The sequence below is a fragment of the Hyla sarda genome, chromosome 7 (genome assembly GCF_029499605.1).
Source record: "Hyla sarda isolate aHylSar1 chromosome 7, aHylSar1.hap1, whole genome shotgun sequence".
In the NCBI taxonomy this organism is placed as follows: Eukaryota; Metazoa; Chordata; class Amphibia; order Anura; family Hylidae; genus Hyla; species Hyla sarda.
Window position 1 is genome coordinate 98,815,495 of NC_079195.1, and position 576,716 is coordinate 99,392,210.

Consider the following 576,716-nt stretch of genomic DNA (forward strand, 5'->3'; position numbering starts at 1 on the left):
ACCCATGCCATAATTGTGTCAATTGTACATACAGTATATGACATAAGGAACTTCATTTAACCCCTTAAGGACCAAGAGCGTACAGGTACGCCTTTGCTCCCTTGTACTTAAGGACCAAGGGCGTACCTGTACGCCCGTGGAAATTTCGGTCCCAGCCGCGCGCCGGGCGGGGACCGGGCCGGGGTGACTGCTGATATCTATAGGTGGAGGAAGAGGACGACGATAGGTGGAGGAAGAGGACGGCGACGCAGCTCCCCGGATCCGACGGAAGCCGGTGAGTTACTTAGCAACATCTGGAGGGCTACAGTCTGAGACCACTATAGTGGTCTCTAAACTGTAACCCTCCAGATGTTGCAAAACTACAACTCCCAGCATGCCCAGAGAGCTGTTTAGGCTTGCTGGGAGTTGCAGTTTTGCAACAGCTGGAGGTCTACAGTTTGAGACCACTGCACAGTGATCTCTATACTGTGCACCTCCAGAACTTGCAAAACTACAACTCCCAGCATGCCCACACAGCAGTTTGCTGTCTGGGCATTCTGGGAGTTGTAGTTTTGCAACATCTGGAGGTCCACAGTTTGGAGACCACTGTGCAGTGGTCTCTAAACTATAGCTCTCCAGATGTTGCAAAACTGCAACTCCCAGCATGCCTAAACAGCAAACAGCTGTCTCTGCATGCTGGGAGTTGTAGTTGTGTACCTCCAGCTGTTGCATAACTACATCTCCCAGCATGCCTTTCGGCGATCAGTACATGCTGGGAGTTGTAGTTTTGCAACAGCTGGAGGCACACTGGTTGGAAAATACTGTTAGGTAACAGAACCTAACTGAAGGTTTTCCAACCAGTGTGCCTCCAGCTGTTGCAAAAGTACAACTCCCAGCATGCACTGTCTGTCAGTACATGCTGGGAGTTGTAGTTTTGAAACAGCTGGAGGTTTGCCCCCCCATGTGAACATAAAGGGTACATTCACACTGGTGGGTTTACAGTAAGTTTTCTGCTTCAAGTATGAGCTGCGGCAAATTTTTCGCAGCAGCGCAAACTCCTAGCGGTAAATTCACTGTAAACCTCCGCCAGTGTGAACGTACCCTAAAAACACTACACTACACTAACAAATAATAAAGGGTAAAACACCTCATATACACCCCTTTACACTGTCCCCCCAATAAAAATTAAAAAAGTATTGTACGGCAGTGTTTCCAAAACAGAGCCTCCAGCTGTTGCAAAACAACAACTCACAGCATTTCCGGACAGCCACTGACTGTCCAGGCATGCTGGGAGTTTAGCAACAGCTGGAGGCACCCTGTTTGGGAATCACTGGCGTAGAATACCTCTATGTCCACCCCTGTGCAATCCCTAATTTAGTCCTCAAATGCGCATGGCGCTCTCTCACTTCAGAGCCCTGTCGTATTTCAAGGAAACAGTTTAGTGCCACATATGGGGTATCTCCGTACTCGGGAGAAATTGCACTACTAATTTTGGGGGCTTTTTTTCCTTTTACCCCTTATGAAAAAGAAAAGTTGGGGTCTACACCAGCCTGTTAGTGTAAAAAAAAAAATTTTTTTTACACTAACATGCTGGTGTTGTCCTTTACTTTTTATTTTCACGGGAGGTAAAAGGGAAAAAAGACCCCCAAAATTTGTAACGCAATTTCTCCTGAGTACGGAAATACCCCATATGTGGGTGTAAAATGCTCTGCGGACGCACAACAAGGCTCAGGAGTGAGAGCGCACCATGTAGATTTGAGGCCTAAATTGGTGATTTGCACAGGGGTGGCTGATTTTACAGCGGTTCTGACATAAACCCAAAAAAATAAATACCCACATGTGACCTCATTTTGGCAACGACACCCCTCACGGAACGTAACAAGGGGTATAGTGAGCCTGCACACCCCACAGGTGTTTGACAAATTTTCATTAAAGTTGGATGGGAAAATGAAAAAAAAAAAAAATTCACTAAAATGCTGGTGTAACCCTAAATTTTTCATTTTCACAAGGGAAAATAAAAAAATGCCCCCCAAAATTTGTAACCCCATTTCTTCTGAGTAAGAACATACCCCATATGTGGATGTAAAGTGCTCTATGGGTGCACTACAATGCTCAGAAGAGAAGGAGTGCCATTGGGATTTTGAAGAGAAAATTTGTCCGGAATTGAAGGCCATTTGTGTTTACAAAGCCCCCATGGTACCAGAACAATGGACCCCCCCATATGTGAGCCCATTTTGGAAACTACACCCCTCATGTAATGTAATAAGGGGTACAGTGAGCATTTACACCCCACAGGTGTCTGACAGATTTTTGGAACAGTGATCCGTGAAAATGAAAAATTAAATTTTCCATTTGCACAGCCCACTGTTCCAAAGATCTGTCAAACGGCAGTGGGGTGTAAATGCTCTCTGCACCACGTATTAAATTCTGTGAGGGGTGTAGTTTCCAAAATAGGGTCACATGTGGGGGGTCCACTGTTCTGGCACCATGGGGGGCTTTGTAAATGCACATGGCCCCTGACTACCATTCCAAACTAATTCTCTTCCAAAAGCTCAATGGTGCTCCTCCTCTTCTGAGCATTGTAGTTCGCCCATAGTGCACTTCAGGTCAACTTATGGTGTACCTCCATACTCAGGAGGGGTATTTTCTGCTATTAACCCTTGCAAAAATGTGAAATTTGGGGGGAAACACACATTTTAGTGAATTTTTTTTTTGTTTTTTACGTATGCAAAAGTCGTGAAACCCCTGTGGGGTATTAAGGCTCACTTTATTCCTTGTTACGTTCCTCAAGGGGTCTAGTTTCCAAAATGGTATGCCATGTGTTTTTTTTTTGCTGTTCTGGCACCATAGGGGCTTCCTAAATGCGACATGCCCCCCGAGCAAAATTTGCTCTCAAAAAGCCAAATATCACTCCTTCTCTTCTGAGCATTGTAGTTCGCCCGTAGTGCACTTCAGGCCAACTTATGGGGTACCTCCATACTCAGAAGAGATGGGGTTACAAATTTTGGGGGGTATCTTCTGCTATTAACCCTTGAAAAAATGTGAAATTTGGGGGGAAACACACATTTTAGTGAAAACATTTTTTTTTTTTTTTACATATGCAAAAGTCGTGAAACACCTGTGGGGTATTAAGGCTCACTTTATTCCTTGTTACATTCCCCAAGGGGTCTAGTTTCCAAAATGGTATGCCATGTGTTTTTTTTTTTTTTTTGCTGTTCTGGCACCATAGGGGCTTCCTAAATGCAACATGCCCCCCAAAAACCATTTCTGAAAAACGTACTCTCCAAAATCCCCTTGTCGCTCCTTCGCTTCTGAGCCCTCTACTGCGCCCGCCGAACACTTTACATAGACATATGAGGTATGTCCTTACTCGAGAGAAATTGGGCTACAAATATAAGTATTCATTTTCTCCTTTTAACCCTTATAAAAATTCAAAAATTGGGTTTACAAGAACATGCGAGTGTAAAAAATAAAGATTGTGAATTTTCTCCTTCACTTTGCTGCTATTCCTGTGAAACACCTAAAGGGTTAAAACACTTACTGATTGTCATTTTGAATACTTTGAGGGGTGTAGTTTTTATAATGGGGTCATTTTTGGGGTATTTATAATATGAAGAACCTTCAAATCCACTTCAAACCTGAACTGGTCCCCGAAAAAAAGCGAGTTTCAAAATTTTGTGTAAAATTGGAAAATTGCTGCTGAACTTTGAAGCCCTCTGGTGTCTTCCAAAAGTAAAAACACGCCAATTTTATGATGCAAAAATAAAGTAGACATATTGGAAATGTGAATAAAATTTTTTTATTTTGAATATCCATTTTCCTTACAAGCAGAAAGCTTCAAAGTTAGAAAAATGCAAAATTTTCAAATTTTTTATCAAATTTGGGGATTTTTCACCATGAAAGGATGAAAGTTACCACAAAATGTTACCACTATGTTAAAGTAGAATATGTCACGAAAAAACAATCTCGGAATCAGAACTAAAAGCATTCCAGAGTTATTAATGTTTAAAATGACAGTGGTCAGATGTGCAAAAAACGCTTAAGGTGTAAAATGGCCTGGTCCTTAAGGGGTTAAACATCCCGGCAAGGGTAGGGAATACAAAATCTGATTTTACCTCACATGCACTTTGGACCATGTAATTTATGTTCTCAGTTGTCCATGCAACTTCATTTATTTAGGGGAGACCCCGTTGATATTTAAACATCATACATATTTAAACATCAACATAGATACTCAATTCGCAAGTGACGTCTCAATTTGCCCGTCTTGAGGCATAACGAGACGGACCTAAAGTTCTGTTTCATTGATCATATCCCTCCTTTGAAGTATTGGGGGGGGGGGGGGGGGGACTGTACCATTCTGCTGAAAAAAGAGAGTTACGGTGGATTCATACACTTAATTCTCTCCGCCCTGGAGGCTTGAACGTTAGTACTCACTGGCTGGTGTACACAAATACTTTTTTAGGCGTTCTGTAGCGTATTGTCCTCCCCTCATAAGTGCATACCGCATACGTACATCTAAGTGGTGTACTATTTTGTACCTGTTAAAGTTTCAAGGGCCTAGATATTGTGAAAGGCAAGGCAAAAGTACTCACCGGCTAGTGTTCTACACAAATAATTTTTTAAGCATACTGTAGTGCATTGTCCTCCCCTCATAAGTTTATACCACATACATACAGTACATCTAAGTAGTGTACTATTTTGTTCCTGTTAAAGTCTTAAGGGCCTAGATACTGTGAAAGGCCCGGCAAAAGTACTCACCGGCACTAAGTATGCCAGAGAAGTGCCAGGATGTGCACAGAGGAGTGGCAGAGGCCTAAATTCATCAGGCAAAGGTAGCAGCAGACTTGAAGCAAGTGGCAACAGGAGAAGAGAGGCCTGAGCTCCCGGTATCAGCTAGCGGTTGTGTCGCAACGAGTAATCTATCTGCCATCATCAATTGGTAAACACATTGGTCATCCACTTCATCAGAAGTGACATCTGATACCCCCAGTCAACAATCGGTGGGTTCCCCAGACACAACCCTTAGTTGCAATGGTGGAATGGCCAGCGAGCAGTCCCTGTCCTCCCATTGCCTCTGTCCTATACTGTTACCTCCCCTACAGAAATATCTTATGCTGTGGGTTCAGCTCCACTATATATTGAGGATGATCTAGAGGACATTCAGCATCTACCTCCACTAGGCAGGCAAGTAGTGATGAGGAGAGGGGCGTGGGAGTTGGTGTTGCGAGCATTCAGGCTCCGGAAGCAGACACTGTTGTGGAACCTGAGGAGGACATCAGTGATGTGCAGACACAACTCTATGATGATGATGATGAAGCTGATTGCACTTGGTAGCCGGGTGCAGAAGGGGCTTCATTATCATCAAGAGAAGAGGGTTGCAGGTTGCCCGTGAGGCAGCAGCTGAGCCAGCAAGGTGGTAGCATGGTTGGCAGAAGTGGAAAGTCTGGAGCCAAATGTGCCCTGGGTAGACCAGCTGCTTCGCAGCAGCATACCTTCCCGGGAGGAAGTGAAACAGGGGTTCCTGGAGTCGGCAGCAGTAGCAGTCAATCAGTGTGGACTTTTAGTGGGAAAATCAGCAGTGGCAGTTTTTCATCAAGCATCCGGAGGAGGTTAACCTGGCCACATGGAAGATATGTCGGCAAAAGGTGAAGCATGGGCAGGGTCCCAATGTTGGCACCACGGCCCTGCGTCAACATATGCAGCATCACCATAAAGCGGCCTGGGAGAACTGTGGCTCCGATGTGGTGGTCCAGCGTGCTGCATCACCCAGTGGCACGCCGCTCCCTCTTTCAGCCAGCCAAGGCTCCACCTCCTCAGCCGAAGGGAGCTGTGTGTTATACCCATTTTCTGTAGCACCAGATGCTCCTGCTCCTCCTACTTCGAGTCAGTCATTCCGCCAGCAATCCATCGGTGAAGCCATGTCCAAGAGACAACAGTATGTGCCCACTCATCCAATGGCGCAGAAGCTGAATGTGCTCCTCTCCAAGTTGCTGGTGCTGCAGTCCCTCCCTTTCTCTTTCAAGTGGTGGACTCTGCACCTTTCTGAGAACTGATGGCTTGTGGAGAGTGCCAAGCCATCATTTCTTTGCGAAGAAGGCAGTACCAGCCTTGCACAATTTTGTGGAAGAGAAGGTGGGCCAGTCCTTGAGCCTGTCGGTGTGTACCAAAGTGCCAAAGGGACAATACATGTCCTTTACAGCCCACTTGGTGAATGTGGTTCCTGCACTGCCACAACAACAGCAACTTGGAGAGGTCAAGCCGCTTCTGCCTCCATGCTCTCAGGCCGTTGGTCCTGTGACAGTATGCTACTCCGCCTCCTCATCCTCCACCATGTCTTTCAGCCTCCACTGCCCGGACAAGTCTCAGTGCCCCTCCAGCATACCATGTGTGCAGGGCACAGCAGTATCACGCTGTTCTTCACATGGTTTGCCTTAGCGAACGGAGTCATACAGGGGAGGAACTGCTAATCCTTCATCAAGAAATCGAATCATAGCTTACTCCATGAAAACTGGAAATGGGAACCATGGTGACTGACAACGGGAAGGACATCTTGTCTGTGCTGTGACAAGGAAGCTTGAGACACGCGCCCTGCATGGCACACATGTTCAATCTGGTTGTCAAGCGGTTCCTGAAGTGTTCCACCATCTGCAAGACATCCTAATAAAAGGAAGTAAACTTTACAAGAACTTCAGCCAATCGTGCACTGCAAAGCACACCCTCCTTAAACGGTAGTGTCAGACTTCCCCCAACATAGTCTGATTTGCTAGGTTTCCACGCGTTGGAATTCCACCCTCCATATGTTGGACCGACTATAGGAAGAGAGAAAAGACATCATCAATTTCTTGATGATCCAATCAGATAGGGGTACTCCGCTGTGTAACTTCAATGTCAACCAGTGGCAGCTCATACATGACACCTGCCGTTTGCTCAGGCCCTTTAAAAAAGCCACATTATTAGTCAGTCGCCAGGATTACAGGATGAACAATGTAATTCCACTGCTTCATCTACTACAACACATATTGGAAACAAATTGTCACCATTCGGCAGCGGGATGACTTCTTGCTCTCCACCTTATTGAACCCTAGCTACCGGCACAAAATGGGGGCCTATTTTACACCTACAGAGAGGAAGGACAAACTGACCTACTACAGAGACATCCTATGTAGTCAGTTGGCCGATGCCTATCCATCCTCCTGCAGGTCTGACTCAAGGGTCCCTCTGCGCTCACCTTCCATTGCCATGGCTGATCGGGTGGGGTGGGGTGGCAGGAGCAGTACCAGCTCCATCATCAGCAGCCTGAGTCTACAGTTGCTGATGAGTAGCTTTCTTCAGCTGCATAATGATTCAACTCATCTGCAGCAGGTAGACCTTGAGCAGGACCTGAAACAGCAGGTGGTGGCATACCTGGACATGACCCTGCCAACCCACATCGAAGAATCGCTGGACTTCTGGGCAGGCAAACTGGATTTGTGGCACAACTAGCAGAGTTTGCACTGGAACAGCTGTCCTTCCCGTCCAACAGTGGGCAATCAGAGCCGGTGTTTAGTGCGGCAGGGCCATAGTCACCCCAAGGAGAACTCGCCTATCCACGAAAAATGTGGAGAGACTGACCTTTGTCAAGATAAATCAGGCTTGGATCAGCCAGTATTTCCAACCACCAATTCCTAATGCATTAGAGTAGATCAACCATGGTGCCACACCAATTGACAAAAATGGATAGTGCAAAAAATATTTAAGGTGCTGCTCCCCATTTACAAAAATTCCTCCGCATCAGACCACAAGTAATACAAAAGACAGATAATTACACCACACCATGACCACTGCTATATTGTAATTGAATAAAAATCACTATACAAAGACCAATACCCCTCTAAGGGTAGGGTCACACACAGTGCAACCGCAGCGTATTTGACTCTGCAGATGTGATACTAGCAGTCACAAAGCGACAGCAATGCAAGATCCCTGCTGCAGCTGGGTAGCTCTGTGTGTCAACTTGTGACATCAAATATGCTGCGGATGCGCTGAAAGTGGCCCTACCCATAAAGTGCCCACTCAGAATATCACCAGCTGTACACAGATGCTGCAGACTGTATAAATGATTACAGGAAAATTCTAACTAGCATCTTCTTATCACTTTTCTCTTTCTTCTCCATCTGTCCTGGGCCATCATGAAGATATCTCTCGATAACAACTCGTCTCCACCGAATCTGCCAAACAAACATTTTAGGCTTCTTACAGCAAAATCCTCACCTCTATACAAACCCTCTATATGTTACACTGCCACATACAGTGGGGCAAAAAAGTATTTAGTCAGCCAACAATTGTGCAAGTTCTCCCACTTAAAAGATGAGAGAGGTCTGTAATTTTCATCATAGGTATACCTCAACTATGAGTGACATAATGAGAAAAGAAAATCCATAAAATCACATTGTCTGATACAAAAATGTGATAATTATTAAAGAATGTATTTGCAAATTATGGTGGAAAATAAGTATTTGATCAATAACAAAAGTTCATCTCAGTACTTTGTTATATACCCTTTGTTGGCAATGACAGAGGTCAAACGTTTTCTGTAAGTCTTCACAAGGTTTCCACACTGTTACTAGTATTTTGGCCCATTCCTCCATGCAGATCTCTTCTAGAGCAGTGATGTTTTGGGGCTGTTGCTGGGCAACACAGACTTTTAACTCACTCCAGAGGTTTTCTATGGGGTTTATAACTGGAGACTGGCTAGGCCACTCCAGGACCTTGAAATGCTTCTAACAAAGCCACCCCTTCATTGCCTGTGCGATGTGTTTGGGATCATTGTCATGCTGAAAGATCCAGCCACGTTTCATCTTCAATTCCCTTGCTGATGGAAGGAGGTTTTCACTCAAAATCTCACAATACATGGCCCGATTCATTTTTTCCTTCACACGGATCAGTCATCCTGGTCTCTTGCAGAAAAACAGCCCAAAAGCATATGGTGTTCTTTGGATGCAACTCTGCAGCATTCTTTCTTTTCCAAACATGAGTTTTTACTAAAAGTTCTACTTTGGTTTAATCTGACCGTATGACATTCTTCCAATCCTCTTCTGGATCATTCAAACATTCTCTAGCAAACTTCGGTTGGGCCCAGACATGTACTGGATTAAGCAGGGGGAAATGTACTGGCTTAAGTAGGGAGACATCTGACACTGCATGATTTGAGTCCCTGGCGGTGTAGTTTGTTACTGGTGGTAGCAGGGGCGGACACAGACAACAGAGGGCCCCTGTGCAAAGAATATGCCTGCCCCCCCCCCCCCCACCCAGGTAAAATGTTTGCTAGGTAAACAGGTAGTACGTTTGCAAGTAGTAAATTAGGTAAATAGAACATTCTCTAAGTAGGTAGGCAAGTAGTAAGTTTGCAAGTTATTTAGGCAGGTAGTAAGTTCAGTTGGTAGGAAGGCAAGTAAAAGGTTTGCCGCTAGGTAGGTAGGTTACCGTTTATATTCGAGTATAAGCCGACCCGAATATAAGCCGAGGCCCCTAATTTCATCCCAAAATACCAGGAAAAGTTATTGACTCGAGTATAAGCCTAGGGTGGGAAATACATCATCCCCCCCCTGTCATCATCCAGACCCCCGTCATTAACACCCTCATCATCATCACCCTGTCATCATCACCCTGTCATCATCCCCCCTTCATCATCCCCCCTGTCATCATCCCCCCTTCATCATCCCCTTGTCATCATCCCCTTGTCATCATCCCACATCCCCCCTTCATCATCCCCTTGTCATCATCCCCACCCCCCTTCATCATCCCCTTGTCATCATCCCACACACCCCCTTCATCATCCCCTTGTCATCATCCCCTTGTCATCATCCCCACCCCCCTTCATCATCCCCTTGTCATCATCCTCTTGTCATTATCCCACACCCCCCCTTCATCATCACCTTGTCATCATCACCCTGTCATCATCCCCCCTTCATCATCCCCCCTGTCATCATCCCCCCTTCATCATCCCCTTGTCATCATCCCCTTGTCATCATCCGACACCCCCCCTTCATCATCCCCTTGTCATCATCCCCACCCCCTTCATCATCCCCTTGTCATCATCCCACACCCCCCCTTCATCATCCCCTTGTCATCATCCCCTTGTCATCATCCCCACCCCCCTTCATCATCCCCTTGTCATCATCCTCTTGTCATTATCCCACACCCCCCCTTCATCATCCCCCTGTCATCATCCCACACACCCCCCCTTCATCATCCCCTTGTCATAATCCCCCACCCCCCCTTTCTTCATCCTTCCCTTTGTCATCATCACCGCATGTCATCATCATCACCGCTTGTCAATGTCTGATACAGTGGTCTTCAACCTGCGGACCTCCAGATGTTTCAAAACTACAACTCCCAGCAAGCCCGGGCAGCCATCGGCTGTCCGGGCTTGCTGGGAGTTGTAGTTTTGAAACCTCTGGAGGTCCGCAGGTTGAAGACCACTGCGGCCTTCGACATCATCCAGCCCCTCTCACCCCCTTTAGTTCTGTACTCATCTCCGCTCGGCGCTGGTCCAGTGCTGCAGGACTGTACGGTGGGGAGGTCGTCCGGTGGGATAGTGGTTCCGGGCTGCCATCTTCATCGGGGGGCCTCTACTCCGCGCTTCGGGCCCGGAATAGAGGCGTTGCCTTGATGATGACGCAGAGGGACATTGGTAATGAACATACCTCTGCGTCGTCGTCAAGGCAACGTGACTATTCCGGGCCCGAAGCACGGAGAAGAGGCCCCCCTGATGAAGATGGCAGCCCGGAACCACTATCCCACCGGATGACCTCCCCACCAGACAGTCCTGCAGCACCGGACCAGCGCCGAGCGGAGATGAGTACAAAACTAAAGGGGGTGAGAGGGGCTGGATGATGTCGAAGGCCGCAGTGGTCTTCAATCTGCGGACCTCCAGAGGTTTCAAAACTACAACTCCCAGCAAGCCCGGACAGCCGATGGCTGCCCGGGCTTGCTGGGAGTTGTAGTTTTGAAACCTCTGGAGGTCCACAGGTTGAAGACCACCCAGGGCGGAGAGTTCACTCGAGTATAAGCCGAGGGGGGTGTTTTCAGCACGAAAAATCGTGCTGAACAACTCAGCTTATACTCGAGTATATACGGTTTACGTTTGTTAGGTAGGCAGGAAAAGCATTTGCTAGGTAGGTAATATGTTTGGTTGGTAGGTGGGTGGCCACGTTACATTTGGTAGGTAGGCCCTTAGTCCAGTGTTTTCCAAACAGGCTTTGGCTGTTTGGGCATGCTGGGAGTTGTAGTTTTGCAACAGCTGGAGGCACTCAGGTTGGGAAACACTGGACTAAGGGCCCAACTACCCACCAAAATGCCACCTTCTGCTGCAAAACTCTAACTTCCAGCTTAAGACTGTCCGAGCATGCTGGGAGTTGTAGTTTTGCAACAGATGGAGAGACAATGTTTCGAAAACACTGCCGTAGTTAGTGTTTCCCAACCTGGGGGCCTCCAGCTGTTGCAAAACTACAACTCCCAGCATGCCCGAACAGTCTTAAGCTGGGAGTTAGAGTTTTTCAACAGCTGGAGGCACCCAGGTTTGAAAACAATGGACTAAGGACCTACCTACCAAACCTGAGTGTCTCCAGCTGTTGCAGAACTATAACTCCCAGCATGCCTGGACAGCTAAAGACTGTCAGGGGAATGCTGGGAGTTGTAGTTTTGCAACAGCTGGAAGTCCCCAGTTTGGAAAATACTGACTAAGGCAGTGTTTTCAAAACAGTGTCTCTCCAGGTGGTCCAAAACTACAACTCCCAGCATTCCCGGACAGTCTCTAGCTGTCAAGGCATGCTGGAAGTTATAGTTTTGCAACAGCTGGAGGCACACTTATTTGTAAACACTGCTGTAACACTGGAGGCACACTGATTTGTAAAACTGGTGCTGAAACAATGATGACACTGAGCGCACCGTGATTCACTGACCTGCAGGAAAAGCAGAAGGCGGCGAACAGAGAACGGGACACCAATATTGGAGCAACGGGGGAGCATAGACAGTTGAGTTAGTTTCTTTTGGAATAATTTTCATCCCTGGCACAGTGGATAAAACTAAAATAAAATACTAAAAAAGCCAGCAAGTAGAAGTAAAACGTCCGTCTTTATTCAGGGTTCTTCCTTAAAAGCCTTCACGGTGGCAGACAAACCGTGAACATATCAAAAATATGAAATATTGCACAAACAGAGGGGGGTCCCAAGCATTGCTGACGCGTTTCTGATCTATTGATCCTTACTCATAGCCTGTAGATCCTCAAATGAGGCACCCTTATATACTCCAGGGCTTATTCCCCATTCCCACAGGAAGGGGAGGGACAGGTCCACATCACATGTGTGCGTGATTAAAACAAAAACCAAAAAAAAAACATGGGACCAAACACAGATAAATTATTCGGAGACATATCAGTAATGTAATATTAAATCTGTTTTGCTATTTAGACCATGGGGTTGAATGCAATTCAAAAGATAAATCCACATGATTTCCCTATTGTGGAGGGATCGAATATGGTCACCTCCCCTTTTATTTAGGTTCACCTTCTCAATGCCTGAGAACCTGAGGGAAGTGGTGTCTGAATTATGACATATTAGAAAATGTTTAGATATGTTAGAAATGTTCGAGCTTAAAGGGCCAGCAGCATGTCTAATGTGCTCTTGCATGCGTTTTTTAAGGGACCTTTTGGTGGAACCCACATATGTTAAGTGACATTGTGTGCACATGATTTTATATACAACAAAAGTGCTATCACAGTTTATAAAGTTGTGAATGACATGGCATTTGCCATCCACCGTACCTTCTATTCTCTGGCATTTTTCGGCAAAGGGACATACCACACACCGCGATTTACCGCACTTGTGGAAGCCCTTGGTGCTAATCCACTGGGTGGAACACTAGCCGTGTCCACCATACTGGGAACAAGGAGATTGGATAGAGTAGGCGCCCGCCTCGCTGCAAATCTCACACCTGACTTTATAATCTCCCCTACCGTGGGATCTGTTGATAGCAAAGGTAAGTGTTTATTTACAATGCATTTGATGTCATTAAATTTTGGACTGTACGTGGTGACAAATGTAGGACAATCTTGTGATTTAGTTGGTTGCTTACTTGTAAAAAGGGATTTTCGATCCATAGGATCCACTCTCGACCAAGCTTTTTTCAAGAGCCATCCAGGGTAACCTCGAGCCGCCAGGCGTGTGCATGCTGCATCAGCTTCCCTGCGGTACACCTCGGCGAAAGAACTGATCCGCTTAGTTCGTATAAGTTCACCTACTGGTATGACTCTTACTGTTTGTTTGGAATGGCATGAATTCGTCCTTAGGATGGTATTGCCTGATATCTTTTTTCTGTAAGGATCAACCTCAATTTTATTTGTATCAGGGTTGCCACGTAATATGACATCCAAAAAGGGGGTTTCACTTTTACACCATGTGTGGGTAAACGTAAGATTGAACCGATTATTATTGATATATGTCATGAATGCATCAACGGTCAGATGGTCAGACGACCAAATGATGACCACATCGTCTACATACCTCCCATACCATGTGAGGCATGTGGAAAATGGATTGGTGTCAGAAAAACTGCTCCTCCCACCAAAAAACAAAAAGCTTAGCCCGAGCTGGTGATGACTTGGCTCCCATTGAAGCACCCATGCACTGCAAATAAAAATTGTTACCAAACATAAAATAATTGTGTTTTAACACAAAATCTACCTCCTCAATAATGTAATGTCTCAAATCCACAGAATATTTAGAAAATCTCATCAGTATATCCAAGATAGCTGATAATGCCAGGTTTTCCGGAATACTGGAATGGAGCGATTCAATGTCGCAAGTAAGCCACGACAGAGAATCGCTCCATGTGAATTCATCCATGATTTTTAGCAAGTGCTTAGTGTCCTTGATATAACTTGGGCATTGCATAACCAGAGGTTGCAGTACTGAGTCCAACCACTCGCATAGGTGCTCGTTATGGGATCCGATCCCCGCCACGATCAGACGCATCGGCGGCGGGAATCGGTCCTTATGCAGCTTGGGTAGCGAGTGGAAGATAGGAATAATTGGAGCAGGTACGAAAATATAATCCACTTCTTTTTGGGTCAAAATAGATCTGGCTTTCCCCTCTTCCAACAGAGTCAACAGTTCTTTTTCAAAAGGTTCAGTGGGATCCCCACAAAGTTTAAGGTAAGTTTTATCATCAGATAGTAGATTTTCATTTAAATTGATATACAGTCCCGTGTCCATACATACTACTGAGCCGCCTTTATCGTCAAATTTTTGTTTTTCTTTCATTTCTTTATGGCAGCAGCCTCCTTTTTATTCAAATTAGGACGAGTTGTATTGGACATTAATTTTGATTGTAGATTAACCAAATCTTTCATGATAAGGTCCTGGAACCAATCAAAAATTGCTGGTCTGGTCTGTATGGGGTAAAAATTTGGGTTTTTAGTGGAGAAGGTATGTGCAGTATTCACTTCATCACAAATTGATATCCCACTATTTTCAAGGAGACAGAGATCTCTAAAAGCAATTTGTTCTGCTAACGTATGCATTAGTGGTAAATCAGGGTTTATAGAAAGTTGAGGTGGGTCCGATGGTTCATCAGCATTTTCCACAAAAAAATGTTTCTTAACTGTTAAAGTTCTCACAAATGTATTTATATCCAAAATTGTCCGATAAACATCAAAATGATGTGTAGGAGAAAAACCCAGTCCTTTCCACAGGACCGAGGTTTCTTCATCTGTAATGATTTGTGCAGAAATGTTAATGACTTGAAAATCCTCTTTTATTACTTTTTCCGTTTGTCCTTGTTACGCTCCGAAGCTCTTCTTCCTATGTTTTCTGCCACCACGCCTTCCTCGTTTTTTGACTGTCTTCTCGCATTGCGATTCTTGTAAGTGTTCACATATTGCGGTTCTGAGTCCCCGCTAGTGTCCATGGTATCTGAACAATCTGAATTTTCAGTAAACTCCTGGTCAGAAGAACTAAATTCACATGGAGCGATTCTCTGTCGTGGCTTACTTGTGACATCGAATCGCTCGAATCCAGTATTCCGAAAAACCTGGCATTATCAGCTATCTCGGATATACTGATGAGATTTTCTAAATATTCTGTGGATTTGAGACATTACATTATTGAGGAGTTAGATTTTGTGTTAAAACACAATTATTTTATGTTTGGTAACAATTTTTATTTGCAGTGCATGGGTGCTTCAATGAGAGCAAAGTCATCACCAGCTCGGGCTAACCTTTTTGTTTTTTGGTGGGAGGAGCAGTTTATTTTTTCTGACACCAATCCATTTTCCACATGCCTCGCATGGTATGGGAGGTATGTAGACGATGTGGTCATCATTTGGTCGTCCGACCATCTGACCGTTGATGCATTCATGACATATATCAATAATAATCGGTTCAATCTTAAAGGGGTATTCCAGGCAAAAACTTTTTATATATATATATATATATATATATATATATATATATATATATCAACTGGCTCCAGACAGTTAAACAGATTTGTAAATTACTTCTATTAAAAACATCTTAACCCTTTCAGTACTTATGAGCTTCTGAAGTTAAGGTTGTTCTTTTCTGTCTAAGTGCTCTCTGATGACACCTGTCTCGGGAAATGCCCAGTTTAGAAGAGGTTTGCTATTGGGATTTGCTTCTAAACTGGGCGTTGCCCGAGACAGGTGTCATCAGAGAGGACTTAGACAGAAAAAAACAACCTTAACTTCAGAAGGTCATAAGTACTGAAAGGATTAAGATTTTTTAATAGAAGTAATTTACAAATCTGTTTAACTTTCTGAAGCCAGTTGATATATAAAAAAAAGCTTTGGCCTGGAATACCCCTTTAAGTCCCAGGATGCCCTTGGTCCTAGTGGGGTTAAAAGGTCAAAAGATTAAAATATATAAACTAAGAAGACACTGTGAAGTACGGGGATATACTCGGCAGGCCTGGAGAAATATTTTTCTAAAAGATGTTTTTATGTACTTGATGTATTTCTAGGTGTATATCAATATATATATATATATATATATATATATATATATATATATATATATATATATGTCAAAGAAGAAAGCAGCACTCCTAAAGCGTGAGTAGGTGCCTCCAGCTAGGATCCGGGTCCAGGATTCTGCATACGTAGTTCCAAGGAAAATGCTGTGGCACTCAAGGTATTGTGAAAAAATGAAAACTATTTATTCATCCCAAATGTGCAAAGAGCAACGTTTCAATGGTCTCACACCATCATTATCACGTGGCTTGATGATGTGAGACCATCGAAACGATGCTCTTTGCACATTTGGGATGAATAAATAGTTTTCATTTTTTCACAATACCTTGAGTGCCACAGCATTTTCCTTGGAACTACGTATGCAGAATCCTGGACACGGACCCTAGCTGGAGGCACCTACTCACGCTTGGAACTATATATATGTATGTATATATATATATATATATATATATATATATATATATATACACAAATCAAAAAATATGTTGCAGTCTCTTGTAATACCTTTTTTATTGGACTAATAGAATTTTGTAGAGACAAGCTTTCAGGATTCCTCCCTTTATCAAGTCCAATAGTCAAGGACTAATGATCAAAGGACTTTATAAATTATCAGGGAGGAATCCCAAAAGTTTGTCTCTACAAAATTCTGTTAGTCCAATAAAAAAGGTATTACAATCTGCATCACTGGACTAATATGGCTACTCACATTTACTATACAGATATACACATACCTGAAGATGGTTTAGAACCCTGTGATGTCACAGATGCTTGTGATGATGTCACCGTAAGCTGTACAAGGAGGTGCGCGCCGGCTGCAGTCTCTTCAGTGTGTTTTGCATTCACAACCTGTGGTGCAAAGTGTTTGTTAGAGAGTTTCTATTTGCGATAGAGAATTCAAGATTTTGACCGTTCCTTATCTGAAGAGAGAACCACAAGGTAAGTCTCAGCCTCTTCTATTCATACATACACAGGGCTTTTTGTTTGACAGTTTTTTTTATTGCTGTTGCTTTTTTTTTTAGCAAAAAAAAAAAACAAGAAATTAATTTCCAAAAGAAATAACAAAAGTTATATTTCTCATAGCATTGTGACAATACTTGTCTTAGGCATTAAACATAATAAAACGCACAGATAGTGTCATGACCAGAGCTTTTTCTTGCAAAACTGCTAAAATGCAATTATGCCCAAAAAAGCCCCCAAGAAAAAGAGTCCTAATTCATGAAGTTCTAAAAGATATAAGTCTATGAGAAAGATTTGGTGGTGTAGTAAAAGAATAACAGAAAGATTAGGGCAGAAATATAATAGTATATAATAGAATTCTGTGTGTACTAACAATAGAAATACTCCGGGTACTCCGAAAGGGAAAATTTTCAAATCAACTAGTGGCAGAAAGTCATATAGGGGACGGATAGATCCCAATGAGGTGGGGTAGGTTCATTATTAGTAAATGTATATAGCGGGGTAGCCCAATTGTATCTACAGTATGAAGTTCACATGGCCCAGTGACCATACAGCCAAGCCCTTATAATCCACCATTACTGGGACAGATTCAGGGTTATCAGATATTACTATGACCAGAGAGGTTCAGGTTTATCAGATATTACGAGGACCGGACAGGTTCAGGGTTATCAGATATTACTAGGACCGGACAGGTTCAGGGTTATCAGATATTACTAGGACCGGACAGGTTCAGGGTTATCAGATATTACTAGGACCGGACAGGTTCAGAGTTATCAGATATTACTAGGACCGGACAGAATCAGGGTTGTCAGATATTACTAGGACCGGACAGGTTCAGGGTTATCAGATATTACTAGGACCGGACAGGTTCAGGGTTATCAGATATTACTAGGACCGGACAGGTTCAGGGTTATCAGATATTACTAGGACCAGACAGGTTCAGGGTTATCAGATATTACTAGGACTGGACAGGCTCAGGGTTATCAGATATTACTAGGACCGGACAGGTTTAGGGTTATCAGATATTACTAGGACCGGACAGGTTCAGGGTTATCAGATATTACTAGGACCGGACAGGTTCAGGGTTATCAGATATTACTAGGACCGGACAGGTTCAGGATTATCAGATATTACTAGGACCAGACAGGTTCAGGGTTATCAGATATTACTAGGACTGGACAGGTTCAGGGTTATCAGATAATACTCGGATCGGACAGGTTCAGGGTTATCAGATATTACTAGGACCGGACAGGTACAGGGTTATCAGACATTAGTAACCTCAGGGAAGACGTCTCCATATAAAACACTTATAGAGAAGCGTCTTCTTCTGAGGCTGCGATGGTCTTAGTGTTATCTTTGGTTCTGTGCTGGACATTTCTGCTCTGTATGAAGGATCTATTGTATAATGACAGGAATGATGACATGTTGTCTAATGTGTTCACTTATCTCTCTCTCTCTAGTGTTTTCAGGCTCTGACCTGTGACCATGGCCTCTCCACAAGACCCATTGCTGAAGGAGGAGGAAGAAGCAATGGAGGACCATAGTGATATGGATGTAGAAAAGGGCGATATCCCTGAGAGGCAGAACCTGCCATCTCTAAGCGTGATGTCCACCACACGTTCCATCATCACCGTAGTGATCCTCGCCTTTGTTAATTTGCTCATCTATGCAAATCGCTCCAGCGTGGCGGGGGTGCTGCCTTATATACAGAAAGCATATGACACCAATGCTAGTCTGTCCGGCTTATTGAATACATTGTTCATTGGAAGCTACGTGCTGGTCGCACCAATTGCCGGATATTTGGGCGACCACTGTAATAAGAAATATACTGTTTGCGCAGGAGTCATCGTTTGGCTGAGCATGACACTTACCCTGTCATTCATCCCTGACGGGTACTTCCTGCTCTTCCTGCTGACGAGTGGGCTGGTTGGAGCCGGAGAGGCAACTTTCTGCACCATCGCCCCCTCCATCATTGCAGACCTTTTTACAAGTGACCAGCGGACCCGCATGCTGAACGTGTTTTACTCCATCATACCTGTAGGCTGCGGACTAGGATACATCATCGGGCCCAAAGTGACTGATGCAGCAAGGGGCGATTGGCACTGGGCATTTCGGGTCACCCCTGGCCTGGGCCTCATAGCTGTGGCTTTGATGATTTTGGTCACAAAGGAGCTTCCAAGAACGACTACAAACGGGAAGAAGAACAACAAATCCCAGAAGTTTGCCAAATGGGCGACAGATCTGAAAAAGCTATTTAAAAATCGAAGCTTCATGTTAACCACCATGGGATCGACGGCGGTATCCTTCATAGTGGGAGCCATAGGTGTATGGGGTCCGTCATACCTGACCCACGCACGAACACTCCTACAAGAGAAGGACCCTTGCCGTGCTGAACCGTGTGACTATCACGACATCCTAATATTTGGTGTGGTTACAGTCGTTTCCGGCATTCTGGGAGTTGTAGCAGGGACGGAGATAAGTAAAAGATATCGCAAATCCAACCCACGGGCGGACCCGCTTGTGTGTGGATGCGCGATGATGCTCTCCGCCCCTTTTCTTCTGTTGGCATTGACTTTTGGCAACATCAGCCTCGTTGCCACCAACATCTTCATCTTCATCGGAGAGACACTTCTGTCAGTAAATTTCACCCTCATATCTGACATTATACTAAAAGTAGTAACTCCGTGGAGGAGATCTTCAGCCCTGGCCGTGCAGATGACAATCTATCACCTCCTAGGTGACGCCGGCAGCCCGTACCTCATCGGCCTGATATCTGACACCTACGAACGAGGATATGCCAAATCCCCTCTTTTGAAATACCGCAGCCTGGAGTATGCCCTCATGACCTGCACCATAATGGCAGTCATCGGAGGGGCCTTCTTCATGGCCACGGCCCTATATATAGAGAGGGACGAAAAAGAAGCAGAGATGGAATCAGAACCTCCGTCATCCTCCTCCTCCTCACTGCTTCCTGCCGCTGAGGACCGCACTTCAGACTGAGGAAAAGTCATTGCTTACTTTTATCTCGTTTACTTCATAAAAAAAAATTAAGAAAAAGATAACTGCATTTGTTCTATGTTCCACTTTACCCCTTATTCTCTACCCAGGGGCGGACACAGACAGCAGAGGGCCCTTGTGCAAAGAATGTGCCTGTGCCCCCCCCCCCCAAAACATAAATTGTTCAGCACCCCCCTCCATGTGTCACTTACTCAGGTGGACCCCCATATGTCACTTGCTGTATACATTTCTAATTATTTATTAAGGCCTCCCATATGCCGCAGCTCATTCAAGCCCCCCACATTAGGTAGCATAGATTCGCAACATTAGGTAGCATAGATTCCCAACATTAGGTAGCATAGTTTCCTCACATTAGGTAGCATAGTTTCCCCACATTAGGTAGCATAGATTCCCTACATTAGGTAGCAGTTTCCCCACATTAGGTAGCATAGTTTCCCCACATTAGGTAGCACAGATTCCCCACATTAGGTAACATAGTTTCCCCACATTAGGTAGCATAGTTTCCCCACATTAGGTAGCACAGATTCCCCACATTAGGTAACATAGTTTCCCCACATTAGGTAGCATAGTTTCCCCACATTAGGTAGCACAGATTCCCCACATCAGGTAACATAGTTTCCCCACATTAGGTTACATAGTTTCCCCACATTAGGTAGCATAGTTTGCCCACATTAGGTAGGACAGATTCCCCACATTAGGTAACATAGTTTCCCCACATTAGGTAGCATAGTTTCCCCACATTAGGTAGCACAGATTCCCCACATTAGGTAACATAGTTTCCCTACATTAGGTAGCATAGCTTCCCCACATTAGGTAGCATAGTTTCCCCACATTAGGTAGCATAGTTTCCCCACATTAGGTAGCACAGTTTCCCCACATTAGGTAACATAGTTTCCCCACATTAGGTAGCATAGATTCCTCACATTAGGTAGCCATAGCCCCCCCCCAAACACATAGACAGACACAGACTCACACAGAGACACACTTACCTGCCCTGCACAGCGCTTCTCCTCTCCGGCAGCGGCCTGACGAGTGACGTCACTGACGTCCTCCTGAGCGGGTCTGCAGAAGTACGTCACTTGTGCGACGTCCCTCGTCAGACCCCGGTCGGCCGGAGGCAGACTCACTGTCTAAAGTGCCCGCTGCGCTATTATACCCCGCAGCTGCTTTAGAACAGTGAGCAGCGGCGGCGCTAACCCTACCATGAACCTACTAGGACCAATAAAAAAAAAGGGGGGCAGCACAATGCCACCCCTGAAAAGTGCCACCTGGGACTTATGGTCCCACCGGGTCCCATGGTAGGGCCGACCAGAGGTGGCTCTAGACTTTGTGAGGCCTTAGGCGAAACTTGAACATGAGGCCCTGCTTTATTTTCTGCTGAAATTACATGGTGGTCCAGCTGTGAGATGGTTATACTGTGACATCACTGTGTATTATCCCTGTACTGTGACATCACTGTGTATTATCTCTGTACTGTGCCATCACTTTGTGTATTATCCCTTTAATGTGACATCACTGTGTATAAACTCTGTACTGTGCCATTACTGTGTATTATCCCTGTACTGTGATGTCACTGTGTATTATCTCTGTACTGTGCCATCACTCTGTGTATTATCCCTGTACTGTGACATCACTGTGTGTACTATCCCTGTACTGTGACATCATTGTGTGTATTATCCCTGTACTGTGACATCACTGTGTATTATCTCTGTACTGTGCCATCACTCTGTGTATTATCCCTGTACTGTGACATCACTGTGTGTATTATCCCTGTACTGTGACATCACTGTGTATTATCCCTGTACTGTGACATCACTGTGTATTATCTCTGTACTGTGACATCACTGTGTATTGTCCCTGTACTGTGACATCACTGTGTGTATTATCCCTTTAATGTGACATCACTGTGTATTATCCCTGCACTGTGACATCACCCTGTATATTATCCCTGTACTGTGACATCACTCTGTATATTATCCCTGTACTGTGACATCACTGTGTGTATTATCCCTGTACTGTGACATCACTGTGTATTATCCCTGTACTGTGACATCACTGTGTATTATCTCTGTACTGTGACATCACTGTGTATTGTCCCTGCACTGTGACATCACTCTGTATATTATCCCTGTACTGTGACATCACTCTGTATATTATCCCTGTACTGTGCCATCACTCTGTGTATTATCCCTGTACTGTGACATCACTGTGTATTATCCCTGCACTGTGACATCACTCTGTATATTATCCCTGTACTGTGACATCACTCTGTATATTATCCCTGTACTGTGCCATCACTCTGTGTATTATCCCTGTACTGTGACATCACTGTGTGTATTATCCCTGTACTGTGACATCACTGTGTATTATCTCTGTACTGTGCCATCACTCTGTGTATTATCCCTGTACTGTGACATCACTGTGTGTATTATCCCTGTACTGTGACATCACTGTGTATTATCCCTGTACTGTGACATCACTGTGTATTATCTCTGTACTGTGACATCACTGTGTATTGTCCCTGTACTGTGACATCACTGTGTGTATTATCCCTTTAATGTGACATCACTGTGTATTATCCCTGCACTGTGACATCACCCTGTATATTATCCCTGTACTGTGACATCACTCTGTATATTATCCCTGTACTGTGACATCACTGTGTGTATTATCCCTGTACTGTGACATCACTGTGTATTATCCCTGTACTGTGACATCACTGTGTATTATCTCTGTACTGTGACATCACTGTGTATTGTCCCTGTACTGTGACATCACTGTGTGTATTATCCCTGTAATGTGACATCACTGTGTATTATCCCTGCACTGTGACATCACTCTGTATATTATCCCTGTACTGTGACATCACTCTGTATATTATCCCTGTACTGTGCCATCACTCTGTGTATTATCCCTGTACTGTGACATCACTGTGTGTATTATCCCTGTACTGTGACATCACTGTGTATTATCCCTGTACTGTGACATCATTGTGTGTATTATCCCTGTACTGTGACATCACTGTGTATTATCTCTGTACTGTGCCATCACTCTGTGTATTATCCCTTTACAGTGACATCACTGTGTGTATTATCCCTGTACTGTGACATCACTGTGTATTATCCCTGTACTGTGACATCACTGTGTATTATCTCTGTACTGTGACATCACTGTGCATTGTCCCTGTACTGTGACATCACTGTGTGTATTATCCCTTTAATGTGACATCACTGTGTATTATCCCTGCACTGTGACATCACCCTGTATATTATCCCTGTACTGTGACATCACTCTGTATATTATCCCTGTACTGTGACATCACTGTGTGTATTATCCCTGTACTGTGACATCACTGTGTATTATCCCTGTACTGTGACATCACTGTGTATTATCTCTGTACTGTGACATCACTGTGTATTGTCCCTGTACTGTGACATCACTGTGTGTATTATCCCTGTAATGTGACATCACTGTGTATTATCCCTGCACTGTGACATCACTCTGTATATTATCCCTGTACTGTGACATCACTCTGTATATTATCCCTGTACTGTGCCATCACTCTGTGTATTATCCCTGTACTGTGACATCACTGTGTGTATTATCCCTGTACTGTGACATCACTGTGTATTATCCCTGTACTGTGACATCATTGTGTGTATTATCCCTGTACTGTGACATCACTGTGTATTATCTCTGTACTGTGCCATCACTCTGTGTATTATCCCTTTACAGTGACATCACTGTGTGTATTATCCCTGTACTGTGACATCACTGTGTATTATCCCTGTACTGTGACATCACTGTGTATTATCTCTGTACTGTGACATCACTGTGCATTGTCCCTGTACTGTGACATCACTGTGTGTATTATCCCTTTAATGTGACATCACTGTGTATTATCCCTGCACTGTGACATCACCCTGTATATTATCCCTGTACTGTGACATCACTCTGTATATTATCCCTGTACTGCGACATCACTGTGTGTATTATCCCTGTACTGTGACATCACTGTGAATTATCCCTGTACTGTGACATCACTGTGTATTATCTCTGTACTGTGACATCACCGTGTATTGTCCCTGTACTGTGACATCACTGTGTGTATTATCCCTGTAATGTGACATCACTGTGTATTATCCCTGCACTGTGACATCACTCTGTATATTATCTCTGTACTGTGACATCACTCTGTATATTATCCCTGTACTGTGACATCACTGTGTGTATTATCCCTGTACTGTGACATCACTATGTATTATCCCTGTACTGTGACATCACTGTGTATTATCTCTGTACTGTGACATCATTGTGTATTATCCCTGTACTGTGACATCACTCTGTATATTATCCCTGTACTGTGACATCACTCTGTATATTATCCCTGTACTGTGACATCACTGTGTATTATCCCTGTACTGTGACATCACTGTGTATTATTCCTGTACTGTGACATCACTCTGTATATTATCCCTGTACTGTGACATCACTCTGTATATTATCCCTGTACTGTAACATCACTGTGTATTATTCCTGTACTGTGATATCACTGTGTATTATTCCTGTACTGTGACATCACTGTGTATTATTCCTGTACTGTGACATCACTGTGTATTATTCCTGTACTGTGACATCACTGTGTGTATTATCTCTGTACTTTGACATCACTGTGTATTATACCTGTACTGTGACGTCACTGTGTACTATCCCTGTACTGTGATGTCACTGTGTATTATCCCTGTACTATGACATCACTGTTTGTATTATCCCTCCCTGTACTGTGACATCACTGTGTGTATTATCTCTGTACTGTGACATCACTGTGTATTATCCCTGTACTGTGACATCGCTGTGTGTATTATCTCTGTACTGTAACATCACTGTGTATTATCCCTGTACTGTGACATCACTGTGTGTATTATCTCTGTACTGTGACATCACTGTGTGTATTATCTCTGTACTGTGACATCACTGTGTGTATTATCCCTGTACTGTGACATCACTGTGTATTATCCCTGTACTGTGACATCACTGTGTATTATCCCTGTACTGTGACATCACTGTGTATATTATCCCTGTACTGTGACATCACTGTGTATTATCCCTGTACTGTGACATCACTGTGTATTATGCCTGTACTGTGACATCACTGTGTATTATCCCTGTACTGTGACATCACTGTGTATATTATCCCTGTACTGTGACATCACTGTGTATATTATCCCTGTACTGTGACATCACTGTGTGTATTATGCCTGTACTGTGACCTCACTGTGTGTATTTTCCCTGTACTGTGACATCACTGTGTGTATTATCCCTGTACTGTGACATCACTGTGTATTATCCCTGTCCTGTGACATCACTGTGTATTATTCCTGTACTGTGACATCACTGCGTATTATTCCTGTACTGTGAAATCACTGTGTGTATTATCTCTGTACTGTCACATCACTGTGTATTATCCCTGTACTGTGACATCACTGTGTATTATCCCTGTACTGTGACGTCACTGTGTATTATCCCTGTACTATGACATCACTGTGTATATTATCCCTCCCTGTACTGTGACATCACTGTGTGTATTATCTCTGTACTGTGACATCACTGTGTATTATCCCTGTACTGTGACATCACTGTGTGTATTATCTCTGTACTGTGACATCACTGTGTGTATTATCTCTGTACTGTGACATCACTGTGTGTATTATCCCTGTACTGTGACATCACTGTGTATTATCCCTGTACTGTGACATCACTGTGTATTATCCCTGTACTGTGACATCACTGTGTATATTATCCCTGTACTGTGACATCACTGTGTATTATCCCTGTACTGTGACATCACTGTGTATTATGCCTGTACTGTGACATCACTGTGTATTATCCCTGTACTGTGACATCACTGTGTATATTATCCCTGTACTGTGACATCACTGTGTATATTATCCCTGTACTGTGACATCACTGTGTGTATTATGCCTGTACTGTGACCTCACTGTGTGTATTTTCCCTGTACTGTGACATCACTGTGTGTATTATCCCTGTACTGTGACATCACTGTGTATTATCCCTGTCCTGTGACATCACTGTGTATTATTCCTGTACTGTGACATCACTGCGTATTATTCCTGTACTGTGAAATCACTGTGTGTATTATCTCTGTACTGTCACATCACTGTGTATTATCCCTGTACTGTGACATCACTGTGTATTATCCCTGTACTGTGACGTCACTGTGTATTATCCCTGTACTATGACATCACTGTGTATATTATCCCTCCCTGTACTGTGACATCACTGTGTGTATTATCTCTGTACTGTGACATCACTGTGTATTATCCCTGTACTGTGACATCACTGTGTGTATTATCTCTGTACTGTGACATCACTGTGTGTATTATCTCTGTACTGTGACATCACTGTGTGTATTATCCCTGTACTGTGAAATCACTGTGTATTATCCCTGTACTGTGACATCACTGTGTATTATCCCTGTACTGTGACATCACTGTGTATTATCTCTGTACTGTGACATCACTGTGTGTATTATCCCTGTACTGTGACATCACTGTGTATATTATCCCTGTACTGTGACATCACTGTGTATTTTATCCCTGTACTGTGACATCACTGTGTATATTATCCCTGTACTGTGACATCACTGTGTATATTATCCCTGTACTGTGACATCACTGTGTATATTATCCCTGTACTGTGACATCACTGTGTATATTATCCCTGTACTGTGACATCACTGTGTGTATTATCCCTGTACTGGGGCATCACTGTCTATATTATCTCTGAACTATAACATCACTGTGTGTTATCTCTATACTGCAACATCACTGTTGATACTTACACTGCACTGTAACATCACTGTATATATCAATTCTCTATACCCTAATGCCACTGTACATATTTACCTTGCACTGCGAGTGACAATACAGGGTAAATATACACAGTGACATCACAGTTCAGAGTTAATATAAACAGTAATGTCTATGTACAGGGACAATAAACAGTTTTGCCACTACAGGGTTAATAAACGCAGTGTTGTCACAGTAGAGGGTAACTATACAGTGATGTCATTGTACCGGGAAAATATACACAGTGAAGTCAGCATTCAAGAATAATAAACTGTGATGTCACTACAGGGTTGTTATACACAGTTACATCAAATTACAGGATGAAGCACAGTGATGTCACAGTTTATTATGAAGCAAAGTGATGTCACAGTTTATTATGAAGCACAGTGATGTCACAGTTTATTATGAAGCACGGTGATGTCACAGTTTATTATGAAGCACAGTGATGACACAGTTTATTATGAAGCACAGTGATGTCACAGTTTATTATGAAGCACGGTGATGTCACAGTTTATTATGAAGCACAGTGATGTCATAGTTTATTATGAAGCACAGTGATGTCACAGTTTATTATGAAGCACAGTGATGTCACAGTTTATTATGAAGCACGGTGATGTCACAGTGTATTATGAAGCACAGTGATGTCAGTTTATTATGAAGCACAGTGATGTCACAGTTTATTATGAAGCACAGTGATGTCACAGTTTATTATGAAGCACGGTGATGTCACAGTTTATTATGAAGCACAGTGATGTCACAGTTTATTATGAAGCACAGTGATGTCAGTTTATTATGAAGCACAGTGATGTCACAGTTTATTATGAAGCACAATGATGTCACAGTTTATTATGAAGCACGGTGATGTCACAGTTTATTATGAAGCACAGTGATGTCACAGTTTATTATGAAGCACAGTGATGTCACAGTTTATTTTGAAGCACAGTGATGTCCCAGTTTATTATGAAGCACAGTGATGTCCCAGTTTATTATGAAGCACAGTGATGTCACAGTTTATTATGAAGCACGGTGATGTCACAGTTTATTATGAAGCACGGTGATGTCAGTTTATTATGAATCACGGTGATGTCACAGTTTATTATGAAGCACGGTGATGTCACAGTTTATTATGAAGCACAGTGATGTCACAGTTTATTATGAAGCACAGTGATGTCACAGTTTATTATGAAGCACAGTGATGTCACAGTTTATTATGAAGCACAGTGATGTCACAGTTTATTATGAAGCACAGTGATGTCACAGTTTATTATGAAGCACAGTGATGTCAGTTTATTATGAAGCACAGTGATGTCACAGTTTATTATGAAGCACGGTGATGTCACAGTTTATTATGAAGCACAGTGATGTCACAGTTTATTATGAAGCACAGTGATGTCACAGTTTATTATAAAGCACAGTGATGTCACAGTTTGTTATGAAGCACAGTGATGTCACAGTTTATTATGAAGCACAGTGATGTCACAGTTTATTATGAAGCACAGTGATGTCACAGTTTATTATGAAGCACAATGATGTCACAGTTTATTATGAAGCACAGTGATGTCACAGTTTATTATAAAGCACAGTGATGTCACAGTTTATTATGAAGCACAGTGATGTCACAGTTTATTATGAAGCACAGTAATGTCACAATTTATTATGAAGTACAGTGATGTCACAGTTTATTATGAAGCACGGTGATGTCACAGTTTATTATGAAGCACAGTGATGTCACAGTTTATTATGAAGCACAGTAATGTCACAGTTTATTACGAAGCACAGTAATGTCACAGTTTATTATGAAGCACAGTGATGTCACAGTTTATTATGAAGCACAGTGATGTCACAGTTTATTATGAAGCACAGTGATGTCACAGTTTATTATGAAGCACAGTGATGTCACAGTTTATTATGAAGCACAGTGATGTCACAGTTTATTATGAAGCACGGTGATGTCACAGTTTATTATGAAGCACGGTGATGTCACAGTTTATTATGAAGCACAGTGATGTCACAGTTTATTTTGAAGCACAGTGATGTCCCAGTTTATTATGAAGCACAGTGATATCCCAGTTTATTATGAAGCACAGTGATGTCACAGTTTATTATGAAGCACGGTGATGTCACAGTTTATTATGAAGCACGGTGATGTCAGTTTATTATGAATCACGGTGATGTCACAGTTTATTATGAAGCGCGGTGATGTCACAGTTTATTATGAAGCACAGTGATGTCACAGTTTATTATGAAGCACAGTGATGTCACAGTTTATTATGAAGCACAGTGATGTCACAGTTTATTATGAAGCACAGTGATGTCACAGTTTATTATGAAGCACAGTGATGTCACAGTTTATTATGAAGCACAGTGATGTCAGTTTATTATGAAGCACAGTGATGTCAGTTTATTATGAAGCACAGTGATGTCACAGTTTATTATGAAGCACGGTGATGTCACAGTTTATTATGAAGCACAGTGATGTCACAGTTTATTATGAAGCACGGTGATGTCACAGTTTATTATGAAGCACAGTGATGTCACAGTTTATTATGAAGCACAGTGATGTCACAGTTTATTATAAAGCACAGTGATGTCACAGTTTATTATGAAGCACAGTGATGTCACAGTTTATTATGAAGCACAGTGATGTCACAGTTTATTATGAAGCACAGTAATGTCACAATTTATTATGAAGCACAGTGATGTCACAGTTTATTATGAAGCACAGTGATGTCAGTTTATTATGAAGCACAGTGATGTCACAGTTTATGAAGCACAGTGATGTCACAGTTTATTATGAAGCACAGTGATGTCACAGTTTATTATGAAGCACGGTGATGTCACAGTTTATTATGAAGCACAGTGATGTCACAGTTTATTATGAAGCACAGTAATGTCACAGTTTATTATGAAGCACAGTAATGTCACAGTTTATTATGAAGCACAGTGATGTCACAGTTTATTATGAAGCACAGTGATGTCACAGTTTATTATGAAGCACAGTGATGTCACAGTTTATTATGAAGCACAGTGATGTCACAGTTTATTATGAAGCACAGTGATGTCACAGTTTATTATGAAGCACAGTAATGTCACAGTTTATTATGAAGCACAGTGATGTCACAGTTTTTATGAAGCACGGTGATGTCACAGTTTATTATGAAGCACAGTGATGTTAGTTTATTATGAAGCACAGTGATGTCACAGTTTATTATGAAGCACAGTGATGTCACAGTTTATTATGAAGCACAGTGATGTCACAGTTTATTATGAAGCACAGTGATGTCACAGTTTATTATGAAGCACAGTGATGTCACAGTTTATTATGAAGCACAGTGATGTCACAGTTTATTATGAAGCACAGTGATGTCACAGTTTATTATGAAGCACAGTGATGTCACAGAGACTACAGAATGTATAACTGTACGTATGATGAAGGTGGCGGGATGCTATCGAAACGTCACACATACATGGGGGAATAAAACACTTTGTTTTTGCACCTTATCTGTGAGTGCCGCTGGATCTTTAGTTTTGTAGATAGATAGATAGATAGATAGATGATAGATAGATAGATAGATAGATAATAGATATGAGATAGATAGATAGATATGAGATAGATAGATAATAGATATGTGATAGATAGATAGCTATGAGATAGATAGATAGATATCAAAGGAAGGCAACGGCACTCACGGAATGCAGGTGAATAGTGTGTGGCTTTATTCACAAAGCATCAAGAAATAGCGACGTTTCAGCCTTCTCACAAGGCCTTTGTCAAGCAATGGTAAGTACACAGTGCTGAGTATATATACATATCAGGTGTGATACAATTAGTGACATAATCAATGACGTAGTATGTTTACAAAATAAACAGCAAGCCACATGTGCGTTATGATCATAGGCGTGCGGGCACAAATACAAACACTACATATACATCAGGTATCCGGCGCCCATAAACTCAATCAAATAGTGCAAAACAAATAAAATTGCTGTACATAAAGAGTCCAAACAATAAGTGCTATTGAGCAAGGTTGGTGTATCTTCCGGTGGGGAGGAGGAGTCCCGGCACATGCGTCACACGCCGGAGCCTGTGGAAACACTGTATGGGAGCTTGAGGACGGCGACGAGAGGTCGCTGAAACGTCGCTTCTTTTGTACACTGGGATAATGCAATAAATCTCCACCTTTTTTGCACAAATTTTTCTGTGTGCTGCTGGTCTCTTGATTTTTTTTTTTTTTGGATAAATAGATAATAGATAATAAATAGATGATTGATATAGATCAGTGTTTCCCAACTAGGGGGGCCTCCAGCTGTTGCAAAACTACAACTCCCAGTATGCTCATAAAGCCAAAGGAATGCTGGGAGTTGTAGTTTTGCAACAGCTGGAGGCCCCCTGGTTGGGAAACTGATCTATCTATCTATGTCATATAAATTTATCTATATCATATCCATCTATCTATATCATATCCATCTATCTATCTATCTATCTATCTAATCTATCTATCTGTCTATATCATATCTATCATCTATCTATATCATATCTATGTATCTATCATCTATCTATCTATATCATATCTATGTATCTATCATCTATCTATCTATATCATATCTATGTATCTATCATCTATCTATCAATCTGTCTATCATCTATCTATCCATCTATTTATGTATCTTTCTATATATCATCTCTCTATCTATATATCATCTATTTATCTATCTTTCTATCTATCTCATATATATATATATATATATATATATATATATATATATATATATATATATATCATCCATCTACCTATCTATTTCTCATATCTATTTATCTATCTATCTCTCATCTATCTGAGTTAGATTGATAGATAGATAGATATGAGATAGATAGATATGAGATAGATAGATATGAGATAGATATGAGATAGATAGATAGATAGATAGATATGAGATAGAAATGAGGATAGATAGATGGATATGATAAAGATAGATAGATAGATAGATAGATAGATAGATAGATGCATAAATACATGGATATAGATGGATGGATGGATAGATATTAGATAGATAGATTGATAGATAGGAGATAGATATATAATAGATTGATAGATAGATAGATAGATAGATAGATCAGTGTTTCCCAACCTGGGGGCCTCCAGCTGTTGCAAAACTACAACTCCCAGTATGCTCATAAAGCCAAAGGAATGCTGGGAGTTGTAGTTTTGCAACAGCTGGAGGCCCCCTGGTAGGGAAACATTGAACTACCTCCCACTGTCTCCTACAACTTTCCCCCTCTCCCCCAAGCAAGTTACTTACTTTAAAAGGGCAGCATCAGCAGTGGGCACTGGGCAGGTAAGTCTTCCATACTGGTGGTGTCCGGCCTGTATACACACAGCGGGCCTGCTCCACAAGGTCCAGCAGCAGTATACAGGGGAGTGAGAGAGGGGGAGGAGCTTCCTGTCTGCTCTTCCCAGTCTGCATAGCGCGGCCCCTGCGTGGTGACAGGGCTGCAGGCTGAAGATTTATTTAAAAAAAGGATGCCGGAGTAGATGGCTCCGGGGGGCGGGGGGTGCAGCGGGGGCTCGGGCCCCTCACTGGTGGCCATGAGAGCTGCTAGTGACCTACTGCTGCTAGGGGGGGGCACAAGGGGGGGCAATCATCATGTAGGGGGGGCCGTGGCCCCCTCTGGTCCCCCTAACCCCGCCCCCGAGAGACGCCACTGGCTGCAGGGGTGGTTGTATGCAGCGTCCATCCGGGTGCTGTCAAACTTGCTGTGGTCGGGGAGTATGCGGTGGTATGTGGCCTAATGCTCGCCTCTGGGGCCGGACCTGGAGAGGGCAGCGGGCCCCCTCTCACGCTGGGCCCCTGTGCAGCTGAACTGGCTGCACAGGCGATATGTCCGCCCCTGGATGGTAGTCTTTGTTACTTTGGTCCCAGCTCTCTGCAGGTCATTCACTTGGTCCCCCCGTGTGGTTCTGGGATTTTTGCTCACCATTCTTGTGATTATTTTGACACCAAGGGGTGAGATCTTTTGTGGAGCCCCAGATTGAGGGATATTATCAGTGGTCTTGTATGTCTTCCATTTTCTAATAATTGCACCCACAGTTGATTTCTTCACATCAAGCTCCTTGCCTATTGCAGATTCAGTCTTTCCAGCCTGGTGCAGGTCTACAATTTTGTTTCTGGTGTCCTTTGACAGCTCTTTGGTCTTGGCCATAGTGGACTTTGGAGTGTGACTGTTTGAGGTTGTGGACAGGTGTCTTTTATACTGATAACAAGTTCAAACAGGTGCCATTAATACAGGTAACGAGTGGAGGACAGAGGAGACTCTTAACCCCTTAAGGACCAGGGGTTTTTCATTTTTTGCACTTTCATTTTTTAGGTGCATAACTTTCAATTTTGCAGCTAAAAATCCATATGATGGCTTATTTTTTGCACCACCAATTCTACTTTGTAATGACATCAGTCATTTTACCCAAAAATCTACGGCGAAATGGGAAAAAAAATCATTGTGAGACAAAATTTAAAAAAAAAACGCCATTTTGTAAATTTTGGGGGCTTCTGTTTCTACGCTACTATGCTCTATACTAGTAATATAGGTTGGATTTTGTTGTATTTCAGAAAAAAATCATAACTACATGCAGGAAAATTTATATGTTTAAAATTGCCATTTTCTGACCCCTATAACTTTTTCCGCGTGTGGGGCGGTATGAGGGCCAATTTTTTGCGCGTGATCTGAAGTTTTTAGTGGTACCATTTTTGCATTGATTAGACTTATTGATTGCTTTTTATTCATTTTTTCATGATATAAAAAGTGACCAAAAATGCACTATTTTGGACTTTGGAATTTTTTTGCGCGTACGCCATTGACCGTGCAGTTTAATTAATCATATATTTTTATAACTCGGACATTTCCGCATGCGGCGATACCACATATTTTTATTTTTATTTACACAGTTTTTTTTTTTTTTAATGGGAAAAGGGGGGAGATTCAAACTTTTATTAGGGGAGGGGTTAAATGATCCTTATTAACTTTTTTTTTCACTTTTTTTTTTTTGCAATGTTATAGCTCCCATAGGGGGCTATAACACTGCACACACTGATCTATTACATTGATCACTGGTTTCTCATAGGCTCTGAGAAGTCATTCGGCGATCGGCAGGTAGGGATACTCCCTGCTGTCATGTAAGGTGTTCGGGATGCCGCGGCGATCCCGAATAGCTCTCTGAGCTAACCGGCATTGTTTTACTTTTACTTTAGAGGCGGTATTCAACTTTAAACGCTGCGTCTAAAGGGTTAATAGCGCACAGCAGCGCGATTAGTGCTGCATGATATTAGCCACGGGTCCCGGCTGTGCTGCACGCTATTAGCCACGGGTCCCGGCCGTGGCCCCGACGTGGCCCCGTGTTATAGAAAGGGAAAGGACTCAGGACGTACCGGTACGTCCTTGGTCCTTAAGAGGTTAAAGAAGAAGTTACAGGTCTGTGAGGGTCAGAAATTTTGATTGTTTGTAGGCGACCAAATACTTATTTTCCATCATAATTTGCAAATAAATTCTTTAAAAATCAGACAATGTGATTTCATGGATTTTTTTCCTCTTGCATATGTCTCTCAAAGTTGAGGTATACCTATGATGAAAATTACAGGCCTCTCTCATCTTTTTAAGTGTGAGAACTTGCACAAGTGGTGGGTGACTAAATACTTTTTTACCCCACTGTATAAGTAGTACATCCCTCTGTGTCCCTGCATAGTACTAGGCCCCCATCACATTGTCCCCATACAGCATTTGGCCACTCTGTCTCTGTATAGTATTCGGCCCCTTAACATTACTCCCATGTAGCATAAGGCTCTCTCACATTGCCCTCAGAGTAGCAGGTCCCCTCACATAAAGTAGTGGGTCACAGTAGTGGGCCACCATAAAGTAGTGGGTCACAAACATTGCCCTCATAGAGTATTATGCCCTAAATATTGTCCCCATATAGCATTAGGCCCCCTTACATTGCCCCCATTGATTACAATTAGGCCCCCTTACATTGCCCCCATATATTATTAGTGGGCCCCCTTACATTGCCCCATAAATTATTATTAGGCCCCTTATTATTGCCCCCATAGATTATTATACCCTCTTACGTTGCCCCCATAGATTATTCGGCCCTCTTACATTCCCCCCACTGGGTGTCACATCAGCCACCTCTGCATGTGTTCAAAACTGTGTGCATCTTAAAGGAGTGTTGAAACTTTCTGCCGCTCGGAGATTAAGGACAGGTGTCCCAAATCCCCTGGTGGCCTCCCCTTCACATGTGGGCCCAGTTGGAGGGGGTGAGACGAGGCCCGCAGGTGAAGGGTTCGGTTAACCCATTGCAGGGACAATGCCACCATAGTTCCTAGATTGGAAGTTACTGGCAGGGTGCAGCCATAGGGCTCCGGGCCCCCCTGGGAGCAACTAGTAAAAGAGGGGCCTACTGAAACTTTCAAAGGGGCCTACAACTATATGGGGGCAACTATTTCACAAAAAAAAGCCTAAAAAAACTATATGGGGACAACTTGAACATTGGGGACCCAATATATAGTTACATAGTTACATAGTTAGTATGGTTGAAAAAAGACATACGTCCATCAAGTCCAACCAGGTAATTGAAGTGAAGGGTGTAAGGGGATAAGGGGAAGGGATGTAGTTTTATAATTCTGCATAAGCATTAATGTTATTTTGTTCCAGGAATGAATCTAACCCTGTTTTAAAGCTGTTAATTGTTCCTACTGTGACCAGTTCCTGAGGTAGACTATTCCATAAATTCACAGTCCTTATGGTAAAGAAGGCGTGTCGCCCCTTTAGACTAAACCTTTTCTTCTTCAGACGGAGGGAGTGCCCCCTCGTCCTTTGGGGGGGTTTAACCTGGAACAGTTTTTCTCCATATTTTTTGTATGGGCCATTTATATACTTATATACGTTTATCATATCCCCCCTTAAACGTCTCTTCTCAAGACTAAACAATTGTAACTCCTTTAATCGCTCCTCATAGCTAAGATGTTCCATGCCCCATATTAGTTTTGTCGCGCGTCTCTGCACCCTTTCCAACTCCGCAGTCTCCCTTTTATGAACAGGCGACCAAAACTGAACAGCATATTCCAGATGAGGCCGTACCAATCCTTTATAAAGGGGGAGTATTATGTCCCTGTCCCTCTAGTCCATGCCTCTTTTTATACATGACAATATCCTGCTGGCTTTGGAAGCAGCAGCCTGACATTGCATGCTATTCTGTAGTCTGTGATCTACAAGTACACCCAGATCCTTCTCTACCAGTGACTCTGCCAGTTTAATCCCCCCTAAGACATACGATGCATGCATGTTATTAGTACCCAGATGCATAACTTTACATTTATCCACATTGAACCTCATTTGCCAAGTGGATGCCCAGACACTTAGTCTATCCAAGTCATCTTGTAACTTATGCACATCCTCTATAGACTGTACTGTGCTACAAAGCTTGGTGTCATCTGCAAAGATAGAAACAGAGCTGTTAATGCCATCCTCTATATCATTGATAAATAAATTAAACAACAGCGGGCCCAGTACTGAACCTTGGGGTACACCACTTATTACCAGGGACCAATCAGAGTACGAATCATTGACCACCACTCTCTGGGTACGATCCATGAGCCAGTGTTCAATCCAGTTACAAACTAAAGTTTCCAAGCCCAAAGACCTTAACTTACCTGTCAGACGTCTGTGGGGGACAGTATCAAACGCTTTGGCAAAATCCAGAAACACTATATCCACAGCCATTCCTCTGTCAAGGCTTCTACTCACCTCTTCATAAAAGCAAATTAGATTGGTTTGACAACTTCTATCCTTAGTAAACCCATGCTGGCCATCACTTATAATACAATTATCCCCTATGTATTCCTGTATGTAATCCCTTATAAGTCCTTCAAACAATTTACCCACAATGCACGTTAGACTTACCGGTCTATAATTGCCTGGCGAAGACCTAGAGCCCTTCTTGAAGATTGGTACCACATTAGCCTTGCGCCAGTCCCTTGGCACAATACCAGACACCAGAGAATCTCTAAATATCATGAACAAGGGTACAGATATTACTGAACTTACCTCTCTAAGAACTCTTGAGTGTAGTCCATCCGGCCCTGGAGATTTGCTTACATTTACTTTACTTAACTTACCTTGTACCATCTCTACATTAAGCCAGTTCAGTACATTATATGATGTGTTACCAGCACTGACCTGGCCAATGTCAGCTCCTTCTTCCATAGTATATACAGAACTAAAGAACCCATTCAGTAGCTCCGCCTTCTCTTGATCGCCCGTGACAACCTCCCCTTATCATTATTAAGGGGTCCTACATGCTCTGTCCTTGGTTTTTTCTATTTATATATTTAAAAAAATATTTAGGATTAGTTTTGCTTTCTTTGGCCACCTGTCTCTCATTTTGAATTTTTGCTGTTTTTATTAAATTTTTACAGATTTTATTAAGCTCTTTGTACTGTTTAAATGTTATAGCTGACCCCTCAGATTTGTATTTTATGAAGGCTATTTTTTGTTGTTTATTGCTCTTTTAACATCATTTGTCAGCCATGTAGGATTTAGTTTTAATCGTTTATATTTGTTCCCCTTTGGTATATATTTAGCTGTATAGTTATTTAGAGTTGATTTAAAGATGTCCAATTTACCTTCTGTATCAGTATTTGAGAATAGTGTTGCTCGCGAATATTCGCAATTCGAATATTATTCGCGAATATCGCATATTCGCGAATTCGCGAATTTCGCGAATATAGCGCTATATATTCGTAATTACGAATATTCGTTTTTTTTTTTTTTTTTTTCTTCACAGTACACATCACAGTGATCACCCCTCTCTGCTTCCAGCTTGTGTGGTGTAAAGAAGGCTGTAATACTACTGTGTGAGACTGGCGCGCGAAAATTCGCATATGCGAAAATTCGCATATGCTAAATTTCGCATATGCGAATTTCCACATATGCTAATTTTCGCATACGCGTATTTTCGCATACGCGAAAATAAAAAGAGAATATAACGAATATGCGAATATTCGCGAATATATGACGAATATTCGTCCATATATTCGCGAATATTCGCGAATTCGAATATGGCCTATGCCGCTCAACACTATTTGAGAACACCTCCCCCCAGTCTATGTCCTGTAGTGCAGCTCTCAGCCCAGGGAAATTTGCCTTTTTAAAGTTATATGTTTTTGCCTTCCCCGTCTGTAGTAATATGTTTTTGCCTTCCCCGTCAAAAGTAACTATATTGTGGTCGCTATTACCAAGGTTTTCCCGCACAGTTACATTACCAACCAGCTCTGCGTTGTTGGAAATGATCAGATCCAACAAGGCATCACTTCTTGTTGGGTCTTGCACAAACTGGCCCATAAAATTATCCTGCAATAAATTTAGGAATTGTCGCCCCTTTGTAGTTTTAGCCAATCCCCGACCCCAATCTATATCTGGATAGTTAAAATCTCCCATTATTACCACTGTACCTGCCCGGGCGGCCCTCTCTATTTGTTTATACAGCTGACCTTCTATAATATAGTTGTTGTAGGCCCCTCTCTTCAGCTAATTGTTGCCCACACAAAGTTGTAGGCATCAGCCCTTGCCCCCCTGTCTGCAGGCCTCACCGTATATTGATTTATTTTTTTATGCTAACCTCTTGCTGATGTCCTACTCATGGCAGGCTCTTCATTGGCTGCGCTGCTCCCCTCTGTAGCCAGCAGACTACTAATCCCCACCTCTGGCCTCTTTTTTTGGACTCCACTGTGGCCACATGACATCAGGGTGCATAGCGGACTTACCTCCCGGTGACCACTGCTGCTGTGACAGCGGCCATCAACCCAGGAGGTACTTGCCGCGCAGCTGCAGCACCGCCGCTGCAGTCTGACAATCTGTGACTAATAACCTGACTGTACAGAGTTCAGCCAGTCAGTCAGTGTATAATGTGTTGGCACCAGCAGTCAGTGAGTGACAAACACTCACTGACATTGAAAAAAAAATTCCGGTAACCGTCCGGGCCCCCTAGGGTCAGAGCCCCTTAAACGGGTATCGGTTGTACCCCCCCTGATGGCAGCCCTGACTGCACCTGCTTATATGAATTGGGTACAGCAGAGATAATTGTTTTGGAGATGTCTGGATATAGTGAGTACAGCAGAGCCAACTGTGTTTATGGCAGTGCGCTGGGTGGCCATGTGATTCCATGGATGAGCAGCCAAGAATGTCACGAAAATGCACTGCGGCACACAGTATGCCTGCTGGCCCCATCATGTCTGAAAAGTGTCCGGTGATAATGGAAGCTCTAGTCAGCCTGGGAACCATACTGTATGGAGGACAGCCCAGTTTCTCAACCTGTCACTCTGCAAATTCCGATTTTAAGCTCATTACTACTATTAAACCCTTAACGACAATGGAATGTAAATATACGTCATGGTACCGTAGTACTTAGTGCACCATGACATACATTTATGCTCTGTAATGACCGTGAGCACTGGACCGGTGCTCTCGTCATGCCTGGCAGGTCCCGGCTGCTATCAGCACCCAGGGACCCGCCGGTAATGGCGGACAGCAGAGATCATGCTGATGTCCTCCATCAACCCCTCAGATGCCGTGATCAATACAGATCATGTCATCTGCAGCAATGAAGCTCTTAAAAAGGATGATCGGATCGCCAACAGCACTGCCACGGGGAACTGATCATCCAGCATGCTGGCCGGAGGTCTCCTAACCTGCCTCTGGCCATCTCCTGGGCTCTTCTGCTCTGGTTTAAGATCAAGCAGACCAGTGCAGAAGATCGCCAATAAAACTGATCAATGCGATGCCCTATGCATAGCATTGAACAGTATTAGCAATCAACTGATTGCTATAAAAAGTATAAAAATAAAAAATAAAGTAAAAATGTAAAAATAAAAAAATTAACAAATGTGAAAAATCCCCTCCCCCAAAAAGCAAAAAAATCATTTAAACAAAACATATTTGGTATTGCTGGATGCGTAAATGTCCAAACTATCAAAATATAATGTTAATTATGCCGTATCATGAACGGCCTAAACAATTGCTGCTTTTTTGTCACATTTTATTAAAAAAAAAGAATAAAAAGTGATTAAAAAGTAAACTGTAAGTAAAAGTGGTACCAATAAAAACTACAGATCACAGCACAAAAAAATTAGCCCTTATACGGCCGCTTATATGGAAAAGGAGAAAGTCATAGGTGGTTAAAATAGGGCAATTTAAACCCTTTAAGGATGCAGGACGTATATTTACGTCCTGCGCTGGCTCCCGCGATATGAAGCGGGGCCGCGCTGCGACCCCGCATCACATCGCTTCGGTCCCGGCGCTCATCAATGGCCAGGACCCGCGGCTAATACCACACATCGCCGATCGCGGCGATGTGCGGTATTAACCCTTTAGAAGCGGCGGTCAAAGCTTACCGCCGCTTCTAAGGCGAAAGTGAAAGTATCCCAGCTAGTCAGTCGGGCTGTTCGGGACCACCGCGGTGAAATCGCGGTGTCCCGAACAGCTTGCAGGACACCGGGAGGGCCCTTACCTGCCTCCTCGGTGTCCGATCGACGAATGACTGCTCCGTGCCTGAGATCCAGGCAGGAGCAGTCAAGCGCCGATAACGCTGATCACAGGCGTGTTAATACACGCCAGTGATCAGCATAGGAGATCAGTGTGTGCAGTGTTATAGGTCCCTATGGGACCTATAACGCTACAAAAAATTATTTTTTTTTAAAGTGTTAATAAAGGTCATTTAACCCCTTTCCTAATAAAAGTTTGAATCACCCCCCTTTTCCCATAAAAAAATAAAACAGTGTAAATAAAAATAAACATATGTGGTATCGCCGCATGCGTAAATGTCCAAACTATAAAAATATATTGTTAATTAAACCACACAGTCAATGGCGTACGCGCCAAAAAATTCCAAAGTCCCAAAAAGCGTATTTTGGTCACTTTTTATACCATTAAAAAATTAATAAAAAGTGATCAAAAAGTCCTATCAAAACAAAAATCATAGCGATAAAAACTTTAGATCACGACGCAAAAAATGAGCCCTCATACCACCCTGTACAGGGAAAAATAAAAAGTTATAGGGGTCAGAAGAGGACATTTTTAAACTTATTAATTTTCCTGCATGTAGTTATGATTTTTTCCAGAAGTATGACAAAATCAAAACTATATAAGTAGGGTATCATTTTAACCGTATGGACCTACAGAATAATGATAAGGTGTCATTTTTACCAAAATATGCACTGCATAGAAACGGAAGCCCCCAAAAGTTACAAAATGGCGTTTTTTCTTCGATTTTGCCGCACAATGATTTTTTTTTCTGTTTCATCATGAATTTTTGGGTAAAATGACTGATGTCACTGCAAAGTAGAATTGGTGACGCAAAAAATAAGCCATAATATGGATTTTTAGGTGGAAAATTTAAAGAGTTATGATTTTTAAAAGGTAAGGATGAAAAAACAAAAGTGCAAAAACGGAAAAACCCTGAGTTCTTAAGGGGTTAAACAAACTAATTTAGTTTAAAAAGTTTGATATTTTTTTTAAAGCAGTACAATAATAGAAAAGCATATAACATGGGTTTAATCAGTTTAATCGTATTGACTCACATAATTAATAAAACATGTAATTATTACCGTTAAGTGAACAGTGTAATGTTTTTTTGGTTGCGCTGTACATTTTATGTTAAAATGAGTGATGTCATTACAAAGTAAAATTGATAATGCAAACAACAAGCCCTCATATGGGTCTGTGTATGAAAATATAAAAGTGTTATGATTTTTAGAGGTAAAGAGGAAAAAACGAAAATGCAAAAATGAAATTGGACTGGTCCTTAAGGCCAAAATGGGCCTGGTCCTTAAGGGGTTAAAAAATATAAAAAATTTTAAAGTAGTAAAATAAATTAAAAACTAGAGATGAGCGAATTAAAGCTGACGAATCCGAATTTCATCTCATGAAATATTCGATTAGAAAGGAATGTGAATATCGCCGCAATTCTATCGCGCAAATCACTTCATTAAACTCCATTTACTGTGGTCCAGGCTCCAGGGCATCTAAAATGGCAGATCCACATGTCAGTACATGGGGCAAGGAACGCTGGGAAGGCAGGAAGGCAAGGCGGGAAGGGAAGTAGGCAGAACGACCCAGAATCACATGCAGGATGCAGCCTATTAGCAGCCAGTCACCCCTGTGATGTCACAGCCCTATATATTCGACAGCCATTTTGCGGCTTGTCATATCATTCATTACACTGCAGAGAGATAGCACGGACATTGCTGTGTGTGTGTTACACAGAAAAGCGTGTTGCCGCAGCATTTCACCTCTTAGTCACCTCAGCCTTCTGTAAGACACAAAGCACAGCATATTTGCACAGAAATTAATACTTACTGCAGCGATTAACCCCTCAGTCACTGTGAACAGCATTGTATTACAGAGAAGGGCAGAGACCTGCGTGTTGCCTCAGCTGCAGAAACGTTTTCACAGAAGGGACATATCATTTTTTAGGGCAAATCTGTGTCTTTGTTCCACAACAACTGGTCTGCTGGTTATACTAGTCTGTAGACAATACAATCAATACCCAGCATACCCAACAATTCCTAATAGTATTTGAGAGCGAGTCTTTTTGCAATTTTGGGTTTAGTACACAGTGACTGTGTGCTCCAGAATTGCTGGGTACTGCTGGTGCTGTAAGCAATTTTTTTTTCTTTTTTAGCGTACTGTAGTGTTTTTTCTGCCCTCATAAGTGCAAACCACATACCTACATCTAAGTAGTGTACTATTTTGTTCCTGTTAATCTGTCAAGGGCCTACATACTGTGAAAGAACAGCCATAAGTAATCACCGGCTGGTGTTTTACTCCAATACGTTTATTAAGCATACTGTAGCGCATTTTTCTGCCCTCACCAGTGCATACCACATACCTACATCTAAGTAGTGTACTATTTTAAACCTGTTAATGTGTCAAGGGCCTAGATTAGACTTTTTCGGTTCGGCAAAATTTTGGTTCGGCATTATTTTCGGTTTTGATTTTTCGGATACATTCGGTATTCGGGTGTTCGGTTTGATTTTTTTTCGGATACATTCGGTATTCGGGTACATTCGGTAAATATTTTTATTCTTTTTTGGATCCTAAGAAATTTTAGCGATCCTAAGAAATTATGGAGATACCTTTTTTATTAAAATTTCGTAGGGTACCATAAAAAAATAATAATAAAAAAGATACAGTAGTGATGGAAAAAATTGTATCTAACGAAATGTATCTTTTTTATTATGAAATGTTTATTAATTTTTAAACAGGGATCAATTTATGTGAGCAGGTAAAGCACTAAAAATGTAGCTGACAATAATAAAAATGTGTTGTGTGCGTGTTTTTCACTTTTTTTTACATTTTTTAGGTAGTACTACTACTCCCAGCATGGAATACACTGTTCCATGATGGGAGTAGTAGTTACCTGTACTAATTGACAGATCGCCGGGGTCCCTTGCGATCCTCTTGTATAATGTATAGATGCGGCTGGCCGCTCTTCTATGGTCCCCTGCACTGCCATATATATACACATATTCATATTTCCCGCAGAGCTGTGATTGGCCAGATGGTTCCAGCCAATCACAGCTCTCTGTGAGAAATAGGAATATGTGTAAATATATAGTGTTGCTCGCGAATATTCGCAATTCGAATTTTATTCGCGAATATCGCATATTTGCGAATTCATGAATATTCGCGAATATAGCACTATATATTCGGAATTACGAATATTCATTTTTTTTTTTTTTTTCACAGTACACATCACAGTGATCATCCCTCTCTGCTTCCAGCTTGTGTGGTGTAAAGAAGGCTCTAATACTACTGAGTGATACTGGTGTGCAAATTTTCGCATATGCGAAAATTTGCATGTGTTAATTTTTGCATTTGCGAATTTTCGCTTATGCTAATTTTTATATGCTAATTTCCGCATATGTACATTTTCGCATATGCGAAAATAAAACGAGAATATTACGAATATGCGCGAATATTCGCGAATATATGACGAATATTTGTCCATATATTCGCGAATATGCGCGAATTCGAATATGGCCTATGCCGCTCAACACTATATATATACGGCCGTGCAGGGGACCATAGGAGAGCGGCCGCCGCATCCATACATTATACAAGAGCAGCGCGGGTGTCAGGAGTGATACCCGCAGTGATCTTTCCTTTACTACAAGTACTACTACTCCCAACATGGAGTACACTCTGCTCCATGCTGGGAGTATTAGTACCTGCAGTAAGAGACAGATCCCAGCGGATGTCACTCCTCCTGACACCGCTGCGATCGTCCTTATATGTGAATGTCGGGATCAGCTGTTCTCAGGGCTACAGAGCCGGGAGAATAGCTGACGCTGAGCCGTAGGTATACATCGTCTACTGCCCAGCAAGAACTTACAGTGAGCCTGCAATGTTTATACAGTATACACATTGCTGGCTCACTTAACCCCTTGCTGAGCTGTGCACTATGTGCAAGCCCAGCAAGGAAAGAGTTAACTTACGCTACTGGACAGTGTAGGTTAACCCTTTGGGTGGTATACACTATATACAGCTATCTATAGATAGAGTGTATACAGAAGACAAAGTCTGCTTACTTCCCTCGGGTCCTGGGCAGGTCCGTGTAGCTCCGCCCATAGTGATGCCGTCATTAGGGGCGGAGCTACAGAAGGGAACTAGGCTAGTTTATCTGAAGCTCTGTTCACATTGTCCGTTTTGTATAATGTGAACAGACCCTTCTGGCAGTGTCTACCCAGACAGGGAGACTCCAGCTGTTGCTAAACTACAACTCCCAGCATGCCTAGACAACCTAAGGCTGTCTGGGTATGCTGGGAGTTGTAGTTTTGCACCAATTGGTGGCTCCCTGTTTGGGTAGACATTACATCATGGGTGCTCTCCCCAGCGGACAGCGCCAAAAATGTCATAACCAATTTTTTGTGTTTTTTTTTTCTCGTTTCAGATCCGTGTATGCAGAGGATTACTGCAGATTCGATGGATTACGGCAAATTCATTTTTTTTTCTTTTAATAAAATGGTTAACGAGGGCTGTAGGGGAGTGTTTTTTTTTTAAATAAAATCATTTTTCGAATGTGCTGTGTTTTTTTTTTTTTTTGAATTTTCAGCCGTAGTAGTGGAAGCTGGTCTTACTGACTGAATCCATTACTAAGCCAGGGCTTAGTGCTAGCGCCAAACACAGCTAGCGCTAACCCCCAATTATTACCCTGGTACCCACCGCCACAGGGGTGCCGAGAAGAGCCGGTACCAACAGGCCCGGAGCGTCAAAAATGGCGCTCCTGGATTTAGGCGGTAACAGGCTGGCGTTATTTAGGCTGGGGAGGGCCAGTAACAATGGTCCTCGTCCACCCTGGTAACGTCAGGCTGTTGCTGTTTGGTTGGTATTGCGCTAAGAATGAAAATACGGGGAACCCTATAAGTTTTTTTCATTTTTTTTATTTAAATAAATAAAAATAAAAACATAGGGTTCCCCGTATTTTCATTCTCAGCACAATACCAACCAAGCAGCAACAGCCTGACGTTACCAGGGTGGGCAAGGACCATTGTTACTGGCCCTCCCCAGCCTAAATAACGTCAGCCTGTTACCGCCTAGGCCCAGGAGTGCCATTTTTGATGCACCGGGTCTGTTGGTACTGGCTCTTCCCGTCACCCCTGTGGCGGTGGGTACCGGGGTAATAATTGGGGGTTAGCGCTAGCTGTGTTTGGGGCTAGCACTAAGCCCTGGCTTAGTAATGGATTCAGTCAATAAGACCAGCTTCCACTACTAAGCCTGAAAATTCAATAAAAAAAACTAAAAAAAACACAACACATTGGAAAAATTATTTTATTTAAAAAAACACTCCCCCACAGCCCTCGTTAACCATTTTATTAAAAGAAAAAAAAAAATAATCCACCATAATCCATTGAATCTGCAGTAATCCTCTGCATACACTGATCTGAAACGAGAAGAAAAAAAACACAAAAAATTGGTTATGACATTTTTGGCACTATCCGTTGGGGAGAGCACCCATGATGCAATGTCTACCCAAACAGGGAGCCACCAATTGGTGCAAATTTACAACTCCCAGCATGCCCAGACAGCCTTTGGCTGTCTGGGCATGCTGTGAGTTGTAGTTTAGCAACAGCTGGAGTCTTCCTGTCCGGGTAGACACTGCCAGAAGGGTCTGTTCACATTATACAAAACGGACAATGTGAACAGAGCTTCAGATTAACTAACCCAGTTCCCTTCTGTAGCTCCGCCCCGAATGACGTCATCACTAGGGGGCGGAGCTACACGGACCTGCCCAGTACTCGAGGGAAGTAAGCGGACTTCGTCTTCTGTGAATTCGGGTAGAAAACAGACATGGTGCACATCTACAATCTTGTATAATGATCTGATTGCTTCTCAGCATAATGTCAAAAACTAACAGGTTGTTAGTATACATTTTTGATCAAAAAGTACAAGCCCACTCGCCACGTCAAGGCCACCTATTCAGAGTGGGTCCCTAACGTCCCTAGCATAAAATGGCGTAGCACTTGGCGGCGACCACCACCGCTGCGACACCAGTGCCCACGGGGGGGGGGGGGAGCGACCCACTGGCAGAGCGGCCCCAATGCCTCTCAAGCCCACTCGCCACGTCAAGGCCACCTATTCAGACTTCGTCATCTGCATACACTATATACAGCTATCTATAGATAGCTGTATATAGTGTCTACCACCCAAAGGGTTAACCTGCACTGTCCAGCAGTGTAAGTTAACTCTTTCCTTGCTGGGCTTGCGCATAGCGCACAGCTCAGCAAGGGGTTAAGTGAGCCAGCAATGTGTGTACTGTATACGCATTGCAGGCTCACTGTAAGTTCTTGCTGGGCAGTAGATATACGATGTATACCTACGGCTCAGCGTCAGCTGTTCTCCCGGCTCTTTAGCCCTGAGAACAGCTGATCCCGACATTCACATCAGGAGGATCGCAGCGGGTGTCAGGAGGAGTGACATCCCTGGGATCTGTCCCTTACTGCAGGTACTAATACTCCCAACATGGAGCACACTCTGCTCCATGCTGGGAGCTGTAGTACCTGCATTAATAGACATATCGCAGCGAGTGTAACTTCTGACACCCAATGCGATCTATCTATTAATGCAGGTACTACAGCTCCCAGCATGGAGCAGAGTGTGCTTCATGTTGGGAGTAGTAGTACTTGTAGTAAAGGAAAGATCCCTGCGGGTATCACTCCTGACACCCGCTGTGATGCTCCTGTATAAATGTATGGATGCGGCGGCCGCTCTCCTATGGTCCCCTGCACGGCCGTATATATACACATATTCCTATTTCTCACAGAGAGCTGTGATTGGCTGGAACCATCTGGCCAATCACAGCTCTGCAGGAAATATGAATATGTGTATATATACGGCAGTGCCGGGGACCATAGAAGAGCGGCCACAACCTCAAACAGTCACACTCCAAACTTTACTATTGCCAAGACCAAAGAGCTGTCGAAGGACACCAGAAACCACATTGTTGACCTGCACCAGGCTGGAAAGACTGAATCTGCATCACTGCTCTAGAGGAGATCTGCATGGAGGAATGGGCCAAAATACCAGCAACAGTGTGTGAACACCTTGCGAAGACCTCTGTCATTGCCAACAAAGGAAATATAACAAAGTATTGAGATGAACTTTTGTTATTGACCAAGTACTTATTTTTCCACCATAATTTGCAAATACATTTTTTAAAAATCAGACAATGTGATTTTATGGATTTTTCTCTCATTATGTCTCTCATAGTTGAGGTATACCTATGATGAAAATTACAGGCCTCTCTTATCTTTTTAAGTCGGAGAACTTGCACAATTGGTGGCTGACTAAATACTTTTTTGCCCCAATGTATCTACTGGTTGTAAGCTAGCAGGACAATTAAAAACGCATACATTTAACACACATTAGCTTTCAAATAGGCTTCACGGACAAATTCTTGTTTTAATCAACCACACATTGTATTTACTCAATTGTAAGCTAGTAATGCAATGAAAAGTGTCTACATATAACGCGCATTAGCCTTCAAAAGTGCTGTATGTACATATTGTTGGTTTAATCAAACACGCATTATATTTACCTGGTTGCAAGCAAACAGTGCAATTGAAAGTGTTTACATTTAACATGCAGTAGCCTTCTTAACTGCCTATATATACATATATATATATATATATATATATATATATATAGATATATATATATATATATATATATATATATATATATATATATATATGTATATTATATATATATCCCCTTAACCCCTTAAGGACCCTTAGGACCCGGCCATTTTTTGCACATCTGACCACTGTCACTTTAAACATTAATAACACTGGAATGCTTTTAGTTATCATTCTGATTCCGAGATTGTTTTTTCGTGACATATTCTACTTTAACTTAGTGGTAAAAATTTTTGGTAACTTGCCTCCTTTCTTGGTGAAAAATCCCCAAATTTGATGAAAAATTAGAAAATTTTGCATTTTTCTAACTTTGAAGCTCTCTGCTTGTAAGGAAAATGGATATTCCAAATATTATTTTTTTATTCACATATACAATATGTCTACTTTATATTTGCATCATAAAATTGACTAGCTTTTACTTTTGGAAGACATCAGAGGGCTTCAAAATTCAGCAATTTTCCAATTTTTCACAAAATTTCCAAAATCACAATTTTTCAGGGACCAGTTCAGGTTTGAAGTAGATTTGAAAGGTCTTCATCTTAGAAATACCCCACAAATGACCCCATTATAAAAACTGCACCCCCCAAAGTATTCAAAATGACATTCAGTCAGCATTTTAACCCTTTAGGTGTTTCACAGGAATAGCAGCAAAGTGAATGAGAAAATTCACAATCTTCACTTTTTACACTCGCATGTTCTTGTAGACCCAATTTTTGAATTTTTACAAGGGGTAAAAGGAAAAAATGTATACTTATATTTGTTGCCCAATTGCTCTCGAGTAAGCACATACCTCATATGTCTATGTAAAGTGTTCGGCAGGCACAGTGGAGGGCTCAGAAGGGAAGGAGCAACAAGGGGATTTTGGAGCGTACGTTTTTCTGAAATGGTTTTTGGGGGGCATGTTGCATTTAGGAAGCCCCTATGGTGCCAGAACAGGAAAAAAAAAAACACATGGCATACCATTTTGGAAACTATACCCTTTGAGGAACGTAACAAGGAATAAAGTGAGCCTTAATACCCCACAGGTGTTTCACGACTCTAGCATATGTAAAAAAAAATTCAAAAAATTTCAATAAAATGTGTGTTTCCCCCAAAATTTCACATTTTTGCAAGGGTTAATAGCAGAAAATACCCCCCAAAATTTGTAACCTCATCTCTTCTGAGTATGGAGTTACCCCATAAGTTGACCTGAAGTGCACTACGGGCGAACTACAATGCTCAGAAGAGAAGGAGTCATATTTGGCTTTTTGAGAGCAAATTTTGGAAGCCCCTATGGTGCCAGGACAGCAAAAAATACCCACATGCCATACCATTTTGGAAACTAGACCCCTTGAGGAACATAACAAGGAATAAAGTGAGTCTTAATACCCCACAGGGGTAAAAAAAATGTGTGTTTCCCCCCAAAGTTTCACATTTTTGCAACAGAAAATACCCCCCATACTTACATGGGACTTGGGGGGCTTTTTTCCCTTTTACCTCTTGTCAAAATGAAAAGTATATGACAACACCAGCATGTTAGTGTAAAAAATTATTTTTTATAAGGGGTGAAAGGAGAAAAAGCCCCCCAAAATTTGTAAGGCAATTTCTCCCGAGTATGGTGATACCCCATATGTGGCCCTAAACTGTTGCCTTGAAATACGACAGGGCTCCAAAGTGAGAGCGCCATGTGCATTTGAGGCCTGAATTAGGGATTTGCATAGGGGTGGATATAGGGGTATTCTACGCCAGTGATTCACAAACAGGGTGCCTCAAGCGGTTGCAAAACTTCCAGCATGCTTGGACAGTCGACGGCTGTCCGGCAATACTGGGAGTTGTTGTTTTGCAACAGCTGGAGGCTCCATTTTGAAAACAGTGGCGTACCAGACGTTTTTCATTTTTATTGGGGAGGGGAGGGGGGCTGTGTAGGGGTATGTGTATATGTAGTGTTTTTTACTTTTTATTTTATTTTGTGTTAGTGTAGTGTAGGGTTTTTAGGGTACAGTCACATGGGCGGGGGGTTACAGCGAGTTTCCCGCTGCGAGTTTGAGCTGCCGCGCAAAATTTGCTGCATCACAAACTTGCAGCCTGACTCACTGTAAGCCCCTGCCCATGTGCATGTACCCTGTACATTCACAGGGGGGGGGGGGGACCTCCAGCTGTTGCAAAACTACAACTCCCAGCATGCACAGTCTATCAGTGCATGCTGGTATTTATAGTTTTGCAACAGCTGGAGGCACACAGGTTGGGAAACACTGAGTTAGGAAACAGACAATGTTTCCCAACCAGTGTGCCTCCTGTTGTTGCAAAACCACAACTCCCAAACATTCTCAGGCATGCTGGAAGTAGTAGTTCGGCAACATCTTTAGAGCCAGATGTTGCCGAACTACAACTCCCAGCATGCTTGGAGTTGTAGTTTGCAACATCTGGAGGACTACAGTTTGCAGACCACTAATACAGTGGTTCCCAATCTGTGCCCTTCCAGATGTTGCAAATCTACAACTCCCAGTATGCCAAAACTGTCCAGGCATGCTGGGAGTTGTAGTTCTGCAACATCTGAAGGTCCAGATGTTACAGAACTACAACTTCCAGCATGCCTGGACAGTAAGGGCATGCTGAGGATGTGTAGTTTTGCAACATCTGGAAGGGCACAGTGGTCTCAAAACTGCGGACCTCCAGATGTTGCAAAATGTCAACTCCCAGCATGCCCAGATGCCAAGGGCTGTCTGGGCATGCTGGGAGTTGTAGTATACAGGGTCCTAATGCAGAAATGCATGTCACTTTACGGAGCTGTGCATTGCTGTAAAGGGCCCGACCGCGGCTGAAGATCTACTCACCTGTCGCCGCTGCCGCCGTCTTCATCGCCGGGATCCGGGTCTTCAGGGACGAGGTAAGTACCAGGTAACCACCCCCCCCCCCCCCCTGCGATTGGTCGGTTAACTAACCGAAGAATCGCAGGGGATCGGAGGAGGTGGCTGGCTTGCCACCTCGCTCGCATACTTTAGCATGGTCCTGGCTGTCTGTGACAGCTGGGATCATGCAAAATTACCGGGCGGTCGGGTCCCAGAGACCCGATCAGCCCGGTATCGCCGCAGATTGCAAGGGCGATTTCTCTTGCGATTTGCGGCGATCGCCGACATGGGGGGCCTACATGGTCCCCCTCGGCGTTTGCCCTGGATCCCTGCTGAAGGATTTCAGCAGGGATCCGCTTCCGATCTCTGCCGGGTGAGCGGCGGAGACCAGGAAAAGACCATGACGTATGCATACGTCATGGGTCCTTAAGACCCAGGGTGTGATGACGAATGCATACGTCATGGGTCCTTAAGAGGTTAAAGGGGTACTCCGGTGAAAAAAATATATATATTTTTTAAATCAACTGGTGGCAGAAAGTTAAACATATTTGTAAATTACTTCTATTAAAAAATCTTAATCCTTCCAATACTTATTAGCTGCTGAATGCTACGGAGGAAATTCCTTTCTTTTTGGAACACTGATGACATAACGAGCACAGTGCTCTTCTGACATTTCTGTCCATTTTAGCAACCATGCATAGCAGATGTATGATAAGGACAGCATGGTGGCTCAGTGGTTAGCACTGCTGCCTTGCAATGCTGGGGACGTGGGTTCAAATTCCACTAAGGACACAATAATAAATAAAGCGTTATTATTATTATTATTATAATAACGTCAGCAGAGAGAACTGTGCTTGTGATGTCATCAGAGAGCATTCCAAAAAGAAAAAAATTTCCTCTGTAGTATTCAGCAGCAAATAAGTACAGGAAGGATTAAGATTTTTTAATAGAAGTAATTTACAAATATATAGAGGAGTTGTTCGGCACTGCAAACTTCTGTACCTGGAAGCGGATGGACACTAAGTCGCTGTTGCGGAGAGAGGATACGGTGGTGCTCAAACTCACGTAGAATATGACATCAGTGCATAAGAAGACAAAGAAAGGTCGGCACTCACCGGGTTTCCAATTCAGCAGATTTTATTGCACAATACTCACAGCCGTAGTACAATTCTAGGGGAGACGACGGATGGTACAAAGGGGGGTACCACAGAGAGGCGACACCTGTGTTTCGCACTTAGTAGTGTCGGCACTCACCGGGTTTCCAATTCAGCAGATTTTATTGCACAATGCTCACAGCCGTAGTACAATTCTAGGGGAGACGACGGATGGTACAAAGGGGGGTACCACAGAGAGGCGACACCTGTGTTTCGCACTTAGTAGTGCTTCCAAGTGCGAAACACAGGTGTCACCTCTCTGTGGTACCCTCCTTTGTACCATCCGTCATCTCCCCTAGAATTGTACTACGGCTGTGAGTATTGTGCAATAAAATCTGCTGAATTGGAAACCCGGTGAGTGCCGACCTTTCTTTGTCTTCTTATGCACTAATTTACAAATATGTTTAACTTTCTGCCACCAGTTGATTTAAAAGGAAAAAGGTTTTCACCGGAGTACCTCTTTAACCCCTTAAGGACTCAGGGTTTTTCAGTTTTTGCACTTTCGTTTTTTCCTCCTTACCGTTTAAAAATCATAACCCTTTCAATTTTCCACCTAAAAATCCATATTATGGCTTATTTTTGCGTCACCAATTCTACTTTGCAGTGACATTAGTCATTTTACCCAAAAATGCACGGCGAAACGGAAAAAAAATCATTGTGCGACAAAATCGAAGAAAAAACGCCATTTTGTAAATTTTGGGGGCTTCCATTTCTACGCAGTGCATATTTCGGTAAAAATTACGCCTTATCATTATTCTGTAGGTCCATACGGTTAAAATGATACCCTACTTATATAGGTTTGATTTTGTCGCACTTCTGGAAAAAATCATAACTACATGCAGGAAAATTTATACGTTTAAAAATGTCATCTTCTGACCCCTATACCTTTTTTATTTTTCCACGTACAGGGCGGTATGAGGACTCATTTTTTGCTCTGAAGTTTTTATCGCTATGATTTTTGTTTTGATCGGACTTTTTGATAACTTTTTATTCATTTTTTAATGGTATAAAAAGTGACCAAAATAGGCTTTTTTTGACTTTGGAATTTTTTTGCGCGTACGCCATTGACCGTGCAGTTTAATTATTGATATATTTTTATAGTTCGGACATTTACGCACGCGGCGATACCACATATGTTTATTTTTTATTTTTTTTACACTGTTTTATTTTTTTATGGGAAAAGGGGGGTGATTCAAACTTTTATTAGGGAAGGGGTTAAATGACCTTTATTAACACTTTTTGTTTTACATTTTTTTTGCAGTGTTATAGGTCCCATAGGGACCTATAACACTGCACACACTGATCTTTTACACAGATCACAGGCGTGTATTAACACGCCTGTGACCAGTGTTATGGGCGCTTGACTGCTCCTGCCTGGATCTCAGGCACGGAGCAGTCATTCGCCGATCGGACACCGAGGAGGCAGGTAAGGGCCCTCCCGGTGTCCGGTCAGCTGTTCAGGACGACGCGATTTCACCGCGGCGGTCCCGAACAGCCCGACTGAGCAGCCGGGTCATTTTCACTTTCACTTTAGAAGCGGCGGTCAGCTTTGACCGCCGCTTCTAAAGGGTTAATACCGCACATTGCCGCGATCGGCGATGTTTGGTATTAGCCGCGGGTCCCGGCCGTTGATGAGCGCCTGGACCGACGCGATATGATGCGGGATCGCGGCGCGATCCCGCTTCATATCGCGGGAGCCGACGCAGGACGTAAATATACGTCCTGCGTCGTTAAGGGGTTAAGGACTTAGGACGTACCTGTACGTCCTAAGCCTACTTCCGGTGTTAAAAATTGGGTCACGCCGTGACCCCGCATCACACCGGGTCGGTCCCGGCTGCTAATCATAGCCGGGACCCTGGGCTAACAGCGTGCGGCACCGATCGTTGTGCCGCATGCTGTTAACCCTTCATACGCGGCAGTCAAAGTTGACCGCCGCGTCGGAAAACAAAAGTAAACGCTTCTCGGCAGCTCAGTCGGGCTGATCGGGACATCGCGATAAAATCACGATGTTCCGATCAGCTGGAACGCAGGCGGAGGTCTCCTTACCTGTGTCCACGGCGTCCAATCTGGGTTTGATTGCTCCAAGCCTGAACTACAGGCTTGAGCAATCGAGCCCCTATTTCGCTGATCCGTGCAGAGCTATGGCTCTGCAGGGATCAGCATAGGAGATCAGTATTTGCAGTGCTATAGCTCCCTGACAAAGGTCATTTAACGCTTTCCCTAATAAAAGATCAAATCACCCCCCTTTTCCCATAAAAAAAAAACTGTGTAAATAAAAATAAAAACAAACATATGTGGTATCGCCGCGTGTGTAATTGTCCGAACTATAAAAATATATAATTCATTAAACCACACGGTCAGTGGCGTATACGCTAAAAAATTCCAAAGTCCAAAATAACATATTTTTGGTCTCTTTTCATATCATGAAAAATGAATAAAAAGTGATCAAAAAGTCCGATCAATACAAAGATTGTACCACTAAAAACTTCAGATCACGGCGCAAAAAATTTGCCCTCATACCAACCCATACGCAGAAAAATAAAAAAGTTATAGGGGTCAGAAGATGACAATTTTAAACGTAAAAATTTCCGTGCATGTAGTTATGATTTTTTCCAGAAGTATGACAAAATCAAACCGATATAAGTAGGGAATCATTTTAATTGTATGGACCTACAGAATAAAGATCAGGTGTCATTTTTACTGAATGGTTTACTGCATAGAAACGGAAGCCCCCAAAACTTACAAAATGGCGTTTTTTCTTCAATTTCATCGCACAATGTTTTTTTTTCCGCTTCGCTGTAGATTTTGGGGTAAAATGACTGATGTCAATGCAAAGTAGAATTGGTGGCGCAAAAAATAAGCCATCATTTGGATTTTTAGGTGCAAAATTGAAAGGGTTATGATTTTTAAAAGGTGAGGAGGAAAAAACTAAAGTGCAAAAACCGAAAAACCCTCAGTCCTTAAGGGGATATATATATATTTATATATATATATATATATATATATATATATATATATATATGTTTACTTACCTGGCTGTAAGATAAAAACGCAGTTTAAAGCATTGAAAGTTGAAGTTGATTTGTTGACTAAAATAACTTCCAAAATCTTGTACAATGTAACTGAACTGGATGTGGATCCTCTACCTGTGTGGCTGATGACTCGGGGAGCAGAGTCTAAGGGGCCGCTGGTCTTTACCAGAGTCCATCCTACCACAAGGCAGGATGGGCTTGCTGCGGCAGGCGACACCCAGGTCACTACCCTCGATGATATCTGGTAAAGGGATTTTTGGACAGGGAAAAGAACCGAACATCCATACCATGTCCTCTGCCAATAAGAATGTTGGTGATTATCTTTACTAAATTCGGACCTCAAACTATTCACTAAAATTCTGGCAGACAGACTGAGCAACGTGGTACCTGGCCTTGTGAACAAAGACCAAGTTGGCTTTGTCATTCAACGTCAGGCGGGAGACAACACAAGAAGAGCCATTGATTGACATATTAAATAAGACAAAGTCTTCGGGTCTTCTTTTGAGCCTGGATGCTGAGAAAGCCTTTGACCGGCTTAGCTGGCCTTTCCTGCTGTCTACGCTTCAGAATTATGGTATAAATGGTCCCTTCCTTACTGCTGTCTCCCAATTGTACACCACACCTTCTGCTCAGATCAAATTACAACATGCCACTTCTTCTAGATTCCAAATTTATAATGGCACACGCCAGGGGTGCCCCCTCTCACCGCTCCTATTTGTGCTCAGTATAGAGCCATTAGCAGCCTCCATTCGGAATTGTCCTGATATAGAAGGTTTAATGGTTAAAAATAGGGAATTCAAAATCTCGCTATTTGCGGATGATGTCCTTTTGACCATTTGTAACCCGTTAATATCCTTACCCCATCTCCATGAGGCATTAACTGATTATGGGCATTTGTTGGGTTACAAGATCAATACTTCAAAAACAGAAGCCCTCCCAATTAATATCCCCCCAACTGATCTCTTAAATCTGAAACAGTAATTTCCCTATAAATGGCAGGATACGTCCTTGGGTTACCTAGGAATCCGTCTTACACCCACATACTCTTCCCTATATAAGCAGAACTTCCCTCATCTCTTCCAAAATATACAAACATTGTTAGACAAATGGGCCCCAATATCACTCTCCCTATTAGGAAGAATAGCAGCTGTAAAAATGTCTATTCTACCAAAATTCCTGTATCTTGTGGAGACTTTGCCTGTCCCCATTCCCAAAACTGCCATTAAAAAGTTCCAAACTATGTTGCTTAAATTCATATGGAGGGGTAGGAGACATAGTTTCTCGGCGGCGGTCCTATCTGCTAAAAAACAGTATGGAGGCCTGGCCATGCCTGATATATATAAATATTATTTGGCGGTACACCTCCCTAGAATCCCCTCATGGACCAAATTTTTGGCATATAACAAGTTCAGAAGTTGTGGATTTCTCCTATACACCCATCCTCTATGATATGGTCATCCACCCCCTGCACTGTCACAAGGAACATTTTGGGGCCAATGAGACTAACTATTAAACTCTGGAATGAGGCCTCCTCCACATACCCTCTTAAATCACTAACCTCTCTACTCACACCAATGTTATTTAACCCTATTATTCCAGATAGTGATGACATCAGGACTGTCTCTCCTTGGATCACAGCCAAGATATTTTATTTAGCCGACTTGGTTGATCCCATTACTCGAAAGCTTCTAACCCCACAATCTATTAGTGACAAATTTCACATAACAAGAGAGTCCCTGTCTCACTTCCACACCATTCAGGAACATTTAGGGATTCACCCATCCCATCCCCCCTTCCCACCTCCAACACCCTTTGCATCTATCTGTAAACGAGACACCTCCACTAGAGGCTTGATCTCAAGAATTTATGATATCCTAATATCTCCCAACTACGACACCCATATATGACCAAGTGGGAATCTTATTTAGGGAAATCCCTCACCTTTGCACAATGGCAGGTCATATGGTCACGGGCAGCTAAGTCCTCGACTTGTATCACACACAAAGAGAACCAATACAAAATCTTATTACATTGGTTTCACACGCCTGAGCTGCTGCACCGCCTCTTCCCGCAGCTTTCACCTTCTTGTTGGAGGTGTAATAGAGATATTGGTTCTATACCACACATATTTTGGGACTGCCCACTTCTAAGACACTTTTGGCTGGAGGTGCAGTCACTAGTTAGGAGGGTTATAGGGTCCCACATCCCACTGTCATCGGAGACATATCTTCTGAACATCCCCCCCAGCGGAATCACTACTATTCAGTCTAAACTCTTCTTACATATACTCACTGCGGCCAATTGTCTTGTGGCTCAGTAGTGGAGGAAAACTGATAGCCCCCCATTCCAGATGCTACTAGATAAAATCGCAGATATACGGAGAATGGAAAATATGTCCGCCATGGTGGAAAACAGACTGGATGCTTTTGATACTTTGTGGCGCCAGTGGGATGAATATGTGGAGTCCCTGAGAGTGGTCTGAAGCAGTGGACGGACCCCGAGGAGCTGGAGCCAAGTGGATACTTCTTTATTCTCTTTATCTTCCCTACTTATCTGTCCCTTTATCTTTATCTTCCATACTTACCTGTCTTTTTCTCTATTAACTTTCTACCTCTTACAAACTTTTTACCTCCTGTTTTTTTTTACATTATTTTACATCTTCTTCATTACATATTGCCTAGATTATTGGCCATAAGCTGAGGTGTAATGGATCCGGAGTCAAGAGATATTATTAGTATCCTCTAATAGCACTTCATATTATCCTCGCTTCATTCTTTATTATCTGTTAGATAACAGCTTTTATCTAAGATTTATGTCTCTGATGTGGGGTCTTCCCCGGTTACTCACAGAGCCGACCTGAAATAATCTGGACTTTACCACATCTTTACAGCCGGATCTATGTTATCATATTGTAACCTGGTCTTTTTAATATGTAATGACTCTGTTTATGATTCTATGTACTTTTATTTTCTTATTCTCAAATATCTGTTTTAAAGAAAAATTCTTTAATAAAAAACAGTTATAAAAAGTTATATAAAATTGGTGATAGTGACAGCACCAAGAAAGGTAGCAGCAGCAGCCAGGTGCCTGGTGGTAGTAGTGGAAGCCATGCCAGCCATCCACAGTTCTCACTGTCTGCCAGGGATTGTGTGGTTACGCAGAATAGTATGACCTTTGTGGAATAGTTGACTCATTCAAGGCCTTTTCAGGAGTAAGGAAGAAGAGTCTGACCATACGATGGCAAACCAGCCGTCAGTGGATTCCTCATCAGTAACCTGGCACAATGAAAATGTCAGTCCTCGATGGTCTGTTACGTCATCTCTGTCTTTGCTCCCCGCCTTTTGCCTAATGCTAAGCAGAAGGATAGCACTAGCCACGAGAAGGATTTGTGTCACGTTCAGCCTTTGGAGCATGTTGCTCAGTAGGTGGAGTGGGATACAATGGCCGAGCATAGCACTAGTGGTACTCATAGTGGTAAGTGTGGTGGATATGCTAAGGGGAAACAAGGAGGCCATGACCAGACATCAGAAGTTCTTACTGAGAGGAGAGGTGGGAAGATGAAGAGGACTTTGAGGTTGAGGATGTCAGCAGTTGTTTTAAACATGCTTTGGGTTTTTTTCATTGCCAGTTCGTTATGAACTAGTTCGACCAGAACGGAATAGTTTGGTAATACTGTAATCATATTCGGTAACACTAGTGACCTATAGAATAAACATAACATTTTTTACCATAAAGTGCATAGCATCAAAACAAGGAGGAAAAAAATCAAAGTACAAAAAATGAAAATTGCTGCATCATGAAGGATTAAAGTGTACCAATCTCGTGTACTTGTGCCTAAAGCTGGACTTTTAGATTGTGATGTTAGACATTGAAAGTCAGGAGAATTTTGGCAACACGTATGACCAAAATGGACTTGGCATAGAGGATATATTAAAGCGTACCTGCCATATCATAGAAAAAATGTTCTATAAGTTACTCACTAGGTCATGGAAGAGCCTAAAGTGTCTTTTTTATGTATGTAGCTTCAGTATTAGCTCACAAATCCCTCTGTTCTGCTGCTCACTCATTCTGACGTCCAAGGAAGGGATGTGTCCCAGGCAAGCAGTGAACCTTCCTTCACTAACCATATATTCACTTCCTCCCTGAGTCTGCTGTGCTGGGTATCTTCATCCAATCACTGCAGGCTGCTCTGTAACTCCTCCTCTCTGTTTTCAGACAATAGTTAGCACAGATGAATAACAGTCCGGCCCTCACTTCCTGGAGTTTGTCCCTACCTATGCTTCAGCTGAGACAAAGATGATGCTACAGCCAGACAGAATTATGTTCTGGATAGTAGGGGTCTTTTTTTTATAAGCCATAATTTCTATAAAAAGTCAATCATATTGTGGTGTCCCGGTAGAGGACATTGTCCTGTCCCTGTCTTAAGTCCCCTCAGTTAGAGTCCCTCCATTCCACGGGGCTCTCCTGCAGGGCTTACCCTTTACTCGCCTCATATAATGCATTATAAAGGCATAGTGTATATTGGTCGTTATGTATAAAGTTATGTATAAAGTTTTATAAATGTATAGGACCTTCCTGGGTCATGTGATCATGTCATGTGATGTACCCAGAGTTATCTGGGTTCAGGACCTACAGGCTTTGCAACCAATGGGATTGGTCCAGCCTCCTTAGTATATAAGGGGCTGTAGTCTCTAAATTCGCTCTCTTGGGACCTGGACATTAAGCCAAGCACAATCTGTATATTGCAATTCATCTTACCTAGGCCAAAGCCTAAAGAACCAGCAGCCACTAAAACTGTGAGTTATAAAGCTCTATCTACAAATTCTTTGTGACTACTATTCAACTCAAATCCTATAACTAGTAGCACAGTGGCTTGCTTAAAGCTCAAGACTATTAGTCCCAGCCAAGCCTGTGAGGAACCTGCATCCCTGTTACGTCAAGAAAAACTGTTTAATAGCAAACTGCTTGTACAAGAAGTTAAGTAAAAGTTCCAGTTTTCTCATGAATCCTGCTGTGGACATTCCATTTATTTTCCTGCTGTTTTTGGGCCGGTTGTCGGCAGGGCCTTCTATACAAAACAACCACATCCTGGCATCACGCCAAATCAAGGGTTAATATCACCAGACCCTGTAACATCATTGCCTCACCCAGTCATCACAATATTTTTTATAAAGCTTGTTAGAAAGGTTAATATTTGTCCAATATGTACTACACATAAAATGTTTTTAATGTTTTTGATTCTGACAGTGTCTATTTAAATTCATTGAATCTTTTCTACTTTTGCTAAATGTGTTATTTTTTGTAACTTATTTGTAGCATGTCAGTTAAAGAAGATCGAACTGTCAGTAGAATTGCTAAAGTGTAAAGCAGACATGACAGGTTTTGCTGGTAACAATTCTTTTAACAGGTCAAAATTTCAATTATCTGAGGTTCAGAGACATCTGGATTTGTGTTACCTAAAAAATGAATCTGCCAAAATAAAAGAAATAAATAGCACTTTTTGTATCAAAAGAAAAGTATGAGACCAACATAACATTTGCTTACTGCAATGAGAGCTTAAGAAGCTGAGGCCATAGAACCCAGTCTCGCTCAGGACTTTGGGTAAAATGAGACTTGCTAAACATTCCAATTTTGCACACACGGCCCGGCAGTGGCGCTATTTTACAAGAAAAGATGAGAAACATATACCACTTTGGTGCCATTTTAGCTTAGGATAAGGAGTTAGAAACATTAAGATGATGTCAGGATAGTCCAGAATACTGTGCAGCTAGCAGCAAGATCACATGACCGCAGGTTAGCCAATCATTGCTTGCAAAGAGCTATCAGGCCAATAAGGAGATGCCATAGTGTGTGATGATTCTGAGGGTGTGGAATCACTGTGGGTAGAATTACAAAAGGAGGGAAATACTGAAAAAATAATACTTGGTGTAATCTACAGACCCCCTAATATCACTGAAGAGATAGAAGGTCAGCTGCATAAACAAATAGAGAGGGCTGCCTGGGCAGGTACAATGGTAATAATGGGAGATTTTAACTATCCAGATATAGATTGGGGTCCGGGTTGGCTAAAACTACAAAGGGGCGACAATTCCTTAATTTATTGCAGGATAATTTTATGGGCCAGTTTGTGGAGGACCCAACAAGAAGTGATGCCTTGTTGGATCTGATCATTTCCAACAACGCAGAGCAGGTTAGCAATGTAACTGTGCCGGAAAACCTTGGTAATAGCGACCACAATATACTTACTATTGACTTAAAATGTAGGAAACAAAGACAGGCGGGGAAGGCAAAAACATATAACTTTAAAAAGGCAAACTTCCCTGGGCTGAGAGCTGCACTACAGGACATAGACTGGGGGGAGGTGTTGTCAAATACTGATACAGAAGGTAAATGGGACATCTTTATATCAACTCTAAATAACTATACAGCTAAATATATACCAAAGGGGAACAAATATAAACGATTAAAACTAAATCCTACATGGCTGACAAATGATGTTAAAAGAGCAATAAAGAACAAAAAAATAGTTTTCAAAAAATTCAAATCTGATGGGTCACCTATAACATTTAAACAGTACAAAGAGCTTAATAAAATCTGTAAAAATTTTTATAAAAACAAGTGGCCAAAGAAAGCAAAACTAATCCTAAATATTTTTTTAGATATATAAATGCAATAAAACCAAGGACAGAGCATGTAGGACCCCTTAATAATGATAATGGGGAGGTTGTCACAGGCGATAAAGAGAAAGCAGAGCTACTGAATGGGTTCTTTAGTTCTGTATATACTATGGAAGAAGGAGCTGACATTGGCCAGGTCAGTGCTGGTAACACATCATGTAATGTACTGAACTGGCTTAATGTAGAGATTGTACAAGGTAAGTTAAGTAATATAAATGTAAGCAAATCTCCAGGGCCAGATGGATTGCACCCAAGAGTTCTTAGAGAACTAAATTCAGTAATATCTGTACCCCTGTTCATGATATTTAGAGATGCACTGGTGTCTGGTATTGTGCCAAGGGACTGGCGCAAGGCGAATGAGGTGCCAATCTTCAAAAAGGGCTCTAGGTGTTCCCCAGGAAACTATAGACCGGTAAGTTTAACGTGCATTGTGGGTAAATTGTTTGAAGGACTTATAAGGGATTACATACAGAAATACATAGGGGATAATAGTATTATAAGTGATAACCAGCATGGGTTTACTAAGGATAAAAGTTGTCAAACCAATCTAATTTGCTTTTATGAAGAGGTGAGTAGAAGCCTTGACAGAGGAATGGCTGTGGATATAGTGTTTCTGGATTTTGCTAAAGCGTTTGATACTGTCCCTCATAGAAGTCTGACAGGTAAGTTAAGGTTTTTGGGTTTGGAAACTTTAGTTTGTAACTGGATTGAACACTGGCTCATGGATCGTACCCAGAGAGTGATGGTCAATGATTCGTACTCTGATTGGTCCCCGGTTATTAGTGGTGTACCCCAAGGTTCAGTACTGGGCCTGCTGTTGTTTAATTTATTTATCAATGATATAGAGGATGGTATTAACAGCTCTGTTTCTATCTTTGCAGATGACACCAAGCTTTGTAGCACGGTACAGTCTATAGAGGATGTGTATAGGTTACAAGATGACTTGGATAGACTAAGTGTCTGGGCATCCACTTGGCAAATGAGGTTCAATGTGGATAAATGTAAAGTTATGCATCTGGGTACTAATAACCTGCATGCGTCGTATGTCTTAGGGGGGATTAAACTGGCAGAGTCACTGGTAGAGAAGGATCTGGGTGTACTTGTAGATCACAGACTACAGAATAGCATGCAATGTCAAGCTGCTGCTTCCAAAGCCAGCAGGATATTGTCATGTATCAAAAGAGGCATGGACTCAAGGGACAGGGACATAATACTCCCCCTTTATAAAGCATTGGTACGGCCTCACCTGGAATATGCTGTTCAGTTTTGGGCACCAGTCAATAAAAGGGACACTGTGGAGCTGGAAAGGGTGCAGAGACGCGCGACTAAACTAATATGGGGCATGGAACATCTTAGCTATGAGGAGCGATTAAAGGAGTTACAATTGTTTAGTCTTGAGAAGAAACGTTTAAGGGGGGACAAGATAAATGTATATAAGTATATTAATGGCCCATACAAAAAATATGGAGAAAAACTGTTCCAGGTTAAACCCCCCCAAAGGACGAGGGTGCACTCCCTCCGTCTGGAGAAGAAAAGGTTTAGTCTCAAGGGGCGACACGCCTTCTTTACCATAAGAACTGTGAACTTATGGAACAGTCTACCTCAGGAACTGGTCACAGCAGGAACAATTAACAGCTTTAAAACAGGGTTAGATACATTCCTGGAACAAAATAACATTAATGCTTATGAAGAAATATAAAATCCCATCCCTTCCCCAATATCACGCCACACCCCTACCCTTCAATTCCCTGGTTGAACTTGATGGACGTATGTCTTTTTTCAACCGTACTAACTATGTAACTATGTAACAGCATAGGGGTGGATCTTGGGGAGAAAGCTGACCTTTAAGCAGTGCACAGAAAACTCACTGTGGAACTAGTAATTCCAGAAATCTTTCACACTACAATTCAAAGCAAATTGTGCAAAGCATTGTGCAGTGGGCTGACCGGTCTTTTAACAAAAATCTGCATCTCTACCATTAGAGTGACTGCCAGATAGACCTTTTATGCCAAGTTATCTGTATTTTACTGGGTTTAAGCAAAGAACAGGATATCAGACCTTAAGACTAGGTAGAGCAAAATGTAAATGGATTAGGATTCAATGGGGAAGATTTATCAAACCTCTACAGAGGAAAAGTTGACCAGTTGCCCATAGCAACAAATCAGATCGCTTCTTTCATTTTTAAAAGGCCTCTGAAAAATGATAGAAGCGATCTGATTGGTTGCTATGGGAAATTGCTCCACGTTTCCATTGCACAGGTTTTGATAAATATTCCCCATTATGTCTATAATTAAAATAGAGAAAAAAATGAGAATGTAGCAATATACCACATGCCCGTACACTAGATTATATAAATAATGCTATGGCTCTCACATATGCATTTCACAAAAGTACTGATGTAAAAGGGGACAGGCATCCCGAAAAATTGTTCAGCTACAAGCAGTAATGAAAGCAAGCCTGGATTCCTGAAATTTTTACAAACAAACTCTAATCTATCCTTATAACCAGCCACTGCAGGACACTACAAACCCTGAGGTGATTGACTGATCATTGCTCCACTGAAGCGCCACAAGGTCCTGGCATCCTTATATACTCCACATGGTACACTAGCGCCACAATTACAAAAAAGATGTGCCATTGCAGACATTTGGTATTCTACACCATTGCTGGGGAAAGAGAAGATGATCCACACTGCCTTAAAAAGATTGGGGGTTTTAGTGAATAGTAAATTCAACTATAGTGAACAGTGCCAGGCAGCGGCTGCCAAGGCTAACAAAGTCATGGGATGTATCAAGAGAGGCATAGAGGCTCAGCTAAAGGACATGGTTTTGCCTCTGTATAAATAACTAGTCAGATTATTGTGTCCAATTTTGGGCACCTGTGTAAAGGAGGAACATGGCCGAACTGGAGAGGGTGCAGAGGAGGGCGACAAAGATAATTGATGGTATGGGAGGATTACAGGACCAAGACAGGTTATCAAGCTTGGAATTATTTAGTTTGGAGAAAATACATCTATGGAGCGATCTGACAATGTACAAATATATGAATGGACAGTACAGAGATCTTTCTAGTGATCTTTTTATACCTAGGCCACTAACCATGACAAGGGGGCATCCTCTACGTCTAGAAGAAAGAAGGTTTCACTATCATCACAGACAGAGATTCTTTACTGTAAGAGCAATGAGACTATGGAACTCTCTGCCACATGATGTTGTGATGTCTGACTCAATAAACAATGTGGGGCCTGGGTTTTTCTGGAAAAAATATAATTAAACAAGTTATGGATACTAGACTAGGGATAGAACATTGATCCAGGGACTCGTTCTTATTGCCATATTGGAGTTGGGAAGGAATTTTTCATGGAGCAATTTAGAATCCACCTCATGGGGGTTTGATGCCTTTTTCTGGATCAACACAGTAGGGTTTTTGGTTGAATGGATTCTTGTCTTTTTTTCAACCTTCCAAACTATGTATATGAAACCTGGATATCTGAAAGAAAGAATGAAAGTAATGAATCAATACTGATAATGATATTAATGATGTAGATGTCGGTTAATCAGGCTAAGGATAAACTCATGCTCAAATGCTGACTGCCAAAGTAAAATAAATGCAAAATAAATGTATTCCTGGGAGCAGGTGTGCATAAATTTTACATTTGTTTATACATTGATTAAAACTAACCCAGCCAAACAAACAATATGCCAACAGCATACAAAGTATATTAATAACATTATAATTGTCTGACATACCTATACATTTTAACCACATTATATATTTTTTTGTTGTGCAAATACAATCTATCATTTAAATCCTCAAAGTAAAACTATTATTAGGTACTTAATAAATCTATTGAAATTAATTAGAGAAGATTTCCTAAAAGAGATGCTATTCTTTCAAAAGCTTTCTTTAGTATAGGATAAGAATTTCCGAAATCTCTGTTTACAAATATGCTACATTTGCTAGCTTTCTGGTACTTTCATCAGTAAGATAATATCCCTTTAAGGACCCGGGCTTTTTCCGTTTTTTCATTTTAAATTTTTCCTCCTTAACTTTAATAAATCATAACTCTTTAAAATTTTCACAAAAAATTCTATATGATGGCTTATTTTTTGCATCACTAATTCTACTATGTAATGACATTAGTCATTTTACCCAAAAATCTACGGTAAAACAGGGAAAAAAAATCAATGTGCGATAAAATCGATGAAAAAACACTATTTTATAAGATTTTGGGGCTTTCGTTTTTACGCAGTACATTTTACGGCAAAAATGACACCTTATCTTTATTCTGTAGGTTCATATGGTTAAAATGATACCCTACTTGTATAGGTTTGATTTTGTATCACTTCAGAAAAAAATCATGAATACATGCAGGAAAATGTATATGTTTAAAATTGTTATTTTCTGAGCAGACTCTTTGATCACTTTTTATTCACTTTTTTTGTGGTATAAAAAGTGATCAAAAATGCGCTATTTTGGACTTTTGAATTTTTTTGCACGTATGCCATTGAACGTGCAGTTTAAAAAGTGGTATATTTTTATAATTCGGACATTTCCGCACGTGGCGATACCACATATGTTTATTTACACTGTTTGTTTTTTTTTATTCTTGGAAATGCCGGGTGATTCAAACTTTTATTAGGGGAAGGGATAATTGAAAGGGTTAATGATTTTTTTACACTTTTCTTATGCTATATTATAGCTCCCATAAGGGGCTATAACATTGCATTTACTGATCTTTAACACTGATTGATGCATCCCCACAGAAATGGATCAATCAGTGTTTTCGGCGATTGATTGCTCAAGCCTGGATCTCAGGCTTGAAGCATTCATTCGGCGATCGGACTGCAGGATTATACCACGGCGATCCTGAACAGCTTCCTGAGCTAGCCGGGCACTTTTACTTAAATTTTTAGCCACGCGGCTCAGCTTTGAGCGCGCGGCTAAAGGCTTAATAGTGCGCCGCACCGCGATCAGTGCCGCACGCTATTAGCGGTGGGTCCCGGCTTCACTATGACGCCGGGCCCACCGCGATATGATGCTGGGTCACCGTGTGACCCCGCGTTATATCGCAGGACCGGGACTCAGGGCGTAAGTTTACGCCCTGGGTCCTAAACAGGTTAAAATGTATCCAACTAAATTAAGGATAGGGTCACATTTAGTCAGCATTGTATTTCACGATGCAGATGGGCTGCTGGCAAGTGGACCAGCTGTCGGAAAATGGCAGCAGAGTGCATTTGTGGTGAGGGCAGATAAAATTACCCTAGGGGCAGATGGCATTAACCCCTTGTGTTGGTGACGCCAGGGCGTGGTTTATCCTCTACACCACCCAAAGTAATACCGCTGGATCCTGGGCTAGGCACGGGGGCAAATAATGACTCTGACGCCAAATTAAGGAAAAACGGCAGCTTTACTGAGTCAGACAGATGTAACAGTCTATACAGCTTGTCTAGACCCAAGGAGGTGACCAGTGATTTCAGAGACCTTAGGGCTTGCTGGGACTGGGGCAAGTAGACTTGGGCAATTTGTATGCCGGCCATGCTGACTTGAGACAGAATGACTTGGACTTACTTGACTATGACAGACTAAGACTGACTTCACCCCTTCTGTAGCTTACCAGGCTTTGACTTGACCTGTGGGGCAATTGACATGAGACTCCGTGGATGTTTGACTGACTTTAGGCCTCCTCTGCACTCCAGAAACACACCTAGGACTTGAACTTACTGCAACTCAGCTAAGCAGAAAGAGCAAAGCTCCAAGAGCATAAGAAAGAGAACTAGCTCCTCCCAGGGCTTAGAAGGAGAAGACTAGGAGGGTCCCATAGGTCACATGGTCACTGATACCTCACTGGATTACAATCACATGACAACTGGTTAATCATATGACAACTGATCTTAAAGGCATAATACATTTCAGGTGTTATACATTATATAATAAACAGACAAAACACCAAGAGAACGGAGTCATTTAGATTAAAACATGATTGCTTTTATTAGTTCCATAAAAACATAGAAAAGGGGAAAGAACAAACTAGCTGTGGGAGGTTAGACAAAAAGGGGCGACACTACCTGCTCATGTGCATAATACTATAATACAATAAAGGTGCATGGTGCATTGGATAAGGTGCATACATCAAAGGGTCAGGAAAAGACCTCTATAAAGTGCACATAGTTAAAAATACAGACATGCATACCACTCGTAAGATGTGATTGATAATACCAGCAGCAGAGCAGGAGTGACGCCACCCCTACGATCGTTTCGGCGAACCTTCGTCCTGGGGGTAGCGTCCTCTAAGAACAGTGCATTATTTATACATAGACGGAGCCAATAGGAAACTTTCGTATTACCCTTTGCACCTGTGGAATAAGTGGACTGCCTCCACTATGTCGGCTCGTAGCGCCAGAGCTCCGAACCGCCGCGACACTCCCGGATGCCGCGTCAGACGCCGCGATCACGTGATCTGTCATATGATCGGCTATAGACGCGAAACCCGGAAGGACCCGGCGTCGGGACTCGGCGCACAAGAGGAGGCAGTGGACTTAGTCTGCATACAAACCCACCAGAGGAAGAATACTATACAGTTTGTATTAATTCATATGGGGACATGTCAAAAACTGGTGTCAATTCATGAAGTTTCATATGTTAATATATTAAGTTATAAACAGTACATAAATGAAAATGATAATAAACAAAGTATATTAATGCAAATATATATATGTATATAAAAAATATATATAAAAATAGAATGAATAATTAGTTTAAAACATTGTTTTATTATTATGCCAAAGAGGTGAAAAAATAAATGGGACAATGTGGTGCTGGAGTGCAATATGTGAAAAAAATTTAATGAAATAAATTTGAATGTGTAAGTGACGTGTAAAAATCAATGTGTGACATAAAGTAGGTTGTAGCATGAATATGAATAATTAAAAATAAAAATATTGATAATGAATCTGTGAGTGAATATTATATGAAGTGTGAATAAGAATAAATTACAAATGTGTCATTAAAAAATTAATGAATGATAGTGGTGAATCGGGGAGTGAATGGTTATGAAAAGTGAAGAAAAGTGTGAATAAAATATGTTAATAAAATATAATAATTGCAAATGTGCCACAACAATCGTATAAAGTGCATAGTGGTATGATATATATGGAAGGCATGATTAAAAAAAATAAATAAATAAATAAATAAAAAAATAAAAAGTTTTTTTGGGAGAAAAAGTCCCTTGATAATCTAAATTTTTCTCCGTTCGTTGGTTCAACACTGCGGTGGGACATGTCAGTGCAGACAATCCACAGGATCAACAAGAACAGTTAGATGACCATCACCAGGCTCTGGAAAGTAAAAAACACAAAAAGGGTAAGTAAAACAATGTAAAAAGATTTTTAATTAAAAACAACACTGCTGGAGGACAAATGATCATAGAAACGGTGCAAATGGTAGGACCTCATTGAGTCCATATGGTTGTACAGTATTCAATCTCCAAATCCACTCACTTTCTCTTTGACCTAATCTCTTAGCAATATCTCCACCACGCAACCCTAAATCCACAAGGTCAATTCCTTTGACTTTCAGAGTAGTTCCATCGCCCTGATGTGTAGACAAAAAATGTCTGGCAATTGGTTTCAGTTCCTCTATTACTGAGCAATCCTTAGCCAAGCGGATGTCGCGAATATGTTCGCGTATGCGGATTTTTAGAGGTCTAGTAGTCATGCCCACGTAAATTTTTTCACATGGACAAGTCGCATAGTAGATCACATTCTTAGTTGTACAGGTAATGCTATAACGTATATTGAATATTTTAGATCCACTAGAATTAACAAAAACGTCACTTCTTTTAACGTTGCACCAACAACGCATTTACCGCAAGGTTTACATCCTTTCTTTATACCTGTGGAGCAAAATGGATTAGTCGGAATTTTAGGGATGTACTCACTTGACACCAATAGATCACGTAGATTCTTGGAACGTCTGGCTGTCATCTGAATTTTCGGTGGTACATAATGGCGCAGTATAAGGTCCGTCCTCAAAATCGGTAGATGTTTATTAATTGAATCTCTCATCATTGACCACTGTGAATTAAAGTTACTAATAAAGCGAACTGAGTCATCTGGAATTTTCTCTTTCTTGTCATGTAGTAATTGAGTGCGAGGTGTACCTTTAGCTCTCTTATAAGCTTTCTTTAAACAGCGATGGCTATAACCGCGCTCCCGAAATCTTGAACGTAAAATTTTTGCTTGAATTTCAAAGTCTTCTTGAGAAGAACAAATGCGACGAATCCGAAGGTATTGTCCCATTGGAACGGCATTAATAACGTGTTTAGGATGAGAAGAGGAAGCGTGTAGGTACGAGTTGCTGGCAGTTTCTTTTCGGAATGCATTCGTCCTGATAAATCCTTGTTGGTCTCTAGTAAGGGTAACATCTAAAAATTTAACAGAAAGGGGATGTGAAAAATATGTAACCTTGATGTTCTTGTTGTTGTTGTTGATACCAGAAAAAAACATTTCTAATTGGGAAGTGGTACCCTGCCAGATCATGAGGACATCGTCGATGTACCGCGCCCAAAAAAGGACGCAGTCTATCTCGAGGCCCCCATGATCTGACAGGAAGAGGTCCCTCTCCCACAGCCCCAGGAACAGATTTGCATACGAGGGCGCACAAGGCACCCCCATGGCAGTGCCCTGGAGCTGCAGATAGAGGGACCCCTTAAACGTAAAAAAAATGTGGGTAAGTGCAAATTCAAGTAGTTCCAAAAGAAAAAGTGACAATGCGGGTTTGATGTTACTGGACTCCAAAAAGAAGCGGACAGCGGTAAGGCCATCATCATGACGAATGCTTGTATAAAGGGATTCTATGTCACAAGTGACTAGGAGGGTTCCTTTTCCCAAATGCAGACCCTCAATCCTGCTTAATAGGTCATTGGTGTCACGAATAAACGATGGCAAACATTCAACTATTGGTTTAAGTTTGTGGTCAATGAAGCGACAAACATTTTTTGTCAAATTTCCATTACCTGAAATTATCGGCCTTCCAGGTGGTTTCTGCAAATTTTTATGAACCTTTGGGAGGAGGTAGAGTGTAGGGATTCTTGGAAATGGTACTATCAGTGCTCGATGTAGTTCAGGTGAAATAGTGGATTGTTGTTCTGCCCGATTCAAGATTAGTTTTTTGTAACACTGTACATCTCTTAGTTGTTTTTTGTTTTTTTACTTTCCAGAGCCTGGTGATGGTCATCTAACTGTTCTTGTTGATCCTGTGGATTGTCTGCACTGACATGTCCCACCGCAGTGTTGAACCAACGAATGGAGAAAAATGTAGATTATCAAGGGACTTTTCCCCCCCAAAAAACTATTATTTTTTTTCTTTCTTTTTCTTTTTTTTATTTTTTTTTTTATCATGCCTTCCATATATATCATACCACTATGCACTTTATACGATTGTTGTGGCACATTTGCAATTATTATATTTTATTAACATATTTTATTCACACTTTTCCTTCACTTTTCATAACAATTCACTCCCCGATTCACCACTATCATTCATTAATTTTTTAATGACACATTTGGAATTTATTCTTATTCACACTTCATATAATATTCACTCACAGATTCATTATCAATATTTTTATTTTTATTTCTTATTATTCATATTCATGCTACAACCTACTTTATGTCACACATTGATTTTTACACGTCACTTACACATTCAAATTAATTTCATTTAAATTTTTTCACATATTGCACTCCAGCACCACATTGTCCCATTTATTTTTTCACCTCTTTGGCATAATAATAAAACAATGTTTTAACTAATTATTCATTCTATTTTTATATATATTTTTTTATATACATATATATATATATATATATATATATATATATATATATATGTGCATTAATATACTTTCTTTATTATCATTTTCATTTATGTACTGTTTATAACTTAATATATTAACATATGAAACTTCATGAATTGACACCTGTTTTTGACATGTCCCCATATGAATTAATACAACTGTATAGTATTCTTCCTCTGGTGGGTTTGTATGCAGACTAAGTCCACTGCCTCCTCTTGTGCGCGTGCGCCGAGTCCCGATGCGGGCCCTTCCGGGTTTCGCGTCTATAGCCGATCATATGACAGATCACGTGATCGCGGCGTCTGACGCGGCATCCGGGAGTGTCGCGGCGGTTCGGAGCTCTTGCGCTACGCGCCGACATAGAGGAGGCAGTCCACTTATTCCACAGGTAAAGGGTAATACGAAAGGGTAATACGAAAGTTTCCTATTGGCTCTGTCTATGTATAAATAATGCACTGTTCTTAGAGGACGCCACCCCCAGGACGAAGGTTCGCCGAAACGATCGTAGGGGTGGCGTCACTCCTGCTCTGCTGCTGGTATTATCAATCACATCTTACGAGTGGTATGCATGTCTGTATTTTTAACTATGTGCACTTTATAGAGGTCTTTTCCTGACCCTTTGATGTATGCACCTTATCCAATGCACCATGCACCTTTATTGTATTATAGTATTATGCACATGAGCAGGTAGTGTCGCCCCTTTTTGTCTAACCTCCCACAGCTAGTTTGTTCTTTCCCCTTTTCTATGTTTTTATGGAACTAATAAAAGCAATCATGTTTTAATTCTATCTAAATGACTCCGTTCTCTTGGTGTTTTGTCTAACAATTTTTGGAGGCCATATATGAAGCCCATTTGTACCGGGGATGCACTTTAGACATATTGTATGTCTTATTGATATATTTACACCCCAATACTTTGTTGCTATTTTTTTATTTTTTATATAATAAACAGGCATACAAATAAATAGACAATGGAATAGGTGCAGGGGGGGAGGCATGGGACACTGTATGGAGGCTGGCTGCAGGGCATCAAGGGTACAGGGGGGAAACTCCTGTACTGGGCCACCACACATTTAAAAATATCAAAACTTGAAATACCTTTTTAAGGAAGTATTCACATGTACAGTATCCTGCACAAATTGATGCACAGGATTTAAAGCTGCAGATTTTATACAGCAAATTTCAATGTAAACTAAATGACTCAACACAGTTTCAAATCATAAGCATCAAATACCATTATACACGTACAGTATCCTGTGTATATTTGAGGTGCAGAATTTGAAGCTGCAGATTTTATGTTACATATATCAATGTAAACTAAATAACTGAACACAGCTTTAAATCTATAGCTTTAAATCCTTTACATTAAATATGCGCAGGATATTGTACACATGAATACTCCCCCTTAACCCCTTAACGACATAGGCCGTAAATGTATGGCGCTGCCTAGTGTCACAGCAGACCGGACCAGAGCAGCAGACCAGAGCAGAAGATTGCCATAATACTGATCAGTTCTATGCCCTATGCATGAAATAAATAGAAAGAAAAAAGACCGGGGAACGGCGCCTCGTGTATTACCCTTAAACACAAACAGCAAGTGTAAATGTGGGAGAAACCCATGGCACTTATAGGTGGCTGCTCACCAGATGTAAATAGAAGTAACGCATATCACCCCAAATAGGGGTACTCACTGATGTCCAAAGGAGGGCTGCAAGCCGGAGGTCACAGGCACATACGTCCTGACGTAGTCATCAAACGGAAAATGGAAAAGGACCTCATTCATCCAGGCGCTGCCGGTTAGGTCATCAGGTGCACAAAATGATGCAATGTATACCTTGGAATATTGTATACATGAAAGTTTATTAAAAAATAATAAACAACATACAGATTACGCGTTTCGAGGGTGACTCCCCTCTTCCTGTGCCTGATCTGAGGAAGAGGGGAGTCACCCTCGAAACGCGTAATCTGTATGTTGTTTATTATTTTTTAATAAACTTTCATGTATACAATATTCCAAGGTATGCATTGCATCATTTTGTGCACCTGATGACCTAACCGGCAGCGCCTGGATGAATGAGGTCCTTTTCCATTTTCCGTTTGATGCCCTATGCTTAACACTGAACAGTATTAGCAATCTAATGAATGCTTTAAGTAGTCCCCTATGGGGACTAAAAAGGTGTAAAATAAATGTAAAAAAAAGTTTTTTATCAAAATTTGAAAAATCCCCTCCCCCAATAGTTTTAAATCACCCTTTTCCCCATATTAATACAAAAAAGCGTAAAAAAAAAAGATAAATGATAAACATATTTGGCATTGCCTAGTGCGTTAATCTCTCTGAGATATATATATATATATATATATATATATATATATATATATATATATATATATAATGTTCATGATCCTGTACGGCGAATGGCATTAATGTAAAAAAAAGTCAAAAATTTCAGCTTTTTTGTCATATCAAACTGCAAAAAATTTTAATAACATTTTTTTTTAAAAGTCATATATACGCAAATGTGGTACCAAAACAAACTACAAATCATGGCGCAAAAATGAGCCTTCACACATCCCTGAATACAGAAGAATAAGAAAATTAGAGGTGGTCAAAATTGGGCAATTTTAACCCCTTAAGGACCAGGCCATTTTATACCTTAAGGACCGAAGCGTTTTTTGCAATTCTGACCACTGTCACTTTAAACATTAATAACTCTGGAATGCTTTTAGTTATCATTCTGATTCCGAGATGGTTTTTTCGTGACATATTCTACTTTAACTTAGTGGTAAAATTTTATGGTAACTTGCATCCTTTCTTGGTGAAAAATCCCAAAATTTGATGAAAAAAATGAAAATTTTGCATTTTTCTAACTTTGAAGCTCTCTGCTTGTAAGGAAAATGGATATTCAAAATATATTTTTTGGGGTTCACATATACAATATGTCTAATTTATGTTTGCATCATAAAATTTATGAGTTTTTACTTTTGGAAGACACCATAGGGCTTCAAAGTTCAGCAGCAATTTAGAAGTTTTTCACAAAATTTTCAAACTCACTATTTTTCAGGGACCAGTTCAGTTTTGAAGTGGATTTGAAGGGTCTTCATATTAGAAATACCCCATAAAAGACCCCATTATAAAAACTACACCCCCTAAAGTATTCAAAAAAACATTCAGTAAGTGTATTAACCCTTTAGGTGTTTCACAGGAATAGTAGCAAAGTGAAGGAGAAAATTCAAAATCTTCATTTTTTACACTCGCATGTTCTTGTAGACCCAATTTTTGAATTTTTGCAAGGGATAAAAAGGAGAAAATTTTTACTTGTATTTGAAACCAATTTCTCTCGAGTAAGCACATACCTCATATGTCTATGTTAATTGTTCGGCAGGCGCAGTAGAGGGCTCAGAAGGGAAGGAGCGACAAATGGTTTTTGGGGGGCATGCCGCATTTAGGAAGCCCCTATGGTGCCAGGACAGCAAAAAAAAACACATGGCATACCATTTTGGAAACTAGACCCCTCAGGGAACGTAACAAGGGGTAAAGTGAACCTTAATACCCTACAGGTGATTCACGACATTTGCATATGTAAAAAAAATATATATATTTTTTACCTAAAATGCTTGGTTTCCCAAAAATTTTACATTTTTAAAAAGGGTAATAGCAGAAAATACCCCCCAAAATTTGAAGCCCAATTTCTCCCGATTCAGAAAACACCCCATATGGGGGTGAAAAGTGCTCTGCTGGCGCACTACAGGTCTCAGAAGAGAAGGAGTAACATTTGGCTTTTTGAAAGCAAATTTTGCTCTGGGGGCATGCCGCATTTAGGAAGCCCCTATGGTGCCAGAACAGCAAAAAAAAAAACACATGGCATACCATTTTGGAAACTAGACCCCTCGGGGAACGTAACAAGGGGTAATGTGAACCTTAATACCCTACAGGTGTTTCACGACTTTTGCATATGTAAAAAAATATATATTTTTTTTACCTAAAATGCTTGGTTTCCCAAAATTTTTACAATTTTAAAAAGGGTAATAGCAGAAAATACCCCCCAAAATTTGAAGCCCAATTTCTCCCGATTCAGAAAACACCCCATATGGGTGTGAAAAGTGCTCTGCTGGTGCACTACAGGTCTCAGAAGAGAAGGAGTCACATTTGGCTTTTTGAAAGCTAATTTTGCTCTGGGGGCATGCCGCAATTAGGAAGCCCCTATGGTGCCAGGACAGCAAAAAAAAAAAAAACACATGGCATACCATTTTGGAAACTAGACCCCTCGGGGAAAGTAACAAGGGGTAATTTGAACCTTAATACCCTACAGGTGTTTCACGACTTTTGCATATGTAAAAAAATATATATTTTTTTACCTAAAATGCTTGTTTTCCCAAAAATTTTACATTTTTTAAAAGGGTAATAGCAGAAAATACCCCCCGAAATTTGAAGCCCAATTTCTCCCGAGTACGGCGATACCCCATATGTGGCCCTAAACTGTTGCCTTGAAATACGACAGGGCTCCAAAATGAGAGCGCCATGCGCATTTGAGGCCTAAATTAGGGACTTGCATAGGGGTTGACATAGGGGTATTCTACGCCAGTGATTCCCAAACAGGGTGCCTCCAGCTGTTGTAAAACTCCCAGCATGCCTGGACAGTCAACGGCTATCTGGCAATACTGGGAGTAGTTGTTTTGCAACAGCTGGAGGCTCCGTTTTGGAAACAGTGGCGTACCAGACGGTTTTCATTTTTATTGGGTAGGGGGGTTGTATAGGGGTATGTGTATATGTAGTGTTTTTTACTTTTTATTTTATTTTGTGTTAGTGTAGTGTAGTGTTTTTAGGGTACAGTTGCACGGACGGGGGTTCACAGTAGTTTCTCGCTGGCAGTTTGAGCTACGGCAGAAAATTTGACGCAGCTCAAACTTGCAGCCGGATACTTACTGTAATCCTCCGCCCATGTGAGTGTACCCTGTACGTTCACATTGGGGGGGGGGGGGAATCCAGCTGTTGCAAAACTACAACTCCCAGCATGTACGGTCTATCAGTGCATGCTGGGAGTTGTCGTTTTGCAACCGCTGGAGGCTCCGTTTTGGAAACAGTGGCGTACCAGACGTTTTTCATTTTTATTGGGGAGGGGAGGGGGGCTGTGTAGGGGTATGTGTATATGTAGTGTTTTTTACTTTTTATTTTATTTTGTGTTAGTGTAGTGTAGTGTTTTTAGGGTACAGTCACACGGGCGGGGGGTTCACAGTAGTTTCTCGCTGCCAGTTTGAGCTGCGGCAGAAATTTTGCCGCACTTCAAACTTGCAGCCGGATACTTACTGTAATCCTCCGTCCATGTGAGTGTACCCTGTACGTTCACATTGGGGGGGGGGGGGAACATCCAGCTGTTGCAAAACTACAACTCCCAGCATGTACGGTCTATCAGTGCATGCTGGGAGTTGTAGTTTTGCAACAGCTGGAGGCACACTGGTTGTGAAACACCGAGTTTGGTAACAAACTCAGTGTTTTGCAACCAGTGTGCCTTCAGCTGTTGCAAAAGCTACAACCCCCAGCATGTACGGACAGCGGAAGGGCATGCTGGGTGTTGTAGTTATGCAACAGCTGGAGGCATACTACTTTGGCTGGGGATGCTGGGGATTGTAGTTATGCAACAGCTGGAGACACACTGGTTTGCTACTTAACTCATTGTGCCTTCAGCTGTTGCAAAACTACAACTCTCAGCAGTCACCGACAGCCAACGGGCATGCTGGGAGTTGTAGTTATGCAACCACCAGATGCACCACTACAACTCCCAGCATGCACTTTAGCTGATTGTGCAAGCTGGGAGTTGTAGTTACACAACAGCTGAAGGTACACTTTTCCATAGAAAGAATGTGCCTCCAGCTGTTGCAAAACTACAAGTCCCAGCATGCCCATAAGGGCATGCTGGGAGTTGTGGTGGTCTCCCTCCTGCTGTTGCATAACTACAGCTCCCAGCATGCCCTTTTTGCATGCTGGGAGCTGTTGCTAAGCAACAGCAGGAGGCTGTCACTCACCTCTAACGATCCTCGCCGCACAGGTCAGTCCCTCGTCGTCTCCGCCGCCGCCGCTGCTCCTGGGGCCCCGATCCCAACAGGGGCGCCGGGGATCGGGGTCCCCAGCACCCGGGGTGCACGTCCCGCACCCGCTCACGTCCTCCGGAAGAGGGGCGGAGCGGGTTGCGGGAGTGACACCCGCAGCAGGCGCCCTGATTGGTCGGCCCCGATCAGCCAATAATTCCGGGTCACCGGGTCACTGGAGACCCGATTGACCCGGAATCCACCGCAGATCGCTGGACTGAATTGTCCAGCGATCTGCGGCCATCGCCGACATGGGGGGTCATAATGACCCCCCTGGGCGATATGCCCCGATGCCTGCTGAACGATTTCAGCAGGCATCGGGGACCGGCTCCGCTCCAGATGGTTGCGGGGGGCCGGTAAAACACATGACGTTCTCATACGTCATGTGTCCTTAAGGACTCGGAAATGGAGACGTATGAGAACGTCATGTGTCCTTAAGGGGTTAAACATACTGATTTTGTAAAAAAAAAAAAAGTTTGAGATTTTTTTAACAGCCGTGCAATAATAGAAAAGTATGTAACATGGGTATCATTTTAACCCCTTCCCGACCTATGACATACCTGTACGTCATGGGTGGCAAGGTGTTCCCGACCCATGACATACAGGTACGTCATGGACATTACTGCCGCTACTCGCGGCACCCCGCAGCGCCCGGAAAGATGGTGGCTATCACTGATAGCCAGCCATCTTACCGTGCGACCACGGGGGGTTTCATCCCCCACCCCCCCCAGCGATCGCTGCTATCAGCTGGTCAAATCTGACTAGCTGATAGCAGCGTTTCGCTATCAGAATACTTAGCAGCGCGGTGTGTGAGTCCCGATCACGGGGATCGGGACACACACCGCTCTGCTAAGTGTCCCTGACCTGTCCCCCGGCGTCACTTACCCGTCGGAGCGGTGTCCCGAGCGGTCCCGGCGGTCCCGGCGTCCTCCGTGCGGTCCCGGCTGCGCTGCGTCCCGGAGGTGAGTTTCCGGCAGCAGTGCGGCATCTTCATTGGCAGCAGTAAGATCGCCGTAAAGCGATCTCACTGCTGCCTCTGAGAGTTTCAAAACTGCAACTCCCAGCATGCCCAGAAAGCCTTTGGCTTTCTGGGCATGCTGGGAGTTGTAGTTTTGCAACATCTGGAGGTCCACAGTTTGGAGACCACTGTATAATGGTCTCCAATCTGTGCTCTTCCAGATGTTGCAAAACTACAAATCTCAGCATGCTCAGTCTGTCCAGGCATGCTGGGAGTTGTAGTTCTCTAACATCTGGAAGAGCACAGATTGGAGACCATTATACAGTGGTCTCCAAACTGTGGACCTCCAGATGTTGCAAAACTACAACTCCCAGCATGCCCAGACTGCCCAAGCATGCTGGAAGTTGTAGTTCGGCAACATCTGATCCTTCAGATATTGCCGAACTACAACTTCCAGCATGCCTTGGCAGTCTGGGCATGCTGGGAGTTGTAGTTTTGCAACAACTGGAGGCACACTAGTTGGGAAACATTGTCCGTTTCCTACCTCAGTGCCTCCAGCTGTTGCAATTGTTGCAAAACTATAACTCCCAGCATGCACTGACAGACCATGCATGCTGGGAGTTGTAGTTTTGCAACAGCTGGAGGCACACTGGTTTGGAAACACTAAGTTTGTTTGCAAAACACTTGAAAGTTTATTACTTAACTTAGTGTTTCCAAACCAGTGTTCCTCCAGCTGTTGCAAAACTACAACTCCCAGCATGCACGGACAGCCAAAGGGCATGCTCGGAGTTTGCAACAGCTGGATGTTTGCCCCCTCCCCCCAATGTGAATGTACAGGGTACACTCACATGGGCGGAGGTTTACAGTGAGTGCTGCAAGTTTGAGATGGCGCAAATTTTGCGCTGCAGCTCAAACTTCCAGCGGCAAACTTGCTGTGAACCTCTGCCCATGTGACTGTACCCTAAAAACACTACACTAACACTAACCTAAAATAAAAAGTAAAAAACACTACATATACACATACCCCTACACAGCCCCCCTCCCCCCAAAAAATGAAAAACGTCTGGTCTGGTACGCTACTGTTTCCAAAACGGAGCCTCCAGCTGTTGCAAAATAATAACTCCCAGTATTGCCGGACAGCCATTGACTTTCCAGGCATGCTGGGAGTTTTGCAACAGCTGGAGGCACCCTGTTTGGGAATCACTGGCGTAGAATACCCCTATGTCCACCCCTATGCAAATCCCTAATTCAGGCCTCAAATGCGCATGGCGCTCTCTCACTTTGGAGCCCTGTCGTATTTCAGGGCAACAGTTTTGGGACACATATGGAGTATCGCCGTACTCGGGAGAAATTGCCTTACAAATTTTGGGGGGCTTTTTCTTCTTTAACCCCTTATGAAAATGTGAAGTTGGGGTCTACACCAGCATGTTAGTGTAAAAAAATAAATTTTTTACACTGACATGCTGGTGTTGCCCTATACTTTTCATTTTCACAAGAGGTAAAAGGGAAAAAAGACCCTCTAAATTTGTAACGCAATTTCTCCTGAGTACGGAGATACCCCTTATGTGGGCGTTAAGTCCTCTGGGGGCGCACAACAAGGCCCAGAAGGGAGAGTGCACCATGTACATTTGAGGCGATTTGCACAGGGGTGGCTGATTGTTACAGCAGTTCTGACAAACGCAAAACAATAAATATCCACATGTGACCCCATTTTGGAAACTACACCCCTCACGGAATGTAATAAGGGGTGCAGTGAGCATTTACACCCCACTGGTGTATGACAGATTTTTGGAACAGTGGTCTGTGAAAATGAAAAATAACATTTTTGATTTGCACAGTCCACTGTTTCAAATATCTGTCAAACGCCAGTGGGGTGTAAATGCTCACTGCACCCCTTATTAAATTCCATGAGGGGTATTGTTTCCAAAATGGGGTCACATGTGGGGGGGTCCACTGTTCTGGCACCATAGGGGCTTCCTAAATGGGACATGCCCCCCAAAAACCCTTTCAGAAAAACTCACTCTCCAAAATCCCATTGTCGCTCCTTCCCTTCTGAGCCCTCTACTGCGCCCGCCGAACACTTGACATACACATATGAGGTATTTCCTTACTCAAGAGAAATTGGGTTACCAATTTTAGGGTGATTTCTCTCCTTTTACCACTTGTAAAAATTCAAAAATTGGGTCTACAAGAAAATGCGAGTGTAAAAAATGAAGATTTAGAATTTTCTCCTTCACTTTGCTGCTATTCCTGTGAAACACCTAAAGGGTTAAAACACTTACTGAATGTCATTTTGAATACTTTGGGGGTGCAGTTTTTATAATGGGGTCATTTATGGGGTATTTCTAATATGAAGATCCTTAAAATCCACTTCCAACCTGAACTGGGCCCTGAAAAATTACGATTTTGAAAATCTTGAGAAAAATTGGAAAATTGCTGCGGAACTTTGAAGCCCTCTGGTGTCTTCCAAAAGTAAAAACTTGTCAATTTTTTAATGCAAACATAAAGTAGACATATTGTATATGTGAATCAATATGTAATTTATTTGGAATATCCATTTTCCTTTCAAGCAGAGACTTTCAAAGTTAGAAAAATGCGAAATTTTAAAAATTTTCATGAAATTTTTTAATTTTTTTACCAAGAAAGGATACAAATATCAGTGAAATTTTACCGATAACATAAAGTAGAATATGTCACGAAAAAACAATCTCGGAATCAGAATGATAAGTAAAAGCATTCCAAAGTTATTAATGTTTAAAGTGACAGTGGTCAGATTTTCAAAAAATGCCCAGGTCATGAAGGTGAAAATGGGCTGGGTCATGAAGGGGTTAATCGTATTGACCCAGAGAATAAAGAAAACATGTAGTTTTTACCTCAAAGTGTACAGCGCGAAGACAAACCCCCCCCCCCCAAATTTGCAAAATTAGATTTTTGTTTAAATTTCCTTACACAAAAAATATTTTTGGGGGTTTACCATACATTTTAGGGTCAAATGAGTGATGTTATTACAAAGTACATCTGGTCACGCAAAAACAAGCCCTCATATGGAACTGGGAATGGAAATATAAAAAGAGTTATGAATTTTAGAAGGCAAGGAGGAAAAAACGAAAACACAAAAATTAAATTGGCTGTGTCCTTAAGGTCAAAATGTGCTGTATCCTTAAGGGGTTAAAGGGAATAACTTTGAGAGAAGAGATTTTCAATGGGCAAGAGACCAACTGATCTCACTACTTCTAGATCGCAAATCTAGAATTATACATAGCAAATTCATTTTAATGGACAGACCCCGAGGATAATTCTGTCATTTATAGAAACACAGAATGTGACAGATAAGAACCATTTGGCCCATCTGACCAAGCGGACAACCCGCGAAACGGAACCGTCGTTCCACAAGCTCGGCTGAGCTCAGATTTCTCCCTCTCCCCTACTCGAACTGCTGTAACCCCATCAGCATGGAATAAAAGCACCTTGTTTGGCATAATACCGTGTGAGTGCGTGATAGGTACTGTTCTTTTCTTGATATATTTGGCCCATCTAGTTTGCCCAATATTTATGAATACTATAAATAGTCCTTCTCTTACATAAAGGATAGCCTTATGCATACCCTATGCATGCATAAACTCCATTACTCTATTTGCAGCTACTACTGCTGCAGGAAGGCTATTCCATGCATCATCTACTCTCTTAGTAAAGTAATACTTCCTCATATTACTGCAGAAACTTTTGCCCCTCTAATATAAAACTATGTCCTCTTGTAGTAGTTTTTGTTTTCTTTTATACTCTCCTTTACTGTTGATTGTCTTTGTGTATTTAAAGGTTTTCATCATATCCCCTCTGTCTCTTCTTTCTTCCAAGCTATACATATTAAGGTCCTTTAACCTTTACTGGTAGTTTTATCCTGCAATCCATTTACTAGTTTAGTAGCTCTTCTCCGAACTCTCTCCAAAATATCTATATCCTGATGGAGACACTGGGGGAGATTTATCAAAACCTGTACAAAGGAAAAGTTGCCCAAAGCAACCAATCAGATCGCTTCTTTTATTTTGCAAGGGCCCTGTTAAAAATGAAAGAAGTGAACTAATTGGTTGCTATAGGCAACTGGGCAACTTTTCCTCAGCACAGGTTTTGATAAATTTCCCCTATTGTCTCCAGTACCGCACACAATACTCCAAGTGAGGCCTCACCAGTGCTCTGTACAGCGGCATGAGCACTTCCCTCTCTACTGCTAATACCTCTCACTATACACCCATGAGTACTTACCTCTTTCTACTGCTAATACCTCTCCCTATACACCCAAGCATTCTGCTAGCATTTTCCACTACTCTATGACATTGTCTGCATACCTTTTATTCTTCTGAAATAATGATCCCTAAATCCCTTTCCTCAGATACTTAAGTTAGGACTGTGTCACATAGGGGGACATTTATAAAACCTAGCTTATGTATGTATTTTTTTAGTTGTTTTATTTTGCTTAATGTTTTTCTTACGTGCAACAAATTTATTAACAAGCTCTTCTCGCTCGGCTGGTTAAATGTCACACAGAAAAGTACCTAGTCACACGTGAGATATTTGAGAGACAAATAAAAGCACAAAATAAACCTACTAAATGTTTTTATAAATGTTCCCAATAGTCTATACCCTGCCTGAGGGTTTTTTCTTGCCAGATGTATTATCTTGCACTTCTCCACATAAAATTTTAGTTGCCAGAGTTCTGACCATTCCTCAAGTTACCCAAATCCTTTTCCATTTGGTGTATCCCTCGAGGAACATCAACAATGTGACAAATATTTGTGTTATCAGCAAAAAGACCAATACCTTACTATCGAGTCCTTCTGCAATATCACTGATAAAGATATTAAACAAAATTGGTCCCAGTACAGATCCCTGAGACCTTGCTCTGAATATACTCCGTCATTCAGCCACTGCATAATCCACTCAACAATATGGGAGTCCAAGCTCAATGGGGGATGTTTATGAAGCTTTTTTTCTGGGGTTAAATTAACGCAAAAATTTGGCGCAGTGCGTTTTTTTTCGCCTTTTGTTGCGCCTTTTGATTTATGCAAATTCCTTTCCTTCGTGGCAGCATGTGTATTTTCAGTTGGGTTTTTGCAGGAATTTATGAAAATGTGACTTTTTAAAAAGGTGCAAAATTTGGTGCAAACTGTTTAAAAAGGCACAAATCACCTCCATAAAAAAGTGGCATATATATATATATATATATATATATATATATATATATATATTTCCTAGAAAATAATATAACTAAAAAAAAATTACTTTCAAATTTGTTATTTTTTATTTGGAAACATTTTTCAATATGGTTAGGATGGACATGTTTAAAAGTCTGGATATTTGGTACAATTAAGTTTAACATACAAGGAATCACCTCTGAAAGCTTCCAATAACAATAAATTCACACATATGTCATTTTTTAAATTGGACCAAATTCATAGCCAGACTTGTGCCTTTTTGTAACTTTGGTGCAGTGAGTTAAAAAGCCATCCATGAAAAAAAAAGGAGTAAAAAAACACATACCACAGCCATTATTCGTAAATACCCCCCAATGACTGCAGTTTATTGATGTCTTCTATGTGGGACAGTGTCAAAAGTCTTAATAATATTTAGATATGCAATGTCTACTGCCCCTCCGCCATCTATTATTTTAGTTACCCAATCAAAAAAAAAAATAATCGATAAGATTAGTTTGACATGATCTCCCTGAAGTAAACCCATGTTGTTTTTCATCTTGCAATCCATGGGATTTTAGATGTTACACAGTCATATCCTTTAATAACTATGATAAAAATACATTTTTAATATGCTGCACCTTAAAAAATTGCCATAAGGGGATACACTGTTGCATTTTCTTATTTATTCTCTAAAGACCACCAATACACCTTTTAATGGCTGTCATTAAGTGGTCATTATTCCAGCCCACCATGTTTTCCCAGCAGTGCTAGAATAAGGCAGCATGGCTCTCCCATGCAGGGATTGTAGGAGCTCTACCATCAATTTAATAACCGGACTCCCACTGTAACTACCCAGAGTGGAGGTTTTCTCAAATCATGACAGCGGCATATGAAAAGTGTCACATACCTGCATAAGGTTCATGTTTTATAAAGGTCCGGGTATCCTCACAGCTATCCGTTTGTAGTAGAATCACAATACACAATGTGAGTGAAAATCATTCATTTATTTTGTGCCAATAGAACAGACGTGTTTCAAGACCTGGGCAGTCTCTTTCTCAATGTTCAATGGCTATTCCCAGCACTTCAATCCTCTTCTCCGGTTCCATGGTAGCTGAGGTGTGATGGCTTGCCATGGGTCTTTGTATACCTGACTGTGCTCTGCAGCAAGCCTGGGTACATTGCCTGTCAACAGCATGTTGACAAGATTAATACACTGCACTAAAGAACTAGTGCGGTGTAGTATACCAGCTAACTGGTGAATGTCAGAAGAGGTAAAAAAAAAATATAGTAAACATAAACTATACATAAAATAAAAGGCAATAAAATGATTTGCCATTTGCAACCTATTTTTTTCATACATAAATCATACAAGATACACATATAAGGTACCTCCACATCCATAATGACCAAAACAATAAAATTATTTTATTTATTTATTTCGCAAGTTGTGCAGTTCTGCAGTCTTTTGTTACTCTGCCTCCCAAAAATGGAAAAATAAGCGATCAAAAAGTCATTCAAATTCCAGAATTGTGCCAATAAAAGCTGCAAATTTTCCTGTGACAAATGATCCCTAACATAGTGCCATCAGACAAAAAAGTATATTGTATGCAAGCCTTGTAGGCTTAACATGATACAAGTGATTTTTTTTTGTGTGCCTATATGCTGCAGATGTAATGGAACCCAGAGGCAGGAACTGATCGAAATAGCCAATGAAAGTAAACAATCAATAAAGTCCAGAACATTGTACCTACAAGAGATGAGAATAATCAAGGTCAGTCCTAATCTAAAGTCATAGCAGGTAACACAGGTCAGGGCCAGACTGGCCTACCGAGATACCGGGAAAATTCCTGCTAGACCACCCGCCCTTTGGGCCGGCAGCGGCCGGTTCGTGCTTTGCTGCCCAATACAGAAAATAGCACAGGCTGGCAGCTGCCTGCCTCACTACAGCATACAAGGTCCTGACACTGGTATCAGGACCTTGTATGCAGCAGGGGTGGACTGACTGGCCAGTCCATTAGGACGTGGTCCGAGGGCTCGGCCAGGTAAAGAGCCCCCCGCCGCTGCTGCTACTGAGGATCCAGGACACTCATCCTGGATCCCGAGGAAGACAGCCTCCTCTCTGTGTGAGCCGCATTTGCGGCCTACACAGAGAGGAGTTGTGACCTCCGCCCCCGCACAGTGCAGATGACGATTACGTCATTCATCGCCGCCTGCACTGTGGAGGATGGAAGACATGCTTCGGAGGTGATCGCTGTGTGGAACATCAGGTTAGCATTTTTTTTCCTCCTGGGGAGGGGAACTCTGTTGCCTGAACCTACTGTGGGGAAACTCACTCTGCTACCTGTACATACTGTGGGGGAACTCTGCTGTCTGTACCTACTGAGGGGGAACTCTGCTGCCTGTACCTTCTGTGGGGATACTCTGCTGCCTGCACCTACTGTGGGGGAACTCTGTTGCCTGTACCTTCTGTGGGGATGCTCTGCTGCCTACACCTACTGTGGGGGAATTCTGCAGCCTACACCTACTGTGGGGGTACTCTGCAGCCTACACCTACTGTGGGGGGAATTTTACAGCCTACACCTAATGTGAGGGACTTCTGCTGCCTACACCTAATGTGGGGGGACTCTGCAGCCTACACCTACTGTGGGGGAATTTTACAGCCTACATCTAATGTGGGGGAACTCTGCTGCCTACACCTACTCTGGGGGGACTCTGCAGCCTACACCTAATGTGGGGAACTTCTGTTGCCTACACCTAATGTGGGGGACTTCTGTTGTCTACACCTAATGTGGGGGACTTTTGCTGCCTACACCTAATGTGGGGGAACTCTGCTGCCTACAGCCAATGTGGGGGAACTCTGCTGCTTACACCTAATGTGGGGGACAATCTACTATGTTCCTGCCTAGCTAATATGGGGACAAACTACCAAACTAATTGGTAGTTTGGTATATATATATATATATATATATATATATATAGCCATGTAAAGTGATACACCTGTGCTCAGCGGCTGTTGGCTGGCACAATGACACAGTGCTGTGGGGCTGGTATGAAGTAATTTCCAGGGCTGGTTTTTATCCCCAGTACAGGGTCAGAAGAGTAGCCAAAGGTCGCAATCCAGGGGTCCGAAAGAAGGGTATAGGAGGCAGGCACAGGGAACAATAAAATAACAGCTTAGTCTTTGTGTATAAGGCATCAAAATTACCCAGAGGGAACTAGCTGGGGTTAAAAGCCCACAAGAGCCAGAAATTCACCTGTTGATAAGACCATACAGATGTGGCTGGTTATATTGGATCGTCTGCTGGTGGGGGTATGTGTCCTTCAGACATTGCCCTTTCTCTACAGGTACAGATGACGTGCTCTGTAAGTCATACATGTGCACAAATGCATGTTCGGGCATTTGGACCATTGATGTGAGTTCTGGTGCACTTGTCCCCAGCTGCCATGACACCAACAGAGAAAATACTAGATGGTGCTAACTATGAATTTCTGAAAATAAAATAAGGATCCCTGAGATTCCAGGACAATAAATCATAAACAACCTTTAAAGGGTAAACCCCTTGCGGGGACAACCCTTACTAGAAACCCCCTGTAAAATATAATACTTTATTTAATGCCAATACTAAAATACTAAAGATATATATACCCTAAAGACATACACTTAAATTGTCAGCGGTATCAATAGGTCTGTGAGGGAGAGGGTAGCCTCTCCTATATGCTCTATTACAACTAAGTGTACTATATTCTGTACACATGTGTGTCAGACTTGTATGGTGCTACTAATCAGTTGCCTGTCCGCTGTTTAAAATCACTAGCTAGCCCCCCCTGACGTTTCGCTGAGCAAGTCAGCTTCGTCAAGGGCTATGGGGCTAATAACATTCCGGACGCCGGACGTGGTTTATATAACTTCCCATTGTGATCACTTCCTGTGGGTCTGTTCTCCAATTATGGGACTGTTCTCTGCACTGGGACTGGCCAATCCCGTTCTTTGTTATGATAGGTCACGTGCCGGTGTTTGCACCTATCAGTTCTTTTATTTAACTATGATGTCAATTGGGTGTGTGGCGCATCAACGTGTGAGTGTATACATTGCCATAGTTCCCGCGATGAATCCTCACGGCCATATTGTCCATGCATGTCACTGGACTTAGTGCTAATTTCTTCGCACAATGCCCATTGCGCATGTCATAGGACTTAGATAATGGATATTGTAGTATTAGGCTTAGTCTACACTCGCACGGTGCCTTAGACGTCTTCAATGGGGAACTGGGGATTCTAGTTTTGTTTTGCCACTATTCCTCATGATATTAGGTAAGGTTATTATAAACTGGAATTTGTATATATTGGAGAGAGGGGATGATTTATCACTCTATCTCTAAATCCATCTAGTACCTAATTTTCTAAATTGATATATTTCTATGGGTCTATGTTGTCATATTAGATATGTTCATATGTAGGTGCCGAGTATATGTAGAAAATGTCAATCTACCTATATGGTTCTTATGTTATGTCACTATTTGTTCAATTATCACTAATCTGCTTTATATGTATAGATGTTCTAAGGTAAGTATCAGTTTGTATAATTTCTTTTTAAGGTATTATAAGCCTTACTAATATTCATGATATTTATTTGCATTAGGGTAGTCTGTCACAAAGATGCTATGAATTTCGTCTATGCCCAGGTAAGGGATCACCTCTGGCTCCATTACAACAACCTGTTAAAGCATGGTTTTCCTCTGGAAATATCCTGTATCTTCTGGCACAAAGATTTTAGCTGCAGCCAGCAGATCCTTGAGCTCTTCTAAATTCCAAGTGTAGTGTCCCAGTACAAATGTGCCTGCTACTATCCTAACAACTTGATGGGAGCTGAGAGTCTAAAGGGTTGCTTCGTGAATAAAATGTATCAGACAATGAAGAGTTTAGTAAATGTGTTTCTGTGAATTGCATCTTGTTTATTGCATACACGTATGTCTTGATATAAATATCCCTTAAAACTATGCCCATTATGTAAAAGCTGTGTACATGTTTTATACAGCCATACCTTTGGATTCCTTTTCTTTGCCTTTATAATGCTAAAATTCACTTTTTCATAAAGTCAGCAGAGGCATGGCCAGGGGTCCACAATGCCCTGGGGCCACCACTCATTTTTCCTCTATGTGAGCACGTGTCCTGTTGTGGGATCCTTAAAAGAACCTACAATTTGAGGGTATGTCCATTACCTTTACAAGTGAATATTTACAAATTCATCCAACTACACTAAAATACTGGTGTCGTGATTGAGACACGTAGGGCAGAAAAAAGTGCTCCCTAACTTTCCCTAAGACTGTTGTCCCTTCCTATTGCTTCCCAAGCAAAGGATCTACAACCACAAACACGTCCATACACTTTGCTAACATGCTGGGGCGTCAGAGTCAAAACAATTGAGTGACTGCCTTTCCCTTTTCCCCTCCCTGTGGAACTTCTTGGAAATCCTGCACATGAAAGCACCTTCTCTCTTCTCTTTCTTTTCAAAATAATAAACAGAACTGTACAAAGTTGAGGTGCAAGTCAAAAACACAAGGGGTTAACACAATAACCAACAAACAGGAATATTAAGGCAAGATATAGCATACTGACAATCAGTTAAGGAATCAAAGACAAGATAAATGGCAGGTATATGAACAAGAATTAAAACAGGAGAAATATAATACAGATAAATAGGACAAGGATATGCAGGGGATAGAAACATGGGTTAACTGATGGTCAGACACCATACAGGTCAGGATTACTAGAACACAATACACACTAGACAGATACAAGAAAAACTATAAAAGCCAAACTCCATAATATGGAGGAATACAGGTCAATATTCTAAACAGGAATACTAAATACTGAACACAGGACTGAGAACCGGATAAGTCTAAACAGACTCCAAGAAAAACTTCAAAAGGCAAGCTCAATAACATGAAGGAATACGGGTCAAGATTCTAAACAGGAATACAAAATACTGAACACTGGACTGAGAACAAGAACTATACAGGACAGATACAAGAACTAAACAGGACTGATAACAGTTAAATAACAGATAACTGATAAACAGATAACTGATAACAATCTGAATGCTCAAATAGTAGAATCAAATGGGGATTGAATATAACATCTGTTATATAATTACACCAACCCTGTCAAAGGGACAGAGTAAAAAATCCACTTGTTTTCCCCCATTATAAGATATGTATTTAATCCCTTAACGACCACGAATGTAAATGTACATCCTGGTTTGGCGGCACTTTGCGCACCAGGACGTACATTTACGCCCTGTGTATGACCGCGAGCATCGGAACGGTGCTCGTGTCATACACGGCAGGTTACGGCTGCTATCGCTGGTAATGGCCGGCATTCGTGATCGCATCGTACAGATCACGGCATCTGCGGCAATGCGCAAGTTAAAAATGATGATCGGATCGCAAGCAGCGCTGCCGCGGCAATCCGATCGTCTGTAATGGCGGACGGAGGTCCCCTCACCTGCCTCCCTCTGTCTCCCGGCATCTCTTGCTCTGGTCTGAGATCAAGCAGACCAGAGCAGGAGATAGCCGATAATACTGATCAGTGCTATGTCCTATGCATAGCACTGAACAGTATTAGCAATCAAATGATAGCTATAGATAATCCCCTATGGGGACACAAAAAGTGTAAACATAAGTTGAAAAATGTAAAAATAAAAAGTAAAAAAAAGTGAAAAATCCCCTCCCCCAATAAAAATTTTAATTGTCCGTTTTTCCCATTCTACCCCAAAAAGTGTAATTTTTTTTAATAAACATATTTGGTATCGCCGAGTGCGTAAATGTCCCAACTATCAAAATTATTATGTTAATGATCCCATGCGGTGAACGGCATAAACGTAAAAAAAAAAAAAAAAGGCCAAAAATGCTGATTTTTTTGTCACATTTTATTTTAAAAAATTATAAAAAATGATATAAAAGTTTTATATATGCAAATGTGGTATCTATAAAAAGTACAGATGATGGCGCAAAATATAAGCCCTAATACCACCCTATATAAAGAAAAATGAAAAAGTTATAGGTGGTCAAAATATGGCGATTTTAGATTACTGATTTTGTACAAAAAGTTTTAGATTTTTTTTAAGCGGTAAAAAAATATAAAAGTATCTAGCCATGGGTATCATTGTAATTGTATTGACCCACAGAATAAAGAACACATGTCATTTTTACCATAAATTATACAGTGTGAAAACGAAACCCTCCAAAATGTGCAAAATTGTGGTTTTCATTTAAATTTCCTCCCTAAAAAAAAGATTTTTTTGTGTTCGCCAAACATTTTATGGCAAAATGAGAGGTTTCATTGCAATGTAAAATTCGTCACGCAAAAAACAAAAACAAAGCCCTTTTATGGGAGTGTAGATGGAAATATAAAAGAGTTATGGATTTTAGAAGGCGAGGAGGAAAAAACGAAGATGCAAAGATAAAATTGGCCTGGTTCTTAAGGTGAAAATGGACTTGGTCCTTAAGGGGTTAAACATACCTTTTAATGAATAGTGCAAATAAATATGAGCATGAAATGCAGGTGTAAATACACACCCACACCAAAAAAACATGGAATACAGACATTGCAACTAACTTCTCAGAAAAAAACTCTTATGCATGCCTTGAAAGCTTTGAAAAGTTATATCACTAAGAGAAAATGGAGCATTGCTTAAAATGGCCAAATTGCAAGAATTTTTGGTGCCAAACTTTGTATGCCACTGTGCTCAATATTGCACATCTTCTGCCTGCCTGGTACAGTTTTAAACTGTATGGTTTCATACTGTACATTGACTTAAAGGGGTATTCCAGTGGGGAAAAAATGCTTAAATCAACTGGTACTTATCAGCTGCTGTGTGCTCCAGAGATATGTATTTAAATATGCATTTCTTTTATTTTTGAATTTCTTTTCTGTCTGACCACTGTTCTCTCTGCTGACACCTCTGTCCATGTCAGGAACTGTCCGGAGCAGGAGAAAATCCCCATAGCAAACCTATCCGCTAATTGTATTATAAGTGATAGCCAGCATGGGTTTACTAAGGATAGAAGTTGTCAAACCAATCTAATTTGCTTTTATGAAGAGGTGAGTAGAAGCCTTGACAGAGGAATGGCTGTGGATATAGTGTTTCTGGATTTTGCTAAAGCATTTGATACTGTCCCTCATAGACGTCTGACAGGTAAGTTAAGGTCTTTGGGTTTGGAAATTTTAGTTTGTAACTGGATTGAACACTGGCTCATGGATCGTACCCAGAGAGTGGTGGTCAATGATTCGTACTCTGATTGGTCCCCGGTTATTAGTGGTGTACCCCAAGGTTCAGTACTGGGACCGCTGTTGTTTAATTTATTTATCAATGATATAGAGGATGGTATTAACAGCTCTGTTTCTATCTTTGCAGATGACACCAAGCTTTGTAGCACAGTACAGTCTATAGAGGATGTGCATAAGTTACAAGATGACTTGGATAGACTAAGTGTCTGGGCATCCACTTGGCAAATGAGGTTCAATGTGGATAAATGTAAAGTTATGCATCTGGGTACTAATAACCTGCATGCATCGTATGTCTTAGGGGGGATTAAACTGGCAGAGTCACTGGTAGAGAAGGATCTGGGTGTACTTGTAGATCACAGACTACAGAATAGCATGCAATGTCAGGCTGCTGCTTCAAAAGCCGGCAGGATATTGTCATGTATCAAAAGAGGCATGGACTCAAGGGACAGGGACATAATACTCCCCCTTTATAAAGCATTGGTACGGCCTCACCTGGAATATGCTGTTCAGTTTTGGTCACCTGTCCATAAAAGGGACACTGCGGAGTTGGAAAGGGTGCAGAGACGCGCAACTAAACTAATATGGGGCATGGAACATCTTAGCTATGAGGAGCGATTAAAGGAGTTACAATTGTTTAGTCTTGAGAAGAGACGTTTAAGGGGGGATATGATAAACGTATATAAGTATATTAATGGCCCATACAAAAAATATGGAGAAAAACTGTTCCAGGTTAAACCCCCCCAAAGGACGAGGGGGCACTCCCTCCGTCTGGAGAAAAAAAAGTTTAGTCTCAAGGGGCGACACGCCTTCTTTACCGTGAGGACTGTGAATTTATGGAACGGTCTACCTCAGGAACTGGTCACAGCAGGAACAATTAACAGCTTTAAAACAGGATTAGATACATTCCTGGAACAAAATAAGATTAATGCTTATGAAGAAATATAAAATCTCATCCCTTCCCCAATATCGCGCCACACCCCTACCCCTTAATTCCCTGGTTGAACTTGATGGACATATGTCTTTTTTCGACCGTACTAACTATGTAACTATGTAACTATGTATCCTGCTCTGAACAGTTCCTGACATGGACAGAGGTGTCAGCAGAGAGCACTGTTGTCAGACAGAAAATTAAATCAAAAAGAAAAGAACTTCCTCATAATATACAGCAGCTGATAAGTACTGGTAGGATTAAGATTTTTAAATAGAAGTCATTTGCAAATCTGTTTAACTTCCTGGCACCAGTTGATTTATAAAAAAAAATATGTTTTCCATCAGAGTACTCCTTTAACCCCTTCCCGACCTATGACATACCTGTACGTCATGATTGGCAAGGTGTTCCCGACCCATGACATACAGGTACGTCATGAACATTTTTGCTGCTACTCGCGGCATCCCGCAGCGCCCGGTAAGATGGTGGTTATCACTGATAGCCAGCCATCTTACCATGCGACCACGGGGGGTTTCATCCCCCACCCCACCCCAGCGATCGCTGCTATCAGCTAGTCAAATCTGACTAGCTGATAGCAGCGTTTCGCTATCAGAGTACTTAGCAGCGCAGTGTGTGAGTCCCGATCACGGGGATCGGGACACACACCGCTCTGCTTAGTGTCCCTTACCCGTCCCCCGGCGTCACTTACCCGGCCATGCGGTGTCCCGAGTGGTCCCGGCGCGAGCGGTGTCCTCCAGGCGGTCCCGGCGGTGGTGCGTCCCGGAGGTGAGTTTCCGGCAGCAGGGTGGCATCTTCATTGGCAGCAGTGAGATCGCCGTAAAGCGATCTCACCGCTGCCTCTGAGAGTTTCAAAACTGCAACTCCCAGAATGCCCAGACAGCCTTTAGCATTCTGTGCATGCTGGGAGTTGTAGTTTTGCAACATCTGGAGGTCCACAGTTTGGAGACCACTGTATAATGGTCTCCAATCTGTGCTCTTCCAGATGTTGCAAAACTACAAATCTCAGCAATCTCAGTCTGTCCAGGCATGCTGGGAGTTGTAGTTCTGTAACATCTGGAAGAGCACAGATTGGAGACCATTATACAGTGGTCTCCAAACTGTGGACCTCCAGATGTTGCAAAACTACAACTCCCAGCATACCAGACTGCCCAAGCATGCTGGAAGTTGTAGTTCGGCAACATCTGATCCTTCAGATATTGCCGAACTACAACTTCCAGCATGCCTGGGCAGTCTGGGCATGCTGGGATTTGTAGTTTTGCAACAACTGGAGGCACACTAGTTGGGAAACATTGTCCGTTTCCTACCTCAGTGCCTCCAGCTGTTGCAATTGTTGCAAAACTATAACTCCCACCATGCACTGACAGACCATGCATGCTGGGAGTTGTAGTTTTGCAACAGCTGGAGGCACACTGGTTTGGAAACACTAAGTTTGGTTGCAAAACACTTGAAAGTTTATTACTTAACTTAGTGTTTCCAAACCAGTGTGCCTCCAGCTGTTGCAAAACTACAACTCCCAGCATGCACGGACAGCCAAAGGGCATGCTGGGAGTTGTAGTTTTGCAACAGCTGGATGTTTGCCCCCTCCCCCAATGTGAATGTACAGGGTACACTCACATGGGCGGAGGTTTACAGTGAGTGCTGCAAGTTTGAGATGGCGCAAATTTTGCGCTGCAGCTCAAACTCCCAGCGGCAAACTTGCTGTGAACCTCTGCCCATGTGACTGTACCCTAAAAACACTACACTACACTTACACTAACCTAAAATAAAAAGTAAAAAACACTACATATACACATACCCCTACACAGCCCCCCTCCCCCAAAAAAAAAGAAAAACGTCCGGTACGCTACTGTTTCCAAAACGGAGCCTCCAGCTGTTGCAAAACAACAACTCCCAGTATTGCCGGACAGCCATTGACTGTCCAGGCATGCTGGGAGTTTTGCAACAGCTGGAGGCACCCTGCTTGGGAATCATTGGCATAGAATACCCCTATTCAAATCCCAAATCCCTCAAATGCGCATGGCGCTCTCTCAATTTGGAGCCCTGTCATATTTCAGGGCAACAGTTTTGGGACACATATGGGGTATCTCCGTACTCGGGAGAAATTGCCTTACAAATTTTGGGGGGATTTTTCTTCTTTAACCCCTTATGAAAAGGTGAAGTTGGGGTCTACACCAGCATGTTAGTGTATAAAAATTAAATTTTTTACAATGACATGCTGGTGTTGCCCTATACTTTTCATTTTCACAAGAGGTAAAAGGGAAAAAAGACCCTCAAAATTTGTAATGCAATTTCTCCCGACTACGGAGAAACCTCATATGTGGGCTCAAAGTGCTCTGGGGGCGCACAACAAGGCCTAGAAGGGAGAGTGCACCATGTACATTTGAGGTGATTTGCACAGGGGTGGCTGATTGTTACAGCAGTTCTGACATAAACGCAAAACAATAAATATCCATATGTGACCCCATTTTGGAAACTACACCCCTCATGGAATTTAATAAGGGGTGCAGTGAGCATTTACATCCCACTGGTGTATGATAGATTTTTGGAACAGTGGTCTGTGAAAATGGAAAATACAATTTTTCATTTGCACAGTCCACTGTTTCAAATATCTGTCAAACGCCAGTGGGGTGTAAATGCTAACTGCACCCTTTATTAAATTCCATGAGGGGTGTAGTTTCCAAAATGGGGTCACATGTGGGGGGGTCCACTATTCTGGCACCATAGGGGCTTCCTAAATGGGACATGCCCCCCAAAAAGCCTTTCAGAAAAACTCACTCTCCAAAATCCCCTTGTTGCTCCTTCCCTTCTGAGCCCTCTACTGCGCCCGCCGAACACTTGACATACACATATGAGGTATTTCCTTACTCGGGAGAAATTGGGTTACAAATTTTAGGGTGATTTCTCTCCTTTTACCCCTTGCAAAAATTCAAAAATTGGGTCTACAAGAACATGCGAGTGTAAAAAATGAAGATTTAGAATTTTCTCCTTCACTTTGCTGCTATTCCTGTGAAACACCTAAAGGGTTAAAACACTTACTGAATGTCATTTTGAATACTTTGGGGGTGCAGTTTTTATAATGGGGTAATTTATGGGGTATTTCTAATATGAAGACCCTTAAAATCCACTTCCAACCTGAACTGTTCCCTGAAAAAGTATGATTTTGAAAATCTTGAGAAAAATTGGAAAATTGCTGCGGAACTTTGAAGCCCTCTGGTGTCTTCCAAAAGTAAAAACTTGTAAATTTTTTGATGCAAACATAAAGTAGACATATTGTATATGTGAATCAATATATAATTTATTTGGAATATCCATTTTCCTTACAAGCAGAGACTTTGAAAGTTAGAAAAATGCAAAATTTTCTAAATTTTCATGAAATTTTTAGATTTTTTACCAAGAAAGGATGCAAATATTAGTGAAATGTTACCACTAACATAAAGTAGAATATGTCACGAAAAAATAATCTCGAAATCAGAATGATAAGTAAAAGCATCACAGAGTTATTAATGTTTAAAGTAACAGTGGTCAGATTTTCAAAAAATGCCAAGGTCCTGAAGGTGAAAATGGGCTGGGTCATGAAGGGGTTAATGCTATCAGTTCTCTATTTCAATTTAAGATGTCACTTCTCAAGTAGAGGAATTTCCAGCACTCAAAATGTTCTAAAAACTATTAAAAGAGGTCTGGATGGATTTACAAGTATAAAAATAAAAAAATAAAATAATAATAATAAATAAATAAATAAATAAAAAATATATAGATCTGGTGGGCACTAGGACTGCTCGGAAATGCAGCGTTTTGTAGACAGCAATTAATTTTTCAAGCGGAATCCACAGAAAGAACAGCTAAGTCTTTTCTTTCTGAAGACGCAGGTATCGGGACTTGCAAGGAAAAAACATCTGCCACAGTGCAGCCGAATCCCTTTGAAATTAATGCAACTCTGCTGTTGCAAAATCTCCCTGCAGAATATTCTGGCGGAATTCATCACAGACATTCCGCTGTATGAACATACCCTAATATGGCTGCAAGATTTCTGTGAACCTATTTGATTAACCCCTGGACAATCCATAATCGGAGAGGCGAGCTGTTCGTTCGTCTTTACATCTGCCCATGCACTTGGTCCATTATTGTATCGCAGCATACTGGAAATATTTTTTGCAACGGCAGGAGAGCTACATGTTGCAGACCACTGACCCTGAAGATATGTCCAAAGTAAAACTTTGTCTCTATAATCCACTTGTCTAATGGGTTGGTGAGGGATCTTGTAGCCTAGAGCACCACATATAAAGAAATGTTTGTTTCTAAAGTAGATGTGAAGCTCCATCCACACTGCATATTGCTTTTGTAGTAGAACACAAGTATAGGAAATATTCCAGGTAAGGAGACAGCTTTATTGTCAAGACAAATACAATTATTTGTCTATAAATTAGTTTGATGTAGTCTTGTGTTTTAGCTGCAAGTTGTCTTGATGATAAAAAAAACCCCAGTTCAGTTCCCAATTTGAAGACTTTGCAATATCAGATGTCATTAAATAAGATGTATCTGATGGATTTGTTTCAATATGTTATTGCATTGTGACATTCAATTGCTGAAAGGAATAAATCAGGTTGTCTTGTTTTAATAAAACCGGATATTATTTTTTATTGGGGCACTCTCCCTTAAAGGGGTACTCCGCCCCTAGACATCTTATCCCCTATCCGAAGGATAGGGGATAAGATGTTAGATCACGGGGGTCCCGCCACTGGGGACCCCCAGGATCTCAGCTGCAGCACCCACCTGTTGCGGCTTACGGAAACGCTGGAGGCTTCGGCTCCCGACCATGGTGACGTGAGATTGTGACATCACGACTCCGCCCCGTGTGACGCCACGCCCCCTCCCATAGACTTGCATTGAGGGGGTGGGGCGTGACATCACATGGGGCGGAGTCGTGATGTCACGATCTCCCGTCACCATGGTCGTGAGGCATTAGGATGAGAGCCTCCAGCGCTGCCGGAAGCCGCAACAGCTGGGTACTGCAGCCGAGATCATGGGGGTGCCCAGTGGCAAGACCCCCGCGATCTGACATCTTATCCCCTATCCTTTTGATAGGGGATAAGATGTCTAGAGGCGGAGAACCCCTTTAATGCCACTGAATATTGATTTTGCAGCTACATCTAATTTTTATTTTTCCAAACTGTTACATTGTGTCTCTTAGTTAGTGGACCAAGGGAGAGCTGTGGTTGCTAGGGCAACCAAGTGGCTGCCAATCACGTAGGTTAAAATAAAAGACATTCAGATCATAATTATAACATTTAGTCATAAGGGAATGCCTATATATTCTTTCTGGAAGGAAGAATTGACAATGCAAAGGCAGTCTCAGACCTACAAAATTATAGCAGCTGAATGCAAAGTGTTTATGCAGCTGTGCAACTCATTTCATTCATGGCCATCATCTAGTGGGTTCATAGTAGTCACATCATAGAAGAGGCTTGATTGTAGAGCTAAATAGCATCTCTGTCTTCATTGCAGAAGGGTCAATACTGCACCAGATGAAATGCACTTAGCAAGGACCAAATCAATGTTGTCATCCTTCTCTTCGCAAATAGAAAGCTCTCATCTTCTCCCAAATGCTATGCGTAGGCAAGTCAACGATACCACACTGTGAACACAATCAAATGAAAAGACTCATCTGACTTGCTTCAAACCACCGTTTTTTGCAGCACTGCTTTAGGTTGTGATGGTCGAGATTGCAGCAATCAAAACAGAATAATATACATATATAGAGCTCACTGACTCAATGATCTACTGTCCACTGTGACACATCATGTGTCCTTGTTGTTCTCCTGACTCTTACATACAATAGCTCTGTATTCATAGTCTGTCATATATATTAGAAACGTTGACAGAATCTAAACACCGGTCATCCCCACAAGGAACAAAAATTCTAAATTCATTGTTTAACTTGGATGGTATTTGACAATTGTGTGTTACCTTCACCCTATTGTTTAGCTGATTAAATTGTTCATGCAGAAAAAAACAGCTTGGAGTAGGAACAGGAGGGAGGGAGATTTATCAAAACATGTGCAGAGGAAAAGTTGCTGAGTTGCTCTGAAAAATAAAAGTTTTTTGATTGGTTGATATGGGCAACTGGTGTCAACTTTTCCTTTACACAAGTTTTAATAAATCACCCCCAAGAAGAGGTGATTTTAAATTTTTATATTTTCATAGGTGGAATTAGAGAATTCTTAAGGGAGATTGGGGACTAGTATCTCACTTAAGTAAGTACACCCCTCACATTTTTGTAAATATTTTATTATATCATTTTAATGTGACAACACCAAAGAAATGGCACTATGTATAACACAGTTTAATGTTGTTCTCGCCTCAAAAAAACTCAACGCACACCCATCAATGTTCAAACCTTGGCAACAAAAGTGAGTACACCCCTAAGTGGAACTGTTCAGATTGGGCCCAAAGTGTCAATATTTTGTATTGCCACTAGAGATCAGCAAATTTTTTGAAAAAAATTGATTTGATTCAAATAAATTCTCTGCAAATGTTTATTAGTAATGTATTTTAATAATGTGTTTAATAAAGTATGTGTTTGTCTTTTTTTTTTTTTAAAGGGGAGGATTGCGCTGGAGCCTTAATGTTTGGGAGATTCGGCAGAGACATGTCTTGACCGGGAAAGGTTTTTATGGTAGCCCGTAGTTGGATGGAATAGAATAGGAAAAGTGAATAACCCTGATCAGAGAAGACATTATCAGAAATGCGATCAGGAGGGTAAAGCCAGTACCATAGTAAGGGACCCCCAGGGGGGCCCAGGCCCAGCAACCAACATTACACGCTGCAAATGTCGGACCGTGGCCGCCATTATAATGCCGCCCTGCTAATGTGGGACTGAGAGAACATAAGGTAAAGAGTACCTTGTGCTCCAATGCTCCTTGGGTCTGCGGTGTGTACCTACAGCTATGGGCCAAAGCAGTAGGTTCCAAACCCGAACGGGTATAGCTAAGCTGTGTGGAGAGGTGAGGGTTGTGCTGTAGGAACCTAAAATATTTGTTTGTCAGGTTTTGTGGAGACAAGTCTTGCTCAGGAGAAATCTTCATGGCAGTCTAGCTAGTGTTTACCATTATATGGCCACTGTATGGGTGGAAGGGGGTGGGGGGATATATTGGTCTTTGTATAAACATAGTCAGAACATATTGAATTAATTAGGACACTGACAGCAGAGTCACCTACATTAACCTGCTGGTACATGGTAATAGTGTGGCGACCCTGATTCTATGTATGTATAGCCTACCCCAATCCATTGTGTCTTTCAACTTCCAGAGATATTCTCCAAAATGCAAATTTTCAAATGTTCTTATCCGTGCACCTGTTTTCGAGGGTTAACCACACAGGCGTACCAGTGCACTAGGGGCTACTAGGGGCTAGGGACTACCCCAAGTGTATGAAGAAGCTCCTCTGCAAATTTGGAATAAGATGAATATCTCTAGAAGGCCACAACTGGTCAGGGTTAGCTATGCATTGTTTAGGGTCACCCGGACTATTACCATTACCATACATTTTTAGGTCAATTTTGTATTGCTAATGGGTGTGCCATTTAAAAAAAAAAATCTGGTCACCCTGTATATGAGACTATATGGAACCTTTATGGGGACCTACTGTTGTCATATGGTAGCTGTAGGGGGATATTTCCTCCTTATATACTGGTATTATTGGTAAAATTGGTCTCAGTACACAGGATCTGGTCAGTAACAGTATGATAGTAATATGTATGGTGATAATATTCCTCCTTATATACTAGTATTATTGGTAACATTGATTTCAGTATACAGTATGTTATCAGTGATAGTATGATAATATGTATGAGGGTAATATTTCCTCCTTATATACCTATGTAATAAAATTGGGGGCAGGTCCTGGGGGGGGGGGGCTAACCCTTGAGCAATGGACATCATTTGTGAATCACTGGATGTAACTGCACTGGAGTCACTTGTGCATTTGCAGATCACTAGAGCACATCTGAAATTTACTTTTATAGGGTGACTGTATTGTAGATTTTATTCATTATCAGTATAGTGGTACTAACCTTTACTAGCCTGTCATTAGTCAGTGGTAATGGTAGTGGTAGCATTATTTGCCCCTTGTCCCTTTTTGGTAAAACATAAAGCAAGCATTTTTGGTTTTTGTACTGGCATTATAGGTAATTCTAGTCTTGCTGGAATTGGTCAGCAACAGTATGATGGAAGCTTGTATAATAATATTTGCTCCCTGTATATTAGACAATTTTAGTAAATGTAGGCCTTAGTCTTTAAACTTTGGGAGCCCAGGTTATCTTTATTCTTGATATGCAAACAGAAATAGATTACATATTGAAAGGAGAAGTATCCCGCCTCTGGATAGGGAATTAGTTTTAGATCCCAGGCTGCGATTGGGGGGACTGGGGAGGGGACCACTGGGACCCCCTGCGATCTCCTGTATGGGGCCCCGGCTCCCCCGGAACAGAGTGTCATGACCCATGCACAAAACGGAGGGAGAGCCAAAGATAGCCAAACGGCTCTCTCATAGATATATATATGGAGGGGGGGTGTCGGCTGCCGCTTCATGTGGGGGTAAACACACTGAGCTCATGGGGAGAGCTGGGGGGTCTCAGCGGTCGGACCCCGCCCAATCTCAAACTTATCCCCTATCCTTTGGATAGGGGATACGTTTTTCAGAATGATACATCTCCATTAGTTTCTTGGGCTAGAAATGCAATTAGTGCTCACTGTTTGATTTCCCAAATAATAATATGTGCAGACATTGCATATGCTGAAATAGTTGTTTTCCAATGCATACCAAATGTGAAATAACATTCTTTTCCTCAAGACCCTTTATATGTCTGAATCTCTTATTGTGATACATGATACAGATTATGATAAAGAGAGGAAAATTTGCTAGTGGCTTTGAAATGAAGACAAAAATGTTAATTGATAGGGTCATTTATTTCAGAGAAAGAGTACAATTATATAATACTAGCATTCACATATTCGGCTCAGCGTGCTTCAATTATGCTGTATTATTGCACATTCTGTTAACCTGCTCAGCAGATAAAGAATGACTTTTACACAAGAGTTTTTCTTACTTTTATTGGGAAATTAGTTTTGCATTCAAATAACTTTTTTAATCAAGGACTTGCCGCCACGGAGTATTAAATTACTAAACGCCTCAATAAATCTGCCCTTATCAGTTAAGTGATAAAAATAATGAATAATGAAAAGTTTAATAAAATATTGAAGGAACTTGTCACACTTCTAAGGGAGGGGAAATATATCATTTACATGCTGACCTTCAAATAATGATTCATCCCTATAATACAAGGAAGGGCCGGTTAATCAAGGGCAGGTTCTGGTGCTATTTAGCGGCAAGGACCCCACTGCACTATAATTTCTCCCAGAATGTCCAAGAGACTCTCCAAAGAAGAGCAGACAAATCCCACAGGAATCACATTTTACCTCTTTCCTTCTTTGCCCTCCACTCATGGGCATCACTGTAGACAACATTCAAATGCCTGCATGTGAGCAGAGGAGTCCATGCTGCTCTGCACAGGAGTGAGGGGATAAAGAGTTTGTTTTATTTCTTATTTTATGAAGCACCTACCTTATGGTGGAAACTACCTACTGAGGGTACCTACCTAATGGAGGAAACTATGTTCATAGAGCGGGGCCTGGTTTACCTACTGGGGCAACTACCTTACACATGATGTACCTTATGGGGGAAGCTTCCTACTTACTAATGGGCTCCACTTAATGGTGGAAACGTCTCCAACACTTTCAATTTATAGTCCCAATAAACTATATGAGGACTCAGAGTATTGAATATTGATATTAATGTTTTGGAATACCTCTGTATAATGCATGTTATACACACCCACACACACTGTTTTTGCACTAGCCTTTCCTAATGGTGAAAACTACTTTCCTAAGGGGCGAAACTACCTATCTACCACTGTCATGACCGACTGGGGGGACAGGGACAGTGAGCCCTCAGCTTTCCCTAATAACCACCCTCCCTGCCTACTTGGATCGACAACTTGGAGGCGGTCCCTTCCTGCGCTAAAGTGCAGTGGCGTAAAGACAAATAAAACATGGTCGGTCACAGGCCAGAAACAAAACGGGAAAACTACCAGACAACCAGATATACCAGACAGAATAAAAACTCACAAACAGGGCAGAATAGAGTGTATAAACAAACAGTTCACAAACCGGAATCCAGACAAATGTCCGACATGATAAAATGAAGTAGGCTAGGTATGCAACAAGTATACAGCAGAATACTAGAGATGAAGGGGATAAACAGAAGAACTGAATGCTAAAACACTACATAGATCAGGTAACATAGGACACTGTTCACACTGGGATACAGAACAGAAACAAACTGGACACCCACTCCACAAAAGGAGTAGACAGCATAATAAAGCCAAATAGACTGCTATCCAGCAGGCACACTCCACCATGTTTTCAGGATACCGACCTTGTAGGAAACAGAAATATAAAACTCAGAAACACTAGACTAGAACTGGATGAGTCAGAAATGACTCCAGGATATCAAACAGGAATTATTACATACAGAGCACTGTTAACAAGCAAGACTAGAACACAAGACTTAAAGCTAGATGAGTCATAATTGACTCCAGGATACCAGAACAGGAATTAGAAAACGAGACACAATGTGAACACAGAATAAGCAGAACAAACATACATTATCCTAAAAACCGAAGGATGTAACACAGACTAAAATCTACAATAAACAAGACTATTTAACCATGGCTAAAACTCAGATAATATCACAAAATAAATACAAGGTGAATGCTCAAGCAGACTTGCAGGAGAACTCTGGTTAAAATAGACCCACCCGAGTTCTCATTGGTTCAGAGCATCAACTATTCCCTATAGTCTAATGAAGAAAATTTCCTACTTTGAGGTAAGTCCTACCTGCCTACTTGGGGAACCTAAGCACTGCAGGAGACTTTCTACCTACAGGTGAGGAACTGCTTACCTAGTAGGAACGTACTCCATCCCCCATCCAATTCATTTATCCTACACTCCAACCCACTTGCCTACTCACTCTCAATGTGTGGGGTAACAAAGGGGCATTATTATCATTTGGGGAGTATGGGTGCTGGAAAAGTGCCTAATAAACAGGGCGATTACTGGCCGAATTTTCACTATACAGTACGTAACAGGGGGAAATTTGCACTTCAAAAAGCAGGTATTAAGTATAAAAAGACAAATGGCAGCTCTCAATACCACCATTTAATGCCAAAGTGTATTAGGGTATAGTGTTGAGCGGCATAGGCCATATTCGAATTCGCGAATATTCGCGAATATATGGACGAATATTCGCGAATATGCGATATTCGCGAATAATATTCGAATTGCGAATATTCGCGAGCAACACTATTAGGGTATTGCTCTGTGTGATAGGGCCAGTAACCAAAGGTAAAGGAGATATTCAGGCAAAAAATTATGTAAGTAGAGGCCCGAAGTAAAGGCGAAGAATCAGCCCTGCCCAAATGTATCTGTTAATGAAACATCCCTAATGTTCATTATCTATCTGGCTAGTGTTGTCTATCCATTCCATTTCTTACTCTGTTTTTACATAAGTAGTTTTTTCATGTAATATTAGGAAAAAATAGGAAAAATGTAAAGTATTTTTTATTTATTTAAATGTTGTCCTTTATTGTTTACTTATGAGACAGGTAAGGGTCAGACCGCAGAGACACCCCACCAATTGCAAAAATGGAGGCCCAGAGTTCCTGACATAAATTGAGTGGCAGCCTGCATGCTTGTCATGTTCAAACATTCCATTCACTAGGGGGACAATTGACCTTAGTTCTTGTACCTATACTTTTCCTATATTTATATACTGTATATATGTACTGTATGTAGTAAGCTTTACTTCAAACTAGAAATACTGTTCTTCCCAATTTAAAAGGATGTTTTCTACCAGGGGCGTAGCTAGAAACCCCAGGGCCGCGATGCAAAAAATTGCCCTGGGCCCCCCTACCAATTGACGACCCGCTTCCCCAATTCCGGACGATCCCTTACTTGGCCGCACAAAGGTATTAGTGACTACAGCACTGATGGGACAGTCAGGAGAATACACAATGATATCAGTGACTATCAGGCAGGGCCAGACAGAAAAAACAGACATTTAAGAATAAGTAGCCCATTTTTCTGGTGGGGGTCCAACCGCTGGGACCCCCACCAATTACCCAATCACCTTAGTTCCAGTTGCTCTCCAGCTGTTTTAAGGCTATAACTCCCATCATGTCTGGAAAGCCTCATGCATTATGGGAGTTGTAGTTTTGCAACAGCTGGAGAGCCACCGATTAGGGTACATCGTCACCCATCATCACTGCAGAACTTACAAATGACTCCCGCTGATGGAACAGTCAGGAGAAAACACAATGATATCAGTGACCTGAGTGATGTCTTTTCTGTTGTCTTTGCTTTTCTTCTTCATCTTATCCAGACGTCAGGACTTCTTCCAGCTCCATCTTCTCTGCAGAGTCTGACACCCGGACCTCATTAACTCCTCACTTTGTCAGTAGATCCTCACCCTCTGTATGAAGACAATAATCATTATTATTCTGCATATAATACTGGCACCCACTGTACCCCCTGAATATAACACTGCCACCTACTTTATCCCCTGAATATAATACTGCCACACACTGTATCCCCTGAATTTAATACTGCCACCCACTATACCCCCTGAATATTGCCTCCTACTGTCCCCCCTGAATATAATACCACACACTGTATCCCCTGAATAAAAAAAAATACCATCCACTGTGCCTCCTGCATATAATACTGCCATCCACTTTACCCCCTGAATATAATACTGCCAACTACTGTACCCCCTGAATACAATACTGCTCCTACTGTACCCCCTGAATATAATACTGCCACATACAGTACATACACACATCATTCATACATACAGTACATACACGCACATCATACATACACATGCCGCCTCCGCGCCCCCCCACAGGCATAATACATACATACACATTATGCATACACATATCATACATACACCCACCGTCTCCAGATCTCCCCCGCCCCTGCCTAATACATCTCCACATATCATGCATACATACATCTTGTTTACACACATCTATCATTAATACATCATACATACAGTACATACACACATCATTCATACATACAGTGCATACACACATCTTTCATACATACAGTACATACACACATCATTCATACATCATACATACAGTACATACACACATCATTCATACATCAAACATACAGTACATAAACTCACATAATTCATACATCATACATACATTATATACACACACATCATTCATACATCATACATACAGTACAAACACACACATCATACATACAGTACATAGACACATCATTCATACACACAGTACATACACACATCATTCATACATCATACATACAGTACACACATCATTCATACATCATACATCCAGTACATACACACATCATTCATACATACAGTAGATACATACACATCATTCATACATCATACATACAATATATACCCACACACCATTCATACCTCATACATACACACATGATTCATACATACAGTACATACACACATCATTCATACATCATACAAACAATACATACACACATCATTTATACATCATACATACAGTACATACACACATCATTCATACATCATACATACAGTACATACACACATCATTCATACATCACACATACAGTACATTCACACATCATTCATACATCATACATACAGTACATACACACATAATTCATACATCATACATACAGTACATGCACACATCATTCATACATCATACATACAGTACATACACACATCATTCATATATACAGTACATACACACATCATTCATACATCATACATACAGTACAAACACACACATCATACATACAGTACATACACACATCATTCATACATACAGTACATATACATATCATTCATACATCATACATACAGCACATACACACACATCATTCATACATCATACATACAGTACAAACACACATCATTCATACATCATACATACAGTACATTCACATATCATTCATACAGCATACATACAGTACATACACACCTAATTCATACATCATACATACAGTACATGCACACACATCATTCATACATCATGATCACCTCATGAACAAGCAGATACCATTATTTATTATTTAGGATTCAATTCCGCCTCCACGCGCATCAACCCCCCGCACCTCCGGACCATCTTTTCACCCATTCGCCACAGCTCCACCGCCTCCTCACCTGTGGCCACCATGAAGATCAACACTGAGGCCTGCTGTCAGGCCTGTGATTGGTTACCAGCGAGGTAGAGCTGTGCTAGCGTCAAGGGAGCCCACTGTGCGTGCCTGCATGTGCTGGGGGAGGGGGGGGATTTCAGGATAGTTCTGGGGGTGAGATTTCAGGCTAGCACCAGGCCTGGTGATGGCACCGACAAGCCTCCCCTTCCGGCCTGGGACGTCGGGCTGTGCCTGAGGGGCCGACCTGCGACGGTAGTATAGTGTAGTGGCAGAGGGGCCCTGCAGGCCCCTTGTGCCATGGGGCCCGGTCGCAATGGCGACCTCTGTGACCTCTATGGCTAAACCACTGTATTCTACTCAATATAAACAGAACTATTACTACTACCCTGAACAGTAGAGTAATATAAAATTTGTTTTTGCTAATTATCTGACATAGCAGGAGTGCAATGATCATATCTTAATTTATATCAGTTATGTCCTTGGAATTAACCCCCCCCCCCCTCCTGTGTAAAATCTCCTATGTATAAATGTGTATTGTACAAGTCTGTGAAAGATATTAAAAAAGCAAAACGAGCTGCTAGCTGTTGCTTCAACTTGTGCTGAAATAGATGACGGAGAGAACTACTTCTTTCATTGTCTGTACTTTAACATTACACTTTGAAATATTGCACAAAATAATAAATGCACAGTGCAACTAAGACATACTTTTATTTCTAAAAATATTTTTACTTTTTGCTCTTGTTGTATTCTGTACTATCCCTGTTATCATAGAAAAAACAGTTTGGACTCTTAAATGGGCACTGTCAGAATGTAAAACTTCTTATATGTTGTACTTCTTGGCAAAACATTAACCTCTCTAATATAGATAATAAAATGTGTTTATCTCCTTTTTATAGAAATCATGGCTTAAAAAAAAAAAAAAACACTAGGGGCCCCCATACCATCCAGAACATAATCCTGTCTGCCTGCAGTATTATTTTTGTCCCACCTGAGACACATGCTGGGACAATGTCCAGCAAGTGAGGGTGGGTCTAGCACTCCTCTGTGCTCACTCCTGTCTTTTCAGACTCCTATTTGATAACAGAAAGGAGGGGATTACAGAGCAGCTTGCAGTGATTGGATAAAGATACCCAGCACAGTACAGAAGCCTCAGGGAGGAAGTGAATACATGGTAAGTGAGGGCGGGCTCAGTGCTTGCCTTAGACACACCCTTTCTGAATAGTGGATGTCAGAATGAGTGAGCAGCAAAAGAAAAATATTTGTGAGCCAAATACAAAAGCTAGACTCAAAAAAGCCATATAAACCCTCTGCATGATCTAGTGAGTAACCTAAATAAGCATGATTTACTTTCTTTCATATAACAGGTGTACTTTGAAGGGAACCTATCTTCAGATTTTACAATGTAATATATATATATATATATATATATATATATATATATATATGGTAAAATCTTAACTCCTTAACTACGCAGGACGTAAATTAACTTCCTGCGCAGGCTCCCGTGATATAACATCATATCGGGTCTGTCTCGGCAGCCACCAATGGCCGGGACCCGTGGCTAATACCAGACATCGTGGTGATGCCCGGCATTAACCCTTCAGACACGGCGATCAAAGATGACTGCCGCGTCTGAAGTGAAACCGAAAGCATCCCGGCAGCTCAGTTGGGCTGTTCGGGACCGCTGCAATGAAATCGCAGTGTCCCAAACAGAATGCAGGACAGCAAGAGGATCACTACATGCCTCCTCGCTGTCCAATCGCCAAATGACTGCTCCGTACATGAGAACCAGGAAGGAGCAGTCAAGCGTCAATTACACTGATCAATGCCATGCTATTGCATGGCAGTGAACAGTGTAAGAGATCAATGTATGCAAATGTTATTTAACATTGCAAAAAAAAAAAGTGAAAAAAAGTGTTAATAAATGTGATTTAACCCCTTCCCTAATAAAAGTCAGAATCATCCCCCTTTTCCCATAAAAAAAACCTATGTTAATATATATATATATATTGTTAATTAAACTGCATGGTCAATTGCGTAAACGTAAAAAAATTCCAAAGTCCAAAATAGCGTATTTTTGGTCACTTTTTATACCATTAAAAAAATTTATAAAAAGCGATCAAAAAGTTTGATCAAAACAAAAATGGTGCTGATAAAAAGTTCAGATCACGGTGCAAAAAATGAGCCCTCATAAGTCCCCATATTGTTACACCGAGCGCTCCGGGTCCCCGCTCCTCCCCGGAGCACTTACAGAGTTCTCCTGTTCGCAGCGCCCCGGTCAGACTAGCTGACCTGGTGCGCTGCGATAATGTCCCCAGCCGGGATGCGAATCGCGATGCGGGACGCGCCCGCTTGCGGTGCGCATCCCGACCAGCTTACCAGACTCGTTCCCCCTCTGTGCTGTCCCGGCGCGCGCGGCCCCGCTCCCTAGGGCGCGCGCGCCGGTTCTTTGCGATTTAAAGGGCCAGTGCGCCACTGATTGGCGCATGGTTTTAATTAGTGTGTTCACCTGTGCACTTCCCTATATTACCTCACTTCCCCTTCACTTCCTTGCCGGATCTTGTTGCCATTGTGCCAGTGAAAGCGTTCCTTGTGTATCCCAAGCCAGTGTTCCAGACCTCTTGCCGTTGCCCCTGACTATGATCCTTGCTGCCTGCCCTGACCTTCTGCTATGTCCAACCTTGCTCTTGTCTAATCCCTTGTACCACGCCTATCTCAGCAGTCAGAGAGGTTGAGCAGTTGCCGGTGGATACGACCTGGTTGCTACCGCCGCTGCAAGACCATCCCGCTTTGCGGCGGGCTCTGGTGAAAACCAGTAGCAACTTAGAACCGGTCCACCGACACAGTCCACGCCAATCCCTCTCTGACACAGAGGATCCACCTCCAGTCTGCCGAATCCTGACAGTAGATCCGGCCATGGATCCCACTGAGGTCCCTCTGCCAGTTGTCGCTGACCTTACCACGGTGGTCGCCCAGCAGTCGCAACAGATAGCGCAACAAGGCCACCAGCTGTCTCAACTGACTGTGATGCTACAGCAGCTTCTACCACAGCTTCAGCAACCATCTCCTCCGCCAGCTCTTGCACCTCCTCCGCAGCGAGTGGCCGCACCCAGCCTCCGTTTATTATTGCCGGACAAGTTTGATGGGGACTCTAAACTTTGCCGTGGTTTTCTCTCGCAATGTTCCCTGCAATTGGAGATGATGTCGGACCAATTTCCAACTGAAAGGTCAAAGGTGGCTTTCGTGGTCAGTCTTCTGTCTTGGAAGGCCCTGTCATGGGCCACACCACTCTGGGACCACAACGATCCTGTCACTGCCTCCGTACACTCTTTCTTCACAGAGATTTGAAGTGTCTTCGAGGAACCAGCCCGAGCCTCTTCTGCCGAGACTGCCCTGCTGAACCTGGTCCAGGGTAATTCTTCAGTAGGTGAGTACGCCATCCAATTCGGTACTCTCACCTCCGAATTATCCTGGAATAACGAGGCCCTCTGCGTGACCTTCAAAAAAGTCCTATCCAGTAACATCAAAGATGTGCTGGCCGCACGAGAAATCCCTGCCAACCTGCATGAACTTATTCATTTGGCCACCCACATTGACATGCGTTTTTCCGAAACACGCCAGGAGCTCCGCCAGGATATGGACTTTGTTCGCACGAGGCGGTTTCTCTCCCCGGCTCCTCTCTTCTCTGGTCCGCTGCAATCTGTTCCTGTGCCTTCCGCCGTGGAGGCTATGCAAGTAGACCGGTCTCGCCTGACACCTCAAGAGAGGACACGCCGCCGCAATGAGAACCTATGCCTGTACTGTGCCAGTACCGAACATTTCTTGAAGGATTGTCCTATCCAACCTCCACGTCAGGAAAGACGCACTCCGATTCCGCACAAAGGTGAGACAGCTCTAGGTGTGAACTCTGCTTCTCCACGTCTTACTGTGCCTGTGCGGATTTCTTCTTCTAACTTCTCCTTCTCAGCTGTGGCCTTCTTGGATTCCGGATCTGCAGGAAATTTTATTTTGGCCTTTTTCGTTAACAGGTTCAACATCCCAGTGACCAGTCTCGCCAGACCTCTCTACATCGCCTCAGTGAAAGATTGGACTGTACTGTGCGTTACCGCACAGAACCCCTCTTAATGTGCATTGGACCCCATCACGAAAAGATTGAATTTCTGGTACTTTCTAACTGCACCTCTGAAATTCTTCTTGGACTACCTTGGCTTCAACGCCATTCCCCTACCTTTGACTGGACCACCGGGGAAATCAAGAACTGGGGTACTTCTTGCTACAAAAAATGCCTTATGTCTGCTCCCAGTCCTGCCAGTCAAAACCCTATGGCTCCTCTGATACCAGGTCTCCCCAAGGCCTATCTGGATTATGCTGATGTCTTTTGCAAAAAACAAGCAGAGACTTTGCCTCCTCACAGGCCTTATGACTGTCCTATCGATCTCCTCCCTGGTACTACTCCACCCCGGGGCAGAATCTATCCTCTGTCTGCTCCGGAAACTCAAGCTATGACGGAGTACATCCAAGAAAATTTAAAAAGGGGATTTATCCGCAAGTCTTCCTCCCCTGCCGGAGCAGGGTTCTTCTTTGTCTCCAAAAAAGACGGTTCCTTACGACCATGCATTGCTTACCGCGGTCTTAATAAAATCACTATAAAAAAAACGCTATCCCCTGCCTCTTATCTCGGAACTCTTTGACTGCCTACGTGGCGCCAACATCTTTACCAAATTGGATTTAAGAGGTGCATATAATCTCATCCGCATCAGGGAAGGGTGACGAGTGGAAGACCGCGTTTAACACCAGAGATGGACACTTTGAATATCTGGTTATGCCCTTTGGGCTTTGCAACGCCCCTGCCGTCTTCCAGGACTTTGTAAATGAAAATTTTCGTGATTTATTATATACCTGTGTTGTGGTCTACCTGGACGATATTTTGATTTTCTCTTCTAACCTAGAAGAACACCGCCGTCATATCCGCATGGTTCTTCAGAGACTCCGGGACAATCAGTTATATGCCAAGATGGAGAAATGTCTCTTTGAATGCCAATCTCTTCCCTTTCTAGGATATTTAGTCTCTGGCCAGGGACTCCAAATGGACCCGGACAAACTATCAGCCGTGTTGGATTGGCCATGCCCCTCCGGACTCCGAGCTATCCAACGTTTCTTGGGGTTTGCCAATTACTACAGACAATTTATTCCACATTGTTCCACCATTGTGGCCCCAATTGTGGCCCTAACCAAGAAAAACGCAAACCCTAAGTTCTGGCCTCCTCAAGCGAACGAGGCGTTCAACCGTCTCAAAACTGCCTTTTCTTCTGCTCCCGTACTCTCCAGACCTGATCCATCTAAACCCTTCTCACTGGAGGTAGACGCCTCCTCGGTGGGAGCCGGAGCTGTACTCCTACAGAAAAACTCTTCCGGACATGGTGTTACTTGTGGTTTCTTTTCTAGGACCTTCTCTCCGGCGGAGAAAAATTACTCCATTGGTGATCGAGAACTACTGGCCATAAAATTGGCCCTCGAGGAATGGAGGCACCTGCTGGAGGGGTCCAAATACCCAGTTATTATATACACTGATCTCAAGAATCTCTCTTATCTTCAGTCTGCCCAACGGCTGAACCCTCGCCAGGCTAGGTGGTCATTGTTTTTTGCCCGTTTTAACTTTGAGATTCATTTCCACCCCGCTGACAAGAACATCTCGTTCCTCGGATGCCTCTGAAATGGAAGCCTCCCTGCAACACATTATTCCTCCTGACTGTCTGATCTTTGCTTCCCCAGCTTCCATCAGACAAACTCCTCCTTGAAAGACCTTCATCCCTCCACGCCAGCGCCTCAGGATTCTCAGGTGGGGACATTCCTCACACCTCGCCGGCCATGCTGGCGTCAAAATATCCATCCAGCTCATCTCTCGTTTTTATTGGTGGCCTACCCTGGAAGCAGATGTTGCTGATTTTGTTCGGGCTTGTACAGTCTGTGCCCGGGACAAGACTCCTGCCGGTCTCCTTCATCCTCTGCCTGTTCCCGAACTACCATGGTCTCAGATTGCTATGGACTTTATTACAGACCTGCCTTTATCCCATGGCAACACAGTTATTTGGGTGGTGGTTGATCGTTTCTCCAAGATGGCACATTTTATTCCTCTTCCAGGTCTTCCTTCTGCGCCACAGTTGGCGAAACAATTTTTTGTGCACATTTTTCGCCTTTGCGGGCTTCCTATGCATATCGTCTCGGATAGAGGTGTCCAATTTGTGTCGAAATTCTGGAGGGCCCTCTGTAATCAGCTTAAAATCAAATTAAACTTCTCGTCTTCCTATCATCCCCAATCCAATGGGCAAGTGGAGAGAGTTAATCAGGTTCTTGGTGACTATTTGCAACATTTTGTTTCTACCCGCCAGGATGCTTGGGCCGATCTCCTACCATGGGCCGAATTCTCGTACAATTTCAAAGTCTCTGAGTCCTCCGCTAAATCCCCATTCTTTGTGGTGTACGGCCGTCACCCTCTTCCCCCCCTCCCCACTCCCACGCCTTCTGGTTTGCCCGCTGTTGATGAGGTTACCCGGGACTTCTCCAACATCTGGAAAGAGACTCAAAAATCCCTCATACAGGCCTCATCCCGGATGAAGAAACATGCCGACAAAAAAAGAAGAACTTCTCCTGTCTTTTCTCCTGGAGACAAAGTGTGGCTCTCCGCCAAGTATATCCGCTTCCGTGTCCCCAGTTATAAACTGGGACCACGTTATCTTGGACCTTTTAAAATCAAATGCCAAATCAACCCTGTCTCCTAAAAACTCCTTCTTCCCCCTTCTCTCCGTATTCCCAATGCTTTTCATGTCTCTCTCCTTAAACCACTTATCCTTAACCGCTTCTCTCCTAAGGTTGTTGCTCCTACTCCTGTCTCCGGGTCCTCAGACATCTTCTCGGTTAAAGAAATCCTTGCATCCAAGACGGTCAGAGGTAAAAAAAAAATTCTTGTAGATTGGGAGAATTGCGGTCCGGAGGAGAGGTCATGGGAACCCGAGGATAACATCCTTGACAAGGACCTTATCTACAAATTTTCAGGTTCAAAAAAGAAGGGGAGACCCAAGTGGGGGGGGGGGGTACTGTTACGCCGAGCGCTCTAGGTCCCCGGAGCGCTCACAGCGTTCTCCTGTTCGCAGCGCCCCGGTCAGACCCGCTGACCGGGTGCGCTGCGATAATGTCCCCAGCCGGGATGCGATTCGCGATGCGGGACGCGCCCGCTCGCGGTGCGCATCCCGACCCGCTTACCAGACTCGTTCCCCGTCTGTGCTGTCCCAGCGCGCGCGGCCCCGCTCCCTAGGGCGCGCGTGCGGCAGTTCTTTGCGATTTAAAGGGCCAGTGCACCACTGATTGGCGCATGGTTTTAATTAGTGTGTTCGCCTGTGCACTTCCCTATATTACCTCACTTCCCCTTCACTTCCTTACCGAATCTTGTTGCCATTGTGCCAGTGAAAGCATTCCTTGTGTATCCCAAGCCAGTGTTCCAGACCTCTTGCCGTTGCCCCTGACTACGATCCTTGCTGCCTGCCCTGACCTTCTGCTATGTCCGACCTTGCTCTTGCCTAATCCCTTGTACCGCGCCTATCTCAGCAGTCAGAGAGATTGAGCCGTTGCCGGTGGATACGACCTGGTTGCTACCGCTGCTGCAAGACCATCCCGCTTTGCGGCGGGCTCTGGTGAAAACCAGTAGCAACTTAGAACCGGTCCACCGACACGGTCCACGCCAATCCCTCTCTTACACAGAGGATCCACCTCCAGCCTGCCGAATCCTGACACATATACAGAAAAAAAAAGTTATAGGGGTCAGAAGATGACATTTTTAAACGTATCAATTTTCGCGCATGTAGTTATGATTTTTTCCAGAAGTATGACAAAATCAAACCTATATAAGTAGGGTATAATTTTAACCATATGGACCTACAGAATAATGATAAGGTGTCATTTTTGCCTAAAAATGCACTGCGTAGAAACGGAAGCCCCCAAAATTACAAAATGCCATTTTTTCTTCAATTTTGTCACACAATGATTTATTTTTCCATTTCGCCATAAAATGATTTTGTGTAAAAGGACTAATGTCACTGCAAAGTAGAATTGGATTTTTAGATGGAAAATTGAAAGGGTTATGATTTTTAAAAGGTAAGGAGGAAAAAACAAAAATGTAAAATCTGAAAAATGTTGAGTCCTTAAATGGGTACTCCCATTAAAGTAAAATTTTTTTATTAAAAAGATTGTGCTAAAATAAACATATTTCTAACATATGTAAAATATTTTTTTTTTGTTTTAACTGTTGTTTTTCACATTAGAAAACCTGGCCACTAGGTGTCACCCTACATGGCTAAGGAATCCTTTTCACCCACTTACGTTGAGCACGTTCGGACCACTGCTGGCCGGGCAGTGCGGTCCAGCGTGGTCCGAAATGCTCATGCACAGCTCGCTCTCTGTCTGCATATGAAACAGGCAGAGAGCGAGCATAGCGCTCGTTCGCACGTGGCGTGCAACATTTGAATATCCCCACCCCCTTCATATCTCCCTGCCCTGTAAACCGCCTGTATGCGCGCTCCTGAGTGGGAGCACATCATACAGGAAGACGGGCGGAAGCGATCCCCGGCCAGGCTTCAGATGACGTCACGCCGGCCGGGGCCGCCAACTTTCTGCCCTCCGGAGACTGCTCAACTCTAAGCTACCGAAGCTGGTTGGGAAAAAGTATTTTTATAGGGAATTTGAATTAAATAAATACAGGTATAGATGTAGGTAGTGTCAGGGGCAGATGGGAGGGGGATTAGGGAAATTCAAGTTAGTGATAGCTACTCTTTAAGGGATTAATTATCCTCGGGAGATGTTCTTGCCTGCAGGGATGGTGAGGATATATAGTATAAATGTGTCCCCCACCAGTCCCGTAAGCAGTCCCTAAGTGGGGAGCTATATTCACCTAGTCCCGCTGCTTCAGCTGTAATAACGCCCCCTCAGGGTGATTGACAGCCGAGGCACAGCCTGTGTCATTGCTCTGCTTTGTCTGCTTAGAGAGCAGAGCTATGAAGTGGGTTGTCAATCACATTGAGGGGGCATGATTACATTCTGAGCCAACTGGACTAAGTAAGTATAGCTCCTTGCCCAGGGGACTAGGTCGGACAAGGCCGTTGGGAAACCCTTTAAAGCTATCTATTCTCACAATCCCTGCTGGCAGGAATGTCTCCCTGGGAAGGTGTGGAAAAAGATTTTACCATACATATGTTATGGTAAAATCTGATGACAGGCTCCCTTTACGTACATTTTGCCATTGTGCAGCAATAATTGGCATTTTCAGTAAAGCAATGTAAAACACTTGTCAGAAAATTTACAAAGGGTTTTGTCCCTTTTTATTTATTTATTTTTAAAGTAAAGTATTGTTAGAAACTATCGTAAAAATATTCTAAGGAAAAACAATGACCACAATATATCTGAAAACTTTATTTGGTACATAGACATTGTAGTTATAGCTCCACCAATTAAAAACATTTTAATTAAATAACATTGTTAAACATATTAAACACAACATAGTTCTGCTTCTTCAGGCATCTTTATTAAAGATGTGCCAGGCCCCAGAATGTCATTAAATAATGGAAAATATAATTTAAAGATTAAAAAGATTACGTTGTCATCAAAGAAAGAGCATAGAATATGAGAAGATATTATGAACGTAGCCTGCTGATAAACTGCTCTTGTAGGAGATCTTCTCGTGAACAGTTTTTTCTGGAAAACAAAAATGAGACCAGTCAAAAGTATTCAAAGTGTTCTTTGGTGTTTGTAACACAACGGTAACGGTTAGGCTAGGTTCACACATTGTATTTTCAGACATATTTCACATGTAAAAATTGTGTCTTTATTTTTAACATTAAAGCGCAACTGTCATTATTTTTTAACCCCCCAGACTACTATAATGTTGTCCTTGATGACCATAAAATGACTGCAGCCATACCTTTATCGCTGCTCTTCCTTCTTTTATAACTTATAAAATCCTTTTTTTCAGCGATCAGGCACAGTCTAATAGGTGTGGCTTGTGGTTCGCAAAGCCCCGCCTCCACCATGCCTATCCTCATTCAGCGCTGGGACCTCTGTGTAGTAAGACACAGCGGTCCACAACGAATCCAGTGTGCATGCGCCACTCTCAGACGTGTGCGCCGCTGCCCTGAACTGAAAGAGCGAGCACTCGCTCGTTTCCGCCGTCTATACGCTCAGTGCGAATGTGCAGCACTAATGGCAGGGAAGGAACAAACTCTCTGCCTCTAGTATCTGCACAACCTGGTTGTCAGGAGCTGAAGTGGACAACAACGGGCATTGTTTTTTGTAGAATATCAGAGCTGGATGGGAGGGGCGTATGCTCTGTGGACCGCTGGGTCTTACTACACAGCGGTCCCAGCGCTGAAAGAGAGGATAGGAGTGGTGGAGGCGGGACTTTGCGAACACCAAGCCACGCCTATCCGACTGTGCCAGAACGCTGAATAAAAGGATTTTATAAGTTATAAAAGAAGGAAGAGCAGTAATAAAGGTATGGCTGCAGACACTTTATGGTCATCAGGAACAACATAGTAGTCTGGGGGGGTTAAAAAATTATGGCAGTTGCACTTTAAAGGGTAACTTTTTTTTTTTTTTAAATCAACTTGTGCCAGATAGTTAAACAGATTTGGAAATTACTACTATTGAAAAATTTTAATCCTTCCAGTTCCTTTTAGCTCTGAATACTACAGGGGAAATTATTTTCTTTTTGGAACACAGTGCTCTCTGCTGACATCTCTGTCCATTTTAAGAACTGTTCCGAGTAGGAGAAAATCACCATAGCAAACATATGCTGCTCTGGACAGTTCCTAAAATGGACAGAGATGTCAACAGAGAACACTGGGCTCGTGATGTCAGCAGAGAGCACTGTGTTCCAAAAAGAAAATAATTTCATCGGTAGTATTCAGCAGCTAATAAGTACTGGAAGGATTAATATTTTTTAATTGAAGTAATTTACAAATCTGTTTAACTTTCCGGCACCAGTTGATTTAAAAAAAAAAAAAAAAGTTTTCCACCGGAGTACCCTTTTAATGTGCTCTATGTAAGTTTCCAGGGAAGTATTTGTCTGTGCACACAGTGGGGGAGATTTATCAAAACTTTTCCAGAAAAGTGGATTTTGATATGGGGATTTGTTCCTGCTTTGGACAGTTCCTGACATGAAAAGAGGTGCCAGCAGAGAGCACTGTTGTCAGACTGGAAAGAACTACACAACTTCCTCTGAAGAATACAGCGGCTGATAAGTACTGGAAGGCTTAAGATTTTTTAACCCCTTAACGACGCAGGACGTATATTTACGTCCTGCGCCGGCTCCCGCGATATGAAGCGGGATAGCGCCGCGATCCCGCATCATATCACGTCGGTCCCGGCGCTCATCAATGGCCGGGACCCGCGGCTAATACCACACATCGCCGATCCCGGCGATGTGCGGTATTAACCCTTTAGAAGCTTGACCGCCGCTTCTAAAGTGAAAGTGACCCGGCTGCTCAGTCGGGCTGTTCGGGACCGCCGCGGTGAAATCGCGGCGTCCAGAACAGCTTACAGGACACCGGGAGGGCCCTTACCTGCCTCCTCGGTGTCCGATCGGCGAATGACTGCTCCGTGCCTGAGATCCAGGCAGGAGCAGTCAAGCGCCGATAACACTGATCACAGGCGTGTTAATACACGCCTGTGATCTGTGTAAAAGATCCCTATGGGACCTATAACACTGCAAAAAAAAAGTAAAAAATAAATGTTAATAAAGGTAACTCCTTCCCTAATAAAAGTTTGAATCACCCCCCTTTTCCCATATAAAAAAAATAAAACAGTGTAAAAAAATAAATAAACAAACATATGTGGTATCGCCGCGTGCGTAAATGTCCGAACTATAAAAATATATAATTAATTAAACTGCACGGTCAATGGCATACGCGCAAAAAACGCGCATTTTTGGTCACTTTTTACACCATTAAAAAACGAATAAAAAGTGATCAAAAAGTCAGATCAAAACCAAAATCATATTGATAAAAACTTAAGATCACGGCGCAAAAAATGAGTCCTCATACCGCTCTGTACGTGGAAAAATAAAAAAGTTATAGGAGTCAGAAGATGACATTTTTAAACGTATAAATTTTCCTGCATGTAGTTATGATTTTTTCCAGAAGTGCGACAAAATCAAACCTATATAAGTAGGGGATCATTTTAACCATATGGATGTACAGAATAATGATAAGTTGTCATTTTTACCGAAATATGCACTGCGTAGAAACAGAAGCCCCCAAAAGTTGCAAAATGGCGTTTTTTCTTCGATTTTGTCGCACAATGATTTTTTTTCCGTTTTGCCGTGCATTTTTGGGTAAAATGACTAATGTCACTGCAAAGCAGAATTGGCGACACAAAAAATAAGCCATAATATGGATTTTTAGGTGGAAAATTGAAAGGGTTATGATTTTTAAAAGTTAAGGAGGAAAAAACGAAAGTGCAAAAACTGAAAAACCCTGAGTCCTTAAGGGGTTAATTGAAGTAATTTACAAATCTGTTTAACTTTCTGGCACCAGTTGATTTTAAAACATTTTCTTTCCTCTGGAGTACCCCTTTAATGTTAAAAATATGGACACAATTTTTCTGCAAGTGTTTGGAAGCATTTTTACAAATGAAATATTCCTTAAAATACACTAGTTGACCCTAGCCTTGTTGTTACACAGCAATTCTGATAGACTAATAAAAGATAAAGCAAAATCCACTACTACTATGCTGAACTTTCTTATCTTAAAAACAGAATATCCCTTAAAGGGAAACTGCTTGTAAGGTCACCCATACGTAAATAGTGCTGGTGACCCTGTTTCTAACACTCCTTACCAGGTAAAAATCGCTGCAGTTGATTGCTAATATGGCCTTTTTGTCTTATCTGCACTGAAAACAGCTGCTGTTGTATGAGCACTGCCTTCTCCCACCCTACCGGGTGATTACCCCGCCCCCTTCAAAGACCTGTTAATGAGGAGGGGATAAAAAAGTATAAAGGGTTGAAGTTATCTGCAGAAGTGGGGAGGGTTATCAGACAGTGAGTGGGAGAGAGCGTTGCACATCCAGCAGCAACTGCCTCTTTCAATTTATATAAAACTCAGTGGCCCCGATTTACTATTGTAAACCTGACCTAATTTGATGAGTTGCATGCCAAATTTTTCACATTTCCCCACAGATTGTGCCTGTGCCAGAACATGGGCCAAAAAAATTTATAAACCCAACCAACTCTCCTTTTTACTCAGAAAGGCCAAAAAAAGGGGCATGGTCACTGGGAAATGGGGCGTGGCTGCCAAAAATGGTGCATGTCTCATTTTAAAAAAATCCCAATATATTTACTAAGGTTTCTATGGGAAATTTGGTGCACCTTAGCTTTGGAAAACCCCACAGCTCAGAGCATGTGTAAAAAAAAACATAGGGAAACGTGCAAAAAGTAAGGAAACATTAGTAAATAAAAGGGAAAAATACTTGTAGGGAATCAAAACCTACAAAGTAAACTACACTCCACTTTTAGTAAATCAGGGCCAGTGTGTGTGTATGTGTGTTGCTGCATCACTTTAACCCCTTAAATGAGCACTGTCATCAACATTTTTTTGATATGTTGTAGTAAATATGTACTACAACATATCTCTATAATATTTTAATTTTTTATTTTTTTATTAAAACCTTATAATTTACGTTTGAAAACCGGCCACTAGGGGTCTCCTTCCTAGAGGCCGGCTGCAGGCTGGCGTGACGTCACGCCTGAATTTGGACCGACAAAGCCCACATGGTGCCAGAACAGTGGACCCCCCACATGTGACCCCATTTTGGAAACGACACCCCTCACTTAATGTAACAGGGGGTGCAGTGAGCATTTACACCCCACTGGAGTTTTTGAGCAGTGGTCCATGAAAATAAAAATAAAAAATTTTTCATTTGCACAGCCCACTGTTCCAAAGATCTGTCAAATGCCAGTGGGGTGTAAATGCTCACTGCACCCCTTATTACATTCTGTGAGGGTTGTCATTTCTGAAATAGGGTCACATGTGGGGGGCTCCACTGTTCTAGCACCATGGGGGCTTTGTAAACGCACATGGCCCCCAACTTCCATTCCAAACAAATTCTCTCTCCAAAAGCCCAATGGTGCTTCTTCTCTTCTGAGCATTGTAGTTTGCCCACAGAGCACTTTACATCCACATATGGGTTATTTCCATACTCAGAAGAAATGGGGTTAAAATGAAAAATTTGGGGTAACAGCATTCTAGAGAAAAAAATATCTAATTTTTCATTTTCACGTCCAACTTTAGCAGAAATTTGTCAAACACCTGTGTGGTGTAAAGGCTCACTGTACCCCTTGTTATGTTCCTTGAGGGGTGTTGTTTCCCAAATAGTGTGCCATGTGGGGATTTTTTTCCTGTTCTGGCACCATATGGGGCTTCCAAAATGCGACATGCCCCCAAAAACCATTTCAGCAAAATTCACTCTCCAATATCCCATTGTCGCTCCTTTCCTTCTGAGCCCTCTAGTGCACCCACAGATCATTTTACGTTCACATATGAGGTATTTCCTTACCTGGTTGAAATTTCGTTACACATTTTTCGTTACACACTTTTTCTCCTTGGGTCTACAAGAACATGTTAGTGTAAAAAAATTGAGATTTTTAATTTTCTTCTTCACTTTGCTGCTATTCCTGTGAAACTCCTAAAGGGTTAACACACTTACTGTATGTCACTTTGAATACTTTGAGGAGTGCAGTTTTGATAATGGGTTCATTTATTGGGTATTCTTATATGAAGGCCCTTCAAATCCACTTCAAAACTGAACTGGTCCCTGAAAAATTCCAATTTTGAAAATTTTGTGGAAAATTGCTGCTGAACTTTGAAGCCCTCTGATGTCTTCCAAAAGAATAAACATGTCATGTATTTTCCTTACAAACAGAGAGATTTAAAGTTAAACAAATGATAAATTTTGTAATTTTTCATGACATTTTTGAATTTTTCATCAAGAAATGATTCAAGTATCAATGAAAATTTACCACTATGTATTAAAGTAAAATATGTCACAAAAAAACAATCTTGGAATCAAATTCATAAGTAAAAGCATCCCAGAGTTATTAATGCTTAAAGGGGTACTCCACCCCTAACATTTTATCCCCTATCCAAAGGATAGGGGATAAGATGTCAGATCGCGGGGGTTCCGCCGCTGGCGACCCAACCGGGATCTCCGCTGCAGCACCCGCTATCATTTCTGTACAGAGCAAACTCTCTCTGTGTGTAATGACAGGTGATACAGGGGCCGGAGCATTGTGACGTCATGGCTCCGCCCCTCGTGATGTCACGGCCCGCCACCTTAATGCAAGTCTATAGGAGGGGGCATTATGGCTGCCACGCCCCCTCCCATAGACTTGTATTAAGGGGGTGGGATGTGATGTCATGAGGGGGCGGGGCCGTGATGTCACAATGCTCCACCCCCTGTATTGCCTGTCATTATGCACAGAGCGAGTTTGCTCTGTGCAGTAGTGATAGCGGGGTGCTGCAGCGGAGATCCCAGGGGTCCACAGTGGCGGGACCCCCCGCGATCTGACAACTTATCCCCTTTCCTTTGGATAGGGGATAAGATGCTAGGGGCGGAGTACCCTTTAAATGACAGTGGTCAGGTGTGCAAAAAAATGCTCTGGTCCTTAAGTTGAAAATAGGCTTGGTATTTTTAGGGGTTAAAACAGCTGAAGATATTTTGATGAACCTTGGTACACATTTTACTTATATGTCAACCAAAAATATAGGATAGTTAAATTAACCCATACCCAAACCCTCCTTTTGGAGGTTCAGGGTTTTTGTTTGAAGTCTATGGAATTATATACTCCATCATAACTTTCAAACAGTTAAGATATTTTAATAGAAAATATATAGGATAAGCGCTTATCCTATATATTTTCTATTAGACTGTTTGTGGATTCTTCCCTATTATAGAGGAGACAGGGACCTCTATTGGAGATAGCAGCTATTTTTGGGTGTCTATTTTATAATCACTTTTCCCATTAGGAGCGCCTGGGTTACCTCTTTTTTGCTTATATTAGTTAAGATATTTTGATGAAACTTGGTATACATGTTACTTATATGTGAAATAAAAATTTAGGGTAGGTAATTTAACCCTAACCCACTCCCTTACATGAGGGTGGGGTGTTCTGACTGAAATCCTATGCAAGTCCATGGGACTTCCTGTATCTTACTTCACAAGCACCACTCTGTATTTCCAGGTGATTGTGTCAGTCCAGCTTGCAAGCCACACCACTACCAAAAGGCACTCCTTTTCCACTTCCATCTTCTATTTTTGGCCCTTTTTTTGTATCAACTCTGTTTTGAGGCTGAAAACATCAATTTCTCTCCAATACATCCACATCACAGATCCTTTGACCACAATCTCATCATCACAGCTCAGCCCTACCTTACTCAACAGGGTTCACATCTCTGGGTGAATGTGTCAATCTGGCTTGCAAGCCATGTCCCTCCCACAAAGCCAGGTTCAGCCAAAAAGCCACACCCCCTTCTATTTTTTATTCTTATTGTGTGTTGGTCTGGCTAGCAAGTCAGGCCCCCCACAAAGCTATGCCCCCTTCTGTTTCCAGCCTACAATCTATTGATCACAACTCTATTCGACCCACTTGAGGATGGGATATGAGGATGGGATATGAGGACCGGATATGAGGAAGGGATATGAGGAAGTTGTAATGGGTCACGGCAGGTGGTGGATCCTCTGGGCCTGTGTGGATGATGACATGAGCCATTCCAGGGAGCAGACTCTAAGGTGCCGCTAGTTTTCAGAGCCTGCCGCAAAGCAGGATGGTCTTGCTGCGGTAGGCGGCACCCAAGTCGCTACCTCTGGCACGACTCATCCACACAGGTAGCTGGGAGGTGGCGTGGAACAGGAGGAGACTGCCCGGATGTGGCAAGATGGCAGTAGGTCAGGGCAGATAACACAGGTGCAGGGGAGGTAAGGTAGCAAGGAACAGGTACACGGTAACAGGGACACAAACTTTCACTATGGCAGAAGGTAACCAAAGATCCGGCAGGGAAACAATGCAGGAGCTGATATTTAAGGACAGGAGACAGGTGTAGACACTTGATTAATTGAGCAGTGGCCCTTTAAGTGAAAGAGCTCCGGCGCATGCATGCCCTAGGAGGTGGGGCTGCGAGGACACGGAGAGACAGAAGATGAGGGAGGTGAGTGACTTGCTGAGATACGCAAGTGGGCAAGTCCCACGATGCAAATCCCAACCCCGCTGGCAGCAGGAACATTAAGCAGAGTGTGCTCACGACCGGCATGTCCGGCTGGAGCGCAGGTTTTACAGAAGTGATATGGAGAAGGAATATGAGGTCAGGATATGAGGACGGGATTTGAGTAGGGGATATGAGGACATAGTATGAGGACGGGGTATGAGAACGAAATATGTTGTTTCTTCTATCTCACAAGGCAATGCTGGGTACTCTGCTGGTTGCAGATAAGAGGAAATGACCATACTTGCAACAATATGAAAATCTCCAGAACAAATTAACCGATTTTCTCCCAGTAAGAAGTGTTAGAAACAGGGTCAACAGCACTATCTACCTGTATAATCAGGTCAGTGTGGGTGACACTGCCATCAGTTCCCCTTTCTTACTTTAATATTGTAATTTCATATAAATTGAACAAAGCCAAAAATTTTTTACTGTAATAGTGCCTAAGGCTGAATCACCATTTCTACAAGCTTTCAGAATGCTAAGTTTCTATGTATGTGGCTGCCATCAAATATTAAATTATTTGTCAGAATATAACAATATAATACAATTTGAAAAAGAATGTGCCTGAATCATTGCAAAGCAACAATCAGAGTACACACTGACAACTCATTGACTATTGTAATTTGTGTATTCTTATCGCATAATTTGCCTGACAAGTTACTCTTTTATTACACCATGGAGCGCTTTGTTCTTTGTCGTTTGTAGAAGAAATGCATGGCTGAGTGCTTCTCTCCCAGCTTTCTGCACTCTAAGGGTGCATTCCCACTTGGTGTATACACAGCGTATTAGACTTGTGCACAAGAAAAAAATTTGTTTAGTTTTTTCGTTTTGGATGAAATTTTTGGTTCGGTAATATTTTCGGTTTTGATTTATCGGATACATTCGGTATTCGGGTGTTCGGTTTGATTTTTCGGATGCATTCGGCATTCGGGTTTTTATTTTCTTTCGGATACATTTGGTATTCGGGTACATTCGGGTAAATATTTTTTAAGCAGGGGACCATTATCGGGAGTGTGTGTGTGCAGGAAAAGAGGGCAGCCGCAGAGATCGGAACATTGGAAGACAGGTAAAATAATATAATTTTATGTGATTTATTATTAATACATAATGTAATGTTGAATGAATGAGTAAATGAATGAATGAATGCTGTATGAATGTTTGATGTGTTTGATCGATGTGTTTAATTGTCGGGGGATTTATGTATAACATGTCATGTCACTCGCGCAAACAGTTACTGTTACCAGGGTGCCTCCAGCTGTTGCAAAACTGCAACACCCACCCAGCATGCCCTGACAGCCAAAGGCTGTCTGGGCATGCTTAGAGTTGCAGTTTTACAACAGCTGGAGGCACACTTGGTACGTTGGCACACATGCTCTAAGCTTTTTCTTTCATTTTTAACTTACGCTAGCTTTTTTCAGAAATGGGTTATAGTAGGTCAATGACATGCATAGTAATTGCTGTGGGAACATTTTTCATTCATAAAACCGCAGGCTTAATTGGATAATTGTCGTGTAGAACGTTGGGACCCCAAACGTTCTAAACCGGCAATTATCCAATTAAGTCTGCGGTTTTATGAATGAAAAATGTTCCCACGGCAATTACTATGCATGTTATTGACCTACTAACACATTTCTGAAAAAAGCGAGCGAAATTTGAAAATGAATTAAAAAGCTTTGCGCATGTTTGCCAAAGTGTGCCTCCAGCTGTTGCAAAACTGCAACTCCCAGCATGCCCAGACAGCCTTTGGCTGTCAGGGCGTGCTGGGTGGGTGTTGTAGTTTTGCAATAGCTGGAGGCACCCTGGTAACAGTAACAGAAACAGTGTGTAGCGCAAAAGTGTTAGAGCAAGGACCAATAAAAAAAATTGTATAAATTCTTTACTTTTGTTTACGGATAACGAATGCATTCGTTATTTACCGCATGCATTCGGTAAATAACGAATGCAATCGTTATTTTGCTATTCGTATTATCGTGGCTATTCGGGAATGTTCAAAATGTGTTTTCGTGCATTCTGATCGGTCCGAATGCTCAAAAACGGTAAAATTCGGTAAATTAGACATTCGTTCCGAAACGAATTGCACATTTCTACAGCGTATTTCACTCTGCGCAAATTTTGCGGCAGCAGTAGGAAACACGCTGCATATTCCTCACTATACACACAGGGCTTTCCGGTGGCAGCCCTATGCGTGTAGTGAGTTTTAGAGGCAGAGCCGTGTGCCGGAGTGATTGTGACACGTGGCTCTGCCTTCAAAACTCACTGCACACATAGGGCTGCCACCAGAAAGCCCTGTGTGTATAGTGAGCGAGGAATATGCAGCGTATTTCCCACTGCTGCCGCAATTTTGCGCAGCGTTAAATACGCTGCGTATATGCCAAGTGGGAATGCACCCTTAGTCTCAATGTAGAAGTCAGATTCTATAACAAGTTTGAGCCTATCTCCCGCAGCAAAATAGGGATCTTACAAACGGTGGGGTTCTCAACACTCAGACCATGACTGATCAAAAATTTGACATGTCTCTGTAACATGTCAAAAGATTTATTAAATGATAGTAACACTTTAAATGTATAACAGGTACCACAAATAGCATATGCCATTTCAATAACTGGTATTTTCTCATGTGGCAGAAGGAACCCTGGTTCGGGCCTGTGTTCCAGGGCTCCTTTTATACCCCAGGCTGCTGTCATTTAATCAAATCTGGGATGTTACCTGTTTCTTGTAGTTAAAGGGGTTATCCAGGATTTGAAAAACAGAGCAGATCTCTTCCAAAAACTGTCCTCAGGTTTTGTGTGATATTGCAATTCAATTCCATTGAAGTGAATGGAGCCAATATGTAATACCACATACAACCTGAGGATAGGTGTGATGCTGTTATTTTGGAAAGAAAAAATACTACCTGGATAACCTCTTTAATTAATGACTTATGTCAACCAATCGTCTTTTACAGTGCCTGTGACATGCATGCTACTGCGTAGGAACAGCCTGATACTATCACAGGGGGTTGATATATTTGGCTCACATAAGCAAAAACCAATAAATCACTCTGGGATATAATTTTTTTTAGCACACATAAGCAAAAAAAAAGGATATGTGTTTATTACAAAACTTTTTTACCACTTTTCTCCCCCAAAATGTGCCAACCCATTTTTTTGTGTATTTTTTCTTCTAATTTCAGATCCATGTATGGAGAGGGCTAAATCAGATAAATATTAATAAAATGGTTAACGAGGGCTTGTGGGGGAGTGCTTTTTTTTAATAAAAGTTTTTTAAATGTTTAAACTTATGTCTTTTTTTTTTATTATTTACTTTACAGGCTTGCATAGAAACATAGAATGTGGTGGCAGATAAGAACCATTTGTCCCATCTAGTCTGCTCAATAATCTGAATCCTATCAATAGTCCCTGGCCCTATCTTATATGAAGGATAGCTTTATGCTCATCCCATGCATGTTTAAACTCCTTCACTGTATTTTCAGCGACCACTTCTGCAGGAAGGCTTTTCCATGCATCCACTACTCTCTCAGTAATGTAATACTTCCTGATATTACTTTTAAACCTTTGGCCTTCTAATTTAAAACTATGTCCTCTTGTGGTAGTTTTTCTTCTTTTAAATGTGCTCTCCTCCTTTACTGTGTTGATTGCCTTTATGTATTTAGTGGTGGAATCCTTTACTAAGCCAGGGCTTAGCGTTAGACCCAAAAACAGTTACAGTGGAGCAAAAAAGTATTTTGTAAGCCACCAATTGTTCTCCCACTTAAAAAGATGAGAGAGGCCTGCAATTTTCATCATAGGTATACATCAACTATGAGAGACATAATGAGAAAGAAAAATTCATAAAATCGCATTGTCTGAGTTTTAAAGAATTTATTTGCAAATTATGGTGGAAAATAAGTATTTGGTCACCTACAAACAAGAAAGATTTCTGTCTCTCACAGACCTGTAACTTCTTCTATAAGAGTCTCCTCTGTCCTCCACTCATTACCTGTATTAATGGCACCTGTTTGAACTTGTGATCAGTATAAAAGACACCTGTCCACAACTTTAAACAGTCACACTCCAAATTCCACTAATGGCCAAGACCAAAAATCTGTCGAAGGACATGAGAAACAAAATTGTAGACATGTACCAGGCTGGGAAGACTGAATCTGCAATAGGCTAGCAGCTTGGTGTGAATAAATCAACTGTGGGAGCAATTATAAGAAAATGGAAGACATACAAGACCCTGATAATCTCCATTGATCTGGGGCTCCACGCAAGATCTCACCCCGTGGTGTAAAAATTATCCCAAGAACGGTGAGAAAAATCCCAGAACCTCACTGGGGGACCTAGTGAATGATTTGCAGAGAGCTGGGACCAAAGTTACAAAGGCAACCATCAGTAACCCACTACACCACCAGGGACTAAAATCATGCAGTACCAGATGTAACCCCCTGCTTAAGCCAGTACATGTCCGTGCCTGTCTGAAGTTTGCTAGTGAACATTTGGATGATCCAGAAGAGTATTGGGAGAATGTCATATGGTCATGTGAAACCAAAGTAGAACTTTTGTGGTGAAAACTCAACTCTTCGTGTTTGGAGGAGAGAGAATTCTGAGTTGCATCCAAAGAACACCTTACCTACTGTGAAGCTTAGGGGTGGAAATATCATGCTTTGGGGCTGTTTTTCTGCTACTGAAACTTGAAAAGGAAAGAAAGAATGGTGCCATGTATTGTGAGATTTTGAGTGAAAAGCTCATTCCATCAGCAAGGGCATTGATTGAAATACCAGCAACAGTGTGTGAAAACCTTGTGAAGACTTACAGAAAACATTTGACCCCTGTCGTTGCCAACAAAGGGTATATAACAAAGTATTGAGATGAACTTTTGTTATTGACCAAATACTTAATTTCTACCATAATTTGCAAATAAATTCTTAAAAAATCAGAAAAGTGTGATTTTATGGATTCTTTTTTCTCATTATGTCTCTCATAGTTGAGGTATACCTATGATGAAAATTACAGGCCTTTTTAATCTTTTTAAGTGGGAGAACTTTCACAATTGGTGGCTGACTAAATAATTTTCTGCCCCACTTTAGCGCTAACCCCCAAATATTACCCCGGTTCCCAATGCCACAGGGGTGCCTAGAAAAGCCGGTACCAACAGTCCCGGAGCATCAAAAATGGCACTCCTTGGCCTAGGTGGTACCAGTCTGGCGTTATTTAGGCTGGGGAATGCCAGTAACAATGGTCCTCGCCCACCCAGGTAACATCAGGCTGTTGCTGCTTGGTTGGTTTTTGACTGAGAATAAAAATATGGGGAACCCCACACATTTTTTTTATTATTAAATTATTTATGAAAAAAAAAAAAACTCATAGGGTTCCCCCTATTTTCATTCTCAGCCAAATACCAACCAAGCAGCAACAGACTGACATTACCAGGGTGGGTGAGGACCACTGTTACTGGCCCTTTACAGCTTAAATAATGCCAGCATGTTACCATTAGAGATGTCCCGAATAGTTCGCAGGTGAATAGTTCCCGCCGAACATAGCTTGTTCGCGTTCGCCGCGGCGGGCGAACATGTGCGATCTACGGTCTGCCCCCTATTCGTCATCATTGAGTAAACTTTGATCCTGTACCTCACAGTCAGCAGACACATTCCAGCCAATCAGCAGCAGACCTTCCCTCCCAGACCCTCCCACCTCCTGGACAGCATCCATTTTAGCTTCATTCTGAAGCTGCATTCTTAGTGAGAGGAGGGACAGTGCAGCTGCTGCTGATTTAATAGGGAAATCAATAGCTAGGCTAGTGTATTCAGTGTCCACTACAGTCCTGAAGGACTCATCTGATCACTGCTGTAAGGACAGCACCCCAAACTGATTAAACTGATAGGAATAGTACTACTTAACACACCTTATAATAACGCAGAGAGGCAACGCAAAGAGAGGATTCCGAAGAAGAAGAGTCAGAGGAGGAAGGTGGCTTTGAGGAGGTAGAAGACCAAACACAACAGGCATCCCAGGGGGCTTGTTGTCACCTTTCGAAGACCCTTGGTGTTGTACGTGGCTGGGTGGAGGAAGAGACCTTCAATGACATCAGTGAGGACAAGAACGGGACATGGTTAGCTTGGTATCCAACCTTTTGCAAATGGGGTGTTTGCGGTTGTTTGCGGTGCATTAAACGGGGAGTTTGGTCTGTCACTGCAAAGTGGGCGTAACCCTTACACTACCTGATCTATACAACATCATACCTGATGTTTTAAAGCAAGTTATTCCAAACAATTTAGGAAAGTTAGGTGATTTATGGCCTTTATGGATTAAAACCAGCATCAACTATGTAATTTTCCATGGGAGTTTTGCCATGGATTCCCCTCCGGCATGCCACAGTCCAGGTGTTAGTCCCCTTGAAACAACGTTTCCATCACTATTGTGGCCAGAAATAGTCCCTGTGGGTTTTAAAATTCGCCTGCTATTGAAGTCTATGGCGGTTCGCCAGGTTAGCCCGTTCGCGAACATTTGCGGAAATTTGCGTTTGCCGTTCGTGAATGGAAAATTTTATGTTCACGACATCACTAGTTACCACCTAGGCCCAGGAGCGCCATTTTTGACACTCCAGGCCTGTTGGTACTGATAACCCTGTTGCGGTGGGTACCAGGGTAATAATTGGGGTTTAAAACTAGCTGTAATTTGGGCTAACGCTAAGCCCCGGATTAGTAATAGACTCCGTCTATAAGACTATAAGACAGCGTCCACTACTAAGCCTGTAAAGTGAATAACATTTTTTAAAAAGAATCACTCAACAAGTTTTAAAAACTTTTATTCCAAAAAGAACTCCTCCACAAGCCCTCGTTAACCATTTTATTAACAGTAAAGAAAAAAAATGCTGGTCATCGTCTTAGTCCACCAAATCTGAAGTAGTCCTCTAAGATAAGGAAAAAAAAACACACCAAAAAATGGTCAGTACATTTATGATGCTCTCCCCTGGGGAGAATGCCCATAAAGCAGGGTTTCCCAAACAGGTAGCTGTTGTTAAAATACACTACCCCCCATCATTTCCAGACAGTGAGCTTCCAGTTAAGCACCATCTGGAGTCTTGCTGCTCCTAAGCTACAACTCCTGTGATGGGAGTTGTAGTTTAGCAACAGCTGGAGGCACCCTGGTGTTAAAACGTCTATCCGGCCACCAGCCCGCATCTCCCACCTGCCCGCTAGCTGTTGCAAGACTACAACTCCTAACATTCCCTTACAGTAAAGACATGCTGGGAGTTGTAGTTGAACCAGTTAGTGTGCAGGTGGCAGATGCGGGCGGGTGGCTGGGGAGCAGAACCGACTCACTCACAGAAATTTGAAAATATTGCAATGTATTTTAATATTTCTCTCTCGAAGCCCTAATCATGGCTCCGGCGGTAAATATGAAATTACATTGCTGTACTTTCTTATTTCATGCCATTATTTACACAGTGTTAACCCCTTAAGGACCAGGCCAATTTTCCCTGTAGGACCCGAGCATTTTTTGGATATCTGACCACTGTCACTTTAAGCATTAATAACTCTGGGATGCTTTTACCTTTCATTCTTATTCCGAGATAGTTTATTCGTGACATATTATACTTTATGTTAGTGGTAACATTTTGTCGATACTTGCATAATTTCTGGGGGAAAAATTCCAAAATTTGATGAAAAAATTGAAAATGTAGCATTTTTCTAACTTTGAAGCTCTCTGCTTGTAAGGAAAATAGACTTTCCAAATAAATTATATTTTGATTCACAAATACAATATGTCTACTTTATGTTTGCATCATGCATGTTTTTACTTTTGGAAGACATCAGAGGGCTTCAAAGTTCAGCAGCAATTTTTAAAATTTTTCACAAAATTTTCAAAATCGGAATTTTTCATTGACCAATTCAGGTTTGAAGGGGAATTGAAGGGCTTTCTTATTAGAAATACCCCACAAATGACCCCATTATAAAAACTGCTCCCCTCAAAGTATTCAAAATGATATTCAGTAAGTGTGTTAACCCTTTATGTGTTTCACAGAAATAGCAGCAAAATGAAGGAGAAAATTCAAAATCTTCATATATTACACTCGCATGTTCTTGTAGACCCAGTTTTTGAATTTTTACAAGGGGTAAAAGGAGAAAATCCCCTCATATGTGTATGTCAAGTGTTCGGCCGGCACAGTAGAGGGCTCAGAAGGGAAGGAGCGACAGTGGGATTTTGGAGAGTAAGTTTTTCTGAAATGGTTTTTGGGGGCATGTCCAATTTAGGAAGCCCCTATGGTGCCAGAACAGCAGAACCCCCCCCCCCATGGCACACCATTTTGGAAACTACACCCCTCAAGGCACGTAACAAGGGGTCCAGTGAGCCTTAGCACCCCACAGGTGTTTGACGACTTTTCGTTAAAGGCGGATGTGTAAATGAAAAAAAAAACTTTCTCTAAAGTGCATTTTTTCCCCAAATTTAGCATTTTTATAAAGGGTAATGGGAGAAAATGCCCCCCAAAACAACCCCATCTCTTCTGAGTATGGAAATACCCCATGTTAGGACGTAAAATGCTCTGTGGGCGAACTACAATGCTCAGAAGAGAAGGAGTCACATTTGGCTTTTTGAAAGCAAATTGTGCTGAAATGTTTTTTTGGGGGGCATGTCACATTTAGGAAGCCCCTATGGTGCCAGAACAGCAAAAAAAAAAAAAAAACATGGCATACTATTTTGGAAACTACACCCTTCAATAAACGTAACATGGGGTACATTGAGCCTTAACACCTCACAGGTATTTCATGACTTTTTGTTAAATTTGGATGTGTAAATGAAAGAAAACATTTTTTTCACTAAAATGCATTTTTTTCCCCAAATTTTAAATTTTTACAAGGGGTAATAGGACAAAATTACGCCCAAAATTTCCGTACGTATCCGGGGTATTTGCGTTACAAATTTTGGGGGTCTTTTTTTCCTTTTACCTGAAAATAAAAAGTACGGGGCAACACCAGGATGTTAGTGTAAAAGTTTTATGTTTTTACACTAACAGGCTGGTGTAGACCCCAACTTTTCCTTTTCATAAGGGGTAAAAGGAGAAAAAGCCCCCCAAAATTTGTAGTGCAATTTCTCCCGAGTACGGAAATACCCCATATGTGGCCCTAAACTGTTTCCTTGAAATACAACAGGGCTCTGAAGTGAAAGAGCGCCATGTGCATTTGAGGACTAAATTAGGGATTGCATAGGGGTATTCTATGCCAGGGATTCCCAAACAGGGTGCTTCCAGCTGTTGCTAAACTCCCAGCATGCCTGGACAGTCAGTGGCTGTACGGAAATGCTGCGAGTTGTTGTTTTGCAACAGCTGGAGGCTCTGTTTTGGAAACACTGCTGTACAATACATTTTTCATTTTTATTGAGGGATGACAGTGTAAGGGGGTGTATATGTAGTGTTTTACCCTTTATAATATGTTAGTGCAGTGTAGTGTAGTGTTTTAGGGTACATTTGCACGGGCGGAGGTTTACAGTGAGTTTCCCGCTAGGAGTTTGCGCTGCGGGAAAAATTTGGCGCAGCTCATACTTGAAGCAGGAGACTCACTGTAAACTTGCCCGTGTGAATGTACGTGGTACATTCACATGAGGGGGCAAACCTCCAGCTGTTTCAAAACTACAACTCCCAGCATGTACTGGTTGGAAAATCTTCAGTTAGGTTCTGTTACCTAACGCAGTATTTTCCAACCAGTGTACTTCCAGCTGTTGCAAAACTACAACTCCCAGCATGTACTGATCGCCAAAGGGCATGCTGCGAGATGTAGTTATGCAACAGCTGGAGGTACGCAACTACAACTCCCAGCATGCCGAGACAGCTGTTTGCTGTTTGGGCATGCTGGGATTTGCAGTTTTGCAACATCTGGAGGGCTACAGTTTAGAGACCACTGCACAGTGATCTCCAAACTGTGGCCCTCCAAATGTTGCAAAACTACAAATCTCAGCATGCCCAGACAGCAAACTGCTGTGTGGGCATGTCAGGAGTTGTAGTTTTGCACGATCTAGAGGGCCACAGTTTAGAGGTCACTGCACAGTGATCTCCAAACTGTAGCCCTCCAGCTGTTGCGAAACTACAAATCCCAGAATGCCCACACAGCAAACAGCTATCTGGGCATACTGGGAGTTGTAGTTTTGCAACATTTGGAGGGCTACAGTTTACAGTGGTCTCAGACTGTAGCCCTGCAGATGTTGCTACGCAACTCACCGGCTTCCGTAGGATCCAGTGAATCAGCCGCACAACATCGCTGCCCGACGATCACCGTCGCCTGCAGCCTCCGGATGGGTAAGTGGATCTTCTGCCGCCGGTCCCTGACGGTTTCCCCGTTCTGCCCCGCCTATTGTGGATGGGCAGAATGGGGAAACTGAAAGTTAACCCCCCGCCCCCAATCTGCTATTGGTCATCGCTCCTGGTGACCAATAGCAGGGATAGGATGGGTGGCACCCCTGCCACCTCACTCCTATCCCTTCAGGGGGATCGTGGGTGTCTTTGACAACCCCAATCCCCCTTATATTTTTGTACACCGGGTCACCATACCCCGCATGACCTCGAATCGGCGCAAATCACTGGTGTGAATTCACCAGCGATTTGCGGTGAATTTGCAGACATGTGGTGGTCTGATGACCCCCCTTCGCATTTGCGCAGGGTGCCTACTGATAGATATCAGCAGTCACTCCGGTCCGGTCCCCGCCCGGCGCACAGCGGGTACTGAAATTCCCACGGACCTACAGGTACGCCCTAGGTCCTTAAGTACCAGAGAGCAAAGGTGTACCTTTACGCCCTTGGTCCTTAAGTGGTTAAAAGTCACCATGCCGCACTTCACTCTCATACTGCAGTTTACTTGAAAATTATATAGTCTGCCACATAAGCAAGGTAAATCTTGAGTTGTTGGTAATCACCCATGCATTTGCCAGCTAATTTTTGATCATTTCTTTGGCATCTTTGTTTCAGATTTATAAATATGGTGCCAATCAAATTATAAGCATTGCACATTCACATCACATAATCCTCCCTTTTGTTATTGACTATGAGATTTGTTTTAGAATATTAATCATGGTATTTTCCCTGCATTTGGTTGGGGTTTTTGGAATGTCCTACAGAGTCTTACTATGATAAATGAATGTCACTGAAAAGCGAGCCAAGAAAAACTGAGCTTTTAGAAAAGATGGCCATTAATAAAAGAGGTTTGATAAAAGATGGCATGGGGAACATGTCTTTGTGAATTCAGGGACACATACTTTTAAGTTTACAGCAGTGTTTGTCAATTATCCTAGTCTATGCATCAAGCTTAAAAGATAGGTTTCAAAAACATGATTAGCTGTCAGGATTCCGCAGGTCTTTGGTGAGTGCTATGACACAAGAAGTAAATTACATTTTTACTGTATTTTCAGTTGTCCTTGATTTAAGTTAAGCACATTTAGTCTGTACTGAAACATGTCTATTGTGCATAAAAAAGCAATATGTCATACGTAGGTGGATGCAATATTTAAAAAATGTAATTATAAGATTATACGGCTAGCACTAAAGCATTAAAGAAAGTTCCTAAGTTAAAAAAAGCAAAAATATTTCCACTTATGTACTTTGGACTAGGAATTAGATGTACATTTTATGAAACAGTAAAACATAAAATATTGTTAGGCGTCAAACACTATTATAGTATTTTCACACATAGCCTTTATAAGCTTTTCCACTATGGTTTTAAAGAATAAAAAATAGTAGTTAAAGGGGTACTCCACTGGAAAAAAAATATTTAAATCAACTGATGCCAGAAAGTTAAACAGATTTGTAAATTGCCTCTATTTAAAAATCTTAATCCTTCCAGTACTTATCAGCCACTGTATGCTCCACAGGAAGTTATTTTCTTTTTGGATTTCCTTTCTGTTTGGCCACAGTGCTCTCTGTTGACACCTCTGTCCATGTCAGGAACTGTCCAGAGCAGGATAGGTTTGCTATGGGAATTTGCTCCTACTCTGGACAATTCCTAAAATGGACAGTGGTGTCAGCAGAGAGCACTGTGGTCAGACAGAAAGGAAATTCAAAAAGTAAATAACTTCCTGTGGAGCATACAGCAGCTGATAAAGTACTGGAAGGATTAAGATTTTTAAATAGAAATGTAACTTTCTTTCTGGCACCAGTTGATTTAAAAAAAAATGTTTTCCAGCGGAGTATCCCTATAAAAGGGATGTCCTTTTTGGATGATCGCTTGTTAATAGGCTGCTCTCATGAAAATCTGAACACAGATTTTCCTATTACTTGGACCCCCAGTGATCGACTAGAAAATATGGGAAGACCTGGCATTAGGTATTGGACCAGTCAGTAGAAAAACAGGACTGTAAATAAGCACATGACTAGATCAGGACCAGCCATCAGGATTCCGGGAATGCCTTTTTTAAATCTATATAGTCCTTTTCAGTGTCAAGATATAAGCCTTTTTGGTTATTATTCAAAATAGGCTCAAAAGCCCAGGGGTTTACTCCGATTTTATATATATATATATAGAGAGAGATTAGCTGTCCATTTGATTTCATGTAATAGAAGGTTCTCTTTTTAGAGTAATACCAATATGATTTCTGAACTAGCCAACTTCAGTGTTGTTGATGTTACCAACTAAACTTATTAATGTTTAATTCATTTTATAGATTCACATATCATGGTGTGTTTATATTCTCTTTTATGTTAATCTATTATAACTAGAGGTGAGCGAATTTCTGAAAAATTAGATTCGGCTGACTAGATGAATTTTCCGTAAAAATTTGGTTCGGTACGAATTTATTCGCAGTGAATAGCTGTCACGATGCCGGCTGGCAGGAGGTGGATCCTCTGTGCCAGAGAGGGATTGGCGTGGACCGTGCTAGTGGACCGGTTCTAAGTCACTACTGGTGTTCACCAGAGCCCGCCGCAAAGCGGGATGGTCTTGCTGCGGCGGTAGTGACCAGGTCGTATCCACTAGCAACGGCTCAACCTCTCTGACTGCTGAAGATAGGCACGGTACAAGGGAGTAGACAGAAGCAAGGTCGGACGTAGCAGAAGGTCGGGGCAGGCAGCAAGGATCGTAGTCAGGGGCAACGGCAGGAGGTCTGGAACACAGGCTAGGAACACACAAGGAAACGCTTTCACTGGCACAATGGCAACAAGATCCGGCGAGGGAGTGCAGGGGAAGTGAGGTATACATAGGGAGTGCACAGGTGAACACACTAATTAGAACCACTTGCGCCAATCAGCGGCGAAGTGGCCCTTTAAATCGCAGAGACCCGGCGTGCGCGCGCCCTAGGGAGTGGGGCCGCGCGCGCCGGGACAGGACCGACGGAGAGCGAGTCAGGTACGGGAGCCGGGGTGCGCATCGCGAGCGGGCGCCACCCGCATCGCGAATCGCATCCCGGCTGGAGGCGGTATCGCAGCGCACCGGGTCAGTGGATCTGACCGGAGCGCTGCAGTAGCGAGAGTGTAGCGAGCGCTCCGGGGAGGAGCGGGGACCCGGAGCGCTCGGCGTAACAGTACCCCCCCCCTTGGGTCTCCCCCTCTTCTTAGAGCCTGAGAACCTGAGGAGCAGACTTTTGTCTAGGATATTGTCCTCAGGTTCCCAGGATCTCTCTTCAGGACCACAACCCTCCCAATCGACCAAAAAAAAAGTTTTCCCTCTGACCTTCTTGGAGGCCAGTATCTCCTTTACGGAGAAGATGTCCGAGGAGCCGGAAACAGGAGTGGGAGAAACAAGTTTGGGAGAGAAACGGTTGATGATGAGTGGTTTAAGAAGAGAAACGTGAAAGGCATTAGGAATACGAAGAGAAGGAGGAAGAAGAAGTTTGTAAGAGACAGGATTAATCTGGCACAAAATTTTGAAAGGACCAAGATAGCGTGGTCCCAATTTGTAGCTAGGGACACGGAAGCGGACATATTTAGCGGAGAGCCATACCTTGTCTCCTGGAGAAAAAATGGGGGGAGCTCTTCTTTTCTTATCAGCAAACTTCTTCATGCGTGATGAAGCCTGTAAGAGAGAATTTTGGGTCTCTTTCCATATGGTGGAAAGATCACGAGTTATTTCATCCACAGCGGGCAAACCAGAGGGCAAGGGAGTAGGGAGGGGGGGAAGAGGGTGACGGCCGTACACCACGAAAAATGGGGATTTGGAAGAAGATTCAGAGACTCTGAAGTTGTACGAGAATTCGGCCCATGGAAGAAGATCTGCCCAGTCATCCTGGCGGGAGGAAACAAAATGCCGTAAATAATCACCAAGGACCTGGTTAATTCTTTCTACTTGCCCATTGGATTGAGGATGATAAGCAGAAGAAAAGTTTAATTTAATCTTGAGTTGTTTACAGAGAGCCCTCCAGAATTTTGACACGAATTGGACGCCTCTATCCGAGACGATCTGCGTGGGCAACCCGTGAAGACGAAAAATGTGTACAAAAAATTGTTTTGCCAACTGAGGCGCTGAAGGAAGACCAGGAAGAGGAATAAAATGTGCCATCTTGGAAAATCGATCATCGACCACCCAAACAACAGTGTTGCCACGGGATGGGGGTAAGTCTGTAATAAAGTCCATACCAATCAGAGACCAAGGCTGTTCGGGGACAGGCAGAGGATGAAGAAGACCAGCGGGCTTCTGGCGAGGAGTCTTATCCCGGGCACAGACAGTGCAGGCTCGCACAAAATCCACAACATCCGTCTCCAGAGTCGGCCACCAATAGAAACGAGAGATGAGTTGCACGGATTTCTTGATGCCCGCATGACCTGCGAGATGGGAGGAGTGACCCCATTTGAGGATTCCGAGGCGTTGGCGTGGAGAGACGAAGGTCTTCCCTGGAGGAGTTTGCCTGATGGAGGCTGGAGAAGTGGAGATCAGGCAGTCAGGAGGAATGATGTGTTGCTGAGAGAGCTCTACTTCCGAGGCATCCGAGGAACGAGAGAGAGCATCGGCCCTAATGTTCTTATCGGCAGGCCGAAAGTGAATTTCAAAATTAAATCGGGCAAAGAACAGAGACCACCTGGCCTGGCGAGGATTCAGCCGTTGGGCAGACTGGAGATAGGAGAGGTTCTTGTGATCGGTGTAAATAATAACTGGAAATCTTGATCCCTCCAGCAGATGCCTCCATTCCTCAAGTGCTAATTTAATGGCTAGTAGCTCTCGATCCCCGATGGAGTAGTTCCTCTCCGCCGGAGAGAAGGTCCTAGAAAAAAACCCACAAGTAACAGCATGCCCGGAAGAATTTTTTTGTAGAAGGACCGCTCCAGCTCCTACTGAGGAGGCATCAACCTCCAATAGGAAGGGTTTAGATGGGTCAGGTCTGGAGAGCACGGGAGCTGAAGAAAAGGCAGACTTGAGCTGTTTAAAGGCGTCTTCCGCTTGAGGAGGCCATGACTTAGGATTGGCATTCTTTTTGGTTAAAGCCACGATAGGAGCCACAATGGTGGAAAAATGTGGAATAAATTGTCTGTAATAATTGGCGAACCCCAAAAAACGTTGGATAGCACGGAGTCCGGAGGGGCGTGGCCAATCTAAGACAGCAGAGAGTTTGTCTGGATCCATTTGTAGTCCCTGGCCAGAGACCAAGTATCCTAGGAAAGGAAGAGATTGACATTCAAACAGACATTTCTCCATTTTGGCATAAAGTTGATTGTCACGAAGTCTCTGAAGAACCATGCGGACATGCTGGCGGTGTTCTTCTAGGTTGGCGGAAAAAATCAGGATATCGTCCAGATACACAACAACACAGGAATATAAGAGATCACGAAAAATTTCATTAACAAAGTCTTGGAAGACGGCAGGGGCGTTGCACAGGCCAAAGGGCATGACCAGATACTCAAAGTGTCCATCTCTAGTGTTAAATGCCGTTTTCCATTCATCCCCCTCTCTGATGCGGATGAGATTATAAGCACCTCTTAAGTCCAGTTTGGTAAAGATGTGGGCACCTTGGAGGCGATCAAAGAGTTCAGAGATGAGAGGTAGAGGGTAGCGGTTCTTTACCGTGATTTTATTAAGACCGCGGTAGTCAATGCAAGGACGTAGGGAGCCATCTTTTTTGGACACAAAGAAAAATCCGGCTCCGGCAGGAGAGGAGGATTTGCGGATAAAGCCCTTTTTTAAATTTTCCTGGATGTACTCAGACATAGCAAGAGTCTCTGGGGCAGAGAGAGGATAAATTCTGCCCCGGGGTGGAGTAGTGCCCGGGAGGAGGTCAATAGGACAGTCATAAGGCCTGTGAGGAGGTAGAGTCTCAGCTTGTTTTTTGCAAAAAACATCCGCAAAGTCCATATAGGCCTTAGGGAGACCGGTTACAGGGGGAACCACAGGGTCACGGCAAGGAGTACTGGGAACCGGTTTAAGGCAGTCCTTGAAACAAGAGGGACCCCAACTCTTGATCTCCCCAGTGGACCAATCCAGGGTTGGGGAATGGTGTTGAAGCCAGGGTAGTCCAAGGAGAATTTCGGAAGTGCAATTGGGGAGGACCAAAAACTCAATTTTCTCGTGATGAGGTCCGATGCACATTAGGAGGGGCTCCGTGCGGAAACGTATGGTACAGTCCAATTTTCATTGTTAACACAATTGATGTAGAGGGGTCTGGCGAGACTGGTCACCGGGATGTTGAACCTGTTGATGAGAGAGGCCAAAATAAAATTTCCTGCAGATCCGGAATCCAAGAAGGCCATAGTAGAGAAGGAGAAGGTAGAGGCAGATATCCGCACAGGCACAGTAAGACGTGGAGAAGCAGAGTTGACATCAAGGACTGTCTCACCTTTGTGCGGAGTCAGCGTACGTCTTTCCAGGCGGGGAGGACGGATAGGACAATCCTTCAGGAAGTGTTCGGTACCGGCACAGTACAGGCAGAGATTCTCCATGCGGCGTCGTGTCCTCTCTTGAGGTGTCAGGCGAGACCGGTCGACCTGCATAGCCTCCACGGCGGGAGGCACAGGAACGGATTGCAGGGGACCAGAGGAGAGAGGAGCCGGGGAGAAAAAACGCCTCGTGCGAACAAAGTCCATATCCTGGCGGAGCTCCTGACGCCTTTCGGAAAAACGCATGTCAATGCGAGTGGCTAGATGAATGAGTTCATGTAGGTTAGCAGGGATTTCTCGTGCGGCCAGAACATCTTTAATGTTGCTGGATAGGCCTTTTTTAAAGGTCGCGCAGAGGGCCTCATTATTCCAGGATAGTTCTGAAGCAAGAGTACGGAATTGTACGGCGTACTCGCCAACGGAAGAATTACCCTGGACCAGGTTCAACAGGGCAGTCTCAGCAGAAGAGGCTCGGGCAGGTTCCTCAAAGACACTTCGAATTTCCGAGAAGAAGGAGTGTACAGAGGCAGTGACAGGGTCATTGCGGTCCCAGAGCGGTGTGGCCCATGACAGAGCTTTTCCAGACAGAAGGCTGACTACGAAAGCCACCTTAGACCTTTCAGTAGGAAACTGGTCCGACATCATCTCCAAGTGCAGGGAACATTGAGAAAGAAAGCCACGGCAAAATTTAGAGTCCCCATCAAATTTATCCGGCAAGGATAGTCGTAGGCCTGAAGCGGCCACTCGCTGCGGAGGAGGTGCAGGAGCTGGCGGAGGAGATGATTGCTGAAGCTGTGGTAGTAGCTGCTGTAGCATCACGGTCAGTTGAGACAGCTGGTGGCCTTGTTGCGCTATCTGTTGTGACTGCTGGGCGACCACCGTGGTGAGGTCGGCGACAACTGGCAGAGGAACTTCAGCGGGATCCATGGCCGGATCTACTGTCACGATGCCGGCTGGCAGGAGGTGGATCCTCTGTGCCAGAGAGGGATTGGCGTGGACCGTGCTAGTGGACCGGTTCTAAGTCACTACTGGTGTTCACCAGAGCCCGCCGCAAAGCGGGATGGTCTTGCTGCGGCGGTAGTGACCAGGTCGTATCCACTAGCAACGGCTCAACCTCTCTGACTGCTGAAGATAGGCGCGGTACAAGGGAGTAGACAGAAGCAAGGTCGGACGTAGCAGAAGGTCGGGGCAGGCAGCAAGGATCGTAGTCAGGGGCAACGGCAGGAGGTCTGGAACACAGGCTAGGAACACACAAGGAAACGCTTTCACTGGCACAATGGCAACAAGATCCGGCGAGGGAGTGCAGGGGAAGTGAGGTATACATAGGGAGTGCACAGGTGAACACACTAATTAGAACCACTTGCGCCAATCAGCGGCGAAGTGGCCCTTTAAATCGCAGAGACCCGGCGCGCGCGCGCCCTAGGGAGCGGGGCCGCGCGCGCCGGGACAGGACCGACGGAGAGCGAGTCAGGTACGGGAGCCGGGGTGCGCATCGCGAGCGGGCGCCACCCGCATCGCGAATCGCATCCCGGCTGGAGGCGGTATCGCAGCGCACCGGGTCAGTGGATCTGACCGGAGCGCTGCAGTAGCGAGAGTGTAGCGAGCGCTCCGGGGAGGAGCGGGGACCCGGAGCGCTCGGCGTAACAATAGCTATTAAAAACATCTATCTCTGGCCTACATAGAGGCTCAATAGGGGTATAGAACACTTTGCCTTGTAATAACATGAATAGGGAGTGTTCTGTGTTGGTGAAATAATACTGTTATTCAGTATGACATGCAGATTACAGGCATCACTATTAGAATCACTGCTGCAGAGCGCCTGGATGTGGCAGATTTTTTCTGTAATTTTTACTTCATTTAATTAAAATTTATTTCAATTTTTTGATTACTTATTCTGGTGAGCATCGAACTGGCGGTCCTCCGCCAGGTGAGATACCACCTGTTTCAACCCCTGCCTCTCAGCACCCCCCTGACTGTGAAAGTGCAAATGTTTAATTTAATTTAATAAGCTATGGTTCATTGTTATCGCTCCAAGCTGTTTCATTGGATTCTTGTGATAATTCCACAGGTAAAATGGGGGCGACGACCATAAGGCCTCAGTCTTGAAAAGATTACATCGATTTTTTTAAATTTAAGATTTATATTAGATTCCATAGTTTAAAGTACCCAGTGTTTACTTTGAAATAATACTGTATTACCACAAAACTCAATCTAACAAGGAGTCACATGGCGGCACAATGACAGAGCCTAGAGGGGGCAGCCGCATGAGGAGACCATAATCTTGCAGAATGACACAGCCTGGAATTGGTGGCAGCAAGAGGAGACCATAGAGTGGTTGAATGACACAGCCTTGAGTTGGTGGCAGCATGAGGAGACCATAGGGCCTCACAATTGCTGAGATAAAAAGATTAATTTTCAAATTTAAATTGAGTATTTTTTAGGTAATGTCCCAGCAGCATGAGTAGACCATATGGTGGCTGAATGACACAGCCTGCAGCTGACGACAGCATGAGGAGTTAATAGGGCTTCACAATCCCTAAGATTAAAAGATTATTTTTCAAATTTAAATTGAGGATTTATGGTAGCTAGTGCTACCATAAAAATGTTTAGGTTATGTCCCAGCAGCATGAGGGGTCCCCAGGGCCTCACCATCCATAAGCTTAAAATATAAATTTTCAAATTTAAATTGAAGACATTTTTTAGGTAATGCCCCAGCAGCATGAATAGACCATATAGTGGCTGAATGACACAGCCTGAAGCTGGCGACAGCATGAGGAGTTAATAGGGCTTCACAATCCCTAAGATTAAAATATTAATTTTCTAATTTAAATTTAAGATTTATGGTAGCTAGTACTACCATAAAATTTTTTAAGTATTGTCCCAGCAGCATAAGGAGACCAAATAGTGGCTGAATGACACAGCCTGGCGTTGGTGGCAGCATGAGGAGATCATATAGTGGCTGAATGACAAAGCGTTGAGGTGGCAGCAGCATGAGGAGACCATCTAGAGGCTAAATGGCACAGCGTGGAGTTGGTGGCAGCATGAGGAGACCATATAGTGGCTGAACGGCACAGCCTGGAGATGGCGGCAGCATGAATAGACCATATAGTGGCTGAATGGCACAGCCTGGAGTTGGCAGCAGCATGAGAAGAACATATAGTGGCTGAATGACAAAGTGTGGAGGTGGCGGCAGCATGAGGAGACCATATCGTGGCTGAATGGCTCAGCCTGGAGGTGGTGGCAGCATGAGGAGACCATATAGTGGCTGAATGGCACAGCCTGGAGTTGACGGCAGCATAAGGAGAACATATAGTGGCTGAATTACACAGCTTGGAGGTGGCAGCAGCATGAGGAGAACATATGGCGGCAGAATTAGACAGCCTGGAGGTGTTGGCAGCAGCATCAGGAGTCCTGAAAGTGACCCGTGACAGAGTGGGGCGTTAGGTGGCAATACCTGTACCCGGCGACGGAGGTGGGTGAAAAAAGATCTGATGCGGAGGATTGTTTGTAACTGGGGAGCAGCACCTTAAATCTGTTTGGCACTATCCATATTTGTGAAGTGTTGGTGTGGCACCATGGTAAATGTACTCTGATGCATCAGGCATTGGTGGTTGGAAATACTGGCTGATCCATGCCTGATTCATCTTTACAAAGGTCAGTCTCTCCACATTTTTTTGGGGAAAGACGAGTTCTCCTTGGGGTGACTATGGCCGTTGCCGCACCCACACTGATGGCACACTACTGGCCGGGCAGGACAACTTTTACAGGGCAAATTCTGCTAGTTGTGGCTGGCCACAAATCAAGTTTGGCTGCCCAGAAGTCCAGCGGATATTCAAGGTGTGTTGGTATGGTCATGTCAAGGCATGCCACCACCTGCTGGTTCAGGTCCTGCTCAAGGTCTACCTGCTGCTGAGGATTTGCTTCACTATGGGGTGAAGAAAGCTACTCATCAGCCACTGTAGACTCAGGCTGCTGCTGATGGAGCTGGTACTGCTTCTTCCACCCTACCCCTCCCCAGCTGCCATGGCAATGGAAAGTGAGCGCAGAGGGCCCCCCGAGTCAGACCTGCGAGAGGATGGACGATGGTGCTGATAGGCATCAGCCAACTGACTATGGAGGGTGTCTCTGTAGTAGGTCAGTGGGTGTAAAAAAAGGCCCCCATTTTGTGGCAGAACTGAGAGTACAATAAGGTGGAGAGCTAGAAGTCATCCTGCTGTCGAATGATGACAATTCGGCGGTCACTACGTAAGCAAGCGAGCATGCATTTGTGCAAGTGACTCGGAGGGACTCCCTGCCTCCATCTCCACTGCATGCTGCCAAGGTGTGTCTGGGTCCTCTGTCTCGCCTTCATCATAACCATCTAGCTCTTCTGGCTGCTCCTGCTCCTCCTCTCCTTTCAGATGACTAGAAAAAAAAAACATTTTGCAAAACCTAAACTGTGCTCCACTGTGCCCCTCCCCATCTTCCTCCTCCAGTTCAGCCACCACAGGGCTTATGTGGCCGTGAGATGTAGGCGCTACATCTCCAGTGCCCTGACTAGCCATTGTTTCCAACATGTGTTGTAGGAAATGAAGCAGTGGAAGAATGTCGTTCATCGCATAATCCTGGTGACTGACTAATAATCTGGCTACCTCAAAGGGCCTGAGCAAACGGCAGGTGTCACGTATGAGCTGCCACTTGTTGACATTGAGGTTACAAAGGGGAGTACCCCTATCGGCTTAGATCATCAAGAAATCAGTGATGGCTTTTCTCTATTCATATAGTCTGTCCAACATATGGAGGGTGGAATTCCAACAGGTGGCAATGTCGCAAATCAGAATATGTTGGGGGATACTGTTCTGACGCTGCAGCTCAAGGAGGGTGTGCTTTGCGGTGTACCAGTGGCTGAAGTGCATGCAAAGTTTCCTTCCCATTGTTAGGATGTCTTGCAAATTGGGGGAACACTTCAGGAACCTTTGACAACCATATTGAACACGAGTGCCATGCAGGGTGCATGGGTCAGCCTTCCTTATCGCAGCACAGAAGATGTTCTTCCCGTTGTCAGTCACCATGCTTCCCATTTCCAGTTTTTGGTGAGTAGGCCATGCTCCCATTTCTTTATGAATTACTTTTAGCAGTTCCTCTCCTGTGTGACATGTTCCAAGACAAACCATGTAAAGAACAGTGTGACACCGCCATGCTCTGCACACATGGTATGCTGAAGGTGCACTGAGACTTGTCCATTCAGTGGAGGCTGAGGACACGGTGAAGGATGAGGAGGCGGAGTTGCACACTGTCACAGGACCAACGGCCTGAGAGCGTGGAGGAGGAAGCGGCATGACCAGTCCAAGTTTGTGTTGTGGTTGTGCAGGAACCACATTCACCCAGTGGGCCATAAAGGACATGTATTGTCCCTGACCATAGTTATGGCTCCAGATGTTGGCACTATTGTGCACTTTGGTACACACTGACAGGCTCAAGGACTGGCCCACCTCACAAGCCATCAGTTCTCTGAAAAGTGCAGAGTCCACCTCTTGAATAGGGAGGGACTGTAGCACCAGCAACTTGGACAGGAGCACATTCAGCTTCTGCGCCGTTGGATAGTGGGCAGATATTGTTGTCTCTTGGACATGGCTTCGCCGATGCATTGCTGGCGGAATGACTGACTCAAAGTAGGAGGAGCAGGCGCATCTTGAGCGACAGAAGGAGGTTATGACACTCAGCTCCCTTCGGCTGAGGTGGTGGAGCCTTGGCTGGCTGAAAGAGGGAGCGGTGTGCCACTGAGTGATGCAGCAGGGTGGACCACCACATCGGAGCCATGGTTCTTCCAGGCCACTTTACGGTGGCACAGCATATGCTGATGCAGGGCCATGGTGCCAACATTGGGACCCTGGCCACGCTTCACCTTCTGCCGACAAAGCTTGCACATCGGCATGTTAACCTCCTCCGGATGCTTGATGAAAAACTGGCACACTGCAAAGTAGCTGATTTTACCCCCAACAGTCCGCACTGATTGACTGCTACTGCCGCCGTCTGCAGGAACCCCTGTTTCACTACCTCCTGGCAAGGTAGGCTGCCACGAAGCAGGTGGTCTCCCCCGGGCACATTAGACTTCAGAATTTCCACTTCTGCCACCCTGCTGACTGCCAACCATGCTACCACGTTGCTGGCTCAGCTGCTTCCTCATGGGCAACCTGCAACCCTTTTCTAATGATGATGATGATGATGAAGCCCCTTCTGCACCCTGCTCCCAATTGCAATCGGCTTCATCATCAACAAGTGTCTGCATGTCACTGATGTCCTCCTCAGGTTCCTCAACAGTGACTGTTTCAAGACCCTGAACACTGGCAAAACCACCTCCCATGTTACTCTCCTCATCACTACTTGCCTGCCTAGTAGAGGAAGCGACAGATGTCTCCTCCACTTCTTGGCTTGGCAGTAGCTGCTGACTGTCCTCTATTAGATATTCCTCACTGAATAGTGGAGCTGAACCCACAGCATAAGTTACTTCTGTAGGGGAGGGAACAGCATAGGACAGAGGCAATGGGAGGACAGGAACTGCTCCCGGGCCATGGCAACTGAGGGTTGTGTCTGAGGAACCCACTTACTGTTGACTGGGGGTATCAGATGTCACTTGTGATGAAGTGGATGACCGTGTTAACCAATCGATGATGGCAGACGGGTTGACACGGTTAAGACACGATGGCTAGCTGATACCGTGAGATTGGGCCTCTTGCTGAGAATCCTGCTGCCACTCGCCCCAAGTCTGCTGCTACCTCTGCCTGCACCTGAAGAATTTAGGCCTCTGCCACTCCTCTTTGCATGTCCTGGCCCTTCTCTGCCTGACATATTTAATGCGTATATGAGGGGAGTACAATATGCTTCACTGTGTTTAAAACAGTATTTTTCTAGAACAGCAGCAGGTGTGTACTTTTGACTGACCTTTTACAGTAACTAGGCACTTAAGAACAAAATGGTACAACACTTAGATGTACGTATGTGGTATGCACTTATGAGGGCAGAAAAATTCGCTACAGTACGCTTAAAAAAAGTGGAACATCAGCCAGTGAGTACTTTTTGCTGTCCTTTTACAATATCTAGGCCCTTAAGACTTTATCAGGAACAAAATGGTACAACACTTAGATGTACGTATGTGGTATGCACTTATGAGGGCAGAAAAATGCACTACAGTACGCTTAAAAAAGTTTTTGTGTACAACACCAGCTGGTGAGTACTTTTGATTGGCCTTTCACAGTATCTAGGCCCTTGAAACTTTAACAGAAACAACATGGTACAACACTTAGATGTATCTATGTGGTATGCACTTATGAGGGCAGAAAAATGCGCTGCAGTACACTTAAAAAAGTTTTGGTGTACTACACCAGCCAGTGAGTACTTTTGGCTGTCCTTTCACAGTATCTAGGCCCTTAAAACTTTATCAGAAACAAAATGGTACAACACTTAGATGTAAGTATGTGGTATGCACTTATGAGGGCAAAAAAATGCGCTGCAGTACGCTTAAAAAAGTATGTTTATAACTCCAGACGATGAGTACTTTTGGCTGTCCTTTGTCAGTATCTGGGCCCTGAAGACTTTTTAGGAAACAAAATGGTACAACACTTGTACGTATGCGGTATGCATTTATGAGGGCAGAAAAATGTGCTACAGTACGCTTAAAACAGTTTTTGTGCACATCACCAGCAGTAGACAGCAGTACTGCAGCACACAGTCGCTGTGTACTACAGCCAAAATTCCCTATCAGTGCTTCTAGGCAGGATTTGTGCTTGAGCTGAATCGCTGCTGTTCTTCTTTGCAACACACTGCTCTCTGATCCTCTCTATAATAGTACGCTTTAGACAGTGACTGGGAGGTGAATCGCTGCATTAAGAATGCTTTTCTGTGAAAAACAGACTGCTCTCTGTCCCTATTCATCTCTCTGCAGTGTAAGGATGAAGTGACTGGCTGCAATATTGCAATAGGGCTGTGACATCACAGGGGTGACTGGTTGCTGATCCTGCATGTGATTAAGGATCATCCCGCCTACCCTTGTTTCCGCCTTCCCAGGGTTCCTTGCCCCATGTCCTCACATGTGGATCTGCCATTTGAGATGCCTTGGAACATGGACCGCACTAAATGAAGTTTACTGAAGCGATTCGCACGATAGAATCACAGCGATATTTGCATTTGTTGCAAATTTAACTTTTCCTGACATTTGTTACTAATTCAGATTTGTCAGATTCGATCCGCTTATCCCTAATTATAACTAATAAACCTGCATATCATTTTGATACCTTTGTTATTATTTTATTACATTGCAAAAGTTACTTCTACTTTGGAAAACCACCAAGGAGCTGAAAAACGAAAAAAGAGAAAAAACTGCAGAAGGATTTAAAAAACGTCAAGTGGAAAGAGAATTTTGTGATTTCTCATTGATTTACAGCTAACATCTGGCCGCAGCGTTTTTTTGGGTGTTTTTCTTTGCGTTTTTCACCAAAAACAGCCTCAGTAGAAACTTAGCCTCAGGCCTCTCCAAGCCTAACCATTAGGCAACCAATTTGACTTGTCTGAGAACATGACCTTACTCCTTTCCTTCATGTTCCATTCCTTATGGGCTTTTGCAAACTTAAGTATGGCTTTTTTTTTTTTTTTCCAATTAAAATTTTTTATTCAGTTTCAAGTATAAACAAGTAAATAAACAAAGTACAATCACCGTACAATAAAACAGGTGCTGAACGAGTCCATGTTCAGACGTTACATAACACCAAAACTCCCAATCAGGGAACAATAAGGCCTCTCAGTATACCTCAAGCTGAGAAAGAGAAGTATGCCATACTGGAAATTCAAATTACATTAACCAATATGTGTCCAGCCAGACACTTATGCAACATGGGTAAGGAAACTGATAACAAATACCAGGTAACAAGATGTGCACAGGAAAGGTGCAAGGGTACCAACAGAAGGGAACAAGACAAGGGAAAGGAGAAAAGAAGTAGGAGTCTACAGGAGGGAGAGAACAAAAGATAGAAGAAGTCAGACGGAGGGGCCAGGAACAGGAGCCACCGGGTTCTGAGGGGAAAGCAGAGTACGATATTCAGGGGTAGACTGGAAAGACAGCCAGTCAAACCAAGTTTTAGTATAGCAATCGTTTTCTGCAGGGGACAAGGCAATTAGTTCCTCCATATGTTGGAAGTAGTTTACTTCCGCTATCTAATCACCAATCGCGGGGGAGACAGTAGATCTCCATTTGCGAGGAATAACCGACTTCGCCGCCTGCAGTAAATATCGCAAGAGAGACTTCTTACATCTAGAAGAGGACATATCAAACATAAATAAGAGAGTGGCCTCAGGAGAGTCCGGGACAGCTACACCAGTGATCTTACCCACTACCTGACGGACTGTAGTCCAAAAGGGACGCAGAGAAGGGCAGTCCCACCAAATGTGCAGCATGGTGCCAGCTGAGAGGTCACATAGCCAACAATTCTCAGAAACAGAGGGGAACCAACGGTGCAGCTGCTCCGGAGTACGGTACCACCGGGAAAGGATCTTGTAGTTAGTTTCTTGTGTTTTATTAGCAATAACCGACTTGTGAGACAGGTAGAAGCATTTCCGCCATTGCTCAGGTGTAAATTGTGTATTAAGTTCCGACTCCCAGGCAGCACAAAAAGCAGGCAGTGAAGTGGAGTAGCGGGATAGTAGCATCCTATAGAGAAAGCCTATGGTGTGAGATGGTAGGGGAGGCTGAAGACAGAGCTGTTATAAACTGTGTCAGTGGTCTATGTAAGCGCGTAGAGCGCCGTATGGTGGTATAAAAGTGTTGCAGCTGTATATATTCAAAAGGTGCCCATACACGAGAGACTAGATCAGGGCGTATGTCAGAGAGGGGGAGTAGGTCAGAGGAGGAGAGCACATGTGTGAAACGGAGAGGGTTTGACTTGTCCCCACCTAAGAACCCACGAGTCGAGGCGCCCGGGGGGAAATCTGGGTGATCTGTGATAGGTAACAGGGGGCCCGTAGGCTCCACCATGGACCCACTAGACAGGGACCCCTGAAGGGCAGAAAAGGTATGTCTAGAAGTGAAGGATAGAAGAGGCAAGGAGGGTGGGGGTGAAGGCCACGTCCAAGGAAGGCCGGCTAGAGAAAGAGGAGAAACCGTGTGCGCGATACGCACCCAGAGCTTGGACTCAGAATTGTGCAAGATGTCTGATAGGTGAACGTGCATCGCCGCCATATAATACAGGCGGCAATCAGGCAGGCCCACACCCCCAGCCTCCTTAGGGCGATAAAGTATTTCCCTTCGAATGCGCGACCGACCCATAGCCCAGACAAAAGAGCCAAATTTGCTCTGCAGGCCCCTCCAGAACATAGTAGAAAGTTTAATCGGTAATGTTTGGACTAAATACAATAATTTTGTAAGGAGGGTCATTTTTAAGATATTAATCCTGCCAAACCAGGAAACGTTCTTGCGGCGCCATGCCTGCAGGAGAGTGTCAAATTGTGTTAGAAGAGGAGTGAAGTTGCAATGGAAAAGACGGGATAAATCTGCAGGGATCTTCGTGCCCAAATAGGAAAGGCCTCCTGAAGGCCATGCAAAGGGGAAATTCAACTTAAAGAGATCGACTGAGGATTGGGGGAGGGAGACATTAAGTGCCTCCGATTTAGCCACATTAATTTTAAAATTGGACCATATCCCGAATCCCGACAGCTCCGACATCAACACAGGAAGTGAGACATGGGGATTAGTGATATATACCAAGAGATCATCAGCGAATGCTGAGCACTTGTACTCATGATCTCCAATGTCGACACCCGAGATATCAGGATTCCGCCGGATAGCAGTCAGGAGATGCTCCATGACCAATACGTATAGTAAAGGGGATAAGGGGCAACCCTGACGCGTCCCATTGTGAATGCTAAAGGATTGGGATAGGGAACCATTAATTTTAAGGCGTGCTGAGGGGGTTTGGTAAAGAGACAAAATCTTTGAAGTGAGAACGGGGCCGAGACCTATAGAGGACAAGGTTTGACGCAGAGAAGGCCATGATATACGATCAAAGGCCTTCTCCGCGTCCAAGGAGAAAACCATTAAAGGGATCTTACGGGACTTAGCATAGTGAATAATGTCAAGGGTTTGAAGCGTATTGTCACGGGCCTCCCTACCCCGTACAAAGCCCGCCTGATCAGGGTGAATCAAGTCCGGAAGGACCGGACCCAATCGTGAAGCGATCAATTTAGCAAAGATTTTCACATCTTCATTCAGTAGAGAAATAGGCCTGTAGCTAGGACAGACCTGGGGGTCCTTGCCCGGCTTAGGGAGGACCGCGACATGAGCTAAAGTAGTCTGCGGGGGAAAGGGAGACAATGGGGACACCTCGTTGAAAGCTTCCAGCAGTAAGGGGGCAAGGCGCTCAGCAAACCTCTTATAGAATGCGGCAGTAAAGCCATCCGTGCCCGGACTCTTGCCCCCAGGGATGGAGTCAATAACTTCAAGAACTTGACTTAAGTATGGCTTTTTGCTTCTCATTGATGAAGAGCTTTTATTCCAGCTTTGCACAGGAGTCAGTAGGGGTCTTTGTCATGTGCTGCACCCAGCTGCTCATTGCCTTTCTTTCTGTAGGTCATTTGATGTCATCCCATTGTTGTTTAGTGACATTTGAAAGGATGGTCATATCGGCAGTGGACAACCGTGTTCATTCTTTCTCCCAATGTCTGTATCTTGACCTTGTTCCTATGAACCGCCAACATTGGAATTTTTAGAATGGAAGGAAATTGATTCTCACTGTATCCCTCTGCCAGTACAGCCAAAATTGAACCTTTCTTTTCCTCTTTTCAAGTGGCATGGACACCTGTAAGAGCTATGATTGTATAGTGGAAGAATCTAGGAGTAATAACAGCTCAGCCAAATATTAATGCAAACATACAGACTAGGGCCACTGGAAGCTGGCATGAAGAGTCCAGACTTCAACCCGATCAAATGCATGGTATAATAAAGGACACCAATTGTAAGTTGGACCATATAAATGGCCCACCCTGTCCAGCATCAGTTTTTAACCTCACTATTCAGCTTTTGGCTGAATAGTCACAAGTTCCCACATACATACTATAAACCGATGAGGATAGTCTTTACTCAAGTGATAAGGCTGTTATGGGTGCAAAAAGGGGACCAAACTTCCCATTAACTTACCTTGCTTTTGAAAAGAGTAAGGGTATTCACAGAAACCAAAATCAGATGAAATTATGCATTAGACAGTGTCATAAATGTATCATTTATCACAAAACCAGAAGTCTAAAACAACTTTTATTACTGTAAATTATTTTTTTTTTAAATGCATATATATCAGATTACAAGGGCCTCATGTACCCATAGTATAGAAAGCAAAGTATAAGTTGGGCACATAGGGTAAACATATTGGCCCTGATTTACCTTTTTTGTTGGGTTGTGCGCCAGAATTGTGTCTGTGCCAGAATTTGCGCCAAAGATTTTTTTAAAACCTGACCAACTCTACATTTTACTCAGAAAACCTGAAAGCGGGGAGTGACCACCAAAAAGATGCATGTCTGCGACATTTTCAAAAAATCCCAACATATTTACTAAGGTTTCCACTGAAAATTTGGTGGATTTGAGCTCTGGAATCTGTAAAAAAGCTAAATGTAGGAATTAAAACCCACAAAGAAAACTCCACTCCGCTCATTGTAATTCAGGACCATTGTCTTTTATGTTGTACATAGGTATACTACTACTTTAGACTTAGGCAGTTAAAGTAGTCCAGTGTACAGGGTGGGCCATTTATATGGATACACCTTAATAAAATGGGAATCGTTGGTGATATTAACTTCCTGTTTGTGGCACATTAGTATATGTGAGGGGGGACAATTTTCAAGTTGGGTGGTGACCATGGCGGCCTTTTTGAAGTTGGACATTTTGAATCCAACTTTAGTTTTTTCAATAGGAAGAGGGTCATGTGACACATCAAACTTATTGGGAATTTCACAAGAAAAACAATGATGTGCTTGGCATAACTTTATTCTTTCATGAGTTATTTACAAGTTTCTGACCACTTATAAAATTTGTTCAATGTGCTGCCCATTGTGTTGGATTGTCAATGCAACCCTCTTCTACCACTCTTCACACACTGATAGCAACATCGCAGGAGAAATGCTAGCACAGGCTTCCAGTATCTCTAGTTTCAGGTGCTGCACATCTCGTATCTTCACAGCATAGACAATTGCCTTCCGATGACCCCAAAGATAAAAGTCTAAGGGGGTCAGATTGGGAGACCTTGGGGGCCCACGACGCCCAATCCACTTTCGAGGAAATTGTTCATCTAGGAATGATCGGACCTGGCATGTTCCCTGAGTTTTTCCAGCAAGATGGTGCACCACCACATTATGGGTGTCAGGTCCGAGCATTCCTAGAAGAACAGTTTCCTGGAAAGTGAATTGGTCGTCGTGGGCCAGTTGACTTTTATCTTTGGGGTCATCTGCAGGCGATTGTCTATGCTGTGAAGACACTAGATGTGCAGCACCTGAAACTACGGCTACTGGAAGCCTGTGCAAGCATTTCTCCTGCGGTGTTGCCATCAGTGTGTGAAGAGTGGGAGAAGAGGGTTGCATTGACAATCCAATACAATGGGCAGCACATTGAACACATTTTATAAGTGGTCAGAAACTTGTAAATAACTCATGAAAGAATAAAGTTACGTTAAAACCAAGCAAATCATTGTTTTTCTTGTTAAATTCCCAATAAGTTTGATGCGTCACATGACCCTCTTCCTATTGAAAAAAAAAAGTTGGATTCAAAATGGCCAACTTCAAAATGGCCGCCATGGTCACCACCCATCTTGAAAAGTTTCCCCCCTCACATATACTAATGTGCCACAAACAGGAAGTTAATTATCACCAACCATTCCCATTTTATTAACGTGTATCGATATAAATGGCCCACCCTGTACACTGAAGAAAACATGCAATCTCAGTATCCCTTATACTTGGTTATAAAACAATGTTAATTGAGTGTAAAGGGAAAGTAATACTTATAGGGACTACATATAGGGACTTATCTATAGGATAGGGATAAGCTTTAGATCTTGGAGGGTTCAACTACTGGGACCCCGCAATCTCCCTGCATGGCACCCTGACTCACTCCATGAAGAGAGCGTGTTGACCCCTGCACAAAGAGGAAACCAAATTGCCCCTCCATGTATCTCTAGGGGAAAGCCAGAGATACCCGAACGCTGTATCTCCGGCTCTCCCATAGAGGTATGTTGAGGGGGTGTGTTGCCTTTCTCTTCGTGCAAGGGTCAACACGCTCCCTTCCTGGGGAAAGCCGGGGTGCGGGAGATTGTGAGGGTCCCATCGATTGGCCCCCTGCAATCTAAAGCTTTATCGGCATATAACACACATTTTTTAAATTAAAATTTTAAGCTAAAAGTCTATCTGTGTGTTATACCCAGATAAACTCATTCTGGCCCCACAGAAGCCACTGCGGTTCAATTATTTAAAGTGGCCAATTTAAATAATGTAACTGCAGTGGCATCTGCGGGGCCAGAGTCCCGCCACCTCCCGATTCCCTCCCAATCCCCAGCTTTTATATTTTCCTGTCTTCCCTCTCCTGCATGCTCTGGCAGCTTCCTGCGCTGTAGCTGTGCCCTCAACGTGGAGTCACACGTCAGTGCACATCACACAACTACAGTGCATGATGCCGCCGGAGCCTACAGGAGCGCACAGACAGGTAAATATGAAAGTCAGGAATGGGGAGGGACATGGGAATTGGGTGGCAGCATGACTCTGGCCCCACAGAAGCTGCAGTTACATCATTGGACGGCAGCAGCTAGTTAATCTTATAATACCTGAGACTAATTAACCCCTCCCGGCCTCCCCTCTAGGTGCACATAGGCCTAAGGAAAAAAAAGTTTTGTGTCAGAAGTAGCACTATCTGCTAGTGCGAACTGCACAAATCTAATCTTATTTTAAACTAAATGCAATCACCCCAAGCCCACACACCTAGCACAAACAACTCCTGCAACTGCAAGGTCATATGTACATCCCCTGGGGGAATTAAAACTATAAGAAGATCCAAGTTTGTTTCCTCTAATGTTTACATCTACCGAACAGTTGATCTGCACCCAGAATTGGTCAGGAGGCTACAACTAAGCAAGTTCTCCTTATTAAGTCCATAGATTAGCCAGGTAGCCCCCCAAGTGGGCAAGTGCGAGCAAACTCTTACAAAATTATGTGACATTCAGTAATGTGAAAAGACCGGATAATTGTCAATCTCCTGTTCTTAAGTATATTGGGTCAAATGCATTATTCAGCAGATGTTAACCATTTACCCATGACATTGTCATTTATTACTTGCTAAGCTGGCCTTTCAGTATGACAAGTTGCCTTTTTGTCAATTTCTAGGAGATGCATCTGTTTCATCATTAGTGAATGTTGTAGATTCATTGATGTATTGTACCATTTTGTTCCTTTATTTTCGTTAGTTATTCACCAATCCATCTATGTATTCATCTATGTATGTCTTATTTCATAATGCTTCTTGGCCATGCATTATGGGTGAAATGTGCTTTGCATTAGATTCCAACTAGGCAAATGTCTTCATGAAGCCATGTTTCTTAGAGTTTTCGTTAATATTTTGATGTCTTTAATACCATCTATGATGGACATTTATCAATGGGTTTAGTCAGGTTTTCTTTACTATAATTGTCGCAAAATTGTCACAACTGCGACTACATGTGTTTTCGTGTGACAATTTGCATGAAGAACAAGAAAAGCAAGAAAATTCAAACTTATTTACGTAGTAAATTTTTCAAAATGGATTTGCTTTAGTCGGGTATTTATCAACTGCGACAGTCGCAACTGCGACAGTCGCAACAAGGTTAAAAATTTACTAAATTTACTCCAGCTCAAACATTTAACAAAAAAAGCTACTATCAAAGTAAAAAAGGAAAAATTGCTTACGTGAAAAAAAATTATCAACAGGCTGAAACCAGCTGATAAAAAAGTCACACATAAGCAAAAAAAAGTAAGGAAAAAATGACTAAAAAAAAGAATACATAAGAAAACATTGATAAATGTCCCTCTATATGTCTAAAAAGTGCACCTGTCACTAAAAATGTAGAGACATGTAAAAATTTTCAATTGGTCATGGTCTGAGTGCTCAGACCCCGATCAATTGCTGGAATAAACAGGGAAAGGAGTATGTGGAGTAGAACTTCTGCCCCAGCTCTGTGTGCACACATCCTCAACATAGCCTTACTTTTTGTGTCTGTCTCAGTTACATTGCACAGAGCTGGGAGAGAAAGCGATGAGCATGCATTTCTCTTGTCTAGTTCTAATGATCGATCAAGATCTAAACATGTTATGAGAGTGTTGTATAGCAGAGTCAACTAAATTGTCGTAGCTTATTCATTCTCAGAATCTGTAGTGGTCCCAGCAGTTTGACCCCCACCATAATGTAATGTAAAGTAATGGCTAGAAATGAACAAACTTTCCAAAAGTTTGGCTTGCCAGGTTGCAAAACTTGCAAAAAAGTGTTCATGGCGAAATGACAATGAAAGAGTTAAGTTGTATTGCTATGCAGCGTGACTTAAATCTTTTGTCACAGTAAACCAGCGATCTATATAGTGCTATGTTAACTAGCGCTAGCTATTCCTTGGGAGGGGTTTATACATTATCCAACCATCTATATAGATGGCGGTAAAAAATGTTATACAGTTAAGAGACGTTCCTTTACCCGCGCATTCCTGGTATGGGCCTCATAGTGTATAGACCCACCTCTAGTAACAACGGGAGGTGGAGCCACAACAGGAGATCACACCCTAGAATGAGATTGATAAGTATGGGTCTGTTTTTATTATTCATTTTTAGCATGCCTTTTTTTTTTGGAAGGAATGTTAAAAATGTATTACATCAACAAACCCTTTAGCTGTTGTTAAATAGTGTTGCTCGCGAATATCCGCAATGCAAATTTTATTCGCGAATATCGTATATTCGCGAATTTGCGAATATTCGTGAATATAGCACTATATATTCGCAATTACGAATATTCATTTTTTGTTTTTTTTTCACAGAACACATCACAGTGATCATCCCTCTCTGCTTCCATCTTGTGTGGTCTAAAGAAGGCTCTGATACTACTGTGTGAGACTGGCGTATAAATTTTCCCATATGTGAGAAATTTGCATGTGCTAATTTTTGCAAATGCAAATTTTCACTTATGCAAATTTTTGCATATGATAATTTACACATATGAGAATTTTCGTTTATGCAAATTTTCGCATATGCGAAAATAAACACAAATATTACAAATATGCGAATTTTGTGAATATATGATGAAAATTCGTCCATATATTCGTGAAATATCGCGAATTCGAATATGGCCAATGCCGCTCAACACTATTGTTAAACTTACAAAGGCTGTCTGGGAATGATGAGGGTTGTTGGTAGTTTAGCAACATCTGGAGGGTCCCTGTTTGGGAACACATTGCTTTATGGCCATTCTCTGTGTTTTTCTTTTCAGATATGTGTGTAAAGGACTACTTCCGATTCAATGGACTACAACAATGACCATTTTTTATTTATTTAAATAAAATGGTTAACTTTACTGTTTTTTTAGTGGAAGTTGTCTAATTGACAGAGTCTATTACTGATCTTGGGCTTAATGTTAGCCCCAATTATTACCCCGGTACCCACCACCACAGGGATTCAAGGAAGAGCAGATACCAAAAGGCCCAAAGTATGAAAAATGATGCTTAGTGTGGGTGAACAGGATGACCGTTTTCTTTTAACTAATGCTGCTGAGCAGTGCCAGTTGACTCTTTCCTTGCTGGGCTGATGCATAGTGCTAAGCCTAGAAAGAACTTACAATAAAGCAGCGATCTATACAGATTGCTGCTTCAATTGTACTGCAGGCTTGCATGAGCCGAACCTGGCAATATTCGCCAAAGTTCGGGTCACAACCTTGATTTTTAATTACATAATGTTTTACTGGTTGAAAGGTTTATTTAAAATTATGCTGGACTTTTGTGACTATAGAGCGGAACATTATGGGAGCACAGATAATACAGTAGTTATGCACTCAAAGCCATACTATTAGATCATATCTGGGGCTCATCGGATGTCTGATCCAAATGAAACCAGCATATTTTTGAACATGTATAGAAGTTTTGTATATGAATTTGGAAAACTATACACTTACACAAACGTATTCTATTGTATTCTAATAGTGGCCAAATTAATATTTCTCTTAACAAAGACTGCACTTTGTAATCCTGTGAAGCTGAGGTGGAATGCGGTTCAGTTAATTGATAATATCAAGAATCAGAGACAGAAAAAAGTGATGAGTTTAGATTTACCCATTTTTAATTTAAATTGTGAAGGACTGGATTTCCCAACCCAATATGAATAGATTTTAGATAGTACAGTCAATAGCATTTAGATCTAATAGGAAGTGTGCAGTTTTGCTTGATTCAAGGATAGTTATGGACAGAGTGCTAAGAACCTGAAGCTGAGACATTTACTATTATTTTAAAACGGATCTCCTAATTTAAGATTAGGGAATAAATGTCTGATTGTGAGGTGTCAGACTGTTGAGAGCCCCTGTGATTTCCATAACGGGGCCCTGGCTCTCCCTGTGCATGAGCGGTGAATTGGGCACATGTTCCATGCACTCTCTATGGGGGTGCCATAACTACATGAGCGCTGTTCTCACGTTAAGCCCACCACTCCATGCAGGGGAGAGCCAGGGCGCCAATCTGGAGGTCACAGGAGATCCCAGTGGTTGGATGTCTTGTGATCAGACACTTATCTTCTATCCACTTATCCTTAAGAGTACAATTGTGCAAACCATAGCATAAATAACACAATGCTCCAAATACCTGATCTGAGGGGGCATTTTGCCTAGTCCCAGCAAATGTTGCATGTATTCTCCCTGCCTGTTCCCAGAAAATGTTGTATGCACGCCCTGAACCTCGTGCTGGTCCCCTGTTAAACCATACCTAGCATGAGACCCTGACTGATTACATTAGATGGCTTTAGGTCTCGAGTTAGGTACAGTAATATGTAAGGTTGGCTGTTTGTGGTCTCTTGCCACTGAGGATGATTGTACGCTATTTTCTCTATTTATGTTGAATTCTCACATTCCTGGCACTGATCTAGTAACATGTAGCCTTTATTGTAAGTAATTTTTTCTTGCTATCATTTGATGAGGTCATTGAGTCAGCCACTATTGTTCATCCCTAGGTTATTCATTGTCTAGTGCAATCATCTGTAGTGCTGATATATATATATATATATATATATATATATATATATATATATATCCCTTATGATCCCTTTGCATCTATTTGACCGTACCTCTTTATTGTATGAGACCCTCTTCCCTTTAGTGCACTTATATGTGTTTTTTGTCTAGTTGCCACTGCGCTCTTTTTTTGTTTTTTAACGTGTTTATAATTTGATTTTAGTAGCAATAAAATAGGCATACTACTTTGTAGTTTGGTGTCTTTTCAGTAGGTGTTGTCATGTTAATTATTTAAAAACTAACATAGTTTATATATTGGCCCTTTGGTAGATTTTGGTTGGTTACCTGGAAGACCAGCATCAGGATCAAGCGCAAAGAGCACACAAGACATATGCCAGGACCACACTAAATGGCCCTTTAGATCAGATATTTCGAACGGGAATTAATAAAAACACACAGGCACACATTACTATTGTGCTATGGGCTGCTGAATTGTAAAAAAAAAAAAAAAAAAAAAAAAAGGAAATTGCGCTTTAAAGTACTGGAGTGCCCGACTAATTTCATCGTTGTTTTATTGTCAGAATGCTTCATTTGTAGACTTTTCATTCGATATAACATTTTAGGAAAACTAGTAGGTTGCACGTCAAAAAGTCAAATTTGGCAACCGTTCTCTCTTTTTTTTCTTTAATTTTTTTTTTTAAAGCATAGCTCACTTCTTTGAACTCTATTCCAGCACTCACTGGGTCATTGGGTAGTCATTGACTAAAAGTGAATTTTCATTATATAAACAAAGCACAAGGAAGCAGTCATCAATGGGGACCTGGTGAGCATCTGCATAGTAGTAGATCAGACAAGTGAGTAATGTTTTTTTTTACCCTGGCCCCAAAAAAATATTTTAAAAAAATTTAAAAAATTTAACACCTGACAACCCATTTTTAGTCATGTAATAAGTCCAAAAGTTTGTGCTGATTAACTTCTTAATATATCCATATCCGTTTTGGCTGAAGCTCTAATTTTCTGTTATAGAGCTCTAAATAATATGATAACAAAAATTGGTGGCATTTGTTGCATACTTTTTAGTACATTGTAACACAATGGCCTTCATTTACTAAGCTCTTTCCAACAGTTTTTTTTTTGTGCACGCTGTTTGCGATATGTTTGCACAATTGTGCACCAGCATAAAACATAATGCGCCAAAAAACCCAAACCAACCAAAATTAAATGAAACCCAACAAAAGTTGTGTGGCAACAAATTTGCATAAGAAACCTACATGTGTATTTACCTACATATGTTTCCGACTAAAAAAGAATTCTGTGGGGAAAATTTTACCCAATCCCTTCATTTCTGACCGTTGGGAACAGGGCCGCCATCAGGGGGGTACAACCCATACACTTCTAAGGGGCCTGGAGCCTCAGGGAGGCCTAACCGGCCCTGGACCTTTTTTTTTTTTTTTTGAGCTTGTCAGTGAGTGAATGTCCCCCACTGACAGCTGGGGGCCCGCACACACATGCTGTCACTCTCCGGAAGCCTGCGGGGCGTCGCTGCTGCACATACCGGCGATTTTCCTGTCATTCATTCATCCACTCCAAGGAACCGCTCCGGCCCTTTAAGAGCAGCGCAGAGGCTGCCTGGGAGAATAGACGTGACGTCACTTCATACTGATAGAGAGGAGCGGAGCAGAGGGGGATGTGCCGCTTCCTGTGTTGGTGTGTACAGCCTGCAGGCAGCTCCTGACTGTTATCTTCTTACTGGTATGATTTTCTATATTATCTTCTCCTCTTCTGACAGCATTTATCTCTCCTATCCTATCCCATCATCATTCATCATAAAAGTGAGGGGGAGGATTGTATACATGTGAGGGGGGGGGGGGGGGGTTAGGGGGTTATATACATGTGAGGGGGGATTATATACATGTGAGGGGGGAGGGATTATATACATGTGAGGGGGATTATATACATGTGAGGGGGGATTATATACATGTGAGGGGGGATTATATACATGTGAGGGAGGATTATATACATGTATGGGGGGGATTATATACATGTGAGGGGGGATTATATACATGTGAGGGGGGATTATATACATGTGAGGGGGGTTATATACAAGTGAAGAGGGGATTATATACATGTGAGGGTGATTATATACATGTGAGGGGGGATTATATACATGTGAGGGGGGATTATATACATGTGAGGGGGGATTATATACATGTGAGGGGGGATTATATACATGTGATGGGGGATTATATACATGTGAGGAGGAGATTATATACATGTGAGGGGGGATTATACAGATTATATACATGTGAGGGGGGATTATATACATGTGAGAGGGGATTATATACATGTGAGGGGGGGGGGATTATTTACATGTGATTTTCCTTTTCTCACTTCACTGAGAGGGATTTCTCCATCCTAAAGCCCCCCTCAATCCTGCAAACCTTCGAACTTCCCGAAGCATAGCAGTGAGCTGGCCAGGATGGTGATTATCCAACATGCCACCTTCAGTGTTCAGACCACTGCTCTTCTGGTCCAGGGACCTACTGTAGGAGCAGTGTTCGGAGCCCCAAAGCATGGCAGTACACAGACATACTGTATACATAGCTCGAGGCAGTATATCTGTGTGGACACATAGGGGCTAACAACTATATATGGGGGGACATGGGGACCTACAATATATATGGGGGACACAGGGGGCCTACAACTATATATGGGGGTGCATAGGGACCTACAACAATATATGGGGGTGCATAGGGACCTACAACTATATATGGGGGTGCATAGGGACCTACAGCTATATATGGGGGTGCATTGGGGCCTACAACTATATATGGGGGTGCATAGGCACCTACAACTATATATGGGGCACAGAGGGGCCTACAGCTATATATGGGGGCACAGGGGGGGCCTACAGCTATATATGGGGGCACAGGGGGCCTTCAGCTATATATGGGGGCACAGGGGCCCTACAGCTATATATGGGGGCACAGGGGAACTACAGCTACATATGGGGGCACAGGGGGCCTACGGCTATATATAGGGGCACAGGGGGCCTACAGCTATATATGGGGGCACAGGGGCCCTACAGCTATATATGGGGGCACAGGGGGGCTACAGCTATATATGGGGGCACAGGGGGCCTACAGCTATATATGGGGGCACAGGGGGCCTACAGCTATATATGGGGGCACAGGGGCCTACAGCTATATATAGGGGCACAGGGGGCCTACAGCTATATACGGGGGCACAGGGGGCCTACAGCTATATATGGGGGCTCAGGGGGCCTACAGCTATATATGGGGGCACAGGGGGCCTACAGCTATATATGGGGGCACAGGGGCCTACAGCTATATATGGGGGCACAGGGGGCCTACAGCTATATATGGGGGCACAGGGGCCTACAGCTATATATGGGGGCACAGGGGGCCTACAGCTATATTTGGGGGCCCAGGGGGCCTACAGCTATATATGGGGGCACAGGGGACCTACAGCTATATATGGGGGCACAGGGTGCCTAAAGCTATATATGTGGGCCTAAAATGATAGATGGGGGCACAAAGCAGGTACTATGTATTGGGCCAATACACATGGGGAGTTTGTAATAAGAGAGGGCATTGTCCTGAAAAAAGGAGCCTAAAATGTTTGTCTGGCTGCTCTGGCAGGTTCTGTGGAGACGAGTCTTGGCCAGGAGAAGTCTTCATGGTGCCCCAGGCCAGATAGTGAAAAAGGAAAGGTGAATGACTCCAAACAGAGAAGACGTCCTCTGTGAGTCATTAAATGTAACTATGATCACTTATACTGTCTGCAGAGCGCTCACTGGTATCTACCTCTATATGGTCAATGGGGGAGATTTATCAAAACCTGTGCAAAGGAAAAGTTGTCCAGTTGCCCATAGCAACCAATCATATTGCTTCTTTCATTTTTAACAAGGCAAGAAGGGATCTGATTGGTTGCTATGGGCAACTGGGCAACTTTTCCTTGGCACAAGTTTTGATAAATCTCCCCCAATATGTAGGAATATTGGCAAATTGCTAGGGTGGTTTCATAGTAACCAGAATAGGGTATATTAGATTACAGCAGAGTGCGGCACAGTATAATACTTTGCAGCACAGTGTTATAGAGCACCACACTCTGCTCTAATCTAATTAGAAATATATAATTAGAAAGTAAAATAAAATTGAGGGCAGGTCAGGGGGGTGGGGGGCCCAGGCCTTGAGCTGTGTAAGGGGCCCTGAAATTTCTGATGGTAGCCCTGCTTGGGAATTTTGGTTGTTTCTATTCTAAGTGTTTTTGCTTGGCCCTAGGTTCCCCAGTTAAAATGTGTGTACAATTACTTATTTGAAAGGCTATTTATAATTATTATTTTTCCTATGTGCGTCAAAAAATACAGCATGCACCAAAATTGCCCCCCCCCCCAAGAAAAAAAAAAAAACAGATAAACTCAAAGAATAGTAAAAAAAAAAAACACATGGATTATTAAACCTGAAACAAATATAATCTTACACTCTTAGTAAATGAGAGCCAATATTCATGATTCTCCAAAATGCCATTTGGGGATAAGACCTTTTAATTTTTTTTCTCTATGCCTATCATGCAGATTCAGAGCTGTGTAACAGAAACATGAAGGTACAGTATATCATATATCAAGATATATGAAGGAATAAATCAGTACAGAATGTTATACCTAAACCACTAAAAGATAGACTATTAAATTCTTTATTTGCAATTTATCTAAAAAGAAGCTTCGTTTTAGACAAGTTAAAAGAGATAACTTTGGTTTTATAAATGATAAATAATGTAATTGAAATTTTATCTAAAAATCTTTTAGATTATTCATACCTTTGATACTAGATTAACCGCTTAACAACCAAGGACGTATATTTAAGTCCTTGGCCGGCTCCCGCAATATAACGCGGGGTCACGCGGTGATGCCGCATCATATCGGGTCGGTCCTGGCATGTATCTGATGCTGGGACCCGGGGCTAATAGTGTGCGGCAGCGATCGCGGTGCCGCGTGCTATTAACCCTTTAGACGCGGTGTTCAAAGTTGAACGCCGCGTCTAAACCGAAAGTAAAACCTTCCCGGCTGCTAAGCGGGGCTGATCGGGACCACCCCAGTGAAAATGCGGTGTCCCGATCAGCTGGGACACGAGCGGAGGTCCTCTTACCTACCTCCGGCGTGTCCCCTCGGCGATTGATTGCTCCAAGCCTGAGATTCAGGCTTGAGCAATCGATCACCGATAACCCGGATCACTGCAAACTATGGCTTTGCAGGGATCAGGGTAAAAGATCAGTGTGTGCAGTGTTATAGGTCCCTATGGGAGCTATAACACTGCAAAAAAAAAATGTTAAAAAAAAAAGTTAATAAATGTGATTTAACCCTTTCCTTAATAAAAGTTTAAATCACCCCCCTTTTCCCATAAAAAAAAAACACCATGTAAATAAAAATAAATATAAACATATGTGGTATCGCCGCGTGCGTAAATGTCCGAACTATAAAAATATATCATTAATTAAACCGCACAATCAATGGCGTATGCGCAAAAAAATTCCAAAGTCCAAAATAACGTATTTTTTGTTGCTTTTTATTTCATGAGAAAATGAATAAAAAGCGATTAAAAAGTCCGATCAATACAATAATCTAAAAAATTCAGATCATGGCGCAAAAAATGAGCCCTCATGCCGCCCCATATGTGGAAAAATAAAAAAGTTATAGGAGTCAGAAGATGACAATTTTAAGCGTATACATTTTTCTGCATTTAGTTATGGTTTTTTTACAGAAGTACGACAAAATTAAACCTATATAAGTAGGGTATCAATTCAACTGTATGGACCTACAGAATAAAGATAAGGTGTCACTTTTGCCGAAAAATGTACTGCGTAGAAACGGAAGCCCCCAAAAGTTACAAAATGGCGTTTTTTCTTCAATTTCGTCGCAAAATGATTTTTTTCCCGTTTCGCCGTAAATTTTTGGGTAAAATGACTGATGTCACTGCAAAGTAGAATTGGTGGTGCAAGGCGCAAAAAATAAGCCATCATATGGATTTTTAGGTGCAAAATTGAAAGGTTATGATTTTTAAAAGCTGAGGAGGAAAAAATAAAAGTGAAAAAATGAAAAAACCCGTGGTCCTTAAGGGGTCAAAAAACAAAACAAACTTAAAAGTAGCTTTTGGGAGCTTCCACTTTGTCTTTTCCTTCTTCTGTAGAATGGCCCCAGTGATGACAATTCCACACAGACATTCTGCTGCAGCAGAGTTCAATTGATTTCAATGGGATTCTGTTGCACTGTGCACACAACGGAATTTCCTGGTTCCGTCATCAGCTGAAAGAATAGTAATTTTCGAGCGCTCGTAGAACATGCCAGTGTTCCACTGTCGGTAGAATGTCCATATGGAAATTTTCCGTGCAGACATTCCACTGTCTGACAGATTGCACAATATTACAGCTAAAAAAATAATCACATTTTAGTATGTAGCTATAAAAGATCAGCTGTTTTGTTGTATTATACTTTTACTTAAAATGTTAATATTATTAAAAAATAAATAAACATCTGGCGTCATAGAGGCACATCAATAGTTTTGATTGGTTGAGGTCTAGAGGTGCCGCACAGCGCAGGAGGAAATCACCCTTCAGTGCGGCCCCACCGAACAGGATATACAGAGATATACAGGCCGGGTAATGTTAAAAATGAAGTGTGAAAACTAAGTGTATGGGAGGGAGGGATCTTATTGTATAAAGGGGATCAAGATGTAAGGGGGGAGATAATGGCAAAAGGTAATCAGTGGGAGGGGGGAATAATGGCACAAGGGGATTAATATGGAGAGGGGGGGGGGTGATGATTATCCCCCCTCCATGTTAATCCCCTTGTGCTATTATTTTCCCTTCCCTCTGATCCCTTTGTGCCTATATAAAAATAAGTAATTTTATGACTTATTTTGTCCACGGGTACCCCTCACCCAAAAGTTCTGTGCAAACTTACGCGAGAGGGGTTCCGACAGACATACTTTCACCCTTTGGGGGTACAGTCGCGCAAAAATTTGAGAACCACTGCTCTAAAGTTCCAGAGTTCCAGAGTTGCAGAGATCAGCTTCATAAAAGTCCATAGAGCACATTTCCTGCATTGGGATAGGAAGAGAAGCAGCTCTTCCCTCTTGTGCCTTTGATCAGTAATGCTTTAAAGGAGTTTTGGGGCAAACATATTTTTAGGGATTTGCCTCCATGTGCAGTAAAAAAACCAACTGAGATCATATACGCAAACACACTACGCCCCCCCCCCCCATCCGTTCCACATGGTTCCCATTCTGTCTCTGTCTAGTCCCAACTGCAGCCCTCTTCTCCCTTTTCTCAATGATGTTTTGTGTGGGCAGATACCTGTTCAGCTGAGTCATTGGCTGACTGGGCAGATATTGCTTTCAAAAGCAGGAAAAAGGGGACACAAATTGATTGCTGTAGCATAGCAGAGGACCAGGCAAGGTGGTCTTTGTTGCTTTTGTTGCAGAGCGATGAATATATGTAGTTGCACAGTACGGGATGGTGTGTCTCCGTACATTTCTTCTCCATGTCTCCAGGGCCCCCCTACAGTGTAACTCCTATTGTATATATGTTTGTATTACTATTGTACTGTTGCTTTAAATATTATACCATGTGATTGTTACCCAAGAGGAACTAGTGACCAGGTGCCCCCCCCCCCCCAAGTGACCTATAGGCTCCTTGCTAAGCTCCCCATAAAACCAGGGGTGGAGCTACAATCTTTCTCTTAGCTCATTGCTATTCCTGCTGAGGTCCAGTGCAGTCATCTCAGTGTGTGTGTCCAGAGCATTGAATGCCTCCAGCCTAAAGTCTGCAGCCACAAAATCAGCTCAAGTAAGCTCAAAGTCATCTTCATGTCAATTGTCAAGTCAGTCAAGTCAAGTCTTCTATATAGTCACCGTGGCCTGCACTAAAGTGTATCTACATACTGCAAGTCCCAGCAAGCCTGCAAGGTCCCCCTGTGTCACTGGTGACCTCCTTGGGATATAGTCTGTACTGCATAGACTGTGTCATCTGTCTACCGTTGTCCGTAACTTGGCGTTGGTGTCTTAATTTCCCCTGGGCCTAGCCCAGAACCGGCGGTATTACCTTTGGGTGGTTAAGGCTAAACCAAGCCTGTGTCACGACAAGAAGGGGTTAATAACATCTGTCCCTAGGGTTATAACAGCTACCCTGCATTGCACCCCACTGACACTATATATATATATATATATATATATATATACACACACAGTTGGGCAAAAAAGTGTGCAAGCCACCAATTGTGCAAGTTCTCCCACTTAAAAAGATGAGAGAGGTCTGTCATTTTCATCATAGGTATACCTCAACTATGGGAGACATAATGAGAAAAAAATCCATAAAATCACATTTTCTGATTCTTGAAGAATTTATTTGCAAATTATGGTGGAAAATAAGTATTTGGTTAAAGGGGTACTTACGTGGAAAACTTTTTTTTTAAATCAACTTGTGCCAGAAAGTTAAACAGATTTGTAAATCCCTTCAATTAAAAAATCTTAATCCTTCCAGCACTTTTTAGGGGCTATATATGAGAAATCCAAAAAGAGAAATCCAAAAAGAAATGCATTTCCTCTGATGTCATGACCACGGTGCTCTCTGCTGACCTCTGCTGTCCATTTTAGGAACTGTCCAGAGCAGGAGAAAATCCCCATAGCAAACATATGCTGCTCTGGACAGTTCCTAAAATGGACAGCAGAGGCCAGCAGAGAGCACTGTGGTCATGACATGGGAGGAAATGCATTTATTTTTTTAATTTCTCTTTAGTATACAGCCCCTAAAAAGTACTGGAAGGATTAAGATTTTTTAATAGAAGTAATTTACAAATCTGTTTACCTTTCTGGCACCAGTTGATTAAAAAAAAAGTTTTCCATGGGAGTGCCCCTTTAATAACAAAAGTTAATCTCAATACTTTGTTATATACCCTTTGTTAGCAATGACAGAGGTCAAACATTTTCTGTAAGTCTTCACAAGGTTTTTGCACACTGTTGCTGGTATTTTGGCCCATTCCTCCATGCAGATCTCCTCTAGAGCAGTGGTGTTTTGGGGCTGTCGCTGATCAACAAGGACTTCAACTCCCACCAAAGGTTTTCTATGGGGTTGAGATCTGGAGACTGGCTAGGTCACTAAAGGACTTTGAAATGCTTCTTATGAAGCCACTCCTTTGTGTGTGTTTGGGATCATAGTCATGCTGAAAGACCCAGCCACACTTCATCTTCAAGCCCTTGCTGATGGAAGGAGGTTTTCACTCAAAATCTCATGATACATGGCCCCATTCATTCTTTCCTTTACATGGATCAGTCGTCCTGGTCCCTTAGCAGAAAAACAGCCCCAAAGCATGATGTTTCCACCCCCATGCTTCACAGTAGGTATGGTGTTCTTTGGATGCCACTCAGCATTCTTTCTCCTCAAAACACGACTGGTTGAGTTTTTACCAAAAAGTTCTACTTTGGTTTCACCTGACCATATGACATTCTCCCAATACTCTTCTGGATCATCCAAATGCTCTTTAGCAAACTTCAGATGGGCCCAGACATGTACTGGCTTAAGCAGGGGGACACGTCTGGCACTGCATGATTTGAGTCCCTGGCGGCGTAGTGTGTTACTGATGGTAGCCTTTGTTACTTTGGTCCCACCTCTCTGCAGGTCATTTACTAGGCCCCCCCCCCGTGTGGTTCTGGGATCTTTGCTTTCCGTTCCCGTGATCATTTTGGCACCACGGGGTGAGATCTTGCGTGGAGCCCCAGATCGAGGGAGATTATCAGTGGTCTTGTATGTCTTCCATTTTCTAATAATTGTTCCCACAGTTGTTTTCTTCACATCAAGTTGCTTGCCTATTGCAGATTCAGTCTTCCCAGCCTGGTGCAGGTCTACAATTTTGTTTCTGGTGTCCTTCGACAGCTCTTTGGTCTTGGCCATAGTGCAGTTTGGAGTGTGACTGTTTGAGGTTGTGGACAGGTGTCTTTTATACTGATAACAAGTTCAAACAGGTGCCATTAATACAGGTAAAGATTGGAGGACAGAGGAGACTCTTAACCCGTTGGGGATGGAGGGCGTATGGATACGGCCTTGCGTCCCATCACTTAAGGACGGAGGGCGTACCTGTACGCCCTCCGCATTTCCGATCACCGCCGCTCGCCGGACGGTTATTGGACCGGGATGACTGCTGAAATCATTCTGAATTCATCCTGAGACCCCCCATGTTGGCGATCGCTGCAAATTGCCGATGAATTCACACCCGTGAATTCAGGCTATTCCGGGTCATACGGGTCTACGGTGACCCGGTTACCCGGAAAATAAGGGGGATTGGGGTTGTCCAAGACACCCACGATCTCCCTGAAGGGATATGAGTGAGGTGGCAGGGGTGCCACCCCTGCTATCCCTGCTATTGGTCGTCTAGAAGCGACGACCAATAGCAGATCGGGGCGAGGGGGTTAACTTTTGGTTTCCCGGTTCTGCCCACCCCCAATAGGCAGGGCAGATGGGGAAACCGAGGAGGACAGACGCTGGAGATCGACTTACCCATTGGCGGCGGCAAAGGCGACGATCGGCGGCAGAAGAGGACGGCGTTGCGGCTCCCTGGATCCTATGGAAGCCGTTGAGTTGCCTAGCAACATCTGGAAGGCTACAGTTTGAAACCACTATATAGTGGTCTCTAAACTGTAGCACTCCAGATGTTGCAAAATTACAACTCCCAGCATAACCAGACAGCTGTTTGCTGTGTGGGCATGCTGGGATTTGCAGTTTTGCAACAGCTGGAGGACCACAGTTTGGAGATCACTGTGCAGTTTGCTGTCTGGGCATGCTGGGATCTGTAGTTTTGCGACATCTGGAGGGGGACAGTTTGGAAATCCCTGTGCAGTGGTCTCTAAACTGTAGCCCTCAAGATATTACAAAACTGCAAATCCCAGCATGCCCAAAGAGCAATCAGCTGTCTTGGCATGCTGGGAGTTGTAGTTGCATACATCCAGCTGTTGAATAACTACATCTCCCAGCATGCACAGTCTGTCAGTGCATGCTGGGATTTGTAGTCTTGCAACATCTGGAAGGCCACAGTTTGGAGATCACTGTGCAGTTGTTTCTAAACCGTGGCCCTTCAGATCTTGCAAAACTACAACTCCCAGCATGCCCAAACAGCTGTCTCAGCATGCTGTGAGTTGTAGTTGCGTACCTCCAGCTGTTGCATAACTACATCTCCCAGCATGCCCTTCCGCGATCAGTACATACTGAATGTTATCCAACCAGTGTGCCTCCAGCTGTTGCAAAAGTACAACTTCCAGCATGCATGGTCTGTCAGTACATGCTGGGAGTTGTAGTTTTGAAACAGCTGGAGGTGTGCCCCCCCCCCCCCCCCCCCATTTGAATGTACAGGGTACATTCACAAGGGAGGGTTTACAGAGGGTTTCCTGCTTCCAGTTTGAGCTTCGGCAAATTTTCCACCGCAGTGCAAACTCCTAGTGGGGAAACTCACCGTAAACAACCGCCAGTGCAAATGTACCCTAAAAACACTACACTACACTAACACATAATAAAGGGTAAAACATTACATATACACACCCTTACACTGTCCCTCCCAACAAAAATGAAATGAAAGCCACTGACTGTCCAGACATGCTGGGATTTTTGCAGCAGCTGGAGGCACCCTGTTTGGGAATCACTGGCGTAGCATACCTGTCACGATGCCGGCTGGCAGGTAGTGGATCCTCTGTGCCAGAGAGGGATTGGCGTGGACCGTGCTAGTGGACCGGTTCTAAGCCACTACTGGTTTTCACCAGAGCCCGCCGCAAAGCGGGATGGTCTTGCTGCGGCGGTAGTGACCAGGTCGTATCCACTAGCAACGGCTCACCTCTCTGGCTGCTGAAGATAGGCGCGGTACAAGGGAGTAGGCAAAAGCAAGGTCGGACGTAGCAGAAGGTCGGGGCAGGCAGCAAGGATCGTAGTCAGGGGCAACGGCAGAAGGTCTGGAAACACAGGCAAGGAACACACAAGGAACGCTTTCACTGGCACTAAGGCAACAAGATCCGGCAAGGGAGTGCAGGGGAAGTGAGGTGATATAGGGAAGTGCACAGGTGAACACACTAATTGGGACCACTGCGCCAATCAGCGGCGCAGTGGCCCTTTAAATCGCAGAGACCCGGCGCGCGCGCGCCCTAGGGAGCGGGGCCGCGCGCGCCGGGACAGAACAGACGGAGAGCGAGTCAGGTAGGGGAGCCGGGGTGCGCATCGCGAGCGGGCGCTACCCGCATCGCGAATCGCATCCCGGCTGGCAGCGGAATCGCAGCGCCCCGGGTCAGAGGACGTGACCGGAGCGCTGCCGCGGGGAGAGTGAAGCGAGCGCTCCGGGGAGGAGCGGGGACCCGGAGCGCTCGGCGTAACAGTACCCCCCCCCTTGGGTCTCCCCCTCTTCTTAGAGCCTGAGAACCTGAGGAGCAGACTTTTGTCTAGGATGTTGTCCTCAGGTTCCCAGGATCTCTCTTCAGGACCACAACCCTCCCAGTCCACTAAAAAAAAATTTTTCCCTCTGACCTTTTTGGCAGCTAAAATTTCTTTGACCGAGAAAATGTCCGAGGAGCCAGAAACAGGAGTGGGAGGAACAGATTTGGGAGAAAAACGGTTGAGGATGAGTGGTTTGAGAAGAGAGACGTGAAAGGCATTAGGGATACGAAGAGAGGGAGGAAGAAGAAGTTTATAAGAGACAGGATTAATTTGACACAAAATTTTGAAAGGACCAAGATAGCGTGGTCCCAACTTGTAGCTAGGGACACGGAAGCGGACATATTTAGCGGAGAGCCATACCTTGTCTCCAGGGGAAAAAACGGGGGGAGCTCTTCTTTTCTTATCCGCGAACTTCTTCATGCGTGATGAAGCCTGTAAGAGAGAATTTTGGGTCTCTCTCCATATGATGGAAAGGTCACGAGAAATTTCATCCACAGCGGGCAGACCAGAGGGCAAGGGAGTAGGGAGGGGGGGAAGAGGGTGACGGCCGTACACCACGAAAAATGGGGATTTGGAGGAAGACTCAGAGACCCTGAAGTTATACGAGAATTCGGCCCATGGGAGGAGATCTGCCCAGTCATCCTGGCGGGAGGAAACAAAATGTCGCAAATAATCACCCAAGATCTGGTTAATCCTTTCTACTTGTCCATTGGACTGGGGATGATATGCAGAAGAAAAATTTAATTTAATCTTGAGTTGTTTACAGAGAGCCCTCCAGAATTTAGACACGAATTGGACGCCTCTATCCGAGACAATCTGCGTAGGCAACCCGTGAAGACGAAAAATGTGTACAAAAAATTGTTTAGCCAACTGAGGCGCAGAAGGAAGACCAGGAAGAGGGATGAAATGTGCCATTTTGGAGAATCGATCAACGACCACCCAAATAACAGTGTTGCCACGGGAAGGGGGTAAATCAGTAATAAAATCCATACCAATCAGAGACCAAGGCTGTTCGGGGACAGGCAGAGGATGAAGAAAACCAGCGGGCTTCTGGCGAGGAGTCTTATCCCGGGCACAGATAGTGCAGGCTCGCACAAAGTCCACAACATCCGTCTCCAGAGTCGGCCACCAATAGAAGCGGGAGATGAGTTGCACAGATTTCTTGATACCCGCATGACCTGCGAGATGGGAGGAGTGACCCCATTTGAGGATTCCGAGGCGTTGGCGAGGAGAAACAAAGGTCTTTCCTGGAGGAGTCTGCCTGATGGAGGCAGGAGAAGTGGAGATCAGGCAGTCAGGTGGAATGATGTGTTGCGGAGAGAGTTCAACTTCTGAGGCATCCGAGGAACGAGAGAGAGCATCGGCCCTAATGTTCTTATCGGCAGGACGAAAGTGAATCTCAAAATTAAATCGGGCAAAGAACAGAGACCACCGGGCCTGGCGAGGATTCAGCCGTTGGGCAGACTGGAGGTAGGAGAGGTTCTTGTGGTCGGTGTAGATAATAACAGGAGAACTTGATCCCTCCAGCAGATGCCTCCATTCCTCAAGTGCTAATTTAATGGCTAGAAGCTCTCGATCCCCGATGGAGTAGTTCCTCTCCGCTGGAGAGAAGGTCCTAGAGAAAAAACCACAAGTGACAGCATGCCCGGAAGAATTTTTTTGTAGAAGAACAGCTCCAGCTCCCACTGAGGAGGCATCAACCTCCAATAGGAAGGGTTTGGAAGGGTCAGGTCTGGAGAGGACGGGAGCCGAAGAAAAGGCAGACTTGAGTCGTTTAAAGGCCTCTTCTGCTTGAGGAGGCCAGGACTTGGGATCAGCATTTTTTTTGGTTAAAGCCACGATAGGAGCCACAATGGTAGAAAAATGTGGAATAAATTGCCTGTAATAATTGGCGAACCCCAAAAAGCGTTGGATAGCACGGAGTCCGGAGGGGCGTGGCCAATCTAAGACGGCAGAGAGTTTGTCTGGATCCATCTGTAGTCCCTGGCCAGAGACCAAATATCCTAGAAAAGGAAGAGATTGGCATTCAAACAGACATTTCTCAATTTTGGCATAGAGTTGGTTGTCACGAAGTCTCTGAAGAACCATACGGACATGCTGGCGGTGTTCTTCTAGATTGGCAGAAAAAATTAGGATATCGTCCAGATATACAACAACACAGGAGTATAACAGATCACGAAAAATTTCATTGACAAAGTCTTGGAAGACGGCAGGGGCGTTGCACAGTCCAAAGGGCATGACCAGATACTCAAAGTGTCCATCTCTGGTGTTAAATGCCGTTTTCCACTCGTCCCCCTCTCTGATGCGGATGAGGTTATAGGCGCCTCTTAAGTCCAATTTAGTGAAGATGTGGGCACCTTGGAGGCGATCAAAGAGTTCAGAGATGAGGGGTAAGGGGTAGCGGTTCTTAACCGTGATTTTATTAAGACCGCGGTAGTCAATGCAAGGACGTAGGGAGCCATCTTTTTTGGACACAAAGAAAAATCCGGCTCCGGCAGGAGAGGAGGATTTACGGATAAAGCCCTTTTTTAGATTCTCCTGGACGTATTCGGACATGGCAAGAGTCTCTGGGGCAGAGAGAGGATAAATTCTGCCCCGGGGTGGAGTAGTGCCCGGGAGGAGGTCGATAGGGCAATCATAAGGCCTGTGAGGAGGTAGAGTCTCAGCTTGTTTTTTGCAGAAAACATCCGCGAAGTCCATATAGGCCTTAGGGAGACCGGTTACTGGAGGAACCACAGAGTTACGGCAAGGGTTACTGGGAACCGGTTTTAGACAGTTCTTGGAACAAGAGGACCCCCAACTCTTGATCTCCCCAGTGGACCAATCCAGGGTAGGGGAATGAAGTTGAAGCCAGGGAAGTCCAAGGAGAATTTCCGAGGTGCAATTGGGGAGGACCAAAAGTTCAATCCTCTCATGATGAGATCCGATGCTCATAAGAAGGGGCTCCGTGCGGAAACGTATGGTACAGTCCAATCTTTCATTATTTACACAATTGATGTAGAGGGGTCTGGCGAGACTGGTCACCGGGATGTTGAACCTGTTGACGAGAGAGGCCAAAATAAAATTTCCTGCAGATCCTGAGTCCAAGAAGGCCACTGTAGAGAAGGAGAAGGCAGAGGCAGACATCCGCACAGGCACAGTAAGACGTGGAGAAGCAGAGTAGACATCAAGGACTGTCTCACCTATGTGCGGAGTCAGCGTACGTCTTTCCAGGCGGGGAGGACGGATAGGACAATCTCTTAGGAAGTGTTCGGTACTAGCACAGTACAGGCAGAGGTTCTCCATACGGCGTCGTGTCCTCTCTTGAGGTGTCAGGCGAGACCGGTCGACCTGCATAGCCTCCACGGCGGGAGGCACAGGAACAGATTGCAGGGGACCAGAGGAGAGAGGAGCCGAGGAGGAGAAACGCCTCGTGCGAACAGAGTCCATATCTTGGCGGAGTTCCTGACGCCTTTCGGAAAAACGCATGTCAATGCGAGTGGCTAGGTGAATAAGTTCATGTAGATTAGCAGGAATTTCTCGTGCGGCCAGAACATCTTTAATGTTGCTGGATAGGCCTTTTTTGAAGGTCGCGCAGAGGGCCTCATTATTCCAGGACAATTCTGAAGCAAGAGTACGGAATTGTACGGCATACTCGCCAACGGAAGAATTACCCTGGACCAGGTTCAACAGGGCAGTCTCAGCAGAAGAGGCTCGGGCAGGTTCCTCAAAGACACTTCGGATTTCCGAGAAGAAGGAGTGTACAGAGGCAGTGACGGGGTCATTGCGGTCCCAGAGCGGTGTGGCCCATGACAGGGCTTTTCCGGACAGAAGGCTGACTACGAAAGCCACCTTAGACCTTTCAGTGGGAAACAGGTCCGACATCATCTCCAGATGCAGGGAACATTGGGAAAGAAAGCCACGGCAAAACTTAGAGTCCCCATCAAATTTATCCGGCAAGGATAAGCGTATCCCAGGAGCGGCCACTCGCTGCGGAGGAGGTGCAGGAGCTGGCGGAGGAGATGACTGCTGAAGCTGTGGTAGTAACTGTTGTAGCATAACGGTCAGTTGAGACAGCTGTTGGCCTTGTTGCGCTATCTGTTGTGACTGCTGGGCGACCACCGTGGTGAGGTCAGCGACAACTGGCAGAGGAACTTCAGCGGGATCCATGGCCGGATCTACTGTCACGATGCCGGCTGGCAGGTAGTGGATCCTCTGTGCCAGAGAGGGATTGGCGTGGACCGTGCTAGTGGACCGGTTCTAAGCCACTACTGGTTTTCACCAGAGCCCGCCGCAAAGCGGGATGGTCTTGCTGCGGCGGTAGTGACCAGGTCGTATCCACTAGCAACGGCTCACCTCTCTGGCTGCTGAAGATAGGCGCGGTACAAGGGAGTAGGCAAAAGCAAGGTCGGACGTAGCAGAAGGTCGGGGCAGGCAGCAAGGATCGTAGTCAGGGGCAACGGCAGAAGGTCTGGAAACACAGGCAAGGAACACACAAGGAACGCTTTCACTGGCACTAAGGCAACAAGATCCGGCAAGGGAGTGCAGGGGAAGTGAGGTGATATAGGGAAGTGCACAGGTGAACACACTAATTGGGACCACTGCGCCAATCAGCGGCGCAGTGGCCCTTTAAATCGCAGAGACCCGGCGCGCGCGCGCCCTAGGGAGCGGGGCCGCGCGCGCCGGGACAGAACAGACGGAGAGCGAGTCAGGTAGGGGAGCCGGGGTGCGCATCGCGAGCGGGCGCTACCCGCATCGCGAATCGCATCCCGGCTGGCAGCGGAATCGCAGCGCCCCGGGTCAGAGGACGTGACCGGAGCGCTGCCGCGGGGAGAGTGAAGCGAGCGCTCCGGGGAGGAGCGGGGACCCGGAGCGCTCGGCGTAACAATACCCCTATGTCCATTACTATGCAATCCTTAATTTAGTTCTCAAATACGCATGGCGCTCTCTCATTTTGGAGCCCTGTGGTATTTCAAGGAAACAGTTTAGGGCCACATATGGGGTATTTCCATACTCGGGAGAAAATGCTCTACAAATTTTGGGGGGCTTTTTCTCCTTTTAGCCCTATTGAAAAGGCAAAGTTGGGGTCTACACCAGTCTGTTAGTGTAAAAAAATGTTTACATTAACATGCTGGTGTTTCCCCATACTTTTTTATTTTCACATGAGGTAAAAGGAAAAGAGGCCCCCAAAATTTGTAACGCAATTTCTCTTGAATACGGAAAAACCCCATATGTGGGCATAAAATGCTCTGCAGGAGCACAACAAGACTCAGTAGTGAGAGCGCACTAAATTGGTGAGGCCTAAATTGGTGATTTGCACAGGGGTAGCGAATTTTACAGCGGTTCTGACATAAACGCAAAAAAATAAATACCTACGTGTGACCCCATTTTGTAAACTACACCCCTCACGGAACGTAACAAGGGGTATAGTGCGCCTTAACACCCCACAGGTGTTTGACAAATTTTTGTTAGAGTTGGACGGGAAAATGAAGAAAAAATTATGTTTTCACTAAACTGCTGGTGGTACCCTAAATTTTTCATTTCCTCAAGCGAAAATAGGAAAAAGTCCCCCAAAATTTGTAACCCAATTTCTTCTGAGTAAGAACATAGCCCATATGTTGATGTAAAGTGCTCTGCGGGTGCACTACAATGCTCAGAAGAGAAAGAGCGCCATTGGGATTTTGGAGAGAAAATTTGTCCGGAATTGAAGGCTACGTGTTTTTACAAAGCCCCCGTAGTGCCAGAACAATGGACCCCCCCCCACATGTCACCCCATTTTGGAAACTACATCCCTCATGTAATGTAATAAATCATACAGTAAGCATTTAAGCCCCACAGGTGTCTGACAGATTTTTGGAACAGTGGTCTGTGAAAATGAAAAATTTAATTTTTCATTTGCACAGCCCATTGTTTCAAAGATCTGTCAAACGCCAGTGGGGTGTAAATGCTCACTTATTAAATTCTGTGAGGTGTGTAGTTTCCAAAATGGGGACACATGTGGGGGGGTTCACTGTTCTGGCACCACGGAGGGCTTTGTAAACACACATGGCTCCTGACTTCCATTCCAAACAAATTCTGTCTCCAAAAGCCCAATAGTGCTCCTTCTCTTCTGAGAATTGTAGTGCGCAAGCAGAGCACTTGACATCCACACATGGGGTTTTTCCATACTCAGAAGAAATGGGGTTACAAATTGTGGGGGGGCATTTTCTCCTATTACTCCTTGTAAAAATGTAAAATCTGGGGAAAAACCCTCATTTTTGTGAAAAATGTGGGGTGTTAAAGCTCACTGTACTCCTTGTTGTGTTCCTTGAGGGGTTTAGTTTCCAAAATAGTATGCCATGTGTTTTTTTTTTTTTGCAGTTCTGGCACCATAGGGGCTTCCTATATGTGACATGCCCCCCAAATACCATTTCTCAAAATTTGCTTTCCAAAAGCCAAATGTGACTTTGTCTCTTCTGAGCATTGTAGTTCGCCCGCAGAGCATTTTACGTCGTTACATGGGGTATTTCCATACTCAGAAGAGATGGGGTTACAAATTTTGGGGGGATTTACTCCCATTACCCCTTGTAAAAAATGGGAAATTTGGGGGAAAAATTGCAGTTTAGTGAAAAAAATGTTTTTTCATTTACACATCTGACTTAAATGAAAAGTCATCAAACACCTGTGGGGTGTTAAGGCTCACTGGACTTCCTAAATGTGACCATTTCAGAAAAACTCACTCTCCAAAATCCCATTGTTGCTCCTTCCCTTCTGATCCCTCTACTGCGCTCGCCGAGCACTTCACATACACATATGAGGTATTTCCTTACTTGAGAGAAATTGGTTTACAAATTTTGGGGGGCTTTTTCTCCTATTGCCCCTTGTAAAAATTCAAAAACTGGGTCTACAAGAATATGCGAGTGTAAAAAATGAAGATTTTGAATTTCCTCCTTCACTTTGCTTCTATTCCTGTGAAACCCCTAAAGGGTTAACAAACTTTCTGAAAGTCATATTGAATACTTTGAGGGGTGCAGTTTTTATAATGGGGTAATTTATGGGGTATTTCTAATATGAAGGCCCTTCAAATCCACTTAAAAACTGAATTGGTCCCTGAAAAATTCTGATTTAAAAAATTTTGTGAAAACTTTGAAAATTGCTGCTGAACTTTGAAGCCCTCTGATGTCTTCCAAAAGTAAAAACATATTAACTTTATGATGCAAATATAAAATAGACATATTGTATATGTGAATCAATATATAATTTATTTGGAATGTCTATTTTCCTTACAGGCAGAGAGCTTCAAAGTCATAAAAATGCAAAATTTTCAATTTTTTCATCACATTTTGGAATTTTTCACCAAGAAATGATGCAAGTATCGACAAAAATGTACCACTTTACATATAGTAGAATATGTCACGAAAAAACAATCTCGGAATCAGAATGAAAAGTAAAAGCATCCCAGAGTTATTAAAGGGGTATTCCAGGCAAAAACTTTTTTATATATCAACTGGCTCTGGAAAGTTAAACAGATTTGTAAATTACTTCTATTAAAAAATCTTAATCCTTCCAATAGTTATTAGCTTCTGAAGTTTTCTGTCTAAATGCTCAATGATGATGTCACGTCATGGGAGCTGTGCATGATGGGAGGATATCCCTTGCATGATGGGAGAATATCCCCATGGGAGCTGGACAGCTCCCGGGATGTGAGTCATCAGAAAGTTAGACAGAAAACAGCAACTCAACTTCAGAAGCTAATAACTATTGGAAGGATTAAGATTTTTTATAGAAGTAATTTACAGATCTGTTTAACTTTCCGGAGCCAGTTGATATATAAAAAAAGTTTTTGCCTGGAATACCCCTTTAATGCTTAAAATGACAGTGGTCAGAATTGCAAAAAATGCTCCCGTCCTTAGGGATATAATGGGCTCTGTCCCCAAGGGGTTAAAGAAGAAGTTACAGGTCTGTGAGAGCCAGAAGTCTTGCTTGTTTGTAGGTGACCAAATACTTATTTTCCACCTTAATTAACCTCTTAAGGACTTAGGCCGCACCTGTACGTGACCCCGCATCACACCGGGTCGGTCTCGGCTGCTAACGATAGCCGGGACCCTGGGCTAACAGTGCGTGGCATCGATTGTTGTGCCGCGCACTGTTAACCCTTCGGACGCGGCGATCAAAGTTGACTGCCGCATCTGAAAACGAGAGTAAATGGTTCCCGGCAGCTCAGTCGGGCTGATCGGGACATCGCGATAAAATCTCCTTACCTCTCTCCGCAGTGTCCGATCGTCGATTGATTACTCCAAGCCTGAGCTACAGGCTTGAGCAATCAAGCCCTTATCTGACTGATCCCTGCAAAGCTATGGCTTTGCAGGGATCAGCATAAGAGATCAGTGTGTGCAGTGTTATAGGTCCCTATGGGAGCTATAACACTGCAAAAATAAGTGAAAAAAAAAAAGTTAACAAAGGTCATTTAACCCCTTCCCTATTAAAAGTTTGAATCACCCCCCTTTTCCCATAAAAAAAACTGTGTAAATAAAAATAAAAAATAAACAAATGTAGTATCACCGCGTGCGAAAATGTCCGAACTATAAAAAGATATCATTAATTAAATTGTACGGTCAATGGCGTGCGCGCAAAAAAATCCCAAAGTCCAAAACAGTGTATTTTTGGTCACTTTTTATATCATGAAAAAATGAATAAAAAGCGATCAAAAAGTCCGATCAATACAAAAATTGTACCAATAAAAACTTCAGAACATGGTGCAAAAAATGAGTCCTCATACCGGCCCGTACGCAGAAAAATAAAAAAGTTATAGGGTTTAGAAGATGATAATTTTTAACATATACATTTTCCTGCATGTAGATATGATTTTTTCCCGAAGTACGAAAATATCCAACCTATAAAAGTAGGGTATCCTTTTAACCGTATGGACCTACAGAATAAAGATAAGGTGTTGTTTTTACCAAAAAATGCACTGCGTTGAAACGGAAACCCCAAAAATGAATTTTTTTTTAAAATTTTGTCGCACAATGATTTTTTTTTCCGTTTCGCCGTGGATTTTTTGGTAAAATGACTAATGTCACTGCAAAGTAGAATTGGTGGTGCAAAAAATAAGCCATCATATGGATTTTTAGGTGCAAAATTGAAAGCATTATGATTTTTAGAAGGTGATGAGGAAAAAATTAAAATGCAAAAACGGAAAAACGCTGAGTCCTTCAGGGGTTAATAAATTCTTTAAAAATCTGACAATGGGTTTTATGGATTTTTTTTCTCATTATGTCTCTCATAATAGAGGTATACCTATGATGAAAATTACAGGCCTCTCTCATCTTTTTAAGTGGAAGAACTTGCACAATTGGTGGCTGACTAAAAATAACAATGGTGCAGCACTCCAACATCAGTAACCAAAATTGTGGATTTATTCACTCAGGTCACAGCAACATTTCAATTCTTATAGGGAACAATTTTCAAGCTTCCATAGAGAAGTGAATAAATCCACAAATTTGTTTGCTGATATTGGAGAACTATGCCATTGTTTTTTGATTACCTGAATTGACTTTGATTGAGTCTGGGGAACTGGCACCATGCATTTTAACTGGTGAAGTAGTGCTGCAATTGTTTGGTTATATTGCATGACTGTGTTACAGTGGCGGATTCAGGGGTGGGGGCAACGGGGCAATTGCCCCCCCCCCCAGATTAATTTCCCACTGTATTAAGGGCATCCCTGTGTCCTGAAAGATATTTTCGTGACACAAGGATGCCCCCTTTAACTCTCTGCGGCCCCGTGTTAACTTTAAAAACGCAGGGGCCACCGGGAGGTAGTGCATGCAGGGACGTCACTGAAGTGCCCATAGGAGTGAAGAAGTGGAGCATCAGAGCATTGAGCAGGAGGATGCGAATTGGCCGGCATGGTGAGTTACCAGCTGCACGTCAGCTTCAGTGCTCAGACCACCGCTACTCTGGTCCTGGCCTATAGGCCATAGCAGTAGAATGTGACCCCAGACTAGAGGAGCGGTGGTCGGAGCACTGAGGTGGGGCAGTACATAGACATACAGCCTCCAGCCATACACTCTATATGGCTGAAGGCTGTATGTCTGTGGGGACTACTGCCTACCTAATTTGGGGGAACATACTGCAAACCTAATGTGGGGGAACATACTGCCAAGCTAATGTGGGGAACATACTGCCAACCTAATGTGGGGAACATATTGCCAACCTAATGTAGGGGGAACTATACTGCCAACCTAATGTGGGGGAACTATACTGCCAACCTAATGTGAGGGAACATACTGCCAACCTAATGTGGGGGAACTATACTGCCAACCTAATGTGGGGGAACTTCACTGCCAACCTAATGTGGAGGAACTATACTGTCAACCTAATGCGGGGGGGGGGGGGAATTATGCTTCCAACCTAATGTGGGGGGAACTATGCTGCCAACCTAATGTGGGGGGAACTATGCTGCTAACCTAATGTGGGGGGAACATGCTGCCAACCTAATGTAGGGGAACATCTTGCCAACCTAATGTGGGGGAAAATGTTGCCAACCTAATGTGATGGGAACTATACTGCCAACCTAATTTGGGGGAACTATACTGCCAACCTAATCAACCTAATGTGGGGGAACTATACTGCTAACCTAATGTGGGGGAACATACTGCCAACATAATGTGGGGGGGGGGTACATGCTGCCAACCTAATGTGGGGGGGAGCATATTGCCAACCTAATGTGGGGAGAACTATACTGCCAACCTAATTTGTGGGAACTATACTGCCAAGCTAATGTGGGGGAACTATACTGCCAACCTAATGTGGGGGAACTGTGCAGCCATTCTGATGTGGGGGGAACTAGGCTGCCAACCGATTGTGGGGGAACTATGCTGCCAACCTAATGTGGGGGGAACTATGCTGCCAACCTAATCTTGGGGGAAGATGCTGCCAACCTAATGTGGGGGAACATGCTGCCAACCTAATGTGGGGAACATACTGCCAACCTAATGTGGGAGAACTATACTGTCAACCTAGTGTGGAGGAACTATACTGCCAACCTAATGTGGGGGAACTATACTACCAATCTAATGTGGGGGAACTATACTGCCAACCTAATGTGGAGGGAACTATGCTGCCAACCTAATGTGGGGGGAACATGCTGCCAAACTTATGTGGGGGGTATGCTGCCAATCTAATGTGGGGGGAACTATGCTGTCTACCTTATGTGGGGGGAACTGTGCTGCCAACCTAATGTGGGGAACTGTGCTGCCAACCTAATGTGGGGGGAACTATGCTGCATATTTAAAGGGGTAGTCTACTTCCCCAGCGTTCAGTGGTCGACATGCCCCCTCCCATAGACTTGCACTGAGGGAGTGAGGTGTAATGTCAAGAGGGATGTGGGCGTGATGTCACGCTATGCCCCTTCAATACTTGTCTATACCTATTTTTGCTTGTAACTATTAGGTCTGCCATTTGCACGTTCATTATTTGCTGTGATAGTGACTTCATTATATATTTTAGCATTATATGTTATTTGGCATAAATTCCCCCTCTCGTTCACACATGGTCTCATGGGTGTAGTGTTACTGTAATTTTATTTTTCTGTATATTTTAATGTATTTGTAATAAATTGATTTTATTTCTATATTGTACTGTGCTCATTTTTTTGGGTGATTATATGATCAAATACATACTCAACAGAATGTCATGCTTTTGTTCTAAACTAGTCATCTAGTAAAATATTTTGGGATATGATGTGAAACGCGTGTGTGTTGAGTCCTCCAGAGAGAAAGACATTTTTTTTATGTGCAGACTGCACGAGATTTTTTAAAATGGTGTGGTCTTTTAAAAATCTTGTACGGTCTTGGACTGTCTAGTCTTAGTAAAACGAACCAATTTTTTGAATATATGTACCACTTTTTGTAGCCACTCTTTACTCTGGTAAGTAGATAAAGAAGAATATTTATCTGTTTTGAGGAATCTGTCAGCTGAATTTCATGCAAAGTTGTGAAATCAACATGCATGCCTCCTCCCTCCCCCACCTCTCCCTGCACTGCATGATTGATGTACAAGGCTCAGGGCTGGAGGGTAAACTCCGCACCTTAATCATGCAGGAAAGGGAGGGAGGAGACATGAATGCTGCAGCGCTGGCTGCTTAAAAGTAAAACTTGACTTTATAACTTTGCCAACAGTCATTGGCTGAGAGACAGGTATCATTCTCCAAAGTATTTTAAATTGGGCTGCCTAAATTAGACAACACCAAGTTTGTGTTTAAAAAAGCCTTGTCTTTTTCTACTAAAAAGATTGAATCTGTCCGCTTCTGTCTACTAGTGCATCAATAAATATTCATACATGGTGTACACAAAGAAGGAATATAGCATGTGATTAGTTGTGTTCTTACAAGGTATGATCAGGCCTTTCTGCAAGTTTCAAAGCCTCATGCATCCCTGCAGCTGACAGCTTCCTGTTGATATTTCTGTACCTGCACTGTAACAGATTTCGATAGGTTGTCCTTAGGTCTCTGTTAAAAAAGGCATAAATAAAAGGATTTATCAGAGAGTTTGCATATCCCAGCCATAGAAATGTCCTTTCCATCCACAAAGGAATACAGCTGCACTCTGTTCCACAGATAAACGGTCTAGCCGTTGAAAGTATAAAAAAAGGTAGCCAGCATATAGTGAAAGCCCCGACAATAATCCCAAGTGTAGTAGCTGCTTTCTGTTCTCTTTTAAAAATGGAAATGTTTTTTCTGTCATTTCTCAATAATTTGGACAGATTTGTACATTCTTCTGCTTCTTTGTGTATTTTTACCACTCCATTTGCCATAATCATTCCTTCACTTTCTTCTGATCGTGGGAATCCAGCAAACTTGTGTTTGGCTGCACTCCGCTTAGCAGCTTTGAATATTCTGTAGTACATGAACAGCATGACCGACATCGGGATGTAAAAGGCAACAGCTGTAGAGTAAATTGTGTAGCCAAAATCTTGGCTAATTAAGCAAACTTTGTTATCATTTACATTCTGAGCCCAACCGAACAGAGGAGGTAACGTAATGGAGGCGGACAGGAGCCAGACACACAGGATCATTTTGGCCATACATTTTCCATTCTGTCTCACTGGGTAGGTCAGTGGTCGAGTGATTCCAAGATACCTGAAAGTAAGCACAACAGTTGTTAAGTTGACAAATTTCCTATGCAGCTGTTTCATTTTAGATAAAACAAATACACACTGAAACTAATATTGAGTTAAGGAATATTGGTTGGAAACCGCTAGAAAAGTAGATGTGTCTTGCAATAAAGTTGATGCCAATTAATTACATGAATTTTTACCAAATAAAATCCATTTATGGTAATGATATTTATTACAACATCGCATAATGATGTGAAGGTGGGAGAAGAGAGGAGGAGATGGAGAGAGCTGAGACAGTAAAGCCTGGTTACAGGAATTAGCCCAAGAGACTCCACAGCCTTTTAGAGGTAACCTTACCCTTACTACTGCCTGTCAAATCTGCAGTAGAATAAAGCACCCATGACATTTTTGAAATCTCATCTACATTTTTTTTTCTAACAGAAATTGTTCTGCAATGTTGTTCTATAGACCCATATCAGGGTTTGTTGTTTTGCAGGACCAATCACTTTTTTGTAATGACATCTCTCATTTAACCACAAAATCTATGGTGAAGAAAAAAAATATATAGGACAAAATAAAAAAAAAAGTAATTTTGCAAATGAAAAAAAATCTAAATACTTTTTTTGTTAGAAAATTAGTATGCTTAACCCCTTAAGGACCAGGCCCATTTTGGCCTTAAGGACCAGACCAATTTTATTTTTGCATTTTAGTTTTTTCCTCCTCGCTTTCAAAAAATCATAACTCTCTTATATTTCCATCCATAGACCCAAATGAGGGCTTGTTTGTTGCGTCACCAACTATACTTTGTAAATACATCACTTATTTTACCATAAAATGTACGGTGCAACCAAAAAAAATATTATTTATGTGGGAAAATTGAAAAGAAATCCACAATTTAGCAAATTTTGGAAGGTTTCGTTTTCACGCTGTAGACTTTCTGGTAAAAATAACATGTTTTTTTTATTCTGTGGGTCAATACGATTAAAATGATACCCATGTTATATACCTTTTTATAATTGTACCCCTTAAGAAAAATCTCAAACCATTTAACAAAATTAGTATGTTTGAAATTGCCCTATTTTGACCACCTATAACGTTCTCATTTTTCGGTATATGAAGCGGCATGAGGGCTCATATTTTGTGCCATGATCTGTAGTTTTTATCAGTACCACTTTTGCTTAGGTTTTACTTTTTATAAAAAATTTTTTATAAAATGTGACAAAAAAGCATCAATTTTGGACTTAAAAAAAAAAAAATTATGTTTATGCCGTTCACCGTACGGGATAGTTAGCAATATATTTTAATAGTTCAGACTTTCATGCACGCGGTGATATTTACACTTTTTATGTCCCCATAGGGGACTATTCAAAGCAATTAGTTGATTGCTAATACTGTTCAGTGCTATGTATAGGACATAGCACTGATCAGTATTATCGGTGATCTTCTGCTCTGGCCTGCTCGATCTCAGACCAGAGCAGAAGACCCTGGGAGATGACCAGAGCCAGGTGAGGGGTCCTCCGGCCTCCATGCAGGATGATTGGATCGCCGCGGCAGCGCTGCGGGTGATCCGATCATCCATTCAAAGTACCGCACTGCCGCAGATGCCGTGATTTTAAGATCTCTCCACAGGTTTTCAATGGGATTTAGATCTTGACTCATTGCTGGCCACTTCAGAACTCTCCAGCGCTTTGTTACCATCAATTTCTGGGGTCATTATCCTGCTGGAAGATTTCAGATACAAACCCAGCTTTCTGACACTGGGCTGTACAGTGTGACCCAAAATCCAATGGTAATCCTCAGATGTCATGATGCCTTGCACACATTCAAGCCACCCAGTGCAAGAGGCAGCAAAACAACCCAAAACATCATTGAACCTCCACCATATTTCACTGTAGGTACTGTGTTCTTTTCTTTGTAGGCTTCATTCTGTTTTCGGTAACTAGTAGAATGATGTGCTTTACCAAAAAGCTCTATCTTGGTCATATCTGTCCACAAGACGATTCCCTGAAGGATTTTGGCTCACTCAAGTTCATTTTGGCAAAATGTAGCCTTGCTTTTTAATGTCTCTGTGTCAGCATGGGGGTCCTCCTGGGTCTCCTGCGATAGTGTTTCAATTTATTTAAATGATGATGGATAGCTCGCGCTGACACTGATGCTCCCTGAGCCTGCAGGGCAGCTTGAATACCTTTGAAACTTGTGTGGGGCTGCTTATCCATCATCCGGACTATCCTACATTGACACCTTTCATCAATTTTTCTCTTCTGTCCACACCCAGGGAGATTAGCTACAGTGCCAGGGGTTGCAAACTTCTTGATAATGTTGTGCACTGTGGACAAAGGCAAATCTAGATCTCTGGAGATGGACTTGTAACCCTGAGATTGTTGATATTTTTCCACAATTTTGGTTCTCAAGTTCTCTTCTCCTCTTTCTGTTGTCCATGCTTACTGTGGCACACACAGACACACAATGCAAAGACTAAGTGAACTTCTCTCCTTTTTATCTGCTGTCAGGTGTAATTTTTAGATTGCCCATACCTGTTACTTGCCCCAGGTGAGTTTAACCCCTTAATGACGCAGGACGTATATTTACGTCCTGCGCCGGATCCCGCGATATGAAGCATCACATCACGTCGGTCCCAGCGCTCATCAACGGGACCCGCGGCTAATACCACACATCGCCGATCGCGGCAATGTGCGGTATTAACCCTTTAGAAGCGGCGGTCAAAGCTGACCGCCGCTTCTAGAGCGAAAGTGAAAGTATCCCGGCTAGTCAGTCGGGCTGTTCAGGACCGCCGCGGTGAAATCGTGGCATCCCGAACAGCTTACAGGACACCGGGAGGGTCCTTACCTGCCTCCTCGGTGTCCGATCGACGAATGACTTCTCCGTGCCTGAGATCCAGGCAGGAGCAGTCAAGCACCGATAACACTGATCACAGGCGTGTTAATACACGCCAGTGATCAGCATAGGAGATCAGTGTGTGCAGTGTTATAGGTCCCTATGGGACCTATAACACTGTAAAAAAAAAGTGTTAATAAAGGTCATTTAACCCCTTCCCTAATAAAAGTTTAAATCACCCCCCTTTTCCCATAAAAAAAATAAAACCGTGTAAATAAAAAATAAATAAACATATGTGGTATCGCCGCATGCGTAAATGTCCGAACTATAAAAATATATCATTAAACCGCACGGTCAATGGCGTACGCGCAAAAAAATTCCAAAGTCCAAAAAAGCGTATTTTGGTCACTTTTTATACCATTAAAAAATGAATAAAAAGTGATCAAAAAGTCAGATGAAAACAAAAATCATACCGTTAAAAACTTCATATCACGGCGCAAAAAATGAGCCCTCATACTGCCCTGTACGTGGAAAAATAAAATAGTTATAGGGGTCAGAAAAGGACATTTTTAAACGTATACATTTTCCTGCATGTAGTTGTGATTTTTTCCAGAAGTACGACAATATTCAACCTATATAAGTAGGGTATCATTTTAACCGTATGGACCTACAGAATAATGATAAGGTTTCATTTTTACCGAAATATGCACTGCGTAGAAACGGAAGCCCCCAAAAGTTACAAAATGGCATTTTTTCTTCGATTTTGTCGCACAATGATTTTTTTTTCGTTTCACCGTGAATTTTTGGGTAAAATGGCTAATGTCACTGGAAAGTAGAATTGGTGACGCAAAAAATAAGCCATAATATGGATTTTTAGGTGGAAAATTGAGAGGGTTATGATTTTTAAAAGGTAAGGAGGAAAAAACGAAAGTGCAAAAACGGAAAAACCCTGAGTCCTCAAGGGGTTAAAGGAGCATCACATTCTTGAAACAATATTATTTTTCCACAATTTTGAAAGGGAGCCAATAATTTTTTCCAGCCCATTTTTGGAGTTTGGTGTGACATTATGTCCAATTTCCTTTTTTTCCTCCCTTTTTGGTTTAGTTCCAATACACACAAAGGGAATAAACATTGTATAGCAAAACATGTGTTACTGCAATCCTTTTCTGGGAGAAATACTTAATTTTCTAGAAAAATTTCAGGAGTGCCAACATTTACTGCCATGACTGTACCTCCGGGGCCCGCAGCCGCTGTCTCTTTAAAACAGCAGCAGTGGACACCAGGAGGTACGTCCTATGCGCTCTGCATACTGACGCTGGCCCTGACATCACGTGACCGCAGTAGAGGAGGCCAGCGGTGTGGAGCAGCAGACATTGCTGAGCGGAGCAGTGCAAAGGAAGAGCCTGCCCTGAGAGGAGGTACAGAGGTCAATAAGTAAAAAAACACACACACACACATAATATATATATATATATATATATATATATATATATATATATATATATATATATATATATTTATATATATATATATATATATATATATATATATATATATATATGACTGGAGCCGGGGCAGAAGGACTGAGGCCTACAACTATATGGGGGTAAAAATTAGCAACAGAGAGAGGCCTACAACAGCTATATGGGGGCAAGTTTTTGTAGGCCTTTTTTTTTTAGCTAATTGTTCCCTTCATATAGTTTTAGACCCCTTTGAGAGGGGCCTACAACAACTATATGGGGGCAACTTAAACATGGGGGCCTAACAAAACTATATGGGGCCCCCATAAAGTTTGGGTAAGCCCCTCTTCTAATAGTTGCCCCCATAAAGTTTGGATAGACACCTCTTCTAATAGCTGCCCCCATAAAGTTTGGTAGGCCCCTATTCTAATAGCTGCCCATAAAGTAAACAGTGTAAAAAAAAAAATAATAAGAGTGAATTTACCCCTTCCTAATGAAAGTTTGAAACATCCCCCTTTTCACATTTGTTTGATAAAATAATGTAATAAAAAATAAACATACACATATTTGGTACCGCTGCATGTGTAACTGTCCAAAGTCCAAACTATTAAATTATAAGGTTAATTAGACCACACAGTCAATGGTGTACACATAAAAAAAAGTGCAAAGTGCAAACTTGGGCATTTTTGGTCACTTCATATACTATAAAAAATGTATAAAAAGGGATCAAAAAGTCCCATCAAAACAAAAATGGTACCGAGAAAAAAAAGGTCATGGTGAAGATATTAGCCCTCATATAGCCCCGTATGTGGAAAAATAAAAAATTTATAGGGGTCAGAGTACAATTTTCAGCATACTAATTTCGGTGCATGTAGTTATAATTTTTTTTTTAAATAGCAAAATAAAATAAATCCTATATAAATTGGGTATCCTTGTAACCGTATGGACCGACGGAATAAAGATAACGTTTCATTTTTACCGAAAAGTGCATTTTTCTATTTATTTCACCCCACAAATATTTTTTTGATCGCTGCAAATTTTATTATAAAATCATTGATGTCATTCCAAAGCGAAATAAAACAAAACCTATTTAAGTTAAGTATCATTTTAATCTTATGGGCCTACAGAATAAGGAATATGTGTCATGTTTACCAAAAAAAAAAGTGCACTACATAGAAACGGAAGCCCCCAAAAGTTACAAAATGTATTTTGTCTTTTTCAATTTTGCCCCACAAATAATTTTGTGCTGTAGATTTTGTGGTGAAATGATTGATGTCATTACAAAGTACAATTGGTAGCACAAAAAAATAATCCCTTATATGGGTCTGTAGGTGGAAAATAGCTAGGAGAGACATGGAAAAAAGGTGTAGTTAGTGTAGGAACCGCCTCAAAAAAGTACCTTGTGTATTTTAGGATTTTTTCCTTAGATGATGTGTTAGGGGAGATATATTAGGGGAGAAAGAGTAAACCTTGTGCTCTTAAGGTGTTTTTTTGCTAGGAGAAGATTGCTAGGACAGATAAGAAAAGGTAGTATAGTTAGTGTTAGTGTAGAGTCCTGTGTAAACGAGTAAACCTTGTGCATTTACTGTGTTTTTTGGTTAAGTGTATTAGGGTAAGATTGATAGGGCAGATTAGAAAAGGTAGTGTGGTTAGTGTTAGTGTATGGTCCTGTTTAAAAAGTAAACCTTCTGCTTTTAGGCTTGGATTCCATTGAGGTTTTTCATGTAAAAACGGCAATAAAACCGCCCATTTTGCCGCACTGCATTTTTTCTGTGAAAAAACTCTGCAGACAGATTTTAGCTGCAAGTCAATAGTGAACTGCAAAATGCCAGATCCACTTGCATTTACTGATTTGGGTGTTTTTCTGCTCTTTTTGTAAGGTACCATTAAAAAAAAATAATTAAAAAAAAATACAGTAGTGATGGAAAAAATTGTATTTAACAAAATTTTTCTTTTTATAACGAAATTTATATTAATTTTTAAACAGATCAATTTATGTGGGTGGGCAGGGAACTAAAAATGTAGCCGACAATAAAAAAAATTTAGTAAGGGGACATTTAAATGCAAAAATAATATGTTTGTTATAATTAATTTTGTTAAACTTTTTTTTTCTTAATAATGTATTTTAACCCCTTAAGGACCACGGGTTTTTCCGTTTTTGCACTTTTGTTTTTTCCTCCTAACCTTTTAAAAATCATAACCCTTTCAATTTTGCACCTAAAAATCCATATTATGGCTTATTTTTTGCGCCACCAATTCTAGTTTGCAGTGACATGAGTCATTGTACCCAAAAATCAACGGTGAAATGGAAAAAAAAATCATTGTGCGACGAAATTGAAGAAAAAATGCCATTTTGTAACTTTTGGGGGCTTCCGTTTCTACGCAGTACATTTTTCGGTAAAAATGACACCTTATCTTTATTCTGTAGGTCCATATGATTAAAATGATACCCTACTTATATAGGTTTGATTTTGTCATACTTCTGTAAAAAATCATAACTACATGCAGAAAAATTTATACGTTTAAAATTGTCATCTTCTGACCCCTATAACTTTTTTATTTTTCTGCATATGGGGCAGCATGAGGGCTCATTTTTTGCACCGTGATCTGAAGTTTTTAGTGGTACTATTTTTGTATTGATTGGACTTTTGATCGCTTTTTATTCATTTTTTCATTATATAAAAAGTGACCAAAAATATGTTATTTTGGACTTTGGAATTTTTTTGCGCGTACGCCATTGACCGTGCAGTTTAATTAATGATATATTTTTATAGTTCGGACATTTATGCACGCGGCGATACCACACATGTTTATATTTATTTTTATTTACATGTTTTATTTTTTTATGGGAAAAGGGGGGGTGATTCAAACTTTTATTAGGGAAAGGGTTAAATGACTTTTTTTTTGCATTGTTATAGCTCCCATAGGGACCTATAGCACTATAGCTTTGCATTGATCAGGGTTATCGGCGGTCGATTGTTCAAGCCTTCATCTCAGGTTTGGAGCAATCAAACACCGAGGGGACACGCCGGAGGCAAGTAAGAGGACCTCCGCTCGTGTCCCAGCTGATCGGGACACCGTATTTTCACTGCGGTGGTCCCGATCAGCCTCACTGAGTAGACAGGCAACTTTCACTTTCGGTTTAGACACAGCGTTCAACTTTGAATGCCGCGTCTAAAGGGTTAATAGCGCGCGGCACCGCGATTGCTGCGCGCTATTAGCCCCGGGTCCTGGCTTCAGATACATGCCGGGACTGACCTGATATGACGCGGGGTCACCAAGTGACCCCGCGTTATATTGCGGGAGCTGGCCAAGGACGTAAATATACGTCCTTGGTCGTTAAGGGGTTAATAATGTGTTGAATAAAGTGTGTGTGTTTTTTACTTTTAAATTTTTTTTTTAGTTAGTACTACTGGGAGTAGTAGCACATGTACTAATTGACAGATCACCTCGGGTGTCACTTCTGACACCCGTTGCGATTCTCCTGTATAATGTATAGATGCGGGTGGCCAGCCGCTCTTCTATGGTCCTCTGCACTGCCGTATATATATACACCTATTCATATTTCCCACAAAGAGCTGTGATTGACCGGATGGTTCCAGCCAATCACAACTAGGTAAAATAGGTATGTATATATACATCAGTGCAGGGGACCATAGAAGAGCGGCCGGCCGCCCACATCTATACATTATACGGGAGCATTATAGCCCTGTATCATCATAAAAAAAACAAAACACAAATCATATACATACTAGGTATTGCCACGTCCGTAATGACATGTACTATAGAGCTATCACGTAAATTATCCCACATGGTGAACGCCCTAAAAAAACAACAACAAAGAAGCGCAAAATTCACCAATTTTGGTACAAAGAGCGGAATAAAAAAGATCAAAAGGTAGCATGTATCATAAAAATTATACCAATAAAAAGTACAGCTTGTCCCGCAAAAAATAAGCCCTCACTCAATGGCATCGGACGAGAAATAGAAAAATTACCGCTGTCGGAACATAACACAAAAAAGTGAAAAAAAGAATTTTGCTCAGAAAAAGGGAACATAAAAAGCTATATAAAATGAGTATCGCCATAATTGTACCCACCCACAGAATAAATATAACATCACTTTTATCGCACAATGAACATTAAAAAAAATTATAAAAAAAGCGCCCATTCAGAAAAGCATTCAAAAGTTATTACCATTTAAAGAGACATGTCAAATAAAAAAATAAATAAAAAAGAGCCTGGTCATTAAGGTAAAAAATCTGTCTATCCTTAAAGGGGTATTCCAGGCAAAAACGTGTTATCCCCTATGCAAAGGATTGGGGATTAGATGTCTGATCACGAGTGGCCCGCCGCTGGGACCCCCCGCGATCTCCCTGCAGCACCCGCATTCTATGCAGGAGCTGCATCTCCAGTTTTGGAAACCTCCACGCCCCCTCCATTCATGTCTATGGGAGCTGGCGTGATGGCCGTCACTTCCCCTCCCATAGACATGAATGGAGGGGGCTTGGCGTGATGTCACGTCCCCAGTCCCGGAAACCCGGAGGTTTCCGAAACTGGAGACGCAGCTCCCGTATAGAATGCGGGTGCTGCAGGGAGATTGCAGGGGGTCCCAGTGGCAGGCCCCCCGCGATCAGACAACTTATCTCCTATCCTTTGGATGGGGATAAAATGTTTTTGTCCAGAATACCCCTTTAAGGGGTTAAAGTCTCCTAGGGGACTTTACAATGTGATTGCTTGATCATTTATACAGGCTATTGCAATACGTGTGGAAGCTTGTAGTAGTAGGTCTGACATGGCAGCCATGGAAGGCCTTAGACAACTGATTGACTTCATGACATTATATCACATGAAGCCCATCAGACCCCAAACAGTGCCCTGATGTGGCTTCTAACCATCTAGATGCTGCTGCCAGCATTAAAGGGGTACTCCGTTGGAAACGTCATATCCCCTATCCAAAGCATAGGGAATAAGATGTTAGATTGCGTGGGTCCCGCCGCTGGGGACTCCCGTGATCTCTGGGCTGGCAACGGCGGCGCCCGGAACACAGAAGCTTACAGATTCCGCATTCTTGACGTTACGCTATGCCCCCTCCATTCATGTCTTTTGGAGGGGGCGTGAGGGCTAGTACATAGCCATCACGCCTCCTCCCGTAGACGTGAGTGAAGGCAGCGTGGCAGCTTGTATCGCCAGTCATCAGGCACGGAGCGGAGTTCGCTCCATGCACCAAATGACAGGGGTGCCGCACCGCCCCAAAATGTTATCCTCTATCTTTTTAATAGTGGATAAGATGTTTCCAGTAAAGTACCCCTTTAAAGGTTAACTAACTGGCTTTGGAGCTCGCTCCATGCCGGTTACTGACTGTGGCTGTTCTGTGACTTTTGAAAGCTTGGCTCCAAAACCCTCCCCATACATCATGATGCAGGTATTTTCATGGGTCATTAAAGGGTTAAACATGTGAGTCTGGTTATATTTGCACACAGCAGACTTATTTCAAATTTTGGTCAGTATTTTGAATAAAAACAGAGAAAAAGTATGAAGAACGCTTTGTACCTATTCTTTGATTTGGAAACATAATGATGCAAAAAAATAAAAAATAAAAAAAAAAATGACCGAAATACTACAGCATAAAAGAGTCCTAATTCTACATTCACACACTTTCTTTTTTGTGGCAGAGAAAAATGGTCATTTTGTGAAAAAGCTATTTAATACAAAATGGCTAAAAAAAATCTGCAGATTTTTAAAAATAGTTTTTCAGCCAATTATTTTCTGCTTTAGGAGTGGTTTTATTAATTTTGTTACCTTAAATCTGCTGAAATTTAAGAACATTATAATACATTTTTCTCTGTTGAAATTACCGCTGATATTTTCCTGATGGCCTATTTTCTTTTGACAATAATGGTACACATGATAAGAAAATCAGCACATTTTTACCCGATTTTTAACCGCAAAATGCAGTTTTAAAGATAAAAATGCCAATTTTACTGTGTGTAAACATAGGCTTAAATAGGCACTGTCAGATATAAAAACTTTTGATATATTGGAAAGCATGCAAACCAATAGGTTTTGCAATTGCTTTCATTAGAACATTTTCAGTATTTCATTCAGAAAAATCAATTCAAAGAACTGAATGCATTCAGTCCTGCTATGTACACTGCTTCGTCCTAGATGTTTTGGAGGGGGGAGGGGCAGTACACACTGCAGACTCCTGTGAAGAGAAGGGGAGGGGATGGGGCAGAAAGACTGCTGCCGGGCTCTCAATGATGTCTGCTGTGTGAGAGGCAGAAACACATTGCATTGCATACGAAAAAGGAACTGTCTCTGCATGTATGTGTGTATGGATATATGTGTATGTGTGTATATCAGTGTGTCTATCTAATGTGTATATGTAAGAATATATGAAGCCAGTGTGTGTGTGTAATAAAGGGGGAATACAATCATATGCCTCCAGCTGTAAAACTAAAACTCCCAGCATGCCTGCACAGCCAAATGATGACAGCCAAAAGCTACAGTTTTGCAACAGCTGGAGGCTCCCTGGTTGGGAAGCACTGGACTTTGGAGAGTGAGGGAGGGGGAGTGGTTATCACAGTGAGTACCCGCCCTCCTGCTTCTGGTGGACAAAATTAAGGTATTTCAGAAATAAAGCTAATTCTGAGAGTAATGTAGGTCATAGACACATAAAAAAGTACATGTACATGATCAGGATGAGATACTGAGCAACATATAACAGTTTCGTTTTTTTTGAGTGATCTGACAGGAACGCTTTAAAGGGGTACTCCACTGGAAAACATTTTTTTTTTTTTTTTTTTAATCAACTGGTGCCGGAAAGATTTGTAAATATTTGTAAATTACTTTTATTAAAAAATCTTAATCCTTACAGTACTTATCAGCTGCTGCATGCTCCACAGGAAGTTCTTTTCTTTTTGAATTTCCTTTCTGCCTGACCACAGTGCTCTCTTCTGACACCTCTGTCCATGTCAGGAACTGTCGCAAATCCCCATAGAAAACCTCTCCTGCTCTTGACAGTTTCTAAAATCGACAGAGATGTCAGCAGAGAGCACTGTGGTCAGGCAGAAAGGAAATTCAAATGTGGAGAATAAAGCAGCTGATAAGCACTGGAAGAATTAAGATTTTAATAGAAGTAATTTACAAATCTGTTTAACTTTCTGGCACCAGTTGATAAAAAAACAAAAATGTTTTCTAGTGGAGTGCCCCTTTAACCCCTTGGGGACAGAGCCCATTATGACCCTAAGGACGGGAGCATTTTTTGCAAATCTGACCACTGTCAATTTAAGCATTAATAACTCTGGGATGCTTTTACTTATAAATTTGATTGTGAGTATGTTTTTTCGTGACATATTCTACTTTATGTTGGTGGTAAATTTTTGTCGATACTTGCATCATTTCTTGGTGAAAAATTCAAAAATGTGATGAAAAATGTGAAAATTTTGCATTTTTCTAACTTTGAAGCTCTCTGCTTGTAAGGATAATAGACATTCCAAATAAATGATATTTTGATTCACATATTCAATATGTCTACTTTATATTTGCATCATAAAGTTGACATGTTTTTACTTTTGGAAGACATCAGAGGGCTTCAAAGTTCAGCAGCGATTTCCAATTTTTTGCAAAATTTTCTAAATCGGAATTTTTCAGGGACCAGTTCAGGTTTGAATTAGATTTGAAGGGCCTTCATATAGGAAATACCCTATAAATGACCCCATTATAAAAACTGCACCCCTCAAAGTATTCAAAATTACATTCAGTAAGTGTGTTAACCCTTTAGGTGTTTCACAGGAATAACAGCAAAGTGAAGGAGAAAATTGAAAATCTTCATTTTTTACACTGGCATGTTCTTGTAGACCCAGTTTTTGAATTTTTACAAGGGGTGAAAGGAGAAAAATACTCTCAAAATTTGTAACCCAATTTCTCTCGAGTAAGAAAATACCTCATATGTGTATGTAAAGTGTTCGGCGGGGGCAGTAGAGGGCTCAGAAGGGAAGGAGCAACAATAAGATTTTGGAGAGTGAGTTTTTCTGAAATGGTTTTGGGGGGCATGTCACATTAGGAAGCCCCTATGGTGCAAGGACAGAACCCCCCCCCTCCCATGGCACACTATTATGGAAACTACACCCCTCAAGGAACGTAACAAGGGGTACGGTGAGCCTTAACACCCCACAGGTGTTTGACAACTTTTTGTCATAGTTGGATGTGTAAATGAAAAAACATTTTTTTTTACTAAAATGCTGGTTTTTCCCAAATTTTACTTTTTTTAACAAGGGGTAATAGGAGAAAATGCCCCCCAAAATTTGTAACCCCATTTCTTCTGAGTATGGAAATACCCTATGATTGAACGTCAAGTGCTCTGCGAGCGCACTACAATGCTCAGAAGAGAAGGAGCACCATTGAGCTTTTAGAGAGATAATTTGTTTGGAATGGAAGTCGGGGGCCATGTGCATTTACAAAGCCCCCCGTGGTCCCAGAACAGTGGATGCCCCACATGTGACCCCATTTTGGAAACTACACACCTCACAGAATGTAATAAGTGGTACAGTGAGCATTTACACTCCACTTGCGTTTGACAGATCTTTCGAACAGTGGGCTGTGCAAACAAAAAAATAAAATTTTTCAATTTCGCGGACCACTGTACAAAAATCTGTCAGACACCTGTGGGGCGTAAATGCTCACTGTACCCCTTGTTACATTCCGTGAGGGGTGTAGTTTCCAAAATGGGGTCACATGTGGGTATTTATTTTTTTGCATTTATGTCCGAACCGCTATAAAATCAGCCACCCCTGTGCAAATCACCAATTTAGGCCTCAAATGTACATAGTGCACTCTCACTCCTGAGCCTTGTTGTGCGTCCGCAGAGCATTTTACGCCCACATATGGGGTATTTCCATACTCAGGAGAAATTGCGTTACAAATTTTGGGGGTCTTTTTTTCCTTTTGCTGCTTGTGAAAATAAAAAGTAAAGGGCAACACCAGCATGTTAGTGTAAAAACATTTTTTTTTTTACACTAACAGGCTGGTGTAGACCCCAACTTTTCCTTTTCATAAGGGGTAAAAGGAGAAAAAGCCCAGCACAATTTGTAGTGCAATTTCTCCCGAGTATGGAAATACCCCATATGTGGCCCTAAACTGTTTCCTTGAAATACGACAGGGATCCGAAGTGAGAGAGCGCCATGCACATTTGAGGACTAAATTAGGGATTGCATTGGGGTGGACATAGGGGTATTCTACGCCAGTGATTCCCAAACAGGGTGCCTCCAGCTGTTGCTAAACTCTCAGCATGCCTGGACAGTCAGTGGCTGTCCAGAAATGCATGGAGTTGTTGTTTTGCAACAGCTGGAGGCTCCATTTTGGAAACACTGCCGTACAATACGTTTTTCATTTTTATTGGGGGGGGGGGAGGGACAGTGTAAGAGGGTGTATATGTAGTGTTTTACTCTTTATTATGTGTTAGTGTAGTGTGTTTAGGGTACACTCGCACTGGCGGGTTAAGGTGAGTTTCCTGATAGGAATTTGCACTGCGGCGAAAAATTTGCTGCAGCTCATACTTGAAGCAGGAAACTTACTGTAAACCTCCCTGTGTGAATGTACCCTGTATGTTCACATGGGGGGCAAACCTCCAGCTGTTTCAAAACTACAACTCCTAGCATGTACTGACAGACCGTGCATGCTGGGAGTTGTAGTTTTGTAACAGCTGGAGGCACACTGGTTGGAAAACCTTCAGTTAGGTTCTGTTACCTAACTCAGTATTTTCATACCAGTGTGCCTCCAGCTGTTGTAAAACTACAACTCCCAGCATGCACGGTCAGTCAGTACATGCTGGGAGTTGTAGTTTTGCAACAGCTGGAGGCACACTGGTTGGAAAACCTTCAGTTAGGTTCTGTTACCTGACTCAGTATTTTCCAACCAGTGTGCCTCCAGCTGTTGCAAAACTACAATTCCCAGCATGTACTGATCACAGAAGGGCATGCTGGGAGATGTAGTTATGCAACAGCTGGAGGTATGCAACTACAACTCTCAGCATGCCGAGGCAGCTGTTTGCTGTTTGGACATGCTGGGATTTGCAGTTTTGCAACATCTGGAGTGCTACAATTTAGAGACCACTGAACAGTGATCTCCAAACTGTGGACCTCCAGATGTTGCAAAACTACAAATCCCAGCATGCCCAGACAGCAAACAGCTGTGTAGGCATGCTAGGAGTTGTAGTTTTGCAACATCTGGAGGGCTACAGTCTAGAGACCACTATAGTGGTCTCAGACTGTAGCCCTCTAGATGTTGCTAGGCAACTTACCAGCTTCCGTCGCATCCAGGGAGCAGTCCTCTTCGGCTGCCCGCAGATCTCTGTTGCCGCCCGCCAATCACCGTCGCTCCGCTGCCTCCGGACGCGTAAGTGGACGTCAGCGCCCGGTCCTCTTCATTTTCCCCATTCTGCCCTGGCTATTGTGGGTGGGCAGGACGGGAAAATGAAAGTAAAGCCCCCCCCCCCCCCCGTCCCCGTCCCCGTCCCCGATCTGCTATTGGTGGTCGTGTCTAGACCACCAATAGCAGGTATAGGAGGGGTGGCACCCCTGCCACCTCACTTCTATGCCTTCAGGGGGATCCTGGGGGTCTTAGACATCCGCGATCCCCCTTCTATTCCGGGTCACCGGGTCACCATAGACCCCGTAATGACCCGGAATCGGCGCAAATCGCAAGTGTGAATTCACTTGCGATTTGCGCCAATCACCGACATGGGGGGGTTCAAATGACCCACCTGGGCATTTGCACGGGGTGCCTGCTGATCGATATCAGCAGTCACCCCGATCCGGTCCCCGCCTGGCTCTCGGTGGGGACCGAAATTCCCACGGGCGTATGGATACGCCCTTTGTCCTTAAGTACCAGGACGCAAAGGCGTATGCATACACCCTTCGTCCCCAACAGGTTAAGGTATAAACATGTCACAGTTAACAGAAATTTATACAACTGTTCCTGTAACCTACTACAAAACAAGGTGTAATATAGTTAGGTTATGCCACCAATGTCTAATCAATGGATCTCCATGCTTTCACCTGGAAAAATGCACCTAGATCTTAAAAACTGTCACTCACAGCAGTCAGACCCCTGCCAATTTATGATTAAAGGAGAAGTCCAGTTTTAAAAAAGTTATCCGCTATTCACATAAGTGTCAGATCCAACAGCTGGGACCCCCATGATCTCCTGAAGAATAGGGGATAAGATGTCTGATCGCGGTGGTCCCGATCACAGGGACCCCCGCAATCTTTTGGGGGGAGGGAGGGTGCAGAGCCGTGATGTCACGATGCTCTGGGCCCGTGATTGTGAGTCATCAGACATGGAGAGATCTTTGCTCCATGAGGCTGATGATAGGAGGTGCTGCATGAGTGATTGTGGGGGTCCCCAGTGGCGGATAGGGGATAAGATGTCTAGGGCCAGAGTACCCCTTTAATGCATATGCTGGCCAAATGATAACATCTATTTATACAAAAGCAACTGAAACATCAATATCCTTGTAATATTTATTTGGCCTCAACCTGACATTTTCGCTTGCTAATAAGAGCTAGGGTGTTGTATAGTTGTATAGTCATTTTCCCTGGTGAATTTATAGGTTGATAAAACACAATAAAAGCTGGAGCATGCTAACATTTCCTCACTTCCTCACAGCTGACAAGTATAACATTGGCTAATTCATCAAAGTCATGTCTGAATACAACGCTCATTATCATTCACATTCTCTCTTCTGTTTCTACTTGGCATGATGGCAGTGGGGAGCCAGGGGAACAAGGAAAATATTACTGGATACTAAATATGTAGGAATAAGGCCAACAATTCAGGGAACAGAAGACAGAATGGGAACATATATTTTATGATATAAACGTTAAATATTTGGTGTGCACTGCTATGTTTGATGATCTAGGAGCCAGGAGGACCAGGAGTCAGGTGCAAGCACTCCAACAGACAGTGATGGTCTATCTTGTGGGTCTTAAATGCTCTGAAAAATCCTTTAACCCTAAATGAACCATCATAAATAGAGATGAGCGAATCAAATCTGACGAATCCAAATTCTTTATGAATTTCAGGAAAAAAACGATTCACAATGAATGCAAATATCGCTGCGATGCTATCGCGCAAATTGCTTCATTAAACTCCATTTAGGATGGTCCAGGCTCCAGGGCATCTAACATTTCGGATCCACATGTGAGGACATGGAGCAAGGAACTCTAGGAAGCCGGGAACAAGAGTAAGGAGGATGACCCTGAATCACATGCAGCATGCAGCCTATCAGCAACCAGTCACCCCTGTGATGTCACAGCTCTATATAATCGGCAGCCATATTCCGGCTAGTCACTTCATCCTTTCACTGTAGAGAGACAGGATAGCACTGTGTGTTACACAGACAAGCTTTTTCCAGCAGCGTTTCACCTGCTAGTCACATCAGCGTTCTGGTGGACAGAGAGCAGTGCTTTTTTCAAAGAAAATATTTTTTACTGCAGCCATTAACCTCCCAGTCGCTGTCTACAGCACTGTTTTACAGAGAGAAGCAGATAGCTGTGTGTTGCCTCACACATCTGAACAAGCTGGCTCAGCTTGAGAAACATTAGCAGAAGATGGAGGCATAATTTTTCAGCGCAACTCTGTGTCTTTGTTCCACAGCAAATGGTCTGCTGGTTATACTATTCTGTAAATGGTATAATACCCATTCCTAATAGTCTTTGATAGAGTGCAATTTTGGGTTTAGTACACAGCGACTGTGTGCTGCAGCACTGTTGTGTACTGCTGGTGTTGTGCAAAAATAAGTTTTTTAAGCGCACTGTAACACATTTTTCTGGCCTCATAAGTGCATACCACATACATACTTCTAAGTAGTGTACTATTTTGTATATTTTAATCTGTCAAGGGCCTAGATACTGTAAAAGTACAGGCAAAAGTATTCACCGGCTGGTGTTTTACTCAAATACTTTTTTAAGCGTACTGTAGCGCATTTTTCTGCCCTCCTAAGTGCATACCACATACATACATCTAAGAAGTGTACTATTCTGTACCTGTTAATTTGTCAAGGGTCTAGATACTGTGAAAGGACAGCCAAAAGTGCACACCTAGACAAATACTGGTTTAAGCCTAGTGAAGCATATTGTACTACCCTTATATACCCATTAAGTATGTCAGGCAGAGAAGTGCCAGGATGTGTACAGAGGAGTGGCAGAGGCCTAAATTCATCGGGCAGAGGTCACAGCAGACTAGGGGCGGGTGGCAGCAGGAGACGCAGCGAGAGGCCTGATCTCCCAGTATCAGCTAGCAGTCATGTCTCGACCAGCAACCTATCTGCTGTCATCGATAGGTTAACGCAGTCATCCACTTCATCACAAGTGACATCTGACACCCCCAGTCAACAGTCGGTGGGTTCCTCACACACAACCCTCAGTTGGCATGGCCCAGGAGCAGTCCCTGTCCTCCCATTGCCTCTGTCCTATTCTGTTCCCTCCCCTACAGAAGTATCTTATGCTGCGGGTTCAGCTTCACCATTCATTGAGGACAATCTAATAGAGGACAGTCAGCAGGTACTGCCCAGCCAAGAAGTGAAGAGACATTCGCTGTTTTCTCCGCTAGGCGGGCAATTATTTATGAGGAGAGTGACGTGGGAGGCGGTGTTGCCAGTGTTCAGGGTCCTGAAACAGACACTGTTGAGGAACCTGAGGAGGACATCAGCGACAAGCAGACAATTGTTGATGATGATGAAGCCGATCGCAATTGGGAGCTGGGTGCAGAAGGGGCTTCATCATCATCATAAAGGGTTGCAGGTTGCCCGTGAGGCAGCAGCTGAGCCAGCAAGGTTGGCGGTCAGCATGGTGGCAGAAGTGGAAAGTCTGTAGCCAAACGTGCCCGGGGAGACCACCATCTTCGCGGCAGCCTACCTTCCCGGGGGGGGGGGGGGGGGGGACAGGGGTTCCTAGAGACGGCGGCAGTAGCAGTCAGGTAGTGAGGACTGTTGGTGGGAAAATCAGCTACTCGGCGGTGTGGCACTTTTTCATCAAGCATCCGGAGGTTCTTAACATAGCCACATGCAAGATGTGTTGGCAGAAGATGAAGTGTGGCCAGGGTCCCAATGTTGGCACCAGGGCCCTGTGTCAATATATGCTGCGCCAACATAAAGCAGCCTGGGAGAACCGTGGCTCCGATGTAGTGGTCCAGCCTGCTGCATCACCCAGTGGCACGCAGCTCCCTCTTTCAGCCAGAAGAGGCTCCACCACCTCAGCTGGAGGGAGCTGTGTGTCATACCCTCCTTCTGTCGCTCCAGATGCTCCTGCTCCTCCTACTTTTAGTCAGTCATTCTGCCAATAATCCATCGGCGAAACCATGTACAAGAGGCAACAGTATGCACCCACTCATCCAATGGCGCAGAAGCTAAAAGTGTTCCTGTCCAAGTTGCTGGTGCTGCAGTCCCTCTCTTTTCAAATGGTGGACTCAGCACCTTTTAGAGAACTGATGGCTTGTGCCGAGCCGAGGTGGAGAGTGCCAAGCCATCATTTCTTTGTGAAGAAGGCAGTACCAGCCCTGCACAATTTTGTGCAACAGAAGGTGGGCCAGTCCTTGGGCCTGTTGGTGTGTACCAAAGTGTACGGCAGCGCCGACATCTGGAGTTGTAACTATGGTCAGGAACAATACATGTCATTTATGGCCCACTGGGTGAATGCGGTTCCTGCACAGACACAACACAACAACGTTTGTCCTGTGACAGTATGTGACTCCGCCTTCTCATCCTCCACCATGTCCTCAGCCTCCACTGCACAGAAAAGTCTCAGTGCCCCTTCAGCACACCATGTGTGCAGGGCACAGCGGTGTCACACTTTTCTTCACATGGTTTGCCTTGGCGAACGGAGTCACACAGGGGAGGAGCTGCTGAAAGTCATTCATAAAAAAATCGGAGCATGGCTTACTCCATGAAAACTGGAAATGGGAACCATGGTGACTGACATTGGGAAGAACATCTTGTCTGCGCTGCGACAAGGAAGGCTGAACCATGCGCCCTGCATGGCACGCATGTTCAAATTGATTGTCAAGCGGTTCCTGAAGTGTTCTCCCCATTTGCAAGACATCCTAACAATGGGAAGGAAACTTTTCATGCACTTCAGCCACTTGTACACCGCAAACTAAACCCTCCTTGAGCTGCAGCCTCAGAACGGTATCCCCCAACATAGTCTGATTTGCTACGTTGCCACACGTTGGACTTCCACCCTCCATATGTTGGACGGACTATAAGAACAGAGAAAAGCCATCACCAATTTCTTGATGGTCCAAGCGGATAGGGGGACTCCCCTGTGTATCTTGCCTTTTTCTCAGGCCCTTTGAGGAAGTCACATTATTAGTCATTCGCCAGGATTATGGGATGAACAACATCATTCCACTGTTTCATTTCCTAAAACACGTGTTGGAAACGATGGCTGGGCAGGGCAATGGAGATGTGACGCCTACATCTCACGGCCACATAAGCCTTGTAGGGGCTGAACGGGAGGAGGAGGGGCACAGTGGAGCACAGTTTATGTTTCATGAGATGGGCGGTTTTTCTAGTCATCTGACAGGAGAGAAGTAGCAGGAGCAGCCAGAGGAAATAGAGAGTTTTGAGGAAGGCAAGACAGAGGACCCAGACACACTGTGACAGTAAGTAGTGGAGATGGAGGCAGGGAGTCCCACCGAGTCACTTGCACAAATGGCCCGATGCATGCTCACTTGCTTGCGTAGTGACCGCCGAATTGTCACTATTTGACAGCGGGATGATTTCTGGCTCTCCACCTTATTGTACCCTCTCTACCGCCACAAGATGGGGGCCTTTTTACACCCACTGAGAGGGAGGACAAAGTGACCAACTACAGAGGCATCTTATGTAGTCAGTTGGCCGATGCCTATCATCACCATAGTCCATCCTCTCGCAGGTCTAATTCTGGGGGTCCTCTGCACTCACCTTGAACTGCCATGCCTGTTGGGGAGGGGTGGCAGGAGCAGCACCAGCTCCATCAGCAGTAGCCTGAGTCTACAGTCGCTGGTGTGTACCTTTCTTCACCCGCATAGTGAAAGAACTCAGCAGCAGCAGGTAGACCTGGAGCAGGACCTGAACCAGCAGGTGGTGGCATATCTTGACATGCCCATGCCAGCACATTTTGAAGATCCGCTGGACTTCTGGGCAGCCAAGCTTGATTTCTGGCTGCAACTGGCAGAGTTTGCCCTGGAAAAGCTGTCCTGCATGGCCAGAAGTGTGGCATCAGAGCGGGTGTTTAGTGTGGCGGGGGCCATAGTCACCCCAAAGAGAACTCGTCTGTCCATGAAAATTGTGGAGAGACTGACCTTTGTGAAGATGAATCAGGCATAGATCAGCCAGGATTTCCACCCACCAATGCCTGATGCATCAGAGTAGATTGACCATGGTGCCACACCAACTCTTCACAAATATGGATAGTGCCAAACAGATTTAAGATGCTGCTCCCCAGTTACAAACATTTCTCCGCATCAGACCTTTTTTCACCCACCTGAGTCACCGGGTACTGGTATTGCCACCCACCGCACCACTCTGTCACCGGGTCACTTTCAGGACTCCTGATGCTTCTGCTGCCACCTCCAGGCTGTCTCATTCTGCCACCATATGGTCTCCACATGCTTCCGCCAACTCCAGGCTGTGGCATTTCGCCGTTATATTGGTCTCCTCATATGCTGCCAATTCCAGACTGTGCCATTCAGCCACCATATGTTCTACTCATGCTGCCGCCAACTCCAGGCTGTGCCATTCAGCCACTATATGGTTTAGTGATGCTTGTGGGCCTGGGACATTACCTACACATTTTTATGGTAAGACTAGCTCTCATAAATCTTCAATTTAAATTTTAAAATTCGTCTTAAAATATTTGGTATTGTGAGGCCCTATGGTCTACTCATACTGCCGCAAGCTGCAGGCTGTGTCATTCAGCCACTGGATTGTTTACTGATGCTGCTGGGCCTGGGACATTACCTACAAAATTTTATGGTAGCACTAGCTGACATAAATCTTCAATTTAAATTTTAAAATTCATCTATTAGTCTTAGGGATTTTGAGGACCTATGACCTCCTTATGCTGCCGCCAGCTGTAGGCTTTGTCATTCAGCCACTATATGGTTTACTGACGCTGCTGGGCCTGGGACATTACCTACAAAGTTTTATGGTAGCACTAGCTACTATAAATCTTCAATTAAAATTCATCTTTTAATCCTAGGGATTGTGAGGCCCTATGGTCTCCTCATGCTGCCAGACTATAGGCCATGTCATTCTGCCAGATTATAGTCTGCTTATGCTGCTGCCACCTCTATGCTTTGTCATTGTGCTGCCATGTGACTCCTTGTTAGTTTGGGTTTTGTGGACATACCGTATTAGTTCAAAGTAATCATTGGGGCATTAAACTTGGGAATCTAATAAAAATCTTAAATAAAAAAAAATAAATAATTGATGTACTCTTTTCAAGACTGAGGCCCTGTGGTCGTCGCCATCATATTACCTGTAGAATTACCACAAGAATCCAATGAAACATCTTGGAGCGATAACAATGAACCATAACTGATTAAATGAAACATTCTCACTTTCACAGTCAGGGGGGTGCTGAGAGGCAGGGGCTGGAACAGGTAGTATTTCGCCTGGCGGAGGACCGCCAGCTCAATTTTAAGATAAAAGTATGAGCTTTTTCACTGCAGCCACTTCTAGCTTTATACGCCCACTTATCCAATGGCACAGAAGCTGAATGTGCTCCTTTTCAAGTTGCTGGTACAGCAGTCTCTCCCTTTTCAAGTGGACACTCAGAGTATGGGGGTGCGCTGAGAAACAGGGGCTGGAACAGGTGGTAACTCACCTCGCGGCGCACCGCCAGCTCGATGCTCACCAGAATGGGTAATCAAAAAAATTAAAATAAAGTCAAATTAAATAAAATAAAAATTACATAAAAAAATCTGCCACATCCAGACACTCTGTGGCAGTGATTCTAATAGCGATGCCTGTAATATACATGTTATACTGAATAACAGTATTATTTCACTAACACAGCACACTCCCTATGCCTGTTAGGACAAAGAAAAGTGTTCTACACCCCTATTGAGCCTCTCTGTAGACCAGAGATAGCCGTATTTAATGGTGATTCGCCGCAAATAAATTTGGACCGAACCACATTTTTCCGGAAAATTCTGCGAATCGGCAGAATCAAATTTTTCAAAAATTCACTCATCTCTAGTGATGATGTCAATAGGCCTGTTGTTCTAATCAGCCTAGAAACATGTGACAGGTATGCTTCTTTATCTGTAGGCTTGAAGAAAAAGCTTTCCAAAGGAGTAGCACAGTCTGGAGAAGGTGTACCTATATCTTTATGTTGTTGTCCCCATGCAAATTCGTTTCTATCTTACCAGATGCAGAAATTAAGGCATTGTGTCATCTCTGTAAAAAGAAAGTAAAACACTGCCAGGGCCTGAGTTTAGGAATGATAGTTCTTTGTTAGCACATGTAGTGGTATCACTAGTCAAAAACTGCCTGCTGTGCTCTGGCTACTTCTAGCACTAGACCACCGCTGCCTGCTTTCCACTGGCTACTACAACTAACACCAGTCCACCACACTAGCTGCTGCTACTTCCATCCAGGCCTACACATACACAGCTTATGATCCCCCAAAAAAGGGACAATAATTTTGGTTTTTCATACGAAGGCTATTTTTTATTCACCATTTCGGGACACCAATCCTGTCGCAACGTCAATAAAGGGAGAATTTCTGGACAACCCCTGACCTCAAAAAGAGATATATTTTCAGCTTTTCTCACAAAACCTATTTCTTCTTCACCATTTTGAGACACCAATCTGGTTGCAATTTGTATAAAGGGAGAATCTTTAGACAACCTTTGAGCTACAAAAAAGGATATTTTTTCAGCATTTCATACACAACCTATCTCTTCTTCACAATTTAGGGACACAAAACCTGCTGTAACTCACAAAAAAGAAAAAGAAATCCTGTTGCAACTGTCAAAAAATATTTTTTTATAATGTTTTCAACTTTTCGATATTTACAAAAGCTAATTCTTCACTGTCTACTAGTTTGAGTCACGATTGAGACACTGTCACTAACCCTTTTGCAACTCACACTTGCGATTTGCGCCAATTCGGGTCTATGGTGACCCGATGACCCGGAATAGAAGGGGGATCGCGGGTGTCCATGACACCCACGATCCCCCTGAAGCGATAGGAGTGAGGTGGCAGGGGTGCCACCCCTCCTATCCCTGCTATTGGTCATCAAGACGCAATGACGAATAGCAGATCGGGGGCGGGGGGCTTTACTTTGGGTTTCCCCGTCCTGCCCACCCACAATAGGCGGGGCAGAATGGGGAAACGACACAGGACCGGTGCCGAAGATCCACTCACCCATTGGCGACGGCAGCGGGCGACGATCGACGGCGGCAGCAGTCGACGATCGACGGAAGAAGAGGACGGCGACACAGCTCCGTGGATCCTACAGAAGCCGGTGAGTTGCTTAGCAACATCTGGAGGGCTACAGTCTGAGACCACTATAGAGTGGTCTCTAAACTGTAGCCCTCCAGATGTTGAAAAACTAAAACTCCCAGCATGCCCAGAGAGCTGGTTAGGCATTCTGGGATTTGTAGTTTTGCAACAGCTGGAGAGCTACAGTTTGAGACCACTGCACAATGATCTCTATACTGTCGCTCTTCAGATCTGGCAAAACTACAACTCCCAGCATGCCCACATAGCAGTTTGCTGTCTGAGCATGCTGGGATTTGTAGTTTTGCAACATCTGGAGGTCCACAGTTTGGAGATCACTGTGCAGTGGTCTCTAAACTATAGCTCTCCAGATGTTGCAAAACTGCAAATCCCAGCATGCTCAGACAGCAAACTGCTATGTGGGCATGCTGGGAGTTGTAGTTGTGTACCTCCATCTGTTGCATAACTACATCTCCCAGCATGCCCTTCGGCGATCAGTACATGCTGGGAGTTGTAGTTTCGCAAAAGCTGGAGGCACACTGGTTGGAAAATACTGAGTTAGGTAACTGAAGGTTTTCCAAAAAGTGTGCCTCCAGCTGTTGCAAAAGTACATGCTCGAAGTCAGTACATGCTCGGAGTTGTAGTTTTGAAACAGCTGGAGGATTGTCCCCCCATGTGAATGTACAGGGTACATTCACACAGGCAGGTTTACAGTTAGTTTTCTGCTTCAAGTTTGGGCTGCGGCAAATTTTTCGCCGCAGCACAAACTCCTAGCGGTAAACTCACTGTAAAGGCCCGCCAGTGCGAATGTACCCTAAAAACACTACACTACACTAACACATAATAAAGGGTAAAACACTACATATACACCCCCTTACACTGTCCCCCCTCCCCCCAATAAAAATGAAAAACGTATTGTACTGCAGTGTTTCCAAAACGGAGCCTTCAGCTGTTGCAAATCACCAACTCCCAGCATTTCCGGAGAGCCACTGACTGTCCAGGCATGCTGGGAGTTTAGCAACAGCTGGAGGCACCCTGTTTGGGAATCGCTGGCGTAGAATACCCCTATGTCCACCCCTATGCAATCCCTAATTTAGTCCTCAAATGCGCATAGTGCTCTCTCACTTCAGAGCCCTGTCGTATTTCAAGGAAACAGTTTAGGGTCACATAAGGGGTATCGCCGTACTTGGGAGAAATTGTACTACAAATTTGGGGGGCTTTTTTTTCCTTTTACCCCTTATGAAAAGGAAAAGTTGGGGTCTACACCAGCCTGTTAGTGTAACATTTTTTTTATTTTTTAAACTAACATGCTGGTGTTACCCCATACTTTTTATTTTCACAAGAGGTAAAAGCAAAAAAAAGACCCCAAAATTTGTAACGCAATTTCTCCCGAGTACGGAAATACCCTAGAAGTGGGCGTAAAATGTTCTGCGGACGCACAACAAGGCTCAGGAGTGAGAGCGCACTGTGTACATTTGAGGCCTAAATTGGTGATTTGCACAGGGGTGGCTGATTTTACAGCGGTTCTGACATAAACACAAAAAAAGAAATACCCACATGTGACCCCATTTTGGAAACTACACCCCTCACTGAACGTAACAAGGGGTATAGTGCGCCTTAACACCCCACAGGTGTTTGACAAAATAGTTGGATGGGAAAATTAGAAAAACATTTTTTTTTGCTAAAATGCTGGTGTTACCCTAAATTTTTCATTTTCACAAGGGAAAATAGGAAAAAGGCCCACCAAAATTTGTAACCCCATTTCTTCTGAGTAAGAACATACCCCATATGTGGATGTAAAGTGTTCTATGGGCAAACTACAATGCTCAGAAGAGAAGGAGCGCCATTGGGATTTTGAAGAGAAAATTTGTCCAGAATTGAAGATAACGTGTGTTTACAAAGCCCCAATAGTGCCAGAACAATGGACCACCCCACATGTGACCCCATTTTGGAAACTACATCCCTCACGTAATGTAATAAGGGGTACAGTGAGCATTTACGCCCCACAGGTGTCTGACAGATTTTTGGAACAGTGATCCGTGAAAATGAAAAATTACATTTTTCATTTGCACAGCCCACTGTTCCAAAGATCTGTCAAACGCCAGTGGGGTGTAAATACTCACTGCACCACTTATTAAATTCTGTGAGGAGTGTAGTTTCCAAAAGTTTCCCCCGACTTCCATTCCAAACAAATTTTCTCTTTCAAAAAGCTCAATGGCGCTCCTCCTCTTCTGAGCATTGTATTGTGCCAGCAGAGCACTTGACGTCCAAACATGGGGTATTTCCATACTAAGAAGAAATGGGGTTACAAATTTTGGTGGTCATTTTCTCCTATTACCCCTTGTAAAAATGTAAAATTTGGGGAAAACACTTCATTTTTGTGAAAAAATAATATTTTTTCATTTACACATCCAACTTTCACAAAAAGTCGTGAAATACCTGTGAGGTGTTAAGGCTCACTGTACCCCTTGTTATGTTCCTTGAGGGGTGTAGTTTCCAAAATGGTATGCCATGTGTTTTTTTTTTTTTTTTTGCTGTTTTGGCACCCTAGGTGCTTCCTAAATGCGACATGCCCCCCAAACACCATTTCAGCAAAATTTACTTTCCAAAAGCTAAATGTGACTCCTTCTCTTCTGAGCTTTGTAGTTCGCTCGCAGAGCATTTTATGTCCTAACATGGTGTATTTATATACTCAGAAGAGATGGAGTTACAAATTTTGGGGGGCATTTCCTGCCATTACCCTTTGTAAAAATGATAAATTTGGGGGGAAAACTGCACTTTAGTGAACATTTTTTTTTTTCATTTACACATCCGACTTTAACGAAAAGTTGTCAAACACCTGTGGGGTGTTAATGCTCACTGGACCCCTTGTTACGTGCCTTTAGGGGTGTAGTTTCCAAAATGGTATGCCATGTGGGGGTTTTCTGCTGTTCTGGCACCATAGGGGCTTCCTAAATGTGACATGCCCCCCAAAAACCATTTCAGCAAAATTTACTCCCCAAAATCCTATTGTCGTTCCTTCCCCTCTGAGCCCTCTACTGGGCCCGCCAAACACTTGACATCCACATATGAGGTATTTCCTTACTCAAGAGAAATTGGGTTACAAATTTTGGGGGATTTTTCATCTATTACCCCTTGTAAAAATTAAAAAACTGGGTCTACAAGAACATTTGAGTGTAAAAAAAAATGAAGATTTTGAATTTTCTCCTTCACTTTGCTGCTATTCCTGTGAAACACCTAAAGGGTTAAAAAAAACTTTCTGAATGTCATTTTGAATACTTTGAGGGGTGCAGTTTTTATAATGGGGTCATTTATGGGTTATTTTTAATAAGAAAGCCCTTGAAATCCACTTCAAAACTGAACTGGTCCCTGAAAAATTCCGATTTAGAAAATTTTGTGAATGCTGCTATATTTTGAAGCCCTCTGCTGTCTTCCAAAAGTAAAAACATGTTAACTTTATGATGGAAACATAAAGTAGACATATTGTATATGTGAATCAATATATAATTTATTTGGAATATCCATTTTTTTTTTTATAAGCAGAGAGCTTCAAAGAAAAAAAAATTCAAAATTTTCAATTTTTTCATAAAATTTTGGAATTTTTCACCAAGAAACGATGCAAGTATCGACAAAATTTTACCACTAACATAAAGTAGAATATGTCACGAAAAAACAATCTTGGAATCAGAATGAAAGGTAAAAGCATCCCAGAGTTATTAATGCTTAAAGTGACAGTGGTCAGATGTTCAAAAAATGGCCGGGTCCTTAAGGTATGTTTAGGCTGGGTCCTTAAGGGGTTAACTTAGTCTTAAAATTACTCCAAAACTACTTGAATACATTCCCATAGCAGTGTTATGCAGGGCTTCAGAGCTCTTAGGCAGTGTTACCCATGTGTTTTGTGGCTTTACAAAAAATCTAATTTTTTAACTTTGGCAAGCCAGAAAGCCAAACTTTTGAAAAGTATTCTTAACTCTATTTGTCAGGTTGGACGGGGATCAGTTGATTCTTTCTCTTGACATAGGTGCCAGGGGTCGCAGGGCCTTTGAAACATTTATGCATAAGAAAAAAAGAGATATGCGCCCCTAGTGAAATATGTCACAATACACACAAGCGTACAGTAGATGAAATTACACTCACCATGTGGGGTTGCGTTAAGAGCGCAACACCTCAGCAGAAATCTAGTATTTGTAGTGCCATTTGAGAATACGTAGCCGTAGCTCAGCCGGACTTAGACAGTGCTGGTTGAGAAAATAACTCAGGTAGGAAAAAGGGGAATATTTGAGCTGATAGGTGCTGTTTTAACAGGTTCATAGATGGAAAGGACACAGAATAAATGTCCTAAAATCTTATTGATTAGCAATACAGCAAAGAGTTTCTGGTCCGGAGCGGACCCTTCATCAGGCTAGATGCATACACATAGACAATCAAAGCTACTATAAATACCCTTGTGGTGTCCTGGAAAAGGGCACCTTAATTAGGGTATTCTTCACTGATCTTGCTCATAAGACATGGACATGGATGTTAAAACATGGATGACGTATACATAAAAATCACACAATATTATAAAATATTCAAAGGATAGGCATTTTGTTACATGATCACCAATATAAGCTTGTATACTGAATGTTATTTCTGTATGAACATTGTATGATAGATCACAACCTAAAACCGGGTTGCGCAATCACCATAGCTAGTGAGAGCGTCCCAGCTGGAGAGAGACTAATGAGAAGATCGCGGGGCGATATATCACCGGCACGGTGCTCAAAAGGGGTTTGGCTACTTAAGTTAAGGATTAGTAAACTCGCTTGTTGGTAATGTAAAGGTTCATCCTTCATAAGATAAAGTTACTGCATTGCGGTGCGCTTAGTTTGTACTCAGCGGTATCAAGTCATGTTTTACATGGTTAAAAATTGCGCTGTCTGTATTTTTTAGGGTGAAGTTCATACAATGCGGTTCACTCCACTTGTAATTCACTGCGGTATTGGGCTGGGGATCGCACAGAACAGGCAGCGCAGGATATGTGTAAAAAATACTTTGTTGCAATGTTCACAATAATGGAAACAAAGTTGTAAATGAAATGAACAGTTGTTGCAATTTCGCAGTGTTTAAACATGTAATGTGCCGCTCGCTGATTTCTACTCCTGCTGTCAGTTTAAAACATAATCTGTTTAAACATTGCCAAACTGCAACAACTGTTCATTTCATTTACAACTTTGTTTGCAATATTGTGAACATTGCACAATCTCGATCTTCTCATTAGTCTCTCTCCAGCCGGGACGCTCTCACTAGCTACGGTGATTGCACAATCCGGTTTTAGGTTGCGATCTATCATTCAGTATACAAGCTTATATTGCTGATCATGTAACAAAATGCCTATCCTTTGAATATTTTATAATATTGTGTGTTTTTTATGTATACATCATCCATGTTTTAACACTGTCTTATGCGCAAGATCAGTGGAGAATAACCTAATTAACGTGCCCTTTACCAGGACACCACAAGGGTATTTATAGTAGCTTTGATTGTCTATGTGTATGCCTCTAGCCTGACAAAGGGTCTGTTCCGAACCAGAAACGCGTTGCTGTATTGCTAATAAATTAGATTTTAGGACATTTATTCTGTGTCATTCCCATCTATGAACCTGTTGGAACAGATCATATCAGCTCAAATATTCCCCTTTTTCCTACCTATGAAACATTTATGGAATTTCTTATGGATATATCTGCAAGGGAAATATCCCTTTAACCCCTTAAGGACCAAGAATGTACCGGTACGTCCTTGGTCCTGCTCCCGTGATATAACGCGGGTTTACACGGTAACCCCGCATGATATCACGGCGGGCCCAGCGTCATAGTAAAGCCGGGACCCGCCGCTAATAGTGCGCAGCGCCGCGCGCTATTAACCCTTTAGCCGCACGCTCAGAGCTGAGCCGCGCGGCTAAAAGTGAAAGTAAAAACTGCTGGTTAGCTCAGTGGGCTGTTCGGGATAGTCGCGGCGAAACCGCGGCATCCTGAACAGCTTACAGGACAGTGGGAGGGTCCCTACCTGCCTCCTCGTTGTCCGATCGCCGAATGACTGCTCAGTGCCTGAGATCCAGGCATGAGCAGTCTAGCGGCAGAATCATCGATCACTGGTTTCCTATGAGAAACCAGTGATCAATGATTAAGATCAGTGTGTGCAGTGTTATAGGTCCCTATGGGAGCTATAACACCTGCAAAAAAAAAGTGAAAAAAAAAAGTGAATAAAGATCATTTAACCCCTCCCCTATTAAAAGTTTGAATCACCCGTCTTTTCCCATAAAAAAAAACACAGTGTAAATAAAAATAAACATATATGGTATCACCGCATGTGGAAATGTCCAAATTATAAAAATATATTATTAATTAAACCGCTTGGTCAATGGCGTACGCGCAAAAAAATTCCAAAGTCCGAAATAGTGTATTTTTGGTCACTTTTTATATCATTTAAAAATGAATAAAAAGCGATCAATAAGTCCTATCAATGCAAAAATGGTACCGTTGAAAACTTCAGATCACGATGCAAAAAATGAGCCCACATACCGCCCCATATACGGAAAAATAAAAAAGTTATAGGGGTCAGAAGATGACAATTTAATTTCCTGCATGTAGTTATGATTTTTTCCAGAAGTACGATAAAATCAAAACTATATAAGTAGGGTATCATTTTAACCGTATGGACCTACAGGATAAAGATAAGGTGTAATTTTTACCGAAAAATGTACTACGTAGAAACGGAAGCCCCCAAAATTTACAAAACGGCGTTTTTTTTTTCAATTTTGTCACACAATGATTTTTTTTTATGTTTCACCGTAGATTTTTGGGCAAAATGACTGAAGTCCTTACAAAGTAGAATTAGTGGCGCAAAAAATAAGCCATCATATGGATTTTTAGGTGCAAAATTGAAAGAATTATGATTTTTTAAAGGCAAAGAGCAAAAAACGAAAATGCAAAAACGGAAAAAACCCCGGTCCTTAAGGGGTTAACCCATTAGCTTTCAGTGGCTAAAATATCAATACTATTTTTTGTGTATATACCTTACTGGATATTTTTATGGCAAATCTTAAACACTACTAGTCCCAAGCGATTAGTCAGCAAAAAATGTGAAAGCGATGTTCTTCATTGGAGCAAATAATCACTCTATAAATACAATTTAATATGTAACATTCTAGAGAAAGATATAAGGGAGCACATCTGCAATAGATTTTTTAGGCATCTTTACTATTTGTCGACCATATTTCCTTATTGCCTTAAGCACAACGTTTTGCATTTAAAAGGCCAATGTACAATGTTGCAAGATTGATCTTGGAGCTGATTATTTTAGCTCATAAACTAAGCACTTGACAAGGTGACATGTCTTTATGTCTAGAATTAAAGGATTTGTATTAAAGGTGTTGTACAGTAAAACTGGTTAGGTTGAATCATTTATTGTTACTTTCATGGACAGCTGAGGTTGAAGGGTTGTTTGGAAAAAGATGCAATCAGGTTTTATGTCAATCAATGGCAGAACATATGAAGGCGGCTTATAACAAGAGTAATGAAAATATTGACCTCATTACTCCTCATTCTGGAATGTAACCACAGTAACAATTGGTCATAGGTTATAATTAAAGGTGCTCCACCGGATAAAAATGTCTTTAAATTAACTGGTGCCACAAAGTTAAACAGATGTAAATTACTTCTATTTAAAAATCATAATCCTTAGTACTTATCAGCTGCTGTATGCTCCAGAGGAAGTTGTATAGTTCTTTTTTGTCTGACCACAGTGCTCTCTGCTGACACCTCTGTCCATATCAGGAACTGTCCAGAGTCGGAGCAAATCCCCATAGCAAACCTCTCCTGCTCCAGACAGTTCCTGACATGGACAGAGGTGTCAGCAGAGAGCACTGTGGTCAGACAAAAAAGAACTATACAACCTCCTCTGGAGCATACAGCAGCTGATAAGTACTGAAAGGATTAAGATGTTTAAATAGAAGAAATTTACAAATATGTTTACATTTCTGCCACCAGTTGATTAGAAGAATATTTGTTTTCCACCGGAGTACCCCTTTAATACAATAGATTGGAAAGGATATGGAAATCTACATAAAACATGAACAAGAGATGACTTAGGGACAAGGCTGCATGAGCAGACACATCAATCACCTCCCACCACCACAAGGGAGGGACACGCCCATTTCCCCTGAGTGGATTTCTAATACTGTGAGCTAAAGAAAAGAAGTATTTTTAAGATTAAATAAGGAATGGTCAGGAAGAGGTACTAAGATCTGTGGCATCTGATAGGTATACTTTCAGGTACCGTATATACTCGAGTATAAGCCGACCCGAATATAAGCCGAGGCCCCTAATTTCACCCCAAAATCCCAGGAAAAGTTATTGACTCGAGTATAAGCCTAGGGTGGGAAATACATCATCCCCCCTGTCATCATCCAGACCCCCGTCATTAACACCCTCATCATCATCACCCTGTCATCATCACCCTGTCATCATCACCCTGCGATCATCCCCCCTTCATCATCACCGCCTGTCATCATCCTCTTGTCATCATCCCCTTGTCATCATCCCCACCCCTTCATCATCTCCTTGTCATCATCCCCTTGTCATCATCCCACACCCCCCTTCATCATCCCCACCCCCCTTCATCATCCCCTTGTCATCATCCCACCCCCCCTTCATTATCCCCTTGTCATCATCCCACACCCCCCCTTCATCATCCCCATCCCCCTTCATCATCCCCTTGTCATCATCCCCTTGTCATCATCCCCTTGTCATCATCCTCTTGCCATCATCCTCTTGTCATCATCCCACCCCCCCTTCATCATCCCCCTGTCATCATTCCACACACCCCCCTTCATCATCCTCTTGCCATAATCACCCCCCTTCATCATCCCCTTGTCATAATCCCCCCCCCCCCTTCATCATCCCCTTGTCATCCTCACCACATGTCATCATCATGGTCTTCAACCTGCGGACCTCCAGATGTTTCAAAACTACAACTCCCAGCAAGCCCGGACAGCGGATGGCTGCCCGGGCTTGCTGGGAGTTATAGTTTTGAAACCTCTGGAGGTCCGCAGGTTGAAGACCACTGAGGGCGGAGAGTTCACTCGAGTATAAGCCGAGGGGGGTGTTTTCAGCACTTTGTGCTGAAAAACTCGGCTTATACTCGAGTATATACGGTATATGTCTATTTTTTGATGAAAAATAGAATACCTTTGAAAATTTCTATTTAGAGAAAAATTTAAGCTTAAAATTTAAAACTAGTATTCAAGTATGAATACTAGTATAGTATTACCTTCATAGCATGTTATACAAAGTCCTCAGTGCGAATGTTCATAAAATGATATTAATAGAGTACATTTAAAGGTGTTCTGACATTTCTTATTATAATTTGCACTTATGACATAAGTCAAATGAAGTTTTGTTCTCATTGTGAAAGTTTGAATGCAGAAATATGCTTTCTTGAGAATGATATCGAAAAGTAATACATATTATATGTTAGGTATAATATGGTATATTAATATTTTTGACCAGTTTATGGTAAGTATCTATGTCCTAAATTTAAATGGGAAAAAACATTTTGTATGTTGTACATCTTGGCAAAACATTACCCTTTCTAATATACTTCATAAGACAATTTTATTTACTTTTTATAGAAATCATAGCTTATAAAATCATGGATTTGTCCAAGCTGAAGCTCAGGCATGAGTCCAGTAAGTGAGGGTGGGCTAGCACTCTTTTGTGTCTGATAGGAAAAGAGAGAGCACAGAGTACTATTAGAAAGGAGAGAGCACAGAGGAGTACTAGCCCACCCTCACTTACTGGACTTTGTCAATGCCTGTGCTTTAGCTTGGACAAACCCATGAATTTATAAGCCATAATTTCTTTAAAAAGGAAATAAAGTTTTTTTAAAAGTGAAATACCGTATTTATCGGCATATAACACGCATTTTTTAGGCTAAATTTTTTTGCCTAAAGTCTATCTGCGTGTTATACGCCGATAAGCCGCTGTAGTTCAATGATTTAAAGTGGGCGCTTTAAATCAATGAACTGCAGCGGCTTTTGCAGGTCCAGAGTCCTGCCGTCGCTGCCCGATTTTCTGCCCCTGCCTATCCTGGGGTCCAGAGACCGCCGTCGCCACTGCCCCATTGCCTCCCCCATCCCCGGTTTTATAATTACCTGTTCAAGGGGTAGGGTCTGCGCTGCTTCTGGCTCCGGTGTCTCCTGCGTCGTTGCTATGCGCTGCACAATGACGAGTGACGTCCACAACGCGATGTCACCGTCAGTGGCCCGGCGCACAGTGACAGCTAAGGAAGCCTCTGGAACCAGAATCAGCGTGAACCCGACCCTGGGAACAGGTAATTATAAAAGCGGGGATGGGGGTGGTAATGGGGCAGTGGCGCCGGCAGTCTCTGGACAGCCAGGGGGAGAGAAGCGGTGGCAGCAGGACTCTAGACCCCAGGAAAGGCAGGGGGAGAGAAGTGGGCAGCAATGGCCTCTCTCCCCCTGCCTTTCCTGGGGGCTTCAGTCGAAGCTGACAAACCTGAATTTGTTACGAATTTCAGGAAATATTCGATTCGCAACGAATGCAAATATCGCCACGATTCTATCGCGCAAATCGCTTCATTAAACTCCATTTACTGTGGTGCAGACTACAGGGCATCTAAAATGGCGGATCCACATGTCAGTACATGGGTCAAGGAACGCTGGGAAGGCGGGAAGGCAAGGCGGGAAGTGAAGTAAGTGGGATGACCCTTAATCACATGCAGGATGCAACCTATCAGCAGCCAGTCACCCCTGTGATGTCACAGCCCTATATAATCTGCAGCCATCTTGCGGCCAGTCACTTCATTACAATACACTGCAGAAGGATCATACGACGCAGAACTTGTGTGTGTTACAGCAGAGAAAAGCACAGTCCAGCAGCGTTTAACATCCTAGTCACATCAGCGTTCTCGTGGACGGAGAGAGCATTGTTTTTTTCACTGAAAAGGATTTTTACTGCAGCTGCAGCCATTAGCTCCCAGTCATTTTCTTCGGCATAGTATTGCAGAGAGGGGCACATAGCTGTGTGTTTCCTCATACATTTCAACAAGCTGCCTTAACTTCAGAAACCTTAGCAGAGGAGGCAATAATAATTTTTCAGCACAATTCAGTGTCTTTGTTCTACCAAAAATCATCTGCTGGTTAGACTAGTCTGTAAACAGTATACCATATTTATCGGCATATAACACGCACCCCCATTTTAACAGGGAAATTTAAGTAAAAAAAATAAAATGTTAAATAAATGACTTGGACTAAATGCCACATCATCCCCCCAACTTCGCTTTCTTATGCACCTCAGTTTGGTCCCATCCCCTCCAGTGCCACATCATTCCTTCCCTTTTATCAGCCCCTGTGCCACATTTACCCCTCTCATTGCCACCCCCCCATGTCTCATCATCTCCCCATGTCTCATCATCCCACCCTTGTCTCATCATTTCCCCCTGTCATAGACCACCACTAGCCATACTGACATTAAGCATTTAGTGCCTCCCCCCCACCATCATTTCCCCCTGTCTCATCATCCCCCACCCTGTCTCATCATGTCCCCCATCATTCCCCCTAATCATTTCCCCCTGTCTCATCATCCCCCCACCCTGTGTCATCATGTCCCCCATCATTCCCCCCTCATCATTTCCCCCTGTCTCATCATCCTCCCACCCTGTCTCATCATGTCCCCCATCATTCCCCCCTCATCATCCCCCCATCCTGTCTCATCATGTACTATTTTGTACCTGTTAGTCTGTGAAAGGACAGTCAAAAGTAATCACCGGCTGGTATTTTACAAAAATACAGAGTTTTTAGGCTGTTGGCTGTCCGGGTATGCTGGGAGTTGTAGTTTTGCAACATCAGGAGGTCCGCAGGTTGAAGACCACTGTCCTATGCTATTCTTTCCATCCCTCATCAATCCCCCTTTTCCCTGCTTTTCATAGTTTTTTTTTATTTTTCCTTACCTGGCTGTGCTTCGGCTGTCTTGCGGGCTGTGGTCAGTGAAGCAGATGAGTGACTTCCTCTCCCGGCTCCTCTGCGCGGCATCAAGGAAATCAAGCCGGGAGAGGGCGTCAGTCATCTGCTTCACTGACCAAAGCCCGCAAGATCCCCCCCCCCCCCCCCCCCCGCCTGACCTGGCCTGCCGAGGCACAGCCAGGTAAGGAAAATAACGAAAACTATAAGAAGCAGGGAAAGCGGGGGGGGGGGGGGGGGGATGTTTGGAGCGGCAAAGAGAGGGAGAACTGGAGGGAGGGGGGATGAATATTCATAAGTGGCGCTGATGTCAGTGCCAGTTAAGCGCCGAAGCCCCGCCCGTGCCAGTTACAGGAAGATTTCAACACATAATAAAACTACAATTGCGGGAGAGCGGCGGCGCAGATCAGACAAGGCAGGGCTAATTTTAATCAGCGTCTTCCGCACTATCCACCAGTCCCTGACAGTTTTCCAGAGCGAGGAGGAGACGCCGCTGGTCACTGATTTTAAGTTAATACTTAACAAGCAGCCGCTACTGCGGCCGCTTTAAATCAGTGACCAGAAGATTTATCGGCGTATAACACGCAGGCAGGCTTTTTGCCTTAAACTTAAGTTTTAAAAGTGTGTGTTATACGCCGATAAATACAGTAATACACACCAGTCCATTCCTAATAATCTTTGACAGAGTGCAATTTTGTGTTTAGTACACAGCTTTTTGGCTGCAGCCCTTTTGTGTACTGCTGGTGTTTTACAAAAATAAAAAAATTTTAAGGGTACTGTAGCGCATTTTTCTGCCCTCATAAGTGCATACCGCACATGTACATCTAAGTAGTGTACTATTTTGAACTTATTAATCTGTCAAGGGCCTACATACTGTGAAAGGACAGTCAAAAGTAATCTCCTGCTGGTGTTTTACAAAAATACAGAATTTTTAGGCGTATTGTAGCACATTTTTCTGCCCTCATCAGTGCATACTGCATATGTACATCAAGGTAGTGTACTATTTTGTACCTGTTAATCTGTCAAGAGCCTACATACTGTGAAAGGACAGACAAAAGTAATCACCGGCTGGTGTTATACAAAAATACATAGTTTTTAGGCATACTGTAGCGTATCTTTCTGCCCTCATAAGTGCATACTGCATATGTACATCTAAATAGTGTATTAATTTTTATCTGTTAATCTGTCAAGGGCCTACATACTGTGAAAGTCCAGGCAAAAGTACTTTTGCAAGCGTACTGTAGAGCATTTTTCTGCCCTCATCAGTGCATACCACATACCTACATCTAAGTAGTGTACTATTTTGTACCTGTTAATCTGTCAAGGGCCTAGATTCTATGAAAGGACAGCCAAAAGTGCACACCTGCTGCTGTTCTAGACAAATACTGTTTTAAGCGTAGTGAGGCATATTGTACTCCCCTCATATACGCACTAAATATGTCAGGCAGAGAAGTGCCAGGATATGCACAGAGTGTAGTTTGCAGCAGACTAGGGGCGAGTGGCAGCAGGAGTCAGAGCAAGAGGCCTGAACTCCCTTTATCAGCTAGCGGTCATGTCTCGACCTGCAACCCATCTGCCGTCGTCGATTGGTTAACATAGTCATCCACTTCATCACAAGTGACACAACCCTCAATTGGCATGGCCCAGGAGCAGTCCCTGTCCTCCCATTGCCTCTGTCCTATGCTGTTCCCTCCCCTACAGAAGTATCTTATGCTGTGGGTTCAGCTCCACTATTCACTGAGGACGATCTAATAGAGCACAGTCAGCAGCTAGTGCCCAGCCAAGAAGGGGAGGAGACATGCGCCGCTTCCTCTGCTAGGCGAGCAAGTAGTGATGAGGAGAATGACATGGGAGGCGGTGTTGCCAGGGTTCAGGGTCCTGAAGCAGACACTGTTAAGGAACCTGAGGAGGACATCAGTGACGTGCAGACACTTCTTGATGATGATGAAACCGATCGTAATTGGGAGCTGGGTGAAGAAGGGGCTTCATCATCATCAGGAAAAGAGAGTTGCAGGTTGCCCGTGAGGCAGCAGCTGAGCCAGCAAGGCGGTAGCATTGTTGGCAGTCAGTGTGCTGGCAGAAGTGGAAATTCTGGAGCCAAACATGCCCAGGGGAAACCACCTGCTGTGCGGCAGCCTACCTTCAAGGGAGGTAGTGGAACAGGGGTTCCTGGAGATGGCGACATTAGCAGTCAATTAGTGCGGACTGTTGGTGGGAAAATCAGCTACCACATGCAAGATACGTGGGCAGAAGGTGAAGCGTGGCCAGGGTCCCAATGTTGGCACCATGGCCCTGCGTCAACATAAGCTTCAACACCATAAAGCAGCCTTGGAGAACCGTGGCTCCGATGAAGTGGTCCAGCCTGCTGCATCACCCAGTGGCACGTCACCTGCTCTGTCAGCCAGCCAAGGCTCCACCACCTCAGCCGAAGGGAGCTGTGTGTCATACCCTCCTTCTGTCTCCTTCTGTGTGTCATACCCTCCTCCTGATCCTCCTACGTCTAGTCAGCCATTCTGCCAACAATCAATCAGCAAAGCTATGTCCAAGAGAGAACAGTATGCGCCCACTCATCCAATGGCACAGAAGCTGAATGTGCTCCTGTCCAAGTTGCTGGTGCTGCTGCCCTCTCTTTTCAATTGGTTTACTCTGCACCTTTCAGATAACTGATGGCTTGTGCCAAGCCAAGGCAGAGAATGTCAAGCCCAGGCAGTACCAGCCTGCACAACTTTGTGGAAGAGAAGCTGGGCCAATCCTTGAGCCTGACTGTGAGTAGCAAAGTGCACGGCAATGCCAACGTCTGCAGTTGTAGCTACAGTCAGGGATGATACATGTCCTTTACGGGTCACTGGGTGAACGTGGTTCCTGCACAGCCACAACACCGACTTGGACAGGTCACGCCACTTCCTCCTCCACGCTCTCAGGCTGTTGGTCCTGTGACAGTGTGCGACTCCACCTCCTCATTCTCCCCCGTGTCCTCAGCCTCCACTGCCCAGATAAGTTTCAGTTATCCTTCAGCATACCATGTGTGCAGGGCACGGCGGTATCACGCTGTTCTTCACATGGTTTGCCTTGGCAAATGGAGTCACGCAAGGGAGGAACTGCTTAAAGTCATTCTTAAAGAAATTGGATCATGGCTTACTCCACGAAAACTGGAAATGGGAACCACGGTGACTGACAATGGGAAGAACATTTTGGATGCGCGGCGACAAGGAAGGCTGAGCCATGCGCTCTGCATGGCACACGGGTTCACTCTGGTTGTGAAGCAGTCCCTGAACTGTTCCCCCCCATTTGCCAGACATCCTAGCATTGTGAAGGAAACTTTGCATGCACTTCAGCCACTTGTACACCGCAAAGCACACCCTCCTTGAGCTGCAGCATCAGAACGGTGTCCCCCAACACAGTTTGATTTGTGACATTGCCACACGTTGGAATTTCACCCTCCATATGTTGGACCGACTGTACGAACAGAGAAAAGCCATCACCGATTTCTTGATGATCCAAGTAGATAGGGGTACTCCCTTGTGTTACTTCAATGTGAACCAGTGACAGCTCATATGTGACACCTGCAGTTTGCTCATGCCCTTTGAGGAAGCCACATTACTGGTAAGTCACCAGGATTATGGGATGAATGATGCATTCCACTGCTTCATTTTTTACAGCACATGTTGGAAACAATGTCTGGTCCGGGCAATGGAGACGTGGCGTCTACATCTCACAGCCATATAGCCCTGTGGGTGCTGAACTAGAGGAGGGGGACAGGCATAGTGGAGTGCAGTTTAGGTTTCGCTAAATGGGTGTTTTTTTTTATTAATCTAACAGAAGAGGAGGAGCAGGAGGAGCCAGAGGAGATAGAGGGTTATGATGAAGGCGAGACAGAGGACCCAGACACACCGTGGCAGTATGCAGTGGAGATGGAGGCAGGGAGTTCCTCCGAGTCATTTGCATAAATGGCACGATGCATGCTCATTTGCTTGCGTAGTGAAAGCCAAATTGTCACCATTCGACAGCGGGATGACTTCTGGATCTCCACCTTATTGGACCCTTGCTACCGCCACAAAATAGGGTCCTTTCTTACACCCACAGAGAGGGAGGACAAAGTGACCTACTACAGAGGCATCCTATGTAGTCAGTTGGCCGATGCCTATCAGCACCATTGTCCATCCTCTCGTAGGTCTGAATGGGGGGGGGGGGGGTAGCAGGAGCAGTACCAGCTCCATCAGCAGCAGCCTGAGTCTACAGTTGCTGATGAGTAGCTTTCTTCACCCGCATAGTGAAGCAACCCATCAACAGCAGGTACACCTGGAGCAGGACCTGAACCAGCTGGTGGTGGCTTACCTTGACATGCCCATGCCAACACACCTTAAAGGGGTACTCCGGTGGTCAACGTCAACGTAACTTACCCTATGTGTTTTGTTTCATTTTTATTCTTATTGTTTAGGCTACTCTATTTCCGTTCTTTGTTGTCTTTTTATCCCCCACTTTGTTTTCCTATCTTTGCTTCTATTTCCTGTTTCTTGCTGTGCTGAAAACTACAAATCCTAGCATGCCACATGCCGTGCTGGTTTTGGGCGGCTCCTTTTTTTGTTTTGTTTGTTTGTTCCGCCCTTTACCCATCCTATTATTTTCCTGGGTCAGCCCCTTTATACACAGCACACTAATATAATCAGCCTTGGTTGGGATACACTGCCATACACACACAAAAGGGACTACAACTCCCAGCATGTGTCATTCACCACACCTCTGTAGGGCATACACCAGTGTTTCCCAACCAGGGTGCCTCCAGGTGTTGCAAAACTACAACTCCCAGCATGCCCTGACAGCCTTTGGACATGCTAGGAGTTGTAGTTTTGCAACAGCTGGAGGCACACTGGTTTGTAAACACTAGCATACACACACACAACAGGGGCTACAACTCCCATCATGTGTCATTCAGGAGTCCCCCCCTCTCCCCCTTCACATATAGAGATCATTCCCGGTATGAGATTTATTCCCCTGCAGTCCATACATCCCCAGCCCGTGCACCCTGTCATCCTCCCCTTCAGATAACACACTCTTCTTATCTGTGTTCCTTCTCCTGTGCAGACCTGCGTCCTTAGAAAACAGAGCAGGGGGAGGGGAGGAGAGGAGCTGTGTACTCAGCTGGATGAGATGAGGGGGCGTGGCTTATTTCTCTCATGCAGACAGAGAAAAAGAGCTATGACATCTTGTCCACAACAGACTCAGAACTGTGGACAACACATACATGCTGCCAAAACATATAACACATGTATATTGCAAAAAAAAAACTAAACTTACAAAGAAGATGCCATATTGTCAAAAAAAATTTACCACCGGAGTACCCTTTTAAGGATCCACTGGACATCTGGGCAGCCTAACTTGATTTGTGGCCGCAACTTGCAGAGTTTGCCCTGGAAAAGCGGTCCTGCCCAGCCAGTAGTGTGCCATCAGAGCAGGTGCTTAGTGTGATGGGGGCCATAGTCACCCCAAGGAGAACTCGTCTGTCCACGAAAAATGTGGAGAGACTGACCTTTGTGAAGATGAATCAAATAAAGATCAGCCAGGATTTACAACCACCAATGCCTTATGCATCAGAGTAGATTGACAATGGTGCCACACCAACACTTCACAAATATGGATAGTGCCAAATAGATTTAAGGTGCTGCTCCCCAGTTACAAACATTCCTTTGCATCAGACCATTTTTCACCCACCTTTGTCCCCGGGTACTGGTATTGCCAACCACTGCATCGGTCACTTTCAGGACTCCTGATGCTGCTGCTGCCACCCTCAGGCTGCTTCCTGATCCAGACTGTGCCATTCAGACACTATATGGTCTCCTAATGCTTCAGACAACTCCAGGCTGTGTCATTCAGACACTATATGGTCTACTCATAATGAAGCCACCTCCAGGCTCTGTCATTGTGCTGCCATGTGACTCCTTGTTAGATTTGGTCCTTTGTACCAACACACCGGGTCCAGGGACACTAAAACTTGGGAGTTAAAATTTCAATTTAGAAATCCACAATTTCAATTAAAAAATCTTAAATTTCTATTTAAAAACCTTAAATTTCAATGGTCTTCTCATGCTTCTGCCAACTCCAGGCTGTGTCATTCAGGCACTATATGATCTCCTCATGCTTCAGTCAACTCCAAGCTGTGTCATCCAGCCACTATATTGTCTCCTCATGCTTCAGCCACCTCCAGGCTGTGCCTTTATGCAACTATATAGTCTCCTCATGCTTCAGCCACCTCTAGGCTGTTCCATTCAGCCACTATAGGGTCTTTTCATGGTTCTGCCACTCCAGGTTGTGCCATTCAGACACTATATGGTATCCTCATGCTTCAGCCACCTCCAGGCTGTTCCATTCTGCCATTATATAGTCTCATCATGCTTCAGCCATCTCTAGGCTGTGCCATTCAGCCACTATAGGGTCTCCTCATGATTCAGCACACCTCCAGGCTGTGTCATTCAGCCAATATTTGGTTTACTGATGCTGCTGGGCCAGAGCATAACATTTTTTTATGGTAGCACTAGCTACTATAAATCTTCAATTTAAATTTCTAAATTCATTTTTAAATCTTAGGGATTGTATAGCCCTAGTGTTTACTCATGCTTCTACCAGCTCCAGGCTGTGTCATTCAGCAACTATAAGCTCTCCTCATGCTGCCAAAACCTCCATGCTGTGTAAGTCAGCCACTGTGTGGTCTCCTCATGCTGTCAACACCTCCACGCTGTGTCATTTAGCCACTGTATGGTCTCCTCATGTTGCCAACACCTCCACACTGTGTCATTCAGCCATTGTGTTTACTCTACATGCTTCAGCCACATCCAAGCTGTGTCATTCAGCCACTATAAGGTCTCCTCATGCTTCCAACTCCTCCACGCTGTGTTCTTCAGTCACTATATGGTCTCCTCATGCTTCAGCAACATTCAAGCTTTGTCATTCAGCCACTATAGGGTCTCCTCATGATTCAGCAAACCTCCAGGTGGTCATTCAGCCAATATATGGTTTACTGATGCTGCTGGGCCTGGGCCTAAAAAATGTTATGGTAGGACTAGCTACCATAAATATTCAATTTAAATGTCAAAATTCATCTTTTAATCTTAGGGATTGTGAAGCCCTAGTGTCTACTCATTCTTCTGCCAGCTCCAGGCTGTGTCATTCAGCAACTATATGGTCTCCTCATGCTGTCAAAATCTCCACGCTGTGTCATTCAGCCACTGTATGGTCTCCTCGTGCTGCCAACACCTCCACGCTGTGTCATTTAGCCACTATATATACTCCTCATGCTTTAACCACATCCAAGCTGTGTCATTCAGCCACTATATGGTCTCCTCATGCTGCCAACACCTCCAAGCGGTTTCATTCAGCCACTATGTGGGCTCCTCATGCTTCAGCCACATCCAAGCTTTGTCTTTCAACCACTATATGGTTTCCTCATGCAGCCAACACCTCCACCCTGTGTTATTCAGCCACTATATGGTCTCCTCATGCTGCCAACACCTCCACACTGTGACATTCAGTCACTATATGGTCTCCTCATGCTTCAGCCACATGCAAGCTTTGTCATTCAGCCACTAAAGGGTCTCCTCATGATTCAGCCAACCTTCCGGCTGTGTCATTCAGCCAATATATGGTTCACTGATGCTGCTGGGCCTGGGCCTAAAAAAATGCTATGGAAGCATTAACTACCATAAATCTTCAATTTACATTTCAAAATTCATCTTTTAGTCTTAGGAATTGTGAAGCCCTAGTGTCTACTCATGCTGCTGCCAGCTCCAGGCTGTGTCATTCAGCAACTATATGGTCTCCTCATGCTGCCAACACCTCCACGCTGAGTCATTCAGCCACTATATGGTCTCCTCATGCTGCCACCACCTCCATCCTGTGTTATTCAGCCTTTATATGGTCTCCCCATGCTGCCAACAATGCCACGCTGTGTCATTTAGTCACTATATGGTCTCCTCATGCTTCAGCCACATCCAAGCTTTGTCATTTAACCACTATATGGTCTCCTCATGCTGCGAACACCTCCACACTGTGACATTAAGCCACTAAATGGTCTTCTCATGCTTCAGCCACATCCAAGCTGTGTCATTCAGCCACTATAGGGTCTCCTCATGAATCAGCAAACCTCCAGGCTGTCATTCAGCCAATATATGGTTTACTGATGCCGCAGGGCCTGGGCCTAAAAAAATTTATGGTAGCACTAGCTACCATAAATCTCCAATTTAAATTTCAAAATTCATCTTTTAATCTTAGGGATTGTGAAGCCCTAGTGTCTACTCATTCTTCTACCAGCTCCAGGCTGTGTCATTCAGCAACTATATGGTCTCCTGATGCTGCCAACACCTCCACGCTGTGTCATTCCACCACTTTATATGCTCCTCATGCTGCAGCCACATCCAAGCTGTGTCATTCAGCCACTATATGGTCTCCTCATGCTGCCAACACCTCCACGCTGTGTCATTCAGCCACTATATGGTCTCCTCATGCTGCCAACACCTCCACGCTGTGTCATTCAGCCACTATGTGGTCTCCTCATGCTTCAGCCACATCCAAGATTTGTCATTCAACCACTCTATGGTTTCCTCATGCTGCCAACACCTCCACCCTGTGTTATTCAGCCACTATATGGTTTCCTCATGCTGCCAACACCTCCACGCTGTGAAATTCAGCCACTATATGGTCTCCTCATGCTTCAGCCACATCCAAGCTGTGTCATTCAGCCACTATAGGGTCTCCTCATGATTCAGCAAACCTCCAGGCTGTGTCATTCAGCCAATATATGTTTAACAGATGCTGATGGGCCTGGGCCTAAAAAATGTTATGGTAGCATTTGCTACCATAAATCTTCAATTTAAATTTCAAAATTCATCTTTTAGTCTTAGGAATGTGTAGCCCTAGTGTCTACCCATTCTGCTGCCAGCTCCAGGCTGTGTCATTCAGCCATTATATGATCTCCTCATGCTGCCACCACCTCCATCCTGTGTCATTCCGCCTTTATATGGTCTCCCCATGCTGCCAACAATGCTGCACTGTGTCATTTAGTCACTGTATGGTCTCCTCATGCTTCAGCCACATCCAAGCTTTGTCATTCAGCCTTTATGTGATTTCCCAATGCTGCCAACACCTCCACGCTGTGTCATTTAGCCACTATATGGTCTTTTTATGCTGCCAACTCCTCCACGCTGTGTCATTCAGCCACTATATGGTCTCATCATTCTGCCAACACCTCCATGCTGTGTCATTTAGCCACTATATGGTTTCCTCATGCTGCCAACACCTCCACGCTGTGTCATTCAGCCACTATATGGTCTCCTCATAATGATGCCACCTCTGTCATTGTGCTGCTCTGTGGCAGTGATTCTAAAAGCGATGCATGTAATCTGCATGTCATATTGAATAACAGTATTATTTCACTACCCCAGAACACTCCATATGCATGTTAGAACAAAGCAAAATGTTCGACACCCCTATTGAGGCTGTCTGTAGTCCAGAAATAGACATTTTTAATATAGATGTGCTGCAAATAAATTCAGATCGAACTGATTTTTTTTCTAAATATTCTGCAAATCTGCCTAGTCAAATTTTTCAAAAGTTCGCTCATCTCTAGACAGAGGTGTCAGCAAAGAGCACTGTGGACAAGACAAAGAAGAAATTCAAAAATAATACAGTTGTTAAAAGTACTGGAAGGGTAAAGATTTTGTAACAGAAGCCATTTACAAATCTGTTTAACTTTCTGGCACCAGTTGATTTAAAAAAAAAAAAAGTTTTCCACCAGAGTACCCCTTTAACTCCCTTAGATCGCAGGGGTGAATGCCATTTGGACCTGGTGATTTGCCTATTTAGATTTTTTTAGGCACCACTGTACGTCTTCCTGGGTTAAATGGTTTTGTGAGTCTGGATAACTGAACTTTTGTAAAGCTCGCTCAACCTTTATTATAAACATATAACTTAAAAAGGGGAGGCTAGTAGTTAGATGTTTTAATACAATGTGCATAAAGGTGGCTTATTAATAAGAATAGGGACCCGGCACTAGGTGCAATCATGTGTTGTAGTAGAAGCACACAGATTATAAACAATGCCCTGGCCAAAATAAGTGCCCCATTATAGAGAGAGTGGTATTGACTCTCCAGAGAAACACCACCTTAGTGCTGCTGGAATTTTAAACGTTGTGTGGGGTATATTTTAATCACTAACCAATAAAGTTACTATTTTAGGGGTGGTTTCTAGTAAAGAGTTTTCCCCGCGAGGGGGCAACCCCTTAAAGGTTGTCAATAAAAGTTGTAACACCACACACAACCTGGAGACAGACGTGGAGCTGTTTTTGAAAGAAATTAGCTCTGTTTTTATATTCCTGGATAACCCCTTTAATGGTACGTACTCTGAGTGGGTGGCTATTACTAGTGGGGACCAAATGGGTCAGTTTTAGGTCCTATTCTTCATATTTACTAATGACCTTGTTTGGTTTGCTCAACTTGCTATGATTTATAGTGTGATAGCTTTCTATTGGCTCGTATTGCAGTCACTCATCTGGGATTTGTAGTGCAGCAACTGGACATAACAATGTAGATGACAGGGAACCAAGTTCAGCCATTGCAGAGTGCTTTGCTTATTGTTAGAATAGGTGTGTTTTCCCTCGCTGATTCTGGCAGTCATATGCTCTCTGGTAGCCGTATGATAGATGTCTCTAATCATGGTATGTCACATATTGCTGTGTCTGTGTTTTCTTAAGTGAGACAGAGCTATTTATCACAGGGTGTCAAAACATTTACTATACCATGTTATTGCACCTCTGCACTAGTTACGACTATGTTTCTTTTCTTTTGCAGGAGACCTCTGGGTCCCTTATGCATTGGAAATTAGTTTTGGATAGGTGCAATAAAACCTAATCATATGTTTATATAAAACATATAATATTGTGAACGGCACTGTTGGCTTATGGTTATTTTGAGTTTGTTCTTATTATACACAAAGACTCCTTATGGAAGAATCTGAATGAGAGAATTATTGTTAAAATAACACAGAATACACAGAAACTACCCAACATTTATTGCACAATTTGCAAGTTAGGACTTGATATCTAAATCTTGCTTGTGATGGGTTTTTAAATCATAATACCTCAGAGATCACGAAGTTCCATTAGAAGATGTAACGTGTGATGATTCTATAATACTTAATCTCAAGGCTGACGGCTCATCTTGGAAAAGCCCAATCCCATCTGCACTGAACAGCAACTAATAATATGTGCAAAGGATTTCAATAGGCCTTCAGGTTGACATCTATAGGACTGACAATATTTCATCTCAGATCTGACATGGAATACTGCCAGCTCTGGATGGTAGGTAGTACATTTATTTAAAAGAGATTCAAAGACTAAATATGTGATAGCCATAAAAATCTAAATGTCATTACTAAGAGATCGCATTCATTTTTCAAGAGAGAAAGAACATTTTAAAGTCATCATTTTACTGGAGAGCCCAATTTTCTTATGTCCCATTCTATTACTGTATATATAAAGAGGGTCAATACGTTGGATATAAATGTGAATAAATTAAGAGTACTCAAAGTCTGTAATATAATGTATTAAGATATGATTTCTACATAAGGATCATCATAGGGATAAATTACATTTATTGGCCCAGATACACTAAGTTTATTGTCTTATTAACTATTGTCTTCATTAACTTTTCACTATCGTGCCTGCAATGCTGAGTTATATGTTAGGTTCTTCATTTGCCTTACAGGTATGGGGTGATTCAACCCATTGTTTTGTGATTTAATGGTCCCCCCAGGTTCAGCATTCCTTTGGATAGTTGATGACTGTTGTCTCGAGCCTTTCCCAGGATCCTGTTTGGCTTGACAAAACAGCTGATCCCAGGGGGTTTGGTTTCTTCTTGTCTTCCCTGACAAGCCAGCCCCCTGGTGATGTGTGTGTGTGATCCAACTGTACCTGTCACCGCCCCTGTGATCAGATGTTGTCTTGAGCCGAACAGGATCCTTGGAAAGGCTCGAGTCATCCAGAGTCCAGAGGAATGTTAAACTTGGGGGGCCACATGTCACAAAAAAGGAGTTGATCCACCATACACATGTAAGGAAAGTAAAGCACTTAAAGGGGTATTGCAGGAAAAAACTTTTATATATATATATATATATATATATATATATATATATATATATATATATATATATATATATATATATATATCAACTGGTTCCAGAAAGTTAAACAGATTTGTAAATTACTTCTATTAAAAATTCTTAATCCTTTCAGTACTTATGAGCTTCTGAAGTTAAGGTTGTTCTTTTCTGTCTAAGTAATCTCTGATGACACGTGTCTCAGGAAATGCCCAGTTTAGAAGCAAATTCCCATAGCAAACCTCTTCTAAACTGGGCGGTTCCCGAGACACGTTTCATCAGAGATTACTTAGACAGAAAAGAACAACCTAAACTTCAGGAGCTCATAAGTACTGAAAGGATTAAGATTTTTTAATAGAAGTCATTTACAAATCTGTTTAACTTTCTGGAGCCAGTTGATTTATATAAAAAAGTTTTTTCCTGGATAACCCCTTTAAGACATAATGTGGAATCATTGACATGATAGGGAAAATGCAATAAAACCTGAATAACCCCTTTAATTTTGCCAGGAAGCATTTTGCCAGGCAGCAAATTTGACAACAAATACAACAAAGGAGAACAGAAACAAGGGATGTGGCTTAAATTGCAGTGTCAAATGCTCCAAAATTTTGCCACACTATCTTGGCCTAAATTAAACAAATAAATAAATAAAACATGCAAAGACAAAACAGGTATACACAGAAGTGCTAGATTAGATTTAACAGATTTATCAATCAGCCTGAGCCACTGTGATAAATCTGGCACATTTAAAGACTGCCTATTTAAGTTTGTACTGTCTCTGGCTTTGTTCACACGCTGCAGTACCCCAACTGTTTACCAAGGGCGTTTTTGCCATGAATTGACAAAATCTCAGTAAAAAGTATGCACTGTACGACAAATTATGTAATTAGCATAATCACGGTAAAACACAATATTTTTAATGCAATTTCAGACATTTGCTGCAAAAATGTGAGTGATAATTAAATGTAATACTGTATTGAGTGAAAACAGCTTTAGAATTTAGAATTAGACTACAGAATAGCATGCAATGTCAGGCTGCTGCTTCCAAAGCCGACAGGATATTGTCATGTATCAAAAGAGGCATGGACTCAAGGGACAGGGACATAATACTCCCCCTTTATAAAGCATTGGTACGGCCTCACCTGGAATATGCTGTTCAGTTTTGGGCACCTGTCCATAAAAGGGACACTGCGGAGTTGGAAAGGGTGCAGAGACGCGCGACTAAACTAATATGGGGCATGGAACATCTTAGCTATGAGGAGCAATTAAAGGAGTTACAATTGTTTAGTCTTGAGAAGAGACGTTTAAGGGGGGATATAATAAACGTATATAAGTATATTAATGGCCCATACAAAAAATATGGAGAAAAACTGTTCCAGGTTAAACCCCTCCAAAGGACGAGGGGGCACTCCCTCCGTCTGGAGAAGAAAAAGTTTAGTCTCAAGGGGCGACACGCCTTCTTTACCGTGAGGACTGTGAATTTATGGAACGGTCTACCTCAGGAACTGGTCACAGCAGGAACAATTAACAGCTTTAAAACAGGATTAGATACATTTATGGAACAAAATAACATTAATGCTTATGAAGAAATATAAAATCCCATCCCTTCCCCAATATCGCGCCACACCCCTACCCCTTAATTCCCTGGTTGAACTTGATGGACATATGTCTTTTTTCGACCGTACTAACTATGAAACTATGTAACTATTAGCAAATTCCCTCCACAATTCTTAATCATTGACTTCAGGTATTTCATTCTATCTCTTTGCCACAGGTGTGTAAAATCAAGCACTAACCAGGCCTAACTGTCAGTGACCATAAAATGGAGGCATGTCCACACCAATTCAGCTACAAAGTGGGGCTATGCTGTACTGTTAGATGACTGCATGCTGATTTTAAGGAATTCAATAAAGCTGTGATTGTATCTGCAATCCAAGGAGCGCTGGATCTTTTCTTCTATTTGTTCCACTGCACTGTGTTTAGCCGAGCGCCTGAACTTCTTCCGGGTTGGGTGAGACGATTCTTCATGCATATTTTCAAACAATCTGATTGGTTGCAATGGGCAACTGGTCAACTTTTTCTCTTACCAGTTTTTGATAAAATCTCGCCCATAGTTTATAAAAGTTGCCAACATTCTGGTAACTCGGTAATTACAGAGCTCCAAACCTCAGCTGGCATTAACTTGTTTGGTACGGAGGGCATACAGGTACGCCCTAGTGTCCTGGTACTTAAAGTGTACCCGTCAGATCCAACAATTTTTTTTATATATCACTCAGTACCTAATCCTGATCATGTACATCTAATTTTTATGTGTCTAGCACCTTTATTTATTTTTTTATTACACTTTTTATTTAGCTCACTAGTCTGAATTCCTCTCAAAGGGAAGGGGCGTGGCCTCCATGTGCAGGTCTCCGCCCCTCCCTCAGTATGCTGTCTGCTCACATCTCCCCTAGCATTAGCAAAACTACAACCCCCAGCTTGTCCTCACTGACAGTAGCGGGACACAAGCTGAAGTGTGTCCATGACTTAGGTGATGATGCATGGACACAGCAGGACTAGTATGTGTCCAAGCAGGCAGGGGGGGGGGGCAGTTGTTTGACTGGCTTTTTCAGTATGAAATACTGAAAATGTTCTAATGAAAGCAATTGCAAAACCTATTGGATTTGCATGCTTTACAACATATCAAAAGTTTTTCTATCTGACCGTGCCCATTTAAGGATAGAGGGCGTACCTGTACGCCGGACGGGGACAGGACCAGGATGACTGCTGATATCTATCAGCAGGCATCCCGTGGCAATGCCTAGGGGGTCAATTCAGACTGGCAATTTGCGGAGATTCCTGGCCAATCGGGTCACGGGTGACCCCATTGCCCGGAAAATGACAGTGATCGGAGCTGTCAGAGACAGCTCCGACCATGTTAAAGGATAGGATCAAGGTGGCAGGGTGCCACCTCCTCCTATCCCCTGCCATTGGTCGGTCAGGCTGACCGTCTAATGGCAGTTGGGGGCAGGAGGGTAAAAGTAAATTTCCCCCACTCTGCCCACCGATTGAAGTTTGAGCAGAGCGGAGGGAACACGTGCGATGAGGGGGGGGTGCTCTAAAGGCTGTCTGGGCATGCTTGGAGTTGTAGTTTTGCGACATCTGGAGGGCTATAGTTTGGAGACCACTGCTTAGCGGACTCAAAACTGTTCTTCCCTAGTTGTTGCATAACTACAACTCCTAGCATACCTTTCGGCTGTAAGTGCATGCTGGGAGTTGTAATTTTGCAACAGCTGTAGGCACACTAGTTGGGAAACACTGAGCTAGAGTCTGTTTCCTAACTCAGTGATTCCAACCCGTGTGCCTCCAGCTGTTGCAAAACTACAACTCCCAGAATGCACTGACAGACCGTACATGCTGGGAGTTGTAGCTTTGCAACAGCTGGAGGCACACAGGTTGGAATCACTGAGCTAGAGTCTGTTTCCTAACTCAGTGGTTCCCCACCAGTGTGCCTACAGCTGTTGCAAAACTACAACTCCCAGCACGTACGGTCTGTCAGTGCATTCTGGGAGTTGTAATTTTGCAACAGCTGAAGGTTTGGGCGCCCCTTCCCCCATGTGAATGTACAGGGTACATTCACATAGGTGGGTTTACAGTGGGTTTCCTTTTACAAGTTTGAGCTGCGGCAAATTTTCCTCCGCAGCTCAAACTCCCAGCAGAAAACTCACTGTGAACCCCCGCCTGTGTAAATGTACCTTAAAAACACTACACTAACACAAAATAAAAAGTAAAACACTACATATACATATACCCCATACACAGTTACCCCCACCCCCAAGAAAAATGTCTCATACGGTAGTGTTTCCCATACGGTAGTGTTGCAAAACAACAACTTCCAGTATTGCAGGACAGCCATTGACTGTCCTGGCAGGCTGGGAGTTCTGCAACAGCTGGAGGCACTCTGTTTGTTTCCGGGTCCACCCCTATTGCAAATTCCTAATCTAGGCCTCAAATGCGCATGGCGCTGTCTCACTTTAGGGCCCTGTTGTATTTCAAGGCAACAGTTTAGTGCCACATATGGGGTATTTCCGTACTCAGGAGAAATTGCGTTACAAATCTTGGGGGGGATTTTTCTCCGTTTACCCCTTATGAAAAGGAAAATTTGGGGTCTACATCAGCTAATGTTAATGTAAAAAAAAAATTACACTAACATGCTGGTGTTGCCCCATACTTCTCTTTTATGAAAATGAAAACGACGGGGCTACAATAACATGTTAGTGTAAAAATTTAGATTTAGATTTTTCTCCTCCATTTTGCTGCTATTCCTGTGAAATACCTAAAGGGTTAACAAACTTTTTGAATGTCATTTTGAATACTTTGAAAGGTGCAGTTTTCATAATGGGGTCCATCATAGGGGATTTCCAACATAAAGACCCTCAAATTCGCTTCTAAACTTAACTGGTCCCTGAAAAATTCTGATTTTGAAATTTTCATTAAAAATTGGAGAATTGCTGCTATAATTTGAAGCCCTCTGATGTCTTCAAAAAGTAAAAACATGCCAACTTTGTGATGCAAACATAAAGTTAACATATTGTATATATGAATCAATATGTAATTTATTTGACATGTCCCTTTTCCTTACAAGCAGAGAGTTTCAAAGTTAGAAAAATGCTAAATTTTAAAATTTTTCCTGAAAAAGTATCAGCGAAAATTTACCACCAACATAAAGTAAAATATGTCACGAAAAAACTATCTCGGAATCAAATATATAAGTAAAAGCATCCCAGAGTTATAAATGCATAAAGTGATAGAGGTCAGGTTTGAAAAAAATGCTCCCGTCCTTAGGGTCATATCCGTCCCCAAGGCGTTAAAATCAGCACAACAACTGTGAACCAATGACTTCATGACATGGGTTTCTACTACCAAGCACAATGGAAATTGTCTTCTGGAGAGATGTAAATCGCCCCTGGACTCAGGAGCAGTGGACATGGGGTCTGTGGGGTGATTAATTACACTTCTCTATCTGGCAGTCTGGGTTTGATGAATTCTAGAAGAATGTTACCTGCATGACTTTATTTTGCCAACATGGAACGTTTGGGGGAGGAGGTAGTATGCTAATTGGTTGTATATCAGGGGTTGTCCTAGGCCTCTTAGCTTCATTTGAGGGAAATCCTAATCCTTTAACATGCCAAGACATTTTAGATAATTTAGGTTCAACTCTTTTAAGGGCCAGCATATCTGTGCCCTAGTGAACAAAGCAAGGTCCATAAAGGTATGGTTGGTTCAGTTTGGTGTGGAAGAACTTGACTGACCCACACAGAGCCCTGCCCTCAACCTCATTAATCATGAGATGAACTAGAATGGAGATGGTGAATCAGGCCCCTTGTCAAACATTAGTGTCTGACCTCACAATTGCTTTACTAAATGAATGACCAAACATTCCCAGAGATGGACTTCAAAAAGTGCCAGAATAGTAGAAGCTGTTAGAGCTGCAAAGGGAGAAATGAAAAAGGTTTTCCAGGAAAACCCAATGGATAACCCAAACGTTGAAGATGTCATATCTTCCGATTCCCTCTTCTGTTTTGTTCTTCCTCTTCCAATGATGCCCCGGTTATGTTAGTATAGGCTTTTGTTTTTTTTAATGCGCATAAAGTCATAGGTTTAACAAATGGGTTTTCCTGTAAAACTTCTTTAACCCCTAAAGGACCAGGCCATTTTACACCTTAGGACCGGAGCGTTTTTTGAACATCTGACCACTGTCACTTTAAACATTAATAACTCTGGGATGCTTTTACCTATCATTCTGATTCCGAGACTGTTTTTTCGTGACATATTCTACTTTATGTTATTGGTAAAATTTTGTCGATACTTGCATCGTTTCTTAGTGAAAAATTACAAAATGTAATGAAAAAATTGAACATTTTGCATTTTTCTAACTTTGAAGCTCTCTGCTTGTAAGGAAAATGGATATTCCAAATAAAAAAAATTTTTATTCACATACACAATATGTCTACTTTATGTTTGCATCATAAAAGTGACGAGTTTTTACTTTTGGAAGACACCAGAGGGCTTCAAAGTTCAGCAGCAATTTTCCAATTTTTCACAAAATTTTCAAACTCACTATTTTTCAGGGACCAGTTCAGATTTGAAGTGGACTTGAAGGGTCTTCAAATTAGAAATACCCCACAAATGACCCCATTGTAAAAACTGCACCCCCAAAGTATTCAAAATGACATTCAGTCAGCGTTTTAACCCTTTAGGTGTTTCACAGGAATAGCAGCAAAGTGAAGGAGAAAATTCACAATCTTCATTTTTTACACTTGCATGTTCTTGTAGACCCAATTTTTTTATTTTTACAAGGGGTAGAAGGAGAAAATTTATACTTGTCTTTGTAGCTCAATTTCTCTCGAGTAAGCACATACCTCATATGTCTATCTAAAGTGCTCGGCGGGCACAGTAGAGGGCTCAGAAGAGACAAGGGGATTTTGGAGAGTACGTTTTTCTGAAATGGTTTTTGGGGGGCATGTTGCATTTAGGAAGCCCCTATGGTACCAGAACAGCAGGTGTTTCATGACTTTTGCATATGTAAAAAAATATATATATTTTTCACTAAAATGTGTGTTTCCCCCCAAATTTCACATTTTTGCAAGGGTTATTAGCAGAAAATACCCCCCAAAATTTGTAACCCCATCTCTTCTGAGTATGAAGGTACCCCATAAGTGGACCTGAAGTGCACTACGGGCGAACTACAATGCTCAGAAGAGAAGGAGTCATATTTGGCTTTATGAGAGCAAATTTTGGTCTGAGGGCATGTCGCATTTAGGAAGCCCCTATGGTGCCAGAACAGCAAAAAAAAAACACATGGCATACCATTTTGGAAACATGACCCCTTGACGAACGTAACAAGGAATAAAGTGAGCCTTAATACCCCACAGGGGTTTCACGACTTTTGCATATGTAAAAAAAATATATATTTTTTTTTTCACAAAAATGTGTGTTTCCCTCCAAATTTCACATTTTTGCAGGGGTTAATAGCAGAAAAGACCCCCCAAAATTTGTAACCCCATCTCTTCTGAGTATGAAGGTACCCCATAAGTGGACCTGAAGTGCACTACAGGCGAACTACAATGCTCAAAAGAGAAGGAGTCATATTTGGCTTTTGGAGAGCATGTTTCATTTAGGAAGGGGGGCATGTTTCATTTAGGAAGCCCCTATGGTGCCAGGACAGCAAAATAACCCCAACATGGCATACCATTTTGAAAACTAGACCCCTTGAGGAACGTAACAAGGTGCACAGTGAGCATTTACCCCCCCCCCCCCCCCCCCCACTGGTGTCTGTCAGATCTTTGGAACAGTGGGCTGTACAAAATTTTTTATTTGCACAGCCCACTGTTCCAAAGATCTGTCAGACACCAGTGGGGCGTAAATTATCACTGCACCCCTCATTACATTCCGTGAGGGGTGTAGTTTCCAAAATGGGGTCACATGAGGGTTTTTTTTTTTTTGCGTTTGTCAAAACCGCTGAAACAATCAGCCACCCCTGTGCAAATCACCTCAAATGTACATGGTACACTCTCCCTTCTGGGCCTTGTTGTGCGCCCCCAGAGCACTTTGCGCCCACATATGGGGTATCTCCGTAGTCGGGAGAAGTTGCATTACAAATTTTTGGGGGCTTTTTTCCCTTTTACCTCTTGTCAAAATAAACAGTATAGGGCAACACCAGCGTGTTAGTGTAAAAAATTCATTTTTTTACACTAACATGCTGTTGTAGACCCCAAATTCACCTTTTCATAAGGGGAAAAAGGAGAAAAAGCCCCCCAAAATTTGTAACACAATTTCTCCCGAGTACGGCGATACCCCATATGTGACCCTAAACTGTTGCCTTGAAATACGACAGGGCTCCAAAGTGAGAGCGCCATGTGCATTTGAGGCTTGAATTAGGGATTTGCATAGGGGTGGACATAGGGGTATTCTACGCTAGTGATTCCCAAACAGGGTGCCTGCAGCTGTTGCAAAACTCTCAGCATGCTTGGACAGTCAACGGCTGTCCAGCAATACTGGGAGTTGTTGTTTTGCAACAGCTGGAGGCTCCATTTTGGAAACAGTGGCGTACCAGACGTTTTTCATTTTTATTGGGGAGGGGAGGGGGGCTGTTTAGGGGATGTGTATATGTAGTATTTTTTACTTTTTATTTTATTTTGTGTTAGTGTACTGTTTTTAGGGTACAGTGACACGGGCTGGGGATTACAGCGAGTTTCCCGCTGCGAGTTTGAGCTGCCGCGCAAAATTTGCTGCATCGCAAACTTGCAGCCTGATACTGATACTGTAAGCCCACTGCCCATGTGAATGTACCCTGTACATTCACAGGGTGGGGGGGGGGGGGGAACCTCCATCTGTTGCAAAACTACAACTCCCAGCATGCACAGTCTATCAGTGCATGCTGGTAGTTATAGTTTTGCAACAGCTGGAGGCACACGTATTGGGAAACTCTGAGTTAGGAAACAGACAATGTTTCCCAACCAGTGTGCCTCCAGTTGTTGCAAAACCACTACTCCCAAACATTCTCAGGCATGCTGGAAGTAGTACTTCGGCAACATCTTTAGAGCCAGATGTTGCCGAACTAAAACTCCCAGCATGCTTGGAGTTGTAGTTTTGCAACATCTGGAGGACTACAGTTTGCAGACCACTAATACAGTGGTTCCCAATCTGTGCCCTTCCAGATGTTGCAAAACTACAACTCCCAGTATGCCAAAACTGTCCAGGCATGCTGGAAGTTGTAGTTCTGCAACATCTGAAGGGCCAGATGTTACAGAACTACAACTCCCAGCATGCCTGGACAGTAAGGGCATGCTGAGGATGTGTAGTTTTGCAACATCTGTTAGGGCACAGTCGTCTCCAAACTGTGGACCTCCAGATGTTGCAAAACTGCAACTCCCAGCATGCCCAGACGCCAAGGGCTGGCTGGGCATGCTGGGAGTTGTAGTATACAGGGTCCCAATACAGCAATGCATGTCGCTTTACGGTGACGTGCATTGCTGTAAAGGGCTCGAAGATCCACTCACCTGTCGCCGCCGCCGTCTTCATCGCCGGGATCCGGGTCTTCAGGGTCGAGGTAAGCACCGGGGCCAGGCCCCAGCACTCCCCCGTCCCCCGCCGCGTCCTCCGGTCTTCTTCCCGTCCTCTCCGGCCTTCAAGGGGCTGGGCAGGGCGGGAGGAAGTAACCGCCCCCCCCCCCTTGCGATTGGTCAGTTAGTTAACCGACGGATCGCAGGGGATAGGAGGAGGTGGCAGACTTGCCACCTTGCTCCTAGCCTTCAGCATGGTCCTGGCTGTCTGTGACAGCCGGGATCATGCAAAATTACCGGGCGGTCGGGTCCCAGAGACCCGATCAGCCCGGTATCACCGCAGATCGCAAGGGCGATTTCCCTACTTGGCCCCCCTCGGCGTTTTCCCTGGATGCCTGCTGAAGGATTTCAGCAGGCATCCGCTTCCAATCTCTGCCCGGCGAGCGGCAGAGACCGGAAATACAACAGGACGTTCTCTAACGTTAGAGAACATCCTATGTCCTTAAGAGGTTAAAGGGGTACTCCCGTGGAAAACTTTTTTTTTTTTTAAATCAACTGGTGCCCGAAAGTTAAACAGATTTGTAAATTACTTCTATTAAAAAATCTTAATCCTTCCAGTACTTATTAGCTGCTGAATACCACAGAGGAAATGGTTTTCTTTTTGGAACACAGAGCTCTCTGCTGACATCATGACCACAGTGCTCTCTGTTGACATCTCTGTCCATTTTAGGAACTGTCCAGAACAGCATAGGTTTTCTATGGGGATTTTCTCCTACTCTGGACAGTTCTTCAAATGGACAGAGATGTCAGAAGAGAGCACTGTGGATATGATGTTAGCAGAGAGCTCTGTGTTCTAAAAAGAAAACCATTTCCTCTGTAGTATTCAGCAGCTAAAAAGTATTGGAAGGATTAAGATTTTTTAATAGATTAATTTACAAATCTGTTTACCTTTCTGGCACCAGTTGATTTGAAAAAAAAAGTTTTCCACGGGAGTACCCCTTTAATGCCTATAGATTTTATAGAATGTCCTAAAAATACAGCAAATACCTATAATTCAGCAGGACAGTCAAAGTTGATATATGTACCTTTAATTATGGCTGCAAGATACATTGTGCCTTTCCTTAAAAAGATGTTTTATGGGTGTGACATCGTGAACACAGTACATAGTAAGTACAGGTAAACTGAGAACGACAGTGCATCCATATAAGTGAGAAGTAAAACCACTAACATGCTTTAATGCAGAAATATGACAGTATCATATATAGCAAACATTTATTGGGCATTATGGTTACATTTATAATGAAACATTATCTTCATTCTCAATTTTAATCCATCTGCTAAATAATGACTCCTATCCTCATATCCTATACTAACACCCCCTCCTTATATCCTGTCCTCAAATCCCTTTCTCATATCCCAACCTTATATTTCACCCTCACATCCCATCCTCCTATGCTGCCCTATGATCCTGTCTCTATATCCCATCCTCATATCCCGACCTCATATTCCAACCTCACATCCTGTCCTCACATTCCATCCTCACCTCCTTTCCTCATATCCTGTCCTAACATCCCATCCTTATATCCTATCCACATGTCCCAACCATATCTCCTAACCTCATATTCCTGCCTCATATCTTGTCCTCATATCTCATTCTCATATCCGGACCTCATATCCTGCCATCACATTCCATCTTCACCTCCTATCCTCATATCCTGTCCTAAAATATTTCCCTTATATCCCATCTAAGAATAGATTGTACTCTTATACCGCCAATTAATCCAGTCCCTAAATACCATCCTCATATCCCGACCTCATATCCCAACCTCATATTCCGTCCTCATTTGCTGACCTCATATCCTATCCTTAAATCCTGTCCTCACCTTCTAACCTGATATTCTGTCCTTATATCCTACCCTCATATCCTGACCTTATATCTTGTCCACGTATCCCGTCCTCCCATCTTTTCTCTGCACCTGCCTGCCAGACAATCCTGGCAATTTCTGCAGCCCAAGAATAACACAATCAGGTGATATCGGAAGTCCCATAGACTTGCATGGGACTTCAGAGCAAACACCCCATAGGGGTGGGTTAGAGTTCATTTAACTGTATTTTTATTTGACATATAGGTAACTGAATCCAAATATCTCCAGACATTTGGAATTTAAGCTGAAACATGCACACATACATACACAGACACACACACATGAGTTTTATAGATTCTCACAAGAGATAGAGCACATCTATTGATTTGTCACCTGCCTATATCTGCCCATGTTCTTCTGGGAATTTTTTAAAGTTAATCAATATAGACAGTACATAAAGTGGTATGGCAAAGTACTGTATGGAGCAGGGACATTTCTATAATTTTTGTTCAGCATGGACCAAAATATAGTATAAATACCAAGATAATAATGCAGAGTAAATAGTTGATAAATTCATGAGCAATAATAAATTGAATAAAAAGTGTGATAAAGAGCCAAAAGTGGGTGAATACAGGATGGTAGATCCAGTTGCATTTTATACTGTACGTCTGGATATTATTTTGTGTAGGCTAGGTTTTCAAACAATTTATTTTTTCTGGTGTTTTTTGGAAAACTGCCACTGCAATTTTTTTAGCCATTGTCAGAAGTGTATTCGGAATTGATAGGAAATATAAAGAAAGGACTTAGGCAAGGTTCAGACTACGGAATTTCCGCCTGCAATTCCACTTTGAAATTGCAGGTGGAAATTCCGCTTGCTAAAATGCAAAGTGTAGTGAATGGGTTTCTGTTCACAAATTCACACTTCGGAATTTGGGAAGCGGAATTTGTGAACGGAAAATCCGTTTGGAAATTTCCGCCTGAAGAAAGGGGTTGCTCTTTCTTCAGGAGGAAATCCGCGCGGAACACATTGCAGTCTATTCAGTCAGCGCTGGCCACACTCGGAATCTCCGGGCGGAAATTTTCTGCCCGGAGATTCCATAGTCTGAACCTAGTCTTGTACTTCTTATTTCTACTTGATCCGCTTCTGACTTTGAAAACGTGTGAAAACCTAGCCTAATAGCTTTTTGGAAATTCAGACTTATATTATTGGTTTGTTTTTTTCGCACTACATTGTTTGTCTGCATTGAACTTACATATGCACTTCAAAGTTATTGCTCACAAGTTAAAATGTTATCTCTGTAAAATGTTATCTTTGTATTTCTGGCCACTCTGTTGTTCCCTGCCTAATTTGTGTTGTTTTTTATATACATTGTTGGTAATAGTTATTAAAAGTGTAAAGTCATTGTTGATGAGGACCAGCTTCTTGAACAATGCTTTATGTTTTAGACTCCACTATGGAGATACAGTTATATGATCATACTCATATGTAAAGGTTAACTCAGGGGAGCTCATTGCTCAACATGTGTCAAAATAACTAAAAACAGAAGGTCATTTATGAAGCTCTAGGAATAAAAAAGACACCAAATGAAAGCTTTTCTTTATGTGTGTAATTCTATTTTGGTAAGCACCCATAATCATTATGTTCACTGAAACCAATGCAGACTTGACTCTGAAGTGTTCTGTTTACAAGCTGAAGGCTTTCTTTTATCTTTTGTCTTCACATGGATTAACCAAAAGAAAAAAAGTGAGTTGTGTATATTCAAGTGCAAAAATACGATACATAGATTGAATGTCAATCTGAAGCCCACTGAAGCCAACCATAGAAATACAGGTTATTTGGTTGCCATTGGGCTAACATTCTGAACTTTAGGCTAATAAGTTAGTTTGTGACTTAACTGATGAATTACACCTTTCATCTCTGTAGAAATATATAGAATAAATGCTGTATCTCTGGGAATGAGGTATCTCTGGGCCTATCTCTGGGAATTTATCAATGGAGGTGTAGGTGAACAATTGTCCTACACCTTTTATATGTGCATGCCCAAAATTTATGAAACGGTGGCATAGAATGTTATAAATATGGTGCTAGTACACTTTTTTTTTCCGTATTACACTTTAGTACACTACTTTCAATAGTTCTTCCTCTGTGACCTTTTAACTTATTGCACCAAAATGTGCAACTTTTTACAATGCTGTCCATTAGAAAAAAATGTATTTACCATAAGAAGTGCATAGTAAAAATTAGTTTAAATGACAGTGGCCATTTAAAAAAAAAGTCGCAATCAAAGGGGGGTATTTATGAAAAGTGGAGGTGGAGAACATTTTTTTACTCCATTAATTCACATGGTGGAAACTGTGTACTTGCACCAAAATTATTACAAGATGCTTCTACCATATTCACGTGCTGTATATGTTTGCTAATCACTATGAGCACGCAACAGCCTATTCATTCCACCATGCCAGTGGATATGGAGCATGATATGAACATGAGCGATTTTGTTCTAGCAGCAGGACGGGCCGATACAGGGGAGTACTTTATGACCTGTGATTCCAAGGATATGCTCCAACTATTAAGTGTAAAAGAATTGAAGTATAAAATGAGCCAATTAGCTTAAAAAGGATGAAGAACTTAATGGACTGTAAAATCACTGTCTGCATATATAGAATGCAGTCGTGTTCCTGTGGACTGAGGGTCTTCAAATTGCCCTCCCAGTTTCTGGATGATAAAGAGTTTATTGCCCAGTGGAAGAATGAACACATTGATCACTCCATGAATTTACAAAAACTGGTCTTAGAGAAAAACTGTAACGATTATTAACTGGTCACTGCACAGCTGTGTAAGGCGAAAATTGAATACAGAACATGCGTACCCGAAGATAAATACACAAATTTCTTTAAAAAATTTGGATATTAAGCTGCTAAAAATACAAGTAGAGATAAAGGCATCAAAATGTGAAAAATTTGTCCGAGATAGACAAGATTATGAGAACGATCAGATCTTTCAATGGGCACAACAACAATCTTATAAAAACCAAGGAAGGAATACAAACGCAAAGAAAAAAAATGCAACAAAAATGCAGCAGTGACTATATGACAGCATAGTCCGACAGCAGCGACTCAGAAGAATACATGCGAGAGACCTTGAGCACACCCAATTCATATCCATCAGGAAGATAAGCCCCTTAAGAAGGTGCTCAAGGAGATCAAAGAGGAAAAAGGAAAAGAAAGTCTTCCCCCATGGAAGAAGAGGAAAACAGTGACTTGGAAAAAATAGACACATATGATAATGTTAACTGATGTCAACTTAACTGATTTGTCACTTTCACAACCTTGTTTATCTGCCCTAGCAAAAGGTTTACATTTTGGCATCACAGAATCATTCAGATATGAGCAATTTGAGGTCTATTTATACAAATCTGTTAGAAAGATGAATATGAAAAAATATTTTTCTGCACATGCACAAACAGTTCCCATGATAATAAATTAAGGTGAAATACTAAGTGACTTAGGCAGTCTGAGATTAAAAATGGTACCTGAATTCACTTCAGCAGAAGTAGCTAGTGCGCATACATTGTTGGAGCTGTTAGAAGAGAGGGACATAGAACAATCTAGTTTTGAACTCAATCAGTGTCCCTCTTATTTTACAGGTGGCAATAAATCCACCATTAACTCCCCCATTTTGTCTGGCAGTACAATATAACTTTTCCAAAAATCTTTGTGACTTGAAAGCATTGATATACCCTAATAAAACTGGCAACCTCACCGATGCTGAAAAAGAAGCTCTGAAGTCACTTGCTATGCATACTGACCTAATTGTAACCAAATCAGACAAAGGAGGATCTACAGTGTTGTGGGGTAAAAAAGATCCTGACATCGAAGCCTCACGTCACTTATCAGATACAGCGGTGTATAAAAAACTTTCTCATAATCCAACTAGTAAGACTATTGAGAAACTCCATCTTTCTAACAATAGCCCCTAATAAAGGGATCATAAGCACAAAAACTGCAGAAAAATGAACACCCATAGCTCCAAAGCCAGCTAAATGGTACCTAGTACTGAAGGTACATGAGTCGCAGACCCAGACCCCAGGCAGCCCAATAGTGGCGGGGAGAGGGTCTGCGACTGAACCCTTATCAGCCTATGTAGAATGGTTAATTTCTCCTTTACTTCCTGGAATTCCTTCCTTTTTGAAGAATACGGGGGAACTGTTCACTGCCCTTCAGGGGTTTGAATGGCATGACTTCTACAGTCTGGTGTCCATTGATGTGGAGAGCCTGTGTACCCGCATCCCACATGATGCATGACACAGGTTTACAGGCTCTCAGGACATTTTTGTCTACTACAGATAAGTCTTCTAATTTTGTAGATTTTATTTCTGAAGCAGTAGAGCTTATCCTGACAAATAATACCTTCATGTATGATGGCCAATGGTAGGTGCAAGCCCTATTATTTGTGATATGGGATGGCATGGAAAGTGACTTTAAAGAGTTTGTTGACTATGTAAATTAATTAATAAAGTAAACATGTTCTTCACACATCAATTTGGGGGAAACACCTTAGACTTCCTCGATGTACGTATATTCATAAAAATTGCTCCATACAAACCACAGGACATAGAAAGAACATTATGAAAAATTCCATCCTAAATTATGTTCTTATCCAAAATACGTACGTGATGCAATACCATCGAAAAACAATAATTAAGAAAGCAATAGAAAGAGCTGAAAAAGTGAACCAAGCTGAATTAATCCAAAAAATAGCCAAGTTAAAACCCATCATCACACATAGAAAAACAACAATAGGAGGGTTCATAAAAAACAAAATAAAACAATATTCGAAAAATAAGAAAACATGGTTAGACCGTACAGCCTCCCAAGGAAATTACCCCTGTAAAAATTGTTCATGTTGTCAGAACAATATGGGAAAATGTGTATTCACACTAGGTGGTAGTGAAGTGCAGGTCTGTCAGTTCATTACATGTAAGAGTACATATGTTGTATATTGCCTTGTGTGCCCCTGTGTGTAAAGGAGCTGGGTGTGGATCCACTAACCTGTGTGGCTGATGACACGGACCATATTGGGGAGCTGAGTCTAAGGTGTTGCTGGTCTTCACCAGAGCCCGCTGCAAGGCAGGATGGGCTTGCTGTGGCAGGTGACACCCAGGTCGCTACCCCCGACACGGTTTGACCACACAGGTAGCTGGGCAAGGCGAGGTACCGAAGGATAAGGTAGTAGCATAGTCAGGCGTAGCAGAAGGTCAAGGCAGGCGGTAAAGGTGTGAAGTCTATAATGTAGCGGGAAGGTCTGGATACATGGATAAGGCAAACAGGCAATATGGAACACTTAATCTAAGGCTAGGGGCACTGAAGATCCAGCAGGGAAGGGGGGAGGTGCAGGAACTTTATAACGTGGTGACAGGTGTGACAGTAATTATGGTCATACTGGCCCTTTAAATTTCAGAGCTTCGGCACGTGCGGCCCTAGGAGACGGGGACACGCGCACCGGAACTGAGACACAGGAGAGGAGGCGGCAGTGGAGCATGATGAGTGACGGGCTGGGGTTCGCATGTGGGCTCTTCCCGCGATGCGAATCCAAGCCCTACCGGTAGACGGGGACACAGGGACTCTGCACTCATGGCCGGTGCTTGCAGCCGGAGCACAGAGTGTAACAGTACCCCCCCCCTTTGGTTTCCCCCTCTTTTTGGAGGGCAAGAACTTCTGGATTAGGTCACGGTCCAGAATTTCCTTGACAGTAAAAACAGTACCTGAGATGGGAGTAGGAGAAATGTATTTCTTAGATAGGTTGACAGGTTCCAAGAGGGAGACATGAAAAGAATTTGGGATCCAGAGGGAGGAAGGCAGATGCAGAGAATAAGCCACTGGATTTAGACTTTTCTTGTAAGGACCCAAATAGCCAGGACCCAGTTTATAGCAGGGTACCTTGAAGCGGATATATTTTGATGACAACCACACTCTGTCTCCAGGAGAGAATTTGGGAGGAGAACGCCTTTTCTTGTCCGCTTGAGATTTCATACGGGTCTTGGCATATAAGAGGGAGAACCGAGTCTTCTTCCAGATGAAGGAGAAATTCTGTACCAGTTCATCTGCCATAGGGACACCGGAGGGAAAAGACAAGGGAAGGGGTGGACGTGGATGAAGTCTATAGACTACATGAAAAGACGAAGTCCCAGTGGATTCGGAATCCCAATGGTTGTTAGAAAACTCGGCCCAGGGGAGTAAATCGGTCCAATCATCCTGACAGGCCGAAACAAAATGGCGAAGGTAGTCCCCCAAGACTTGGTTCACCCTTTCGACTTGTCCATTAGATTGAGGGTGATAAGCCAAAGAAAAATTCTGGTTTGACTTGGAGACATGAGCAGAGGGCCCTCCAGAATTTTGAGACAAATTGAACTCCCCGATCGGATACAATATGGGTAGTCAGTCCGTGTAAGCGGAATATGTGGTGGAGAAAAAGATTAGCAAGCTGGGGTGCCGATGGTAATCCTGGCAGGGGCACAAAATGAGCCATTTTAGAGAATCGGTCTACTACAACCCAAATGACTGTATTGCCATCAGAGGAAGGAAGGCTAGTAATAAAGTCCATGGCAACATCGGTCCAAGGTCGCTCAGGAACTGGCAAAGGTTGTAGACGTCCTGCAGATTTGGAGCTAGGGGACTTGTCCCGGGCACAGACTGAAAAGGAACGGACAAAGTCAACGACGTCCTGTTTTAAAGTTGGCCACCAATACTGTCGGGATATGAGTTGTAAGGATTTACGGATACCTGCATGACCGGCCAACAATGAGGAATGACCCCATTTCAAGACTCGAAGTCTGAGACGGGGAGTTACGAAAGTCTTTTCAGGAGGCAGGTGCTGAAGAGTTGCCGGTGCTGCAGAAATGAGACGATTTTAGGTGTTTCACAGGAATAGCAGCAAATTGAAGGAGAAAATTCAAAATCTTCATTTTTTACACTTGCATGTTCTTGTAGACCCAGTTTTTGAATTTTTACAAGGTGTAAAGGGAGAGAAATCTTCCTAAAATGTGTAACCCAATTTCTCTCGAGTAAAGAAATACCTCATATGTGTATGTCAAGTGTTCGGCGGGTGCACTAGAGGGCTCAGAAGGAAAGGAGCGACAGTGGGATTTTGGAGAGAGAGTTTTTCTGAAATGGTTTTTGTGGGGCATGTCGCATTTAGGAAGCCCCTATGGTGCCAGAAGAGCAAAAAAAAAAAATACACATGGCATACAATTTTGAAACTGCACCCCTCAAGGCACGTAACAAGGGGTCCAGTGAGCCTTAACACCCCACAGGTGTTTCACAACTTTTTGTTAAAGTTGGATGTGCAAATGATTTTTTTTTTCACTAAAATGCTAGTTTTCCCCCGAAATTTTAAATTTTTACAAGGCCTAATAGGACAAAATGCCCCCGAAAATTTGTAACCCCATCTCTTCTGAGCATGGAAACACCCCATTTGTGGACGTCAAGTGCTCTGCTGGCGCACTAAAATGCTCAGAAGAGAAGGAGTCACATTTGGCTTTTGAAAAGCGAATTTTGCTGAAATGGTTTTTGGAGGGCATGTCACATTTAGGAAGCCCCTATGCTGCCAGAACAGCAAAAAAAACATATGGCATACTATTTTGGAAACTACACCCATCAAGGAACGCAACAAGGGGTACAGTGAGCCTTAACACCTCACAGGTTTTTGACAACTTTTTGTTAAAGTCGGATGTGTAGATGAAAACATTTTTTAACATTTTTACAAGGGGTAATTGGAGAAAATGACCCACAAAATTTGTAACCCCATTTCTTTGGGAATTTGGGAATACCAAGGTGTGGATGTCAAATGCTTTGCTGGCGCACTACAATGCTCAGAAGAGGAGGAGCGCCATTGAGCTTTTGGAGACAGAATTTGGTTGGAATAGAAGTCGGAGGCCATTTGCATTTAAAAGCCCCTCGTGGTGCCAGAACAGTGGACCCCCCACATGTAACACCATTTTGGAAACAACACCCCTCACAGAATTTAATAGGGGTGCAGTGAGTATTTACACCCCACTGGTGTTTGACAGATCTTTGGAACAGTGGGCAGTGCAAATGAAAAATTAAATTTTTCATTTTCATGGACCACTGTTCCAAAAATCTGTCAGACACATGTGGGGTGTAAATGCTCACTGTACCCCTTATTACATAACATGTGGGGTGTAGTTTCCAAAATGGGGTCACATGGTGGGGGGTGCATTGTTTTGGCTCTATGGGGGCTTTGTAAACACAATGCTGCTCCGTCTCTTCTGAGCATTGTAGTGCACCAGCAGAGCACTTTGCATCCACATATGGGGTAGGTTCTTACTCATACGAAATGGGGTTACAAATTTTGGGGAGCTTTTTTCCTATTTTTCCTTGTGAAAATGAAAAATTTAGGGTAACACCAGCATTTTAGTGAAAATTTTTTTTATTTTTATTTTCATTTTTCCATTCAACTTTGAAGAATTTTCATTAAACACCTGTGGGGTGTTCATGCGCACTTTACCCCATGTTACGTTCCGTGAGGGGTGTAGTTTCCAAAATGGGGTGACATGTGGGTATTTCTTTTTTTGCGTTTGTGGCAGAACCACTGTAAAATCAGCCCCCCCTGTGCAAATCACCAATTTAGGTTTCAAATGTACAAAGTGCGCTCTCACTCCTGAGCCTTGTTGTGCGCCCGCAGAGCATTTTACGCCCACATCTGGGGTATTTCCGTATTCAGGAGAAATTGCGTTACAAATTTTGGGGGTCTTTTTTTCCTTTTAACACTTGTGAAAATAAAAAGTATGGGGCAACACCAGCATGTCAGTGTAAATTTTTTTAAACTAACAGGCTGGTGTATCCCCCAACTTTTCCTTTTCATAAGGGGTAAAAAAAAAAATTTGTAGTGCAATTTCTCCCAAGTACGTAAATACCCCATATGTGGCCCTAAACTGTTTCCTTGAAATACAACAGGGCTCCAAAGTGAGAGAGCACCATGCAATTTGAGGACTAAATTATGGATTGCATAGGGGTATTCTACGCCAGTGATGGCGTTTGGGCATGCTGGAATTTGCAGTTTTGCAAAATCTGGAGGGCTACAGTTAGAGACCACTGCACAGTGATCTCCAAACTGTGGACCTCCAGATGTTGCAAAACTACAAATCCCAGCATGCACAGACTGCAAACTGCTGTGTGGGCATGCTAGGAGTTGTAGTTTTGCAAGATCTAGAGGGCAGTATAGAGATCACTGTGCAGTGGTCTCTAAACTGTAGACCTCCAGCTGTTGCAAAACTGCAAATTCCAGAATGCCCAAACAGCTGTATGGGCATGCTGGGAGTTGTAGTTTTGCAACATCTGGAGGGCTACAGTGTAGAGACCACTGTATAGTGGTCTCAGACTGTAGCCCTCTAGATGTTGCTAGGCAACTTACCGGCTTCCATCGGATCCAGGGAGCCGTCCTCTTCTGCCGCACGAAATGCAGCCCGCGCCGATCACCGCAGCCGATCGCGTCCCGCAGCCGACACCGACGGGTAAGTGGATCGTCGGCGCCCGGTCCCCTTTGGTTCCCCGTTCTGCCCGGCCTATTGTAGGTGGACAGAACGGGGAAAACGAAAGTTAACCCTGCCTCCCCGATCTGCAATATGTTGTCGCTTTTGATGACATATAGCAGGGATAGGAGGGGTGGCACCCCTGCCACCTCACTCCTATCCCTTCAGGGGGATCGTAGGTGTCATGGACAACCGCGATCCCCCTTATATTCCGGGTCACCATAGACTCGTATGACCCGGAATCGGTGCAAAGTGCGAATTCACTTGCGATTTGCACCGATCGCCGACATTTGGGGGTCTGATGACCACCCTGGGCATTTTGGCAGGGTGCTTGCTGATCGATGTCAGCAGTCACTCCGGTCCAGTCCCCGCCCGGCATACAGCGGGGACCGAAATTCCCACGGGCGTACAGGTACGCCCTGGGTCCTTAAGACCCAGGTACAGAAGGTGTATCCATACGCCCTGGGTCCTGTATGGGTTAGAGGAAGTGGGTAGCGGTTCTTCAGTGTAATTTTATTCAAGCCTCGGTAGTCAATGCAAGGTCACAAGGACCCGTCCTTTTTTTTCCATGAAGAAGAACCCGGCTCCGGCAGGGGAAGAGGACTTCCTGATCAATCCCTTCTGAATGTTCTCCTGGATATATTTAGACATGGCCAAAGTTTCAGGGACTGACAAACGGTAAATTCTGCCCCTGAGAGGAGTGGTGCCGGGCAGTAAGTCATTAGGACAATCGTAGGTACAATCGTGGTAACACTTCAGCTTGTTTTTCACTGAAGACATCAGTAAAATCCTGGAGGAACGAAGGTAAATCGGACTGAGGACAAGAAAATGATGGTTCCAACTTAGACAAAGTTGAATACATGTACAGTCAGTGGCTGTTGCAAAACTGACCCCAGCGAAGAACTTCTCCAGTCCCCCACTTCCAATCCAGCTGTGGGGCATGGAGCTGCAACCATGGTACACCAAGCAAGAGAGGAGAAGTACAATGGGGTAGCACATAGAAGGACAAGTTCTCCTTAAGCGAGACTCCGACCTGCATTGACAAAGGTTCTGTGCGATATAGCATGGTGCAGTCCAATATTTTTCCGTTGACCGTCGAGATGTACAGCGGCTTTAACAGGTGGGACACAGGCAGATGATACCTATGAATTAGGGAGGCATCAATAAAGTTTCCCGCTGAGCCAGAGTCCAGAAAGGCAAGAACGAAGATGATCTCTTTGGTGGGTAGAAAAAGCTGGACAGTCATATTTAAGCATGGAGAGGTGGTATGCACACCTAGGAAGGCCTCTCACACAAACCCTAGGTGCGAGCGTTTCCCTGTGACTGTGGATGCAGACGACAATCCTTGAGGAAGTGATCTGCACTGGCGCAGTATAGGCATAGATTCTCATTTCATTGGCGAGTTCTTTCCTGCAGGGTCAGGCGAGACAGATCCACTTGCATAGCCTCCAATGCGGGAGGTGAAGTAGAAGTTGCTGGAAGACAGGTGCCAGGCGAGGAAGGCGCCGAGATCATGCAGACTGCCTTTCTTGGCGTAGTTCCTCACGTCGCTCAGAGAAACAGATATCAATCCGGGATGCCTAGTGTATAAGTTCATTCAGGTTAGATGGCAATTCTAGGGCAGCGAGGACATCCTTGATTTGCCTTGATAATCCTCTCTTGAAGGTAGCGCAAAGAGCTTCATTATTCCATAACAACTCCAATGCCAGAGAACAAAATCATATGGCATCCTCGCCCACAGAGGAGTTGCCCTGAGATAGACTCAGCAATGCCGACTCAGCGGAGGAAGCTCGGGCTGGTGCTTTGAAGACACCTCCAAATTCCTACAGGAATGCCTGGAAATTAGTAGTGAGGGCATCACTGCAATCCCAAAGCGGAGTTGCCCAGGGCAAGGCCCTCCCATTTAAGAGACTGATGATGAAGGCCACCTTTGCTCGTTTCATAGGGAACTTTTCCGCCATGAGTTCTATGTGCATGAAGCACTGAGTCACGAAAACACAACGGGACTTGGGATCTTCTTCATATTTCTCTGGAAGAGACAAGCGGAGTTTAGATCCAGAGAAGGCTGCAGGAGCGAGAGGCAAAACTAGAGCAGGAAGAGGCTGTGGCAGTTGAGCAGTGAGTAACTGCTGCCTCATGGCGGACAACTGGCTCAACTGCTGTGCCTGCTGGGCCAACTGCTGTAACTGGAGCACCACGATGGAAGCGAGATCCGGATTATCTGGCAGAGGAATCCCAGCGAAGCTGGACGTAGATTCACTAACCTGTGTGGCTGATGACATGGACCGTATCTGGAAGCGGAGTCAAAGGGGCCGCTGGTTTTCACCAGATCCTGCCGCAACACTACCCCTGACACGGCTCGACCACACAGGTAGCTGCGCAAGGTGAGGTACCGAAGGATAAGGCAGTAGCATAGTCAGACGTAGCAGAAGGTCAAGGCAGGCGGCAAAGGTGCAAAGTCTATAACGTAGCGGGAAGGTCTGGATACACGGATAAGGCAAACAGGCAATATGGAACGCTTAATCTCAGGCTAGGGACACTGAAGATCCGGCAGGGAAGTGGGGGAGGTGCAGGAACTTAATAATGTAGTGACAGCTGTGACAGTAATTATGGGCGTACTGGCCCTTTAAATTTCAGAGCTCCGGCACGCGCGGTGCTTGCGGTTGGAGCACAGAGTGTAACACTGTGGTTACTTTTATATAGGGAAGACTATTTGGAATTTATATAAACGTGTTCACGAACATTTATATTTATTAAGAACCCTATCAGGAGCTACAAGATTCATCAACCACATGCATAAAGTACATGCAGGCAACCCAGCTACTGTAAAATTTGCAGTAAAACATAAAGTAGACATATTGTATATGTGAACCCCAAAAAAATATATTTTGAATATCCATTTTCCTTACAAGCAGAGAGCTTCAAAGTTAGAAAAATGCAAAATTTTCATTTTTTTCATCAAATTTTGGGATTTTTCACCAAGAAAGGATGCAAGTTACCATAAAATTTTACCACTAAGTTAAAGTAGAATATGTCACGAAAAAACAATCTCGGAATCAGAATGATAACTAAAAGCATTCCAGAGTTATTAATGTTTAAAGTGACAGTGGTCAGAATTGCAAAAAACGCTCCGGTCCTTAAGGTATAAAATGGCCTGGTCCTTAAGGGGTTAATGCACATAAAGAAGCCAAGGAAAGATGGAAAAATCTCCAAAAGGCATCAAATTACAGATTAGACATTCTTATAATATGTCAACAAAAGTTAGATTTTATTTCCATCATTTACACTTTCAGAATAACAGAAAACAAAAAAATGGTGTCTGCGAAAGTTTGGGCACCCTGCAGAATTTATAGCATGCACTGCCCCCTTTGCAAAGCTGAGACCTGCCAGTGTCATGGATTGTTCTCAATCATCATCTGGGAAGACCAGGTGTTGTCAATCTCAAAGGTTTTTAATGTCCAGACTCATCTGACCTTGCCCCAACACTCAGCACCATGGGTTCTTCTAAGCAGTTGTCTAGAAATCTGAAACTGAAAAAAGTTGACGCTCACAAAGCTGGAGAATGCTATAAAAAGATAGCAAAACATTTGCAGATGTCAATATCCTCTGTTCGGAATGTAATTAAGAAATGTCAGTCATCAGGAACAGTGAAAGTTACAGCAAGATCTGGAAGACCAAGAAAAATATCAGACAGAACAGCTCGCAGGATTGTGAGAAAAACAATTCAAAACCCAAACTTTTGCAGACACCATTTTTTAGTTTTCTGTTATTTTGAAAGTGTAAATGATGGGAAAAAAATCTAACTTTTGTTGACATATTATAAGAATGTCTAATCTTTAATTTGATGCCTTATGGAGATTTTTCCATCTTTCCTTGGCTTCTTTATGCACATTAATACAATTTTTTACCTGGGGTGCTCAAACTTTTGATCCCCACTGTATATGGTCTGGCACAAAATAAGGTCGCAAAAAGCAACTGCACCAAAAAATTTAAACAAACTACAGCCTAAAAAATAGAGTAAAAGGTTTTATACATACCCCTCAAAGGGGGAGATTTATCAAAACCTGTCCAGAGGAAAAGTTTCTGAGTTGCCCATAGCAACCAATCAGATCGCTTCTTTCATTTTGCAGATGCCTTGATAAAAAATGAAAGAAGTGATCTGATTGGTTACTATGGGCAACTGGACAACTTTTCCTCTGGACAGGTTTTGATAAATCTCTCCCCATAGTCTCTAAACAGTAACTGAGACCAATTGTGTGACAAACCAACCCCACAAAAGCAGTGTAAGCCCAATGATAAATTTCCTCTTTAGAGTATAGGGAAGAAGAGTTGCAGAGGTGTCGTAAACATAAACAAAAACCCCTAACACATATGGAGCCTTTATGCACAAATAGCAGATTAAGTTTAATGTGAATAAATGTAAGGTTACACAATTGAGCTAAGGCAACAAAATGTAAAATTATGTGCTAAATGGTAACTTACAACCAATTCTGAGAAAAGATTGTGTGATCGTACAGACAAATTTGAATGTACAGTGATCAATCAACTTACAATGGCCTCAACATACAATAGTTTCAACATACAATGGTCTTTTCTGGACCATTGTAACTTGAAACCAGACTCAACATACAATGCTACGGACAGTCCAGATCTGCAAAAAGTGTCAATGGCTGGAAGAACTGACTAGAGATCAGCAAATCGAAGCTGACCAACCCGAGTTCCTTGCGAATTTCAGGAAATATTCAATTTGCAATGAATGCGAATATTGCTGCAATTCTAGTGCACAAATTGCCTCATTAAACTCCATTTTACAGCGTTCCAGGCTCAAGGGCATCTAAAATGGCAGACCCACATGTCAGTACATGGGGCAAGGGACGCTGGGAAGGCAAGGTGGGAAGGGAAGTAGGCGGTATGACCCCGAATCACATGCAGGATACAGCCTATCAGTAGCCAGTCATCCCTGTCACAGCCCTATATAATCAGCAGCCATATTGCGGCCAGCCACTTCATTCATTACACTGCAGAGAGATAGGACGGACAGCCTGTGTGTGTTACAGCAGAGAAAAGCGCATTCCAGCAGCGTTTAACATCCTCCAGTCACATCAGTGTTCTTGTGGACGGAGAGCATAGTTTTTTTCACTGAAAAGGATTTTTACTGCAGCTGCAGGCATTAACCTCCCAGTCACTTTCTTCAGCATAATATTACAAAGAGGGGCACATAGCTGCATCAACTTCATAAACCTTAGCAGAGGAGGCAGAAATAATTTTTCAGCGCAATTCAGTGTCTTTGTTCCACAAAAAATAATCTACTGGTTATAATAGTCTGTAGATGGTATAATAGCCAGTAGTCCATTCCGAATAGTCTGTGGCATATGGAGGCCCAATGACAGAGTGTGGAGGTGGTAGCATTAGCATAAGGAGACCTTAGAGCAGCAGAATGAGAGAGCCTGGAGGTGGCAGCATCAGCATAAGGAGACCATATTGCGGCACAATGACAGATCCTGGAGGTGGTAGCTATAGCATGAGGAGACCATAGAGCAGCACAATGACAGAGCCTAGATGTGGCAGCAGCAGCATGAGAGCCATGCCAACTGAGGGTTGATTGTGAGGAACCCACCGACTGTTGACTGGGGGTGTCGAATGTCACTTGAGATGAAGTGGATGACTGAGTGAACCGATCAATCACGGCTGCTGGGTTGCTTGCTGGTCGCGACACAACTGCTAGGTGACACCGGGAGCTCAGACCTCTCGCTGCGACTCCGGCTGGCACACACCCCCTACTCTGCTGCGACCTCTGCCTGTGCCTGATGATTTTAGGCCTCTGCCACGCCTCTGTGCACGTCCTGGCAGTACTCTTCCTGACATATTTTTTACATATATGAGGGGAGTACAATACGCCTCACTACACTTAAAATAGTATTTGTCTAGAACAGCAGCAGGTGTGTACTATTGGCTGTCCTTTCACAGTATCTAGGCCCTTGACAGATTAACAAGTACAAAATGTCACACTACTTAGATGCACGTATGCTCTGATGATGGCAGAAAAATGCGCTACAATACGCATTAAAAACTCTGTATTTTTGTAAAACACCAGCCGGTGAGTACTAGTGCTTGGACTTTCACACTATGTAGGCTCTTGACAGATTAAAAGGTACAAAATGGTACACTACTTAGATGTACGTATGTGGCATGCATGTATGAGGGCAAAAAAAATGCACTACAGTACACTTGGAAAACGTATTTTCATGAAACAACGTGAAACAACTAAGTGATTAGTTTTCCCTTGCCTTTCACTGTATGTAGACTTGTTACAGATTAACAGGTACAAAAAAGTGTACTACTTAGATGTAGGAATGTGGTATGTACACATGAGGCCAAAAAAAATGCGTTACAGTACACTTGGAAAACTTATTTTCGTAAAACACCAGCCTGTGATTACATTTGCACAGATTTGTTAGGATTTGCACAGATTTGTTACAGATTTACAGATACAAAATAGTACACTGCTTTGATGTAGGGATGTGGTATGCACGTATGAGGGCAGAAAAATGTACTACAGTCTGCTGAAAAAACATATTTTTGCACAGCAGCAGGACACAACAGTGCAGCACTACTAAAAAAAAAAAAATTGCACTCTGTCAGAGTTTTAACCCGTTAAGGACTGAGCCCTTTTTCACCTTCAGGACCACAGCATTTTTTGAACATCTGACCACTGTCAATTTAAGCATTAATAACTCTGGGATGCTTTTACTTATCATTCTGATTCCGAGAAAGTTTTTTCGTGACATATTCTACTTTAACAAAGTGGTAAAATTTTGTGGTAACTTGCATCCTTTCTTGTTGAAAAATCCCCAAATTTGATCAAAAAAATGAAAATTTAGCATTTTTCTAATTTGAAGCTCTCTGCTTGTAAGGAAAATGGATATTCAAAATAAAAAAAATGTTGGTTCACATATACAATATGTCTACTTTATGTTGGCATCATAAAATTTATAAGTTTTTACTTTTGGAAGACACCAAAGGGTTTCAAAGTTCAGCAGCAATTTTGACATTTTTCACAAAATTTTCAAACTCACTATTTATCAGTAGTGTTGCTCGTTAATATTCGCAATGCAAATTTTATTCTCGAATATCGCATATTCGCGAATATTTGCGAATATAGCACTATATATTCGTAATTCGTAATATTCATATATATTTTTTTGCACAGTACACATCACAGTGATCACCCCTCTATGCTGGAGTGTGCTTTGTATAGCGGGTTTATGTACCAGCCGTACTCCCCCCCTGCGGTGAACAAGCAGGTACAGTGTTGGTATATCGTGGTGTCCCTCGTGGTGGATGAAATCCTGGCGGGGATAGTTTGCTCTCAGCAGGTCAGTGAGGCAGGTCAAAGACTCGGACCGGACCAATGGTATAAGAGACAGGTATCAAAGTTGATTTGTCTGAACCAGCAAATACCGCTGTGCCGTATTCACATTAGGTGTAAGTCCAACATGTAGGGATAGTAGGGATAAAAAACCAGTCGTATTTGTTTAGGATATTATATATGGTCTATTTTATATAATTTATACACATTAGATCCATCCATTCTCACACACTATGTTTACTCACAATTTTATTTCATCACTCTTATCCAGTATATCTATCAATTTCCGGACTACTTCCATTTTTAATACTATCCTGCATCTTATCTTTATTTATATACCGTATTTATCGGCGTATAACACGCACTTTTTAGGCTAAAATTTTTAGCCTAAAGTCTGTGTGCGTGTTATACGCCGATACACCCCCAGGAAAGGCAGGGGGAGAGAGGCCGTCACTGCCCGCTTCTCTCCCCCTGCCTTTCCTGGGGTCTAGAGCGCTGCTGTCGGCCCTTCTCACCCCCTGGCTATCGGCGCCGCTGCCCGTTCTGTCCCCCTGACTATCGGTGCCGGCGCCAATAGCCAGAGGGAGAGAAGCGGCGCCGACAGCCAGGGGGAGAGAAGGGGCAGCGGCACCGGCACCCATTGCCGGCGCCGCTGCCCCGTTGCCTCCCCCCATCCCCGGTGGCATAATTACCTGAGTCAGGTCCGCGCTGCTGCAGGCCTCCGGCGTGCGTCCCCGGCGTCGTTGCTATGCACTGAACGGCGCGGCGCATGACGTCAGTGCGCCGCGCCGTGCATAGCAACGACGCAGGGGACGCACGCCGGAGGCCTGCAGCAGCGCGGACCCGACTCAGGTAATTATGCCACCGGGGATGGGGGGAAGCAACGGGGCAGCGGCGCCGGCAATGGGCGCCGCTGCCCCTTCTCTCCCCCTGGCTGTCGGCGCCGCTTCTCTCCCCCTGGCTATCGGCGCCGGCAATGGGGCGCCGGCACCGATAGTCAGGGGGACAGAACGGGCAGCGGCGCCGATAGCCAGGGGGTGAGAAGGGCCGACAGCAGCGCTCTAGACCCCAGGAAAGGCAGGGGGAGAGAAGCGGGCAGCGACGGCCTCTCTCCCCCTGCCTTTCCTGGGGGTATATCGGGGTATACACGCGCACACACGCACCCTGATTTTACCATGGATATTTGGGTAAAAAACTTTGCGTGTTATAGGCCGGTGCGTGGTATACCCCGATAAATACGGTATTTACATTTATTATTTTTGATTTTTATCATTTTTTTCATGTATTTTTTATCATTTATATCATTTTTATTTTATTTTATTTATATTTTTAGTACTATTATTTTTTATTATTTATATTTATTTTCTTTGTTTATTCATTTTTATTTCTATTTTCATTTATATTTACTTTTGTTATTATCTTATTTCTATTTTTATTTTATTTTCATTTTTATTTGATTTTTTAATCATTCATACAAGCGTATATCCATTCTCACACACATCTTGATTATGATTCAATCATTTGTCTCTGTGCACACCATTCGTACTATTTTTACATTCTTTTAGTCCCTATTCACACACACAAGTAACATACATAAGTAACAACCCACGCACAGATCAGGTTTCGCATAGTGAACATCTCTATGGATGGGTTCAGGTACATAAGTTGCTATTATACAACTTCTTCAACTTTAGACTGCCTTTGTTAGAGTGTGTCTTTATATATATGTATGCATATTTATATATATATATATATATATATATATATATATATATATATATATATATATATATATATATATAATATTTCTTAATACACCCAGTCATGTCATATACAGGATTTCTTGTGCATTTATCAATATTTTTTGGCTGTTCCCTCTCTCCCTGTATGAATAGGGCCATAGAAACCAGAAGTTGCTATATTAGACTAGGGCCACTGAATATCTTTTGAGGACTAAGATCCATGTCAAGTCTTTGTTTTCCCTTTTGCTCTTAATTAGCTACAAATGTGAATGACCATATTTAAGAAAGCGAAAAGAAAGTTTTACATCATATATTTTTTATCCCTACTGAAGAAAGGGTCGAGCTAATACTGGCTATAGCACCCTGAAACGCGTCTAGGCTATTGATTTTAATCCTCTAAGGCACTATAGCATCACTTGGACTTACACCTAATGTGAATACGGCACAGCGGTATTTGCTGGTTCAGACAAATCAACTTGGATACCTGTCTCTTATACCATTGGTCCGGTCCGAGTCTTTGAACTTCCTCACTGACCGGCTGAGAGCGAACTATCCCCGCCAGGATTTCATCCACCACGAGGGACGCCACGATATACCAACACTGTACCTGCTTGTTTACCGCAGAGGGGGAGTATGGCCTAACATTGCTGCCCGCACTATTACAGCAAACCTTCACAGCAGCATTCATCTGGCAGTCCCAGGACTTGGTGAGATCGCAACATTAACGTCAGTGATACATTTGTCGAAATCAGTGATAGTTTGATACACAGACTGACATTTTGTTATATATTGGAATTACAGCAGTCTTTTGATTTCAGCTGAGACCGGACCACATATACATCTATACTAAATTTCTTTTGGACATACCACCTATTGTTTGCAGGTACACTGAACTGTCAGTTGCTGAACCACTAGGTTGCCGGAATATTGGATTGATGCTATTTTCATATTTTTTATAATTGTTATTAATGTTCGAATTTGTAGATATTGTGTGAATATCCCCACTAGGGCCCAGTTGTGGTATATTCCTATATTTAGTGCCAGGAAATTTTATACTGTAATTTTATGTAAAATAAATGTATAAATACAAAACACTTTTCTGGAATTCTTGAAGTATCATTATGCACCTTTGTAGGTGAAATTTTTGAGGAGTGTTTATACTTTATTCTAGATTTGTAAATGACTTCTGTTAAAAAATCTTAATCCTTCCAATAATTATCAGCTGCTGAAGTTGAGTTGTTCTTTCTGTCTGGCAACAGTGCTCTCTGCTGACATCTCTGCTTGTCTTGGGAACTGCACAGAGTAGAAGAGGTTTGCTATGCGGATTATCTTCTACTCTGGACAGTTCACGAGACAGGTGTCATCAGAGAGCACTTAGACAGAAAAAGACAACTCAACTTCAGCAGCTCATAAGTACTGAAAGAATTAAGATTGTTTAACCCCTTAAGGACACATGACGTTCTCATACGTCTCCATTTCTGAAACAGAGCCGGTGCCCGATGCCTGCTGAAATCGTTCAGCAGGCATCGGGGCATATCGCCCAGGGGGGTCATTATGCCCCCCCATGTCGGCGATGGCCGCAGATCGCTGGACAATTCAGTCCAGCGATCTGCGGCAGATTCCGGGTCAATCGGGTCTCCAGTGACCCGGTGACCCGGAATTATTGGCTGATCGGGGCCGTCAGAGACAGCCCCGAACAGCCAGAGCCAGCAGGGGTGAGGTGGCACTGGTGCCACCTCACGATCGCCCTGATTCGTCGGCCGGATTACCGGCCGACCAATCAGGGCGCCTTCTGCGGGTGTCACTCCCGCAACCTGCTCCGCCCCTCTTCCGGAGGACGTGAGCGGGTGCGGGACGTGCACCCCGGGTGCTGGGGACCCCGATCCCCGGCGTTAATGTTGGGATCGGGGCCCCAGGAGCAGCGGCGGCGGCGACGACGAGGGACTGACCTGTGCGGCGAGGATTGTTGGAGGTGAGTGACAGCCTCCTGCTGTTGCTTAGCAACAGCTTCCAGCATGCAAAAAGGGCATGCTGGGAGCTGTAGTTATGCAACAGCAGGAGGCAGACCACCATAACTCCCAGCATTCCCTTATGGGCATGCTGGGACTTGTAGTTTTGCAACAGCTGGAGGCACATTCTTTCTATGGAAAAGTGTACCTTCAGTTGTTGTATAACTACAACTCCCAGCTTGCACAATCAGCTAAAGTGCATGCTGGGAGTTGTAGTGGTGCATCTGGTAGTTGCATAACTACAACTCCCAGCATGCCCGTTGGCTGTCGGTGACTGCTGAGAGTTGTAGTTTTGCAACAGCTGAAGGCACACTGAGTTAAGTAGCAAACCAGTGTGTCTCCAGCTGTTGCATAACTATAATCCGCAGCATCCCCAGCCAAAGTAGTATGCCTACAGCTGTTGCATAACTACAATACCCAGCATGCCATTCCGCTGTCCGTACATGCTGGGGGTTGTAGCTTTTGCAACAGCTGAAGGCACACTGGTTGCAAAACACCAGTGTGTTTGTTACCAAACTCGGTGTTTCACAACCAGTGTGCCTCCAGCTGTTGCAAAACTATAACTTACAGTAAGTATCCGGCTGCAAGTTTGAGCTGCGTCAAATTTTCGGCCGCAGCTCAAACTGCCAGCGAGAAACTACTGTGAACCCCCGCCCGTGTGACTGTACCCTAAAAACACTACACTACCACACAATAAAAAGTAACACTACGTATACACATACCCCTATACAACCCCCCTCCCCAATAAAAATGAAAAACGTCTGGTACGCCACTGTTTCCAAAACGGAGCCTCCAGCTGTTGCAAAACAACTACTCCCAGTATTGCTAGATAGCTGTTTACTGTCTAGGCATGCTGGGAGTTTTACAACAGCTGGAGGCACCCTGTTTGGGAATCACTGGCGTAGAATACCCCTATGCCCACCCCTATGCAAGTCCCGAATTTAGGCCTCAAATGCGCATGGCGCTCTCACTTTGGAGCCCTGTCGTATTTCAAGGCAACAGTTTAGGGCCACATATGGGGTATCGCCATACTCGGGAGAAATTGCCTAACAAATTTTGGGGGGTATTTTCTGCTATTACCCTTTCAAAAAGCCAAATGTGACTCCTTCTCTTCTGAGACCTGTAGTGCGCCAGCAGAGCACTTTTCACCCCCATATGGGGTGTTTTCTGAATCGAGAGAAATTGGGCTTCAAATTTTGGGGGGTATTTTCTGCTATTACCCTTTTTAAAATTGTAAAACTTTTGGGAAACCAAGCATTTTAGGTAAAAAAATATATATTTTTTTACATATGCAAAAGTCGTGAAACACCTGTAGGGTATTAAGGTTCACATTACCCCTTGTTACGTTCCCCGAGGTGTCTAGTTTCCAAAATGGTATGCCATGTGTTTTTTTTTTTGCTGTTCTGGCACCATAGGGGCTTCCTAAATGCGGCATGCCCCCAGAGCAAAATTCGCTTTCAAAAAGCCAAATGTGACTCCTTCTCTTCTGAGACCTGTAGTGCGCCAGCAGAGCACTTTTCACCCCCATATGGGGTGTTTTCTGAATTGGGAGAAATTGGGCTTCAAATTTTGGGGGGTATTTTCTGCTATTACCCTTTTTAAAATTGTAAAACTTTTGGGAAACCAAGCATTTTAGGTAAAAAAAATATATATTTTTTTACATATGCAAAAGTCGTGAAACACCTGTAGGGTATTAAGGTTCACATTACCCCTTGTTACGTTCCCCGAGGGGTCTAGTTTCCAAAATGGTATGCCATGTGTTTTTTTTTTGCTGTTCTGGCACCATAGGGGCTTCCTAAATGCGGCATGCCCCCAGAGCAAAATTTGCTTTCAAAAAGCCAAATGTTACTCCTTCTCTTCTGAGACCAGTAGTGCACCAGCAGAGCACTTTTCACCCCCATATGGGGTGTTTTCTGAATCGGGAGAAATTGGGCTTCAAATTTTGGGGGGTATTTTCTGCTATTACCCTTTTTAAAAATGTAAACATTTTGGGAAAACAAGCATTTTAGGTAAAAAAAAATTTTTTTTTTTATATATGCAAAAGTCTTGAAACACCTGTAGGGCATTAAGGTTCACGTTGCCCCTTGTTACGTTCCCCGAGGGGTCTAGTTTCCAAAATGGTATGCCATGTGGTTTTTTTTTGCTATTCTGGCACCATAGGGGCTTCCTAAATGCGGCATGCCCCCAGAGCAAAATTTGCTTTCAAAAAGCCAAATGTGACTCCTTCTCTTCTGAGACCTGTAGTGCGCCAGCAGAGCACTTTTCACCCCCATGCGAGGTGTTTTCTGTATCGGGAGAAACTGGGCTTCAAATTTTGAGGGGTATTTTCTGCTATTACCCTTTCTAAAAATGTAAAATTTTTGGGAAACCAAGCATTTTAGGTAAAAAATATATATATTTTTTTTACATATGCAAAAGTCGTGAATCACCTGTAGGGTATTAAGGTTCACTTTACCCCTTGTTACGTTCCCTGAGGGGTCTAGTTTCCAAAATGGTATGCCATGTGTTTTTTTTTGCTGTCCTGGCACCATAGGGGCTTCCTAAATGCGGCATGCCCCCCAAAAACCATTTGTCGCTCCTTCCCTTCTGAGCCCTCTACTGCACCCGCCAAACACTTTACATAGACATATGAGGTATGTCCTTACTCGAGAGAAATTGGGTTTCAAATACAAGTAAAAATTTTCTCCTTTTTACCCCTTGCAAAATTCAAAAATTGGGTCTACAAGAACATGCGAGTGTAAAAAATGAAGATTTTGAATTTTCTCCTTCACTTTGCTGCTATTCCTGTGAAACACCTAAAGGGTTAATACACTTACTGAATGTCATTTTGAATACTTTGGGGGTGTAGTTTTTATAATGGGGTCTTTTATGGGGTATTTCTAATATGAAGACCCTTCAAATCCACTTCAAAACTGAACTGGTCCCTGAAAAATAGTGAGTTTGAAAATTTGGTGAAAAATTTCAAAATTGCTGCTGAACTTTGAAGCCCTCTGGTGTCTTCCAAAAGTAAAAACTCATAAATTTTATGATGCAAACATAAAGTAGACATATTGTATATGTGAACCCAAAAAAATATATTTTGAATATCCATTTTCCTTACAAGCAGAAAGCTTCAAAGTTAGAAAAATGCTAAATTTTCATTTTTTTCATCAAATTTTGGGATTTTTTACCAAGAAAGGATGCAAGTTACCATAAAATTTTACCACTAAGTTAAAGTAGAATATGTCACGAAAAAACAATCTCGGAATCAGAATGATAACTAAAAGCATTCCAGAGTTATTAATGTTTAAAATGACAGTGGTCAGAATTGCAAAAAACGCTCCGGTCCTTAAGGTATAAAATGGCCTGGTCCTTAAGGGGTTAATAGAAGTTATTTACAAATCTGTTTAACGTTCTGGAGCCAGTTGATATATATAAAAAAAAAGTTTTTTCCTGGATAACCCCAAGTGTCTGTCATTGTCTAGCTGGAGGAAAAGCTGTCAAAACTGAGGGGTATTGATTTTTTTTAAATAACCAGATCTCGGAATCATCATTGAAATTGTATACAATGAGCTTGTTTGTACAAAAAATTCCTTGTTAACACATTCACATGCAGATATGTGACTATTAAACACTGGTCTAAATATAAAAATATTCATCGGATCCCTACACCAAAACTAATATTTTTTGGCTGTCCGTTGGCTGTCGGTGACTGCTGAGAGTTGTAGTTTTGCAACAGCTGAAGGCACACTGAGTTAAGTAGCAAACCAGTGTGTCTCCAGCTGTTGCATAACTATAATCCGCAGCATCCCCAGCCAAAGTAGTATGCCTACAGCTGTTGCATAACTACAACACCCAGCATGCCATTCCGCTGTCCGTACATGCTGGGGGTTGTAGCTTTTGCAACAGCTGAAGGCACACTGGTTGCAAAACACCAGTGTGTTTGTTACCAAACTCGGTGTTTCACAACCAGTGTGCCTCCAGCTGTTGCAAAACTATAACTCCCAGCATGCACTGATAGACCGTACATGCTGGGAGTTGTAGTTTTGCAACACCTGGATGTCCCCCCCCCCCCCAATGTGAATGTACAGAGTACACTCACATGGGCGGAGGATTACAGCAAGTATCCGGCTGCAAGTTTGAGGTGCGGCAAAATTTCTGCCGCAGCTCAAACTGCCAGCGAGAAACTACTGTGAACCCCCCGCCCGTGCGACTGTACCCTAAAAACACTACACTACACTAACACAAAATAAAATAAAAAGTAAAAAACACTACATATACACATACCCCTACACAGCCCCCGCCCCAATAAAAATGAAAAACGTCTGGTACGCCACTGTTTCCAAAACGGAGCCTCCAGCGGTTGCAAAACTACAACTCCCAGCATGCACTGATAGACCGTACATGCTGGGAGTTGTAGTTTTGCAACAGCTGGATGTCCCCCCCCCCCCCAATGTGAACGTACAGGGTACACTCACATGGGCGGAGGATTACAGTAAGTATCCGGCTGCAAGTTTGAGCTGCGTCAAATTTTCGGCCGCAGCTCAAACTGCCAGCGAGAAACTACTGTGAACCTCCGCCCGTGTGACTGTACCCTAAAAACACTACACTACCACACAATAAAAAGTAAAAAACACTACGTATACACATACCCCTATACAACCCCCCTCCCCAATAAAAATGAAAAACGTCTGGTACGCCACTGTTTCCAAAACGGAGCCTCCAGCTGTTGCAAAACAACTACTCCCAGTATTGCTAGATAGCTGTTTACTGTCTAGGCATGCTGGGAGTTTTACAACAGCTGGAGGCACCCTGTTTGGGAATCACTGGCGTAGAATACCCCTATGCCCACCCCTATGCAAGTCCCGAATTTAGGCCTCAAATGCGCATGGCGCTCTCACTTTGGAGCCCTGTCGTATTTCAAGGCAACAGTTTAGGGCCACATATGGGGTATCGCCATACTCGGGAGAAATTTTCTAACAAATTTTGGGGGGTATTTTCTGCTATTACCCTTTTAAAAAATGTAAAATTTTTGGGAAAACAAGCATTTTAGGTAAAAAAAATATATATTTTTTTACATATGCAAAAGTCGTGAAACACCTGTAGGGTATTAAGGTTCAAATTACCCCTTGTTACGTTCCCCGAGGGGTCTAGTTTCCAAAATGGTATGCCATGTGTTTTTTTTTTGCTGTTCTGGCACCATAGGGGCTTCCTAAATGCGGCATGCCCCCAGAGCAAAATTCGCTTTCAAAAAGCCAAATGTGACTCCTTCTCTTCTGAGACCTGTAGTGCGCCAGCAGAGCACTTTTCACCCCCATATGGGGTGTTTTCTGAATCGGGAGAAATTGGGCTTCAAATTTTGGGGGGTATTTTCTGCTATTACCCTTTTTAAAATTGTAAAACTTTTGGGAAACCAAGCATTTTAGGTAAAAAAAAATATATATTTTTTTACATATGCAAAAGTCGTGAAACACCTGTAGGGTATTAAGGTTCACATTACCCCTTGTTACGTTCCCCGAGGGGTCTAGTTTCCAAAATGGTATGCCATGTGTTTTTTTTTTGCTGTTCTGGCACCATAGGGGCTTCCTAAATGCGGCATGCCCCCAGAGCAAAATTCGCTTTCAAAAAGCCAAATGTGACTCCTTCTCTTCTGAGACCTGTAGTGCGCCAGCAGAGCACTTTTCACCCCCATATGGGGTGTTTTCTGAATTGGGAGAAATTGGGCTTCAAATTTTGGGGGTATTTTCTGCTATTACCCTTTTTAAAATTGTAAAACTTTCGGGAAACCAAGCATTTTAGGTAAAAAAAATATATATTTTTTTACATATGCAAAAGTCGTGGAACACCTGTAGGGTATTAAGGTTCACATTACCCCTTGTTACGTTCCCCGAGGGGTCTAGTTTCCAAAATGGTATGCCATGTGTTTTTTTTTTTGCTGTTCTGGCACCATAGGGGCTTCCTAAATGCGGCATGCCCCCAGAGCAAAATTTGCTTTCAAAAAGCCAAATGTTACTCCTTCTCTTCTGAGACCAGTAGTGCGCCAGCAGAGCACTTTTCACCCCCATATGGGGTGTTTTCTGAATCGGGAGAAATTGGGCTTCAAATTTTGGGGGGTATTTTCTGCTATTACCTTTTTAAAAATGTAAACATTTTGGGAAAACAAGCATTTTAGGTAAAAAAATTATTTTTTTTTTATATATGCAAAAGTCGTGAAACACCTGTAGGGCATTAAGGTTCACGTTGCCCCTTGTTACGTTCCCCGAGGGGTCTAGTTTCCAAAATGGTATGCCATGTGGTTTTTTTTTGCTATTCTGGCACCATAGGGGCTTCCTAAATGCGGCATGCCCCCAGAGCAAAATTTGCTTTCAAAAAGCCAAATGTGACTCCTTCTCTTCTGAGACCTGTAGTGCGCCAGCAGAGCACTTTTCACCCCCATGCAAGGTGTTTTCTGTATCAGGAGAAACTGGGCTTCAAATTTTGAGGGGTATTTTCTGCTATTACCCTTTTTAAAAATGTTAATTTTTTGGGAAACCAAGCATTTTAGGTAAAAAATATATATATTTTTTTTACATATGCAAAAGTCGTGAATCACCTGTAGGGTATTAAGGTTCACTTTACCCCTTGTTACGTTCCCTGAGGGGTCTAGTTTCCAAAATGGTATGCCATGTGGTTTTTTTATTGCTGTCCTGGCACCATAGGGGCTTCCTAAATGCGGCATGCCCCCCAAAAACCATTTGTCGCTCCTTCCCTTCTGAGCCCTCTACTGCACCCGCCAAACACTTTACATAGACATATGAGGTATGTCCTTACTCGAGAGAAATTGGGTTTCAAATACAAGTAAAAATTTTCTCCTTTTTACCCCTTGCAAAAATTCAAAAATTGGGTCTACAAGAACATGCGAGTGTAAAAAATGAAGATTTTGAATTTTCTCCTTCACTTTGCTGCTATTCCTGTGAAACACCTAAAGGGTTAATACACTTACTGAATGTCATTTTGAATACTTTGGGGGTGTAGTTTTTATAATGGGGTCTTTTATGGGGTATTTCTAATATGAAGACCCTTCAAATCCACTTCAAAACTGAACTGGTCCCCGAAAAATAGTGAGTTTGAAAATTTGGTGAAAAATTTCAAAATTGCTGCTGAACTTTGAAGCCCTTTGGTGTCTTCCAAAAGTAAAAACTCATAAATTTTATGATGCAAACATAAAGTAGACATATTGTATATGTGAACCCAAAAAAAATATATTTTGAATATCCATTTTCCTTACAAGCAGAAAGCTTCAAAGTTAGAAAAATGCAAAATTTTCATTTTTTTCATCAAATTTGGGGATTTTTTTACCAAGAAAGGATGCAAGTTACCATAAAATTTTACCACTAAGTTAAAGTAGAATATGTCACGAAAAAACAATCTCGGAATCAGAATGATAACTAAAAGCATTCCAGAGTTATTAATGTTTAAAATGACAGTGGTCAGAATTGCAAAAAACGCTCCGGTCCTTAAGATATAAAATGGCCTGGTCCTTAAGGGGTTAATAGAAGTTATTTACAAATCTGTTTAACGTTCTGGAGCCAGTTGATATATATAAAAAAAAACTTTTTTCCTGGATAACCCCAAGTGTCTGTCATTGTCTAGCTGGAGGAAAAGCTGTCAAAACTGAGGGGTATTGATTTTTTTAAAATAACCAGATCTCGGAATCATCATTGAAATTGTATACAATGAGCTTGTTTGTACAAAAAATTCCTTGTTAACACATTCACATGCAGATATGTGACTATTAAACACTGGTCTAAATATAAAAATATTCATCGGATCCCTACACCAAAACTAATATTTTTTATGGAAAAAAAAATTTCAGTCGGGGGGCATTCATCATTGTAGGTGTAGTTGTAGTTGTACATTTTTGTACCTTTTTGTGTGCTGGTAATGTGTAGAAGCACCAAATTTATTGAATGGTTACAGGGCATTTGATAAATTTTGTGCAGGTCACATTTTTTAAAATTTCACCCTACACACACATACCAAAAAGCTAAGGCCAAATTCAGACAGCAGAAATTCCACACCAGCTCTGCGCCTGTATTTGTTTTTGCAGAATTCTGCATCTTTGTCTGCATTTGCGGAATTGATGCAGAATTGATGTGGAATTTGTGCTGCAGAATCCAGATGCTTTTTGCATCATTCTACAGCACAGTTAAAAAGATGTTATCAGGGGTCAAGTCCTGGAAAAAAAAGTGTGGGAACTCACCCACGACTTCTAATACAACAAACCTCCTCCTCATTTAATTAGCTACTACTGGGGTGACACACTGTAAAACATCTCTTGTAATCTTATTAGAACTGGGGTGACACACTGTAGCAAACCTCCTCCTTGTGTAATCTCCTTGCTACTGGGGTAACACACTGTAACAAACCCCTCCTCATGTAATCTCCTTACTACTGGGGTGACACACTGTAACAAACCTCCTCCTCATATAATCTCCTTACTACTGGGGTGATACACTGTAACAAACCTCCTCCTCATGTAATCTCCTTACTACTGGGGTGACACACTGTAACAAACCTCCTCCTCATGTACTCTCCTTACTACTGGGATGACACACTGTAACAAACCTCCTCCTCATGTACTCTCCTTACTACTGGGATGACACACTGTAACAAACCTCCTCCTCATGTAATCTCCTTACTACTGGGGTGACACACTGTAACAAACCTCCTCCTCATGTAATCTCCTTACTACTGGGGTGACACACTGTAATAAACCTCCTCCTCATGTAATCTCCTTACTACTGGGGTGACACACTGTAACAAACCTCCTCCTCATGTAATCTCCTTACTACTGGGGTGACACACTGTAACAAGCCTCATGTAAAATCCTTACTACTGGGGTGACACATTGCACTGTCCAAGCATGCTGTGAGTTTTGCAACAGCTGGAGGCACCCTGTTTGGGAATCACTGGCGTAGAATACCCCTATGTCCACCCCTATGCAAATCCCTAATTAAGGCCTCAAATGCGCATGGCGCTCTCACTTTGGAGCCCTGTCGTATTTCAAGGCAACAGTTTAGGGTCACATATGGGATATCGCCGCACTCGGGAGAAATTGCCTAACAAATTTTGGGGGGCTTTTTCTCCTTTAACCCCTTATGAAAATGTGAAGTTGGGGTCTACACCAGCATGTTAGTGTAAAAAAATAAATTTTTTACACTAACATGCTGGTGTTGCCCTATACTTTTCATTTTGACAAGAGGTAAAATGGAAAAAAGCCCCCCAAAATTTGTAATGCAATTTCTCCCGACATATACCCCATATGTGGGCGCAAAGTGCTCTGGGGGCGCACAACAAGGCCCAGAAGGGAGAGTGCACCATGTACATTTGAGGTGATTTGCACAGGGGTGGCTGATTGTTACAGCGGTTTTGACAAACGCAAAAAAAACAAAACCCCACATGTGACCCCATTTTGGAAACTACACCCCTCACGGAATGTAATAAGGGGTGCAGTGAGAATTTACACCCCACAGGTGTCTGACAGATCTTTGGAACAGTGGGCTGTGCAAATTAAAAATGTTGTACAGACCCCTGTTCCAAAGATCTGACAGACACCAGTGGGGGTAAATGCTCACTGTACCCCTTGTTACGTTCCTCAAGGGGTCTAGTTTCCAAAATGGTATGCCATGTGGGGGCTATTTTGCTGTCCTGGCACAATAGGGGCTTCCTAAATGCGACATCCCCCCCGAGCAAAATTTGCTCTCAAAAAGCCAAATATGACTCCTTCTCTTCTGAGCATTGTAGTTCGCCCGTAGTGCACTTCAGGTCAACTTATGGGGTACCTCCATACTCAGAAGAGATGGGGTTACAAATTTTGGGGGGTATTTTCTGCTATTAACCCTTGCAAAAATGTGAAATTTGGAGGGAAACAGACATTTTAGTGAAATTTTATTTTATTTTTTTACATATGCAAAAGTCATGAAACACGTGGGGTATTAAGGCTCACTTAATTCCTTGTTACGTTCCTCAAGGGGTCTTGTTTCCAAAATGGTATGGCATGTGTTTTTTTTTTGCTGTTCTGGCACCATAGGGGCTTCCTAAATGCAACATGCCCCCAAAAACTATTTCAGAAAAACGTACTCTCCAAAATCCCCTTGTCACTCTTTCGGTTCTGAGCCCTCTACTGCGCCCACCAAACACTTTACATAGACATATGAGGTATGTGCTTACTCGAGAGAAATTGGGCTACAAATATAAGTATACATCTTCTCCTTTTACCCCTCGTAAAAATTAAAAAATTGGATCTACAAGAACATGCGAGTGTAAAAAATGAAGATTATGAATTTTCTCCTTCACTTTCCTGCTATTCCTGTGAAACACCTAAAGGGTTAAAAGGCTGACAGAATATCATTTTGTATACTTTGGGGGTTGCAGTTTTTATAATGGGGTCATTTGTGGGGTATTTCTAAGAAGAAGACCCTTCAAATCCACTTCAAACCTGAACTGGTCCCTGAAAAATAGTGAGTTTGGAAATTTTGTGAAAAATTGGAAAATTGCTGCTGAACTTTGAAGCCCTCTGGAGTATTCCAAAAGTAAAAACTTGTCAATTTTATGATGCAAACATAAAGTAGACATATTGTATATGTGAAATTTTTTTTAAGTATTTTGAATATCCATTTTTCTTACAAACAGAGAGCTTCAAAGTTAGAAAAATGCAAAATTTTCAAATTTTTCATAAAATTTTCAAATTTTTCACCAAGAAAGGATGCAAGTTACAATTTTTTTTTACCACTATGTTAAAGTAGAATATGTCACGAAAAAACAATCTCGGAGTCAGAATAATAACTAAAAGCATTCCAGAGTTATTAATGTTTAAAGTGACAGTGGTCAGATGTTCTAAAAATGGCCGGGTCCTAAGGTGTAAAATGGCTGGGTCCTTAAGAGGTTAATGGGGCCCTGGCATTAAGGGGGGGGGGTCAAACCTTGGGCAATTGCTCAGGGCCCCATCTTCAATGGGACCCCCTTGGGAAAGAATGTACAGTGGGGCAAAAAAAGTATTTAGTCAGCCAACTGTGCAAATTCTCCCACTAAAAAAGATGAGAGAGGCTTATAATTTCATCATAGGTATACCTCAACTATGAGAGACATGATGAGAGAAAAAAAATCCATAAAATCACTTTGGCTGATTTTTTTAAAGAATTTTATTTGCAAATTATGGTGGAAAATTAGTATTTGGTCACCTATAAATAAGTAAGATTTCTGGCTCTCACAGACCTGTAACTTCTTCTTTAAGAGTCTCCTCTGTTCTCCACTCGTTACCTGTTTTAATGGCACCTGTTTGAATTTGTTATCAGTATAAAAGACACCTGTCTACAACCTCAAACAGTCACACTCCAAACTCCCCTATGGTCAAGGCCAAAGAGCTGTCGAAGAACACCTGAATCAAAATTGAAAACCTGTACCAGGCTGGAAAGACTGAATCTGCAAAAGGCAAGCAGCTTGGTGTGAAGAAATCAACTGTGGGAGCAATTATTAGAAAATGGAAGACATACAAGACCACTGATAATATCTCTCGATCTGAGGCTCCACGCAAGATCTCACCCCGTGGTGTCAAAATGATCACAAGAATGGTGAGCAAAAATCCCAGAACCACATGGGGTGACCTAGTTGGTGATCTGCAGAGAGCTGGGACCAAAGTAACAAAGGCCACCATCAGTAACACACTACGCCACCAGAGACTCAAATCATTCAGTGCCAGACGTGTCCCCCTGCATAAGCCAGTACATGTCCAGGCCCATCTGAAGTTTGCTAGAGAGCATTTGGATCATCCAGAAGAGTATTGTGAGAATGTCATATGGACAGATGAAACCAAAGTAAAACTTTTTGGTAAAAAACTCAACTCATCGTGTTTGAAGGAGAAAGAATGCTGAGTTGCATCCAAAGAACACCATACCTACTGTGAAGCATGGGGGTGGAAAAATCATGCTTTGGGGCTGTGTTGGGGCTTTGTTTTTCTGCTAAGGGACCAGGATGACTGATCTGTGTAAAGAAAAGAATGAATGGGGCCATGTATCGTGAGATTTTGAGTGAAAACCTCCTTCCATCAGCAAGGGCATTGAAGATGAAACGTGGCTGGGTCTTTCAGCATGACAACATGGCAATGAAGGAGTGGCTTTGTAAGAAGCATTTCAAGGTCTGAAGTGGCCTAGCCAGTCTCCAGATCTCAACCCCATAGAAAACCTTTGGAGGGAGTTGAAACCTTTGGAGGGAGTTGAAAGTCAGTGTTGCCCAGCAACAGACGCAAAACATCACTGCTCTAGAGGAGATCTGCATGGAGAAATGGGCCTAAATACCAGCAACAGTGTGTGAAAACCTTGAAACATCGTTTGCCAACAAAGGGTTTATAACAAAGTATTGAGATGACCTTTTGTTATTGACCAAATACTTATTTCCCACCATCATTTGCAAATAAATTCTTTAAAAATCAGACAATGTGATTTTATGGATTTTTTTTCTCATTATGTCTCTCATAGTTGAGGTATGCCTATGATGAGAATTACAGGCCACTCTCATCTTTTTAAGTGCGAGAACTTGTGCAATTGGTGGCTGACTAAATAATTTTTTGGCCCACTGTACCTGGTGTACTGGATGCTGAAGCACTTTTGATGATGTCACACGGGGCAAGCTTATCTTTGCAGGATAGAAGGTCTTGGCTGAAGGACCTTTGGTGATGCAGTTGAGGAGGCGGGGCAGAGCTGTCACATGTTTTATTTAGCCATTATTGTCATGCTTTGTGTGGAGATCTCTGCTTCTCAGTGTAAGTAGTAAGAAGATTACATGAGGAGGGGGTCTGTTAGAGTGTATCACACCATTAGTAAGGAGATTACATGGGGAGGAGGTCTGTTATAGTGTGTCATCCCAGTAGTATGGTGGTTACATGAGGAGGAGGTCTGCCTATCACCAGGGGATTACCTATTTGCTTTGGGATTTAATTACTTAATGGGGAGCCTTGATGGGGGAGTTAATAAGTGAGCCCTACCGGCCTATCCACTGGAAGGGGGTAAAAGGATAGGCCTCACTAGACCAAACGGCAGGATTAATTCAGTAATGACCGGAACACAACCAGAAAGGTGAAGGTAGGATTTATTACACAGAATGCAACGCGTTTTACTGCGCATGCGCAGCTTCCTTAGGCATGACAATACAAGGAATAACAGGGTTTATATAGCACAACATTAACCCCTTCCTGTCTAATACAAATAAGGAATAAGCCATCAAATAGCATTACATAAGTATCTACAATTAAATTCAAGTGACTGACATTAATCATTACATATGAATAGGTAAAATATTCCATACTTATATTAAAACATGCCATCACTTAAAAATCATGAAACAGACCATGTAAAAATTGCAAACAATAAAAAGGAGAGACAAGGATATTATATAACAGAGAAAGAATATATGAAAAAAAATCTGTAAAAATATACAAGACAATAAATAATATATGAAAAAAATAATAATAATATATATATATATATATATATACACACACATATATATATATATATATATATATATATATATATATATATGTGTGTGTGTGTGAAGGCTAATTTATTAAGCCTGAATTTGTGGGAGGGGTGGGGAGTCCCTATAAGAACCCGCGGCAGTACCTGTCCTGACTCCGCGGGTTCTTCACGTGATCTCGATAAGCTGACGTGCGGTGTCAGCTGACTTGAAGAGTCGGCAGAGCAGCATGCGGGTAAGTGGCAGGGGCCGGCCGGGGGGAAGGGCCTTCTATCGTGGCCCGATCTCTGGAGGTAAGCCGGAGACCGGAGGGTACCCCCGGCCAACCCGGCCCCCGGTTTTCATATTCTGGGACCCGTGTCCCCTGTTAATGTTCGCTGGAATAGTATATTTTGGCGGGGGGGGGGTTAGTATGGGGAGCCTCGACGGGGGCTCCGGTCCAGCTATTGAGGCTAGGTCTATGGGCGGCCTGGGCCCACTCCCGCAGTAGACCTCGTGTGGAGTTCTCAGGTCAGCTGGCACGGCGAGTCAGCTGACCGGAAGCGGTTTCAGCGGTGGGGTTCGAGTAGATGACCGGGGCTGGCCTGGGTGGCAGCATTTCCGCGCAGCCCCCTCTCCGGAGGTAAGCCAGAGGCGGGGGTGTACCCTTGGCCAGGCCCGGCCTCGGTCTCAGTAACTAGGGGATATATGCCCCATGGGGGGAGATTTTCTTCTCCAGTGTTAGGTGCACAGGAGCACGGAGCAGGTGGAGGCTAATTAGACTGATTGGGCCAGGCAGCAATCATTGGTGCACTGGCCCTTTAAATCTTAGATAGCTGGCGCGCGCGCGCCATAGAGAGCGGAGCCGCGCGTGCCAGAACGTGACAGCCGGGGATCGGGACAGATAAGGCTTGGGATGCGATTCGCGAGCGGGCGCGTCCCACTATGCAAATCGCATCCCCGTCGTGAGTGTCAGTGCAGCGCTCCCGGTCAGCGGGTCTGACCGGGGCGCTGCAGAGAGGAGAATGCCGCGAGCGCTCCGGGGAGGAGCAGGGACCCGGAGCGCTCGGCGTAACAGCAGTTGTTCTGTGCACCCATTTCAAAATTTGCTCTGCATGTGTGCTCATATATTTTATCTTATGAATACAGTCATAGAGTTCTGTGCACGCGCTCCCATAATTTATTACACTCATACGCTCATATGGTTATTCTGTGCACACGCTCCCATAATTCCACGCATACGGTCATATAATTTTTGTTCACATATCAGTGCCACGTTAGGGTTATTTATTTATTTTAACTGGTTGCACGAATGATACTGTCAATACGCATGTTAAAGTTGTCACATTTATGACCTGCGGGTTATGACGAGCTTCAGTTTGCTTATCATTTTTTCTTATGCTGACGCATTATTTTCCGTTATAGTTGTTGTTAATCTTAGGTCCCTGTGGGCATTACTGCGCACACGATCATAGCATTTATACATAGGTTATACTGTACACACGTTTGTAGGATTTATACTGTACAGACGCTCGTAGGATTTATACTGTACACACGCTTGTAGGATTTATACTGTATACTCTCTCGTAGGATTTATACTGTACACACGCTCGTAGGATTTATACTGTACAGACGCTCGTAGGATTTATACTGTACAGACGCTCGTAGGATTTATACTGTACACACGCTCGTAGGATTTATACTGTACAGATGCTCGTAGGATTTATACTGTACAAACGGTTGTAGGATTATACTGTACACATGCTTGTAGGATTATACTGTACACACGCTTGTAGGATTATACTGTACACACGCTTGTAGGATTTATACTGTACACACGCTCATAGGTTTTACTGTACACACGCTCATAGGTTTTACTGTGCACACGCTCGTAGGTTTTTACTGTACACACGCTCGTTGAATTTATACTGTACACACGCTCATAGGTTTTTACTGTACACACGGTCGTAGGATTTATACTGTACACACAGTCGTAGGATTATACTGTACAAACGCTTGTAGGATATATACTGTACACACGCTCCTGTGATTTATACTATACACACGCTAGTAGAATTTATACGGTACACACAGTCATAGGATCATACTGTACTCACGCTCATGGAATTGATACTGTACACATGCTCGTGGGATTGATACTGTACTCACGCTCGTGGGATTTATACTGTACTCACGGTCATGGGATTTATACTGTACTCACGCTCGTGGGATTTATACTGTACACAGGCTTGTGGGGTTTATACTATACACACGCTCGTAGGATTACAGTGTACACACGCTGGTAGGATTCATACTGTACACACGCTCGTGGCAGGTGTACGGTACATACAGTCATATAGTTGTTCTATGTACACGCTCCCACAATTTGTGCTATGTAGATGGTCATATAGTTGTCCTGTGCACATGTTCCCATAGGTTTCTGCTGATGAGGTTTTAGAAAAGAATCCACAGGTTACAGTTTTACCTTTTGGTGCTTTTCTGGGTAAGAATGGCACCTTCTCCTATGAACGAAGCATCAACCTCCAAGGCAAAACGTCTTTCCGGATCAGGTCTAGAAAGTACGGGAGCTCAAGCAAAGGCAGACTTTTGGCTGGAGAAAGCCTCTTCGGCCTCAGTGGGCCATAACTTAGGGTTAGAGTTTTTTTCTGGTGAGAGCTACAATGGGAGTGACCACAGAAGAGAAATGTGGGATGTATTGACGATAATAGTTGGCAAATCCAAGGGCGAGGCCAATCCAACACCATAGACAGTTTTACTAGATCCATTTACAGACCTTGATGAGAGACAATATAACCAAGAAATGGGAGACTGGATTTCTCAAAAAGGCATTTCTCCAGTTTAATGTAGATATGATTAGTTCGGAGACGTTAAAGGACCAGATGAACATGAGTACGATGCTCCTCCAAGTTGGAAGAATAGATCAAGATGTCATCAAGATAAACAACTACACAGGTATAGAGAAGTTTGCGGAAGATATCATTGACAAATTCCGGAAAAACATTACAAAGAAGCATCACAAAGACCGAAAGGCATCACAAGATACTCAAAATGTCCATCTTGGGTATTAAAAGCTGTTTTCCATTCGTCTCCCTCTCAAATTCGAATCAGATTATAAACTCCACGTAAATCCAATTTGGAGAAGACTGAACCCCCCCCCCCCCCCCCCCCCGATGACGATCAAAAGTTCAGTGATCAAAGGAATAACGATTCTTGACCGTGATTTTGTTGAGACCTCTGTAATCAATAAATGGGTGGAGAGAACCATTCTTCTTGCTCACAAAGAAGAACCCTGCTCCGGCAGGTGAAGAGGACTTTCGGATAAATCCTTTTTGGAGGTTCTCTTGGATATATTTTTGCATGGCTTGAGTCTCAGGGACTGACAAAGGATAGATTCTACCACAAGGAGGCATAGTCCCAGGCAGTAAATCAATGGGGCAATCGTAAGGACGATGCAGAGGTAAAGTATCAGCCTGTTTTTCGCAAAAGACATCAGAAAAATCTTGATAAGGGGAAGGCAGACCAGGCATAGGGGGAAAGGAAGAAACAATTTTAGGCTGGACCGGCACAAGGCAACGATTTTGACAACACTGTCCCCAGCGGGCGATTTCTCCAGATTTCCAGTCAAGCTGCGGGGAACAGTGTTGGAGCCAAGGAAGACCGAGAAGTATCTGTAAAGAACAATGTGGAAGCACAAAGAATTCAATCCTTTCCTTATGCAAGACTCCCACCTGCAAGAGAAGAGACTCAGTGCGGTAAAGCACTCCACAGTCCAGATTTTGTCCAGTGATGGAAGAGATGAACAAAGGCTTGGCAAGGCGACTCACTGGAAGGCGATATTCATGCACGAGAGAGACATCAATGAAGTTGCCAGCAGAGTTCAAGAATGCAGAAGCGAAGAATGAAGTCTGAGCAGAAACGTGGACTTGAAAAGTGATATTCAAACAGGGCGAGGTAGTATTCACACCCAGGGACGCCTCTCCTACGTATCCTAGGTTCAAGTGTTTTCCATGACACTGAAGACGAGAAGAACAGTCTTTGAGAAAGTGCTCCTGACTGGCACAGTATAGGCACAAATTCTCGTTGCATCTTCGGGATCTTTCCTGCTGGGTGAGGCAAGTACGATCCACTTGCATAGCAATTCAGTAGGTCCACTTTCATTACGAAGTTCCTCCTGTCTTTCGGCAAAACGCACATCAATACGTGTGACCAAATGGATCAGTTCACACAGGTTAGTCGGAGGATCTCGCGCAGCAAGAGCGTCCTTTATTCTACTGGATAGTCCTTTATTAAATGTAGCACAGAAGGCCTTGTCGTTCCATGCCAATTCAGAAGCAAGGGTGTGAAACTGGACTGCATAGTCTCCCACTGAGAAAGTCCCTTGTCTTAGGTTAAAAAGAGCCATCTCGGCAGAGGAGGCCCCTGCTGGTTCATCAAAAATGCTGCAGAACTCGGCTAAGAAGGCCGTGACATTAGAGGTAATTGGATCACTACGATCCCAGAGAGGAGTAGCCCAGGCCAGGGCCTTTCCAGACAAGAGACTAACCAAAAAACCACATGGCATACTGTTTTGGAAACTACACCCCTCAAGGAACATAACAAGGGGTGCAGTGAGCCTTAACAACACACAGGTGTTTGACAACTTTTCATTAAAGTTGGATGTGTAAAATATATTTTTTTTCACTAAAATACAGTTTTTTACCCAAATTTTACTTTTTTTACAAGGGGTAATAGGAAAAAATGCCCCCTAAAATGTGTAACCCCATCTCTTCTGAGTATGTAAATACCCCATGTGTGGATGTCAAGTGCACTGCGGGCACACTACAATGCTCAGAAGAGTTACATTACAAGTTACATTTAGATTTTAGATTTTGCTGAAATGGTTTTATGGGGGCAGGTCACATTTAGGAAGCCTCTATGGTGCAAGAACAGCAAAAAAAAACCAAAAAAAAACACATGGCATATTATTTTGGAAACGACACCCCTTAAGGAACGTAACAAGCAGCACAGTGAGCCTTAACACCCTACAGGTGTTTGATAAATGTTCATTAAAGTGGGATGGGAAAAGGAAAAATTTGTTTTTTTTTACACTAAAATGCTGGTGTTACCCCAAATTTTTTATTTTCACAAGTGGTAATAGGAGAAAATGCTAAGGTAAATTTTTAAATACATTTCTTCGGAGTAAGGACATACCTCATATTAGGATGTAAACTGCTATGTGGGTGCACACCAGGTCTCAGAAGAGCAGGAGCGCAGTCAGGGGCCTTGAGCATTTACTGAGCTACTATGGAGCAAGAACGGCGGGACCCCCCTCAAGGAGAGTTACATGGGGTACACTAAATTAGTAAGGTGGGGTACAGTGGGCCATAAAGTGACAAAATAGGTTATGTTCCCAGAATGATGACCCAGAGCATAGCCAAAACTAAAAAAAAATATGCCCACCCCAAACCCTATGCTCTGAATCATCATTCTGGGAATGTGATGTGTGGCCATCCCTAACCTGTTGCCTCAAATGCGCACACCACTCAGAATGGAGAGAGAGTGGTGCGCATTTGAGGCAACATAAAAAATCCCCCGCTGCTAGTGAATCAGTGACCCATGACCCATTTTTGGAAAAAAATACCCCCAGAGGTCTTATCATTTTTTTTTTTTTCTGAAACATTTTTTTCGGCAATTTAGTGGTTTGTGGGGTTAAAATTTGGAATGTACTCTGGACTTGGTACATTGGGATCCAATTATGAGAAATTCAAATGAATAGGGAAAATGTAGTACTCCGTGGAAGTGTGATACTCCCTGAAGCAGTTTTTAATGCAGAGGCCCGGATGATCAGGACAAGTGTCACATTGGGTAGTGGTTTCCTTCCGTATCCCCCTTCTGTTACACACTCTGCATTTTTTCTGGGATCGTTCCTTCTTTCACATGGGAAGTGCTGGCCTGGGGCGATCCTGGCACCTATAACTCCAGTTCCTTGGGAACTCTGGCCTGCTCTTTCCCGGTCGCCAAAGATCAGGACCTTGGAACTGGAGGTATGTCCCTGTGTTGCCAGCATACTGGGACAGTCCAAAAGAGTTGTACATGGCAACCTGTACCAAGTAGACTGCAACTTTTTTGTACCATACCCGTGTTTTCCGCATGGCGTTATATGGCTTGAGGATTTGATCAGAGAAATCAATTCCCCCATATCCTGATTGTAGCCCAGAATACAATCAGGCTTTGAGGACCGTTGTTGTGGTACCTCACACAGGGACAGGTGAGCTGCCATTACCATGAATTGTGGTCAGCATAAGGACATCCCTCTTATCCTTATATCTGACCAGCAACAGGTTTTCATGGGTAAGGGCACCCTTGGGCCTAGGTGTCTGGATCAAATTTAGAGGGAGGCCTCTCTGGTTGTTCCGCACGGTCCCACAAGCGGACGTGGATCTGGCGGCAAGGGATGTGAACAATGGGATGCTGGTATAAAAGTTGTCCACCTACACGTGGTAACCCTTATCCAGCAATGGGTGCACATGGTCACAAAGATTTTCCCGCTAACACCCAGAGTGGGGGAACAATCTGGGGGTTCAATACGTGAATCTCGTCCCTCATACACTCTAAACTTGTAAGCGTACCCAGAGGTACTCTCGCAATGTTTGTAGAGTTTCACGCCATCCTACGCCTGCTTCGAGGGAATATACTGGCGGAAGATAAGTCTCCCCTTAAAACTGATAAGAGTCTCAACTACCGAGAGCACCGTGAGCGGTACGTAGGACTCCAGAATTTTGGCCCCAAAGTGATCTATGTGTGTGTGTGGGGGGGGGGGAGTGTATAGTGTATGTGCTTGGTATGAACTATATATAACAGTGTGTGAGTAAAAATAGCTGCTGCCAAAATAAAAAAAAAGGGTGTGGCAAATGCAGGGGTGTGGCAAATGCAGTGCCCTTAACGCCCTGAAAGTAATAGGGCCCGGGTCGTGATGCAAAATCTGTGGTGGACCCTTGAAGACCTATTGGGGGGGGATTGTTTTTCAACTTTTTTTTTTTTTTGCTTTTTTATTATTTTTTACCTCCCTGTACACTGAAGTTCATCCTGCACTACACAGCTCTTCTTCAGTCCTGAGGGCACAGATCTTGGCAGGGGGGGGGGGGTGTCCCTGCCTTCTTCTCTCAGCTCTGCCTGCTGACTGAACTCGGTGGGCCAGCAGAGCTGAGAGAAGGGGACACTAACCCCACCTCTGCCGGCTACTATTGGTCGGACGAGCATCCGACCAATAGCAGTGCTCCTGGAGAAGTGACGGGATTGCCACCTCCCTCCAGCTACAAGAGGTGATTGATGGTGTAAACACCACCGATCACCTTCTAATTCCGGGTCATCGGGTGACACGTGACCCTTATGACCGGAATTGCAGCAGATCGCGGGTGTGAATTCACCGTCGATCTGCGTCAATCACCAACATGGGGGTACTCAGGACCCCCCTCGGTGTTGTCACAGAATGCCTGCTGAATGATTTCAGCAGGCATCCCGCTCCGGTCCCCACCCAGCGTGCGGCGAGGACCGAAATTTCCACGAGCGTACAGGTACGCCCTGGGTCCTTAAGTACCTGGGCGTCAGGGCATACTTGTACGCCCTGGGTCCCTAAGTGGTTAATTCACTTTTTTTTTCTGTCCCTGACTTTAATCCCAAACAGTATGTACCTCTCATAATGAGAATTTAAAATATTTTTGAAAGTCTCTCATGTAGTGTCTGACATTATCCAAATTTATAATGTTAAAGGTTTCACTGAGCTGATCAAACTTTGCCTTCCTAAAGGTTATTGTCATTGTGGCTTCTCGAAAAGGTTCCCTTATTGGATGACAAGTTATAATGTATTATATCGTGGTCCCTAATTCCTATGTGTCATTCTACCAGCATATAAGCTACTCTGTCAGGTCTGTTGGTTAATATTAGGTCTGGTAGGGCATCCCCTTCAGTTAATCAACAGACCTGACAGAGTAACTAATGTGCAGGTAGGATGACACATAGGAATTAGGCACCACAATATAATAAACAATTTAGAACAGGTAACTAACTTTAGCTGTAGTAGTAAACCGGTTTTCTTTATGAGATTCACAGGTCTGTTTTAGAGTTTATGTCCGGAGAATGCCTTTCTGGTGTGGCACATGGTACCGATAATATTTCAGAAAATACTACTCTGGAGGTCCTTGCCTTAAGCTTGCCTTAAGTCACTGAAATAATTTTTAAAGGGGTACTCCACTGGAAAACATTTGTTTTTAAATCAACTGATGCCAGAAAGTTAAACAGATTTGTAAATGACTTCTATTTAAATATACTAATCCCTCCAGTACTTATCAGCTGCTGTATGCTTTCTTTTTGAATTTCTTTTCTGTCTGACCACAGTGCTCTCTGCTGACAACTATGTTCATGTCAGGAACTGTCCAGAGCAGGAGAGGTTTGCTATGGGGATTTGAACCTACTCTGGACAGTGCCTAAAATGGACAGAGGTGTCAGCAGAGAGCACTGTGGTCCAACAGAAAGGAAATTCAAAAAGAAAAGTACTTCATGTGGAGCATACAACAGCTAATGAGTACTGGAAAGGTTAAGATTTTTAAATAGTAGTCATTTACAAATCTGTTTAACTTTTTTGGCACCAGTTGATTAAAAAAAAAAAAAAGGGCTTCCAGCGGAGGACACCTTTCACCCCTTAACCCCTTAACCCCTTAAGGACCCAGCCATTTTACACCTCAGGACCCGGCCTTTTTTTTGCACATCTGACCACTGTCACTTTAAACATTAATAACTCTGGATTGCTTTTAGTTATCATTCTGATTCCGAGATTGTTTTTTCGTGACATATTCTACTTTAACATAGTGGTAAAATTTTGTGGTAACTTGCATCCTTTCTTGGTGAAAAATCCCAAAATTTTATGAAAAATTTGAAAATTTAGCATTTTTCTAACTTTGAAGCTCTCTGCTTGTAAGGAAAATGGATATTCCAAATAATTTTTTTTTTATTCACATATACAATATGTCTACTTTATATTGGCATCATAAAATTTATGAGTTTTTACTTTTGGAAGACACCAGAGGGCTTCAAAGTTCAGCAGCAATTTTCCAATTTTTCACAAAATTTCCAAACTCACAATTTTTCATGGACCAGTTCAGGTTTGAAGTGGATTTGAAGGGTCTTCATTTTAGAAATACCCCACAAATGACCCCATTATAAAAACTGCACCCCCCAAAGTATTCAAAATGACATTCAGTCCGCGTTTTAACCCTTTAGGTGTTTCACAGGAATGACAGCAAAGTGAAGGAGAAAATTCACAATCTCCATTTTTTACACTCGCATGTTCTTGTAGACCCAATTTTTGAATTTTTACAAGGGGAAAAAGGAGAAAATGTATACTTATATTTGTATCCCAATTTCTCTCGAGTAAGCACATACCTCATATGTCTATGTAAAGTGTTCGGGGGGCGCAGTAGAGGGCTCAGAAGCGAAGGAGCGACAAGGGGATTTTGGAGAGTACGTTTTTTTAAAATGGTTTTTGGGGGGCATGTTGCATTTAGGAAGCCCCTATGGTGCCAGAACAGCAAAAATCCCCCACATGGCATACCATTTTGGAAACTAGACCCCTTGAGGTACGTAACAAGGAATAAAGTGAGCCATAATACCCCACAGGTGTTTCACGACTTTTGCATATGTAAAAAAATAAAAATAAAATTTCACTAAAATGTGTGTTTCCCCCCAAATTTCACATTTTTGCAAGGGTTAATAGCAGAAAATACCCCCCAAACATTGTAACCCCATCTCTTCTGAGTATGAAGGTACCCCATAAGTTGACCTGAGGTGTACTATGGGTGAACTACAATGCTCAGAAGAGAAGGAGTCATATTTGGCTTTTTGAGAGCAAATTTTGCTCGGGGGCATGTCGCATTTAGGAAGCCCCTATGGTGCCAGGACAGCAAAGAAAAACCACATGGCATACCATTTTGGAAACTAGACCCCTCGGGGAATGTAACAAGAAATAAAGTGAGCCTTAATACCCCACAGGGGTTTCACGACTTTTGCATACGTAAAAAATAAATAAAACAAAAACACTAAAAGGTGTGTTTCCCCCCCAAATTTCACATTTTTGCAAGGGTTAATAACAGAAAATACCCCCCAAAATTTTAAACCCCATCTCTTCTGAGTATGGAGGTACCCCAAAAGTTGACCTGAAGTGCACTACGGGCGAACTACAATGCTCAGAAGAGAAGGAGTCATATTTGGCTTTTTGAGAGCAAATTTTGCTCGGGGGGCATGTTGCATTTAGGAAGCCCATATGGTGCCAGGACAGCAAAATAACCCCCACGTGGCATACCATTTTGGAAACTAGACCCCTTGAGGAACGTAAGAAGGCGAAAAGTGAGCATTTACCCCCCACTGGTGTCTGTCATATCTTTGGAACAGTGGGCTGTACAACATTTTTAATTTGCACAGCCCACTCTTCCAAATATCTGTCAGACACCAGTGGGGTGTAAATTCTCACTGCACCCCTCATTACATTCCGTGAGGGGTGTAGTTTCCGAAATGGGGTCACATGTGTTTTTTTTTTTTGCGTTTGTCAAAACCGCTGTTACAATCAGCCACCCCTGTGCAAATCACCTCAAGGGTACATGGTGCACTCTCCCTTCTGGGCCTTGTTGTGCGCCCCCAGAGCAGTTTGCGCCCACATATGGGGTATCTCCGTACTCGGGAGAAATTGCGTTACAAATTTTGGGGGGCTTTTTTCCCCTTTACCTCTTTTCAAAATGAAAAGTATAGGGCAACATCAGCATGTTAGTGTAAAAAGTTTATTTTTTTTACACTAACATGCTGGTGTAGACCCCAACTTCACCTTTTCATAAGGGGTGAAAGGAGAAAAAGACCCCTAAGATTTGTTAGTCAATTTCTCCCGAGTACGGCGATACCTCATATGTGACCCTAAACTGTTGCCTTGAAATACGACAGGGCTCCAAAGTGAGAGCGCCCTGCGCATTTGAGGCCTGAATTAGGGATTTGCATAGGGGTGAACATAGGGGTATTCTACGCCAGTGATTCCCAAACAGGGTGCCTCCAGCTGTTGCAAAACTCCCAGCATGCCTGGACAGTCAACGGCTGTCCGGCAATACTGGGAGTTGTTGTTTTGCAACAGCTGGAGGCTCCATTTTGGAAAGAGTGGCGTACCAGGCTTTTTCATTTTTATTGGGGAGGGAGGGGGGCTGTGTAGGGGTATGTGTATATGTAGTGTTTTTTACTTTTTATTTTATTTTGTGGTAGTGTAGTGTAGTGTTTTTAGGGTACAGTCGCACGGGCGGGGGGGTTACAGCGAGTTTGAGCTGCCGCGCAAAATTTGCTGCATTGCAAACTTGCAGCCCGATATTCACAGGGGGGACCTTCAGCTGTTGCAAAACTACTACTCCCAGCATGCCTGCGAATGTTTGGGAGTTGAGGTTTTGCAACAGCTGGAGGCACACGGCTTGGGAAACACTGAGTTAGGAAACAATGTTTCCCAACCAGTGTGCCTCCAGCTGTTGCAAAACCACAACTCCCAAACATTCGCAGGCATGCTGGGAGTAGTAGTTTTGCAACAGCTGGGAGTAGTAGTTCGGCAACATTTTTAGAGCCAGATGTTGCCGAACTACAACTCCCAGCATGCTTGGAGTTGTAGTTTTGCAACATCTGGAGGACTAGTTTGCAGACCACTAATACAGTGGTTCCCAATCTGTGCCCTTCCAAATGTTGCAAAACTACAACCCCCAGTATGCCAAAACTGTCCAGGCATGCTGGGAGTTGTAGTTCTGCAACATCTGAAGGGCCAGATGTTACAGCACTACAACTCCCAGCATGCCTGGACAGTAAGGGCATGCTGAGGATGTGTAGTTTTGCAACATCTGGAAGGGCACAGTGGTCCAAAAACTGTGAACCTCCAGATGTTGCAAAACTGCAACTCCCAGCATGCCCAGACGCCAAGGGCTGTCTGGGCATGCTGGGAGTTGTAGTTTACAGGGTCCTATTACAGCAATGCATGTCGCTTTACGGCGACGTGCATTGCTGTAAAGGGCCCGACCGCGGCTGAAGATCTACTCACCTGTCGCCGCCGCCGCCATCTTCATCGCAGGGATCCTGGTCTTCAGGGACGAGGTAAGTACCGGGGCCGGTCCCCAGCACTCCCCCGTCCCCCGCCGCGTTCTCCGGTCTTCCTCCCGTCCTCTCCGGACTTTCATGGGCCGGGCAGGACGGGAGGAAGTAACCGCCCCCCCTCCTGCGATTGGTCGGTTAACTAACCGACAGATCGCAGGGTATAGGAGGAGGTGGCCGGCTTGCCACCTCGCTCCTATACGTTAGCATAGTCCTGGCTGTCTGTGACAGCCGGGATCATGCGAAATTACCGGGCGGTCGGGTCCCAGTGACCCGATCAGCCCGGTATCGCCGCAGATCGCAAGGGCGATTTCCCTTGCGATTTGCGGCGATCGCCGACATGGAGGGCCTACATTGCCCCCCTCGGCGTTTGCCCTGGATGCCTGCTGAAGGATTTCAGCAGGCATCCAGTTCCGATCTCTGCCCGGCGAGCGTCAGAGACCGGAAAACGCCAGGACGTACGGGGACGTCCTGGGTCCTTAAGGCCCAGGGTGCGGGGACGTCCCCGTACGTCCTGGGTCCTTAAGAGGTTAAGGACTCAGGGTTTTTACCGTTTTTGCACTTTCGTTTTTTCCTCCTTACCTTTTAAAAATCATAACTCTTTCAATTTTCCACCTAAAAATCCATATCATGGCTTATTTTTTGCATCGCCAATTCTACTTTGCAGTGACATTAGTCATTTTACCCAAAAATGCACGGCGAAACGGAAAAAAAAACACTGCACACACTATTCTTCTACACAGATCACAGGCGTGTATTAACACGCCTGTGATCAGTGTTATCGGCGCTTGACTGCTCCTGCCTGGATCTCAGGTACGGAGCAATCATTCGCCGATCGGACACCGAGGAGGCAGGTAAGGGCCCTCCCGGTGTCCTGTCAGCTGTTCGGGACGCCGCGATTTCCCCGCGGCGGTCCCGAACAGCCCGACTGAGCAGCCGGGTCACTTTCACTTTCACTTTAGAAGCGGCGGTCAGCCGCTTCTAAAGGGTTAATACCGCACATCGCCGCGATCGGCAATGTTTGGTATTAGCCGCGGGTCCCGGCCGTTGATGAGCGCTGGGACCGACGCGATATGATGCGGGATCGCGGCGCGATCCCGCTTCATATTGCGGGAGCCGCCGCAGGACGTAAATATACGTCCTGCGTCGTTAAGGGGTTAAGGACCCAGGTTTTTTCCGTTTTTGCATTTTCGTTTTTTCCTCTTTACCTTAAAAAAATCATAACTCTTTCAATTTTGCACCTAAAAATCCATATGATGGCTTATTTTTTGAGCCACCAATTCTACTTTGCAATGACATCAGTCATTTTACCCAAAAATCTACAGCGAAATGGGGAAAAAAAATCATTGTGAGACAAAATTGAAAAAAAAAGCCCTTTTGTAATTTTTGGGGGCTACCGTTTCTACACGGTAATTTTTTCTGTAAAAATTACATGTTCTCTTTTTTCTGTAGGTCCATACTATTAAAATGATACCCTACTTATGTAGGTTTGTTTTGTCGTACTTCTGTAAAAAATAATAACTACATGCAGGAAAATGTATACGTTAAAAATTGTCATCTTCTAACCCCTAGGAGGGCTCATTTTCGCACCGTGATCTGAAGTTTTTAACGGTACCATTTTTGCATTGATAGGACTTATTGATCGCTTTTTATCCATTTTTTCATGATATAAAAAGTGACCAAAAATGCACTATTTTGGACTTTGGAATTTTTTTGCGCGTACGCCATTGACCGTGCGGTTTAATTAATGATATATTTTTATAATTCGGACATTTCCCCACGCAGTGATACCACATATGTTTATTTTTATTTACACTGGGTTTTTTTTTATGGGAAAAGGGGGGTGATTCAAACTTTTATTAGGGAAAGGGTTAAATGACCTTTATTCACTTTTTTTTCACTTTTTTTTTTTGCAATGTTATAGGTCCCATAGGGAGCTATAACACTGCACACACTGATCTTTTACATTGATCAGTGGTTTCTCATAAGAAACCACTGATCGATGATTCTGCCGCTTGACAGCTCATGCCTGGATCTCAGGCACTGAGCAGTCATCCGGCAATCGGACACCAGGAGGCAAGGTAGGAGACCCTCCTCCTGTCTTACAGCTGTTAGGAATGCCGCGATTTCGCCGCAGCAATGCCAAACAGCTCCCTGAGCTGACCGGAATGGTTTTACTTTCACTTTAGACGCGACGTTCAACTTTGAACGCAGCGTCTAAAGGGTTAATAGCGCACGGCATCACGATCAGTGCTGTGCGCTATTAGCCACGCGTCCCGGCCAGGCCCGACCTGCTATGATGCTGTGGCCCCGCGTTATAGAATGGGAGCGGACTCATGACGTACCGGTACATCATGGGTCCTTAAGGGGTTAAAGGACTCTTCACCTACTTCTTACTTTGGGACTGGTGCAAATGTGCACTATGACTGCTGAGTCTACGCCAGCTCTTCCCAGTAATCTTTCAACTCGATACTCGAGTGCCAGGAAGACAATACACTGTTCCATGATACCTGTCTTTGTAACAGATGGTTCTGTCTGTTCCCCTTAGAAATTTATAGAAACTAATAATGTAGCATTAAAAGAGAACTTTAAGTAGCCGATCGCTCGGGGGTCTGACCACTGGGATCTCCCGTATTCTCTTGGATGGCACCTTGGCTCTCTCGGTGAGTAGTGCGTGTCATCCACTGGTACATGGCACACCCTGCTTTAATTTTTATGAGACTGACGATGATGCCCGAGTGCTGTACCCGGGTCTTTTCAGCACTCCCATAGAAATGAATGGAGTGTGTGCCACCTGCAGCTCACTGAGCACCAAGTACCGTCCCGTGGAGGGGTTCCCACCGCTCGGAGCATCGCTATATCCCGTGGATAGGGGATATGTATATTTTTTCCCCATTTCTCCTTTAATGCTTAAATTACCATTAGAAATAAATGCTACATTGTTAGTCACTGTCAGAATGTAGTCTGGAGCAGGGACTTCATTAGCCCTAAGTATCTGTACTTGCTTGTAACTTGTAAGTTTTAATTAAGATGGAAGTTTTAATGAAGACATTGGATCTCTGCTTTCTACTGAGAGTACATTTTTTAACTCTGCTGCACTGGGACTCTTCGCTCCTTTTCCTAGCTCCACTTTGTTGTAACAGATACTTTCTAAAGTTAATGGGGTCGTTTTTAAAAAAAATTAGGGCAAACTATATATATATATATATATATATATATATATATATATATATATTTAGTTTTGTAGGAAACAGGTCTTTATTAGACTTTCTTCTCTGAGGAAAAGTGGTGGCAGCTGAAAACTGAGAATTATGGTGAAGATGCTACACATACAAAACTGTCTGAGTGATTTATATAAAATACTGACTAAGCAGAACACTTCAAATAAAGCAATTACTTTATTTTTAACTTTCTATATGCTGTGGATGGTTGCCATGGAAAATTTGCAGAATGGGTTTTTGTCTATTATAAATCATAGACAGGCAAAGACAGACAATTTACTATATATTGTACATTTGAAGTTGTGTATAAAGGTTTTCTTTATTTCATGTTAAATCTGGAGAGATTTGTCTCAGCAATGCAAAACGTATACAATAAAGGGGGATCCCATCTCACAGGGGATAGCGAGAAATTGTGAGAAATAACTTTGAAAAACTTTTCCCAAGCATTTCACAAGATAATCAACTAACCTTTAACTTGATGTTACTTATGTTAGTTGTCTACTAAAACATGATGGCCCTGATTTACTAAGAGTGTTGTGTAGGTTTCTTTGTGGGTTTTAATTCCCTACAATTCCACCACATTTTATGTGGAAACCTTAGTGAATATTTTGGGTTTTTGTGAAAATCTCAGGAACACGCCCCTTTTCCTGACAACCACGCTCCTTTTTGGGTTTTCTTAGTAAAATGGAGAGATAGTCAGGATTTTTCAATTCTGGCACAAATTCTGGAGCAGACAGAATTTCTGGCGCACAACCCAACAAAATATGTCAGGTTTGCAATAGTAAATGAGGGCCATTGTTTCCTTGATTATCCCCAACAGGTCATATTTTCAGGATTTCCTTAGGCTAAGTTTCCACTTTTTTTTTTTCTGGCAGTTTTTGAGCCAAAGCTAGAAGTGTATTCAAAAGGAATAGGACATATAAAGGAAGAACTGACACTTCTCCTCCCTTATGGATCCACTTCTGACTTTGGCTCAAAATGTGCCAGAAAAAAGCCTTAGTCTTTCAAAGGTAATACCACTGGTGATGCCTGATTCACTGACCATAATTATATCTCCTGTGAAAGACTAAGGGAATCCAGAAAACATGACTTGTTGGGGGGTACTTGAGGAAAACACTATACTAAAACATGGTACAATTCAGATTAACCCCTTAAGGACGGACCCATTTTTTACCTTACTGACCAGGCTCTTTAAAAATAAAAAAGAATTACATGTGTCTCTTAAAATGGTAATAACTTTAGAACGCTTTTTCTGAGATAGTTTTTTTCATGACATACAATTTTGTACTTTACATAAGTGGTGCATTTTTGAGAAAAACTCCAAAATATTGCGAAAAAAATATATATATATATGAATAGTTTTTTATGGTGTTCACTGTGAGGTAAAAGTGATGTTTTGTTCATTTTGTGGGTAGGTATATAGCTTTTTATGTTCTTTTTCCTTTTCTGAGCAAAATTCTTTTTTTCCCTTTTTTGTGTTATCATTTTCCGACAGCCGTAACGTTTTTATTTTTCATCTAACGCCATTGAGGGCTTATTTTTTGCAGGACAAGCTGTACTTTTTATTGGTGTCATTTTTGAGATACATGCTACCTTTTGATCTTTTTTATTACGCTATTTGCACCAAAATTGTCGAATTTTGCACTTTTTTATTTTTTTTTACGGCGTTCACCGAGATGGATATTTTACATTATATCTTTTTAGTACACATCATTACAGACGTGGCGATACATATTATGTATATGATTTGCGTTTTTTTTAATTTATTTATGAAAACACAGGGCTTTTATTGGGAAAGGGGCATTTATTAAATTTTTTTTACATTTTTTACTTTTATTGAAGAAACTTTTATTATTATTTTTTCACTTTTTACGGGTTATACTATTCTGCAATACATTTGTACTGCAGCACAGTATAATCTGATGAGCTGCACACACTACAGCCTTTGCGATCCAGCCTGTGGCAGGCAGACAGGAGTTCATCATCTGACCTCCTGCTGCCATAGCGACTAACAGCGACCCGCGGTCGTATTGCGGCGCCACCATTGCTGAACAGGGGGAACACCCTCCCCCTGTCAACACCATAGATGCCGTGGTCAGAATTGATTGTGGCAGCTGCGGCAGGACCCCGACTGTGATTGACAGCCAGGTCCTGCCGCCGATCTCCTGAGCTGCGCTCAGCAGAGCAGGAGATCGTTAGGACTTATGCATACATCCCATTGCGCGAATGTGTCGGGTGCTGGGGAGTATGCTTACGTCCTATAGCGTGGAGGGGTTAACCTGTTCAGGACACCGGGCGTATGCATACGCCCTGCATCCCGAGTCCTTAAGGACGTGGGGCGTATGCATATGCCCGTGGGAATTCCAGTCCCCACCGCTAGCCGGTTGGGGACTGGATCGGAATGCCTGCTGAAATCATTCAGCAGGCACCGCGGCACATCGCCCAGGGGGGTCCTGAGACACCCCCCCCCCATGTCGGCGATCGCAGAAAATCGCATGCCAATTCAGACATGTGATTTTCTGCTATTCCGGGCTGATCAGGTCTCTGGTGACCCGATCACCCGGAAAATAGCGATGATCGGAGCTGATCATCTTGAGGGCCAGAAGTGAGGTCGCAGAGCTGCGATCTCCTCCTATCCCCTGCCATTGGTCAGAACTGATTCTGACCAATGGCAGAGCAGGACAGTGGGTTGCCATGGCAACCCCCCATTCTGCCCTCCCCTGGATGTCGAGGGGATCGTGGGAAGAAGATGGAGGCCGGTACCTGCAAGAGAAGATGCCTGGAGATCCCCGATCGTCGCTGGAGACTGCTGGATCCTGGGTCAGGTAGGGAAACTACAGTGGGGGGGTGAAAGTGAAAGTAAAGTGATCTTTACTGTGGCAACCACTAGGAAGGCCAAACTGCAACTCCCAGCATGCCCAGACAGCCAAAGGTTGGGAGTGGTAGTTTTGCAACATCTGGAGGGTTACAGTTTGGAGACCACTGTTACAGTGGTGCCCAAACGGTAGCCCTCCAGATTATGCCAAACTACAACTCTCAGCATGCCTGGGCAGTCCAGGCATGCTGGGAGTTGTAGTTCTGTAACATCTGTCCCTTCAGATTTAGCAATTTTCATGAATTTTTTGAAAATTGCTGCTCTATTTTGAAGCCCTCTAATTTTTTCAAAAAGCAAAAATATGTCCATTTTATGATGCCAACATAAAGTGGACATATTGTATTTATGAATAAAAATAAAATGTATTGTGAATATCCATTTTCCTTACAAGTAGAGAGCTTCAAAGTTAGAAAAAAATTTTAAATGTTCATGAAATTTTGGGATTTTTCACCAAAAAAGGATGCAAGTAACGCCAAAAATTTACCACCAAAATAAAGTAGAATATGTCACGAAAAAACTGTCTCAAAATCAGAATATTCTGTAAAAGCGTTTTCGCGTTATTAATTCGTAAAGCGACGGTGGTCAGAATTGCGAAAAAGGGCTCAGTCCTTAAGGGGAAAAAGGGCTGCGTCCTTTAGGGGTTAAGCATAGGTGAAGTGGTTGTCTGCCAGTTCTGGTCATGGTTGCTAAATATGTTTTGAGTGCGCAGAGGTCCGGCAGCGGCGATCCGGAGGTCTGGCAGCGGCGATCTGGAGGCCTGGCAGCGCCGATGGCGGGGCTAAGTGCCCCCGCCATCGCCGCTGCCGGACCTCCGCCCACGTGTGGAAGTCCGGGGTGAGCAGGGCACAGTGGGGTGAGGGGGAATAAGAAGTTATTTCTTAGGGAATACAGCCTTACCCGGTGGCGGATCCTGCAGGCTGCAGAGGGAGCCAATGACTGGCCAGTAAGTGATGCTCCAGATGTTGCAAAACTACACGTCCAACATGCCCAGACAGGCATTGGCTGTCTGGGCATGCTGGGAGTTGTAGTTTAGCAAGATCTGGAGGACCACTCTTTGGAGACCAATGTATAGTGGTCGCCAAACTGTGATCCTCCAGATGTTGCAAAACTACAACTCCCGGCATGCCCAGACAGCCGTTTGCAGCCGGGCATGCTGGGAATTGTAATTTTGCAAGATCTGGAGGATCACAGTTTGGAGACCACTACACCGTGGTCTCCAAACTGTAGTCCTCCAGATGTTGCAAAACTACAACTCCCATCATGCCCGGCTGCAAACGGCTGTCTGGGCATCATGAGAGTTGTAGTTGTGTGCCTCCAGCTGTTGCAAAACTGCAACTCCCAGCATGCCAAGACAGTCAATTGCTGTCTGGGCATGCTGGGATTTGTAGTTTTGCAACATCTGGAGGGCCACAGTTTGGAGATCAGTGTGCAGTAGTCTCTAAATGGTAGCCCTCCTGATGTTGCAAAACTGCAATTTCCAGGATGCCCAAACAGCAAACAGCTGTCTCGGCATGCTAGGAGTTGTAGTTGCGTACCTCCAGCTGTTGCATAACTACATCTCCCAGCATGCCCTTCGGCAATCAGTACACGCTGGGAGTTGTAGTTTTGCAACAGCTGGAGGCACCCTGGTTGGAAAATACTGAATTAGATAACAGAACCTAACTGAAGGTTTTCCAACCAGTGTGCCTCCAGCTGTTGCAAAAGTAGTTTTGAAACAGCTGGAGGTTTGCCCCCCCCATGTGAATGTACAGGGTACATTCACACGGGCAGGTTTACAAGAAGTTTCCTGCTTCAAGTGTGAGCTGCGGCAAATTTTCTGCCGCGGCGCAAACTCCTAGCGGGAAACTCACTGTAAACCCGTCAGTGCAAAAGTACCCTAAAAACACTACACTAACACATAAAGGGTAAAATACAACATATATAACCCTTACACTGCCCCCCCCCAGTAAAAATGAAAAACATACCGTACGGCAGTGTTTCCAAAACAGAGCCTCCAGCTGTTGCAAAACAACAACTCCCAGCATTTCTGGACAGCCACTGACTGTCCGGGCATGCTGGGAGTTTAGTAACAGCTGGAGGCACCCTGTTTGGGAATCACTGGCGTTGAATACCCCTATGTCCACCCCTATGCAATCCCTTTCTTAGTCCTCAAATGCGCATAGCGCTCTCTCACTTCGGAGCCCTGTCGTATTTCAAGAAAACAGTTTAGGGCCACATATGGGGTATTTCCGTACTCTTGAGCAATTGCATTACAAATTTTGAGGGTCTTTTTCTCCTTTTACCCCTTATGAAAAGGAAAATTGGGGTCTACATCAGCCGGTTAGTGTAAAAAAAAATTTTTTTTACACTTATGTGGTGTTGCCCCATACTTTTTATTTTCAAAACAGGTAAAAAGAAAAAAAGACCGCCAAAATTTGTAACACAAATTTCTCCTGAGTACGGAAATACCCCATATGTGGGCATAAAATGCTCTGCGGACGCACAACATGGCTCAGGAGTACATTTACATGTACATTTGAGGCCTAAATTGGTGATTTGCACCGGGGTGGCAGATTTTACAGCGGTTCTGACATAAACGCAAAAACATAAATACCCACATGTGACCCTATTTTGGAAAGTACTTTCCTCACAGAACGTGACAAGGGGTATAGTGAGCCTTAGCACCGCACAGGTGTTTGACGAATTTACGTTAAAGTTTGATGGGAAAATTAAGAAAATTATTTTTTTTCACAAAAATGCTGGTGTTACCCACTTATGCACTTATGAGGGGAGGACAATGCACTCCAGTACACTTAAAACAGTATTTGTCTACATCACCAGCAGGTGTGTACTTTTGCCTGGCCTTTCACAGTATCTAAACCCTTAAAGGAAAACTGTCTGCTTTCTCCCCCCACACTAACCAGCAGTACTGGCTGGTAATGCGGAGGACACTGGACACTGATCAGTTTGATGCTTACCGTGCCCGGATTCGCCGCGCCGTTCTGTCCTATTCTTCTATTATCGGATATTCTAATGAGGTCCTAACTGGCACCGACCGGGCTAACTGGCACTCTGATGTCAGTGCCGCTGGCCGAAGCGCTGCCCAGTTCATCAATATTCCTCTCCTCCCTCCGCCTCTCCCTCTTCTCTCCGCTCTGTATTAAAGAGAGAGGGGAGGAATATTGTTGAGCTGGGGAGCTCTGCGGCCAACGGCTCTGATGTCAGTTAGCACCTCATTAGCATATCCTATAATACCAGTACCGCTGGTTAGTAAGGGGAAAGAAAGCTGACTGTTATGGCTTATTATGGCTTATTTTTTGCGTCACCAATTCTACTTTCCAGGGACATTAGTCATTTTACCCAAAAATTCACGGCGAAACGGAAGAAAAAATCATGGTGCGACAAAATCGAAGAAAAAACGCCATTTTGTAATTTTGGGGACTTCCGTTTCTACGCAGTGCATATTTCGGTAAAAATGACACCTAATCCTTATTCTGTAGGTCCATACGGTTAAAATTATACCCTACTTATATAGGTTTCAATTTGTCGTACTTCTGGAAAAAATCATAACTACATGCAGGAAAATTTATATGTTTAAAAATGTCCTCTTCTGACCCCTATAACTTTTTATTTTTCCACGCACAGGGCGGTTTGAGGGCTCATTTTTTGCGCCGTGATCTGAAGTTTTTATTGGTACCATTTTTGTTTTGATCAGACTTTTTGATCACTTTTTAATAATTTTTTAATGGTATAAAAAGTGACCAAAATACGCTTTTTTGGACTTTGGATTTTTTTTTTTACGTGTACGCCATTGACCGTGCGGTTTAATTAATGATATATTTTTATAGTTCGGACATTTATGCACGCAGCGATACCACATATGTTTATTTTTATTTACACAGTTTAATTTTTTATATGAGAAAAGGGGGGGGTGATTCAAACTTTTATTAGGGAAGGGGTTAAATGACCTTTATTAACCCTTTTTTTAAACCCTTTTTTTAAACGTCCAGAAGAGGACGGCTCCCGGGATCCTACGGAAGCCGGTAAGTTGATCTGGAGGGCTACAGTCTGAGACTGTGGTCTCTAAACTCTAGCCCTCCAGATCTTGCAAAACTACAACTCCTAGCATGCCCACATAGCTGTTTTCTGTCTGGGCATGCTGGGATTTGTAGTTTTGCAACATCTGGAGGGTCACAGTTTGGAGCTCACTGTGCATTGGTCTAAAAACTGTAGCCCTCCAGATGTTGCAAAACTGCAAATCCCAGCATGCCCAGACAGCAAAGAGTTGGGTAGCAGAACTTAACTGAAGGTTTTCCAACCAGTGTGCCTCCAGCTTTTGCAAAAGTACAACTCCCAGCATGCACGGTCTGTCAGTAATGCTGGGAGTTGTAGTTTTGAAACAGCTGGAGGTTTGCCCCCCATGTGAATGTACAGTGTACATTCACACGGACAGGTTTACAGTCAACTTCCTGCTTCAAGTTTGGGCTGCGGCAAATATTTTGCCGCAGCGCAAACTCCTAGCAGGAAACTCACCGTATCCCGATAGTGCGAATGTACCATAAAAACACTACATTAACACAAAATAAAGGGTAAAACACAACATATACACCCCCGTACACTGCCCCCCCCCACAATAAAAATAAAAAAAACGTCTTGTACAGCACTGTTTCCAAAACGGAGCCTCAAACTGCTACAAAACTCCCAGCATTTTTGGACAGCCACTGACTGTCCAGGCATGCTGGGAGTTTAGCAACAGCTGGAGGCACCCTGTTTGGGAATCACAGGTGTAGAATACCCCTATGTCCACCCCTATGCAATCACTAATTTAGTCCTCAAATGCGCATGGCACTCTCTCATTTCAGAGCCCTGTTTAGGGTCACATATGGGGTATTACCGTACTCGGGAGAAATTGCTCTGCAAATTTTGGGGGTCTTTTTCTCCTTTTACCCCTTATGAAAAGGAAAAGTTGGGGGCTACACCAGCCTGTTAGTGTAAAAAAAAAAAAAAAGTTTTACACTATCATGCTGGTGTTGCCCCATGCTTTTTATTTTCACAAGCGGTAAAAGGAAAAAAAGACCCACAAAATTTGTAACGCAATTTCTCCTGAGTACGGAAATACCCCATATGTGGGCGTAAAATGCTCTGCGGGCGCACAACAAGGCTCAGGAGTGAGAGCGCACCATGTACATTTGAGGCCTAAATTGGTGATTTGCACAGGGGTGGCTGATTTAACAGTGGTTCTGACATAAACGCAAAAAAATAAATATCCACATGTGACCCCATTTTGTAAACTGCACTCCTCACGGAACGTAACAAGGGGTATAATGAGCCTTAACACCCCACAGGTGTTTGACAAATTTTCATTAAAGTTGGATGGGAAAAAAAAATGTTTTCACTAAAATGCTGGTGTTACCCTAAATTTTTCATTTTCACAAGGGAAAATAGGAAAAAAGCCCCCCAATATTTGAAACCCCATCTCTTCTGAGTAAGAACATACCCCATATGTAAATGTAAAGTGCTCTGCGGGTGAACTACAATGCTCAGAAGAGAAGGAGCGCCATTGGGATTTTGAAGAGAACATTTGTCCGGAATTGAAGGCCATGTGTGTTTACAAAGCCCCCATAGGGCCAGAACAATGGACCCCCACATGTGACCCCATTTTGGAAACTACACCCCTCATGTAATGTAATAAGGGGTACAGTGAGAATTTAAGCTCCCCCAGGTGTCTGACAAATTTTTGGAACAGTGGTCCGTAAAAATGAAAAATTTAATTTTTCATTTGCACAGCCCACTGTTCCAAAGATCTGTCAAACGCCAGTGGGGTGTAAGTACTCACTGCACCCCTTATTAAATTCTGTGAGGGGTGTAGTTTCCAAAATGGGGTCACATGTTGTGGGGGTCCACTGTTCTGGCACCACGGGGGGGCATTGTAAACGCATATGGCCCCTGACTACCATTCCAAATGAATTCACTTTCCAAAAGCTCAATGGCGCTCCTCCTCTTCTGAGCATTATAGTTCGCCAGCAGAGCACTTGATGTCAACACATGGGGTATTTCCATACTTAGAAGAAATGGGGTTACAAATTTTGGGGGTCATTTTCTCTTATTACCCCTTGTAAAAATTTAGGGAAAAAACTGCATTTTAATAAAAAAAAAAAATTTTCATTTACACATCCAACTTTAGCAAAAAGTTGTCAAACACTTGTGGGTAGTTAAGGCTCACTGTATGCCTTGTTACGTTCCTTCAGGGGTGTAGTTTCCAAAATAGTATGTCATGTGTTGGGAGTTGTAGTTTTGCAACAGCTGGAGGCACACTGGTTACATAGTTAGTACGGTCGAAAAAAGACATATGTCCATCAAGTTCAACCAGGGAATTAAGGGGTAGGGGTGTGGCGCGATATTGGGGAAGGGATGGGATTTTATATTTCTTCATAAGCATTAATGTTATTTTGTTCCATAAATGTATCTAATCCTGCTTTAAAGCTGTTAATTGTTCCTGCTGTGACCAGTTCCTGAGGTAGACCGTTCCATAAATTCACAGTCCTCACGGTAAAGAAGGCGTGTCGCCCCTTGAGACTAAACAATTTTAACTCCTTTAATCGCTCCTCATAGCTAAGATGTTCCATGCCCCATATTAGTTTAGTCGCGCGTCTCTGCACCCTTTCCAACTCCGCAGTGTCCCTTTTATGGACAGGTGCCCAAAACTGAACAGCATATTCCAGGTGAGGCCGTACCAATGCTTTATAAAGGGGGAGTATTATGTCCCTGTCCCTTGAGTCCATGCCTCTTTTGATACATGACAATATCCTGCCAGCTTTGGAAGCAGCAGCCTGACATTGCATGCTATTCTGTAGTCTGTGATCTACAAGTACACCCAGATCCTTCTCTACCAGTGACTCTGCCAGTTTAATCCCCCCTAAGACATACGACGCATGCAGGTTATTAGTACCCAGATGCATAACTTTACATTTATCCACATTGAACCTCATTTGCCAAGTGGATGCCCAGACACTTAGTCTATCCAAGTCATCTTGTAACTTATGCACATCCTCTATAGACTGTACCGTGCTACAAAGCTTGGTGTCATCTGCAAAGATAGAAACAGAGCTGTTAATACCATCCTCTATATCATTGATAAATAAATTAAACAACAGCGGGCCCAGTACTGAACCTTGGGGTACACCACTAATTACCGGGGACCAATCAGAGTATGAATCATTGACCACCACTCTCTGGGTACGATCCATGAGCCAGTGTTCAATCCAGTTACAAACTAAAGTTTCCAAACCCAAAGACCTTAACTTACCTGTCAGACGTCTATGAGGGACAGTATCAAACGCTTTGGCAAAATCCAGAAACACTATATCCACAGCCATTCCTCTGTCAAGGCTTCTACTCTCCTCTTCATAAAAGCAAATTAGATTGGTTTGACAACTTCTATCCTTAGTAAACCCATGCTGGCTATCACTTATAATACAATTATCCCCTATGTATTCCTGTGTGTAATCCCTGTGGTTGGAAAATAATGAGTTAGATAATGAGTTAGATAACAGAACCTAACTGAAGGTTTTCCAACCAGTGTGCCTCCAGCTGATGCAAAAGTACAACTCCCAGCCTGCATGGTCTGTCAGTACATGCTGGGAGTTGTAGTTTTGAAACAGCTGGACATTTCCCCCCCCCCCCCCCCCCCCTGCATGTGAACGTGCAGGGTACATTCACACGGGCAGGCTTACAGTAAGCTTTCTGCTTCAAGTATGAGCTGCGGCAAATTTTTTGTCGCAGCGCAAACTCCTGGCAGGGAACTCAATGTAAACCTCTGCCAGTGCGAATGTACCCTAAAAACACTACACTACACTAACACATAATAAAGGGTAAAACACTACATATACACCCCCTTACACTGTCCCCCCCAATAAAAATTAAAAACGTATTGTACAGCAGTGTTTCCAAAACATAGCCTCCAGCTGTTGCAAAACAACAACTCAACAAAATAGTGAGTTTGAAAATTTTGTGAAAAATTTTGTGAAAAATTGGAAAATTGCTGCTGAACTTTGAAGCCCTCTGGTGTTTTCCAAAAGTAAAAACATGTCAACTTTATGATGCAAACATAAAGTAGACATATTTATGGACATTTATCAACGGGTTTAGTCAGGTTTTCTTTACTATAATTGTCGCAAAATTGTCGCAACTGCGACTACGTGATTTTTCGGTCGACATTTTGACTGGAAAGCGAGAAAAGCAAGTTTTCCAAAAATTAACTATGTAGTAATAATTTTAAAATGGACTACGGGTAGTCAGGTATTTATTAACTGCGACAGTCGCAACTGCGCAAAAAAAAGTCGCAACAGCATTAAAAATTTACTAAATTTACTCCAGCTCAAACATGGAGCAGAAAATGCTACTACCAAAGTAAAAAAGGAAAAATTGCTTACGTGAAAGAAAATTATCAACAGGCTGAAACCAGTTGATAAATAAGTCACACATAAGCAAAAAAAAAGTAAGGAAAAAATTACTAAAAAAAAGAATACACAAGCAAACATTGATAAATGTCCCTCATTGTGTATGTGAATAATAAATAAAAAAAATTGGAATATCCATTTTCCTTACAAGCATAGAGCTTTAAAGTTAGAAACATGCAAAATTTTCAATTTTTTTCATAACATTTTGGGATTTTTCACCAAGAAAGGGTGCAAGTTACCACAAAAATGTACCACCATGTTAAAGTAAAATATGTCATGAAAAATATTCTCAGAATCAGAATGATAACTAAAAGCATTCCAGAGTTATTAATGTTTAAAGTGACAGTGGTCAGATGTTCAAAAAACTCTCTGGTCCTAAGGTGTAAAATGGCCTGGTCCTTAAGGGGTTAAAGGGGTACTCCTGTGGAAAACTATTGTTTTTTTTTTTTTTTCATATCAACTGGTTACAGAAAGTTAAACAGATTTGTAAATTACTTCTATTAAAAAATCTTAATCCTTCCAGTACTTATCAGCTGCTGTATGTTCCAGAGGAAGTTAAGTAGTTATTTTCAGTCTGACCACACTGCTCTCTGCTGACACCTCTGTTTGTATCAGAAACTGTCCAGAGTAGGAGCAGATCCACATAGCAAACCGCTCCTGCTCCGGACAGTTCCTGACATGGACAGAGGTGTCAGCAGAGAGCACTGTGGTCAGACAGAAATGAACAACTCAACTTCCTGTGGAGCATACAGCAGCTGATAAGCACTAGAAGGTGTTTGGTATTTTTTCACGTGTACACCGTTTACAATGTGGGATCATAAACATTATATGTTAATAGTTTGGCAATACTAAATATGTTTTTTTTGTTTGTTTGTTTGTTTTGTAAAATGGGAAAATAAGGGGAATTAGATTTTTTATTAGGAAAGAGTTTTTATATAATTTTGGAAACTTTTTTTTTTATTTTACACTTTTTAAATCCCCATAGGGGAATTTTTTATATGCAATCATTAGATTGCATTTGCTGTATAATGCTATGCATATGGCATAGCATTACACAGTAAGATCGGCAATCCACTGATATAGCCTGGCTAAGCCAGGCTACATCATTGAATGGGCAATTGGGCATCAGGAGACAGGTAAGGGGACCATCCTCTGCGATTTTGTCTCATGCACGCGGGGGCATCGTGAGCTTAACTGGGCTGCCAGCATCTTCACTTTCATCAGGATTGATCACTGCGTCTTAAGGGTTAAATGCCAGGCAGCGGCAGGATCGTCGCTGCCCAGCATAAGCAGTAAGTGTGAGGCTACTGATAGTAGCTGCACTCACTTCAAAGCCGCTTAAGGATTCAAGGCATAAAGGTATGCCCTTGGTCCTTAAGTACCAGGATACAAGGGCGAACCTGTGCGCCCTTTCATCCTTAACAGGTTAAAGTTTGATCTTGCCAACTGCAGGCAAGTACTACATAAAGAGTAGGCATTTAATGACTGCTGAGCCAGAGAGCAGCAGTCATTAAGGTGGTAAAACTCAAACTTCTCCCCTACACAAATTCTATGCCAACAAGCTACAGTTTAAGCAAGTTGTTTAGGATATCTACTTTATACATGACACACTGAATTTTTCCAAAAATGTTTTACATTAGGAACTGTCCAGAGCAGGAGAAAATCTGCATAGCAAACCTCTCCTGCTCTGGACAGTTTCTGATATGGACAGAGGTGTCAGCAGGGAGCACTGTGGTCAGACAGAAAAGAACAACTCAACTTCCTCTGTTGTATACAGCGGCTAATAGGTACTGGAAGGATTAAGATTTAATAGAAGTAATTTTTAAATCTATTTAACTTTCTGGCTCCAGTTGATTTGAAAAAATATTATTTTCCCTTTAAAAGACACTTCCCTTGCAGGAAACAAAATACCTGATCATTATCAATAAGCAATAATGCTCTAATTGCATAATTATTTTTTTATTAATTAAAATACGCATCTACTTTCATCATTTTTAGAAGATGCAGTGCTGAGCAGTTTGACACAGTATATAATTTTTTAGGGGGAAAATCAGTATAACTTGTAACTTATAAAATCCCAGCTTTTTCTTAGATTAGGAGTCCAATGGATGGCCTCACTCATTGATGGAGCATACATACGGAGAAGTCAGTCACTGAGCAGCACCACCCACTGGACTTCTACTGCCAAAATATGCAGAGATTCAAATGAATACAATTCAAGTTATATTTGAAGTCACTATCTTGTAAAATGATAGCTGATATGATGTGATCTGTCACATTGCTAAGGCCCACTAGTGACTTTGAAATATAAAATGTTCTGTTTTAGGCCTTGTGTAAGGCTGAAACACAGTGCTCGAAAAGGAATTGTACGGTACACTATTATGGATACTATATAATATATTTAGTTATTTTTTTAAAGCAAAACTGAGAGTGGCATCACCCACATTAACCTGCTTATACAGGGTAAAAGTGTTGGTGATACTGATTCCAATTTCTTGGTGCACTCCCCAGCCCTTTGGAGCACTGTAATGACCCTCCACTGACCCTCTGATATACCCCCCCCTTCATAACTATTCATATGGATTTCTTTAAAATGTAGCCGCTACATGCTCTATTATATGCATGACATACAGCCAATTTCTCGCTACACCCGCAAGCTGGGAGCAACAGGGCTTCGGTTCAGTGGCTATACATTGTCAGGTCGATGTCAGAGCGCGTATAGGGTACGAGCAAAAAAAAAAAAAAAAACACTAATATTTATGAAGGGGGTGTCTCACAGGAATGCCAAGAATTCACCAAGTAGGTAATTTTACATATTTATATTTTTTTATTCATAACTCATGAAAGGGTCCACCAATTGGAGTAAAGAGTGTTGGAATTAGCATCATCTGTACTATTTTCCTGTATACATAGGTAAGTGTAGGTGATGCTGCTGTCAATATCCCTTTAAAGGGAACCTGTCAACAGATTATACCATATAAAACGCATGGCAGCGCGTTATATATGTTAAAATCTTCTTTCTCACCATGTAGTGATGAGAAAATGCAGTTTGAAAGATGTCCCTGCCGGTCCATAAGTAGTCACCTGGATGGAGAACCATCCTCGGCTTGTCCTAACTACTCAGGCTGTAATCACGCCCACTCAGTGTGATTGACAGCCTGCATCACTGCTCTGCTCCCTAAGCAGATGGAGCAGAGAGATGATGCAGGCTGTACCAGGGCTGTCAATAACACTGAGGGGTGTATTTAAAGCCAAAGCAGATGGGACTAGCAGACGATGGCTCCCTTCCAGGGAACTACTTAAAGGCTGGTGGGAAACACCTTTCAAACTGCATACCCTCACCATCGCTGCTGGCAGAATTGTCTTCCGAGTATGGTGAGGAAGAAGATTTTACCATATATAACATGTTGCCATGCGCTATATATGGTAAAGTCTGGTAACAGGTTCCCTTTAAGGACTATAGTTTTTAAAGATCAACCAATATCACAACATGCCAGGAAAACCCTCCACAGGGTGGGAACATAGTGGGAATAATAAAAATAATAATACAAATTGTCCATAGTGACCAATGAGAGCTCTGGTTTAATTTTACCAGAGCCCATTAAGAAATTAAGGAGAGCTGTAATTGGTTGCTATTGACAAAACAAGTCAGTCTTATTTTTCACAGGTTATATTATTTATTTCTCCCATATAGCTCATACTTGGCATATGTTGAGCCAAGAAGAAAGGTAAGGAAGGACACGCTGTAGTACTATGCACACACAAAAAACGTTATACACTGGATAAAGTCTCTATATACTAAACACAAAGCCACTATATAGTATATACCCAAATATTGCCATACATTCTGTATATATATATATATATATATATATATATATATATATATATATATATATAATTGTCTTAAAACTGATCTGTTTGTGAAGCCCATGGATAGGAACAATCTCTTAATGTTTGACAGCTCTCATCCCAGAAGCATGGTCAAGTCCCTCCCATTTAGTCAGCTCCTTAGAGTAAAAAGGATCGTTGAGGATCCGGACAAAATTAATGTGAGACTCAATGAGATGGGGGAGAAATTTGTCCAGAGGGGGTATCCGACAGACCTGATCAAACACCATGTCAACAGAGTCAGACAGATGAAACGTAGAGACACACTGACACCTAGAGAAGTGAAGCCACAACAAACATGAATACCGTTTGTGTCTACATTTACCCATTTGAGTAATAGGATAGGACGCAGTATCCGCAAACATTGGAGTGTGATTTCCAATTCATTTGGGGATATACCTGAATTGCAATCACCTCCAATGTTGACCTATAGGAGATCTCCGAATCTTAAAGATAAACTAGTAAGGACGGACGTCCTAGCTGACAAGATCAGCCTACCCACACAATTAAAATGTGTGACAACTGTATGCTTATGCTGAAAGGAGATTCTTCGTGCCCTCTGGGAATGAGATTTCCTTACCGCCCAGACCACAAGTTTTGAAAATATTATTATGTAAATTTTTGTGTGATCTGGTTCACAATAAATGGCCGAATGTCCATCTCACGTCATTCGTGTATGTCTATACTATTGAGAGTGGTGGATGATGGATACAAAGGATACAAATTTCCAGGTGTGGTTGGTGCAGATGTATTTTACATGGGGTATCCTTGATGGTCTTACAAGTCCAGAACAAAGGTATTCCCTTAAGTAGGGGGATGGGTGAGGAAGCCCTGAAGGGGCTCTGAACACTCAAGCTCTTTTTGCACTGTGTGGACACTGAGAAGGTATTTCTAGATGGCCACTAGGTTATGAGCCGAATACACACGGGATCGGGCTGTACGCGATTATAGATCGTGCACTGTCGATCATACCTGTCCGTAAGGTGTGTGACATACACTGAGGACGTAAAGGGTACTGTGTGATTATAAAAATGTACATCATGGTGTTCTAGATTAACTGATTTATTTGAGCATTCAAGTGTATAGCCTCCTGTATCCAATCACTTGCACCTATTACCCCAAACTCTGAGAATTTGTGGCCCCCTTGGATCCTTATAGACCAACTCTCGATTATGATATACATGATTTTGATATGAGAAAGGATAGAGAAGGCAAATTTTGTGACCAGACTTTGATTTTTCTCACCCATTATAGTGTGAGGCTATGGCAGATCACTTTTGGGCAATTGAAGTGTTGTATGGGCTGTTTGCCCTGAGGCAAGATGGCCACTGCATAATTGTGCATGCCCTGTGTGATGACTGCCTTGCCCGCACTTAAGATGACATTACTTGTTGCGTCCAGAGTATGCGCATGCGCCGGACCACAAACAGAGACCCGGACAGAGGAAGTCAGTGAAGTGCGCGCGAGGAATACAGCGCACTTCCGGACTTGCGCATCAGCTATGTTTACAAACCGAGGACACGAGGATAAAGCGGCAAATCAGGTGTGTGACACATGGCTATGGAGGTTGGTAACCACCCCCCTGGATGACGTGATGTGTTGTTTACATGCCGCACTTTTCATTTTATATGTTTGTATATGAGGATCAGCACTTATGTATCATTTACATGGACACTGTACACTTGTGTTATGTATGTATTGAGACACTGCTGTATTTATACATTTGTATTTTAATGTTTTGTTATTTAATTGATGCAAATGAACTAATGATGTCACTATGGTTGACCATATATAAGGAAGTGATGTAACACAGATACACTGCTTGAGAAAGACCTCTTTGTGGGGTTGAAGTGTCGCATTGACTTAATGGGTGAATAAATACCCCGTCTTTTTGTACTTTGGAGTGCTTCTTCCTTTTTTGGATTATATACATATATATAATAAAACCCTTTGCAGTACAAATAAATGACGCTGCCATATAATGTAAAAAAATGCTATAAATATGGTATATACAGTACATATACAACTGTGTTAAACTGTACAAAATAGATTCAGTCTTAAAGGGGTACTCCCCTGGAAAATATATATTTTTTTAATCAACTGGTGCCAGAAAGTTATACAGATTTGTAAATTACTTCTATTTAAAAATCTAATCCTACCAGTTCTTCTCAGGTGCTCCACAGGAAGCTCTTTTCTTTTTGAATTTCCTTTCTGTTTGACCAGAGTGCTCTCTACTGACACCTCTGTCCATTTTAGGAACTGTCCGGAGCAGGACAGGTTTGCTATTGGGATTTGCTCCTGCTCTGGACAGTTCCTTACATGGACAGAGGTGTCAGCAGAGAGCACTGTGGTCAGACAGAAAGGAAATTAAAAACGAAAAGCACTTCCTGTGGAGCATACAGCAGTTGATATGTACTGGAAGGATTAAGATTTTTAAGAAGAATTAATTTACAAATCTTGGCTTGTTCTTGTAGACCCAGTTTTTGAATTTTTACAAGGGGTAATAGGAGAAAAAGTCAGACAAAATTTGTAACCCAATTTCTCTCGAATAAGGAAATACCTCATATGTGTATGTGAAGTGTTTGGCGGGTGCAGTAGAGGGCTCAGAAGGTAAGGAGCGACAATTGGATTTTGGAGAGTGAATTTTGCTGAAAAGGTTTTTGGGGGGCATGTCCCATTTGGGAAGCCCTTATGGTGCCAGAACAGCAAAAAAAAAAAAAAATACATGGACTACTATTTTGGAAAATACACCCCTCAGGAAACGTAACAAGGGGTGCAGTGAGCCTTAACACCCCACAGGTGTTTGACAACTTTTTGTTAAAGTCGGATGTGTAAATGCAGTTTTTTCCCCAAATTTTACATTTTTACATGGGGTAATAGTAGAAAAGCCCCACAAAATGTGCCACCCCATTTCTTCTGAATATGGAAATACCCCATGTGTTGACGTCAAGTGCTCTGCTGGCGCACTACAATGCTCAGAAGAGGAGGAGCGTCATTGAGCTTTAGCAGAGAGAATTTGTTTGAAATGGAAGTCGGGGGCCATGTGCGTTTACAAAGCCCCAAGTGGGGCCAGAATAGTGCACCTCCCCCCACATGTGGCCCGATTTTGGAAACTACACCCCTCACAGAATTTAATAAGGGGTGCAGTGAGCATTTACACCCCACTGGCGTTTGACAGATCTTTGGAACAGTGGGCTGTGCAAATGAAAAATTACATTTGGGGCGTAAATGCTCACTGTATCCATAATTACATTAAGTGAGGAGTGTAGTTTCCAAAATGTTGTCACATGTGGGGGGGGGGGGGGTCCATTGTTCTGGCACTATGGGGACTTTGTAAACACACGTGGCCTTAAATTCCGGACAAATTTTCTCACCAAAAGCCCAATGGCGCTAATTCTCTTCTGAGCATTGTAGTGCACCCGCAGAGCACTTTACATCCACATATGGGGCATATTCTTACTCAGAAGAAATGGGGTTACAAACTTTGGGGGGCTTTTTTCCTATTGTCCCTTGTGAAAATGTAAAATTTAGGGTAACACCAGCATTTCAGTGAAAAAAGATATATATTTTTTATTTTCCCATCCAACTTTAAAGAAAATTCATCAATCACCTGTGGGGTGTTGAGGGTCACTATACCCCTTGTTATGTTCCCTGAGGGCTGCAGTTTCCAAAATTGGGTCACACGTGGGTATACATTTTTTTGTGTTTATGTCAGAACCGCTGTAAAATCAGCCACCCCTGAGCAAATCACCAATTTAGGCCTCAAGTGTACATAGTGCGCTCTGACTCCTGAGCTATGTTGTGCGCCCGCAGAGCATTTTACGTCCACTTATGGGATATTTACATCCACATATGGGGTATTTGCATTACAAATTTTGGGGGTCTTTTTTCCTTTTACCTCTTGTGAAAATAAAAAGTATGGGGCAACACCAGCATGTTAGTGTAATTTTTTTTTTTTTTTTTACACTAACAGGCTGGTGTAGACCCCAACTTTCCTTTTCATAAGTGTAAAAGAAGAAAAAGCCCCTTTGAGAAAAATGTGTAGCGCAATTGCTCCCGAAATACCCAATATGTGGCCCTAAACTATTTCCTTGAAATACGACAGGTCACCAAAGTAAAAGAGCACCATGCACATTTGAGGTCTAAATTAGGGATTGCATAGGGGGTGGACATAGGGGTATTCTACGCCATTGATTCCCAAAGAGGGTGCCTCCAGCTGTTGATAAACTCCCAGCATGCCTGGACAGTCAGTGTCTGTCCGGAAATGCTGGGAGTTGTTGTTTTACAACAGCTGGAGGCTCCGTTTTGGAAACACTGGTGTACAATATGTTTTCATATTATTGGGGGGGGGGGGGGGGACAGTGTAAGGGGGTGTATATGTAGTGTTTTACTCTTTATTATGTGTTAGTGTAGTGTAGTGTTTTTAGGGTACATTCACAAGATCGGGGGTTTACGGTGAGTTTTCCCGATAGGAGTTTGCGCTGTGGCGGAAAATTTGACGCTGCTCAAACTTGAAGCAGGATACTCACTGTAAACCTGCTCGTGTAAATGTACCCTGTACATTCACATGGGGAGACGAGAAACTCCAGTCTCCAGGAGGGGACAGACCGTGCATGCTGGAAGTTGTATTTTTGCAACAGCTGTAAGGCACACTGGTTGGAAAACCTTCAGTTAGGTTCTGTTACCTAACTCAGAATTTTCCAACCAGTGTGCCTCCAGCTGTTGCAAAACTACAACTCCCAGCATGTACTGATCGCCGAAGGGCATGCTGGGAGATGTAGTTATGAAACAGCTGGAGGTATGCAACTACAACTCCCAGCATGCCAAGACAGCTGTTTGCTGTTTGGGCATACTGGGAGTTGTAGTTTTGCAAGATCTGAGTGATCTCCAAACTGTGATCCTCCAGCTGTTGCAAAACTACAAATTCCAGCATGTGCAAACAGGAAACAGCTGTTTAGGCATGCTGGGAGTTGTAGGTTTGCAACATTTGGAGAGCTAGAGTTTAGAGACCACTGTATAGTGGTCTCCAAACTGTAGCCCTGCATGTGTTGCTAGGCAACTACTCACCGGCTTCCGTAGGATTGCAGCATCAGGGAGGCACACCAGGGAGCTGCATCACCGTTCTCTGCTACCCGCCTCTGATCGCCAATGGTAAGTGACCTCCGGCACAGGTCCCCGTCGGTTCCCCCATTCTGCCCAGACTACTGTGGGTGGGCAGAACGGGGTAACCGAACTTTAACCCCCCCGATCTGCTATTGGTCGGTCTTAGTGGCTCTTATACTCTTCCAGACCTTCTGTCAGCCTTTGAGTAGTAAGAGATATTATGTGACCTTTAAATTAATGTGGTTGCATTCTGCCTTATATTCCTCACCCGATTCCACTCACCTGCTCCTTTTGGAACTTGTGCTGAGCAGTTTTATTGGTTAATACTGGGACTAGCGGAGCACTGCACATGGGACCTGTGGCTAACGACTGGCCAGTCATGTCTCCCTGTATCGGCTCCACTATATGCAAGAAGGAAACTCAGCGTGTGACTAATGCTACACATACTGTTAGTATAGTATCTTTAATTATGATGCACAGGGGTCTTGTCATCTTACTAAATAATAGCTATGGGGAGTAAAGAAATTGGAAAAGGGGAAAACAAGCAAGAGAATGGTCATCAGGGTAATAAGATGTAGGATAGCAGGAGGGATGTGTTGGCAGCAAGGTAGTTTTCTAGGACTTTTTAATGGAGGCCATGATTACTGATTGGTGGGGTGCCAACCCCTGACACCCCCATGATCAGCTGTTCAGTAGAGCCACTGTGCCTGGATGTACACTGTGTGCCATTTATTGTGTAGTGGCCATGCCGGGTTACTGCAACTTAGCTCTCAGTGAAATGATTGGAATCTGCTGGCACGGCCACTTCTCATTGAACTGAGCCAATGCTTCCTGCTCCATTCACAGCGTGCATCTGGTCGTACACAGTGTACACCCCTTTCAGTACTCCCAAAGCCTGCAAGCAGAAGTCTAGTTATAGAGGTTGAAATAAAAACATTATCTCTCAGACCAGGCCATTTCTCCATCTTCCATTTCTCCATGGCAAGTACTAAAGGTCCCTTGAACACAGTAGGTGTTTTTGGCAGTGGGCAAGGGTCAACATGGACCCTCCGTGTCTTTGTAGCCACAATTAACGTTTTCCGCAATTTATGCTACAGTAGCTTATCTGTGGGACTGGACCACATAGGCTACCCTTCACTCCGTAGTCACTCCAGATATAACCAACTATGGCGCTGTCCTATCTTTTTGCCCTTTTTTAAGTACATACTTTGCAATAAGCCTAGCAGATGAGTGAGCAAGACTTTGGTCAAAAGGGAGACTTCAGCCCTTCCATGTAGACAATGAATTCATTGACTTCATTCACTAAAAGACGTCTTCAAAAATCCAGTATACATTGTTATATTAGTAAGTTCCATAACTTTCCATCCGACAACAATTCTGTGTAAATTAATGCTTAACAAGAAGAACTTCGGCATTCTACCCTAAGGACATCCCCACTCAGGTTAACACTTTCTGTACCTTTGAACTACTGTATAGGGCTGATGCTGGCATTGACACCTATGAGGTTTTACTGTCCATGCAAACCACAATAGATCTCAACACGAATACCATCATTGCCTAGGGACATGGAAGCCAGCAATTTAAAGCACCACGGCACTTTTCAGTTCACTGAAGACCATTGATTCAGCTAATAGACCCCCACCAATGCTATCAATGATCTGTCGAAAGATGAATAAAGGTAACAATACCCTTCAAGCTTTATAGGCACAAGCTTACAGAGTCTTTGCCTATTCATGCATTGTCTAATATTTGATGGTTTAAATTGGTCTAATAAAGTTATAGTCTAATCCAGAATGAATAATGTATGTTTATGAATTATTCATTCTCCTAATGCCCTTATCCTAACTAGAACACCTGCAGAGATGAGTAATATTCTGCTGATTTTTATTAGACGTTGAGCTGCAAAGATGTTGTGGCAGAAAAAGTTATTAAAGCTCTTAATTATTGTTAAGAGGAACAGTCAGTGACTCCTGAAGGAATATTTGATTATTTTTTAATTCCGGATGTGCCTTACCGTCAACTCTTACAAATGACAGAAAGTTCTGACCTTAAAGGGGTACTCCGGTGGAATACAATTTATTTTAAATCAACTGGTGCCAGGAAGTTAAACAGATTTGTAAATTACTTCTATTAAAAAATCTTAATCCATTCAGTAATGCTGTATAATACAGAGGAGATTCTTTTCTTTTTTAATTTATTTTCTGTCTGTCCACAGTGCTCTCTGCTGACTCCTCTGTCCATGTCAAGAACTGTCCAGAGCAGGAGCATATCCCCATAGCAAACCTCTCCTGCTCTTGATAGTTCCGGACACGGACCGATGTGTCAGCAGAGAGCACTGTGGGCAGACAGAAAAGAAATTCAAAAGGAAAGGACTTTCTCTGTAGTATACAGCAGCTGATAAGATTTTTTTAATAGAAGTAATTTACAAATTTGTTTAACTTTTTGGCACCAGTTGATTTAAAATAAATTGTTTTCCACTGGAGTACCCCTTTAACGCTTATGTATAGACATGGTCTTCAAACTGTGGCCCTTCAAATGTGACAAAACTACAGCTCACAGTTTGGAGACCACTGATATAGAAAGGCAGACTATTATTGATAAAGATCTGCAGCATTAAATACCAAGAAGCAGAAATGAACTACATTTGATGGCACGAAAGGTCTTACCTGTCAATGCTAATGACGCATAACGTCATGATAGATGCCGTGCAGCACATCACATCCATCGCTATGAAGACGTTACAAAAGACGTGCCCAAAAATCCATTTCCCACCAATGAGGTCGGTGACACTGACGAAAGGCATGACAGCAATGGCCACCGATAAATCGGCCAAAGCCAAAGATACAATCAGATAGTTTGAGGGCTGCCGAAGTTTCTTAACAAAACAAACAGATATGACCACTAGACAATTCCCGGCAATGGTCAGTAGGGTGATAAGGGACAGGATGGCCCCTATTACCAGTTTTTCAATGTGTCCGTAGTTCAGGATCTGTTCTCCGCAGCGTGTGTCATTTTCATTCGCGAAGCTAGAGGTGGCCAATGGAATGCTGGTGGTGGCATCTTGAAGGATTTTCAGAAGAGGGGGGTTGAAAGAACCAGAAATCATTATAGAGGTGCTGAGATCCTCCAGATCTTCTATAACATAGGACCTGATGTCACTGTGTATGTGGCTGCTGTTGATAATGATGACCATCGTGATTTGTGTAGCCCATGTGTAGAGCCCCAAATACTTTGGGTCCAGTAGTTACCTCACAGTTACCGTAATCAAATTACAATTCCATATTCCTCAGCCTCATCTACTTCTTGGCTATGTAGATATGTAGACATTCCTTCTGGTCATAGACTAGCCCTTTCTCCTGTTCATTCTTGGTGGTCCCAACTTCCTTCAGATCCCCAGAGATTGGTCCTCTACAACCATTCTTCATGCCTTTTTTTTTACATCCTGCTCATCTTCTTATCCAATACTCCATGTAAAAAAAAAAGAAAAAAAAAAAGAAAAATGTACTTGTTTTAGTCAAGTTCCAGAGAACAGAAGTAGCTGCCCTGAGAGCTTCCTAAATCAGTGCTTCTTCTTCTGATGTTAAGTCTTAAAGCTGGAAAAAACCATTTACTTCTGACTTCCATGTGGTTTTAGTGCTTTCCCGTCTTTAATGTCGTAGCAGCAACTCCAAGGCAGCATGTGTAGTTTAAGCACTGAAGCTAAAAGCATCCAATCTATCCCCACCATTATACAGCAATGTAGCTAAGAAATCAGAATGCTTCATCATTATGGTGACATCTAGTGGACACCCAGTGCATTGTTTGTTCTTTCAACTTCAAAAACAGACAACTGGAAATGTAAAATGTTGCCCTGTGTTTGAGAAGCAGTGTGTTAAGGTAGTGTTCGCAGGACCAGTCACACCCCTCTTGTTATCTTTTTTCATTATTACCATCAGGTCTGAGGTATTGGGTGGTTAATTCAAATACAGATACACAAGTTTTCATTTATTTGCAGTATTTCTTTTGAATAGGCATAAATGAATGCATTTGTAGTACAAGCGTAAAGTGCTGTAGTGCTTTTACAATCAATCAGACAGTACTGTTAAAGCAGTTCTTGGTGGGGAGGTTGCCATATATGCAATAATCTTTAATAAAGGCTCCTATATTATTATTGTCCTGTAATGTGACAGAGTCTCTTGAGCCTTTACAGACACCAAACCCAAGATTTTACCTCAGCACACCCTAAAGCTATGTGGACCCATTGCTTTAATTTTGTAAACTGTCAGGTTATTCTTATCGGTTGCCTTTTACATGTTTGTGTGCACAGCATGCTATTTTAGTGAAATTGCATTTAAAGGGGTTTTCCTTTCAATTATTCCTTTTTTTTTTTTTTTTTTTATCCTCATGGTTAGGTCATCAATATTAGATTGGTGGGGATCTGACCCACAGTACCTCCACTTTTGTGACAACAAATAAAAATAAAATACTGCAGGAAGCAGACAGCTCTGTGCATTGTGTACTAGCTGTTCTAAGTTACTACAGACCAACTCTCATACACTTCAATAGGATCTGAGCTGCAATAACCAAGCCTGGCCACTACTCACTGTACAAAGCTGTCTGTTTCACTTTGTATGGTGGTGCCAATGCTCTGGCAAACAGCTGACACTCCACTAATCTGATATGGATGATCTGTCTGAAGAATAGATCATCAATAAAAAAATTATATATTTTTCTCCAGAAAACCCCTTTTAAGTCTTCCTATGCTTCCAATGGAATTAGACACTATTGTGATTAGATACCAATGTTTATTTATTTTTCATTAATTCACTAGTGTTGGGCGGCATAGGTCATATTCGAATTCGCGATATTTCGCGAATATATGCACGAATATTCGTCATATATTCGCAAAATTCGCATATTCGTAATATTCGTAAAATTTGCATATGCGAAAATTAGCATAAGGGAAAATTTGCATATGCGAAAATTAACATATGCAAATTTTCGCATGGGCAAATTTTCGCATATGCGAAAATTCCCTCGCCAGTTTCACACAATTGTATTTGAGCCTTTTTTACACCGCACAAGCTGGAAGCAAAGAGGGGTGATCACTGTGATGTGTGCTGTGAAAAAAACAAACCAAAAAAAGGAAAACGAATATTCGTAATTACGAATATATAGTGCTAAAATTCGTAATGCGAATATTCGCGAGCAACACTATAATTCACCCGTACTACTTGAATTATTCCAAAAATCTTTGCATGTCTGGTCTTCCTACACAAAGAAACTCACATATCATACATTTCGAACACAGAGTTCAGACAACACCTGATATGAGATTAAAAAACATATTTTTAGTGAAACAATGATTTTAAAAGACATATATTTTGCAATTGGAGAAATGCTGCGATGGTCAGCCAGTACAAAAAATTAGGCTTTCTAATCTGGTTTGCTATAGCGTAGTAACCCCGGACTATCCAATACAATTGCTATGTGTAAGAGTAAAATTTGCCAAAGTGACTGTAAAAAATTACATGAATAAGAATTGCACTAAAGCACTCCATAGCACATTGTGCAAAGGGCAAAGTATACATAATGTAAAGAACATGTGCCATCAAAGAAATATATCCTCATAAATCACTATTTTTCTCAGTACAAGTTCTATGGCACATATTGCACTCCAATATTACATAAAGTGCTTCTTAATAATGTGCAGCAATATAGGGCAAATGTGAATGTAAACAGAACACATGCATGGATAGCACGGATAGTTATATAAGGCTAATAAGTCTTACCCATGTGGGATAGCAACCCGAGCCCCGACCCCTACAACCTTTTCGGTTTCCCTTTCTCAAGAGGTACTACATTACTAGTGTCTCACTGGGTTTATATAGTATGTTTAATTATTTAGATTACTTACAGCAGTGTGTTTCCCTTTTGGCGCCTTCGCACTGCCCCGCCAGAACTCACTGCTGGCCCCACTTACGGCGTCTATGTCCCGGTGCGCAGGCTCCAGAATAATAATTCCCGAGCATGTGCACCAGGTGCCCAGTCGCGTCAGGGGGCCGCGTCACGGGCGGCATGCAAGGCACAAGTGCACAGAAAGACAGCGCTATTCTAGTAGGTGAAAACATTCACATTTGCCTATTTTACAACTGTGGTGACAGAATTGTTTGCATAACAATAAAGTGACACGTTACAAAATACATTATAGTGCAATCAGGTGCAAAACAAAATTACAATATCAAACTACAAACGTGAAAAATCAACACATATACATAATATAAGAATATCATATAGACATACAGTACCATTTATGTGTGTACATAAAGTGTCTAAGAAAGTGTATGTATTAATACATATCCATAAAGTGTCATAGTGATAAAAGAATATATTCTACCTAGAACACCTACATATGTGTAGTATGTTATTTGGAAAACCAGAATGTGTGTGTTACGCCGAGCGCTCCGGGTCCCCGCTCCTCCCCGGAGCGCTCGCTTCACTCTCCCCGCGGCAGCGCTCCGGTCACGTCCTCTGACCCGGGGCGCTGCGATTCCGCTGCCAGCCGGGATGCGATTCGCGATGCGGGTAGCGCCCGCTCGCGATGCGCACCCCGGCTCCCCTACCTGACTCGCTCTCCGTCTGTTCTGTCCCGGCGCGCGCGGCCCCGCTCCCTAGGGCGCGCGCGCGCCGGGTCTCTGCGATTTAAAGGGCCACTGCGCCGCTGATTGGCGCAGTGGTTCCAATCAGTGTGTTCACCTGTGCACTTCCCTATATCACCTCACTTCCCCTGCACTCCCTTGCCGGATCTTGTTGCCTTAGTGCCAGTGAAAGCGTTCCTTGTGTGTTCCTTGCCTGTGTTTCCAGACCTTCTGCCGTTGCCCCTGACTACGATCCTTGCTGCCTGCCCCGACCTTCTGCTACGTCCGACCTTGCTTTTGCCTACTCCCTTGTACCGCGCCTATCTTCAGCAGCCAGAGAGGTGAGCCGTTGCTAGTGGATACGACCTGGTCACTACCGCCGCAGCAAGACCATCCCGCTTTGCGGCGGGCTCTGGTGAAAACCAGTAGTGGCTTAGAACTGGTCCACTAGCACGGTCCACGCCAATCCCTCTCTGGCACAGAGGATCCACTACCTGCCAGCCGGCATCGTGACAGTAGATCCGGCCATGGATCCCGCTGAAGTTCCTCTGCCAGTTGTCGCTGACCTCACCACGGTGGTCGCCCAGCAGTCACAACAGATAGCGCAACAAGGCCAACAGCTGTCTCAACTGACCGTTATGCTACAACAGTTACTACCACAGCTTCAGCAGTCATCTCCTCCGCCAGCTCCTGCACCTCCTCCGCAGCGAGTGGCCGCTCCTGGGATACGCTTATCCTTGCCGGATAAATTTGATGGGGACTCTAAGTTTTGCCGTGGCTTTCTTTCCCAATGTTCCCTGCATCTGGAGATGATGTCGGACCTGTTTCCCACCGAAAGGTCTAAGGTGGCTTTCGTAGTCAGCCTTCTGTCCGGAAAAGCCCTGTCATGGGCCACACCGCTCTGGGACCGCAATGACCCCGTCACTGCCTCTGTACACTCCTTCTTCTCGGAAATCCGAAGTGTCTTTGAGGAACCTGCCCGAGCCTCTTCTGCTGAGACTGCCCTGTTGAACCTGGTCCAGGGTAATTCTTCCGTTGGCGAGTATGCCGTACAATTCCGTACTCTTGCTTCAGAATTGTCCTGGAACAATGAGGCCCTCTGCGCGACCTTCAAAAAAGGCCTATCCAGCAACATTAAAGATGTTCTGGCCGCACGAGAAATTCCTGCTAATCTACATGAACTTATTCACCTAGCCACTCGCATTGACATGCGTTTTTCCGAAAGGCGTCAGGAACTCCGCCAAGATATGGACTCTGTTCGCACGAGGCGTTTCTTCTCCTCGGCTCCTCTCTCCTCTGGTCCCCTGCAATCTGTTCCTGTGCCTCCCGCCGTGGAGGCTATGCAGGTCGACCGGTCTCGCCTGACACCTCAAGAGAGGACACGACGCCGTATGGAGAACCTCTGCCTGTACTGTGCTAGTACCGAACACTTCCTGAGAGATTGTCCTATCCGTCCTCCCCGCCTGGAAAGACGTACGCTGACTCCGCACAAAGATGAGACAGTCCTTGATGTCTACTCTGCTTCTCCACGTCTTACTGTGCCTGTGCGGATGTCTGCCTCTGCCTTCTCCTTCTCTACAGTGGCCTTCTTGGACTCTGGATCTGCAGGAAATTTTATTTTGGCCTCTCTCGTCAACAGGTTCAACATCCCGGTGACCAGTCTCGCCAGACCCCTCTACATCAATTGTGTAAATAATGAAAGATTGGACTGTACCATACGTTTCCGCACGGAGCCCCTTCTTATGAGCATCGGATCTCATCATGAGAGGATTGAACTTTTGGTCCTCCCCAATTGCACCTCGGAAATTCTCCTTGGACTTCCCTGGCTTCAACTTCATTCCCCTACCCTGGATTGGTCCACTGGGGAGATCAAGAGTTGGGGGTCCTCTTGTTCCAAGAACTGTCTAAAACCGGTTCCCAGTAACCCTTGCCGTAACTCTGTGGTTCCTCCAGTAACCGGTCTCCCTAAGGCCTATATGGACTTCGCGGATGTTTTCTGCAAAAAACAAGCTGAGACTCTACCTCCTCACAGGCCTTATGATTGCCCTATCGACCTCCTCCCGGGCACTACTCCACCCCGGGGCAGAATTTATCCTCTCTCTGCCCCAGAGACTCTTGCCATGTCCGAATATGTCCAGGAGAATCTAAAAAAGGGCTTTATCCGTAAATCCTCCTCTCCTGCCGGAGCCGGATTTTTCTTTGTGTCCAAAAAAGATGGCTCCCTACGTCCATGCATTGACTACCGCGGTCTTAATAAAATCACGGTTAAGAACCGCTACCCCTTACCCCTCATCTCTGAACTCTTTGATCGCCTCCAAGGTGCCCACATCTTCACTAAATTGGACTTAAGAGGCGCCTATAACCTCATCCGCATCAGAGAGGGGGACGAGTGGAAAACGGCATTTAACACCAGAGATGGACACTTTGAGTATCTGGTCATGCCCTTTGGACTGTGCAACGCCCCTGCCGTCTTCCAAGACTTTGTCAATGAAATTTTTCGTGATCTGTTATACTCCTGTGTTGTTGTATATCTGGACGATATCCTAATTTTTTCTGCCAATCTAGAAGAACACCGCCAGCATGTCCGTATGGTTCTTCAGAGACTTCGTGACAACCAACTCTATGCCAAAATTGAGAAATGTCTGTTTGAATGCCAATCTCTTCCTTTTCTAGGATATTTGGTCTCTGGCCAGGGACTACAGATGGATCCAGACAAACTCTCTGCCGTCTTAGATTGGCCACGCCCCTCCGGACTCCGTGCTATCCAACGCTTTTTGGGGTTCGCCAATTATTACAGGCAATTTATTCCACATTTTTCTACCATTGTGGCTCCTATCGTGGCTTTAACCAAAAAAAATGCTGATCCCAAGTCCTGGCCCCCTCAAGCAGAAGACGCCTTTAAACGACTCAAGTCTGCCTTTTCTTCGGCTCCCGTCCTCTCCAGACCTGACCCTTCCAAACCCTTCCTATTGGAGGTTGATGCCTCCTCAGTGGGAGCTGGAGCTGTTCTTCTACAAAAAAATTCTTCCGGGCATGCTGTCACTTGTGGTTTTTTCTCTAGGACCTTCTCTCCAGCGGAGAGGAACTACTCCATCGGGGATCGAGAGCTTCTAGCCATTAAATTAGCACTTGAGGAATGGAGGCATCTGCTGGAGGGATCAAGTTCTCCTGTTATTATCTACACCGACCACAAGAACCTCTCCTACCTCCAGTCTGCCCAACGGCTGAATCCTCGCCAGGCCCGGTGGTCTCTGTTCTTTGCCCGATTTAATTTTGAGATTCACTTTCGTCCTGCCGATAAGAACATTAGGGCCGATGCTCTCTCTCGTTCCTCGGATGCCTCAGAAGTTGAACTCTCTCTGCAACACATCATTCCACCTGACTGCCTGATCTCCACTTCTCCTGCCTCCATCAGGCAGACTCCTCCAGGAAAGACCTTTGTTTCTCCTCGCCAACGCCTCGGAATCCTCAAATGGGGTCACTCCTCCCATCTCGCAGGTCATGCGGGTATCAAGAAATCTGTGCAACTCATCTCCCGCTTCTATTGGTGGCCGACTCTGGAGACGGATGTTGTGGACTTTGTGCGAGCCTGCACTATCTGTGCCCGGGATAAGACTCCTCGCCAGAAGCCCGCTGGTTTTCTTCATCCTCTGCCTGTCCCCGAACAGCCTTGGTCTCTGATTGGTATGGATTTTATTACTGACTTACCCCCATCCCATGGCAACACTGTTATTTGGGTGGTCGTTGATCGATTCTCCAAAATGGCACATTTCATCCCTCTTCCTGGTCTTCCTTCTGCGCCTCAGTTGGCTAAACAATTTTTTGTACACATTTTTCGTCTTCACGGGTTGCCTACGCAGATTGTCTCGGATAGAGGCGTCCAATTCGTGTCTAAATTCTGGAGGGCTCTCTGTAAACAACTCAAGATTAAATTAAATTTTTCTTCTGCATATCATCCCCAGTCCAATGGACAAGTAGAAAGGATTAACCAGATCTTGGGTGATTATTTGCGACATTTTGTTTCCTCCCGCCAGGATGACTGGGCAGATCTCCTCCCATGGGCCGAATTCTCGTATAACTTCAGGGTCTCTGAGTCTTCCTCCAAATCCCCATTTTTCGTGGTGTACGGCCGTCACCCTCTTCCCCCCCTCCCTACTCCCTTGCCCTCTGGTCTGCCCGCTGTGGATGAAATTTCTCGTGACCTTTCCATCATATGGAGAGAGACCCAAAATTCTCTCTTACAGGCTTCATCACGCATGAAGAAGTTCGCGGATAAGAAAAGAAGAGCTCCCCCCGTTTTTTCCCCTGGAGACAAGGTATGGCTCTCCGCTAAATATGTCCGCTTCCGTGTCCCTAGCTACAAGTTGGGACCACGCTATCTTGGTCCTTTCAAAATTTTGTGTCAAATTAATCCTGTCTCTTATAAACTTCTTCTTCCTCCCTCTCTTCGTATCCCTAATGCCTTTCACGTCTCTCTTCTCAAACCACTCATCCTCAACCGTTTTTCTCCCAAATCTGTTCCTCCCACTCCTGTTTCCGGCTCCTCGGACATCTTCTCGGTCAAAGAAATTTTAGCTGCCAAAAAGGTCAGAGGGAAAATTTTTTTTTTAGTGGACTGGGAGGGTTGTGGTCCTGAAGAGAGATCCTGGGAACCTGAGGACAACATCCTAGACAAAAGTCTGCTCCTCAGGTTCTCAGGCTCTAAGAAGAGGGGGAGACCCAAGGGGGGGGGTACTGTTACGCCGAGCGCTCCGGGTCCCCGCTCCTCCCCGGAGCGCTCGCTTCACTCTCCCCGCGGCAGCGCTCCGGTCACGTCCTCTGACCTGGGGCGCTGCGATTCCGCTGCCAGCCGGGATGCGATTCGCGATGCGGGTAGCGCCCGCTCGCGATGCGCACCCCGGCTCCCCTACCTGACTCGCTCTCCGTCTGTTCTGTCCCGGCGCGCGCGGCCCCGCTCCCTAGGGCGCGCGCGCGCCGGGTCTCTGCGATTTAAAGGGCCACTGCGCCACTGATTGGCGCAGTGGTTCCAATCAGTGTGTTCACCTGTGCACTTCCCTATATCACCTCACTTCCCCTGCACTCCCTTGCCGGATCTTGTTGCCTTAGTGCCAGTGAAAGCGTTCCTTGTGTGTTCCTTGCCTGTGTTTCCAGACCTTCTGCCGTTGCCCCTGACTACGATCCTTGCTGCCTGCCCCGACCTTCTGCTACGTCCGACCTTGCTTTTGCCTACTCCCTTGTACCGCGCCTATCTTCAGCAGCCAGAGAGGTGAGCCGTTGCTAGTGGATACGACCTGGTCACTACCGCCGCAGCAAGACCATCCCGCTTTGCGGCGGGCTCTGGTGAAAACCAGTAGTGGCTTAGAACCGGTCCACTAGCACGGTCCACGCCAATCCCTCTCTGGCACAGAGGATCCACTACCTGCCAGCCGGCATCGTGACAGTGTGCAGTATATATATATATATATATATATATATATATATATATATAGGCAAGTGGTGTATTCCAGCTCTCTCCCACAGGTGCGCCCGGACTGGACTGGACAGATCCACAATATTGCAAGAAGAAACGGAATGTCCAGCAGGGCCGAAACGCGTCACGTTACCTGTATCCCTGCTGTTTCCTATGGCAACTAATTTGATTTAATAAAGAAGAGTTCCGTTCCATGAGTTTGTGCTGGACATTCCGTTTCTTCTTGCAATGAAGAAATATTAGAGAGGCTCTTATCTCCCAGACAACCTGTGACTCGGGCTGCCCAAACAACACCTGTACCCAAGGTGCCAAAAATTATACAAAATATATAGAAAAATTGGGGCTCAGAATCATGAATATTAGATACAAATTAATTTATTGATAATAAGATATTCGTAATATTTGTGTCTTTTGATCCACAGGGCCCTTGTGGGTCAGCAGAAATACACTGATATATTAAATAGTCTATACATAAAATATTCAATGCATAAAATATAGCATATCATTATTTAAAACTAATAAAATACATAAAATAAAATAAAAGGTTAAAATTATTTGCTAAGTGTCCACACAGTCTGTAGAAATAATGCAGGTAGATAATGTGAATAAATATTTCAGTTGCGGCAATAAATCCAGATGATTTAACTTCAATTATGGTGTCTGTAGATATTGTCTCTAACGGATCCAGCGATTGATACAATAGTAACTGGACAACAGATGAAACAATTTGTAACCTTATATGAGGTTGGGATTCTAGTTCTCTGCACCGCGCGCTACTAGAGACTTGGCGGTCTCAAAAAATGTGCAGCGGTGGTAATTATTTTTGGTTGCTACTGGTTACAGTATTTCAAATGCAATATGGTAAAAGGTGGTACCTTTGTTGTATGCTGGGTTGGTCGCCGGATGGGTCCCGGTTTCCCAAGCAGTAACAGCGCTGCTAGAGACACGGCTGTCTCACAGGTATGCAGCGGAGATGGTTCTCACATGATAAATCATTTTTAGTTGGTACCTCTATTGTGTTGTCCTGATTGTCAGCCGGTCACAATCCCTGGGCAGAGGGTGCGCTGTTAGAGACTTGGCCGTCTCAGTTCGTACAGCGGCAGCGGTGGGCTCGATCTGAGGGTACTGCAGCAGTTCTCTTGCAAGCAAGGAAAATGGAAAGCCAGCAATGTTCTCCTGGTGTGGATGGCACATAGAGTCCTGTGATGATTAGCAGGTGCGGTGGGTCTTTGTGTATCGCTGTATACTTGTGGGATTTTGGTGGATGACACTTAGAATAAATAGTAGTTTAAGGCTGGACGCATTTCAGGTCCTCCATAGGACCTTTCTTCAGCAGCTCAACATGTAATATATATATATATATATATATATATATATATATATATATATATAATGCACTGATAATACTATGAAACCCACCCCAATTGTGTACAAATTTATAGTGTCACTAAAATTGTATACTCCAGGTTATGTCTCGCCCCCACATAAATTAACATACCATTAACAACCTACAAATATCTCTTGATTCAGTGCTGCTTTCTGGTCTTCCAAATATTCCTGTTGCTGTTCCCAAAGCGTAGTAAACTGGTGAGCAACATTTGAAATAACATGTGAGTCAATATCCTTAAGAAAATAATAATAAGACAGACACTATATTAAAGTTAAGCCACACAACTGTTAAAAAATACACTCACATGACACATAATAAAATCAAAGACCAATACATAAGCAAAATATTATATACTATATGTTTTTTTTCTCTTTTTTCTTCTTGTGTACTCACTTACGCCAATTAGATCTCACTTTCAGGTGATGCATAAAATAACAATCTTGTCTTTGTCTAATCTGCATAACAAATAATTTGCCTTTTCGTTCCAGCACCATAATGATCAGCAACAACTATAATAAAGACTAAAGATCTGTATTTACTAAGGCAGTCCACTGTAAAAATGCTAAATTGACAGAAGCCAACAAGCAATGCCATAGCAAAGGCTCAGCAGTGATCTATATCCGTTTGTAAGAAACAGGAAGCCTAATGTGGTAGCATTGATTTATCAATCTGTCAGATTTGCCCATAACACTAAACACAGCTCACCTTTCATTTCTTAAATTGATTTGGTAAAATATAAGCCAAACTGTGATTTTTGCTGTGGGTTTTGTCTCAGATTGATAACAGACATGTCATGAGAGCCAACCATTCTTGTATAAATCCAGTGACTCCCTGGTGACCTCTTCTCTAAATGAAGTTGTGCTGTGTTCTTTTCTTCTCCATTTGGCCAAGATCTCCATGATGATTTCTCCTTAAGACAGTAGGGTTTGCTGATAAGACATCTTCTGCCCATCACTACAGTCATCCTTAACCTCTAAATAAATTGACATCCCAGACCTGACCTTAGACCCCTAAATAAAATCTCATCTGGTAATTATATGGTCCATAGTGGACTACTCACCTCTCCATACTCTAGCTTTGTCTTTTCTTGCAGAAAGGTGAACATAAAAAGTCATAAAAGGAATACAAGGTCCCCAGAGTAAAGTTCTGTGCCTGTTTACATTAAAGGGAGAACTATATAAGTACAACAAGTTTTTACCCGCACTAGCTCTCTAGCATATGTATGTTACATTGTATCATTTATTTATTTATTGATGGCTTTGAAGTTAATAAGACACATTCAATCATATTTGTGTTAGTGTATCTTTAAAATGTGTAAGGCTTTCATTGACTTAAGGGAAAAAAATATCCAGTGACTTTGGAAATAAGTGTGTGAGCAAGTGAATGCACTGCCAGGAACAGGATGTTAACACTGAATTAAGATATACATTACTTGGGAAGCTCCCCACGCAGAAAAATGTCATTAAGATGAATCTGAATTGTGGATTAGATAGTCAGTAATGTTTTAATGTCTTCCTGAATGTCACCCCATAATAAGAAATTAATCAAAGAAGAAACCACACAAAAGAGAACATCACATGCAAATAACTTTCTTTAAGGTTCTTTAAATTTAAAATTAGCAGGAGGCCATGTTACATGTAAATATAATTTCAGTTTTTAATTGTATTTTATAATAATTAAAAATAAAAGCTCAGAGAGATCCCCACACACTGATCAGCCAGAGCAATAAAGGGTACTCCTCCCCAAGACATCGTATCCCCTACCCATAGGATAGGGGATAAGAGGTCTCATCGCGGGGGTCCCGCCGCTGGGAACTCTGTTATCTGGTGCACGGAGTGAGCTTTGCTCCGTGCCTGATGACTGGTGATGCAGGGGCCAGAGGATTATGATGCCACGCCACGCCCCCTCATGATGTTATGCCCTGTCTCACGCACCGCCCCCTCAATGCAAGTCTATAAGAGTGGGCTTGTTGGCCGCCACACCCCTCCTGTAGAGTTGCATTAAGGGGGTTGGGTGTGATGTCACGAGGGGGCGGGGCCGTGATGCCATGATCCTCCGGCCCCTGCATCACCAGTCATCAGGCACAGAGCAAAGCTGGTTCCATGCACCAGATGACAGGGGGGGCTGCAGAAGAGATTGCGGGTTTTCCCAGCAGCTGGACCCCCTGTGATCAGACATCTTACCCCTATCTTACCCCGTACCCCTTTAAAACCAGCTTCCTATTATACTGTAGGTCCCCCTTGGCTGTCAAAACAGCTCTGACCACCCAAGGTCCTTTAAGCATCCTTTGAACACTGACATTTCAATTCTTTTATCTCATATGTCAACAAATCACTTAATTCCCCCCCCCCCCCCCCCCAAAAAAAAAAAAAAAAAGAAAAATGTTGTGTTCAATATTTTATCCAAAGTGCCAATCACTTGCTTTTAACTGGCTGTCCACTGGCTGTCCACAGGTTATGTACAGTCCATCTCTAGCACAAAAGCTGCCAAGGTAAAGTACAGTAGGTAGGAGCAGGACATTGCTGTAATACTGTTGACTCACTCCTGGCTACTATACACTGCCTATGTGCTTCATGTTTCCCTGGCTAGCCTGTAAGCACCCAAGTACTGTTCTCCTCTTCTTACAAAATTCAGAGGTCCCTCATGTATGAGGACTGAGACAATGCAGGAACACAAAACTGGAATACCAGTGGTTAGTTCCCATTGGTGTATTGGCACTTACCCCCACAGCAGGGTACAGTACAAGAAAAATTAAATAACAGCAATCACAGTAAGGCATAATTCCAAGGAGCTCCCAAGACATTCGATAGAGAGATATAGAGTAGTGAACATTTGGACAGTAAAAAGAAGACATCCAGGACCGGTTTCGACCATTATTAATGTTACCCTTACTCCTTTTAGATGATCTGCAGCTCCGTCCAAACCCTAGTGTATCTTCCTATCACCCTTATCCGCCCCTCCTCATGTGTCATTCACCGGACTAGTTTTAATACGAGTTCTAGTTATGTTGCCTGGCACCCAGCCTGCTTCTGTTCATACTGCACCTTTGACGTGCCTTAGTTGATGATTTGTTGTTGATTATGTCTTTTCAACCAAGCGCCTGCGTGCGCAATGCAAGGTTTATGTACCTTATCTCTGTGTTTTAATAAATTTTCTCTTTTTGACACTAAAAGACATCCAAAGATTTCATACTCAAAGTGCTCAACAGAATTGTTAGGCACACTTAAAGGTACAGTAAAGAATTCTGGATGCCTTCCGTCCTAATAGACAAAAAAAAAAAAAAGGGTCACAGGGAAATTTATATTGAGTAATCTACTTCATCATTGAGACCATCTAAGACTAAAAAGATGCCTTGCCTGGAAAACTTGACCATGTAATCCATAAAACTAGAGAACAAAGAGGACACACTAAAGAGCATTTGGCATGTAGTCGAGTTGGTTTAAAGAGGTCGCTGCTAAAGAGACTTGCCAACTACACTTGCTAACAAACATAAAACAATCCTCTAGTAAAGGTAGAGTAAAATAAAGGTAGAGTTAGGCTCCCAGGCCATCTAGGATATAACCGCCAGGGGTGAGTTAAGATGATCATATAGAATGGAGAGAATTCCCAGGGAAATCAGGAGAATATTGTCCCATAGCCTCAAAGAATTATGCATAAATATTCCTATGAGAAGAGACTACAGACTTCAAATGAGAGATCCCTTGCTGAGCCCGAAAAATTTTGATTGAAGGAAGAGGAGCAGTAGAGTCAAATGGGAAGATTCATCAAGACCTGTGTAGAAGAAAAGTGGTGCAGTTGCTCATAAACCAATCCCATTGCTTCTTTTATCTTTCAGAGGCCTTTTTAAAAATGAAAGTAGTGATCTGATTGGTTGCTATGGGCAAATGTCCCCCATAGTAAGGAAACATTTATGCACTAGAAAATCTGAGAGTTTAGTAAAGTTATTAGAAGTCAATCAAAGAAAAGGAGACATGTCTAGACAAGGTTTGAAAGTGGGGTTGTGAAAGAGAGGTGTAAGGGGAAAGGCAAAAGACTGCAGATTAAACTTAATTAAAATGAATCAGGCACCATAGAGAAAGGGAATAAAGACTGACATGACCAAAGGGGGGAACCAGATGAGAGACCGGAGAAGAAGCCTACATTAACACAGGAGAAGAGAAGGGAGCTACCAGGTCGGACACCCCTGAGGAAGTCACAAACGGTGACGGAACGCGTGGGGCTTAGGGGTCCCGTCCCGCCATTTACTATTCGGCTCCTTTGTTCTGTGGTCGCTATGCACTGGTGATATGAATCTATTTTTTTCTTTGCACATTGTGTATTTCATTTCATTTGGTGTTAAGATTATTTGATTTGGTGAATAGATTAATGTTGCATGTGTATTATCTTATCAGTTAGCACCACTACCTGAGCCATTACATCTTATCACAGAGGGACGGGACTTTGGTGAGAAGGGGGTTCATGGCCCCTCTCCCATGTTGTAGAGGTTGCTCGATTGAGAGCTTTTTAAGTGATTTTAGCCCTTTTTGTCTTTTTTGCAATTTTTATGTGATACCTAATAAAATTTGTTATATATATGAATATTGATCTTGTGGTGTGCTCTCTTTACAGTAATCCTTACCCTTTTATAACCAGGTCGGATTCAACAGCAACCCAAAGAGGACACAAAACACTAACATTTACAAATAGAAGCTCAGCAATACATGCCACATAAAAGTTCTTAACCAAGTGAGGTACAGAAAGTCGCCCTAGATTCTTGTGATAATGCATAATGAATTTAGTAATATGACGGAATTTACCACACCAAATAAACACAAAGATATCTTTCTGCAAAGAATGGAGGTATCTTCCAATGAGATGTATCAGTAAGGTGCTAAATAAATATAGCAACTGCAGTAAGACTAGATTTTAATTACATTCATTTAATGACCCAAGAAATAAGCGGAAAATCCTATTTACAAAGATCCAACCTGATGGCTTAATAGAAGAGCATAATTATTTTTTATAGAGAGTAGACTTACGCTGCAGGTCTCTTGATGACGTCATTCCATCATGCGGCCTGTGAGAGAAGTCCCGCACAGCCTCAGAGACTGGAGGGAGCCCGGCCTCAGCACAGGATGGGCGTAATGGTGAGTGGGATTTTATTTTCAGGGAGGCATTTCCTACCTGAGGGCACTACCTATCTGGGACACTAGCTACCTGGGGGCATTACCTACTGGGGCTACTATAAAATGGGGCATGGTAGGAAACAGATGGGAAATGTGCTGAAAAAGTGTAGAGAATAGGAAAAGAAAAAGGAAAATGAATGACTCCAAGAAGACACGTCCTGTGAGTCAGTGTAACTGCACTGTAGTCACTTATATGGTCTGCAGAGCATGTGTAGAGCCATGGTCAGCACTCTATGGGCTTTGTATGGGGATTGGGTGTATTGGTCTATGTTCAATGGTTTTTATAGAGTCACTAGGTGGTGGTAATAGTAGTGGTTATTATATTTATGGTGCTTATGGCAGTATTTTTCCCTCTCGTATACTGGAAATGTTATTGGAAGCATTGATCTCAGTATACAATTTTGTTTACAAAGTTTGCATTTTTTAAAGTAGTACAATCATAGACAAACTTTATGAATTGGGTATCATTTTAATGGCACTGACGTACAGTTTACAGATAATGTATTTTGGTGTCCCAGCACCAATAGCTGTCCTGTGGCTTTGGACTGTCTCAGGCAGCTTAGCAGCACAAGATGTTGGGCCCACCAGAGTTACACAGTTAAATTAATTATGTTTATATTATAATGTCAGACAATATATTTTTTTTTTATTGAATTCTACCATTGTTATATGTAGATATGTTTTTATGTGTTACAGCACTTTTAATTGAGGGCAGTGAAACACATGTGACCCTGCCTGCAAATGGGAACCCCTATAGTCTCCCCTGTATAGATTATTGGGAGGAGTAGTCACCCCAGTCCAGGGCTAGTTCACCCTAGTGTGGCTCCTAAGCAACAACTTACTGTAGCTCAGGTGTGCTGTGTGTCGTGTGCTCTGAGGAGAGGCCTAGCTCAAATTTAATCTCTCAACTGGTCATACTGCAAGGATTACTCACAAGGAGGAAGTTCATGCCCCTGCGGAGAAGGCTTCAGTACATCGACAGGACCCTAGCTACCAGGATTCATCCTTCCGTCTCACAAGTCAGTATCAATCTGTTTGGTGTAAGCACCACAAGTCCCAGAAAGGCAACACGGCTCCCAAGGGGTTACACTGCGCTCTCTCAACTAAAGCCAGCTGTACGAGTATTACCATCTGCACCCAGCTCAGTAAAGAGAGTTACCTGTAACCTGACGTCGGTGTATTCATTTACTCCCCATGTCTGGCCCAGGAGAAGCTATCCCTAAACTCAGACGTTGTATAGGATAACGGTGTCCTGGTGTCACTAAGTGATCAGATATTTCTACTAACACCACCCCATGGCTACCACAAAATTTGGTGCACGGCAGCACCGACGTGTGGAGCTGTAACTACGGGCAGGGACAATACATGTCTTTTACGGCCCACTGGGTAAATGATGTTCCTGCACAGCCACAACAGCAACTTGGACAGGTCACACTGCTTCCTCCTCCACGCTCTCGCTCCCAGGCAGTTGGTCCTTTTACAGTGTGCGCCTCCTCCTCCTCCTCCCCCGTGTCCTCGGCCTCCACTGCACATCCAAATCTCGGTAGCCCTTCATCGTACCACGTGTGTAGGACACAGCGGTGTCAAGCCGTCCTTCACATGGTTGGCCTTGGCGAACGGAGTCACACAGGGGAGGAACTGCTGAAGTTCATTAGGGAACAAATCCGAGTATGGCTTACTCCACGAAATCTGGAAATGGGAACCATGGTGACCGACAATGGGAAGAACATTGTGGCCGCGCTGCAACAAGGAAGTGTGAACCATTCGCCCTGCATGGCTCACGTGTTAAATCTGATTGTCAAGAAGTTCATCAAGTCTTCACCCCATTTGCAAGACGTCCTGACCATGGCAAGGAAACTGTGCATGCACTTCAGCCACTATTACACCGCCAAGCACACTTTGCTTGAGCTGCAGCGTCAGAACGGTATCCCACAACATAGTCTCATTTGTGACGTTGCCACACGTTGGAATTCCACCCTGCATATGTTGGACAGACTATACGAACAAAGAAAAGCCATCACTGATTTTTTGATGATACAAGCAGATACAGGTACTCCCCTGTGTAACTTCAATGTGAACGAGTGGCAGCTCATTTGTGACACCTGCCGTTTGCTGAGGCCCTTTGAGGAAGCCACATTTTTTGTTAGTCTCTCGATTTACGTCATGAACAACATAATTCCACTCCTACATTTACTCCAAAAAATTATTGAAAACATGGCTGGTCACAGCAATGGAGATGTTGCGCCTACATCAGAAGGCTACATGAGTCCTGTGGGGGATGAACTGGAGGAGAATGATGAGGGGCAGAGCAGAGCACAGTTTACGGTGGATGAGATAGGCGGTGTTTCTGGTCATTGGACAGGAGAGGAGGAGCAGGAGCACCCAGAGGAGCTGGAGGGTTATTACGAGGGAGGCGAGACAGAGGACCCAGACACAACGTGGCAGTATGCAGTGGAGATGGAGGCAGGTAGTCCCAGTGAATCACTGCCACAAATGGCACAATGCATGCTGAGTTGCTTACGTAGTGACCCCGAATTGTCAAAATTCGTCAGCGCGATGACTTCTGGATCTCCACCTTATTAGACCCTCGCTACCGGCCCAGAATAGGGGCCTTTTTTACACCCACTGAGAGGGAGGACAAACTGACCTACTTCAGGGAGCTTCTATGTAGTCGGTTGGCTGATGCCTATCGCGGCCACATGGTCCATCCACTCGCAGGTCTGACTCAGGGGGCCCTCTGCGCTCACCTTCCACTGCCACGGCTGCTGGCGAGGGGAGGGGTGGCAGGGGCAGTACCGGCTCAATCAGCAGCAGCCTGAGTCTACAGTCGCTGATGAGTAGCTTCCTTCAGCCGCATAGTAAAGCTACTCATCAGCAGCAGGTGGACATGGAGCAGGACCTGAACCAGCAGGTGGTGGCTTACCTCGACATGACCCTGTCAACAACCGTTGAAGATCCGCTGGACTTCTGGGCAGCCAAACTCGATTTATGGCCGCAACTAGCGGAGTTTTCCCTGGAAAAGCTGTCCAGCCTGGCCAGTAGTGTGCCATCAGAGCGGGTGTTTAGTGCGGCCGGGGCCATAGTCACCCCAAGGCGAACTCGTCTGTCCACTAAAAATTTGGAGAGACTGACGTTTGTCAAGATGAATCAGGGATGGATCAGCCAGGATTTCCAACCACCAATGACAGATGGGTCTGAGTAGATTGACCATGCTCCTACAACAAAATTTTCTCTATTGTGGTTGGTTATGAAACGCTCTGGGGCAGACCTGGGCATTGTATGGCCTGCTTGCCACATACGGTCCTTTGATGCTCCTAATCTGGGGGACATCTATGCTGCCTAATCTGGGGGACAACTATGCTCCTAATCTGGGGGACATCTATGCTGCCTAATCTGGGGACAACTATGCTCCTAATCTGGGGGACATCTATGCTGTGTACTCTGGGGTACAACTATGCTCCTAATCTGGGGGACATCTATGCTGCCTAATCTGGGGGACATCTATGCTGCCTAATCTGGGGGACAACTATGCTCCTAATCTGGGGGACATCTATGCTCCTAATCTGGCAGACATCCATGCTGCCTACTCTGGGGGACAACTATGCTCCTAATCTGGGGGACATCTATGCTGCCTACTCTGGGGGACAACTGTGCTCCTAATCTGGGGGACATCTATGCTGTCTAATCTGGGGGACAACTATGCTCCTAATCTGGGTGACATCTATGCTGCCTAATCTGGGGGACATCTATGCTGCCTAATCTAGGGGACAACAATGCTCCTAATATGGGGAAAACTGATGCTTCTGGCCTTGAAGTTTAGCAGTAGCTAAATACATGCTTAATGCAAATGTCAACATTGATCGTTAAATTCTCGGCGCTCTGCCGGGGCCTTCTCCTACCCCGCCCCGCTGATCCGAGGACCTCACTAACCAACTCACTAACTAATCCAATCGCTTATAGTGACGGGCGGTGTGTACAAAGGGCAGGGGCTTAATCAATGCCAGTTTATGACCCTCACTTACTGGTAATTCCTCGTTTTAAGGTTAAATAATTGCAATCCCAGATCCCTTTCACGAACTGGTTTCAGCGTGCAACACGCACCTGTCCTTGAAAGAGACACGCTAATCAGTTCAGTGGAGCGCTAGTGCGGCCCAGGACATCTGAGGCCATAACACACCTGTTATTGCTCGATCTCGCAATTGATCGGGCAAGGTAAGGGGTTATTAAAGCCTCTTGGGTACTGCTGAGGTCTACTCCTGACTGCTCCTGGTGCAATGTATGGGGTAATTAAACACTCGGGTAGTGTTATTGTTAAATTTACTGATAATTTTATCAGTAATAAAATTGAAATTTGCAGAATGCTAACCGTTACACAACGGAACGCTTGTTGCGTGTGATTTTTTAATGAAAAAAATATATATATGGAGAGGAATTAACTCTGCTTAATCATTTTTGGCGATTAGAATCCTTTTGTGATCTGATCTTTTGGAGACAGATGCGCTTACACACATGTAATAATTTTATTAACCAAATTTCAAACATTGTGTGATTTATTCTTTTTGAATGTCTTTGGTGGTCCACTGTCCTGCATTATAGAGTCTTCTGAACTGCTGTATATGCGCTTCTTTTTAAAAAACAGGTATTTTGTCAGACAATTTCAATAAAATTTTGTGTTTTTTTGGGGTGGATTGTGAAGCCCGGGTGTGTACTCGTGCATCAGCCAACTCCAGGCTGTGTCCATCAGGCAATATATGGGTTCCTGATGGGGCCTAGGTCTGGAAATTTCTAATTTTTGGATAGCGGGTGCTACCTATGAGAAATCTTTGTCAAAAATGTCATATATTGTGTTGTTTTTTTGGGGGGGATTGTGAAGCCCTGGTGTGTAGTGTACTAGTGCATCAGCCAACTCCACGCTGTGCCATTCAGCCACTAAATGGTCTCCTCTTGCTGCCAACATGTCCACGCTGTGTCATTCAGGCACTATATGGTGTCCTCATGCTGCCAATGCCTCCACGCTGTGCCATTCAGCCACTATATGGTGTCCTTATGCTGCCAACACCTCCACGCTGTGCCATTCAGCCACTATATGGTGTCCTCATGCTGCCAACACCTCCACGCTGTGCCATTCAGCCACTATATATGCTCCTCATGCTGCCAACACCTCCACGCTGTGCCATTCAGCCACTAAATGGTGTCCTCATGCTGCCAACACCTCCATGCTGTGCCATTCAGCCGCTATATGGTGTCCTCATGCTGCCAACACCTCCACGCTGTGCCATTCAGCCACTATATGGTGTCCTCATGCTGCCAACACCTCCACGCTGTGCCATTCAGCCACTATATGGTGTCCTCGTGCTGCCAACACCTCCACACTGTGCCATTCAGCCACTTTTTGGTCTCCTCATGCTGCCAACACCTCGACGCTGTGTCATTCAGCCACTATATGGTGTCCTCATGCTTCAGCCTCATCCAAGCTGTGTCATTCAGCCACTATTTGGTGTCCTGATGCTGCCAACACCTCCACGCTGTGCCATTCAGCCACTATATGGTGTATTCATGCTGCCAAAACCTCCACGCTGTGCCATTCAGCCACTATATGGTGTCCTCATGCTGCCAACACCTCCACGCTATGTCATTCAGTCACTATATGGTCTCCTGACACTGATGCCACCACCAGGCTCTGTCATTGTGCTGCTGTGCCGCAGTGATTCTAAGAGCGATGCAGGTAATCTGCATGCTATTCTGAATAACAGTATTATTTCACTACCCCAGCACACTCCATATGCGTTTTAGGACACAGCAAAGTGTTCTATACTCCTATAGAGGCTGTATGTAGGCTAGAAATAGCCTTTTTTAATATTGATTTGCCGCGAACAAATTCGGATCGAAACTAACTTTTCGGGAAAATTCGGCAAATCGGCCGAATCGAATTTTTGAAAAGTTCGCTCATCTCTATTCGTCATATATTCGCTAAATTTGCATATTCATAATATTCGCGTTTTATTCTCGTATATGCGAAAAGTCGCGTATGCGTAAATTCGCGTATGCGTAAATTCGCGTATACGAAAATTAGCATAAACCAAAATCGCATATGCGAATATTAGCATATGCTAATTTTCGCATATTCGAAACTTCACACGCCAGTCTCACACAGTAGTATTACAGCCTTCTTTACACCACACAAGCTGGAAGCAGAGAGGGGTGATCACTGTGATGTTTACTGTGAAAAAAGTAAAAAATAAAAAATAAAAAAAAAATTTATATTCGTAATTACGAATATATAGTGCTATATTCGCGAATATTCGCGAATTCGCGAATATGCGATATTCGCAAATAAAATTCACATTGCGAATATTCGCGAGCAACACTAGTAGTGACAGCAGACATAGACTTGACTTACTGGAAGTGACTGCAGATTTGAGGCCTTCCAGGAGCTGGACACTAGCACTGAGACATTTGGTGTTGGCTGTTCCTCAGCAGGGAACATAAGAGAGAAGAGGGAGAGTTGTAATGGCTGCCCCCTTATATAGAGGGGGGGCTGAGACAAAGCCCATTGGTCATGCTGCGGGTCATGTTTTAAACTGGTGCCCTCTGGGTAACACCATGTGATAACATAAACATAACATGTGACATTCCACAGGTCCTTTATACTGTCTATATATTAAGACACTGACTATCCATAAAATAGAATAGATAACATCACAGTAACAGCAGGGGAGACACTGCAGGAGAGCCCCCAGGTCACTGAGAGACTCAACCTTACAGGGCCTAAGTGTGGTGCAGGACATGTCCTGTACTGGGACATTACAAAACAAAAATGCAAAAATGAAAATTGGCTGTGTCCTTAAAGGGGTACTCCACTGCCTCAACGTTCTGAACATTTTATTCCGAAAACTGAGTCCAGACACCAGGGCTTGTGATGTCACACCACACCCCCTCAATGCAAGTTTATTGGGTGGGCATGGTGGCCGTCACGCCCCCTCCCATAGACTAGCATTAGGGGGCGTGACATGACATCACAAGGGGGCATGGTCATGACATCACAAGCACTGGTGCCGCACTCAGCTTCGCCTGCTCAATTTACATATTCATTGTCTGTGACTCCACATCCCAGTGAAGTAGAGTCACAAAGCCCCTTGTGAAGCCCTGCCCCCGGCGCGCAATTCACAAAATTCAGCAGAGGAACATATCTCAGGACCTACTGGACATATTTCAGTAAGTTACCCCTCAGTCTCCGGTTCACTCATACTATATTCCAGTGTATTGGGTTTAGTGTGGGTGAACAGACTGACAGTTTTGCTTTAAGCATCCTTGCTTCAATATGCCCGCTCACCTCACGCTCCAAGGGTGAATTAATATTTATGAAGTGAGTGGGCATATAACAGCAGTAGTGGGGGAGGATGGAAATCTGGGTATGTCGAGTCCTGCCTCTATTGTGCAAGGTAGGCGATTAGTATATTGGCACTGCCTGCTAATACACTGTATATCTTCAGAGTGGAGGCACCGATTCAGGTAAGTGAAACAACTTTTAAATCCAGTCTAGTATAGGTGAACCAGCTGTCAATTTCCCTTTATTTTTAACTTGATTTAAATAATTTTCATCATTTGCATAAGACCCATTTTTGTTCAAATGATTTATGAAATGATTACCTTTATTCCTATAAAAATCCACACCTCTGGGATTAAAGGATTGTATAGTGTTAGGTAGAGATGAGCAAATTATAGCTGACAAACTGGAATTTGTTACGAATTTCATGAAATATTTGATTTGCAATGAATGCAAATATCGCCACGATTCTATCGCGCGAATCGCTTCATTAAACTCCATTTACTGCGGTCCAGGCTCCAGGGCATCTAAAATGGATCCACATGTCAGTACATTGGGCAAGGAGCGCTGGAAGGGAGGGAAGGAAAGGTGGGAAGGGAAGTTGGCGGCATGACCCTGAATCACATGCAGGATGCAGCCTATCAGCAGCCGGTCACCCCTGTGATGTCACAGCCCTATATAATCGGCAGCCATTTTGCGGCTCGTAATATCATTCATTACACTGCATAGAGATTGACATTTCTGTGTGTGTGTGTGTTACACAGAAAAGCTCATTCCAGCAGCGTTTCACATCCGAGTCACATCAGCGTTCTGGTGGACAGAGTGTAGTGGATACGGGAAAAAAATTGACCCATGCATCAGGCGCTGTTCGGATTTCCAATATAAATAAGTTCCAGTTCCAAATATAGCATTAAAGTACCATGAGGTACTATGTTTATTCAGAACACCAATAATTATTGGATATTTGGATCTGGAACTTATTTATATTGGAAATCCCATCAGCACCTGATGCATGGGTCAATTTTTTCATCAGGCGCAGGCCGAGGTCGAAGCGGAGTAGGGGCGTGTGGCAGCAGGAGTCGCAGCAAAAGGTCTGAGCGTCTGGTATCAGCTAGCAGTCGTGTCTTGACCAGCAACCCAGCTGTGATTGATCGGTTCTCTCAGTCATCCACTTCATCCCAAGTGACATCAGATCCACCACTCAACAGTCCGTGGGTTCCTCAGACTCAACCCTCAGTTTGCATGGCCCTCATGCTGCTGCCATCTCAAGGCTCCATTGTGCTGCCATGTGACATGTGACTCCTTGTTAAATTTGGTCCTGTGTACCCATAAGCTGGGGCGCGGGACACTAAAACTTAAGAGTTAAAATATAAATGTAAAAATCCTCAATTTCAATTTCAAAATCATACATTTTAATTAAAAAAATCTAGATTTCAATGGTCTCCTCATGCTTCAGCCACCTCCAGGCTGTGCAATTCAGCCACTATATGGTCTCATGATTCAGCCACCTCCAGGCTGTGTCATTCAGCCAATATATGGTCTCCTCATTGTAATATCCACGCTCCGGCCAGACATGCTGGCCGTGAGCGCTCTGTCATGTCCCCGCTTCTGGCGGGGCTGGGATTCGCATCACGGGACGCGCCCATATGCGTATACCAGCCCATCACTCACCTCCCTGTCCTCACAGCTCCGTTGCATGTGCTCCCGCCTTCTAGGGCGCGCGTGCACCAGAGCGCTCACTCTTAAAGGGCCAGTGCTCATTTAGTCATGTGTCTACACCTGAACAATGTCCTTAAATTTCAGCTCCTCCCTTGATTCCCTGCCGGATCTTTGGTTGTCTATTGCCATAGTGAAAGTTCTGTGTCTCTGTAACTGTGTACCTGTTCCTTGTTACCTTCCTACCCTGCACCTGTGTTACCTGCCCTGACCTCCTGCCATCTTGCCACATCCTGCCAGTCTCCTTCTGTGCCACGCCACCTCCCAGCTACCTGTGTGGACGAGTCGTGCCAGGGGTAGCAACCTGGATGCCGCCTGTCGCAGCAAGACCATCCCGCTTTGCGGCGGGCTCTGGTGAAAATGATTGGCACCTTAGACTCCTCTCCCTGGCACGGCTCACGTCATCATCAACACAGGCCCAGAGGATCCACCACCTGCCGTGACCCGTTACACTCATGCTGTCACAAACTCCAGGCAGTAATTCAGCACTATATGGTCTCCTCATACTGATGCCATCTCCAGGTTCTGTCATAGTGCCGCCATGCGACATGTGCCTCCTTGTTAAATTTGGTCTTTTGTACCCACATGCCGGGGCCCAGGGCACTAAAACTTGGGAGTTAAAATTTCAATTTAAAAATCCTCAATTTCAATTTAAAAATCTTACATTTCTATTTAAAAATCTTAAATTTCAATGGTCTCCTCATGCTTCTGCCAACTCCAGGCTGTGTCCTTCAGCCACTATATGGTCTCCTCATGCTTCAGCCAACTTCAGGCTCTTTCATTCAGCCACTATATGGTCTCCTCATGCTTCAGCCACCTCCAGGCTGTGTAATTCAGCCAATATATGGTTTACTGATGCTGCTGGGCCTGGGACTGAGCACTAGCTACCATAAATCTTCAATTTAAATTTCAAAATTCATCTTTTAAACCTAGGGATTGTGAAGCCCTAGTGTCTACTCATGCTACTGCAAGCTCCAGGCTGTGCCATTCAGACACTATATGGTCTCCTTATGCTTCAGCCAACTCCAGGATTTGCCATTCAGGCACTATATGGTCTCCCTATGCTGCCACAATTTCAATTAAAAAATGTATCTACTCATGCTGCCAACACCTCCACGCTGTGTCTTTCAGCCATTATATGGTCTCCTCATGCTTCAGGCACATCCAAGCTGTGTCATTCAGCCACTATATGGTCTCCTCATGCTGCCAACACCTCCAAACTGTTTCATTTAGCCACTATATGGTCTCCTCATGATGCCAACACCTCCCTGCTGTGTCATTCAGCCACTATATGGTCTCCTCATGCTTCAGCCACATCCAAACTTTGTCGTTCAGCCACTATATGGTCTCCTCATTCTGCCAACACCTCCACGCTGTGTCATTCAGCCACTATATGGTCTCATCATACTGATGGCACCTCCAGGCCCTGTCATTGTGCCGCTCTGTGGCAGTGATTCTAAAAGTGATGCCTGTAATCTGCAGGTCATACTGAATAACAGTATTATTTCACTACCCCAGCACACTCCATATGGGTACTAGAACGAAGCGAAGTGTTCTACACCCCTATTGAGGCTCTCTGTAGTCCAGAAATAGCCATTTTTAATATAAATTTGCTATGAATATATTCGGATCAAACCAAATTTTTTCAAAAATTCAGCCAATCAGTCGAATCAAATTTTTCTAAAGTCTACTCATCTCTAGTATTAGGCTATGTTTACACAGACAAAAAATGGGCACAATGTCCACACAAAAAGAAATGTGGACACTTTGCACATTTCACTAACCGTCGCGCTGTCTCAAAGACGGCAATGCATTTCCTTTCGGACGCCGCAGAAAGAATAGACTTGACTATTATTAATCTGAATTTCAGTGAAGCAGATTCCCTTTGAAAGCAATTGGACTCTGCTGCTGTGGAATGTCCGTGCTGAATATTTATGCGGAATTCCGCATGGACATTTTGCTGTTCGAATATACCCTGAGGATATATTTACATTGTTGAATTTCCATGCAGAATTCCACACAGCAATTCTGCAGCACCAGAGCACCAGATTCCAATAGGATTCTGCTGCGCTGTTCACATAGCAGAACTTTCGTGCCAGTAACATCTAGCGCGGAAATCTAAATTCCGGTGTCCACAGTAAGAATGGAAAAGTCTATTTTCTCTGCGGAGTCTGCAAGGAGATGCATTGTTGTCTATGAGAAAGCACATTTCTGAGCGGTCCTAGTGCCGACAAATTATGCCGGCGCTCCGAACAGAGATTTTTCATGCGGACGTGAGAACATAGACTTAGGGGTTGCTTTCTTCCAAAAACTGTGTAACACCTGTGTAGTGTTGCAAACTCAATTCTTTTCAGTTGCAATACCAGGCACAACCCATGAACAACTGTGGTGCTTTTTCTGTAAGAAAACTGTCATGCTTTTTAATCCCTTTAAATACTTCTAGTGCTTTTAATACAAATTGACTTTATATGATAAAATTAGCTGTTTTCTTTTAGTCCAATTACTCTGAAAGGAGAAGATGCATTCAGCCTAAATAAAGTCCATTACTGCGGTACTGCATGTAAACTGTATAAACAACATTATAATTATATACTAATATTGAAGTAAAAGCCTCAATGTTGATGCATAATGTAGTTCTCAGGTTAACTACATTTACCTGCAATGTCTACTTCATTTAATCTGTCATACCAAATGAAACTTTTTACTATTACTATTAACATTCATTTACAAATTGCCAAGTACAGCATGGCATTGATGTTGATAAAATATTTACCTAATGCAAGTACTTTAAATGAAAAAGAGTTTTGCCGTCAAGTTTTTGACATGTAATTTGTCCAGAGTAAGAGCAAATGTCTACTGCTCCTGATATGAACAGAGGTGGCAGCAGAGAGCACTTTAATCGGACTGGAAAGAACTACATGATTTTTTCATCACCTTCACTAACCTGAATATATAGGTAGGTGCATGTTTAGCTTATTCAAATGCTTTTTGCTGAGTAAAAATCACAGGAGAAGTATCTAGTTGCTAACATGGTTTTTACTTTTTAACTTCAATGGAGGTGGCTGCTGCTGTAGGCGCAATACTTTCTTCCACCCACTCCGACCTATAACCTCTTTAGCTGATAACTCTGCCCACTTCACTGATATGCTGAGGAAGAGGGGATGAGTATGTATGAATTGGGCAGGTTTATTTCCAGATTGGGCAGGATAAAGCTTTCAACATACAGCAGCAGCCGCTTCCATCATATTTACTGTATGTGTAGTGTTTTTTTTTTTTACTTCTTCAAATAAAATAAAGAAAAAAGACAAAATGCACCAAAAAAGTGTTTGCTGATAAGTGATGTGCTCTACCAATCAGCACCCAGTGGCATCAGGATGCACAGAACAGAAAAGAAAAGTGCACAAACAAATGAAAAAACCCTTCATTCCAAAAAAACAAGCTGATTAGTAATAAAAAAAACTGATCAGCTGTCATAGTCCAGTCAAACAGCCATCAAACAGCCGGTGATAAGGGCTGCCATTGTCACCCCCCAAAAAAAGCGAGCAAAAAAATAGAAATAAACCCTTCATTCCAAAAAACAAGCTGATTAGTAATAAAACACTGATCAGCTATCATAGTCCAGCCACGCAGCCTCCAAACAGCTGGTGATAAAGGCTGCCATTGTCACCTTCAAAAAAATATATAGAAATACACCTATCCCCATAAAAAGCTGTGGTCAGGCAGCAGCACCCTAAAGTACTGTTTGGGTCATGAAGCTGATGCTACTAACTCCCCCCCCCCACCACCACCAATACCAATAATATCAGTATACAAGGAGGAGCAATTTTTAACCCAATGTCCTTTCCAGGTCTGATAACAGATAGTGTTGAGCGGCATAGGCCATATTCGAATTCGCGAATATATGGACGAATATTCTTCATATATTCGCTAAATTCGCATATTCGTAATATTCGCGTTTTATTTTCGCACATGCGAAACTTCGCGTATGCGAAAATTAGCATAGCGAAAATTCGCATAGTAAAAATTAACATAAGCGAAAATTCGCAAATGCGAAAATTAGCATGTGCAAATTTTCGCATGTGCGAAAATTCGCAGGCCAGTCTCACACAGTAGTATTAGAGCCTTCTTTACACCACACAAGCTGGAAGCAGAGAGGGGTGATCACTGTGATGTGTACTGTGATAAAAAAAAAAACAATATTCGTTATTACGAATATATAGTGCTATATTCGCGAATATTCGCGAATAAAATTCGCATTGCGAATATTCGCGAGCAACACTAATAACAGACAGAAATGAGCCCATCTGGCATGGTGAATGTCCATACATGCTCTTGAACATATACGAGGACTTTTGACCTTGTAATTGCATTCTTGACACTCTCTAAAAACAGTATGCATAACAATTATCAAAGACTTTTTGGATTGGGCTGCCGAAGGCTATCTATCCAATGCCTTGGCTACTGGGGTCCCTTGGTTTTACACACTGCCCCTCAGAACTCTATACATATTATTCTAGACATTAATGTTACCTTGAAATTTGGTTCCCTCTGTCACTGTACGTGTTTTGTAGAGCTATCAGGTATGCCTTCTGGCCAGTAAAGTATCCTGCACACTTGGACATGAGTAAACATTAGACATAGTTACTAGTGATGAGCAGCATTTCCCATTTTCGAATTCGCAATATTTCACGAATATATAGACTGATATTCGTCCTATATTCGCGAATTTCGTGTTTTCATTATATTCGCATATGTGAATGTATAAGTTAAGAAATTATTCAAGAAAAAAAATTATATATATATATATATAGTAAAGAAGTATTTGCAGCACAGCTCAGTCCCAAAACAAAAAGGGTGCCAGCATAAGAAACCAGATCAGGGCTCCCACTGGCGTAGCACTCCAATAAAGAAGGTATATTTATTCACACATATCTCAATACAGCAACGTTTCTGCTCCTATGGTGCCCTTTTCTGCTCCCATGGCTTGAAAATGGCTCCATAGGAGCAGAAACGTTGCTGTATTGAGATATGTGTGAATAAATACACCTTTTTTATTGGAGTGCTGCGCCAGTTGATATATATATATATACATAGTATATATGTATGTATTTATATATATATATATATATATATATACATATATATATATATATATATATATATATATATATATATATACACACACAGAGACATAGAACACTGTATCACTGTATAATATGGCCTAAAAACTAATCTAAGTGACAGAACAAAACAAAAAGCAAGAAACCTCCTAAACCGGACATGTTCACATGTTAATAATGCAATATGAGATCAGTCCTAAGGTTCAAACCATGCGGTTGTATAGTATGCAAGTTGTAAATCCAAAAGACTTCTCTATTACGTAAAAGTCTGACACGGTCACCTCCACGTATAAGTCTTCAAACCAATTCTATACCATAAAAAGTTCAAGATGATATATGCCCACTGTGAACATCACGAAAGTGCAGAGAGCCACCCGATATGTTCACATGGTGCTGATTTTTCATTGCACGTATGTGCTCTTGAATGCGTTACTTTAATGGATGAATTGTACTTCCTATGTAACAGTACTAACAGGTGTCACAATGAATACTGTAGACAACATATGTAGACTGACAATTAATGAAAGTCAGAATAGGAAAACTTCTGCCAGTGCTTTAATCCATGACAACTTGAGTTAGAAACATGTATCTACAGACCACACATCTTGGGGAACCGCATTTGTGGAGCCAAGTAGACTTTACTGTATTATCCGAGACAAAAGCACTAGGAGACAAAATGTTACCTAAAGTAGGAGCGCGGCGAGATGAAACCCTACAACTGCTGCACGTGAATTTAGCCAGAAGTGGATCTTGCGAAAGTTCAGGTAAGTACTTCCTAATAATTTCAACTATTTCTTCGTACTCAGCACTAAAAGTAGTGATAAACATGATCTTGTTTTCTTCAGAATGTTTATTCCTAATAGATTTTTTATTTTTCAATGTGACCAATAGGTCCTTTTTGTCCTTGTGATGCACCTTAGATAATGCTCTGTTGATCAAAAGGGAAGATTACACCCTGTGTATAAGGTGCTCAGTCACCACAGCCGATTCCCCCTGAAAAAGCTATGCAGAGGAGCAATTTAATTTTGCACGTGTAAATTCACTGACTGGCACTGCAGAAATAGTGTGTCTAGGAGGAAACAATTCTGCTCTTAAAAGGGAATTACCTGCACTTGGCTTGCGGTAAGTGGCCGTCTGAACACAGGCGGTCTCTGCAACCAACAAAATATCAAGAAAGGGAGTTTGATTTTTTTTCCATGAAAAAGTAAACCACAGATTAAATGGATTGTTATTAATGTAATCTACAAATTGTGTAGCCCTAGTTTCATTTGATGACCAAACCATAATCAAGTCATCCACATATCTACCAAAATGCACAATGTCCTTTTGAAAAGGATTATTATCACAAAAAATGTAATGAAGCTCCCACCAAAAAACAAAAATGTTAGCAATAGAAGGTGAGGCTTTAGTGCCCATTGAGGCGCCAGTTTTTTTAATGAAAAATTCCCCATCAAAGGAGGGAAACAATTGTGTGAAAGAAGATAATGCAAAGCTTCCAACACAAAACATTGTAGATTGGAGCTATATGTGGAGAACATGGACATAATATGGGAAACCGCTAAACTTGAAAGATAATGTGGCAATGACGAGTATAAACCTTCAATGTCTAATGTAAGCCAAGAGTAAGAAGAATCCCATGTTATCTGATTCATAATGGACAAAAGGTGTTTAGAATCTTTTATGTGGTTGGGACACAAAGGTACCAATGGTTTTAAAATCGAGTCCACCCATTGACTAAGGTGTTCATTCAAGGAGCCGAATCCTACCACAATAGGTCTAATCAGAGGAAGGAATCAGCCTTGTGTACCTTCGGTAACGAGTGGAAAATAGGTGTAGTGGGGTTATAGACAAACATGAAATCAAATTGCTTGCAGGAGTGAGAGTTTTTTTTTTAACTGAACAAGCTCCTGCATAATAAGATCCTGGAAGTTGTCCATAGCAGGAGATCTTGACTGAACAGGATAATATTCAAAATTGCTAACATGAAAATAATGAGAAACATCTACCACACATTGCGATTTGAGTGACTCTGTTTCAAGAAGTTTAAGATTACACAGATAATTTTGTTCATGAAACGACATACAACTCAATTCAGTATCACAATCAGACAATAGTTTGACAGGAATAGTTTACAGATGCATTAGTCGACTCGTCCGAGGCATTAGAAGCCATCAAAACAAAATGTCTCTTAAGAGTTAATGTCCGTACACATCGGTTAACATCCAAGATAGTATTAAATACATCAAAATGGTATGTAGGAGAAAAACCCAAACCTTTGGATAACACTTTAATTTGAGGTATAGACAAAATAAAAGAAGAAAAATTTGGAGTAGTGAGCCACCATGGTGAGAACATAAGTGTACCCGGACCGGGTAGGAGACAACTCGACATGGTCTAGTGTGACCAACTGGTTAGGCCTTTCACTCTGGATGGAATGGAGGGGTGCTCTTGCGTCCTTGCGCACATTCTTGGTGACATTACAGACTGCACCATTTCTCAATGTCGCTCCGCATTCCGATCCAATAGAATCATAGAATCTGTTTTCCTGACAGTAACTTCGGTCTTGTAGACTCCAAAGTGTCCAGACTAATCATGGTATGTGTTGAGGACCATGGCCGCGTCTCTTCGGGAACCAGAATCTGATGAAGTCGATCACCAGAGACTGGATCCAAAGAGTTTAGGTACAACAGTCCCTTGTGCACAGTCACTTCCTCTGTCGCCTCAGATGTTTCAGCTCATAGTCACACTGGGCCCGGTGTAGACAGGTTGGTACCTTTTTCTCCAGCAGGTAGTCCAACAGATCCCCCATGACTCGACTTTTGTCCTGAAGAGTCTTCCAGGTGTATAGGTCTTCTTGAACCTTTTTGGACCTGGGTTCGCTGTCCCTGAGGGCGACCACAACATTTTGGTTCACAAACCATTGATAAAATGGGGGCATCTCCACGTCTTCCCACACGTCTTCGATAAGGGGTTCTTTGCAAGGGGTCATCCGAGACAGTATATCGGCATTGACATACTTGATGGGGAAACTATAATTGGCTAATCTTGAAGCCCAACATAGTTCGTTGGCACCCAACTTGTTCAGGTGGACCAACAGGTTATTATCTGTGTAGACAGTAAATGGCATGGCAGCCAAGTTGTCTTTGAACTTTTCAGTCACAGCCCATACAAAAAGAGTGAAGTTTTAATGTGAATGAGCTGTAGTTTGCATCATTCTTCTCGGCTCCTCGCAGGTTAGGACTGGCATAGGCAGCTACCCGCTCCTGTCCTTCTTGGACTTCGGACAGGACAGCTCCCAGACCTTCGAAACTGGTATATAGCCGGAACGGCTGACTGTAGTCTGGATACACCAGGATGGGTGGTTCTGTCAGTAGACATTTAAGAGTTCAGAATGCTGTCTCTTGCTCTTTGGCCAATTCAACAGGTAGTCTTCCATTGTAGTTCTCCTTTGCCGTACCCCATAAGAGAGATGTGTGGGGTTCTGCAATCTGGGCGAAGTGGGGAATGAAGTGGCGATAGTAGCCAGCAAATCCCAAGAAGCTGCTGGCATCTTTCATCATGTGAAGGGTAGACCAGTTCTTGACAACTCCCACCTTTTCAGGATTGGGCTGGTCTCCCTCTGCGCTGACAACATGACCCAGGTAGTGTACCTGAGGTTTAAGCAAATTACACTTTGCCTGTTTAATCTTCAGCCCATGCTTGAACAGGAATTTAAAGATGTCTGACAGATGACTGAGGTGCTCCTGGTAGGACTTGGAATACACAATAACATCGTCCAGGTACAATAGGACACTTTGAAAATTCAGATAGCAGGGGCATTGCATAGTCCAAACGGCATACTTTTAAACTTGAACAGTCCCATGGGTGTCACAAAGGCGGTCTTCTACCTATCCTAAATGGACATGGGCACTTGCCCAATATCCACTGGTTAAGTCCAGGGTGGAGAAGTAAGGATCAGACCTGAGGGTGGTGAGTAACTCCTCGATCCTTTGCAATGGATAAGCGTCCGTATGTGTGACATTGTTCAATTTCCTGTAGAAGTGGATGATGGTTCCATCCTTTTTCTTACTAGGACAAGTGATGCCATCCAGGGGCTTTGACTTTCTTGGATGACATCTGCCTCTTTCATGTCGGCCAGCATCTTCTTGACAGTCTGATAGATGCCTGGCGTGACCGGGTGGCGTCTTCCTTTGATAGGTGGGCTGTCTCCTGTGAGGATTCGGTGTTGGATCATGGATGTATGCCCCAAAATCTGTGGGGTGTTTTCTGAAAGCTTCATGGTATCTTTTGGTGACATTGATGACTCCCTTGACTTGGTCCCTTGGGGAAGTGTCATCTCCAACTTGGAGTTGTGCCCACCAGGGCTCAGGAGGATTCGTACTGGATCCTTCAGCCACTTGGGTTGCACGCTGTCGGTCCACCATATGTTCTGTTAAGATGTCCTTTGACTCTATGAGATACAACTCAGCTACTGGGGTGTATTTGGGTAACACAGTAGCAGCATCAGACAGGTTAACTAACTGGACTGGAACCCTCCCGTTGGTAAGGATGACAAGGCTTCTCGCAGCATGGACAAGAGGGTGGTCTTCCAGTTGCAGAGGCTCCAACAGGGCTTGATAGTCTCTATTCTTGACTCCAGGACGTGCAAAACACCAGATAATAGTCTCAGTGTTGGGTTGCAAGGTCACCGACTTGATGTCTTGTACTCGAACTCTGCATATTTCACCTTGCTTGTTGGCAAGCTTCCGCTCCACTTGTAGAACCTTCAAGTGGTGCTGCGCAGCCCGCTGGCCTGAAGGGGACATATGGGGAAGAGAGGCATGCAAAGCATCTACTATTTCTACAAAACAGTTTTTCATAATGTTCATCCACAATATAAACTCAGAAGACCCCTTATCTGTCACATTAGTTACAATCACTCCCTGCCCGCTAAGCACATGCTCTCCCAACTGAATGGTTGGCTCCCAGTATCCCTGTCTGGGGACTGGTTTCCCATTACCCGCAACTACTCTGAAGTTAACATGCTCCAGTTCACACAATAAACTAGCATCCCAATGCTGATTGAAAAGTTTTTAGGTATTGTAGACACTTGTGACCCTGTATCTATTAACGCCTCCAATGGTACACCTTCAATAATAATTTTTACATAGGGACAGGAGGCGACATAAAGTGAGAGTCCTAACTTAGGTTGTTCTGGGATTGAACCTGATGACTGTTTTCCTGTTGTTCTGGGATTGGACCTGATGACTGTTGTACCCATTGGTTTATTACAATGGGTACAAAAGGGTCTTTAAGGATCCGGACTGGTATGCAGCGAGGACACTGGTGGTGGATCCTCTGTGTCAGTGGGGTGATGGCATGGGCCGTACCAGGGGAACGGAGTCTAAGGGGTTACTGTTTTTCACCAGAGCCCGCCGCAAAGCGGGATGGACTTGCAGCGGCAGGTAACCCCCAGGTCGTTCCACCCGATAGCGACTCAACCCCAGCTGACAGCTGAGAAAGGCGCGGTACACAGGGACAAGGCAAGAGCAAGGTCGGACATAGCAGAAGGTCAGGGCAGGCAGCAAGGGTCGTAGTCAGGGGCAACAGCAGAAGGTCTGGGTACACAGGCTTGGGAACACACTAAATGCTTTCACAGGGCACAAGGCAACAAGATCCGGCAAGGACAGGAAGGGGAAGTGGGTTTATATACACATGTCGACCCAATCGTCTTGGCAGGAGGATACAAAATGTCGCAAGTAGTCACCAAGAATCTGATTTACTCTCTCTACTTGTCCATTGGATTGGGGGTAATAGGAGGATGAGAAATTTAATTTGATTTTTAATTGGTTACAGAGAGCTCTCCAAAATTTCGACACAAATTGAACGCCTCTATCCGAGACGATATGCGTGGGAAGCCCGTGAAGGCGAAAAATATGCAGAAAAAATTGCTTCGCCAACTGTGGCGCAGAAGGAAGACCTGGAAGCGGAATGAAGTGTGCCATTTTGGAAAAACGATCAACGACCACCCAGATGACGGTGTTGCCATGGGATACGTGCAGATCAGTAATTAAATCGATGGCAATTTGGGACCATGGTTGCTCAGGGACAGACAAAGGAAGGAGGAGTCCAGCAGGCTTCTGGCGAGGGGTTTTATCCCGGGCACAAATAGTACAGGCCCGAACGAAATCTGTAACTTCATCCTCTAGTGTAGCCCCCAATACAAACGGGAAATGAGATGGATGGACTTTTTAATGCCAGCATGGCCAGCTAGGTGAGAGGAATGCCCCCATTTGAGGATCTTGAGGCGAAGGCGTGGAGGAACAAAAGTCTTTCCAGGGGGGGTTTGTCCCAGAGAGGCTGGAGCAGAGGAGACCAGGCACTCAGGCGGTACGATATGCTGCAGAGGGGCTTCAGATTCGGTGGCATCAGAGGAACGAGAAAGGGCGTCAGCTCTGACATTTTTGTCTGCGGTACGGAAGTGTATCTCAAAGTTAAAGCGGGCAAAAAACAATGACCATCTAGCCTGGCGAGGATTCAGATGCTGAGCAGACTGGAGGTACGAGAGATTCTTGCGGTCAGTGTAAATGACAATGGGGTGTTTGGAACCCTCCAATAGATGCCTCCACTCCTCAAGTGCTAACTTGATGGCCAGAAGTTCACAATCTCCAATGGAGTAATTCTTTTCTGTCGGAGAGAAAGTTTTAGAGAAAAAAACACAAGTAATGTTACGTCAGGTAGAGTTTTTTTTGAAGAAGTATGGCTCCGGCTCCGACTGAGGAAGCGTCAACTTCCAGGAAGAAAGGTTTCAATGGATCAGGTCTGGACAAAACTGGTGCAGAGGCGAAGGCAGCTTTGAGACGTTTGAAGGCCTCATCTGCTTGAGGAGGCCATGACTTAGGATTAGCATTCTTTCTGGTCAGGGCCACAATAGGGGCCACAATGGTGGAGAAGTGGGGAATAAACTGTCGGTAATCGTTGGCAAATCCCAGGAAGCGCTGGATAGCGCGGAGTCCAGAAGAGCAAGGCCAATCCAAAACTGCTGACAGTTTGTCTGGATCCATTTGAAGCCCTTGGCCAGAGACTAGGTAACCTAGGAAAGGAAGACTGTTGCAATCAAAGAGACATTTTTCAATTTTGCATACAGGTGGTTTTCACGAAGTTTTTGGAGCACTAGACAGACATGACGACGGTGTTCCTCCAAGTTAGAGGAAAAAATCAAGATGTCGTCCAGGTAAACCACAACACAGGTATATAATAAGTCCCGAAATATCTCATTAACGAAGTCCTGGAAGACTGCAGGGGCGTTGCAGAGCCCAAAGGGCATAACTAGAAATTTGAAATGTCCATCTCTAGTATTGAACGCGGTCTTCCACTCATCACCTTTCCTGATGCGAATAAGATTATACGCGCCCCTTAAGTCCAATTTAGTGAATATATTGGCTCCGCGAAGACGGTCAGAGTTCAGAGATCAAAGGCAGGGGATAGCGGTTTTTGATGGTAATTTTATTTAAATCGCGGTAGTCAATGCATGGTCGTAAGGATCCATCCTTTTTAGAGACAAAGAAGAACCCCGCTCCAGCAGGGGATGAGGACTTCCGAATAAAACCTCTCTTTAGGTTCTCTTGGATATACTCAGACATGGCTTGAGTCTCTGGGGCAGACAGAGGGTAGATCCTGCCCCGAGGCGGAGTGGTACCAGGAAGGAGGTCAATGGGACAATCATAAGCAGAAGCAGATGTGAGAAGCAGATGTGAGTCATCGTTTGAGACAAGAAGGACCCTAACTTTTGATCTCCCCGGTGGTCCAGTCAAGGGTAGGAGCATGACGTTGGAGCCACGGCAGGCCGAGAAGAACTTCAGAGGTGCAGTTGGGCAGAACAAAAAATTCAATATTTTCATGATGCAGTCCAATGCTCATAGGCACGGGTTCTGTGCGGTAGCGCACAGTGCAGTCCAACTTTTCTCCATTGACAGAAGAAATATAGAGTGGTTTGACGAGACAGGTCACTGGGATGCTGAACCTATTAACAAAAGAGGCCAAAATAAAATTTCCTGCAGAACCAGAGTCCAAGAAGGCCACAGCTGAGAAGGAGGAATTGGCAGAAGGAGAAATCCGCACAGGCACAGTCAGACGTGGAGAAGCAGAATTCACACCAAGAGTCGTCTCACCTTTGTGAGGTAATGGAGTGCGTTTCTCCTGACGCAGAGGGCGGATAGGACAGTCTTTTAGGAAGTGTTCGGTACAGGCACAGTACAGTACAGGCACAGATTCTCATTATGGAGGCGAGTCCTCTCTTGTAAGGTCAGGCGGGACCGATCCACTTGCATAGCCTCCTCGGCGGAAGGCACAGGAACAGATTGCAAAGGACTTTGGAAGAGAGGAGCCGCGGAGAGAAATCGCCTGGGGCGAACAAGATCCTTTTCCTGTCGAAGTTCATGGCGTTTTTCAGAGAAACGCATGTCGATGCGGGTGGCCAAATGGATAAGTTCAGACAAGTTTGCAGGAATTTCTCATGCGGCCAGGACATCTTTGATGTTACTGGATAAGCCTTTCTTGAAGGCCGCGCAGAGGGCCTCATTGTTCCAGGACAGCTCTGAGGCAAGGGTACGAAACTGGATGGCGTATTCGCCTACGGAAGAACTCCCTTGGACGAGGTTCAGCAAAGCCATTTCGGCTGAGGAGGCCGGGGTGGCCCATCAAAGACACTACGTACTTCTGAGAAGGAGGACTGCATTGTAGCAGTGGCAGGATCGTTGCGGTCCCAGAGCGGTGTGGCCCATGACAAGGCCTTTCCAGACAGGAGACTGACCACGAAAGCCACCTTAGACCGTTCAGTGGGGAATTGGTCCGACATCATCTCCAAGTGTTAGGAACACTGGGACAGGAATCCACGGCACTGTTTAGAGTCCCCATCAAACTTGTCCGGGAGAGACGGACGGAAGCTGGGAGCAGCCACTCGCTGCGGAGGAGATGCAGGAGCTGGCGGAGGAGATGATTGCTGAAGCTGTGGCAGAAGCTGTTGCAGCATGACGGTCAGTTAAGTCAGCTGCTGTTCTTGTTGCGCGATCTGTTGTGATTGCTGGGCGACCACCGTGGTTAGGTCAGCAACACTAGGCAGCGGGACCTCAGGGGGATCCATGGCCGGATCTACTGTCAGGATCCGGACTGGTATGCAGCGAGGACACTGGTGGTGGATCCTCTGTGTCAGTGGGGTGATGGCGTGGGCCGTACCAGGGGAACGGAGTCTAAGGGGTTACTTGTTTTCACCAGAGCCCGCCGCAAAGCGGGATGGACTTGCAGCGGCAGGTAACCCCAAGGTCGTTCCACCCGATAGCGACTCAAAACCAGCTGACAGCTGAGAAAGGCGCGGTACACAGGGATAAGGCAAGAGCAAGGTCGGACGTAGCAGAAGGTCAGGGCAGGCAGCAAGGGTCGTAGTCAGAGGCAACAGCAGAAGGTCTGGGTACACAGGCTTGGGAACACACTAAACTCTTTCACAGGGCACAAGGCAACAAGATCCGGCAAGGACAGGAAGGGGAAGTGGGTTTATATTCACATGGCGCAGGTGTAGGTACTGATTGGGCCAGGCACCAATTAATGGTGCACTGGCCCTTTAGATTTCAGAGAGCCAGCGCGCGCGCGCCCTAGAGAGCAGGGCCGCGCGCGCCGGGACAGAACAGCAAGAGGACTGGGCAGGTGAGGAGATTGGGATGCGACCCGCGGGCGGGCGTGTCCCGCTACGCGGATCTCATCCCCGCCGGTGACACCAGTGCAGCGCTCCCGGGCGCTCCGGGGAGGAGTAGGGACCCAGAGCGCTAAGCGTAACAGGGTCTTTGAGTCCCTGGGGGACTACTAGGTGGAGGGTTGCGGGAGTTGAAATTGTGGGGAGCAGGAGCAAGGGTAGGTTTTCCATGCAGGGGCGGTTCACGGTCAGGGGGAGTGGACTGGGTGGCAAGCTCAATGTCCTGCCTAACACTCTGAGGCTGCGGTAAGTGGCAAAGCAGGTGACAATGGGGCGGGGGCTGGTGATGGTGGTGGTATAGGCTGGCTATCGCCCCTAGTGGTTCTTGGACTTATGGACAAGCTCCCCTAACTCAGTCCCGGACTCAACTGCTAACATTTTCAGCTCATTATGAGCCCCATCAACAAATCTGTCAGGAAACACCATATTGCCCTGCTCGGGAGTTATACCATCTAGTTTTTGGACAGTCTGTAGGGCATTTTGTAAGGCTACGGCATATGCTCTCAAGGTCTCACCTGACTTCTGTCGCCTTTCATACAGCCGGAAACGTACCTCTGATGGAGAATGTGACTCAAATACCTGGTACAGTGCTTCAAAGATCTTCTCTACAGTTGCCTTCTTGGAGGCTGGCGAGGGGCGGACTTCCTCTAACGCTGGTCCCTGGAATTGTCCTGTGAGCAATTGCGCCTGTTAATTATGAGGGAAAAAGTATAAGACAAACAAACTCTGGATCCTTCCTTTGAAATCCCTCAGGTTGAAGGGGTCTCCATTGTAGGTAGGGAGGACAGGGTTCCCCATAAATACCGGTGCAGATGCTGGAACACCAGAGTTGTTGATGTGGACTGCAGGCAAAACCGGCAACATTCCAGCCGTTGGGGCAAGTGATGATCCCGCTGCTGGAGACGGAGGGGCACTGTCACTCGGTCAATCCGGAATTCTGGATTCTGACATCTGGTTGGATTTTGAGTGCGCTGTCACTTTAAGAAGAATAAGGTGCTTTCCCCTTTAAGAAAATTGCTGAAGTGCTGCAGCGGCTTGGATTTGGCTGGTGGGGGTACTGTAATGGATACTCCTCCTCTATTTTGCAGGCAGCCAGTGTCTTGCGACCAGACTTATGGACACTAGAGGGTTAATGCTGAAAGCTACCGACACCGGAGATTTGATGCTGATAATCGTTGGTGTTTGCAGAGTCTGCACTGCAGCGGGTGCTTGATAGAAGACAGCAGAAACCTCCATTATGGCTGCGCCCAGGGAACTTCTTGTTTTGGTCCGGCCAGCAAAGTCTTCCCCTGTGCAACACAGGGCTCTTTGGTTCCTCCTTGCTGTGCTGAAGAGGCGTCACCACTGGGGACTGACGGGGCGGAGCCTCGACCACTCGCACGCAGGAAACACCGGACCAAATTAACCCTTTCAGGTACCGACTCTTCATACTCCACAGTGGCAAACAACACTCTTTTTTTCACCTCCCCCTCTATTTCACAAGCGCCTTGGGTAAAAAACTTTCCACTGACAAAGTCCCGTACATTTTTCTGGTACAAACTTTATTCACATTGGCATGCGATTCTTGCAGACATTACTGGACACAGTTCAGACTAGGGGGGAGGACTTGTGGCATAAGGAACACACCCTTATACTGTTTGTGACGCCAAAAGTTGTGGTATGGCGGGGTGTGAGATGCAGGGCAGATGTTGTTACCCTAGGCATAGATGGTATTAACCCCTTGTGTTCGTGATGCCAGGGTGTGGTTTAGCCTTAACCACCTGAAGGTATACCGCTGGATCCTGGGCTAGACACGGGGGCAATGAAGACACTGACTCCAAGTTACGGACAATGGTAGCTTTACTGAGGGGAAACCTTTGGAACAGTCTATGCAGTACAGCCAGGGCCCAAGGAGGTGACCAGTGACACAGAGACCTCACAGGCTTGCTAGGCCACGCTGGGTAGACAGATGACGTGACTGACTTGTGACTGACAGGACGGTGACTTTAGCTTACTTGCACTTGACTTGTTGCTGCAGGACTTGATTTGAGGCCTCCACTACTCTGGACTAGTGATGTTGCGAACATAAAATTTTCGGTTCGCGAAAGGTGAACGCGAACTTCCGCCAATGTTCGCGAACCGGGCGAACCGCCATTGACTTCAATGGGCAGGCAAATTTTAAAACCCACAGGGACTCTTTCTGGCCACAATAGTGATTTAAAAGTTGTTTCAAGGGGACTAATACCTGGACTGTGGCGTGCCGGAGGGGGATCCATGGCAAAACTCCCATGGACAATGACATAGTTGATGCAGAGTCTGGTTTTAATTCATAACAGGCATAAATCACCTATTATTCCTAAATTCTTTGGAATAAAGTGCTTTAGCCCCCTTTAGGCAGCACATAGAGCCCCCCTTTAGGCATCACATAGTTAGATCCCCCTTTAGGCAGCACATAGATGCCCCCTTATTAGGCAGCACATAGTTAGAGCCCCCCTTTAGGCAGCACATAAAGCCCCCTTTAGGCAGCACATAGTTAGATCCCCCCTTTAGGCATCACATAGTTAGATCCCCCCTTTAGGCAGCACATAGTTAGAGCCCCCCTTTAGGCAGCACATAGAGCCCCCCTTTAGGCAGCACATAGATTCCCCCATATTAGTTAGCACATAGTTAGAGCCTCCCTTTAGGCAGCACATAGAGCCCCCTTTAGGCAGCACATATTTAGATCCCCCCTTTAGGCAGCACATAGATTCCCTCATATTAGGCAGCACATAGTTAGAGCCCCCCTTTAGGCAGCACTGGTTTTATTTCACAGCCAAAAAAGATATTTTTATTTTTATTTGAACAACTGTCACACCAAATGTGATTTGCACTAGTGTGACAATGAGCAAAAAAGGTTGCCAGCGGAGTTCCCCTTTTAAGCAGAGGTCCCCAACCAGGGTGCCTCCAGCTGTTGCAAGACACACGGACTGAACTTATAGCCCTTTTAATACTGTAGTTAGTTGCTTGAAGGAAATTAAGTTTTACACTGGAGTACCCCTTTTAACCAACGGTTCCCTCCCAACCAGGGTGCCTCCAGCTGTTGCAAGACACACGGACTGATATTTGAGCCCTAAAAAGGGCTTTTTTGGGTGCTGTCCTTAAAGAAGATGTTAGACTAGTGCTTTAGGTGTAAAGTGGACCCTGAATACACCACCTAGCAGCAACCATCGCTTTCCCTATTACAGCAGGAGCAGCTTCTCTGTCCCTCCACTTTCTAAGCCTGCAGCATGCCAAATGAAGGTAAAATGGCGTCCGGGCAGGAGGTCTGGAAGGGAGGGACTGCTGATGATTGGCTGTAATGTGTCTGCTGACTCTGACTCACAGGGTCAAAGTTTACCGCAATGTTAAAGTATAGGGGGCGAATCGAACTTCACATATGTTCGCCCGGCGATGCGAACGCGAACATGCTAAGTTCACCGGGAACAATTTGTGACATCTCTACTCTGGACACACACTCTAGGCACAACTTTACTGGACCTCAGCAGGAAGCAGGAGCAGAGCTAAAAAAGAGAGAAGATAGCTCCACCCAGGGCTTTTATGGGGGAGACTAGCGGGGAGCCCATAGGTCACCTTTGGGGTCAGCTGGTCACTGGTACCTCCTGGGTAACAATCACATGGTACATTTCATTAAAGGCATAACACATCTTTTAACATACAACATATATACACATGGGATTTTGCAAAGAAATAGATGGCACTCACGATATTGCAGTTCCTTGTTTTTTTATTGTAGTCAGGTCGGTAACAGGTTGGCCAATGGGCCGTTTCTCGCTAACAACAGCGCTTTCTCAAGACCATGGTCATGGTCTCTATCAAAGAGGGAAACAGACAATTGTCAGACACTACATACTACAAGAAACTGACAGAAGACCCCACCAAAGAATACATCATGGAATCCTTCTCAAAAGAGTCACAGACAGGATTAGAGACACTCATACCCACTAATCCCATAACAGGGACATTCTACATGCTTCAAAAAATCCACAAAACTGGGAACCCAGGCAGACCAATAATAACAGGTATGGACACATTAACAGAACAGATCTCTGGCTTAGTAGAAAACCTATTAACCCCTTAAGGACATAGGGCGTATCCATACGCCCCCGTTTCCAAGTCCTTAAGGACCGAGGGCGTATGGATACGCCCTGAGCATTTCCGGCCCCCACCGCTAGCCTGAGGGGAGCCGGAGCCGGATGCCTGCTGAAATCGTTCAGCAGGCATCCCGGCATATCGCCCAGGGGGGTCATTATGTCCCCCCATGTCGGCGATTGCCGCAGATCGCTGGACAATTCTGTCCAGCGATCTGCGGCGGATTCCGGGTCAATCGGGTCTCCAGTGACCCGATGACCCGGAATTACTGGCTGATCGGGGCCGTCAGAGACGGCCCCGAACAGCCAGAGCCTGCAGGGGTGAGGTGGCACTGGTGCCACCTCACGATCGCCCTGATTCGTCGGCCGACCAATCAGGGCGCCTGCTGCGGGTGTCACTCCCGCAACCCGCTCCGCCCCTCTTCCGGAGGACGTGAGCGGGTGCGGGCAGAAGACCCCGGGTGCTGGGGACCCCGATCCCCGGCGTCCATGTTGGGATCGGGGCCCCAGGAGCGACGGCGGCAGCGGCGAGGGACTGACCTGTGTGGATCGTTGGAGGTGAGTGACAGCCTCCTGCTGTTGCTTAGCAACAGCTCCCAGCATGCAACAAGGGCATGCTGGGAGCTGTAGTTATGCAACAGCAGGAGGCAGACCACCACAACTCCCAGCATGCCCTTATGGGCATGCTGGGACTTGTAGTTTTGCAACAGCTGGAGGCACATTCTTTCTATGGAAAAGTGTACCTTCAGCTGTTGTGTAACTACAACTCCCAGCTTGCACAATCAGCTAAAGTTCATGCTGGGAGTTGTAGTGGTGCATCTGCTGATGCATAACTACAACTCCCAGCATGCCTGTTGGCTGTCGGTGACTGCTGTGAGTTGTAGTTTTGCAACAGCTGAAGGCACACTGAGTTAAGTAGTAAACCAGTGTGTCTCCAGCTGTTGCATAACTACAATCCCCAGCATCCCCAGCCAATGTAGTATGCCTCCGGCTGTTGCATAACTACAAGACTCAGCATGCCCTTCCGCTGTCCGTACATGCTGGGGGTTGTAGCTTTTGCAACAGCTGAAGGCACACTGGTTGCAAAACACTGAGTTTGTTACCAAACTCTGTGTTTCACAACCTGTGTGTCTCCAGCTGTTGCAAAACTACAACTCCCAGCATGCACTGATAGACCGTCCATGCTGGGAGTTGTAGTTTTGCAACAGCTGGATGTTAACCCCCCCCCCCCCCCAATGTGAATGTACAGGGTACACTCACATGGGCGGAGGATTACAGTAAGTATCCGGCTGCAAGTTTGAGCTGCAGCAAATTTTCTGCCGCTGCTCAAACTGCCAGCGAGAAACTACTGTGAACCCCCGCCCATGCGACTGTACCCTAAAAACACTACACTACACTAACACAAAATAAAATAAAAAGTAAAAAACACTACATATACACATACCCCTACACAGCCCCCCTCCCCTCCCCAATAAAAATAAAAAACGTCTGGTACGCCACTGTTTCCATAACGGAGCCTCCAGCTGTTGCAAAACAACTACTCCCAGTATTGCCAGATAGCCACTGACTGTCCAGGCATGCTGGGAGTTTTACAACAGCTGGAGGCACCCTGTTTGGGAATCACTGGCGTAGAATACCCCTATGTCCACCCCTATGCAAGTCCCTAATTTAGGCCTCAAATGCGCATGGCGCTCTCACTTTGGAGCCCTGTCGTATTTCAAGGCAACAGTTTAGGTACACATATGGGGTATCGCCGTACTCGGGATAAATTGGGCTTCAAATTTTGGCGGATATTTTCTGCTATTACCCTTTTTAAAAATGTAAAATTTTTGGGAAAACAAGCATTTTAGGTAAAAAAAAAATTTTTTTTTTTACATATACAGAAGTCATGAAACACCTGTGAGGTATAAAGGTTCACTTAACCCCTTGTTACGTTCCCCGAGGGCTCTAGTTTCCAAAATGGTATGCCATGTGTTTTTTTTTTGCTGTCCTGGCACCATAGGGGCTTCCTAAATGCGGCATGCCCCCATAGCAAAATTTGCTTTCAAAAAGCCAAATGTGACTGCTTCTCTTCTGAGACCTGTAGTGCGCCAGCAGAGCACTTTTCACCCCCATATGGGGTGTTTTCTGAATCGGGAGAAATTGGGCTTCAAATTTTGGGGGGTATTTTCTGCTATTACCCTTTTTAAAAATGTAACATTTTTGGGAAACCAAGCATTTTAGGTAAAAAAATAATAATTTTTTTTACATATGCAAAAGTCGTGAAACACCTGTGGGGTATTAAGGTTCACTTTACCCCTTGTTACGTTCCCTGAGGGGTCTAGTTTCCAAAATGGTATGCCATGTGTTTTTTTTTTGCTGTCCTGGCACCATAGGGGCTTCCTAAATGCGGCATGCCCCCCAAAAACCATTTGTCGCTCCTTCCCTTCTGAGCCCTCTACTGCGCCCGCCGAACAATTAACATAGACATATGAGGTATGTGCTTACTCGAGAGAAATTGGGTTTCAAATACAAGTAAAAATTTTCTCCTTTTTACCCCTTGCAAAAATTCTAAAATTGGGTCTACAAAAACATGCAAGTGTAAAAAATGAAGATTTTGAATTTTCTCCTTCACTTTGCTGCTATTCCTGTGAAACACCTAAAGGGTTAATACACTTACTGAATGTCATTTTGAATACTTTGGGGGGTGTAGGTTTTATAATGGGGTCTTTTATGGGGTATTTCTAATATTAAGACCCTTCAAATCCACTTCAAACCTGAACTGGTCCATGAAAAATAGTGAGTTTGAAAATTTTGTGAAAAATTTCAAAATTGCTGCTGAACTTTGAAGCCCTCTGGTGTCTTCCAAAAGTAAAAACTCATAAATTTTATGATGCAAACATAAAGTAGACATATTGTATATGTGAACCCAAAAAATATATATTTTGAATATCCATTTTCCTTACAAGCAGAGAGCTTCAAAGTTAGAAAAATGCAAAATTTTCATTTTTTTCATCAAATTTGGGGATTTTTCACCAAGAAAGGATGCAAGTTACCATAAAATGTTACCACTAAGTTAAAGTAGAATATGTCACGAAAAAACAATCTCGGAATCAGAATAATAACTAAAAGCATTCCAGAGTTATTAATGTTTAAAGTGACAGTGGTCAGTATTGCAAAAAACGCTCCGGTCCTTAAGGTGAAAAAGGGCTCGGTCCTTAAGGGGTTAAAGCCCTTTGTCAAAAACACCAGCAGCTTCATACAGGACACCACTGAATTTCTTAACAAAAACAATAAGATTACAAACTTGCCTGCCAACTCCATATTAGTAACAATGGATGTAGAATCACAGAGATGGAATTGATGCCTGCTCCCTGTTCCTTTCATCCCGAAACCCACAACCGGAAATACAGCCCTGGAGTCATCACTAAACTCATAGAATTCATCCTAACACACAACTACTTCAGCTTCAACAGTGACATATATCTACAAATTATGGGCACTGCAATGGGGACCTGGATAGTACCACAATATGCCAACCTATTCATGGCTGACCTTGAACAACGATTTCTAGACACACAACTTAACAAACCCTACAGATGCTACCGTTACATTGATGATATTTTCATCATCTGGACAGAAGGAAAAGAAAAACTCAGATAGTTTCATAATGCCTTTAACACATTCAATCCATCTATCAAACTCAAAATGGACTTCTGTACAGAAAGTGTGAACGAACTTCCTGGACACTACTGTCACAATAAACAGGAACACACTACAAACGTCTGTGTACAGAAAACCCACAGACCGATCCAGCTATCTACATAAATCCAGTTTCCATCCTTCACACACAAAGAAAGGCATCAAAAACAACCAAGCTACCAGGTACCATTGCATCTGCTCCAACCCTGATGACAGAGACCTGCACCTACAAACACTGTCTGAGAAATTCAAACAAAAAAGGATACAAACCAAGGAAAATCAAAAGGAAAATACACTCCGCCCTTCAAACACAATGGGAACACCTGCTACAATAAAGAGAGATAAAACCCCCACCACATGTACCACTGGTAGCCACATACAATCCGGCCCTTGAAGAAATACGCAAAATTTTCGAGTACCTGCAGCCGATATTGGTGGAAGATGAGATGCTAAAAGAAATCTTCCCTGAACCTCCCATCTTGGCCTTCAGACAACCACACAATTTACAACAAAAGCTGGTCAGCCGAAAATTACCTACAGAAAGAGCAGACACAGACAATGGGACCAAACCCTGCACCAAACCTCACTGTAAACTCTGCCAACATATCTTCACCAAGATGGAAGCCACCCACAACAACAAGACATATACCATTAAGGGACTATACTCCTGCACATCCCCAAATGTGGTCTACATGATACAATGCACCAAGTGTGACATGGGATGCTACATTGATGAAACCAGACGGAAACTCAACGAAAGGATGAATCTACACAGACATTCCATCAACCGCCATAAAGAAAATGACTACTGCACCCCAGTTGGACATCATTTTACTCAAACAGGCCACTCCATACATGACCTTACAATCAAGATACTGAGAGGGAACTTCAAAAACACACAAGAAAGAAAAACATTTGAAGCCAAAATGATACTGTTTTTTGACTCGAAAAACAGGGGACTCAATGTGGATTTGAGCTTTTTTCTCTCATTATCAAAATGTCTTATTACCTGTACTGTGTTCTCTTGCATCTCACTTTGTCCTGCTTAATTACCAGTCTCTCACCTGCTCCCCCCTCCCTCCCCCTTTTCTCATCCTTATATATTCAGTCTATGTTCCTATAGCAGGACAATTTATGGCCCATCTTAGTGTGAATTCTCCGTATCTATTGTCTTAACTCCTGCATATTTGTGAGATGTAACCTGTGTCTTCTGCTTGTGAGCTTAGATTTGCTTTGGACTTGATAAAGGGAGGAATCCCGAAAGCTTGTCTCTTCAAGATTTTGTTAGTCCAATGAAAAAGGTATTACAAGATACTGCTAAATGTTTTGATTTGCATATTACAGACCAAAAGTTTGGACACACCTTCTCATTCAGTTTTCTTTATTTTCATGACTATGAAAATTGTAGATTCACATTGAAGGCATTAAAACTATGAACTAACACATGTGGAATTATATACATAACAAAAAAGTGTGAAACAACTGAAGCTATGTCATATTCTAGGTTCTTCAAAGTAGCCACCTTTTGCTTTGATTACTGTTTTGCACACTCTTGGCATTCTCTTGTTGAGATTCAAGAGGTAGTCACCTTAAATGGTTTTCACTTCACAGGTGTGCTGGTGTGGAGGAGGAGGTATGATGGTGTGGGGGTGCTTTGCTGGTGACACTGTTGGGGATTTATTCAAAATTGAAGGCACACTGAACCAGCATGGCTACCACAGCATCTTGCAGCGGCATGCTATTCCATCCGGTTTGCATTTAGTTGGACCATCATTTATTTTTCAACAGGACAATGACCCCAAACACACCTCCAGGCTGTGTAAAGGCTATTTAACCAAGAAGGAGAGTGATGGGGTGCTGCGCCAGATGACCTGGTCTCCACAGTCACCAGACCTGAACCCAATCGAGATGGTTGAAATGCCCAGTGAAATACAGTGAGATAAGGTAAGCTCCCCAGTACAGGTCACCTGTCTAACCCAGGAAGAAGTACAGGTCACCTGTCTAACCCAGGAAAAAGTACTGGTCACCTGTCTAACCCAGGAAGACATTCAGTGCATCCTAGAAAAAAAAAATCAAAATAGACAAATCACCAGGTCCAGATGGCATTCACCCCTGTGTTCTAAAGGAATTAATTAATGTAATAGACAGACCCATATTTTTAATATTCAGGGACTCTATAGTGACATGGACTGTTCCCCAGGACTGGAGCATGGCAAATGTGGTGCCAATGTTTAAAAAGGGGTCAAAAAGTGACCCCCAAATTATAGACCTGTTAGTTTAACCTCTGTTATATGTACATTGTTTGAGGGTTTTCCAAGGGATGCTATTTTGGATTATCTTGATAAAAATAAATGTATGACTCCATATCAGCATGGCTTTATGAGGGATCGGTCCTGTCAAACTAACCTGATCAGCTTTTATGAGGAGGTGAGTTCCAGACTGGACCAGGGGCAATCCCTGGATGTCTTATATCGGGACTTTTCCAAAGCATTTGACACGGTGCCACATAAAAGGTTGGTGCATAAAATGAGAAGGATTGGGCTGGGGGAGAATGTGTGTAAGTGGGTAAGTAACTGGATCAGTGATAGGAAACAGAGGGTGGTTATTTATGGTACTTATTCTGATTGGGTGACTGTTACTAGTGGGGTACCACAGGGGTCTGTCTTGGGTCCTGACAGGACCGCAGAGGGAAGGCAAAAAAGGCCAACAATTGCTAAGCATCTATGGGAACTCCTTCAAGACTGTTTGAAGACCATCTCAGGTGACTACCTCTTGAAGCTCATCAAGAGAATGCCAAGAGTGTGCAAAGCAGTAATCAAAGCAAAAGGTGGCTAGAACCTAGAATATGACATATTTTCACACTTTTTTGTTATGTAAATAATTCCACGTGTTAATTCATAGTTTTGATGCCTTCAGTGTGAATCTACAATCTTCATAGTCATGAAAATAAAGAAAACTCTGAATGAGAAGGTGTGTCCAAACTTTTGGTCTGTACTGTATATATATATATATATATATATATATATATAATGGATTACCTAAAAACTATATAAAAAGTGGGGTTACCTAAAAACTATATATATATATATATATATATATATATATATATATACATATATCGTTTTTAGGTAACCCCACTTTATATATAGTTTTTAGGTAATCCTTTTTTTTTTTTTATAAGTTAAGTAACCTCATGTTTGATTATTTTGAAAACTGTAGTCCTCTTGTTCCATTTAAACCTTTAATGACCCTGGAAATTACTTTTTTTTAATAGCCATAACTTGGGGCCTAGCTATTGGAGGGTGCAGAGGTAGCAGTTGTGCCATAACCAGAGGCCTAGCTATAGGGGATGCAGAGGTAGCAGTTGTGCCATAACCAGAGGCCTAGCTATAGGGGTGTAGAGGTAGTAGTTGCACCGGGGTCCTGGTGCCTAAGAAAATATGTCCCAAAAGAGACCAGTATTATAAATGGCACATGGGGCCCTGTTACACAATTTGCATCGGGGTTCAGAAGCTACAAGTTACCCTTCTTAACCATTCAAAAATGCCAGTGTTTCAACTTCCAGCATGTAGCCATTTTCAAGCAAGAAGCTACACACTTTTTCACATATTTTTTATTCTGCTGCTGTTTTCTACTTGCTGCTATCTATAATAGATAGATAAAAAAAAAGAGAAATAGCCAGCATAGCTAACTTGGGTGCACGCTACTGTGGCAAATACAAAGTATCCAAAAATAAGTTTGCAGCAGTACTCTTGGTTAAATAATTGAGGCTCTTAGCTTCCTTATTAAATTCAAAACGTGTCCCCCATCCACTCCATGGAGGTGGCCCCACTTCAGATGGGGATAAAGAGGGTGCCACTCCCCATAACTTGCATTACAAAAAAAAACTGAAAAATAGCCAGCACAACTACCTACTACATGGCTGCACATAGCTGTGGCAAATACAAAGTATGCAAAAAGAAGACTACAACATCACTCTTGGTGAAAAAATGGAGGTTTGCTGCAACCTTCTTTTTGTATACTAGATAGATAGATAGATAATACAGTTTCTTTTTAAATACAGATTGTATTGTTACAAAATAATTTCTCTTTTGGTGAACTGCTTATTTTTAAACTTCTGAGTTTCATTTGAACTTCCCTTCAATAGATAACCGTGAATAATAACCCTTTACTGTGGATGATAGATAAAATATACAAATGTGGCAGGACTGCAGAGGAAGACATTAATTATTACGTTAAGGCTTTTTAGCCCAATCTTGTTTGACATCAATCTTTTCATGTACTACATCTCCAAATCCTATACGACATTCTTATGTTGGGTCTGTTGGAATACTCGGACTTCCTTCCTCTCTTGTTTAAATATTAAGATTGTTGGCTGTCAGATTTTTCCAGTGTCAGGGAAGAAAGTCAGAAAATAATACCAATCACTTTCACAAATACAGTTCATTTAGTCCTTTAACCCATGAATTTACCTTGTTGTTGTTTTTTTTATATTCAGTTGTTTTTCTAAATATCAATTCACTGTAATTGTTAAATAAATTGTATCTCCGCAATGTTTTACTGAGTTGTAGACAAAACAAAAGAACATTCTATGAATTGGCGGGAAAAAAAAAACAGTTAATATCTGGCAACAACAAATATGGTCAATGTAATTATTGTGACCAGCTCTGCAATGTAAGGCAAGCGCAATTGGGAATGCAGTATCTAACAATACTTAATTTATTATCTGCAAAACCAAATATTCGGTTTCCACTTAGCTGTGCAGTTTTGGTCACTATTACATTGTCAAAATGATCAGATCAATGTATAAACAAATACGTGAACACTTCTGATGCATCAGGACTGGGCATGGGTGTCCTTGAGTGGTGCAACACATGCGAGTACATGCGGTACAGAAAAACTTCATTATGAAACATTCATGTATTGGGGCATGGGGGGTGTTTGGCAGATACAAGACTCTACTACATAAAGGTACAGAACTCAAACTAGGCACTGAAGAGGTGGGACTGCTCAGTATGGACAACCACAGCCATCTCAGTATCTTTTAGTAAGGATTTAGTAAGGACACAGGCCCAGATTTATCAAAGAATGTCTATGGTAGAGTTATTTTCCCACATTTATTTGGGTGGTGGGTTTGACTAGCATCTATCTTATTTATCAAGAAGGTGCAATAGTATGATGAATTTTGAGCAGCTCTGTTGTGGTGGGAAAAGCTCTACCACAAACACTTTTTCTAGACGCTTGTGAAGGAGGGAAGTGAACACTTTCCCGGGTCCTGAATTTGGCAGGTTAGGTGTTTTTAGTTACTTTCACAGAGCTGCAGTGACATTTTTACTTGCATTTTAGAAGCTACAATCAAATTTGGTTGCTGTGTCTAAGGGGTTAAAGCCGGGCATCACCGTGATCGGTGATGTCTGGCATTAGAGACGGGTAGATAGCCACCAGGACCACCCAGCTGAGCACGTGTCATAGAAGGGAAGTAGGACGCTGTTGTCCACAAGAGGTTAAAGGTTGAATTGTGGAAGGTAGAAGTGATTCTAATGCCTACTGTTAGGTGGTGTAGCTTTGCACCTAAAAAAGTACCTTTTCACACAAAATAGCGCCTTTTGTCAAAAATCGCAAATAATAAATATGTGATCACTGTATGGTCAAACAGAAAAAGTTCTACGGGTAGGCAAAAAGAGTGAAACTGTCTATATCAAAAGACGCATAAAAGTCGCTAAATATGCTGCTTGCGCCTGAACTGCGCCAAAACATAGACAAAAAAAATGCTCTAAAAGCAATGATAAATCTCCCCCACAGTGAGTAGCTGTGGCTTGGGTTAGATATCTATTTCTAGATTGCTTTGCTCTCCTATTTTCCAATAGTATGATGTTTGTGGTCTCCTATGCATTCTAGTTGTGTTATAATGCAATTTTATTTATTTGTGTTTTTATCACATTTGTAATATTGTCTTACCTGACATGTCAGAGGTCAAGAATAAGCGCAGGTGCACAAAACAGTCTGTCGATCAGTATTGTATCCATGGCCTGATTGTGTGTGCAAATACATTTATTTTTATTCTACTTCGGTGAGTGCCATCAGATCATTTTTCAAACTGTAAAATAAATTGTGTTAAAGTTATGTACGAACAAATTATATTGAGGAATCTACAACTACCATGTTATATAAAGTTAAAGTAAATGTGCGCAAGGCTCTGGGACAGGATGGTATCACATACAATAGCTCACATATATGTATTTATACACTGCTCAAAAAAATAAAGGGAAAACGTAACCAATTGCCATCTAAGGATGAGCTGGCTCGTCCTAAGACGGCAACCGCCGAATAGCGTGGGCTCCCAACTCGAGCCCGCGCCATACCGACCGGCCCTCAGCTGATTCCTGTAGCTGGTGGGCGGCGTTAATAGCCGACATGCGACAATCGCCGCGGCTGGCTATTAACCCTTTAGATCGCCACTGTCAAAGTTAATAGCGGCATCTGAAGGGACATTTAAACCAACCCTGGTGGTGTAGTGGGGTGGAACGCCACTGCAGTGCGATCACGGGGGGGGGGGGGGGGAGGGCTTTCCTCATGTCCTATGCCAGGCTTTATCAATCAAGCGCAGAGCACACAGATCAATGTGGTTCTATATAACCACATTGATCTGTATGAGGAATCTAATGATTCCTCCTAAAAGTCCCCTAATGGAACTAAAAGTGTTAAAAAAAAGTTGAATAAAAAGCATAAAAAACACCCATTAACATTACCCTCCCTTTTTTCAAATTCCATATAAAAAATATATAACCATAACAAAAATAAACATATATGGTATCGCCGTGTGCATAAATGTCCAAACTATAAAAATATATTGTAAATTAAACCGCACGGTCAATGTCGTACAGGCAAAAAAATTCCAAAGTCCAAAATAGCGTATTTTTGGTCACTTTTTATATCATGAAAAAATTGAATAAAAAGCGATCAAAAAGTCTGATCAATACAAAAATGGTACCGATAAAAACTTCAGATCACGGCGCCAAAAAATTTGCTCTGTACATATAAAAATAAAAAACTTATAGGGGTCAGAAGATGACAATCTTAACCCCTTGGGGATGGAGCCCATCATGACCCTAAGGACGGGAGCATTTTTTGCAAATCTGACCACTGTCACTTTAAGCATTAATAACTCTGGGATGCTTTTACATATAAATGTGATTCCGAGATAGTTTTTTCCAAACATATTCTTCTTTATGGTAGTGGTAAATTTTTGTCGATACTTGCATCCTTTCTTAGTGAAAAATTCAAAAATGTTATGAAAATTTTTAAAATTTAGCATTTTTCTAACTTTAAAGCTCTCTTCTTGTAAGGAAAATAGACATTCCAAATAAATGATATGTTGATTCGCATATACAATGTGTCTACTTTATATATGCATCATAAAGTTGTCATGTTTTTACTTTTGGAAGACATCAGAGGGCTTCAAAGTTCAGCAGCAATTTTCCAATTTTTCACAAAATTTTCTAAATCGGAATTTTTCAGGGACCAGTTCAGTTTTGAAGTGGATTTGAAGGGCCTTCATATTAGAAATACCCCATAAATGACCAAATTATAAAAACCGCACCCCTCAAAGTATCCAAAATGAGATTCAGTAAGTGTGTTAACCCTTTAGGTGTTTCACAGGAATAGCAGCAAAGTGAAGGAGAAAATTCAAAATCTTCATTTTTTACACTCGCATGTAGACTCTTGTAGACTCGGTTTTTGAATTTTTACAAGTGGTAATAGGAGAAAAGGCCCCCCAAATTTTTAACCCAATTTCTCTCGAGTAAAGAAATACCTCATATGTGTATGTCAAGTGTTCGGCAGGCACAGTAGAGGGCTCAGAAGGGAAGGAGCGACAATGGGATTTTGGAAAGTGAATGTTGCTGAAATGGGTTTTTGGGCGGCATGTCACATTTAGGAAGCCCCTATGGTGTCAGAACAGCAGAAGACTCCACATAGCATACCATTTTGAAAACTACACCCCTCAAGGCACATAACAAGGGGTCCAGTTAGCCTTAACACCCCACCGGTGTTTGACGACTTTTCGTTAAAATCGGATGTGTAAATGAAAAAAAAAAATGTTTTCACTAAAGTGCAGTTTTTTCCCTAAATTTACCATTTTTACAAAGGGTAATGGGATAAAATGCCCCCCAAGATGTTTAACCCCATCTCTTCTGAGTATGGAAATACCCCATGTTAGGACGTAAAATGCTCTGCGGGCGAACTACAATGCTCAAAAGAGAAGGAGCGCCATTAAGCTTTTGGAAAGATAATTTGTTTAGAATGGTAGTCAGGGGCCATGTGCGTTTACAAAGCCCCCCGTGGTGCCAGAACAGTGGACCCCCCCACATGTGACCTTATTTTGGAAACTAAACCCCTCACAGAATTTAATAAGGGTTGCAGTGAGTATTTACACCCCACTGGCATTTGACAGATCTTTGGAACAGTGGGCTGTGCAAATGAAAAATTACATTTTTCATTTTCACGGACCACTGTTCCAAAAATCTGTCAGACACCTGTGGGGCGTAAATGCTCACTGCACCCCTTAATACATTACATGAGGGGTGTAGTTTCCAAGATGGGGTCACATGTGGGGGGGTCCATTGTTCTGGCACTATGGGGGCTTTGTAAACACACATGGCCTTCAATTCCGGACAAATTTTCTCTTCAAAATCCCAATGGCGCTCCTTCTCTTCTGTGCATTGTAGTTTGCCCGCAGAGCACTTTACATCCACATATGGGGTATTTTCTTACTCAGAAGAAATGGGGTTACGAATTTTGGGGGGCTTTTTTCCTATTTTTCCTTGTGAACATGAAAAATTTAGGGTAACACCAGCATTTTAGAGAAAAAAAAATATATTTTTTCATTTTACCATCCAATTTTTATGAAAATGTGTCAAACACCTGTGGGGTGTTAAGGCGCACTATATCCCTTGTCACGTTTCGTGAGGGATGTAGTTTCCAAAATGGCGTCACATGTGGGTATTTATTTTTTTGCGTTTATGTCAGAACCGCTGTAAAATCAGCCACCCCTGTGCAAATCACCAATTTAGGCCTCAAATGCACATGGTGCGCTCTCAATCCTGAGCCTTGTTGTGCTTCCACGGAGCATTTTACGCCCACATATGGGGTATTTCCGTACTCAGGAGAAATTGCGTTGCAAAATTTGGAGGTCTTTTTTTCCTTTTACTGCTTGTGAAAATAAAAAGTATGGGGCAACACCAGCATGTTAGTGTAAAATGTTTTTTTTTTTTTACACTAACAGGCTGGTGTAACCCCCAACTTTTCCTTTTCATAAGGGGTAAAAGGAGAAAAAGCCCCCCAAAATTTGTAGTGCAATTTCTCCTGAGTACAGAAATAACCCATATGTGGCCCTAAACTGTTTCCTTGAAATACGAAAGGGCTCCAAAATGAGAGAGTGTCATGCACATTTGAGGACTAAATTAGGGATTGCATAGGGGTGGAAATTCTCAAACAGGGTGCCTCCAGCTGTTACTAAACTCCCAGCATGCCTGGACAGTCAGTGGCTGTCCAGAAATACTGGGAGTTGTTGCTTTGCAAAAGCTGGAGGCTCCGTTTTGGAAACACTGCCATACAATGTGCTTTTCATTTTTATTGGGAGGGGGGGGGGGGACAGTGTAAGGGGGTGTATATGTAGTGTTTTACCCTTTATTTTGTGTTAGTGTAGTGTAGTGTTTTTAGGGTACATTCGCACTGGCGTGTTACGGTGAGTTTCCCGCTAGGAGTTTGTGCTGTGGCGAGAAATTTGCCACAGCCCAAACTTGAAGCAGGAAACTTACTGTAAACCTGCCCATGTGAATGTACCCTGTACGTTCACATGGGGGGGCAAACCTCCAGCTGTTTCAAAACTACAACTCCCAGCATGTACTGACAGACCGTGCATGCTCGGAGTTGTACTTTTGCAACAGCTGGAGGCACACTGGTTGGAAAACCTTCAGTTAGGTTCTGTTACCTAACTCTGTATTTTCCAACCAGTGTGCCATCAGCTGTTGCAAAACTAAAACTCCCAGCATGTTCTGATCGCCGAAGGGCATGCTGGGAGATGTAGTTATGCAACAGCTGGAGGTACTTAACTACAACTCCCAGCATGCTGTTTGGGCATGCTGGGATTTGCAGTTTTGCAACATCTGGAGGGCTAGAGTTTATAGAGACCACTGCACAGTGATCTCCAAACTGTGACCCTCCAGATGTTGCAAAACTACAAATCCCAGCATGCCCAGACAGCAAACAGCTGTTTGGGCATGCTAGGAGTTATAGTTTTGCAAGATCTGGAGGGATACAGTTTAGAAACCACTGTATAATGGTCTCAAACTGTAGCCCTCTAGCTGTTGCAAAACTACATATTCCAGCATGCCCAAACAGCTGTCTGGGCATGCTGGGAGTTGTAGTTTTGCAACATCTGGAGGGCTACAGATTAGAGACCACTGTATAATGGTCTCAGACTGTAGCCCTCCAGATGTTGCTAGGCAACTTACCAGCTTCCGTAGGATCCAGGGAGCCGTCCTCTTCTGCCGCACGACGTCTCCACCCGCCGATCTCCGTCGCGCGCAGCCTCCAGATCGGTAAGTGGATCTTCGTGCCGGTCCCTGCCAGTTTCCCCGTCCTGCCCCGCCTATTGTGGGTGGGCAGGACGGGGAAAACGAAAGTTAACCCCCTGCCCCGATCTGCTATTGGTGGTCGCATCTAGACCACCAATAGCAGGGATAGGAGGGGTGGCACACCTGCCACCTCACTCCTATCCCGTAGGTGTCTTAGACAACCGCGATCCCCCTTATTTTCCGGGGCCACCGGGTCACCATAGACCCATATGACCCAGAATCGGCGCAAATCGCAAGTGTGAATTCACTAGCGATTTGTGCCGATCGCCGACATGGGGGGATCGCCGACATGGGCGGGCATTTGCACGGGGTGCCTGCTGATTGATATCAGCAGTTACCCCGGTCCGGTCCCCGCCTGGCACGCGGCAGGGACCGAAATTCCCACAGGCGTATGCATATGCCCTTCTTCCTTAAGTACCAGGACGCAAGGGCGAATGCATACGCCCTTAGTCCCCAACAGGTTAAAAGTATTCATTTTCGTACATGTAGTTATGATTTTTTCCAGAAGTAAGACAAATCAAACCTATACAAGTAGAGAATCATTTTAATTGTATGGACCTACAGAATAAAGACGGAAGCCCCCAAAAGTAATAAAAAAAATTTTTTTTACTCCAATTTAGTTGCACAATGATTTTTTTTTCCGTTTTGCCGTAGATTTTTGGGTAAAATGACTTTACAAAGTAGAATTAGTGGCACAAAAAATAAGCCATCATGTGGATTTTTAGGTGCAAAATTGAAACGGTTATGATGATTTTTAAAATGAAAGGAGGAAAAAATGAAAGTGCAAAAATGGAAAAACGCTCTGTCCTTAAGGGGTTAAACAACACAATGTAACTCCAAGTCAATCACACTTCTGTGAAATCACACTGTCCACTCAGGAAGCAACACTGATTGACAATCAATTTCACATCTACTGTGCAAATGTAAAAGACAACAGGTGGAAATTATAGGCAATTGGCAAAACACCCCAAATAAAGGAGTGGTTCTGTAGGTGGTGACCACAGACCACTTCTCAGTTCCTATACTTCCTGGCTGATGTTTTGGTCACTTTTGAATGCTTGCGGTGCTTTCACTCTAGCGGTAGCATAAGACGGAGTCTACAACTCACACAAGTAGCTCAGGTAGTGCAGCCCATCCAGGATGGCACATCAATGCGAGCTGTGGCAAGAAGCTTTGTTGTGTCTGTTAGCGTAGTGTCCAGAGCATGGAGGCACTGCCAGGAGACACGTCAGTACATCAGGAGATGTGGAGAAGGCCATAGGAGAGCAACAACCCAGCAGCAGGACTGCTACTTCTGGCTTTTTTGCAAGGAGGAGCAGGAGGAGCCCTGACAGAGCCCTGCAAAATGACCTCCAGCAGGCCACAAATGTGCATGTGGCCACTCAAAAGGTCAGAAACAGACTCCATGAGGGTGGTATGAGGGCCTGACATCCACAGGTGGGGGTTGAGCTTACAGCCCAACACCATGCAGGACGTTTGGCATTTACCAGAGAACACCAAGATTGGCAAATTCGCCACTGGCGCCCTGTGCTCTTCAATGATGAGAGCAGGTTCACACTGAGCACATGTGACAGACGTGACAGAGTCTGGAGACGCCGTGGAGAACGTTCTGCTGCCTGCAACATTCTCCAGCATAACTGGTTTGGTGGTGGGCCAGTAATGGTGTGGGGTGGCATTTCTTTGGGGGGCCGCACAGCCTTCCATATGCTTGCCAGAGGTAGCCTGATTGCCATTAGGTACCGAGATGAGATCCTCAGACCACTTCTGAGACCACATGCTGGTGCGATTAGCTCTGGGTTCCTCCTAATGTAAGACAGTGATAGAACACATGTGGCTGGAGTGTGTCAGCAATTCTTGAAAGAGGAAGGCATTGATGCTATGCACTGGCCCACCCATTCCCCAGACCTGAATCCGATTGAGCACATCTGGGACATCATGTCTCACTCCATCCACCAACATCACATTGCACCACAGACTGTCCAGGAGCATGCCCAGGCGTTGTAGGGAGGTCATATGGGCATGTGGAGGCCACAATCGCTACTGAGTATCATTTTGACTTATTTTAAGGACATAACAGTGATCCCTCAACTTACAATGGCCTCAACATACAATAGTTTCAACATACAATGGTCTTTTCTGGACCATTGTAACTTGAAACCAGACTCAACATACAATGTACAGACAGTCCAGATCTGCTAAACGTGTCAATGGCTGGAAGAACTGACCAATCAGAATGGGCATTTTACTGGTAAAACACTTGTATTACTGAAGCGTATGCACTGACTGGTGTCTGGTAACGCCCAATACAGTACAGGGAGGTATTACATGTTCTGTACTACTCTTTACCTGTGCCAGGGTTAGCTGCTCCTTTGGACACCAAGTGAGGGTGGCTCCATTTTACTTTTTTTTTTTAGGACACTGTGTGTTCTGTAAAGTACCCTGAAGAAGCTCCTGTCCTCTACATAGACAGTGATTACAGCTCCCAGCAGATCTTTATTACTTTTATATGTAAGGATTTGCTTTATCTATATTAGTTATCTACTTATTTTTCTTTAATCCTCTCTTTTTCCTATTTGACATTTTGGGGGCTTCAGAACCAATTACCAGGTTTCCATAGAGTTATGGTCTCAACTTACAATGGATTCAACATACAATGGTCGTCCTGGAACCAATTAATATTGTAACTTGAGGGACCACTGTACATCAAAGTTGGATCAGCCTGTAGTGTGGATTTCCATTTTGATTTTGAGTGTGACTCCATATCCAGACCTCCATGGGTTGATAAATTTGATTTCCATTGATAATTTTTGTGGGATTTTGTCGTCAGCCCATTCAACTATGGTGCAAGCAAAGTGAAGACCAGCTCACCCCGCCCCGGACAGCAGAGCACGGATCCAAGTGCTGGACGGCATCAGCAAATTAGAAGAACAAAGGAAGATGGATCCAGCTCGATGCAGGTAAAATAATCTTTAATCCATAGGACAAGGAGGATACAAGTACTTGTATCCTCCTTGTCCTATGGATTAAAGATTATTTTACCTGCATCGAGCTGCATCCATCTTCCCTTGTTCTTCACATTCAACTATGTGGTGTTCAAAGGAGATTGAATATAGAAGATCACACTCACCACATCAGCTCAGGATTCTTTATTGTGATGGGCGGCAGGTACAAGGGACTCAGATGCAGGGGCGCCTCCATGGGATGGTGTCAGTTTCATCTGGCTTCACATTGTAGAAGTTTTTTTTTTGTCTATCTCTTCCGTGACTGGGAGGATTAACCACTTGGAGTCCAGAAAATTTTAAGCTACTGCAATCGCTATTGTGTTTCTCTTGTATATGGGCGATGAGACGGGGAGTACCGTGTCCTGATCAGACTGAATAGAAATGTTCTCGGACTCTGATGAAAAGTTTTCTGATCGTTTTCTCTACGTAGTAGAACTCGCAAGGGCATATTAGAGCATACACTACGTATTATGATCGACAAGTAATTATTTGATTTAATTCTAAAGATTTGTCTCCAAATACATGTGAGAATAACATGTTGATGTTGTTAAAATTGAGGAAATTAACAAACTGTTCAAACGACTCCTTACTCCCTTCCCAGACGACAAGCACATCATCTACGTACCTCATAAATAATTTTATGTGACTAATATAAGAGTTTATCTCAGAAAAAACTAAATTCCTCTCGAAAATAGATAAAAAGAGATTGGTATAGCTATGCCGGTCTCCTGCCTATACCAATCCCCCTCAAAATGGAACTCATTGTGTGTGAGGACGAATTGTAATGATTCACACACGAAGTATACAAAGTCGTCCGATCTGCCTGCTTCCACAAGGAGCTCATGGATGGCCTGTAGACCCGCATCCCTTGGGATGCGGGTGTAAAAACTTTCAACATGAATAGATCCGAGATGGTAATCATCACTCCAAGTAAACTCGCTAAGTTGGTTTAAAAAATCGGAAGTGTCCCTAACATACGTGGGCATGGATTTGAGCAATGGTTTTAGGAGCCATTCAAGGTATTTGGAAAGAGGTTCAGTCGCAGAGCCGATCCCCACCACAATTGGACCGCCTAGGGGGTCGGCTCTGCGACTTATGAATTTTAGGGAGAAAATACCATTTAGGATATTTGGGATGTTCAATGATAAGCCGTTCAGCAGTTTTTATAGAAAGGACACCTTTTTCTGTTTGGGATCTGTCAAGGACTGACCAGGGGACATGGAGAGTGAGCCCTAAACTGACCCTAAAACCGCTCTCCCTGCCTACTTGCCCATCCACCCTAAAAGGTGGATCGAAAACTGGGCGCCGGTCCCTCCCTGAACTAAAGTGCAGGGGCCTAATAAAAACACATACTAATAAATAGTTGGTCGCAAACCAGAAACATAACAGGAACATAGAACTCTATAGTATAAAGTTCAGAGGACACAGATCAGAGAGTTAGTACAGAGGACACTACATCAGCGGTCATAAACAGAGGACTCAGAGGTCATGAACAGAGAACACTATAGATCGGAGGTCATGAACAGAGGACACTATAGATAAGTGGTCAAAAACAGAACTCCAAAGATCTGAATAAAGAACTAATAAACATATAGAGTTCAAAACACCAGACAGGAAAACAGATGAGTCTGAAAATACTCCAGAACCAAAACAGGAATAAGCTGAATCCACTAAAAAAAAATTCAGGTAGACACAGGAATAACAATACCCTCTGAGTACCCATGGATAGGCAAACAGGATCTAACGCTAAACAGGAATATTCGCAATCCCACATAAAGCCTCCAATAGACACGGTGTCCCCATGGACAGGTAACAGGGATACCTAGATACACAGGATATATTTATAGAACACTGTTCACGCTGAACACAAGACAGGAATAATCACAATCCCTTCAGAACACCTCCAGCGGAAGCAGGAATAACAATACCCTCTGAGTCCCCATGGACAGGTAACAGGGATGCCTAAATACTCAGGATATATATATATATATATATATATATATATATATATATATATATATATATAACACTGTTCACACAAGACAGGAAAAATCACAATCCCTTGAGAACACCACCAGTAGACACAGAGTTCCCATGGAGTGGTAACAGGGGTCTAACATAGGACACTGTTCACACTGGACACACAAACTGGACACTCCACTCCACTAATGAAGTAGCCATTAATAATAAATCCAAATAGACTATTGGCCAGTGTGCCACTCAACAGTGTGGTCAGAAGCTGACCCAGTAGGAAAACAGAAATATAAAACACAGAACTTCATATGAATGGATACAAGAGAAAACACAGTGTGAACAGTCACATAGCAAAAGGAACATACAAATCCTAAAACCGACTAAACAAACACAGCTTAAAATCTACTATGAGAATGCCACATAACATAGGCTAAAACCAGAAAATACAAAGTGCATGCTAAAACAGAGATAGTAGATTAAAAGCTCAAACAAAGAGTGTTTCACCAAGAGCTCCATGCAGCATGTCCAGCATCTTAGCATGTCAGGATATAATGAAGTATCAACAGCACAGAGGCTAGACTGGGCTGACTTTAAATAGACACACCCTAGGAGCTATTGGCAACCAGCAAAAGGCTAGTAATTATTCCCTGACCCATAAAACTGTTCACACACAACCAAACCAATAGCTGTGTGGGAACACAGGCCAATACAGACATGACAGATCTGAGGAAGGACCGGAGTTTTGTGACAGTGTTATGTGTAGGGTTAGCTGATAAATGAGTGTATACTTCTTTATTTTGTAACTGTCTGGCTGCTTCAAAATTATAGTATTCTGTAGTTAGTACTACTACACTGCCACCTTTATCAGCCCTACATATTCTAAGATCCTTGTGTGAAGTTAACCATTTGAGCACTCTTACTTCTTTTGGGGAAAGGTTACTCCTAATTACAGATCTAACAAGCTGCCTGGTGCTACGAAGGGGGGGGGGGGGATCCTAGACTTCTTCCCACCTTTAAAGGGAACCGTATCCTCCTTTATAAGTTGGCTCTCGTCAGGTAAATCGCTAATAGAATTAGCTAACATATGAACGAAAGCATTTTCTTCAGCTGAAAAAGTGCTAACTGTATTGAACCCCAATGGTCCAATGATTACTGGAGTTTCTCCCTCTCTTTTTTTCCTCTATCCTTGTATTTGTTTGGTATTAAAAAATGTACATAGATTAAAGGGGTATTCCAGGCAAAAAAAATGTTTTATATATCAACTGGCTCCGGAAAGTTAAACAGATTTGTAAATTACTTCTATTAAAAAATCTTAATCCTTCCAATAGTTATTAGCTTCTGAAGTTTTCTGTCTAACTGCTCATTGATGATGTCACGTCCCGGGAGCTGTGCATGATGGGAAAATATCCCCATAGGAACTGCACAGCTGCCGGGACATGAGTCATCAGAGAGCAATTAGACAGAAAACAACAACTCAACTTCAGAAGCTAATAACTATTGTAAGGATTAAGATTTTTTCATCAAAGTAATTTACAAATCTGTTTAACTTTCCAGAGCCAGTTGATATATAAAAAAAAGTTTTGGCCTGGAATACCCCTTTAATCTTTCGGATCTATTTGTACAGACCTATTTCGTATTGGGCGTAATCAAACAGATCGCAAAGTCCGAAATGTAGTCCTCTCAAGAGTAGCGTAGTACAGTCCTCAGATCCACCTCTGTTAAATTAATAACATTATTTATTTAATTTTGCTCCTGACGCCAAGTGACTTTTCGTTTCTTCATTCTGTTCCTCCATGTTCCTCCTTGATTTCTTCCTGCACCGTCTGATCCGTTTCCTAAAGGGGGCTGACCTGAGAGTTGTAGTTGATTCATCAATTTTCTAGTGTTCTCATCCGAACAACTGGTTTGGGATTCTGTTGTCCAGAATTCTGAAGGAGTGCGTTTTTGAGTGCGTCTTATTTGTGCCCTTCAATTTTTTCTAGTAGTGTGTTTAAATCTCATTTATAAAACTTGTGTGGTGAAAAAGGAAAGAATATGGTAATAATAATTATTTTGAAAAACACTTCAAAAGGAGATTTTTAAATTTTAAGTAGTACCTCCCTTCTACCACAAGGTGGAGACAACAATACTAGCTAATGTTTTGCAAAAGTCATATTTTACATAATCTCTCCATTTCAGAAAATCATTTTGAAAACGATTAATTGGTGATGATGACAAAAACATTTTACATATTGAAAATATTGCCCTCCAACTTTCTTCAATATAATAAACAAGTTGGTTTTACTTAATATTTCATTTTTTTCTTTTTGTTTGCCTCATAAGCACTAATGTATACAAAATAATAGACCCTAATCCATAATGTACATCTGAATATAACATTATTATACAAGGAGTATTTTACACAAATAAAAGCTCAACACAATGACACTATATATTTACCACAAATATCAATATAAGTATTCACAATACACTGCCCATATAGTGGTTTCTTTATTAGTATGATCTGTACACTGTTCATTATATAAGTGATTATAATACAGGTACAGTTGGTGACTCACAGGTGACATTTACTCTGACAGTCGTCATTCCTATTTCCTCTTTATCTGGACCAGAACACCATTATGTATTCTTCTTGTTGGGGTAAAATTGTTGTATGTTTTCTTTTATAGGGAATTACATTTTTTACTGGATCCAACTTTTGAATATTTTATATACCTCTAAGTAATAGTCTTACAGTTACCAAATATTTTATGATTACTATACATGTAACCACCATACTGCTACTGACCAAAATAGTCAGCACCTTAAAACAAAATGAAATCCATGCACAGGTGCACAATGCTAGAAAAAAGGGACTTATAAAATATAAGACTTATGTCACTATATTTTTATTGAATACAATTCACTATACAAAGACCAATGTTTCTACTCTTTTCATACTACCATCATGTTCCTGCATTCTGACAGCCGTTTTTCTGCTGAAAGAGTTCATGAAAAAATAGACAAAATAACTGAACATAACGGATGCTAACGGATGACCAATGTCCGTTATTTTAAGGACATTCTGTCAAAATAACGGACATGTTCCATCCTTATCACCTGTTATTTCATCCATCATGCACTGTTATGGTCCGTTATTTTATGTCCGTTTTAACCCTTTCTGGTTGTGATGCCGTACTGAGCATGCACAGTAGCAATAAAGGATCATACTGGAAGGTGAAAATAAAGGGTCCTAACGGATGTTCTTTGTGAACATCTGTCATCCATAGACTTAAATGTTAAAATTTTAACGTCCGTTGTTCCATCGTTATTTTTAAATGGAAAAAAATTAGTGCATGTACCGTTATGTGCACCTTCAAAAATAACAAACGTTAGTCATAATGAGACATCCAGTAACTGATGCTAAAGGATGGTTAAAAAAATCCCATTGACATGAATGGGATTTTTTGACGGACGTTTTATGGACTTTCTGACAGGAGTTCATGATGGGAGTTTCTACAGGAGCATAACGGTAGTATGAAAGGGGACTTACAGTGATCTGTACATGAGCTCATTGCACACTATATAAGTGATTAAAACATGTTAGGCACCTTTCTCCAGCACAATCCCCATCTCTTTACACATTCCCCATGTATTTTGCCTGCAACAGTAATAGTGCCCGCTTTGTGGCCCAATATAGTAGTAAGGCCCCCACACTGCCACCATATTATATAAGAGAAAGGACTTCCAAGGAAAAGATGGGTTTGTACGGCGCTCACCCAGACTAGAAATGTCAAGTTAAAACTGACAGATTTTTTCAGGTATCAAACAATGCAATGTGTTTCGCCGTGCAAGCGCAGTGAAACGCATAGCTTTATTTGATACCTGAATAAATCTGCCAGTTTTAACTTGACATTTCTGGTCCGGGTCAGCGCCATTCAAACCCATTCATTCCTTGGAAGTCCTTTCTCTATTACAGTCCTTGTGATTGGGAAGGCTGCAGACCTGGTATTGATACCTATCCACGCTGACCATTGCTGTGTGTGAGGTCACACAACCACCTATGGTAAGAGTCTCTAGCTATCTTATTGGCTTACCCAAAGGTGGTTTTACGCTATGGAGCGCCCTCCTTTTTATCTTTGACCATATTACATTAGTCTCTAATTTGCCAATACAGTATTAAAGGGGTACTCCAGTGGAAAACTATTTATTTTTATCAACTGGCTCCAGAAAGTTAAACAGATTTGTAAATTACTTCTATTAAAAATCTTAATCCTTCCAGTATTTATCAGCTGCTGTATACTACAGAGGAAGTTATTTTCTTTTTGAATTTCCTTTCTGTCTGACCACAATGCTCTCTGCTGACACCTCTGTCCATTTCAGGAATTGTCTAGAGCAGGAGCAAATCCCCATAGCAAACCTATCCTGCTCTGGACAGTTCCTGATACGGAAAGAGGTGTCAGCAGTGAGCACTGTGGTCAGACAGAAAAGAAATGCAAAAAGAAAAGAACTTCCTGTGGAACATACAGCAGCTGATAAGTACTAGAAGTATTAAGATTTTTATATAGAAGTAATTTACAAATCTGTTTAACTTGCTGTCACCGGTTGATTGATTTTTTTCCCCACTGGAGTACTCCTTTAAGCCCCCATTCTGCACCATATAGTAGTTAGGCCTCTGCACTGTTCCAATACAGTAGTGATCCCATAAAAAATGACCTATCCACTTTTTCTTCTCTTTAAGCTTCTGGTGCTGGCAGAGTCATACCGAGACACAAAAAACACAACGCTGTATTTGCTCTCACAATTCCACCTTCCATTATTATTACGTAGCACACCAGTATCATCAAGTGTCGTCAGTATCATCATTTATTTAACCCGTAGGGGATGTAGGGTGTACAGCTACGCCCTGGGTACCTGGTGATAAGGATCACACCAGGATCACACTGGTGATCAATACGGTGGCTGACCTGATCACCTGCAGCAAGAAGGTCTCCTTTCCTGCCTGCTGTCGTCATCATGGGGGTCTTCTTCCCTGGTCTGACTTTGAACAGACCAGAGAAGTAAATCGCAGATGACACTTATCAGTGCTATGCATATGCATAGCACTGATCAGTTTCTGCAATCTAAAGATTGCAAAAAACAGTCCCCTATGGGGATTGAAAAAAGGTAAATATGAGTGACGTATATGCTACTTCACAATGTTGCTGGAAATCTGTTTTTTTATTTTTTCTTATTAAACATGTTATGCACAGTGTGTGTGTATATACATATATATATATATATATATATATATATATATGTATATATATATATATATAAATATATATATATATATATATACACACACACATATTTTAAAATTGCCCCCCACGCCACTGCTTGCACAGTTTGGGGCCCTGTTGAAGATTTTGCATCGGGGCCCAAAAGCTACAAGTTATGCCTCTGCTAGACACCATTTCTCAAGCCAAAAGACCACAGCTAGGAGGAGTTTGAAATAAAGTGGAAGTTTAGCATATGCTCCTGTTGCTTTATTCAAAATCTATGACACTTCTAAAATATCCAATTACTTGTCTATTTTTTTTCAATGCCATACTCTTTAAATGGAGCTGTAGGGTGCATGCTTTACTGTCACTCCATTCAGAACTTTTTTTTTCTACTTGCATATTATTTATTCAGGAAATTAGAATTCATGGGCTTCATACTGGTCCTTCAATTGAAAAACTTTATAGCACTAATGGATTCTAGGACCTAAAGCAAGTCACAGCCCCATTTTAATTTTGTGTGCCCTGAGCCCTGACTACAGTGGTCACCTAGAACTTGTTTAAAGGGGTACTCCGGTGGAAAACTTTTTTTTTTTAACCTCTTAAGGACCCAGGACGTACGGGGACGTCCCCGCACCCTGGGCTTTAAGGACCCAGGACGTCCACGTACGTCCTGGCGTTTTCCGGTCCCTGCCGCGCGCCGGGCAGAGATCGGAACCGGATGCCTGCTGAAATGCTTCAGCAGGCATCCAGGGCAAACGCAGAGGGAGGCCATGTAGGCAAGGGAAATCGCCCTTGCGATCTGCGGTGATACCGGGCTGATCGGGTCTCTGGGACCCGACCGCCCTGTAATTTTGCATGATCCCGGCTGTCACAGACAGCCAGGACCATGCTAAAGTATAGGAGCGAGGTGGCAAGCCTGCCACCTCCTCCTATCCCCTGCGATCTGTCAGTTAGTTAACCGACCAATCGCAGGGGGGGGGGGGGGGGGGCGGTTACTTCCTCCCACCCTGCCCGGCCCCTTGAAGTCCGGAGAGGACGGGAGGAAGACCGGAGGACGCGTCGGGGGACGGGGGAGTGCTGGGGCCCGGCCCCGGTACTTACCTTGTCCCTGAAGACCCGGATCCTGGCGATGAAGACGGCGGCGGCGGAGACAGGTAAGTGGATCTTCAGCCGCGGTCGGGCTCTTTACAGCAATGCACGTCGCCGTAAAGCGACATGCATTGCTGTATTGGGACCCTGTATACTACAACTCCCAGCATGCCCAGACAGCCCTTGGCGTCTGGGCATGCTGGGAATTGCAGTTTTGCAACTTCTGGAGGTCCACAGTTTTGGGACCACTGTGCCCTTCCAGATGTTGCAAAACTACACTCTTTTGAATGAAGATGTCAAGCTTTATGCTAAGATTTTATCTTCTCGGTTATTATCCTTACTCCCCCATCTGGTTGGTCCAGACCAAGTTGGCTTCATCCCCGGACGTCAGGCCCCAGATAACACCAGACAGGTAATGTCACTCCTGCAACACTGTGAACACCTTCATGCCCCTGCTTTTCTGATGCTCGACGCTGAGATAGTGTTCGACAGGGTGAATTGGCAGAATGCCTTTTCGGCCTTGAGAGCATTTGGCTTCTTGGGCCCTACACTAGAGGCCATTGGAGCCCTGTATTCCAATCCCACTGCATTGGTTTTTGCGGACGGATCTCTTTCTGACCAGTTCACCCTGTCAAATGGCACGAGACGGGGTGTCCATTTTCACCACTGCTCTTTGTTCTCACCATAGAGCCCCTAGCCTGCGCCATTCGTGCGCATCAGGAACATAACATCAAGAACATAAATTAGCCCTGTTCGCAGATTACATCATCCTTACCCTAAATGATGTCCCCACTACTTTACCTGCTCTATTCTCTCTTTTACAAAGATTTAGCAATAAATCCTTCTTCAAACTTAATTCCTCCAAGTCTCAGGTACTGCCGGCTCACCTACCCGATACCACGCTAGAATTACTTAAACAGCAGTATGACCTTGACTGGCAGAAAGAATCAGTGACTTACCTGGGTATACAGTTGACATTTTCTTCCTCTCGCACCTTTCACACCAACTTTCCCCCCCTATCTGCTTCTATATCTACATCTTTAACGGAATACTCCAAACAAGTGCCTTCTTTGCTGGGTCGTCTGGTGGCTTTTAAAATGCTTTTACTGCCAAAGCTCCTTTACCTGTTCAGAACACTCACTATAGTCATACGCAAGACTTTCTTTTACCTCCCTGAACAAGATCATCTTTGACTTTGTATGGGCGGGCAAAAAGGCTAGAGTAGCCAGGAGACTTATGACAACACATACTGACACTGGCGGTCTTGGCTTGCCTTACATAGAGGACTACTATCCAGACTGCATACTAGATCAGCTCCAGTACTGGTGGTCTGGCAATATTGATAAGCTTTGGATAGGAATTGAGGAATCCTCCTCCTACCTGATCTCCCTTAAATCCCGCCTACTAGTAGCTGCGTGCAATCACTCTCTCCCTGCTCCCTCCCATCTAGCATCTGTTAACATCTCAGACAGCATATGGGCCCAATTTTTGCGGCAGCCAATACAGAAGAGGATAGTCCCACTGAGAGAAGTTCCACTGGACTTTCTCACTCACTATATGCCCGACCTGAATTTACGTTCCTGGCAACAGAAAGAGGTTACTGGAGTTGGGGACCTGCTTGGTGACCGGAATACCATACATTTTCCGCAACATAGGGGGAAGTATGGGCTTTACTCATTTCTACAAAGGGCTACAGATAAGGAGTCTCTTAACACCTGAATTTGTCTGTAGTATTCTCATGCCACCCCGCATCTTGGCCTTTTTCCAGAGGCCCTCGCCCAGCAAAAAGGGGATCACAAAGTTCCACAACATGTTAAGTGACCGTACAGACTCTACCAGGCTCTCCTATTTGGAAAAATGGGAGAGAGATTTAGGTGAATTCTTTACTACCGAACAATGGCTTCAGGCATTGGGAAACTCCCTTACACTACTGCGGTCTACCAACCATGTTATAAAATATGGGTTGGAAATGAAATATATTTTAATGGTAAGAAGAGTATATATCTACATGAGTGATGAGAATTAATAAAAAAAAGTGAGAGATCTCCTTCACACACCAACACACATACCCTCACCACACCACGAAAAAGAAACTACACTGAAGAAATAGAAGAACTAGGAACATCCACATTCCCCCATCCGCCCCCCAACAAAGTAGGGAAAACCAATTGATTAAATCAGAGAGCATAATTAATCTAAGTTCAATCACTCTCACACAATCTCAAACATCTCTACTAAGTAAAGGCCTCCAATTTGCTCCCTCACACAGATTGAACAAATTCAACACCTATATAGGCATCGAGAAATTTATTAGAAAACTCTGTCTTAAAAAGTATTTTATGAAACATCCCCTAAAAAATACCACCCCCACATCCGATCCTTACACACACACAAGCTCTTCCCTCTAATCCAAATTCTAACTAAGACATGAAAAAGGTCCCTCAATCACCACGTTTCAGAACACAGTAGAGAATGAAATCCGTGATTTGAACCCCCCAAAAACAATAAATAAAATCTAACCTTCAGAGAAAGACAATCAATTCAACAATTACTGTCCGACAATGCTATCACTATACGACCAGCCAACATAGGAGGGAGTATAGTGATAATTGACACCATCAATTACAACACCAATACCTATGAACAACTAAAACAAGACCCCACACAAAAATTCAGAGAGGAGCTACAACATCTATGCAATAAAGCGGCCGAACATGGCATACTCACACCTAAGGAACAACAATTCTTATTAGGTACACAAGAAATTATTCCAGCATTCTATACAATTCCCAAAATACACAAACACCCAGTAAGAAGCACAAGATCTGATAGCCAAATTTCAAGAATGTGGATACCCTACCAGACTCCTACAATCAGCACAATCCAAAATTGCACAACAAAACAGAACATCATATTTTGAAAATACTACCAGAAACAAAAATCATGTACGACTTATCTTACCATTTAACAACAACCATAAAAAAATAGAGTCAATAATTAGAAAAAAACAGGTTTCTCCTACATCAACATTTCACAAAAACTACAACATCAATACAATCCACAAGTAATTATTTTAACTGGGAGATCAAAGACCTCATCACTTGCAATACTAAACAAGTCATATACATTATACAGTGCAACTGCAATAAACAATACACAGGTAGAACTAAAAGAACATTGAAAACCAGAATATCCGAACATATACAAAACATCAAAAAAGGCAACGATAAACCTCCTCTGTCTGCTCACTTCACCCAACACCACAACCGAGACCCATATCAGCTAAAGTTCTTTGGATTACAACACATCAAGAGTGAATGGAGGGGGGGGAGGAGACTTCATAGCCAAAATGTCTAGGGCTGAATCACAGAAAATTTGAACCAAGAGGACTCAACTCAGAACTAAAAATTATCGGTTTCCTTTAGATCCCCTTTTGGGCTCAGGTCCATTCTTTGTTCAATGCCATGCTGCGTACTCAGCACTTGAACGGTGTCCGTACCCTAGCCCAGGAGGGGTAGTCCACACCTTTAGCAATCACAATTTGTCCATATCATTCATATTTTCATTTCTATGTTTATTTATATTTATATTTTTATTTTATTGTTAATTATTTTTTTTATTTTTTTATTTTTTTTATTTATATTATTTTTATCTTTATTTTTTTTTTTTTTTTTTTTTATTTAGTTTATTTTTTTATTCATTCTCATCACTCATGTAGATATATACTCTTCTTAGCATTAAAATAAATTTCATTTCCAACCCATATTTTTTCAACACATATTTTTTACTATTTTCTGACCACACAATCTACACCAGATATACACCTGACATCACAGTTTCATATTTTCAATCTGTTCTGTATATCAGATCACTCAACACAATTTGACCCTGTTCCCCCACACATAGCTTCTATTGTTTTTTTTTCTGTTATGGATGAAACAATAAATAATTTATTATAAAACTGAGAGCTTTTGGCTGGTAATCTTACTGTGTAAATACTTGTACAAATGGTCTATATCCTTTTATATTGGTTTAAACTGTTTTAAATCCACAGTCCACACAGGTGTGTAGACATCTTCAGCACTCCTAATTCCATAGAGGAATCCAGGATGCGTATTTTTTGTTACAAAACGCCTACATGCCAATCAAAATGGCATCTTATATAAGATCAGATTCCCGGGACTATTTTCATTCCCACTTTTGCCATTGAAAAAGGAGGTTCTTCCCGAAACAAGTCTGGCTATTAGCTATCACCCAGAAATCCACTTTGCCGTTTCTAACTCTTGACAAGGATTGATTCTCCATTCACAAGCGCTGGAGTCCCCTGCTAAGCAGACCACCATTCACTGAGTAACTGCCACAGCACGAGGAAGCGACCGCAGCGAGTGATCTGCATTTCCCTGCTCCCGTGATCCCACATCCCCGCTGCTGTCAACTCATTCATCCAGGGCCGAACGCAGCTCTTAGCCACCTGCCACCACAGACCTACATGCCAGGATATCCACAACAAAGATGGAACAAACAACTAAGAAGACTGTAGGTATTTCTACCAGGCCGGGTGCGCTGTGAGCACCAGCACCGTGACAATCTGCACAATGCTATATTTCATTGTATTCATTCCTTACACATTAGACTGCTACAAACCACAATTGTATTTACAGCGCTGCTACTATATTTTACTCTATTTTTATTAAACCTCATTTTACAAGTGATTCTAACTCTTTCCTTGTCAAAGACTGGTACCATCATTTTAAAAGCATTTTATTATGTTGCATTATGCTACACTGCTTTTAACCTATATTTATCATTATCTCTGTAGCAAGGGCCCTGCTCAGAGACTGAATTTTATCACCGACTATATTGGCAATATATTTGAATAAAGCACATTATATTTAGCTACCAGACACATCTCCCATCTCATTTTTTCCCCACACACACACTAGCACAAAATACTAACTGTGAATAGAGGTTTGAATTTCTCAATTTTATTACTAGTTTCTTAAACTATACATTTAGTCTGCAGCTCACCATCCACTTTTAAATTAATTTTGTGTTTCTTCCATTTGTGAATAATCATATCAATTGTTATAAACTTCTCATTAAGCTGCTTGGTGATGGCCTTGTAGCTCATTGCTAGTGTTGAGCGGCATAGGCCATATTTGAATTTGTGAATATTCGCGAATATATGGACGAATATTCGTCATATTCGCGAATATTCGCATATTCGTAATATTCTCGTTTTATTTTCGCATATGTGAATATTCGCGTGTGCGAAAATTAACATATGCAAAAATTTGCATATACAAAAATTAACATTAGCGAAAATTCGCATATGCGAAAATTGGCATATGCAAATTTTCGTATATGCGAAAATTCGCACACCAGTCTCACACAGTAGTATTAGAGCCTTCTTACACCACATAAGCTGGAAGCAGAGAGGGATGATCACTGTGATGTGTACTGTGAAAAAAAAAATTTAAAAAAATAAAAGAATATTTGTAATTACGAATATATAGCGCTATATTCGCGAATATTCGCGAATTCGCGAATATGCGATATTCGCGAATAAAATTCGAATTGCGAATATTCGCGAGCAACACTACTCATTGCTTCCGCTAATTGAAGCAGACAATGTGACTGCTATGAAGCCCTTCCTGTGAATTTCCCCTGGCCACTGCCACTTTTGACTGTATCTGTGTCCTCAGGATGAAGATTCAGTTCAAAACTTTAGTGGAGTAAAATGCCATTATTGCTCTTGTCAGGTGGCAGGATTCCTTAGGTCTGAGGTGTACAAGCTGTCAGAAGAAGCTGTAGATCTTTACTTTCTAGCTCAGGGAACAAGAGGCAGGGAAGCAGCATGGGGTTTTTCTTATTTTTGTTAGCTTAAAGGGGCATTATTAATGGGGAAACAAGTGGCTAACCAATGTGTGAGGGCACACCAATGTGTGGGAACATGAATGCGGACCAGATAGTATGTGGGGTGACAAATATTAGGCTAACTAGTGTATGATGGCATAAAGGGGGTTAGCTTCAATTTCATCTGATGATATTGGTTCTAATAGCATCTCGGCTTGAACTTGAAGTTTCTATTCTTACCGTATATAACATGGAAGGTGAACTGTTAAAATAATTGTAAACGTTTCCATTGACCTTGCTAGAATAGGAGCTATGCACATTTGTCCCTTTTTACCTTGTCAGTAAAAGATATACTCTATTTATTTTAATGCCTTACTTAGGAATTTGTTTCTTTTTTTTATGCAGACAAATGAGCCCTCAGAAAGTTCTAGCACATAAATAAATACTGATCTGCTGAAATATGTTGCTGGACAACTTTACCTTATTGCTTTTGCAAAATAAAGTGTAAGTAACTAAAATACTGTATCACTGTTAAATGGCCAGAATTTCATTAAAGAACATAGAATATTAACACTGCTCACTGTCTTTTTCATCTTCTCATAGGGAGGGGTGTGTGACTTTGCACTGTGCATGACTCAGCTTTCCCCCCCTTACTCTGCTGACTCACTGCTCTTAGGAGAGCCTGGCAGCCTTGCTCTGCATCCCTTTCCTATCTGGTTTTATGCTGTATACACACACACACAGTAACACACACAGACTCTACCACCAAAGACAATATGGTGAGTGTATAACTTAGATTTTCCTAAATTAGTGCAAAGGTTTAGTGCTAAAAGTACAGTAGTTTTTTTTATGCATATCTTCTATCTATATCTATATGCATCTATATCTGCCTATGTCATTCATGTGTGTCATCCTTAGGCAGTCCTGCAATGCTGGGACGTGCAGTTTTGAAATAGTTAGAGGTACAGTGTTTGGATAACTATTTTTTTATAGCAGTGTTGCCTTCAGCTGTGTGCCTACAGCTTGTGCTAAACTACAACTCCCAGCATGCCCAGACATCCTTTGATTGTCCAGGCTTGCTTGGAGTTGTAGTTCTGCAACAGCTGGAGGCACATGTTGTGTTCCTCCAGCAGTCTTGTCCATTAGCCATCTCGTTTCCATGACCCTTGGACAAGCTGATGCTGGCGTAGGACTCATCAGTGTCCCAGGAGGTATGGGGACCCCCTAGTGGTGGGATTTTCAAAGGCAGTTTTTTTAAATAAAATTGTTTTGCCAAGATGTACAACATATAAAAAGCTTTTATATTAGGACAGTGACGATTAAATGGTACAATCACATCCACAAGGGTATTTATAGGGCTTTTGGCTCAAAACTGTGACCCTACTCTCCAGTTATGACATTGCTATGCGTGTTGTATGCCGGTAGACCACTTGGCAAAGATTGCCTATTCTAGGGCAGAAATAGTAAGTGGAGGTAAAAACATTTCTCTCATAAAGATATATTCCAACTGGACAATCAATTCGAAAAGGTAACCTACCACACAGCTTAGCCGACTTCTGTAGGTATGGGTAGACATGCTATCTTTTCATATTCTGCATCTATACAGGGGGCTCTACTATCTAGAAATTATTGTAATATAATGCCTCGCTTCAGATAACATGCATGCAGGTGTTTCTTGGGGGATCAGTTTATGGACAGCACAAAGGGAGAGTTTTATCAAAATCTGTGCAGAGAAAAAAATCTGTGCTCACAGCAACCTATCAAATTGCTTCTTTCATTTTTAAATTGCCTTCCCTATAGTCACTAGTGGATCTCATTTGATGCATTAACCCCTTAAGGACGCAGGACGTAAATGTACGTCCTGGTGAGGTGGTACTTAACGCACCAGGACGTACATTTACGTAAAATGTTAATGATCCCGTACGGTGAACGGCGTGAACGAAAAAAAGAAAAAAAAGTCCAAAATTCCTACTTTTTTAATACATTTTATTTAAAAAAAATTATAAGAAATGCATTAAAAGTTTTTTATATGCAAATGTGGTATCAAAACAAAGTACAGATCATGGTGAAAAAAATGAGCCCCCATACCGCCGCTTATACGGAAAGATAAAAAAGTTAGAGGTCATCAAAATAAAGGGATTATAAACGTACTAATTTGGTTAAAAAGTTTGTGATTTTTTTTAAGCACAACAATAATATAAAAGTATGTAATAATGGGTATCATTTTAATCGTATTGACCCTCAGAATAAAGAACACACGTCATTTTTACCATAAATTGTACAGCGTGAAAACGAAACCTTCCAAAATTAGCAAAATTGCGTTTTTCGTTTTAATTTCCCCACAAAAATAGTGTTTTTTGGTTGTGCCATACATTTTATGATATAATGAGTGATATCATTACAAAGGAAAACTGGTCGCGCAAAAAACAAGCTCTCATACTAGTCTGTGGATGAAAATATAAAAGAGTTATGATTTTTAGAAGGCGAGGAGGAAAAAATGAAAACGTAAAAATTAAATTGTCTGAGTCCTTAAGGCCAAAATGGGCTGAGTCCTTAAGGGGTTAAAGTGATAGGGCCCACCTCAGGGTCATCAGTGTATGTTTTTCCGGTATCTCGAATGCCATGGATGTCAGTGGCGTTGCTAGGGTTGGTGTCACCCGGTGCGGTAGAAAATGGTGTCACCCCCATACCTCCCCCCCTCCCCCCAGTAAGTTTTTAGCCTGTTGTGACAGACACCACTGTTGTAGCGCATTATGAGAAATTCCAGTATAATAATCAGATATACCAGTTGCCACAGAATGGGAAAGTGTTAAAGAAGTTTTCACCATTGAAATATACAGCTCCCAGAATTACTTAAAGGGGTACTCCACTGGAAAACATTTACTTTTATATCAACTGGTGCCAGAAAGTTAAACAGATTTTTAAATTACTTCTATTTAAAATCTTAATACTTACAGTACTTATAAGCTGGTGTATGCTCCACAGGAAGTTGTGTAGTTCTTTCCAGTCTGACCACAGTGCTATTTGCTGACACCTCTGTCCATGTCAGGAACTGTCCAGAGCAGGATAGGTTTGCTATGGGGATTTGCTCCTACTATGGACAGTTATTGACATGGACAGAGGTGTCAGCATAGAGCACTGTGGTCAGACAGAAAATAAATTAAAAAGGAAAATAACTTACTGTGAATCGCTTATACAGCAGCTAATAAGTACTGGAAGGATTAAGATTTTTAAATAGAAGTAATTTACAAATCTGTTTAACTTTGTAGCACCAGCTGATTAAAAAAAATGTTTTCCAGTAGAGTACCCCTTTGAGCAGTGGTGAGGTTATGCTGGGAGTTGTAGTTTCACTGACCTAACTGTAGAACTGACAAGTGACTACAGCTCTGATGTAGAGAGGAGAATGTACAATGGTATCAGTGACTACAGGTGACATCTTCTCTATAGTGAGGAGAATACACAATGATATCAGTCACTACAGGTGACGTCTTCTCTATAGTGAGGAGAATACACAATGATATCAGTCACTACAGGTGACGTCTTCTCTATAGTGAGGAGAATACGCAATGATATCAGTGACTACAGGTGACGTCTTCTCTATAATGAGGAGAATACACAATGATATCAGTGATTACAGGTGACGTCTTCTCTATAGTGAGGAGAATGTACAATGATATCAGTGACTACAGGTGACGTCTTCTCTATAGTCTTCCCTTATCTAATTCAGATGGTACATACCGCCAGGACTTGTTCCAGCTAAAACTTCTGTCTGTAGAATGTGACGCCCAGACGTCTCCTCACTATGTCAGCGCATTCTCATCCTCTATATGAAAACAATTATTATTATAAACCTGAGAGACACTGTATCTTCTAAATATAATACTACTATACACTATACTCTTTGATTATAAACCTTCCATACACTGTACCCTCTGAATATAATACTACCACACACTGTACATTCTGAATATAATACCAACACATACTGTACCCTCTGAATATAAATCTGCCACATACTGTGCCCCTGAATATAATACCGCCACACACTGTACCCACTGAATATAATACTACCACATACTGCGCCCTCTGAATATAAATCTGCCACATACTGTACCCTCTGAATATAAATCTGCCACATACTGTACCCTCTGAATATAAATCTGCCACATACTGTACCCCTGAATATAAATCTGCCACATACTGTACCCCCTGAATATAAATCTGCCACATACTGTACCCCCGGAATATAAATCTGCCACATACTGTACCCTCTGAATATAAATCTGCCACATACTGTACCTCTGAATATAAATCTGTCACATACTGTACCTCTGAATATAAATCTGTCACATACTGTACCTCTGAATATAAATCTGTCACATACTGTACCCCTGAATATAAATTTGCCACATACTGTACCCCTGAATATAATACCGCCACATACTGTACCCTCTGAATATAATACTACCACCCACTGCGCCTTCTGAATATAATAATTAGAGATGAGCAAACTACAGTAAATTCAACTCGTCACAAACTTCTCTGCTCGGCAGTTGATGACTTTTCCTGCATAAATTAGTTCAGCTTTCAGGTGCTCCCGTGGGCTGGAAAAGGTGGATACAGTCCTAGGAGACTCTTTCCCAGGACTGTATCCACCTTTTCCAGCCCACCGGAGCACCTGAAGGCTGAACTAATTTACGCAGGATAAGTCATCAACTGCCGAGCCGAGAAGTTTGTGACGAATCGAATTTACTGTAAGTTCGCTCATCTCTAATAATACTACCACAAACTGCGCCCTCTGAATATAATACTACCACAAACTGCGCCCTCTGAATATAATACTACCACAAACTGCGCCCTCTGAATATAATACTACCACAAACTGCGTCCTCTGAATATAATACTACCACAAACTGCGCCCTCTGAATATAACGTTGCCATACAGTGCACCCTCTGAATATAATACCACAACTGCAGTAACACCCCTCAACATCCGTTAGCTGATGCTATTACGACGGGAGGGGGGTATTGGTGGTGTTGCTAGTGGATGATGGGGGTGCTACTACTCGGGGGGTGTTGCTGGAGGATGATGAGGGTGCTACTAGCCATCCCCCCTGGCAGTATCATCCATCGGCAGGATCATCCTCCTGGCAGGAGCACCGCCATCATCCACCATTAGGATCTGCTAATGGAGGTGCTGCTGGGGGGGGGGGGGGTGTTGCTAGTGGATGATGAGGGTGCTACTGCCAGGGGGGGAGCATTAGGTAGGCAGCAGTTCCCCCACATTAGGTAGGTCGCAGTTTCCCCACATTAGGTAGCATCTATTCCCCACATTAGGCAGCATAGATTCCCCACATTAGGTAGGTCGCAGTTTCCCCACATTAGGTAGCATCTACTCCCCACATTAGGTAGCATAGATTCCCCACATTTGGTACCAGTTCCCCCACATTAGGTAGGTACCAGTTACCCCACATTAGGTAGCAATTTCCCCACATTAGGTAGCACAGATTCCCCACATAAGGTAGCACAGACTCCCCACATAAGGTAGCATAGACTCCCCACACTTGGTAGTAGTTTCCCCACATTAGGCCGCAGGTTCCCCACAATGGGTCAAAGTCTCCCCACAATAGATCGCTCGTTATACCCCCCCCCCCCCACACACACACACACACACACACAACACAGAGAGACACACACACAAACACACACACACACACACAGTCAGAGAGACACACACTCACAGACACACACAGTCACACACACATGCACACAGTCACACACACACAGAGTCTCACACACACAAACATAGATAGAGACAGACACACACACTCACCCATCCAGCGCAGCGCTCCTTCTCACCGGGCGCCGTGCGAGTGACGTAACTGACGTCCTCCTGCGCGGCCATACGGTGTGACGTCAAGCCGGCGCAGACGTGGGAGCGGAGGCCGGGCACAATGCTGGAGAAGGTGAGGGGGGTGTGATGAGATGATGGACGGGCGCACAGTGCAGGAGAAAGAGGGGGGTTGCTGATGGACGGGCACACACAGCGCGGGGGGGGGTTGTGCTGACGGAGGCCGGTCGGGCACAGATGGGGGAGGTGGTGTCTGTGTAGCTGGGGGGGGGGTGCGGCTACAGAGCGTCTTGGTGTCACCCCATTAGGTTGGTGTCACCCGGTGCGGGCCGCACCCCCCGCACCCGGGTCGCAACGCCACTGATGGATGTACAGCCTCAAATTTTAACAACCTAGCTTAAGTTGGTTCTGATATGCAGCCCATGGACATAAAAGTTACATGTGAACTGCAAGATTTAATTTGCTGTTCTTTTAGAGTGTCTCTCCTTCTCCATGTTGGGTCCACTTTTTTATATGTTTTGCCTACATGTTCAAAAAGAGATGGATATTATATATAATTTAGTTTTTTCTCTTTCATTTTCTTTAATTATTATTATTTATTTATTTATTTATTTATTTACAGGTATAACAGCTTTGACTTTTCTGGGAAGACTTTCTAGAAATTATTTACTGTATGATGTCAATAGAAATTTTTGTCTGTTCCTGCAGAAAAACCTTTGTGAGGACACAAGCTGATTCTAGACCTGGCTCACAATCTCCAAACTGTTGAGACCCGTGCCTCACAAGTTCAACCCTATCCAAAATATCCTATGCTCCCCAAAGAGATGGCACACTATGACTTTTTGGGTGAGGGTCAGCCAAAGCTTTATTTCACAAAACACTAAAACAATAGGTATATTGGTAACAAAAAGCACCAAAGTTTGATGGATATGCTACCGCCAGGCTCCTGGCAAGCAAGTCCACCAGTGATCCAGTCTTCTTGCTTGTCTCACTAACCTCTTGGGGACGCAGGGTGTATGCATACGCCCTGCATCCCCGATCCTTAAGTATTTCCGGTCGTTGCTGCTCGCCGGCGGGGACCGGACCAGGAGGCATGCTGAAATCATTCAGCAGGCATCCCATGAAAATGCCTGGGGGGGGTCCTGAGATCAATTCAGATCGACGATTTACTGCAATTCTGGGTCAATCAGGTCCCCGATGACCCGGAAAAAAGGATGGTAGGTGTCGTCCAAGACGGCACCTATCATCCTTTAGCAGCAGGAGTGAGATCTCACGATTGTCTGACGAATCAGGACTTCTGATGTGGGGGTGTCCAGCTCTGCCCCTGTTCCGGAGGGTGAGAGCGGATGCCGGGAGTCCTCACCAGAGGCTGGGGCCCCCAATCTCCAGTATTGGCAGCGGGAACAAGGCCTCAGGGGCGGAGTAGTGGCGGGGGCAGGCGGATCCTCAGAGCGCAGCAGCAGGAGGTAAGGCTGACCTCCTGCTGTTGCTTAGCAACAACTTCCAGCATGCACAAAAGGGCATGCTGGGAGTTGTTGTTATGCAACAGCAGAAGGCACAACTACAACTCCCAGCATGCCCTTTGGTAGTTTGTGCATGCTGGGGTTGTAGTTATGCAACAGCTGGAGGCACATTTTTGTGCCTCCAGCTGTTGCATAACTACAACCCCCAGCATGCACGGACAGCCAAAGGGCATGCTGGGAGTTGCAGTAGTGGGCCTTCAGCTGTTGCATAACTACTACAAGTCTTCGGCTGTAAGTGCATGCTGTGAGTTGTAGTTTTGCAACAGCTGAAGGCACACTGGTTGCGAAACACAGAGTTTGTTACCTAACTCAGTGTTTCGCAACCAGTGTGTCTCCAGCTGTTGCAAACTACAACTCCAAGCATGCACTTATAGACCATATATGCTAGGAGTTGTAGTTTTGCAACAGCTGGAGGCATTTTAGTGAGAAAATGTTTTTGCATCTACACATCTGACTTTAACGAAAAGTCGTCAAATACCTGTGGGGTGTTAAGGCTCACTGTACCCCTTGTTACGTTCCTTGAGGGGTGTAGTTTCCAAAATAGTATGCCATGTGTTTTTTTTTTTTGCTGTTCTGGCACCATAGGGGCTTCCTAAATGCGACATGCCCCCAAAAACCATTTCAGCAAAATTTGCTTTCCATAAGCCGAATGTGACTCCTTCTCTTCTGAGCATTGTAGTGCGCCCGCAGTGTACTTGAAGCCCACACATGGGGTATTTCCATACTCAGAAGAAAGGGAGTTACAGATTTTGGGGGACATTTTCTCCTATTACTGCATATAAAAAATGCTAAATTTGGGGGAAAACCAGCATTTTAGTGATTTTTTTTCCCCACATCTGACTTTAACGAAAAGTCGTTAAACACCTGTGGCGTGTTAAGGCTCACTGTACCCTTTGTTATGTTCCTTGAGGGGTGTAGTTTCCAAAATAGTATGTCATGTGTTTTTTTTTTTTGCTGTTGCGACAAGCCCCCCAAAAATAATTTCAGCAAAATTAATTCTCCAAAATCTCATTGTCGCTCCTTTACTTCTGAGCCCGCTAGAGCACCCACAGAACACTTTACATCCACATATGAGGTATTTCCTTACTCAAGAGAAATTGGGTTACAAACTTTGGGGGGATTTCTCTCCTATTACCCCTTGTAAAAATAAAAAACTGGTTCTACAAAAACATGCAATACAACAAGTGTAAAAAATTAAGATTTTGAATTTTCTCCTTCACTTTGCTGCTATTCCTGTGAAACACCTAAAGGGTTATCAAACTTTCTGAATGTCATTTTGAATACTCTGAGGGGTGCAGTTTCTATAAAGGGGTCATTTATGAGTTATTTTTTCACAGAAAATTACCTCAAATCCACTTCAAACTTAACTGGTCCCTCAAAAATTCAGATATTGAATTTTTCATAAAAATTTGGAAAATTGCTGCTATACTTTGTAGCCCTCTAATCTCTTCAAAAAGTAAACACATGTCAACTTTATGATGCCAACATAAAGTAGACATATTGTATATGTGAATCAATATATCATTTATTTGGAATATTCATTTTCCTTACAAGCAGAAAGTTTCTAAGTTAGAAAAATGCTAAATTTTCAACATTTTCATGAAATTGTTAGAATTTTTCACCAAGAAAGGATGCAAGTAATGATGAAAATTTACCAGTATGTTAAAGTAGAATATGTCACAAAAAAAACTTTCTCGGAATCAGAATAAACAGTGAAAGCATCCCAGAGTTATTAACGCATAAATTGACAGTGGTCAGAATAGCAAAAAAGGGCCGAGTCCATAAGGTGAAAATGGGCTGCTTCCGTGATTTGTAATTCAAGAAACATTGCAATTGCCAAAACAGGAGAAACTTTAACATTTTCATGCTAGAATTCCACTGAGGTTGGATTTTGAGGCAAAAACGGCAATAAAAACGCCCATTTTGCCGCACAGCGTTTTTCCGCGGAAAAACGCCACTGCCAGATGTTAGCTGCAAGACAATAGTGAACTGCAAAATTCCAGATCCACTTGGTGTTTTTCTTTTTGGCAGTTTTTTTAATTCTTTGGGCGTTTTTCAGCTATTTTAGGCTCAGAGGCTGATTTTCAAAAATGTCCTCAAAATACTATTTTGGCGTTTTTATCGTGAAAATCTTGGTGTTTTCCTCCAATAGAAGTCTATGGGAGTGAAAAAACGCCAAGAAAAACGCCATGTGGGTTTTAACTTTGGTGTTTTTGCAGGCACTTTTTATTCTTTTTTTGACTTTAGCGATCCAAAAAAGTGATGGAGATACCTTTTTTTTTTTTTTTTTAATAAAATTCCATGGGGTACCATTAAATGAAATAAAAAAAATACTAAAAAAGATACAGTAGTGATGGAAAAAATTGTATTTAACAAAATGTATGTTTTTGATAACAACATTTTTATTAACTTTTCAACAGGGATCAATTCATGTGGGCGGCAGGAAACTAAAAATGTAGCTGCCAATACTAAAAATGTAGAAAGGGACCATTAAAACGTAAAAATAATATATTTTTTATAATTAATTTTGTTAAACTTTTTATTAATAATGGATTTTAATAATGTGTTGAATAAAATGTTTGTTTGCTTTTAACTTTTTTTTTTTTACATTTCCGTAGGTAGTACTACTACTTCCATCAGGGAACACTGTACTAATTGACAGATCACAGCGGGTATCACTTCTGACACCCGCTGCGATCCTCTGGTATAAGCTATAGAAGCAGCGGCAGCCGCACTTGTCTGGTCCCCTGCCCACACTATACTCCACTTTGATGTGAAGTTCACTTCACTTCACAGATTCATATTTCCCGCTCAGAGCTGTGATTGGCCGGATAGTATTGGCCACTCACAGCTCTCAGCGGCATATACGAATCTGTGAAGGGAAGAGAACTTCAAAGCGGAGTATAGTGCGGGTAGGGGACCAGACAAGTGCGGGTGCCACTGCTTCTATAGCTTATACCAGAGGATCGCAGTGGGTGTGAGGAGTGACACCTGCTGTGATCTAACCTTAACTGCAGGTACTACTACTCCCAACATGGAGCACTCTCTGCTCCATGCTGGGACCTGTAGTACCTGCATTAAAAGACAGATTGCAATGGGTGTCAGAAGTCACACTCGCTGTGATCTGTCTATTAGTCCGGATACTACAGCTCTCAGCATGGAGCAGAGTGTACTCCATGTTGGGAGCAGTAGTACCTGCAGTAAGGGACAGATCACAGCAAGTGTCACTCCTGACACCTGTTGCGATTGTCCTGTTGTTAATTTTGGGACTCAGCTGTGCTCAGTGAGCCTGCAATGTGTCTACAGTATACACATTGCTGGCTCACTTAACCCCTTGCTAAGCTGTGCACTATGCACCAGCCCAACAAGAAAAGAGTTAACTTACACTGCTGGACAGTGTAGGTTAACCCTTTGGGCGGTATACAATGTATACAGATATCTATACGTAGCTGTATATAGTGTATACAGAAGATGAAGAAGTCCACTTACCTCCCTCCAGTCCATGTAGCTCCGCCCCCTAGTGATGACATCATTGGGGGCGGGGCTACAGACGGGATCCAGGCTGGTAAGTCTGAGGCTCTGTTCACATTGTCCATTTTGGACCTTTCTGGCAGTGTCCTCCCAGACAGGGAGACTCCGGCTGTTACTAAACTACAACTCCCAGCATACCCAGACAGCCAAAGGCTGTCTGGGCTTTCTGGGAGTTGTAGTTTTGCACCAATTGGAGGCTCCCTGTTTGGATAGACATTGCCTTATGGGCGCTCTACCCAGCGGAGAGTGCCAAAAATGTCCTAACCAATTCTTTGTGTTTATTTTTCTTCTCGTTTCAGATCCGTGTATGCAGAGGATTAAGGCGGATTCGATGGATTATGGCAGATGAACTGGATTTTTTTCCTTTTAATAAAATGGTTAACAAGGGCTGTGGGGGAGTGTTTTTTTAAATAAAATAAGTTTTCCAATGTCACGTGTTTTTTTTTTTTATTGAAATTTTCAGGCTTAGTGTTACGCCGAGCGCTCCGGGTCCCCGCTCCTCCCCGGAGCGCTCGCTTCACTCTCCCCGCGGCAGCGCTCCGGTCACGTCCTCTGACCCGGGGCGCTGCGATTCCGCTGCCAGCCGGGATGCGATTCGCGATGCGGGTAGCGCCCGCTCGCGATGCGCACCCCGGCTCCCCTACCTGACTCGCTCTCCGTCTGTTCTGTCCCGGCGCGCGCGGCCCCGCTCCCTAGGGCGCGCGCGCGCCGGGTCTCTGCGATTTAAAGGGCCACTGCGCCGCTGATTGGCGCAGTGGTTCCAATTAGTGTTTACACCTGTGCACTTCCCTATATCACCTCACTTCCCCTTCACTCCCTCGCCGGATCTTGTTGCCTTAGTGCCAGTGAAAGCGTTCCTTGTGTGTTCCTTGCCTGTGTTTCCAGACCTTCTGCCGTTGCCCCTGACTACGATCCTTGCTGCCTGCCCCGACCTTCTGCTACGTCCGACCTTGCTTTTGCCTACTCCCTTGTACCGCGCCTATCTTCAGCAGCCAGAGAGGTGAGCCGTTGCTAGTGGATACGACCTGGTCACTACCGCCGCAGCAAGACCATCCCGCTTTGCGGCGGGCTCTGGTGAAAACCAGTAGTGGCTTAGAACCGGTCCACTAGCACGGTCCACGCCAATCCCTCTCTGGCACAGAGGATCCACTACCTGCCAGCCGGCATCGTGACAGTAGATCCGGCCATGGATCCCGCTGAAGTTCCTCTGCCAGTTCTCGCTGACCTCACCACGGTGGTCGCCCAGCAGTCACAACAGATAGCGCAACAAGGCCAACAGCTGTCTCAACTGACCGTTATGCTACAACAGTTACTACCACAGCTTCAGCAATCATCTCCTCCGCCAGCTCCTGCACCTCCTCCGCAGCGAGTGGCCGCTCCTGGGATACGCTTATCCTTGCCGGATAAATTTGATGGGGACTCTAAGTTTTGCCGTGGCTTTCTTTCCCAATGTTCCCTGCATCTGGAGATGATGTCGGACCTGTTTCCCACTGAAAGGTCTAAGGTGGCTTTCGTAGTCAGCCTTCTGTCCGGAAAAGCCCTGTCATGGGCCACACCGCTCTGGGACCGCAATGACCCCGTCACTGCCTCTGTACACTCCTTCTTCTCGGAAATCCGAAGTGTCTTTGAGGAACCTGCCCGAGCCTCTTCTGCCGAGACTGCCCTGTTGAACCTGGTCCAGGGTAATTCTTCCGTTGGCGAGTATGCCGTACAATTCCGTACTCTTGCTTCAGAATTGTCCTGGAATAATGAGGCCCTCTGCGCGACCTTCAAAAAAGGCCTATCCAGCAACATTAAAGATGTTCTGGCCGCACGAGAAATTCCTGCTAATCTACATGAACTTATTCACCTAGCCACTCGCATTGACATGCGTTTTTCCGAAAGGCGTCAGGAACTCCGCCAAGATATGGACTCTGTTCGCACGAGGCGTTTCTCCTCCTCGGCTCCTCTCTCCTCTGGTCCCCTGCAATCTGTTCCTGTGCCTCCCGCCGTGGAGGCTATGCAGGTCGACCGGTCTCGCCTGACACCTCAAGAGAGGACACGACGCCGTATGGAGAACCTCTGCCTGTACTGTGCTAGTACCGAACACTTCCTGAGAGATTGTCCTATCCGTCCTCCCCGCCTGGAAAGACGTACGCTGACTCCGCACAAAGGTGAGACAGTCCTTGATGTCTACTCTGCTTCTCCACGTCTTACTGTGCCTGTGCGGATGTCTGCCTCTGCCTTCTCCTTCTCTACAGTGGCCTTCTTGGACTCTGGATCTGCAGGAAATTTTATTTTGGCCTCTCTCGTCAAAAGGTTCAACATCCCGGTGACCAGTCTCGCCAGACCCCTCTACATCAATTGTGTAAATAATGAAAGATTGGACTGTACCATACGTTTCCGCACGGAGCCCCTTCTTATGAGCATCGGATCTCATCATGAGAGGATTGAACTTTTGGTCCTCCCCAATTGCACCTCGGAAATTCTCCTTGGACTTCCCTGGCTTCAACTTCATTCCCCTACCCTGGATTGGTCCACTGGGGAGATCAAGAGTTGGGGGTCCTCTTGTTCCAAGAACTGTCTAAAACCGGTTCCCAGTAACCCTTGCCGTAACTCTGTGGTTCCTCCAGTAACCGGTCTCCCTAAGGCCTATATGGACTTCGCGGATGTTTTCTGCAAAAAACAAGCTGAGACTCTACCTCCTCACAGGCCTTATGATTGCCCTATCGACCTCCTCCCGGGCACTACTCCACCCCGGGGCAGAATTTATCCTCTCTCTGCCCCAGAGACTCTTGCCATGTCCGAATACGTCCAGGAGAATCTAAAAAAGGGCTTTTTCCGTAAATCCTCCTCTCCTGCCGGAGCCGGATTTTTCTTTGTGTCCAAAAAAGATGGCTCCCTACGTCCTTGCATTGACTACCGCGGTCTTAATAAAATCACGGTTAAGAACCGCTACCCCTTACCCCTCATCTCTGAACTCTTTGATCGCCTCCAAGGTGCCCACATCTTCACTAAATTGGACTTAAGAGGCGCCTATAACCTCATCCGCATCAGAGAGGGGGACGAGTGGAAAACGGCATTTAACACCAGAGATGGACACTTTGAGTATCTGGTCATGCCCTTTGGACTGTGCAACGCCCCTGCCGTCTTCCAAGACTTTGTCAATGAAATTTTTCGTGATCTGTTATACTCCTGTGTTGTTGTATATCTGGACGATATCCTAATTTTTTCTGCCAATCTAGAAGAACACCGCCAGCATGTCCGTATGGTTCTTCAGAGACTTCGTGACAACCAACTCTATGCCAAAATTGAGAAATGTCTGTTTGAATGCCAATCTCTTCCTTTTCTAGGATATTTGGTCTCTGGCCAGGGACTACAGATGGATCCAGACAAACTCTCTGCCGTCTTAGATTGGCCACGCCCCTCCGGACTCCGTGCTATCCAACGCTTTTTGGGGTTCGCCAATTATTACAGGCAATTTATTCCACATTTTTCTACCATTGTGGCTCCTATCGTGGCTTTAACCAAAAAAAATGCTGATCCCAAGTCCTGGCCTCCTCAAGCAGAAGACGCCTTTAAACGACTCAAGTCTGCCTTTTCTTCGGCTCCCGTCCTCTCCAGACCTGACCCTTCCAAACCCTTCCTATTGGAGGTTGATGCCTCCTCAGTGGGAGCTGGAGCTGTTCTTCTACAAAAAAATTCTTCCGGGCATGCTGTCACTTGTGGTTTTTTCTCTAGGACCTTCTCTCCAGCGGAGAGGAACTACTCCATCGGGGATCGAGAGCTTCTAGCCATTAAATTAGCACTTGAGGAATGGAGGCATCTGCTGGAGGGATCAAGTTCTCCTGTTATTATCTACACCGACCACAAGAACCTCTCCTACCTCCAGTCTGCCCAACGGCTGAATCCTCGCCAGGCCCGGTGGTCTCTGTTCTTTGCCCGATTTAATTTTGAGATTCACTTTCGTCCTGCCGATAAGAACATTAGGGCCGATGCTCTCTCTCGTTCCTCGGATGCCTCAGAAGTTGAACTCTCTCCGCAACACATCATTCCACCTGACTGCCTGATCTCCACTTCTCCTGCCTCCATCAGGCAGACTCCTCCAGGAAAGACCTTTGTTTCTCCTCGCCAACGCCTCGGAATCCTCAAATGGGGTCACTCCTCCCATCTCGCAGGTCATGCGGGTATCAAGAAATCTGTGCAACTCATCTCCCGCTTCTATTGGTGGCCGACTCTGGAGACGGATGTTGTGGACTTTGTGCGAGCCTGCACTATCTGTGCCCGGGATAAGACTCCTCGCCAGAAGCCCGCTGGTTTTCTTCATCCTCTGCCTGTCCCCGAACAGCCTTGGTCTCTGATTGGTATGGATTTTATTACTGATTTACCCCCATCCCGTGGCAACACAGTTATTTGGGTGGTCGTTGATCGATTCTCCAAAATGGCACATTTCATCCCTCTTCCTGGTCTTCCTTCTGCGCCTCAGTTGGCTAAACAATTTTTTGTACACATTTTTCGTCTTCACGGATTGCCTACGCAGATTGTCTCGGATAGAGGCGTCCAATTCGTGTCTAAATTCTGGAGGGCTCTCTGTAAACAACTCAAGATTAAATTAAATTTTTCTTCTGCATATCATCCCCAGTCCAATGGACAAGTAGAAAGGATTAACCAGATCTTGGGTGATTATTTGCGACATTTTGTTTCCTCCCGCCAGGATGACTGGGCAGATCTCCTCCCATGGGCCGAATTCTCGTATAACTTCAGGGTCTCTGAGTCTTCCTCCAAATCCCCATTTTTCGTGGTGTACGGCCGTCACCCTCTTCCCCCCCTCCCTACTCCCTTGCCCTCTGGTCTGCCCGCTGTGGATGAAATTTCTCGTGACCTTTCCATCATATGGAGAGAGACCCAAAATTCTCTCTTACAGGCTTCATCACGCATGAAGAAGTTCGCGGATAAGAAAAGAAGAGCTCCCCCCGTTTTTTCCCCTGGAGACAAGGTATGGCTCTCCGCTAAATATGTCCGCTTCCGTGTCCCTAGCTACAAGTTGGGACCACGCTATCTTGGTCCTTTCAAAATTTTGTGTCAAATTAATCCTGTCTCTTATAAACTTCTTCTTCCTCCCTCTCTTCGTATCCCTAATGCCTTTCACGTCTCTCTTCTCAAACCACTCATCCTCAACCGTTTTTCTCCCAAGTCTGTTCCTCCCACTCCTGTTTCCGGCTCCTCGGACATCTTCTCGGTCAAAGAAATTTTAGCTGCCAAAAAGGTCAGAGGGAAAAATTTTTTTTTAGTGGACTGGGAGGGTTGTGGTCCTGAAGAGAGATCCTGGGAACCTGAGGACAACATCCTTGACAAAAGTCTGCTCCTCAGGTTCTCAGGCTCTAAGAAGAGGGGGAGACCCAAGGGGGGGGGTACTGTTACGCCGAGCGCTCCGGGTCCCCGCTCCTCCCCGGAGCGCTCGCTTCACTCTCCCCGCGGCAGCGCTCCGGTCACGTCCTCTGACCCGGGGCGCTGCGATTCCGCTGCCAGCCGGGATGCGATTCGCGATGCGGGTAGCGCCCGCTCGCGATGCGCACCCCGGCTCCCCTACCTGACTCGCTCTCCGTCTGTTCTGTCCCGGCGCGCGCGGCCCCGCTCCCTAGGGCGCGCGCGCGCCGGGTCTCTGCGATTTAAAGGGCCACTGCGCCGCTGATTGGCGCAGTGGTTCCAATTAGTGTTTACACCTGTGCACTTCCCTATATCACCTCACTTCCCCTTCACTCCCTCGCCGGATCTTGTTGCCTTAGTGCCAGTGAAAGCGTTCCTTGTGTGTTCCTTGCCTGTGTTTCCAGACCTTCTGCCGTTGCCCCTGACTACGATCCTTGCTGCCTGCCCCGACCTTCTGCTACGTCCGACCTTGCTTTTGCCTACTCCCTTGTACCGCGCCTATCTTCAGCAGCCAGAGAGGTGAGCCGTTGCTAGTGGATACGACCTGGTCACTACCGCCGCAGCAAGACCATCCCGCTTTGCGGCGGGCTCTGGTGAAAACCAGTAGTGGCTTAGAACCGGTCCACTAGCACGGTCCACGCCAATCCCTCTCTGGCACAGAGGATCCACTACCTGCCAGCCGGCATCGTGACACTTAGTAGTGAAAGCCATCTTATTGACAGAGTCCATTACTAAGCCGGGGCTTAGCGTTAGCCCCAAAAACAGCTAGCGCTAATCCCTAATTATTACCCTGGTACCCACTGCCACAGCGGTGTCAGGAAGAGCGAATAAAATTTAAAAAAATTGCATAAGGTTCCCCGTATTTTTGTTCTTACCCAGATACCAACAAAGCAGCAACAGCCTGACGTTTCCAGGGTGGGCAAGGACCATTGTTACTTGCGCTCCCCAGCCAAAATAATGCCAGCCTGTTACCGCCTAGGCACAGGAGCACAATTTTTGATGTTCTGGGCCTGTTGGTACCGGCTCTTCCGGGGTAATAATTGGGGGAGTATCGGGGTAATAATTGGGGGTTATCGCTAGCTGTTTTTGTGGCTAACGTTAAGCTCCGGCTCTGTCAATAGGACAGCTACCACTTCTAAGCCTGAAAATTCAATAACATTTTTTTTTTTAAACACGACACATTGGAAAACGTATTTTATTTTAAAAAAAAAACTCCCCCACAACCCTCTACGGAGAGTGTCCATAATGCAATGTCTTCCCAAACAGGGAGCCTCCAATTGGTGCAAAGCTACAACTCCCAGCATGCTCAGACAACCTTTGGCTGTCTGGGCATGCTGGGAGTTGTAGTTTAGCAACAGCTGGAGTCTTCCTGTCTGGGAGGACACTGCCAGAAGGGTCTGTTCACATTATACAAAACGGATAATGTGAACAGAGCCTCACACTGTTACCAGCCTGGCTCCCATCTGTAATTCCGCCCCCTAATGACATCATCACTAGGGGGTGGTGCTGCACAGGCCCGATGGGGACAAGGAGCGAGGGAGGTAAGTGGACCTCGTCTTCTGTATACACTTTATACAGCTATCTATAGATAGCTGTATATTCTGTATACTGCCCAAAATGGCTATAGGAGCAGGGAGCCCTGTCAGTCTGGTGACAGGATTCCAGGCTCCTGTATAGTTTACACGGGTATGCTATTCCCCCCTATATACTATACGGCTTGGAGAGGTGAGTAGTGATGCTATACATCACTCCTCATCTCCTTACACTCTATGGTCCAGGCGCTCAGCATCCGACCCACAGAGTGGTACCTGAAGACAGTGAGAAAACTGCTAGAGGGGACAAAACTGTCTGTTTCCCCACACCAGGAAAAACACCAGAAAAACTGTCAAAACACAGGGAAAATCTGCAGCAGTTTTCCTGGCAGTTTTTCCTGGCGTTTTTGCTGGTGGGAAAAAACCTCAGTGGAATCCTAGCATTACAGAGCATAAAGGTAAGATAACAGGTATGTGGTAGTGGTTGATAAAACTTACTTTGTGCAGAAGCACAGAATAAAAAGCCCTGACAAGATCACTTTAAGGGCCCACGTCAGAATATCTGCCTGAAAAATGCTTGGTGCCAGGACCACTCAGACATGCGCCTCTTCATTAATACATATCCAAGCAGAATCACATTAATTCTTTCAGTCTGCACTAAGAATTTCTGCAGCAGAATTTTTCAATAAAGAAGTACTGCTGTGTGCACGGTGCACAGAATCCAATTGAAATCAACTGGAGTCTGCTGCAGCGGAATTTCAGAGCAAATTTTTTATGCTGGATTTGGCTCAAAAATTCTGCCGTACAACTGGACCCTTACTGATGTTTAGGCTGGGTTCACACAAATCAGGTTTTTAATTACAAAGCCAGGAATGCATTAAAAATCAGCAGAAGACTCAGTCATTGTCAGTGTCAATTGAGTTTGGTTAACTGGTTCATTTAGTAGTTAGGAGTTAATCACTATTTTACATAGGACCAGGTGGGGCTAAACAGCATTTTTCCTTCAATATATTAACATATCATTAAAATAGCACTTTTTGGGAGGTATGGTGAAGTAGTCGCCAATAGCAACCAATCAGATGGCTTTTTTTTAATGGCTTCTTTAAAATGAAAGCTGGAATAAGACTGGTTGCTATGGGCAACTGCTCCACTATTCCTCAGTACAGGTTTTGATAAACCTCCCCATGTTTACTTTAGTTATCTTTGTACAGTATTAAATGTAGCTTAACCCCTAAAGGACCCATGACGTACATGTACATCATGGTGCCCTGAAACTTGGCTCCCCATGATGTACTCTAACATCATGAACATGAAGCGAGTGCAGGAACTAACTGCACTGGGGGTCCTGTTTTTTTTTTTTATCAGCAGACGGACCTTGCCACTAATGGCAGGCATCAGTCATCAATACATTTCATGGTACCTAAAGCAGTTGTGGCCTGTGTGAGACTCACTGGAGCAAGATTGCGGGGGGCCAATTAGTCGAGATACTGGCTGGAGCTCTGCTTATCTGCTTCACTGCCACTCCAGAGACCCTTTTGTATGCCTTCTGGCAGATTAAGTAGATTGCCAATTGCACTGATCAGAGCTAGGCCTATGCATAGCACTGAACAGTAACGACAATCAAAAGATTTATCTGTTGGGACTAAAAAACAAAAAAATAAAATGTAGTAAAAGGTTTTTAAAAATATAAATCACCCCCTTTTTCAATTTAACATATAAAAAAAAAGTAAAAAATAAATAAATAAATAAATCAGAATTGGTACCAATTCCAAAATTGCTAACTTTTGGTCACATTATATGGCAGAAAAAATGTAATAAAAAGTGATCCATATAAGCAAACATGTTACTGATATAAACTACACATCACAGTACAAAAAATGAGTTCTCCCTGTATAGAGAAAATTAAAAAAGTTATAGGGGTCAGAATATGACAGTCTAAGCATGCTCATTCCCTTACTAAAAGTTATTTATTTTTATTTTTCCCCAACAAAAAAATATTTTTTGTTTCCATTGGGCTGTACCTTTTATGGTAAACTGAAAGATGTAACTACAAAGTACAATTGATTATGCCAAAAACAAGCCCTCTTATGGCTGTGTGTATGGGAAAAGGTTAAAGGAGTACTCCGGCGCACACTTTTTTTTCCTTTTATCCCGTCCGGGCTGCAAAATAAAAGAAAACACACTTTCTCTTACCTGCCAATGAGCCCCCGGAGCTCCAGTACACTCCGGTACAGGTGTTCGGTCCCCGGGCTATATTCTTCTTACTTCCTGTTAGCCCGTCACACGGAGCTTCAGCCTATCACCGGCCGCAGCGATGTCCCGCCTTGGCCAGTGATAGGCTGAAGCTCCGTGTGACGTGCCGGCTAACAGGAAATAAGAAGAATACAGCCCGGGGACCGAACACCTGTACCGGAGTGCACCGGAGCTCCGGGGGCTCGTTGGCAGGTAAGAGAAAGTGTGTTTTCTTTTATTTTGCAGCCAGGACAGGATAAAAGGAAAAAAGTGCGTGCCGGAGTACTCCTTTAATGATCTGAAACATGCAAGTGTAAGAAAGATGCAAAAACAGCAAGCTTTCTAGGAACGATTGTAGAATCAAAGCCTCTAGGATAAATTTTGCTCCTATATTGCGTGTTGTACTGAATTTCTTACAGGTATGTTTAACCCCTTAAGGACTCAGCCCATTTTGGCCTTAAGGACTCAGACAATTAAATTTTTACGTTTTCATTTTTTCCTCCTCGCCTTCTAAAAATCATAACTCTTTTATATTTTCATCCACAGACTAGTATGAGGGCTTGTTTTTTGCGTGACCAGTTGTCCTTTGTAATGACATAACTCATTATATCATAAAATGTATGGTGCAACCAAAAAACACTATTTTTGTGGGGAAATTAAAAAGAAAAACGCAATTTAGCTAATTTTGGAAGGTTTCGTTTTCACGCCGTACAATTTACGGTAAAAATAATGTGTGTTCTTTATTCTGAGGGTCAATGCAATTAAAATGTTACCCATTATCACATACTTTTCTATTTTTGTTGTGCTTAAAAAAAATCACAAACTTTTTAACCAAATTAGTACGTTTATAATCCCTTTATTTTGATGACCTATAACTTTTTTATTTTTCCGTATAAGCGGCGGTGTGAGGGCTCATTTTTTTGCACCATGATCTGTACTTTTTTTCATACCACATTTGCATATAAAAAACTTTTAATAAATTTTTTATAATTTTTTTTTAAATAAAATGTATTAAAAAAGTAGCAATTTTGGAATTTTTTTTTTTACGTTCACGCCGTTCACCGTACGGGATCATTAACATTTTATTTTAATAGTTCGGACATTTACGCACGCGGCAATACCAAATATGTCTATTACATTTATTTTTTACGCTTTTTGGGGGTAAAATAGGAAAAAACGGACGTTTTACTTTTTTATTGGGGGAGGTGATTTTTCACTTTTTTTTTTACTTTTACTTTGACATTTTTTTTATTTTTTTTTTACACTTGAATAGTCCCCATAGGGGACTATTCATAGCAATACCATTCATAGCAATACCATGACTGACATAGAACAGATCAGTGTTATCGGCTATCTTCTGTTCTGGTCTGCTCGATCTCAGACCAGAGCAGGAGACGCCGGGAGCCGGAAGCAGGAAGGTGAGGGGACCTCCGTGCGGCGTTCTGAATGATCGGATCCCCGCAGCAGCGCTGTGGGCAATCCGATTGTTCATTTAAATCGCGCACTGCCGCAGATGCCGGGATCTGTATTGATCCCGGCACCTGAGGGGTTAATGGCGGACGCCCGCGAGATCGCGGGCGTCGGCCATTGCCGGCGGGTCCCTGGCTGCGATCAGCAGCCGGGATCAGCCGCGCATGACACGGGCATCGCTCCGATGCCCGCGGTTATGCACAGGACGTAAATGTACGTTCTGGTGCGTTAAGTACCACCGCACCAGGACGTACATTTACGTCCTGCATCCTTAAGGGGTTAAAGGTATGTAAGGTATTAGAGGGTTAACAGCACATAGCTCATGCTTAAAAGTAAAAGGCAAATGTACACACACAAGATTGATTATTTTATCATTTTCCCTCCCATAATATTTGTATTGCTTGACAAGGAGAATTCTGTATTTATTTTGCATTTTCCTTTTAACTCAACTTAATCACAGTTATATTGTGCCTTGAGAACACAGTGATTTTTTATTACTGTGTTCCTACTGCCATATCCTTTACATTTTCATGTATCAATAGGGCTTGCTTTTACCAGAAAAAAAAAGTTGTATTTTAATATAATTATTTTGTAAAAGAGAATGTGTATAGAAATAAGGTGACCCCTCCACCTACAATGGCCTCAGGCTACAATATTCTCCACATGCAATGGTCTTTTTTGGACTATTGTAACCTGAAACCAAACTCCAAATACAATGCTACGGACAGTCCATGTCTGTGAAATGTGTCAATGGCTGGAAGAACTGACCAATCAGAATGGGCATTCACTGGTAAAACACCTGTTTTACTGAAGTGTATGCATTAACTTACTGTCTGGTAGCGCCTCCCTACACTACAGGGAGGTATTACATGTTCTGTACTACTCTGTACCTATGCCAGGGTAAACTGTTCCTTTGGACACCAGGTAAAGGCAACTCCAATTTATATTGTACCTTGAGGGGCCACTGTACTATTGATGTGTACCCAACATATAAATCCAATAAGTTTAGAGGTTTATAAGTTTTTGTTTTACATTCCCTCCTTTTACAGACAAATTAACCCATTCAATACTGAGTAACATATTCAAAAAAATATATATTCGTGGGATCTGACAGATACACTTTAAATGAGGGACTGTTTTCTACATAACAGCACGTGCTACAAATCCTGTGACCGCATTTATATGTTCCCTTAAAGGGTACTCCGCTGAAAACATCTTATCCTTATCCAAAGGATAGGGGATAAGATGTATAATCGTGGGCTCCCGCTGCTGGGGACCTCCTCGATCTCCACTGTGATACCCCTGTCATTTGGTGCACAGAGTGAACTCCGCTCCATGCCCAATGACTGGCAAACACAACCGCCATGCCCTCTCCATTCGTGTTTATGGGAGGAGGCGTGATGGAGCCGTCATGCCCCCTCCCATAGACATGAATGGAGGGGATGTGGCATGACATCACAAACGCAGAAGCTCCAAGCTTCTGTGTTCCGGACGCCCCCACTGCCAGCCTGGAGATCGCGGGGGTTCCCAGCAGTGGGACCCCCACGATTAGACATCTTATCCCATATCCATATCGCTGCAGAGAATGGAAGGAATGAGTACTACATATGTATCTGACCAATTACTTCTATGTCAAAGTCTTAATCCTTACAGTACTTATCAGGGGCTGTATGCTCCAGAGGAAGTTTTTTTTTCTTTTTGAATTTCTTTTCTGTCTGTCCACTCCACGGTGCTCTTTGCTGACACCTCTGTCCATGTCAGGAACTGTCCAGAGCAGGAGAGGTTTGCTATGGGGATTTGCTTCTGCTCTGGACAGTTCCTGATATGGAAAGAGGTGTCATCAGAGAGCACTGTGGTCAGACAGAAAAGAAATTAAAAAAAGAAAAGGAATTCCTCTGTCGGATACAGCAGCTGATAAGTACTGAAAGGATTAATATTTTTAAATAGAAGTAATTTACAAATCTGTTTACCTTTCTGGCACCAGTTAATAAAAAAAAAAAAAAAAAAAACTTCCACTGGAGTACCCTTTTAATATTCAGTATAATTGTTCTGTTAACACCTGCTGTGTTGCAAAATAAAAATAATTATAGATTCAATTTAAAAAGTTGCAAGAAAGTTGAGATTTTTAAATTGTCCCTTGACTTTGCCTCAATTTCTGTGAACCACATGAAATAATAACAATGTTTTTAAATTCTGTTGTGAATTATCTGAGGGCTTGTCTGCTTCAATGGGTGGAGGGATCGCTTGGTGGGAGAGAGATCAATCTGCAACTAATGCAACAGCTGTAGGCACATTGATTGAAAACCACAGGTCTTTTGAATGGATGTAGCTCATTTATGTTTCAATGGGTGGGGTGGCTGATGTGTGGGAGGGAGGAAAATGTAATTATGGTATTTGTAGGCAAAAAAGAAAAATTCAAACAGGAAATACCAGTTCACAAAAGCTAGCCACAATGTGACATAATGAGTCACAACATAGCCATTTAGCCCCAAGACAAGCACAGATCCTTCCTAAGCATGTCCATTACTGTCTGCCAGGTACGTACTAAAATCACCTTATGGTGGAGAACCCCTTTAAAGTGACAAAGGTCAAATTTGAAAAATGTGCCTTGGTCTTTAACCCTTTAAGGACCCAGGGTGTATGGATACGCCCTGGGTTTTAGATCGTGAAGGACCAAGGGTGTATCCATACCAAATAATTCAGCAGGCATCCCGTTCAAATGCCAAGGGGCGTCATCAGACTTAATTTGAATTCACACCAGCGATCTGCCGCGATTCGAGTCATACGAGTCACACAGCGCTCTCTCCACCTGAGCGGTGTGGGCATTTGAGGCAACAGGTTAGGGATGGCCACACACATCATATTCCCAGAATGACGATTCAGAGCATAGGGTTTGGGGTGGGCATATTTTTTAGTTTTGGCTATGCTCTGGGTCATCATTCTGGGAACATAATCTGTTTTATAATTTTATGTCCCACTGTACCCCATTTTAGTTATTTAGTGTACCCCAGTTATTTACCCCATGTAATGCCCCATGAGGGGGGGGGTCCCATTGTTTTGGCTCCATAGGCAGCAATGCAAAAGCTCAAGAACCCTGACTGCGCTCCTGCTCCTCAGAGAACGGTGTGCACCCACAGAGCTCCTAATGTCCAGATATGAGGTATGTCCTTACTCCAAACAAATGTATCTACAAATTTACGATGACATTTTCTCCTATTACCACTTATGAAAATGAAAAATTTGGGGTAACCACAGCATTAATCAAATTTTTATTTTTCACATCCCACTATAATGAACATATATCAAACACCTGTGGGGTGTTAAGGCTCACTATTCCCCTTGTTACGTTCCTTGAGGGGTGTAGTTTCCAAAATAGTATGCCATGTGTTTTTTTGCTGTTCTGGCACCATAGGGGCTTCCTAAATGTGACCCCCCATTTCAGCAAAATTTACAAATGTGACTCCTTCTCTTCTGAGCATTGCAGTGCGCCCGCAGTGCATTTGATGTCCACAAATGGGGTATTTCCATACTCAGAAAAGATGGGGTTAAACATTTTGGGGGCATTTTCTCCTATTACCCCTTGTAAAAATGTAAAATTTGGGTAAAAAAAAAATGTACACATCCAACTTTAACAAAAAGTCGTCAAACACCTGTGGGGTGTTAAGGTTCACTGTATCCCTTGTTACGTTCCTTGAGGGGTGTAGTTTACAAAATAATATGCCATGTGTTTTTTTTTTTTTTTTTTTGCTGTCCTGGTGCCATAGGGGCTTCCTAAATGTGGCATGCCCCCCAAAAACCATTTCAGCAAAATTTGCTTTCCAAAAGCCAAATGTGACTCCTTCTCTTCTGAGCATTGTAGTGCGCCCGCAGTGCACTTGATGTCCACACATGGGGTATTTCCATACTCAGAAGAGATGGGGTTACAAATTTGGGGGGGGGGGCATTTTCTATTGCCCCTTGTAAAAATATAAAATTTGGGGGAAAACAAGCATTTTAGTAAAAAAAAAATAATTTACACATCCAACTTTAACGAAAAGTCGTCAAACACCTGTGGGGTGTTAAGGCTCACTGGACCCCTTGTTACGTTCCTTGAGGGGTGTCGTTTTCTCACAATTCTTCTGTGATTTTTACTCCAATATTTATTTTTACCAGCATACAAAATGACTGTTGTCTCAGATTTTTCCCAGCTTGCAAGTCGGCCGAGACCTGACTCACTAGACAGCTCATAACTATATATATTACATTACACACATTGTACCAGAGATACAAAATGGAGCCATCCCCACCTACTCCAAAGGAGCAGCGATGCCTGGTACAGGAAAAGAACAGTACAGTACAGCAATATGCTGTAAGGAGGTGCTATAGGACAGCAAATAAGTGCATATGCCTCAATAATACAGGGCTTTTACTAGTGAAATGTGCACTCTGATTCTTCCAGCCATTGACAAAAGCCATGGATCTGAACGGTTTCTGACATAAGTCCATTGTAAATTTAGGGATAACTGTACATTGTTCATGTATCCATCCTTACTTCTGCATTACTATTATTTCCTTTCCCTCTTCCTGTGCGCTGTGGTAATTATATTTTTTATTACAGAGATTTTGTTTTACTATCAGCTCCTATTTCAAAGGTAATAACCAATATGGATGCATTTCCTGTTGTCACTTTTACAACAATAGCAGCTTCATATTTCCCTCAGACCATTACTTTAAAAGTGGAGGACTTTTATCACACTTTATGCTCATTTAGTTTTATTGTACATTTAAAAAAAAATGTTTGCACTACTTTAGAGATATTTATTTCTATGTATTATATTTAATGAAGACATGTCATTAAACTAACGATAGAAGAGGAGGACAGCCGCTTCGGTTATTTCCTTGCTGGAACTCCAACTTGCATGTGTTCCGTAACCATCCCAGTCATAAGATGCAAAGTCTCCGCACTGTTTTGGGTTTCCTTCTGGGATGTAACCACCTCCTCCAATACAGTGCTGCAAATATATAAAGCAAAAATAAGGCAAATGGCTGAGGTTTTCATAATCCTGTTATCATGTATGATCCGTAGCAAATAACAAGTGTTCTGCCCTTTGATTTTCGTTCTCGTGCCCTTTATTTGGTGTATTGTATAGAAAAACATCAAGGCCAAAACTAATCCAAAATATTGGGTGAATAATTATTGATACTTACATGTTCTACATTGCATCCTGTCACCTTCATACCTGGACATAGAGCCAGGGAAGCTCTTTCTGTGTTAATAGCCCGGAACTGGACATAGCCGGCAGTGAACTCTTCTGTAGAGAGATCCAGCAAGGTTGGTTACAGCAATGGTCATATCCATAATTACTTACAATCATAATACTGTACAAATGGGCATAACCTTACTTTGTCCATTTGGTGAATAATATGATTTAGTCTTCTCAGCACTTCCAAAGTCATACACAACAGGAATAGCGGGTCCATTATTTGTGAGGCAGGCTCCAGCATTGTACACCACTGGGTATTTCTGAGAGAGCATCAAGAAAAGGTTAAGACTCAAATGTAATATTATATTTAAACAGTTATCCTGTAGAATAATTTCGACTCCTAATCTGGCTAGGTATGTGAAGGACCATGTGAAAACCTATATATTTATTTGTAAGGATATCATAATGCGTACAAGTAACAGTGTCATACAATGCCTCTATACAGTAATATAGTGTCTGAATAACCCAATAATTATAATTTTGCTATCTTTAACCCCTTAATACCCACAGACGTAAATGTATGTCCTGGTTTGGCGGTACTTCGCGCACCAGGACGTACATTTATGTCCTGTGTTTGACCGCGAGCATCGGACTGGTGCTCGCGTCATACATGGCAGGTTCTGCCGGGGACCCGCCGGTAATGGCCGACATCTGCGATCGCACGGATGTTCACCATTAACCCCTCAGATGCCGTGACCTGTACAGATCACGGCATCTGCGGCAGTGCGCATGATAAAATGGATGATCGGATCGCCTGCAGCGCTGCCGCGGTGATCCGATCATCTGTATTGGCGGACGGAGGTCCCCTCACCTGCCTCCGTCTGTCTCCCGGCATCTCCTGCTCTGGTCTGATCGATCGAGCAGACCAGAGCAGAAGATAGCCGATAATACTGATCAGTGTTATGTCCTATGCATAGCATTGAACAGTATTAGCAAATAGAGATGAGCGAACTTACAGTAAATTCGATTCGTCACGAACTTCTCGGCTGGGCAGTTGATGACTTATCCTGCATAAATTAGTTCAGCTTTCAGGTGCTCCGGTGGGCTGGAAAAGGTGGATACAGTCCTAGGAAAGAGTCCCCTAGGACTGTATCCACCTTTTTCCACCCACGGGAGCACCTGAAAGCTGAACTAATTTATGCAGGATAAGTCATCAACTGCCGAGCCGAGAAGTTCGTGGCGAATCGAATTTACTATAAGTTCGCTCATCTCTAGTAAACAAATGATTGCTATAGATAGTCCCCTATGGGGACATAAAAAGTGCAAAAAATTTTTTGAAAAATGTAAAAATAAAAAGTAAAAAAAAAGGGAAAAATCCCCTCCCCCAATAAAAATTAAAATTGTCCGTTTTTCTCATTTTACCCCCAAAAAAGCTTAAACATTTTTTAATAAACATATTTGGTATTGCTGCGTGCGTAAACGTCCGAACTATCAAAATATACTGTTAATGCTCCTGTACGGTGAACGGCGTAAATGTAAAACATTTTTAAAAAGTCAAAAAATGCTGCTTTTTTGTCACATTTTATTAAAAAAAATTAATAAAAATTATATAAAAGTTTTATATATGCAAATGTGGTATCAAAAAAAAGTACAGATGACGGTGCAAAAAATTAGCCCTCATACCGCCCTATATACGGAAAAATGAAAAAGTTATAGGTGGTCAAAATAGGGCAATTTTAGATTACTGTTTTTGTACAAAAAGTTTTAGATTTTTTTTAAGCAGTACAAAAATATAAAAGTATCTAGCAATGGGTAACATTTTAATCGTATTGACCCACAGAATAAAGAACACATGTCATTTTTACCATAAATTGTACAGTGTGAAAACGAAACCTTCCAAAATGTGCAAAATTGTGGTTTTGGGGTTCGGTGTACATTTTATGGCAAAATGAGAGGTTTCATTACAAAGTACAATTGGTCACGCAAAAAACAAGCCCTTATATGGGTCTGTAGATGGAAATATGAAAGTTATGAATTTTAGAAGACAAGGAGGAAAAAACGAAAATGCAAAAATAAAATTGACCTGGTCCTTAAAGGGGTACTACGGTGCTGACAACTTATCCCCTGTCTAAAGGCTAGGGGATAGGTTACCTGATCACTCGGGGTCCCGCCGCTGGGGACCCCCGCGGTCTCGTACGCAGAACCCCGCTCTCATCAGGCCCCGGAGCGAACATCTGCTCCTGGTCTGATGACGGGGCCGGTGATCGTGACGTCACAGCTCCGCCCCCGTGTCATGTCACCCTCCGCCTCCTCAATGCAAGTCTATGGCAGATTTACATTGAGGGGGCAGAGCGTGATGTCACATGGAGCGGAGCCGTGATGAGAGCGGGGTGCGGTGCCTGATTAGAGCGGGGTGCTGCGAGCAAGATCGCGGGGGTCCCCAGCGGCGGGACCCCGCGCGATCAGGCAACTTTTCCCCTATCCTTTAAATAAGGGATAAGTTGTCAGCACGGTAGTACCCCTTTAAGGTGAAAATGGGCTTGGTCCTTAAGGAGTTAAATGCCACACATTTCTACCTATAAATCACCCATGTTTTAGACAGTATATAGCATTCAGTAGTTTGATTTTTTTTAGGATAGCATGAAATAAGAACAAGCAAAAGCTACATAGAGCTAGGGCAGACATCTTTTACAGCAACATGGCCATTACTTACCTTATAGAGATGGAAGAGGTTACCACCTTCATTAGAAAAGAAGCCGTTGTCTGTGTGATACCTTAAGAGAGAGGTATCTCTCCATTTAGACAAGGGTGTCTTGTTCGGAACGTGCCATAACCCCAAGTCTTTAGCAAAGATATTATAATATCCGGGGTTCTAGAAACATATTGGATTGGAAAGTAGACTTTTTTATTTTACTGTATTTTTATCAGGATTTATATAACTAGCATTAACTCCTACCATGTCCCAGATTATGCAATACAAATATGCAGATATGTAAATCAACCTCTTTAGCAATAATAGTCACGTTTATATTTATACAATAGGCCATTAATAAACGAGTTGTGAGGGTCCAACTCCTGGCCCCTGCCGATTGACAGATTGAAGGGGCTACTGAACACACTGCACTCATGCAACCACTGTGACATCTTCAATTCCTACCAGGCACGACTCTGTACATTTGTTAATTTCTGCACTTTGCACTGCATTGTGTCCTACTGAAATAAATGTATGAAGCTGTGCTTGGTAGGAAGTAAAGAGGCCACAGCCAGTGCATGAATGCAGAGACCCATTCAATCTGCAAGAATTGTGCTGCAACGTTTCAGGTACTGATTACCCTTTATCAGGCAGGGTATAGGAAGTAGGCTATCCATTGTACCAAGCACAAAGAACGGACATGTGTACCAACTCAGAGCCCATAGAACATAATATATCAAACACTGAAATATTCTCTGGATTTTGACATGGGGGTGACACAAATTTTTTATTCTAGTAAAACCTGTTTTTATTTAGCAAAGTACTAATGCATAAGAACTATATAAATTTGGTACTAGCATATTTATACCCAAAGAGTTACAAGATAGCATGTTACTAGAACCACATAGTGCCTTTCAGCCAAAGCTTAGAATCAAGGGACTTTATTCTTTAACTCCATTCTGCATTTAAGACAATGTAATATACACTGTAAAAAAATGAAAACCTGACTTTATACAGCACTATATACACTGATCAACCATAACACTAACACAACTGATAAGTGAATAACACTGAATGGCTGCTTACATTGTTGTCCCCTGTTAATGAGTGGGATACAGTAAGCAAAGAGAATCTGTCAGCTAAAGTTCAAATTCCAAACAGCTGACACTGATAGATAACTGTTAGGGCAAGAGTACACCTGATATCTTTCATATTTTTGTCTATGTTTCCATATAATAGAAAAATGCTTATTTTCTCTAGTCAAAGGAGTCAAAGAGGTTTTCCAAGCCCTTGAAGTGCTGAGGGCTGTAAACCATCCTCGCTCCCGATCCTAATTCTGTCCTTGCTTGATCGACAGTCAGCTGGAAGCCGAGCCCTGTTTTCAAATCTCACAGTTTGGCAAGCAAAGGAACAAGATTTGGGAACATGGCTAGGCTTCCAACTGTTCGTAGGGGCAAAGTTTTTTCACCCGGGCTTCACACCCAGAGCTCTGCTGTTTATGTGAGCCCTTATATTGTCATGTCCTGTATTCACAATAACTACCTTATAATCATCACTAGTAGCTCCATCAGGAAGGCCGAATGTAGCGTAGTTGGCCCAGTTGTCATCTCCTTTTGGGTTGTTGATGTTGTTTCCTTCCTGGCTGGACCAGCGATCTCCCACTGTACATTTACCGTTCATGTTGTTTTCATGGACACTGGCCACCAAGGTCCACCCTCCACCATTGGTTATCATGTCACAGTAGGTCTGATACTTCAGTCCATCTTCAGTGATCAGCGTGTATATTCCATCTAATTGGAAATACAAATGGGCCATACACAGAGAAGGTAATTCTAAACGTTCACTTAACTATGCCTAATGTTTACAACACGTGTGGACATCTGTGTATGCTTTATTTGTGGACACAAAAAGGGAAACAAAGATATTTATTATTTATACTGAGCAATGTTGCTGAAATTTTAATTTATGAGCATATAGTGCTTTTATTCAGTTTTGGCAGATGTATGTCACCTTTCGCATATATATTTGAGTTCTTGATTTCTTTGCAGCTCCTGTATCCAGAGTCTTGTGCACCAGTAGGGTACCCAGAATCTGATGGATAGCTAATGCCAGTGTTCTTATCCAAGCATGTCATCAGGTTCTGAATGTTTCTTTTCAACTCAGCAACAGAATTCTTCCCTAAGAACATAGGAATGTGTTACATCATGTAGGAGTAATGATCTTTCATAACTTTATCGTTTTACCAATATGAACATACTGTATACTGTGTTTATTATAAATAGCAAACAAAATCTTTCACAATGTAGGGAACTTAGATTGTGTGGCCCACAGCTCAGGAATGTCTTGGTGGTACTATAACTTTGTTGGAGAAAATACAACTTTCTTAAAGTGCATTAGTAACAGCAGAGCTAACTACAATGTAGGTAAGAAAGTACCGAATTTTTCGCCGTATAAGACGCACTTTTTCTTCCCCTTGGGGGGGGGGGGGGAGTTGGTCTTATGAGGTGAATACACACCTATCGCGGCGGTCCCTGTGGCCATCAACGGCCGGGACCTGATCGTTGTGATGCCCTGTATTAATCCTTCAGATGCGGCAATCAAAGCTGACCGCCGCGTCTGAAGCGAAAATAACACTAACCCGGCTGTTCAGTCGGGCTGTTCCGGTCCGCCGCGGTGAAATTGCGGCGTCCCGAACAGCTTACAGGACACCAGGAGGGACCTTACCTGCCTCCTCGGTGGCTGCTCTGTGCCAGGATGCCCTGCATGGCCGGCGCTCTCCTTCGTCGTCATCACGTCGTCGCGCACGCTATCCCTTCATCCAATAGGAGTGGCGTGTGTAGCGGCGTGCGTAGCGACATCATGGCGGCGACGGAGATACCGGGCAGCAGAGACGTTCCGGAGCGACGGGGACGCGGTGACAGCGATGGAGGGAGACATCCAGGGCAGCGGTCCGGAGCGGCGGGGACACGTGAGTATTACCTCCTATACCAGTGGTGTTCAACCTGCGGACCTCCAGATGTTGCAAAACTACAACTCCCAGCATGCCCGGACAGCCAACGGCTGTCCGGGCTTGCTGGGAGTTGTAGTTTTGCAACATCTGAAGGTCCGCAGGTTGAAGATCACTTTCCTATACTTTACATTGTATCTGGTTCAGAATCTTTATTTTCTAGATTTGTATCCTATAAAATTAGGTGCGTCTTATATGCCGGAGCGCCTTATATGACGAAATATACGATATGTTAAAATACTTATTATGAGCTACTATAGCTATTAGTGATGAGCGGCATATGCCACATTCCAATTCACAATATTTTGCGAATATGAGGAAGAATATTCGTCCCATATTCGTGAAATTCGAATATTCGTTATATTCGTGACGTTTTTTTGAATTGCAAAATTTCGCTATTGCGAATGCAAAATTTATAGCAAAATTTTGCTCGTTTGCGCATGAGCGCTATAACATCATGCGAGGGACGTTGCTGGGGACGTTGCTAAGCTCTGACAACTGTGCTTGCAGAACTCTCATTGGCTCACAGGCATAAGTAGGGCGGAATTTCCATGAATATTTGCATTGTGAATATTCGTATTGCGAATATTCGCAATGCAAATATTCGAAAGCATAAATCTTTCACCTCACAGTCTCATCCCTGGGTCTTTAATGATGCAAGCATTGCATTTATCAGTCGAAGGAGATCCCTACAATGTGCTCAGTTTTTAAAACAGTTTGGAAAAAAGATGAATATTCGTAATAGCGAATTTTAATTGCGAAATTCGTAATATTTGCAAATTCGCAAATATGCGATATTCGCGACGAATATTCGAATTGCGAATATTCGTGAGCAACACTAATAGCTATTATGAAAACTACGAGCATGTCTCGTAATGATTATACAGTACACAATACCTGCTAGATTGCTCATGGATTTCAAGGACAGCCATTTATTTTAATAAGCTATATATAACTTTTAATTCTACCATATGGTAGAGCTGCAGGGAATTTATTTATATTTATTAAAGCTCATGGGAATGTCTGTCAACTTGTTTTGTTTTTGTTTGTTTTGTTCATTTTCTTTTTTTCTGAACAAATCCCACAAATCACAGACAGCTACCATATTGTACGGTTATCTTGAAAAACCATTAGAGGAATTAAAAAGAATGTAAACATATATGTCTATGGGTTAGAAAAATAATATAATAGTAAGGCCAGAAGGGAGCTTGTCTGCGCAAAGCAGTCATAGTTTGTACTATGCACCTGAGAGCAAATTACTGAATAAAGAGGAGTTTTAATCCTTCCAATAAGTGCCACAGTACCTTGTCTATGACTATGGAGTAAAAGTTCCTTGAGCATTACTTCATGTATACTGGAGAGCACTGGCATGGGAGTTGGTTGGTGAACAATGGGAAATGCAGACTATCGTCACACAGAGTTTACATTGCTGTGTGCTGGGCCAATTTTTCACTTCACTTTTGTGAGCGGATTAATATAATAACAGTATAAACACATCATCTATGTTTGCAGTAACATAATATTTATAATCCTAATAACCTGCCTAAGCGTCCCCAGAATAAAATAAAAATAAAAATCACAGAGGAATCAATTTCTGTCAATAGATACTGAATAAAGGCACATTACAGGAAGAGTTTTTATACCTCATAAAAGGAGGCAATTGTCAAAAGTATGTATCAATGTATTAATACATTTCCAGGAGGTATAACACAGCTCAGCTATGAAAGAAGAGCAAGTCCAGCGCAATACTAGATGCAGAAGGTGGGGTTTATTCAATATTGCACACAGTACACAAGACAAACATGAGTAAGGCCGGGTGCTGCCAGCCGAAACGCGTCACTGCCATGTTCGTCTTGTGTCCTGTGTGCAATATTGAATAAACTGCACCTTCTGCATCTAGTACTGTGCTGGACTTGCTCTTTCATAGTCTACAAAAGGTGAAGTCCGCACCTGTCCGTGTCGCAGCTGGTCCACGTCGGGTGAGCTGACCCACACTGCTCTCTAACACAGCTCAGCGTACTGAGAAGACATGCTCCAGAGAACTGACAGCTCATAAAGAAGCATTTTCCATGTCAATTATTGAACTAAACAATTGTTGAACTGTCCGGATACATTTATTGTGGAATATTTATCATTAGACTTAGTATCTTAATATATATTTTGTTTAACAATATTTTCTCTAATTATATCAACATCAAACTCTATTTAATATTGTATGTAAAATATTTACCACATATGCCACAGTTCACTCCAGAAAGTGCCAAAAAGGCGATAAGAAGACTGTATACCAATATCATTTTGTAGAAACTAAAATATAAACAAAAGGCAAAGAGAACAATGTATCTTATATTACACATTACGCAGATAATAAGATTTGGATACAGTGTTTGCATAACTAACACACTGAAACACTTGATAATTTTTAGCACTTGAAAAACAAATAATTGGATTTTATTATACACCCTGCCCTGTTTTACCCAGAAATGCCACCAAAACAACCCAAATCACGCTATGTTTTCTTACAGAAAAATCGGTCATGCAAACATGCTCATGGAAGTTGAAAGCACTGAATAAGTGTCTCACGAAAGGGTGAATTTACATCTAGAAGATTTGTTGCAGAAAGTTCTGTAAATGAAAAATCAATCCCATATATCAAATAGGTGATGTTTCTGCAGCATGTGCATAGAGCCCAACAAATCCCATTCAGATGACTGGGGTAGTTGAAAAAATTGCAACAGATCTTTGTGAACTCACCTTAAGAGGTTCATCTTACCAGCTCAGAGGTTCTTACAGTATAGAAGGTTGTTTGTCCATAGGCCAATGTGGCAACATTTATAAAGCTTTTCACTTCCAGTCAATTGCTTACCTATGAAAATTCTCCAATCAAAATTTATGTATAGACAAAGAAAGTTCTGTAAATGGCTTCACACAAGAAAGCTAATGATTACCTTGAAGTTGTTTTCCTGCCAAAAATGCTTTAAAACTGAAATACTATATTGTATAGCTTAGATAGAATATCATGGGAGTGTTTGTCTCCATCTCTAATGCGTTTTAAGTCATCTAACATAGGAAATGCAACACTTAGCACACCGATCTGTAAACAGCTATTTTATGGGTTTTGGCCCTTATCAGTAGAGATCAGGGTGCTGGTTGGCTAGAGAGTTTACCTAGGCACAGTATAATAGGTACTAATTTTTACTTAAGAGTTCTAGTAGACATGTGCAATTCTTTTTGGCACGAATGTCTAATTTCCCGAATTTTACCGTTTTCGGGCATTCGGACCGATCCGAATGCACGAAAACATATTTTGAACATTCCCGAATAGCCACGATAATACGAATAGCAAAATAACGAATGCATTCGTTATTTACCGAATGCATGTGTCACGATGCCGGCTGGCAGGTAGTGGATCCTCTGTGCCAGAGAGGGATTGGCGTGGACCGTGCTAGAGGATCGGTTCTAAGTCACTACTGGTTTTCACCAGAGCCCGCCGCAAAGCGGGATGGTCTTGCTGCGGCGGTAGTGACCAGGTCGTATCCCCTAGCAACGGCTCAACCTCTCTGGCTGCTGAAGATAGGCGCGGTACAAGGGAGTAGACAGAAGCAAGGTCGGACGTAGCAGAAGGTCGGGGCAGGCAGCAAGGATCGTAGTCAGGGGCAACGGCAGGAGGTCTGGAACACAGGCTAGGAACACACAAGGAAACGCTTTCACTGGCACTAAGGCAACAAGATCCGGCGAGGGAGTGAAGGGGAAGTGAGGTGATATAGGGAAGTGCACAGGTGTAAACACTAATTGGAACCACTGCGCCAATCAGCGGCGCAGTGGCCCTTTAAATCGCAGAGACCCGGCGCGCGCGCGCCCTAGGGAGCGGGGCCGCGCGCGCCGGGACAGAACTGACGGAGAGCGAGTCAGGTACGGGAGCCGGGGTGCGCATCGCGAGCGGGCGCTACCCGCATCGCGAATCGCATCCCGGCCAGAGGCGGTATCGCAGCGCCCCGGGCCCGGAGCGCTGCAGTGAGAGGAGTGTAGCGAGCGCTCCGGGGAGGAGCGGGGACCCGGAGCGCTCGGCGTAACAGTACCCCCCCCCTTGGGTCTCCCCCTCTTCTTGGAGCCTGAGAACCTGAGGACCAGACTTTTGTCCAGGATATTGTCCTCAGGTTCCCAGGACCTCTCTTCAGGACCACAACCCTCCCAATCCACTAAAAAGAAGGTTTTCCCTCTGACCTTTTTAGATGCCAAAATTTCCTTGACGGAGAAGATGTCCGAGGAGCCGGAGACAGGAGTGGGGGGAACAGATTTGGGAGAGAAACGGTTAATGATAAGTGGTTTAAGAAGAGAAACATGAAAGGCATTAGGAATACGAAGAGAAGGAGGAAGAAGAAGTTTGTAAGAGACAGGATTAATCTGGCGCAAAATCTTGAAAGGACCAAGATAGCGTGGTCCCAACTTATAGCTAGGGACACGAAAGCGGACATATTTGGCGGAGAGCCATACCTTGTCTCCAGGGGAAAAAATGGGAGGAGCTCTTCTTTTCTTATCCGCGAATCTCTTCATGCGTGAAGAAGCCTGTAAGAGAGAATTTTGGGTCTCTCTCCATATGATGGAGAGATCACGAGAAATTTCATCCACAGCGGGCAGACCAGAGGGCAAGGGGGTAGGGAGGGGGGGAAGAGGGTGACGGCCGTACACCACGAAAAACGGGGATTTGGAGGAAGATTCAGAGATTCTGAAATTATACGAGAATTCGGCCCAAGGTAGAAGATCTGCCCAGTCATCCTGGCGGGAGGAAACAAAATGTCGTAAATAGTCACCCAAGATCTGGTTAATTCTTTCTACTTGTCCATTGGATTGAGGATGGTATGCAGAAGAAAAATTTAATTTAATCTTGAGTTGTTTACAGAGAGCCCTCCAGAATTTAGACACAAATTGGACGCCTCTATCCGAGACGATCTGCGTAGGCAACCCGTGAAGACGAAAAATGTGTACAAAAAATTGTTTAGCCAACTGAGGCGCTGAAGGAAGACCAGGAAGAGGGATGAAATGTGCCATTTTGGAGAATCGATCAACGACCACCCAAATAACAGTGTTGCCATGGGATGGGGGTAAGTCAGTAATAAAATCCATACCAATCAGAGACCAAGGCTGTTCGGGAACAGGCAGAGGAAGAAGAAAACCAGCGGGCTTCTGGCGAGGAGTCTTATCCCGGGCACAGATAGTGCAGGCTCGCACAAAGTCCACCACATCAGTCTCTAGAGTCGGCCACCAATAGAAGCGAGAGATGAGTTGCACAGATTTCTTGATGCCCGCATGACCTGCGAGATGGGAGGAGTGACCCCATTTGAGGATTCCGAGGCGTTGGCGTGGAGAGACAAAGGTCTTTCCTGGTGGAGTTTGCCTGATGGAGGCTGGAGAAGTGGAAATCAGGCAGTCAGGAGGAATGATGTGTTGAGGAGAGAGTTCAATTTCAGAAGCATCTGAGGAACGAGAGAGAGCATCGGCCCTAATGTTCTTATCAGCAGGCCGAAAGTGAATTTCAAAATTAAATCGGGCAAAGAACAGAGACCACCTGGCCTGACGAGGATTCAGCCGTTGGGCAGACTCGAGGTATGAGAGGTTCTTGTGATCGGTGTAAATAATAACTGGAAATCTTGATCCCTCCAGCAGATGCCTCCATTCCTCAAGTGCTAATTTAATGGCTAGAAGCTCTCGATCCCCGATGGAGTAGTTCCTCTCCGCCGGAGAGAAGGTCCTAGAAAAAAACCCACAAGTAACAGCATGCCCGGAAGAGTTTTTTTGTAGAAGGACAGCTCCAGCTCCCACTGAGGAGGCATCAACCTCCAATAGGAAGGGTTTAGATGGGTCAGGTCTGGAGAGCACGGGAGCCGAAGAGAAGGCGGACTTGAGTCGTTTAAAGGCGTCTTCCGCTTGAGGAGGCCAAGACTTGGGATCGGCATTTTTTTTGGTTAAAGCCACAATAGGAGCCACAATGGTAGAAAAATGTGGAATAAATTGCCTGTAATAATTGGCGAACCCCAAAAAACGTTGGATGGCACGGAGTCCGGAGGGGCGTGGCCAATCTAAGACGGCAGAGAGTTTATCTGGATCCATTTGTAGTCCCTGGCCAGAGACCAAGTATCCTAGAAAAGGAAGAGATTGGCATTCAAACAGACATTTCTCAATTTTAGCATAGAGTTGATTGTCACGAAGTCTCTGAAGAACCATACGGACATGCTGGCGGTGTTCTTCTAGATTGGCCGAAAAAATTAGGATATCATCAAGATATACAACAACACAGGAGTATAACAGATCACGAAAAATTTCATTAACAAAGTCTTGGAAGACAGCAGGGGCGTTGCACAGGCCAAAGGGCATGACCAGATACTCAAAGTGTCCATCTCTGGTGTTAAATGCTGTTTTCCACTCATCCCCCTCTCTGATGCGGATGAGGTTATAGGCGCCTCTTAAGTCCAATTTAGTAAAGATGTGGGCACCTTGGAGGCGATCAAAGAGTTCAGAGATGAGGGGTAAGGGGTAGCGGTTCTTAACCGTGATTTTATTAAGTCCGCGGTAGTCAATGCAAGGACGTAGAGAGCCATCTTTTTTGGACACAAAGAAAAATCCGGCTCCGGCAGGAGAGGAGGATTTACGGATAAAGCCCTTTTTTAGATTCTCCTGGACGTATTCAGACATGGCAAGAGTCTCTGGGGCAGAGAGAGGATAAATTCTGCCCCGGGGTGGAGTAGTGCCCGGGAGGAGGTCGATAGGACAGTCATAAGGCCTGTGAGGAGGTAGAGTCTCCGCTTGTTTTTTGCAGAAAACATCCGCGAAGTCCATATAGGCCTTAGGGAGACCGGTTACTGGAGGAAGCACAGAGTTACGGCAAGGGTTACTGGGAACCGGTTTTAGACAGTCCTTGGAACAAGAGGGCCCCCAACTCTTGATCTCCCCAGTGGACCAATCCAGGGTTGGGGAATGAAGTTGAAGCCAGGGAAGTCCAAGGAGAATTTCCGAGGTGCAATTGGGGAGGACCAAAAGTTCAATCCTCTCGTGATGAGATCCGATGCTCATTAGAAGGGGCTCCGTGCGGAAACGTACGGAACAGTCCAATCTTTCATTGTTTATACAATTGATGTAAAGGGGTCTGGTGAGACTGATCACTGGGATGTTGAACCTGTTGACGAGAGAGGCCAAAATAAAATTTCCTGCAGATCCAGAGTCTAAGAAGGCCACAGAAGAGAAGGAGACGGCAGAGGCAGACATCCGCACAGGCACAGTGAGACGTGGAGAAGCAGAGTGGACATCAAGGATTGTCTCACCTTTGTGCGGAGTCAGGGTACGTCTTTCCAGGCGGGGAGGGCGGATAGGACAATCCCTCAGGAAGTGTTCGGTACTAGCACAGTACAGGCAGAGGTTCTCCATGCGGCGTCGTGTCCTCTCTTGAGATGTCAGGCGAGACCGGTCGACCTGCATAGCCTCCACGGCGGGAGGCACAGGAACAGATTGCAGGGAACCAGAGGAGAGAGGAGCCGAGGAGAAGAAACGCCTCGTGCGAACAGAGTCCATATCTTGGCGGAGCTCCTGACGCCTTTCGGAAAAACGCATGTCAATGCGAGTGGCTAGGTGAATAAGTTCATGAAGATTAGCAGGCATTTCTCGTGCGGCCAGAACATCTTTAATGTTGCTGGATAGGCCTTTTTTAAAGGTCGCGCAGAGGGCCTCATTGTTCCAGGATAACTCAGAAGCAAGAGTACGGAATTGTACGGCATACTCGCCAACGGAAGAATTACCCTGGACCAGGTTCAACAGGGCAGTCTCAGCAGAAGAGGCTCGGGCAGGTTCCTCAAAGACACTTCGAATTTCCGAGAAGAAGGAGTGTACAGAGGCAGTGACGGGGTCATTGCGGTCCCAGAGCGGTGTGGCCCAAGCCAGGGCTTTTCCAGACAGCAGGCTGACTACGAAAGCCACCTTAGACCTTTCAGTGGGGAACTGGTCCGACATCATCTCCAAGTGTAATGAACATTGGGAAAGGAAGCCACGGCAAAGCTTAGAGTCCCCATCAAATTTATCCGGCAAGGATAGTCGTAGTCCAGAAGCGGCCACTCGCTGCGGAGGAGGTACAGGAGCTGGCGGAGGAGATGGTTGCTGGAGCTGTGGTAGTAACTGTTGTAGCATAACAGTCAGTTGAGACAGCTGTTGGCCTTGTTGCGCAATCTGTTGTGACTGCTGGGTGACCACCGTGGTGAGGTCAGCGACAACTGGCAGAGGAACTTCAGCGGGATCCATGGCCGGATCTACTGTCACGATGCCGGCTGGCAGGTAGTGGATCCTCTGTGCCAGAGAGGGATTGGCGTGGACCGTGCTAGAGGATCGGTTCTAAGTCACTACTGGTTTTCACCAGAGCCCGCCGCAAAGCGGGATGGTCTTGCTGCGGCGGTAGTGACCAGGTCGTATCCCCTAGCAACGGCTCAACCTCTCTGGCTGCTGAAGATAGGCGCGGTACAAGGGAGTAGACAGAAGCAAGGTCGGACGTAGCAGAAGGTCGGGGCAGGCAGCAAGGATCGTAGTCAGGGGCAACGGCAGGAGGTCTGGAACACAGGCTAGGAACACACAAGGAAACGCTTTCACTGGCACTAAGGCAACAAGATCCGGCGAGGGAGTGAAGGGGAAGTGAGGTGATATAGGGAAGTGCACAGGTGTAAACACTAATTGGAACCACTGCGCCAATCAGCGGCGCAGTGGCCCTTTAAATCGCAGAGACCCGGCGCGCGCGCGCCCTAGGGAGCGGGGCCGCGCGCGCCGGGACAGAACTGACGGAGAGCGAGTCAGGTACGGGAGCCGGGGTGCGCATCGCGAGCGGGCGCTACCCGCATCGCGAATCGCATCCCGGCCAGAGGCGGTATCGCAGCGCCCCGGGCCCGGAGCGCTGCAGTGAGAGGAGTGTAGCGAGCGCTCCGGGGAGGAGCGGGGACCCGGAGCGCTCGGCGTAACAGCATGCAATAAATAACAAATGCATTCGTTATCCGTAAACAAACGTAAATAATTCATTCTAATAAAAATAAAATAATAAAAAGATACAGTAGTGATGGAAAAATTGTATCTAACGAAATGTATCTTTTTGTATTATGAAATGTTTATTAATTTTTAAACAGGGATCAATTTATGATGGCTATTGAGAAAAGGGTCTCCCCGAAACGCGTCTAGCAACCTACCCTACTGCACCGATCATCTACAGGATTCATTTCCAGCCACCTATCAGTCATCCACATTTGCAACAGCTGGAACCCCCCAAACTAGAGACCACTGGGACGTGCGCCACGATAACGCCGCCCGTCTCTAACCTTTGCCTGCACACTCACCCAGCTGCCTCCGTACAGCAACCCCGAAGATCCATCATACAGACACTTTGAGCCGGCCACCGAGCAGAGCCAGTCTGTTACACGGAGCCCAGCAGACCAGGTGCTACCACCCAGGGAATCCATCTAGACGGAGCGGTGAGTGGTGCAGAAGCACCAAACTTCCTTGTACATCACTGTTGCAAATCGTGTGAATAGCTAGACTAAAATTCACTACGCTGGTAAACACACGTCCAGCCTCACTACAAGACATCTATCCATTAGGTGGTACTATATGGACTGTTCACATTTTCATTATTAAAGGGGTTGTGCGCTGCCCTAACTTTCGGAGCTCCGCTCACAGCGTCCGGAAGTTCATTACTCCGAACGCTGTGTGCAGGCTTCCGTGTTCGCTGCCGCCGGGAGTGACATCACGCCTGGCCCCGCGTGACGTCTCGCCTGCCCCTTCTACCAAAGTCTGTGGGAAGGGGGCGTGACAGCGGTCGCGCCCCCTTCCCATAGACTTTCGTTGAGGGGGCGGGTGAGACGTCACGAGGGGGCGGGCGAGACATCACGCCTGCCGCAAACACGGAAGCCTGCACACAGCGTTCGGAGTAATGAACTTCCGGACGCTGTCAGCGGAGCTCCGAAAGTCAGGCCAACGCACAAACCCTTTAATAGGAATTTTATTATTTAAACTTTTAATGTTTTATTTTTATTTTTAATGTTCAATTATATCTGCTAACATTTATTGTACTACTAGTCCATAGCAAGGGCCCTGCTTGGACTTACTATATAGTTAAATAAATATTGTCTTATCTATTACACAACTAGTCCTGTACATCTTTTTATAATAGTCCCATTTTCATACACTATTCTACGCACACTGACTATACACCGATTATATTTCTCATTCTATATATCCGTATACATAGAGTGTGTATTCTTATCTTCCATACTCATATTTTAGTCAACTCTGCTACCATAAGTATCTACCTTGAGGTCTGCAATCTTTAGCATTATCTTACAATTTTAAGATACATTACTAATAAAAATTCGACAAGAATTTATTCGGATCAAAAAGTTTTGTTTTTTTAATTTGGCCAAATCGAATATTTTTAAAAATTCGCTCATCTCTATGCATGGCAATTTATATAGGAAGTATCCTGACCCGATCAGGATAATTGTGGCCACTACTAGAGCTGAGCGAACTTTTGAAAAATTTGATTAGTCCAATTCTAATTTATTTGCGGCTAATCTGTATTAAAAACGGCTGTTTCTGGCCTACAGAGAGCCTCAATAGGGGTGTAGAACACTTTGCTGTGTTCTAACATGCATATGGAGTGTGCTGGGGTAGTAAAATAATACTGTTATTCCGTATGACATGCAGATTACAGGCATCGCTTACAGAATCACTGCCGCAGAGCGGCACAATGACAGAGCCTGGCGGTGGCATTAGTATGAGGAGACCATATAGTGACTGAATGACACAGCGGGGAGGTGTTGGCAGCATGAGGAGACCATATAGTGGCTGAATGACACAGTGTGGCAGTGTTGGCAGCATGAGGAGACCATATAGTGGCTGAATGACAAAGCCTGGAGCTGGAAGCAGAATGAGCAGACACTAGGGCTTCACAATCCCTAAGATTAAAAGATCAATTCTGAAATTTAAACTGAAGATTTTGGGTAGCTAGTGCTACCATAGCAAAATGTTTATTCCCAGACCCAGGCCCAGCAGCATCAGTAAACCATATATTGCCTGAATGAAACAGCCTAGAGTTGGCTGAAGCATGAGGAGACCATATAGTGTCTGAATGGCACAGCCTGGAGTTGGCATCAGCATGAGTAGACGCTAGGGTTTTACAATCCCTAAGATTAAAAGATAAATTCTGAAATTTGGCTGAAGCATGAGGAGACCATATAGTGTCTGAATGGTACAGCCTGGAGTTGGCAGCAGCATGAGTAGACACTGGGGCTTTACAATCCCTGAGATTAAAAGATGAATTCTGAAATTTAAAATTAAGATTTGGGTAGCTAGTGCTACCATAACAACAATTTTAATCCCAGGCCCAGCAGCTTGAATAAACCATATATTGGCTGAATGACACAGCCTGGAGTTGGCTCAAACATGAAGAGACCATACAGTGTCTGAATGGCACAGCCTGGAGTTGGCAGCAGCATGAGTAGACACTAGGGCTTCACAATCCCTAAGATTAAAAAATGAATTCTGAATTTAAAAATTTGCTCATCTCTATTCATGGCAATTCATATAGAAAGTATCCTGACCAGAACAGGAGAAGCGTAGCCACTTCTAGAGATGAACTAACTTTTGAAAAATTCGATTCGGCCGATTAAAATTTATTTGCGCCAAATCTGTATTAAAAACGCCCGTTTCTGTCCTACAGAGCCTCAATCGGGGTGTAGAACACTTTGCTGTGTTCTAACATGCATATAGAGTGTGCTGGGGTAGTGAAAAAATACTGTTATTCCATATGACATGCAGATTACAGGCATCGCTTTTAGAATCACTTCCGCAGAGCGGCACAATGACAGAGCCTGGAGGTGGCATCAGTATGAGGAGACCATATAGTGGCTGAATGACACAGTGTGGCGGTGTTGGCACCATGAGGAGACCATATAGTGGCTGAATGACACAGCCTGGAGCCGGAAGCAGCATGAGTAGACACTAGGGCTTCACAATCCCTAAGATTAAAAGATTAATTTTGAAATTTCAATTGAAGATTTATGGTAGCTAGTGCTACCATAAAAAAAATTTTAGGTCCAGGCCCAGCAGCATCAATAAACCATATATTGGCTGAATGACACAGCCTGGAGTTGGAAGAAGCACACCAGGGCTTCACAATCCTTAAGATTAAAAAATTAATTCTGAAATTGAAACTGAAGAATTTGGGTAGATAGTGCTACCATAACAACATTTTTATACCCAGACCCAGCAGCATCAGTAAACCATATATTACCTGAATGACACAGCCTGGAGTTGGCTGAAGCATGAGGAGACCATATAATGTCTGAATGGCACAGTCTGGAGTTGGCAGCAGCATGAGCAGACACCAGGGATGCACAATTCCTACGATAAAAAGATGAATTTTGAAATTTAAATTGAAGATTTAAGGTAGCTAGTGCTACCAGAACAGCATTTTTATTCGCAGACTCAGGCCCAGCAGCATCAGTAAACCATATATTGGCTGAATGAAACAGCCTGGAGTTGGGTGAAGCATGAGGAGACCATATAATGTCTGAATGGCACAGCCATTTCACACCAGGGCTCCGCAATCCCTAAGAAAAAAAGATGAATTTTGAAATTTAAATTGAAGATTTAGGGTAGCTAGTGCTACCATAAAAAACATTTAGGCCCAGACCCAGCAGCATCAGTAAACCATATTTTGGCTGAATGACACAGCCTGGAGTTGGCTGAAGAATGAGGAGACCATAGAGTGTCTGAATGGCACAGCCTGGAGTTGGCAGCAGCATGAGTAGACATTAGGGCTTCACAATCCCTAAGATTAAAAGATGAATTCTGAAATTTAAACTGAAGATTTTTGGTAGCTAGTGCTACCATAACAACATTTTTAATCCCAGACCCAGGCCCAGCAGCTTGAGTAAACCATATACAGTGACCCCCCCCCGACCTACGATGGCCCCGACATACGATAATATCAACATACGATGGCCCCCTAGAGGCCATCGCATGTTGAAGGCAGCATCAACATATGATGCTTTGGTATGTCGGGGCCATTGCATAAACCGCTATCCGGCAGCGCAGACTGCTTCAGCTGCCACCGGATAGCCGTTTAAGGTGCCCCGTGTGGTCCGGTGACGATCACTTACTTGTCCAGATGCTCCAGACCATGCTCTTCGGGATCCCCTGCATCGCCGTCGCTCTCCGTCGTCTTCATCACGTCGCCACGACCCGCCATCCTGTCATACAATAGGAGCCACGTGCATAGCGACGGGAATGGCACAGTCTGGAGTTGGCTGAAGCATGAAAAGAGACCATATAGTGGCTGAATGAGACATCCTGGAGGTGGCATCAGTATGAGGAGACCATATAGTGGCTGAATGACTGCCTGGAGTTTGTGGCAACATGGGGAGACCATATAGTGTTTGAATGGCACAGCCTGGAGTTGGCGGCAGATGAGGAGACAATAGGGCCTCACAATCTTTAAGAATAAAAGATGAATTTTGAAATTTCCATTGAAGATCTATGGTACCTTGTGCTACCATAGACATATATAGGTAATGTCCTAGGCCCAGCAGCATCACTAAACCATGTAGTTGCTGCATGACACAGACTGTAGCTGGCTGAAGCATCAGTAAACCATATATTGGATGAATGGCACAGCCTGGAGGTGGCTGAAGAATGAGGAGACCATATAGTGGTTGAATGACACAGCCTAGAGTTGGCTGAAGCATGAGAAGAGACCATATAGTGGCTGAATGAGACAGCCTGGAGGTGGCAGAAGCAGCAGCATCAGGAGTCCTGAAAGTGACCCGGTGACAGAGTGGTGCGGTGGCTGGCAATACCAGTACCCGGTAACAAAGGTGGGAGAAAATAGGTATGATGTCGAAGAGTGTAACTGGGGAGCAGCGCCTTAAATCTGTTTGGCACTATCCATATTTGTGAAGTGTTGGTGTGGCACCATGGTCAATCTACTCTCATGCATCAGGCATTGGTGGTTGGAAATCCTGGCTGATCCATGCCTGATTCATCTTCACAATGGTCAGTCTCTCCACATTTTTAGTGGACAGACGAGTTCTCCTTGGGGTGACTATGGCCCCCGCGGCACTAAACACCCGCTCTGATGCCACACTTTCCAGGGAAAACTCTGCTAGTTGCGGCCACAAATCAAGTTTGGCTGCCCAGAAGTCCAGCGGATCTGTCAAGGTATGCCACCACCTGCTGGTTCAGGTCCTGCTCCAGGCACCTGCTGGTTCAGGTCCTGCTCCAGGTCTACCTGCTGCTGATGAGTTCCTTCACTATGTGGGTGAAGAAAGCTACTCATCAGCGACTGTAGACTCAGGCCCTCCCCTCCCCAGCAGCCATGGCAGTGGAAGGTGAGCGCAGGGGGCCCCTGATTCAAACCTGCGAGAGGATGGACGATGGTGCCGATAGGCATCTGCCAACTGACTACATAGGATGCCTCTGTAGTAAGTAATTTTGTCCTGCCTCTGAGTAGGTGTAAAAAGGGCCCCTATTTTTTGGCGGTAACAAAGGTCCAATAAGGTGGAGATCCAGAAGTCATCCCGCCGCCGAATGGTGACAATTTGGCTGTCAATACGCAAGCAGGTGAGCATGCATTGTGCAAGTGACTCGGAGGGACTCCCTGCCTCCATCTCCACTGCATACTGCCATGGTGTATCTGGGTCCTCTGTCTCGCCTTCCTCAAAACCCTCTTGCTCCTCTGGCTGCTCCTGCTCCTCCTCTCCTGTCAGATTACTAGAAAAAATGGCCATTTGGCAAAACCTAAACTTTGTTCCACTGTGCCCCTCCCCTCCTCCTCCTCCTCCAGTTCAGGCCCCACAGGCGCCACGTCTCCAGTGACCTGACCAGTCTTCGTTTCCAACACGTTTTCTAAGAAAAGAAGCAGTGGAATGACGTTGTTCAACCCGTAATCCTGGTGACTTACTAATAATGTCACCTATGAGCTGCCACTGGTTCACATTGAAGTTACACAGGGGAGTACCCCTATGTGCCTGAGGTGCATGCAAAGTTTCCTTCCCATTGTAAGGATGCCTTGCAAAGGGGGGGAACACTTCAGGAACTGCTTCACAACCAGATTGAATAGGTGTGCCATGCAGGGTGCATGGCTCAACCTTCCCAGTCGCAGAGCATACAATATGTTTATCCCATTGTCAGTCACCATGGTTCCCATTTTCAGTTTTCGTGGATTAAGTCATGCATCCGATTTCTTTACCAATGACTTTTAGCAGTCCCTCCCGTGTGACTCTTTTCACCAAGGCAAACCATGTGAAGGACAGCGTGACACCGCCATGCCCTGCACACATGGTATGCTGAAGGACCACTGAGACTTGTCTGGGCAGTGGAGGCTGAGGACATGGTGGAGGATGAGGAGGCGGAGTTGCACACTGTCACAGGACCAACGGGCTGAGAGAGTGGAGGAAGAAGCGGCATGACCTGTCCAAGTTGGGGTTGTGGCTGGGCAGGAACCACATTCACCCAGTGAGCCGTAAAGGACATGTATTGTCCCTGACCGTAGTTAGAGATCCACACGTCAGTGCTGCCTTGCACTTTGATACACACCGACAGGCTCAAGGACTGGACCACCTTCTCTTCCACAAAATTGTGCAGGGCTGGTACTGCCTTCTTCACAAAGAAATGACGGCTTGGCACTCTCACCCTCAGCTCGGCACAAGCCATCAGTTCTCTGAAAGGTGCAGAGTCCACCACTTGAAAAGGGAGGGACTGCAGCACCAGCAACTTAGACAGGAGCACATTCAGCTTCTGCACCGTTGGATGAGTGGGCTCATACTGTTGTCTCTTGGACATGGCTTCACGTATGGATTGTTGGCAGAATGGCTGACTAAAAGAGGAGGAGCAGGAACATCTGGAGCGACAGAAGGAGGGTATGACACACAGCTCCCTTCGGCTGAGGTGGTGGAGCCTTGGCTGGCTGAAAGAGGGATCGGCGTGCCACTGGGTGCTGCAGCAGGCTGGACCACAACATCGGAGCCACGGTTCTCCCAGGCCGCTTTATGGTGGCAAAGCACATATTGACGCAGGGTCATGGTGCCAACATTGGGACTCGCTTCACCATCTGCCGACATGTCTTGTATGTGGCTATGTGAACCTCCTCCGGATGCTTGATGAAAAACTGCTTTCCCACCAACAGTCCGCACTAATTGACTGCTACTGCCGCCGTCTCCAGAAGCCCCTTTTCCACTACCTCCCGGGAAGGTAGGCTGGCGCGAAACAGGTGGTCTCCCCAGGGCACGTTTGGCTTCAGAATTTCCACTTCTGCCACCATGCTGACTGCCAACCATGCTACCGCATTACTGGCTCAGCTGTTGCCTCATGGGCAACCTTCAACTCTCTCACTCCTGATGAAGCCCCTTCTGCACCCGGCTCCTAATTGCTAGCTTCATCATCATCAACAAGTGTCTTCACGTCACTGATGTCCTCCTCAGGTTCCTCAACAGTGTCTGCTTCAGGACCCTGAACTCTGGCAACACCGCCTCCCACGTCACTCTCCTCTACTTGCCCACCTAGCGGAGGAAGCGGTGGTAGTCTCCTCCACTTCTTGGCTGGGCAGTAGCTGCTGACTGTCCTCTTTTAGATCGTCCTCAGTGAATAGTGGAGCTGAACCCACAGCATTAGATACTTCTGTAGGGGAGGGAACAGCACAGGACAGAGGCAATGTGAGGACAGGGACTGCTCCCGGGCCATGCCAACTAAGGGTTGTGTCTGAGAAACCCACCGACTGTTGACCGGGGGTGTCAGATGTCAGGCTGGGTTCACATCACGTTTTTCCCCATACGGGAGCGCATACGGCAGGGGAGAGCTAAAAACTTGCTCTCCCGTATCCTGCTGTATGTGGTCCCGTATGTAATTTAATTCAATGAGCCAACCGGAGTGAACCGATCGGCTCATTTTTCCCTGTATGCGGTTTTCTACCGGACCTACATCCGTGGTTGACTACAGTTTTAAGTACGGTAGAAAACCGCATAGGGGAACAATGAGCTGACCGGTTCACTCCGTTCGGCACATTGAAATGAATTACATATGGGACCGCATACAGCAGGATACAGGAGCGAAAGTTTTTAGCTCTCCCCTGCTGTATGAGCTCCCGTATGGGAAAAAACGTGATGTGAACCCAGCCTCACTTGTGATGAAGTGGACGGCAGATGGGTTACTGGTCGAGACACGACCGCTAGCTGATAACAAGAGCTCAGGCCTCTCGCTGCAAATCCTGCTGCCACTCGACCCTAGTCTGCTGCGACCTCTGCCTGAAGGATTTAGGCCTCTGCCACTCCTCTGTACACGTTCTGGAACTTCTCTGCATTACATACATAGTGCGTATATGAGGGGAGTACAATAGGCCCTTAACAGGAATAACAGGTACAAAATAGTACACTACTTAGATGAACGTATGCGGTATGCACTGTTGAGGGCAGAAAAATGTGCTACAGTACACCTAAAAATTCTGTATTTTTGTAAAACACCAGCCGGTGATTACTTTTATCTGTCCTTTCACAGTATCTAGGCCATTTACAGATTAACAGGTACTAATTAGTACACTGCTTAGATGTACGTATGCTGTGTGCACTGATGAGGGCAGAAAAATGCACTACAGTATTACTAAAAACTCCAGTATTCCTATTTTTGTAAAACACCAGCTGGTGATAACTTTTGTCTGTCCTTTCACAGTTTGTAGGTCCTTGACAGATTAACAGGTACAAAATAGCACACTACTTAGATGTATGTCTGCGGTATGCACTTATGAGGGCAGAAAAATGCGCTACAGTACCCTTAAAAAACATATTTTTGTAAAACACCAGCAGTACACAACAGTGCTGCAACCAATAAAGCTATGTACTAAACACAAAATTGCACTCTGTCAAAGACTATTAGGAATGGACTGCTGTGTATTATACCATCTACAGACTAGTAAAACCAGCAGATGATTTTTTTGTGGAACAAAGACACTGAAAAATTATTCCTGCCTCCTCTTCTAAGGTTTATGAAGTTAAGGCAGCTTGTTGAAATTTCTGAGGCAACACACAGCTATCTGCCCCTCTCTGTAATACTATGCCGAAGAAAGTGACTGGGATGTTAATGCCTGCAGCTGCAGTAAAAATCCTTTGTTTCCTGAAATTCGATTCGCGTTTGTGAGCTTCAATTCACTCATCTCTAGCCACTACCTCACTGCCTTGACAACTACCAGCTAAGTATAAGGAATAATGGTAGTGCTGTGTACAAAGTTGTCAGTATGACACATAGTCTAATTTAGTCAGCTTACACAATGCATTATGTAAGCTAGTCAAATGCCTAGTTAGGACTGTATCTAACATATATATTTCCAGTCCATAATTCACCTGTCCAACATTTTTCCTGTCCACGTATACAGGGTACTCCCGGTCAGAGGGTTCCCCTGCAAATATAAATAAAGCACGTAGAGCGACAGAGTTTCTGCAGGTAACACTGGTATGTTATATAAAAACATGTATAGAGTTCTGGGGAGAAGTGGTCAGTGCCGAGGGGCCCCAGTAGCTAAGGCATCAGGTAGAGAGCCTCAGGCAGTCTGATCCAACTCAAAGTATATTTAATGTGATAAAAGTGTAGTTATAAGCGTAATGAATCCCACATGTTTATGTGCCATTATTGAAAGAAAAATGCTACGTGGACTCGTCTCAGTTTTTTTTATTCAGACCTGTGAAGGACATTCAACAATAATGCCCCAGGAACTGTCCATCTAGGCCCCAGTGGCCACTTCCAGTTGTCCGCCCTCCGGGGCTGGGCGCTGAGGACGGCTGTGTTTAACCCCTTAACGACGAAGGACGTATATGTACGTCCTCCACCGGCTCCCGCAATATGCCGCGGGGTCACGCGGCGTCCCCGTGGCATATCGGGTCAGTCCCGGCGGCTATCAACGGCCGGGACCCACGGCTAATACAGGACATCACCAATCACGGTGATGCTCTGTATTAACCCTTCAGACGCGGCAATCAAAGCTGACCGCCGCGTCTGAAGTGAAAGTAACCCAGCTGCTGAGTCGGGCTGTTTGGGACCGCCACGGTGAAATCGCGGTGTCCCGAACAGCTTACAGGACACTGGGAGGGCCCTTACCTGCCTCCTCGGTGTCCGATCGATGAATGATTGCTCAGTGCCTGACATCCAGGCAGGAGCAGTCAATCGCCGATAACACTGATCACAGGCGTGTTAGTACACGCCAGTGATCAGCATGAGAGATCAGTGTGTGCAGTGTTATAGGTCCCTATGGGACCTATAACACTGCAAAAAGAAGTAAAAAAAAAGTGTTAATAAAGGTCATTTAACCCCTTCCCTAATAAAAGTTTGAATCACCCCGCTTTTCCCATAAAAAAAAATAAAACAGTGTAAATAAAAATAAAAATAAACATATGTGATATCGTCGCGTGCGTAAATGTCCAAACTATAAAAATATATCGTTAATTAAACCGCACGGTCAATGGCGTACAAGTAAAAAAAATTCCAAAGTCCAAAAAAGCGTATTTTTGGTCACTTTTTATACCATTAAAAAATGAATAAAAAGTGATCAAAAATTCCGATCAAAGCAAAAATGGTACCGGTAAAAACTTCAGATCACAGCACAAAAAATTAACCCTCATACTGCCCTGTATGTGGAAAAATAAAAAAGTTATAGGGGTCAGAAGAGGACATTTTTAAACGTATACATTTTCCTGCATGTAATTAGGATTTTTTCCAGAAGTACGACAAAATTAAACCTATATAAGTAGGGTATCATTTTAACTGTATGGACCTACAGAATAATGATAAGGTGTCATTTTTACTGAAATATGCACTGCATAGAAACAGAAGCCCCCAAAATTTACATAATGGCGTTTTTTTTTTCGATTTTGTCGCACAATGATTTTTTTTTTCCGTTTTGCCGTGAATGTTTGGGTAAAATGACTAATGTCCCTGCAAAGTAGAATTGGTGACGCAAAAAATAAGCCATAATATGGAATTTTAGGTGGAAAAATGAAAGGGTTATGATTTTTAAAAGGTAAGGAGGAAAAAACGAAAGTGCAAAAACTGAAAAACCGTGCACCCTTAAGGGGTTCAGAGGGTGAGTTTGTGGTTGCCCTGATGGGAGTTGTTACCCCGTACCCTTGCTGCCCTGTCAGGCAGCCTCCCTGCAGTGTCCTCTGGGTCCCCCTGCATCTGTTCTACCGTAATTGTATATTATCCCCTGTGTTATGTATATAAGAATGTTGTATCTTTAAGAAAGGTTAACGTGTGATCACCAGTTTTCATGTGAGTTGTCATGTGATTGTTACTCAGGAGGTATCAGTGACCAGGTGACATAAAAGCTCTGGGAGGAGTCTCTTCTCTCTCTTAGTTCCTGAGTCTTTGCTGAGGTGCAGCCTAAAAGTGTGTCTGGAGTTATAGGAGGCCTCAAGTCAAGTCTGCAGCCACAAGCTACAGGTAAGCTAAAGTCATAGCTTCGTCTGTCTTCAGTCAAGTCAAGTCAGTCACTGTCATCTATTGTCAAGTCAACGTGGCCTACACTAAATTGTCCAAAACCACTGTAAGTAATAGCAAGCCCTTGCGGTCTCTGAAGTGACCGGTCACCTCTGTGGGCTGGCTACACTTTATAGACTGTACCATCTGTCACTCAGTAAAGCTACCATTGTCCATAACTTGGCGTTGGAGTCATTATTGCCCCCGTGCCTAACCCCGGTATATCTTCGGGTGATTTTGAGGATAAAACATGCCCAGGCGTCACAAATACAAGGGGTTAATGCCATCTGCCCCTAGGGTAATTCCATCTGACCTGCATCACACCCCATACCAAAATTATTCCCTGCAGATTCAACACCAACACCTTTTTGATGGTGTTTTGAAAATGCCACATGTGTCAAAAACTTAGGACAATCTGTGAATTGTGCATAAATGCAGTAAATTTTCACCTTGGAAATCACTCCTTCAATGAAAGCAATGAATGGCAAAATCCATATGTAACCCATGTACGTTTTTGCTGTGGATTTACCAAGGAATTTCCATGGTGCAGCAGAAATGTGTTGTTGTTTGTGGACGAACCCTCATTATCTTTTCCATTGTTTCAGTTGGCTACTCTTGTTGGGACCATGTTTTCTTTCAAAAAGCCTAGTCTAGCAGCTTGGTAAGCTCAGTAAGCACTTTTTTTTTCTTTTTTATCTCCAGACTAATAATGTTATGTTTTTCCTTCCTGTTCTTGAAAAAACATATAGTAATAGGGGCCCACATCTATTGGGGCTGATTTACAATAGGGACCCACACATAGGGGCAGATTTACTAAAGACTCTGGTCATTAGCTAATCAGAAAGGCAGTATTCTGCTCCTAAAGAGGTGCAGTCTTCTTAATAAATCAGAAGCATCTTGTAGCTTCACATTTGCCTCAGACTGAAATCTACATGTGCTTGGTGTAAACTGTAGTAATTCTGGAGGATGTGGAAAGCCACAAAACTTTTCACCAAGCCATTCCACTTTATGCTAAGCCTTCACACTTGGTGAACACGTCATAAAATGGTAAAAAGGACCTGCACCAAAATTTGCAACTTGTTGATGCCAGAAAACCGGCATACTTTGTTCATAAGCTCCCTCCACACTGTTTATAGGGGACAATGACTACTTTTAAGGCACACAAGCAAACAAATCATGCAAAGCATGTGGAAGGTTGTATAAGGAAGTTATGAAAAGAAAACTTCAAAGGGGTATCAGTAGTGGCATGGTATTAATCTCTAATGCGTTGGCATTACACTGTCCAGTACACCATTCATTGCTGGTAGACAAACACTTTAAAGTGTATATCTTGGATGGAGAGGCAGTAACAGCATTTGCTTTATTTTGTATCTAACAATTGTTATCTACTTCTTAAAATACCAGATTTTCTTGACAAGTCACTTCTGTAGAAATGTTCTATGCTAGTGTGAATACACTTACTATACACAAAGACTGCTTTTGTTTGATTTGACTTACAATATCGTACATACTTTGTTCATTTGGTTTATTTAGTCAAAATGACCATAATTCTTTGGTCTTACGAAAAAAGATAATAAAAAGTGTCATATTTTTTCTAATATTTACAATTGGCCTTTTATTATAACTGCAATTTCAGTTTTTCAAAAAAGGTTTCCTTAATCCCTAGGCTCCTGTAGATAAGAAAAGGCACTCCACTGTGATGAATAGGTGCTTCAAGCATTATGTACAGATTTTCATATAAAGGGGGAGATTTATTAAAATCTGTGAAGTGTAAAAGTTGTTCAGTTGCCCATAGCAGCCAATAAGAAGCAATAAGATTGGTTGTTATAGGCAACTAGTTACATTTTCCTCTGCACATAAATCTCCCCCCAATGTGCATAGGGCAGTATTCCATCCAGACATATGATAATGTGGTGTCCCAGTACCGCATTCTATACGGTACTTGTTTATTTATGGGTCCCCATAGCCAGAGTCTCTAAGACTTAGGGATCCCTCTAAGGCTGGGTTCACACCACGTTTTGTTAAATACGGTCCCCGTATACGGCTGAGAGGAGGGTGGGCTGTGCTTAATCGCGGCGCCCGCACTCAGCCGTATTCGGGAACCGTATTTAATGTATGTCTATGAGCCGACCGGAGTGAACCGCGGCCTCCTGTCGGCTTCATTTTCGGCCGTATGCGGTTTCCCGACCGCAGGCAAAAACGTGGTCGACCGCGTTTTTGCCTACGGTCGGGAAACCGCATACGGCCGAAAACGAAGCCGACCTGAGGCTGCGGTTCACTCCGGTCGGCTCATAGACATACATTAAATACGGTTCCCGAATACGGCTGAGTGCAAGCGCCGCGATTAAGCATCGCCCACCCTCCTCCCAGCCGTATACGGGGACCGTATTTAACAAAACGTGGTGTGAACCCAGCCTTATGTATAGAAATAGACATAGACTGGGAATTGCACTTAAAAAGTTCTTTATCTCCAAATTCATCCATGTACAAAACAGTAGAGAGATATACAGAACATAATCACCCGGTGCTCAATAGACTGCTCAGAGGTTATTCCACTCGATGTCTTCAGAACCTTCCATCCCAGACTTGCTGCTTGCTGGACGGTGTGTTCCTGGCCATGTGGACGCTAATTCTGAGGGGGTGTGGAAACGCTCGCTGGCATGCGAGCTGCTGGACGTTTCAGGAGTCTCCTCCCTTTCTCAACATCTCCGAGTGGAATAACCTCTGAGCAGTCTATTGAGCACCGGGTGATTATGTTCTGTATATCTCTCTACTGTTTTGTACATGGATGAATTTGGAGATAAAGAACTTTTTAAGTGCAATTCCCAGTCTATGTCTATTTCTATACATATGGTTTACTACACTCAGGAGACGGAGCCCTGAGATAGACATAGGGAAGCCACCCATTACGTGCACACCTGTGGTCTGATTATGTTGAGAAGTTGATACGTGAACCCAGCCTTAGCCAGTCTACCCCTAGTCGCCTCTATTCTAGTGTATAAATCTCTAATTTATGCATAGGTTAATAATGTAAATAGGATAGTATATGTAAATAAATGGTTAATTACTTGTTTCCATGGCTTCGCAGGGCCTTCGGGTCATGTGATGCGTTCCAAGCCTCACTCTGGATGCGTTCCAGGCCTCACTTTGGTATTTCTAGCCTTGTTTTGTTTTATTATGTATATAGGACCTGTATAGGAAGTCAGATGATCACCCAGAAGCCTGTGTGACGGTGAGTGACAGCTGACCTTGGACCTATCAAATTAGGCTCCGCCCCCTGTCCATATAAGGGATGCGGCAGCCATTTTAGCTCTCTTTGTTCCTGGGTTGCCAAGCGAGCAACATCTCTCTATAGAACCTGCGCTGCTAAAAACCGTGAATTGGGCCCAAGCCTCGCAGCCATGGCCGATCCTTAGCAAATTTAGAGTGTATCAATCCCCAGGCACTCTGCGGGACCATCGGACCTAATCTACCCCTAAATACGGACGGATCCACGCACCAATTACCTTGATTCTATTAACCTGCAAAAGACGCAAGGTCCGCAGCAACTGTCAGTCATTGAAGTCTATAGAAGTGTATTGCAGAGACTGTAATTGTATTCTGAATGTACCGCAAGTTCAAGAGTAAAGTTTACTTCAGTTCAATTTTAACTCCAGTGTGGACCTTCAGTCATTACCTGCATACGCCTGTCGTTTCTGGGAAGGGCGGCGATAGGCTGAAGCTATGCCTCAGTAATACCAGCCCTCACCCTGGCGTCACGAGTGACAGGGTTAATATTAACCCCTCATATACCGATACCATACCACCACCACCATAACCCCCCCAAGGGCTACCACAATAACAAGAATCAGTGACTTGTGGTGGTTAACTCTTTAATGACCACGGGCGTATATTTACGCTCGTGGCCTGCTCCCGTTATGTGAAGCCCGCTTAGGAGCTGAGCGTGCTTTGTACCTGCGGGGTCCCGGTTGCTATCAGTAGCCAGCACCCGCGGCTAATACCGAACATCAACGATTGGGCTGATGTCCGGTATTAACCCTTTACACGCCACAATCAAAGTTGATTCCGAGAGAAAATACTGCCGGTTAGCTCAGTGGAGCTGTTTGGGACCGCCGTGGTGAAATTGCGGTGCCCCAAACAGCTGAGAGGACAGCAGGAGGGTACTTACCTTCCTTCCTGTTGTCCCATCCGCATTTCATTGAAATCCAGGCTTGAGCAATCGAGCACAGATAACACTGAGCAATGCTATGCTATGGCAGTGTAGGTTCAGTGTATGCAATCAAAGGATTGCATATAATAGTCCCATATAGTGACTAAAAAAAGGTTTTAAAAAAGTTAAAAAGTTAATAAATGTGATTTAACCCCCTTCTAGAATAAAAGTTTGAATCACGGTCAATGGCGTACACGTAAAATAATTCCAATGTCCAAAATTGCGTATTTTTGGTCACTTTGTATACCCTAAAAAATTTATAAAAAGCCATCAAAAAGTCCCATCAAAACATTCATGGTACCGATAACAACTTCAGGTCAAGGCCCAAAAAATCATAGCCCTCATACCACCCCATATATGCAAAAATAAAAAAATGATAGGGGTCAGAAGATGACTCTTTTAAACATACTAAATTTGGTGAATGTAGTTATAATTTTTTTTAAAGTAGTAAGATAAAAAAATGTATAAATTGGGTATCTTTGTAACCGTATGGACCTACAGAATAAATATATGGTGTAATTTTTTACCAAAAAGTCCACTACGTAGAATCATAAGCCCCCAAAAGTTACAAAATAGCATTTTTTTCCAATTTTGACCCACAAATCATTTTTTTCTGGTTTCACCATAAGTGTATGGGTGAAATGATTGATGTCATTACAAAGTACAATTGATGGCGCAAAAAACAAGCCCTCATAAGTCTGTATGTCCAAAATTGAAAGCGTTCTGATTTTTAGAAGGTGAGGTGAACAATATGAAAGTGCAAATACAAAAAAAAAAAAAACTGATCCTTAAAGCGTACCTGTCATAGTGCCAAAAAAAAAAAAATGTATGTTACTCAGTGCCTGATCCTGATCATGTAAATGATTTTTATGTGTCTAGGACCTATATATCCAGAACAAATAGCATTTATCTGCTGCTCTGAGTCTAGGAGCGAGCCTGGGCAGTCAGCCAATCACTCTACTCTACTCTGTAACCCTTTCCCCTCTGGTTTCATGCTGTACATGTTACACAGAGGAAGATGCTTGGAGCTTGCCTGCAGTATTCCTGAGACAATACAGTGTGTTCATAACAGGATAAAAAAAATGTATAAGAATATATCTTTATAAAATTAGTGCAAGGATTTTATAGCTAAAAGTACAGCATTTTTCTGAATACATTTCTATCTGTTTTATCTTCTCCTAGTAAAGCTGGATGCTAATCAACATAGCTGTCACTATGTGTGTCATTCATCTTTCACAGACTTCTGAATATCTGATCAGCTTCTTTGTCATTATGGAGTCAGAGAAAGCTTTGACTATTTGAGCATGCTGGGAGTTGTAGTTTTGTAACAACTAAAGGTGCAGTGTTTGTAAAGAATTGTGTTAGAGCAGTGTTGCCTCCAGCTGTTGCAAAACTACAACTCCCAGCATGCTCACACATCATTTCTCTGTAGTTTTGCAAGAGATGGAGGCACACAGCTGGAGAATACACAGCTCTAAAACAGAGTTTTACAAACATTGTATCCCCAGCTGTTGAAAAACTATAAATCCCAGCATGCCCACACAACCTTTGGATGTCCTGGGATTCTGGGAGTTGTGGTTTTGCAACAGATGATTTGCACACAGTTCTAATACAGTTTTACAAACATTGTGCCTCTAGCTGTTGCAAAATTACAACTCCCATCATGTTTTCATGACCTGTGGCTGTCCCAGCATGCTTGTAGTTGTACTTTTTTTTTAACAGCTACAGGTGCAGTATTTGTAAAGCACTGTCTTAGAACAGTTTTGCCTCCAGCTGTTGCAAAACCACAACCCCCAGCATGCTTGCACAACCTTTTGCTGTCCCGACATGAGGGGGGTTGTAGTTGTGCAAAAACTGGAGGTGCAGTGTAAAACACAGTGTTGCCTCCAGCTGTGTGCCTCTTGCTGTTGCAGAACTACAACTACCAGCATGACCGCACATCTTTACTTTGTAGTTTTAAAAGAGAAGGAGGCACAACGCTGTATAATACACAGCTCTAGCACAGAGTTTTACAAACATTGTACTCCAGTTGTTGCAAAACTACAAACTACAACTCCCAGCATGCCCACACAACGTTTTGCTGTCCTGCCAGAGAGGGACTTGTAGTTTTGAAACAGCACCTAAGTTTCCCCACAGTAGCTACAGGCATAAGACTTCCCCCACAAGAGGTACAGGCATCGGAGTTCCCTCACAATAGGCACAGGCAGCAGAGTTAGCACAAAGTAGGTGCAGGCATCAGAGTTCCCCCACAGTAGCTACAGGCATCAGAGTTCCCCCACAGTAGCTACCACAGACATCAGAGTTCCCCCACAGTAGCTACAACAGGTATCAAAGTTCCCCCACAGTAGCTACCACAGGCATCAAAGTTCCCCCACAGTAGCTGCCACAGGCATCAGAGTCCCCCAAAGTAGCTACAACAGGCATCAGAGTTCCCCCACAGTAGCTACCACAGGCATCAATGTTCCCCCACAGTAGCTACCATAGGCATCAGAGTTCCTCCACAGTAGCTACAAACATCAGAGTTCCCCTGTACCCTTGCTGCCTTATCAGGCAGCCACCCCATACCACACCACCAGAGTTCCCCCACAGTAGCTACAGGCATCAGAGTTCCCCCCACAGTAGCTACATCAGGCATCAGAGTTCCACCACAGTAGCTACCACAGGCATCAGAGTTCCCCCACAGTAGCTACCACAGATATCAGAGTTCCCACACAGTAGTTACCATAGGCATCAGCGTTTCCCCATAGTAGCTACCACAGGCATCAGAGTTCCCCCACAGGAGCTACTACAGACATCAGAGTTCGCCCACAGTAGCTACCACCAACAGAGTTCCCCCACAGAAGCTACCACCATCAGAGTTCCCCCACAATAGCTACCACAGGCATCAGAGTTCCCCCACAGTAGCTACCATAGGCATCAGAGTTCCCCCACAGTAGCTACCACATGCATCAGAGTTCCCCCACAGTAGCTACCACAGGCATCAGAGTTCCCCCACAGTAGCTACCACATGCATCAGAGTTCCCCCACAGTAGCTACCACAGGCATCAGAGTTCCCCACAGTAGCTACCACAGGCATCAAAGTTCCCCCACAATAGCTACCACAGGCATCAGAGTTCCCCCACAGTAGCTACCACAGACATCAAAGTTCCCCCACAGTAGCTACCACCAGAGTCCCCCCACAGTAGCTACCACAGACATCAGGGTTCCCCCACAGTAGCTACCAAAGGCATCAGAGTTCCCCCACAGTAGGTGCAGACATCAGAGTTCCCCCACAATAGGTGCAGTCATCAAAGTTTCCCCACAGTAGCTACCACCATCAGATTTCCACCACAGAAGCTACTACAGGCATCAGAGTTCCCCCACAGTAGCTACCACAGGCATCAGAGTTCCCCCACAGTAGCTACCATAGGCATCAGAGTTCCCCCACAGTAGCTACATCAGGCATCAGAGTTCCCCCACAGTAGCTACCACAGGCATCAGAGTTCCCCCCACAGTAGCTACAGGCATCAGAGTTCCCCTGCAGTAGCTACCACAGGCATCAGGGATCCCCCACAGTAGCTACCACAGGCATCAGAGTCCACCCACAGTAGCTACAGGCATCAGAGTTCCTGCACAGTAGCTACAGGAATCAGAGTTCCCCCACAGTAGATGCAGGCATCAGAGTTCCCCCACAGTAGCTACAGGCATCAGAGTTTCCCCACAGTAGCTACCACAGGCATCAGAGTTCCCCCACAGTAGCTACAGGCATCAGAGTCCTCCCACAGTAGCTACCACAGTCATCAGAGTTCCCCTGCAGTAGCTACCACAGGCATCAGAGTCCACCCACAGTAGCTACAGGCATCAGAGTTCCTGCACAGTAGCTACAGGAATTGGAGTTCCCCCACAGTAGCTACATCAGGCATCAGAGTTCCCCACAGTAGATGCAGGCATCAGAGTTCCCCCACAGTAGCTATCACCATCAGAGTTCCCCCACAGTAGCTACCACAGGCATCAGAGTTCCCCCACAGTAGATGCACGCATCAGAGTTCCCCCACAGTAGCTACCACAGGCATCAGAGTTCCCCCACAGTAGCTACCAAAGGCATCAGAGTTCCCCACAGTAGCTAACACAGGCATCAAAGTTCCCAAACAGTAGCTACCACCATCAGAGTTCCCCCACAGTAGCTACAAACATCAGAGTTCCCCCACAGTAGCTACCACAGGCATTAGAATTCCCCCACAGTAGCTACCACAGGCATTAAAGTTCCACCACAGTAGCTACCACAGGCATTAGAGTTTCCCCACAGTAGATGCAGGCATCAGAGTTCCTCCACAGTAGCTATCACCATCAGAGTTCCCGCACAGTAGCTACCACAAGCATCAGAGTTCCCCCACAGTAGCTACCACAGACATCAGAGTTCCCCACAGTAGCTAAAACAGGCATCAGAGTTCCCCCACAGTAGCTACAGGCATCATAGTTCCCCCACAGCAGCTACCACAGGCATCAGAGTTCCCCCAAAGCAGCTACCACAGGCATCGGAGTTCCACCACAGAAGCTACCACAGGCCTCAGAGTTCCTCTAGAGTAGCTACCACATGCATCAGATTTCCTCACAGTAGCTACCATAGCAATCATAGTTCCCCCACTGTAGCTACCACAGGCATCATAGTTCCCCCACAGTAGCTACCACCATCAGAGTCCCCCCACAGTAGCTACCACAGGCATCAGAATTCCCCCACAGTATGTGCAGGCATCAGAGTTCCCCCACAATAGGTGCAGGCATCAGAGTTCCCCCCACAGTAGCTACAGGCATCAGAGTTCCCCCACAGTAGCTACAGGCATCAGAGTTCTCCCACAGTAGCTACCACAGGCATCAGAGTTCCCCTGAAATAGCTACCACATGCATCAGAGTTCCCCCACAGTAGCTACCACAGGCATCAGAGTCCACTCACAGTAGCTACAGGCATCAGAGTTCCTGCACAGTAGCTACAGGAATCGGAGTTCCATCACAGTAGCTACCACAGGCATCAGTGTTCCCCCACAGTAGATGCAGGAAAGAGAGTTTCCCCACAGTAGGTGCAGGCATCAGAGGTCCCCCACAGTAGGTGCAGGCATCAGAGTTTCCCCACAATAGTGCAGGTATCAGAGTTCCCCCACAGTAGATGCAGGCAACAGAGTTCTACTACAGTAGGTACAGGCATCACTTTCGACCCTCCAGCTAATGTAAAATTACAACTCCTGTATTGCCCAAGCAGTCTGTAGATGCAAGAGTGGAGTTATAGTTCTGCAGCTGCTGGAGTGCCCAAAGTAGGGGAGACAATGACTGCAGCCCCTTGATGTCTATCCACCTAATTCATGCCAGTCTGTACTATACAGAGCTCTATGGTGCAAATGGTGCAAAGGGACTTTACAGCTATCTAGCTCGGCTGAAGATTCCTCTATGCCTCACAGCGAAGTAAGGCTCTCTCACTGCTCTACAGGGGCAGAACTATTGTGCAACATTTACCTTGTGGGGTGGGGGGTGGGGGTTAGCCTAATACTGTAGGGCCCGTGCAGTGGTTTCCCGGCTCCCTCTCTTTGTTTACAGTGCGGGATTACTCCACACTGCCTGTTCAGTTCAGTTTTAATTTCAGGCGAAAATAGACATTTAAAAAAAAATAGATTTATATTGTAAAAAGGCATATTATTAGCTATGTAACATATAAAACGTTTTTCACAATGACAGTGCCTCTTTAAGGGGTTAAAGTGGGTAAAGTTGCAACAAGGTGCTGAGTTTAGTTGGCAGAGGGGGTTAAAATCGGTCACAATAAATTTTAAACATAGACATAGAGACTAGGAATCGTGTTTCTTAACTGTGTTATGAATTGATAAATCAGTATCAATCGCTTGTAGATGGGCTAGTAATCCATTAGATTATTCAGCACCAACCTAACCAGGAGTGAGATCAGCAAATGGCTTGAAGTACTGTTTACAGGACAAACATTTCATGGTGACATGTAGGGAAATCAGGTAAAATGGATAGTAGTTTATTATTGTTTTTGTTGTGCTTCTGACTCCCCTGTGTCAGCAAGACACATTAAACCACAGCATACAGACACCTAACATAATTGGGAAAAAGGTGACAAAGTGGCCTATCTCACTTTTCCCATAGCCAAGTCTAGAAGTACAGTGTTGTAGCAACTGTCACACACATTTGCCTAGCAGGCCAGTAAAAATAGATCTGGCCTCCTGTGCATAATAAATATACTCTGTGGGAAGGGTGCAGCCTGAATGGCCCATGAAGTGTAAGACCAGATTCACATGGCAGAAATTTTGGCCCACATTTATCATTGCAGTGTAAGTGAAGTATTTTTTTTTACACCTTTTTTTGTGTGCTGGTAATGTGTAGGAGCACCAAATTTATTAAATGGTCAAAGAGCATTTGATAAATTTTGTGCAGGTCACATTTTCTGAAATTTCTGTCTACACACACACACCAAAAAGCTACACCATGTCTGGGCTGGTGTAGTTTTAGAGACTTTTCAGTGGCTTTGCGACTTTCTTTGCTCCTTTTTACAAAAAGGCGCAATGATAAATCCCTTCTATATCATGTGTATGGCCAAAATCAGTGGATTGCAACTCAAAATCAGCAGAAATGTGTAAACCAAAAGGGGCAAAAAAAAAGCACAAAAAACCCTGCTTGCTCTTTTTTTGCCCCTTTTTTAGACACAAAAAAACAGTCTAAAGACAATGATAAATGTGGACCTTTGTGCGGAATTCCGCATGTGTTTTCTGCATGGAATCCCCCATAAATGTATTGCCCATTAACTTTAATGGGATTCCACAATGTCATTCACCCAATGTCATTCCGCGCTCCGGAAAAATATAAGTCTGGTCTTATATTTTTCCCGACTACGGCTGCAGAATCCCATCAAAGTCAATAAGGCTTGATTTCTGCAGAATTCATGAAGAATTTACATAGAAACCACCCTAACTGGTCAATTAAATAAAGTCTATCTTTTTACTGAGAGGCGGAATCATGCGGAACTACTGAGAGGCGGAATCATGCGGAATCACAAATTCTGCATCGATTCTGCAAACAATAAAAACTGTGGAATTCTGCAAAGAAACAATGTGGATGCAGAGTTCATGCAGATAAGCAGAATTTCCACCGGATGAACGTGGCCTAAAGCTATGTTCACATGCCAGAATTTCTGCATGGAATTCTACATGAAAATTCTGAATAAAAATTCTGCATTAATTTTATAGCCAAAACACTTCAATGGGATTCCTCTGTCCTCTTCACACAACAGTATTTCTGCTGCAAAATTTCCACTACAGGAATTCCATTGAAGGGAATCAGCTATAAATTCATGCAGAATTTTCATGCAGAACTCCATGCAGAGTTCCGTGCAGAAATTCTGCCGTGTGAACATAGCCTAAGGAGTTAAGTAGTAATGCATAGCAACACTACTTATCCCCCCGGCAGTACAGTAAGCAGTGCTGAGAAATATTTTCCCTGTTTCCAATATATTAACCTTAATAACTGACTATTATTTCCCCTTCAATGGTGCCATTTTGATAGAATAATCAATTTTATTCCTTTTAAAGTCAGTGCTGATCAGTGTATGTGTAAAGTATCCCAGTTTTTCCATGTGGCCAAACTATGCCAACATTTGCATATTTTGTATAGGTGTTTAAACCTCTTGTGACATCCAACATATGTGTATGGCAGGTGCATGCTTAGAGAGTATGTAGTGGGCTCAGAAGCTAAGCCAGCTCCATACACAGCTGATGTGGGCTGTTATCAGACGCTGACACTCACTGTCGGTGACAGGCACTAAAGATCCCTCTGATTCTGGTCATTTTACGCCCTTAATAAGGACCATGGTACTTTAGTCATTATCTGATAGTTGGCCTAGTTCAAATCAGCACCGAGTGGCCTTCTGAAAGCCTCTATGGCTGACAAATAAAATAAACCATTAAAGCCTACCACTGGCATGCTGTACTAGTAGATCACCAATTTGAAAGTACTCTGGAATACAATAGTATTAAAGTGTACTGTAAAAGCAACCATTCAATAGCTAGAGCAACAAAAAATTGTTAAAAAAAATTATAATAAATATTTTAATCATCCCCTGTTATATTTATCTACACATTCCATTTCTTTGTGGTCAATATATTCCCAGGAATCACTAAGCATAAAGAGTTGAAACAGGATATGCCCTGACCTTTCACATGTAGTGGTGAGAAGTATAGACAAAAGAGGCTAATAACAGTCTAGTGCCATGGTCCAAAAAGGGGGGCACCTTGCAGAAACAACTATCACTTCTTGAAAAGGTAAAACAAAACCATGTGTAATAGGAGAGGTAAGTTGTAACTAGTCACTCTTGGGAAATGGTATGTAAATCTGTACCACAGAGGAGATACTTTGAAACTAATAATAAACATTTGTTTAAATGTAAAGTGAGCTTTTGTCATCAGAAAGTTTTCATAGGATGGGCAGTAGTCTCTTATTCAGGCATCAAGGAAAACAACGCCATTAGTAAGGCGGCATACAACTAATATTTATTTCTTATTCAAGTGTAACGTAAGCCTACATTGTAAAAGAAAGGCACAAATAGTGTGCACAAATGTCACATAAACCTAAATTATGGGAAAGGTGCTATAGAACTAAACATGGTCATCTAATCTGTCATATGTAAAAACACCATGCAGCTGTCAATGGTTTATTCAAAGCTAACTTAACTCTGTACCATAGAAGAGGCACCATATATCTGATGATAATCACTCGCTGTTAAAGTGGTACTCTGCCCCTAGACATCTTATCCCCTATCCAAAGGATAGGGGATAAGATGTCTGATCACAGGCGCCCTCAGCTGGGACCCCCACAAGCTCTGTTTGGCATCCGGTGTTCCCTTAGAACGCTGGGTGCAGGCGGCAAGGGTTGTGACGTCATGGCCATGCCCCTCATGATGTCACACGCCCCCTCAATGCAAGTCCATGGGAGGGAGTGTAGCCGAGACGCCCCCTCCCATAGACTTGCCTTGAGGGGGCGTGGCGTGACATCACGAGGGGCATGGCCGTGACGTCACGACCCCAGCCGGCCACTCCAAGCATTTGGAACAAAATGTTGCGGACGCTGGGCAACGGAGTACCCCTTTAAGGTAAAGTGGACCTACACCCTATGAGATGTAGGGCAGACATGGTGTAGAATACAGTCATAGAGACATTTACAACACATTTCTCATATGTGGACATCAGGTAACAGTGCTGCATAACTCAAAGGTCCATGGTGAAATATGACAGGGTTGATTAGGCATACTGTGTAGGCTGGTGTTGTGGTTCGTGGCTTTGGGGTTGAATTTGATCTGGCTCCAATGGTTTTACGACCAGTTAAAATCTGCAGACCATGCATCTGGGACACAAAATGTCTGACCAAAATGGCTGCCACCATGCGGTGTTGTGAATACAATATATTCACAGACCAGGTGCATAGACACTTAACTGAACAGTACTACCGGAGACCAAGAGAGAAGAAAAGATATTGCTAATACCTAGAAGTTTAAATCTGCAGTGTAGGTACACATATATTACATTTATAGTAGAAATCCTATAATTGGCTATATGGGTTGATTTTCCTTAACCCCTTAAGGACTCGGGCTTTTTCCGTTTTTTCATTTTCAATTTTTCCTCCTTAACTTTAAAAAATCATAACTCTTAAAAATTTTCACCTAAAATTCTACATGATGGCTTATTTTTTGCGTCACTAATTCTACTTTGTAATGACATTAGTCATTTTACCCAAAAATCTACGGTGAAACGGGAAAAAAAATCTATGTGCGACAAAATTTATGAAAAAACACTATTTTATAAGTTTTGGGGGCTTCCGTTTTTACGCAGTACATTTTTCGACAAAAATGATACCTTATCTTTATTCTGTAGGTCCATATGGTTAAAATGATACCCTACTTGTATAGGTTTCATTTTCTACCACTTCAGAAAAAAATCATGAATACATGCAGGAAAATTTATGCGTTTAAAATGGTCATCTTCTGACCCCTATAACTTTTTAATTTTTCAGTGATCAGGGCGCTATGAGGGCTCATTTTTTGCGCCGTCATCTGGAGGTTTTAGCAGTACCATTTTTGTTCTGATCAGACTTTTTGATCACTTTCTATTCACTTTTTTGTGGTATAAAAAGTGATCAAAAATGCGCTATTTTGGACTTTGGAATTTTTTTGCGCTTACGCCATTGAACTAGCGGTTTAAAAAGTGGTATATTTTTATAATTCGGACATTTACGCACGCGACAATACCACATATGTTTATTTTTATTATTATTTACACTGTGTTTTTTTTATTCTTGGAAATGCCGGGTGATTCGAACTTTTATTAGGGGAAGGGATAATTGAAAGGGTTAATGATTTTTTTACACTTTTCTTATGCAATATTATAGCTCCCATAGGGGGCTATAACATTGCATTAACTGATCTTTTACACTGATTGATCCATCTCCATAGGAATGGATTGATTAGTGTTTTCGGTGATTGCTCAATCCTGGATCTCAGGCTTGAAGCATTCATTCAGCCATCGGACAGCACAGGAGAAGGTAAGAAGACCTCCTCCTGTGCTACAGCTGTTCGGGATGCCGCGATTATACCGCGGCGATCCCGAACAGCTCCCTGAGCTAACCGGCAACTTTCACTTTTGTTTTTAGCCGTGCGCTATAAGAGGCGGGTCCCGGCTTCACTATGACCGTGTGACCCCGCGTTATATCGCAGGACCGGGACCCAGGACGTACCCATACGTCCTGGGTCCTTAAGAGGTTAAAAGATACAAGGATCACAAGTATAGCAGACAAAATGTATGTCATTTTCATGTCCATAACAGACTGGAAGGTGCACTAAGCAGTGTTAGGCTGGAAGAGTGTCCATATATTGAGCCCAACAAAAGGTAGAGTATAAAGTGAAGTGGAAAATGTGGTATAACATGTCTGAACTGGATATACAGTCACCTTCAAGGATAATGTGAAGGCTAAAGTCTGGAGGCAGTGTATGTTGGTGTATGTTACATTTCAGAGAAGTTTAAGGCAACCAAGAAGAGTTAATGATTTATGCAAAATGTAATTGTGGTTGGGGCGCAATACATGACTGGCAAAACTTACCTATACCAGTAGATAATACTTCTTTGGTGGTTCCCGTAATGAAACTAATAACACATATGCATAACACTGTATAGTAAAGTGATTGAACTGTGCCCAAGGATTAGCCTTAAGAGGGCATACCCTATTAAATTGATAAGAGAATAAGGGAGGGAGGGTGGGATTTTCCGAATGCAACGTACGCACCAGAGTGATGGGCGTGTGCGTTAAATATGCAACGCCCCTCCCACCAATATGCATGCACCTATGTGACGGGGGTCATGCGATGAACATTCAATGCCCCTCAAACAAATATAGCCAGATAGGATTATCAGTTGTGGTCAGGGCTCAATACGTGACCGGCAAGACTTACCTATACCAGTAGATAATACTTCTTCGGTGGTTCCTGTAATGAAACTAATAACACATGTGCATAACACTGTATAGTAAAGCAGTTGAACTGTGCCCAAAAACCGTGATCGAGGGTTAGCCTTAAGAGGGCAAAAACACAAAACCGTGCAGGAATAAAATATTGTATAGAAATTAAAAGTACCTGAAGACATCAACCATTTTATTGTGGGGATTTGGGACATAAGTAGCATAGCAGCCTTACTTCCATCTGCCTAACTTCTGTATAAAGTGTGGAGGAGCCTTGTGTCATGATGCTGCCGATGCTGCCCCAATGCGAAAGGGTGACCAGAGAATTCCCGATGATTACCTCCCAAAGCGGTGCTAAATGACCTTATGTGAGAAACGAACTGAAATGTGATTGGAGCAAAATTCCCCTCATGTTCACGTCACAAACTTTCTACGGCCGGCATGGAAGGTTGCCCTACTAACAGCGGTTAAACTGTGTCCCTGCCGCGACCAAGGGCAGGCCTTTAGAGGGCAAAACACCTGTCCTGGTGGTTAAGTAGTAGAATGCATAAACCTCGTAAGCAATCCCACCCCCTAGCTTCACTACCCCTGAACAGATCCTATAACAGTGGAATCAACCAACTATTTATGCACAAAGGCTCTACTAGTGATGGATAGCTATAACCACTATACCTACACTGCAGAATAGACCAGCCCTGACTCCAAACCATGCTAGCATACAGTCTAAAAACACTGACGTGTGTCATTGAACCGAGGGAACTGCTAGCTGTTGTTACGCCGAGCGCTCCGGGTCCCTGCTCCTCCCCGGAGTGCTCGCAGCGTTTCTCTCTCTGCAGCGCCCCGGTCAGACCCGCTGACCGGGAGCGCTGCAATGACACTGCCGGCGGGGATGCGCCCGCTCGCGAATCGCATCCCAAGTCACTCACCTGTCCCAGCCCCCGGCTGTCATGTCCTGGCGCGCGGCTCCGCTCCTTAGGGTGCGCGCGCGCCAGCTCTCTAATATTTAAAGGGCCAGTGCACCAATGATTGGTGCCTGGCCCAATCAGCCTAATTAGCTTCCACATGCTCCCTGGCTATATTACCTCACTTCCCCTTCACTTCCTGGCTGGATCTTGTTGCCTTGTGCCAGTGAAAGCGTTTATTGTTGTCCAAAGCCTGTGTTCCAGACCTTCTGCTATTCCATTTGACTACGAACCTTGCCGCCTGCCCCGACCTTCTGCTACGTCTGACCTTGCCTCTGCCTAGTCCTTCTGTCCCACGCCTTCTCAGCAGTCAGCGAGGTTGAGCCGTTGCCAGTGGATATGACCTGGTTGCTACCGCCGCAGCAAGACCATCCCGCTTTGCGGCGGGCTCTGGTGAATACCAGTAACATCTTAGAACCGGTCCACCGACACGGTCCACGCCAATCCCTCGCTGAGACAGAGGATCCACATCCAGCTAGCCGAATCATGACAGCTGTATATGAAGCCTAAACTACACTATCCAATCCTTATTTTACCAGGCCAAGACCCCAAACTGTTGGCCCATAGAAACACAGTAACCTGACCCCATGACCGACCTTGACCATGATAAGTATATTTACCTAACCAGGACTAAGCTTGAGAACTTACCTGAAGACTACCCGCACTGTCTGACCGCCATACCATGAACTACCCACCCACTGTATTTCGAAGCATTGGTCTGTTGCGAGTAATCGAGCCTTGCATCGCCCTCGTGCCTGTAGACAGGCCAGGACTACCTAAGACAATGGGCCAATGACTATACTCAATAACCCCAACACTGACCCAACCTCAAACCTCCGAACTTCTGCCTGAAAACTGAACTCAGGGGTGACGTGCTGCCGATATTGAAAGAAAACTTCATATCCATTGTGCCTGGGACCGTGACAATGCCTTGTGTAAACCTCGAACCTGTGGTTGTATTCGAGAACCACCATGCCTGGACCTTTACCAGGTCTATTTGTAACCGACGTGCCTGTATACATGACAGGTCTATTCATAATCATCGTACCTGTGTGATAGTTATTTGCGTACCCTCTAGCCTGTACACATTACAGGTCCATTCGTGGAACTATAACTATGAAAGTGTGTTGGTGACAATAACTACCCACTGTATATCACTTCCGGAGTGACAGGTATGCAGGGACTACAACCCTAATGTGCCATGCCGTTGTTACTTTGACAGCGTGTCATCAACAGCAACTCCGTAGTTCCTCCTCTTCCAGCCGTGTTACATGCAAAGAGTATACAGTCACCTGTATGTCGTGCTGTTGTTGCCCTGCAGACGTGACAGTGATGACAACTGCACAGTGTAATCCTCTGCCCATGTGGCCGGTGTGATGTGTACCATCTATGTCTACCGTCTATGAGTCGTGATATTGTTGCTCTTAAAACGTATTGGTAACAATAACTATGCAGTGTATACCCTGCAGATGTGGCAGGTATGGTGGGAATACCACCGCCTATGTGTCGCGATGTTATTGTTCTGAGATATGACCATGACTACAACTGCTCCGAGAATTAACCCTGCAGGTGATTCACATATGATCGATATACAAACCCCTATGTGCGTTGGTGTTGTCACTCTAAAAATGTGTCAGTAACAGCAACTGTGCAACGTATCCCCCTGCAACCGTGGCAGGTATGGTGGGAATACCACTGCCTTTGTGTTGTTATGTTATTGAACCGTAGACGCGACCATAATAATAACTGCTCAGCAAATTCCCCTGCAGCCATGTCATGTGTGATCAATACACAACCGCCTGTGTGTGATGATATTGTTGCTCTGAAAATGTGTCAATAACGACCACTATGCAATGGGTCCCCCTGCAGACGTGGCAGGTATAATGGGTATACCACCGCCTAAGTGTCATGATGTGGTTGCTCTGAAAATGTGTCAGTAACAACAATTATGCAATGGATCCCCCTACAGACATGGCAGGTATTATGGGTATACCACTGCCTATGTGTCGTGAAATTGTTGCTGTGAAAACGTGGCAGTAACAACAATTATGCAATGGATCCCCCTGCAGATGTGGCAGGTATAATGAGTATACCACCACCTATGTGTCATGCAGTTGATGCTCTGAAGACGTGTAAGTAACAACAACTGCACAATGCATCCCCCTGAAGTAGGAAGGATCACCATCACCTATGTGTCATGATGTTGTTGCCCTAAATATGCATCAGCACCAACGACTATGCAATGTATCCCCCTGCATGGCAGGTACGAAGGGTATACAACCGCCTATGTGACATGATGCTGTTGTTCTGAAAACATGTCAGTAATAAACAATTATGCAATGTATCCCCCTGCAGACGTGGCAGGTATACTGGGTATACAACCGCCTATGTGTTGTGATGTTGTCAATCTGAAACATGTCAGTAGCAATGACTATGCAATGTATCCCTCTGCAGTCGTGGCAGATATGAGGGGTATATGCCACATATGTGTCATGACGCTGTCGCTCTGCAATGTGAGAGAAAAGAACCATTGTGTCAACCGATCCCCTGCAGAAGTGGCAGGTATGCTGGGAAAACAACTGTCATCCTATGAGCATATAAACTGTATAAAGCCATTCGCGATATAAATGCCCTGAGTGTCTGAAACCAACGCACAAGCGCATGTGCAGCATAACAACCACGAGTACATGCATAGCATAAAAACCTATGAGTGTATGAAGAACAGGATCATATGAACAGTGTAAATACCCTGATCGCAAGACTATAAGACTGCCATAAATGTGAACCGCACGAATGCCACAAGTACTTGACCAGTAACTGTTAAGAATGTATGGACAGTATACACGCTATGAGCGTGTGAACAATATCGTATGATGAATGAATGTCGTGAATATATGATCTGTATAATTGCCACGAGCATAAGGGCATTATAAATGCCACAAGCAAGTAGACAGTGAAACGCCATGAATGTATAATATTATAAATTACTACGAGGCTATGAGACGTGTATCATGAGCACAATAAACGTGTAAACACCAAAATTGCCTGAACAATATAACTGCCATATGTGTATGAATAGATCAACGGCCTGATCATGTAATAACAAGTACTATGAGCTGGTGGACAATATGAATGCCGGGGGCTAACGAACAGTAAAACTGCCATAAACATGTAGCTACCAGGAGCATATAAAAAAGTATAAATGCAGTGAGCTTAAAACAGTATGACCACCACAAGCATACCACAAACGCGGCCCAGAGCGAATGAATAGTATAGATGCCATGAGCGTGTGAAAAAGTCCACATACCCTAAACCTGAGAACAATATAGATATTGAGAGCGTATTAACAATATGATTGCTATGGAGTATGGCCGTATTCCTGCCCTGAGTGTGTGCCCAATATGAACAAGCATGTGAACAGTACAAATGCCCAGAACACATGACCGTATGACTCAATAACGCTGAGAACAGTATGACTGTCCAGAGTGTATGCACAAAGAAGCCCCTATCATATCCAATAGATGCCATGGGAGTACCGACCGGATGACATCACAAGCGACCATGAACGGTATAATGCCATAGGCGTATGCACGACACAACTGTCATGGGCGTATCAATCGGCATTACTGCCACAACGCGTATACCGAGTATGGCATGCCATGAGACATCAATGTAATGGCTATGACAAAACACCGTGGAGCCTCTAAACAAAAACATTGTCACCTATACATTAACAACTCAATACTCAATAGTAGACTCAATACGCATACCCACAAAAAACGCTGACAAATTTACACGCTACCACAGCTATGCCAACGCAAACGCAACAGACATAAGTTACTAATGTAATGAAACGTGTGCCCCAATGCTACAAACGAATGCCCTGTAATACTATAATGTATCTACCAAGGTAAAAAAAAAAAAACACCGTAAACACGAAAACCTGTGAATCTACATGAAATTACATTAACGCACTGTAAATGCTTTCATGAAAACACGCCTTATGACTGCTATAGTAGTTATGCACATCTAGATAAACCCTATGAATAACAAAATGTACTGTATTTAACAAAGCAATACTGTATTTGCCGCTTGTAATATTGTAACCGTGTGGACCGTAGGTAATGCTACGAACGTATGAACTGAATATATATCTATAACCGTACCCTCTACATATAACACTGTGCACCTGTACTGCACACAAGACTATGCCTGCATACCCGCTGCACAAGTCATTACAAGTATATGTACCGTACAGAAGCTATGCCAGAACACTTTGCGCATAACAGGGAAAATTTGTAAAACCTCATAACTATACGCACTGTATATGATATTCCGAGTGTATGAACCATATAAGATAAAACATTTTTATTATATTTTTTTAAACACCATCAGAAGATTTTTTTTTTAATTATACATAACATGGTACAGTGATAATGATTCTACCTAACTATATGCCATGCTAAACCCCTAGTTTCTCTCTTTTTATTTTATTTTTTTATTTTTATTTTTTCTTTGGTAACAACCGGCTAACAGTACACGTGTGCACACAGCGCCACCTATCGCCGGCGTCCGTGCACTGCAGTCAGCCGCGCCGGCACACTGAAACTATGCTGGAAGCCCCACAGCCCCCCGTCACCTCGGAACCCCCGCAGAGACCGCCAATACACGAGGGTGAGTAACAAGCTACCAGTAAGCACAGTGGCCACATACGACCCACCAGCCGGCAGCACCCCAGAACCAGCGTTGCAGGCCCCTGCCCTCGGCAGACCGTGCGAAAGATAGCATGTAAGTAAATCAACAGCTCAGCTCAGAACACCTTGCCGGACACTGGCACTTACCAAATGTTGCCAGAATCCCACTGGAAAAACCCCTGTCACTAACTCCATACTGTTAGAGGGGATGTCCAAGCTACCTGCGGTGCACAGTAACTGAGATTTCGCCAAACACAAGGTACGCTACTTAAGTGCGGGGGGGGGGGGGGCGTGCGTTAAATATGCAATGCCCCTCCCACCAATATGCATGCACCTGTGTGACGGGGGGCATGCAATGAACATTCAATGCCCCTCCCACAAATACAGCCAGATTGACTTATCACTTAAATTGTTTGGATAGCAATAAACCACGGTTTTAGGTTCGGTTGTAAAAGCGCATACGGCACAAAAATTAGCCGACCGGACCGAACGTTTCACTCCGGCCGGCTCATTGAAATGAATTACATATGGGAGCGCATAGAAACGCATATGGGAGCGCAAGGTTTCAGCTCCCCCCTGCCGTATGCGCTGGGAAAAATGTGATGTAAACCCAGCCTAAGCCAAAAAAAAAGAATAAAATAATGAAGTCACTTGTGCAGCATTAGAGGTCTTCTGGAAGAAGTACATTGATGGCCCATTTTTAGGGATAGGCCGTCAATATTGCCTAATCATCTTAATACTGATCCTTAAAGGGGTACTCCGCTCCTAGACATCTTATTCCCTATCCAAAGGAATGGGCATAAGATGTCTAATCGTAGGGGGGGGTCACTAACACTCCCTGCGATCTCGAGTCCAACACCCAGGCATTCTGAAAATTTATGGGTTTGGGTGGCCGTGGCCATGATCTCGCGCCATGCACCTTCCTTTCATGTCTATGGGAGGGGGGTGTAGCGAGCGACCATAGCTGTCACGCCCCCCTTCCATAGACATGAATGGAGGGTGCGTGGTGTGACATCACGTGATGACCACGGCTGGCCGAACGTGGCATTCTTAACATAAATGTTCAGAACGCCGGGGTGCTGTCCTGGAGATCGCGGGGGTCCCAGTGGCTGGAATGTTCCTATTTAAAAGCAGTATTTTATTCAGTATTTAGAACCCGTATTCATATGCTGAAAATAAGACTGGGTACAAAAATATGTTCCACTCCTAGTTTTCTCTTACAAATACTGAAGTAAAATACTCGCCAGAATACTACTGTGTAAAAGTAGCATTTTGAATGTTGGGGATCAGAATCATACTACTTTAAGACATGGTCTGTTGGGATTACCTAAGAACAGGTTTGGTAAACGCTGGTTTAAAATATGGTCACACATGTTTTTTTCACAAAATTTTTGTCAAATAAGAAGATAAAAAAAAAAAGCATTGGAAAATGCCTATAAGTGAATATACATTTTATTTATGGTAAAAACAGAATTAGAGATGAGTGAATCGAAGTTGCCGAACCCGAATTTGTTACGAATTTCATGAAAAATTCGATTCGCAACAAATACGAATATTGTATAGCGCGAATTGCTTCATTAAACTCCATTTTACAGCGTTCCAGGCTATTGGAGACCTAAGATGGCGGATCCACATATGAGTACATGGGGCAGGGGATTATGGGAGGGCGGGAAACAGTGGCGGGAATGAAGGTAGGCGGGCTGATCCTGAATCACATGTGAGATGCAGCTTATCAGTGTTCACTGACCCCTGTGATGTCACAGCCCCTATATAATCGGCGGCCATCTTGCCTCTTCAGTTCACCTATGCACTCAGATGGAGAGGACGGGACTGCGTGTGTGTGAATAGCTCATACCACAGCGTTACACTGCAACTGCTAGTCACATCAGCATTAAGGAAAGGCAGGAGTGCAGAGTGCTTTGCTGTTAACACTGAGAAGGATCATTGATAGCTAAACCTCCTATTCACGTTATTGAGCATTGCAGCAGAGAGGGGCAGATAGCTGTCAGCTGCCTCATACAGATCTCCAAGCTGCCTGAACTTTCTGAAGCATCTTAGCTCCTCATTTTTGAGCCCAATTGAGTTTCATTTTATTTGCTCCACAAATCTTCTGCTGCTCAGAATTGTGTGTATGAAAGAAAAAAAAAAAAAGGTTTTCCTGCGTACAAATACGCTTAACAGTGGCCTTATCATTGCAAAGGGCATAAATACAAGCAAATAGCGTGCCATATACCATCTTTTTTTCTGTCTCTGTGCTAAATTCAGTGTTATACCACACGTTATACACCTGCCGGTGTATTAAAGAAAAAAAAAGTTTTTCCTGTGTACAAATACGCTTAACAGTGCGCTCATCATTGCAAAGTGCATACATACAACCAAGTAGTGTACTATTTAGTACCTGTATTTCTGTCTCGGTGCTAAATTCAGTGCTATTCCACACATTAGTATACATCGGCTGGTGTATACAACAAAAAAAAATTGGTTTTTTTCTGCGTATAAATACGCTTAACAGTGCGCTCATCATTGAAAAGGGCATACATAGAACCAAGTAGTGTACTATTTACTACCTGTTATTCTGTCTCTGTGCTAAATTCAGTGCTATTCCACACATTAGTATACACCTGGTGTATTTAAAAAAAAAAAAGTTTTTTTTCTGCGTAGAAATACGCATACCATTGCAAAGGGCATACATACAACAAAGGAGTGTACTATTTAGTAACTGTTATTCTGTCTAGGGCCTATATACTTTGAAAGGACAGCCGTAAGTAATCGCCTGCTGCTGTTCTATACCCTCATAAACGCACTAAGTATTTCAGGCAGGGAAGTGCCAGGACGTGCACAGAGAAGGGGCAGAGGCCTACATACATCAGGCAGAGTTGGCAGCAGAATTGGGGCGAGTGGCAACAGGAGTCGCAGCAATAGGCCTGAGCTCCCGTTAACACCCAGCGGTTGTGTCGTCGACCCATCTCTCCTCGTCAATTGGTTTGCACACTCATCCCCATCATCACAAGCGACATGTGAGAACCCCAGTCAAGAGTCGGTGGGTTCCTCAGACACAACCCTCAGTTGGCATGGCAGTCCCAGTAATCCCATTGCCTGTGTCCTATGCTGTTCCCTCTCCCAAAGAAGTATCTCATGCTTTGGGTTCAGCTCCACTATTTACTGAGGACGATCCAATAGAGGACAGTCAGCAGCTAATGGGCAGCCAAGAATGTGAGGAGACATGCGTTGCTTGCTCCGCAAGGCGGGCAAGTAGTGATGCGGAGAGTGACGTGGGAGGCGGTGTTTCAATTGTTCGGGGTCCTGAGGCAGACCTCAGACCACAAGTGTTAACATTATTTTGAAGACTTTTTAAAACCCGTAACTGTTTCTGCTGTGACCAGCTCCTGAAGTAGTCTATTCCACAGGTTTACAGTTCTTATGGTAAAAGAAGGGAGTGGCTCTTGTTTAGGAAGATTTACCAATAAAAAGCGTTTACCATATTTTCCGGCCATATGAACCCTTTACCAGCCCAGGACAAATGCATATGTCCCAGTTGCTAACATGTTTGCACAACTGGACATATGCATACGTCCTAGCGATTTCCTGTACAGCGCGATGTGCTGCAGGAGATTGGCGGTGTAACCTGGCTGTCAATCAAAGCTGGGGTCCAGCCGCATCTGCTAAGACCAGGATCACATCGGTCTCAATTGCATTAACACTATGGATGCCGAGATCAGTCCTGCTCTCAGCATGTATGGGACTGACAGGGGGAGAGGTCTCTCTGTTCCGTTGCTTGCCATGGCAGCAGGAGCACAGCTGATGGCCTCTTGTCTGCCTAGTATGGCAGCTTGTGAGTTCCAGCATAGGTTGGATCGCACAAGCTGAGTGTAAAGCAATCCTGACAGTTATGCTGTACTGCAGTTTATCACTTGTAAAAAGTTAAAAGTTTAAAAAATAAAAGTTTTTTCAATAAATAATTAACCCCTAAGGACCCAGCCTAAATATACCTTAAGGACCCGGCCATTTTTTGAACATCTGACCACAGTCGCTTTAAGCATTAATAACTCTGGGATGCTTTTACATTTCATTCTGATTCCGAGATAATTTTTTCGTGACATATTCTAGTTTATGTTAGTGGTAAAATTTTGTCGATACTTGCATCATTTCTTGGTGAAAAATTCAAAAATTTGATGAAAAAATTGAAAATGTTGCATTTTTTTTTTACTTTGAAGCTCTCTGCTTATAAGGAAAATGGATATTCCAAATAAATTATATATTGATTCACATATACAATATGTCTACTTTATGTTGCCATCATAAAGTTGATATGTTTTTACTTTTGGAAGACACCAGAGGGCTTCAAAATATAGCAGCAATTTTCCAATTTTTCACAAAATTTTCAAAATCGCAATTGTTCAGGCACCACTTCAGTATTGAAGGGGATTTCAAGGGCTTTCTTATTAAAAAATGCCCCATAAATGACCCCATTATAAAAACTGCACCCCTCAAAGTATTCAAAATGACATTCAGAAAGTTTTTTAACCCTTTAGGTGTTTCACAGGAATAGCAGCAAAGTGAAGGAGAAAATTCTAAATCTTCATTTTTTACACCCACATGTTCTTGTAGACCCAGTTTTTGAATTTTTACAAGGGGTAATAGATAAAAAATACCCCCAAAATTTGTAACCCAATTTCTCTCGAGTAAGGAAATACCTCATATGTGGATGTCAAGTGTTCGGCGGGCGCAGTAGAGGGCTCAGAAGGGAAGGAGCGACAATAGGATTTTGGAGAGTGAATTTTGCTGAAATGGTTTTTGGGGGGCATGTCACATTTAGGAAGCCCCTATGGTGCCAGAACAGCAGAAAACCCCCACATGGCATACCATTTTGGAAACTACACCCCTCAAGGCAGGTAACAAGGGGTCCAGTGAGCCTTAACACCCCACAGGTGTTTAACGACATTTCATTAAAGTCAGATGTGTAAATGGAAAAAAAAATGTTTCAATAAAGTGCAGTTTTTTCCCCAAATTTATCATTTTTACAAAGGGTAATGGGAGGAAATTCCCCCCAAAATTTGTAACCCCATCTCTTCTGAGTATATAAATACCCCATGTTAGGACGTAAAATGCTCTGAGAGTGAACTACAATACTCAGAAGAGGAGGAGTCACATTTAGCTTTTGGAAAGCAAAACCTAGGGTGCCAGAACAGCAAAAAAAAAAAACCCATGGCATACCATTTTGTAAACTACACCCCTCAAGGAACGTAACAAGCGGTACATTGAGCCTTAACACCTCACAGGTATTTCACGACTTTTTGTGAAAGTTGGATGTGTAAATGAAAAAATATAATTTTTTCTCAAAAATGCTGTGTTTTCCCCAAATTTTATCTTTTTACAAGGGGTAATAGGAGAAAATGACCACCAAAATTTGTAACCCCATTTCTTCTGAGTATGGAAATACCCCATGTTTGGACGTCAAGTGCTCTGCTGGCACAATACAATGCTCAGAAGAGGAGGAGCGCCATTGAGCTTTTTAAAAGAGAATTTGTTTGGAATGGTAGTCAGGGGCCATGTGCGTTTACAAAGCCCAGAACAGTTGACCCCCGCACATGTGACCCCATTTTGGAAACTACACCCCTCACAGAATTTAATAAGTGGTGTAGTGAGTATTTACACCCCACTGGCATTTGACAGATCTTTGGAACAGTGGGCTGTGCAAATGAAAAATGTAATTTTTCATTTTCATGGATCACTGTTCCAAAAATCTGTTAGACACCTGTGGGGCGTAAATGCTCACTGTACCCCTTATTACATTATGTAAGGGATGTAGTTTCCAAAATGGGGTCACATGTGGGGGGGTCCATTGTTCTGGCACTATGGGGGCTTTGTAAACACACGTGGTCTTCAATTCCGGACAAATTTTCTCTTCAAAATCGCAATGGCGCTCCCTCTCTTCTGAGCATTGCAGTTTGCCCGTAGAGCACTTTACTTGCACATATGGGGTATGTTCTTACTCAGTAGAAATGGGGTTACAAATTTTGGGGGGATTTTTTCCTATTTTCTCTTGTGAAAATGAAAAATTTTGGGTAACACCAGCATTTTAGCGAAATTTTTTTTCCTTAGTGCCGCCTGCCGCAGCAAGTCCATCCCGCTTTGTGGCGGGCTCTGGTGAAAACCAGTGGCACCTTAGACTCTGCTTCCTGGTACTGTCCGAGACCTCTTCCACACAGGCCCAGTGGATCCACCGGGGTTTCTGCCTTCTGAAATGTGAGTGTTACAATTGCCATGTTCATAATTACTTGTACAGTAAAATGATACTGCTCTTTAGCACGATGAACATGATAAAAATGAAAAAAAAAAAAACTAAAAAGCACAATCGCTAATTTTGGTCCAAAACATGGAATAAAAAAGATCAAAAGGTAACAAAATGGTCCCTCAGAAAATAAGCCCTTACAAAATTGCTGTTAAAACATGGCGACACAAAAAATTTGGGAAAAAAGGATTTTGTTGTGAAAAAAAGCTATATAAATTGTACTATGCCATAATCATACTGACCCACAAAATAAAGATTGATTAACGCAATAACAAATAAAAAAAAATAATACAATTTTACAAATTTTCACAATATTTTAGTTTTTCACAAAAAATGCTGCATGCATTAACAAAGATTTACTACTTTTATAATGTACAATATGTCACAAACTTTACATTCTTCTCTTTAGAAAGTGTGTTTTTAACTCATTTATTTTTGCTTAGGTTTTGCTTACATGAGATAAAGTCTGATCGGTTGCCATAGCTACTGCTTTGTGGCCGATGAAGAGCAGAGAAAGTACCCTCTTTCACCTTATAGATGCTGCAGTCAAACTGACAGCAGCATATATAGCATCCACTCTGCAGAACTAGGATGGGGCAGGCAGAGCGGATGGCGTGATTTCATATTGTGAGCCTTCTTTATAATGTGGTAAATCTAATATTGTGTTCCCATCCCATTTGTGTTTCGTAATACCATGTCCTGTGAGCCAAAGCCTGTATTAATATATGACAATATCCTGCTAACCTTAGAAACAAGTGATGACTGTTTATGCTGTTCTATAGTCTATGATCTATAAGTACACCCAGCTTCTTCTCTATAAATACGTATGATGCATGGAGGTTATTTGTACCCAATGCATGATTTAGCATTTATCCATATTAATCCTTTGGCCAAGTGAATGCCCTAAGTATAGTCTGCTTGTAACTTATGTATATCTTTCACATAAATAACAAGCACTGTTTAATCCTCTCTATCATTTATAAACAAGAGTCATAAATATGGATCCAGTTCTGAACTTTTGGGAACCCCACTTAATCAGAAACCATTCAGAGTAGGAACCATTAACAAAAATCTCTGGGTACAGTACTTGAGACAGTTTTCAATTCAATTACAAACTACTCTTTATAACCTTTTCCCTGTCCTCCCTTTTCCTCTCAATATATGCATCTATCACTTTAACTTATTGTATTTCAGGCTAGATAGCAGCTAGATACAATTTAGATCTTGGTTTTTCTTTTCCTCTTTATTATTATTATTACTATTATTATTATTTTATTTTAAAATAAATACATACATACATACATCGCTGAACCACTTTATAGATGTGCATAATATATCCCTAGCCCTCCCTCCACTCTCACTTGGTGTCAGAGAGAAAAATAAAAAAATAAAACAGTTCTTGCACATTTATTTTAGATCTGGTTTTAAAGCCAATCATTTTCTAGCTCTGATTTAGACTGAAGTATAGCTGTATTTCTTGTCAAGATATATCCCTGTTAAAGGGGTACTCCACCCCTAGACATCTTATCCCATCACGCCCTCTCCCATAGATTTGCATTGAGGGGACGGGGCGTGACATCATATGGGGGCGGAGTCGTGACGTCACAGACTTCCATCCCGGTGATCGGGACCCAGACCCTCCAGTGCTTCCGGAGCAGAAACAGGTGGGTGCCACATGCTATATTGCGGGGGTCCCCAGCGGTGGGACCCCCGCTATCAGACATCTTATCCCCTATCCTTTGGACAGGGGATAAGATGTCTAGGGGTGGAGTACCCCTTTTAATAGCAAGGTGGATCACAGCTAAAGTTGTAATATAGGTCTTATTTGAAAGTCAAGCTCCACTTCTTTCAGACCTGAGTAATAGAAATTAGTACTCAGATAGTAAAAGAAACATTCTTTGCAAGAAATCAATTGAGTGTTGAAAAGTGTTTGCAAGTATTTTAAAGGAGATATCCCATGTAGAAGTAAAAAAATAAAAATAAAAAAGCCATTCCATAGTATATACACCTACCACCTCTCTGGAATTTTTTTTGACCCCCGTTCACCGGCTATTAAGCTCATTAATTTCAGTTACCGTACTTCCTGGTTATGTGAGCCATACCTGTGGTCTCATAGACTATATTTCCCTGCATGCACTGCTCTCATTTCCTGCACTTAGCTGGCTGAGCAGAGAGCTTGTTACCACCCCTATCTTACATTAGTGACTCCCATAGTGTAATTATGCAATCCACCCCCTCTGCTAGTTCACTATCACATAACACTGAGCTCCAATCATAGCCCTCTGCAGCAGGGTCGCCATGAGGAAATAAAAGCTGTGTACGCTCAGTGTGCTCAGAAAGGGGGTTCCCAGGAGCTAAAGTTGTTGCAGTTTTAGGCCCCTTTCACATTACCGTTTTGCTCCTGTAAAAACTCCAGTCATGAACTCCCATCAGAAAGTCTATAAAACGGGCGTCAAAAAATCCCATTCATGTCTATGGGATTTTTTGACCATCCTTTAGCATCAGTTATGTCCCATTATGACTAACGCCCTTTATTTTTGAAGGGGCAAATAACGGTGAATGCACAAATTTTTGTCCCGTATAATAGATTTAAAAATTTTAATATTGAAGTCTATGGGTGACGGATGTTCACAAATGACATCCGTTATTGTCCGTTATTTTTATATTCCTTTATGATCCGTTATTGCTCCTGAGCATGCTCAGTACAGCCTAACAATCAGGAAATCACATGGAAATAAAATAATGGACATAAAATAACGGACTATAACGGTCCATGACGGATGAAATAACGGGTGGTAATGGATGGCCCATGTCCGTTATTTTGACAGAATGTCTGTCAAAATTGGTCATCAGTTATCATCCGTTGTATTCAGTTATTTCATCCATTTTTTCATGACGCGTTCTTGCTAACAGGTGTCAGAATGCAGGAGCATAACGGTAGAGTGAAAGGGGCCTTACACTTGTAAAATCACTACCTCCCCCCTCCCCTCTTCTCCTCTGAATGAAACAGCTCTACACTCACAAAATCACTCCCCGTACCCCCACCGCTCTGCTCTGCCCTACCCTGCACTTAGTAAGGCTAAGTTTCTACTTGCCTTTTTTGTGGTCCAAAAAAATGCCAGAAAAAATGCCACAGTATTTTCCTGTGTGTTGTGTTTTTTCTTGTGGTTTTTTTATGCCACTTTTTGCCTTTGAGTGGAAATTGCATTTTTGGCCCCTTTGATGTTTTTTCAAAATTTGTTATGTAACAAAAAATAAATAAATAAAAAAAAAAGGATGCAACAGTGATGGAAAAAAATGTATTTAACAAAATTCATTTTATAAGGAAATTGTAGCACAGGAGAAAGCCACTCTGCATCTCAGGGATGAAGGACAATCGCAGCAGGTGTCAGGAGTGACACCCGCTGTGATCTGTCCTTAACTGCAGGTACTACTGTTCCCAACATGGAGCACACTCTGCTCCATGCTGGGAGCTGTAGTACCTGCATTAATAGACAGATCGCAGCAAGTGTCACTTCTGACACCTGTTGCGATCTGTCTATTAATGCAGGTCCTACAGCTCCCAGCATGGAGCAGAGTGTGTTCCATCTTGGGAGCAGTAGTACCTGCAGTTAAGGACAGATCACAGCAGATGTCACTCCTGACACCCGTTGCGATCCTCCTGTATAATGTATAGATGCGGCGGCCGCTCTCCTATGGTCCCCTGCACTGACGTATATATACACCTATTAATATTTCCCACAGACAGTTGTGATTGGCTGGAACCATCCGGGCAATCACAGCTCTCTGCGGGAAATATGAATAGGTGTACATATATGCCGGCCGTATCTATACATTATACAGGAGGATCGCAACGGGTGTCAGAAGTGACACCCGGGGCGATCTGTCAATTAGTACAGGTACTACTACTCCCATAATGGAACAGTGTGTTCCCCGCTGGGAGTAGTAGTACTACCTAAAAAATGTTAAAAATAAAGAAAAAAAATGAAAAACACACTCTACATTTTTTATCATTGTCAGCTACATTTTTAGTGCCCTGCCCACCACATATATTGATCCCCGTTTTAAAAATTTATAAAAATGTTGTTATAAAAAAAGATACATTTCATAAGATATAATTTTTTCCATCACTACTGTATCTTTTTTATTTTATTTTTTTAATGGTACCCTACGATATTTTATTAAAAAAAGGTATCTCCATCACTTTTTTGGATCACTAAAGTCCAAAAAAGGATAAAAACCGCCTGTAAAAATGCCAACGTTAAAACCCACATATAATTTTTCTTGGCGTTTTTTTTTTTTACTCCACGCCACAATTTCAGGAAAAAAAAACGCCATAGGCTCAACAAACTGCAACTTTGCAAAACTGCCAAGAGCTGAAAAATGCCAAAAAAAGAGTGAAAAAACACCAAATGGATAAAACAAAAAACACCAAACTGAAAAACGCAAAGTGATTTCTCATTGATTTACAGCTAACATCCGTCCGCAGCACTTTTTTTCAATGAGAAAACGCCATGGGGCCCCTTTGGCGTTTTTTGGAAAAAAACACAAAAAAAAAGAAACCAAGTGGAAACTTAGGCTAAAACAGATCCATGCTTACAAAATCACTCCTTCCTCTCCTCCGTTATCAGTGACAGCTCTAGACTCGCAAATCCCTCTCTTCCTCCACTCTCAGTGTAACAACAATAACAGAGGGGGAAGAAAAGAAGTGTGCCTGCTTTCTGGGGCTGCTGTGATCGGCTAAAGCAGCTGGCATGTAGGCAATGCTGCTCAGCCAATCACTGTTGAAACAAAGGAGCAGAATATGAATATTTATGAGATGGGATGGGCCGAGGCCATGCACAGGGTGGGCAGCTGAACTCCATGCAGCACAGGGTTTTGTGGGATAACGGGCTGAATGGGGGGGGGGGTCGTAAGTAATGAAAACACTGGAACTACGGAACTTCCTGTCTGACAGAGGAATACAGAAAAAGCTGGTTTCCATGCAGCATTGGTAATGTAAGTGATTTGCAACTTATATAACTTTCCCTTCTGCACTTAAAGCTAAAAAAAATTTCACCAGGAGACATCTTCTTAAATGTGTTGCTATATAGAAATACTGACAGTTTACATTAAAAATCTTCATTGTTATTATAGTGATAATGATGTTGTCTAATATATATTATTTTCTTTATTTTATTTTAGTTTCTACAAAACTCATCAGAAAATGGTGGTACGCACCCTCCTTATCATCTCTTTGGCCCTTTATGAAGTAAACTGTGACATATGTAGTGAGTTCTTTTATTTACATATGAGAAATGTACCAAAAAAACTATTTGTTATGTTGTGTTCTTGTGCTCAACCCCTTAACCTCTTAAGGACCGGGGGGGTTTCCGTTTTCGCATTTTCGTTTTTTGGTCCTTGCCTTTAAAAAATCATAACTCTTTCAATTTTGCACCTAAAAATCCATATGATGGCTTATTTTTTGCACCACCAATTCTAATTTGTAATGACGTCAGTTATTTTGCCCAAAAATCTACGGTGCAACGAAAAAAAAATCATTGTGCGACAAAATTGAAAAAAAAACGCTGTTTTGTAACTTTTGGGGGCTTCCGTTTCTACATAGTACATTTTTCGGTAAAAATGACACCTTAACTTTATTCTGTAGGTCCATACGATTAAACTGATACCCTACTTATGTAGGTTTGATTTTGTCGGACTTCTGGAAAAAATCATAACTACATGCAGGAAAATTAATACGTTTAAAATTGTCATCTTCTGACCCCTATAACTTTTTTATTTTTCTGTGTATGGGGCAGTATGAGGGCTCATTTTTTGTGCCATGATCTGAAGTTTTTTTATTGGAAAAGGGGGGTGATTCAAACTTTTAATAGGGGAGGAGCTAAATGATCTTTATTCACTTTTTTTTTTTACTTTTTTTTTGCAGTGTTATAGGTCCCATAGGGACCTATAACACTGCACACACTGATCTTCATCATTGATCACTGGTTTCTCATAAGAAACCAGTGATCAACGATTCTGCCGCATGACTGCTCATGCCTGGATCTCAGGCACTGAGCAGTCATTCGGCGATCGGACAGCAAGGAGGCAGGTAGGGACCCTCCCGCTATCCTGTAAGCTGTTCGGGATGCCGTGATTAGCCACGGCTATCCCGAACAGCCCGACTGAGCTAGCCGGCAACTTTCACTTTCACTTTTCACTTTCAGCTCTGAACACGCGGCTAAAGGGTTAATAGCGCGCTGCGCACTATTAGAGGCGGGTCCCGGCTTCACTATGACGCCGGGCCCGCCGTGATATGACGTAACCCCGCGTTATATCAGGAGAGCAGGACCAAGGACGTACCGGTACGTCCTTGGTCCTTAAGGGGTTAAGGACCAACCCCATTTTCACCTTGAGGACCAGAGCGTTTTTTGCACATCTGACCACTGTCACTTTAAGCATTGATAACTCTTGGATGCATTTACTTTTCATTCTAATTCCGAGATAGTTTTTTTGTTCTACTTTATGTTAGTGGTAAATTTTCGTTGATACTTGCATCATTTCTTGGTGAAAAATTCCCAAATTTGATAAAAATTGAATAGTTTGCATTTTTCTAACTTTGAAGCTCTCTGCTTGGGAAATAGACATACCAAATAAATTACATATTGATTCACACATACACTGGCCCACATTTATCATTGCAGTGCAAGTGAAGCATTTTTTTACGCCTTTTTTTGTGTGCTGATAATGTGTAGGAGCACCAAATTTATTAAAAGGTAAAAGAGCTTTGATAAATTTTGTGCAGGTCCACATTTTCTGAAATTTCTGTCTACACACACACCAAAAAGCTACACCATGTCTGGGCTGGTGTAGTTTTAGAGACTTTCAGTGGCTTTGCGCCTTTTTTTGCTCCTTTTTACAAAAAGGCGCAATGATAAATCCCTTCCATATCATGTCTATTGCCAAAATCAGTGGATTGCAACTCAAAATCAGTGGATTGCAACTCAAAATCGGCAGAAATGTATAAACAAAAAGGGGCAGAAAAAGGCGCAAAAAACCCTGCTTGCGCCTTTTTTGCCCCTTTTTTGCCCCCTTTTTAGACACAAAAAACAGTCTAAAGACAATGATAAATGTGGGCCAATAGTTTTACTTTATTTTTGCATCATAAAGTTGACATCTTTTTACTTTTGGAAGACCTCAGAGGGCTTCAAAGTTCAGCAGCAATTTTCTAATTTTTTCACGAAATTTTCAAAATCTGAACTTTTCAGGGACAAGTTCAGTTTTGAAGTGGATTTGAAGGGCCTTAATATTAGAAATACCCCATAAATGACCCCATTAAAGAAACTGCACCCCTCAAATTATTCAAAATGACATTCAGAAAGATTGTTAACCCTTTAGGTGTTTCACAGGAATAGCAGCAAAGTAAGGGAGAAAATTCAAAATCTTAATTTTTTACACTCGCATGTTCTTGTAGACCCAGTTTTTGAATTTTTACAAGGGGTAATAGGAAAAAAGGGCAAAAAAAATTGGAACCCAATTTCTCTTGAGTAAGGAAATACCTCATATGTGTATGTGAAGTGTTCGGTGGGCGCAGTAGAGGGCTCAGAAGGGAAGGAGCAACAATGGGATTTTGGAGAGTGAATTTTGCTGAAATGGTTTTTGTGGAGCATGTCGCATTTAGGATTCCCCTATTGTGCCAGAACAGCAAAAAAAAACACACACATGGCATACTATTTTGGAAACTAGACTTTGGGGTCTAGTGAACCTTAACACCTCACATGTGTTTGGTGACTTTTCGTTAATGTCGGTTATGTAAATGAAATTTTTTTTTTCCACTAAATGCAGTTTTTTCCCCAAAGTTACCATTTTCACAAAGGGTAATGGGAGAAAATGCCCCCCAAAAATGTTAACCATCTCTTCTGAGTATGGAAATACCCCAAGTGTGGATGTCAAGGGCACTGCTGGCGCACTACAATGCTCACAAGAGAAGGAGTCACAATTGGCTTTTGGAAAGCAAATTTCGTGAAATGGTTTTTGGTGGGCATGTCGCATTTAGAAAGCCCCTATTGTGCCAGAACAGCAAAAAAATAAAAAAATAAATAAACACATGACATACTATTTTGGAAACGACACCATTCAAGAAACGTAACAAGGGGTACAGTGAGCCTTAACACCCCACAGGTGTTTGACGACTTTATGTTAAAGTCAGATGTGTAAATGGAAAAAAGAAGTGTCACTAAAATACAGTTTTTTCCCAAAATTTTACATTTTTACAAGGGGTAAAAATGCCCCCCAAAATTTGTAACCCAAATTCTTCTGAGTATGGAAATACCCCATGTGTGGACATCAAGTGCTCTGCTGGCATACTACAATGCTCAGAAGAGGAGGAGCGCCATTGAGCTTTTGGAAAGAGAATTTGTTTGGAATCGAAGTCAGGGGCCATGTACGTTTACAAAGCCCCCCGTGGTGCCAGAACAGTGGACCCGCTCACATATGACCCCATTTTGGAAACTGCATCCCTCACGTAATGTAATAAGGGGTGCAGTGAGCATTTACACCCCACAGGTGTCTGACAAAATTTTGGAACAGTGGTCCGTGAAAATGAAAAATTTTATTTTTCTTTTGCACAGTCCACTGTTCCAAAGATCTGCCAAACGCCAGTGGGGTGTAAATGCTCACTGCACTTATTAAATTCTGTGAGGGGTGCAGTTTACAAGGGGTCACATGTGGGCGGGTCCACTGTTATGGCACCACAGGGGGCTCTGTAAACGCACGTGGCCTACAATTCTGGACAAATTTTCTCTCCAAAAGCTCAATGGCGCTCCTTCTCTTCTGAGCATTGTAGTGCACCTGCAGAGCACTTTACATCCACATATGGGTTATGTTCTTACTCAGAAGAAATGGGGTTACAAATTTTGGGGGGCTTTTTTCCTATGTTCCCTTGTGAAAATTAAAAGTTTATGGTAACACCAGCATTTTAGTGAAAACAATACCCCTTGTTACGTTCCGTGAGGGGTGTAGTTTCCAAAATGGGGTCACACGTCGGTATTAATATTTTTTGCGTTTATGTCAGAACCGCTGTAAAATCAGCCACCCCTGTGCAAATCACCAATTTAGGCCTCAAATGTACATAGTGCGCTCTCACTCCTGAGCCCAGTTGTGCGCACGCAGAGCATTTTACACTCACATATGGGGTATTTCCGTACTCAGGAGAAATTGCGTTACAAATTTTTTGGGTCTTTTTTTCCTTTTACCTCTTGTGAAAATAAAAAGTATGGGGCAACACCAGCATGTTTTTTTTTTACACTAACAGGCTTGGGTAGACCCCAACTTTTCCTTTTCATAAGTGGTAAAAGGAGAAAAAGCCCCCCAAAATGTGTAGTGCAATTGCTCCCGAGTATGGAAATACCCCATATGTGGCCCTAAACTGTTTCCTTGAAATACAAGCGGGCTCCGAAGTGAGAGAGCGCATTTGAGGACTAAATTAGGGCTTGCATAGAGGTGGACATAAGGCTATTCTACGCCAGTGATTCCCAAACATGGTTCATCCAGCTGTTGCTAAACTCCCAGCATGCCTGGACAGTCAGTGGCTGTCCGGAATTGCTGGGAGTTGTTGTTTTGCAACAGCTGGAGGCTCCGTTTTGGAAACACTGCCGTACGATATGTTTTTCATTTTTATTGTGGGGGGAGGGGGCAGTGTAAGGGGTTGTATATGTAGTGTTTTACCCTTTATTATGTGTTAGTGTAGTGTAGTGTGGTCTTTTAGGGTACTTTCGCACAGGCGGGGGTTTATGGTGAGTTTCCCTCTAGGAGTTTGCGCTGCGGCGGAAAATTTGCTGCAGCTCAAACTTGAAGCAGGAAACTCACTGTAAACCCGCCCGTGTGAATGTACCCTGTACATTCAGATGGGGGGGGGGGGGAACTCCAGCTGTTGCAATACTACAACTCCCAGCATGCACTGACAGACTTTTGCAACAGCTGGAGGCACATTGGTTGTTAAACCTTCAGTTAGGTTCTGTTACCTAACTTACCTATCTCAGTATTTTCCAACTAGTGTGCCTCCAGCTGTCGCAAAACTAAAACTCCCAGCATGTACTGATCGCCGAAGGGCATGCTGGGAGATGTAGTTATGCAACAGCTGGAGGTAGGCAACTACAACTCCCAGCATGGGAGACAGCTTTTTGCTGTTCATGCATGCTGGGAGCTGTAGTTTTGCAAGATCGGAAGGGCCACAGTTTAGAAACCACTGCACAGTGATCTCCAAACTGTGCGCTGCAGATTTTGCAAAACTTAAACTCCCAGCATGCCCAGACAGCAAACTGCTGTGTGGACATGCTGGGAGTTGTAGTTTTGCAACAGCTGGAGGGCTACAGTTTGGAGATAACTCTGCAGTGGTCTCAAAACTGTGGCCCTCTAGATCTTGCAAAACTACAACTCCCAGCATGCCCACACAGCAGTTTGGCAATTCACCGGCTTTGGTAGTCTGCAGCAGGGAGCCTGCCACACATCATCGCCGCCCGCTGATCACCGTCGACGATCATCGCCTCCTCCGATTGTTAGTGAACTCTGGCTCCAGTTACCGACTGTTATTTTTCTGTTTTAAGTGCACAATGGCCACAACCTTAATATAATGTGAAAAAAGGGAAAGGGTCTGAAGCTATATAAATATTTTATTTATTTATTTAGTTTACTCAATCAAACTATAAAAAAAAAGAAAAGAAAAGAAAAAAAAAATGAAAAAATAAAATAAATATATATATATATATATATATATATATATATATATATATATATATATATATATATATATGAAGAAAATCTGCAGCACTACTTATCCAATACAGCAGCGGGTGCCAGCGCCCCAGACCCGATCAAAGTCCATGTAATATAAATGTAGAAAAAGTGCAGCACTCCTCAAATACGTGAAAAATAGTAGTGGTTTATTGGCTCACATAGCAGCAACCTTTCTGTCCTACCATAGGACCATTTTCGGAGCTTGAAAATGGTCCTATGGTAGGACAGAAACGTTGCTGCTATGTGAGCCAATAAACCACTACTATTTTTCACGTATTTGAGGAGTGCTGCGCTTTTTCTACATTTATATATATATATATATATATATATATATATATATATATATATTTATATATATAGATATATGCCCCAAGGTGTTAAGAGTCTATATATGGATATTCCATAGTACAGCTGACATTGAAAATGAAACTGAATAGATTAATATATAGTTTTACAGAAAAATTATCAGGATAACTTGTAATTTATTGATCTAATTCTCTGCTCATTTAAAGCATACCTGTCAGATCACTCAAAAAAACTAAAACAAAACTGTCTGTCTTTTCTCAGGAAAAATTTATTTATGTTATTCCACCTGAAAATGTATCAATCAATTGACTAATGAGAATTACCATTCCCCTTGTCCCTAGGGTGTGTCATTACTCCTACAAAACTCCTTAAAGGGGTATTCCAGGATTTTTTTTTTATTTGACTATGCTACAGGGGCTGTAAAGTTAGTGTAGTTCATAGCATAGTGTCTGCACCTGTGTGTGACGGTTTTCTCACAATATTTATGTGATTTTCACCCCAATATTTCTTTTTAACAGCATACAAAATGACTGTTGTCTCATATTTTCCCAGGTTGCAATGCGGCCGAGACCTGACTCACTAGTCAGCTGATGACAGGGAGCCTGTCCTTTTTCAATGGGTGGAGGGATAGCTTGGTGGGAGAAAGATCTGCAACTAATGCAACAGCTGTAGGCACCCTGATTGAAAACCACAGGTCTTTTGAATGGATGCAGCTCATTTATGTTTCAAAGGGTGGGGTGGCTGATGTGTGGGAGGGAGGAAAATGGAATTATGGGATTTGTAGGCAAAAAAGAAAACTCAAAAAGGAAATATCAGTTCACAAAAAGCTAGCCACAGTATTATGGTAATCTCATGACATGCCATTTAGCCCCAAGACAAGCGCAGATTCTTCCTAAGCATGTCCATTACTGTCTGCCAGGTACGTACTAAAATCACCTTATGGTGGACAACCCCTTGCTACCCAACAATATTAAATGAAATATGGTTTGTCTGTCAATAAGTTATAACGCTGTAATTTTTTAAAAATAAATAGGTACTGTTATTTGAACAAACTTTACATAGATCAATAGTACAAACAAATATTAGAAACTTTGTAATATATCTGATTAGATTTCTAGGCTTCTTCCCTCTCTCCTGTGAGATTGTATTCCACTGTGAAAATCAGCTTAGCTTTGTCCTGCAAGACAAGCAGATACAAGTCTATGGGGGCTAGAGGTATAGTTCCACCCACCAGCTCTGGTAGAACTGCAAATTAGAAATGCAGCTTGCAGAGCAGAAATCTGCAGAAAAATACAATTTACAAGTTATATACTGGCAAGAAATAGTGCTGTTCCTTATTTACACAAACAGGGCAGCTTATCTTGAAAAGTCACCCGAAATATCAGGTATGCTCTAAGGTGGAGGAGCTTATGCAGGTTCTTGTGATTGAAATTATTATGTTATAATTCATAGTAAAATCTGCTGATGTGTTAAGGGGTTTCTCCGCCCCTAGACATCTTATCCCCTATCCAAAGGATAGTTTACAATGCTTGATGAGACACATTGCAAAAATGTGCTGCCTATGGAACAGGCCTGGCTGTTAGACAGTTGGCAGTAGAACTGAGCAAACGTTTAAAAATGGCTTCATCCCAGCGTGTCAAAAATTATCCCGTTTTTGGGAGTAGCAAGAGGTTCTTAGTCTAGCAAGTGAAGAAGACTGCATGAATTTTTGCAAGCGTGCCAAAAATTCACATCCACCATGATGCCAGAATCCTCGCCATGACTACCACCAGTCCTAGCAGTGCCATGCTCAGCCACTGCAGCCTGTTCCCCCACCTCAGCAACATGCTCCAAAGGCTAACTGTGACCCAACTCCTCCTCATGTCTAGTGCTATCCTTCTGCCTAGCAGTAGGGGGGGGGGGGGGGGGGGAGCAAAGGCAGACATGAGGAAACACTCTCTAGAATGGACAATTCCTTTACCAGACATTTATTTTATTATTTTTTTTTTTTTTAAAGTATCATTTTATCTTTTTTGGGTGATTTTTTACCAACCTACTTAACAACTTTGAGTTTCAATGCTTTGAACTGTGTTTATCTTACAACATAATACATATAAGGCATGTTTAATAAAACCAACATTTTAAAAATACATTTACTTTAGAAGCCTAATGTGTTTGAAATGCACAGGGTTTTTAGTATAACTCGTGTTTGCGTGTACACGACTAGAAAGATTTAAGGTGTGTTTGCGGAAAAAATATGAAATCTAACAAAACTGTGTTAACGGGCCAAATACTTGTCAGAGATTAAGGAGCTGCATTAATTTTTACAAGCGTGCCAAAAATTATTCCATTTTTGGGAGTAGCAACAGGTTCTTAGTCTAGCAAGTGAAGAAGACAGCATGGATTTTTTTAAGCATCCCAAAAATTATCCATTTTATTGTGGATGATAAGTTGTGTACGTGTAGACCTGGATGGAAGTAGGGTGATGAATTGATGTTTCTAGCAGTAGCCAGGGTACAGCAGATGGTGGTGAGGTAGAGTTATCTGTAGCCAGCAGAGAGCAAGCATTGGTGGACTATGTATACTTCTAACCAGGCTTTGTGACACGAGGTGCTGACGTAGAGGCCTAAAGGGGTACTCCGGCCCTAATGTATCTTATCCCCTATCCAAGTAATAGGTGACCCCCGCAATCTGTCATTTTCGCACCCACCTTTGTGAGCTCTCCGCAGCACTGGAGGCTCCGAGTGTGAAGCGTAACGACCATGGGGTCGGAGTATCGGGACATCATGACTCCGCCCCTGTGTGATGCCCCTCTGCCCCCTCAATGCAAGTCTATGGGAGTGGGCGTGACATCACACAGGGGCGGAGTTGGGACATCACAATACTCCGGCCCCATGGGTCGTCACGCTTCACACTCGGAGCCTCCAGCGCTGGGTGCGGAATGACAGGTGGGTGCGGAATGACAGATTGTGGGGGTCCCCAGCGGCGGGACCCCCGCGATCATACCTCTTATCCCCTATCCTAAGGATAGGGGATAAGATGTAATAGGGCCGGAGTACCCCTTAATTCTATAAATTTGGACACTGCCTGTGCCTCACTTTCTCTCCGCAGATACGGCACTGTGCCTTCTTTCCTGCATCTTGTAACATAGTAAAGAATTTCCACATGGCAGGATACCATAAACTAGGTACATCAACACATGCCTGTGGCCCTGTTCTAGAGCATTTTTTTTCTCAAGCCTTCAGATCCAGTACCAGTGTCACTGTCACTTGCTCCTGTGCTGCTCGGACCAGAAGGCCTGCAGACATCCCCCTCTTTAAACTCCTCTTCATCATCCCCACCACTCCTCTCAGTTGGCACTTCTAATGTGTAATTGTGGCCTCCTCGTTCCCCCGCACCACATCCACCATAATGCCTTCCAGAATCCTCACCATGACTATCACCAGTCCTAGCAGTGCCATGCTCAGCCACTGCAGCCCGTTCCCCCACCTCAGCAACATGCTCCAAAGGCTAACTGTGACCCAACTCCTCCTCATATCTAGTGCCATCCTTCTGCCTAGCAGTAGGGGGGGGGGGGGGGGGGAGCAAAGGCAGACATGAGGAAACAGACTCTCTAGAATGGACAATTCCTTTACCAGACATTCATTTTATCTTTTTTGGGTGATATTTTACCAACCTACTTGACAACTTTGAGTTTCAATGCTTTGAACTGTGTTTATCTTACAACATAATACATATAAGGCATGTTAATAAAACCAAAATTTTAAAAATACATTTACTTTAGATGCCTAATGTGTTTGAAATGCACAGGGATTTTAGTATAACTTGTGTTTGCGTGTACACGACTAGAAAGATTTAAGGTGTGTTTGCGGAAAAAATATGAAACCTAACAAAACTGTGTTAACGGGCCAAATACTTGTCAGAGATGAAAGCCCAATGAGTACTGACAGTGTTTTCGGAACAATATGAAATGCAACAGACCTGTATTAACACTGCAGTCTAGATTTGTGTAACTAATCAACACACTTTTTGGGTGGCAGAAGAGACAGCACAATGAGTACTGAAGGTGTTTGCAGAACAATATTAAATACACCACGACCGAATAACACTACAGGCTAGATACATGTAACTTCAACACGCTTTTTGGGTGGCACAGATCACTGCCCCTCACTGGCTGCTGTAGCTTGTTCAGGAACACTATTAGAGTCACAAATTACTATTGTCTTCACAAGCCCTATTGGCATATATAGTTGCCATTGGATACACTTTGTGGGTGGGTGGAACAGATCACTGTAATGGAGCTGGATGTGGATCCTCTACCTGTGTGGCTGACGACTCAGACCGTATCAGGGAGCAGACTTTAAGGTGCCGCTGGTGTTCACCAGAGCCCGCCGCAAGGCAGGATGGGCTTGCTGCGGCAGGCAACACCCAGGTTGCTACCCCTTACACGGCTCGACCCCACAGGTAACTGGGCAAGGCGAGGTACCGAAGGAGGAAGCTGTAGCGTAGTCAACGTAACAGAAAGTCAAGGCAGGCAGCAAAGGTTCGTAGTCAAAATATGTAGCAGGAAGGTCTGGGTACACGGGTATGGCAAAACAGGCAATAGGGAACACTTTCTCTCAGACAAAAGGCACTGAAGATCCAGCAGGGAACTGTGGGGGTTGCAACAACTTATAATGTAGTGTCAGGTGTATTCACTGATTATGGGCATACTGGCCCTTTAAATTTCAGAGTTCTGGCATGTGCGCGCCCTAAGGGACGGGGATGGGCATGCCAGGGCTGAGAGAGAGAAGCAGGAGCGGGACATGTTGAGTGACAGGCCAGGATTCATACGCAGGCGTGTCCCGCAATGCGAATCCCGGCCACGCCGGCGATCGGAGAAAGAGGAACACTGCGCTTACGGCCAGTGCTTGCGGCCAGAGCACAGTGTGTAACAATCACTTCACCTCACTGACTATTGTAGCTTGTTCAGGAACACTATTATAGTCCCAAATCACTACTGTCTTCACAGGCTCTATAGGCATATATAGGTGCCACTTGAATATGCTTTGTGGGTGGGTGGCACAAATCATTGCATCTCACTGGAGCTGGTTCAGGAACACAATTTAATTTAGGTATATGCAGGTATGAGCCTTGAAAAAGGCTTTAGATTTATGGTAGCAAATTGTCCTTCAGAGGCTGTGAGAAGCATGTCCCCTTATCTGCTGTTTAGGAGCCCAAATTGGTTTCTTGTATTGGGATTGCCTACTGTTCACACACACATAAGGTCTCTCTTTCTAATCTGTATCTATCATTCTCTCTCTTTCGAATCTGTATCTCTATATTTCTAACCACTAACTGTCCCTATGTCTGTCTCTCTCCCTCTCTCTGTCTTCTCTCTACAGAAGTTCCGAGCATTGTGAACGATGTTGGTGACGTCACTGGCCTTTTATCTGTGTCCCTGGCTGTGTCCTATTGGCCTTTGTGCTTGATTGACACAGTAAGCAGCAAATCACATAATCGATCTGGGTTATCATGTGATCTGCTGCTTTCCCCTTCATCATCTCACTGCCCCCTTCCCACTCTGCTTCTTCCATCTACCAAAAAAACATGCTTTCACGGTTTTGTCGCACTATTTACTGGTAAAAGCTCGGGAGTTCGCAGAGCCGGAAAAATCCTAAAGTTCAGGTCGAATCCGGGTTTGCCGGATTCGGCTTGCTCATCTCTAATGGTGGGCATCAGCACGATCACTGATGTCCACCATAACTGGCCAGTCCCCAGTCCTGCGCTCCCTTCATGTACAAAATGTAAATGTACGTCCAATACAATTTATGTCCAATGTCCCTAATGAGTTAAGGTACAGCCTTTATTACTGCACCCCTTCTGTCGTATGCCTCACTTCCTGTCATGCACCTCACTATCCATACTGCCCCCCTTTTGTTAGATGCCTCACTGTCCCTCCTGCTACCTCTCCTGTCAGATGCTTCAATGTCCCTCCTGCTACCTCTCCTGTCTTGCACCTCACTACCCTTACTGCACCCCTCCTGTTAAATGTCTCACTGTCCCTCCTGCAACCTTTCTACATAATGGAACTGCTTATTAGTGATGAGCTTCAGGGGCCATATTCGAATTTGCAATATTTTGCGAATATATGAACGAATATTCGTCCTATGGTTGCAAAAGTTGCATATTGGCTATGAAATTTGCTTAGTGCGCATGCGCAAATATATCTCACCTAAAAGATGGGAGGGATCAGTGTCTAGTCAGGAAGTGCCAATATTCGCATAAAAGTAAGGTAAGGTAAGTAGTTAACTAGGTAGCCAAGTTGTTAGGTAGGCAGGTAGGTAGCCAGGTAGTTAGCCATGTAGCTAGCTAGGTAGGTAAGTAAGTAGGTAGGTATCCAGGTAGCTAGGCAGGGTACATAGGGAGATAGGTAAACAGGTAGGTAAGGAGACTACTCCAACTAATTTTAACGTTTTATTATGTTTGATCTAATACACTTGTACACTGTCACTATGAATTGAAGTATAAGCTTATATATCTATGATATGATTGATAATGCACTTTATAAATCTATGTTCACGGAGCGTGGCACTTTTTATGTATTTTGATATTTGGATCACATTTTATATAATGTAAACATTATTATATATGTAAATTTTTTAGTGATGTGTGTAATTAGCTAGGGCCTATAAAAAACCCTCATTGTTCACTTATTGGCACCTGAAAATGGTAGCGTGAGGCTATTGAAACATTAGCTGGCATTTATTATTGTAGGTGTAAGTGTGGTGTCCCAGTACCGCATTCTAAACGGTACCTATTTATGTATGGGTCCCCATAGCCAGAGTCCCTAGGACGTAGGGATCCCTGTCATCCAGTCTACCCCTAGTCGCCTCTATTCTAGTGTATAAATCACTAAGTTATTCAAAGGTTAATGTAAATAGAATAAAATATGTAAATAAATGGTTAATTACTTGTTTCCATAGCGTTGCAGGACCTGCGGGTCATGTGACTAGGTGAACTCTATGGTATTAAGCTTAAGGACCTTTGGAGGCCCTGTGATGTAAGCAATCCCATTACACTCTGTAATGGTGAATGGCAGATGTTCGGACCAATCAGATTTGCCCTGCCCCCTGCCCCCTGCCCATATAAGGGAGCGGCGGCCATCTTTTCGCTCTCTTGTTCCTGGGCAAGCAAGTAAGCAAAAGCTGCGCAGCAATTATTGCAGTGAGTTAGGCCTGAGCCTTGCGGCGATGGCCGAACAATCTAATTATAGAGTGTATCAATTCCCAGACACTCTGCAGCATCACCGGACCTAATAACTCCCCTAAATCCAGACGGATCTGCAAATCTCTCCCTAAATTCAGAGACTGTATATCTAGCTCAAGGTCCGCTACAACTGCCAGTCACTAAGCAACCTAAGGACTGTTTGTATGAGACTGTTACTGTGCCGTGGATATTGCAAGCACTTCAGTAAAAAGTTATTCAAGTTCAAGTTCAATCTCCTTGTGGATCTTCAGTTATTTTATGCACCTATCATTACTGGGAAACATTGATTCAGCATACCAGCCCTCAGCCTGGCGTCACGAACTCTAGGGTTAACATTAACCCCTTCTATACCTATACCATACCACCACTACCATACACCCCCCCAAGGGCTACCACATAAGTAAAGAATTTTTCTACACCTTTTTTTTTGTGTGTGCTAGTAATGTGTAGGAGCACCAAATTTATTAAATGGTCACAGAGCATTGGATACATTTTGTGCAGGTCACATTTTCTGAAACTTCTCTCTTCACATACACCAAAAAGCTAAGCTAAGTCTGGGCTGGTGTAGTTTTAGAGACTTTTCAGTGGCTTTGCGCCTTTTTTGCGCCTCTTCACAAAAAGGTGCAGTTCATAAAACCCTTTCATATCATGTGTATTGCCAAAATCAGTGGATTGCAACTCAAAATCAGCAGAAATGTGTCAACCAAAAGGAGCAAAAAAAGGTGCAAATAAACCCTGCTTGTGCCTTTTCTAGACATAAAAAACAGTCTAAAGACAGCGATAAATGTTGGCCATTGTATTTTTATACACTATGGAACAAATCACCATCCACTAGATTTTTTGTTCGGTGTGCTGCATTTATCCGGAATAGGTAGCCAGTTAGCTAACTAGAAAGGTAGGTAGGTAGTCAAATAGCTAGGTACAGTGGGGCAAAAAAGTATTTAGTCAGCCACCAATTGTGCAAAGTCTCCCACTTAACCCCTTAATAACCAAGGACGTAAATGTACGTCCTGGTGCGGCGGTACTTTGCGCACCAGGACATACATTTACATCCAGTGCATGACCGCGAGCATCGAAGTGATGCTCGGGTTATGCGCGGCAGGGACCCACCAGTAATGTCCGACATCCGCGATCGCACGGATCTGCCATTAACCCCTCAGATACCTTGATCAATACAGATCACGGCATCTGCGGCATCGCGGCTACATTTTATGATGATCTGATCACTCGCGGCACTGCCACGGGGATCAGATCGACTAACATGGTGGACAGAGGTCCCTCATCTGCCTCCGCCACCTTCCCGGCTTCTCCTGCTCTGGTCTGAGATCGAGCAGACCAGAGCAGTAGATAGATGATAATACTGATCAGTGCTATGCCCTATGCATAACACTGAACAGTATTAGCAATCAAATGATTGCTATAAATAGTCTATTTAGGACTACAGGACTATTAATGTGTAAAAGAAAAAGAAGTTAAAAAAATTAGAAAAATCCCCTCCCCCAATAAAAATGTGAAATGTCATTTTTTTCCATTTTCTAAAAAGTGCAAAAAAAATTAATTATTAAACATATTTGCTATCGCCGTGTGTGTAAATATCCGAACTATTAAAATATAATGTTAATGATCCTGTACGGGGAACAGCGTGAACGTAAAAAAAGTCAAAATTGCTGCTTTTTTGTCACATTTTATAAAAAATGTATAAAATGTTATATACACAAATGTGGTATGAATAAAAAAAAGTACAGATCACGGTGCAAAAAATTAGCCCCATGCCACCATTATATGGAAAAATGAAGAAGTTATAGGTCGTCAAAATAGAGGCATTTTAAACGTACTAATTTGGTTATGAATTTGGAAATTTGTTTTTCAAGCGCAACAATAATAGAAAAGTATATAATCATAGGTATCATTTTAATTGTATTGACCCACAGAATAAAGAACACATGTAATTTGTACCGTAAATTGTACAGTGTAAAAACGAGACCTTCCAAAATTAGCAAAATTGTGGTTTTCTTTTTAATTTCCCCACACAAATAGTATTTTTTTGGTTACACCTTACATTTTATTGTAAATTGAGTGATGTCATTACAAAAGAACAACTGGTCATGCAAAAAACAAGCCCTCATCCTAGTCTGTGGATGAAAATATAAAAGAGTTAAGAAAATGTAAAAATAAAATTGGCCTGGTTCTTAAAGTCAAAATGGGCTTGGTCCTTAAGAGGTTAAAAACATGAGAGAGGCCTGTAATTTTCATCGTAGGTATACCTCCACTATAAGAGACATAATGAGAAAAAAAATGGTGGAAAATAAGTATTTGGTCAATTGCTGGCAATGACAGAGGTCAAATGTTTTCTGAAAATCTTCACAAGGTGTTCACACACTGTTGCTGGTATTTTGGCCCATTCCTCCATGCAGATCTCCTCTAGAGCAGTGATGTTTTGGAGCTGTCGCTGGGCAACACAGACTTTCAACTTCCTCCAAAGGTTTTCTATGGGGTTGAGATCTGGAGACTGGCTAGGCCACTCCAGGACCTTGAAATGCTTCTTATGAAGCAACTCCTTCATTGCTCAGGCAGTGTGTTTGGGATCATTGTCATGCTGAAAAACCCAGCCACGTTTCATCTTCAATGTCCTTGCTGATGGAAGGAGGTTTTCCCTCAAAAGCTCACAATACATGGCCCCATTCATTCTTTCCCTTACACTGATCAGTCATCCTGGTCCCTGGTCAGTCATCCTGGTCCCAGAAAAACAGCCCCAAAGCATGATGTTTCCACCCCCATGCTTCACAGTAGGTAAGGTGTTCTTTGGATGCAACTCAGCATTCTTTCTCCTCCAAACACGAAGAGTTGAGTTTTTACCAAAAAGTTCTACATTGGTTTCTACTTTTGCTCTCTAGAAAACGTCAGTCGGGCTCAGACATGTACTGGCTTAAGCAGGGGGACATGTCTGGCACTGCATGATTTGAGTCCCTGGCAGCGTAGTGTGTTACTGATGGTAGCCTTTGTTACTTTGTTCCCAGCTCTCTGCAGGTCATTCAATAGGTTCCCCCGTGTGGTTCTTGGATTTTTGCTCACCATTCTTGTGATCATTTTGACACCACGGGGTAAGATCTTACCGAGGGCGATTATCAATGGTCTTGTATGTCTTCCATTTTCTAATAATTGCTCCCACAGTTGATTTTTTTCACACCAAACTGCTTGCCTACTGCAGATTCAGTCTTCCCAGCCTAGTGCAGGTCTAGAATTTTGTTTCTGGTGTCCTTCGACAGCTCTTTGGTCTTGCCTATAGAAGAGTTTGGAGTGTGACTGTTTGAGGTTGTGGACAGGTGTCTTTTATACTGATAACAAGTTCAAACAGGTGCCATTAATACAGGTAACGAGTGGAGGACAGAGGAGACTCTTAAAGAAGAAGTTACAGGTCTGTGAGAGACAGAAATCTTGCTTCTTTGTATGTGGCCAAATACTTATTTTCCACCATAATTTGTAAATAAATTCTTTAAAAATCAGACAATGTGATTTTATGGATTTTCCTCATTATGTCTCTCATAGTTGAGGTATACCTATGATGAAAATTACAGGCCTCTCTCATCTTTTTAAGTGGGAGAACTTTTTAAGTGGGAGAACTGGCACAATTGGTGGCTGACTAAATACTTTTTTGCCCCACTGTATGTAAGTAAGGAGGTAGCTGGATAGATAGCCAGGTAGGTATCCAGGTAGTTGGGTAGGTAAGTAGGTAGATAGGTAGATATGTAGATAGGTAAAAAAGTAGCTAGGTAGTTAGCCAAGAAGATAAATTGGTAGGTAGTCAGCCCCCTCCATGATCCTCCTCATGCAAGTATGAACAAAAAATTTATAAATCATGCTTACCTCTGTCCAGGCCAAAGCGTAGCCACATCTCCCAATGTGGACACTGTTACACGTAGCTTCTTTGCAGTACACAGGTAAATATGTGTGTGTGTTTGAAAACAAGTATCCTTGAACAATACTGATCATTATTATTGAACAAAATGCAACACACATATGCCTTTCTTAGGTGAACACATTTTTATATACAGTTTTCTAAGTGTTTGATTGGGTTTAAATACACAGCAGAACACTTCATATAATGGCTACTACAAATCATATTGTATGTGGGCAGGCCATCTATATAGATGCGGTTTACACATGAGTGGGCGGCACATGGGACCCCATGATGCTCTTTTTCCCGGGGCCCCATGAATTGTCAGTCCACCCCAGCATTTCAATAGGTAAACATTACTAAATATTCAGAAAAAAATTAGGTTGTTTATTGATGAGATGCCCAGCATCAGCTGTAAACATATTTAATTGACCAGCAGTGCCCCTAGAATTAATGGGGTACTCCAGCATTTTAACACTTATTCTCTATCCACAGGATAGGGGATAAGTGTCCGATATTGGAGCGGTTCAACCGCTTGAACTCCCTGCTATCTCTTGAACTGCTCTCTTCTCCTTAACACGCCCCTCGATGCATTCATCAAGTGAGAGTTGGAAATACACGAGCGCTGTACTCAGATTAGCTTAGTATTTTGATATTAGAAATAATATAAATGTTTACATGGAAAAATTGCATAATTATGAATGATCATTACTTCTGCGCAATGTAACACATTCCTCTTTTCTCAGCAAAGTCTTCCGTTGCTGAGATGAAACAAAACATTTATAACCTGTTGGCATGCTTCGACAAGAACGCTGAAAGTAACTATCCCTCAACTTCTGGGTACCCTACTGGTGGATCTGACTATGGATACAGGAGCTGCAAAGATATTAAGAACTCAAATATATATGCTAAAGGTAAGATATATGGGCTGTACAATCCATGAAAACTTTAATCTCATAATTAGATTGGTATTTGGTTAGCACTACCGGTATATAAAATGTATTGTTTCCTTTTTGTGTATACAAATAAAGGACACACAGATGTCCACACATATGTTATAAACATTAGACATAGATAAATGAGAATCAAAATTGCCTGCACTGTATATGGCACATATGTTTTTCCAATTAGATGGAATATACATGCTGACCACTGAAGATGGACTGAAGTTTCAGACCTACTGTGACATGACAACCAATGGTGGGGGTTGGACCTTGGTGGCCAGTGTCTATGAAAACAACATGAATGGTAAATGTACAGTGGGAGATCGCTGGTCCAGCCAGGAAGGAAACAATATCAACAACCCAAAAGGAGATGACAACTGGGCCAACTACGCTACATTCGGCCTTCCTGATGGAGCTACTAGTGATGATTATAAGGTAGTTATTATTTATGTTGGATAAATTAAATAATATATAACAGCAAAAATTAAAACTAAATATATGCTATAACAATATCATCTAATATAAATGTATTCAGTATTTTGTCAGATCATGTACAGACATAAATGCACATCTCTCCCTATCAGACAGCAACTAAAAGCATATGCATGCATGTAACAATAACGTGATTGAGAGACTTGCACTATGCCTATTGTAACGCCGAGCGCTCCGGGTCCCGCTCCTTCCCCGGAGCGCTCACAGCGTTCTGCTCAGGCTTGCAGCACCCCGGTCAGACTCACTGACCGGGAGCACTGCTCTGTGTCCTCCGGCGGGGATGTGATCCACGCGGCGAGACGTGCCTGCCCGCGGGTTGCATCCCGATCATCTCACCTGCCCCGTCCTCCTGCTCAGTCCCGGCGTGCGCGGCCCCGACCTCTAGGGCACGCACGCGCTGGGTCTCTCAGATTTAAAGGGCCAGTGCACCAGTAATTGTGTATCCCTAGCCTGTGTATCCAGACCCTTGCTGTTGCCCCTGACTACGAACCTTGCCGCCTGCCTTGACCTTTTGCTACGTCTAACCTTGCCTTGCCTTGTCCTTGTGTACCGCGCCTATCTCAGCAGTTAGTGAAGTCGAGTTGCTATCAGGGGATACGACCTGGGAGTTACCGCCGCAGCAAGTCCATCCTGCCTTGCGGCGGGCTCTGGTGAAAACCAGTAACTTCTTAGAACCTTAGTCCCCTGGTACGGCCCACGTCATCGCCTCACTAACACAGAGCATCCACTACCCGTATCCTACCCGCATACCAGTCCGGATCTTGACACCTATTCTGGGAAACTAATGGAGTATCCCATGCCATTAAGAAGAACCTTCATGTTTCATGCATTGTATTATAACGGTTATTCTGTATGGTTATTAATCTTTATTTTTATAGTGCCCTCAATTCCAGATCGCTATAAACATGAAAAGGGTTAAAATACCTAACACAAACAAAAGTACAATGAATGTGAAATAGATAAAATGTCAAACTATTAGAGAGAGCCCAGCCCACGAGGGCTATAAATCCTGATATAAAAAACACAGTGGATATAATTATAAAATTATAATAAAATATTATATATTTTTCTCAATTTGCTTCTAGAATCCAGGATATTATGATATTGTTGCTAAAGACTTGGGGCTATGGCATGTTCCAAACAAAACACCCTTGTCTAAATGGAGAGATACCGCTATCCTAAGATACCGCACAGACAATGGCTTCTTCTCCAAAGAGGGTGGAAACCTATTTCAACTATACAAAGTAAGTAATCGGTCTGGTAGCTTTTTGCAATGACTAAGATGGGGCTTTTCATCTTAGACCTTTATGACATATCCAATGGTGAATGTGGGTGCTCAAGAGACTTCCATTCTTATGATAGATGGAGGCCTTATCATTGCAAGTACAGATTATTACATTCAACACATAGAAGGAAATATTACTGATAAAGGTGGGAATGTAGATATTTCATAAACATCTAAGAGGAGAAAAACCTGTTTAACTAGGAATCTGTAACTATTCAACTACATCCGATCCCCATGAATGGTTGTGTAATTCTCTGACAGATATACCCAGTAGTGTACAATGCCGGAGCCTGCCTCACAAATAATGGACCCGCTATTCCTGTTGTGTATGACTTTGGAAGTGCTGAGAAGACTAAATCATATTATTCACCAAATGGACAAAGTAAGTTCATGTTTAATTGTTCAGCAGGCTGACCATGGTCTTTATGAACACAAACTAATAATAATCTTCTCTCTCTGCAGAAGAGCTTGTTCCGGGTTATGTCCAGTTCCGGGCTATTAATAATGAAAGAGCTGCTTTGGGGTTGTGTGCAGGAGTGAAGGTGACAGGATGCAATCCAGAAGTTGTGAGTATAGGGACTCAAATGAATAAATGTGGGAGAATACTTTATAAAGGCAAACATATTGTATAGTATTAGTGTTTACATTAACTTTTATGAAAAGAGCTTTAGAAACAATATCCTATATTACTAAACAGTTAATATTATTCCTCAAATAACACCATTGATGAATGAAGTACTGTAGAAATTTCTATCTGTTATATTTGCAGAACTGCATTGGAGGAGGTGGTTACATCCCAGAAGGAAACCCCAGACAGTGCGGAGACTTTGCTGCCTTTGACTGGGATGGACATGGAACACATGTTGGATGGAGTAACAGCAAGGAAATAACTGAGTCAGCTGTTCTTCTCTTCTACCGTTAATAAAGTGCACATGACTGTAGAGCATAGTAAGGGTCAGTATAATAACTGACTCTGAAAAGTGTTACAATAAAGCAAAATATTAAATACAATTAATGGTCGTCTTTAAGAATTTTAAGTTTCAGAAATACAGTTAAAGGAAAACTGTCACATGTTCAATCCCGCACTAACCACATGTACTGACAGATAGTGCGGGTGACGCTGATTCATATGATCCCTACCTTGCCTGGAACCGTCCAGCCGCATGTCAAGAAGCATCACATGCACAGTGAAGATGAGTTAGTAGCGGAGGGGAGAGGGAGAGCCAGAGGGGGGATGAATATTCATAAGCGGGCGGTGCTGCAGACGGGCAGCGCTGACGTCACAGTGCCAATAGGCTCCTGAACACCCGTGCCAGTTACAGCCACATTTGCATATATATAGAAAAACTGAGATTGTGGGCAAACGGGTGGACGGATCCGGGCAAGGTAGGGATCATATTAATCAGTGTCCCCCACACTATCTGTCAGTACCTGTTGTTAGTGCGAGAGTGAACATGTGACAGTTTTCCTTTAAGGCTGCTTTCACACTGCCGTTGGGGACCCGCCACTAACGGGTATGTCAGGCTCTATTTATTTTTTCGGCCAAAAACGGCCTGTTACCTGAAGGTGAAAGCACAAATTTTTCACCTGTTATTCGCGATCCTAAAATAACGGGCTTCCCACTGCCAGAGACAAACGGCAGTGTGAAAGTGGCCTAACAAATGAGTGTGGCTAAGCTGCAATACCAGGATAAACAATACTTGTATAGACATTGCTGTACTGCTGACCTTATGATCTGCTGATTGAGGGGGGGGGGGGAACCCCCTGATCATATACGGGTGAGAGGTCATCAATGTAATTGTCATCAATGTAATTAGTAATGAGTGAATCGAATCAGACGAATCTGAATTCATTCCGAATTTCATGAAAATTTCTATTCTCACCAAATCCGAATTTCCGATTGGAAATCCGACTGGAAATAACAAATTTCTTCATTCACTGCATTTTGTTTATACTCCAATGCTAAGATTCCACAAAGTTTTTGCAGTAAAAAAAATTATTTAACAAAATTTTTATTTTCTATAACAACATTTTTAAACAATTTTAACCTGTTAAGGACAGTGGGCATATCCATACGCCCCCGTTTTAAAGTCCTTGAGGACTGAGGTTGTAAGGATACGCCCGTGGGAATTCCAGTCCCCGCCACTAGCCGGTTGGGGACCGGACCGGGATGCCTGCTGAAATCATTCAGCAGGCATCCCGGCACATGGCCGAGGGGGGTCCTGAGACCCCCCCATGTTGGCGATGGGTGAAAATCGCATGTCAATTCAGACATGCGATTTTCTCCTATTCCGGGCTGATCGGGTCTCTGGTGACCCGATCACCCAGAAAATAGGGATGATCGGAGCTGTCAGTGACAGCCCCGATCATCCTGAGGGATAGGTGCGAGATTGCAGTGCTGCGATCTCCTCCTATCCCCTGCCATTAGTCAGAACTGAGTTCTGATCAATGGCAGTGCACGATAAGGGGTTGCCATGGAAACCCCCTGCTCTGCCCACCCCTGGATGTCGGGCAGAACGGGGGGAGAAGATGGCGGCCGGTACCTGGAGGAGAAGATGCCGTGGGGACCGCCGATCATCGCTGGAGACTGCGGAGATCAGCGGCGCAGGTAGGGAAGTGACGTGGGGGGGGAGGGAAGGGGGCAGTAAGCGATGTTTACTGCTGCCCTTCCTAGTGGTTGCCAAACTGCAACTCCCAGCATGCCCAGACAGCCAAAGGCTGTCTGGGCATGCTGGGAGTTGTAGTTTTGCAACATCTGGAGGGTCACAGTTTGGAGACCACTATTACAATGGTGCCCAAACGATGGCCCTCCAGATGTTGCCAAGCTACAACTCTCAGCATGCCTAGACTGCCCAGGCATGCTCGGAGTTGTGGTTCTGTAACATCTGTCCCTTCAGATTTTGCAATTTTCATGAAAATTTAGAAAATTGCTGCTATACTTTGAAGCCCTCCAATATGTCTATTTTATGATGCCAACATAAAGTGGACATATTGTATTTGTGAATCAGTATAAAAGTTATTTGGAATATTCATTTTCCTTACAAGCAGAGAGTTTCAAAGTTAGAAAAATGCAAAATGTTATACATTTTCATGAAATTTTGGGATTTTTCACCAAGAAAGAATGCAAGTTACGACGAAAATTTACCACCAAAATAAAGTAGAATATGTCATGAAAAAACAATCTCAGAATAATCGGTAAAAGCATCTTAGAGTTATTAATGGTTAAAATGACGGTGGTCAGAATTGCGAAAAAGGGCTCAGTCCTCAGTGTAGCCAACAATAATAAAAATGTAGAAAGGAGCCATTTAAATGTTTTTTTTGTTAAACTTTTTAGTAATGTGTTTTAATAAAGTGTGTGTTTGTATTTTAACTTTTTCACTTTTTTTTCTTTCTTCTTTTTTTTAGGTAGTACTTTTACTCCCAGCATGGAACAGACTGTTCCAGGATGGGAGTAGTAGTACCTGTAATAATAGAAAGATCGACACCTATTGCGATCCTCCTGTATAATGAATGCATAGAAGCAGGCGGCCGCTCTTCTGCAAGATCCTGCACTATGTTCTGCGATGTAAAGTTCTTCACATCACAGATTCATATTTCCTGCTGTGATTGGCCAAATGGTTCCAGCCAATCACAACTACACAGCAGTGTAGGGGACCAGAGAAAAGCAGCCATGACCCGCATCTATACATTATCCAGGACGATTGCAGTGGATCTCAGAAGTGACACCGACTGTGATCTGTCTTTGACTGCAGGTACTACTGCTCCCAACATGGAGCAAACTCAGCTCCATGCTGGGACCTGTAGTACCTGCATTAATAGACAGATCACAGCGAGTGTCACTTCTGACACCTGTTGCGATCTGTCTATTAATGCAAGTACTACAGCTCCCAGCATGGAACTGAGTTGGGAGTAGAGATGAGCGAATCGAAGCGGACGAACCCGAATTTGTTACGAATTTCATGAAAAATTCGATTTGCAACGAATGCGAATATAGCCGCGATTCGCTTGATTAAATTCCATTTTACAGCGTTCTTGGCTAAAGGAGACCTAAAATGGCGGATCCACATGTCAGTACATGGGGCAGGGGATCATGGGAGGGTGGGAAACTGCAGCGGGAATGAAGGTAGGCGGGATGACCCTGAATCACATGCGAGATGCAGCCTATCAGCATTCATTGACCCCTGTGATGTCACAGCCGTATATAATCGGCAGCCATCTTGCCTCTCTTCATTTCATCCATGCACTCAGAGATAGAGAGAACGGGACTGCATGTGTGTGAATTGCTTATACCACAGCGTTACACTGCAACTGCTAGTCACATCAGCATTGGGGAAAGACAGGAGTGCAGAGTGCTTTGCTGTTCACACTGAGAAGAATCATTGATAGCTAAACCTCCTATTCACGTTATTGAGCATTGCAGCAGAGAGGGGCAGATTTTCACTGCCTCATACAGATCAACAAGCTGCCTGAACTTTATGAACCATCTTATCTTATCATTTTTCAGCGCAATTCAGTGCTTTTTTTGCTACACAAATTATCTGCTGCTCAGAATTGTGAAGACTGTATAAAAACCAATGCACACCATTACTAACATTCTGTTACAGAGTGCGATTTAGGGTTTATCCCTGTTTTCTTTTTTTGTGGTGCTGCACTGTTGGGTCCTGCTGCTGTTCACAAATAAGTAATTTTTCAGCTGACTGTAGTGCATTTGTCTGCCCTCATACGTGCATACCACATGCCAACATCATAGCAGTCTACTATTCTGTATCTGTAACAAGTCTAGATACAGGGAAAGTCCTGGAAAAAGTAATCACCTGCTGGTGTTTTTCAAAAATACAGATTTTTTTCTGCATATTGTTGCACATATTTCTGCCCTCATCAGTGCATACTGCATACGTACATCTAAGTAGTGTACCATTTTGTACCTGTTAATCTGTCAAGGGCCTACATACCGTGAAAGTCCACACAATAGTACTCACCGGCTGGTGTTTAACAAAAATACTGATTTTTTCTGCGTATTGTTGTGCATATTTCTGCCCTAGTCAGTGCATACCGCATACGTACATCGAAGTAGTGTACCATTTTGTACCTGTTAATCTGTCAAGGGCCTACATACTGTGAAAGTCCAAACAATAGTACTCATTGGCTGGTGTTTTACAAAAATAAAATAAAAATTCTGCGTATTGTGCATTTTTCTGCCCTCATCAATGCATACCGCATACATACATCCAAGTTGTGTACCATTTTGTACCTGTTAATCTGTCAAGGGCCTACATACTGTGAAAGTCCAAACGGTAGTATTCACCGGCTGGTGTTTTACAAAAATTACAGAGTTTGTAGGCTCATTGTAGCAAGGGCCTACATACTGTGAAAGGACAGCCATAAGTAATCACCTGCTGCTGTTCTAGACAAATACTGTGTAAAGAGTAGTGTAGCGTATTGTAATACCCTCATATATGCACTAAGTATGTCAGGCAGAGAAGTGCCAAGACGTGCAAAGAGGAGTGGCAGAGGCCTAAATACTTCAGGCAGAGTTGGCAGCAGACTAGGGGCGAGTGGCAGCAGGAGTTGCAGCGAGATGCCTGAGCTCCCGTTTTCAGCCAGCGGTCATGTCTCGACCAGAAAACCATCTGCCGTCGTTGATTGGTTAACACGCTCTTCCACATCATCACAAGTGACATCTGACAACCCCAGTCAACAGTCGATGGGTTCCTCAGACACAACCCTCAGTTGATATGGCCCGGGAGCAGTCCCTGTCCTCCCATTGCCTTTGTCCTATGCTGTTCCCTCTCCTAGAGAAGTATCTTCAGCTCCATTATTCACTGAGGATGTTCTAATAGAGGACAGTCAACAGCTACTGCCCAGCCAAGAAGGGGAGGAGACATGCGCCGCTTGCTCCGCTAGGCGGCCAAATAGTGATGCGGAAAGTGACGTGGGAGGCGGTGTTGCAAGGATTCAGGGTCCTGAAGCAGACACTGTTGGGGAACCTGAGGAGGACATCAGTGACGTGCACACAACTGTTGATGATGATGAAGCCAATTGCAATTGGGAGCCAGGTGCAGAAGGGGCTTCATCATCATCAGGAGAAGAGAGTTGCAGGTTGCCCTTGAGCCAGCAAGGCGGTAGCACGGTTGGCAGTCAGCATGGTGGCAGGAGTGGAAATTCTGGAGCCAAACTTGCCTGGGGGAGACCACCTGCTTCACGGGAGCCTACCTTTTCGGGAGGTAATAGAACAGGGGTTCCTGGAGACGTCACCAGTAGCAGTCAATTAGTGTGGACTGTAGGTGGAAAAATCAGCTACTCGGCGGTGTGGTAGTTTTTCATCAGGCATCCGGAGGAGGTTCACATAGCCACATGCAAGATATGTCGGCAGAAGATGAAGCGTGGCCAGGGTCCCAATGTCGGCACCACGGCCCTGGGTCAACACATGCTTCGGCACCATAAAGCGGCCTGGGAGAACCGTGGCTCCGATGTAGTGGTCCAGCCTAATGCATCACCCAGTGGCCATCAGCTCCCTCCTTCATCCAGCCAAGGCTCCACCAACTCAGCTGAAGGGAGCTGTGTGTCAAACCCTCCTTCTGTCGCTCCAGATGCTCCTGCTTCTCCCGCTTTTAGTCAGCCATTCCGCCAACAAGCCATCAGCGAAGCCATGTCCAAGAGTCAACAGTATGTGCCCACTCATCCAATGGCGCAGAAGTTGAATGTGCTCCTGTCCAAGTTGCTGGTGCTGCAGTCCCTCCCTTTTCAAGTGGTGGACTCTGCACCTTTCAGAGAATTGATGGCTTGTGCCGAGCCGAGGTGGAGAGTCCCAAGCCTTCATTTCTTTGCGAAGAAGGCCAGTCTTTGAGCCTGTCAGTGTGTTCAAAAGTGCACGGCAGCGCCTACGTGTGGAGCTTGTCAGTGTGTTCAAAAGTGCACGGCAGCGCCTACATGTGGAGCTGTAACTACGGCAGGGACAATACTTGTCTTTTATGGACCACTGGGTAAATGTGGTTCCTGCACAGCCACAACAGCAACTTGGACAGGCCACACAGCTTTCTCCTCCACGCCCTCGCTCTCATGCAGTTGGTCCTGTGACAATGTGCCACTCCGTCTCCTCAGCCTCCACCGTGTCCTCAGCCTTCACTGCACGTAGAAATCCCGGTGGCCCTTCATCGTACCATGTGTATAGGGCACGGCGTTGTTAAGCTGTTTTTCACATGGTTTGCCTTGGCGAACGGAGTCACACAGGGGAGGAACTGCTAAAATTAATTTTTAAAGAAATCCGAGTATGGCTTACTCCACGAAATCTGGAAATGGGAACCATGGTGACCAACAATGGGAAGAACATAGTGTCCACGCTGCGACAAGGAAGTTTGAAACATGCGCCCTGCATGGCACACGTGTTGAATCTGGTTGTCAAGCACTTCCTCAAGTCTTCACCCCATTTGCAAAACATCTTGACAATGGCAAGGAAACTGTGCAAGCACTTCAGCCACTCGTACACCAAAGCACACCCTCCTTGAACTTCAGCGTCAGAACGGTATCCCACAACATAGTCTTATTTGTGACGTTGCCACACGTTGGAATTCCACCCTCCATATGTTGGACAGACTATACGAACAAAGAAAAGCCATCACCGATTTCTTGATGATCCAAGCAGATAGGAATTCTCCCCTGTGTATCTTCAATGTGAAGCAGTGGCAGGTCATACGTGACACCTGCCGTTTGCTGAGGACCTTTGAGGAAGCCACAATATTTGTAAGTCGCCTGGATTACAGCATGATCAAAGTAATTCCTCTACTACATTTCCTACAACAAATGATTGAAACCATGGCTGGTCACGGCAATGGAGATATTGCGCCTACATCTCAAGGCTACATAAGCCCTGTGGGGGCTAAACTGGAGGAGGAGGAGGAGGGGCAGACTGGAGCACAGTTTAGGTTGGATGAGATGGTCGGTGTTTCTATTCATTGGACAGGAGAGGAGGAGCAGGAGCAGCCAGAGGAGCTACAGGGTTATGAGGAAGGTGAGACAGAGGACCCAGACACACCATGGCAGTATGCAGGGGAGATGGAGGCAGGTAGTCCCTCCGGGTCACTGGCGCAAATGGCACGATGCATGCTCAGTTGCTTGCTTAGTGACCCCCGAATTGTCAAAATTCGTCAGCGGGATGACTTCTGGCTCTCCACCTTATTGGACCCTCGCTAACGTCCTAGAATGGGGGCCTTTTTTACACCCACTGAGAGGGAGGACAAACTGACCTACTACAGAGAGATCCTACGTAGTTGGTTGGCCGATGCCTATCGGCGACATGGTCCATCCACTCGCAGGTCTGAATCGGGGGGCCCCCTGCGCTCACCTTCCACTGCCATGGCTGCTGGGGAGGGGTGGCAGAAGCAGTACCAGCTCAATCAGCAGCAGCCTGAGTCTACAGTCGCTGATGAGCAGCTTTCTTCACCCGCATAGTGAAGCAACTCATCAGCAGCAGGTAGACATGGAGCAGGACCTGAACCAGCAGGTGGTGGCATACCTTGACATGGCCATGCCAACAACCATTGAAGATCCGCTGGACTTCTGGGCAGCCAAACTTGATTTATGGCCGCAACTAGCAGAGTTTGCCCTGGAAAAGCTGTCCTGTCCGACCAGTAGTGTGCTATCAGAGCGGGTGTTTAGTGCGGCCACGAAAAATGTGGAGAGACTGACGTTTGTCAAGATGAATCAGGGATGGATCAGCCAGGATTTCCAGCCACCAATGCCAGATGCCTCAGAGTAGATTGACCATGCTGCTACACCAACACTTCCCAATTATGGTTATGAAACCCTCTTGGGTTATCAATTAGGGTTTTGAAACCCTCTTGGGTACTGCAAATGCCTGCTCCTGACTCATCCTGTGTCTTTCAGGAACTACTTGCCTCACTGACGCTTCTGGCCTTGGGTCTTTAATTTTTGGATGTTTAGCAGTAGCTAAATACAAGCTTAATGCAAATTTCAACATTCATCTTTAAATGTAAGGGGTTATGAAACCCTCTTGGGTACTGCGAATGCCTGCTCCTGACTCATCCTGTGTCTTTCAGGAACCCTTTGCCTCACTGATGCTTCTGGCCTTGGGCCTTTAATTTTTGGATGTTTAGCAGTAGCTAAATACAAGTTTAAAGGGTAGCTCCCACCATCCTATTTTTTTTCTGTCCCTGCCTATTGCCAATCTATCCCTAACCCCCTCCCTGCTTTTAATTTAAATTTTTACTATATTAAAAATACCTTTTTTTCTGCGTGGTAGTGTGCTCACTACCAGGCAGACTTCCCCAGCAGGCACCACGTCACTGATGCCTTCTGGGGCCGACACTTCCGCCCTTAGTTCATCTACACAGGGTGCCTCCAGCTGTTTCACCACTACAACTCTCAGCTTGCCCTGACATCTACTGGCTGTCAGGGCATGCTGGGAATTGTAGTATTGAAACAGCTGGAGGCACCCTGTGTAGATAAATTATTAGTTAGTTACATGCGGTGCTACCGTGCTAGCCCGTTCCCTCCGCCCCCCCCCCCCCCCAGCGCCATACCCCGTTCCCTCAATCACAACCCCCCCCGCATACCCCGTTCTCTCCATCACAAACCCCCCTCCTGCATACCCCGTTCCCTCATTACACTTACTGCAGAGTCCGGCAGCGGGCGTGCATGGACAGCAGCGGCGACGAGGCGGCGGCGGCGATGTGCGGGAGGAGTGGCCTCCCATCCAGTGGCAGGGGAGCCAATGTGCTCGCTCCTGCCTGTCTGATTGACAGGCAGGGAGCGAGTGCAGCCTAACTGAAAAAGGACTGATTGCCAGGCCAAAATCAGTCCTTTTTCAGGTATGACGTCACGCCAGGCTGCAGCCGGCCACTAGGAGGGAGACCCCTAGTGGCCGGTTTTCAAATGTAAATTAAACCATTTTAATAAAAAAAAAAAATAATAAAAGTATATTAGAGATATGTTGTAGTACATAAGTACTACAGCATATCAAAAAATAAAGTTGGTGACAGTGCCCATTTAAAGCAAATTTCAACATTGATTTTTTAACTGTATGGGGTTATGAAACCCTCTTGGGTACTGCGAATGCCTGCTCCGGACTCATCCTGTGTCTTTCAGGAACTACTTGCCTCACTGACGCTTCTGGCCTTGGGCCTTTAATTTTTGGATGTTTAGCAGTAGATAAATACATGCTTAATGCAAATTTCAACATTGATCTTTAAATGTAAGGGGTTATGAAACCCTCTTGGGTACTGCGAATGCCTGCTCCTGACTCATCCTGTGTCTTTCAGGAACTACTTGCCTTCATGATGCTTCTGGGCTTGGGCCTTTAATTTTAGAATTTTTGAAATAGATACATACATGCTTCATTTAAATTTCAACATTTATGGTGCAATGTACGGGGTTATTAAACCCCCTTGGGAACTGTTTTTTTAAAGTTTTCTGATAATTTTCTCAGTAATAAACTTGAATTTTCCAGAATAATAACCATTACACCATTGAACGCTTGTTGCGTGTGATTTTTTAATTAAAATTTTCATAAATAATACGGAGATGGATGAACTCTGCTTCTTTATTTCAGAAAACATTACTTTAGAGAAGAATGGCTTTTTGTGGTCCACCATCCTGCATTATAGAGTCTTCTGGACTTTAGATATGCGCTTGTTCTTAAACAAAGGTTAAAAAAAAAAATGGCCGGTCAGGGCAATGGAGACGTTGCGCTTACATCTCACGACCACATGAGCCCTGTGGGGGCTTATTGGATTTGGTCCTTTGTATCCAAATTTCAAAGTAAAAAATCAGACATACATCATCACACTCCAGGCTGTGTCATTCAGGCAATATATGGTTTACTGATGGTGCTTCTGGGCATGGGTCTGGGAATTTCTAATTTTCTCATAGGTAGCACCCGCTTTCCAAAATCTTTTTCAAAATTTTCTAAAATGTTTGTGTTTTTTGGGGGGGATTGTGAAGCCCTTCTGTGTACTCGTGCATCAGCCAACTCCAGGCTGTGTCATTCAGGCAATATATGGTTTACTGATGCCGCTGCTGGGACTGGGTCTGGGAATTTCAAATTTTCTCATAGGTAGCACCCGCTATCCAAAATCTTCTTCATAAATTTCTAAAATTGTTGTGTTTTTTGGGGGGGATTGTGAAGCCCTGGTGTGTACTTATGCATCAGCCAACTCCAGGCTCTGTCATTCAGGCAATATATGGTTTACTGATGCCGCTGCTGGGCCTGGGTCTGGGAATTTCAAATTTTCTCATAGGTAGCAGCCGCTATCCAAAATTTTCTTCAAAAATTTCAAAAATGGTTGTTTTTTCTTAGGGATTGTGAAGCCCTGCTGTGTACTCATGCATCAGCCAAATCCAGGCTGTGTCATTCAGGCAATATATAGGTAGCACCCTCTGTCCTAAATCTTCTTGAAAAATGTTAATCTTCATGAAGAATTTCTAATTTTCTCATAGGTAGCACCAGCTGTCCTAAAACTTCTTCAAAAATTTCAAAAATGGTTGTTTTTTCTTAGGGATTGTGAAGCCCTGGTCTGTACTCATGCTGCTTCCTGCTACACTCTGTCAGCCCGTTGGTCCTGTGACAGTGTGCGACTCCGCCTCCACATCCTCCACTGTGTCCTAAGCCTCCACTGCCCGGACAAGTCTCAGTGGCCCTTCAGCATACAATGTGTGCAGGATACGGCGGTGTCACGCTGTTCTTCACATGGTTTGCCTTGGCGAAAAGTCTTGGAAACAATGGCCGGTCAGGGCAATGGAGACGTTGCGCCTACATCTCACGGCCACATGAGCCCTGTGGGGGCTTGTTGTATTTGGTCCTTTGTACCCACACGCTGGGGTCCGGGACACTCAAAGTTTGATTTCAATTTCAAATTAAAAAATCAGACATTTCAATGGTCTCCTCATGCATCAGCCAACTCCAGGCTGTGTCATTCAGGCAATATATGGTTTACTGATGCCGCTGTGGGGGCTTGTTAGATTTGATCCTTCGTACCCACACACTGGGGTCCGGGACACTCAAAGTTTGATTTAAATTTCAAATAAAAAAATCAGACATTTCAATGGTCTCCTCATGCATCAGCCAACTCCAGGCTGTGTTATTCAGGCAATATATGGTTTACTGATGGCGCTGCTGGGCCTGGGTCTGGGAATTTCAAATTTTCTCATAGGTAGTGTTGCTCGCAAATATTCGCAATGCGAATTTTATTCGCGAATATCGCATATTTGCAAATTCAAGAATATTCGCGAATATAGCACTATATATTTGTAATGACGAATATTCATTTTTTTTTTCACAGTACACATCACAGTGATCACCCCTCTCTGCTTCCAGCTTGTGTGGTGTAAAGAAGGCTCTAATACTACTGTGTGAGACTGGCGTGCGAATTTTTGCATAAGCGCAAATTTGCATATGCAAATTATCGCATATGCTAATTTTCACTTATGCTAATTTTTGTATATGCTAATTTTTGCGCCTGATAATTTTCGCATACGCAAATTTTCGTATGCGAAAATAAAACGTGAATATTACGAATATTTGAATTTAGCAAATATATGACGAATATTCGTCCATATATTTGCAAAATATAGCAAATTTGAATATGGCCTTTGCCGCTCAACACTACTCATAGGTAGCACCCGCTATCCAAAATCTTTTTCAAAAATTTCTAAAACTGTTGTGTTTTTTTGGGGGGGATTGTGAAGCCCTGCTGTGTACTCGTGCATCAGCCAACTCCAGGTTGTGTCATTCAGGCAATATATGGTTTACTAATGCCGCTGCTGGGCCTGGGTCTGGTAATTTCACATTTTCTCATAGGTAGCACCCGCTATCCAAAATCTTTTTCAAAAATTTCTAAAATTGTTGTGTTTTTTGGGGGGATTGTGAAGCCCTGGTGTGTACTCATGCATCAGCCAACTCCAGGGTGTGTCATGCCGGCAATATATGGTTTACTGATGCCGCTGCTGGGCCTGGGTCTGGGAAATTCAATTGTTATCATAGGTAGCACCCGCTTTCCAAAATCTTTGGTTTAAATTTCTAAATTCATCTTTTAATCTTAGGGATTGTGAAGGCCTAGTGCCTACTCATGCTGCCAACACCTCCACGCTGTGTTATTCAGCCACTTTATGGTGTCCTCATGCTGCCAACACCTCCACGCTGTGTCATTCAGCCACTATATGTGTCCTCCAGGGCCGGATCATCATTGGCGCTCATGGAGCACCTGCTCCGGGCCCTGTGCCCGCAGGGGGCCCCGTCACATTCGGGACATCCCTGCGGGCTGCTCAGTAGCGGATCGAGGCCCCCCAATAGCCCGGCCGCGGACACTTTAAAACAGTGACCAGCGCCGGCTCCTGTGGGCCCACCCCGGACTCCTCCTGCTTTTCCTATTTTTCATATTTCCTTACCTGGCCGCACTCGGCAGGCTCAGGTGATGCGTCGGGTCATGTGGGCTGTGACGAGCGACGTCTCCTGCGGGTCCTCTGCACGACATCAGGGGCGTCACTCATCATTTCCTGCAGGGCACAGTTTTCTTCATTACACCCCAGCGCTGCAGGAAATGACAAGTGATGTCCCTGGCGCTGTGCAGAGGAGCCGCAGGAGACGTAACTCATCACAGCCCCAAGATCCGACGCTTCACCTGAGCCTGCCGAGCGCGGTCAGGTAAGGAAATATGAAATATAGAAAAAGCTGGAGGAGGGGGAGCAATGATGGGGGGAATGATGAGCGGGATGAGGGGGGATTGATGAGCAGGGGGGGTTAATGATGAGCAGGGGGGGGGGGTAATAATGAGCAAGGGGGGAAGTAATGATGACCAGGGGGGTAATAATGATCAGGGGGGTAATGATGAGCAGGGGAGTAATAATGAGCAGGGAGGGAATGATGAGCTGGGGGGGAGAATGATGCGTAGGGGGGGAGAATGATGAGCAGGCGGGGAATGATGAGTAGGAGGGGGAGGGGAGAATGATGAGCAGGGGAAAACACGGGAAAGAAGGCGGGGGGGGGGCCAACATAATGAAGTGCTCCGTCTTCCAGGCAGTCTTAATCTGGCCCTTGTGTCCTCATGCTTCAGCCTCATCCAAGCTGTGTCATTCAGCCACTATATGGTGTCCTGACACTGATGCCACCACCAGGCTCTGTCATTGTGCTGCTGTGCGGCAGTGATTCTAAAAGCGATGCCGGTAATCTGCATGTTATTCTGAATAACAGTATTATTTCACTGGTAAATTAGATAAACAATGCCCTCCACTACTTATAGCCAAGTGAAGTCCTGGATGTGTATCAGAGTTGATTCCAGCAGTCCAGTGCTCATCGGAAGAAACAGCAGCGTTGAAAATCTCAGAAAAGAAGCAGACCGTGGCACTGGGTATATGATGCAAATAAAAGGGTTCCTTTATTGCGGCATCGCAAGTAACAGGAGTGAACAGTCAGGCAACCGACAAGCGCGAGTTTTGCGTCAAATGACAGAGAAAGCGTCATTTGGCGCAAAACTTGCACTTGTCGGCTGCCTGACTGTTCACTCCTGTTACCTGCAATGCCGCAATAAAGGAACCCTTTTATTTGCATCATATACCCAGTGCCACGGTCTGCTTCTTTTCTGGTATTATTTCATTACCCCAGCACACTCTATATGCGTTTTAGAACACAGCAAAGTGTTCTATAGCCCTATTGAGGCTGTCTGTAGGCTAGAAATAGCCTTTTTGAATATAGATTTGCCGCGAAACAATTTGGATCGAAACAAGCTTTTTCGGAAAATTCGGCAAATCGGCCAAATCTAATTTTTCAAAAGTTCGCTCATCTCTAGTGGCCACGTCTGGAACACGATGTCTCTGAATTTGTGCGTTCCTGTACCACTTGTGCTCGAGACAAGACCTCCCAACAGAGACCCGCGGGACTTTTGCAGCCGTTGCCCATCCCTGAGATTTCATGGACTCACATTGCTATGGATTTTATTACCGACCTTCCATCATCACACAATAACACAGTCATCTGGGTTGTGGTAGATCGGTTTTCTAACATGACTCATTTCATTCCTCTTCCCGGACTGCCATCTGCTCCACAACTGGCCAAGCACTTCTTAATTCGTCTCTTCCGCCTTCATTGGCTTCCAGAAAACATTGTCTCGGACCGCGGAGTGCAGTTTGTGTCCAAATTCTGACGACCCCTCTGTTCCTGTCTTGGCCTCAGTTTGGATTTCTCCTCTGCCTACCACCCCAAGTCCAATGGTCAGGTGGAAAGGATAAATCAAATTTTGGAGACTTATTTACGCCATTTTGTGTCTGCCCATCAGGACGATTGGGTAGATCTTCTTCCCTGGGCCGAATTTTCCTACAATCAGAAGGACTCTGAGTCCACAAAGACATCTCCATTTTTTATTGTTTTTGGTCATCATCCTAGGTCTCCTCTTCCGGTCCCAGTTTCTTGCAGTCTCCCTGCTGTAGATGAACTTGTCAGAGATTTTTCCTCCATTTGGCGACAGACTCGGCAATCTTTATCTCTGGCATCCTCCCGAATGAAGACTCAGGCAGCCAAAAAAAAGAAGATCTCCTCCATCCTTCTCTCCTGGTGATAAAGATTGGTTACCTTCTAAATTCATCCGGTTTAAAATCCCAAGTTACAAACTCGGTCCTCATTTCCTTGGTCCATTCGAGGTATTACAAAAAATCAATCCAGTTTCATACAATTTCCGCTTGCCACCTTCTTTACGCATTCCTAACTCCTTGCATGTTTCTCTCCTCAAACCTCTGGTTATCAACCATTATTCTCAAAGAAAAAATTCTGCTCCAACTCCTGTCTCCAGTTCCTCTGATATTTTTCAATTTAAAAAAATCCTGCCCTCTAAAATTGTATGTGGCAAAAAATTTTTTGGGGTTGACTGGAGGGGTTTTGGTCCTGAGGAGAGGTTCTGGGAGCCTGAGGAAAACATCTTGGACCGAAATCTCCTCAAAAAATGTTTGTCCCACAAGAAGAGGGGGAGACCAAAGGGGGGGGGGGGGGTACTGTCACAAGCGGCGCTCCGGACGGACATTCCGGCCGTGAGCGCATCTCCCCCCGTCCCAGCCCGTCACTCACCTCCGTCCCCGGCCTCTGTCCCTCAGCTCCGACGCGCCGGAGCTGTGAAATTTAGAGGGCCAGTGCGCCCGTAATTAGTAATTGCACCTGCACCTTTTTTATAAGTTCTAGCTCCTCCTTAGCCCCCTGCTGGATCTTTGTTTGCCCTGTGCCTTAGAGAAAGCACTTATAGTTATTTCCTTGCCGTGTACCATACCTCTGTATTCCGTGACCCGACTGTGTTTCTAGCCACCAGCCTATTGACCTTCTGCTACCCCACTGACTACGCTCCTGTGCCGCCTGCCCTGACCTCTAGCCTGCCCGACTATGTCTTGCCTATTCCTTTGGTACCACGCTTCACCTCAGCAACCTGTGTGGTCGAGTCGTGCCAGGGGTAGCGATCTGGGTGTCACCTACCGCAGCAAGTCCAACCCGCCTTGCGGCGGGCTCTGGTGAAAACCAGCGGCACCTTAGACTCCGCTCCCTGGCACAGCCCGCGTCATCTGCCACACAGGTCCAGCGGATCTATTACTTCACCTGCTCCAGACTACCGTGGTATTACGGTTCATCTACTCCCTGGGTACCTGCCATCTGCGGTGAGTCTTACACTCCTATTCAGACCATGCGGAAATCTTGTATTGAGTCTCATTATCCAATACACCTCACGGTCCAAAATCTTTTGTTTCAGGTTTCCCCCTCTAGGTGCAGTATAACTCTTTCAATGCCCTGAAGCTGAAGGCAAGATGTATCGCCCCCATGTTTCTCCGCACAATGTTTTGTGACCATTGATACATGTCGTGACTAAAACTGAAACCTATATTGATGTAAAATCCAAAGAACCAGATGCATTAGATGGAAAGATAGATAAATAGATAGATAGATAGACAGATAATCAGACAGATAAACATATATGATAAGAGAGAGATTCAACAGAGATAGGGGTCAATGTACCTTAGCAATGCCAGCCTTGTTATCACTGAAAGGACTTATCTTAGGAGTTTATGGCACCCCAAATCACTACCCCACTCTCTTGTTAGTATGCAGCTGCTTCTTCATCCCTTCATTCTTGTGATCCTCACTTTTCTTTTCTTTTTTTTTATTCTGACAGCAGGTGCTCTGTTCAGAGTAGGCAGCATACACGTTTATTTAGCACTCGTCAGGAAGTGCTTCCCATAGAAGCCCCCATCTTGAACCCCCAACTTGACCTGGCCACACACAGGATCAACTACAATGTTTATGAGAACATGTGTTATCCCTTCTAATATAATTGTTATAAAGAATCTAATAGCAATTTCATCTGCACTAAACCCAATATACTGGGTTATAATGTGGGAGAATAGCTGCCCCATTAACCCCTTTATGACCCAGCTAGTTTTGGCCTTTATGACCCAGTCCGTTTTTTCAAATCTGACATGTGTCTCTTTAAGTGGTAATAACTTTGAACTGCTTTTACCAGGCAAAGTGATTCAGAGATTGTTTTTTCGAGACATATTGTACTTTATATTAGTGGTAAATTTTTGTTGATACATGAAGCGATTTTTGTGAAAAACTCAAAAATATTGTGAACAATTTAAAAAAATGTCATTTCTCTATGTTTGAAACTCTCTACTTAATAGTCATGCCAAAAAAATGTAGTTATGAGTCACATCCACAACATGTCTACTTTATGCTGGCATCATTTGTTAAACATTCTTTAACTTTTTTAAGACATTGGAAGGCTTATATTATTATGAGCATTTTTTCAAATTTTCTACAAAAGTTTAAAATCAATTTTATTTTGGGAACAATAACAATTTGAATATATATGTGTGTGTGTGTATATATGCGTGTATAAACTTAAATACTCTATGAATACATTATTTCAGTTTGTTATGGATTTGCTGTTTTTTCATACGAGGCAGACATCTGATGTATATGTAGTGTTTGTAATTTGTCTGTCCACCTATGATCATACTCATTCATTTGTAAACATATGACGTCACTAATTGTGTCACACCTGTATGATATAAATATCACACACCTTGTACTTATCACTGCTTGACAAAGGCCTTGTGAGAAGGCTGAAACGTTGCAACCTCTGATGTTTTGGTGAATAAAGCCACACATTATTCACGCATGGAGTGCTGCTGCTTTTCTACATACCATATATACTCGAGTATAAGCCGACCCGAGTATAAGCCAAGGCCCCTAATTTCAACCCAAAATCCCAGGAAAAGTTATTGACTCGAGTATAAGCCTAGGGTGGGAAATACATCATCCCCCCTGTCATCATCCAGACCCCCGTCATTAACATCCTCATCATCATCACCCTGTCATCATCCAGACCCTCATCACCATCACCTGTCATCATCCCCTTGTCATCATCCCACACACCCCCTTCATCATCCCCACCCCCCTTCATCATCCCCTTGTCATCATCCCACCCCCCCCCCTTCATCATCCCCTTGTCATCATCCCCACCCCCCTTCATCATCCCCTTATCATCCCACACCCCCCTTCATCATCCCCTTGTCATCATCCCCACCCCCCTTCATCATCCTCTTGTCATCATCCCACACCCCCCCTTCATCATCCTCTTGTCATCATCCGCCCTCAGTGGTCTTCAACCTGCGGACCTCCAGAGGTTTCAAAACTACAACTCCCAGCAAGCCCGGGCAGCCATCGGCTGTCCGGGCTTGCTGGGAGTTGTAGTTTTGAAATCTCTGGAGGTCCGCAGGTTGAAGACCACTGCGGCCTTCGACATCATCCAGCCCCCTCTCACCCCCTTTAGTTCTGTACAGTACTTGCCTCCGCTCGGCGCTGGTCCGGTGCTGCAGGACTGTCCGGTGAGGAGGTCGTCCGGTGGGATATTGGTTCCGGGCTGCTATCTTCACCGGGGGCGCCTCTTCTCCGCGCTTAGGGCCCAGAATAGAGGCGTTGCCTTGACGATGACGCAGAAGTACGTTGGTAATGAACGTACCTCTGCGTCGTCGTCAAGGCAACGTGACTATTCTGGGGCCGGGCCCGAAGCGCTTAAAAGAGATCTCCCCGGTGAAGATAGCAGCCCGGAACCACTATCCCACCGGACGACCTCCTCACCGGACAGTCTTGCAGCACCGGACCAGATGAGGCCACCTCCCCGTGGTGGATGGGGGACACGTTTTGATCAAAAAGTGCGCTAAGAGCCTCAATTTTTTTGACCAATGTGTGCTGCTGCAATCCTCTTTTTTTGTATACTCTGTATATGCCATGGCAGTGTGCACCCGTGTTTTAGGCTGTTGTGCTGGCTATCTTTCTTTTTTCTTGTATGTACAATTCAGGGGGAAATGGCACACTCTTTAGCTGTGCACCCCTCCCCCTTTTTCACAGGTGGAGTTTTAAATGGATCCAGCATGTCACCCAGTCAGAGGCTATATGCCCAGCAGAGGTGAGTGGATAGTTGAGCGTTAGGCTCAGAATTTGTGCTAGGGTCCCATCCTAAATGAGGCCCCCTCCCCGTGGTGGATGGGGGACACGTTTTGATCAAAAAGTGCGCTAAGAGCCTACATTTTTTGACCAATGTGTGCTGCTGCAATCCTCTTTTTTTGTATACTCTGTATATGCCATGGCAGTGTGCACCCGTGTATTAGGTTGTTGTGCTGGCTATCTTTCTTTTTTCTTGTATGTACAATTCAGGGGGAAATGGCACCCTCTTTAGCTGTGCACCCCTCCCATTTTTTCACAGGTGGAGTTTTAAATGGATCCAGCATGTCACCCAGTCAGAGGCTATATGCCCAGCAGAGGTGAGTGGATAGTTGAGCGTTAGGCTCAGAATTTGTGCTAGAGTCCCATCCTAAATGAGGCCACCTCCCCGTGGTGGATGGGGGACACGTTTTGATCAAAAAGTGCGCTAAGAGTCTCAATTTTTTTGACCAATGTGTGCTGCTGCAATCCTCTTTTTTTGTATACTCTGTATATGCCATGGCAGTGTGCACCCATGTATTAGGCTGTTGTGCTGGCTATCTTTCTTTTTTCTTGTATGTACAATTCAGGGGGAAGTGGCACCCTCTTTAGCTGTGCACCCCCCCCCCCCCCCTTTTTCACAGGTGGAGTTTTAAATGGATCCAGCATGTCACCCAGTCAGAGGCTATATGCCTGGCAGAGGTGAGTGGATAGTTGAGCGTTAGGCTCAGAATTTGTGCTAGGGTCCCATCCTAAATGAGGCCACCTCCTCATGGTGGATGGGGGACACGTTTTGATCAAAAAGTGCGCTAAGAGCCTAAATTTTTTGACCAATATGTGCTGCTGCAATCCTCTTTTTTTGTATACTATATATATATATATATATATGTATATATATATATATATATATATATATATATATATATATATATGTATACGTATGTATATATTTATTTTAAAAAAAATATTATTTATTTATTTTATTAAAATTCTTTTTTTTTACTTCTCTACAATAGCTCCCCATAGTGTCTAGTGCCCAAAATATGCAGTACCAAGTTTTGGACACTAGGGAGAGCTGTTGTACAACTTAAAAAAAAAAAAAAAGTGAAAGTAAAGCATGCCATCGGGCACAGCGCTGGCAGCTCCGGACAGGTAAGGGACACACTTGGGTCTCCTAGCAGAGCAGTGTGTGTCCCGATCCCCGTGATTGGGACACACACACCACGCTGCTTAGGATTTTTATGTGCGAAACGCTGCCATCCCCTCTAGATCCCGAGGCAAAACCCCTCTAGGTCCCGAGGCAAGATGGCTGGCTATCAGTGATAGCCACCATCTTACCGGGCGCAGCACTGCACTTTTAGTGGTAGCCAATATAATAAATGACATACATGTACGTCATGGGTCCATGTATGTATGACATGTATGTCATAGGTCAGGAAGGGGTTAATATTTACTGCTTGCTTGTCCCCTTCCGTGAGAGTCTTTGGGGGAGGGGGGGGTACGAGCACTCTGTTCCTCGCTACACCCAGCTCTCATGTCACAGAAGGGGGCAGGTCAGGGATTAAATATTTATGAGGCAGGGGAGCTGAGCGAGCTGGCATCACTCATTGTACATCCTGCTGGCATCCTGCCTCCATTGAGATTTCAACAGGGCAAAACTCTGGAAAAACTTAACCTAAAAAAGTAAGTAATTGTTCTTTTTACAGCTAATTCACCTCATTCAGTAATATAACCCAGTATATTGGCAACCAGAGGGGCGGGGCCATGAAAAGTCAGGACCAGGACTCATAGATACCGCATGGTAATCAGACAAAGGCTGCCCGTGGCCATTGTATGTACCCAGCTTTTCCATGTGCAGAAATGATATCTAAGATGTCTTGAATGGAGGACCACCGAATCAAGAACCTGTCATGGCCAGTTCGATCTTTAGACCTGAACCTCATTGAAAAATCTCTGGAATTTGATCTGGATGTCACAAGCCATCAAACAAAGCTGAGCTATTTGAATTTTTCGTGCCAGGAGTGGCATTAAAGGGGTATTCCGGTCAAAAGCATTTTATTCCCAATCCAAAGGATAAGTTATAAGATGTTTGATTGTGGGGGGCCCACCACTGGACCCCCCCGCAATCTCCCTGCAGCACCCGCATTCTATGCGGGAGCTGTGTCTCCAGTTTCAGAAACCTCCGGGTGTCCGGGACTGGGGATGTAATGTCACGCCACGCCCCCTCCATTCATGTCTATGGGAGGGGCGTGACGGCCGTCCCAGCAGTGGGCCCCCCGTGATCAGACATCTTATACCCTATCCTTTGGATAGGGGATAAAATGTTTTTGCCCGGAATACCCCTTTAAGTCCCCCAACAAAAATGTGATAGATTGGTGTAGAGACACATGAAAGCTATGAAAAGCATCTGAGTAATTCCACCAAATATTGATTCCTGAATCCTTCCTAAGATAAAATGAAAGTAGGTGGGGCTTAGCAATAGGGTATATGGCCTCCAGCCAATGGCCAGAAGGACTTAACTTGCACTAGAAATTGATGTAATTTATATCAGAAATCAGCTTTAGTTCATGCTTTAAGACTGCCATGTAAAATGCCTGACCTAATAAATTTCACCCTTAATTCTGCTAGCTATGTTGTCAAAAGCTCTAATTCATAACATGATGTATAACTTTAAATACAGTTTACAGTATTAGCTTTAAATATTTTCATTTTGACATAGATTGCTGGCAGAAATATTTACACTTTGGCTTTGTATATGGCCCTAAATGGTGTGAATCCCAGCTTGGTACCAATAGGGCCCATTACTAATATAGCAATTATATATATATACCTCTTATGCAGTATGATATGGACACCTTTGGTGATAAATATTCAGATATATTACTAAGTTAAGTCTCTGAAGAAAAAAATTGATTTTTAATTTCATGCTTTTAAAAACCCTTGTAACTAGTTTGTAGCCAATACTACTCTTAACTTCTACCCCAAATGTATCTTTTATAGACTTAAACAGGAGATTTATCGAAACCTGTGCAAGGGAAAAGTTGACAAGTTGCCTCTAGTAAACAATCAGATTGCTTAATCTTTAGAGGCCTTTTCAAAAATTAAAGAAGCAATCTGATTGGTTGCTATGGGCAACTGGGCAACTTTTTTTTTTGTACGAGTTTTGATAAATTTGCCACATCATGTTTTTCCCCTATACAAAACGTTTTTGTGTTAAAAGTGTCAACACTACTAAAAAGCATTCTTTTTATCTTGCTTTGTACTTATGTCGGTAGGAAACATTTTCTCCATAGTTCTTTACTAAACATTTTGCATAGTTTTTTTTTTATAGCCTGTAATGTTTGCTAGATAAGCTTTGCTTTTCCTCTACATGCTGACTTTTTCCTTAGAACTACCATTTGTCTGCCCTCCTCCCTTTCTAGAGACTGTGAGCTGTCCTCAAAGGATTGTCTCCAAATTTACACAACCGGCTCTGCTATATAACCACCTCCCAATCCCTTCAACTATCTCTAACATAGAGAACAGAAAGCCAGTGTGACAGATTTTATCTATCTCTGAGCAGCATCTTAATGGCAGGACATGTTAAACGAGGAGACGAAAATTGTTTTATTTTGGATTCAGTAAACAAATTATCTAAAACAATCAGCACAAAACTGTCCATAGCTTTAAAATTCTACTAAAAAATACAGTTGTAGCTCAAAGTCCGATTTTAATATTTCATTTCTTCAGCATTTTTCAGACCTGAAGCTAAAAATGTAGCAATTCACCCAGATTAACGATAGAAGAGGAACATTGTTTCATTTTCGATTCAGGAAACAAAGGAACTAAAAAAAAATCAATGCAAAACTGTCCATAGCTTTAAAATTCTACAAAAAAAATACAGTTGCAGATCTTATAACAAAGACAGGTTATAAAATGCTATTTCTTCACATTTTCCAGACCTGAAGCAAAACATTTGGTAATTCACCCATATTAGCGATAGAAGAGGAGGACGGCTGCTTCAGTTATTTCCTTGGTGCTACTCCATCCAACATGTGTTCCATGACCATTCCAGTCAAAGGCAGCAAAGTCTCCACATTGAACAGGGTTTCCTTCTGGGATATAACCACCTCCTCCAATGCAGTGCTGGAAGAACATTAGCACAATCTGCTATTGTCCGGGGTATACCATAACGTATGCAGTACTAGTAGAGTCTTAAAGGAGATATCCAGTGGTGAACCCAGTGGTGAACAACTTATCTCCTATTCTAAGGATAGGGGATAAGTTGCAGATGCTGGGGGGTCTGACCACTGGGTCCCCCGCGATCTCCTGTATGGAGCCCCGACAGCCCGCGGGAAGGGGGCGTTTCTACCTCCGCACGAAGCGGCGGCCGACATGCCCCCTCAATACAACTCTATGGCAGAGCCGGAGCGCTGCCTTCGGCAATCTCCGGCTCTGCCATAAAGATGTATTGAGGGGGCGTGTCGGCCCCCGCTTCGTGCGGTGGTTGACACCCGCTATCTGGCCGAAGAGCCTGGCCCCCGTAGAGAGAGATCGCAGGGGGCCCCAGTGGTCGGACCCCCCGCGATCTCAAACTTATCCCCTATCTTTAGGATAGGGGATAAGTTTTTCACCACTGGACTACCCCTTTAAAAGGTATTCCAGAAAATAACATTTATTTTCAAACAAAAACAATCAAGCCTTCCAGTATTTATATGCTGCTGTATCCCCACAGAGCTCCCTGCTGCCACCTCTGTCTGTTTCAGGAACTACCTAGAGCAAGAACAAATTACCAAAGCAAAACACTCCTGCTCTAGACACTTTCTGACTTGGACAGAGGTGGCAGCAGGGGGCACTGTGTTGGACTGGAAAGAACTTTATGACTTCCTCCAGAGCATACAGTAGCTGATAAGTACTGGTAGGTTTAATATGTTTTCTAATAGAGATAATTAGAAATCTGTATCACTTTGAAAATGTTTTTTGCATACTTCTTTAACCACTTAAGGACTCAGAGCATACCTGTGCGCCCTGAGTCTGCTCCCTTTTATAACGCGGGGCCATGGCATGGCCCAGCATCATAGCGGGTCAGGCATAGCCTCTAATAACGTCCAGGACCTGTGGCTAATCGTGCGGCACTGATTGCGGGGCCACGTGCTATTAACCCTTTAGACGCGGCTTTCAAAGTTGATCGCCGCATCTAAAGTGAAAGTAAAGTACTCCCGGCTAGCTCAGCGAAATCGTGGCATCTTGAACAGCTGGAACACACAAGGAGGGCCCCTACCTTCCTACTGTGTGTCCCAACGCCGAATGACTGCTCAGTGCCTGAGATCCAGACATGAGCAGTCAAGCGGCAGGATCATTGATCATTGTTATCCTATGGGATTACAATGATCACTGTAAAAGATCAATGTGTGTAGTATTATAGCCCCCCTATGGGGGCTATAACATTGCAAAAAAAAAAGGTAAAAAAGTGAATAAAGATCATTTAACCCTTTCCCTAATATAAGTTTGAATAACCCGCCTTTTCCCATTAAAAAAAAAGCTGTGTAAATAAAAATTTAAATAATTATATGTGGTATCGCCACATGTGGAAATGTCTGAATTGTAAAAATATATAATTAATTAAAACGGTCAATGGCGTACGCGCAAAAAAAATTCCAAAGTCCAAAATAGCGTATTTTTGGTTACTTTTGAAATCATGAAAAAATTTATTAAAAGCGATCAAAAAGTCAGATCAATACAAAAATGGTACCGCTAAAAAACTTCAGATCACGGTGCATGTGCATGTAGTTATGACTTTTTCCAGAAGTACGACAAAATCAAACCTATATAAGTAGGGTATCATTTTAATAGTATGGACCTACAGAATAAAGAAAAGGTGTCATTTTTACCGTAAAATGTACTGCGTAGAAACAGAAGCCCCCAAAAGTTACAAAATGGCGTTTTTTCTTCAATTTTGTCGCACAATGATTTTTTTTCTGTTTCGCCGTAGATTTTTGGCTAAAATGACTGATGTTATTACAAAGTGGAATTGGTGGCACCAACAATAAGCCATCCTATGGATTTTTAGGTGCAAAATTGAAAGAATTTTTTTTTTTTTTTTAAAGGTAAGTAGGAAAAAACGTAAGTTCAAAAACGGAAAAACCCTGAGTCCTTAATGGGTTAAGTACTATGGAACATTATGACAGATGATACTGTAAAGTGTATCAATAGAATAAAGTCAGTTCTACACTACTCTAATACTTACATGTTCTACATTGCATCCAGTCACCTTCACACCTGGACATAGAGCCAGGGCAGATCTTTCATAATTAATAGCCCGGAATTGAACATAGCCGGCAGTGTACTCTTCTGTAGATACACACAAAAATAAATATCAGTATAGAGAACATCTTCACTGCTCTTAATATTACCGTTATACGGGATCTTACTTGCGCCATTAGGGGAGTAATATAATGCTGTCTTCTCAGCACTTCCAAAGTCATACACAACTGGAATAGCTGGTCCATTCTGTGCAAGGCAGGCTCCGGCATTGTACACTACTGGGTATTTCTGAGGGAGCATCAAAAAGGTTATGTTTATATGCTGAATAAAGGCTCACAGTCTGCATGAGGACAAACGTTATAAACCATGTTGTCAAGGGGTTGTACACTTCTATAACCTATAGTAAAGGGTATTTCCAAATAGTATTCATTAAAACAAAACATATACTCTTTGGTGAAAATATCTTTTTGGCAGACCTATGTGTTTCCTCATTTACAAACTCCCAACAAGCTATACATAGTCTGATCATATGTGAATCTACCAATGTTTAGGCTAAGGTGGGGGGGTCGTCCTGGATAGCAGAGGAAACCTGTAAAAGGAAAGTACCTGGATGCATTGCCAATTGACTGTTAAGGTGTTTTGTTTTTTTATTATTTGTGGGTGTCTAGTAAATCTATCTTTTTTATCACCTTCTCTATTGGATCAAGAAAATCATTCACACTGTACAATCCCACACAGAATTTACTAGACAACAGGAAAGACTGTTGTACACCTTTTAACCCAGTGGAAACCAATATCTAGAGATGAGCGAACAAACTCGTCACAATTCGATTCGTCACAAACTTCTCGGCTCGGTAGTTGATGCCTTATCCTGCATAAATTAGTTCAGCTTTCAAGTGCTCCCGTGGGCTGGAAAAGGTGGATACAGTCCTAGGAGACTCTTTCCTAGGACTGTATCCATTTTTCCAGCCCACCGGAGCACCTGAAAGCTGAACTAATTTATGTAGGATAAGTCATCAACTGCCGAGCCGAGAAGTTCGTGATGAATCGAATTTACTGTAAGTTCGCTCATCTCTTCCAATAACATTTATTTTCATCATGGGGCTGATAGGGGTGTAGGGAGCAGGCTTAGGAGTTGAGCCCTTGCCATACCCAGTGGATATCAGTTAGTGACAGCCATCATCAATAACTTTTACTGACTGATATCCAATGCTGGCTATTTATACAGTATGTTACTGGTTGTTCAGGCATCACATTGGCCTCCCCATGGATCAACGCAATGCCTAAGTAAAAAAGTTTTTGAAAATATTTGAAAAAAGCCCTCTCATTAACCCCTTAAGGAACCAGGCTATACAGGTACGTCCTGATGTCCTGGGACTTAAGGACCCTGGGCGTACCTGTATGCCTGTGGGAATTCCGGTCCCTGCCACACATCGGGCAGGGACTGGACCGGGATGCCTGCTGAAATCATTCAGCAGGCACCCCGTGCAAACCTTTGGGGAGGTCCTGAGACACCCCCCCCCCCCATATGTCGGCAATTCCGGGTCAATCAGGTCCCCAGAGACCCAGAAAAAAAGGGTGATAGGTGCCGTTGACATGGCACCTATCACCCTTTAGCAGCAGGAGTGAGGTGGCACTGGTGCCGGCCGACGATCAGGATGCCTGGTGTGGGGGTGTCCCTAATGGCACCCACTCAGCCCCTACTCAGGAGGCCGAGAGCGGGTGCCGAGAGTGTGTATCTGTAGTGGGGGCCCCTGATCCCCAGCATCGGCAGCAGGATCGGGCCCACAGAGCGGAGACAGCGGTGGCGGCAGGATGACAGGCAGGACATGCGTAGGAACAGAAGGTAAGGCCGTGCCTCCTGCATCAACAACTCCCAGCTTGTCCAAAAGGGTATGCTGGGAGTTGTTGTTGTGCAACAGCAGAAGGCACAACTGCAACTCCCAGAATGCCCTTTGGTAGTTTGTGCATGCTGGGGGTTGTAATTAGGCAACAGCTGAAGGCACATTTTTTCTATGAAAAAGTGTTCCTCTAGCAATTGCATAACTGCAACCCCCAGCATGCACAAACTACCAAAGGGCATGCTGGGAGTTGCAGTAGTGTGCCTCCAGCTGTTGCATAACTACAAGTCCAAGCATGCCCTTTGGCTGAGAGTTATGCAACAGCTAGAGGCACACTGGTTGCAAAACACCAAGAGTTTGTTACCTAACTCAGTGTTTTGCAACAGGTGTGCCTCCAGCTGTTGCAAACTACAACTCCCAGTATGCACTGATAGACCGTACATGCTGGGAGTTGTAGTTTTGCAACTGCTGGAGGCACACTGGTTGCGAGTTAAGTAACAAAAAGTAACAAACTCTCAGTTTTTTGCAACCAGTGTGCCTCCAGCTGTTGCATAACTAAAACCCCCAGCATGTGCGACAACCGAAGATCATGCTGGGGGTTGTAGTTTTGCAACAGCTGGAGGTTTGCCCCCCCCCCCCCCCCTATGTGAATGTACAGGGTACATTCACACAGGTGGGGGTTTACAGTGAGCTTCTTGCTGCAAGTTTGAGATGCAGCAATTTTTCCGGCAGGAAACTCGCTGTAAACACCCACCTGTGTGAATGTACCCTAAAATCACTACACTACACCTACACAAAATAAAGGGTAAAACACTACATATACCCCTACATTGTTACTCCCACTCCGCCACCCTCCCAATAAAATTTTTAAATGGCTGGTACGGCACTGTTTCCAAAATGGAACATAACTACAAGGCCCAGCCTGCCCTTCGGCTGTCCGTGCATGCTGTGGGTTTTAGCTTTTGCAACAGCTGAAGGCACACTGGTTGCAAAACACTGAGTTCAGCTGTGAAAAACTACAACTCCCAGCATGCACTGACAGACCGTACATGTTGGGAGTTGTAGATCTGCAACCACTGGAGACACACTGGTCGCGAAACACTGAGTTTAGTAACAATCTCTTCACACGGGCAGGGGTTTACAGTGAGTTTCTCGCTGCAAGTTTGAGATGCAGCAAATTTTCCGGAGGGAAACTCGCTGTAAACCCCCGCCTGTGTGAATGTACCCTAAAAACACTACACTATACTTACACAAAATAAAGGGTAAAACACTACATATACCCTTATACAGCTACCCCCCCTCCCCCCCAATAAAAATTAAAAACGTCTGCTGCGGCACTGTTTCCAAAATGGAGCCTCCAGCTGTTGCAAAACAACAACTCCCAGTATTGCCGGACAGACATTGACTGTCCAGGCATGCTGGGAGTTTTGCAACAGCTGGAGGCACCCTGTTTGGGAAACACTGCCGTAGGATAATTTTAGTATCAGAGGCAAGTCTAATTCTTGCATTCTAGTCCGTTCCTATGCAAATCCCTAATTTAGGCCTCAACTGCACATGGTGCTCTCACATGGCGCCCTGTCATATTTTAAGGCAACACTTTAGGGCCACATATGGGGTATTTCCGTACTCAGGAGAAATTGCCTAACAAATATTGGGGGGCTTTTTCTCCTTTCACCCCTTATGAAAAGGTAAAGTTGTGGTCTACTCCAGCATGTTATTGTAAAAAAAAATTAAATTTTTTCACTAAAATGCTGGTGTTTTATGCTGGGGTAATAGGAAAAAAATCCTCCCAAAATTTGTAAACCCATTTCTTCTGAGTATATAAATACCCCATGTGTGGACGCAAAGTGCTCTGCGGCGCACTACAATGCTCAGAAGAGAAGGAACGCCATTGGGCTTTTGGAGAGAGAATGTGTCTGGAATTGAAGGCTATGTGTGTTTACAAAGCCTCCATGGCGCATGAAAAATTAGGGGTAACACCAGCATTTTAGTGTAAAAAAAAAAACATTTTTCACGTTCAACTTTTGCAGAAATTTGTCAAACACCTGTGGGTTGTAAAGGCTCACTGTAACCCTTGTTACATTCCTTGAGGTGTGTTGTTTTCCAAATAGTGTGCCATGTGGGGCTTTTTTTGCTATTCTGGCATCATAGGGGCTTCCTAAATGCGACATGCCCCTCCCACCCCCCCAAAAAAAAAACAATTTAACCAAAATTTGCTTTCAGAAAGCCAAATGTGGCTCCTTCTCTTCTGAACATTGTAGTGCTCACGAAGAGCACTTTACGTCCACAAATGGGGTATTTCCATACTCAGAAGAAACGGGGTTACTAATTTTGGGAGGATTTTCTCCTATTACCTCTTATAAAAATGGTAAATTTGGTTGGAAAAAAATGCATTTTAGTGAAAAAAAAAATGTCATTTACACATCTGAATTTATCGAAAAGTCGTCAAACACCTGTGGGGTGTTAAGGCTCACTGGACCCCTTGTTATGTGCCTTGAGGGGTGTAGTTTCCAAAATAGTATGCAATGTGGTTTTTTTCTATGGCACCATAGGGGCTTCCGAAATGAAACATGCCCCCCCAAAACCATTTCAGCAAACTCACTCTCCAAAATTCCATTGTCGCTCCTTCCCTTATGAGCCCTCTAGTGCACAAACAGAGCACTTTATGTTCACATATGAGGTATTTCCTTACTTAAGTTAAGAGAAATTGGTTTACACATTTTAGGGGGGGGGGTTTCTCCCTTTACCCCTTGTAAATATTTAAAAACTGGGTCAACAAGAACATGCAAGTGTAAAAAATGGAGATTTAGAATTTTCTCCTTCACTTTGCTGCTATTCCTGTGAAACACCTAAAGGGTAAACAAACTTTCTGAATGTCATTTTGTATACTTTTCTGGGTGCCATTTTTATAATGGGGTAATTTGTGGGGTATTTCTAATATGAAGGCCCTTCAAATCCACTTCAAAACTGAAATGCAAAATTTTTACATTTTTCATGAAATTTGGGAATTTTTCACCAAGAAATGATGCAAGTATTGACAAAAAAATTACCAATATGTTAAAGTAGAATATGTCACAAAAAACTATCTTGGAATCAAATTCATAAGTAAAAGCATCCCAGAGATATTAATGCTTAAAGTGACAGTGGTCAGATATGCCAAAAATGCTCGGGTCCTTAAGGTGAAAATGGGTGGGTCCTTAAGGGGTTAAAAATTCAAACTATTCCTATGTTTCAAATAGAAAAATGTTAACATACAAAAAGAGCATATTTAGTATCGTCATATGTGCAGTTTTGTGTTTTCATATAACTTCACTTCCTGTAAATGTGCACATGCTATGTAAGTTGTTTGAATTGAGTATCTTAAAAGCCAATTAATACAGACAGTAAATATTTTTCACATCTTACTATATTGACAAGAAATTGTTAATTATTTGTCGACAAAGCAATTATTTTAACAAAAACATCTATTCATATACCAATAGAAATATTGAATGTGTCTACAGATAAGAACATCTAGTGTGTCCAATAGTCCCTGACCTTATCTTAATGAAGAATAGCCTTATGCCTATTCCATGCATACATTTCTTTACTGTATTTGTAGCCATCACTTCTACAGGAAGACCATTCCATGCATCCACTATTCTAAGTAAAGTACATTTTCTGAAATTACTCTATAAACTTTTGTGTCTTCCTTAAAACTATATCCGACTGTCGTATTGATGGCTCCACAAATCATCACACCAACAGATGGGGCAGTGTGTCACTCCACAGCAAAGGCAGGATTGAAGAGCTTACTACGAGGCCTCCATACTTGAATCCAGCTGTTGTCAGATCCCAACAAAAACCTTCAACCATTGCTGAAGACAATACAGTTGCCGTCTGTAGCAGTCCATTTTTCTGGTTCATGACCCCTCTACAAATAAAGGTCATGGTGGCACCAGTTTTATTCTGCCATCTCCTGAAAATGGTCCAGGCAGGGCAGGGATGTGTAATAAAGGTGCCACCTATGTCTGAATGGGGGAAAAATGTACTGAGGGAGCTGCATGTACTTGATCCATTCTACTAATGGTCTTTCTGGGCCACCCGAAGCCTGTTTGCCATGTGGGAGTACCCTTATGTAACCAATACTTTCAACACCTCCTAACAGCTTGGTCAGAACAACCAAGATGGCAAGCATTTTTTCAAAACACCCAATGATGCAAACTCTTCACAAAGTCAATGTCACGATGCCGGCTGGCAGGTAGTGGATCCTCTGTGCCAGAGAGGGATTGGTGTGGACCGTGCTAGTGGACCGGTTCTAAGCCACTACTGGTTTTCACCAGAGCCCGCCGCAAAGCGGGATGGTCTTGCTGCGGCGGTAGTGACCAGGTCGTATCCACTAGCAACGGCTCACCTCTCTGGCTGCTGAAGATAGGCGCGGTACAAGGGAGTAGGCAAAAGCAAGGTCGGACGTAGCAGAAGGTCGGGGCAGGCAGCAAGGATCGTAGTCAGGGGCAACGGCAGAAGGTCTGGAAACACAGGCAAGGAACACACAAGGAACGCTTTCACTGGCACTAAGGCAACAAGATCCGGCAAGGGAGTGCAGGAGAAGTGAGGTGATATAGGGAAGTGCACAGGTGAACACACTAATTGGGACCACTGCGCCAATCAGCGGCGCAGTGGCCCTTTAAATCGCAGAGACCCGGCGCGCGCGCGCCCTAGGGAGCGGGGCCGCGCGCGCCGGGACAGAACAGACGGAGAGCGAGTCAGGTAGGGGAGCCGGGGTGCGCATCGCGAGCGGGCGCTACCCGCATCGCGAATCGCATCCCGGCTGGCAGCGGAATCGCAGCGCCCCGGGTCAGAGGACGTGACCGGAGCGCTGCCGCGGGGAGAGTGAAGCGAGCGCTCCGGGGAGGAGCGGGGACCCGGAGCGCTCGGCGTAACAGTACCCCCCCCCTTGGGTCTCCCCCTCTTCTTGGAGCCTGAGAACCTGAGGAGCAGACTTTTGTCTAGGATGTTGTCCTCAGGTTCCCAGGATCTCTCTTCAGGACCACAACCCTCCCAGTCCACTAAAAAAAAATTTTTCCCTCTGACCTTTTTGGCAGCTAAAATTTCTTTGACCGAGAAGATGTCCGAGGAGCCAGAAACAGGAGTGGGAGGAACAGATTTGGGAGAAAAACGGTTGAGGATGAGTGGTTTGAGAAGAGAGACGTGAAAGGCATTAGGGATACGAAGAGAGGGAGGAAGAAGAAGTTTATAAGAGACAGGATTAATTTGACACAAAATTTTGAAAGGACCAAGATAGCGTGGTCCCAACTTGTAGCTAGGGACACGGAAGCGGACATATTTAGCGGAGAGCCATACCTTGTCTCCAGGGGAAAAAACGGGGGGAGCTCTTCTTTTCTTATCCGCGAACTTCTTCATGCGTGATGAAGCTTGTAAGAGAGAATTTTGGGTCTCTCTCCATATGATGGAAAGGTCACGAGAAATTTCATCCACAGCGGGCAGACCAGAGGGCAAGGGAGTAGGGAGGGGGGGAAGAGGGTGACGGCCGTACACCACGAAAAATGGGGATTTGGAGGAAGACTCAGAGACCCTGAAGTTATACGAGAATTCGGCCCATGGGAGGAGATCTGCCCAGTCATCCTGGCGGGAGGAAACAAAATGTCGCAAATAATCACCCAAGATCTGGTTAATCCTTTCTACTTGTCCATTGGACTGGGGATGATATGCAGAAGAAAAATTTAATTTAATCTTGAGTTGTTTACAGAGAGCCCTCCAGAATTTAGACACGAATTGGACGCCTCTATCCGAGACAATCTGCGTAGGCAACCCGTGAAGACGAAAAATGTGTACAAAAAATTGTTTAGCCAACTGAGGCGCAGAAGGAAGACCAGGAAGAGGGATGAAATGTGCCATTTTGGAGAATCGATCAACGACCACCCAAATAACAGTGTTGCCACGGGAAGGGGGTAAATCAGTAATAAAATCCATACCAATCAGAGACCAAGGCTGTTCGGGGACAGGCAGAGGATGAAGAAAACCAGCGGGCTTCTGGCGAGGAGTCTTATCCCGGGCACAGATAGTGCAGGCTCGCACAAAGTCCACAACATCCGTCTCCAGAGTCGGCCACCAATAGAAGCGGGAGATGAGTTGCACAGATTTCTTGATACCCGCATGACCTGCGAGATGGGAGGAGTGACCCCATTTGAGGATTCCGAGGCGTTGGCGAGGAGAAACAAAGGTCTTTCCTGGAGGAGTCTGCCTGATGGAGGCAGGAGAAGTGGAGATCAGGCAGTCAGGTGGAATGATGTGTTGCGGAGAGAGTTCAACTTCTGAGGCATCCGAGGAACGAGAGAGAGCATCGGCCCTAATGTTCTTATCGGCAGGACGAAAGTGAATCTCAAAATTAAATCGGGCAAAGAACAGAGACCACCGGGCCTGGCGAGGATTCAGCCGTTGGGCAGACTGGAGGTAGGAGAGGTTCTTGTGGTCGGTGTAGATAATAACAGGAGAACTTGATCCCTCCAGCAGATGCCTCCATTCCTCAAGTGCTAATTTGATGGCTAGAAGCTCTCGATCCCCGATGGAGTAGTTCCTCTCCGCTGGAGAGAAGGTCCTAGAGAAAAAACCACAAGTGACAGCATGCCCGGAAGAATTTTTTTGTAGAAGAACAGCTCCAGCTCCCACTGAGGAGGCATCAACCTCCAATAGGAAGGGTTTGGAAGGGTCAGGTCTGGAGAGGACGGGAGCCGAAGAAAAGGCAGACTTGAGTCGTTTAAAGGCGTCTTCTGCTTGAGGAGGCCAGGACTTGGGATCAGCATTTTTTTTGGTTAAAGCCACGATAGGAGCCACAATGGTAGAAAAATGTGGAATAAATTGCCTGTAATAATTGGCGAACCCCAAAAAGCGTTGGATAGCACGAGTCCGGAGGGGCGTGGCCAATCTAAGACGGCAGAAAGTTTGTCTGGATCCATCTGTAGTCCCTGGCCAGAGACCAAATATCCTAGAAAAGGAAGAGATTGGCATTCAAACAGACATTTCTCAATTTTGGCATAGAGTTGGTTGTCACGAAGTCTCTGAAGAACCATACGGACATGCTGGCGGTGTTCTTCTAGATTGGCAGAAAAAATTAGGATATCGTCCAGATATACAACAACACAGGAGTATAACAAATCACGAAAAATTTCATTGACAAAGTCTTGGAAGACGGCAGGGGCGTTGCACAGTCCAAAGGGCATGACCAGATACTCAAAGTGTCCATCTCTGGTGTTAAATGCCGTTTTCCACTCGTCCCCCTCTCTGATGCGGATGAGGTTATAGGCGCCTCTTAAGTCCAATTTAGTGAAGATGTGGGCACCTTGGAGGCGATCAAAGAGTTCAGAGATGAGGGGTAAGGGGTAGCGGTTCTTAACCGTGATTTTATTAAGACCGCGGTAGTCAATGCAAGGACGTAGGGAGCCATCTTTTTTGGACACAAAGAAAAATCCGGCTCCGGCAGGAGAGGAGGATTTACGGATAAAGCCCTTTTTTAGATTCTCCTGGACGTATTCGGACATGGCAAGAGTCTCTGGGGCAGAGAGAGGATAAATTCTGCCCCGGGGTGGAGTAGTGCCCGGGAGGAGGTCGATAGGGCAATCATAAGGCCTGTGAGGAGGTAGAGTCTCAGCTTGTTTTTTGCAGAAAACATCCGCGAAGTCCATATAGGCCTTAGGGAGACCGGTTACTGGAGGAACCACAGAGTTACGGCAAGGGTTACTGGGAACCGGTTTTAGACAGTTCTTGGAACAAGAGGACCCCCAACTCTTGATCTCCCCAGTGGACCAATCCAGGGTAGGGGAATGAAGTTGAAGCCAGGGAAGTCCAAGGAGAATTTCCGAGGTGCAATTGGGGAGGACCAAAAGTTCAATCCTCTCATGATGAGATCCGATGCTCATAAGAAGGGGCTCCGTGCGGAAACGTATGGTACAGTCCAATCTTTCATTATTTACACAATTGATGTAGAGGGGTCTGGCGAGACTGGTCACCGGGATGTTGAACCTGTTGACGAGAGAGGCCAAAATAAAATTTCCTGCAGATCCTGAGTCCAAGAAGGCCACTGTAGAGAAGGAGAAGGCAGAGGCAGACATCCGCACAGGCACAGTAAGACGTGGAGAAGCAGAGTAGACATCAAGGACTGTCTCACCATTGTGCGGAGTCAGCGTACGTCTTTCCAGGCGAGGAGGACGGATAGGACAATCTCTCAGGAAGTGTTCGGTACTAGCACAGTACAGGCAGAGGTTCTCCATACGGCGTCGTGTCCTCTCTTGAGGTGTCAGGCGAGACCGGTCGACCTGCATAGCCTCCACGGCGGGAGGCACAGGAACAGATTGCAGGGGACCAGAGGAGAGAGGAGCCGAGGAGAAGAAACGCCTCGTGCGAACAGAGTCCATATCTTGGCGGAGTTCCTGACGCCTTTCGGAAAAACGCATGTCAATGCGAGTGGCTAGGTGAATAAGTTCATGTAGATTAGCAGGAATTTCTCGTGCGGCCAGAACATCTTTAATGTTGCTGGATAGGCCTTTTTTGAAGGTCGCGCAGAGGGCCTCATTATTCCAGGACAATTCTGAAGCAAGAGTACGGAATTGTACGGCATACTCGCCAACGGAAGAATTACCCTGGACCAGGTTCAACAGGGCAGTCTCAGCAGAAGAGGCTCGGGCAGGTTCCTCAAAGACACTTCGGATTTCCGAGAAGAAGGAGTGTACAGAGGCAGTGACGGGGTCATTGCGGTCCCAGAGCGGTGTGGCCCATGACAGGGCTTTTCCGGACAGAAGGCTGACTACGAAAGCCACCTTAGACCTTTCAGTGGGAAACAGGTCCGACATCATCTCCAGATGCAGGGAACATTGGGAAAGAAAGCCACGGCAAAACTTAGAGTCCCCATCAAATTTATCCGGCAAGGATAAGCGTATCCCAGGAGCGGCCACTCGCTGCGGAGGAGGTGCAGGAGCTGGCGGAGGAGATGACTGCTGAAGCTGTGGTAGTAACTGTTGTAGCATAACGGTCAGTTGAGACAGCTGTTGGCCTTGTTGCGCTATCTGTTGTGACTGCTGGGCGACCACCGTGGTGAGGTCAGCGACAACTGGCAGAGGAACTTCAGCGGGATCCATGGCCGGATCTACTGTCACGATGCCGGCTGGCAGGTAGTGGATCCTCTGTGCCAGAGAGGGATTGGTGTGGACCGTGCTAGTGGACCGGTTCTAAGCCACTACTGGTTTTCACCAGAGCCCGCCGCAAAGCGGGATGGTCTTGCTGCGGCGGTAGTGACCAGGTCGTATCCACTAGCAACGGCTCACCTCTCTGGCTGCTGAAGATAGGCGCGGTACAAGGGAGTAGGCAAAAGCAAGGTCGGACGTAGCAGAAGGTCGGGGCAGGCAGCAAGGATCGTAGTCAGGGGCAACGGCAGAAGGTCTGGAAACACAGGCAAGGAACACACAAGGAACGCTTTCACTGGCACTAAGGCAACAAGATCCGGCAAGGGAGTGCAGGGGAAGTGAGGTGATATAGGGAAGTGCACAGGTGAACACACTAATTGGGACCACTGCGCCAATCAGCGGCGCAGTGGCCCTTTAAATCGCAGAGACCCGGCGCGCGCGCGCCCTAGGGAGCGGGGCCGCGCGCGCCGGGACAGAACAGACGGAGAGCGAGTCAGGTAGGGGAGCCGGGGTGCGCATCGCGAGCGGGCGCTACCCGCATCGCGAATCGCATCCCGGCTGGCAGCGGAATCGCAGCGCCCCGGGTCAGAGGACGTGACCGGAGCGCTGCCGCGGGGAGAGTGAAGCGAGCGCTCCGGGGAGGAGCGGGGACCCGGAGCGCTCGGCGTAACAGTCAACTCGGCAAAATGTCTTTAAATGGCTCTTAGCAGCATGTCTAGCAGTCATCGAAAGAAGCCTCTAAGGGCCTTTTTTATAGGGCACTGAGAAATACACTTTTTCCCCCAATCTTGTGGCAAGATCCAGTGTCATATCAGTGCATACTTGAAATCATTTACATATCTGCCATCTGATATTTTTTGTCAATGAGTGTATAATACACATTATAGACTTCTACTATCAACAGCTTACATTTTATTGAGTACCTACTTTGTATAAATTGAAGAGGTTACCACCCTCATAATTAAAGAAGCCATTGGTTGTGCGATATCTCAGGAGAGAAGCATTTCTCCACTCTGGCAAGGGTGTATTATTGGGAATGTGCCACAAGCTCAGATCTTTAGCAGTAATATCAAAATAGCCAGGATTCTACAAAGTAAAAAAAGAGAAACAAGTAACATTAAATAAGATTAGGTTATAAAATAACTTAATTTACCCCAACATAATAATGACATAATTCTGGACAGGCAGAATTGCACATGCGTGCCATTGTCTATAGCTTCAAAAACAATATACTAGTTATTTTGGGGCAAGGCAAATATTTTAGCTATAATTTGAACAATTTTCATTTCTATGAAAAGATGTTTTTCTGGTGACAAATATATTTTGATTAGAGAGAGAGAGAGAGAGAGAGATAAGTGGATAGACAGGCAGCATATATGTTTAAAGTCTTGAGCTCAAGGCAGACATATTTAAGAGATTTTAAAAAGATGAGTAAGAAAACATTAAATAGTAGTAAAATGAACCATTTACAAATCTTCCACCTTACCTTATAATCATCGCTGGTAGCTCCAACAGGTAGACCAAATGTAGCGTAGTTGGCCCAGTTACCATCACCTTTTGGGTTGTTGATGTTGTTTCCTTCCTGGCTGGACCAGCGATCTCCCACTGTACATTTACCGTTCATGTTGTTTTCATGGACACTGGCCACCAAGGTCCACCCTCCACCATTTGTTGTCATGTCACAATAGGTCTGATAAATCAGTCCATCTTCAGTGGTCAAAATATATATTCCATCTACAACAACAATACCAAATTAGTTTGTACTGAAACTTTTTTGAATCGGAGTCAGAGTTCATAATGGGTATGTATCTCACGATTTATTGATCTATATGTTTACACTTTAAGGACATTTTTATACACTGATATTCATGAAAAAAAATGGTTTATTTTCAAAAAATTTTACATGAAAACTGTCATATGTAATGGCCAATTAAAAAAAAAACCTGCTATTTTTCAAAACCGATTTGTCAAAAAAGGCTGCAAAAATTACGCCTGTGAAATTAAAGTGTGTGCACTAATGTGTTTAATTTTTAAGTTTAATTGTAAAAAATCACGCCCTTTTTTAGTTTAATTGTAAAAAATCACACCCTTCGTCAGGCCACAGGCCTGACGAAGCGCCGGAGGGCGTGATACGGACCGTGGCCAGCGTCTGAGAACTCCCCCACTCTATCTCCTGCAATATCCCTGATGGACCGAGGATAACCGGTGCCGGAATCTCTGGTACAGCGACTGACTCCAGGTGAGTGCGCTCTGAATTCTTTGGATGTAGCATATTTTTTATTACATTGTTTGAGCATGGTCTTTTGGTGAACAATCAAGCTTTATTGTTACAGCAAAATGGAAATAAAAAACATAATATCTTTTAACTAACATATCAAACAAACATCTTTCTATTAAGAAAAAAACACATGCTATTATGGTACTGCATTAAATGACAGCTGGTTATTTTCATGAAAGCGGCAACGATTAGTGTCTTAAAATATGCTTCAAAAAATATTAAATGTGTGCATATACACTATATATATATATATATATACATATATATATATATATATATATATATATATATATATATATGTGTGTGTGTGTACATATATCCTCACCCTTTGCAGATCTGTCAGAACTCTTAATTTCCTTGCAGCTCCTGTACCCATAGTCCGATCCACCAGTAGGATACCCAGAATGAGACTCAACGTCACTTTCAGAGTTGTCATCCCAGCACGCCAATAGGTTCAGTATGTTTTGTTTCTTCTCAGAAATAGAAGCATCCTCTAAGAAAGAAAATAAAGTTAGAGTAGTTCTTTATTTAGGCCCCCCCAAACACACCAATGAATACTCAGTATACATATTTTTGCACTATACTCTGATTTAAACGACCTTGTTCACACCAACTGGGAAGGGAACCAGTTACTTTCACACCTAAAAAATCTTTACCAGGTTAAAAAATAAATAACTAAACCGTCCTTGGGCTACTGATATACCAACCACAGCCCAAAGCTTTCCTGTGACAGGACAGACCTTTTTCGTATGCACATAGTATATACAACATTAAATACACAATGGGGAGATTTATTAAAACTTGTGCAGAGGAAAAGTTGACCAGTTGCCCATAGCAACCAATCAGATTGCTTCTTTCATTTTTAAAAGGGCCTCTCAAAAAATAAAAGCAATCTGATTGGTTGCTATGGGCAACTGGTCAAATTTTCCTTTATGCAGGTTTTGATAAATCTCCCCCAATATATACATTTTTGCACTACACTCTAACAAGTGATTTAACTGACAGGACAGTCCTCTCTTTCGTATGCAGATCACTATTTATATAGTGAAACCCTTCCTTATCTATTCACTGTTATACAGAGAATTGTTGTATCATGAAACTAATAATACAATAATTAGTAAAATCTAAATACTATATTATTCTCAGACAATTAACTGTTTAACAGAGAAAATTTTAGATACATAAATAATAAGAACTTCAACAAATGGTCCAGATTTCCATCAGTCAGACAACTGCGTTTAGTGCGCACACAAATAAATGTAATCTTCATGCTTTAGAAGTCTAAAAACTGTTTTTAAACTTACGACACTTGTAGGAGTAAAGCCCAGAAAGCGCCAAAGAAAGGACTACCAGCTTGTGTACCCACATTTTCCACTGCCAAAAAAGATATGAATGTAAGTATAGTAATAGTAGTACATGTAACACAATAATTATGTAACAATGTCATTAAAAACTGCGATTGTGGGTTATGCCAAGAGACAAAAAATGGTCTTACCAACTCAGAGGCACTTCCAATGTGGCACTGAAGATCTGTGATTTTTGGCAAATTTTTATAGTGTTATTGTGGCTTAACTGGCTAAACTACATTCTTTAGTTTGTTGTTAGAATAGAATGGGGTATCTTATCATCTGAATTACAGGAAAACTAGAAGGAAGTGACAAAAGACCAAATTTTTTATTGGTTATATGACATATTTTTCTGCACATTAAGTTGTATTTAGTATCCTAACCAGTGGCGTAGCTATAGAGGTCGCAAGGGTCGCAATAGCGACCGGTCCCCGCAGCCCCGCAGGGGCCCCTGCCACTTCACTATACTATGCTGCAGCCAGGGCCGGGCTGGATATCGGGCACATTGGGAATTTGCCCGATGGGGCCGGGCCATCCAGTGGGCTGTCTGCTTCAATGCAATGTTTAAAAACTTTTTTTTTTCTTTAAGTTTGCAGCCGCTCTTACCCCTCCTCCTGCTGCAGCGGATTGGCTGCTGGAGGCAAACGTGCGCCGCGCAGGCACAAACATCTTCTTGCTCCTGACGCCAAGGAAGAAATGGAGGCTGGCAAGCAGATGGGAGTCGGTGCCTCTGACCCCAACATCTGAGGCAACATATTCCTGGTGGCCGGCGGGGGGGTTGCCTTCCGTCTATGTAGGGGCCCCCCTCCGAACTAAAACCCATAAAAATCCGGAACCCCAACCTCCCGCACCCCAGGGCCGCGCTGTAGCACGGGATTCTGCTTTGGCCAGGGCACTAAAGCTTCTGTGCGGCCTGCTGCCTCCGACGCTGGATTCCCGGGACCAAATCACCCTGAACTCACGGCGTATGCAGGTGAGGAGGCCAAGGACCGGGGGTCAGGGATCATGTGTATGTATGTTTGCATGTATATGTTATGTGAGGTGTGTGTATGATGTGTGTGTATGTATGTTTTATGTGTGAGTACACGTATCATGTGTGTTTGTATTATTGTGTTTGTATGTTATGTGTATGTATGTGAAAGCGCGATGTATATATGCATAGGGGGGTTTGGGGTCTGGAGGCAGCGTGTGTTTGAATGATGTGTGTGTATGTATGATGTATGAATGATAGATGTTGTGTAAGCAAGATGTATGTATGATGTGTGTAAGCTAGAAGGATATATGTATGATGTGTGGACATGTATTATGTTGGGGGATCTGGAGGCAGCAGGTGTATGTATGATATGTGTTTATGTATGATGTGTATGTTTTATACATGTGTGGGGGGCCCAGAGGTGGCGTGTGTATGAATGATGTGTGTGTATGTACTGTATGTATGATTTATGAATGATGTGTGTAAGCAAGATGTATATGTATGATGTGTGGAGATGTGTGTAAGCTAGAAGGATGTATGCATAGGGATCTGGAGGCGGCGGGTGTATGATGTATGTGTATGTATGATCTGTGTGTATGTATGTATAATGAATGTGTTTGGGGGGTCCGGAGGTGGCGTGTATGAATGATGTCTGTATGTATGATGTATGTATGAATAATGATGTGTGTATGAATGATAGATGTGTGTAAGCAAGCATGTATGTATGATGTGTGGGAGGGTACAGCGTATAGCATGGTTATTTTTAAGGGGTTTATATTCAGGGGCACAGTGTGTGGCAGTATTAGGCTGCATTCACACCATGTTTTGTACATACGGGATCCGGTGGGGGGGAGGGGCAAACCGAGCGCTCCCGTGCCCCAGCCGGATCAGCCCGTGACTCCATTTACTTTAATGAGCCTACCGGAGTCAAACGGTGACTCCGGTCGGCTCAGTTTTGACCCGTATGCGGTTTTGGACTGGACCTAAAACCATAGTATACTACGGTTTTAGGTCCGGTCACAAAACCGCATACGGGTCAAAACTGAGCCGACCGGAGTCACCCTTTGACTCCGGTAGGCTCATTAAAGTAAATGGAGTCACGGGCTGATCCGGCTGGGGTATGGGAGTGCCCGGTTTGCCCCTCCTCCCGCCGGATCCGGCACCCATATGTACAAAACGTGGTGTGAATGCAGCCTTATATTTAAGAGGTTCAGTGTGTGGCAGTATTATATTCTGGGTGAACAGTAGGTGGCAGTATTATATTCAGGGGGTACAGTGAGTGGCAGTATTATATGCAGGAGGTACAGTGGATGGTAGTTTTATATTCTGGGGGTGCAGTGGGTGGCAGTATTATATTAAAGGAGTACAGTGGATGGTAGTTTTATATTCAGGGGGGTACAGTAGGTGGCAGTATTATATTCAAGGAGTACAGTGGACTTTAGTTTTGTATTCAGGGGATTAAGTAGGTGGCAGTATTATATTCAAGGAGTACAGTGGATGGTAGCTTTATATTCAGGGGATTAAGTAGGTGGCAGTATTATATTCAAGGAGTACAATGGGTGGTAGTTTTATATTCAGGGGATTAAGTAGGTGGCAGTATTATATTCAAGGAGTACAGTGGGTGGTAATTTTATATTCAGGGGGTACAGTAGGTGGCAGTATTATATTCAGGGAGTACAGTGGGTGGCAGTATTATATGCAAGAGGTACAGTGGAGGGTAGTTTTATATTGAGGGGGTGCAGTATTTAGCAGAATATTTATTTCTCTATATATATATATATATATATATATACCGTATATAACTTGTTATTTCCGCAGTGATGATGGGTGATGTTGTACCCTAATCTGTGGCTCTCCGTCTGTTGCAAAACTACAACTCCTATAATGCCTGAGGCTCTCCAGACATGATGGGAGTTATAGCTTTACAACAGCTGATTGGGTGATAGGTGGGGGTCCCAACAGTTGGACCCCCTCCAGAAAAGTGGGCTGCTTATTCTTAAATGCCTGTTATGTCTGTCTGGCCCTGCCTGTTAGTCACTTATATTGTTGTGTATTCCCCTGACTGTGTCCCATCAGTGCTGCAGTCACTGATATCTTTGTGCAGCCAAGTAAGGGGTCGTCCGGGATTGGGGAAGAGGGTCGTTAGGTGGTAGGGGGCCCAGGGCAATTTTTCGCACCGGGGCCCCGTGGTTTCTAGCTACGCCCCTGATCCTAACAATGATATTGCTAAGTAAATAACAGATTCAGCGCTAAGGGTGTTTTTCACAAATTCAGGTGATTTTGGTTTAAAAAGGAGAAATGTATTAAACCATAAAAGAAAAGTAATAAACAGGTCAATACAATCAGGTATTTAGCAATAAGGAAGGGGGGATTGGGTACAGGGGGAAAGAAAGGTAGGATTACAACCAGGGGACAAGTACTGGGAAAAACAAAGTGTGGGAACTCACCAAAGATTTCCACTTAAGGAAACTCCTGGTAATGGGAACAGTGTTCCCGCTGTGGAAAAAGTGCAGGAACTCAGTTCCCATGCGTTCCTGCAGGACTTGAGCCCTGATTACAATATTTGAAGAAAGGGCCCAACCCAGCAATGCAAATATATGAAAAAAATGACATGTTCATATAGGTAAGGAAGATGATAAAAGCAACAGGGAAGACAATGTCCACCAGGAGATTAAGGAAGATAGGATATACAAGAAGTAACAGACAGAGGCATATCTACTGAAATAGCACCTATGTCAAGCACTTAAAGGACATCTGCAGTGCTGGGCAAAAAAACTTTTTTTTACCTCATTTAATAGGTCTTTGAAAGACCTTTCCAATGATGTCTCCCCCATCAAAATTGGCCCAGTCTTTCTCCCGTTATCAGCACACGAATTACGGAGGAGAAGTGAAAATAAAACTACATCTCCCATCATGCCTTGTGCTTACTTCCTGTAAGCTGCTGCCCTCCCCCTGTTCTATCCCCCCGAGCAAATTATTATATTGTAACGCCCACATCTCCCTTCCCTATGCATACACCCTCCCCATGCTGGCTCCTGTCCAGTGATGAAGCAGCTGCCTCCGTGCTCACTGTAGTGTGGACACTGGAGAGTGGATAGTGAAAGTAAAAATGGTTAAAAAAAAAACATAATTGTTTGTCTATAAAACTGTCCTGATAGGTGTCCCTCCATCTTTTTCACAACTACAACTCCAAGCATGCCCAGTTATTTTATATGCTGTTCGGGCATGCTGGGAATTCCAGTGGTGCCTCCAGCTGTTGCAAGACTACAAATCCCAGCATGCCCTGTCAGCTTTCTGCTGTATGTGCATGCTTGGAGTTGCAGAGGTGACTCCAGCTGTTGTAAGACTATACATCCAAGCATGCCCTGACAGCTTTCTGCTGTTTGAGTGTATAAAGGAGTTGTAGTTCACCAACACCTCTACTGTATCAGGAGACTCCTGGGAGTTGTAGTTCACCAACACCTCTATTGTATCTCTGTAGTCTCCTGGGAGTTGTAGTTCACCAACACCTATATTGTATCTCTGTAGTCTCCTGGGTGTTGTAGTTCACCAACACCTATATTGTACCTCTGTAGTCTCCTGGGTGTTGTAGTTCACCAACACCTCTATTGTATCTCTGTAGTCTCCTGGGAGTTGTAGTTCACCAACACCTCTATTGTACCTCTGTAGTCTCCTGGGAGTTGTAGTTCACCAACACCTCTATTGTACCTCTGTAGTCTCCTGGGAGTTGTAGTTCACCAACACCTCTATTGTATCTCTGTAGTCTCCTGGGGGTTGTAGTTCATCAACACCTATATTGTATCTCTGTAGTCTCCTGGGGGTTGTAGTTCACCAACACCTCTATTGTATCTCTGTAGTCTCCTGGGAGTTGTAGTTCACCAACACCTATACTGTATCTCTGTAGTCTCCTGGGAGTTGTAGTTCATCAACACCTATATTGTATCTCTGTAGTCTCCTGGGGGGTTGTAGTTCACCAACACCTCTATTGTATCTCTGTAGTCTCCTGGGAGTTGTAGTTCACCAACACCTATATTGTATCTCTGTAGTCTCCTGGGAGTTGTAGTTCACCAACACCTCTATTGTACCTCTGTAGTCTCCTGGGTGTTGTAGTTCACCAACACCTATATTGTATCTCTGTAGTCTCCTGGGTGTTGTAGTTCACCAACACCTATATTGTATCTCTGTAGTCTCCTGGGTGTTGTAGTTCATTAAACACCTCTATTGTATCTCTGTAGTTTCCTGGGGGTTGTAGTTCACCAACACCTCTATTGTATCTCTGTAATCTCCTGGGAGTTATAGTTCATACACCAGTGTTTCCCAACCAGGGTGCCTCCAGATGTTGCAAAACTACTACTCCCAGCAATTCCTGGTTGGGAAACACTGGCATACACACACACATAACAGGGACTACAACTCCCAGCATGTGTCATTCAGTAGTCCCCCCCCCCCCAGTATGATATTTATTCCCTGTAGTCTATACACCACCAGCCCGTGCAGTGTAATATGTCTCCTTCACACACACGTCCTCCCCTCCCTGCTCTGTGGTCCTCCCCGTGATAAGTGAGGTCCTATGTAGACAGAGCAGGGGAGGGGGGAGGAGCTGTGGACGTCCTCATTCTCCCCCTGCTTGAATCTTATAGATAGGGGCGTTTCTGAGGATGAGCCTATGGCTGCCTCAGAAAGCACCCGCTCATGCATATGCATAAGCAGGGAGGAGCTGACAGAGGCTAGGGGGAGCACAAACACTGCTGGGAGGAAGAGATCTCCGTCCCCAAGATGGCGGCTGCAATGTAATGAATAGGGGACGGACGCAGGACTACTGGGCTATGCTGGCAACTCTAATATCTCAGAAACGGCTGCATATAGGTAAATAGGACTAATTGACTGAATTGTATAACTTTTGTTTGGGGAACATTTGGGCAGGGATTTTTGACCACTACAGTTGTCCTTTAAATTGCATCTCACCCTTCTCCCATAGCCCACTTTAGGTAGTAGCCCCCTGTCAGTAGCAGCCCCTCTTTAGCTAGTAGGCCCCTATAACTAACAGCCCCCTTGTGGGTAATAGTACACCCATAATCCTTGCCAAGATTTAACCCCTTAAGGACTCAGGGTTTTTCCGTTTTTGCACTTTCGTTTTTTCCTCCTTACCTTTTAAAAATCATAACCCTTTCAATTTTCCACCTAAAAATCCATATTATGGCTTATTTTTTGCGTCGCCAATTCTACTTTGCAGTGACATTAGTCATTTTACCCAAAAATGCACGGCGAAACGGAAAAAAAAATCATTGTGCGACAAAATCGAAAAAAAAACGCCATTTTGTAACTTTTGGGGGCTTTCGTTTCTACGCAGTGCATATTTCGGTAAAAATTACACCTTATCATTATTCTGTAGGTCAATACGGTTAAAATGATACCCTACTTATATAGGTTTGATTTTGTCGCACTTCTGGAAAAAATCATAACTACATGCAGGAAAATTTATACGTTTAAAAATGTCATCTTCTGACCCCTATAACTTTTTTATTTTTCCATGTATGGGGTGGTATGAGGACTCATTTTTTGCGCCGTGATCTGAAGTTTTTATCGGTATGATTTTTGTTTTGATCGGACTTTTTGATCACTTTTTATTCATTTTTTAATGATATAAAAAGTGACCAAAATACGCTTTTTTGGACTTTGGAATTTTTTTGCACGTACGCCATTGACCGTACGGCTTAATTAATGATATATTTTTATAGTTCGGACATTTACGCACGCGGCGATACCACATATGTTTATTTTTTATTTTTTTTACACTGTTTTATTTTTTTTATGGGAAAAGGGGGGTGATTCAAACTTTTATTAGGGAAGGGGTTAAATGACCTTTATTAACACTTTTTTTTTACATTTTTTTTGCAGTGTTATAGGTCCCATAGGGACCTATAACACTGCACACACTGATCTCTAATGCTGATCACTGGCGTGCATTAACACGCCTGTGATCAGCATTATCGGCGCTTGACTGCTCCTGCCTGGATCTCAGGCACGGAGCAGTCATTCGTCGATCGGACACCGGGGAGGCAGGTAAGAGCCCTCCCGGTGTCCGATCAGCTGTTCGGGACGCCGCGATTTCACCGCGGCGGTCCCGAACAGCCCGACTGAGCAGCCGGGTCACTTTCACTTTCACTTTAGAAGCGGCGGTCAGCTTTGACCGCCGCTTCTAAAGGGTTAATACCGCACATCGCCGCGATCGGCGATGTGTGGTATTAGCCGCGGGTCCCGGCCGTTGATTAGCGCCGGGACCCACGCGATATGATGCGGGATCGCGGCGCGATCCCGCTTCATATCGCGGGAGCCGGCGCAGGACGTAAATATACGTCCTGCGTCGTTAAGGGGTTAAAAAATAAAAAAAAAATGCACCTAAACTCACCTTCTCCAGCAGACTCCTGCACTAGACAGCATGGCCTTTCCTCTTTTCTTTCTCCCTGCTCTTTTCTCCGCTGCATGATGACATCACTCGTGTGCCATGACGCAGAGGAGATGAACAGGGTGAAGAGTAGCTGTGAGCAAATTTTTTTTAAGTGACTCACTGGTTTTCAAAACTTTTCCAAAATTGTTCGTTCGATTTGTCTCAGTTCCTCGCAAACTAACAATGAAATAAGCCCTTGAACACGTTCATAACACTGCCTAACTGCTCTGAAGCCCTGTATGAATGTTTTTAAGTGTTTTTAATGCTCGGTTATGGTGGCATGCGGTAGCCCATGGTAACTTACAGCTTTCTTTATTGTGCTTGCAGATTTTTTAGGCTTATTCACATTAAAATAAAGCAGCATCAAGTATCCCTGGTTGTTTGTAGATGCCTGCCAGTGTTAAAATGCACACATAAATATTGGAAGAAGCAATGGCTTTCTGCAAGCATTCTAAAAATAAGCCCTTTTTTGGAAGTGGCAACAGGATTGGTGATGCTTTCTCAAAATATAGAAGAACCTGAGGAAAGTTAGAATTTTTTTTTATGACGTTGTGTTTTTTTAAATAGGTAAATTTTGAAAACAAATTAAAAAAATTGGCTTTTTTAAGGGAGTTTTTACTTGAAAATAAAGACCCTCTTCATAGTAAAACAGATTTTTTTTTTACATTTTTACATTTTACATGTTTTTAAATTTTGAAAAACACATCCTAAATTTCTACCTTCAGGGGAGATGCTTTATGCTTGAAATTGAAGACACTTATCAAGACAGTAATGAAGTTGATTTTTTTTTATTTTGAAAGTTTTATGTCTGTCAACTGAAGAAGATGGCATGGATTTTTTCAAGGGTCCCACAAATGTTCCCTTATTGGGAGTAACAACAGCTTTGTAGTTTGCCATGCGAAGAAGATGGCATGGATTTTTTCAGACATTCCAAAAATTATTGCTTTTTGGGATTAGCAATAGGTTTTTTTTGTCTGCCAAGCGAAGATGGCATGGATTTTTTTTCAAGAGTTACACAAATTTTCCTTTTTTCACAGTAGCAACAGGTTTTTAGTCCACCAAGTAAAGAAGATGGCATGGGTTTATTTTCAAGGGTTTCAAATATTTTCCTTCTTTGGGAGTAACAACTGCTTTTTAGTCTGCCAAGTGAAGAAGACGGCATTGATTTTTTCCCTTTTTGGGAGTTGAAACAAGAATGGTGTCCCAAATGAGTGAAGAAGAATTAGCTTTTGTATAAATAAAAATGCACAAAATTTAAAACATTTTTGGGATCATGGTTTGTGCATTTGTATGCCTGGTTGAAACTACCAGCAGCAAGGGTGATGGCAGACTAGTAATATCATAATAGCCAGAGGACTGCAGGAGGTTTAACCTCTTAAGGACCAAGCCCATTATGACCTTAAAGGGGTTATCCAGGAAAAAACTTTTTTTTATATATCAACTGGCTTCCAGAAAGTTAAACAGATTTGTAAATTACTTCTATTAAAAAAATCTTAATCCTTTCAGTACTTAAGAGCTTCTGAAGTTAAGGGTGTTCTTTTCTGTCTAAGTGCTCTCTGATGACACGTGTCTCGGGAACCGCCCAGTTTAGAAGAGGTTTGCTATGGGGATTTGCTTCTAAATTGGGCGGTTCCCGAGACACGTGTCATCAGAGAGCACTTAGACAGAAAAGAACAACCTTAACTTTAGAAGCTCATAAGTACTCAAAGGATTAGGATTTTTTAATAGAAGTAATTTACAAATCTGTTTAACTTTCGGGAGCCAGTTGATATATATATATATATATATATATATATATATATATATATATAAAATATTTTTCCTGGATAAACCCTTTAAGGACCAGAGCATTTTTTGCACATCTGACCACTGTCACTTTAAGCATTAATAACTCTGGGATGCTTTTACTTATGAATTTGATTCCGAGATTTTTTTCTCGTGACATATACTACTTTAACAAAGTGGTACATTTTCGTCGATACTTGCATAATTTCTTGGTGAAATTTTTAAAATTTAGCATTTTTCTAACTTTTAAGCTCTCTGCTTGTAAGGAAAATAGACATACCAAATAAATTATATATTGATACACATATACAATATGTCTACTTTATGTTTGCATCATAACGTTGACATGTTTTTACTTTTGGAAGACATCAGAGGACATCAAAGTTCAGCAGCAATTTTCCACTTTTTCACAACATTTTCTAAATTGGAATTTTTCAGGGACCAGTTCAGTTTTGAAGTTGATTTAACCCCTTAAGGACCGGGGTTTTTTCCGTTTTTGCATTTTCGTTTTTTGCTCCTTGCCTTTAAAAAATCATAACTCTTTCAATTTTGCACCTAAAAATCCATATGATGGCTTATTTTTTGCACCACCAATTCTACTTTGTAATGACGTCAGTCATTGTGCCCAAAAATCTACGGTGAAACAGGAAAAAAAATCATTGTGAGACAAAATTGAAAAAAAAAACGCCATTTTGTAACTTTTGGGGGCTTCCGTTTCTACGTAGTACATTTTTCGGTAAAAAATGACACCTTACCTTTATTCTGTAGGTCCATATGATTAAAATGATACCCTACTTATACAGGTTTGAATTTGTCGCACTTCTGGAAAAAATCATAACTTCATGCAGAAAAATTTATACGTTTAAAATTGTCATCTTCTGACCCCTATAACTTTTTTATTTTTCCGTGTATGGGGCGGTATGTGGGCTCATTTTTTGCGCCGTGATCTGAAGTTTTTAACGGTACCAATTTTGCATTGATAGGACTTATTGATCGCTTTTTATTCATTTTTTCATGATATAAAAAGTGACCAAAAATGCACTATTTTGGACTTTGGAATTTTTTTGCGCGCACGCCATTGACCGTGCGGTTTAATTAACGATATATTTTTATAATTCGGACATTTCCGCACGCGGAGATACCATTTATGTTTATTTTTATTTTTAATTACACTGTGTTTTTTCTTTTATGGGAAAAGGGGGGTGATTCAAACTTTTAATAGGGAAGGGGTTAAATGATGTTTATTCACTTTTTTTTTGCACTTTTTTTTTGCAGTGTTATAGGTCCCATAGGGACCTATAACACTGCACACACTGATCTTTTACATTGATCACTGGTTTCTCATAAGAAACCAGTGATCGATGATTCTGCCGCATGACTGCTCATGCCTGGATCTCAGGCACTGAGCTGTCATTCGGCGATCGGACAGTGAGGAGGCAGGTAGGGGCCCTCCCGCTGTCCTGTCAGCTGTTCGGGATGCCGCGATTTCACCGCGGCTATCCCGAACAGCCCACTGAGCTAGCCGGCATGCTTTCGGTTTCACTTTAGACGCGGCGTTCAACTTTGAACGCCGCGTCTAAAGGGTTAATAGCGCGCGGCACAGCGATCAATGCCGCGCGCTATTAGCCACGGGTCCCGGCCGTTGTTAGAGGCCGGGCCCGAACCGCTATGACGCGGGGCCACGCCGTGGCCCCGCGTTATAGATCGGGAGTGGACACATGACGTTCCAGTACGTCATGTGTCCTTAAGGGGTTAAGGGCCCTTCATATTATAAATACCCCATAAATTACCCCATTATAAAAACTGCACCCCTCAAAGTATACAAAATAACATTCATAAAGTTTGTTAGCCCTTTAGGTGTTTCACAGGAATAGCAGCAAAGTGAAGGAGAAAATTCTAAATCTCCATTTTTTTCACTAACATGTTCTTGTAGACCCAGTTTTTGAATTTTTACAACGGGTAAAAAGGGAAAAAGCCCCCAAAATGTGTAACACAATTTCTCTCGAGTAAGGAAATACCTCATATGTGAACATAAAGTGCTCTGTGGGTGCACTAGAGGGCTCAGAAGGGAAGGTGCCATAACAGCAAAAAAAAACAAAAAACACTATTTTGGAAACTCAAGGCACGTAACAAGGGGTACAGTGAACCTTAACACCCCACAGGTGTTTGACAACTTCTCGTTAAAGTCAGATGTGTAAATGATTTTTTTTCCACTAAAATGCATTTTTTCCCAAATTGAACATTTTTACAAGAGATAATAGAAGAAAATGCCCCCCAAAAATTGTAACCCCAATTTGTGAGCCTTAAATGGGCACTGTCAGATACAAAAACATTTTTTATATGTCTTAAAGCATGCAAAACCAATAGGTTTTGCAATTGCTTTCATTAGAAATTTTTCAGTATTTCATACTGAAAAAGCCAGCCAAACAACTGCCCCCCTGCCTGCTTGGACACATACTAGTCCTGCTGTGTCCATGCATCATCACCTATGCCATGGACACACTTCCTTGATTGACAGCTGTGAGCGGAGGGCTCACAGCTGGAGGAAAAATCCTCCCTCTGTCAGCTTGTGTCCTGCTACTGTCAGTGAGGACAAGTTGGGAGTTGTAGTTTTGCTAATGCTAGGGGAGATGTAGGCAGACAGCATACTGAGGGAGAGAGTGGAGACCTGCACAGTGAGGCCACACCCCCTCCCTTTGAGAGGAATTCAGACTAGTGAGCTAAATTAAAAGTGTAATAAAAAAATAAATGTCGACACATAAAAATTTGATGTACATGGTCAGGATTAGGTACTGAGTGATATATTTTTTTTTTTTAAATGTTTTTTTTTTATTGGATCTGATGGGTTCACTTTAACACTCACAGGTGTTTGATGACTTTTCGGTAAAAATGGATGTGTAAATGAAATTATTTTTTTTTCTCAAAAATGCTTCTTTTCCCCCCAAATTTACAATTTTTACAAGAGGTAATAGGAGAAAATACACCCCCCAAAGTTGTAACCCCATTTATGGAAATACCCCATGTGTGGACGTCAAATGCTCTGCTGGCACACTACAATGTTCAGAAGAGAAGGAGACGCATTTGTTTTTTTTAAAGCGAATTTTGCTGAAATGGTTTTTGGGGGGCATGTCACATTTAGGAAGCTCCTATGGTGGCAGAACAGCAAAAAAAAAAAAAAAAAACAACAACAATTATATGACACACACCTGGTAATAACCAGCACAGCAATCCCCGTCCGATCATCCTGTAATAAGAGACAACTGCATCAAGGACCGAAACCCTCTCTTCTACAAATAAAAATAAATAAAAATAGTTACAAGCATGGATACGAAAGAACCAGCCATGGTACCCACCATCTAGCAGAAAAAAGCGCAACGGCCCGACAAATGACATCTCAAGCAGCATCTCTGTCAATAGGACATCTCCACCACCTGGCATCGGACACGCATCATCCAACCATTGCTAAAAACAGAAGTAACACATCTGACATACTCGCATCACCGCATAACACTATACCTCCTCATACAACATGGAACATTTTCGCAATCCTTGCTTTTAATGTATTGCCACATTTTACTGCTAAACAAAAAATGCTTATTTTTTTATTTTTTTTTATTAAACTTTATGAATGAAACACTCCTATGTCATCAGACAGCGCCACTACAACACACCAGAGCGCAGCCTTATGACACTCTTTTTACTCATCCAATTGTACTCTCTGGCGCCCATTTTAGAAACTATAAAAAGCCAGTGATAATGCTTTTATGTATGTATGCCATAATCATTGAAAAAGAGGTGCAAGACCTCGAAACGTGTCTGATACGGCAATAAAGAACACTTTTAAATAACTGAGACTCACCACATCTTTATTCCATCTACGGTTGGCGCCGAACATCTCGGGAACCTTTTTTCCAGACCCCGCAAACCAGCTTATCGAGTGTGCTGCCACACATCTCGAGCAACCCGGACGGCTGCACTGCAAACAATATCCAAAGGGATCATATCTACCAGACGTCCACAAGGTTGTTGTGTGCCAACACAACCTTGCAAGGTGAGATCATCATTCATATCCACCTATTTCTTCCACCTAGTGCAAACATACTGCCCAATAGGAAGCTTTGTTTTTGTATTTTTGTATACAGCCCCAACATTTTTACAAGAGGTAATAGGAGAAAATGCCCCCCAAAATTTGTAACCCCATTTCTTCTGAGTATGGAAATATCCAATGTGTGTATATAAAGTGCTCTGCGGGTGAACTACAATGCTAAGAAGAAAAGGAGCGCCATTGGGCTTTTGGAGAGAGAATTTGTTTGGAATGGAAGTGGGGGGCCATGTGCGTTTACAAAGCCCCCATGGTGCTAGAACAGTGGACCCCCCACATGTAACCCCATTTTGGAAACTACACCCCTCATGGAATATAATAAGTGGTGCAGTGAGTATTTACATCCCACTGGCGTTTGACAGACTTTTGGAACAGTGGGCTGTGCAAATGAAAAATTAAATTTTTCATTTTCATGGTCAGACACCTGTGGGGTATAAATGCTCACTGCACCCCTTATTACATGACGTGAGGGGTGTAGTTTCCAAAATGGGGTCACATGTGGGGGGGTCCACTGTTCTGGCACCATGGGGGCTTTTTAAATGAACATGGCCTTCAATTCCAGCCAAATTCTCTCTACAAAAGCCCAAAGGCACTCCTCTTCTGAGCCCTGTAGTGCACCAGCAGAGCACTTTATGTCCACATATGGGGTATTTATATACTCAGAACAAAATGGTGTCATAAATTATTGGGGGCTTTTTTCCTATTACTAGTGTTGGGAGCGAATATTCACTTTTTGAATTTTTATTGCGAATATCATGAATTCATGAATTCGCGAATATATTCACTATATATTAGAAATTATGAATATTTACTTTTTTCCGCATATGCATAATATATTTGCATATTCCTTCTTTTCACTCGTGGGCCAATTAGAATGATGGAAATACACTTGTCAGAGGTTATCAATAACATCCCTAGCAACCAGTAGTAAAGTTGCCCACTCCCTCACTGTTTTCTTCCTTGAATATGCGAATATAACGCATACGTGAAATTCGCGAATATAGGACGAATATTCGTCTATATATTGGCAAAATATTGCAAATTCGAATATGGCCAATGCCGCTCATCACTACCTATTGCCCCTTGTGAAAATGAAAAATGTTTCATTTTCACATCCAACTTTAACGAAAAATTTTCAAACACCTGTGGGGTGTTAAGGCTCAATATACCCCTTGTTATGTTCCGTAAGAGGTGTAGTTTACAAAATGGGGTCATGTGAGTGTTTTTTTTTTTTTTTCGCGTTTATGTCAGAACTTCTGTAATGATCAGCCAATTAAATTTTTTTATGATAACATGCTGGAGTAGACCCCAACTTTACCGTTTCATAAGGGGTAAAAGGAGAAAAGCCAGCAAAATTTGTTAGACAATTTCTCCCGAGTACAGAAATACCCCATATGTGGCCCTAAATTGTTGCCTTGAAATACGACAGGGCTCCAAAGTGAGAGATCCATGCACATTTGAGGCCTAAATTAGGGATTTACATAGGGACAGACCCAGATGCAAGAATTACACTTGCCTCCAATACCAAAATTACCCTACGGCTGTATTTCCCAAACAGGGTGCCTCCAGCTGTTGCAAAACTCCTAGCATGCCTGACATCCGGAAATGCTGGGAGCTGTTGTTTTGTAACAGATGGAGGCTCAGTTTTGGAAACAGTGACGTACCAGACGCTTTAAATTTTTATTAGGGGAGGTATATGTAATGTTTTACTTTTTATTTTGTGTAGTGTAGTGTTTTTCTAGGGTACATTCATATGGGCGGGGGTTTACAGTGAGTTTCCCGCTGGGAGTTTGAGCTGCAGCGGAAAATTTGCTGCATCTCAAATTTTTTGCAAGAAAACTCACTATAAACAGCTGGGGCAAACCTCCAGCTGTTGCAAAACTACAACTCCCAGAATGTCCTTTGGCTGTTTATGCATGCTTGATGTTGTAGTAATGCAACAGCTGGAGACACACTGGTTGCAAAACACTGAGAGTTTGTTACTTAACTCAGTGTTTCGCAACCAGTGCGCCTCCAGCTGTTGCAAAACTACAACGCCCAGAATATATGGTCTGTCAGTAACATGCTGGGAGTTGTAGTTGGAGGCACACTGGTTTCGTAACAAACTCTGTGTCTCGCAACCAGTGTGCCTTCAGCTGTTGCAAAACTACAACTCTCAGCATGTACTTACAGCTGAAGGGCATGCTGGGAATTAGATAGTAGTTATGCAACAGCGGGAGGCACACTACTTCAACTCCCAGCATGCCCTTTGGTAGTTTGTGCATGCTGGAGGTACACTTTTTCATAGAAAAAATGTGCCTCCAGCTGTTGCATAACTACAACCCCCAGAATGCACAAACTATTAAAGGGCATGCTGGGAGTTGTAGTTTGGCCTTCTGCTGTTGCATAACAACAACTCCCAGCATGCCCTTTTGTGCATGCTGGGAGTTGTTGCTAAGCAACAGCAGGAGGCCAGCCTTACCTCCTACTGCTGCGCACACCGAATCCTCCTACCTCCGCTGCCGCTGACTCCGCTCCTGGGTCCCCGATCCCGCCACTGATTCCGGGGCTCGGGGGCCCCAGCTTCAGGTACATACTCCCGGCACCAGCTCTCGCCCTCCAGAACAGGGGTGGAGCGGGTGCCATTAGGAACACCCCCACAGCAGGAGTCCTGATTCGTCGGCCGATAGCCAGTGCCACCTCACTCCTGCTGCTAAAGGATGATAGGTGCCGTCTCGGACGACACCTATCACCCTTTTTTTCCTGGTCACCGGGGACCTGATTGGTCCGGTCCCTGCCCGGTGAGTGGTGGGGATGGAATTAGCACGGGCATACAGGCACGCCCTGTGTCCTTAAGAGGTTAAAAAAGAGCCAAATTTGCAGCCAAATTAGCCAAAGTAAAGTGGAATCAGGCGGACTGGTAAGCAGCGGACAGCAGGAGGTACAAAAATTGATTTAATTACAATTTTGCCAGCCAGGCTGGAAGTAGTTAAATTCTGCACAGCATGACCCGAAGTCGCCACAAACCGCCGATCTGAATTGATCAGCGACTTACGGCGATCACCGACATGGGGGGGTCTCAGGACTCTCCCCCCCCCCCCCCAGGGGTTTGCACGGGTGCCTGCTGAATTATTTTAGCAGGCATCCTGGTCCGGTCCCTGCCCGCTACAGGTATGCCCTGTGTCCTTAAGAGGTTGTAGCCAAATTAGTCAAGGTACAGTGGGAGGAGGTGGACTGGTAAGCAGCGGACGGCAGGAGATTCAAAAATTTATTTAGTTACATTACAATTTTGCCAGCCAGGTTGGAAGTAGTTAAATTCAGCACAGCATTGATTGTGCTGCACATTGACAACTGTAATAGTTTTAGCCACCAGACAGCAGGCATTGGTGGACTAGGTTTACTTCTAGCTAGTCCTTGTAATGCCTCTTGTGCTAACGTAGAGGCCTAATTCCTAAAGTGGGATCCTGGCTGTGCCTTACTTTCTTTCTGCAGATTTGTCACTGTTGAATTGTTCCACATTGTACTATGATTTTTAAATGTATTACTTTTATCATATTTTATCGTTGTATCCCTACACAAAGGTCCTGTGTTGGGAAAATTATTTGTATTGTCTTAATTATTATAATTACATTAAAATTATTATGTATTTGAAGCACTTACAATCAATTTTAATTATTTCATCATGCACCAGAACCATTAGTGTACAGGTGCTATCCTTGAGGTTTGGAATGTTCTAAGATTTACATACGTAGCAATGTGCCTGGTTACCTGCATCTGGTTACATCACCACCCAACTGTGCACTTGTTGAAGAACATTTTTTTCTCATGCCTGCAGATAGAGATGAGCGAATTTTTGAAAAATTCAATTCGCCCAATTCGGCAAAGTATCCGAAAGAATTTGGATTGGTACAAATGTATTCACTATTAAAAACGGCTATTTCTGGCCAACAGAGAACCTCAATATTTGCCTTGCTGTAACACGTATAGGGTGTGTGCTGGTTTAGTGAAATAATACTGTTATTCAGTGTGACATGCAGATCAGAGGTGTCGCTATTAGAATCACTGTCGCAGAGCGGTACAATGACAGAGCCTGGAGTTGGCATCAGTATGAGGAGGCCATATAGTGGCTGAATGACAAAGCGTGGAGGTGGCCCAACATGAGGAGACCATATAGTGCTTGAATGACACAACGTGGAATTGGTAACAGCATAGATGCTGAATAACACAGCCTGGAGGTGGCTGCAGAATATGGTGGCTGAATTAAATAGTCTGGAGTTTGGAGAAGCATGAAGAGACCATGTAGTGGCTGAATGACACAGCCTGGAGGTGGTGGCAGCATGAGGAGACCATATAGTGCCTGAATGACACAGCCTGGAGTTGGCGGCAGCAAGAGGAGACCACATAGTAGCTGAATGACACAACGTGAAGGTGCAGCATGAGGAGACCATATAGTGGCTGAATGACACAGCGTGGAGGTGGTGGCAGCATGAGGAGAACATATAGCGGCTGAATGACACAGCGTGGAGGTGGCGGCTATATGAGACCATATAGTTGCGGAATGACACAGCGTGGAGGTGGCGGCTATATGAGACCATATAGTTGCGGAATGACACAGCGTGGAGGTGGCAAAAACATGAGGAGAACATATAGTGGCTGAATGACACAGCCTGGAGTTGGCAGCAGCATGAGGAGATCACATAGTGGCTGAATGACACAGCATGGAGGTGGCAGCAGTATGAGGAGACCACATAGTGGCTAAATGACACAGTGTGATGGTGACGGCAGCATGAAGAGACCATATAGTGGCTGAATGACACAGCGTGGAGGTGGTGGCAGCAAGAGGAGAACATTTAGTGGCTTAATGACACAGGCTGGAGTTGGCAGCAGCATGAGGAGACCACATAGTGGCTGAATGACAAAGCCTGGAGGTGGCGGCAGCATGAGGAGACGATATAGTGCCTGAATGACACAGCGTGGAGGTGGCAGCAGTATGAGGAGACCATATAGTGGCTGAATGACACAGCGTGGAGGTGGAGGCAGCATGAGGAGAACATATGGTGGCAGAATGAAACAGCCTGAAGGTGGAAGCAGCAGCTTCAGGAGTCCTGAAAGTGACCTGGTGACAGAGTGGTGGGGTTGGTGGCAATACCAGTACTCAGTGATGAAGGTGGGTGAAAGAAGGAGGACTTGGCATCAGAAGTGTGGCATCAGGTGGGTGGCAGGATCAGAATAATAGCTGAAGCAGGTAGGCAGAAGAAAATGGTCTATTTTGTAAAAGTGTTAGTGTGCACAAGTAAGTATTGAGGGTTACGTAAAACGTAACTTTTAATAATATGCTTAGGATAAAATATATAGCCCCAATTTTTTTTTTATTCAACCAAAGGAAAGGTGTGCAAAAAACACCATATGCCACCTACACCACCAAGTATTGATGTGATGCAATATGGTGAAAGGGAACAACTTATGGTCCATTGTAACCGGTGGGGGTAAACACTTCCCCTGTAAGGCCCTACTCTCGCAGTATTAATTCCCTTCTTGGCAAGTGTTACTCACCCTAAAAAGGGCGCCCCACACAGGAACCCCTCCCTATTTCCACCTGCAAACACTGCCATTTCCATTTCAGGATTTTTAGGTGCAAATAGGGATTGGTTCCTGTGTGGTGCTGCCCTTTTTAAGACGAGTAACACTTTCCTTGAAAAGGTGGAAGGGAACAACGTATTGTCCATTGTAGCAAGTGGGGGTAAAAACTTTCCCTGTAATGCCCTACTCTCGCCCTATTAATTCCCTTCTTGGCAAGTGTTACTCACCCTAAGAAGGGTGGCCCCACACAGGAAACTCTCTCTATTTCTACCTAAAAACCCTGGGAAATGGCAGTGTTTGTAGGGGGAAATCGAGGAGGGGTTCCTGTGTGGGGCTGCCCTTTTTAGGACGAGTAACACTTTCAAAGAAGGGAATTAAGAATGCAAGAGTAGGGCCTTACTGGGGAAGTTTTTACCCCCACTAGTTACATTGGAACATATTTTGTTCCCTTCCACCTTTTAGAGGTCTTTACATAACATCAATACTTAGTGGTGTAGGTGGCACATAGTGTTTTTTGCACACCTTTCCTTTTGTTTGATTTAAAAGAAATATTTTAAGTACGTATATTTTAGTTTTAGCTAATGCATATCCTCAATACTTGTTGTCTGATGGCGAAGAATGTCTGTAACTGGGGAGCAGCACCTTAAACATGTTTTGCACTATCCATATTTATGAAGTGTTGGTGTGGCACCATGGTCAATCTACTCTGATGCATCAGGCATTGGTGCTTTGAAATCCTGGCTGATCCATGCCTGATTCATCTTCACAAAGGTCAGTCTTTCCACATTTTTCGTAGACAGACGAGTTCTCCTTGGGGTTACTATGGCCCCAGCCGCACTAAACATCCGCTCTGATGTCACACTACTGGCCGGGCAGGACATCTTTTCCAGAGCAAACTCTGCTAGTTGCGGCCACAAATCAAGTTTGGCTGCCCAGAAGTTCAGCGGATCTTCAAGGTGTGTTGGCATGTGCATGTCAAGGTATGCCACCACCTGCTGGTTCAGGTCCTGCTCCACGTCTACCAGCTGCTGATGAGTTGCTTCACTATGAGGGTGAAGAAAGCTACTCAACAGCGACTGTAGACTCAGGCTGCTGCTGATGGAGCTGGTACTGCTCCTCCCACCCCACCCCTCCCCAGCAGCCATGGCAGTGGAAGGTGAGCACATAGGGCCCCCCGAGTCAGACCTGCGAGAGGATAGACGATGGAGCAGAAAGGCATCAGCCAACTGACTACGTAGGATGTCTCTGTAGTAGGTCAGTTGGTCCTCCCTCTCAGTGGGTCTGAAAAAGGCTCCCATTTTGTGGCAGTAGCGAGGGTTCAATAAGGTGGAGAGCCAGAAGTCATCCCGCTCCCGAATGGTGACAATTTGGGGGTCACTACGCAAGCAAGTGAGCATGCATCGTGCCACTTGTGCAAGTGACTCGGAGAGGCTCCCTGCCTCCATCTCCACTGCATACTGCCACGGTGTGTTTGGGTCCTTTTTCTCACCTTTTTCTCACCTGCCTTCTCAGCTCTTCTAGCTGCTCCTCTTCTCCTGTCAGATGACTAGAAAAAACACCCATCTCACAAAACCTAAACTTTGCTCCACTGTGCCCCTCCCCTCCTCCTGCAGTTCTGCCCCCACAGGGCTCATGTGGCCTTACCAGCCATCTTTCCAACACGTGTTGTAGTAGATGAAGCAGTGGAATGACGTTGTTCATCCTGTAATGCTGGCGACTGACTAATAATGTTGTTTTCTCAAAGGGCCTGAGCAAACGGCAGGTGTCACTTATGAGCTGCCACTGGTTGACATTGAAGTTACACAGGGGAGTCCCCCTATCTGCTTGGATCATCAAGAAATCGGTGTTGGCTTTTCTCTCTTCGTATAGTCGGTCCAACATATGGAGGGTGTAATTCCAATGTGTGGAAAAGTCGCAAATCAGACTATGTTTGGGGGATATCGTTCTTATGCTGCAGCTCAAGGAGGGTGTGCTTTGCGGTGTATGAGTGGCTATAGTGCATGCAAAGTTTCCTTCCCATTTTTAGGATGTCTTGCATATCGGGAGGAACACTTCAGGAACCACTTGACAACCAGATTGAACATGTGTGCCAAGCAGGGCGCATGTCTAAGGCTTCTTTGTCACAGCGCAGACAAGAAGTTCTTTCCGTTGTTGGTCACCATGGTTCCCATTTCCAGTTTTCGTGGAGTAAACCATGATTCGATTTCTTGATGAATGACTTTTAGCAATTCCTCCCCTGTGTTACTCCATTCACCAAGGCAAACCATGTGAAGAACAGCATGACACTGCCGTGCCCTGCATGCATGGTATGCTGGAGGGACACTGAGACTTGTCCATGCAGAGCAGGCTGAGGAGACGGTGGAGGATGAGGATGCGGAGAAGCACACTGTCAAAAGACTAATGGCCTGGAAGCATGGAGGCTGAAGCTGCATGACCTGTCCAAGTTGTTGTTGTGGCTGTGCAGGGCCCACACTCACTCAGTGGGCTGTAAAGGACATGTATTGTCCCTGACCGTTGTTACAGTTCCATAAGTCGGCGCTGCAGTGCACTTTGGTACACACCGACAGGCTCAAGCACTGGCCCACATTCTGTTCCACAAAATTGTGCAGGGCTGGTACTGACTTCTTCGCAAAGAAATGACGGCTTGGCACTCTCCACCTTGGCTCGGCACAAGCCATCAGTTCTCTGAAAGGTGCAAAATCCACCACTTGAAAAGTGAGTGACTGCAGCACCAGCAACTTGGACAGGAGCACATTCAGCTTCTGCACTGTTGGATGAGTGGGCACATTCTGTTGTCTCTTGGACATGGCTTTCGCCGATGGATTGCTAGCGGAATGACTGACTCAAAGTAGGAGGATCAGGAGGATCTGGAGCGACATAAGATGGGTATGACACACAGCTCCCTTCAGCTGAGGTGGTGGAGCCTTGGCTGAAACAGGGAGTGGCGTGCCACTGGGTGATGCAGCAGGCTGGACCACCACATCGGAGCCACAGTTCTCCCAGGCTGCTTTATGGTGACTCTGCATATGTTGACACAGGGCCGTGGTGCCAACATTGGACCCTGGCCATGCTTCACCTTCTGCCGACACATCTTGCATGTGGCCAGGTTAACCTCCTCCGGATGCTAGATGAAAAACTGCCACACCGCCGAGTAGCTGATTTTCCCACCAACAGTCCACACTGATTGAATGCTACTGCTGCCGACTCCAGGAACCCGTTTCACTACCTCCCAGGAAGGTAGGCTGCCGCAAAGCAGGTTGTCTACCCCGGGCCCGTTTGGCTCCAGACTTTCCACTTCTGCCAACCATGCTACCACCTTGCTGGCTCAGCTGCTGCCTCACGGCAACCTGCAACCCTCTTCTCCTGATGATGATGAAGCCCCTTCTGCACCCGGCTCCCAAGTGCGATCAGCTTCCTCATCATCATTGAGTTGTGTCTGTACGTCACTGATGTCCTCCTCAGGCTCCTCAACAGTGTCTGCTTCAGGAGCCTGAATGCTCGCAACACCACCTCCCATGCAACTCTCCTCATCACTACTTGCCCGCCTAGCGTAGGAAGCAGTGGATGTCTCCTCCACTTCTTGGCTGGGCAGTAGCTGCTGACTGTCCTCTAGATCGTCCTCACGAAATAGTGGAGCTGAACCCACAGCATAAAATACTTCTGTGGGGGACGGAACACCATAGGACAGAGGCAATGGAAGGACAGGGACTGCTCGCGGGCCATGACAACTGAGGGTTGTTAAGAACAAAAGGAAAAGCGCTCCTAGTGTGACAACGTAACATATACGGTGTGAGATTCAAAAGCAAATATGCTCACCGAGTAGAGTTGTACTGCGACCAAGTACAACTATGGTGTAAGCGTGGAATAAACCCTTGATGGGCGAAGCTCGGCAGCCGCTCCTGGCAACACAGGTGAAGCACTCAGATGGATCCCTCCAAGGAACAGCACAGGATAGAGCAGGTGCACACAACTCCAAAGGTAAAAAATGTTAAATTTACCCGGCATGCAACGCGTTTCGCTGGATAACCAGCTTCATCAGGCATGCCCGCTAACTGATACCAGGAGCTCCTGCTGCCACTAGCCCCTAGTCTGTTGCAACCTCTGCCTGATTAATTTAGGCTTCTGCCACTCTTCTATGCAGGTCCTGGCACTTCTCTGCCTAACATACTTAGTGTGTATATGAGAGGAGTATAATACGCTACAGTACGCTTAAATAAGTATTTGTGTAACAACACCAGCCTGTGAGTACTTTTGGCTGGCCTTTCACAGTATCTAGGCCCTTGAGAGTTTAACAGGTACAAATCAGTACACCACTTAGATGTATGTATGTGTTATGCACTTATGAGGGGAGAAAAATGCGCTACAGGATATTTAAAGTATTTGTGCACAACACCAGCAGTACTCACCAGTGCTGCAGCATACAGTCGCTGTGTACTACACCCAAAATTGCACTCTCATTCTCACTCCCTTTCCTATCAGTGCTTCTGGGCAGGATTTGAGCTGAATTACTGCTGTTTTCTGAAAGACACTGTGCAACACACTGCTCTCTGTCCCTCTCTCTGTGCAACAGAATACTGACTTGACTAGTAGGTGAATCGCTGCTGGAAAAAAGCTTTTCTGTGCAACACACAGGACTGTCTGTCCCTATCTATCGCTTTGCAGTTAAAGGCTGAAGAGACTGGCCGGATATGGCTGCCGATTTTATAGGGCTGTGACATCATAGGGGTGACTGGCTGGTGATAGGCTGCATGTTGCATGTGATTCAGGGTCATCCTGCCTAGCCTTGTTCCAGGCTTCCCAGGATTCCTTGCCCCATGTCCTCACATGTGGATCTTCCATTTTAGATGCCCTAGAGCCTGGATCACACTAAGTGGAGTTTAATGAAGAAAGTTGCATGATAGAATCGCGGCTATATTCGCATTCGTTGCAAATCCAATTTTTCCTGAAATTCATCACAAATTCGGGTTTGTCAGATTCGCTCATCCTTACCTGCAGATCCAGCACCAGCGTCGCGGTCACCTGCTCCTAAGCTGACTTCAGGCCTGCTGACTTCCTCCTTTTTAAACTTCTCTTCAACATTCCCACAACTAGAGAGATATAATAAATTTTTGAGGAAACTAATAATATTCACGAACATTGGGGGACATTTATCATTCTTGCTTTGGTAAGCGAGTTCTGTGGGCATTTTTTTTCTTTGGTTTTCCTTATGTGTGACATATTTATCATACTATCACAGGGGTTTGATAATTTTGACTCACATAAGCAAAAATCAATAAATCACATTTGAACAAAAAAATTTTTTTATCAGACATAAGCAAAAACCAATGAATGACTTTAGAACACCACTTTGTTACCCCACCTCGAGTAGCAGCTGTGAAAAAAATGTGCGTGTGTGTTCATTCAATTTTTTACCACTTTTTCCCCCCTAAATGTACTAACCCATTTTTTTTTCTTCTCATTTGAGATCCATGTATCCTGTGGACTACTTTAAATTTGGTGGAGTACAATGACCAGCATTTTTTATTTCTTTAGTATTAATAAAATGGTTACCAAGGGCTTGTGGGGGAGTGTTTTTTTTAAATAAAAGTTTCTTTAACATGTTTTTTTTATTTACTTGACAGGCTTAGTAGTGGAAGCTGTCTTATAGACAGAGTCCACCGTTAACCGTTAACCCCAACAAAAACAACTAGCGCTAACCTCCAATTATTACCCCATTACCCACTGACACAGGGGTACCTGGAAGAGTTGGTATCTGTCACGATCACACCCTATCGGTCCAGCAAAGACATTAGAGAGAGTGTGATGGTGCAAGGGTTAAAGCTGCCAGACCTCTGGGTATACACTACTAGTCCCAGCAAGTCACCAAATTAACCCTTAGATAAATGTGTTTCCACCAGAGCTGCCTTCAGAAAGGTGAGCTCATATATTTAGAGATCAAAGACCAGAGCTGATTAATTAAACATTTAATCTGATAAAAGGTATCACAGTGCTATACATAAAAATAAACAAATGACATACAGTTACAAAAATATGAAAGAGTTTAGCAAGGCAAGTTCAGAAAACAAAAGATGAAGTTCTTACAGCATGATGAAATAGCAGTCCATGAGAGTGAGTTCCAGCTGTTCTTAGGATGGTCTTTTCAGCTTGTTGCACAGCCTTGAACAACAGTTGAGTCCAGCATTTTAAGTCTTATCTGCTTCTTTGGAGGGAAACTCCATTCCCCCCCTCCCCTCTGATCCCACCAGGTGGGGCATCTCTCTTCCTGACCCCTTATCTCTTTGATCATATGATGAGACCAGAGTGCATGACTTCAAAGGAGATACAAACAAACAGCCAGACCCCCCAATAAAATGCAATACACAAAAAACAAAGGATTCACCGTCTGAATGACCCCTCACCCATGTCTTATAAAACACATGTATGTTTCCATAATCAGGCCTTGGGCCTGACAGTACCAACAGGCCTGGAGAGTCAAAAATGGTGCTTCTGGGCCTAGGAGGTAACAGGATGGCATTATTTAGGCTGGGAAGGGCCAGTAACAATGGTCCTTGCCCACCCTGATAATGTCAGGCTTTTGTTCCTTGGTTGGTATCTGGCTGAGAATGAAAATATGTGGAACCCTATGTTTTTTTTTTTTTGCATAAAATATTAATTAAAAAAATAAATAAACAAATGCTATTTTTATTTTCAGCCAGATACCAACCATGCAGCAACAGCCTGTTGTTACTAAGGTGGGTGAGGACCATTGTTACCGGCCCTTCCCAGCCTAAATAATGCCAGCCTGTTACCGCCTAGGCCCAGGAGTGCCATTTTTAATGCTCCAGGCCTGTTGGTACGGGCTCTTCCCATGACCCGTGTGGCGGTGGGTACCGGGGTATTAATTGGGGGTTAGTCCTAGCTGTTTTTGAGCCTAACCTTAAGCCCGGCTTAGTAATGAACTCTGTCTATTAGACAGCTTCCACTTCTAAGCCTGTTAGGTAAATGAAAAAAAACACAACACGTTTAAAAAACTTTTATTCCAAAAAACACTCCCCCCACAAGCCCTCATTAACCATTTTATTAACATTAAACAAAAAAAACAAAAAAACGCTGGTCATCGACGTAATCCACCGATCTGAAGTAGTCCATAGGATATAGCATCTGAAATGAGAGAAAAAAAAGCAACACGGAAAATAGGTTAATACATTTATTATCACCCACTCGTACATCTCCCGCCCACACCACACAACTACAAATCCCAGCATGTCCTCACTGTAAGGGCATGCTGGAAGTTGTAATGATGCAACAGCGGGCTGGCAGGAGAAGTGCAGATGGGTGACAAGCAAGCCAGGGAAGCCACTCACGCCGCATAACTACGACTCCCAACATGCCCTTACAGTAAGGACATGTTGGGAGTTGTAGTCATGTGACATGGGCTGGCGGAAGATGTGCTTGCCACCCGCCCCGCTGCACAACTACAACTCCCAGCATGCCCTTACTGGAAGAAGGACATCTCCCGCCCGCGAAACCCGACTACAACTCCCAGCATGCCCTCACACTAAGGATATGATGGGAGTTGTAGTTGTGCTATGAGGGACGGATATGTGCGGGCAGGTGACAAGCTTACAGTAAGGACATGCTGCGAGTTGTAGACTCGCAGCATGTCCTTACTGTAAGCTTGTCACCTGCCCACACATATCCGGCCCTCATAGCACAACTACAACTCCCATTATATCCTTAGTGTGAGGGCATGCTGGGGGTTGTAGTCATGCTGCACATTGGGAGACGTGCGGGTGACAAGATTTTCACCCGCTCGCACATCTTCCGCCAGCCCATGCTGCATGACTACAACTCCCAGCATGTCCTTACTGTAAGGGCTTGTTGGGAGTTCAAGTTGTGCTGCGCAGGCGGGAGATTTGTGGGTGGGTGACAAGTTTAACACCTGCCCGCACATCTTTCACCTGTTCTGCACGACTACAACTCCCAGCATGTCCGTACTAGTGAATTCGCAATATTTTGCGAATATATGAAAATATTCATCATATGTTTGCGAAATTTGCATATTTGTTATGTTCGTTCACTTTTTTCCATGTGAAAATCGTAATAAAATTTGAATAGTGCGCATGCGCGATTATATCTTTCAACTAACACTTTACCCTACACTAGAACCTATCTGCTAAACTAACCTACCCTATCTAAAGCTAAAAGAAAGGAGGGATCAGTGTCCTCTGGAAGTGCAAATATTTGCATATTCGCATATACGAAATATTCACACTTCACACTGACTCACACAGTAAATAATATTGGAGACTTCTTAGGACCACAAGCTGGAAGCAGTGAGGGATGATCACTTTATTTTTATTTTTTTACACGGTACACATCATTGTTGTAATGTGTACTGTGAAGAAAAAATTATGAATATTCATCATTACGAATATATAGTGCTGTATTCTAAATATTTGCAAAATCGCAAAGTGCTGATATTCACGGTAAAAATTTGCATTTCTAATATTCGCACTCAACACTAGTCCTTACTGTAAGGGCATGCTGAGAGTTGTAGTTGTGCTTTGCGGATGGGTGACAAGGAAGCCAGGGAAAGGAAAGTGGAGCAGTGATTGGTTGCTATGGGAAAAAACAGACAATAAGGGTTTCAGTCTGAGTTTTCTTAGTAATATGGAGGATTAGCCAGGTTTTTTTCAAGTCTGGCGCAAATTCTGGCGCAGACAGAATTTCTGGCACATAACCCGACAAAACATTTCTGGTTTACAATAGTAAATCAATTGCACACACATTTTAGTCCGCTGCTATGTTACAACTGTAGGTATACTGTTTTTGCGATTAATCCCTGTAGATGTGAGTGGGGACACTGAAGGAAATATGGAACATAATATGTCCAACACATTCAGGTTTTTACTTATTGACTCATTGAGGAATTACTGAATACAAAGCCAGGAATGGATTTGAACAGATGAGAAGCCACAGTCTTTCCTTTATAAGTGCCCTCCATTTATAAGCTGTTCCTGGCTTTGTATTCAATAATTGCAAGTAGAGATGAGCGAATCGAATCTGATGAATCTGAATTTGTTATGAATTTCATGGAAAGTTCGATTTGTAACAAATGCGTAACAACTTGACTATATCTTGGTTTCCAATCCCGTCACCCCGGTATTCCATTCACTCCCAAAGGTTCCCAAGGGCCGATTCCCATCAACAATGAGACCCATTGTGGTGGGCATTGGCTCTTTGAACAAACATTTGTGTGAATGGGTGGATTCCATCCTCCAGACCCTAGTTTCTCTTTGTCCAAGTTAGTTTAAAGACACCCAGCATTTATTGTCCATTGTCAGCCAGTTTGAGTGGACATCCTCCTATTCCTGGCTCACAATGGACATCGAGTCTTTGTACTCATCACTACCACATACACTCTCTGTACAAGCTATTTCTGACATCATGGATTTCTTTTCTAACTACAGTACCGAATTAAAATCATTCACACTGGAGGCATTCCATTATATTTTGTCACACAATTTTTTCATGTTTAAGGAGGATTTTTACAAAAGACTGGAGCGTCAATGGGGGCGAAGTCCTCTCCATCGGCAGCAAATTTATATGTCTTTTGGTGGGAACTACAGTACATTTTTTGTGTGGACAACCCTTTTTTTCAAGACATCATTTGGGACGGGAGATTTGTGGACAATGACATTATTATTTGGTCATCTGCACAGGAACATGTACATCATTTTATTGATTACGTCAATAATAATTTCCACAATTTGCTTTTTACTTTTTCATGGCATCAGTTCGAGATTCCATTCTTAGACATTATTCTCTCTGCAAAAAACAACAAAATACATACATACATATAGAAAACCAAGTGCTGGCAATACGTTGCTGAGAGCCGAGTCTTGTCAACCACAACATAGAATTAAATCTGTCCCTGTGGGTGAGTTCATAAGGGCTAAACGTAACTGTTCATCTGCTCATTCATACAATCAAGAATCCGTAGTAGTCACTTCTAGACTTAGAGATAGAGGGTATGCTCGCTGGGCTATAGATCGGGCTCGATCTATAGTCAGCAGCAAGGATAGAGAATTACTATTAGCGCTGAAATCACATAATGTGAATAAATCAGACAGGTTATCTAAGGTTTCTTTTGTCACAACTTTCAGTAATGAATACCAGCAAGTTACCAATATTGTTAGAAAATATCTTCCCATTTTACACCAGGATCCATCCCTAGCTAAAATTTTTAAACATGGTTGTAATTTTTTGCCTTGAAGGGCTCCCACCCTTGGCAATTTATTATCTCCCAGTATGTTGCCTACCTTGCGACCACATTCTGACACCTGGCTAATGTTAAAGGGATTTTTTCCTTGCGGCAATTCTAGATGTGTGGTGTGTAGATTTGCCCATAAGTGTGTATTCACACCAGGGCTGTCTGACCAACACAAATTGCCTATTAAATCCTTTATCAATTGCCAGACGCCATACGTGGTATATAGGATTATGTGCACATTATGTCAATTGTCATACATAGGAAGTACTAAACGCCCGTTGAAACTCAGGATCCAAGAAGCATATCTAATCCCCATCATATTAACATTTCTAAAGCCTCTAAACACTTTCAAGATCAACATGGTGGTGATTTTCTTTTCATGGTATACAAAAAGTGTATCAGCCAAAGCGAGTTGGTGACCGAGTGAAAACTCTCCATAATCAAGAGGTTTTCTGGATATATAATTTACAGTGTTACCAACCCCATGGTCTTAATTTGAGATCAGATATAATTTTATATTATGATTGATGACTTACATTATTTGTTTCTATGTGTGTATTCTACTTAATCCTTAAGTACATATGCTTTTTTCTTCAATGTTGGGACAAGTTTTTCTATTTTTGATGTATAAAGCAATTATGGTGTTGTGGTGAGCTGGGGTGTTGCAATAGTGTAGCAGGGTCTGGTGGTATTAACCCTGTGGGCTAAGGTGTTATTAACGCCTTATTATTCGTGACACCAGGATGTTGTTCTTCAGGTATGCTAACCGCCGTCAACCAACCCATTAACGGTCTTCAATAAAGGAATGTCCACAGCAGGAATTATGCAAGAATTGGAACTTTTACTTGCAATTCTTAAGAAACAGTTTTTACAGTTATGCAGTTTCTCTAGAGGCAACCAGGACACAGGATACATAGTTACATAGTTAGTATGGTTGAAAAAAGACATACATCCATCAAGTCCAACCAGGAGACTTGTAGTATTGAGAATATCAATGCAGGCCACTGTGCTACTAATATTATTCTTGAGTTGAGTAGTAGTCACTAGAATTGTAGATAGAGCTTGATAACTCACATTTTGAAATGGCTGCAGGTTCTTTAGGCTTTGGCCTAGCTGAGATGAATTTAGATAGTACAGGTATTGTGCTTGGCTGAAATCCAGGAGACAAGATAGCGAGTTTAGAGACTACAGCCCCTTATATACTAAGGAGGCTGGACTAAAGACCATTGGTTGCAAAGCCTGTGGGTCCTGTACCCAAGGAACTCTGGGTAAGTCACATGACAGTGCTTCACATGACTAACACTTCTGTACACATTTGTACAAACTTTATACATATTGACAATGCATACACAATATATACAATGCATTTATATGAGACAATAGAAGGTGAGCAAAGGGGTGAACCCTGCAGGAGAGCACTGTGGACTGCAGGGACTCTTCCTGACGGAACTTAGGGAGGGTACAGGACCATGTCCTGTACCGGGACACAACAGTATGTAGTGCTGTTTTTTTAGTCCTATGTCCTATGCACTATGTTTCCGTACCTTTATGTGGAATGTAAGCTGTATTTCACAGCATCAGGACTACAAGAGGTCAATGAAGTTCTTTTCTTCAGTGACCACTTGGCCTCACCTGTGAATCACCAAATAAATATGTGTGTTTCATTCCCCTTGCATCAGTCTGACAAAGGGTCACATGATCTGAAACACGTCGCTGCCTTTTCTGCGTGCTGGTATGTGTTCTTATCCTGCTCTGTGTTTTAACCTCCAATAAATCTGAAGATTCTACAGCGTTAGTTCCTGCCTTTCCGTGTCTATTAAAAATTAAAGGAGAAATTCAGAATATAAAAATTGTCCCCCATACTGCCGGCAGCAAAAAAAATAAAGATGTACATACCTTCCTTCGCTCCCCGGGGCCTTCGGTAACCGGCTCCGGTCTCCACCGTGATCCTCTTCCTGGTTGCTGGTGGTCGGTGAGTAATTCTGCACTCAGCCAATCACCGGCCGCAGCGAAGTCCCGACTCAGCCAGTGATAGGCTGATCGGCAGTGTGACGTTTTCGGCCCCGGCAGCAGGTGCCGATGTAGTGAAGAATTTTGTTTTCTGAAGTGTTCTCACACTGCCGCTCAGCCTATCGCTGGCCGAGCCGGGACTTCGCTGCGGCTGGTGATTGGCTGAGCGCAGTATGACTCGCCGACCACTGGCAACCAGGAAGAGGATCATGGTGGAGACCGGAGTCGGTTACCGGAGGCCCCGGGGTAGCGGAGGAAGGAGGATGTATGTACATCTTTATTTTTTCCTGCCGGCAGTATGGGGGACAATTTTTACTTAAGTTTTACTTAATGCATATCCTCAAAACTTACTTATCCATTCTAACACTTTTAGAAAAGAGACCGTTTTCTTCTGCCTACCTGCCTCAGCTACTATTCTGATCCAGCCACCCGCCTGATACCACACATCTGATGCCAATTTTTCCTTTTTTCACCCACCTTAGTCACCAGGTACTGGTATTGCCACCCACCGCCCCACTATGTCACCAGGTCACTTTCAGGACTCCTGATGCTGCTGATGCCATCTCCAAGCTGTCTCATACTGCCACCATTTGTTCTCATGCTGATGCCAGCTCCAGGCTGTCTCATTATTCTACCATATGTTCTCCTCATGCTGCTGCCACCTCCAGGCTGTCTCATTCTGCAACTATATGGTCTCCACATGCTTCCGCCACCTCCAGGCTGTGTCACTCAGCCACTATATGGTCTCCTCATGCTGCCGCCAACTCCAGGCTGTCATTCAGCCACTATATGGTCTCCTCATGCTGCCGTCAACTCCAGGCTGTATCATTCAGCCACTATATGGTCTCCTCATTCTGATGCCACCTCCAGGCTCTGTCATTGTGCCGCTCTGCAACAGTGATTCTAATAGCGATGCCTCTAATCTGCATGTCATACTGAATAACAGTATTATTTCACTAACCCATCACACACCCTATGCGTGTTACAGCAATGGCAAAGTGTTCTACACCCCTATTGAGCCTCTCTATAGGCCATAAATTGCAGTTTTTGATACAGATTCACCGCAAATAAATTCGGACTGAACTGAATTTATTTGGAAAATTGGCCGAATGGAATTTTTAAAAAAATCGCTCATCTCTACTGAAGATCTCTTATTTTCTGTTGAATTTGTATAGTGTTATTGTGGCTTAACTGACCCAACTACATTCTTTAAATGCCTGACAGAAGCAGCTTTTTTTTCCTTTCTGATTTACAGGGAAACTGGAAAGACGTGACAGTTCAAAAGAACTCATTTTTTATCGGTTATGTGACATATTTTCTACACATGAACTTTCATTTAATATCCTAACAATTGGCAATATTGCTAAGTAAATGACAGATTTAGCCCAAAGGGTGTTTTCCTACATTCAGGTTTTTAGTTTAAAAAGAACCATAAAAGAAAAGTAATATTCAGGTCAATGCAATCAGGAATTTAACAAGAAACAATAAGTGTAGGGAAATTGGATATGGGGGGAAAGGGAGGTAGCATCCCAAATTTGAGAGTGGGGAATCACTACAACAATGCACATAAAAGAGAAAAATGACATGTTAGCATAGGTAAAAAATATGATAATAAAAACAGGGAAGAAAATGTCCACCACGAGATCAAAGAAGCTATAATATACAATAATCAACAGACAGAAGCATATCTACTGAAAATAGTGCCTATGTCTAGACTATTTACTTTGAAAACACAGTGGGGACATTGAAGAAAATATGGAATGAAAATGGACAGGGACCTAATATATTTGACATTTTAAGATTTTAAATTATAATTATTGTGTACAAAGCCAGAAATTAGTTTGAAAAGAGGAGAAGCAACAGTTTTTCCTTTATAAGTGTCCTCCATTTATTATCTGTTCCTAGCTTTATGTTTATGCGAGGGAGTGTGTTGAGTTATCACAGCATTCATGTCCCCCCTCATAAACATGAATGGAGTGGGGGTATGGCGTGATGTCAAGATCAAGGTCCCCCGAATCCAGCATTCGGAATATGAATGTTCAGAAGGCTGAGTGCGGGCCCTGAGATCGTGGGGGGTCCCAGTGGCTGGACTTCCCACGATCAGACACCTTATCCCCTATGCTTTGGATAGGGGATAATATGTCTCAGAGCAGAGTACCCCTTTAACCATCCATTTACTTATACCAGTGGGCACCTTTTGGTGTAATACACAGCGACTCCACTGCTGCAGTGGGGTGTACAGAAACTCTAAAGCTTAAAGGGGCCAGTGAGGCAGAGCATTAAAAGCCATTGTTACCTGCTATTAGTGCCTAATACTACTGTACTGGGCTCTACTACACAGCGATTCTGTACTGCTGCAGTTGAGTGTACAACAGCTGTAAAGCTAACAGGGGCCAGTTAGGGTGAGAACAAAAAGCCTAATACATTTTGTGTAGCTGAGCTTATTGTCCTCTCATAAGTGTAACCTGTGCATACATAGGCGGTGATCTTTACTGAAGATCTCAGATTTTCTGGCGAATGTTTAGTGTTATTGTGGCTAAACTGACCAAACTACATTCTTTATTTGCCTGACAGAAGCATTTTTTTTCTTTCTGATTTACAGGGAAACTAGAAAGACGTGACAGTTCAAAAGACCTCATTTTTTATTGGTTATGTGACAAATTTTCTACACATGAACTTTCATTTAATATCCTAACAAAGGGTGTTTGCATACATTCAGGTTTTTAGTTTAGAAAGAACCATAAAAGAAAAGTAATATACAGGTCAATGCAATCAGGAATGTAGCAAGAAACAATAAGTGTAGGGAAATTGGATATGGGGGGGAAGGGAGGCAGGATCACAAATTTGGGAGTGGGGAATCACTACAACAATGCACATAAAAGAGAAAAATGACATGTTAACATAAGTAAAGAATATGATAATGGCAACAGGGAAGAAAATGTCCTCCAGAAGATCAAAGAAGTTATAATATACAATAATCAACAGACAGAGGCATATCTACTAGAGATGAGCAAACTTTTCAAAAATTCGATTCGGCCAATTCGCCGAATTTTCCCGAAAAGTTTGTTTCGATCCGAATTTATTCGCGGCGAATCAATGTTAAAAAAGGCTATTTCTAGCCTACATACAGCCTCTGTAGGGGTAGAGAACACTTTGCTGTGTCCTAAAATGCATATGAAGTGTGCTGGGGTAGTGAAATAATACTGGTATTCAGAATAACATGCAGATTACCGGCATCGCTCTTAGAATCACTGCCACACAGCAGCACAATGACAGAGCCTGGTGGTGGTATCAGTGTCAGGAGACCATATAATAACTGAATGACATAGCGTGGACATGTTGGCAGCAAGATGAGACCATTTAGTGGCTGAATGGCACAGCGTGGAGTCGGCTGATGCACTAGTACACCACACACCAGGGCTTCACAATCCCCCACAAAAAAACAACACAATATCTGAAATTTTTGACAAAGATTTCTCATTGGTAGCACCCGCTATCCAAAAATCAGAAATTTCCAGACCCAGGACCCACCTCTGCGGCATCAGTAACCCATATATTGCCTGTAGGACACAGCCTGGAGTTGGCTGATGCACCAGTACACACCAGGGCTTCACAATCCCCCCTCCAAAATCAACACAATGAGAAATTTTTGTCTAAGATTTCTCATTGGTAGCACCTGCTATCCAAAAATTTGAAATTTCCAGAACCAGGGCCCACCCCTGTGGCATCAGTAACCCATATATTGCCTGCATGACACAGCCTGGAGTTGGCTGATGCAAGAGTACACACCAGGGCTTCACAATCCCCCCAAAAAAACCAACAAAATATATGAAATTTTTGTCAAAGATTTCTCATTGTTAGCACCCGCTATCCAAAAATTTGAAATTTCCAGAACCAGGCCCCACCCCTGAGGCATAAGTAACCCATATATTGCCTGCATGACACAGCCTGGAGTTGGCTGATGCACCAGTACACACCCGGGCTTCACAATCCCCTCCAAAAAAACAAAACAACATTTTAGAAAAAATTTTAAGAAATAACTTTGTGTAAGAACAAGCGCATATCCAACAGTTCACAAGACTCTATAATGCAGGACGGTGTACCATCCAAAGACATTCTTCTCAAAAATAATAAACCACACAATGTTTGAAATTTTTTTACAAAAACAAATTCAATATGTGTGTAAGCTCATCTGTCTCCAAAAGATCAGATCACCAAAGGACTTTTTTGCCCAAAATGATGAAGCAGAGTTAATCCCTGTCTGTATTTTTTAAATTTTTTTATTTTCATTAAAAAATCACACACAACAAGCGTTCCGTTGTGTAACGATTAGCATTCTGGAAAATTAAATTTTATTACTGATAAAATGATCAGTAAATAAAAAAAAAAACACTACTCAAGTGTTTAATTACCCCATACATTGCACCAGGAGCAGTCAAGAGTAGGCCTCAGCAGTACCCAAGAGGCTTTAATAACTCCTTTGCATGATCAATTGCAAGATCGAGCAATACCAGGTGTGTTATGCCCTCTGATTTCCGGGGCCACAGGCGCGCTCCACTGAATGGATTAGCGTGTCTCTATCTTTCATCGACGGTGCTGGTAACCCGCTAACTCCCGGAAAGGTAAGCTGCCACTAAGCAGGTGGTCTCCCCCGGGCACGTTTGGCTCCAGAATTTATACTACTGCCACACCACGCTGACTGCCAACCGTGCTACCGCCTTGCTGACTCAAGGGCAACCTGCAACTCTCTTCTCCCGATGATGAACCCCCTTCTCCTGAGATCGAGCAATAACAGATGTGTTATGCCCTCAGATGTCCAGGGCCGCAGGCGCGCTCCACTGAACGGATTAGGGTGTGTCCATCTTTTTTTGTAGCACCCGCAATCCAAAAATGTTTAATTCCCAGACCCAGGCCCCACCTCTGCGGCATCAGGAACCCATTTATTGCCTGAAGGACACAGCCTGGAGTTGGCTGATGCACCAGTACACACAGGGCTTCACAATCCGCCCCAAAATCAACAAAATTGTATAATTTTTATTTTTTAATTTACAACTTTGTGTAAGCACAAGCGTATATCCAACATTTCAGAAGACTCTATAAGGCAGGACGGTGGACCACCCAAAGACTTTCTTCTCAAAAATAATGAACAACACAATTGTTGAATTAAAAAAAAAAATTTTAATTCCCAGACCCAGGCCCCACCTCAGCTGCATCCGTAACCCATAGATTGCCTGAAAGACACAGCCTGGAGTTGGCTGAGGCACGAGTACACACCCGGGCTTCACAATCCACCCCCCAAAAAACGCACATTTTTTGAAATTGTCTGACAAAATACCTTTTTGTTAAAACAAGCGCATATACAGCAGTTCAGAAGACTCTATAATGCAGGACGGTGGACCACCCAAAGACATTCTTCTATAATATAATAAACCACATAATATGTTCAAATGTTTTTAAATAATTGAAATTCCAAGACCAAGGCCCCACCTCTGCTGCATCAGTAACCCAAATATTGCCTAACAGACACAGACTGGAGTTGACTGATGCACGAGTACACACTACACACCCATCACCCGGGCTTCACAATCCACCCCAAAAAACGCAATTTTTTTTCGAAATTGTCTGACAAAATACCTTTTTGTTAAAACAAGTGCATATACAGCAGTTCAGAAGACTCTATAATGCAGGACAGTGGGCCACCCAAAGACATTCTTCCATAATATAATAAACCACACAATATGTTCAAATTTTTTTTAAATAATTGAAATTCCAAGACCAAAGCCCCACCTCTGCTGCATCAGTAACCCATATATTGCCTAACGGACACAGACTGGAGTTGACTGATGCACGAGTACACACTACACACCCATCACCCGGGCTTCACAATCCACCCCAAAAAAATGCAAAATTTTTCTAAATTGTCTTACAAAATACCTTTTTGTTAAAACAAGCGCATATACAGCAGTTCAGAAGACTCTATAATGCAGGACGGTGGACCACCCAAAGACACTCTTCTATAATATAATAAACCACACAATATGTTAAAAAAATTTTAAATAATGGAAATTCCAAGACAAAGTCCCAACCTCTGCTGCATCAGTAACCCATATATTGCCTAACAGACACAGACTGGAGTTGACTGATGCACGAGTACACACTACACACCCGTCACCCGGGCTTCACAATCCACCCCAAAAAAACGCAAAATGTTATCGAAATTGTCGGACAAAATACCTTTTTTTTTTTAAAAACAAGCGCATATACAGCAGTTTAGAAGACTCTATAATGCAGGATGGTGGACCACCCAAAGACATTCTTCTCAAAAGTAATAAACCACACAATGTTTGAAATTTGGTTAAAAAAAATTATTACATGTGTGTAAGTGCATCTGTCTCCAAAAAATCAGATGGCAAAAGGATTCTATTCGCCAAAAATGATTAAGCAGAGTTAATTCCTCTCCATCTATTTATTAATTTTTTTCATTAAAGAATCACAAGCAACAAGCGTTCCGTTGTGTAACGGTTAGCATTCTGCAAAATTCAATTTTATTACTGATAAAATAACCAGTAAATTTAACAATAACACTACCCAAGAGTGTTTAATTACCCCCTACATTGCACCAGGAGCAGTCAGGAATAGGCCTCAGCAGTACCCAAGAGGCTTTAAT

At 43.4% G+C, this 576,716-nt stretch overlaps 4 protein-coding genes and 1 long non-coding RNA gene across 22 annotated transcripts; 2 read left to right on the forward strand and 3 right to left on the reverse strand.

Annotated features, from left to right (window-relative positions):
• Positions 1 to 98,629: 98,629 nt before the first annotated feature.
• On the reverse strand, positions 98,630 to 318,582 carry HTR7 (5-hydroxytryptamine receptor 7). Of its 5 annotated transcripts, none has more exons than XM_056530168.1 (3): positions 317,598 to 318,582; positions 185,527 to 186,276; positions 98,630 to 98,743 (listed from the first exon to the last, which is right to left on the reverse strand). In XM_056530168.1, exons 1-3 carry the CDS (start codon positions 318,122 to 318,124, stop codon positions 98,698 to 98,700), a joined length of 1,323 nt encoding a protein of 440 aa, XP_056386143.1. In that variant the 5' UTR covers positions 318,125 to 318,582; the 3' UTR covers positions 98,630 to 98,697. The 5 variants fall into 5 exon arrangements, with proteins under 5 accessions (XP_056386143.1, XP_056386146.1, XP_056386141.1 ...); XM_056530171.1 differs by lacking the exon at positions 98,630 to 98,743 and adding an exon at positions 105,631 to 105,696; XM_056530166.1 differs by lacking the exon at positions 98,630 to 98,743 and adding an exon at positions 116,875 to 117,158.
• LOC130282191 (uncharacterized) lies at positions 162,395 to 473,548 on the forward strand. Its single transcript, XR_008846271.1, has 4 exons — positions 162,395 to 162,452; positions 164,363 to 164,465; positions 434,625 to 434,966; positions 473,457 to 473,548. It is a non-coding gene; the product is annotated as an uncharacterized LOC130282191 (long non-coding RNA).
• On the reverse strand, positions 419,362 to 449,159 carry LOC130282187 (intelectin-1-like). Of its 2 annotated transcripts, XM_056530191.1 has the most exons (9): positions 449,079 to 449,113; positions 428,230 to 428,341; positions 427,706 to 427,782; positions 424,479 to 424,646; positions 424,011 to 424,258; positions 422,490 to 422,648; positions 419,976 to 420,096; positions 419,781 to 419,884; positions 419,362 to 419,584 (listed from the first exon to the last, which is right to left on the reverse strand). In XM_056530191.1, the coding sequence occupies exons 2-9, from the start codon at positions 428,241 to 428,243 to the stop codon at positions 419,432 to 419,434; spliced, it is 1,044 nt and encodes a 347-aa protein (XP_056386166.1). In that variant the 5' UTR covers positions 428,244 to 428,341; positions 449,079 to 449,113; the 3' UTR covers positions 419,362 to 419,431. The 2 variants fall into 2 exon arrangements, with proteins under 2 accessions (XP_056386166.1, XP_056386167.1); XM_056530192.1 differs by lacking the exon at positions 428,230 to 428,341 and having other exon boundaries at positions 449,079 to 449,159.
• Positions 473,549 to 474,153: 605 nt separating the features above from the next.
• LOC130282186 (intelectin-1-like) lies at positions 474,154 to 499,579 on the forward strand. 6 transcript variants are annotated; one of them, XM_056530188.1, is made up of 8 exons: positions 474,154 to 474,273; positions 478,831 to 478,916; positions 496,594 to 496,761; positions 496,979 to 497,226; positions 498,369 to 498,527; positions 498,830 to 498,950; positions 499,031 to 499,134; positions 499,338 to 499,579. In XM_056530188.1, the coding sequence occupies exons 2-8, from the start codon at positions 478,853 to 478,855 to the stop codon at positions 499,488 to 499,490; spliced, it is 1,017 nt and encodes a 338-aa protein (XP_056386163.1). In that variant the 5' UTR covers positions 474,154 to 474,273; positions 478,831 to 478,852; the 3' UTR covers positions 499,491 to 499,579. The 6 variants fall into 6 exon arrangements, with proteins under 6 accessions (XP_056386163.1, XP_056386161.1, XP_056386162.1 ...); XM_056530186.1 differs by having other exon boundaries at positions 474,183 to 474,294; XM_056530187.1 differs by lacking the exon at positions 474,154 to 474,273 and adding an exon at positions 478,545 to 478,644.
• A 22,049-nt stretch (positions 499,580 to 521,628) lies between these two features.
• LOC130282188 (intelectin-1-like) lies at positions 521,629 to 562,831 on the reverse strand. Of its 8 annotated transcripts, none has more exons than XM_056530199.1 (9): positions 551,477 to 551,493; positions 551,330 to 551,367; positions 538,876 to 538,945; positions 537,897 to 538,064; positions 536,780 to 537,027; positions 536,221 to 536,379; positions 524,444 to 524,564; positions 524,260 to 524,363; positions 521,629 to 522,158 (listed from the first exon to the last, which is right to left on the reverse strand). In XM_056530199.1, the coding sequence occupies exons 3-9, from the start codon at positions 538,937 to 538,939 to the stop codon at positions 522,006 to 522,008; spliced, it is 1,017 nt and encodes a 338-aa protein (XP_056386174.1). In that variant the 5' UTR covers positions 538,940 to 538,945; positions 551,330 to 551,367; positions 551,477 to 551,493; the 3' UTR covers positions 521,629 to 522,005. The 8 variants fall into 8 exon arrangements, with proteins under 8 accessions (XP_056386174.1, XP_056386175.1, XP_056386171.1 ...); XM_056530200.1 differs by lacking the exons at positions 551,330 to 551,367; positions 551,477 to 551,493 and adding an exon at positions 539,067 to 539,150 and having other exon boundaries at positions 521,629 to 521,899; positions 522,001 to 522,158; XM_056530196.1 differs by lacking the exons at positions 551,330 to 551,367; positions 551,477 to 551,493 and adding an exon at positions 562,774 to 562,831.
• Positions 562,832 to 576,716: the final 13,885 nt, after the last annotated feature.

Coding starts and splice junctions, on each gene's coding strand:
- HTR7 (XM_056530166.1), bottom strand. CDS start 318,124: ATGGTCATCATTATCAACAGCAGCCACATACACAGTGACATCAGGTCC. Junction 186,277..317,597: donor TGCGTCATTAGCATTGACAG/GTAAGACCTTTC, acceptor GCTTACTTTCAG/GTATCTTGGAATCACTCGAC. Junction 117,159..185,526: donor GAAAGGCCTGATCATACCTT/GTAAGAACACAA, acceptor TTTGTTTTCCAG/AAAAAACTGTTCACGAGAAG.
- LOC130282187 (XM_056530191.1), bottom strand. Junction 424,259..424,478: donor CTCAAATATATATGCGAAAG/GTGACATACATC, acceptor ATTTCCAATTAG/ATGGAATATACACGCTGATC. Junction 420,097..422,489: donor ACCTCTTCCATCTCTATAAG/GTAAGTAATGGC, acceptor ATGCTCTCTCAG/AAATACCCAGTGGTGTACAA.
- LOC130282186 (XM_056530184.1), top strand. CDS start 478,566: ATGAAAACACTGGAACTACGGAACTTCCTGTCTGACAGAGGAATACAG. Junction 497,227..498,368: donor CTACTAGTGATGATTATAAG/GTAGTTATTATT, acceptor ATTTGCTTCTAG/AATCCAGGATATTATGATAT. Junction 498,951..499,030: donor TTATTCACCAAATGGACAAA/GTAAGTTCATGT, acceptor CTCTCTCTGCAG/AAGAGCTTGTTCCGGGTTAT.
- LOC130282188 (XM_056530196.1), bottom strand. CDS start 538,939: ATGTGGGTACACAAGCTGGTAGTCCTTTCTTTGGCGCTTTCTGGGCTT. Junction 524,565..536,220: donor ACCTCTTCAATTTATACAAA/GTAGGTACTCAA, acceptor ATGCTCCCTCAG/AAATACCCAGTAGTGTACAA. Junction 524,364..524,443: donor TTACTCCCCTAATGGCGCAA/GTAAGATCCCGT, acceptor GTGTATCTACAG/AAGAGTACACTGCCGGCTAT.